The sequence below is a fragment of the Podarcis tiliguerta genome (assembly GCF_965153285.1).
Source record: "Podarcis tiliguerta genome assembly, chromosome: 6".
In the NCBI taxonomy this organism is placed as follows: Eukaryota; Metazoa; Chordata; class Lepidosauria; order Squamata; family Lacertidae; genus Podarcis; species Podarcis tiliguerta.
This window is the reverse complement of record NC_139539.1, coordinates 52,413,139-52,926,054: the sequence shown is the minus strand read 5'-3', so window position 1 is coordinate 52,926,054 and position 512,916 is coordinate 52,413,139. Positions and strand designations below refer to the sequence as shown.

Sequence of the window (512,916 nt, the reverse complement as noted above, 5' to 3'; positions counted from 1 at the left end):
AACGTACGAAATTTCTTATTGGAACTTAGTAAAATGCTGTAATTAACCAAAAAGATCTATCTGAATGAATGAATAATGAAGGAAAATCCTCATATGTTTATGATTAGCTGACACTATCACCTGTGCAAGATAAAGGAAATAAGCATATATGGCACTATGACACAATAATGCCCCTGTCCTGCAACGGTCAACTCTGCTAAAAACCCCACTATTGTCTGTTTCCCACTTTGTACCTGATCTCTGAGGCTGAACAAACATTCATCCCCAAATAAACCCTGTAACCTTCCATTCCATTGTTTTAGATGTTTCTTCATCCTTCAAATTCATCTGATTCTTTTTTAGTTCTATTGTTCTACCTCTCTTCCACTACACTAGAAAAATCAACAAGCTGCCCTTCCCCATCTGATTAGGTGAGATAGTCTCCTTTCCAAAGAGATTTCAGCAATATTCCACAGCTGTGCTTGACATCTACAAAGCCAGGGCTGAAGTATTCTCCATCAAATTCTAACAGGTCTTTTGGCTCAGCCTGTCTTTGTTGAGCCGACTGCACGCACTTGATTGGACTCTGAGGCTTAGCTCATCCGGTTACCTAAACGTATATTTATATGGTGTTCACAAATCTGGTTTTTCTGAGAAGTTCTAGGCTATAATTACACGACACAATCAACCACATTCCTTTGGGATTCATCCCAAGTTTATTTAAGAAAAAGAAAAAGTTATTATCAAAATTACAACCCGCTTTTCTTCTTTCATTTTTTTCCTTAAAAAAAAAGAGAGAGAGGACATTTTTGCATTGGTTCATAAAACCACAAGAATGCATGTCAGTTTAATAGTTTCCTGTCAAGAAACTCCTTTCATGTTCAGCTGTCAGTTAGCAAGACGGGTGTAACAGCTGAGGTTAAAAAGCTATCCAACCGATGACCTTTTGGAGAGAATGAATGGTTGGGTGGTTGTGGGTTGTCTCATTTCCCCCTGACCCAAACTACTTTTGCTTTCCCCCCTTTCCCAACAGATGCAGAGAAGAGTTCACCACGGTCTCTGGTCTTCATCATTGAGAAATGTGTGCGCAGTGAGTGTGCCGAGATGAAAATACCCCTCGGGACTGTTCGTTCTGTCTGAAAACAATGCTGGCAACTTCTTATCTGCAGGTGGATGGACTGACAGCTCAACACCTCAGAATTTCCCCAGCTGCCTTTCATTTACATGTTGGCCTTTGGGTGGGGTTGTGTGGGTGGTGGGTGTACAAGAGAGGAATTGTTATTGCTTTTTGTATGTGGATTACAATCGTTGAGCCTGCGTGAAGTTACTTTATATTTATAGAACAGGCACATGAAATGCACTTCAGAATCAAATCCTTGGATTTTTAAGGCAAACGTTGGTGTGTAACCACACCAATAATTAATTTCTTCATTTAAGACTTTGGATTTCATCACATATAATTAGGATAGCAATTAACACGTAGGTGTCAAGAAGGAGTAGGATATAAGCCCACCACATCACAACAAATAGCGAAGGGTGGCTTCTTTTGATTGGAGCTCCTTAGATGTGCGTTCTCTTGCTGACTCTGTCTGCAACTTAGGGAATATTGCTCAGGCTTTTAATTATACAAGATGGGCTTCTAGCTCTGTGTGGTTTCATTGTAAGCTTAGTTTTTTGCTTTAAAAAGCTTTAAACAATGTCCTTCACCAAAGTTTTCAAAGCTTAGAAGGATGTACCCTTTTATGGATTGGTAAGTGGTTAAAAGACAGGAAGCAGAGGCTCCGAACATTGGAGGGAAACTATTAAAGGAATCCTCCAAGGATTTGCATTTGAACCAGTGCTATTTAGTATATAAATTTGCTGGTGACCCTGATCACCAGGACAGTAAAATGATAACACATACTATGAGTCTGGTGTTATGCGTTTTGTTCCAATGAACATCATAGCTAACACAGAACCCCCGAATCCAGGGAGAAACCCAGCGATCCTTCACACAATTACCTGGGGGGAAATCACATTGATCTCAGTGAAATCTGCTTCTGAACAGAGATGTATGGAGTTGCATGCTAAATGCTCCAGATCGATTCCTAGCTTCAGTGAAGCCACCTTCTTAGTTTATCCCAATCATGGCTGTCACATTGTTCTTCAGGAGGACATCGGCAATTATTTTAATAGAGATATTTCATGCTTGTCACATCTGATTAACACAAATTGCTCCATCGTAAGTGGCTTTTACTTTATAATTCCCCCGGGCTTCACCAATAAGATATTTATCATGATAATATTTCCTCCTAAGACCTCTAAATAAACTGCAAAACCAAAAGATTTATAAAGTCGTTTGAATATGCATTGAATCAATCATACTACATCATACCTTGTAGCACCGGGAGGTAACAAATGGGCTTAAAAACTACACTTTGGAAAAAATGGTGTGGCTGAAAAATGAATACTGAGACAACCTTTCATCCTTTCCCAGACAGCAGTCCCAAGATCCTTTTCCTGCTTTCTTACTTAATATTTCTTCTGCGCAATAAAATAATACGTTAACTTTACTTTTTCATGATAGAAAATGGTTTTTCAACATCACTGTGCATGTTTTTAACTGCTGATGATCACTGTGACTTTATCCTTATGAGAAATAAAACTATACAAAAACTGGATTTTACAGTTTGATTAATTCTCCTCCTAAGTATGTCTAAGTAAAGCAACAGAAGTCTGAAACTTTAATAAGCAGCCTTGCAGGGTTACAGTGATGCATACTTTAAAAACAAAACAAAACAGATTTTAAGCAAGAGTCTTAGGGCTTATCCAATCAGACTGCATTGTGCTTGCAACCATTTGCATTCCCTCTGAATGTATGTAGTCCAGATGACGTAACCCGCAAACACCACCAGTCTCAATGCTTTCCCTCGTAAATTCAAGTTTACCTGATGGGGGGGGGGCGGCGTTAATTGGATACGTAAGAGCAAATTGTGCTCCAAATTGCTCCACTTGGGTTCACAAAACAATTTGTTTGGTATTTTGGGGTGGGAAGCTCAGTAATAACTTTCTGTTATTCCCCTTTCCATGTCCATTACTTCCTGTGCTCCTATTTCTGCTGTACTCCTGAATGGAGAGTGTTTTTTAATCTCTCAGATTTGCACAAAACCAGAAAGCTGCACACATAAATTTACAATTGCTTGTGTGCTTTTGCACACTTCATAGGTTGATGAAGGCTAATCAAGTGATTCTAGTAAACAAGTAATGTGGAAGACGTAGCCCAATGAGGAAACTGCGAAGCCTGGTCATTTGTTGTTTACAGCACCACATGTTGTCGATGACAATAATGAATGTACCACCTCTTCATTTTGATAATTTCTTCAGCATTTCCAGCAATACTTTGAAATGTTCTTGTTATGTACTAAGCTTGGATCCTAGAACAATAGGCAAGTAGGATCCTAAAATGCAACAACTGGTTGGCTTGCAGGAAAAGACCAATCAGGCTCCAGGAAGAAGCTAATCGACCTATTAGGTTGTTAGGATCTTAGAATGCAACTACTGATTGGCCTGCAGGAAAAGACCAATCAGGCTCCAGGAGGGAAGCAGAATCAGCCAATCAGATGGGACTCATTGTGTAAATAATGTATATAAAATCCTGAGGTTTGGGGGGCAATTCAATCACTGTTTTACAAGCTGCAATAAGGAGCATGAAATCACTACAGGACTCTGAGTATATTTCACTTGTTTGTTTGTTTCCATTTCAGTTCTGACTCTTTAAAAAATAGAGAAGGTGTCCCCCTGCTACCAAATTTGACAGAACAACTTTGAGTTTCATCTGACCTTACAGAACATGGATTTGTCAAGTAATTTATATCAGCTCAGATTTTCAAATTTTCACAGCAGAATCACCCTAGTGACACATTTGTACTGCAAAAAGTTGCTTTACAGAAACATCTTCAGCTATAGCATCTGGCTTTGGTGGCTGACACCAACAAATTCCACTGGCTGGCTGCTGTAGCTTCCACCATCTACTGGCCTGCTCAGTCAAAAAGCATCCACTCTGGCAGCAGAGATCTTAGGAGATGAACAGAGCATGCTTTGAATACGGGGTAAATGCATATCCATTCCTCATCAGCAAGGAAATATACACACTTTACAAGAGAAATCACACCTTGGGTATTTTCATTTCCCTTTTCAAATCAATCAGAAGCTTTAAGATAGGTTTTACGGGCATCTATTTTGCATTTTGTTGAAGGGGGAAAATTCAAGATGAATATACAAACTGCTCCATTCAGTGCTTGCATTGGCAAGGCGTCTGGTACTAGAACATAACTGCTTAGCAATAGATGGGAATATACTTAAACCACAAAAATGTGGAACCCTTTCCCAGGTGCCCCTAATGCTTCCTGATTTCACTTGGAGTGGGGATGGGATGGGGCAGGCAGAGGCTGGTTTGACCTCTTGTGCAAGTAAAGAACAGATCTTCTCATTTGCTTTAAGACCATATTTAGTGTCAAGCACATTGGAATTGGGATTTGTGATTTTAGTTACCTGACAGTCAGCGCGCACATAGCACTAATGAATAAGTCCATACCTTTGCCATTCGTTTATCCTTTGAGGCCTGAGAAGCATTGATTAGGGACTCCTCGGGTCTCATAATATCTCCGGGTGTTCTTTGGGTCTTGATTCATTCCCAGGAGCTCTCACACAGCGATAGCAATGTGTATATGCTATCAGAGGGAGGATGTGAAGTGGATAGAACAGACCACAAACATTCACTGAGACTCTCTGAAGAAACCAGAAAGCAAAACAGTAAAGTTTTGCCTCTTACCAAGATTGAGTGGTACTGGCAATGAGACCTGATTCAACAGGAGGTCTAGTGATATGGCTAACCTGACTCAAAAACCACCCTCTCACACACATAAACAAATCTCACTACAGCCAACCAAAGACAACCAACCACACCCTAGACCACCCCAACCTCTCTCACCACCAAGGAAACATAGCAAGCGAATAGAAAAAGAGCCCTCACAAGTGCCAGTGACACAAAACCCCACACATACACTAAGTAGAAAAATAGAAGCATTGCCCATCCTATACACCCTCTCCCTCTTTTCTTCCCATCCTAATACTGCACACAACACTAATGTCTCACAACAAATGTAACTGATCTGTAGAAAACACAACGTGAAAAAAGAGACAATTTTTGTATACTAAGAAATCTTTAATAAAAAATATTTTTTTAAAAAAACAAAACACAACAACAGGAGGTCTAGTGCTGTCTCCAGAGAGATGTCAAGTGAAAGATGAAGAACTGATTCATAAGCAGCTAATAAAACATGTAGACATAGTTTCATTTTGAAGGTTAATTTTATTTTATTTGTCTTATGCAACAGGGTGTAGCAACTGCCCAGCCCTTGTAGCAGAACTCATTTGATCTCGTTTCTGTTCGCTCATGTTCCTCTCTGTTCTATTGGTATGGGATGTTCAATGGAAGGGTTTTAGGACTGTTCAATAATCCCAGCACTATGATCCTATTATATCCACTAATTGCCATTATGGATTGAATGACTTAAATACCCTTTCTTACCCAGTTCCAAAATACAGTCCATTCAGCTCTAGAAGTGCCTCAATGTCATCGATAGGTTGGATGTAGAGGAATGGTGGAAATAACCATGTTGGGAAAACTCCAAGTAAAGAAGGCTCAGAGCCCAGGGACTGCACAGGACCCAAGGCAGCTCACAATATATTTTAAAATTAAATAAGTTTTAAATAAAATTAAATAAGTTACCCTATTAAAGAAACACTTAAAACCATTTAAAAACAGAACGAAAAGAAAAAAAGAAAAGAAAATGTGCAACACACTCAGAAGACCCTGCCATATGTCAGAGAGCCAGTGTGGTGTAGTGGTTAAGCACGGTAGACTCGTAATCTGGGGAACCGGGCTCGCGTCTCCACTCCTCCACATGCAGCTGCTGGGTGACCTTGGGCTAGTCACACTTCTGTGAAGTCTCTCAGCCCCACTCACCTCACAGGGTGTTTGTTGTCGGGGACGAAGGGAAAGGAGAATGTTAGCCTCTTTGAGACTCCTTCAGGTAGTGATAAAGCAGGATATCAAATCCAAACTCTTCTCCTCTTCTTCTTCTTCTTTAGCTGTCATTCTTGCATTGCAGGAGGTCAAGCTAGATGACCCTCAGGGTCACTTCCAACTTCTCAATTCTATGCTTCTTTGAACAGCCTGCTAGTGACCAAAGGCCTGTCAGAGCAAAAGAGTCTTTGCCTGCTGAGGAAAGCAGAGAGAGGACCAACCTAGCCTTCCACAAACTGGGGACAGCCACCTCAAAGGCCCCCTCTCATTACCTTACCAAACATGCCTGTGAGGGTGGGAGGACTGAGAGAAAGGCCTCCCCCAGATTATCTCAAAGCCCAGGCAGGCTCATAGAGCGAGATGTGGTCCTTTCCTGAGCAACCTCCCCAAAATTATCAAAATGGAAGTACTTTTCATTGCTACTTTAATTTTTCACAAAATGTACACCCTATTTAGGTTCAGTCCTGGATGGATTACGTGCTTCAATATGACCAACTAGTGAAAGTTAAATCAAATTTATTTTATCAGGGCTGCTCAGGAAGTCTATTTACCGAAACTTTTATATATATATATATATAAATGTGTGCTATTATTGGCACACTGGCGAAAAATCCCAGTGTGAAGAAATCTTCAACAAAAAGGGAAATAATTGCCAAAATGAAAATATACTCTGTATGCAACATTACTGGAACCAGTTTTTATGGCTCCAATCATGTAAATGTTTTGGGAATCTTGCACTGGTTATATGCCAGGACCTGGAAAAAAATGCTAAGAAGCAAAACTGTCTTACCCTGAGAATAACCCAGGCGTAAACCAAAAGAAAGGATAGTATCACCTTTTGAATCAAAAGCCAGGATAAATATAGGAAAGTCATGGAATGAAGCCTCTATGCTCTACCAGCCCTCAATTTCTGCCTATGCAGTTAAAGAAAGATTCCTTTACCTTCTCTCTTAGAGATTTCCCTCCTCCCTTTTGAAAAGTCATGTCGCTGTAGTCTACCATGAATTCAACAGTAGACAATTAGGAACCAGACTGAGATACGTACTGCAGGTTCACTAACTAGATATAGGATCTGCCCAATTCCCAAAACAAAGAAGAACTCAAGATTTGCATGGACTCTTGAGACATTCTGAAAGGAAGCTAAAATTCTCTCTCTCTCCCTGCTCTCACCTACACATCTTATCTTCTACCTATGTGACTCTTTGGCACCAGAAGTCTAGACTAATGTTTTACCAAAAGAATTTCCTGCATTTCTTCCTGACCATTCTCAATTGATGACAGATATGTTAAGCAGATATATTCAAAAATTATCAAGGGGGAGAGAACATTTTGGTGAAATTCTCATAGGTAGGGTATAAGGTTTTTCTTTCACTTTCAAGGTGGCTGAGAGGTATTTGTGACTGTCCTTCTCTTTCATTCTACAATTCATCTCTCCAGTGGTCTGCATTCCGCATCCCTCCTGGGTACCTTTGCTTCCTGACAACTTCCTGACATCATCTTATTTTTAAAGAAATCAGTGACAATTTATTCGAAAAGGAAAGAACTTCCCTTGAAAGCAAAGCCAGCAACCATATCAATCTGAGAAACTCAATAGCCAACCACCTGGGCTTCCCATACTTCAGAGAAAGCTTAGGGGGGGACATCATGAGGCAACTTCTCCCATGGGGCTTCTTCAGATCAGGATGTCCAGGCAAGCGCTGAGATTGCAGAATTCTGCAGAAATGTTTAATGGAAAGAAAAGCACATCCACCAACTTAGCCATCTTGCAACGATAAGATAAACTCAACCACATGTGCACCAAAATTCTAAAGGAATAAGGCAAAACAATGGAAGCCTCTTCCTCAGAGGAAAACAAAAGCAGTTGAGAAATTATAGGACAGGTTTCAGCACAGCATTAGTCTAGACCACCAGTTGTATTATTTATAGAATCAAGTTCTTCCATAGAAGAAAAGCATTTTCCTGGATATTCAGATTTGTCCCCAAAGATCCCTGAGCAATAATTCAAAAAATTGATTTATTGCCAGTAAATGAACCCAGGTAGAGAACACTGAAGGCTCAGATGGCTGTTGAGGCCTTGACACTTACATTTTTTACAGTAGGCCAGAAGGAAGGTTGATCCAATGAGGCTGGTGCAACCATTCTGTTGCTGGACTCTTTGATTTCATTTCTTCGCATCTGCCTGTCTTTAGGCAGCTGTCTTGCTTTGCTTCTCAGCTATTGTGGATTTAACCGCTGCTTACCAGGGGCCAGCCTTTCTTGTCTTGGCTATTAGCCAACACAACTTTAACTATGGCCTCTACACAATACCAACATACTGGAATTGACCTTTAGCTGCCTCTGCTGCACATCCAACAGTTTCTCCCTTGGCATCCTGGTGTGTCAGCTCACAATGATGTCACTGTTAACTTCTGTGGCCTTGCAGACATTCGTCATAGATGGAGGAATTCCACCAAGGTGATTGGGTAAAAAGCCATCATGTCTACAGGATTTGGAGAACTTTTCGATCTTCGTAAGTGTTCAATTAATTGTCATGGGGCTCTTTTTTACCCCTTTTAAAAACCGCTGTCATTTTCTCTTCTCTGTGGAACACTTAAGCTTGGCTTTTAGAGAAACAGGAGCAAATAGATCATATGTTAAAGCATGGAAAGTTCAGCATTGTTAAAAGCAAATTTTCCTTTTGAACATGAAGGATCTGAACTGTTTTCTGGCATTTTAAATGTTTCCATGTCATCAGGATTGGTGGTGGCAGGAGCTTCAGTCAGCTCTTCTTGTAAGAAACATTCTTCAGTAATAACCTCTTTGGAAAATACTAAACATCCAAACAAGTAAGTTTCTTTCTTTCTTTCTTCCTTTCTTCCTTCCTTCCTTCCTTTCCATTTTCTCTCATTCTGCCCTCCACTTATAGTTCTGTTTTCTCTTTAGCTCTCTGCCCATTTCACATACCTGCAACATTACCAAAGGGACTTCAGTTCTTTTGCAGGTCTGATATCCTTGACTAGCTTCACCTTAGACCTGTTGGATATACCCCTAGAGCTTGCAGGTGTGGATCCCATTCATTGCAGGAATGTAAGATGATCCAGTTTCTGGCACGCATCAAAAGGCTGGAATAAAGAGATACATTCAGGGATATGTTTTCAAGCTCAAGAGATCGACAGGGAAAGAAAAGCATTAGGCAGATATAACTTTTGTGCAAACATCTCTTTGGTAGCCTGCAGACGTTTTCCTGCTATAAATGAAGTCCCCGTTTGAGGGCTCATGTGCCTGTGGAGCAAACCATGCAGTAATGTGTTCAGGATAGCATGTCTCTAAATCAACAGTCAACACTGCAGAACCTCAGTAGGAGGTTAACTCAAGAGAAAGAATCAGTTCCACTGAAAGGAACTGAAGCAGGGGCAGTTGCACCCCCCCCTTTTCACCTAGAAGAAAGCTGAAAACCAAAATCATCCTCTATAATATGAGAAGTCAGTTCATCCAAACTAGGATCCACAGTTTTTAAACTCTGAGTAGGTATACTCAGTATTATGTTATGTGGATGAGTTAACATGAACTATGACCTCAAACATATGAAGATCTGAGCTGAAGTCTGTGTGGTATTTTAAGAATGTATCTCAATAAAAGACCTCTTGACCATGGTCTTTATCACTTCTTGATGCCTTTTAGCACCTTATGGATTTGTTTTCCTTTGGTTACCTTTCTTTAAAGTGTTTGTAGCTGGGACAAGCAAGGTGGAGCTGCTCTGCTAGATCAGATTCGAGTCCTTGGAGTAACCAGTTAATGAGCACAAGCAAGTTACCTCTAAATCAGGCATAGGCAAACTCGGCCCTCCAGATGTTTTTGGACTACAACTCCCATCATCCCTAGCTAACAGGACCAGTGGTCAGGGATGATGGGAGTTGTAGTCCAAAAACATCTGGAGGGCCAAGTTTGCCTATGCTTGCTCTAAATCACACAACAGGCTGGATCCAGGTTAAGTTAGTTGCAATTAGATTTGATTGAACTCAATATGACAAGCTGGTCATGTCTTAAGATAAACCCCATTGATTTCAGTGGGAACAAAGTGCAGCAACTGGATTTCTTTCAGCCAAATGCTTCAACAGAGCTTTTTGAATTGTATTAAATCAATTTGTAGTTGTTCAAACTTCAAAAGTATTAAAGTTTTCAAATCAAGGCTATTTCAAAATCCCAATGGAAAAGCAATTTGGACTTTTTCTCTGATACTTTGCCAGGCTTTGTACAATCATAGCAACAGACAAATTTGTCAGGGTGAGCAACAGTGAATAATATACAACTGATGTTCTGATCTGACCACAGAATGAATCAACTTCGTAAAATATCTGCAAATAACCTATTTACAATCTCTTGTATAACTGGCTGATGGGTAAGAGAGGAGTCAAATTCTGGGAAAAGGGTCGTATAGGGAACAGAAAAGGAACCTCCTTCAGGGACTCCTAACCAGAGAGCTAAATTCCAAGATGCCTCTCTTTGGTTTCTCAAAAGCCTTTGAAATAAGAGCAGGAGGTTAGCAAGTTGTGGAGCGAACTGGGGAATTCCTATGCAAATTACTGAAACCAGGAAACCAGTTACTTCCACTGTGAACTGGTCAGGGAGGACAATGCAGTGTGGAGGTTCTCTTATGTAGACAGCACCTTTCATGCAAACCATTCGTAAAGTTGCAAGGGAACTAATAGCAACAGAAGAGGGCCAATTGCGAACCAAATGAGATGGTGTTTGAAAGGTATGAAAGCAGCAAGGTGCCGAAATTCAACAAAGGCTACTCCAGATGGCAGAACCTGCAGACGAGATTAATCCTTCTTAGATCTCGGCTCAGCACATTAGAAGCCCACATACACATGCAAGTCAAAAAAGATAGCTAAAAATTAGATACTGTGCTATAATATTAGCAAGGTAATTATAAATGGGAAAAAATATCATGGCTACATTTTAGTGTAGAGCAAAGTAGATACCAAATAAATAAAAAGGACACACTTTCCTAGTGCCTTGCTCCAAATGAAAACTGGGTGTGATCCCTGATAGCGTTGCAGTTAATTTTTTTCTAGTTCATTGGTTATAAAGTTTGGTGGCCATCATGTGTTCTACCTTATAGAGAACAGCTCTCTGTTTGAAGTGTTGTCAGATGAAAGGCTGCCTGTTCCAACTCTGGTTTAGAGAAAAAGAACCATAAGAAGGGAGAGCTGAAGGAGATGTAACATTGCTGATTAACAGTTACCATCTGGACATCAGACAGGGCAGGCATGCTGGTCACTTGGCCATAGTCTTAAGAGGGAGAGTTCATGGATGAGAAAATCCATGTGGGTTTACCTGCAAGTAAGCCTGCAACTTCTGTGGGGGTTATGTTCCAGGGATCATGCCTAAAGCCAACATTGTGTATAGACAAAACACATTGGGTTCAATGGCAGGTGGGATTGCCAAAGTCATTTTTACTGAATCCCCTCCCCTTTATTATTAAATCCTGAATCTTTGCGACATGCATAAAGCTGAATGTGTACCAGTTAAATGAACTTCTGTTTTCATGCCACCACTAAAACAACGTATCTTTTTAAAAACAAAAATCAGAGCTCTGACTCCTCCTCCTGAACAAGAGGAAAACCCTTCTCCATCCGAAAGGTCCCTGGAATAAAGGCTTCACTTAATAATGATGATACAGTGGTACCTCGGGTTAAGCACTTAATTCGTTCCAGAGGTCCGTTCTTAACCCGAAACTGTTCTTAACCTGAACCACCACTTTAGCTAATGGGGCCTCCTGCCGCTGCTGCGCCGCTGGAGCATGATTTCTGTTCTCATCCTGAAGCAAAGTTCTTAACCTGAAGCACTATTTCTGGGTTAGCGGAGTCTGTAACCTGAAGCGTATGTAACCTGAAGCATATGTAACCCGAGGTACCACTGTATAGTACTGCCTGATCTGGGATTTCTGATGACTTCCCCCATTAGCAACCTTTCCTGTTGGATTCCCTGGATTCACATGAAGAAAGTGGTGGAGCCTCCAAACTATTTTGGGATTTCCTATATGTGACAATGCACATTGTGATGGAAATAAACAGATTTACGAAAGATGCAGCTGGCATACCTTAGAGGTCCTGTTTGGCAGACTGCTAATGCTTTGGCAGAGAGACTTCAACATGCCCTTGCTACTTCAACTCCATCCTATTGCTATGATTTTATTATGCAACAAATAGTGACTAATGTATAAGGCATGATGATCCCGAGATTTGGCATTCAAAGCAGGAAGGAAACTTTTTTCCTTTGCCCCAGGACAGCTGCACCTTATTGGAGCATCATTTCAGTACAAGTGGAAGCAACTAACTAAAGCTTATTTTTGCAATAACATCCCACCCCGCACCGGAATTCTTCCAACTGAGTGATAAGATTGACTGTTAATGGACATTTATATCATGCTATGTCCACCAAGCACACTCTAATCCTAAACACATGGCATTGGAAAGAGATTGGAGCACAGTACATACCAGAACTGGCCCAAGACATTTTGCTGCCTGATGCAAAGGACAAGATGCTGCCTCCCTTCTATGTTCCAAAGGTGCCTGAACTGAGAGCCAGCTCAAACTTCAATGCTGGCAACAGGGTAACAACAACTCCCAGCACACCTGAGAGTTGTTGGCTAGTTTAGAAGGTGCCAGGCACTCCTGCTTCTGCCCTCCAACACGGAACAGTGCTGCTATTGCCCCTCAGCTTCTGCCACCTGAGGCAGTTGCCTCCTTCTGCCAATGGCTGTGCCGGCCCTGATATATATGGTTCTTCTTATACAGTCTCTGCTCCAGAATCCCAGGCCTGCTTAACTTCAGAGACATAACTCACCTTCAGAATTGCGGCTTAGGTTTAAGTGTATCTTTGGTCACATTTTATGTGCATTTATGTGAGCATGTACTTCAGGTTGGACAGACTGACTCTTGTGACTTAAAGACTTAGAAATAGGAAGGGAACTTTATCTGTTGCATTCAGGTTTTGCTAGCAGGGTTCCCATGGGCATTTGGTGGGCCACTGTGAGAACAGAGACTCAGTGGGCCCTTAGCCTGATCCCAGAAGGGCTCTTATGTTCTTATGATAACAGAATTCCACTGATAAGAGGAAGAATGGATTCTGAAACACAGAGACTACGCTGGATGTAGGATGGTATGGGTGGTTCCTCTACACAGGGTGCTGAGTCGAGGGGACACATAACAATAACAACAACAACAATGCCTTTATTTATATAGGTACCTACAGTGGTACCTCAGGTTACATACGCTTCAGGTTACAGACTCCGCTAACCCAGAAATAGTACCTTGGGTTAAGAACTTTGCTTCAGGATGAGAATAGAAATCATGCTCTGGCAGCGCAGCAGCAGCGGGAGGCCCCATTAGCTAAAGTGGTGCTTCAGGTTAAGAACAGTTTCAGGTTAAGAACGGACCTCCGGAACGAATTAATTATGTAACCAGAGGTACCAGTGTACTAAGAAGATCTATTAAAAACAACTGTTCTAAAAGGAATTATTGTGAAAATAAGAAACATTTAAAGGGGGCATCAAGTTTTGTCCTTGCTTAGGGCACAAAGTCCACCCCGACAGAGATGGGTGAGCCCCACCAAACTTCTTATAACATCAGTGTCCTTCAAAAAACTGCATCTCCCAGAGGCTACGTCAGCCTGGCCTGACATGCTGCTATCCAGCATACCAGCAGTAGCAGTCAGTGGGCTGTTACCGGAAAAATCCGAGGGCTCCCTTGGACAAAAAGTAAAGACACCAACCAGAGTAAATTGGAGGAAATCAGCAGCCTGTAGGCTTGGCCTTTATTGTACTGTTGCAGCAGGGTGTTCCCCTCACTCGCAGGAGAGAGGAAAGACCCAGAACAATGGTGTGCAAGACCTTATAAAAACTTTTGAAATTCCCCTCCTCTAGGTCAAGCCCACCCCCAGAAACATCATGCATACATTACAGAAAGGAGGGGTTGAGGGAGGAGTTGTGGTGGTAACCTGAGTGTCTTGTCACCTGGCTGGTTCCTCCTTTCCCCCTCCCCATGAGTACTTTCCAGGTGACAAAGGGGAGATTGCAGTTTCCTGCCCCCTGAGGGGAAATCCAATCACTGTTCTTTTGTTATAGTCCAGGTTGAATCCACTTGTGTATGCAGGGTTGATGGTTTTCTGTCTGAAACCATCAGGGTTGGCATAGCAACTGGGCAGGGCTCCTGTGAATGTGCTGGAATGTTCAAGGGATTATGGCTGGCCTGTATCAAACCTTCCCCATTTTGTAGTCCTTCCTTCATGGAGTAAAATAAAAGTGGAACAGTGCAAATCTGATGTATGGTTGATTTTCTATGAATTTATAACAGAAGTGTAGCGTATGTAGTGTGTGAGTGTGAGTGTGAGTGAAGTCTGTACAAACTGAATGATGGGGGGGGGGGGGTTTCCTGCTACAGGGCCAATGCTGGTGGGGCACCATTGCTGTCCCAGTTTCCAAGTGGGTTGCAGGCACTTTCCCAAAGATGAGGTGTGAGGTGCAGGGAGTTTGACTCAGTGTGGCACGTGGCGGCAGAGCCAACCTAATGTTTACTCTACTGTTTGCCCTATTTATTACTGAAAGCAAACCTCTTGTCTCTTAGAGCTCTTCTCCCCCCACCAAGCCAGAAATTATTTTCTGAGGCACACTTACACACACAAGTACACCCCCCCTTCAACCTTCCCCTTTGGCAACTTATTTTCCCCTTCCCCGTAATCCTGGAAGTGCTTACAGAAGGGGAAAGCCTTCTCTGTTTTAAAACAGAACACTTCCAGTGATGGGTCAAGTTTGTTTCTTTCCCCTTTCTCCTGTCAACACATTCGCAACCTGCCCTTTCAAGCACATCCAGCATTGTGCTTAGCAGAAAGGGGGACGTTTATGTGATGAGAGAAATTAATTGTGTAGACAAGGAGGGAGGAGGAAGAAAAAGAATAGTAGGAGCAGCATGCAAGGTCAAGTTGTGTGGGCAGAAAGGAAACAAGTGGTATGTTCACAACTGTACAACTGCACAAATACCATTAATAAGATACAGCCCTTTTATTTTATTTTTACCATATTCTATTCTTACTATATCTCTAGTCATATGGTGTGCGTACAATATGAAAGCAAGGAAATTAAGATTGACATTTGATCCACTATGCGTTCAACCTATTGTAATTACCATGGTATTGTATTTTCCAAATATGTAGAAGTATTTGTTAAACCATGGGACGCGGGTGGCGCTGTGGGTTAAAGCCTCAGTGCCTAGGGCTTGCTGATCGAAAGGTCGGCGGTTCGAATCCCCGCGGCGGGGTGCGCTTCCGTTGTTCGGTCCCAGCGCCTGCCAACCTAGCAGTTTGAAAGCACCCCTGGGTGCAAGTAGATAAATAGGGACCGCTTACTAGCGGCAAGGTAAACGGCGTTTCCGTGTGCGGCTCTGGCTCGCCAGAGCAGCAATGTCACGCTGGCCATGTGACCCGGAAGTGTCTTCGGACAGCGCTGGCCCTTGGCCTCCTTGAGTGAGATGGGCGCACAACCCTAGAGTCTGTCAAGACTGGCCCGTACGGGCAGGGGTACCTTTACCTTTTTATTTGTTAAACCACAAATATATTTTGCTCTACTTATGTTCCATGTTTGTGATGCTGCTTAATTGATGCTCTTTTTGTGGTATTCTCTTCTCTTTCTTATTTTCTTTTTGTAAATTTCCTCTTATAATTTTAAACTTCAATAAAAAATATGTGAAATAAAACAATTGTGCGAAGAAGGAGAAGCATGTGTGGATCACATGTTCCTGGTAAATTGACATGATCTTATTTTTGGCTCACGTGCCTTGGGCTTTGACTTGCTCCACATGACTATAGACGAGCTGGAGAGTGCCATTGGATGCTTGTAGCCAGCACTGGCCTTCGTGTTCACTGGATTGTCCACCTACACCTGGCTCTTGGTCATTCACAGAGGAATAGGATTAAGTGGATAATTTGCCATATGAAATCCTCTTAGACGTGACTTTGGGGCTCTTTGACCTGCTGCCTTTGGAACTGCACCACTCCAGCTGATGTTTGTTTTGACAGCTGTTTGGGACAGCAGGACATGTGTCAGCCATGTGAAGCAAGCGACCTGTTAACGGATGAAAGGAATATGTCTAATATTTCTAGCTGTGCGTGTCTCGAATTCCACTTCCACCAATCCGACGGGGTGACAAACGCCAAAGGACTCCCGTCTTGGAAGTGATTTAGACAATCAAATCTGTACTCTTTCACCTTTGGAGGGATGTTGCTTTTTTTAATTAAAAAAAAACGAGACACCAGGTTTTAAAATAATTTATTTTTCTTCCTGACTGCTTCAGTTTCTTCCTCGCCTTCCATCCCCATCTCCACTCTTTCTACTGAATGGAGGAAAACCTCAAGGGTGGAGAAAGAATGTGTTTGGTCTAAAGTCAGCACTGTGGCAATACTGGGATGAATGGGGAGAGGAGCTAAACATTGTAGAAATCGATTAACGATGGCTTTCTTATTGGAGCATTGCTTTTTCCTGCTTGTGGATGGTGAGTCTGCGGAGTGGTCACGAGTGTGCTTTTAAAAATTGCATGTAAGTTTAGTGTGGTTTTGATGCCCTGCAAAACCATGCTAAACTTATGGACTAAAAAGGTAAAGGGACCCCTGACCATTAGGTCCAGTCGTGACTGACTCTGGGGTTGCGGTGGTCATCTCGCTTTATTGGCCGAGGGAGCCGGCATACAACTTCCGGGTCATGTGGCCAGCATGACTAAGCCGCTTCTGGCGAACCAGAGCAGCGCATGGAAATGCCGTTTACCTTCCTGCCGGAGCGGTACCTATTTATCTACTTGCACTTTGACGTGCTTTCGAACTGCTAGGTTGGCAGGAGAAACTTATGGACCAGATTTGCCTTTCCCAAATTATAATTTAGTCACAGGGAGAATGAATATGAATGTTTGGTGAGCAACTTAACTGATTCTATATGATAGCTGTAAGTGTAAGCTAGGGAGCCTTTGCTTTAAGCTGCTTTCATTTCTGCGAAGTAATTAGTAGGCAGTAAGAAGCCACTCACTCTTCAGCCTGTTCTTTCAGCCTGAATCTCTCTTGTAAAATATTCAGGAAAATAATCCTGGCCTACCTTGCAGGACATTTTGTGACTTGCTCAATTGAATTTGAAGTGCTTTATATGCTCAAATGTATGAGAGAGATGGGAATATATATTATCTTCTATAAAAAAAAGAACATACTTGATTTTTGGGTTGAAAAGCTATGGGTGTCTTATACATTTTCATTTCAGCTTACATTTCCTATCAGAACTTTCCCTAGAGATTTCCCCTCCTGGATTATTTGCGGTGAGAGGTCATCTGTATCATACTCCATCTGTCTTTATATTGCTTCACATGCTTCAAAGGAAGGGCGATAGCAGGACTTCAGCTGTTTCACCAGCCTGGTATCATCATGACCTTATGTAATTAGCTTCATCTTCTAAAGTTCCCAAATATGAGTTCAGCTTCTTACTGCTTTGACTTATCTGATATTTCTGCAAGCAAAATGTCTGGAATGTGGCCTGGTGGTCATTCCATATGATTGACTAAGTGTAAGTGCAAGGCAATTGCGCCAGTGGTGCTAGCTGAGAAGTTCCTTGGATGAAAAGGTATACAATGAACTCCCTTGGGAAGTGGTGGACTCATTCCTTGGAGGTTTTTAAGCAAAGGTTGGATGGCCATTTGTCATGAATGCTTTAGTTGAGATTCCTGCATTGCAGGGGGTTGGGCTAGATGACCCTTGGGTTCCCTTTCAACTTTACAATTCTGTAATTCTATGATTCCCTCAGTCTGCATCCTCTGCATTTAGGAAATGTTTACCATTTAAAATATGGTGTTGATTCTAGAGTTGGAAAGAGACCAAGGGCTTTTATATATAACCAAATGCTTGAGTCCTGCTCTGATTCAATGACAAGTCACCGAGCAGAAATTCCAACTTGTAGAATTTAGGTGCCCCTAATTCATCCAAATGGACTTAATCTACGACCCAGGAACCTTGTCATGAAAGTGACACAATAGATGTCAGTTACCTCCACCTCCCTTCTCTTGCCCTGGGAAGACTTGTGGGCCCTAGGGTAGGCAGGAAAAGGGGACAGTAGAGACCGAGGATCAGGATGAAGACCCCAAATTCAGCCCCAGCATCCACAGGTAGTGCTTGGAGAGCTGTGGGCAATCAGTGTTGACTATACTGAGCTAGATGAATCAATGGCCTGATTTAATATAAGGCAACTTCCAATACTCCTGTTCTTCCACCCCATCCCTGGGAGGAGTTCTACAGTGGCATTTGCTTTTGGAGAGTCCCTATTTCTCATGACACCCCCTAACAGAACAGGATTCTCCTAGGAGCTAAGTTATAACAAAAAAGTTTGGGATTCAGGAGGAAAAAACGCATGCAGATTTCCAGTTTACAGTGCAAATCTCATGTTCAAACACAACTACAAAATACAAGACTGCTTTAACTGTACAGTGGTACCTTGGGTTAAGAATTTAATTCATTCTGGAGGTCCATTCTTAACCTGAAGCACCACTTTAGCTAATGGGGCCTCCCACTGCCACTGTGCCGTCGCTGCATGATTTCTGTTCTCATCCTGAAGCAAAGTTCTTAACCCGAGGTACTATTTCTGGGTTAGCAGAGTCTGTAACCTGAAGCGTCTGTAACCTGAAGCGTCTGTAACCCGAGGTACCACTGTAGTAAAAATGGTAATTGATATAGAGACAAAGAGCCTAAGAAAACAGGAAATGAAAGATTTGCCATGAGGCTTCCTGTGGCTTTTAAAATGCATTCAGCTCATGGAGGCCTGATTGGATCAAGACCATGTTGCTTGGGAGGAAGGATAGGATTATACATTGTGACAGCCACTACCAAGCCCACCCTCTCTCTCAACAAGGCTTTCCCTGTCTTTCTGCCAATATAGGATTGGGTCACCCTGGAAGGAAGAGATTCCACCCAGGTCCTCTCTTTCATCTGTGTTGCAACATTGCAATAGGCAGAAGTGGCTACTCCTCTTCTTGTCATCAGGCAATGGCTGGGTTTTCTAGCTAGTACTTGTCCAGGTGGGCGGGTGAAAACAATTCTTGGTGACAAGGAGCAGCAGTTGGTGGTTGTCTATTGGTCCTCTCACTCTTGGTGAGTTCTAGGCAACCATCACTTCTGACAGAAGTTGGACGGATGATGATGGCAAGCAGTGGCAGCACCTGACGCCAATTCCACCTATCTTCTCATTATGATTGTTTGTGAACTGATGATGCACCCCAGAGCACACTCAACACATTGGAGAATAGCTTTTGCCACAGTGGTTCATCCAGAAGGTTTGGACTACAGTCCCCATGCCAGTGGTCAGGGATGATGGGACTTGTAATCCAAAACATCTGCAGAGCAACAAGTTAGGGGGAAGGCTGTTGTAGAAGAAGACCAATGACTTCAGGCAAGTTGTCATTGAGAGACGTTTGTGTGCCATCACTGATCTAACAAGTTTCACTTTGAGACAATCTTGCAGGCATATTCAGGCAAAGCAGTTCCAGGAAGGGAAGAACAAGACACTAAGTTGCTAACTTGATGTTCAAAGCGACTTCATGATAGTTCTGCTGGCCAGCATTTTCCTCTTTCCTTAAATATAACCCAGATGCACTTTTTCATGAGTACACTATCCTGTCTTTTAATCACTTTTTTTTAGTTTGAAGGTACAATATTTTTCCACATTGTGCAAAAAAACAAACCCCAAATAAGCATGAATGAGACTGGGAAACTACGAAACGTCTCCTGTGAGAGCAGCTGGGAAAATCAGGTCCTGCATACCGGTAATTTTGCTCAAAGGATTGCAGAACCACAACAGGGTGTATATTATCCATATTATTGGCCTAATATTTCAAGCTGATTTTCTGCTTACAGTTCATGTCAGCACCTAAACTGTTATAGTCAACCTCTTGAAAATGTCTCCTAGAGATAAAACACTCACACACATGCACATGTGTGTGTGCATATTATAATCCCTCTAAAGTCAACTCTTGTTCTGTAATGTGGTGATATTTACAGGGCACTGATCATTTTCAGCTGTTTTGTTTAATTCAGCTGGGTCGTTAGCAAGGCATTAACACAGAAGATGCACTGGATTCTTCCTAAGAGGAATTTGTATATCTTTGGAGAATTCATTCACCAACTCATCAAGCTATTGGCCATTTAGATCCTTGGAACTGTTTATGTCTGATGTACATTAAGGAGAGGGATGGCGACCCATCTCTGCATCCCTTGGCAATTGTCCAAAGAGAGGCAGATGTTATACTGTCCCAGTGTCTTCCCTAATATCTTTTCTTTATACTTGAAGGGATATATTCTTCCAACAATCTCCAGTCTGCCAATATGTGCAAAACCTATCAAATTTCACCTCTGATATAGATCTCATTTCTCAAGCTCTGAAGAGTATGTAACCTAAGACACATGCTAGACCCATCACATGCATGGTAACTATTGCTATTTTGTTGCATATGGCAGTGTCTGTCCAAGGGCTAGATTTAAACATGAATGGGTTGGATTTAAATCCCCTCTATGCAGTGGAATCAATGAGTTATCCTGGATTATTCAGGCTTTCTCTGGCTCAGTTTACCATTTGTCAAACCACCCCGCAATGGACCCACATGGCTACTGAGCTTTCCTCAGGTATATAAAAAAGTTCCTCACAGACTGGGAAAGTTGGGAGAAAGTCCTGTTTTCCTGCTAAGCATGAATTCCTTGCCAACAAAAAAGCACTACAATGATGTTCGGTCTTTTTAAAGTGTAAAGGTAAAGGGACCCCTGACCATTAAGTCCAGTTGTGAACAACTCTGGGGTTGCGGCACTGATCTCACTTTACTGGCTGAGGGAGCCAGTTTTTGTCCGCAGACAGCTTCCAGATCATGTGGCCAGCATGACTAAGCCGCTTCTGGGGAACCAGAACAGTGCACAGAAATGCCATTTACCTTCCTGCCGGAGCGGTACCTATTTATCTACTTGCACTTTGATGTGCTTTCAAACTGCTAGCTTAGCAGGAGCAGGGACCGAGCAATGGGATCTCACCCCATCGCGGGGATTCGAACCGCCGGCCTTCTGATCGGCAAGCCCTAGGCTCTGTGGTTTAGACCACAAGGCCACCCTCGATTCCAGCACTGTCAAACTGTGTTTTTTTTTTTAAAAAAATTAAAATTATTTTAAACTATTTACATACATCTTCTAATACCAGAGCAGTTCACAAAATGCAGTAAGATAACATGCATATTACAGCGTTAAAACCATTATAAAGCTCCACCAACTGTATCCAGCCAAGATGGGAATTAGTAGCTAGAAAAAATGCCCAGGTCAACAGGTTGGTCTTAAGCAGGTGTCTAAAACTCACCCCAGTTGCCCCTGTCTTATTTCAGAGGGAAGGCACCTTCAAATAAAACCCCCTTCAGGTTCCCACATGCCATGCCTCACCTTATAGTGCCTCTACCAGGGAAGCCTCTTCCAATTATCTTAACATTACTGGGAGTAGCTTTTCCTTCAGATATTCAGGACTTGAGTTGTATCATGATTTATATGTCAGCAAGACCACCTTAAATTGGGCTGGACTGCAAATTGGCAGTGAAGGCAGCTCCATCAAAACTGGCTAAATCTGGCCACAGTCATCTGCCCCACTCAGCAGACTTGCCATTGCATTCTGCACAAGCTGCAGCATCTGCACCAGCTTTAAGAGCAGCCCCACATAGAGTGCATTAGATTGGCAATGCTTCAGCAATGAAGTTAATACAAACATGTTGTTATGTATGTTCTTGGCACAGCAGCTCTAACAGCCAGGAATCCAGTTGGCAATTGATGGATCCAGAGACAACAGTCATGTGTCTTACCATATAATCTCATACACATCTACTTCGAAGCAAGACTCATTGTGTTTAATGGAGCTTTCTCCCAGGGAATAGGATTGCATCGTTAACCTACCCAGGGCAGTTATGAATATATGCTGGAGCAGGGGCAATTAATGGCACCTAGGCCACCTATCAAAAGCAATATACATTTGTTTCAAGTTATTTTGGGGACAACAGAAAGGAAAGAGGAAATGGTTCATTGAAAGGAGAACGCAGGAAATAAATCTCTTAATTGATGTATTTAATCAGCATTGAATCATAGAATCACAGAATCATAGAGTTGGAAGAGACCACAAGGGCCATTGAGTCCAACCCCCTGCCAAGCAGGAAACACCATCAGAGCACTCCTGACATATGGTTGTCAAGCCTCTGCTTAAAGACCTCCAAAGAAGGAGACTCCACCACACTCCTTGGCAGCAAATTCCACTGTTGAACAGCTCTTACTGTCAGGAAGTTCTTCCTAATGTTTAGGTGGAATCATCTTTCTTGTAGTTTGGATCCATTGCTCCGTGTCCGCTTCTCTGGAGCAGCAGAAAACAACCTTTCTCCCTCCTCTATGTGACATCCTTTTATATATTTGAACATGGCTATCATATCACCCCTTAACCTCCTCTTCTCCAGGCTAAACATGCCATAATTTCTCTTGCAGTTCATGCAACTTCAAAATATGTGCTGGTGTTTTTGAGCAGTTTTACATGAATTTCATTGCATAAAGCAATTGAGATCCTGCCAGACCTAAAATTTCCCAGCTCTTTTTCCCTCTGGAGAGAGAACCCATGTCATGATAAGACATTTCATTAACACACAAGAATACATACATGCACAGAAACTCTCTGGACTACATGGTGACGTAAACCCTAGTAAAAGTCATGCATCAATATGCAGAGCATCCTCAGGAGACTTGTGAGAAACTTCCCCATTATTTTTAATCAAAGATTCTATATTGGCAACTTAAGCACACACCAGAAAAAGTCATCAGGGACACTTTCCACACGTTTGTCAGCCAACTGGGTTAAAGGAATCAATATAGCACACTGCAGCTATGAAACACCAACTTGTTGATGTGTCAAAAGTCTTCGCATGGGAAAGGATTAGGGACTTCACAGGAAAAAAATTAGCCGACTGGAGAACTTTAGGATTTCGAGCGATGAGTTATTTATCCTTGTGTTCCTTAATTCCTCTCCAGGGTTGATGACAGAAGGTGTCAGTGACCCACAAATACTTTCTCAAATAAAAAAAGTAACATACCATGGAGAGAATAATGGAAAAGACTTAATGGTTGGAGTTCTACTGTTAAGGGTAAATGAAATCTGACAGCCTAAGAGAACTGACAAAAGTGCCAAGTTGAAAGGTCCATTTACTTTGGAACCTCCTGCTTTCCTTGCTAAGTAGCCTTTCACAGAGGTAGTAATTTTAAAGAGATATTGTCAAAATAATAATTATGGCTTGCATTTTCAAAGGATCCCAAAGTACCTAAGTATCTTGTTCTCGCTGAAAGTCAAAGGAATGCAAAGCCTTTTTGTTTTGTTTTTGGGGTTTTTAAAAAAATGATATTCTTGCCTTTGTCATTATTATGACATTAGCAAGGCTAGAAGAAAGAATGATGGTGCCATTCCATTTCTCAGCAAGGGCGCACTTACTGCTTTAAAGCCTTCTGAATACTTGAGAGGTAAGGAGGTTATTCAATTTCTTTTACCTTGATATTTCTTGCTCTTTTCTCTGGATCCCTATGGAGTTCAAATATGGGGTAGAGGGGAAATGCATTTTTTAAAAAACTGAACTGTACCACTTTAGGATGCAAGGTGGGGATTGTTGGAGTCCTGGAAGCCAAAACCCAAGTTTGGGACAAGTACTTTTCAGTGAGAGAACCTCAACAGAGATTTAATGTGGCAAAACATGTAGCAATGAAAAGTGTGAAAACATAGGCTGCAAAACATTTAAAATGTGTTCTTTCCAATGTATTCTAAAGTATTTCACTTCCCTAGCACAGATATAGGTGACACATTTGGTAAGTCATCAAATTGTTTACTTACAAAACTCTTCAAAGGTCAGAGTCATGGGCTTTTCCATACAGCAGCCACAACAAGATGCACAGGCAGTAGAATATTGCTTGGTTACAAAATGGTAAAAGTTTCCAAAGCTACAAGTATACATAAACACTAGTTTCAGACTCCATTTTTGTCTGAAACAAAAGAAGCTGTTTAAAGCCGTGCAACTGGGGAAGTAACATAAGCTAAGCCTGGCAGAACAGTTTAATCTATGGCATTAACCCCTTTATGCATTCATTAGACTGAAGCATGCTGGCTATATGAGGCTAGTTGCCCTATAAGGGTTATCATAAGGCTGAATGTTTCCCATAGTGTGTATAATGTCAACTGGTTTGCTCAGCTGATCATCACAGCATAGTGTTAATAACATCAAGACCATAGGTTTGAGGCCTATACTGATGATAGCATGTGGGTGGATTCCTGTGGACTCTCGTTTCTAGCAAGTTAAGCATATGAACCTGCAGATTAATGTATCATTAGAACTAGCAAGGTTGGGACGCGGGTGGCGCTGTGGGTTAAAGCCTCAGTGCCTAGGGCTTGCCGATCGAAAGGTTGGCGGTTCGAATCCCCGCGGCGGGGTGCGCTCCCGCTGTTCGGTCCCAGCGCCTGCCAACCTAGCAGTTCGAAAGCACCTCCGGGTGCAAGTAGATAAATAGGGACCGCTTACTAGCGGGAAGGTAAACGGCGTTTCCGTGTGCGGCTCTGGCTCGCCAGAGCAGCGATGTCACGCTGGCCACGTGACCCGGAAGTGTCTTCGGACAGCGCTGGCCCTTGGCCTCTTTGAGTGAGATGGGCGCACAACCCTAGAGTCTGTCAAGACTGGCCCGTACGGGCAGGGGTACCTTTACCTTTACCTTTAGAACTAGCAAACCTGCAATTTAAAGCAATGCTGCCGTTTCCCCATTCTGTAGCATTTGTACATGAGGCAGTGCAACCTCCTATTAGCTTTACTTTTGGGATATTTGAGGCTCTCAGATTAACCACCTGAAGACACTTGGAAACAATTCAAATAGCTTCCACAGCACCCCACTTGCTTTCACTCCCTCTGGGCATTTTCTGTGTGCTCCTTGTCTTTCTTTCTCCTAGGTTAATCATTGCATTAAATAATACAATAATTAACCTCCAAGGTAGAAGAAGAGACAATGAACCTCCTTTGTCGCACTGATAATTTTGCATTAGCTGGGAGGAAGGAAAAAGGAAAAAGAGTTAAATCTTCCCCCTGTTTTGACTTTCTCCTGGCTTTAACAAAATTGCTTCCTTTCCCTCCAATCCCCTTCTTTCTTGTCATTATTTTTTTTTAAATTGTGAGCCCACTGGAATGGGTTTTTTGTGCTTTTTGTTCTGATTTTGTTCTCTCTAGTGCATATTAGGCACTTTTATTAATGATAAATGTTGATAAAGCTCAGGACGTAGAAGACCATTTCTAAGAGTTCTACTGCAAGACTTACAATCAACTCATCAGTCACAAAAGCTGCCTTATACCATGTCAGGGACTATTTGTCCATCTAGCCCAATATTGTCCAGTAACTGGAGATGACATGAACTGGGACACTCTGTATCTGGTCAGGCATCTGGTCAGCCACCCTGAGAACAGAATGCTGGACTAGATGGGTTTATGGCCTCATCCAGCCTCTTTATGTGTTCTGCTTGTGGGAGATTTAGCAGCCAAACCTAGCAATGCATAATCTTGCTAGATAGCATGCAAAGGGGCTAAAACCACAGAGCTGTCTTGTTGATAGGCAGAGACTCAGACCATAGAATTGTAATTGGTAGAGAGGGCTCTGTGTGATGTCATTTCCCTCCTCTCCTGGGAGAGAAGGAGCATACAATAATTTCTTGTTCCTGTCCCTCTTTCTCTTTGACCAGCCACGAGGGCCAACATGTTCGCCATGTTCTTCAGCTCATGTACATGCCTGAGACTGTTTTTACTGTAAAGTATTTTACCTGCATAGGGACGTGGGTGGCGCTGTGGGTAAAAGCCTCAGTGCCTAGGACTTGCTGATCGAAAGGTCGGCGGTTTGAATCCCCGCGGCAGGGTGTGCTCCCGTTGCTCGGTCCCAGCGCCTGCCAACCTAGCAGTTCAAAAGCACCCCCGGGGGCAAGTAGATAAATAGGGACCGCTTACTGGCGGGAAGGTAAACGGCGTTTCCGTGTGCTGCACTAGCTCACCAGATGCAGCTTTGTCACGCTGGTCACGTGACCCGGACGTGTCTGCGGACAGCGCTGGCCCCCGGCCTCTTAAGTGAGATGAGCGCACAACCCTAGAGTCAGACATGACTGGCCCGTACGGGCAGGGGTACCTTTACCTTTACCTTATTTTACCTGCATAGTTTATACTGCTGCTGTAGCTGAGAACCAATACAAGACTATGAGTAAATAAATCATATTTTAAAATTACTTCCCAGTCTTTTGTTTGATTGTTAAGTGGGGTAAAAAAGAGGGGAGCCAGCTTTCTTCACAGCTGCATGTATTTTTTAAAAGGCTTCTCAGCCTATTCCTATGTGCTTCAATTTTGCTGCTAAAAGTGATGCCCAGATGTGGGCACCTGGAGGAATAAATTGCAATTAATATAGCCTCTCCTACCCATTAAAACCCATCCCCCACTGTTGTGCTCTACCACCAACATTCTTCCTTTTGACAGGCACCGAATTAGCATAGCTGTTTTCGTAATCCAGGAAAGGGGAGCCTGTGGCCTACTAGATGCCAGTTCTCATCAGCCCTGACCACTGGCCATGATGACTGGGGCTGATGGAGTCCAACAACATCTGGAGGGCCATAAACTTCCCATCCAGGACTTTGTTTTCCAGCCAGAACACACCTCTTTGGTGCATTTTGGCAGCTCTTTTGGTTGGGCAAAAGCTCCACAACTTTTGCTGCTCCCCCTAAAAAAAGCTCTACAATTCTGGCAGTTTCCCCTTAAAAAAAGCTAAACAACTTTGGCTGCTCAGCAAGTTCCACCGCCTAGTTTTCTAGAAAACAAGCCCTGTTCCCATCTCTAACTTAATCTGTTCAAAATCTGCTTCCACCATTGTCATCTACATCTGTTCCCCAAGATGTCATCACTGTCAAATCCCTGAAGGTCATGTTGTTTAGTTTCCAGAACTATGAAGAAATATAGCCTTAAATGCCTGATAATTAATAAAATTAATCTCTTGGACTGTAGTGAACCAAGAGCTTGTGGGAAAAGTTATAAAAGCCTAACAAAATCAGGGACTTTGATCCATTCAGAGTTTGCTGGCTAGCACACAGGAATTACGTATATCAAAGGATTCTACTGGACCTGAGAAGATGAGTCCACATGTCCTAAAGTGCATTACAGAGGGACATAAAATATTTCTTGCCAAGTTTCCTTTTTGGTCTCTCTCTCTCTTTCCCCCCCTTTTTGGTCTCATTTTGATAACATGTGTCTCTGGAGAGCCTCAGTTGTCAGTGTTAATGGTTTAATCGGCATTGATAGATTCTATTTATGTTGGGAGAGGACTCAGGTGGCTCAGTGTAATGTAAACTTTTCCTGGATAGTAAATAGTCAAAGATGGGTGTTCCCCCCCCCCCTTTAAAAATAATGAGTCTACTGAATTTCAGTCCTGGTTCAAAGATCACCAGATGTTGTAATCCTTTTCATAAGTTAAGATGGCTATCAAATTGCTCTTGTCATCTGTATGAACCATGTATGTACTATGTAGCTCATTTTCTCTCCAGACTGCAGAATATCTTTGAGTATGTTGCATACTATAAAGCCATCTGCCCCAACTGTGGTGCATTCCAAGAAGAACTGAAAAGGGAAAAAATGAGTGAGCTAAATATATAGCTCCTTTGCACTAAAACTCACATAATCCAACAATGCTCGGGTGCCTGAGTGTGACGAATGGATCTTTTTTTAGTCATTCTTCATTTCAAGGAGGTCCAGAGTTGGTACCAGGCAACTGGACCATTTGGGAAGATTTTGAAAACATGCTACTCTGGGTTGCTTTGTTTGTAAAGAAGGGAAACTTTAAAAGCAGAGCACCGATTAGGCTTACTTAAGGAATCCCATATCTACAGACACCAATATGAACTGGCCAGACCTATACCTCCTGAGCTAATGTGCAGATTGGAACGTCATCATCTTCATGCTACCTGAATGTTCTAGTGCAACTCTACAAAGTTTCAAAACCTGTTTTTAACATTGTATTTTGAGAGAAAATGTATCACAACATGAGTATTTAAATATTGTTATGTGCCACCTCAATCTCCAAGTAGAGAAAAGACTCCAGGAGTTAGAATCAGTTACACAGGTTCAGGTTCCTTGGAGTGAAAGTCAGCAGAGACTGTGGTGTCTTTAGGATATATGGTTTTCTTCCCCATTCGGCTTCCAGGAGAGCCCCAAAGTTCAGTACAGACTTGTCACTCTGCAGCTTCTGGCATCTGCCTCCAGCTTCCAGGTCTCTCACACACCTCAGCTTGTTGTTCTCTTAGGTAGCAAGGAGGTGAGGAGGGTGAGGAAAGGCCCACTCATTCACCTGGAGAGCATCATCAATGGTTGTAACCCACCTCATTCTTTAAGATGCTGATGAGGGCATTTAAGTGGCAAGCCATTACCTTGGAACTGGTTTGGCAAGTTCCTCTACTAGATTTGAACCCTAACGGATAGAAGATCACAGGCCTAGAAGGGATTCAAGGATATCATCTGGACTGGCCTCCCCATAAACAGTATGAATTTAATTCCAATTATTGAAATATTGTCTCTGAATGTGGATGCAGGGAACAATGGATTTATCAGTGAATGTATGTGCAAGTGACACAGGCTGGAAATAGACAGATTCACCTATTGTTAGTATGGAAGTCAGTGAAAAGCAATATCTGATGGAAGTGCCTCAAAGCAAAGGGAGCGGCTAAACTGTGGCCATGCCTAGGCAGCCTGTTCTTGCTTAGGAGAGTGCTAAGGGCCTTTCAGCAAAACGTTGAAAGGTTTTCTCTGAACTTTTTCAAAGATTGGAACTGATGGGTGCTGATGCCTCAGTAATGAAACCTGAGCTCAGCTGAGAGATTAGTTGTCAGTTTTGTTTCAAGCTAAATTCTGGGCCAAGTGTGCTTTGTGCATAACTTAGAAGACTATATGTATACATATGGCAAAGTCACTCATTCCTTCTCCAGTAATCCAGTGTATTTATATATTCACATAGTCTCCTTGATGTCAGTGGATTTAAAGGCTTTCTGCATGTCACTGCAAGAGAAACTTCTCAAAGCCTCACAGGAACGTCCTATGAGTAGTGGACCTATGAGGCATTCTGCAGATGTGCAGATTGTGTCAGCCTGGCAGTCATGATTACGGATCAGCACAAGCCCTGTCCAGGTATTATTTTATTTTTGTTCAAAGTATGTGTGATGTGAGTTGTGTGAGCACTTCCCTTATGTCCATTAGCTCTACTTCTGACTGCAAAGATCTGAAAGGAGAGAATCACCGAAGAAGAGGCTGCTGGATCAAGCCAATGGCCCATCTAGTCCAGGCAAGCATCCTGCTCTCAGAGTGGCCAACCAGGTGCCTATGGGAAACCAGCAAGCAGGATTTGAGCACAGGAACACTCACCCCTCCTGCGACTTCCAGCAACTGGTATTCATAAGCACTGACAGCAGAGCAAAGCCATTGTGACTAGGAGCCATTGCTAGCCCTCTCACCCATGACTTTGTCTAATCGTATCTTAAAGCCATTCAGGTTGGGGTTAAGACTCCTTCCAGTGATCAGAAACCCTGGGCAACCAGGATTCCACATTGCAGGAAGGATTCCAACTGGGCTTAGCTAAATGCAGGAATGTATTTATTTTGCTTAATTTTGGGTTTGGGGGCTATTCCCTTTTTAAAAATTGTCAATTGAGCCCTACTATAGGGAGTAGGGGGAATGTTTCATGAGAGTCATAAGGATCAACCAATCAGCACTTTGCACCACTGGATTCCTTCTAGAGTTGATTCATTCTCTCTCTCTCTCTCTCTCTCTCTCTCTCTCTCTCTCTCTTTCTCTCTCTCTCTCTCTCACACACACACACACCTCTGTCTTAAAGTATGAGTCCGTGGATCTACAGCATTTATCCTTCAAGATATTGTCTTCCATCCTGGGCTTTAATTGCTAAGAGGAGATCTGATTGCCTTGCTCTGTTATTTCTGCTTTCTTTCCAGGGTGCAATTTGATTTTCCTGTGGTGGTATCTATTTAACAGACCCAGTGCAGCGTTTAGCTACTATCTCTTCTTTTTTTTAAAAAAATATAAAAATAAATCTTAGTTTGCTGAAGGCGTTTAGACAACTTTATCTGACAAGTGCTGACATATCCCCTATATTTCAGGAGTCCCGTGCTGATATTGTCCCACTACATAAATAGTACATTATTCTTTTGATAGGCCTGCTGAAACTGAAGAGGCTTCTTCCAGGGTGGGGCACTTGCTACTGTTATTGCCTCAAATGGTGATAGGTTACTCACAAAAAATAATCAAGTGCAAGAATGTTGGAGGCTGGCTAGAGTTTTATTTCAGGATATGAATGGCAGAGCTACTTGATTCTTACTTCTCAGAATGTCCAGGGCACTTAACAGATATTTTAAAATGGCCATGGTTTCTTATAGTGCTAACTGGTGTATGTGAACAAGAGGATCAAAGGAATACTAACCATGCAAATAATTCCTCAAATATTGTTAGCCTGTCTGCGCACTTGCAGCTTATGAATTTATAAGGAGAAGGAATTATGGAAAATTCAGTTCAGGAGATTCCAACCAAACATTAGGAAAAACTTTCTGTCAGGAAGAACTGTTTGACAGATGAATGGACTACTAATGGTGGAATCTCCTTCATTGGAGGTTTGTAGATTGTCATATGTCAGGGATTTTTCAGCTGTGATTCCTGCATTGAATCTCTGAATCTCTGAAGTGCCTAGACATTTAAGATGGTATTACAAAAAAGATATAAAAATATACATGTGTTCTGAATTGCATGGCTCAATACTGCCTCAATTAGCATCTTTTTTCTAAGTGGTTTTGGCTAAGACCCTCTTTTCTCTCCCAGGAGCTCTGAGTCTCAAGCCTATGTCTGCTGCTGTAGTTTAACTTATATATTACCCAAAAGTGTTGCAGTAAACCAGTTGGCCCATGCTTCAGAGCAAGGAAGTTGTGCCAGGAGGAATCAACAATCAGCTCCCATTGTCAAGTAATCCTAAGGCTGGACAAATATATTAATTTTAGTTTTTCTCTTTTCACATTTTTCCATGTTCCTGTAACAATTTAACTTTTGTTTTTTAAAATCATTAGGAAAATATATCCACATTTTTTGTGTGTTTACCTGCTTGCCCATCCCAGTTCTATGGACGTGCAGTGCTGAGCAAATCCTTAGGTGGCGGGATGCACTGTGCTTTGTCTCTTACTGAAGCTTGAGTCTATTGAAAAGCAACATCTTTCTTTCTTTGGAACCCGCAGTCCACAGGTCCAAGATGGGAAATGGTTCCCCAATACACACATACTCTTACTTTGAGGCCTTGGTGAGGCCAAAACAAGACCACAAGGTAAGTAATTGGTTGCACCCAGGTGACCACCCTGTATGTTTGCACAGTATTAGTCCAGACAGGGAGGGCAGCAGCTTCTGCTCATGTTTTTTAAATGCCGGTGACCAAAGGATCACTCTTAACCCTTGATTCTCCCATTTATTTATGTAGAAGGAGCCAAACATATGTCAGCAATGTTTACGTTAAATTGGTAAATAAATTAGGCTGCCAGGTGTTTTTTTTAAAAAAAATACTTAATGGTTCAGAAGTAAGCAAATCTTTGAGGTATTGCTCGGAATAAATTTTCAGAGCTAGGGGATACTGGAATTCTGTTCTCTGGAGCAAGGCATTCAACCCAACCCCTTCTTTCAGGCTTCCCTCAGGCATCTGGTTGGCCACTGTGAGAACAGGATGCTGGGCTAGATGGGGTACTGGCCTGATCCAACAGGGCTCTACTTATGTTCTTATGTTAGCACTTGGCATTTTTACAAAGCTCAGCAACCATCTATGCACAAGACCAAGGTGTCAGCAGGCTTGGGAGAACCTCAAGGTTTGCAAAAGTGCTCAAAGACCCAAAGACTGAACTAGATAATCTCCGTTCTGTTATAGGTCCAGCAGTGTTACTGGTCCAGCGCTCCTGTGTTATGCATTTAAGGACGGGAGGCATAGAAAAGTAACAGAAGTTCCTATTCCCCATTGGAAATAAAAGAACATGGAGTTCTGGGGCTTATCACTAAGGTACATGGAGAGAGTTTTGTTGCCTTGGCTACAAAACTGAGCATTTTTATGTCTTAAAAATGTGGAAATAGTTCTTTCCACTGCACTTGGTGTCTTTTTGTTTTGTTTTTTGCAGATTTATTAATAGAGGTATTGTGGTCTAAACCACCGAGCCTCTTGGCATGCTGATTGGAAGGTTGGCGGTTCGAATCCCAGCGACGGGATGAGCTCCCGTTGCTCTGTCCCAGCTCCTGCCAACCTAGCAGTTCAAAAGCGTGCCCGTGCAAGTAGATAAATAGGTACCACTGCAGTGGGAATGTAAACGGCATTTCTGTGCGCTCTGGCACTCATCATGGTCCTCTGTGTGCCAGTAGAGGTTTAGTCATGCTGGCCACATGACCCGGAAAACTGTCTGTGGACAAACGCCGGCTCCCTCAGCCTAAAAGCAGACATGAGTGCCACAATTCCATAGTCGTCTTTGACTGGACTTAACCACCCATGGGTCCTTTACCTTTTTTTTTTTTTTTTACTTTTTTATTGTGTCTATTAAAGGACTCAGAGTTAAGGGGTAGTTTGGGATTTGTAGTTACAGTTGCCATCAGCCTGTCCCAGCCTGGTCCATTACTACTTGTCAGTTTAGGCCTGTTGAGAAGGAGCTATCAACAGTGAAGAGGACCAACAAGCATTTACTGTATTTTGGTTGGGGTCAGTCCTGTTGATCTCAATGGAATTCAAAATGTAGGGGGAACCTAATGCCTCAACAAATGAAATGGATTTGTAAAAATGTTACATGGAAAAACAACAACGAGGCATTACACTTACTTCTGTAAAACAAGAAAACCCTTAATAAATAAATAAATATAAAAAAAAATGTATGGGGAATAGGAGTGAAGTTATTGAAAAATTGACACATGAATATTTCCTGCCTCCCTCAACTCAGAGCAGTAAGCATCCCCAAACATGGTTTTTACTATTATTACAAGTATTGTGGAAGTAAGGGTGTGGTAACAGTGTTGGAGGGTTTGCCCTACCTGGAGTTCCCCAAAGAACACCAAATGGACACAGGCTTAAAGTGAAATAAAATAATAAAAACATACATAGGCATCAGTCTCCTGAAAAATCAGAGGCAGACTAGTACACTCCCAATCAGCGCGTTGGCTGATTTTGTGCCATTTGGAAATCTAAGTACTTTAGCTTTCCAGGCTGAGCACATGTAGGATGTGGTCAGCGAAGCAGCTAACTGGAATATAGGACATGGCTCTGTCCATGTTTATGAAAATATTAGCTTTATCTTTTTTAAAAGGACAAGTATTTAAAGGAAATGGAAATAGTTTCCTTTTATAATAAGCATTTTATAAAACAAAAACCTATAAAAGGCTAGTTTTTCTGTTGCATGTTTCTTGGAGAAAGTGCTATGTCTTCTTTGCTATATTATATGTAGTAAAAGGTAAAGGGACCCCTGACCATTAGGTCTAGTCATGGCCGACTCTGGGGTTGTGATGCTCATCTCGCTTTATTGGCTGAGGGAGCCGGCGTACAGCTTCCAGGTCATGTGGCCAGCATGACTAAGCTGCTTCTTGCGAACCAGAGCAGCGCATGGAAACGCCGTTTACCTTCCCGCCGGAGTGGTACCTATTTATCTACTTGCACTTTGACGTGCTTTCAAACTGCTAGGCTGGCAGGAGCAGGGACCGAGCAACGGGAGCTCACCCCGTTGCGGGGATTTGAACCACCGACCTTCTGATCGGCAAGTCCTAGGCTCTGTGGTTTAACCCACAGTGCCACCCGCGTCCATATTATATGTGGAGTGACCACTAAAAATGAGGTCCATAATTTGCCCTATTGGGCAAGAAGTTGTGACCAGAGGTGAAATCAGTTTGCAAAGGGTATTTAAAATACATCAACTGAAGACCAGAACATGCATTTCAGTTTTATGACAGATGCAAGCAGAAAGAATATCTGAAGAGAAGTCAAAAACACATTATACATCAATGAATCTGGAAGAAGGGGAAAATATACGGAACAGAGTATGCAGGTAAAATAAAGTACAATGACTACATGGAAAAACAAAGCAGAATATGAATATGTAATCTTAAACAAAATGGAATAGCTATTTTATGCCAAGATTACAGCATGTATATTGGGATTAATTAAAGTGTAACTTTTCAACTTAACCGTACTTAGGTAGAAGAAAAATACTGAAGTATCAGATAAAATCACTATTACAAACAATACTTATGGCACGCAAAACAAGCAATAATCTCAGCCATTATTCAACTCTACTTTGATTTACTGCTTAGAAGTCCCACCAGTCCATGTTAGTTAAAGGTTTTGCTATGTTCCAGCCATATAGCGATTTATTCTGAACATTAAGAAAAGAGAGGACATTATAGCTACCTATCTAAGTAGCAGTTCAAAGGAACAGGTTATGTGGGATCAATTAAGAGTTAAGAGATGAATTCAGGATTCAGTGGGTAGGATCCAGAAGAATGCTGGTGGAGGGGAAAGGTTGAAAAATAGAATGATGAACTTCACCAGGGAATAAACAAAAACATAAAATAAGGTGCTTGTACATGTAAAACCTATCAAAACCAAATCTGTTTAAAATTGTTCATAAGCCAAACCTCCAGTCCCAGTGGGCTAGTTTAGAGGGAAACTGAACTGAAGAAGGGTTGGACTCAAAGCAAGAAATCCCCTCTTCTGTAATAGGCAATGTAAAAAGGCAAACTGGGTTCCAAAGGACCAGGAACAATTAAATGTCAGATTTGGAGCTAAGCAATGAAGAAACAAAAATAAGGGAATAAAAAGTGAGTTCTAGCGCTGAGTGTAGCCTCTTTTTAATTCCCTATTGACACTCCATATTAGAGTGGTCCTTTGGTCTTCATCCCACTTTTTCTCACTAAAATCCAGTCTTTCTTTGGTAAACAACAGGCATGGGACAGAAACTAGCAATGGTCCATTGTTTTAGTGGATTGGCATGTTCTTTCTTGTGCCTTTTCAAAGTGCAGGGGGACTTCTGAAAGTCACCCAGTACTGCTACCCACACATAGAACAAATCTTCTATAGTCTTCACACTTAGTTTGACTATGGCCTTGCCAGCATTTATTCCCAGATCCTACCCGGGCAGATACATTTTGGCCCTAATCAAGGCCAACTTGAACCATGACTCAGAATTTCTTGACCAAGGAGTTTTCACTCCAGAGCATATGGACAGCAGACCCAGCAGGCACAGGTTACCTAGTCACACTCTTCCCCACTTTGGTGAGATGCATTGTATTTCTATTCAATATATATATATATATATATATATATATATATATATATATATAGTGTGGGACGCGGGTGGCGCTGTGGGTTAAAGCCTCAGCGCCTAGGGCTTGCCGATCAAGAGGTCGGCGGTTTGAATCCCCGCGGCGGGGTGCGCTCCCGCTGTTCGGTCCCAGCGCCTGCCAACCTAGCAGTTCGAAAGCACTCTTGGGTGCAAGTAGATAAATAGGGACCGCTTACTAGCGGGAAGGTAAACGGCGTTTCCGTGTGCGGCTCTGGCTCGCCAGAGCAGCGATGTCACGCTGGCCACGTGACCCGGAAGTGTCTTCGGACAGCGCTGGCCCTCGGCCTCTTTGAGTGAGATGGGCGCACAACCCTAGAGTCTGTCAAGACTGGCCCGTACGGGCAGGGGTACCTTTACCTTACCTATATATATATAATACAGATTTTATGCAAATCTGTGTACCCTTTCGCCCTCTTTTTTGTTGATACGTTTTCCTTTTTTGGGAAAGTGATAAGTGGGCATTCTAATTATATATGTGATATATAATATAAATTGGTCATATATGCATAACTTGCATATGCCACAATTTCAATAATAATGTTTCTACATTATGTATTTTGCTTTAGTTTCAACAACAGCATACTCCATTATGGCTGCGACTACCATATTCAACAGCACCCCTTTTCAGTAGGAGCTACACCTTTGAACAGAAATGGAGTTTAGCTTGATGGTGGCCCTTTAAATATAAAATGTAAATATTAATACTTATAAACATAGCTGAGTAAATTTACCTCTGATTTGGTCAAAGATCCCATTTGCTAGGGACTGGTGATGGAAAATGTGAGGCATTTATTTACATTATCTTTGATTTATATCAGTCTGAAAAAAATGGCATATTAAAGGAAAACCCATTAAAGGAAGCCAAAAAACCCAGCTCATGTCAGCATCTGATGTTTGTCCGACTGAACATATTTAGCACATCAATGCAGATTGTTGTTTTTATAAAGTTTGAGCTGCAACGGTTTGGAATGGATCAAGCACAAAAAAGCCACAAGGCAGATGCTTTGTTTGTCTGGCACAAACAAAGCTGCTGGATTCAGAAGAGGCTGCCTGGGATGAAACTCGGGTGATGTGGACCCTCCAGAAAGCAAAACCATGTTACCCTGAAAGAATCAGCTTTGGAATGTTTGCAAAACAGCACCAAGCCTCTCAACGAGTTGCTTTAAGAGTGGCTCGCTCACGTTGCAAAGCTTTCCTAACTCTAATTTATATAATTGCTTGGATTGAAAATAGGGTAAATATCCTACTGGGTTGGAGCTGTATCAGAGGAATTCTGCATGTGTAGGGAAATGGTTGCTGGTGATGAGAATATAGCAATACTCCCCACTCCCTGTAAAAAGGGGGAACCCATAGTTCATTGCTATTTCTGATTATTTATAGGCAACAATTCTAATTTCTAAGAAATAAGAAAAGGCTTGCTGGGTCTGATCAAATGGTCACTAGCCTGTCTTCTCATGCACTGTATTATACGAGTTAGAAATTCTATATATGTATGGTGTTCATAAATAGTGTTTCACTATGTATAGTGTTTCTTAACTCTCTCTCTCTCCCCCCTCCCTCACAACTTTTTTGTGAAAGTAATCACTGGTACTAAGAACTGGTGCCTCTTATTCCACTGCCCATGGCAGCCATTTTGTGCTGGTACCCACTTTAATCAACACATGAGCACCAAAACCTCAATTTTTAATCAATATTTGAAGCACATTTTCCCCCTCAGAGAATTCTGGGCACTGTAGCTTGTTAAAGGGTGCTGGGAATTGTAACTGTTTGAGGAGCAAACTACAGTGCCCAGAATTTTTTTGAGGGAGAACAAATTACTTTGAATGTCCTTTAAAGGCATAGCGCATATGCAGTCCTAGCATATGCAGATTATGGGGTGCTCCTGTGCACTGATCACCTTTGTTAATTCCCATTGTTATTCTCCTTTTAGTTTCTCTTTATATATCAAATGATAATCCATCCTTGAGCTCGGTACACTCAGTCATTGTAAGAAAAACACTGAGGTCTAATTTGATTAGGAGAATGTCTGGCATCTGGTGGGCGGAGCTTTTGTGCTGGCTCCGCCCTTAAGTTCATCTAGAGGGTCCAAATGACATTGTTGCCTCATGATGTTCTTTTAGTTTCTCTCAGACAGTATGTTATTGTGTTACAATTTTCTTCATTATTAAAGCTTCGTTAGACATATGCATGAGCTGCTTACTCTGCTGAAAGACAAGAAACTCCCCTGAAGAATGGTGGAATATTCTAAACTGGGTGAGTGAGGAGATATTCCCAGACTGACAGGAGAATTGTGTTTTTTTATCATCCCACCCTCCACAACAGTTAATTCCCATTGTTATTTTCCTTTTGGTCTCTCTTTATATATCAAATGATAATCCATCCTTGAGCTCAGTACACTCAGTCACAACCCTTAGCTATGGATTCCAAAAACTGATGGCATGCTTTGTGAAACTATATTTTCTTTTGTTTATTTGATACCTTTGGTAGTCTATTTTTCACTGGGTGTCCTCTTCTTCTACAAGTATACACAATAATGAACAGAGATTCCATGCTTGCTCACAAACAGATCATTCCCCACCCCCACCCCGCTTCAACTGTCTGGTCAATTTCAGATAAGGTAGAAGGTCTTAAATAAATATATAAATAAAGTACCCCCCCAACATGTGAGATTTGGGAGGAAATATGGGGTGATGTTTGGTAATGGACTTCCAAGGATGTTGGATTATGTCTGCAAACCTATATATACATACTTACCTGGTAATAATCTGCATCAAACACACTGGATCTTACTTCTGAGTAAACGTGCATAGGATTTCACTCCATGTATGCAATCCATGAAAGCTGGGTAAGGCCTCAGTCCAGAAATCTCACATATGCTGTTACTATATGTGAGAGTTTTCAACAAATGAATTCACGGTGACATTTATCATCTATTGAAATAGAGGGAAGTACCTGGAATGATATTCTCTTAAGTGTCTTTCACTGTTGTTTTTTATAAAAAGGCAACCGGTTTCATGAATAAAAAAAGCCACCTGTTCCCACCAAGCAAGGGAAACAACAGTGTAACAAACCAACCATTGTTTAGTGGTGCATTTGGGTTCTGGGTGTCATTGACTGTTCCCCTGCCCATGCATAATGTGTTGACGTTTTGTGTTCATTGAATTAATTCATAAGGAAAACTTATGCTCAAAATCTTGTTTCGCTTCGTGGAGCACCTCTGCAGAATTAGGGCATATGATTTTTATCTCAAACACACCTGGAATTATTTTCTACTGAAATTATGGGGATTTTCTGTAGGACAGCTACCCATCATTTTTTTAGCAGTCAAATCAAAGTAACTGTAGACCAGGTAAATGGAAGAGTCTATAATGAGCTAGTAATATGGCCATAAAATGAGAAGATCTGGACAGTGGTTTCTAACTGGTAAAGTACTAATATATCTATATAAGGGAATCTTCCTTTTAATTGGAAAAAAATTAAAGTAAATTCCAAACCTTATTAATGTTGGAAGGGAAAAAGAGAGGGAGAGAAAACATATATTCAATTCCTTGATTTGTTTTGGCAAAATGCCCTTTTTGCATTCTCAAAGGTTTGTTATTGTTCCCTATGGATTTAATGCTTGATGTAAGTAGGAAAATGTTTTATTTTATTTTTTGTTCCTTTGCTAGATTATGGAAACGTATTTAAAAACCCTTCAAAAGGAGTCTAGGCAGGACAGGAGTTACAATAAAGACAGATGCTCAAGGTAGACTTTTAAGCTCATATCTACTTTATACATAAATGCATGCATACTTTGGTTTATCGAAGCACAATGTTTACACAGTGAGTTAAGAATTAAACACCAACAGATTTCTTCTGTAAAACAGCTTAGGAATTTGGCGGAACAGTTTCTGAAGAGGAAAATAAACTCCAGTTTAATTTTGTTATTTTAATTTCTGGGTACTTGCATAGTGCTTTCTCCTCTGAGGAGCTCGGATTGCTCTTGAGTAGGGTCTGTATCAGGGGTAGCCAATGTGGTGCTCTCTAGATGTTGTGGACTACAACTCCAATAATTCCTAACCCTGCTGGCTGGGACTGAGGGGAATTGGAGTCCAACAATATCTGGAGGGCATCAGGTTGGCTTTCCGTGGTCTATATGCAATAGGCACCATTACAGGTAGTGTAAAACGTGAAGCTGGAAATGGATGTCCAGAGGACTTGATTTCTGCATGGAAGTAGAGAAATCCAGTTCATAGGAACATTTTTTTTTTTTAATGATGTTGTTCTGTTGGATGCTATGCATCCCATTGTTTTTCCTGATTTTAAGATGTTTTTCTGGTAAACTTCTTGGTGAGAGTTTATCTTAAGAAGGCAGGTTAGAAGCAAAATAAAAAAGCCAGGATTCCCACCAGGGAAATTATATTTTCTCCAAAGGCTCCTGTGTTGTGCAATTAGGGTTGCTCAGGGCACCTTCAGGTGTGAGTTCTTAGTGTTTTCAAGGTGTACAATGCTCTGAAAAAAGAGTTTTCATTAGTTTACAAAGCCATGACACAAGCGACGAAATAGGAGCTTCCTCTTGGTGGTGAGATAAGTTTAAGCATGTTTCTAGAAAGGTGTATTTGCATATGTGGTGCCAACTCTTCTCACATGCAAATATATATATATACACACACACACATGCAAATATATATACACACACACATTCATCTTCTGGCAGGGCAAATGCATGTACGAAACTGCCCCAAGTTCTTGGGGGCAGATTATCTGATGCTATTTGCCTGCTAACACAAATCAGGAATTACTTGAGCCTCACCCCTTCTACGCTACAGCATACTACTTGTTTTCACAAGTCTCAATTCTGTGATTATAGAAGATAGATCTGATATTTCCCCTTGAAATTCATTCTTGCCTCCTTCCCCAAAGTTCTCGGTGACTGCTTCTCAGCCACTTTTGTATCTTTGCTCCTGCCTTCTGCAGCCATTGAACCACACCGTGCTTGGCCTCCTTCGTCCCCTCAATATTGTGGGGGCCCAGCTCCCTGCCAGCAAATATTGAGGGGACCAAAGACCGCTCTGCCTCTAGGAGTTGGCACGCCTGCTGCCTTCCAACTCTACAATTCTATGATTCTCTGATTCCAATGGTCAGGGATGATGGGAAGTGTAGTTCAATAACATCTGGAGGGCAACAGGTCTGCCTCTACTGATTTAGAAAGCAAAAAAATATATTAAAAAATGCCAGATCACACTAAAAAAGATTCTCAGATTTTTACTGAGTGAACCACAACAGAAATGATCAGAGCCAATAATGCAACATGTTATCTTTTCACTAGACTTATGGGATCAACAGCTGGAAGATTTCTGATTTCACAGTTGTTTGAGGATGGAATCGTGCTAGAGATGTGGATTAGCTCAACCTAGAAAAGAATTATGGTCCATGCTTCCAAAATGCTGAGGAATCCTGACAGCTGTTGAAAGGGATTTGTTAAAATGTTAGTTCTGATGCTTTCCAATAGTACGTTACGAAATAATGTCAATTAATTGTAGCCTTGCTTCCATCTATGTGGCCGGTTGTGATGATTGCCCACAGTCCTGTGTGCCATCTTTTAGATTTAACTCTGTTCTGGCACCTCTCAGGTGGGCACCATTACCATTATAAGCAAACAAGGGAGGCGCTAATGGTGAGTTTCTGCACCTCTTTTTCTAGAAAAATACACTGGATAGATAGCAGTTTCTTAATTACTAATCCTCCACTTAAGTGTGATAAGTAACTGGTTTCATGGATTACAGGTTTTCTTTAATAGAGGCCGTAAATAACTCTTTGCTAAAACCCTGCGGTAGCAGGTAGACAGTTACACATTTCCGAATACCAGAACAATGTAGTTAAAGTTTTTTGTAAATATTGACATTAGAAGCTGGTTATAACATTACCAAGACTTGCTTGGAACTGCTGTGCAAAGTGCAGTGACATATGGAACTGATCTGCAGGGGGGAGGGCGGGGGAGAGAAAGAATTAAAATTACAGCAGAAGAATTAATTTCCTTGCAGTTGCCGAAGAGATGCCCTTGTAAAAGTCATCCATCTGAGGCTAGGGCTTATGTTCTAGGTGAGATGTCATCAGGGATGGCAAACAAATTGGGATCTCCAATTTCTGTTCTTTGGAATGTACTTGGAAGTTTCCACGAGACCATGGAACCCAACCATTCCATTGTAACAGGAAAGCTAACGTTCTGTCTATTTTTATGCTTGTGCTCTACCAAGAAGAAACAAAATTTGCCTTACTTTCAGGGGCCATAAAATCCTGTGTCATAAGATCATCACCCCCATGGATCATGTTGATATTGATCAAATTCCAATTTGTCATTGGTTATGGTATGGATGAGTTGCTGATATTGCTTTTGCATGCACCCCCCCCTCCTGCAAATAACTTCCTGAAAATTCTGCGATCATTGGGAGAACTACCGTATTTTTCGCTCTATAAGATGCACCAGACCACAAGACGCACCTAGTTTTTGGAGGAGGAAAACAAGAAAAAAAATATTCTGAATCTCAGAAGCCAGAAGAAGCAAGAGGGATCGCTGTGCAGTGAAAGCAGCAATCCCTCTTGTGTTATGGCTTCTGGGATAGCTGTGCAGCCCGCATTTGCTCCATAAAACGCACACACATTTCCCCTTACTTTTTAGGAGGGAAAAAGTGAGTCTTATAGAGCAAAAAATACGGTAAATCCAGAGATGTTAGATGTGGCTAACACTGGATAGGATAGAAGAACATTAATTTCTAACTGGGGAAGGGATCAGCTTTTCTTGTGGGGCTTAGCTCTGGAACTGGCTTTTAATTCCAGAATTCAGCTAGATTTATCTGAAGGACTATGCCATAGGCAGAATAGCTTCTCATCCCCAAATAACAATGATCTTCCCATGCACAAGGGTGAAGCTTCCAGGTAGATCTGAGGCTTCATATTTCTTTTTTAAGGAAATACTAGATTCATGGGGAACAAACAAAACATATCTGGGGCCGTTTCTTGGCAGCTGAAGTCCCTTATAAGAAATGGGCAGTGATCACTTGTGCAGTCCCAGAGAAATGATCCATGCCTCCCACCCCCGTTACCACAAAGGTCCAGCTAGGCAGCAGCTATTTGTTTGGCAAATAGTACAAATATTTTACAGGAGGGGAGAATGCTCTTGTGCTCGAATCCTGCTTGCTGGTTTCCTACAGGCAACTGTTCAGCCACTATGAGAATAGGATGCAGGACTAGACTGGCCACTGGCCTGATCCAGCAGACTCTTATGTACTTCACAACCAGCAGTGACAACCTCCTTTAGTCATTTATTTGCTTGGAGTGCTTGATAACATTGGCAGACTTTGTTATCATCTGAAGGTAGACAAAGCTCTTCTTGACTGCCTGCAAAACCAGGGGCTTGTTGGTACCAGATGCACACTCAGGTTCACAGCAGGCAGCCAAACCAACAGCCCTCAATCAGCACACAGTCTGGTTCAATCAGAGGTGATCCATTTCTCTTGATTGCCTGCAGGCATCCTGGAATAACTGGCAGGCAGGGTGAATTTAGGAAACATTTGGAAGCGATGATCAATATGTTGAGTTATGGCTTTTCATCAAAACTGGTCCCAAGGAAAAAAAATGTGAAGGTGAAGAAGAAGAAGAAGAAGAAAAAGAAGAAGAAGAAGAAGAAGAAGAAGAAGAAGAAGAAGAGGAGGAGGAGGAGGAGGAATCTGGGCTTGTGTGTGTGTGCGCGCTTTGTAGATTGACTGGAAGGCAGCTCTTATTAATATGGACATTGTTGAGGAGATGTGATTTGGATGGCATCTAAAGGAAGCTAGACCCATTTCCTAGATTAATGCCATTTTCCTGAACTTCTCTTTATTATAATTTTTTCCAATTTAGTTAGTCTGTAACATAGTTTATATACTGATTGGTTTATTTGAAATATGTATGCTCAACCTACTAGCAGAAGTAGAACCCTTTACCAAAAATGCATGAAAAATAATAATTGTTTTTCCTTTCAGACATTGAGAAATCCAAAGAGGGTAAAAATTGTTGTGATAACAAAGAATGTTGCTGTCTCACATGGAATATGAGTTTCTTTCTGTTTTGCCTTTTGGATGGGAAAAGATGGGGTTGGTCAATGTACTTAGAGCAACATTAAAGCCAACACCCAACCTCTCATCCTTGGCAGTAGACTATTCCCTTCATTTGATGCTTGGAAGAAACAAAACAACAACTTTTGATAGGGAAAAAATGTGTTTTAAGGAGCTATGGGGAAATGTCTAAGTAACAAGCCAGTTTCCATTGATACAATATGGCCTGCCAACATATCTGCTTGCCATGCTGGTGTAGCATTGGGGTTTCTGAAAGCTTCCAAGTGCAGTGATTGATACACCCCATTCAAAGGTCACATTAGTGCAAACCAAATCTCATGCTTGGCTCAGTAGACTACAAAATGCTTTTCAGACCTTCTCTTACTTATCTGCATTTCAAAGGGTGTGTGTGTGTTGCTGACATTACTGATGCACTCATGTAACCGAGAAGTAGCTATTCATGTACCTTTGTGTTCTAGTTCACAGAGAACTTGAAAAGCCTCTTGCTGACTGTAGCAGCTACCTGTTCTGACATTTGCTATGTTTCATGCATATCTACCCCTCTTCTAGATTTCTGTGCATCACTTTAGGCCCTCTAGTCTGTTTACTCACCTGTTGGCATCCCTACTGTCTCTGTTTCTGGCTTTAGCAGCAGTCAGAACTGACAAGCATCTGGGGGCTTCTGACCATAGGGTGATGCTTTTGAAAACAGCTGTGTGAATCAGGGCTGAGTTTGTATGAATAAAAATTTAGGCTGCATTCTGAATCCAATTTACCTGGGAATAAGCCCCCTATAATTCAATAACCCTTACTTCTGAGTAGACATGGCTAGAATTATAGCTTTAACTCCCACTTTTTAAAGGACTGTATCTACCATTACATGAGCAAAAGGCCAGTGCAAAGACAGGACCATTCCCTTTCCCTACCCCCCCCCCCATTGCTAAAACCTCTCGAGTGGCTCTGTTGAACTTAATGTATATTACGTGCTGTGCAGAGAGAAGAAGCACCATGGGACATTTGCGGTAGCACAACTGAATGCCTTCATCTGCTCCAGCTGCAACAAAACATGTCTCTTCTGCACAGCAGGCACTGCAACCTGCCAACAGTTTGACCTCACCCCCAAAGGCGAACGGATACCAACAACAGCATTTGGGACTACTGTGGGAGGGGGATGTAAGATTCATCTACCCAATTTTGGGTCATTCCCTGCTCTCACACGGTCCATAAGGTTTGGTTGGTTCTCTGATACTCTAGATCCTCTAATCATCAATGTTTTCGGACCCGGGATCCACTATCCAAACCTGCATTTGGGGAGCCTTTTCTTCCTCTCTTTCCCCCCATATATCTGTATGGTGGTAGTATTAGCTGTGGTTGTGAACCATCTTACATTAGGCTACAACCTGATATTGGCCCCGACCCACCAGTTGAAGACCAGTGATCTAGAGAAGGTTTTCAGGGATTTTATGGGGCTGCAGAGGAGGGTAGAAGAGAGCTACACAAAGACCTGTTGTTCTGGCTTCCTTCCACTTGCACACAATATTCGATACAACCCACAATCTTGCAAATTTTACAGTTCTGAAACTTGTTTGAAACAAATGCCACCCGTTTCATTACATAAGAATTCCATGGATGTCAGGATCACAGCTGAGATGCAAATTGAAAACATACTGGAAATGTAGTAACCTACAAATCTATTTAGTAGATATGGTAACAACATCCATAAATATTAGCTAAATTTTGCATTCTGACCACCCTGCTTCTGGTAGTCTATAACGATTATTACCACTACAGAATAATTTCCTGAGGCATCTATTAATCTTTAACACCTTATAACAACACCTATTAGTCATTAACTTTTAAAGAAACAATTTAAATACAGAATGTGCAGCTGAATCTCCTATTCTTTGGCATATTTCCCTTCTATGGGATCTGTTTGATAAGTCAATGGGTTTAATTTTTCTTCACATATTAAAACCTTCAGATATTGCAGATATTGTTTTCATGTCTGGAAGGCAGAAACAGAATCCAAGTAAAACAAACTGGATTTGTTTTTTAACGTCAACCTTCCTTCATTAATTCTCTCTATGTAGTCACAGTTGTTTAGCACTGTAACCACAGTGACCAAATATCTATGATGTAGCTTTTATTATTGAAGCTGGTTTTAGGGAAATCCTGTACACAGTTAAGTCACTGTTCGCTCCATTTATTTTAATGGGTCTACTCAGTCCATAAACAACAGTCCACTACGCCCAGGAAAACCGCACAGCATGGACCCTACTTCAGCCCACACAGAAGATATATTAAGGCTGAATTCCCGTACCAGCCCTTCCTGGGAGAGAGGCCCATTCGAAGTGTGTAGAATTGCACTGTATGCAGATTTATGAAATAACACAGACACCATTTTGCGAACACCAATTGACAAAACAGTGATTGATATCCAATGTTAGACATAGAGTGAACCCACTGAAAGCAATGGACTTAAGTCCATGCTCACTGCTTTGGAATATAAGTAACCGCATTTGCCAACTCACAAGCAGCCCCATTGAGTCTAATACAGATTCCTCCTAAGTGAGTGGGGAGAGGTTGCAGCCTAAATTGCTTATGAGAGCCGATTGCCACCTCTCTCTCAAGCATCTAATACCAGATTGAGGAAAGGCAAGCATCTCTTGAGGAGTTGTACAATTGAGCCAGGCTTCCTCAATCTTGGCCCTCCAGATGTTTTGAGACTGCAGTTCCCATCATCCCTGACCACTGGTCCTGCTAGCTAGGGGTCATGGAAGTTGTAGGCCAAAAACATTGAGGAAGCCTGGATTAAGCAGAACTAGTTGGGCTGGCTATGTAAAGCTGGCTATGTAAAGCAGAACTAGTTGGGCTGGCTATGTAATGTTTCCTTAAATCATGATGGGATAGCATTGGCTCCATGTGTAGCCCCACCCAGATTTTTAATTGATTGTTGCAGATGAACCTATAGGTGCAAATGCACCTACTTTGATGATATAGTCCAATACGTAAGGGCTGCAATCGAAAAGAGATCTCAGGAGGCAAATCCTGCGTAGACACAAGGAGACGTATTTGGGCCCCCTTCCAAATAAACACGCTTGGGCTTGTGCTGTGGATCAAACTCAAGCGTCTGCAACTTAGCCTGGTGGTGTTCCTTCTGCTTCAGTTTCTGTGGCTTCTTGTGTGACAATTTTGTACTTTCTCTCTTTGAGCCCTAGGACAGGAGTGAACAAAGGAGTGCAAGAGTCAAAAGGTTCCTACTCAGAGGCAGGGGGTTCTGCCTTGTCTCCTGTGGTGGTGCCCTGACTCTGGAATGCCTCCCCAAAGAGAGATACCTGGTGACAAAATTTCAATCTTGCACCTCCTGGCTGAAGACCTCCCTATTTGCCTAATGGTTTTAGGTGACCTTTTAGTTGGATTTTGCCCTTCCACCGAACTTTTGCATGTTCAGTTTGCCTCATATGTGTTTGCGGTATAGTCATAGCTAGATTGGTTGGGATTCTTTTTTGCTTTTTGTTTTAAAAACAACATTGTTCCTATAAAACAGTTGAATGGTTTTACTCTCACCTTGTACACTTTGTACACTGCCTCAGAACCCTCTCTATAAAGGAGTGCCTAAGAACAATTTAGTGTGTGCTTCCAGATGGGTGTTCCTTTTGGAACCAGCATCAAAATACCAACCCATATCCCCCTACCCAACACAATCCAGACTTACCCTTCCTCTGGAAAATGAGGTGGCCCTGGTCTCAGCTGACCAGTTTGCAAATTAAGCCCCAGCCTAGAAACATGCTAAAAAAATAGAACAGCTTAATCCTTGATATGCTAGCTATTCAGTTACAGAAAGCTTTTGACTTGATTAGAAGACAGCACTCTGAGGTGCCAGGAGGATCACACTTGCTATCTTAAGATGGTTTCCACTGAAACCATGCTTGGCTCAGAACCAGGCCTGTGCAGGTAGGTGGGGGAAGCTGGGTACAATTGCCCTGGGCTTTGGAGGGCTAAGCTGACCAGGGGAGGGCAGGCCAGGGGCATGCTGGACTTACGCTGCCATGCCAGGCATCAGAGCAGCTCTGCATGGGCCTGCTGAGAACTACAGCAACACTAGACCCAGCAAGCATTCTTGGCTGCAGAATGCCACCTGTGTGTGATGTAGTGGTTAGAGTGTCAGATTAGCACCTGGGAGACCAGGGTTCATAAAGTTCACTGAGCCACCATGGGCCACTCACAGCCTCTCAGTCTAGCCTACCTCATAGGGTTGGGGCAGAAAATGAGGCAGAGAGCCATGTGTGCCACCTTGAGGTCCTTGGAGAAAAAAGATGTAGTGTGTATGTGTGTGTACAGAGACACGGGCCACTTCTCAGCCTCTCTTGGGTCTAGGAATCTAAAATGCCAAGCCTCCAGACACATGAAACAAAAAATAGCTGAGGGAATGTGCAAAGTTTAACACAGCCCCTTTCACGTGCACCCAGCTTTCTGAGTAAGGAGCGTGTCTTCGTCCCTGGCGCACCTCATAGCAGAGCTCTCCTTTGCCCCAGTCTATGTTCCCGTCGGGGAATGCCTCGCCCCGATCTTTCGCATCTTTCCTTTCGGGATCTCTCTCCCCTCCCTCCCGGGAGTCCCGTCTGGCTCTACCTTGAGCTCCGCGGCGCTTTGTTTGTGCACCAGGCGCCCTCTTGCGGCAGGAGCCGCCCTCTCCAGGCTTGGCCGCCGCGAAGTCGCAGGCGGGATGGGAAAGAAAAGTTTGGGAAAGTTTGGAAGTTGCTGCGAAGTTGTTTCTTTTTTCCCTTTTTCTCCCTTCTTTTTGGCCTCCTGGCTTTTCCTCGCCGTGTTTGAAAACTGACATGATGACATCCACGGCAGTGCCCGCCTTCCTGTGCCTGTTCAAATAGCATTCCCTCCGTCTCTCGCCATCTCAAACCCGGGATCGGCACCACCTCCGCCCCCCCCCTCGCAGACAAACCTTGACTCTCCCACCTCCTTCCTTCTGAAGGCGGAGAGGGGGGGCGGGTAGAGACCCAAGCAACTCCTGGGCAGCGCAGAAAGTTTACCGCGCCGGAGAGTCCCATTGCCCCCCAAGCATGACAGAGGCTCAGGATCAACGCCGGGACCCTCAGGATCGCCCTTGTGGGGCCATTTAAGCCCCCATTCTCTTTTTGCAAGCCTTCTTCAGCTGCTCCCTCTTCCCTTCAATATTATTATTATTATTATTTTATTTTTGCACTTGTCAGATGCAGACGGGACCGTGGCCGGGACCGAAGCACCCGAGGCGAGACCGGGCGGAGAGTTCCCTCTGAAGGCAGCCGGCAAGGCGGGTCCCCCGGGAGGAGCAGGATGCAGCCCCACCTGGCGCTGATGTGCTTGGCTGTCGTCGGGGGGGTGCTGCCGGCGTCGGCGCGCCCGGAGCCCAGGAGGCGCCAGCAGATGGACCCAGGGCGCTGCGAGCTGCCCCGATCGGTGAGCTGGAGGGGAAGGGAAGGAGGAGGCCCGGGGGTCGGGGTGGGGGGTCAGTGGCTGCGGGTGCTTAAGGGGGGATCCGGCGCAGAGGCAGCGCCACATGCCACCGTCAACTTTGGGACTCTCCTGCGATGATCCCCAGAGACAACCCATAGTGCCGGTGCCCCTTTCTAAAGTTGCTGAAGATAACCGCCCCTCCGCAACATCCGCACTACACTAGGGCGCGGGCCAATTACGCGGGTCAATTCCTGCCTTTCCTGGCTGCTCCTGGGTGTCCTAGCGAGGAACCCCTCTGCAAGTGGAGAGGGAGCGAGATAGATGGATATGGCTCCTACTAGGGAGCGCCGATCGTCCGCCCCCCAGGGAGGCAGAGGTTGTGCCCCTCGACACCTGAGGAAGTGGGGTGGGATCGAGCGAGCAGGCTTGGGGAAAGGAAGCGATGCCCTTCTTTCCTTCTGCGGGTTGCACAGCCCCTAGCACACTGCTGGCGGGAAACAGGAGTAGTTGGACTACTACCGGTCAGGACACTTTGCCTTCCCGTCCTTGGGTACCACTTGGCAAGAAATCTCTCTCGCCCTTCGGCTCCTCCTCTATGGAGGTGCCCGCAAAACAATCTAGATTTCTCACATAACTTGCAAAATACTTAATGCCAGATAAAGGACTGGAGCCCAGAGTTCAAGAAGCATTGGCAAATTAGTTGAGATTCGCCAGGTAACCCTTTCTCTCCTCCCGTGTGTGGCAGGCTTGTCAACTTCCCCATTGCCACAATTTCATATTTCGACAGTCTCACAGATCCTTTAGATCTCCGGAGGGATATTGATTTCCTGCAAGACCCTGTTAGTTATGTTGAAATCTTCAATTTTCTGCACTGAATAGGCTAGGGCTATGGGTTGTATTCAACTTTCATAGACAATGCAATGCGGTTTTTGTTTTGTGTTTTTTTTTTATTAAAAAAATGCTGTTTGTAAGTTATGGTTCATAGGAACAATTCTAAAGGGCAGTCAATGGGGGATTGTATAGGAGAATTCCCCTGCAGAGTGATCCATATTTGTCTACAAACAAATTTGCTCCAAGCTGAAACTTTACATTGTATAGCACAGTGGGTTTCTGTAAATATCAGATGAAGGAATAAATGACCAGAAGCTCTAACCCTGGGTTGGATTTATGCCTAGATAGTTAAATGTGTAAAGATTCTTTGATCCAGTTTGAGGTATGAGTGTTTATGGGTGTGTATGGATATATATCTTTTCAAAATCTCTCTCTCTCTCTCTCTCTCTCTCTCTCTCTCTCTCTCACACACACACACACACACACACACACACACAACACACGATGTAATGCTTGCATTCATTCTCACATGAATAAGATATTTCTGCGATGTTATACAATAATCCCCACTTCATAAAGTTAAATCATAAGGTTTTTGGGGTTTTTTTTAAAAAAAGATGCTTAGTTTTATTTATATCACTTAATTGAATTTGAATACCACTTAATTGTAAATAAAATACTCCAGTTTTATTGGTATAATGATCTACTCAGTTTTGCCACTCTTTTAATCACAAAGGAACGTTAACTGGTTGATAAGGCATAACTAATCAGACAACTTTGAGCCTTCATCCTATATTTTATCTTTCTTTCCTGAATGCATGGTTTTTCTACTTGTCTGCTCACATGTTTACTGGCAGACTATGTGAGATTATGGATGCAATCCAGGATCCACTTAACCCAGAGAAGGTCATGCTGGGATAGTTTTACTGGTTTCAGTAGAATAACCGCAGCGTAGATGAACTCTGATTTGCAGTCATGCTTGACTTTCCATACACATACCATATCCACAGGCCTACACGTTGCACATTGCTGCTTCAGTCCTACCAGTCTTAAGCTGATTCCAATAGATAACTTGCTTTCATGCCAGCATGGTTAAGGCTAGGATATTGTGTACAATGGCAGCCCTCAAAACATTTTGCAAAGTTATGCCATAGGAAATGATTTCAACCACAACGCTGATGGACAGTTCCTGTTTGCACCCCCCCCCCACCCCTTAACTGGTCCTGAATATACTTTTCTCAGCGCTTTACACCATGGGTAGGCAAACTAAGGCCCGGGGGCTGGATCCGGCCCAATCGCCTTCTCAATCCAGCTTGCGGATGGTCTGGGAATCAGTGTGTTTTTACATGAATAAAATGTGTCCTTTTGTTTAAAATGCATCTCTGGGTTATTTGTGGGGCATAGGAATTCATTCATTCCCCCCTCCAATCAATCAATATATATATATATATATATATAGATATAGATATAGATATAGATATAGATATAGATAGATAGATAGATAGATAGATAGTCTGGCCCCCCACAAGATCTGAGGTATAGTGGACCGGCCCCTTGCTGAAAAGGTTTGCTGACCCCTGCTTTACACCAAGCTGACTCTTGCCTTCTTTTTCATTCTCTTTTCCCTAGCAAAGAGACTTGAACTCTTTCCTCTGGACTATCCGGAGGGACCCTCCAGCCTATCTCTTTGGAACAATCCATGTGCCTTACACACGCGTGTGGGACTTTGTCCCTGAGAACTCCAAGTCTGCTTTCCAAGCCAGTTCCAGTGTGTACTTTGAGCTGGACCTCACTGACCCCTACACCATTTCGGGCCTGGCCAGCTGTCAGCTGCTACCCCACGGGGAGAACTTGCAAGACGTGCTCCCCCGGGATCTTTACCACCGCCTCAAGCGCCACCTTGAGTACGTCAAATTGATGCTCCCTCACTGGATGACGCCAGACCAACGGGGGAAAGGTCTTTATGCAGATTACCTCTTCAATGCTATTGCTGGGAACTGGGAGCGCAAAAGGCCCGTTTGGGTGATGCTGATGGTCAACTCCCTCACGGAGACAGATATCCGTTCCCGGGGAGTGCCCGTATTGGACCTCTACCTGGCTCAGGAGGCAGAGAGGATGAAGAAAAGGACAGGAGCTGTGGAGAGGGTGGAAGAGCAATGCCATCCACTGAATGGGCTGAACTTCTCCCAGGTAAGGAGATACAGGCCACACACACTTTCAAGAAGTCAAGTCTTAAGATAACCTTCTTCCTTAGAAAAATGACCTGTGTTAGGTTGGGCCCGGCAGAATCTTGAGACTGATATGAAAAAGAGACTAGTATGTCTCATATTTAGTTTCTGCTCATTATCTAGATTATTCTATGAGAACATGGGATGTTCATTCTTTCCTACTGGTTGTGTCTTGTTCTCAGCTACACATTGCGTATGAACCTAAGAGTTCGTGGGCAAGGAAATGTGGTGTGTGTGTGTTTTTTCTGATCGAGTGGCAAAATTCGTTTGAAAGCTTAGGGTGCTGTTCTTTCAGGGGGAACATAATATGTGTGCATACGCAGGCCCAGCGGTTGCATATGCTTGAGAAACATAATGCAGAGCAATGGTGGAGGAGACATTGCCAACGCAGTGGTGCCTCAGTTTCTCTCCGTCACACACACATTGAACATGATACCAGGCTTTAAAACATGATCATGTCCTAAAGGCAGAAGATAAGCCATTAGGTATATTCAACACAAGGAAATGTCTGGTGGTGTTAGACATTTAGTAACAAGGATGGTTGTGTCTTGCTTTTATAATTATGTGATACCCATAGAAAAATATACATGAAACCATGTCTCTCTACATGTTGAGTGCATACTGTGGATAATAGACATAGTATGAGAGCACATGATGCTTCCACCTTGTTGACCAGGTTGAGCTCTGGTCAGTATCTGAATGGGAGGCTACCTGAGGTTTGCCTAGGAAGGAGTGCATGTCTGCTGGCTTCAATTCCACATTGAAGGAAGCATTGCGATGATAGATAGATAGATAGATAGATAGATGATAGATAGATGATAGATAGATAGATAGATAGATAGATAGATGATAGATAGATAGATATAGATAAGATGCCTTCTCCAACATGCACACCATTTTGTGTACTCCTTTATATATCCCACCTGACTTACTTAGATGGGAAGTGAATTGCTTCCCAACCTGTCATACATAAAGCATAGCAGTTTGTTGATCCTGCAGCATTTTCTAGGAATCTCGTCACTTCCTGTTTTAAAGAGCTAAGGGAAAGAAAGAAGGAAAGTTCCTGGATGTGTTTACTGTTTTTATAGCTGTTTGTATATAGAGAGTAAAGAAGTGGCTTATGTTGTTATGAGGAGAGTTAACTTTAAATTTGTTGTGAAAGACAATGTGTTTATTTAAAAACTCTCTTCTGAAAAACTTTTGTCTCTCCATTTCTGAGGGTAGATCTTGTCTTTATTGACAGATCTCAATATAAGTCCACACTATATATTATTTAGGTTTAAGGGATTCACCAGCATCTATTCTAAATTTAGCATTTTTTTCTGCAATTGTTTGTGTTAAATCCAAAAGTCTTGGTTACCTGGCTTGTGTCTGTTTTTTTTTTTTAATCACATTTAAAATCAGAGATGTCCTCTATTTACAACAATACCCTCAGCACTGGACACTCTTTGCTTTCATAATCTATGTATCTTTCTTGATAATGGGTTTCAGATGTTTTTCTGAAGAAAAAATTCTCTGCACTATTTTGGACAGAGTGGCTGTTTTCCATTAACAATCTCCAAAATATCACCTGTGAAAATATATAATTAGTTGATAGGTGTGCCAAAAATAGAAGGCTGGGTTGGAATAAAATGGGAAAAACATGCTAGCTGACACATGATTTACTAGTGCAGTGTATCCTGTTGGTGATGTTGGGCTTGTTGGACAAATAACGTCAGTCCTTCTATGACCCCAGCAGAAATGTACACAACTCTGGGGAGAAAAGCATCAGGGACTTTTCTTGGCAATTTTTACAACTGTATGACATTCATTACATAACTCTCCAGAAGTTCCTTTTCAAATGAGATACTTATTTCAAGGCAGAACAAAAAGAGCAGAAGTGCTGTTTCTCCTCCCTTTGGGGAATTTCTCTTATTTCTGTGGCTGTCAACTAATTAAACATTTTAGCCATCCAATCCAATATTTTACTCTGTTGGCAAATATATTCTTAAGACTGGTGTAATAATGAGATTGACTAGATGCATGAACTATTATCTTATTCCAGGGTTGCCAGCACACAAGTTAGTGTGGATGTTTAAAATGAGGTTGCCATTCGATTTAATTTCTTATTTAATATTTTCTAATCATGATACAAGTTATGTTTCAGGGATATTAAGCAGTTGCAAAATACTGTAAAGTTGAGCATCCTTTAACAAGGCATTAGTTTCAATTCAGGTCAAATCTAAACCCACTTTAAAAATAGACAAACCCAATTACTCAGTCACAATGAACAAACTCATCAACATTTTTGATCCTATTTATTTTTAAAGTGAACTGGACGTAAATCTTTTCAATTTTATGCATTTGAAAATTGAACAAGATACTTTTGACCCAGCTTTCTCCAAAGAGCTGTCAAGTTCTCTACATCAAGTACACCCTACTTGAAACCAAGTTCAGAATAATGAACCAGAAACATAAGGTACCTCTGATGACACTGGGGCTCTATTAGGTTAAATAGTACTCTGATAAAAATGGATAGTTGGAAAGTTTTCAAATGTGAATTATATTACACATTTTTGTAGATGGGAGTTATTATTTTCATTAAAAGAAGAACCTCTTGGAGTGGGACCTAGTAATATTGATTTATTTTTTGGTCCCTGATTTTAACTCTACCAGCAATCACTGCTACTGTTTTAGTCATCTTTTTAGCATAATGGAGATGATGATGATGATGATGATGATGATGATGATGGAGGAGGAGGAGAGATAATCATATATTCAAGAAGGGCTTTGGCTTCTGAACAAAACTTGCTTGTTCAGAACATGCTGCTTAGTAAGGAAAGCTGAATAATCTCTGCCATTCAGGAAGAGTTTTAAAATCTCTTTCTCAAATGTGAAGTATTTGCTGCTGAAGTGTTACATTAGACATCACTACGCCCCCAGGGCAGCCAGTGGCCTGTAGAACATGCTTTCATTTTGTTGGTGCAGATCCTTGTGGAATAAGTGGAAGCAGTCAAGAGAGTACTGTGTGACCTCAAATTTGAAAAGTCCCATTTAAAATTCCCCCTGATTGGGAAAGCAACGTATTCCAAAGTAACATGGGAGGAAAGAAAGCACAACTAGGCTTGCTGATCCTTTTTCTGTCCTTTTTGGTGCTGTCTAAGAACTGGCTGCACTTGGCACCTGGCAGATTGCTCAAAGGGAGCAATTTGTAATGTTATCATTCCGTCTAGCAATCCCACTGCGTGGTGTATTATGGCCTTAATTGAAAGGAGTGGATTACGATGAACTAGATTTCCTCTCTTAATTCTAAATCTTGGATCTTCTCCTGAGAAACATATAATTAGTGGTATTAATGATGGAAATTAGAAAATGACCAGAGTTTGTATTCCAGTGGTATGTCTAGGCCGATGTGAACATCTGTGATCGTTTATAGCCCTGAATCTGTTATGGGCATCAGTTGAGTTTGTTTTAACCTGCTTTCAGCATTACTTTAATTGTAATATATAATCTGAAAAATTTGGAAACAGAGTCCTAGAAAGCATGCTGTACTGAAACATCCTTAAGCATTTGTTTTCAATCTATCCAATTTTCAAACACTTACTGAGGGAAAATAAGTGGTTTGCTTCTCCTCCAGCCAGTCCCTCCCCTTCTCGAAGTGGTTAGCTTCTTTCTTTCTTTCTTTTTTACCCTTTTCTCAAGTTTCATGCTACTGGAAATTTAAATAGGATGAATGCATTGTGTCTGCTTAGTTGAAGTTGGCTTCTATTGGTTTCTGAAACAAAGTGAAGATGCTTTAAGGACAGGGAAGAAGATCCTATCTTTGGAGCATCCATCACTACTTAAAATACGATGGAGATTTTAGCGGCATTTGTATCCCTGAAGCAGACTTCTATTGTATCATATTTAATTATGCAAATTTGTGTATCCCAACCCAGTTTCCATGCCTGTGTGCTCTTGCCCAACTCCTGGTTCATTCCAATTTCTATAGTGTCTTAGAATAGTGCTTACTGCGAGAAGTAAGGTTACAGGGAACCAGGCAGAGGGCTTTCTTGGCAGTGGTGCCTGCCCTGTGGAACCCCCTCCCACCAGATGTCAAAGAGAAAAACAACTACCAGACTTTTAGAAGACATCTGAAGGCAGCCCAGTTTAGGGAAGTTTTTAATGTTAGATCTTTTATTGTGTTTTTAATATCCTGTTGGAAGCTGCCCAGAGTGGCTGGGGAGGCCTGCCCAGATGGGTGGGGTATAAGTGATGATGATGATGATGATGATGATAATAATAATAATAATAATAATAATAATAATAATAATAATAGGATGCTGTAGACGGGGGTATTTGCAGTTTGTGACTCATCAAGTCAAAAATCTATTCAACAGTCATGAGCCTGCTGGATGCCTGAAGTGCATTTGTGCAATCCCAAGCATGTGGCAAAAAGAGAATTTGCTGAGCTCGACAGGCTGCCTTACACAGCTGGTGGCCTGCATTTGGCTCACTGGGCCACAAATTGCACATTTAACTGGGGGGGGGGTGTTACAAGATCTGCTTGGGATGTGGTACAAAAAGGTATTAAATCAGTACCTTTTATAACTTACTTCTCAAAGCTATTAAATACACTTCTTCAAACTGAAGATATGTCTTTTCCCAGAACACCACAAGCCCATTGCGGACTGTTTCCTATGCCAACTGCTTATGCCAAAATGAAGTGGTTTGTCTCTAAGGCTGCAATCAAACTCCTGATCTGCCATGTTGGGATGGTTGAATGGGGTGGAGATCTCTTTCTGCTCATCTCAAAACAGCTCCCCTGGCCTCTGTCCACCTGCTGAAAGTGCAGGCAAACAGAATACCACTGGCAGGATTTCTGTCTGGGCATTCCAGGGGCAATGAAAAGGGAGAGGCTGGATCCTGAGCTGGCCCCTCTGCTATGGCTTGATGACATCAGGCTCAATCTGGGCCCAATTCGTTCCACTGCCTGCAGCTTGGTATAGCATGGGACAGGGTTTTGTGTGAGCTCCAGCCTTCTGCCCGTTCCTGGTTACACCAGCCTCTCTTTATTTCAGCAACCCAATTTAGGTGAAAGAAGTCATTTTGATGCTGCTGCTGCTGCAAATCACTCAGAGATCCCAATCTCTTTTCCAGCAAGTAGGTTTTGCTTGGCATCAAGAGTATGAACATACCAGTATCATTATTATTACTCTTTTGAATTATCAGACTCTGAAGATTCATTGAACTCAATGGAATTAAGTTAGTGATAAAGTTACCATCAATCTGATCTAGGCATGATGAAGTTTGGATCCAACCCAATCTATCTTCTTTTTCCTGAAAATGCACTACTAACGTATTCAATTGTATGCTAAATTAGGTGGGATTCAGTGGACCCCCAGAATGTGTTTGAATGCAAAGGCTCACGAGATTGACTTGAATAGTTGATTTGGAGTAGGTGTGCACATCTTCTGTTGGTGTAACCTGCCTTGGGATCTTCGGCAAAACGTGGCTTATGTGTTTCATGAATGAACAAGGATGTTCGTCTCTCTTCTATACATTAAACACAGAGGGCTAAAACAAAACAGATTCCTACATTGCCTATCATGAAGCAGCTCTGGGCGGTTGGAGGAGACTCCATTTTCAAAGATTCAAAGCAGTGGTGACCTGGGAGTGCTGTTTAACCCTTTAGCCTTCCACTGTTTTCCCCAAATCTACCCTGCCTCCCAAAAGTGCAATTAGCCCTGCTAGGGATCTAATAGCAGCTTCTTGGGGAGGAGGGAGCAGGGTCTAAAAAGCAGGACAATATAAAGAACTAAGGATACCTCTCCCCAGCACCAGTGGGGGGATCTGATTATATGTCCCAAATCATATCTGTTCTAGACCAGAAAGAAAACTTTCTGGGGAATGAGCCACCCTTAGGTGCCAACAAAGGACATGTTGATGCTGCTGTCCTGAACAGGACTTTGGTATTATTAGTATTAGTATTGGTATTGGCATTATTTATTAATTACATTTGTATCCCAACTTTCCTCTAAGGAACTCAAGGTGGCTTACATATTTCCCCTTTTCATTTTATCCCCACAGAAATCTTGTGAAGTAGATTAGAGTGTGGGTGTTTAACTGGTCCATGTTCACCACATGAGCTTCATAGCTGATTGGGGATTTGAACTCTGGCCTCCCAGGTCCTAGTCCGATACTCTAACCACCACACCTTGCTGGTTCTCACTGGCCCCACACTTGTGTGAGGTAATAGTGTGCCACTGGTTTTCTCTCTCTTTCTTTAACATTAGGTTGGGCAGGCTTAATCATGGAAAAACATGGCTATCTCCCTTAGCCTCAAAACTTCAGGCCAGTCACCAGCACAGAGAACCCAGAAACTTGGTTTAAGTCTCCATCCTCTCCATCTTCATCCTCATTTCTTTCTTTCTGATTTTTCATGTTGCCTTTCTTTCATCTCCTATCACTGGCCCTTTGTAAGCATCCTTAATCCGCCTGCAGTTGGAAGCTAAGCCTTTTAGCCTCTTGCTACATTTTTTCAAAAAGTTGCCTTGCTGAGGACTTGACATTAGCATCTTGATTTTTAAATCTCTTCATTGAAATCCCTCTCCATAGGGAATTAGGTTCTTTCTCCTTCGATGGGAAATATCTGCCCTGCCAGGTTTTGCCTTCCCTCTTTTATATTTGCTCATGAATTCGGTTATCTAGATTGCATGATGTCAACCCATGGTGGAATAAATGCAAAAAACAAACAAAATATCAAAGTGGAATTGATTAGATCAAGGGCAACCCCAGAAGAAGAAAAAGAAAGTTCCCAAAGCTTGTCACCCCAGACTTCACACTTAGCCACTCCTGCCTTTTTCCTCTCTTCTTTTTGTGGATAGACAAATAAACTTTTTTGCTTGCTTCCCTCGGCATTAAGTGGCAGAAGTGGCTTTGTTAACAATGTCAGTCTTCATTTCCCAGCTCCCGCTGTTCTATCAAATCCTGAGACATGGCAGCTCTGATTACTCTATTGATAGAATTACAGAGGCTACAAGTACTATTTAATGAAAGGCTGATGGGTGGCCCATCATATTTGGTCCCTGACAGATATCTGCACTCTCTAAGCTGGTCTCCGCATAGCAGAGCAGCAGGAAACATTAATATACACACAGGACCATATTTTGATGTGCCCTTTGGCTTCCTTTCCTTTCTTTCCCTTTTCCCTTTCAAAAGAGTTTAACAAGCAGAGAAAAGACAGCCAGATTCTTCGCCAATGAAAGTATCTGTTGAGTGAAGCTAAGCCTGAGAATGCAAAACATTTGGTGCACTAGAATTTGGGTATTATCTGCACTATATGTTCAAAGCTATATCATGCTACTTTAAACAGTTGTAGCTTCCCCCAAAGAGTCCTGGGAACTGTAGTTTGTGAAGGGTCCTGAGTGTTGTTCGGAGTAGTGCTTTTTTTGGGGGTACTCAAGGGTACTGTTATGAGAATTATAAGGTCTAAGATGTAAAATAAATATTCATAAATGTACCAGGCAAACACATACATAAATATATAAACCACATGTCTGAAACAGTACAGGAAAACAGTCCTGAAACCATTTTGACTCTCCCAAATTGACCTCAAATGTTTCTCTGCAAGGAGGAAGGAAATGGGAAAACCTCCCCATTGTCTCTTTGCTCACAAATCTGAATAGTGTGAGCCTGTGACTTGGATTCAGGAACTGAGTATTTACTATCACAAAAGAATGGCCAGGATGCCCAGGTAAAAGCAATCAGTGACCTTTATTGGATATCCTGGCAGACAGGCTTTCTGCTGTAGACCGCCCCTTCAGTGATGTATGTATGATGTATTGAGGGTGGCCTTGAGCTACAGGGTGGCAATTTCAAAAGTCTATATAAGAGCTTTCACCCCAATGCTCTGGGTTCCTCCTCCCTCCTGCATGGGGGGGGTGAGCACTGTGTTGCAACAGTTTAATAAAGATCAGGCTTACTAGCTACTTTACTTCTCCATATTCTCTGGTTGGCCTCTGTTAGTTTCTCCTACTGATAGAGAACCTACATAAGGACTCTATACGGGCTCTTGGGTACCCCATAAGGAAAAAGGAGCGGTTTCTTCTTATAACAGTACTCTATAAGAAAAGCACTGGTTAGGAGACCCCTATTTCCATGACAGACCTATAATTCCCAGAATTCCCCTGAGGAGAGAAATTGACTTGTTAAACCACTCTGAGGGGAATAGGAATCTCCGAACACTCAGCACATTTATCAAACTACAGATCCCAGGATTCTTTGGGGGAAGCCATGACTGTTTAAAGTGGGATCATAGTGCTTTAAATGTGTAGTGCAGACGGGGCTGTCATATGCATGTTACCGAGTAAGCATGGAAACAAGGTCTAATGTGAGACCTGAAACAAAAAGTTGCTGTGTGGAGTGTTTCTGTTCAAGATTCAATCTAGCTATGCCCTCTTGCAGGATACTCCCTTCCCTTACCTCCATAGTCTGGTTCTTTTTTTCTTCTCCAGTGCAGGTTTGGGAAGATAACACAGAGAGCATATTTCACATTGGCAAAACAGAGACTTTGGCAAAAGAGCTCCCGGCCACGTTAGACCTTTTCCTGTGCTTTGCAAAAGTTTCCTAGCAAGTACAGTGGTACCTCAGGTTAAGTACTTAATTCGTTCTGGAGGTCCGCACTTAACCTGAAACTGTTCTTAACCTGAAGCACCACTTTAGCTAATAGGGCCTCCTGCTGCCGCCACACCGCCGGAGCACAATTTCTGTTCTTATCCTGAAGCACTATTTCTGGGTTAGTGGAGGCTGTAACCTGAAGTGTATGTAACCTGAAGCGTATGCAACCTGAGGTACCACTGTACTATAGACATGTCCAGGGAGAATGTTTCCTGTGCCACTTTTACTTCTTATCACATGCATGGATTTATTTGGGTGAAAATCTGGTAGGGGTTAAGTGTTTGGAAAATATTTTCTTGTTCATGGAAAATCAAGACTGCAAACCATGTTTTAGCCAAGGCATCAAAGATACTTCCATATCTAGGTCAAGCATTACATGTCACATACGGTGGATGGACATGTTATGACTCCTATTCATAGATAGGATTCATTCATTGCCTGCCATTTGCTTGCAATCCTGTGCATTAAAGGTAAAGGGACCCCTGACCATTAGGTCTAGTCATGACCAACTCTGGGGTTGCGGCGTTCATCTCGCTTTATTGGCCGAGGGAGCCAGCGTACAGCTTCCGGGTCATGTGGCCAGCATGACTAAGCCACTTCTGGTGAACCAGAGCAGCACACGGAAACACCGTTTATCTTCCCGCTGGAGTGGTACCTATTTATCTACTTGCACTTGACATGCTTTCGAACTGCTAGGTTGGCAGGAGCTGGGACCAAGCAACGGGAGCTCATCCCGTCGCAGGGATTCGAACCGCTGACCTTCTGATCGGCAAGTCCTAGGCTCTGTGGTTTAACCCTCAGGGCCACCTGTGTCCCACCATCCTGTTCATTACTTGCAGGTAAATCCCATTGGGTCCAGTGGGTGTTATTCCCAGCTGAGCATTCATGGGATGGCAGCCCAAGTCCCTTGGTCTCTTGTCTGTAGGATGATGACAGTAAACTACACTTCTTGGCCTCACAAGGAGGTTGTGGCTATAAATGCATTGCAGATTGTGAGGTTCTCAGATAACAAGGTAATAATGGAGTCTCCATAAGCCCCTAAGATAGAAAGGGTTTGATCCTTGGACAGGATGTTAGAACTTTGGCAAAATCCTTCCTTTTAAGGTCAACAAGAAAGGACAACTAGAATAAATGTTACAAACAGAAAAGCTGCTTATCAGGCCTTGTTTACCTCTTTATATCCTTATCCCTATGTGTGGAAATTGCAAATCCCATCCTAGAAACTCTGGCATAAGTTTAGTGTAAAAGAAAGCTTTGCTTGTTCCCTCGACCAAGATATTCCAAAAAGGGGTGGGGGTGGCATTCTTAGACCGTATATAGTTACACATGAGAAGTGATTCATCTGCTAAGAAGATCATACAAGTGATTGGTATCTGTTAGGCTCACTGGAAATGACGACAGATCTAAAGGAATAGCATTGGTGGTATTTTGTGTGCATGTGAACAATAGCAAAGTATGATTTCTGCTTTTTTACACCTGCTTTTGAGTTGGAGGCATTAATGACAAACATTGAATAGTGCTGGTAATGAGAACATTTTCAAAGTAGGATCATAGTGCCTTAAATGTGTAGTGAAGAACAAATGTCTGCTTGCGTATTAGAAAGCTGGCTTCACAACTGTGAACTGGATGCAAAACCTATTCATACGCACATGCCAGTGTACATTGTTTTGCTACCTAAAGATGCTCTCCATCTCAGAAACATGTTTTACAGAAGGCATCATTTCCTAAGACCCTACCTGCTTTACCACTGTCGAACTCAATAAGAAAATTAATATGCTATGCTAAAGTTATCTCCACCTGGGCAGATTTATGACTACATTATATGTACATTCCATGTTCTTGCTGTTCTGGCTTCTGGGATAGCTGCGCAGCCTGCGTTTGCTCCATAAGACGCACACACATTTCCCCTTACTTTTTAGGAGGGAAAAAGTGAGTCTTATAGAGCAAAAAACACGGTAGTTTATGTAACACCAGCAACAGGAAAAGCATCTGTTGTACCATCATCTTTGTTAGGAAGTCTCAGTTCGATACCCATATATCATCAAAATGAAAATAGATGGCGTTATATGCTAAATTTCATGGTGCATCACTGGTAGGGATTCATGGAGCTCTTTTTGCTTCGGAAGGAGAGCATCCTGCGATTTAGGTTTTAGAAGCCATCAAATAAACCAAAATCTTTTTAAAGCCATGAAGTCTAAACATCATTTGGAAAAACGGTTCTTAATTGCTGGGTGACTATTGTGGTACTTGCTGAATGTATGGCTGCCAGAGCTTGCCCCCCCCCCCCATTGTATTTGTCTTCCAGCTTCATAAATGCAGTTTGAACAACTTTCAAACAAAAGGGAATTTTGCTACTTTTGTACGGCATAAAAGTTCTGGATCTCACTCCTGGGTTTAGAATGGGCAGTGCCTATAACTGTGCTAATAACACATCTACAAAGCATGGTATTAGGCAAGCACTGAATATAGACATGAGTTAGGAAGCCAAGATAGAAGAAAAATGGAGGAGGGGAGGGAGAAGAAGCAGAAGGGGGATATTATTCTTGAAGAAACCTAAGTATTATGCATACTGTTGCTTGAGCAACCCCAAAGGACATTGATAGTTCTTGGTTTGTTTTCTGCAACCAAGCACATTTTATTTGCCTTTGATTTTTTTCACAGACATTTGCCTTTATAGGTGGTAACATGAGAATAGCGACGGAATATTTATTTTACATTAGGCGCATATAATGGTCTCACTATGCAGAGGATGCAAAGTCAGCAAAGGGAATGGGGAAAAGCGAGAATGGAGAAAACTGCAAATTTGCTGTTACTGGAAGCCTTTGTAGGCCTATCCTGCATCTAATCTACAATTTTTAAAAAAGATGAAGCAAAACAGTGGGTTTTATTCCACCTAAGTAAGCATCCATCAGACAGATTGGTAACATGGTGAAGCCAAAGGGAATCTGAATTTAATCAATCTACACTAGTTTATAAAAGCTAAAGATTTCATTCCATGAATGTAACTTTTAAAATGTAATTAGGATTTTTTAAAATAATAATAATAAAAAAAAACACAACACAGAATCACAACCTACAAATCATAGAACTGCCTTTAGACCTAAGTGAGGTCACCAGCTTGTTCTTTATCCTGGGAGTTATTTATACTTCAAAGAATAGCTTTGATAAAATATTAAAACTAAATTCTTCAGGGCCTAGACAGTTTCTGCACAGGCTAATTTTGTTACTAGGAAGAAGCCATAGCTCATTGCTTTGCAGGTCCCTGTTTCAATCCCGGGCATTTCCAAGTAAACAGGATGAGTTGAGCAGGTGTTGTGTAAAACCGCTGTCTGAGACCAGGTAGATTGGTGGCTGCCAATCCAAAGAGACCCATTGGGCTAGATGAACAAATAGTCTGACCTAGTATGTGGCACATTTCTCTGCTCCTGGCTCATTAGATCCTTGGAAGCCACAAATATCCATGTGGCTCCTGCCTCCACTTTGACCCCCTACCAAACTGTATGGCAGGTAGAGACAACTGCATGTGCACCTATCAAAATCAGCAAAGATTCAAACCAGGAGATTCCTGGGGAGAGAGGAGAAGGGGAAATATTGTTTATTTCAGCCCTGCCAAGAACCAGGGTCTGAACCTGGTAGCTTCTGCATGTCAAGCAAGTCCTTTGCCACAGTCCTCTTCCTTCCTCGTTCCCCCACTTCCGACATCCCATTCATTCTTACTGGTTTAGTTCTGGTATACATAGTTGTAGGTCATGCTAGGGTGTTTGCCTGGGTCAGGGCCTAGCCAACCACTTTCTCATTTTGCCCTTGCTATTGGTTCCTCCTTGTGTGTTCCAGCCTGTGAACATGTCTGTCTGTCGGTTTGTCTGCTTGCTTGCCTGCCTGACTTCTTGCATTCTCAGTTCAGCCTCCAACCTCCCAATTTTCATTTGAATTGACTTTTTGCTCCCACTGTTACACCTGAACCACCCCAACTTCAACAATATCAGGAGGATGTGAAGTCAGGGTAAGTGGCAGCAATGCCGCTAAAACAGGAGTCCGGCTCTGTGGCCTCATGGTTGGTGATGCTAACACCTTACCTTCCTCGCCTCACCTAAGTGCTAGAACTATAGAGAAAACAGAAAGAAAAAGTAAGAGGACCTTTCATTTAGAGTAGGTGGGAAACCTTCCAGCAATGCATTATGTGTCAGACGTTTTCCAAAACACTGTCTGCTTCATACCACATTATGCATTTGGAGCAGTGACATTCTGCTGACACAGGGAAATGTGAGTTCCCTTGATATTCTTCTTCAGTAGCATCAATTCCTAGGAAGTGAAACCCCTCTTGCATATTTTGATGCAGGTACAAATGTATGGTTTATTTTTAAAAACCCACTTATCTTCTGCTCAACAAGAAGCCATCTGGACTTGTAATGTTTGGCATCTCTGGTGCTAGATACAGGTTGCTTTCTCAGGATAACAATATAGGCTTATCCACACTTCCTCTCATCCTGCAGCTGTGCCCCAGGGTATACTGATCTTTAGAACTCAATTGGAGCAAACAGCAATTTGGGTTTTCTCTGGATTGAGATTTTCTCTGATTTAGCACTAAAGAGTGGGTTTTCCCTGAGGAAAGAGGAGGGCAAGGGGAAAACCACTCGGACCCATGTTTTCTAGGCACAGGACAAGCGGAAGTTTGAACAAGCCCTCTAGAAATCTATACAAGCCCATAAATGATTCTGCTGAAGTCTTTTAAATGTAAAGTGAAATAGAGAAGCCTGCATAGTTCCTTAAGTAGTGGTTGAGGAGAGGGGGTGTATAATTAAGCAGGCTATGGGGATGGGGAGCAACCTCCAGCTACTTCTTGTCTGAGAAAAGGATTGAAGGGTCAAGGGTCCAAGAGAAGGGGGCACACTTGGATTTGTGATGCTGTCTGGGTTTAGCATTTCATTTTTTGCGGTGGTGCTGACTGACCGTGTTGACTTTTCCTTCTTCCCCCCCAGCTAATAGTGCGAGTCCAAAATAAGGTTTTTCTTTATTAAATCAAGTGACTTGGCTGTGAAAGGGGACATATTGCATGGGATATAACTCAAGTCTCACTTTCAAAGGCATTCATTGCGTTCTTAGTGAAGCAGTTTAGCAGGGTGTCCGGAGAGACCAGAGACTAATATATGTGCAGCTGAAACACTGCTTTGAGAAACTTAATAATTTCAACTGCCCTTCCCACCACTTTACATCTTTGTAAGGTTGCAGCACATGCTTCTTTTTTTTCAAATGCTCTATTTACATCATAACATAAAGCCCCTCTGAAAAACAGATGTACTACTTTGTTTGCTTGCTTGTGTACCTTAATTTGATGGGGCGAGGTGGGGTTGAAGGTTCAGGGTCTGGAGAGAGTTATGGCCACTGAATCCTTAAAAAAAAAAAAACAGACTACAGGGAGATGTAAACTGGATATTTTTCAAATCCACCCCCAGGAATTTCATGCTAACTCTTCATCCAGGCATTGCAAATAGTTTGCACCTCCTGCAAATTTTGAAGGGGCAACTTAGGGCAAGCTGGAACTCTGCAGATGTCACCCCTGACCATTGTCCATGCTGGCTGGGGATGATGGGAGCTGTGGTTCAGTATCATCTGCAGGGCTACAGGGTCCACATGCCTGACCTAGACCACCCTAGCAGTCCACATATTTGCTAAGCTTACTGGTTCTGCTCATGCAGTCAAAGTCATTATGCTCAATGTGTGGTGTGGAAAATGTGGGATCACACTCGCAGGACCTGTCCAGGATCTGTGTGGGTTGAATAAAATTGACTGTGTATTTTATATATCCTGCCCAGCCCTAAATCTTTAGCATCTTATGGATTACAGGAAAAAGAGCAAGCTTTTTTCTATGGTGCCTGCCCAGTTCTCTGTAACATGCCCTCATGTAGTTGTAATGTCTGATCAAAATGAATTACTGTAACCCAGCTGATATTGGCTCTAGCTGCAGAATACCCCCAATTTGCATTTTTCACTGCCACATGGGTTTCCCACCCTCCACTTGCTACATGCTGCTGCGGAGCATCTATTTGCAATTGCCGCCTCCCTAATACCTTTGGCTTTGTAAATGTCAAAACAAGTGTGTTAGCTGCCTTTCATTTGTTTATGCTGGAATTGCTTGGCAGAAGCTGAGCATAGCTGTGGCTGTGGATTTCTAAAAGGACTTAATAGGCCACTTTGTAAACAGATTGAAATATTTGTGTTAGTAACATTTATGGCCTAGCATATCCAGCCTTACCATTATTTGTTTCATTTCCTTAGAAATGCTAATGAAGTTTGTGAAGGGACAGGGATTAACCCTTCCTTAAGGGTTATGATGCCCAGAGGATCTAATTGGGCGATAGCATGATAGCACTGTGTTCAAGTTGCCACGGTGACTTCTGGCTCACCTGAGTTTCCATGTAGCTCACTTGTTGGAGCTGTATTCACATGTAGGTTAGTCAGTCAGCACTTGTAACAGAGGTCTAGATTCTGCTTTGATTTATTTAATCTACTGTCCCACACCTTTGGCTCTTGCCTTGTATCCTTTGCATAAGTTCCATTTCTGCAACGTGATTGTGCCACAACAGCTTCCTGGTCTGATTTTTAGCTTAGTAGAGGGAAAAGAGCAGGAAACTGGAGTGGAATTGGCCGTACACTAGATTATCTTATTGACTAGTGCAACATTGCAGTTGCCTGTGCATAGGCATGCCGGGGAAAGGCTATAAATATCCTATTTTGGGTGATAGGTGCTTCATATTATCATGCCTGTGTTAATTCTGGAATGATGCACATTCCAAAGCCATTTTAACACTATAGTAATCATTAATTCATAGAATGTTATGGCAAGTCCTGCTAAGTCTTGGAGACCAGGGCTTTTTTCAGCCGGAACTCTCCGGAACTCAGTTCTGGCACCTCTTGAGTGGGCACCATTGCCATTCTAAGAGAATGAGGGAGGTGAGTTACACGTGAGTTCCAGCACCTCTTTTTCTAGAAAAATAGCACTGGAGAGGACTAAAATGTTTTGTGGCCCAACAAATAAGCATAATACCTGGATTTTATTGTGCTTGATGATTGCAGCCTAAAACTGTTTTTTTTTTTTTTGGGGGGGGGGGTTGGTGGACTAGGTGCTTATAGAATTTACAGGATCAGCAGCCTAAATGGTAAAAAATGATGGGTGACTTTAATTGCAGCCATTGTGGGCGTGGGTACTTTGTATTGGCCAAGAGTGTCTCATCAGTGCTGACTAGGCTTCACAGTTTTTATTTTTTTACTTTTTAAACAAGCTGGGAAGGAAACCATATGGGAAAGGATCTTGCATTAATAAAAGCAGACCACAAAGCCACAGATTTCAGATACACACATTTTCTTTATTAATTAATAACTCACTTCTGGAAGGCTGAGCTGTGCAAAGAGCTCAGCAGCTGACATCTTGTGCTGGACTTCTGTGTAGTGGACTATTTTGTTTCATTTAATACAAATAAAAAGTATTAGATACACAATAAACCAGTGCCAGGTAACTTCAGAAGTACCTTCAAAAACTTCAAAAACACCTGTTTCTTGTGGCCTGCCCATTCCTCCCACTCTTTGGCCAACTGTGAAAGTGAAACCTATCCTGATAACTGATTTCTTAGGGAAATTAGCAAGTGACGCTAAAAGAGTGGCTTTCTGGATCCCAGACTCTTCTACCTACAAATATGTTGAGATCCTGAGAAATAGACTCCCAGTAGTGAACTTATCCATCCTAAGAGTGCTAATGGACTGTTCCCCAAAGATACCAGCTCTCTTTCCGTGGAAGATTGTGCCGTGTCTCCTATGCACCAAATAATGTGAAGATGTCATTAGGCTAACTGTTTGGATGATACAGATCTAAGAGTGAAATGTATGGACGTGCTACTGTGGTTCTGATGTAAATGAACACTTTGCAACATATCTTAAGAAAGGTGTCAACCTAATAAGGTGTTCAGGTTGGAGTAGAGAGGTATACCGCTGTTCATGTCAGGTAGATGAATCTACCAAACCTAACATGCTCATTTGCCTCTTGTTCCCAAAGGTATATAACATACCAATGTTAAGAATTAGTACGGTGGTCCGTAACGCGAACCATGTGCCCTGAAACGGACTTTTGGAAATGTTTATTAGGAAATACATCACTTATGATTGACTGATAATATATCATGTGCTTATGAGCACTTTTGCTTATGAATATAATCATCACTTTATTATCACCTTACTTATCTTCCAGTTTCTGACTAGTATAGGACTCTGTCAGAACGACTGGCTATTACTGGATGCTAAAATAGAAATGTACATGTACTGATAAAAGCACTATCAATTTCTTTTCTCCTTCTTGGATTAACAATTAGTAGATGAATGATTTAAACACTCTGAACAGCCCCATGTTTTTATTACTAACTTTAGGTTTTTGCAGTAACAAAACATAAATAAAATGTATTCATTTAAAAGAAAATGTATTGCATTATATAAACAGATTGACACTAGTGGCAAAACACTGTAAGATAACAAAATGGTAAAAAGAATGATTTTTATTTATTATTTATAACAGGGTAAATCTGAGATTAAATATTAGCTCCAGGCTGAACTCTTTAGATTTATATGCAAAATGTAAATGTTTCTATTAGTTTCTTGGCTTGAAATTTCTACCTGAGAGCAAATTCATAGGTTGCAAATAGTAGCCTTTTAAAAGAGAGAAGGCAATCAAGCAGAAAACAACTTGAAATGGGGGGAAACAAAGAGAGGTATTAACCTTCCCATTTATCTGAAGTGATTCTTTATGGGGAACTTTGGGCCTTTTATGGTGTTTGAAAGAAATGGGAGCCTGTAGGTGTTAGTGGTTTTTTATGGAGATACGGATATCTGTTCGCATAACTACTTTATCTAGTATTGCCTCAAGCATTCCACATTAACATTGATCTGGTGGTCAAAAAGCCTTCTGTTTTAAGATTATTTTCCCTGAAAATATCTGAGATTTTTGTTTTCTAGTTCCAGATGTTACTCATATTGTATTGCCTTTGGCTAACTCTCATATTTTATTCACTCTTGTGTTAGTAGAAACTTGTTCATCTGAAAATTGGGGAGACCCAGTCCTTTCCAAACTATGGGCAAGATTTCAGAGAGAATTTTAAGAAGAATTAGGCAGTGTAATATCAGTAATTGATACTTGTGCTCTGTGATTTATGTACTGGCAGTGAAAATGTAAGAGATGGCCATGTGGATCTAATTCAGGGAGTTAGATGTGCTATTTCTGCATCTCTGATCCCTACAATACAGGTATGAAAAGTAACTTTATCCTACACTAGCTTCTCAAAATATGTATTGGTGGTGGCGGGAGCACTATGGGACAATTTTGAGTAGGGGACTGTATGATACTGTCTGGTGTGTCTTGGTGAAATAGATGTGGCTTCTGATGAACACAGTCTCTTGAATAAGCCCTATAACTGAATAGAACTGAATGAGAAGGCACTTGGTAAGTGGTGAATCACACTCTGCTCTCGTTGCCACTTTCTATAAAGGAGAAACCACAAAGGGTTTTGCCAGCTCAGAACTAACCTAGAATGAACTGTCTAGGCATGCAATTGACCTTTCCAGAAGAAGTAACTATGTGACAATTGCCCAGTCCCCCTCAAGATTATAGAGCGAGGTAGGTTTCTGAAATCTGCACACATCATAATTGGGTATAACTGGATATAGCTGACGGTAGAATAGGCAGGGCTTTGTGTGAATAAGTGTTTAGGGACCTAGTTTCTATCTTCAGCAGAATCCACTGATAATACTTTTCTAGGACTTTGAATGACAGGTGAGGTCATATAAACCTTTTAATTCTGAAGGTACGGTTCATAAGAAACATGACTATGATCTACCCTAGAAACAGCCAGCCAACTAGTATGCAGTAGGTACAACCAGGACCAAACTTTTATGACATTTCTAGACATGTCTATGACAGGCAGTTCCTTGTTGTGTAACAGGCTTGTAGGTCTTTTTTCAGTAGGTTTTCCAACTTCATCAGCGCTGTCTCGAGTGCCCTCCATGTGGTGCTGACATTGGAAAGGGCATGTTATATCCCCAAGGTTCTCTGAGCATTAGAGGTTTCAAAAAAGCCACTGTGTTAATTTCACCGTCCCCATTGGAAAATTGCTTTGACAGCCTGGTGCTTTTCTAGCTGGCTTTGTGAAATCTCAAGCCTGCTGTTGGGCTTGTCGGGATTGTGCTGAAAGAATGAAAGGTCTGTTTTCCTTAAAAATCCATATATTGTGTTGCATAGACTTTTCATGTTTCTATAAACAATAGGGTCCTTTTTTTCAAAGCAGCTTTGCTTTCTGTGATTTCCTTGATGCAGCAAGTTAAGCTTGATCATCTGCAGGTTCGCGGCTAGAGCCATGCTTGCAGACACACACGCTTGGACCATAAATAGGTTGCTGTAAACTAGAGAATGCTATACTGTATTTTGTCAGGCAAGCAATTACTTAGGAGTAATCAGCGCTCAATCTAAAGGCACTGGACTAGCTTTATACTTGTGCGTATATGATGCTAACCTAGGTTATTCTCCATTAACATCCTCTGGGTTGTATCTAATAAAGTTGTTCTATTTGTTCAAGGCCCCTCTGTATCTTCTTGTTGTTGTTCTTTAAAAAAATTAGAAGCAGCATCCTGCCAGCATATTTTTCAAATAATGAAGTGGTATAAGGGTCAGTATCCATTTAGGAATTGAACCATTTCACAGCTGGTTGTGGTGGTTTTTCACCTAGGTCCAAAGGATTCCAGCTAGTGATCATCTATAAAATTCCTTAGAAATTTGGTGCAGCAGGAAACTTTAACATTATTTAGATGTAGATGGACAGAAAATCATGTCAATTACAGATAAAAAGTGCATCTGAAAGGTGGTTACCCAGTGAAGCCAAGTGAAATTAATACTGCGTAACCATGATATGAAACGATATTATAGTTCTTTGTTATTATATTTCTATTACATTATGAGATAATAATTATGACATGGGATAAAATAACACACTAAATGGAAGTAAGCGTGAAATTGCACCCCACGAGACCTGAAACTTAATTCTGTCTTTTTCAATTTGTTTCCCATTTTTAGTTGCAGTGAAATTCAGTATTCCTTTTTAATGTCACAATCATTTTTGTAACAACCTCTTGTGTTTAATATCCTTAATTAGACTTTTTTTGACAAGATGCTTTGGACCTCAGTTGTACAAAAAACAAAAACCCACACACGCAGCTAGTAAACATGTGGCCAGATCCAGTTCATTGTGAATGATCAATCAATTTAATACCCAAGCAGTAAAATCAGAATAATTATACTTAGACAGATGTACTCCACTTGAACTCAATAAAATGTAACAAGATCAGATATTACAGAGCAATCCTAATCCCCAGTTTCACTGAATGGAGTTAGTTAGGATGGGGCAGAGGTGTCTCTCTGCCAGTAGAGAGAGGCATCACATCCTCAAAAAAATACCTCAAAACATAGATTTATGAATGTCAGTATTTTTGCCAGATGTAGCCTGGGGGAAAGTGGAGCAAAGCGGGTCTTGGATCTGCTGGATCCAAAGTTCTAAACCCTCTTTATAATCTATGCCAATTTGAAGCTGATATAGTTAATTCAACCCCTACTGGACAGTTGCCAATCTCCCCTGTTGGAGAAGGTTCTTGAGTGGATGGTCATGGACCAGATCTAGGCACTCTTGGAGGAAGCTGATTTTCTAGATGCACTTCAAGTTCCTTTACATCTGCAGGTGTGGAGCTAGATGAGCTGGAATGTTGTCTTGCTGCAGTAATGCACTAGATGAGAGCCAACAAACTGAAGCTCAATCCAGATAAGGCTGAGGCACTGTTAGTGGGTGGTTCCCTAGACTGGATAGATGGGAGGTTGCCTGCTCTTGATGGGGTTACACTCCCTCTGAATGAGGAGGTGTGTGACTTGGGGTACTTCTGGGTCCTTTGCTGTCACTTGAGGCTCAGGTGGCCTCAATGGTACTGTTTTGGCTAGAAGCCCAGCTGTGCCCCTATCTGAAGAAGGATAGCCTAACTTCTGTCATCTATATTCTTGTAGTCTCTAGACTAGATTACTGCAATGAAGGGCTACCACTGAAGACGATTTGGAAATTACGACTGTTGCAGGATTTGGAGACCAAAGGCAAGATAGTTTGGACATATTGCATTGATTTTGACCTGATGGCACTGGCTGCTGATTAGTTTTGGGGCCCAATTCAAAGTGCTGGTTTTGGGGCCACAATGCCTCAAGGACAGCCTCTCCCCATATGAACCAGCCAAGATCCTGTGATCATCATCCGAGGCCCTTCTTTGTGTGCCCCTTCCATGAGAGGTCCAGAGTATGGCAACACGAGAATGGGCCTTTTTTATGCTCGCTCCGTTTCTGGAATGTTCTCCCCAGAGAGGCTCTTTACATGTCTTTAGGCACCAGGCAAAAACATTCCTTTTCTCACAGCCTTTGGCTAATTAAACAATGTATAGCCTTTTACAGGTAAATGTGTTTTTTTTGGGGGGGGGGGTATTAGTTTGTTTTTGTTTTTATTGCGTATTTTGTGTTCTCATGTTGTATTTTTATGTTGAGACCATCGAATGAAGGGTGGCACGAACATTTAATAAATAGTAATAATAAAAATAAATTTTATGGATTTTATAATATTATAGGAATAAATGATTCAGTCTTTAGATTGAACTCCTGGCTTCTTCTTTGGCAGAGGCAATGATAAGGTTAATGTGGAGTCTTCTGCTAGACCTGGTTAGGAAACATTTCTTGAAATTCTACTCTCCTAATTTGGCAACTGCAATATGTATGGTCACCCATCCATAAAATAATAGTAATTAGGTACCTCCTAAATATTTTTTAAATAACATATCAGCTGAATAATGATAGTTACTTAATCTGCAAGTTACTGCTGTTAAACTGCTTTTCTGCCTCTATAAGTTTGTGGGGAACCTGAGAGGTCTTGGGTTAATGTAATGTAATGGGTCCTAATGGGTAGTGTAATTGTAATTGCCATTCCAGCTGTCCCCAGTGTATTTAACTTATTTAAATGAAAAACACAGCACAGTAATTTGCAGCACAGTCTGGGACTCACCCCCATCTCCCTGTGTAATGCACTTTATTTACAGAAACAAGACACTGCCTGTGCACCAATGACATGGCTATTTAGCCCCTTCATTTGCTCAGGTATCTCCAATCTCTTTACAAGTGTAGGATAACGAAATTTGAATTGTAGATCTGCTTGCAACTTATGGGCCCCTTTATATCAAGGGCAGGACTTTCTATATTCATTGTTCCCCTGCACAGAACAGCCTCTTTTATTTGAGATTATAGGCTGCTACAGCAGACACAATTGGGTCAAAGAAATGGACCAAGGGTGGGAAGGCGTGGAGGATAGGTTAGATAGGTGTTCCCATGAAGATCCACTCATGCTAAAAGCATACCTGAGGGGGACATGCCAGCTTGTGCCACCCATCTGCATCAACCATGTCTGTGACTCCCATGTTTGCTGTTCATGTGACCTATCTCTACATGCACATCACTTTATTGTAGGGAAACCTGGATAAATAAAAAAATCGCATTAATGTGGAGGAACCCTGCCCATGTACAGATGTAGGACTGCTAAACAGAGCATGGAAAATGTGTGACTGGTAGGGTGTATGGCCAGCACATTAATCATGGGGAGTGGGCAGCCAGTGTGATCCCCACCATGAACTTACCTTTTCTGTATCTGAGGGAGGATCATAGTGTGTACCAATCTGAGCCCCAGCCAATCTGAGGACAGCTTTGGACATGAAAAAAACACCCACAGTATATATGAATGCAGATACATTTCATTCACAAGGGGAGCTTTTTGCAACATCTCTCTTTATGAGCAAAAAAGGCTGACTCTTTTTGCCCTATGGAAGAGATGAGAGGCCATTGCACCCGAACCTTCCACTGTCAGAGGGAGATGCCCTGTTCTGGGTGGAGATATAAAAAGCGGACTCACTTGTGCACAAGACTTTTCCTGCTTCCTGTAATGTCTCTCAGATTAGCGGGTAACCTGAGCTCTCAGCATTATCTAATATGAATATGAATACTGCTCTGAAATTGGGCGAGAAATCCTCTGTTTTTAGCACAATATGAGGTCTGCGCCTTGACTGAAATTGCTAGCATTTTAGACGGAAAATCAGCTGACCCTTGGGGTCTAGTACGGCTTGCCAAGAAAGCATTCCTGCCTTTGCTAGCCCTGCTGACTAACCTTGCTTTTATACAGCTGTCTGTCTGTTTCTCAGACCACTCAGCATAGGGATCTATTCATCATGGGCCAAATCTCAGCTCTTACACAAGGCTTCTGTGCTTCACTGTGGGCAAGCAACTTCACACAGAAGTGTGCACAGAAGTGGCTCTTTCCAGCCGGGCTGCAGAGCTGCCGTAATAGACTGTCAACAACTGCACCAGCGCAGCAGGGTGCTTAGTCAATAAATTAAAGAGACTCAGCTACGCCAGTCAGATCCCATTGTTCTTGCAGCATCATATGGTACAGAATAGGACTGCTTCAAGCACACCTGAATTCTGTTTTTCCCATCGTCATTATCGTAATCCAGTTGTATTCAGGAGCTAACAAGTATGTCAGAGTCGGATTTATGTATATGCAGTACTTAGCTAGAACCAGAGACCAGTGGTTTGGGCCCCTCAAAGATATTTCAAAACCAACCCAAGTTTACAACAGGCCTCCTGTACCTTGTAGGACCTACATGATGTAGAACAGCCTCCCCCAAGATGATGCCCTTCAAATGTTATTGGATCCCAACTGCCAGAATAAATAGCTCACTGGTTAGATATGAGGGTATCAAGTGAAGGTTGACACAGAGAAATTAAGATGGTAGTGTCCCATGCCCTGGAAATAATAAAGTGTGGAACTTTCTTAGTTGAAGGGTTGGGCAAGATTCTCACATTCCATCTTCATAGTCCAGACAATAGTGGCAGCTACTGCTGCTTCTCCTCTTCCTCTTCATGGTCATTTGCCCCATGAGGCAGAGGGCAGTCCATTTGTCTGGTCCAAGACTGGTTTAAAGTTGGCAATTTTAGCACCTGGACAGCAGACACAGATGGCCCACAAATCACCCAGACACAGTCTCCTGCACTATTATGTGGTGCATTGCATTTCTATTTAAATGTTAGTCATTACTGTATTTCTAAATTTGCATCTATTCATATAGATGCACATTTTGGGTAAATCTCTGTCTTTTTTCACCCTCCTTTTTGTGACGTATTTCCTCTCTTTTGGCAATGCACATGTGCCTACTCTGCTGGTTACAGTGGGCATACTGAAGAAGATGAGAAGTGTGTGTGTGTTCCCTATCCTCTCACCAGCATCTTCAATCAGCATCCTGGTCTTACAACTATTATTCTCTGTATATTCTCTGTTCTGTTAGCAGCTTCCAAGATCAGGATCCTGGTACCGAAATTAGTAAAATTTCCAACAGGCAAAAATGTCTGGAGGATTTGCTCCTGGAATAACTTTAAATATACATAATACATTTCAGCAACTGGTTCCTACTCTGCTACAATAAAAACAGAGATGATTTAAATAGATTCAACTGGGACCATAAATCAGTTTTGCAAAATATACGCCTTTGGGTGTTCTACATTTGTTTGTTGCCACCTGGTGACTAAAACAGAAACAGTTATTTTGGTATTATTTTTTTTTTACTTAAATCTTCTTTGACATTGGGGGGAGGGATCTGTGCACCTAGGCAGAAATTAGATGTGACCTATGAAAGGGCCATGGTGGCTTCAGCATATTATACTGGTAGATAAAAGCATAAACCCAAGTTTAATGAAGAAGTTATATAGGCTATAGGCAAACTCTGTGAAACATTCACAATCTAAAAGCATTACGTATAAGACTCTATTGGTGTTGGCATCTTTCTGTCTCGAGAGACAATGGAGTGCACCTCCAGGGGTGAAGTCGAATCACTGCGTTAACAGCACTGAAGTGACTTCTTCGGGGTGTAAGGCTGGGCAGTGTTGGAGGTCCTGGGCTGCTCAGATGACAAGACCACCATTTTGGCCTCACTGATGTGGTCCAAAGGAAAGCAGAGCGATAGCTTTTGCACCAGCTTGCTGTAGGAGTTTCCAGAACAAGGTGTACAGGGCACTTAAAGGCTGGATTTAATTAACTGGTTCTGCTGGTGGAAGCCTGTACAAGGACTTCCATTAGTGCTATGGAACTTTGTGCCTCTCTCCTCCTTCCTGCCCCTTCCCAATTGGCTCTGTGGGGTCGGAAGATTCCCCAGAACAGCACACTGGAGGAGGAGAAGGGAGGTTGTTCTGCCGGGCAAGCAGAAATGCTTTCACTGATGGAATGTTATTGCAAAATTGAATAATCCCTATGGGATTATCAACATGCATTATATTTAATCAGGTATTGAATACAGAGGATAACAAGCTCCAGTGTCATCTGCCCTACATAATGATAAAAGTTAACCACGTGCTATGCAATGAGTAGGAGGGCAATCAAAGTTAAACCCATAGATACTTCCATTAGTTCCTTTGGGATGCAAGAGGGTAGGTGGGAATCACAATAGCAGTGACAGACCCCAGACCCCTTGGCCACCTGGTATCTATGTGTCCTTGTACTTATAGACAACACAATAACACAACCTGTACAGAGCAAAAAGCGTGTGTATGGAACACATGGTTGGAGAGTATGACACATGAGTCTCTGCATGTAGGCTGTTTATGTGCACATGCCCTGATCAAAGTGTTGGGTTGATCAAATATTGGGTATGCAGAGTGGGCACAGCTTAAGGGACATCCGCACAGGGCTAGTGAAAGTTTCCATAAACCTTTCCCTCACTGTTCCACCATTATACAGGACCAGGTCCATAAAGGGTTGCAAAGCAATGGTTCCTGTTAGGCTAGCCCAGTTCTCTTTCATATCTAAGTACTATATGCTTAGAAAACAATACTCTGCAATTAAGTGAAATAAAATAAAGAAAATCAACAAATCTAAGTTTATCTGAGCCTTGGGATTCCTTCTTAAATTTGAATGTATAGAAAGAGGAGCTATTTCTCTTCCATTTTGTTTCATTCCTGTTTCAGCTAAGGCCATCAATCTGCCATTTCTGACACTACAAAAACAACTCTGCCAATAAACAAAGATAATGCCAGTGACAACCCAGAAGGCAATCTCATCATGGTTATGAGAAGGGGGGTTGCCGTATTCAAGGGAACAGCCGATGTGTGCTGAACAGATGTCAGAGTGACTGCTTATCAGAAAAGAAACAAGGTAGTTGATAAGACAGCAAGGTCAAGGCCCCTTTAGAAACCAACAGACCTCCATAGAACTGAAAATGTCCAGCTGCATTAATGCAACAAAACTTTGTTCACTTGGCTGGATTCCCTAAATACAAGTTTGTTTGTTGTTAACTGAATTGTTCAGATTCTCTATTATTTTGACCAGAAGAACATCAACATTTTTGGTTTTAAGCAATCCCAGCTTGCAATTAATCCAACTTTAGTGTGACTAAATAACTAATTTTGACGCAGAGCTGCAACTCCCAACTTTTTCAACAAAATGACGATGAAGCCAGTTGGGTATTCAGCTTGTTTTTCCCTGGATGACTCAGCACACACTTTCCCCATAACCTAGTCTGGAAGAATGACAATTCTATGTTGAAATTCCAGCATTTAAGATTATCCTAAATACCGAGGAAATAGTTAGCTGTTACCACAAACAATGTTATAGCCCCTGTGTGAGGCAACAATGGAAAGAGCAACCAGGGCCAGCCTGAAATATTTTGCTATCTGATGCGAAGGACACAATGACACCACCTAGATTCCATATACAGAAGTGAGAGGTGCAATGGAAGATGCTGTCCTAAGGGCTGTGGGCTACTTTATGGGCTGAGGGCAGACTGTGGCACACACAGCTCTGTCCTTCAACAGAGGGCAACAGCTGGGTAGCTCAGAAAGATAAACCAGGATGCCACCACTCAGCATCTGCCACCCGAGGGGGTTGCTTCACTCTGCCTAATGGTAAGGGCAGCCCTGGGAACAATACAGAAAGTTATATGCAGCACAATGTTGAAAGTAGCAAGTGAATTGTAGTGCGTGCTTACTGCACAATGTGATGGAGTGCAAGCTAGTGGCATACAAAGTCTTCTCAGTGCTAGAGGCATTCATATTCATCAGAGACTGGCCTACTTTTTTGAAATGCCATCATTTATCTCAGAGGCAATGACAGCTTTTCCCTCTCAGCATAGGTGTAGGTGGGGAAAATATTTCTGCTGCACAGAGAAAAAGGGTAAGCTCATAATGAATATGGGTGGTGCGTGGTTGTTGTTGTTTCTTAACAAAAGACAGTGGAAGATGAGAGGAAGATGCTAATTCAGGAGTGGCAAACCTGTAATCCTCCTGATGGTAGCAGACTCAAATTCCCATCAGCCCAAGATGGCATTCCCAATAGCCAGGTATGCTTGGAGTTGCAGTCCAACACCTGGAGACCCCACATTGGCTACCTGGTACTAACACACATTGCTTGTATGTAGGGCAAATGCTATGTTCACTGGGGAGTGAGGATGCACTTTTAGCCCAGCCACTGCATTCACTACCTTCTGCAGCCACACATTGCAGACAGTTGTCTGTAAAGAAGCTCCAGTGCATAAGCGCATGTGCAAGAGCTCTGTGGGTACACCGATCCCCCTGTTACACCGATCCCTTACCTGACAGCAGCAGTTTGCACAGTAAATAACTTTTACAGGCAAACATGTGCAACTCATGGTTGTTGAAGGAAGCTGACATGGTGACTAAATGTACATAGCCCACCCCCCAGTATTCATGGAATTGCCTTGCATATGAGTAATGAATGTAAGAACACGCTTTTCTCCTCTACTTCTTCTCATCGTAAGAAGAGGAAGGTTAGATGAAGGGACAGTAACTGGCCCAAGGTCACCCAACCACCTTCATGGCTGAGCAGTGATTTGAATCTAGGTTTCCCAGGTTCTAGTCCAGCACTCTAACCATTACACTACACTGGTTCTCATCAGAAGAGGAACAGAGCAGGACTGCTCTCACTTGCTCTGCCCATACCATCATGCTCCCATCCATCGCTGGCCTCCAAGAGTCATATGTTGGGTGGGTGTGTCTAAAGCAGGGGGACCACATGCACACACAGATTCCTTGTGTGATTTAGAACCCTGACTGATGAGCATGAGTATAAATGTTCAAATAGCGCTATAGGTTTAGTGAATGATCTCACAAAGAAGCAGGAAATTGGAGAAGAGCTAAAATGGCCTAGAGGCTCTGAGAGGAACTTGGGTCATTCTCTGCTTCTATTTGTGGTCTGTATCAAATAGCCCTGATCAGAATGGAAGTCGGAATGTGAAAAATAAAATAAAGTTAATCAGCACACCTCTTTTATGGATTAATTTACTACCAGTGCCCTACCCCCACTTCCTAACTAAAGTTCTTTTGCCACTTGAAAACAATATGGGACAATCTGACAAAACAGCTGTAACTTAAACGTTGTATGGGTCAGACTCCAAAATCCCATATACCTAGTGATATTGACAACTTCACTGTTTAAAATCTCTCTCTAATCTGGAAGATATAGACAGCTACATACTTTGGATTCAGCCATAAATTAGGTTTACTGTCATGCTTTTTTATTATTATTTAATGATCCTTTAATGAAACATATCCCTGGCACACAAAGTGCCAGAACCTTTATGTGTTTATTCTAAGGAATCAGGACATTGATATATGTAAATCCATTCTGCAATGATGATGACTAATGTGCCACATGATATATCAAAGGAAAGGAAGCTCCAGTAATGCTGGTCACTTGAGCTCCTGTATGAGATGAAGTAGCTTGGAGATTCCACCACAGTCTAGCAACTCAGAGTCAAAATAGAGATAACACAGGACTTCCGTGATTGGATCTCTCTCGTACTTCCAAGCAGCCATGGATGTGTGTGGCCTCAGATTTTCATGAGAACAGAGGACAGAGGTGCTGGAGGTGGTGTGTGTATTTGTTGCAGGAATCTCAATTAGATACCATCCAACTTCTGCTTAAAGTCCTCCAAAGAAGGGGAGACCACCACCTCTCATAGGAGTCTGTTCCACTGTGGAACAGCTCTTACTGTCAGAAAGTTCTTCATGATGTTTAGTCAGAATTGCCTTTCTTATAACTTGAATCCACAGGAGAAGTTTATATACCACTTTTTATCATAATGACCTCAATGTGGGATCCATGCAACAAACACCAATAAAAATAAAATCGCAAAGTATTATAAAATACAGTTGAAATCTTTCCACATTCTACAAAGCATTTCAAGGTGAACACCGCTTTTAAAATATTATAATGACAAAACTGAATCTGATGATAAATAGTCTCACATCGCTTTTAAAGCTCGATGAGCCCCTGTGGCTGAATGTTCATTTCAGCCCCACTTCCCTTTTCTTCTCCTTTAGCGTAGATGCTTTGTCAGTGTTTGTGGTGGCTGCCTCCATGTGGGAATGAATTGCTCCCATTGTCTTCCTCCCTGGGCCCCCAAGGGCCTGGATGATATTCTTTGCAGGAGAGGCCATAGCTCAGGGAGTACAGGTTTGATCCCAGGCATCTCCAATCAAAAGACCCATGGTAGTAGATCTGAGCGAGGACTTGGATTGCTGATGCAGTAGAGAGCATTGGGCTAGCTGGACCAAAGGTCTGGCCATACGTCGGCAGCTTCTTAACTTGAAACTACCAAAGTTTTCTTTTCTTTCTCCACCAAAGGTTCAGTGTCACTTTGCATAAGCCAGATATTCACATTACAACAATGTTTCCTCTCGCTGGCCTCGCTGGTATGTTAGGAAATCAACATTACTTTACAGTGTTTTTTTGCTGACGAGAACTGAAGTACTTTTGTACTTATCACTTGGTGGAAATCTGGAATGGATTTGCTGAAGACTCAGGAATCTTGCTTTTTATTTTCATTCAAGGACTGTTTCTGTTAAGAAAATAGCTGACTTAGTTCACATAAGCCTGCTATTTTTGTGCTTGAGCTGAAAGTCATCAAGAATATGAATTTTGTTACACCTGGCCTGTTCTTAATAGGGGTTTCAGAAAGGAGCCATTTTTGGTTATGAAGATATGGCTGGCTGATAGTTTATATCAGCTGATCATAGCTTGCAGCATTTCAAAAAGGTTATTAAAGTCTAGTCACAGTATGTTTCTGACCTGTTCTATTGGTGGCAGCATCTGAAATGGTCTTGGCTGGAACAGAGGTTAATAAATGACCACTATAATGTCATTACTATGGTTTAATAGAAAATTCCATATTGGTCTAATTATGTGGAAAGTTCTAATGTTGTTGTTTTTGTTGTATTATTACAACTGTTTGGAACTTGGGAGAAAAATAAAATTTCTCTGCTGGCTTCAGTTAAATCATATGTATTTTTCCAGAATAAGTCATTAGGGAAAGTTTTATATATGGGAAGGGTATCAAGTTTCAAGGTTTAAAGACTGGATAGTGGAAGGAAAGTGAATTTCAGCTGCAGAAGTGGTAAATAATTGTGCAAAGGAACACCATTACTTTATGAGCCTTTCCTGTGGCCCCTCAATGGCAAATGTTATATGTACTCTGGCCATAGGTGTATTGTGGCAAGAGAGCCAAGGGATTTTTGTGGCAAACCTTACAGATGGAGATTGCTGAGGGAGTGCAGAAAGAACAGTTCTGTTGGGAAAATAGTGATTTGTTGTCTATTTAGCCATAACCTGATGTTTGGGGTTCAAGAAGTGATAAGAGAAAGGGGGGGGGGGTCTGGACAATTGTATATTGCTTTAATAAGCTGAGATATGAACATGGCTTTTGGCAGCACACACCTTCACGTCTTCATTCACAGTACAAATAAACCCATAAATATTTGATGAACACTTGTTTTCCATTTTGTCTGAACCAGGAAGGTAGTTTGAAATTTGTTTTACATTCTGGCTTGTTCTGAAGGTGGTATCTATTGATTCTCATTTTGTATGAAACAGGAAAAGATAGTTAAGTGATGACTTACTGGTTTATTTGTTTCACTTTCAAAGGATGTGGGGGTTTTTGTTTGTGTGTATGTGTGGTTAAATGGCTTATTTGTGTCCTGACTTATTAAGATGCAATACCTGAATGCAGTCATGGTGCCATGACAGAGCCTCGCAACCACATTTGGAAACTGCTGTTCGTGTGCTGTCTACAGCAGCAGTTTGGATTTGGGAAGTAACATCATAAGATGGCAAAATTCTCTCATAGCAAGTAGGCCTAGTCCTCCCTTACAACTTGGTGCTGTGACTCTCTGTTAATTCTATTAAAAAACCCTCCTCTGAACTTATTTTCCAAATGTCTGGGATTCGTTCCTCTAGCATCCTGTTTTTGTTTGTGTTTTTTGGTGAGAGTTTACTATGGGTTTGAAAAATCAAAAGTATGTTTTGTTTTGCAGGAACTCTTCAAGATTAGCTTTCGCTGTCTACAGCACTGCATTGTTACTTTGGGATTAATAACTGCAGATTAATTAATATAGTCATTATAATTTGTGAGACATTTTAATAGGTAGATTCCATCTGGAATTGTATATTTCAGTACAGGAGAACACTAAGTGGTGTTCTTTTATCAGGGGACCAATGTACCCAGAGCTTCTCGTAAAGGTTCTGTAAAACCTACAGAACAGTTGATTCAGACATCCAGTCCTGAGAGCAAACATGCCAGATTGTGTGCGTGTGTGCAACTTTGCTTGAAAGAATTTGCTGCACCTTTTTATCTGCTAGCATAGCCTCTGATGTGTATCTTCTTCCCATTGGGCACAATGTTGATGCGGGGATGCTTCACGCACATGAAATCTGAACAGTTATGAATAACATGCTCCAGTGATAACCAAAGGGAAGTTTCCCTGGTGCTTAAATGCTAAGAGGTTGGCTCCTGATACAGAGCATGAGAATTTATAGGTACAAGGCTGTAAAACACTAACGATCCTGGCCCATCTAAATATCCCTGTCCAACAAAGGGAAATGTTGCTCCTAGCCAGAGAAAGCTAAAGGGCCTTTGGCAGTCCTGCCCCTCCTCCCAGAGTGAGTCTGATGCTCAGGTTAGCCAAAAGCATTGCCAGCCATTCATACAACTTCCTATGGAGTGTTCTGATAAAGTAATTCACTCCAGCTGAGTCTAGACATAGTTTTCCCTCATCAGCAGCTGGACTGCCAGGTAGCATCTGCAGTGAGAGGAGACACCTGTGCTGTACACTGATGAATTCTGGGCCTGCTTGCTGTAAAATCATTTCTTTTCAAATTACTACTTTGCCACCATCACAATCTGTATGGCCCTTACTCTCTCATTACTTTTTGTGCAATCTGTCTGGCTGTTTGTGCTTGTGTTTTTGTTTGGAGAAGTACCTGGCAGAGTGGTGTGTATTGAAAGAGCCATGATTTACAGCAGCAGTCTGTCAGTCTTTGCATTCTAATGAAGGGAATGTCAGATTATTATCTCTAAAGTGTATGTAAAGTTTGCTAGTTCAAATGCCGCTTAGATTAGGAATGACTAAGGTTGTTTTCACACTTGTCAGGACAATGCAGGTCACAGGGACTTGCTTTCCAGCCTGACATCAAAGCACCACTGGAACTGTTTATGTCTTCTAGAAGGGGTGCTTAAGTTCATTTATTTTAATGGATGGAACAGCTCCAGGTCAGGAGAAAGTACAGCATACTTGTGGGATCCATTATGGTTCCAGAAACCTATGAAGGACTCCTCTAATTATGTCATGTTAGATTGCATCATGGAACAGCTTGACCCAAATTATTGTGGGGTGTTTTTAACATCTTAACACCATCGCTGCTTAGCTCATCTGCACAAGCCAAAGACAGAAGTGTAAACGTATCCCATTGAAAGCAGTGAGGCTTCAGCACTTAAATTGATTCCTATGGGGCTTTGATGCTGCTGTTATGGGAGGTGAAACTTATCAGGAGGTAACTCTACAATGCATTCATGACATGACCAGGTGTTTATGAAGCAACCCCCATTATGTTTTCCCACCCCACTGCAAACGAATGGAGCTGCTTCATCCCATTGACTTTCATGGAAGAGAGCTCACAGGGGCGACTTGGGGGTTTCTTTGATCCGATGTGTTCCGATTTTTATGTGTTGCATGTTTTCTTTCACAGATTGTGCATTTCCAATTATTGTAAACCACAATTACAAACATTTTTTTGAATAAAAATGATTTAGAAATATTTTAATAAAGTAACATCAAATTGCCCTCGGTAGTCCTTGATACTCCAGTATATTTCAGAGTGGTTGTCACCATTTCCCTACATATCTGTAATTTGGTTGGTGTAATAGATGTGGCTGCCAAATGCCCACATGCTGGGTAGCTGGGCAACCCCCTTGAAAAGCCTCACTGCAGACTGGGGAGGGGACTCTTCAACATTTTGTCCTATGGGGCTGTGGTGTGGGGGGGGGGGAGAGAATCACCTCAAACTGATAAAAAAATCTTGTGCCAGTAGGACTTTTTGAGAAGTCCTGGAAGTGGGGGAAGGAAGGCAAGTTCCACTGTGTGAGCTGGTCTTCCATTTGTGCAACACTGGGCAGAACCTATTGGCTGTAAGTTGGGTACCAAGCTGAGCTTCTTATATATATATATAAAAGCATGCTCAAATTTGTCTCCTATTCCAAGGAATTTTGCATAGAGCAGTCATCCAGAATAATGGAGTCATGGTGTTTTGTTTTTCTCCTGCTGGAATAAACTGGTGGTGGTTTGTGCTGCTGACATCTGGCACCAAGCAGCTCTGTTTACAGTAAACACGAGTCATAGCCTGCTATGTCCTGTATTGCTTGTGGGTTGATGTTGTTGTTTGTCATATGCTGCAATTATGCACATGACGTAGTGCTTCTATTTTGATAATAAATGCTTCCACCTCTGAGAGCACTGAATAAACCCACCATGTATTCAAATGCTACTGTACTGAGACAAATAGGATAATGACAACCTCAGCTATAAGAAATATTAGGTCAAGAAGGCTTACAGAGTTCCAGAAGTCCTGCTGGTTTTGCTAGTCCAGATGAAAAGGCTGGGTTTAGAGTTTGCTTCATTGGAAAATAAGAACAGAATGCTGGTTTATTTATGGTTCTTAGCCAGCCAGAGCAGAGAAGCACTAGTAATCACTGGCCAAGTCTGGTAAGAGCAGGCAGAATCAGAATCAGAATTGTGTAGGTAGGGACATATATGAAGTTCCCTTTTATTGAGCTGAACCATTAGTCCACCTGTCTCAGTATTATACTAGGGGTGAGAAAAAGGTAGCTCAAGGCCTGCTGGTAGGTCTCTGGGTGATTTGCAGTAAAGGTTTCTGACAAGTTCTAAATTGCTGAAGGCACATTCCTAGGCTCAGAATGTGCTTGGAAGGATCTTGTTCTTTGACTGTATGGTCTTCTGCACCTGGCTGTGGTTTGCAGATCTTGCAGTTCTAATAAAAAAACAGAAGTGGATCCAATAAGCCTGAGGAATGTCCATTCCTGGTCTACACTGACAAGCAGTGGCTTTCCTGGGTTTCAGAGAGGGGGCATTCCCAGTCCTACCAGGAGATACCAGGGAGTGAACCAGAGCCCTTCTACATGCAAATAACAGGTGTTCTCTTATGGACCTGTGGCCCTTCCCTGTAATTAATTTCATAAATAAATTCTAAAAATAATTCAATCACTCTTTCTTTCTTTCTTTACCCCAGATGGGTGGGGGTATAAATAATAAATCATTTTCTTTTAAGCAGCAATCTCTCAAACTGACTGATATCCATTGATATCCACCCAACCTTTGTAAACACATCAGTGACGCTAATTACAATAATGTTGTAAGAATTTTTTTTAAAAAAGTTGACTATGTCTTGGACATGTAAGTACGGTACTTAAATAAGATGATTCTTTTGTAATGGGATGGTTAGAAGGACAAATAGTTGTCAAAGGGGTACCATTCCTGCTTAGTTGAAAGATTTTTGATGTTCTTTTTATATCAACATTGAATTAAAATACTGTTGCAGCAGGCTTTATGGAAATGTTTGTTCTGGAGGCACTCTTATATCATTACGCTGCTGTACATTGATTGTTACTAAGCGCCTTAGCCGGCATCTACTCAGAACCTGGACAAAGGCAGGATTAACTAGATGGACACCATGTATGCCACATGCTGCTTTAAAATCACCAAATACTCTGATTTTTCAATTCACCTATTCCTTCTTCCTATGTCTTTTATGACTTTGTACCTTAACCTTCTTGCATTAAAAAACTCCATCCTCTATTTTATATTAGTTTAGGCTCTATAATAGTCCAATCCTCTGCGATGCAGGAATCACAGCTAAAGAATCTCTGACAGTTGGCTATCCAACCTCTTGTTTAAAAACCTCCAATAAAGGAGAGTCCACCACCAGCACATTCCACTGTCAAAACGCTCTTACTGTCAGAAAGTTCTTCCTGGTGAAGCTGTGTATGCAACAATTTGCAATGTTTGCTTTGATTTCATTCATGTGCATTCTTGCTCATCTTTTTAGAATGCTCAAGAGAAAATAGGTGGATTCTTCATTGCTGAAGGCGAATACTTTTGAATGTTCACTTACAGTAGGAGGGCCCTGGGGTGGGGCTTGTTGAAAGGTTTTATTTTGATAGGCACGAAGAAGGCGTGAAGTCAGCCTGCCTCTTGGCTCAAGTGAACCAGACAAGAAATCATGGCAAGATTAGCTTTTCTCATAGGACTTGGAGCCAGTTTACACAGGTGGTGCAATTCTTCCCCTATTTCCCGTCCCTTATAACAGGGAGGAATGTACTGCATGAACCACTGCAATCACAGAAATGACAATGGGAGTGTACCTGCAGAGCATCACTTCGCTCTGTAGAAGCATTGGGGATGTGCATCTAAAGCAGCCTACCCCAACATGGTGCCCTCTAGATTTTTTTTTGGATTATCGCTCCAATCATCTGTGAACATTAGTCAGACTCAATGGACTTGATGGGTGTTGTAGTTCAGTAACATAAATAGTTGCAAGGAACTCAAGTTTCATGAGCCACAACCTGTTTATGTTACTGTAGGTAATCATCAGTTGCTCTGACACTGGCAATATTGCATACAGTACAAGATCAGGTGTGGTATTTCTCTTATTCCCGAAAGAAGGTAGAAAGGAACATAGACTGACTCTCTCTCTCTCTCTCTCTCTCTCTCTCTCTCCCTCCCTCCCTCTGTCTGTGTGTGTGTGTGGTTGGTGAGTGAGTGAGCAAGCAAGCAAGCAAGCAAGCAAACAAACAACTTTCATTTTTTGTGGAACAGACTGAACTGCTTCATGGTTCACAGAACAAAAAAATACTGATTTAATTCTGGACAGAAAACACCTAACAAAAGAATGGTCACATAAAGAGAAATGTTCAGAGCACACAATATTGTTCTTTAAGATGTCAGATGTAAAGCTTCAATTGGCTGCAACGCAAGCAGTGTCTGTCTAATCCTGAGTGTTTTGGAGACCCACGTTGTAATGTTCTTGGCCCATTTTCCGGAAAAAAACAGATTCTGATACATTTGGCAAAGCATCAGAAACACTGGCTACTCACCACAACCAAGTGTAACCTTCAAACTATTTCAGTTTTGCCCGGCATCTTTTAGAGCGGCATTTGCCAAGCAAAACCAAATGTGAGATGTGTGATAAATTTTAGCAGTAAAGTGGTTGGCTGGATATTCTCCAGACTTCTTCTGATTTAAGACCATTTGAAAATCTTGTGTACAAGCCCATACATATATATATATTCAGACTTTTGGTTCAAATTAGTAAGTCTGCTTGATTGACGGGCTTCTAAAGGATATGAAAACTAGACAGCAAAGTCTTCTGGGTTTCTTTACACATACCTTTCTCTGGGGTGAGAACTCGCACTGTTTATTTAATTTAATTAAAATATGTAGATCCTGTATTCTTCCCTTCCGTTGTACTCTCCACATAGGTCTGTGTCGTAGGTTAGACTGTGTGAAAAGTGATTAGTTCAATGAGCTGAATGGCTGAATGAAAATTTGAACCTGGTTCTAACACTACACTGGTTCATTACCTCTTGTCCCATTTAGGGTTGCCAAATGTCCTCTTTTTTCCAGGACATGTCCTCTTTTTCATGGGTATGTAAAATGAGAGTCGTCATAGTGATCCATAGTTGAAAGTAGAAGTTGGCAAATGTGTCCTCTTTTTTGCTCTTACCCATGGTTTTAAGGAGTTTTTAAGACTGGCGGAACAATCTTGATAGCATTTTATCTCTCTCTCCCTTTTAAATGTGCATATAGTACATGTCTCTAATATTTCCGATTTCATGCTATGTCGGATAGTGTCTCCACTTTTTTATCTATTGTAATAAGTTCTTGTTTTCAATTCTCAGCCACCTGAGATCCCAGGTACCTGATTATTATTTTCAAAAGAATCTTAAAAGGTCTTAGGCCAAGCAACAGCGTGTTGAAGAAATGCAGTGTCCCCACAAGTCATGGCCTAGGAGGTACTATGCAGACTTGATGTAAAATAAGCATACAAAAATATAGTGCACATTTCCAGCTATGAACCAGAGTTTCCTTCATTGTTCATGCTAAGTGGCTCTGGAGATTTCCCAGACAGAGGTTAACAAAAGGGTGAGGCAGACCTTGTGCAATTGCCCTTTTCAGTATTATTCTCCACAAGGTCCCCAAACTCTATTTTTACTCTGCTTTGCACATAAGCATTCATGCATGGATTTCTGTTGTTCTTAGAGCATTTCAAGTATATGGCAAATAGACTTTCAATGATGGGGAACTTAAAACTTCAGGAAACAGTGTTCCTCTCTCTCCCTCTCTCCCTCTTTGCATTTCTCCCCATTCCAGCATTAATATTTTTCATGCCACCTCCCAAAATATTATCTGAATATTAATATCTGAAATATTATCTGAAATTCAAATGGTCATGAGAGAAAAGGAAATCCCAGAAGGCTACAAGCAAACATGAAATGCATCATTCCTGTAGGCAGAGTTATAAAGATAACCTTGCGTCGTTTTCAAGATCTGTTACTCAGAATTTAGTGCAATCTTGTTTCTCTAGCTAACCAGTAAGTTTACATTTTGTGGTACAGAAAGAAATATAAATTACTTTGCAATAAGTCATATTTTTCTTACTAAATAGAAACATCTTACAACTTACACCACTGGGGGGGGGGGGAATCCTCCAAACCTTAAACAAGACCATTTCCCCCACATTCCTCTTGCAGGCTGGATTTTACTTCCCTAGAGCTTTTAAGCTAAGACTGTCTTTTAAATGGGTCATTATACGTAAAATCTTAAGGATGCTGTAGACCAGGTGTGAGGAAGCTTTGGCCTTCCAGGTGTTGTTGAACAACAGCAAGTCACTGGCCATGCATGCTTGGGCTGAACGGAGTTGTATTTCAGCAATATCTGGAGCTATTGGACTGTATAATTGCTGTTGGACTACAGATGAGTGGATGAATACTTCCTCAAATAAAACCAAGCATCTTGTTATTGGTATATTCTTAGTTTATTATGTTTATATCCCTACACTTCCTTCCTCAGAGGGAGTACAAGGCAGTGTGCATGGTTTCCCCTTCCTCCATTGAATTGCCCTGAGATCTACGAATGAAGGGCAGTATACTCATACTCATAATATTTTTAATCAGCCACAACAAACCCATAAGGTGGGTAAGGCTGAGATAGTGCCAGGCCCAAGACTGCCCGGTGAGCTCCACAGCTGAGAGGCATTTGAACCCCAGTCCCAATCCAATACTCGAACCACTTCACTACATAAAAACAACTCATGAAACTTATTAAATGCCCCCCAAAATCAGCAGATGTCTAAATTGGAGGCTTCCTCTGAGTATGAGGCCTCAGGGCAAATCCCGTAGGCACTCTCCACATAGGCCTTGGTTACCAGTCTTGGACCAGCCATGATATTTAAGCATAGTTTGATGCCGCATTAATATACTTTAATTAATAATACTTTATTAATTAATATACTGGCTTGTACCAAAACTGAGGTATTTTTCCAGTTCAGGTAAAAGAGAAACTAATTAGAGGCTTCCTAGTTGAACCTTCATCGGATCAAAAAGGATGAGTGTGGAGGGGAAAGGCTCACTCATAGCTTTCTGAACTGAGATTATTTGAACCAACTTATTATCTCAACAAATGCAAGTTTGGAAGGATGCATTTGCCAAGATTGCATGCCATTCTGCCCTAAATAAATTGTTTTTGCAAACATTTCACAGTATTCAAATAGTTCTTTATCATTTGCCAAAACAGTATCTTGGGGTCATTAGCCAGGACAAGGTCTTTACTTTGTCTTGCTTGTAGACAACACTGACAAGAATTGGTAGTGTAGCTCAGTCATGAAAAACCGTAAAACAGGTACTCAAAAATGTTCCGGAAATGAAGAGCAGGCATAATAAAACTGAAGCAGAAAGAAAGGATCCCTGGGGATGAGACCATAATTAAATAAATAAGAATACATCTACCTTGAATGCCTGCTGAAGTCCAAATAGGAAGCAGATGGGAGACATTTCGAAGAAATCCAGGCCAACCGGACTGTGTTCAGGCAGATAAAAGCCATTGTTGAGAACAGTCTTTTTCACTTAATGCGAAGAGGAAGTCCTACAACTCAAGTGGGCAGAAAGTGATGACACATGGCTCAAGTAATATGGTCCCCTCTGAAGAAAATGGGGCAGGCCCTTGTCACCACCCCAAAGGAGCACACATAAGTATAGCTCTGTTTAGCAAGATGAAAAGCAGAAGCAATTAACATGAGGGCCAATGATTGGATTCCTGACAACAACTGGCAGGCATCTGCACCTGTGCAGATGATAGAAAGCTGAACAAATTTTGGGAATATTTTACCAGAGCTGAAGCCTATTCTAAATTAAAAAGGTCAGGTTCTGTGCTCATGTAAATCAGTGCTGCTTTTTCTAGGAGACTAGTTGTCCCCATCCCCATTCCAGAAACACACACACACATACACACACGTGTCAGTATTGGACCAAGCACCTAATCTAAAACATCACAGTTCCATAGATCATTGTGGATAAACCACATTCTAAATAAGACACAATGGTGTTTGTTGCAGCTGCAATGTTTATTTGTCAGCTCAAAAATATGCATTGAGTGATATTGCTATGGGGAGGGGGTAAAATTACCACACACAATTACTGTGGGTGGTGCATGTAGGTGTGGTGTTGGTAGGGATAGAATCACATGGCAAGTTAGTTCTGGTGGAATGTCAGCTGCAATGATGCATAAGGTAGTCAGCCAATAAATAGAGATCAGTAATTAAAACAATAGAAGTTCAGTTTGCAGACTATTTAGATGAGAAAAAAGATCTGATGTACATTGATTAACCTGTGTGTTTATTCTCCAAAATAACATCTAACTTTTCTTGTGTTTGTGGCCCAGGGATTTGGATCTCTCATATATATATATATATATATATATATATATATATTCTGTCACTTCCATTGAAATACCCTCAACAGATTGTGTATAAATTTATCCAGATTCTCAAGCCTATAATTCAAATCCACCTTTTAAAACTGCCTTTGGTAGTGGAAGTAATTTACGCAGTGTATATCCCAATCTGAATGCAATGGGTTAAGGATAGTAGATGTTGAGTGATGTCTGGTATAAAGGCAATTGAGCAACTGTGGCATTTTGGAATTTGGCCCTGGAGAATTGCAGTCAAATAACTGCAGCCTCACTTAACTCTTGGAGATCAGGAGAATCCACACATCGATTTGACCTTTGCTTTATAAAGGGGCTGCTCTTTCTTGTTTTCCCAGGGGACCTGTCAGAAATGCTAATCTGTCTCTCTTGATTTCTAAATTGGAGTAGTTTTGTTAAAGGCATTATGTTTTCCTGCTGCAAAAAGGCAAACCAACCTGTTAAGTGTTCAAGGTTCTTTCTTTTTCAAGTGTGTGTGTGCAGCTACACATGTGTTTAATTCACATACTTTCTTTCAGAGTGGATGTGAAAGTGTGAGGGTAGAATTTGAAACAGAACAGTTTCCGGTTATAAAAATTTAGCTTGGCTCAGAAAGGCCATGTGTAAGCAAAGGATTAATTGACTTCTGCTGGTCTTGATAGGCCTCTGCCAGTCATTCAAACTGGATCGACAGGCTGTCACATAATCCATTCAGACTGAAGGGGGGCGGAAAGCAGAGAGAGAGAGATTGGAGACAGTCCAATACCTCAAAAAGTCTGGCTGCAATCACTTCAAAGGGCATTATCTATCCACGAGAGAGCCCCCTTTTGTGAGTCCTTGTGGAAAGGACTATTTGACCTGTGCTGCCTTTTGCCACCATCAATTCTGTTCAATTTGCAACCAATGCCTACCAATCTTAGTCAGTGTAGTTTTGCTACATTCATTGCAGCCCCTTTGATTTCTACCCTCCCCAGTGCTGAACTAAAAAGAAAACACCTCCCCACCCTTATTAGAACAGATCACAGGAGGAGGATGAGAAGATGTTTGAGTAGCGCTTTATTTAACATGGACATCTGGGTCTAAAACATTGCCTCCATTTAAAAAATGTCAGAGAAACATCGAATGGCAACCTACAGAAAAATAACGTATTGAAGGATTTTTCATAATAACTTATGGTAGAACAGTGCAAAGCGTTCCCCATTACTTCGATGATTTTTAAAAAAATGTATAACCCCCTCCTTTCATCTTCGATAGGGGGAATTTCAACATACAAAACATACAAACAATTTCAACATACAAAAACACATCAACATAAAACTGATGCATACAACTGAACCACAACAGAAGCTGCTTTATTTTCTAACGGGTCTTATGAGCAATGCTTTCACATGATACCAAAAGCTATATGCGTCAGTGCTAGTCAAACCTCTGAGGGATGAGTGTTCTATCTCTTGGGTGCCATCTTTGAGAAGACTCTTATTATGAGATCTGATAACTTTGTTGTGATAGTATAACCAACAGGTCAACCCAGGCAAATCTCAAGTCAAATGCAGGACAACATAGGAACAGGCATTCATTTAGGAGGCCCTAAGCCTCCAACAAGCCTCCATCAAGACCAACAGCTTCAAATGTTGAATGGGAGGAGGTGTGTGATTCCTCAGCTGGAGTAGACTTAGAACAGGGTCACCTGCCTCCTCAAGCCCAGATGCTGAAATCAGCGTAAAATATATGGAAGGGAAGCAGAGCTGAGGTGCTGTTTCTGCTCAAGTGACCATGTTGATGGGCCTTGTCTTGGATGCTCCTGGGCCTCTATGAGATTATGGTTTGGGGTTGACTCTGGACTGTATCCTGACTGCTGGACTTCAGACTCGGCTACTTGGGATTGAGCCTCCACTGCGTTTCCTGACCTTTGAATTTTGGACTTTGCTTGTGCTGATTGATCCCCTGCCTTTGAAATTTGGACTTGACATACTGACTTACTGCCTGGCAGGCCAGGGGTTCAGGACATTGTGCATCTTTAACTATTCTGCTCAATAGACTGTATAATAAGAATCCATTTAGGGTGTGTGTGTGAGAGAGAGCGAGCGATAGAAATCAGCAATGATTGCATGGGAAATTTTTTTTTGATTGGAGCATTTAAAATATACTTCTCTACAGGTTTATTGACAAGTATGCTGCATTGAGTTCAATTGGACTTTCAGTACAATTCCTAACTCCCAATCCTAATTGCTGAATTAGGTTAGGAACAAGTGGCAGTAGCCCTCTGTCAAGGCGTAGCATAGAGATTTTGGCAGCCATAGGGACTCTGTCAGCATGGAGGTCTTCATTGCACCTGCCCAAAAACCACTGATGGCGATAGGGCCCCAAAATGGGGGCATTATAGGAGCAGAGCAGGACTAGCAATGACTCTGCTGGATTCAAAGTTGGTCCACCGCCCAAAGATCAAGATCTATCAGTTGTATAGGTCTTTAATATGTGTTAATTTTGGTGCCAAAAAGATATATGAAGGGAAGGGGTTGAAGGGAGAATCCAGGGCGTGTCTGCAGAGTGGAAGGAAAGGAGGCCCTTTTTCTACCTCCCCACTTCCAACCACTCTGAAGAATGGAGAAGGGACCCTCTTAAGAATATTAGGTGGGTGGGCAGGGGAAGCATGGCTTTGAATGTTGCAATCTTCAGATGAGGACTACACCATGTGAAAAATGAACATAAGATTTTAGCAGCAGTTCACTCATTCTCAGCTTTGTATTCTCGTTATAAAAAAGTGTGCCTAGACATTCCGTTCTTGCACCCATAACCTAGGTTTAAGGTGCCATTTAGCTCCTAGCTTTCATATCTCAGTTTCTAACACTGGCTGTACCAGCCTATTGCAGTCGACACAAGATTGGCAGAGCTTTGGGTACAATAGATCTTTCCAGTCTAAGTCTGTTTTAAAGGTAAAGAACCATAAGGAGGGACTAAGACTAGAAAGGGAGAGCCTTCAAGTTGCTCATCAACCATTATCACTAGGATGGGTGACTCAGTGGCCACACAAGTGCCCTATTCTTGGACTTCTCCATTATCATTAGCTATGCACTACAACAGTATTTCAATTTCACTTATAACAATTCTTTTTCAAATTTGCATTGATGCATATATATTAGCATATTCATTCATTTAGACAATTTATATACCACTTCATTACAGTAATCTTTAAACAGTGTATAAGAAACTCAATGCAATGAAAATAAAAATAGGCTAAAAGTATAAAATTAAAGTTCAGTTGAAATGCCTGCTGGAATTTTTTTAAAAAAAGTCTTCAGTAGGCGCTGGAAGTTCAACAGGGGGGGAACCTAACTGCCCTCTATTCTGCATCCTCTTTTATTCTCGTTTTTGGTGGTGTGTAAGTGGCAACCCTAGATCCATTTCTATTTTATCCTTGCTTATATATATTTTCTACTGTTGTCTATGCCACACCAACTTCTTTGCCTTAGATCTTCCAGTAGGCTATTTGGAGATTTATGCAATCCTAAAAGGCAGATGCAGGTCATCATGGATGCCGGTAATGAGAAATGCTATTGATACTGCATTTTTTTAAAAAAAGGCATTTTAAAAGGTCAGGAGGGTGCATTTTTTTCCACGAGCCATAAGAATGTGCGCTGATTATTCATAATCCCTACAAATAATGATCATTGTGGGAGATTCCCATAATCCTCTGGAGAAGGAGAATTGTGTAATAAGTATACCATAAATAAGAATTCAAAAGGCGGGATTAAGAAAATTGTAGAGAACTTGCAGGAGGATTGATGTAGATGCTCGTCTTCCTGCTCTAAAACCTCTGAAATTCTCAAGAGGGGAATTAAAAATAAACAGTGGGTGGTAATGTGTAGGGTTACACAATCAGTGTCAGAGTCTTCTGACCTCCCTGCTAATATTTTATGGGCAGCTATGTATTGCAGATTGGTATTTTTATAGCACTTTAAGATACACTAGGTAACAAATAATCAATCCAGTTGTAATACTTTAGTCCTCCTTCACATGGTGAAGGAGATAAGTTATCCCTAGCTTCCTAACTGGGGAGACCTGTAAATGTCTCAAACAATTTATTTTTCCACAGTTACTAAATATCCCTGAATATTTCATTTTGGTACCAATGTCCCATTAATTTTCATTCAGATGTTAGTATTTTGTACCTCTTCAGACATTCTTCAAAATTCCCCTCTTTTTGCTATGAGATAAATAAGGGTATAGGAATGCAAATGAATGAATAACAGAAATGAAGTATTCAGAATAATTGCAGGTGATCTTTCCCTCCTTCAGCGCTTTAAATATGTAATTTCCAGAGTGGTAGTAGTGGTTGGCCTTTGGCAGATAAACAACACGAGTCTAATGGCAACTTAAAGATTATCAAACACTTTTTGTTACATTCAAATAGCTGTTCCAATCCAACAAGGGAAATCTGCACCAAAGGAATGCTTTCATATGAGCAGCCAATATGGATATATCATCTGGATGCACAGTGCTTATGCAGCCCCCGTTGAGCAATCTGGATGATAAGTTTTTAATGTGGATAAGACTATGCATCTTCATTTGAGTCTACTTGTTTGCGATGGGATTGAGGCTGAGGTCTGTTGGTCTGCATTTTTCTTTGATTTTGTAACTTGCCTCCAGTAACGGCCAGCACAGTGGTGTGATGCTGTGCCTACGTTCTCCTAGTAAGAACATCACGACTGCTTATTAGGATGATGCAGGGATGCTGTGCAGATTGGTCCTGCTTTCCCTTGCTTTAATGCATTTGAAAAATGAATGTTGTAGTAGTGGTGGTGGTGGGGAATTACATTGTTCTAGTTTTTTCTCCTTGGAAGTTGGCTTGCGAATGAGATCTGACCCTACTGGAGGGAGTGCTGTTTATCTCTGTTCCTTTCTTCCTCTCTTATACCCCTGGGACATCCTTGGCATGAAACTAGCCACACAGATTGCACAGCCCACCCACACTGATTTCTTTATAGTCCCTGACATCCGGCAGAGATCAACTTCAGCTTCTTAACTTTGGGCCACTGGGACCGGATGATCAGCCTCTTGTATGCTGATAAGTTGTGCAGAAGAGGGAATGTTCATAGATGCCGTTTTTATTTTTCTGCTTGGCAACTCCAACCTGTTCTACAAACTATCAAAGGTAAGGATAGGAACAGAAGATCTTTGTTGGAACAGACCTGAAGGCCCATCTTAGTCCAACACCCTCTTCTCACAGTGGCCAACCAGATGCCTATGGGAAGCTTGCAAGCAAGATTTGAGCACAATAGTAGTCTCCACACTTAGTAACTGGTTCTTAGAGGTATACCTTCTAAACCTTTGAAGGTGGTACACAGCCATCTTAGCTTCATCATTAATGAATTTATCTAAAGCCCCTTTAAAGCCATCCAGGTGACCATCACTACATATTGTAGTGCTTCCTATTCTTCAACCAGTTGGTGATCCATAAGGGGAGCTGTTCTCTTATCCTATGAATTCTAAGTTTACTCAGGTCAGGATGCTTTGGGAGGGAAGCTTTTTGAAAAAAGCTTATTGAAAGCTTTTTGAAAATCTAAGCACACATTGTGTTCTGGATCACCTCCAGCCATATGACTGTTGACACTCACAGAATTCTAAAAAGAGAGACAGGGTTTATCTGTATGGAAGTCATGCTGGTTTGCCTCTGACATCCTGCAGGATGAAATGGTATATCTGATTTCCTAAATTAGTGTGCTCTTGATGTAGTCTTCTTAAGGAGAGATGGCTTTTATTAGAATGTCATGCTGATACTGTTCCTAACATACTACTGTATGAAGCGTGGCATAACAGATTTTTTTTGAAGGCTAGCTATAAAGTCTCCTTGGGGAAGGAGAAAGTAATGTTTAATCAGCAGCATGTGTCATTAGTAAATATTTACAGCGTGGTAGGTTTCCAGCATGATGTGCTGGATGGAGCCTTGTGTGACTCTCATCAGCTTGGAGATGAGGTGTGCTATTAAGGCCCTGCTCATTGCTCTGCAAATGGATCTCTGTGTTTTCAGCTTAGTTCATTATTTAGAGTGCTTTTCCACCTCCATGCACAAAAGCATAATGAAAAACACAGATGATAAGGAACAGCCGTGATGAACATACAGTGAAACTGGCCCTGGGGAAAGAACCCTTGCCTGCAATATGTGTCTTAAACAACCACTTTGAAAGCCTCCCAGTGCAATTTCATTTGACCTTTCCTTAATGGCCATTTCTACTGGGCAATCAATTTACTTGGCCCCCTGAGTGATCAGGAGTTATGCTGTTTCATGAAACAGACCAGGCAACATGAAGTAGTGTTGGATTGCCCTGGAGAACAGAAGTCACGTGGCCCTGATCTGACAAATCAGTGAAAGCTGACACTGCCTCTCTTTAGCAAAGTGGTTTATCTGTTTAAAAATCATACCGAAAATGGTGCTTAAAATACTAAAAAGGTGCATATGAACATATAGTGTCTCTCCCCCCCCCCCAGCCCCTCCAAGCTTCAAAACTCTGCTGTGGACATCAAACATTTTGATAGACACTGAGATGGGGAAAATATGGCCAGTTGTTGTGGCATGCTAAAGCCAGACTTAATTCAAATAAAGCTTAAGATAGCTCTTGAATCCCAAAAGAAAACAATTTCCTGATACCATGCTGAAATGTTCTACAAATATATAGATATTTTTAAAAGATGAGGTAATGCCTGACTAACGGGCAGAATCAGGTACTCACAAGCACTAGTATAGCAAGGCCCTCCCATTATCTCTGACCATTGGCAATGTTGGCTGGGGCTGATGGTTCTTGGAGTCCAACCACTTTAAAATGAGACCACCCTGTTGCGGTGGATTTATCTGCTGCCCTTTAGCCCAAAATGCTACTAAGGCAGAATACATAAATTCAGTTAAAACTGGTAAATCAAAGAAGCTTCGGCAAGTACAAAGAAAATAAAGACAGTGCCAAGCAAGCCGCCCCACTGAAGGGTTGCTGTAATTGTAAAAGCCTGGCATCGTTAATACCCAGGCAGATTTGTACAGGAAGCAGAGATCCTTTAGTCATCTAATCCCAAATTGATGGGTTAAAACTGTGCTTGGAATAAGACTGAGTCACCATACCTGTTTGTTTCATAAGCAGATATACTCTATGTACCCAGTCCCAGATAGCCATTGTATTTTGAAATACTTGCCATTTCCAACGAGTCTTCAAAACATTGCACTGAAAGCCTGATAATCCAGGGGAATAAAATTCTATCCATAGTTAGCTGAACAGCAACTTGCAGATAAGACAAAACCAGGAGTGAAGAACATCAACGTTTTGTCTGAATCGCAAGGAAATTTCCCCTGTATCTTTTCAACTAGTGTAAATTGGTACATCTCATTGCTGTACAAATGCAGCTACATTGGTTTGCACTTTTACAATGGTCACATATTTGGTTCAAAAATCCTTTCTATGCACTCTGAACTGCAGCCAGAACCTTAGCTAAATCGGTGATCTAAATTGTCAGATTAAAAAAAAAGAAATGGTTGTCTTTCACTCACATACTATTAAATGTTTTCTGCTTTTGTATTTCATGCTTCTGCCAAAGTCTGCAAGAAGTGTTGAAATACACAAAGCAGAGCCTTTGTCAATGTATTTCTGGGGTACACACAACCAAGAATTACCTAGGTTCTCATAGGAAAATTTCCTGAGAGACCAATCCAGTTTTGAGAAGAGAGGAGAAAGGTCTTCTAAATGCTTTCTGAAGCCAGAGCTGGAAAGGAGTCACTGTTACTATACCTAGGACTCTTGGAACAGATGCAATGAACATATTTTCTTTCAAATCTATAATAAACCTTCCAGAGCAGAGTATAATTTTAATTCCTATCATCTCATAGTCGTCATGGCCATTGGAATCATAGCAGGGCAAATCTGGGGTGGGGTAGAGAATAGATTAATGAAGGAATCGGCGTCTTAAGAGTGAAACCTTTTAAGTTGTTGACTCAAAGCTTGGGAACCACCAGTCCACAGCACTGGTGTCTTGTCGAGACTGGGCTTCATTTTACTGGCCCCCATCCGGCCCATTACTGCCTCTAGACAGTTGATAGCAGCGGATTGGAATCTGCTCTTCCTGTGACATCTAAGGCTCTGAATGAGAAACAGCCATTATTTGGAAGGAAATGAAGACTGTTGCAGGGCAAAAGTAAACTCTGGGACACACCAGGGGCTGCATCCACACATCCATCATGAGCACCATTCAGATTCCCTTATGGGAAAGGGACTGCTATTATCAGGAACACCTTTGTGAGTACTCTCTTACCCCATCAACTACATATTCCATGGGAATACCACAACTGGAAACTACAGTGGTACCTCAGTTAAGTACTTAATTCATTCCGGAGGTCCGTTCCTAACCTGAAACTGTTCTTAACCTGAAGCACCACTTTAGCTAATAGGGCCTGCTGCTGCTGCCACGCCGCTGGAACACGATTTCTGTTCTTATCCTGAAGCAAAGTTCTTAACCTGAAGCACTATTTCTGGGTTAGTGGAGTCTGTAACCTTACGTGTATGTAACCCGAAGCATATGTAACTTGAGGTACCACTATACCAACATTTAACCAAAAGACACCTTACCCTAAGGTTACCAGATTTTTTTCAATGAATCTGGGGACACTTTTCAACTTCAATGGATTTTGTATGGGGACTGATTTGTAAATCCGGGGACTGTCCCTGGGAAACGGGGATGTCTGGTAAACTTAAAGGTAAAGGTAAAAGTACCCCTGCCCGTACGGGCCAGTCTTGACAGACTCTAGGGTTGTGTGCCCATCTCACTCTATAGGCCGTGGGCCAGCGCTGTCCGAAGACACTTCCGGGTCACGTGGCCAGCATGACATTGCTGCTCTGGCGAGCCAGAGCCACACACAGAACGCCGTTTACCTTCCCGCTAGTAAGCGGTCTCTATTTATCTACTTGCCCCCGGGGGTACTTTCGAACTGCTAGGTTGGCAGGCGCTGGGACCGAGCAACGGGAGCGCACCCCGCCGTGGGGATTCGAACCGCGACCTTTCGATCGGCAAGCCCTAGGCGCTGAGGCTTTTACCCACAGCGCCACCCGCGTCCCATAAACGTCTGGTAAACTTACCTTACCCTAACTTGAGAGACAGACGGACAAGAATTGTTCATAGCAGTAAAGGCATTGAAACAATATTTTTAAAGGACATACCCAATCTTCTGAAATATCACCCATCACTGCATACTTCCTTTTGCTCTAGCTGTCCTACTGTGATCAATATTAATAATAATCCAGTTTTGTGGCTAGACTATGAAACAACTAAAGTGCTGCCCGTTTAATGTGTATTTCAGATGTCCCACTGGGTTTCAGAGGGTTAGCTTTCACCTTGTGAGGTTCCAAAGTGAGCACTCAAAAGCTCAAGCAGAAGAAAATTGGCGGTCATGTCTGCCTTCTTTGGGTAGCTTCTTGCAAAACAGCTTTCTTTCTATTTTTCTCCTTCTTCTTCCAAGAGCCGTTGTGAGAGTGATCTGGAAGGAAGCTTTCAATTTTATTATATCCTGCAATCGTAATTGTTCAGCACGTTTGGTACTCTGCTCCAAGACCACCCTGATGAATGCAGTCCACATTCTCACATTTGCTAGGACACACACACACACACACACTCCTACCCCTTTCAGCAAAAAATTGTAAAACAGTAAAGCATCAAGGCCATTATTCACTGAAATGTATCCAGCATTTTTGTCAAATATTTTAACCAAAGCAGGTAGTAAACTACTTTACTAGTGGAATGGGAAATCATATAAGGCTCTCCTGCCCGAGTCCCCTCTCAAAGACAGCATTCAGATAGCACTTTTTTCCCATTTTCACAAAGTTACCCTGCCTGGTATTTTCAGTGTTTTCTGTGATCTTTCACACAACAGAAAAGCCACTTTTAGAACTCCAGCAGAATCTATTGGAAGGTTTTCATTCGTTTCTGTGTTAATTGCTTCCAGGGGAAAAAATCTGTTTATAACTCCGCTAGCCCCCCCAAAATGGTATAAAATTTGGGGTGGTATGCTAGCATACAGTTCTTTCACACTGTTTTTGTGGATGAATCGTGGGGGACAGAAGCACACAGGCACATAAAAGTGTGAGGGGTGGTGACATGTCTGCTATTGTGTCACCCCATAGCTACCTGTGGGTACAAAATTAAACACAAAACGCAAAAATTAAAAAGCTACAGTTTCATAATGTAAGAGTAAAAAGAACTGGAGCATAACTTGGCTTTCCTCCCTGTGTCTTTTTGCTGTTGTCGTCGTCACTATTAGGGTAGGGTTAATCTTATTTTTGCTCATATTCCTTTATTGATAGATTTTTTAAAATGATGCGTATTTGCCACATTGAACTGTGCACTGAGCATAGAAAGAGGGAACTGATACATAGCAGGTAGTTTTGTAGCTCACACTGTTTATTTATGGAATCAAAAGCAGTCTTCAGTTCCAAAAATGCTGTCTGTGTAAATACCACTTCTTAAAGTAGAAATATTTGACAACTTTTGTCAAGGGTAGCTGTTTGTCAAATGTATTATTTGTATCTTACTGCTGCTACTACTGCTGCTGGTTTTCAGTAACATTTTCATAGCTGGAAACAAAGTTTCTATTCCAATTCTATTATCTATATTACCCCAATCATATATAACATCAAAATGTTTGGCAGCCATGGGGATCCGCCAGTCTATCTTTTAATAACCCAGAAGGGATAGCATCTTCCCCTAGGCCTTTGTAGTTGGCTAAAGATTCTAGTAATTTGCAGTCTCCGGTTCTAAAATGGGCAGGTCCAGACACTCATTAAGATCCTGGTGTGCCAAAAAGAGATATCTAAACTCTCTTCTCACAATTAAGGTACACATACTTCTTTCATATCGGATTGTTCTGTTGGTTTTGTGATATTTCCATCTTCATTCCATATATGTCTCTGAAAGAAATGCTATTTGGTCTCCACAAGCTTTGAAAAATATTTCTTCCTGGATATCGGGTCCTCCCTTAAAGAGGGCACGTGTTGCGGTGGGATCGGGCAACCTAACCCTGTGTTGTGGGTGGTAACCCTGTGTTGTGGGTGGGTACGTTTGGATAGCCACAACACCCAATTGGTAGGTCCCTTGATGCAGGTTTCAATCAGGCCAATGGGACGCAGCCTAACGGATCAAGGGACCTATATATGCCAATGCACATGACCCAGAGCTTCCTCTTTTGGTACGTGCATCGGAACACCTGCCCACCTCTCCCTATATTTAGGGCTGTGCACTTGTCCTTGCTATGCCGTCGTGTGTTGTCTTTCATTGGGACAGGGGTACGGCAGGAATTTCCCCCACTTGGCTGATGCTATTTGGGTTTCGCCTGCCGCGTAGCAAATCGTCACAACTTGTAAGGTTGCGGATAGGCTCTGGTTCAGGGGATAGGGAAGGGAGAACGCTCTCGCCATCCCTATGTGAAGGGTATTCCGTTAAAGGAATCCAGGGACTTGATGGTTTGGTCAACCCTGTGAGGGGGTTGTGCCCTTGCCTGAGTCCAGGGGGGCATTTGGATGGTGGAGATAGCCTGCCCCTGGCTTTGCGCTTATCCAGGCGTTCATCCAGGAGTTCACCCTGGGTCAGTGCTACCTGCAATGGTGCAGGGAGCTGGTCAAACCAGAGCCTATGCAACAAGTTACTTGCTGTAATCAATAAAGTTGTGGCCTAAATTCTGCCAAAAACCAAACCAAAATCTGAGTCTTGTCTGAATTTATTTAAGGGGGAGGTTTAAAGGTATCAACATGCAAATCAAAGTTTCAGCATGTGATCAGAAAGTGTTGCCCGCCTGCAGTTTTTGTTTAGCTGTCAATTCAGCACCATGATACTCTTCCTCAAACCATTTTGCATCATTTTCAGGGGATCTAGAAGTGTTCTAAGAGGTGGCCACCAGCACGGGTTTAACCTGATTAACAATTTGTTGGAATATCTCAGTAAGGTTTACAGGGCCATTTAGGTGTTAAAAAACAAAGCTAGTAGCTGAGTTACTTCTGCTGCCTGAAGTTTGACCTGCACATCCGCAACCAATTTACCATTCCATTCCATCTTTTTCATGCCTATTAATTCTGTTTTATCCTGAAGGAAGGCAGAAAAATCAATCCATTACTATATGCTAAAAACAACTTAATATTTACTGGCATTAAAGGTAAAGGTAAAGGTACCCCTGCCCGTACGGGCCAGTCTTGACAGACTCTAGGGTTGTGCGCCCATCTCACTCAAAGAGGCCAGGGGCCAGCGCTGTCCGAAGACACTTCCGGGTCACGTGGCCAGCGTGACAACGCTGCTCTGGCGAGCCAGAGCAGCACACGGAACGCCGTTTACCTTCCCGCTAGTAAGCGGTCCCTATTTATCTACTTGCACCCAAGAGTGCTTTTAAACTGCTAGGTTGGCAGACGCTGGGACCGAACAACGGGAGCGCACCCCGCCGCGGGGATTCGAACCGCCGACCTTTCAATCGGCAAGCCCTAGGTGCTGAGGCTTTAACCCACAGCACCATCCACGTCCCACATTTACTGGCATTATTGCCTAGCTATTACATAGCTGGGGAAAGTGGTTTCTGTAATTTCCAGGGGGAAAGCTTGCTAAAGTGAGAGGCAAAGGGGAGTGCTTGGTGTGTTTTATTTAGGGGTGGGTTTGTATATTGTTTGCTTTGCATGCCAGTATAGGTCCAAGGTCTCTCCATGTACATGTGAGCAGGTTATTGACTGAGAATGTAAAATTGAATTATGGGACTGGTTGAGTGTGCTACAATAATGGAGTTTGAGTATATTTATTTATAGTGTTTACATGCTTGATTGTTGTTAGTGTATGGATTATGTAAAAGGGTGAGGAACTAGAACTGAGAAACGTATTTTAGTTGTAATTAGATTAAATTCTGTTTATTGTTGAATAGGGGGTTGGGAATTTCATTGGCTTGGCTTGTTTAAGTGTATGATTGATGTATGATTCACTATATGGTGAATAGGAAAGTGAGTTTATTTATCAGTAGCTTAGTTGTCAGTTTACACTATCATGCAATTTAAAATGGTGATTTTTTTTTATTGTGTTTTTGTTGTAGACTTTCATTTGCAGTGTTTTATTCTGATATTTTAGCAGATATTGTGGTGTGGATCTTTTTTCCTTGTATTTTTGTGGATTTGATCTTTGTTTATGAGGTTTTGAGCTGTGTTGTACAGTGCTTGGGTCTTCATAGCAGCCAGAACATTTTATATGCTGCTGGAGATGTATTCGAATTTCATCTTTGCTCACATAAACAATAAAATAGTGCCAATCTGCCACAAAATAATATTTGTTTCTTTCCTTTAGCCTGACATATATTATTTGTTAATTCTTCCACCAAAGAGACTCACCAAATTGTCTTACACCAATTAGCTAATGTGATGCCATTTAGATCCTTCCAGTATTGAGCAACAATTAGCTGGGCAGCTGCAAGAAGCTAAACAATTATCGGTTTGAAATGACAATCCCCATTGTTGTTTCAAAAAATGTTCAAAGGAGAGCCATTATAAAACAATAACTCTGCAGTTCGGATCTGTTGATTGGAAGACAAGTCTTGCCCTCAGTATTCAGTCTCAGATTTGCAAATCTAGCAAATCTGCCAGCTGATCTATTTTTGTCCCATATATTAGCAGCTAGAATAAGCCATGTTTTGTGTACCAGACTAGGCAGATTTTTACCCAGTGTCTGTAATCCATGTTTCCCGAAGGCACATAGTATCCACAGTATTTAATAAGACAACAATCGCCACTTATGATTTCAGAAAACCAGCCAGCGTCATGCCAAGATGGCATTGATAATTTACATCTATCATGGAGTAATTAGAGTTGCTGAGCGTTTGTTGTTGATTTATCAGAATAAAGAACTTTGAGTCATAAAATGTTCTGAGGCTGTTATTTTATGGGTAATTTTATTCTGCCTGTTTATAAACCAAGGAGATGATGATGATGATGATAATAATAATAATAATAATTTATATCCCGCCCATCTGGCTGGGTTTCCCCAGCCACTCTGGGCAGCTTCCAACAGAATATTAAAATACAATAGTAAGTTAAATATTATAAGTTTCCCTAAACAGGGCTGCCTTCAGATGTCTTCTAAAAGTCTGGTAGTTGTTTTTTTCTTTGACATCTGGTGGGAGAGCATTACACAGGGTGGGTGCCACTACTGAGAAGGCCCTCTGCCTGGTTCCCTGTAACTTGGCTTCTCGCAGTGAGGGAACCACCAGAAGGCCCTCGGTGCTGGACCTCAGTGTCTGGGCAGAACAATGTGGGTGGAGACGCTCCTTCAGGTATACTGGGCCAAGGCCATTTAGGGCTTTCAAGGTCAGCACCAACACTTTGAATTGTGCTTGGAAATGTACTGGGAGGCAACGTAGGCCTTTCAGGACTGGTGTTATATGGTCTCAGCGGCCACTCCCAGTCACCGGTCTAGCTGCTGCATTCTGGATTAGTTGTAGTTTCTGGGTCACCTTCAAAGGTAGCCCCACACAGAGTGCATTGCAGTAGTCCAAGCAAGAGATAACTAGAGCATGCACCACTCTGGCAAGACAGTCCGCGGGCAGGTAGGATTGAGCATAGAGGTGTTGGAATCGGATTAGGATTTGACATCTTCAGGCTATTCTTTCTACTCTTTTGATATATCCATCTTTCCCCATTATCATGATCCTTATTTCTAAAACTTGAGAATAAATATAGAGGTCTGCCAGCTTTAAATAAGAAGAGATTTTACTAATAAAATAAAAATCCATTCTGGGTGGAAAAAAATATGTATTTATTTAATTTATATATTGCTTCATATTTCCAAGAAAATTCCAAAGCAGTTCACAAAATCCTAAAGAACATGACAAATGAAGCCCAGTACAAATAATACAGTAAAAAATAAATAAATCCATGTATCAACACATGATAACGAGATAAGATATCCTCCTAAACATCAATGTAAACTGAAACAGATAACATATGGGGGCCACAAGAAACTGCTACCAAATTCAAAACACAGAAACTAGCAAAGGAAAATTGAAAAGTAGGTATTGTTCTTTCCATAAAATCTGTGAGTCGAGTCACTGGAGAAACTCCTCCTAGGAAGCATCTAAAGGCCTTCCTCCAAAGAAAAGCAGGGAAAATAGGATACCGGTAGCAGGCCGGCAGTGAGCAGGGGCTCCCAAACAACAATGACATGAAGATAGACGCAGGGGAGCCAAAGTACAATGAAGTCATCTTGACAGAGCCGGGTGCCCAAGGGCAGCTAATTAGGCTGATGCATCCCTGCGCAGGGAGCAGCAATTAAGACATCATCTGTGCCAGTTGCTGCCACAGACAGGCAAAGACTAGCCAGTAATGATGTAAACCTCCACTATCCTCTTTTTACAGTATTAATGTAGTCTAGGGACCTGAGTGCCTTGCTGGCTACAGCAAAATCAGGACTGTGCCCTCTGAAGCATACAGGTGAGAGCACTCCATAGTAATTCTGTGTTGGGATTGATTAACACCATCCACTTTTCTTTTGTTTATAATATTTAAAACATAATTGAGAATGGGTCCTTTAACTGAAGTTACTGTTCATCTGAAGATAGTCCTTAAATTGTGTAAGGCACAACAGGATAAGATTGAGAGGCACTAGCAGCCTGAACTCAGGAACAACTTGAGACATTTTGCTGCCTGAGGCCCTCCCATGACTAGGTGCATAGTGTTAGCAAATTCACTTAAATAACACAGCCCAAAGAGAGAAAATAAATTCTCATACTGAGGAATCTGCACAAGAACAGTATATAATTTGAGGAGAAAGGAATAGAAAGTTTTGTATTTCTCAGTTCAGGCCTGGTACATAGCTGGGATGCATTCAACGAAACATACAGAGGATAACTCCTGCAGAAGTAAACAGCCAATCAGGGCATGCGCTACCTCAGCAAACATTATGGCAGTTGGCCTGGTTGCCAAGCAACACCTCCACCCATCCCTTAATACCAACATAATTAATCCTTCAGCTGCACACAAAATGATCTGTTCCACTTCCAACACATGGTACCAATGGCTGGCACCTGAGGCAGAAAATTCTACAAAAGTGCTTTTTCCTGCCAATTTAATATGTAGAAACGTGATGATGTTTAATTGCAGTCTTTAAGGAGTACCAAAACTGAGGAGTACTTAATGCCCTATGACACATAGAGTGAAATTCAGTGTCACACTATATGGCGATTGTTTCGTCAGCACAGGCATTACTACCCCTAAACGTTGCTCTGGTGGGCTCTCTCAATTCTCCAAAGCAGTTTTGGGGGAGGCACTGGGGAAAGCCCCATTGCAGTATCACAAGCCCTTGTGCCAACCAGGGGTCAGCAACCTTTTTCAGCCATGGGCCAGTCCACCATGTGGTGAACCAGACTATATTTTTGGGGGGGGGGGATGAACGAATTCCTATGCCCCACAAATAACCCAGAGATGCATTTTAAATAAAAGCACACATTCTACTCATGTAAAAACACAAGGCAGGCCCCACAAATAACCCAGAGATGCATTTTATATAAAAGGACACATTCTACTCATGTAAAAACATGCTGATTCCCGGACCGTCCGTGGGCCGAATTGAGAAGGCGATTGGGCCGCATCCGGCCCACGGGCCTTAGGTTGCCTACCCCTGTGCTAACCTATATTAGCAAACTGGGTTAGTTGAATCCAGCCCATGTTTTGGAATATAGCACTTGTTTTGTTCTTGTGAACTGTTCTTGGGTTGTGTTTTTCATTGATGGTTTAAGGCTACTTACAATAATAAGGGTTTTATTTATTTATATATACACAACAATACTTGTACACCACAATGTCATTAAAAACAACAACAAAGCAGTTTACAACCATTTCATATACACACAATAAAAACCACATAAAGATTTAAAATTACAGACCATCAGCAAACGATTACAGAAAATGTTTTCTTAATTGTCTGCATAAGCCTGGCGGTTTTGTAATGATAACAACAGGCAATTGCACTCCTATTACCTTCTCATTTCATTCAGCCTTTTTAGGACAGAAGGTAAAGAAATAATAATAAAAATCATGAGTAATTAATTAAAGAGGAAATTGCACTCCTACTCTCTTCTCACATTATTCAGTTAAACTAGAACAGTAAGTAAAGAATGCTAGGGAACAGTTCCCATGAATATGACCTTGTTTGATGGAGTTCTTTGGAAAGTAGCAGTCTTTCCTGCTCCCATCCCATGAAAGCAATTTATGTGACCAATAAAGACAAGATAATAGTATATCAACATAATTTCTTACCACCCATGAAGTTTGGTTTTTATACGTAGACTCCTCAAAATGTTCCAGTAGCTGAGACATGAAAATGCCAGCAAGTGAGAGAGGAGGCGAAGTCAGATGAAGCCACTTTGAAACTGACTGCTCCTGGGAAACACACCAAAAAGCATAAAGAGGATCATTTATAGGCATATATCTCTTATAATAATAAAAAAAAATGGAATTTCTAACCCAGAGTCAAATTTATATCATCAGGCTGTAATGTTTCAGTGCCACTGTAGTTACTGTAATCGGAGAAGGTTCCACAGAAAGGGGCTAAAGTTGCAATTCACAGACCAATGACACTGTGAATGCCAGCAAATTGCACCCAATTCCTGCAAAAAATATAACGAAAAAAGTTAATTTCCTTTGTTTTAGAAAATCGAAGTTTATAGGAAAACCCCTAGATGCTTGAAAGATACATAACAACTCTAAAATAGATCGGGCTGCTTCCCAAAGAGACAGGTACAAGTTGAATCTTGTGGCTGGTGCACAACCCTGCGGTTTTATTCTACAGAAATGTTGTGGGTGTACGCGCATGTGATTATTACTCGGCTGCATTTGTTATGTCTCGGTATCCATGAATGGAGAAGGCTAGTGCAAATGTGCAATAGATCAGACCTTGGCCCATGCCAGCCTTCTCAATCTGGTGCCCTCTGGAAGTTTTAAACTAAAACTTCTATCATCCCTGATCATTGGCTATGCTGGTTGAGATTTGATAGTTGTACTCCAAAACATCTAGAGGGCACCCGGGGGCGTCTTTAGCATATGCGCTGCCACGGTGCAAAGATTCGCCCAGCACCCCAAATTTAGTTTAGCCCCCAAAATTAACTTTTATTATGCCTAAGTCAGACACTGTGCTTACGCCTTATCTCTTTTTTATGAAAGAAGGAAGGAAAAAGAAACAAACTTTTTTATTTGCTCATTTATTTACAATACACTTATACTTGTTGAGTCTGACCAGTGCTGCCGCTGGTGCAGCGTGTCTTTGGTAAATGAGCGCACAAAGTCGAAAGTCCTTTAGTGAAACAGTAGGTATACATTTCAGTAATACCTAGGTATATATGTATTTTGTTTTTCTAGCTTGATAAAAATTATTATTTCATAACAGGTAGATAGTTAAGAGCTTAGGCGGCTTCAGCGGTGGGCACCTGGTGCCCCCCAGAATTCGGCACCCCTTGCACCCTCGGGTAAAGACGGCCATTTGCACTAGGGTCAGTTCTGGGTGACCCTGATGATGAGAGTGAAGGCATGGAGCATCCATGGGGATTTTTTGTTTAAAATGGATACAGAGACAGGACCTAAGATTGCCTTAAGAACATAAGGAGAGATCTGCTGGATCAGGCCAATGGCACATCTAGTCCAGCATCCCATTCTCACAGTGGCCACCCAGATGCCTGTGGGAAGCATAAGCAGGACCTGAAAGCCACAGCCTATGACCACAAATGTGCACAAATGAAGTAGGTGAATAGACAAGCAGCTAGAAGTGTATTGATCAATGATCCACCAAATGAAACAATCCTCTCTCCCCACCCCATAGCAAAACAGCAACTCAAAATATACCATTTCGCTTCATGTACACATGACTGCTTCTTAGAAAGAAGAAAAAGCTGCTGCATCTCTTGATCCATGCTGTAGCTAAATGCATAGCATACAAGTTAGCATATTGCACCTTGGGACAGATGGATTATTCAAGGAAGTGGCGACTAGCATGGAAGTTAAGTTTTGTGAAAATATTTGTCTCACATTGTCTCTTTTTCTTTTGGTGCAAACATCCTTGGATGTTACATTCCAATGCAATGTTCTTTGCCACTCTCCCCTTTGGCGCCAATTCCCAAAGAGTGAGATCAAGCAGGATGGACTAACAAGGTGGTTACTTTCCATTCTTTTGTCATTTGATGTATTCTGCGGGGAAATGGTGGTGATCTTGGCACAGGAAGCCAGCATTTCCTTGTGGCTTCATTCTTTTAACTTTACAGGCATGGTAAGCATGCCAAAGCTGGGCCCTTAGCTGATTTCTTTCTCTTACTTTTACACCGCATTGTTGGGAGTATTAATTAGAAATGCCCTGTGTTTGTCACGGGCTAGTTCTATTGGATACACAAAGCTGTGACCAAGATAACGCAGGTGACCTAGATGCATATTATTCCAATGTGTGCTCCACATGCTTTAAAGCGAGTGAGAAACTACAGCATAGTCTTTTTTAAAGTGGTCCCTAGTAATTTTTTTCAGATGCTGTAGCATCTGTCTCGCCATCAAATATATTCTGGGACAGGATCATGACTGAGGAGGATCAATTGAAACCAGAATAGAACAACACAGCAGTCATTTGGCATGGAGTGATGGAAATTCGTGGGTGAGAAGAAGGCCTTGGTTTGTAAAATTGGAGAGGACATTTTCCACTGTTTGGTTATCACTGATGAGGCTTTCACATGTGATGAGGTTCCAATAAAGCATTACATAAATAAAATGGATACATTTTGTCAAATTTTAGCAATAGCCATATGTTGCAATCAGACTTGCATGAATAGAAAAAGAAAAAGAAAGAAAGCCATGAGAATATTGGAGATGACAGCAATGGGGCCTTGGTTTATAGCCCGAAAAGGAGAATTAGAGAAGTATTTATTTGGGGACCACCAATTCATTGCCTCAGATACACTGCATTTAGAAATGATATCTTTAGCCCCCTCCATTTTGTAGCACTGCAGAGTCTCATCAAGAACAGGGATGATATACAGGAAAGTTTTGAACCAGAGATGAACTGTGGCACCTTGTTACTAAGACTGAACATGGTGAGAGCCCAGCTCTGTTATTGAGCCAGTTAAAAAGCAAAAAAATGAGTACAGTTTTGTCACTGGAACACTCTCAGATTGTTATGCCACAGTCAGCGTTCCCAATCCTATTCCTAGCCTAAGTATTTGTCCAGCCCCGATCACTAACTGTGGAAATGTCTGGCGTCATCCGAATCAAAAATTGTTTTAAAAGAGCATCAATATAACAACAGATTCACAAAGCCTAACTTTAGCACATTAAAAACCCTTTGGACATTTCATGTTCACTACTGTAATATTGTGTGTTAAGGATATGTTAAGCTGCCTTACGCTGAAACGGGACAGTGGTGCACTAATTCGGTATTGTCTACACTGCCAGCGATTTTCCAGGGTTTCAGACTGTGGCCTCTACTAGCCCTACCTGGAGATGCTGAAGATTGAACCCGAGACCTTCTGTATGCAAAACAGATGTCCCACCTCTGAGCTATGACTCTTCCTCACACTTTTGCAGTGTGGCCATACACTAGAGAACACAGGTGTCCCCATATAACACTATACTGCTTTATCATATTAAGCAGAGCATGTAAATTAAACAAGGGGAGGAAAGGGAGAAGAGATTTCTGGATACCCTCATATATTTTTTAAAGAGGTTTGAATGTCAGATAGAAACACTTGGGGCCCTAAAATCTTATTTTCAGGGCTCTCTTTCCCTTTGGTTCCTTGTATCAGCCTTTCAGTATTCATGAGCTGTGAAACCAATATGATTACAACTTCCCTATCCCTGAAGTATATTTTATTTCCCCTTGCAGTTGTCATCATGCCCAATCCCAAACTACCTTTTGTCTGCCCCCACCACTCATCATCTTTTCATGTGCAGCCTGTGATGCATTGCAGAATATTCCTTGTAGGCTCTTATATCAAAATCTTCTTAACCTCTTGTGCCTTGGAGCTTATGAAGAAATTGTTGTGCATTAGCAGCTTAAAAGTAACTCCATTCTGGCCCTAAAATCTGCAGCAGTGAGCATGAACGAATTCCGCCAGGAATATTTTTTGGGGTGTGTGGAGTGGATGGTCTTGATTGCTCTTTCAATTTCAGTGGCTTTAGGGTTGGTGTTTCTGCAATATTAGTGCTCCAAAAAAAGAGTGCATTTTGGTGCAGAAAATGTAATTTACAGAGCAATCCTATGCTCTTTCGATGGCACTGTGCCCATGGAATAATATATGTGCTTAGCCTGGGAGAGGAGGATGAATAATTAAAAAAATGAATAAAAGTTAGCAGTGTGCAACCTGTGGTCTCAAAATACTGCTCCCATTCTCCATTCAGGCAAACAAGAAACGCTATCAGGGTTCAAGGACACATTCCAGTCAGGCAGAAACATACAGTAAGGGTGCAAAGCGGGGCAGGTAAGGGATAGAATTGTTGAGTTGGAAGGGACCATGAGGATCATTTAGTCCAATCCCCTGCAATTAAGGAATCTTTTGTCCAATGTAGGCTCACACCCATAGCATGAGTCTCATGTTGTCTGGGGAGAGTCCTAAGGGCAAAATGGAGGAAGCCAGGAGAGCTTCTGGGCCTGTAATTCCCCATTCCTGTTTTAAGAAGACACCTGGTAGATATTTAGTGTGTGAGAGGGTGTGTGTATTGTAGGATGTGAGGCAGGGGAGTCTCGGGAATCATGGTTCAATATAGGAGAATGGAATGGATTTTTCCTTAGATTTATTCGAGCCCTCTCATTCCATGATTTGATTTCTCCCAGGATTTTGGGCCACCCAAAGTCAGTTGTAAAATAAGGGAGACTTGGAACTTAACTATCCTATGCTATCTAGAGTATATTACAAAAAAGAAAAGAAAAAAGAGTTCAGCCCAGCTCAGTTAAATTACAGTTTAGCGAGTTCTGGTTTCCAGTTACCTAACCTGGACCTTTCTGTTTGATCAAAGCTCCCCAGAGAACTGGAAAATATTTTCTAAACTTGACTTATCTCCCTAAGCCACAAGCACTTCCTAAAACAAATGAGGCTCATAGAGGGTTAGAACTCCCTTGCAGATTTCCAGCCTAACCACTTTTTCATCTCACCAATCAAGTTTTATAACATCCTAAAAGTATTTGGCTTTTGCTTAAGAGTTTTTCCACTCAGTAAAACCATTGGTAATACTCTTTGGCTTTCGGTATTTCAGAGCAGTATGCTCATGTGGGGTGGGCAAAACAGCTTTCAGAAAAGGATCCCGCCATCCAGAAAGATTTTGAACCACTCTCAAAAGGCAGTCTGATCCTCTGATGTATGTAAATTTATTGGTTTATATTCCCCGAGTAACACATTTTCATTAGCTACATTTTCATTCAGTTTTTTTTAGTTTTTTAACTAGAATAAGATCAGAGAGCACCTGGTGATTGTGTTCAGGCCCATCCTTGTGGCATGCACCACTGAAATGGGCAGATGTCATAGCATCAGAATAGGATGGACAGAGACTGTTGCTAAACTGTTGCTGCTTTTGCAGCAGGTGTTGGTTATGGCTTCATGGAAATCTAGCTGTACTCTAGCTGCTTGATAGGGTTTGACTACGCATGCCATAGCCCTTTTTTTGGCAGGATGATTTGTGCAGGTTTCTGTTTCCACCCACCCAGCATAATTCTGTTTCTAATTCCAACTCAAACCGCACAACTCTGAATATTTTCTCATCTGTCCTTGGCATTGATATGATCCAAAATGATAATCATAAACCATTTCATAATTACCCTTGCCTGCCAGGATGGTCTCAGACAACAATTGTACAGTGAATTCTCATATACCAGATGGCAGGAGCCACGCCGAACTGGATTGTCTGAAGATGCTCAACACATGCTGCTCCACCCACCCCGTTTTTGACAAGCTGCAAAACTCTTGCCTGCTTTAAGTGTTACGGCATCAGGCTTTGTCTGTCTAGACCACACACTTCAATGTGGACTGCAGTGTAGGATGGCTACCAAAAGGGCAGCTGCCACGGTTATTTGCATAGTGACAATGAATTCCAAATGAAGGGGATGCAGCTCAATCTTCAAGTTTAGAGTCAAACTTTCAGGAAAGGAAGGACTGCTGAAAATGTACCTGTTTTGATGGCCAACATGATGTGAGAATGTAGGAAATAAACCCAAAAGGAATGGAACTTTTTTCTTGTTTGAGAATAATACTGATTTCTTAAAAATCATTTCAGTACTTGAAGCCCACATTTTGTTGCCCATCCAAAGGCATTGTGGTTTGTTTCGTCTCGCTTAGTTTGATTATTTTTCCTGGCAAAATGGTTGCGTGACATTATATTATGGTACCGTATGAAAACAGCAGCCAAGCAGCATCTTTTAGATGGTTTTTCCCATCTTATTTTTTCCATAATTTAGTCCAATCTCATTGTTGTACTCCATTCAAACATTCACTCCATCTGAGATGTAACCCCAAGTTCCTTTTGATATTGCAAGATGCAAAATAATACTGGGAATGTCTCACATATATTTTTATTTCCCTCCCAGCCACTTATTTGGCAAAAAATAAATTTTGTTTGCTTGTCAATGTTGGTTGTGAATTGCATTGAATAGATTGAGTCATTTTTTAAAAAAAGAAAAGAAATAGAAAAAACACATTAAAACAGTTTCGAGTCTATGAACACGTTCATTTTAAGCAGGATTTTGTTGAGATGAGCAGCTTTGAATTGAGGCAATACTTTTTTAATTATTTGCATTTTGCCATAAGGCAGTGTGTTGGACCCTAATAGGATTCCAATTCACATTCATCAGGGTGTTCAGCAACCATGATACAGATAATATTGAAGCCACGTGGACAGAATCATTTCCCCCCAAACAACAAATAATTATGCACTATTTTACATTTATAAAAATATATATAGCAATGCCATAAAAATCAGTGGCATACAAATATACACACACACATATATACACCCACACCATATAAAAACAAGCAGAATCACATATCACCAGCTAACGGTAAATGAGAGGGGGTTTTCTTTAAGAGTTTGCTTAAGCCTGGCAGCATAGAAACATATCTAGCAAATGTCTAAAAGTTAATGCTGAGGGTGCCTCCTGAATCTGTTCTCAGAAGAGAATTCTACAAGGCTGGGCTGATGACACTCAATTTTTGTACGTCTCACCAACTTGGGGGACAACCAAAAGATGATCTCTATGATCAAGTGGGGAGTATAAGGGGTCAGGTGATCCTGCTTCCAAGTTACAGAACATATAGGCTGGAAACTGGAAGAAAATGGATCAGTGAGACTAATATAAATTGATAATAAATAAGTAAAATCAAAGTAAATTCACATTCTGCCTGCTAAAGGCTTTTGCAATTTTCAGCACTCTGTTTTGTAGAAATCAGGCTATAGATTAGATTCATTTTTTAAAAAGAAAACTCTGATAGATCAAAAGCAGATGCTCTCCAAAGACATTTTGGCTGAGACAAGATGTCTGGGGTCATTGTTACAGCAGGAGAAGACAATTTATCATTAAAACATGAAAGGTTCCATTCAATACTAACCAGATGTAAATTTAAAATGAAAAAGAATTAAGAGGGGTGTTGGTTGCTTGATTCGTTTTTCTCCCCTTAAAACCTACTTTAATTCATACTTAGAAGTGATGTGCAGATTTGTTTGATTCCGGGAGGCAATATCGAGAAAGCTGAAGTGTTTCACGTCACAAATCTCTGGCAATTTTTGAAGAAATGTTCATTGTTTTCAAATCCAATGTAAAATCTAAAATATGTAAGAATATTACAGATCACGTGCCTGTGATCTCTAAAGAGTATTGGAAGACCATTTCCCCATCCCATCCCCCAAACAATGTCATGTGCTCCATCCCAAATTATTCAACAGGAGCCCTTACTAGTCAGAAAGGCACTTTGTGGGTCACACAGGTGGCTGCAGGTGGAAGGAGGAGATGGCAAACTTGCCTTCTGCAAAATTCCTTATCTTGGGACACAAACCAATATATAATATTCAGCCTGTGTACGAACCAAACCTACCCCCTCAAGCACATTAAGCAAGTACAGTCGTACCTCCTTTTACGTAACCCTCTGGTTACATAAATTTTGGGATGCGTGCCCGGCAAACCCGGAAATATATCCTCAGGTTGTAGAAACCTTGAGATCTGACTGGACCTCCAGAATGGATCCCGTCTGCAACCGGAGGTACCACTGTACAGTCATACCTCGTGTTGCGTTTGCTTCATGATACATTTTTTCAGGTTACGTCCCGCGGCGACCTGGAAGTACCGAAAAGGGTTACTTCCGGGTTTTGCCGCTCGCGCATGCACAGACACACAAAATGACATCACACACATGTGCAGAAGCAGCAAATCATGACCTGCGCATGCACAGATGCGGGTTGCGTTCTTTTCAGGTTGCGAACGGGCCTCCATAACGGATCCCGTTCACAACCAGAGGTACCACTGTATACTAGTCAGTATACTAGTCCTGGCAGCTGCTTCAGTGGTACATTGTAACCAATTTATTTGTAGCCATCGCTGGAGAAGCTTAGATTACATAGGTTCTGGTTTTCCTGCCTCTTCCCTCTCAGAATAATTTTACCATAATAGATTTAATACAATGACTGGAGATTCTGCTTGGTGAAAGCCACACTCCTTTTTACCCTAATGAACGTGGGTCAGCTATTCCCCTGGTGTTGCTCAGTGGTAATCCAGTGGGTGTTAACCACGAATATTTTTCTCTTATTGTTTCAAACTCTGCATATAAAAACCAGAGTTAGAACTGGTTCCCTCTTTCTGCTGTCACCTCAAAACCTCGAAACCACCACAATAAAGTTGCACCCACTTTGCACATCTAGCCGAATACCAACATGTAAACCAAAGGAATTTCCTGCCCTTCACATCACTTTATTTCTGTGTTCGCACACATAGAAGAAGAAAAACAACAAAACCCAGTTAAAGCTCAAGATCCCACAGGGGAAAGAAAATTAGCAATGTGCTATCTCTATCTAGGGATGCGGGTGGCGCTGTGGGTTAAACCAGAGAGCCTAGGACTTGCTGATCAGAAGGTCGTCAGTTTGAATCCGCACCACGGAGTGAGCTCCCGTTGCATAGTCCTTGCTCCTGCCAACCTAGCAGTTCGAAAGTACATCACAGTGCAAGTAGATAAACAGGTACCGCTCTGGCGGGAAGGTAAACAGCGTTTCTGTGTGCTGCTCTGGTTTGGCTTAGTCATGCTGGCCCCATGACCCGGAAGCTGTACGCCGGCTCCCTCGGCCAATAAAGCGAGATGAGCACCGCAACCCCAGAGTCTGTCACGACTGGATCTAATGGTCAGGGGTCCCTTTACCTTTTATCTCTATCTAGGTACATGCATTTCAGGCGAGGGGGAATTGGCATCAACAGGAGCTTTTCTCCCAATGCAAGTAGCAAACATAGGGTAGCCTGATTCTCTATTGGGAGAAAGGGTTAGTACCCTTCTAGAGATCTGATGTCTGATGTGTCTCTCCCTTGTCCCCTGGTATGCTCTCTCATGTGTTTTTAAACTCTTGTGTATCTGAACTAAAGACATGAATAGATATTGTGTTTGTGTGTTCAATACCAAAGACTGGGATAATGTCAGGCCCGCTTTGTACCTGAAAAAAAAAAGGAATGGACATCAACTAGAAAAGTTACCTAGGTTCAGAAATGATAAATGCTTAGCATTACAGGATCTAACAAAAAAGTCTAATAGCTAATTTTCACTTTGTACACAAAACACAGGCAGTTGATTGTAGATGACCTAGCTAGAGAAGGCTCTGAGATCGTCTTCACCTGCCTTCCTCACTTCTCTTTCTCCATCTCTTTGAATATCCCTCGCAAAGAATCATTAAGGACCCTCTTTTATTTGACATTTTTAAACAGAGCTTTGATGGCCATCTGCCAGAGATTCTTTAGCTGTGATTCTTGCATTGCAGGAGGTTGGACTAGATTCCATTTGAGTCGATTCCAACTCTACACTTCTATGATTCGATGTCTGTATTTCTTTGATGATCACCACTGCCATCCTTCTTGCCATAGTGCCACACCCAAGTAGCAAGGTCAATTATTTAACGAAACTCAAACAGAAATCCCAGATGCATCATCAGTTGCTTGCTACTGCTCCAAATAATTCCTTTCGTGTTCCCAATCCCACCATTCAAACTGCTTTCTGATCCCTTTGATTCCAACAATAACACTCAAGAACTGAATAGGGATGTGCGCCACCACTCCCTTTATTTTCACAAATATTTCTGCCTTCCAAGAACCTCAGACATTCTGGCAGTGTTTGAACCTCTGCACTGAACTGAAACATCCTGTCACATTGAAAATCACATTAAAATCACATTGTGTTTTCTATAAGGCAGAACATATGTAAGTAGCACAAATATGCATGTTATAGCATGAAATTGCCATATAAAGCTTAGTTATTAGCAAATTGTGAAAGACATTCCTAAGGTCCCCCTGTACCTCCTCCAAATCTGCTCTTGAACAATGAATGGAGGTATCTCCATCTGACAAGTTAAATGCTTGCACTGATGGAGCAGTGTGGTGCTGAGCTCCTCCCCATGTTTCTAACTCTGAATCCACTGAGTGACTCTGGGAGGATACAATGGGCAATATTATAAAAAGCCACTGAGAGATCAAAGAGAATCAATAGGGCTGCCCTTCCCCCCTCTTCCTCTCCCAATACAGTTGTACCTTGGTTTTCAAACAGCTTAGTTCCTGAACGTTTTGGATCCCGAACGCCGCAAACCTGGAAGTGACTGTTCTGGTTTGTGAACTATTTTTGGAAGCCAAGTGCCCAACAAGGGCTTCTGCAGCTTCCAATTGACTGCAGGAGCTTCCGTTCGACTTACAAGGTACAACTGTATAGGCCATCGGTCTGAGAAGCCAAGGCCATTTCAGTGTCAAAACCAAACTCAAAGCCAGATTGAAATGGGTCCAGATAATTGGTTTCATCTATGTGCACCTGAAACTGAGCAGTCAACACCATCTCAGCTACCTTGCCCCCAATGTTGGCCGATGGTTGGTAATTATCAAGCCCCTCAGGGTTCAAAGATCCCTCTTGAGAAGAAGATGCATTCCCACTTCTTTCCAGGCAAATGGCAAAACCCGTTCACACAAATAGGCATTTATCGCCCAACTGAGTTTATTTTGTAAATTATTTTGAGGTTGAAAGGCGGGATATAAACATATGAATCAAATTTTATTTCTCATATCTTCTACAGAACCTGGATAACCCGTTTCATAGTGGATGCTTACCTTAGGGAACAACTTGGAGTTAATTCCTTTCTTATGCCACAGTGTTTCTTCATGAACCATAGAAATAGATGTTTAGCATCTTAGCTGTTGGAAAGGGGGATTTCCTCAGAGTCCCTCGTGAACATTTGTTTGATTTTTTTTCAACGTAGTTTACATTTGTTGTCATTTACATATACAAAATAGTCATGCGTGCCATATTTACGCCCTCCCTGCTGAGATCCAACTGAATTGTTGTTGTCGGATGGGCTGGAGACAGCTGTTGCATTTTGCATTGCAAATGAGCATGTTTGCATAGCTTTGTCATCTAGCACATCAGGCAAGAATTTCAATATGCATTTATACTTTTTGACCCTCCACTTGGGCAAGCAGCCTGAGTCAATGTCAGGGTACAATTAAGGAAACAGAGAACAGACCTTTTCCGCAGTTAAGTTTGTTCAGTTATCAAGCTACCAGCGGTGCAGAAGGACTGGAACACGATTGCAACAGAAGTAGAAGCCAACCCTACTGCTACCAAGAGTTGTTACCCTGTATATGTTCTCTGTGTGTTTTTTCTTACATGCTGAGCCTCTTCTCTCCCTCACCCCTCGCCAAATAATTTAACATGATCAGCTGATAGTCCAACTGTCCAGTTCACTGTGCATTAATTAGTAGTCAGCAAGGAAAATTGTTTTTCCTTTGCGAAATAGAGGTTGGATCAGCACAACTGGGAATTCCTATGCTGAAAAAAATCATATAAAGGGATTTCAACTGTAGAGAAGAATTGTGGGATGTTTTGGAGATTACTGGCAGTAAAGGATGTCTTGTGAGGAATCAAGAATTAAACCTGACAGCTTAAGTTTAGCAAAAATCCTCAAATATCCAGCCAGGGATGCAACTTCAAAATGAATATTACTCCCCCCCCCCCCCCAACCCAAATGTGTTTCATGGAACTGGTGTGTTTGGAAAGCTGGATCATATGCTTCAGATTCATTTGCATGGGAAATATGCAGCTAATCCAAATTATGTTTGGATGATGCTGGCCAAGTTCTGCGTTTTAATATATTCTCTTGCAGCTAACAAGGCAGTGTTTTGTTTGGAAGGATCACTCCTTTCAATAGTCATTCAAATTGTGAAGCGGTTCAGACACCTGCTTTTGAAATGTTTGTGTGCTATTACCTGACTCCGCCGCCTGGGCAGATACACACTTTCAGTCCTTGAGGTATGATTACCTGCAAATAAGGCTGCTAATGCAAAGCTCTCTACAGTCATACCTTGGTTTTTGAACAGCTTAGTTCTCGAATGTTTTAGCCACTGCATGCTGCAAACCCAGCAGTGACTGTTCCAGTTTGTGAATTATTTTTGGAAGCTGAAAATCCAATGGGGCTTCTGATTGGCTGCAGGAGCTTCCTACAGCCACTCAGAAACCACACTTTGGTTTCCGAACATTTTGGAAGTCAGATAGACTTCTGGTATGGATTCCGTTCGAGTTCCAAGGTATGATTGTATATGGCACATAAGTTCACTCATAGAGATGCAATTGCATTTGATCCAATGGTTTCATTTGTCCAGTGTCTTCTGGAAATGATGGGAGAGGACATCCCTTCAATGAGCTCTTGTTTTCAGAATGAAGCCATCTTCTCAAGACGCACTTTTCTGGATCAAAATATGCAGTGGATCTAAGCTCTGTGGAGATAGAAAAAAAGAACTACTAGATCTCCTCTGATTTTAGAATAAATGTGTAAACACAGCTTGACAGTTGATGCATTTTCTTCTCTTTTCTGAACCTCTTTTATACTGCTTTCTTTCCATTTTATAAAAAGTGTGAGACCACAGCTTGCAGTTTGCATCAGTACTCCTGAATATTAGCTAAGTAAGGCAGGAAGACTTCCACTTCCACTTCCACTTCCACTTCCTCCCCTTCTCTTCCTATTCCTGCATTGCCCCTTTCTGTTTCTTATTCTAATGCCTGGCATATGGGATTGTGCCCCCTGCTCTGGATAATAACTCTCCCACCACTCCTCTTCTTCTTTTCTTCCTGTTGCACCTACCACTCCCATCCTCTTTGTGTTGTGATTTTATCTGTGCTAATATAAATGGTGCTCATTACAACACTTAATTGAATGTCAAGTTCCCATAGCAAAATGTTATGGAAGCAAAATGTTATCTATGCACAAGAACCATGTACTACTAGCTGGCCATACAGCCAAGGACATGCTAGGCACCATTTAGAAATTTCTGTTGTGAAGCGTTGCCTAATTTATTCATCTTTAGTGTATCAAAGTTACATGTGTTTTTCTTATTCTGCATGGTGCACTGCTGTTCCAACTGAGCCTCTTACAAGCTAGGAGGAACAATCAAGCTGTTTTTAGAATCAGGCATTTTTTCTCTCCTTCCCAAATAGCTAAAAACTCAGTGGACCTCTTTACAACTGGCAGACATAAGATATGGCATGGATAGAAAAAGACTGCAGCTTCTGGAATGTTTGGCTTTCATTCCAGCATGATGGCAGGACATCTTGATATTATGACATTACATTGCCAAAGTACTGTGGGGTGGTAAGGGGGGAAAGGGAAGATATATGGCCATCTTTAAATCTGAAATTCATATTGACTAGGTGATATTAAAGCATGTCGGCACAAAAAAAATATTTAAATATGTATTATGTCTTTCTGATACATCATATAACATTTTATCTCAATGCACACATTTCTAAATATATCTTATTCTGAAACAGGGGTGGGCGACCTCTGTCCTGTGGCCCAGATTAAGTCTCCCAGGCCTCTCCATTTCGGCCCACAAGACCATTGTTGTCAAACTGTGGCTACCCATCATACACTTGACATCATATATGATGCCTGGTGTGAGGCAGGTAAATATATACAGTAGCACTAGTGTTGTCATATTTCAAAAAGTAAAAACCAGGACACCCCAAAAGTAGCTGAGCTTTTACGTAAAAAAAAAAGTGATTTCTCGGTTTACTTGCCGAAGATCCAGGTAATTTCATTCCGGAAATTCCCCCCGGATGTCCCATCTGCCTTTGAAATCCCACTAACACCCAGGAAATTCTGGACTCTCATTGGGTCTTGCGGAGGGCTTCCCAATGGTTGTGTGAATTGCTTTTAAATGTGTTTTGTGGGCTATGCGCTTGTGTACACAGTTTGCTTTCAAACTGTGCAGGCAAAAAGGAGCCACCCGGTGTCATTGTGATGGGTGATAGGTGGCCAACCTTCAGGGCTGGGCTGCAGAGGCCAGATCTAGTCCCTTACCCCATCCTATGCAATGCATTTTAAATCATATTTCGGTACCCTATTTGAGTTTAAACGCGCAAAGAAGTGCAGAACATGAAGGATAATTCACGATCCACATATTAGTCCAGAGGTTTGCCGGTCAAGTGAGATTGCAGTGTAATTCACAGATTTTGAATCTGTCCATTATTCCTTTGGTCAGGAATTGCTAGAATCTGTGCATGGCTGCCCCATGTGGTGAACCATGTGCAGTTGCGGCCTTCTTCCATGGAATCTTGTGGGCAGGAAGGAAGAACATAAAGGGTTTCCGTTCGCTGAGCTCTTGCCTTTTCCTGTATTCTGGCTTGCTCGTCAATCTGTCTTCTTGTTTTATCCTCTGGTTCGGACTCCTTCAGTCCTACCTTGTTCTGGGATTACCTCAGACAGGTGTCCATAGCCCAGCCCAAACAACTACCATGAACTGCCCAACAGTCTCTCTTCCCCCAGCCAACTCTTCTGAACAGCAACAAAAAATGATACTCTGGCCCTATCAGTGACCAGCTAGCCCTGTCTTGCAGCTGCTATACTACAAGGAGGTTTAAAATAATGCAATTGCATATACCACCTCATGTTGCTGCATGGCGTGTGGTGGTGTGGCAGGCAAGTCTCCCTGCACTCTCATTCCACTAGGGGCAAGTGAATCCTATCAACGTCCTTTTATTTGTTTCCGCTTCTATCTTACGTTCAGGTCTCCACATTTCCCAATCAGTTTGCATCTCTTTTTAAAAATAAAGTTCTCATGAAAATTCATCAGCGAATTTATCCCACTAAACACGTATTGTATGCCATTTTGCAAAGCTATTTTCCCTAACTTTTTAAAATGCACACTTTATCTTGGTATATGCATTTTTGTATACATTACACGGCTGGAGAACTGCCTTGCAAATTCGGAGAAGTGTGTAAATTTCAAAAAATAGCTGCATTTTGCTTCATGTAGTGTTTTAGAATGTAAATCAGGTAGATTCACTTTTAAATTTCTCCCCATTCCTACTCTCCACACAGCTACCCCCCTGTATACATAGAAGGCAGGGAATACAGTCTTTAGCCACAGAATGTGGTTGTTTTAAATGCAAAATTCTAAACCCCTTCACTCCTTTGGTTTGGTTTTTTTTTTTTTTTGTGAAGCAAAACATCTGGTTCTTTTGCCTCCATTATTCAATAACCTCAGAGATTACAGGAGAAAAAATAATGTGAAAAGGAGGAAATAGTTGCATTTGAAGAGATGGACAGTGAATAATTCATGAATCCCCATCCAAATTATGCCTTTAAAATAATCCTCTGTTATAGAGAGAACATATGGGCCAGCTGGCTCACAGATGACCAGAGATTTGTGATATGCTACTTGGAAGAGATTTTAATTAAGATTTAATTTTTAAAATGTTCTCCTGGTTTTTAGTATCTAAACCACACATGGCATTGATCTAAATAAAATAAAATAATAATAAATAGCAATCATCGTAGCATATGTATATAGGGCTTGATCAAAAGCCAACTGACATTAGGCAGGGGAAACCTTTGCTTTATTGGTATTAATGAAAATTCCCATAAGTGGAGCAACATTGTCACCCAATGGGCATCTATCTCTTTGAATTGGTAGAGCCTGATATATTTTTTGGCCTGTGTTTTTAGTATAATTTTAGGGAATGGTGTTTAATTTATTGATGTGCATGTATTAGAGAAAGAGATGAGAACATGCATGATGCTTACTATTGCTGAGCTCGTTTTTACACAGAGATGTCCATTTGAGTTGCAGCACAATAATGAAAGCTAGGCTAGTGCCATTAGCCCTTTTGCATACTTTCTGATATCTGTGGCTTGTATGTTTTTACAACAGAAGAAGGGACTTTTTCAGAGATGGCTCCCCATTTGTGGAATTCTCTCCCCAGGGAAACATGCCTGGTGCCACTTTTAGATCAGAGCTTTTGTGCAAACTGAAAGTGTCAGAAGCATTAGTTGGAAAAGTGTGGATTTCTGCAAAGTTTCCAGCATGCCTGTGGTATCCTGTGCCACTTGGACTGACCTTGGTCTGTATCCTGTGCATAGTTAGGTTACATATATCCCATTGAAGATTTAGTGGGATTTCATCCATAGCTTGAATTGCAGATTACCAGGTGTTCAACGTGTTAATGAAGGGGGAGGAGACAATTTTAGTTTGAGGTCAACCCTCCTTTTTCTGTTACTCTTATTATACTTTTATTATGAATAAATAAATGGGCAATTACAATAATGATGCTGACCCCACAAAAATAATATATTGCATGTCTTGAATGCAAAAAAGCTGCTTTGTGATGCGAAATGATTTTCCTGGTCAGTTTTTTTTAGAAACACATAAAAAGGGACACCCTAATGCAATTATATTTTTTTTAGTCTTCTCAATTTCAGAAAAGATTTGTCACCCAGGATAGGGGCTGCAGTTCAAGAAATATATATCCCAAAGTGTCCTTAGGCTTATTGAATTAGTTGCAATGTTACTGGGATCCTGGCCCACATTTGATACAATTCTGTCACATTTTTGTAGCAAATATGCTTGTGGTTTCAGCTCCTCTCCCATGATTATTGGAATTAAAATGGCCCTGCCTATATTTTTTACAGAATATATTCATGATTAAAGAAACTATACCAATAGTCTGTGATGCCAGCCAGCCAGTATCCAAAATGAATTCAGTTCCACAAAGATGGTTTCATTTCTTTTGGTAAAGTGGTTGGTTTGGCCAGAATACTCTTTTCTAAAGGGCAAAGGGGTTTATTACATTCTTTGCAATGTATTTTTGAGCATGGAACAAAGATGTCTAGACATGTGCAGAACTCTTGTGCTAATAGATTCTTCATACCCTCAAAGCAGGGCATCAACTTGAAAAACAAGCATTTTTTCTATTCCTTTCAGTGGGTTTTGGATTATTCTTCAAATCCATTTTCCATTTCTTCCTTGCTCCAACACAGGCTTTCTATTTACTTTACAGGATTTTGTATTATGACAGTTTGGAGAGATTTGTAGGGAAGCAAAGCGTAATGGAAACTAAGTGACTTCCTGTATCTTGCACATAAGGAAAACCAAGCACCCCTCTTTCATGGAAAAATGGGCCTTCTTGTATTGAGAAACAAGTTTAAAATATGTTGCTACTAACACTTCAAGGGTGTTGAGAGTCTTCACATTTTTGACGAGCAAATTCTTAACCAATACAGTAGAGCGGGGCTGAGGAACCTGTGACTGTCACATATTGCTAGTTCCCAACTCCCATCAGCCCCAGTCAGCATGGCAAATGGCTGTAGATGGGAGTTATAGTCCAGCAACAGCAGGAGGGCCAAAGATTTTCTAACCCCAAATTAGATTTATATTATGTATTCTATTTTCTTTTTCATGTGTTTTCCCCCAAGAGCTTTTCTTCTCCCTGCATCACACCTACTGCAATTTAAAAAGGCAGCAACCTATGTATTTGTCTAAACCATTAGAGCTTCCCATTTAATTTATTGGTTTGGCTCAGTTATCACATAACACTAAGCTGAACTGTGGCTTAGTGTGATTGACCAATTTGAGAAAATGGTAGCCTCTTTACTCTTCCACCACTCCTTCAGCTGATGTGCTACCTGGAGCTAAGCCATAATTGGGTGCAGTGTTATATATAAACCCAGGCTCCTGTCTTCCCCAAACTAGCAATGAGCAGTAAGCCAAGAACAGCTCATGGTTTCAATTCATGGTTTGTTTGGAGTGAGACAACTCACAAGCCCAGGTTCCTGTAATATGGCAGGAACAAGTGAGGGGTGAAGTGGCCATCATTTTCTCAGTGTGCCCCAGCATGCTTGCTTATTCTCAACAAATTGAGTTGGTTGTCATGGATGAACCAGTCCCTGAGTGAGTGTTGGTGCTGATGTCTCGTGTCTTTGTTATATATTTTCATCTAATCATTGATAGTTTCAGTTTCTACCTATCTCACAGAGGCATGGAGGTGCAAGGTCCTCTTTAGTCTGGATTCTAATCTAAACCAGAAAAGAATTTTGGGGATGGTAATGCTTGTCTCATACTGAAGCAAGTATTATAGGTCTGCTGAAATTCATGACTAGAATCCAGTGCAGAGCCAGGTAATTGTCCTGTCAGTGCAAGGGTTTCTATGTGCATAGTGGGATTTCATCCCTCTCCTCAATCTATGTACCCTGCAAAACTGTTTTGGGTTTCCCCCAACCTCTGGAGAAAATTCTATGACATCCTTAATCACATGGGTAGGCAAACGAAGGCCCGGAGGTTGGATCTGACCCAATCGCCTTCTAAATCCGACCCACAGACGGACTGGGAATCAGCGTGTTTTTACATGAGTAGAATGTGTCCTTTTATTTAAAATGCATCTCTGGGTTATTTGTGGGGCATAGGAATTTGTTCTTTTTTCTTTTCTTCAAAATATAGTCTGGCCCACCACAAGGTCTGAGGGACAGTGGACCGGCCCCCTGCTGAAAAAGTTTGCTGACCCCCGCTTAATCACAACCCACTAAGGAAGTGTTGTACAATTCCCAAATCAAGTATTATCTGAGACAAAACAATGATATCAGAGAATGCCCATAGATTTATTTTATGTTTACTGTCCTTTACTAAATTGTGTCAGCCGTGTAGCTTCAGGAATTCTTTTTGCAATGACAAAAAGTTATCTGAAGGAGTAACGAAGCCACGGTACTTGCTTCATAGCATAGATAAGATGGAATTACTTAAAGCAATAAGGAAATAATAGAAGATGCTGAGCTTGAAAATGGGAAATGAGACTAAAATCTGCTCCCTTTATCAGCCTTGTGTTGTGCCAGTGGCAATTTGCTCACTAGACCTGAATTATTTATGACTTGTTTTGGGGAGATGGATGGGAGCATTGTTGCTTTTTTAATTTCATGAGCTAGGACATACATTTGGAAACATCATTGCGGCACGAAGATGAGATTTCCAGGAGACATTTCTGAATGAATCTGCAGCTATATGTCTTTATCATTCTCTAGGCTACAAAAATATAGTCTGTATATGTCAGAGAAATCTCAGAAAAAGTCTTCTCAAAGGTCTTCATGTTCTTTTTGTTAGCCTGGTGCTGATTTTAGATGAAAATTTATTGCTATGAAAGTTCTGAATTGATGATCATGGAAGTGGACCTCTTTTGTTTATCACTTGCATTCACATGTTCTGCTGAGAAACAGCAAACCTGCAAAACATAGACCCAGGCACTTGTATAGTGCACTCAGGTCACAACTCACATTTATTTAACTCTTAAAACATGCTAGTCATTACACATTCCAGTTTATTCAAAGATAACTGCTAGGCAGTGAGATTGGAGGTTATTGAAGTATGGATGTGTGACTGAGATTTTAGATGATCAATATGAAAAACTGACTATGGAATCAACAGCACACTAAGACCCACACCAATAAAAGGTCACAATGTTGAAACAAAACTGTGGGGGTTTTTTTAAGTCCAGTATTTTTAAAAATCTACTTTTTGACCTTTTCCCTTATACTCGTTGCTTCCTTTCTTCACAGGGGCATTAGTTTTGTTGTTTAAATTTTGGAATATTAAGGTTGCACAATACAGTTGTCCTATATCCATGTTACAAGAGACTTAGGGGATTCTGGTCAAAAAGTGGGATACAAATATAAAAAAGAATTATAGTGGCCGGGATCCAGAGAGGCATGCATGGTGCAGCGTGCATCAATTTTCTCTTCTAGCAGAAACAGCATGACAGGGCCAGCCCTACCATTAGTCAAAGTGATACAATTACCACAGGTGGAAGATGATGGGTCTCCCAAGCCCTCTGCTGTTCCCCTCAGGAGATCAGAGCTATGCCTTGCATCCCGTAAACTAGCCTGGATGCTATTCCAATGCCACTGTTCAAATAAGATTCAGTTGCCAGTCCAGTCAGTATGATTATCAGCACATTGTATTTGCTGAGGAGCTGAGCACCATCTTGTCCTTTGACTCTGAGAGCAACATAACTCAGGCCACAGAGTAAAGGAGTAAAGAACTCCAACCACAGCACTTTAGGTCACCACCAGTAAATCTAGTCAGTTTATTCAATAAAACTACAGCCCAGCTGTAGAACATCTGCTTTGCATGGAACAGGTTCCAGCATAAATCCCTAGACAGGACTGGGAAAGTGCCAAGCCTGAAACTCTGGAGAATCACTACTAGTCAATGTAGACAAAATTGAGCTAGATCAGGTATAGGCAAACTCAGCCCTCCAGATGTTTTGGGACTACAGTTCCCATCATCCTTGACCACTGGTCCTGTTACAGTTCCCATCATCCCTGACCACATCCCTGACCATGGTCATAGGGATCATGGGAGATATAGTCCCAAAACATCTGGAGGGCTAAGTTTGCCTGTGCCTGAGCTAGATAGATCAATGCTCTGCCTCCATCTAAGATCTATGTTCCAAAGTCCAGTCTATTTTCCACCTTCCACGTTAACCATACTTCAGCAGCCATGGTAGCAGTTTTCCAAGGGGAGAAAAAACTACATACACAAGCCATGCTGCTGATCGCCTGAGATGGCTGCAGAGTCAGTGACACAAAACTGAAGCAAAGGAACCTGCAAAAAGCAAAACAAAACCACTGCTCTGGCAGACATCCACAGAACCTTCCCATAAAAGCCTCTGTAGAAAAATATTCTGCAACCTAACTAGTCAGCTTGTTCCAATTTCCAGCCATTTTGTGGTGTAACAATTTTAAACCATTATTTCTTATTTTCCCTTGGTGGCCCTGATATACATTATTTTCTCCTCTAAGCAGCCTTGAGAGTTCTTGAGAACGGCTATCATGTATTTTCTTTAATCTCCCCTTCCCTCCCTGGATAGTTAAATTATGCCCATATATTTGCAGGGCTTTTTTCTTTAGACTTTTCCTGTAGGGTCCCCCCCCCCCCCCGCTGTCATGTGTAGGCCTCTCTGGTAAGAAGCTGCAAGTGATGTCTTCTCTGGTTTCCTTTATAAGTCAGGAATGTATTATACTCTTCAGTGCCATTTGTGATCTAGACCTGAATATCAGGAGCACGTAGTTCCTTCTCATGGGCTTTCCACAGGCATCTGGTTGCCCCCTGTGAGAACAGGATGCTTGACAATATGGGACACTGGCCTGATCCAACAGGCTCTTCTTATGTTCTAAAGCTTTTGAATTCTGGTGCTGGAGGAGACTCTTGAGAGTCCCATGGACTGCAAGAAGATCAAACCTATCCATTCTGAAGGAAATCAGCCCTGAGTGCTCACTGGAAGGACAGATCCTGAAGCTGAGGCTTCAATACTTTGGCCACCTCATAAGAAGAGAAGACTCCCTGGAAAAGACCCTGATGTTGGGAAAGATGGAGGGCACAAGGAGAAGGGGACGACAGAGGACGAGATGGTTGGACAGTGTTCTCGAAGCTACCAGCATGAGTTTGACCAAACTGCAGGAGGCAGTGGAAGACAGAAGTGCCTGGCGTGCTCTGGTCCGTGGGGTCACGAAGAGTCGGACACGACTAAAGGACTAAGCAACAAATGTTCTAAAGCATTCCTGGTAAAGTCTCCACATAGATCAGTAAGGGGAACTTCTGGTTCAGGGGCCAAATGTGGCCCTCCATGCCCCTCCGTTTGTGCTTTGCAGCCCCTCTGAGTGTTTTTCCCAGGCTGGAATGTGCCCTTGAAATCATTTCACTCTTCTTCCTTGCCTGGATGGAGAATAGAGGGATAAGTGCAAATGTGTGTGGAAGCTAACCTACTGTACAAAGCTAAAATTCACATTTATTGTTCTGCTCAATTTTGCCCCTTGCCCAGCCCATCACTGACATGTGGCCCAGAAAATAATGTGGCCCTCTCTGGCTTAAAATAGGTTCCCCGACCCTAACCCCAATCCTAACTCTTTCCTTCTAGTTTTCACAGAGTTCTAGAGCCCCTTCTGCCATGCTAGAGGTCCTGATTTTCACTACCATTCATTTCTATGGTACATGTATCATTGTTGTTGTTGTTGTTGTTGTTGTTGTTGTTGTTGTTGTTGTTGTTAATGATCAGAGAGAACGGACAGCCATTGCATGAACATGCCTACAATTTTTGTAGCCCATATAGTTATACCAATCACTGCAGGGCTATTTAGGAAAAGATTTGATTGCAGGATTACAGCGGCAGGGATTTAAATTGACAATAATCTCTTTATTTCCTATCTTTAACTGATCTCCACCCAGATTTAGTGGGATAGAGTGGGATATAACCCTAAATAACTAACAAATTTGATAATAAATGGAGTGGCATGCATTCTGGAGCCTTAAACAGTTTTGTTGCTTTTTCCAGTTGTAGCGTTTGTCTGCTGTATCTCCCTTAAGAGTGTAAATATATACTGACTAGCACATTTGTAACCCATTTTTTCCTTATAATGTATTGGTATTGTTCCCATCCCTCTAATTTCCTTATATATTAACATAAACTGCCCCCTCCGGCACCAGACAGATGGGAATGAATGCATGTACATGAAGCAATCTTTCAGGTCATAGTACAGAAGAAGGCAAGTAAATTATTTCTGCAGGATCTAGAAGCCTGTCACTACAATTTGAAAATACTTGCATTTTTATCTTCATAAGATTTAATTGTTCAGTAACATATTGGCGCGCATTCATGCTGATAGCACAGACCATCACCTAGGTTGATATTTGCTCCACCAGAACTCTTCTAAGGAACTGAGAGTTATTTTGCCTTAAAACCAATGAGGAGAAACATCTGTGTAAGAGGCATGCCACAAATGTTGACTTAGCAGAAAATAAGTGCATGAACCATTGGGGACAGAGAATCATAGAAAAACAGATCTCGTGCTGACCACATTATTTGCTCATGATTGAACTTACGTGCCTTAACCACACAGGGCGGCTGAAGATGGACTATGCTTATTGGCATTATTCATGGCAAAACAAATGTGAGGTTTCTCAGGTACTTAGTGAGTAGGAAATGGTCTATTCAGCAAGTCTGTTCCTCACTTCTTCATATTTTATATTTTTTTTGAAATGTTTTAATCTAAAAATTTTGTCTTTCTGTCGTGGCCTAAGCATACATTTACCCAGTCAATGAGAAGGCAGTTGAAGTCACTATTATGAAAATGTCCATTGTGAAAAATGATACTTCACACATTTTAGAGAGCACCCACATCCACACTTATCCTACCGCCTCTCCTCCCCTAGGTATTTCTTTAGAAATTGTGTTGGGAAAAGGAAGGTGGGGTCAAAAGGAAATGGAACTCCTCGGGACCATTTCAAGCATTCCATTTGTATACTGGAAAAGCCTCTCAAGTCCATCCTCACATTTTTAACTATTTAGCTTTTGACGGAAACAGAGATACTGCCTAAATTATATCTCCAGTTTACATGATGGAAGCCTTCTTCCATCACAAGACAAAATGGCATTTAGAGTCCAGTAGTTTCTCTTTTTCTGGTAGTCAGCATGCGGTAGTTAAAGCAACATTTTAAAGAGTATGCAATATATCTTGTCTCATACCAATCTACCAATGCTATCAAAAAGCAAATCACCCTGTCCTCCAATATCATTTGATTAAATTTGATTGTGGTTGTATGTTTTGGAGGTGGTAGAAGGTACAAGACTGCTTACTCCTTGCATAGCATTAAATCCCAGTGAAATCAAGGGGGCTCACTCCTAAGTAAACTCATACAGAATCACATCATTAGTGAATTGATTGCTTGATGAATATGAAAGCTTTGAATACCTGCTATTCAAAGGATTTTATTATGACCTAAATAAATAAAATTTGCCTGTCTCTTAGCTAGGCAGACAAGGAGACAGATATATAATAGATACCTATCCGTCAGTCAGTCAGTCAGTCAGTCAGTCAGTCAGTCAATCAATCAATCAATCAATCAATCACCTGTCATAATATTATAACTTGTGGGTCATCAAGTGATATACTGACACTAACTGGCTGTTAAGAGAAGAAGGACTTCTTTACACAACACAAATGTGTAGAATTAATCACTGTAAGATCTGGTGATGGCCATTGACATAGGCCAATCTTTCATGAATGTATTTGTTAAAACCACCTATCTACAGTTATTAGCTCTTGTAGCTAAATGGAATGTCCCATGCTCAGCAGCAGTGTACCACTGTGGCTGCAGTGCAAACAATGGAGATGACCCTTTGTCTTCATGCCCTGCATACACTACACTTGGCCACTGTTAGATACTGGTGTAGATGGACCTTTGGTCAAATGCTGCCAGGTGCTTATATTTTTGATGGTCCCAGACACCCGGATAAGTCTATTGTGAACTGTGTTGTATTGTGTGATGCCATCAGTTAGTCAATGAGTCAGACTTCTTCCAGTCCTCTTTGAGTCCATTGATTAGTATTGTTAGGAAGGCTCTGCAGACAAACAAATGGTTCAGGCTGTTTTATGGTTAGCATTAGTAATTGGGCAAGAATGTATTGCTGTATCTAACGATTATACTTTAAGGGTTATTGTACAGTATGTGAATAGCAAAATCAATCATTCCACTGGAAAATATTCTCATGCCCCAAAAGATTAAAAATAATAATAATTCCATGTTTGTTTGTAATAACTGCTAAGAATTTTATTTCAGGCAATTCTAGGAAAACTGTCTGTGATATTTACCAGAGGGAAAAATTATTTTAAGAGTCTGAATATATTATAAATTTTCCTTTCTCCGGTTTCAGCTGGATAAATCTGGTTAGCTAACCACATATTAGAATACAGAACTGAGAGAAAGTGTGGGCTTTCTGAAAGTAAATCTGTTGCGCTTGAAAATGGAGGGAAGAAATATAATAAATTTTTGCTGAAAGGTTATGAGCTGGAAAGTTTCAGTAGTAAAACCAGAAGACACTAACTAATCCTATCTGCTCTTGATGATGAAGAAGAAGGAGATTTAGAATAAATATACCAAGGTCTTTAAGAAAGTCATTTTTTATTTTAGCCAGTTTGGCAATGAAACTATTAAAACTGGATTTGACATGTTAAAATAAAAACAAATTAGGCTTATTTACATCCCTCTGGCAAAGTCTGCACAAGGAGTAGAGAAAGAGTAGTGGAAATGACAGATGTGCTAACAGTGTAAATATACTTTGAAACCTCCTAACATCTGCAGGTGAGGACAGGTGAACTGAAGTAGGATATGGATAATCAGTCAATAAAATATAAAATTGGAAGGTGCAATGATCAAACCCACTGCACTGAGGTAAGATTCATTAAACATGAACTACATCTTTGTACAACGATGGAAATCCATTTTGCAGAGCAGGAAAAAAAAATCAAATAGATTTACAAGATTATAACTTCTTCTTGAGTCCAATCCAATCAATGTTAAATTTAAGCCCATAGATAACTACAGACCAATAAGATAACATTGTGGTAGCTAGAAAATTAGGGGTGTGGAGGCTGCAGACAAACCACATACCAGCAATCGCTGTAGCCTTCATGCTCCTTGGCTGCTCCAAGCTTACAGTGTGATTAGGATAGCTTCCATGTTGTCTAAAAGCATTTGTCCAGTTTGTGCAATCTTGTTACCACATCATTTACTTTTATGAGACCTAATGCTGGGGACTGAGTGAATTTAGTATTTTAATAGATGGGGCTATATTTTACATTTCCAGCTATATTATGACCTAACATTATCTGGTGAGGTTGTCATCTGAGAGACAACCTCACCAGATAATGTTGTTGTTGTTGTTGTTGTTGGCCTTTAAAAAGCCACATGTCAGCCTGAGTCACACTCACGGTCAGGAATATATCATTAATGTATATTGACTTTATAAGCGAATCTTTAATTCCTTTTTAGAACTTGAACTTTTTGATAGGCATCCTTACAAATGTTAGTCAATTTTTATGAAAGTCATGTAGTATGGTAAGATGGCTATACTAAAAGACATTCCTTTTGCTATGTAAGCTTTCCAGATCTGATTCTATCAACTCTGGTGTGTTTGCAGAATGTTCTTAATGGATTTAGACTATTTTCTTCCAGCACTTAAGGGTTTTGGAACTAACTATGAACAGTAACATGTTACTGCTGCCTACCCAATTGGCAGTGTTATATTTAACCATCAACTGCCCCTAACTATATAAATGTTTTGTGAAAGGAATCTAGTTACTGGAAAACAGGTACCTCAGCATGGAAATATATGCATATGGAGATTATGACTCTATCATTGCATTGATCACCTCTGAGGAAGATGTGCTCAGGAAACAAAATGAAGGGAATAATGCGCTAATAGCAGCATTAGGGCAAAGTTGACAAAGGAAACTTGAAGACTTCCTCATAAACTAAATATTACTTCAGCTATTCACTTAAGAAGGGAAAGTTAATGCCTCGACATTGTGCCTGACCGTAAGAGATTTATCCGCCTCTCAGACTTGAGCTACTTCATGCCAGAAGTTCTGCATTATTGCATTATGCTTCCCTTTGGGATTATACCACCATCTGGTTCAATCTATTGTTCTAAGTACTTTTAAGTATTAGGCTTACATCCCGTCTGTATACATACACAAACACAATTATATGTAAAAAAATTATTGTAACATATGTATTATTTTCTGACATGAGTGGGTGTTTGTGATAATCTCATTTTTTTTTGTAGGTAGGGAAGAATCACCATTGCAAGATTTCTAGCATAAGAGGAATTGAGGAGAATGTTGTGTTTAAATATTATATAGTGTTTTGTTTAAAAAATACTATTTGCTCTCCAACATAAAGTCCTTGGATGTCATTCTTCACTGAGCCTTTCCTGTTGGCAACTGATCCCCACCCCCACCCCACACGATGACCTTTCTGCAACCATATCTGTGTCACCTTCCTGCGGTACTTTTTCAGTACAGTGGTACCTCGGTTTAAGAACAGCCCTGTTTACGAACTATTTGGTTTACAAACTTCGCAAAACCGGAAGTAGCGTCCTGGTTTGCAAACTTTACCTCAGTCTAAGAACGGAATCTGAATGGTGGAAGGGCACCGGCGGCTGGGGGGCCTCATTAGGGAAAGCGCGCCTCAGTTTAAGAACAGCTTCGGTTTAAGAACTGACTTCCTGAACAGATTAAGTTCGTAAACCAAGGTACCACTGTAGATGCAGCTCCTGTTTTCTCACTCTGAGTACCAGCTGATGATTTGAACCACAGGTTTACATAATAGTAGAATATTCCAGTCTCTTGGCTTTAAAAGAGGATTTGAGAAATCCATGGACAAGGTTATCTACCAGCCACATTGCCCAGATTCTACCTCCATTGCCAGAAGCAGGGAATACCAGTTGCTGGAGAGTTCTAGTGTGCTCCTTTTCAGCTTGCAAGCTTCCCCATGGCATCTGGTCAGTCACAACAAGTAACAGGCTGCTGGACTAGATGGCCCTTTGGTCTGATCCCACAGTTTTTAGTGTACCTGTTTGTCTAACGCAGTTCAAGTCTTTCTTGGTTCACTGCCATGTTCAATAGCTTTGGTAGAATCAGCTGAGTTTTGAAATTATGAAAGCAATAGTGAGTGAGAGATGATGTGTAGGTGACACACACATAGTTTAAAATGTGTGGGGTGGGATCTGGATGATATGGAAATCCACATTTTGAAGTTAAGTTTTCATCATTCCCAGACCCCAACCATAGCTTTCTTTTTGCCTCACTATGATTTTAATGGAAAACAAGGGTACTTATTTTTATCTGACAAATGTTAGTATACATCACTAGTTGAGCTGCATATGTCATGCACAGTGGGCTTTCTGGGACCCTTTTCCCAGTGCTACTTTTCTAGAAAAAGAAGTGCCAGAATTCACACCTCCCTTGTTCTCTTACAACAGCAATGGCACCCAATTCAGAGGTGCTGGGACTGAGTTCCAGTAGTCCTGCCTATGCCACACCAATCGCTTGTGCTACAGGGCAAGCCATCCCTGGAATTCTGAAGAACTTCAAACCTGGCTTCTCTCACAGTGCAAAAGCTGCTGCTTGCAGAGTAGTGGGAGGGCAAAATACTGAGAAAACCTCCTGTGTGGTGTGTGGGGAGACCCTGTGACACCCGAACATGTTCTTTGGATCCTCATCTGCATGTTTTGATTATTGCATATCCTGTTTAAGAGACTTGAATGTGCTTTGCCAAAACTGTGGTTTGTGGTATCTATGCCTCTTGAAAATCCATTGGGATTGTGAATTAGACCAAGGAGTTTTAAGTTCCTGCAGAAGATAATCACTAGTCGTCCTCTGTCGTCTGTAAAGTTTATTGTGTATTTGTGTGGGTGTGTGAATTCATTGACTCCCCAGAGGAAAACAAGCAAACCACTGAAAGGAACCTCTTTGCCCCATAGGATAGTTTTGAAAATGAAGGAGTTGGGGAGGAAGAAACAGCTGTTGACCTGCTGGCCTTCCATTCAGAAGTAACATGTTGGTGGTGTGTGCATGTGCGGATGGATGAACTTGAAAGTTATGGGGTTTATATAATCTCGCTTAGTAAGATTGTCTCTGTAGTTTGCCTTGCTAGTGCTCAAACCCTGATTTCAGCAAATGGTTAACCACATCTATCCCAGGGATTTTTATTTTTTATTTTTTGGAAGAAGAAAAAAACCCACCGCAAGAGCCTCAACATTTTGCCATGCAATAAATCTCTGTCATAGCAAAGGATTGTGAGATACTGAGCAGGGTGGGTGGGAGAATGAAATGGATAAAAGAAAGCAACGCACACAAAAATGCTGGTATATGCTGAGGAATTTTCACCACATTGCTGAACTAGCCGGAGTGTTGTCTTTGTTATAGCCCCAAACTACTTTTGGGTTGAAACAAGGCCATCACTAACAAGATATTTGGCTGGGGGAGGGGAATTTCCCTAATGAGCAAACTGAATGTAGAGCGTTTTTATTTGGCTTCTCATTCTGGAGAATGGCTCCTGTAGCCAGAGAAAGAGAAATACAATTCCCACACCACCACCAACGCACACAACATGCCATGGTACATGTCCAATTGCTGTTTTAACCACATGTCTGATGGATTTGAACAGAAAACATTCTTCTGTGGGCAAGGAAAATGATAAACTGGCAGATAAAGAAACTCAAACTGAATGGCACAAGGTATTTTGCACCATTTATGATTACTCATGTGGCATTTTTATTTGCTGAGAGACGGATTGATTACAAGCTCCCTCATTGGTTGGCATAAAGCTGTGCCAGCTCTTAACTAGCTCAGAATGCTATAAGTAAAATACTATATAATTCTCAGAAGTTACCTTGTGTACATGTGCAGGCTTTGTTCCCTTTTGAGTCGTCTTTTTCCAACACAGAAGGTTTTGACTTCTGTTCTTGTCTGACTTGATTTATTTACCTTATGGTGAAGATCTGCTCTCACAATTTGAGAAATGGGCAAATCCTCTTTGCTCTATGCAATTTTCCAAATCAGTGGATATCTATCAGTTAGTGGACAGGTGACTTTCAGTCAGTTAGGGTGATCAAGCTGAACAAAAAATTGGACTGAGCCGAAAGACCTATTGTTTACAGAGCAATTCATGAATCTCTCCTATGGTCCCTCATGTTCTGTTTTGTTTTTTGAAAGGCACTATTTTCACAAACCAAGTCACACTCCTCTCATGATGTGTGGCATTCTTACATAATGTATTTGCTCTTTTGCAACTTGTGTCGCATGCAGATGGTGTGGTGAGTGTCAGTTTTCCACCTTGAGAATCATGTGGTTGTTTGGTATGATATTTATGTTAATTTCATATGGGAAGTGGTTTGGGAACTAGTTTGTCTACTAGGGGAGTTTGTGCTGTGGTCAGAGTAGCAGATAATGCATCCTCAATCTAGCCATCTTTTTCTCAGTATCTATCAAATTCGAAAGGAAGGAGTAATCTGCCGATCAAGGAAGGAGTGATTTGCTGATCCAAGTGGCTATATTAGTTATGGCAGATGATATGGAAACAGAAAGTTAAACTTATTTATTTTGAGGCCATCATCAGTAAGAATTGACCTAGCGGTTGAAATCTGCTTGTTTGCAATGACCTGAGAAACGAAATCCTGCACTAGAAGAATCATAACAATTGGCTTTCCAGCTTTTACTTAAAGCACCCCAAAGGATGGATAGCTTCACTCATTCTTCTAATTCGCTGGCATGCTCACCTAAACTGCTACTGTATCTCCGACTGCTTCTGTTTGTCTTGAGGTAGGTAGGAAAGGACAGTCATTTTCCATTTTTCCTATAGCTGGATTTTAAGATACGTGAGAAGGTCTTTTACTTTGTTTAAAGAAATACCGTACATACACACATTTGCTGTCATAGCCTATTCTAAACTTGCCATTCTTCCTTCTCTTATTGGTCATTTTTGCTATTCACACTCTGTAATAAACTAGTACACACCTACTTCACATCTCTGCAGTTTTTAAAAAGTGAAATAAACTCATATTCTGGATACCAGTGAAAGATGAATTGCAAGGGCTTAACACGAGAGACTGGATTCTAGGCCCCCCAGGACTGGTATCAAACAATAGAACCAGTTTTGTCTTCAGCAAAGCAGTATTGTTAATTCTGCTGCAACAAAATGCTAACCTCCAGTAGAGGTGGAAAAGTTGAACAACCAGTCTTGCATTTTGTTACAGATGCTTTCTAGACATCATTTTAAACTTGATTTGTTCTGTTGAGCTCACCACTGACTTTTAACCCTTTTCTCCCTCTAAGTTGAGTTATTATGGCAGCATGGCTGCCTCAACAGTTACAACAGGCTGAATAAAACCACTGGGGTTATCAACACTTATGCTCTGGATATAAACTGATATACAGCTGGGTTCAGTAAAACAAAAATGTTCCCTGTGTTATATGGGGATTTTATTTGCTCATTTGAAGCCTCTGGTATTGGCACATTCTGCAGTCATGATAAGATTTATCCACCTGGATATGCTGTATTTCCATACGTTTGGGGCTATTATGGGAAACAGTTTTTCTGTTTTTGCTGACTCATTTATTCTGACATAAAGTGGGCTATTGGCAGCCACATTTTTCATGGATATCTTTTCATTTATTTACTTCAGGTCCAGAATCACTTTCTTGCTTGAGTTTTGTCAGCTAGCTCAGAAATCAGGCCAAACCTGACCTAAGCCATTTTAGTGTCCAGGGTAGACTGTAAAGCAAATGTTACCCCCTCTCTCCCTCTCGTTTGGAACTATGGGTGGTGTTCAACCCATTCACACCATGCATTTAAAGCACTATTTGTTACCACTTCAAATAGTGATGGCTTCCCTCAAAAAATTCTGGAAGCTGTAGTTTCTTAAGGAGGCCAAGAATAGTTAGGAGGACCCTATTCCCCTCACAGAGCTAGTTCTCAGAGTGGTTTAGCAATCAATGCCTCTTCCTAGGGAACTCTGGAAATTGTACCAGAATTCTTTGGGGGAAGCCATGCTTGTTTAAAGAGGTACCATAGTGCTTTAAAGATAAGGTGTGAATGTGGACTACGTAATATTAATTCATTTTAGTTAATCTACTCTGAATAAACTTAATTATTTCTTAGCAACAAAGTGTCAAGGAGCAGTTCGAGGGAAACATTCCCTCAGGCCCAGCCCACTGTTGAGGCAAGATGAAGTACCTGCCTTGAGCAGCAGAAGGCCAAGAGGCAGCACCCACCTTGACTCCGCTGCTCCCCCCACTGCCTCTGTTGCCAGTGGAAACACCAGCGGCACTGGTTTCTGACAAGGCTGATGCCGCTGCTGGTGTTTCCCAGGTGCAGCCACGTTGGGCAGGTAAGAGGCACAGTGCTGTCAGAGGGGCAGCAGTGGCACATTCCTGTTTCACCTCAAGCAGCAAAATGACTGCATTCCCTTGCCTTGTCCAATGACACCCGGTCAGTGTAACTTATATGTGACTCTTTCCGTGTGTGTGTGTGTGTGTGTGTGTGTGTGTGTGTAAAGAAAAAGGCAAAAACTTTTCCATACAATTACTTAAGATTTATGTTGCCTCCCCCCAGATATTGGTGTGAGAAATGATTAAACAGGAAAACATGCAGATCTATCCTCCAGGCTTTCTTTCCCAACTGCATTAGGCACACTTCAGTGCCAGAAGAATTATCTGTGGCTAAAAAGGAAAGTTTTGTACGAGCCCCTTGCTAAAAGTATTGGCAGCTGACTTCATAGTCCTTGCAATGCTGCAGGCAATGTCTACATGGTTCAGGGTGTTGTGCACAATGTGAAAATGAAAAACTAAGTGAAACTTCTGAAATGTATTAAAAATGTGCGTTCACCCCCACACTGTCCCAAAAGCTCAATTTTGGGAGGGGTGTGTGTGTGAAGTAATGTGCAGAAAATGGATAAGGACACTGAACACATTTAATTTCTTCAGTTTGAAATTGAGTTGGGTTCACTGTATAATGAGATCTGTGAAAATGCACTCAACTAAGCTCTTTTCAATTGTTCAGAATGAATACATGTATGTGGAATGTGTTGAAACTGAATTAGTCAATGATAATTTTTTTTCTACACAGGTTGGAATTTTGTCCAAGAAACAGTAGCAGTCCTTCAGTATTTCACTTCTGCATATTAACATTCATAATTTCCCCTTCATATTTTACATGTAGAAGCCTCAGCCAAGTATTGAGTCTTTCTATCCAATTATAGTCACTTTAAAGACCGCCTCTCTGGTGCTTTCATTTGCTATATTATAGTATATAGTGTGGACTTTTGAATGTTCTCTCCGGCACTTTTCATTTTATGCCAAATCATCACTTGACATTGGCCAAAGTAAACTGAGGGGATTAAATGCAGCAATCCCAAATACACTATTTTTGTGATGAGAATGGAGGTTTGTTTCCTTGCACATGAATATACACATAGCACATGTATCCATCTCTATGCACACATGCACTGTGCTTTTGACTCTGGATATTAACACTATTATTATTTTAACGGCCTTACTATTTCCACTTAATCCCATGCTAACCTACTGGGCATTTAAAAGTACTGCCAACAGAGGCAATGAAACATCAAAACTTGAACACTTGATCTTCTATACTACGTGGATCAGAAGGTCATCTGGGTTTTGAAATGTCTGTTTTGTAAGGGATGTTGGACAAGGTTTGCTCTTAAGCCTGAAACATGTGTGGCTTTCATGGCAATTCATTTTAATACAAGCATCTTTGTATATCTGAAAGGTATAAAAATAAAATAAAATAACCCAGCTCCTTCAAAGGCATGAATTCTGCCCTCTGAAGTGTATGTTTGCCAGCACCCTCTGAAGTTAATACTTTATTTCTTAAAAGTTACATCTACTCTGACCAAATATTGGTGTAGCTTGACAGTCGGGATAAATATTCAGCAGCCAGGGAAGTCTTCTCCATTCTGAATTTTGTTGAAAACTGTTAACATTTTGGCTCATGATACAAACGGCATAAAAATGGAAAACATGAACCTGGCAGGTTCTCTGTTGGCTCACATCTCATTCCCAAGAACACTGAACTCATTGGCAGATATTTGCCAGGGCTGAAGGATTGCAAACATGGCACGGCCTTTCTTAACCTGGTGCTCTCCAGATGTTTTGGATTGCATTTCCCATCAGTGCCAGTTGTAGTCCAAGCACCAAGGACACCAAGTTAAGGAAGGCTGCTGTGGTCTGCTGTAATAGTGAGAACCTTCAGACTTGCCTCACCACCATCAATGTCCTGCCCTTGAGAAGAGGAAGTCTCCATTAGCATTTATGGTATAATCCTAAATGCTCAGAAGGAAGCTCTACTGAGTTCAGTATGATTTATTACTAGGCAATTGTGTATAGGATTGCAGTCTTCATATACCAAATTCATGCCCACCAATGTGTAGCCCCCCTGTGTTCCTCTACCTGTGCCAGTCAGAGTCTGATCCCTATGGAAACTATGGTACTTCTCACTGCAGTTAAAAAGCAAAATAAAAGACCCCAAATAACTAAAAGTATTGTTTCCTCACTCATTCCCTGTCCTGGGAGTTTGGGGGACTCTGAAAGGTTGGTAGAAATCAACAGCTTAACACAGCAGACATCCAGTTCTTTTACTGGCATTAGATATAAAGCTATAAAGGTATATTAATTATGTTTCTGGAGAGCATGCCATAAAATAACCACAGGGAGTTTTATAGCCGCAGCATTTCAAGGTATTTTGAGCTGGAGTTTTACCAAAATGAAATGTTCCTTTAGCATTTTCTCACTGAGAACAATAGTTCAATTATTAATGTTAGGGGGGAAAGTGAGCTCACAAAGTCCCCTTCTTTAATGTGGGTGGTCAACTACATAAGACCTCCTGACTTCCGTAGGTTAAAAAAAGATTACGGTAAGTCCTATGTCTGAGGAAGGGACATCTCTATAATTCAAGGCCTTGCCCAGTTAACATGGCTAACCTATGTGTGTCTACCCAGAGGTAAGACTCATTATACTTCAACGAGCCTTTCTGCTATGTAAGTGTGCATAGGATTGCACCTAAGAAAAATATTTGATAATACTGTCAGACATGGTGAAGAAAAGCGAGGCAAACAGGAAGGGCAAATGTGCCATAGCCTCTCTGTGTCCTCCTTCTCTTTTGTATCCCATTTCTACACTCCTCCATGAAGTAAATGTTTTCTTGGCAAGTAGAGTAGGGCAGATGGCCTTCACCCATAAAGACTTAACTGTTATGACAACAACCATTGTTTGCATTGTGGCAACCAATGTAGACACAGGCTAGTTGCCCTTCAAAATACATTGTCAGTATGCTCCTTTGTGCTTGGGGGTGGGGGTGGGCAGAATTGACCATTTCTCAAGAAATATTACGACGACATGTCAATTTACAGCAGCCCTTGCCTGTAGACCGTACGCTGATTCTAGTGATGTGCCTCTTTTCCTTTTGGTAATGCTCATATGGAAGAATCAATTTATCTACATGCCTTCTTTTTAACTCCCCACCCTCTCCAATCCAGTAGCTGCGGTATGAACACTGCTAAACAAACACTGGAATAACTCTGGTGCTAGGTGACTTAGGTTCTGTTTTGACCTGTCAGCATTGAGATCTATTTGGTGAAAGTATGCTGTGTGTTAACAGGTAGCTGTTCAAACACAGATGCTGCCTGTGTCAAGGGGGTCCTTTCTCTCTCTCTGTCTCCCCCCTGCCACTTTTCTGAGAGAGTACAGGCAAATATTGATCCACTATTGAGCTCTAAGAGGAGGGCTTTACTAGCACAATGACTTGAGGTGCAGGCTGAAAAGGGTCCCAGAGCTGAGGAATTTAGGATACTAAAGGCTTCTTATTTGCTGATCAGGCAGTGCTTGAATTGACACTAATCCCTCTGGGTGAGGTGGCCATGGAGCTTTCATTTTAGCCGATTTCTAATTAAAAGTGTTTACAGATAGGGGCTTTTGTTTATCCAATATTAATTATAAAGGGCTTTCCTCTCACGAGGAGCAATACATTTCTTGTCGTTATTTTGCAAGCTTTTGCAATCTCTTCAGTGATCATCTATTATTATATCTGTGACTGACAGATCAAAAGGTCAAAAGTAAGAATCACACAAGTGGAGAGCTGCAGGAATTAATGAATGGATTCCCCTACATACATGCATGAAACAACAACAAATTCTCTCTGCTTATAGAGGTTCAGTCACACTTGCTGGCATATACTTGTTGACCCCCACAAATCTCATGTATGGAGATGCTTGACAACTGGACTGATAAGCAGTCCCAAGCAGCAATCTCAGGCTAATCATGTTGTGCAATTTCACTGCTTCCTTGGCTCAAATGTACATCAGGTTTTATTTCTTCATTTAAGCTATTTGTCCTCTGCCTTTCATCCAAAAGGTCCCAGGGTGGCACACAAGAAACATTAAAGCAGTCATTCACAATGGGTAAAACTAAGACAAAAATAACTCAGCATCATCACATAAAAACAGGACCAAAATGGACTTGTAGAGGCATTTATTTATTTTGGAAAAGTCATAAAATCATAGAGTTGCAGAGTTGGAAGGTACCCTGAGGCTTATCTAGTCCACCCCCCCCCCCCCCGCGCAATGCAGGAATCTCAACAAAGAATGAGAAAACAGAGAGACATGCTTGTAGCTGCTGTGAGCAAAATGAGTCAGGTATAGAAATCTGGAGTCTTTAGGTTTCACAACTTTCAAAAGAAAGTCAAATGAGAGACAGCAAGATGGATGACTTATTATTATTATTATTATTATTATTATTATTATTATTATTATTATTTTGCCTAGCTAACTTCAAGCTAGCTACAGATTTTAGAGCAGTTCCAACTTTAAAAATCAGATTGTGCTTCACATTTGACACTGTCAAGAAGGGCACAGATAACTAACATACAAAGTTATTAAAATGAAGAGTGTGTATCAGTGGTAGAGTGCGCAGAAGGTCTTGGGATCAACCCCTAGCATCTCCAGGTAGGGCTGGGAGAGATTCCTGTCTGAAATCCTGGAGAGCCACTGTCAGTCAGTGTAGACAATACAGAACTAGATGGACCAATGGGCAGCAAAAACCCCAAGCGCCTTTTGGGTCTCCTACATGTCTGGTGGGCTATTTCTGGATTGCAGAGTCCTGAATTGCACAGGCTCAGGCTTGAACTAGGTGCAACTGTGTCAATTAATACACAGAGTTTATGCAAGTCTAGCATGTTGCGCAGATTGATACTGACCTTTAAAAATCCAGCCATAAATATGTTACTCTCTGTCTGTAGATTTTGTAATTACTCTCTGTCTGTAGATTTTGTATATTTGACTCTGTTTAGCACCATTACTAGACTCTGCAATGTTTCAGATGTAGTGGTTTTGTTCAGACATTACCTTTGCTGGGAATTTGCATGGTGTTTTTTTTATTACAGAGTTTTGCAATTCCCCCATGATCCCCAAGTAGTAGCTGTGTTCTAGGCTGGTGCCCCATCTGCAATGAATATGCCTCTGAAAAGCAGTCTCATGCCAAATTATACATAGGGGAAATCTTTTAGGTTTAGTTTTTATATTAAAAATTATTGAATGCAACACAGAAATTGGCCATGCAGTCCTTCTAAAAATACTTACTTCTGTCATGCCTGTAGGAAGCTTCAAATGGTTTATTTCAAGGGACCTGGGAGATTAATTTCCATTAAAGATGTAATTTCCTTTAAAAATAGTACTAATAATTTAAATCTTTCCTTAACTAAAAGATTAGTTTAAAAAAGGAGATTCATGGGCACTAAAGAGCTATGCATTTCTGAGAAATATGCAATATTTTGAAAATAAAATATAAAGGATAAATTGGATGAAAGGATACTCAAACATTTTTGCTTCTAGAATTGTTTTCATGTGGAATGTATCATTTCTGTTGGTATATGACATAAAAGTAGTTGAACACAGAGTTGTTTCTGTAAGTCCTTTTGGCTTGTATGATATGCCAATATAACCTTCAGTTTTGTCAGAATTTCTCCCAGCTATACCTGCTGAACCTTGGACCAGGAACAATTGAGGCAAGTGTGGTTGCAGTGGTTGCAGTGCCAAATTTCCTGCAGTCCCCCTGGCCCGAAAGAAAAAAAAGAATAGATTGTTGGCAGGTTGGTCAACAGCTCACTTATATAGTAACTTGGCTGCTAGTCATTCTCCTGGTGTTGCCATACCATTAATATTTTCATGGACTATTCATGTTGTAGGACCTTTGTCCATTATAAGTAGAAAGGTTATTATGAACAGATGTACGTTTTTGTGCATTACTTCTCAATGTAAAACGTGGTGAGCATCACCTGCAGAATAAAGAGCTCAGTTGGATCAGATAAAAGGCCCATTTACTCCACAATCCCATTTTCACAATGGCCATCCAGATGCCTCCATGAATTTGTCTAAGCCCTCTTCAAAGCTGTCCAAGTTGGTGGCCATCATTATAACCCATGGCAGTGAATTCTACAGTTTAACTCTGTGTTGTGTGAAGAAGTACTTCCGTTTGTCTTTCTTGAACCTTCCAACATCTATAGCAGGGGTAGGCAACCTAAGGCCTGGGGGCTGGATGTGGCCCAATCGTCTTCTCAATCCGGCCCACGGACAGTCCGGAAATCAGCATGTTTTTACATGAGTAGAATGTGTCTTTTTATTTAAAACGAATCCCTGGGTTATTTGTGGGGCCTCCCTGGTGTTTTTATATGACTAGAATGTGTACTTTTATTTAAAATGCATCTCTGGGTTATTTGTGGGGCATAGGAATTCGTTCATTATTTTTTTCAAAATATAGTCCAGCCCACCACATGGTCTGAGGGATGGTGGACCAATCCAAGGCTGAAAAAGGTTGCTGACACCTGCTCTATAGCTTCATTGGATGAACTTGGCCTCTAGCGTTATGACTGATGGTGTCTCTCTCACCACACCATGCATAATTTTATCTATCTCCATCATGTCGCTTCTTTTTTCAAACTAAAAATCTCCGAATGCTGTAGCCTTTTCTCCCAGGGGTGTTGCTCAAGCCCCTGAGTTCTTTTCTGCACCTGTGACACAGTGAAATTGTGTGTCCGAAAAATGATACTTTTGTAATAATCAACAGCATGTAGTAAACCTATGTGCACATTACGGTAGTCATGTCCCACTACAAAATGGGCTGTAGAGGTTGATTTCTTTTTAGTGGCTCCCAAGCTGTGGAGTTCTTTGTTCCATAAGATTTAGGTAACAACTTTAAGGCTGTTAGTAGAAATATAACAAGGTGATGTGCAACCTAAAATCACAATACTACAGTAGTATTCTGATCCCCTTTAACTGTCTGGTCCTGCTCTTCTCATCTGGTGCAACTTTCACCTCCACCTGTTGTAAAGTTCTCTTTATAAACCTACCTCTGAGACATATCTGGTGCCTAAACCACAAGAAGCTGAGAGAGAGAGAAAAAAATCTATCATACAGTACAAGGTAAAAACCAAACAAAGCACCCATGCTTTGTCAATGGAGAAAAGTAAGCAGCACTCTGAAAGCTATCCAAAAAATCTTGTGTGAGCTCTCTTCCAAAATAAACAAAGGTTACTTGGGGGGGGGGGAACTGTTCAGTGTTTACTGGGGCATAAATCCATGTTTGAAAAGAACATCACAAATACGAGGCCTGTAAGTCAGTTGTAAAGTGGTTATGTAAAATTCATGCAACATTTTTTGCTGGAGTGGAGGAAGTTTACATATGTCGCAGTAAAATATTCTGAGATGCAAGCAAAACGCCTGCCATGGGGAATACTTAGTTGGTGACAGTCACAGGCAATGAAATCACAGGGGTAGATCAAATTTATGAAGTATCTCAGTGACATATCTTTGCGGTTAATAAAAGAAAATTATGCTGTATGCGTTAGCATGTATTTCACTTTTGACACAGTGCATTAATGACCCTTCATATAAGGTTTTATATGCACCATTTCCTACATGTTTTGGACAGTGGAACCAATTTATAATGTAATGATTTTTCCATACATAATTTCTTTCTTTCTTTTTTGTATTACAACTTCCATAATGTGGAAGGTGTTTTGAAAGCGGGGTGGGGGTGGAGTATGAGTTGATCACAGCCTCATAAAGAAAAGATGACTGTTTCAAGTGTTTCATAAAAAAAATCCCAGACCCCAGTCCAATAGCTGCTCTTTAAACCCCTTGAAATGCACTCAGTGATGACTGAGGCCTTAAAGTTGAGTAATTTTGTCATAGTTTATGTGACATTTCTTTAATTTGCAGTGTGAAATCTTGGAGTTTGGAGCATAAATTCTACCCAGCACTGTTACTCTAACTCTGTGCGTGCTGCTTGTTATGGCAGATGGCGGAGAAGGGTAAAGAAAGAGGTCAGTGGAATATGGAGGTGTTGGGCTGAATACTTCACCAGTCCCCACCTGCTACCTACCTCCTAAAGGTTTAGCAAAACAGAGGTGGGGCAGATGATGGCACAGTTTCCAGCATTCCACTTCCATCTTTGGCATGGCATGAATGACACTGGGCCCCACTGGAGAACCATGACTAGATCATGGCCTAAAGCAGGAGTTGTCAGATAGCATCTGGCACCAGTGCTACAACAGTCAGAAATATCCTTAAGTGGTTCTTCAAGATGTTGGCCATGGGTGATCCACTTTGGCTGCCTTGGGTGTCCGTTTACCCAATTCCTTCTTGCTGGCTGCATGGGCTAGGGGACACCCATCTTCTTCTACAAGGGATTAAAATATGTCATGGCTTGAATAACCCAGAATCAAATAGTCCTGAATGTTCAGGGCTGCACGTCTAAAGTTTTGTTTTCCCAGAAATGTTCACAGATTCAATGAGTCAGATGAATTACAGTTTAATAGACACAAAGGAAAATAAGAACATATCAATTTCATTTCCTTCTTCATGCTCACAGTGTCTGATGTATGCAGACTTTCCTTCGAGGCACATGATTTATTATCATTTTATGAGATTTTCTAGTTAATTGAGAATGGGAGAAAGCCATACAGAATACCAAACAACACATTATACAATGCACACTCCTATTGTCAACAGATCTATTACAGAATGCAAATAGCAGAAGAACAGCAGGAGTGAGAGTTGGAAATGTAAAAATCAAAAGTTAAAAGGGACTGTGATGATTTTGCCCACAAAAAAAGAAGAAGATAGTTTTAGATATCTCCGTTCCAATAACCCTAGCCTGTTAGGGGGTGGTCAAGCTTTCCTGGATCCTGCACATCGGTAGCCCACTCCAGACATATTGCTCAGAAAGTTGAGGCCCACTAGCTATCCCCACCCTAACATTACACACTGGCTTGCCCTGTCTCCTGATGTCCACACATATGGTTCAAATGTCTACAGCAGGGAAGCCATCCCATGCACAACTGTACCCGTGAAGGCTCCCACAACATTTGGATGATGAATCTAAATGTGAAGGACTCCAGATCATGTGGAGCTTTATACAGCTGTATGTGTGAAGGCTTTTTTGCTCCACATGTTTTCACTGTACAGTGGTACCTTGAGTTACAGATGCTTCAGGTTACAGACGCTTCAGGTTACAGTCTCTGCTAACCAAGAAATAGTACCTCGGGTTAAGAACTTTGCTTCAGGATGAGAACAGAAATCGCACCGCAGCGGCAGCAGGAGGCCCCATTAGCAAAAGTGGTACCTTAGGTTAAGAACAGTTTTAGGTTAAGAACGAATTAAGTTCTTAACCCGAGGTACCACTGTACTTGTTGATGCCCAGAGTGTGGGGCAAACCAGAGTATCAAGGGCAGAGCTACTTGGCAGAGTCCTGCCCTCTGATCCAATGCATGAGTGAAATATCTGAAGGGGGTTATAGGAAGGAACTGTGTTAACTGCCAGATGGTACATGGGAGCTATAAAAACTGTCAATAGAGGTGTCAGCCAGTCTGACAGAGATAAATGCACCTTTAATTAATTACTCCAATGCACTAATTTATTATTTCTAGTCCTGTTGAACATGGGACACAGCCTGGCCTGGAACATGAAGTATATAATTTTGTTCTCTGATACGATCGCTAAGGAAAATAGCACATTGAATTGTGTTATGCCTTTTAAATGTGCCCTGAGGTCACATTGAAATTTGTCTATGGAGTTCTTGATCCTGATGATGTGGCATAGCCCTGTGTAGTAGCCCCCCAAAAGAAATGAGATGGTTTTGAACATAGTGAGATGGTTTCAAAGTGTGAGAGAGAAAAGGAAGTGGGATAGTTAGGCCAGTCTCAGTTATGTCTACATGAAAAGAAGTGATAAGGCAATCTCACCTATCCCACCTGGTTCCAAGTACTGGCCCCTTGGGACCTGAAAATATTTTCTTCTGCTAAATAGCCAGTTTGGTTTAAGAAGTCAATTCCCACCTAATTAAACCTAGTATAACACTTTCCTCACGTCTTCCAGCATTCCCAACTAACATTACCCTTTCTTCAATCCTTCCTTCTTTCTTTTCTCTGTCACTTAATGAATTGACTACCCCATGGTCCTTGTCAGCAGTTCCCTCCTCCTGATACATCCCTGACCATGACCATAAGATCCTCTGGTTCCACCACCGTCAGTCGTCTCAAGGTCTTCTGGCCAACTCTACCCCTTTCCCACTCTTTATGTCTTGAACTACTTCCCAGAATTTCTATGCAGTGCCAATTTCTCCAAATCCCTTCTCAAATTTCCCCAGTAAAAGCATTTGTTGAACATGTGGTTGCACTTTCCTATGGAACATAAGGGATATTTAATTGGGTTATCACAAATTTCCACACTATGTTCTGAGGGGTTGTGTAACTAGCACATTTATTAGGAAGGCAGCAGTGGGCATCCAAGACAAAGGAGCACAGCAGTGCAGTGCAGAGGACAAGCTCCATTGAATCAAGTCAGTCTTACTCTCAGGGAAATGTGCATAGGATTGCAGCCCAAGAGACAGTAGCTGATGGTGGGGAGAGACAGAGTCTTAACAGGACAACATCTGGTTGGAAGGTGACCATAGTTGTTGTTTTTAAGCCTGGGAATGTGCATGAGAACTTTTTTTGCAAAGCTTGCAAAATAAGAAAAAACTGTGTTATCCAGTTACATAAATTTTAAATTGCTTTAAATCAATTTTCACTGGGCTCTTACTAAATATAAATGTAAGCCGGATGGTGGTAGAATAAGTGGAAATATGGCAGGTGGGACAGAAATGAATCCAGAGCATGGAAAACTATATTCTGCTATCCAGAGAAAAAGATTAGAGAGTCCATTTGTCCTTTCTAGCCATGGCCACCTATTGCTGCTATTGTGTTAATGGACATATACTCAATATGAGCATCTTTCCCCTGGCACAGGAATGCAGTTATGGGGAAAGATGTACCTATTAATTTTCATTTTGGCATGCAGCCGATAAAAGCACAAGTCTTTGTGTCAAGGAAGAAGGAGATCAACCCTGAGTGAAAGGTAAGGGAGGAGTGATTTTTCAGAGGTGTGTGACGCTTGCCCAGATTTGCCCCACCCCAGTAGCAATGACCTTGAAGATAGTTTGAAACAGCAATCAATCATTCCCTTGCAATGCTTATTCACCAGTCAACCTTGAATGACTGTGTAATTTGCCTTTAGGAGTTACTAAGTCATCCATGATAATTAGGAATATGTTTCATCTGCCAGCCAGCAGCAGACACTGCGGTAGACTTTACCAACGGGGAAGATTCCTTCTGCAAGTTAGCTTTTGTTTTGTGCTATTTCCTTTCATTGTTAGCTCAGTCAAGAACTGAGCGATATTACCCGGCTGCCAGCAGTAGCTCCATATACCAAGGATGGTTTCCCTCGATGCAAACTTTTAAAAGTTATGCTAGAGGCCATTCATCAGTACATATTGTATGTTTGCTGTCATTCTCCTTTTCCAAAGAGAAGGTATTTTCTGTTTCCAGGATCAACTTTTGCTGTCTGATTGATGACATTTGCTGGGCATTCATCATGTTTGAGAAATATAATGGAATATTATTTAATGAACTTTAGCCCTTTTCAGCCTTTCAGTACCCATGGATACTGAACATGCGGGGAACAGCAAGCTGTGGCCCTGATCTCTGCACATTGGAATGTGTGTAGAATACGATTCCAAATACTGTGTGTCCTTTCCATGCAAAGATGTGCTAGAGCAGCATAGTGAGTCTAAGCTTACAGCTCAGCGCAGCGTAGCACTAAAGCACTGTGGTATAAGCCCTTCCGGTGTGTTTTGTGTACAGAAGGTAGGGTGAAAGGGGCAGTGGGAACATAAGAGGAGCCAGTGACCCATTGCATGTCTAGCTCCCCCAAAGTCACACAATTTGTTCTTCCCACCATTGCCATCACCATGTCGGAAACCCTGCTATGTGCATGCCTTGAAGTTTAGAACTCTTATCATCTCACTATCCTTTTCTAAAGAGGGCTGTAGACATTGCCCTAGTTAGGTCCATCTCTGAGAATAGTCTGTAGGTACCACTAGAACATCCTACTGTCCTCTTTAATGTAGATGGAGGATTATTATGTAGCAACTATAGCACTCACCAGACCTTCATTCATCTCAATTTCCATTGAGAAGATAGTTGGATCATGCCCACTGGCCCTGAAAATGCACGCTCAGGGTAAAGAGCCCACATGAAGACAAAGCTTATGCATGTAGGCTCTGTCCTCACTACTGGAGACCCTTGAACAGAGTCCCAGATTGTGCACACAGACTTTACACATGTAGGCTATTTCAAGCATTACACTGAATGCATGGAGACAGGTGGGACAAGGGAACATCCGTGTGTGTGATCCCATTCCCTTCATTCAGAATAATGTCTGGAAAATACTTATCTTCCACTCAATATTTGTGATCGTTTTTGACATAGTTCATGGAAGAAACTGTATTTTTTTAGCAATGAAATCTAATGAATAGGTGATGCGATATCTCTGTGCATGAGGAACCAAAACTCTTGGTATTCAACTAAGTTCAACCAGAGTAGACCCATCTAAATTGATTAACATGGCTAATGTTCATGAATTTCAGTAGGTCTACTCTGAGAAATACTCAGCTGAATACCACCCAATGGCCCTCCAACTCCCACCAGTCCTAGCCAGCATGGGCAATGGTTGGGAATGATGGGACCTAGAATCCAGCAATATCTGAAGAAACAAATATTCCCTATTCCTGTTATAAACAAAACAGCCCCTGATAACTTGAGAAAAGATTTTAGCAATGGTGTAATTATTCAACAACATTGTATGGAAAGAAATGAAAGCTGTGACTTTGCTTTATCCAGAAATATCATAGTTTTGCTTACTAGGATCCAATCCTTCAGTCAGTTACATGTGCATAAATCTAATTGGTTTTCAGGCATGGGCAAACTTGGCCCTCCAGATGTTTAGGGACTACAATTCCCATCATCCCTGACCACTGGTCCTGTTAGCTAGGAATGATGGGAGTTGTAGTTGCAAAATATCTGGAGGACCAAGCTTGGCCATGCCTGGTTTATGTAGTCTTCTCAGATAAGCATTGCATTGTGTCAGCTCACAGATCTCAGATGTGGCAAGCCACAGTTTCAAAAGTTACAAAAAGCACTTTCTCCCATGCCTCCAGTAATTTCAGCTCCACAAAATGCAGTCTGAATATTCTGCTGTTCCAACCCCTTTCCCTTTATGACATGCCTCCCATGCACTTTTAGCGGTGCACAGTGATTTATGCACAGGAAATGGAGAATATGACATCTTGTTTGTGTGTTTATGTGTATGTAATATCTTTAATATGAAACTAGTTGCCACTTAATTCTAAAGGGCAAAGACCTTCATTCAGTGTGTGTTGTGTACAATTTATGAGTCTCCGTTTTCCCAGACACATATCACAGCCCCAGTGCAACACCCGGGTGACTAGCATTCCTTTTTAATTTAATTTCCTTTCATAAATAGTTTCATTAAAGATCAGTTATTCAGGCTGAGAAAACATTATGTGAGTATGGAACGTCTGAGGGCTCATTCACAGTTTGTGGCTTACCCCTAAATAATGGGGTCTATCACTCACTATTAGCTGAAGTGTGAACACAGCCACTCAGAGGCAACTGATGCTTTAATCCTTAGCGATTTACACCTTAGCAATGTGATATGATGGAGTAAAAATTGCTACCCGCATATTTTTTTTGAGAATGAGATGTGGAAGCCTGTTCTCCTCTTCCATTCCCCAGCATTTTATTTGTCTTGCCATTGTTCATTTGTTTAAGAGTTTAAATATTTTAAAGGCTGTTTTCACCACAGCAGTCCTACCACCACCATGCCACTCCTCCCCTTTGTGATGCTACAGCAACTCAGCTGGATGGTGATCAGGTGAGTGGTGCAGTCTTGCCACACTGTCCACTGCTGCCAGCATTACCTCCCTTATTCAAATAATACAAAAGCTTGTATGGCTTCCTTGTCTCCTCCTCCGCATCTGCAAACATCCTCTGTAAGATTCAGCATTTCTGCAGCTGTCACTTAAATTCTACAGTTGTGTTACTGCTACCTGTATTTGAAGGTTTTTGCACCCATGTTTGTTGACAGCAGAGTTCTAACTGTTTTGTTCTGCGGTATGGCGCTGTGGGTTAAACCACAGAGCCTAGGACTTGCCGATCAGAAGGTCGGCGGTTCGAATCCCTGCGACGGGTGAGCTCCCGTTGCTCGGTCCCTGCTCCTGCCAACCTAGCAATTCGAAAGCATGTCAAAGTGCCAGTAGATAAACAGGTACCGCTCCAGCAGGAAAGTAAACGGAGTTTCCATGTGCTGCTCTGGTTTGCCAGAAGCGGCTTAGTCATGCTGGCCACATGACCCGGAAGCTGTACGCCTGCTCCCTCGGCCAATAAAGCGAGATGAGCGCCGCAACCCCAGAGTCACGACTGGACCTAATGGTCTGGGGTCCCTTTACCTTTTTATGTAGTAGTAGTAGTTGCTGCTGCTGCTGTTAATTATTATTATTATTATTATTATTATTATTATTATTATTATTAATGCCCCATTCATCTGGCTGGGTTTCCCCAGCCACTCTGAGCGGCTCCCAACAGAATGATGATGATGATGATGATGTGATAAAATACCCTGCCTTTCCCCCAGTTTGGGGCTCAAAGAGTATCATATTATCTTTTCCTTTGGGAATAATTAATTGCAGGCCTCTCTCAGTAGTCTTTCTGTTATCTACATACTGAAGAACAAAATCAATATATTTCACTTTAAATCACTTGTGGACATAATACTGATGTCACCTTAAACAGAGTTATTTCTCAAATGCCTTAAAGTTATTCCTTCCTTTGCCAACCTGCTGCCCTCCAGATGTTCTGGACTGCAGCGTTCATCAACCCCAAGCAATACAGCTGTCTGATGCTGGGAGCTGATGGAGGTTGTATTCAGAAACCTCTTGAGAATGCCAGACTGGCCAAGCCTGGCCTAAGGAATCAGAAACACTGACAATGGGAATATGAACATGTGCTGATGGCTTGATGTTTCTAAACTTTCTGTGTGAGCTCATTTCTGCCTATATTGCAGGCACTCAATATTTGAGGATTAGTTCTAAATGCCGATGCTCTGGTTACATTAAGCAGGATAAAATTTATAAGAGATATAAACTTTCATGTACCTCTTGGGCATAAACCAATGACTAAATGTCTGGGGTTAGAAGGAACTTTGCACCCTGGGGCATATTATAGTGTGATTCACTGTTCGGCTTTTACCACTGTGGCAAGAGTTCTGTGCAAAGACTTGCACACTTGGAAACATTTTACAAGCAAGTTTGGTAGGCTACATAATTTTCAGCAATTGTAGGTGTGCGAGAGCTACGAGGAACTCTTCATATGTTACACTGCATGTGTGCAAAGAAGACAGAGGGGAATCATGCTCATTGACCCCACCCAGTACATGTATATGGCGTAATCCAGCCTTCCTCAAGCTGATGCCCACCTTCCTTAAGGCTACAGCTCCCATCAGTCCAGACAGCAGTCCAACCATTGCTGGTCAGGGATGTCCAAAACAACTGGAGGGCACCTGGTATAGAGGCATAACCTATGAAGCAGAACCTTGAACAGGCATGAGCTCTGTTAAGGTTCTAGGGGTTGCTCGTGCGTAAGTTGCCGTTACTCCTGGCTAGGTTGCCTGGTTGAACCCTTTCTGTCTGGACAGCCTTAAGTTCCGTCGCTGCCTCAGTCGCTGGCAGAATCCGTCAGTGGGCGTTTCTTGAACCTCTTCCAGCATAGAAGCTGTTTGACGCCCAGTCTCCTCCTACTTTGCCTGCGCGGAAGTCTTCTGCGTAAAGTGGGTGTGGGCAGCGGAGTACTCGTGCCCTCTCCACTGGTCTCCGGCGAAGAGTCCTGGAGCCACCTCTCCAATTCCCCCATCTGCCCCCCTTCTCCACTGGTGTTACACTGATTTCCTTCCCCAGCAGATGGGCTACCTCTCTCTCTGCTGGGACCCTCTCCGCCACCCCTCTGGAGCCTCCTCTCCGCCTCCAGTTCCGATGGTAGTTCCCTGACAAGCTCTGTTTGAGATCATGCTCATACACTCCCACAGGTAGTGCTGAATGCACATGGGGGCAGGAGCATGGCTGATGGGTAAGAACCCCGCTATCTGTGCTATATGCATTCAAGAAAACATGTGATAACTCCTAGATGAAAACCTCCAGATGAAAATTTCAAAATGAATATGTTTGTTTTCCCAAAACGCTTTAAAGTGTTTTTCAAGCCTCAGCTGGTAAATATTAGTCTCCTGTAACAGCGTTTTTGAGTTTTAAGTCTCAGCATCTTGTGCTGTTTCCAACGGCCTTGCTCCATTGGCACAAGGATTTACCCTTCCACAGTAGAACTTCTTCCCTGTGTCCTTCCCAAGTCTGGTCTGGAAGGTTGGGGTACCCCTAGAACAAATTTAGGGGAAGAAGGGGGAAGTTCTGTTGTGCAGGAATAAATCCTTGTGCTAATGGGATAGGAGACTTGGTGCTGCTTTAGATAGAAGGCCTCATATCTGGTTTTGAAAACAAATTGTTCATTGTGGAAGGTTTCATTTGAGAAATGGAAGAACAGGAGCCAGCTACAGATGTGTAGAGCTGGAAATGGTCAAGTGGGGAGGAAGGCAAATAGAATTCTTTCCTTAAAAGTGCTGGTGCTATTGGATGTATTTATTCATATGACTCAAAGTAAATAGTGCCACAGCTTATTGAAGTAAATGATGAGAAAAAGCAAGGCCTTGTGAAGGGCAACCGAAGAGTAGAACCTGGAATGTCCTGGCTATAGAAATCTCTGGGTTGTGCATGTGTGTGTTTTGGAGTAGGTCAGATTCAAATACTATAGAAGATGAAGTTGCTATTTATTTACCAGGAGGAATGTTTAGCATATCTTGCATCAATATTCAGCTTCAGCTTCCTGTCTTCTCTTGTTTACCCCAGTTTTATGTCCAGGGCAATCATTTATCTGCTAACAAATCTATTTTAGCACTGAGAAGCTCTTGGCAATTTGTCTTCCCCCCTCTTTTTCTCTTATTACACAATCCCTTCTTGTGCATTCAATAATCTTCAAAGCGCAGGGCTATTCTTCCGTCTGGTTTGTGGTTCGGAAGGAAATGAGTGATTGGCAGTGGGCATAAATGCTTATGGTGTTAAGTCTTTAATATGTCACCAGCTTTAATTTGTCCCATTCAGACCGTTGGGGGATATGCCAGACACAGGGACAGAATATTACCCTACTGCGTTCTGTGCTAATCAGAGCTAGTGACACGCTTTCATTATGGCAGTTTGCACAGCCTCAGGGCATGGAACAAAATGAAGGCTATCCTATAAATAAACACAGAAGAATGCAAATTTCTCTGTAGAGCTGTGATCATGCTTCTCTGATGGTCAAGAAGGAGATCTATCTGTCAGATTTTGCAGTGTTAATTACATTACACTCTTTCCCATGCCCTTACAAGTCATTCAAATCCCTCTCCCTCCTCCTCCTCCTCCTCCTCCTCCTCCTCCTCCTCTCTCTCTCTCTCTCTCTCTCTCTCACACACACACACACACACACACACACAGAGAGAGAGAGAGAGAGAGAGAGAGAGATTGCACCATTCAAATCTCCACTCATCCATGTAACTCAGTGTGTGACTGGGGCCAGTTACCATCTTTCATCTTAACGTACTTCACATTACATGTAGTGAGGATAAAATGGAAAGAAGGGGAGCCATGTATGACATCTTGAGCTCCTAGGAGGAAAGATGGGAGATAAACATAAAAATAAGAATAACTGTTCCAAAGTACAACAAAAATGCTACTATTGGCACAAGTCCTCAAGAGTCTTGCAACATCATTTCTCGGTATGATGTCACCACCATGTCATGGTTCTCGTCATGCTGCTGTCACTGACTGAAAGTAAATAGGGCATAGTTTAAAATAAACCCTCAATTTATTCAAGCAAGAGCAAATTGTATCTAAATGATATATATAAGCCAGATACCTTCAGTCCTGTGTGGAATATTATGAAAATTTCATGCAGCTCTTTCTTATGAATGACATTCATTCATTTTTTTCACCATTTCCAATGAAAGAGTCACTTAAAAGTGTGCTAGGAGAGCAGATGATTTATAATGCTCAAGATACTGATCTCTAGGCATCATAATAGCCCCCTTCCCCTTGGTTAGTGGCAAACTCCATCATGTGTCACTTTGTAGCTCTGCCCAGAGTGCTACTGTATAAAGAACCATTACATTGGGAAAGTTGTAACAGAGTTAATACGCTTGAGTGAAAATGCACAGTGTATAGGCTTAGCTTGTTAGGGACATCATAAATAAGTGCAAACTGATGCACACTGCATAAATAAAAAAATCAATATTTACTAAAGGTAAAAGGTACCCCTGCCCGTACGGGCCAGTCTTGACAGACTCTAGGGTTGTGCGCCCATCTCACTCAAGAGGCCGGGGGCCAGCGCTGTCCGGAGACACTTCCGGGTCACGTGGCCAGCGTGACAAGCTGCATCTGGCGAGCCACCGCAGCACACGGAACGCCGTTTACCTTCCCGCTGGTAAGCGGTCCCTATTTATCTACTTGCACCCGGGGGTGCTTTCGAACTGCTAGGTTGGCAGGCGCTGGGACCGAGCAACGGGAACGCACCCCGCCGCGGGGATTCGAACTGCCGACCTTTCGATCGGCAAGCCCTAGGCGCTGAGGCTTTTACCCACAGCGCCACCCGCGTATAGTGGAATCTATATTGCACATGGGGGGGGGGTATGCACACATACATGTAAATGTGTGGAGTCAGTGCCAACCAACCATTTCCAAAAGAATATCTGAACACTCGAGAATATACAGGCAAGGTCTACTAAGACTGATTGGTGGTTAGAATATTTTGTCCACAAAGAGTCTGGAGTTTTGAGATATGGAAGGAAGGAAAAACTAGGAATGCAAGTAACATAATAAAAAACCATGAATCATATGCAGAGACTGAAAAGACAAGCAATTTTCTCCCAAAGCACTGTGGAATTTATCCAGGAGGACTGATAAGGAGATAATTCAAAAGAAACAGAAATAAGTAATTTTCGCTTAACACTAGAGTATTTGCTCATTTCCACAACCATTAGAACCTCTCTCTAAGCCAGCTATCGCCAACCTGGTGCCCTCTAGAAGTTATGGACTACACCTGTGCTGTCTTAGTCCGATGGGGGTTGTAATCTGGATTGGTGGAGGCTACAAGCCCTCCTAACATGACACAAAGAGAAACTTATTTGAAACAAAGCAGTATTTCATCCTGAAACATGGTTGTTACAAAGGTAGAATCTGAGGTGCAACTCCCCCCCCCCATCCACTGGGGAGTATTACTGGACCTATGCCAACTTCAAATCTGGCAGTTCTCTTTGTTTTTCTTCAATAATGTGGTGGGAAAGCAAATTGTCAGCAGTAAACATTGTTTCATTGAAAGCATATTTGCCAAGTACATCGCTTTTTCTGGCCTTTTAAAACAAAGCTATGAGGCCCAAGGAAACAAATCAGGTGTTTTCCACCTTATTAAAAGGTATCAAAATATTTAGAGTTACAGTACAATTCAAGCTTTATTCCTCTGTGAAATCTGGCAACAGAGTTTGCCAATGCTTCTAAGCCTACTTAGGACAATGTCATATTTAGCATGTGAGGAAGTGAAGTCATGGGTGACATTATTTTAACAGGCAGGAAACATCTGAATTCATCTTTTTAACTTCTCATTGCTCCACTGAGGCTAGGTGACAAACAGTGAATTGCAGCTTTGAAATCACAGCAGGATGGGGAAATGGAAGATGTTTTGATTATTAAGTATTAATCCTATTTTTAAATAAATAAATAAATCCCACCTTCAGTTATATCCATTAATTTCCTTATCATTTTTTTTAAAATGTAAATGTAATGGCTCTGCAAAATAATTGTCAAATTCAGCTTAGATCCCAGTCTCCTCAAAGTAACATGTTGTTTTTCATGTCGGCATGTAATGAAAATTGTCGGAAGAGCGTGTGCAGAATTTTAATGAAAACAATTCAATGGAAAAATTCAAAACGTTGCTTTTGTATTTTGTCATTTTATTAGAAACGTTGCAAGGTTTGGTGAAAATGCTCTTCCTTTCTGCTCACTCTTTTCATATCTGTCAAACCATGATTTGGTCCTTCTTTAAAACGTCCTATTCTTTTCCTCCCTCTGCATATGACCCAAAAGGTTTGAAGAAGAATCAGTAGGGAACAGCTAAAACCATCACAGCCTGAAGCAAGGATTTTACTACATATGTTTTAATTGGAAAAATACTATTAAAATTTGCACCCTCATTGAAACTGGAGCTTGGCAAGCAGAAAGAGTATCGGGCTGTATTTGGGAGAAAGGACTTCCCCCCTTCGCTGGCTAGGGCTTGAAAGTTAACATCCCTGCTAAAATTAGTGTAAACTGTTGCAGATTAGAGGGACAACAAATTTACAAAACTCAAAGTGATCGACTAAAATACACAGACTGGTGACATGAAATTCCACTCCCCACCTGCAAAAGAAAAGAAAAAAAGGGGGCGGGAGGTCTTTTCTAGTTCCAGAAGGAAAGCTATGAGTGTTGAACTTGGACCTGGGAGACCAGAGTTCAACATTCCACTTGGCCATGAGACTCATTGGGTGCCCTTGAGCCAGTCACGGCCTCTCAGCCTATCCTGGGTCATTGTGGGGATTAAATAAGGAGGGGGAAAACCAGGTATGAAAACGTGAGCACATCAGTGAGGCTAAGAGGGGGTCTTGTCATCTGGGCAGCCCAGGACCTCCACACACACTGCCCAGGCTTGTGCCCTGGGGAGGTCACTTCAGATGCGCACTCCATCCCCTCTCAAGACAGGTACCAATGAATGCATTATTTATGTTAATAATAACTAAAACCATTTAATGTAGACATGTGCTGTCATTCCATAGAGTTGGGTCACCAATGTAGTGTCCTACAGAGGTTGTTGGACTACAGCTCTCATCAGCCCTAACCATTGGCCATGGTGGCTGGAAGAATTATGGGAGTTGTAGTTCCAATGACATCTAGAGGATCGCCACATTGGTTATCCCTGCCATAGAACTTAATGCAATGGACAATACAGCTCTTCCCCCGCCCCCCACTCCCTATATTCGGAAAATCAACTTGACAAGTCTAATATAATCCTCGTGTGAATTCATTATTTTTGTTTAATTTTTAAGCACCTCCCTGTGACATAAAGAAGACTTGGGCTTTTAAGAATAATACTGGTTTCCTGTATTACAATTTGTACCATCATATCCTAGGCCTTCCTGTTGGCTTTGACACAGGTCTTGCATTAAGGAGCAGAGTTTTTTTGAGTAAAGTGAGCATTTGGAAGGGGAAATGTGTACAAGATGATGCCAGCTGTACGTTGGCTGAAGTTCTAGGGAGTGATATTTCCTGTAAAGTGTTGGCAATGCCAGCTTCTGTGTCACTGAAGCTTGAACTGCGTCAGTATTTCCATTATAAATGTGTTTTTCGGGAGCAAGCAGCTCAGTCATAAAAAGCCACTGTGGAGTGAAGCTTGTTAACAGGGCTGGCTCTGGTTACTGGGCAATCCCAGGCAGCGCCCTGTAGTCCTGGGACATTGGGTGCCCCTGGAGCAGAGATCCAGCTGTTTCTGATGCTGCAAAAAGCACAAACACCAATTTTGTTCCTTGTCTGGTCTGGATGGGGTGGCGGGAGGGGAGGTAGACAGGCAATGGGAATATTGCACAGATGGCTAGAACAGGATAAGGCAGTGAGACAAGACAATAATGCCATGTGTTCAAAAGTACAGTTGGACCTTTGGGGAGGCTGGTGGGAGCCCAGTTTCTGCTACCAAGTTCTCGAAAGCTTCCCTGTTTCCTGTTGCCACATCAGCTCCCCCCTGCTTGCCTGCCTGCCCCTGCAGCAGCAAAGTTTTCAAAGTTTGCATGCAAATGAATAATCGTGCCACAACAATAAACGGCACAACAAGAATTATGCAAGTCTACGCACTGTGTGAACAGAGCAGTAATTAGGGGTGTAAGAAGGCAGTGATTTCTGTTCTGACCTGCGCTCATCATAATTAGATCTGTTTCCATTCCATTGCAGTTCAGTTTCTGCCAAATAATGCATTCTCCATGTTTTACATGTTACATAACTATTTGCGCAACCTATGGAAATTTGCATTTATTTCAGTGAAAAGGAAAACACCCTAACAAGGCCTTTATTGTTTGCAGACTTAACCCCCACTCCTCAGTGTTGTGAATGAATACCGATCATAAACTCTCAACTGATTTTTTGTTCCTGACCACAGACAAAACTTATGAACTGCAGCAGTTTCTCTTTCCTTTTCTGTCTTCATTTGAATTCCTTCTCTGTAATGGCTTAGAACCAGGATATTATGGTCAGGTGGCTCCATAGCTTGCATTTGGAATGGCTGTGTTGAGTTGTGGTTAGGGCATCAGGTTGAGGTTTGGAAGACTAGAGTGTTGATGCCCCCCACACCACCCCTGCTCTTCTATATCATCTTGTGGAGATTCAGTTTTGAAAGATCTACATGAGCAGAAGTTCAGGGAAACTATGCTGTTTCTGCTGCCGCCACTATTACCACTACTACTGCTACAACTACACTGGGTTCAGACCTTAAACTCTAAAGCCCTCAATGGCTCAGGACTAGAGTACTCAAAGAACCCTCTCTTCACATATGAATTGCCCCCAATTTAAAGATCTGTCTCAGAGACCACATTCTGGGTGAGGCTGAGGAAGATGGCAAGCAGGTCCTTTTCAGTGGTGTGTCCTATCTATGGAATGCCTCCTCACCACCACTCAGTAGGCACCGGAGACACCAACACTTCCATCATTCACAAGGCAAATCAAGATCTTTTATGTTCTTCCAGGATTTTAGTAAGTTTTAGTTGCAATTATTATTATTTTTGGAGGAAGCATGTTGGCCAGGGTTTTATTTAATCCTCCTGCTGCTATATTGATTTTTATCCAAGTTTCATTACCCTTTGTTTAAAGATTTTACTTACAGTATGTATTGGGAAGGGCCATAGACTCAGTGGTGGATCTTCTGTTTTCCTTGCATGAAGAAGGTTCAGTCCCCTGCATCTCCCAAGTATGCTGGGATAGACCCCGTCTGAAATGTTGAAGAGCATCTTACAGTCAGTGTAGATGATACCAAGCTAGATGAACCAGCGACCTAGCTCAGTGTAAGTCAGCTGCCTATGACTCTGTTGGCTGGTTTGATACAGCTGCTTCAGGAATGCAGTCTAGAAATACTTCCAGTAAGAGAAGCAAGCAAATAAAAAAGGGAATTGCTATTTGACCTCCACTTGAAATAGCAAAATGGGCTCGCATTGAGATGTGGGACATGCAGATGTCAAGGAGGTAGTGTGGATGCTGTGTTTTCCCTCCTGATGTTTATTAACCCATATATGTTCCTTTTTCTCACATGCTTATCCACTAGTAATAGTCACTGAACTTTTCTGATCTGGCTCCACTTTAATTCCATCCCTCTGCATGTATTCTTTTGCTTGAATGCCAGCTCTCATATTTGATGTCTTTGCCGCTTTTCATTTAAGTCAAGACCTGGCAGCCAAAGTTAAATTCTCACCTGCAGATACACATAGATTTTTCACCATCTGTTTCATCTGTGGTGTTGCTTATGGAGACAATATCGCTAACAAAATCAAAACCTGGCATCGGCAGTCTTTTATATACATGCCTGGAGTCGGTTTATTGATAATTTCATTACCTAATAACTTTCTAGCACAAGCAATATTTTAAGAAGTGCAATGTGCATATGTGGCAGGCAGCTGCTGCGCTGGCTGACTCACCATATTCAGCCATGATCATCTAAAGCTCAAAGCATTACTAATAGGAAATATAGTAATACTCGCCAGCTAGTAAGGCTGTGTGCATGCAATGTCATGGGAGCCCAGGTCAGACCTTCACAACTGTGTAGTTCATGGCTGGAAGCAGGCTCATGCCAGCTGTTGCTGTCGCTGACTTGCTGGAAGGTTTGAACAGAGCCTAATGGGCATAGGTATGCCTGTATGTATGTATATATGTTGGATCTTTCATGTGATCTGGAGCCCTGCAAAAAGCAGGACCCCAAATAGGATGAACTAGAGCTTTGGGAAATAGTCCAATCTGTTTTGGAGCTGCTCTGAAATGCAATTCGCTATTCAGGACCAATGATATCTGTTAAAAATGAAGCTCTATTTCCTTCGCATTCACTAGTAGTGGACAACCTAAAAAATGGCTCTACTTCCCTTGCCCATCGTTTCATAGAATTGGTTACAAGTTGAAGGCACGGTTACCCTTTCTGAAGGTTTCAAGCCTGCCAAATTTCAGAATCATAGCTGTAATGGTTCCCCTACAAAAGCAGATGTTACCATTTGGGAATGGGTACAATAGGAATTCCAAGAGGCAAGGCAGAGAAAAAGAGCATGGATGCCCCCCATCATGGGTTTTTGGGATGCAGCCTCTTCTTTCTAGGCTAGAGATCTCTCAATTTGCTTGCATATACTGAGTGAGACAATTGGTCTCCCCATCTCAAGGGTCAGCTAGTCCAACCGCTTGCCTATGAAGGAAATCTACAGCGTAGGTCTTTCCCAATCCTACCTGGAGATGTTAAGCATTGGTTCTGGGATGTTCTGCATGCAAAGGGTGCACTTTGAAAGCGAGCTACAGTCCTTCTTGAAGCCTGGCTCCAGTGCCTGTTTCAGTGATGGGTGATCTTTAGTTTCACAATTCCTTCCAGCCCTATAGTTTTAACTGTGACAGGTACAAACAGCTCTCTGTGAGTTTCTACTACTCACAATCTGAACTCGTTAGATTATGCACATGCTTTTGCTCCTACTACTTAATTGGATATGGTACATAGACACTGATGCATGTGTTCAGGCGAGGAAATATTCTTAAAACTCTTTTCCAAGAGTGCTCCTGTGGGCAATTTGCCATTCATTCTTCCTAAACCTGCCAGCCTGTTAAAACTGGACCTTGGTGTGCTCAGAGGAACAAGTCCCCATAAGCTGTACTCATTGCTAAACAGACAGTGATTCGCCCCCACTGTGCAGGGAGGCCAGCAGAGGGGTTGTGTGCCACGTAAGTAGAATGTGTGCTGGCACTTCGTGCTCAAAATGAGTTCTACCTGGAGGGACTTGGCATGGAAAATGTTTTGCAACCTCCATGAATATGCCAGACAGCTGTTATTTCTGCAGGTTTTTCATCACTGTTGCTACCTTGCTGTGTGTCTGACCACTCTCCATCCCACCCAATAAATAGAGCATCAGTGTTCTTAGCCCTGTATTGCCTTTCACAATGCTACATTCCAAGTTTCCATCCATTTGGCTCAACCATTGAATCTCCATAGACATTTTTTGCTAGGCTCAGGCTAGACTTTAAAAACCACCTTTTGAACTTCTCTGTGACTTCCTTTTCATGAGACCGGCACTTCAGTGCTTTGCTTTTGAGTTGTTTCTTGGCTGTCCTTGCCTTTCTCTGCATGGGGCTGCTCAATTGCAGGGGACTGTGGAACTCCATACACAAATATGGCACACGCTCGGGTCGTGGGTCTGCAGGGGAATAGCTCCATTTTGGGAACATGATGCGATGAAACAAATACCATATTGTGATTTTATTCTTTACTGCTTCTCTCAGACAGTTTTATAGGATTGGCTTCCTTGTGAGGAAAGGACATGAGAGATTTGTGTTTATACTATATCTGATTATTTAGCCATATACACATGGAGTGGTGGAAATCACGGACACCTAGGCAGACCATGCTGGTCCCCAAAAGCAGCATGTCCCAATGTTGCTTCCTGCCACCTACTTCCAAAAAACCTTCAGCTATTTCTTTTTTTCTGGACAAATTCAAAACTTGACTTTTTTCTGACTCTCCACATCCCATACCCCACTTGAATTAAGTTCAAGCTTGGCTTCTCACTCAGGGAGTTTGGTATGTTATCCCTATATTTGTTGTTGTTTAGTCATTTAGTCGTGTCTGACTCTTTGTGACCCCATGGACCAGAGCATGCCAGGCACTCCTGTCTTCCACTGCCTCCTGCAGTTTGGTCAAATTCACGTTCGTAGCTTTGAGAACACTGTCTAACCATCTCGTCCTCTGTCGTCCCCTTCTCCCTGTGCCCTCAATCTTTCCCAGCATCAGGGTCTTTTCCAGGGAGTCTTCTCTTCTCATGAGGTGGCCAAAGTATTGGAGCCATATCCCTATATAGCCTTACACAAAGAGCAACCCAGTACTCAGGCCAAGCTGAGACATAGGGAAGGATCAACTTTGCCCATCATAGTATTGGATTATTTCTGGGATTGTGGATACTGCCCTTACAGCTCCATCAGCAATTAAAATCATTTTGTTGTTGTTACTGCTGTTAACCTCACAGCTGAGGGGTTAAAAAATCCCAAAAGTGATTTGTAAAAAAATGTATAGGATCATCATGAACTTGTATATATGCATGTTCATTTCTCTACCAAATGATGACATGGGTAAATAGCCATTACAGATTAAGCACTTTGAGTAGATTTTTCCGATGTCCTCACACATCAGACTCTTTCAGTGGGTCAAATATATTATAAAATGTCAATAAAGTATTATCAATGGATGCAGATGCATGTTTGTATCAGTGTTATGCATTTTAAAAACACCCATAGGAGATCCCCCCTCATTTTGTGAAACTTATTTTCCAGTACCACATTGGAGAGTTGTGCATTAATGTAGATAAGCCGTTGAACTTTCGAACCCAAATGTAAACCTATTTATGTTTTACTGCATCATGGTCTATAATAATATTCAGTCATGTTTCAAACCACATGTCTGTGTTTGGGGTGGGGGCGGGGACTGTAGTAATGCTGAAGAAATTAGATTTAGGAGAAATTCCCTTTTGCTGTGTCCCTTGCTTTATTTCCAGCAGATTTTTCTGTTCACAGTTTAAATCATTTCAGTTTCAGACTGCATGTTTTTTATTACTCAAGCTGTAATAATCACATTGTCAACAAAATACCCTAACTGGTTTCTTTTATTTTCCTCTTCCAACATCACCACTACCATACACACACACACCCCACGAAAAAACCTTAGGCTTTTCCAGCAAGTCAGAAGGCATGCACACACAAATGGTTTTATTTGTCTTCCTTAAAATTAATAAATGTGGTTTGTATCCAGCACTGTGTGAGCAGCAGTCCAACATAGTCCACATTGCACCCAAGACTGGGTACAGTTTTCTGATCAAATTATGAGAATCATTTCATCTACTACATTTTGTCTGCTAACAGTTACATCATATGCCCTAGATGGAGTATCAGCCACAACAAGGTCTTTAACAGGCTTGTATTGAAGGTTCAGATCATATATTTGTAACTGAAAGAAAAGCCTCTGGTAGAGTGTCAGATAAATGCTTCTTTGCGATGGAGATCAGACTCTTGTGATCTGTTTCAGTCTCAGTTTGTCTACCATAAATAAAAATATATAACCTCTTGCATCCAGACACCAGGGCTAACACCTCTTTTTCTGGGCATAATTACATTGTGTCTACTTTAAAGTTCGAGATACATAAGCTGCAGGCCTCCAATATTCACTGTTATGTACTGAAGTTCTCACCCTGGGCCAGCAGGGGGATACTGTATATAGTTATGCAAATAAGGGATCGAAAGTGACGTTCACTGATTGGATAGTTTTAGAAAGTTGTTACAGTAACGTTGTACTGGAGCTCTATATAAGCAGGCTGACTGAACCCTTCAGCTCTGTTCTGTTCTGGCCTGTGAATAAACAAGAGCAGTTTGAAGAATCACTGTGTCGTCTGATATGTTCACCCACAACCTACCATTCACTATATTTCTGCAGAAGAACTGCTCCAATGCAGTCTTTTAACACATTTCATTTAACGTGTGCTGACATAATAACTTAGTACTGGAGTCTTATGTATCAACTTTTATAACTGCTCAAACTCTGGTGATAATTCCACCCCACCTTCCAGGCCCATTGTGTGGTTTTCATCACCAGTAACCATAGATAAGTGGTGCATTCAGTTAAGTTAGGTAAAAATCTCCCCATAAAATTTATCACTCTCAGAAACTTTGACTGCCCCACGCCCGCCTTTTCTCTGTGGGTGCTGGCATGTTTGTAGTGGCCTGCAATCTTGAATGATCTACTTGAACTCCTTAGGCTGTTAGCCTTTCTCCTAATTATGTTATGTCTTGCATGTGGAATTTGCATTTCTGCTTGTTTAATTTTAGGCCTGCCGCTCAAGTCCTTTCCAGCACTATTAGCAGCCTCTGATTATGTACTTCTAGCCTCCTACCCCAAATCAGGATATTCTCAATATACACCTTTGTTCCATCTGTGCCCTCAAAAATGTGCTACACTTTCCTACAGAACGCTTTGAAAGATGACTTCAAACCACATGGTAATCTCAAAAAACAGTACCTCCCAACTGGTGTGTTAAAAGTGCATAATTGGGCACTGCTTTTTGTGAGAGGCACCTGCCAAAATCCACATGAGGCATTCAGAGTGGTGAAATATTTTGCCTCTGCCAGCTCACTCAAGTTTCCTTCCCTAGTGGGAACTGGAAAATGCTTTCTTTACATAAGTCTTTAACTACTTGGGGTCTAAGACAGAGATGAAGAGAGCCATCCTATTTTTCTTCTATGACTACTGGATTAACCATTCAATAGGCTCTTCAACCTTCTCTAAAATTCTAAGTCCACCAGTTTATCTACTTAACTTTTAAGGTGCCCCCCTTCACATACAATGCGAGAGGAACATTTATAGGGGTGCATGAATGATTTATCTATGTGGTGTAGTGAATTTGATATTGTACTCTGTATTTAGTTTACTGATCCTTTATGTTGCCACCTGTTGTTTTTTCAAGAGTACATACTTTTGATTCAACCCAGTGCTTCATATTAAGCCCTAATACAAGTGGTTCATCAGCAGATACAATAGCAAAGAAAAGTAACATTGTCTTCCCAGTTTGCGAGTTCCCACAGTTGGTACTACATATGCTCTCAATTTCACTTTCCTACTGTCCCTGGAGCTTGATTTCCTTTGTAACTCAGCTAACACACTTTCAGGAATCACATTTTTAAATGCTCCAGTGTCTAGTTTAAAGTTTAAAATGGACAGAATACTTGAGTAATGGAATTTCCCCCTCCTCTCCTCTGCAGTCCCTCCACACCCCTAAAAATCTGCTCCAGAGGATTGGAGGGACCCCCCAGAGCATATTCTGAAAGCACATGTGGACAGGAGAGTAATTGGAAGTCCCATTGCACAAGGGGAATTCTGTGCAGGCAGCATTGAATAAAACTCCAATTTTCTAAATATTTATATTGTTCTCTGTTACATTCTCAGACAAAAGGTTGAGATCCCAAGATAAGGATAACTAGGTAGGCTGGGTCCATACTTTAAAACAAGTATGCAGGCCAGAGTCCCCCCCAGACTCCCCTTATTTCCACCCCAGCAATAGCTAGAATCTAAAATAATGTTTCTAATGGTAATCAATCAGAGCTTCTGGGCAGCCAATGAAAATAGTAATTTTCGAAGCTTATTTCTTCAAGCAAAGCTTGCACTCCACTTCATAACATTTCATAAAAATTACCTTCAGTTCTACAACAGGAAATTTTATAGTCCATAAGCAAAAAGAAAAGACGGATTTGGTCTTCAGAGTAATGCTGGGTTTGGGTTCCCCCATCCTTATGGCTATGAAACAGAAAGCATGTAAGGCATTATATGGCATTTTCTGAGCATTAATTCAAACCGGCAAACAGTAGGGCCTGGGGCACTCGACGCTGCTGTTTTAATAAAGTTGTTGGAGAGTAGGTTGAAGGTGGGTTTTTGAATTTCATGTGCTTGCTTTTGAATCAATGTTGAATCCATTAAGTACAACCGTTTTGAAACTAGAAGCACAATATGTAGAATCCCAACACTTTCTGGATAAGAAGTGTTCTGCTTTAAGCAACGGGGTGTAATTTTAAGCACATTTTCTAGGCAGCGTGTCTCATTAAATTTTGTATGACTTACTTCTAGGTAAGCAAGATCAGATTGCATGAGCCGCTGTTAGTTTCCAAGTATACAGAATCAATAAGCTTAATAAAAGCGCATTGCAGGTTTTTCTAGAAGTAGCACTAAATTCCAAACTATGCAAATTGTAATAATGGGGTGGCATTGAGACTATGACTAAGTTAGGTCCATTAATTGTGATAGGTCTACTCTGAGTGTATATATATATATATATATATATATATATGTGTGTGTGTGTGTGTGTGTGTAAAGGTAAAGGTACCCCTGCCCATACAGGCCAGTCTTGACAGACTCTAGGGTTGTGCGCTCATCTCACTCTATAGGCCGGGAGCCAGCGCTGTCCGGAGACACTTCCGGGTCACGTGGCCAGCGTGACAAGCTGCATCTGGTGAGCCAGCGCAGCACACGGAACGCCGTTTACCTTCCCGCTAGTAAGCGGTCCCTATTTATCTACTTGCACCTGGGGGTGCTTTCGAACTGCTAGGTTGGCAGATGCTGGGACCGAACGACAGGAGCGCAGCCCACTGCAGGGATTCGAACCGCCGACCATGCGATCGGCAAGTCCTAGGCGCTGAGGTTTTACCCACAGTGCCACCCGCGTCCATATATATATATATATATATATATATATATATATATACTAATCTGTTGCAAAGTAATGAAGTGTTTCCCAACACACTTTTATATAATGTATAAACGTGTGTGTGTTTTTATCTTTCTTGAGCAACCTGGTGATCAAAATTTCTACAAGGCTCTGATTTACACATGGAGAGGTCTTCAGCATGAACATAAACAAAACATCATCTGCTTACGCAGAGCTGTGATAGCCATCCTTGTTATACTGATTGATAAAATCTGGGACAAGTCAAGAATGGTTGCATACCTTTAACAGCAAGGCTGCCAAAATTCCAGATTCTCGCAGCTTGGCACCTCTGCCTGCTACTCTGCACAGAAACCACACGATAAAATGGCAACAAGTTGGTAAACACAGAAAGACTTGTATAAAATACACATGTTTGCAAACTTTCCCTCCTTAATTCTAACATCCAATTCAAAACCTGCGATTTGAGTATGTTGGGATTGGCAAATAAAGCACGAAATGAGCTTCAAATAAGCCTGTGTTGGCCGGGTGTGAAAGTACCTTTTGTTTTTCAGAAGTACCTCATGAAAGGCAGATATGGAAAGCATGCTAACAGACATCACCCTTTAAATCAAAGTCAGTTCTGGTCCAGTTCTGTACATTTTATTATTATTATTATTATTATTATTATTATTATTATTATTGCTACTTAATGTACTGAAACTAGATTTTATTGTCTCCAAATAGAGGTGCTACGATGTCCCATATAGGAAAATCCATTATTTTGGACTGCTCATACAATATTTGAGAGAGAGAGAGAGAGAGAAATGTTAATAACTTTTTGATGTTATTTGGCTGGGTTAAGATAGGAAGAGATTCTCATGTCTAAGAAAACCATACACTTCAAACAATGACTGGGGGAAAGGTTGAAGTAAAAAACAAGTGCCTCCCTTAGGATGGGTTGATCAGCCTATTACCAGCCAGTCTCGAGTTACCCTGTGTTCATTCACGAGTCTGTTCCATTCTGTTTCCACATTACTTTGCATTTTTCTTTTTTTAAATCTGAGTTTGACAATCTGTATTGAAATGCATATTTTATCACAAAATGAATATTTAAATATATATTTTATCATAGTGTACCCATTTCCAAACACATTTCACCCTCAAATCCTACCCTGTCCCCCGAGAAACACATCTTGGCCCTTTTTAAAATTTGAGAACTATGGAGGAAAATTCAGAGATGGGCGAAATCCAAACTATAATGATGATTCAATCCATGTAGTTAAAAATGGGGAACTCAACAAAAAATTCCAACCTTAAAAAGTGGGGGTTGATTGCAGGAAAACAAAACAATGTGAGCCTGGGATCGCTCAGTTGGTAGAGTACAAAACTTTTAATCCCAGGGTTGTGGGCTGGACAATAAATTCCTGCATGGCAGGGGTTGGACTAGATGGCCCTTGTGGTCCCTTCCAACTCTACATTTCCAAGATTATAATTCTTAAGACAAGACAACAGAATAAAAGTAAAGGCACAAAGTACAGAATCCTGCAATGTATTTTATTGGTTCTAATTAATAACCAGATTCTGTGCCTCCAATTTGAAATTAAATGGATTTAGTTTAAGTTTAGTTCCTTACACTGGATGAAATAATAATAATAATAATAATAATAATAATAATAATATATTATTATTTATACCCCACCCATCTGGCTGGGTTTCCCCAGCCACTCTGGGTGGCTTCCAATGAAATATTAAAATACAATACAGTGGTACCTTGGGTTACAGACACTTCAGGTTACAGACGCTTCAGGTTACAGACTCCGCTAACCCAGAAATAGTACCTTGGGTTAAGAACTTTGCATCAGGATGAGAACAGAAATCGTGCTCTGGCAGCACAGCGGCAGCGGGAGGCCCCATTAGCTAAAGTTGTACCTCAGGTTAAGAACAGTTTCAGGTTAAGAACGGACCTCCAGAATGAATTAAGTTCTTAACCCAAGGTACCACTGTAGTCTATTACCCAGTGCTAGTCACACTGGGAGCAAGCTCACGGAAATGGACTTTGATGGGTAAAGAAGCCCTTGCTTCTTTTCATTAGCGCTCTCTACAGTTTATCTGTTTGTTTATTATTGCTTGTATAGCCTATCTTTCTTCCAAGGAGCTCAATGTGGTGTACACACTTCTCCCCCTCTCCCATTTCATCCACACAACAACCCTGTGAGTAGCTTAGTGGCTGGCCCCAGTTCAGCCAATGGGCTCCATGGCTAAGTGGAGATGTGGAGCCTGGTCTTCCAGATCCTAGTCAGACACTTTTAACACTCTACTGCTGTGGCTCATTCAGTTGGTAGAAGAAAGCAATATGATTGGAACATAGCTAACCACCAAACCACAACTGTCATTCATCTGGCACATAATGAAAGAATGAAGTGCTCTTCTTCTTTCTGCACCTTCATCTCTTCCTGCAAAGGAAAGGATGTCAGGCAATGTGCCCCATGGTGTGTGCTGAGAGCTGCTTGGCTTTTATTTACTGTTTATGATGTGACATAATAATAACAGTATAGTATTAGCCACTCAAGTGGGCAGCTCCAGGGCATTGTCAACAATAAAAAAAAACAGGGGAGGGACTGTAGAGGAAACCTGTAAAATAAAGCAAGGTCTTGCAAGTCACCCTTCATAATTCATCTCTGCACCGCCTCCTATTCAGACAATACCCATTCTTTTATTTCACTTTTACAACTGCAGGTTGCTCAAAACAAACCCACCATCCCACTGCTAGGCTCCAATATGCTTATAGTTATCCAAGAACTGAATGAGCGGACTGCAATAAAAAATAAAAGAATCAAGATGAGTATCCGTGGAAGAGAGGAGAAAATTTAAACCCTGGGTTAGTTCAGACAAATTACCATACCATACCACACCACACCATACCATACCACCCAGCAGCGTTCATGTGGCAGTGTAGCATCTGAAACCATCTTTTTTACAGAGACTATTGAAATGACTTACAATCTGCATGGTCATGATGGCCTATCCGGGATCTTGAAGTTGAGGAAAGGAGGGGTGTAACTGCGTCTAATAAATAAATCAACAAGCAATATAGGTTGTGTCCAATGTTGCACAAGAGAAGTTATGTTCACACAAGGGGACTTCCCCTGACTTTCTTTTCCCATGCTCCCCTCTGCATCTGCTCCAGAGGGTGCTCCAACATTTTGGAGCAGATTTAAAAGATGTTCATCAGAGAGGAGGGGAACATCACATTGTGCAAGTCTGTTACATGAGTGGCACAGCAGCATGGGATGCATTGAACCCTTGGTTTCTGTTAGCCCATCAGCCTAAGTCAAGATTACGGGCTCATTGTGGCTTATTGGGAATGGGCAGTGCTGAAAGGAACCTTTCTGTGAAATGCAAGCATTGCCTATGAGTCACATTTCAGCTATGGTGTCTCAACCAGAGAGTCACATATCCTATGAACAGAGGCTAGCACTTGATTTTTGGAGACTTGGATTCCTAATTGTTTGGTTATTATGGCATGCAACTTGGTGGCCATATTAACATTTTGATCCAGTAATTTTATCAAGGCAAAAAGGCATTATTATTATTATTATTATTATTATTATTATTATTATTATCCATTTTCATTTCTCTGCTGCTTTATATTTTTAAGGGGGGGGGGGGAATCTAAAAGCTGTTTACAACGCATTAAGAAACAATCCAAAACATTACTGAAGAAAGTCAAATATAAAGTATACCTTCAAAGCAACATAATTATCAGGAAGCTAAGATCTTATCTTTAAAATGTCAAAATTAAACATTACAAAGGACATCAACTACAGAACGCACATTTAAAAGTTAACAATAAATAATATTATACATTTCAAAAGAAAGCACTATTGAAGGAAGTAAAATATAAAATGCACATTTATAACAGCATAATGAACAAAAGAATAAAATATTATCATTAAACACAGAATATATTTGTGGTTGCTGCTGCCAATTGTGCCATCTTACAATACAACACAATCTTAAATGCTTAAGAGTAAGTATGCTTTGGCATGTACGCGTGCAAATTCTAGTGACATCAGACTTCCAGCCTAGAGAAATATCTAGCAATATTTGCAGTGCAATAAATAAATCTATTTGGGGCTAATAAAATAAACTGTTCCTACTGGCTAACGTGCCACTTTCCTAGCAGTGCCCAAAAGTCATTTACGTTCTGATTCCAGAGCTGGAAAAAATGGGGTGACTTGCCCCCACTGCTGCTTAACTTCAAAGTTGCACTAGCAAAGTGGGGCAATTAGATTTTCAGCGAGCCCCATGGGGTAGCTGGCTGGTTTAGGCTTTGGCCTTTTAAAAACTATTAAAATAAAATAAATACAGTAAAACTCAGGGAAATGATGTCTTTGCAGCTAACGTGATTAATTCCCATGATAGTTATCCAAATTCTTGCTCTTTCTTTCTTTCTTTCCAGTGAGACTGCCATATGCATATAGAATCAAATCAACTTATTGCCTTGATTTATTGGCATGTATGGAAATCCCACCATGAATGCCTCCTTAATGCTTTTACTAATAATATCATATGCTCCATGGAGACATTCTGCTTCAAGTCCTAAAGATACATTGTCAATCTGAATATGGATTATTTTCTCTGTAACACACTTTAAGCACTCTTTGTACATGAAATCCAGCCAGAGTATCAAAAAATAATAAATGAATAATGCACTGGTAGCAGAATTTTGTTTTGCATTTAGGTTTAGGTTTGTGAGTATATGTTAGATTTTCTATCCCTGGCTCTGTTTTCTTCTGAAATTTCTTCTAAATCTTAGAGTGCCCAACACTATCTTTCCTGGCTACTACAATTTAAAGAAGCACTGATCAGTCACCATGGTCTTCCAAGAATATCCATGGAAGGCACACACAGAGAAAGTGAGAGAGAAAGGGAGTCATACAAAATGAATAATTCCTTGCTACTCAGGAAGAAAAGACAATATGAGATGACAGGGCAAAACAACCCTGAGAATTTTACTAAAGATATCCTAATATACAAGCAAATTGCAATGAAATGAAACAGCTTCTGGGCACAATAATAAAATGGAGGTGAATGCAAATTAGCAGCCTGAAGCAGCCAAACAACCTGTTTAGTTGCCAAACTTTAAGAAGAAGCAGTTTCTAACTAGCATAATAATAGATAATAACATTCAATAGCCTGTTGCCAAATAAACAACACTTTTGGTTGCCATAAACAATCTATTACAAATTAGCAATACTTTCAGGTGCCAAACGTGTTCCAGCCATTCGGTGTTCTTTGGTGATACATCTTTCAATGTAAAATAACTGCTCCAGAGTGGCTCCAGAATGCACAGAATGTCAGACTTGTTTATATCAGGGCACATACTCTTTAAAAATTCAGGGGTAGTGTAAATTTATCTTTGCATTTATTAAGGTTGTCCCCCTCCCCTCATGGTTTTTGTGTTCCCCATCACGATGTAGATGGAACTCACCATATAATCAGAGGCAATACATTGCAAGACTTTTCCAATCAGCAGAATGCGTAAGTTGTCAGGTGTAAAAACTGTGATGTCGCAGCAGCAATTATACATTATTTTGTAGATTAAAAGGCTACAGCTACTGGGTTTACTTCCATATAACTTTTATCTTATTTCAGCAAATGCAGCATTCAAACTTACACAACATCCATCTACTTTCAAAGAAAGTGTATCCCATGACTATACCATTTCCCTTCTTAATCCATACTGGAGAAGCTCAAATTTATATAACAACACACACGGTTCATTTGAACTACATTAATTTGAGATTGCTTCGTTGTTACTGGCACAGTTGTTGTGACATTCTGTGGGTTTGAACGGGGCTCTTGGCGGGCTGTGATTAAGATGCATGACCTTGGTGTTACCACTCATCCATCCTAGCTAGACATCCCGGCTAATACTTGGGATTATTTTGTACAAAGTTCCTGTCTTCTGGATAATCCTTATCAGTCTTTAAAAAAATCATTTGTAATTGGTGAAAGGCCAAGTGTGATTAGCTAATGTGATTTGCATTGCTCAGAGGAGGCTCTTCCCACCCCCCTCCTGCTGCCCTTTAGATTGAGTGACAGGGGGTTCTCCTGCTTTACCACCAGCTCCGCACTGAAAACGCCTAATCCTTGCTGGACTGTGAAATCCCAGAAGCTGCTTTTTGTCAATTTGTTGATGTCTTCTTCCTTTGCTCGGCGGCTGCAAAACCTGCTTTTGTTAGTTTTCCTTTCAGGAAAACATGTGCACTTCAGCATGAGGCCTGGCCACCTTTGCCCTTCAGGAATGACTCATTCCCATTTACAAGGCCACTACGAAATCCATCAGATCAAACCCGACAAGCAGCCAGGAAACAGCGGCCTGGAGAGGCCAGCTAGTACTGCTCTTAACTTGTACTGAATGACAGAGAGTTCTCTGTTGGTCGTGATGCATCGCTATGAGCTTGAAGGAAAATGGCACTTGAAATGAAGGAGGGAGGTGGGGGGGGGGATCTCTCCAATGATAACAGATTTAAAATAGCTGCTTCTATGCTTGAAGTAACAGAGTGGCTTAATCAGCAAAGCTAATTGTAAGATGGGGTGGTGGCGGTTGAAAGATACTTTGCTTTTCTACGGACTTATAGTGCAATCCTATACATGTCTACCAAGAAGTAGTGCCTTTAGAACGAATGGGAGTCATGTTGAGGAATTTGTGGATTGAACTAAAGCCTTGCGTTTCTAGGATTTGCGATCAAGTGAACCTTAGACTGTTATTTTATCATTTATTTCATTTAAGGAATTAATGTCTTGCCAGAGTGGTGCATGCTCTAGTTATCTCCTGCTTGGACTATTGCAATGCGCTCTACATGGGGCTACCTTTGAAGGTGACCCGGAAACTACAACTAATCCAGAATGCGGCAGCTAGACTGATGTCTGGGAGCAGCCGCCAAGACCTACATTGGCTCCCAGTACGTTTCTGAGCACAATTCAAAGTGCTGGTGTTGACCTTTAAAGCCCTAGATGGCCTCGGCCCAGTATACCTGAAGGAGTGTCTCCACCCCGTCATTCTGCCCGGACGCTGAGGTCCAGCACTGAGGGCCTTCTGGCAGTTTCCTCACTGCAAGAAGGGAACCAAGCAGAGGGCTTTCTTGGTAGTGGCGCCCGTCCACCCTGTGGAACGCCCTCCCATCAGATGTCAAAGAGATGAACAACTATCTGATGTTTAGAAGACATCTGAAGGCAGCCCTGTTTAGGGAAGTTTTTAATATTTGATGAATTATTGTATTTTAATATTTTGCTGGAAGCCACCCAGAGTGACTGGGGAAACCCAGCCAGATAGGTAGGGTATAAATAACTTCTTCTTCTTCTTCTTCTTCTTCTTCTTCTTCTTCTTCTTCTTCTTCTTCTTCTTCTTCTTCTTCTTCTTCTTCTTCTTGACTGCCCATTACTTGGAAATATCATAGCAGTATGCACAAAAACAAAGTTTAAGAAACAGTTTTAAAATACATTAAATCCATGTGTTAAACCAAAAGGAACTACATCTATCAGTGCTGTTGAGAGACATAGACCTGGCCACCCTCATCTGGGACAAAACTGAGTTCATCTGAAAACTCTGATGGAACTGTTCATATGTTAAATGGTGTGAGCATACACCTGTTAGAACCTTGCGTTTTTAGTTCTGTCTTTTATCAGGGAAAGATCCCCCATCTCAACCCTGGTGTTATTCTTAGCAACAGTTGTTTCCCTTTTGTGGTTATATTTTATGTAGCCACTTAGAAGCAATAAATATCCTGGAACAAAGTTTCTGGAATTAATTTAGAGTTGTGTTCTGGCCCCAGGCATCTGATTGATGGGCTTTGATTTAAATGCCGGTGGTCAAAGTAGTGGTGAATGGCTTCTGCTACTGCATTATTTGGAGCCTTTATACAATCTGCCCATATCAAGTGGAATCTCATGAGGCCACCAAACAGGGAACTTAAGTAGTATCATATATGCAGAGCACTGAGAATGGAATACTGATGAATCTCAGGGGAAAGAGTTGTCACTGAAAGTGTTTTAAAACTAGAGCTATGGTGGATTTGCCACCCTGCATCTATAATGGAGGGCGGGAACGGGACCTAAATGTGGGTGGGTTTTTTAAGGAGGGTATTCATGAGGAGAGCCTGCTGAATTGGCCCACCTAGTCCATCAACATTCTTTTATATCCTAGAATTAATATAAAAACATCATTACATTTTACACAAATTTAGGAGTCATTGGTGGATAGATGGTATTCTGTGTTCTCCATACTTTCCTCAGCAACAGGCTCCAGAGGTTTAAAAGCTTGAATTATATTTCATGAAGAAATTGTTCCAATGAACTTTTCATTTTAAATACAGTGGTACCTCAGGTTACATACACTTCAGGTTTCATACGCTTCAGGTTACAGACTCCGCTAACCCAGAAATAGTGCTTCAGGTTAAGAACTTTGCTTCAGGATAAGAACAGAAATTGTGCTCCGGCGGCCCAGTGGCAGCAGGAGGCCCCATTAGCTAAAGTGGTGCTTCAGGTTAAGAACAGTTTCAGGTTAACAATGGACCTCTGGAATGAATTAAGTACTTAACCCGAGGTACCACTGTATTTTCTACTCTAGAGTTTTAAACTGGTTTAGCAATGAGGTTCTTATTCAGGTCTGGTCAAAATAATATATTATGGATATCCAGAGAATCAGCTAAAATTGTCTCTATATGTTAATTTTGCCCATTAGTGTTGCTGCTAATGAACCTTGCAGGATTTCACAAAGACTTGCTCCTGCAATTGAGATGCAGGTACACACCCAAATTTCTCCCCAGACATTGGAGTGCCAAATAACCTAGTTTTGTTTCCAAAGTGAAGCCCATGCACTCAGAATTCTCATTGCTTTGTTCTTTATCTCCAGATTTTGAAGAGAGTTCCATGGACCGAGTTTGAAATAGCTTTTAGCTCCTTTCCGGTCTTCCCTCCTCCATAACCAATGCGTATTACAATATGCGTTAATAAAATACAGAAAATAAAGCTATATGTAATCATGTGTTTGATTTTGCATCAGTGTTTTTTGGCAATAATTTCTTTTCAAAACTATAGGTCGCTTTTCAAACAAAATGTTTCCCCAGTGGGCTTTACAGAAACATACAGAAACAAAACATGCATGCATCCATGAATTATCATGCAGAAAAATGCAGGCATATGTACAATCATATCTAGGGTGCTTTTTTTGTTCATGTGTACCACGATATTGTTATCACAGTGAGTTGAGGGGATGAGGTGGAAAGCTGCCGCAAACTCTGTATGTTCCAGTTCCAAAATTCTTTTTATAATTTTTCCTGGTTAAACACAATTTAAGGAGTTTCTAGGCAGAGGAACAACTTAATAAAGATTTTGAAGAGGGCAAATTGCCTTTTTCCAACATTTGACTAAATTAATATGTAAATTAATAGTGGATGATAATAAAAATGGGTTTGTTTGTTGTATTGAAAACCATAATCGTTTCTTCTTCTTTCCAGTGAATTTTTTTTATATATAAAAATGTTATTAAGCCCAGGGGTTCAGAAGTTCAGGGCTATAAAGGAATAATTTGTACAAGAAAAAGAAAGGAGTCTATTTCACAGTGGTTTGATGCTCCCTTGGGGAATTTGCAGTAGCTGCTTGTGTATTTTGGGGTCGCATAGACTAATCATACATTTTGCTCCCACTTAGGAAACCCCTAATTTTTAAACTTTTTAACAGCCACAGGCTTCTAATTCTGGCAATAAAATGTGGAGGGTATGTTTGAGGAGTTCCCATTAAAAAAGAAATCACAGCAACTTCAAATGACTATTGGCTCTCTCTTATGTCGCTAAAATGGAGCCCATAAATCTCCACGCTTTCTCCCATTGAATGGCTGCTTGTTCGCCAGGATTTAATTATTTATATAAGTTTTTATACTGACAACTTTTATTTTAAGTGAATGCAATTTTTCAATTAACTCCTTGGATTGACCGACTCCGGTCTCCTTGTTTACTTTCTCTTCACTTCCTGCTGTTCTGTTAAAAAGTGTAACGTGAGAAATCCAGGGCCATTTCACGGCTGTTGTCGCTTTCAAACCTGGAACTGGAAGGGGGGGGGGGAAGCAGCATTACTTCACATCCTCCTTTTTAACATAAAAAATAAAATACTATAGCAGCACCAACAACAGGGGGATCTGCTTACTCTATCTAAAGGCAATCTCTTTGAGAGGAGCGGAGAATTGGCAATCGTGAAGCAGATCTTGAGACAAAATTCAGATTTGCTTGGGAAAACGCTGTTTCTCCATGGTGATCACTTCTGCTAGTGACTTTGTCCCTTTGAAGATCATGTTCTGTGGCCCAATCTAGCAACTATCATGCCTTCCATTTCTGATTTCTTTAAAGCTAGGACTCCATAGATCTGCCAAGATGTAATCTAAAGTAATAATAATAATAATAATAATAATAATAATAATTTATTTATACCCTGCCCATCTGGCTGGGTTTCCCCAGCCACTCTGGGCAGCTTCCAACAAAACACTAAAATACAATAACCTATTAAACATTAAAAGCTTCCCTAAACAGGGCTGCCTTTAGATGTCTTCTAAAAGTTTGGTAGTTATTTTCTATTTTCTATTGAGCATGACGCACAGAAGTAATCTTCAGCAAATACTGTAATTGTTGTGGAAAGGCACAAATGTATAGCACTTACGTGCTCCTGCTTGGCAAAAGGACTGTGCCCTTAACACAACAATTTAGACATGCAACAAGCCTATTGCCCTCATTAAGCAGAGAACACTGTCCCATTGTCAGTGTTGAAGTAAGATTACTTCACAGGAATTCTTCACGTTCCATAGAGACTATAAACCTTTAATACTATTACTAAAGTTAGGTAAACTTGTTGCCACCCTGAGCTCCTTTGGAGGGAAGGGTGGGTTAGGAAAACAAAACATTGTAGAATTGTAGAGTTGGAAGTGACCATGGGGGTCATCTAAGTCCAACCTCCTGCAATGGCTCAAACCCATGACCTCGCAATTAAGAGTCTCCTGCTCTACCGACTGATCTATGCAAAGGTTTGACTGGGTACCAATGAGGATTGTTTAGTGATACAATTCTCAAGCAGAGCACAGGCAAAGCAAAAGACTTGTAGCAGCATATACGTTGTCAAGACATCTACTGAAATCTCAGTAGTCCAACTTGTTGAGGAAGTTCAGAACAATGAAACAATGCTATAAGCCTAAAAACCAATTCCAAAGCCATCTGTTCAACATTTATGTGCTATGCCTAGCACTGATCGAGTCGAGTTGTGTCTGTACCTGGCTACTGGGCAGGGAAATTTGGGAAACCAACCATTAGCATATCCTACGCCTGACTGTGTGTGGTCACCGATATTTCAGTTCTCTGTCTTTTATGCTTCTGTCAATGACCTGTTATTCAGTCATAAGGCCTAATTCTTATGTCAACATCAGCTTATGTTTCATGGAATGCTGAATGAGGAAGGAATGCTCAGGTCTACATTTGTATGTGGAGAGGGGAAAGGGAGGGGCAGAAAGAGAAGTGTTTGTATGTGTAATGCTACACAGACTTCACTAAGCACTCTTCTGTCATCTCTTAGCAGGCAATGAATTAAATCAAGAGCTTGACTGGACCATTATGTACAAAACACACACAGTTTCTTTTTAGTCTGCTATCAGTTGGATGAGTGCAGTTCCTCGCAAATTCCATTGCTTCTGAAAGAATATAGACAATAACAGTTTACACCATGGGCTAAATTTAAATTAATTAATTACATTTTACTTTTAACTTGCCTCTCTTATAGAAGCTTGGCAGTATTTACATATAGGCCTAGCTGCATTAATCCACACGATTAATTAATTCACCACAGTCCGAAATGTAGAAATAGCGCTATCTATTGTAAACTGATGTTCATGTCTGATGACTCTGAGGTAGTCTCTCTAGATACATAACTATTCAACTAATTAACATAGCTACTATTTTTTCACCAGAATAAGTCATTTGTTCCAATTCAGTCAAGAGAAGCTATTCTCATCAATAATTTTAGCTTCAAGCACCACCTGCCATGGTATGTTGTATAAATATGTTAAGCGCCAACATTAAAACCAGCATAAAAAAAAAAGCAAGTCAAAATATTCATTGTGGCAGTAGGGGGATCAGTTGTAAAACATTTTTTTAATGTGAAAAGTTTTGATTTTTAACTACCAAAGATGAAGCCTTAGAATATGTTATATTTAGACTTTGCAGCAAAATATTACTTTCCTTAGCTGTTGCTTTAAAAAAGTATATTTCGATGCCAGCCTTGCATCAAGACTTTTAACATTTTCAGATTGCAGTTATTGCTCATTTTCCACCCTAGCATTCCTTGATGACAGCAGAAATCCTAATAACCTCAGGTTCCATGCATAAGTTTGTTTGGCATTGTGTTAAATTGGGAATCAATTAAAATCCAAGGACAAGATTTGAAGGAAACAACATGACATAATTATAATGTTGATCCATAAACATTGGTCACGGTTAGTTTATGCACCAAACAAACTTTTCCAATGCACACTTTAAAAATTACATTTTAAAAATTTTAAATTTTACATTTTAAAAATTTCTATTTTTAGTTATGTTATCATATGATGAGGGCAGTAATCCACATCTGGTCCACAGCTGGATTTAATCAGACCCACTAATCCCCTCACATCCATTTGCTTTTCAGTGGGGAGCTGCACTTTCCCCTGCTGCTCAGCTGTTATCAGTAGTGGTCAGCAAGGTGGTGCAGTGCTATTCACCTGACCTTAAGGCAGTTGCATTGTTTCTGCTTACCAGGAGGTAGAGGGAAAGGGGCAAGGTCAGCATGCTGCAAATGCCCTAGCAGAAGCAATCTGGCTTTCCTGCCAGGGCATTTGCACTGCCCCAATGACTCTACCATCTCAGTAAGCCACAATGGTGCAACCAACTGGAGGTCAGGCCAGCGTCATTGCCTCACCATGCCGTTTGCTACTGGTTCTTACATGCTGAACAGTTTGGGAACAGTCCAGCTTGGAGGAGAGGGAGGAATAGTTCAGCTGGGGGGGGGGGGAGGGAGTAGGAAGGAGACAGAATAGAGCCTTCTTTGCCAATGCAATGTACAGTGGTACCTCTGGTTACGTACTTAATTCGTTCCGGAGGTCCATTCTTAACCTGAAACTGTTCTTAACCTGAAGCACCACTTTAGCTAATGGGGCCTCCCGCTGCTGCTGCGCCGCTGGAGCACGATTTCTGTTCTCATCCTGAAGCAAAGTTCTTAACCCGAGGTACTATTTCTGGGTTAGTGGAGTCTGTAACCTGAAGCGTATGTAACCTGAAGTGTATGTAACCTGAGGTACCACTGTAGGGAGAAAGCCTACTTTGCAATCTGTTATGGAAGGAGTGAAATTGCAGCTCTTTCCTCCGCAAAGTCTGCCGTAGGGTAAGAAAATCAAGTGTCTAGAGGAATGTCTGGGTTTAGGGAAATCCAGTTGTTTGTAAACACTCACAAATCAGTATCCTAAGTACTCAGAGCAAACTGGTGCAATTATAAGGAAAAAGTTACAGACATAAATTAATTCAGCGAAAGTGAACACGGAGTCAAGAAAGATCACATAAGCAGAATAAAGGAGTCAATGCTTTTACTTACCCCCATCTCTTTAAACTTCCAGCTCCAGTCATTGTTGTAAACAGTCCTAGCGTAAGCAGTTTAAATGATCACCAAAGAATTGAGCAGACAGGTGTGGGGAGAGAAAAGATTATGTATTAAAGAAACTGAATTTAAATTGTTATTTGCATATTTCAGTTTTCCCTGATTAATTATTCAGGATTAAAAATGGCTGCAATCCAGGAATTCTGGGGTTTTCTATCCTATTGAACTCAATGGGCCTTGCTTCTGAGGAGGAATGGGCTGATTGGTCAGAGAACAGGAGATTGACAGTATTGTTTGCAGAGTCTAAAATGTATGGGACGGGGAAGTGTGTGCAGCTTTGAGATTCTGAGAGGGATTTATTTATTTATTTATTTATTTATTTATTTATTTATTTATTTGAAATGTTGGCATTCTTATTGGGAGGGCTGTTCCCCAATAGTGCTAGTGGACCAGCTGCCACCATCTTGACCCATATTGACTAATGAGTCCACTTCATAATCTGCCGTCTGGTGCTGACAGTTGAGTACAATTCTCCTTCTCCTTCTCCTTCTCCTTCTCCTTCTCCTTCTCCTTCTCCTTCTCCTTCTCCTTCTCCTTCTTTCCACAAACCTTGAAGTTTCTACAAGCTTGCTGATAAACTCCTTCTTGCCAGAGCGGTTGGTAGGATGGCACAACAGAGCCAGCTTCCCTATAACAGCTTCGCTGCTACTTAGTAAGGTTGAGGCAGTCAGAGTGGTATGGGCATATTGGAGAAAGTGCTGGATTGGCTCTGCTGGTGAGCCTGTGCCACCCCAACATTACCACCACCCTGTCCCATGGCCCTCCCAGTAAGCAGAAGCAATGGCACTGCCACAAGCTCTGAATCCTGCCTCGGCTCTTGCCTTGTGCATCAGTGGAACCATTTTGGCTACATAAGGACTGACACTTGGAAAATGAGTTTGCATTTAATATGCAGGAGGTATAGTTGTTTGGCTATATAGCATGAGAGGCAGCCGAAAGAACAGGTGAAGCGAGGCAGAATGGCTTTTTGGAAAGCCAGAGATAAACCCCTCTGTCATAAAACTCTCAAAACCATTTTGTTATGAAGGTCCTTCTACATCTTTTCCTCATGCTTTTCCAAATCCAAAGCAGCCTGCAGCTGGAAGGTTTCGCCAGAGTATTTCCTGTACGGCACAGCTGTAGAAGGAGCAGCCTGGCTAAAATTTATGAAGTGTTCCTGAGAATGGCAGTGCGTGCCAATTTGCTGCCACATATGTACATATTTACAGAACATCAATATTTATCAGGCATGGAATCAGAAAGGACAGAGAATAGTCTTTTCAGCAGCAGACACCAACTGAGGATACATTTTACCTCAGAACTGAGGTGGGGGTGGAAGGAAAGAGAGAAAGAAAGAAAGAGAGAAACAGCTGAGAAGCAATAAGAGGAACCTGGTTGCTACTTGAAAGATGATATATCAGCTTGTATCCCCTGGTTATTTTCATACATCTCAGACTAAGTCAAGCACAGAGGTCAAGTTTGTGATGCAAAACAAGCAATAAATGTACAGAAAGTAGGCACTTCACACATGGCAATATTCACATCTGATTCAGTGGTTGGGGCAAGTCTAGAGTTTCTGTGGCTTCAGTTTTCAAGAAGGGCAGAGCACAGGATCAACAGAGTGGAGGAGGAGGAGGAGGTCCAATCTGAAGAACCAAGTGAGGCAACTCTGTAAGGGAGGTGGCAGAATATATGGTCAGGCAATAACCAGGGTCTTTGGGCAAGCCTCCCAAAAGTACAAAAAGATCCAAATTCAAGGTCACAGGTTAAGAGAGGCCCAGAAGCTTGGTGGTCAGAGATAAAAACAACCAAATGTTATTACTGGTAGGGACAGGGATGCAAGGAAGCTGCAGCTTCAGATTTCACACCACCAAGGGCTAGGGTCTAGATATTGCTCCAGCAAGCGCTAGGCTAATAAGAAACGAATTTAACTATACTCAGTTTCCATCCCAGCTCCTGTTTTATGCCAGAGGTAGGATTAATTAGAAATGAACAGGTAATAAGGAAGAGTATTGCGTATATCATGGACTAAACCAAGGATAGGGATTTGAGCGCAAGAACACTCCCTTCTCCTGTGGTTTCTCGCAACTGGTGTTCAGAAGCATTGCTGCCTCCATTGCTAATAGCCATTGATCCCTCTCCCCTCCATGAATCTGTCTAATCCCCTTTTAAAGATTGGTGGCCACCACTGCCTTCTGTAGAAATTAGTTCCATAGTTTTAACTATGTACTGCATATTATTATTTCCTATAGTGGAAAGATGGATTTTCTGTTCAAGGAAAAGGCTGCGTTCTTTAAAAACAGAACACCAAAACAACTTTCCACAATGTAACAAAACCTTTGCACAAAGTTAATCTTTTTAGGATCCACATCCAGGCTATGATGCAGTCAAAAGTAAAGTTCACTATTACAGAAAGAGTTTCTAATGTGAATTCTAGCAGATTGCCTAATACCTCATTTAGGCCACTTCTTCATTTATCAGGGATCATTCTGGTTGCCTGTGTAAATTTAACCAGCTTGATTTCCTCAGACAATGTGCATCTCAGAGCTGTACTCTCCTGTTTGCAAGGTTCTGCTGCTGAGAATGAATGTCATTTCCTAGAGTCAAGGAACTTCAGCTCTATCCTAAACAGATAGTCATCGGCTTTCGGTTATAGGAAGGAGGCTTTTAGGCTTTTCCTTTCTCTTTTTAGAAATATGAGCTCCAAGGGAGAAATGCTTTCATCGCAGCTTTACAGACTTAACAGATGCTCCTCAGTGAAATCCCTAAAGGATTCCATTAGAAAGTGCAATGGTGTAACTATATCTGTTGAGAAGATTAGACATCTCTGAAGAGGGGTGGATGCTTTGCATCTAGATGATTTTTGTTTTATTTATGATTTCTCCCATTAGCTGTCCTAAACTCAGATAATAGAAATCTTGGTGCTGTTACACTTTGAATTTCAGTAGCTGGCTGCTCTTACAGAGGCATGCAATAGCTCTCTCATTAGCTTTTTGACAAGCTGTCTGTCTCTACTCTGACCTGTTGTCCCAAAACATGAAAGCATTATGTGGCATAGTTTAGCCAGGGGTTATCTCTGGAAGCTATTGTCTGTGCTATGCTTAGCCTTGACTTATGCATAACAAAGGAGTTGCTCTTTTGAGCATAAGCAGAATGCATTTCCTTTCCCAGTGTGGGAGCATTTTAGGGAAGGACTTCCGGGGCAGTGGGCATCACTTTCAGACAGGCTTGAGCTTCATTTAGAAATGAATCCCTGGAAATTTTAGACCTTATCCTGCACCACTGCTTTCATCCAGTCTAAAATAGGACCTTTGCATTTGTATAAAAATGGGCTCACATCTGTATTGTCTCTGGGCACTTGAACAACTTCGTACTTTTTGCCAATTTTGATAATATTAGATACCTGGGATTCTGTAGTTTGAAAGAAGAGGCATCCACAAATCCCCATAAAATAAAGCCATCAGTTCTTGCTAGTATGAATCTCTGCTCTGATTTTCTAGATGCAGTTAGTATTTGATCTGGCCTGTAATGCCCCAAACAGGAGCACCAGACTCTGACCTATCTTTTTTTTTAAAAAAAGTAAGTCCCTAGCCCTCCTAGAAAGCAAGCTAGGAAGCATAATGTACAGGCAAGCTTCTAAGCCAGGGTTTGCCAACACAACGCAGGCAGAGGGGCAAGTATAATGCTTGGGGGGGGGGGCTTTGTGGCTCAGAGCACTTGCAGGACTGAGACTCCAGTTGGCTATGGAATTCATCCCCTCCTTTCTGGAGGGAAGAATTTTCTGGGGCAGTTGTGGGACACAGATGGAGAGGACAGGTAAAATAGTTACCATTCTTCTGGATATCTGGAGAATGTTGGGAAGTGCTGAGAACTTTCCGCCTCCTCTGCTTTCGTTGCCAGTGGAATAACATTTTGAAAAGTGGGGAAGCTAAGAAGTGCTCTGCCTGTCTCCCTTCCCTTTGCTGCCCATGGAATGGCTTATGGAAAAGGTGGGGTGAGATAGAAGTTTTCTTGTCCATGGAGGGACTTTTTGAAAAATAAAGCAGGATTGGGTGGGGGAGAGATGTGCCAGGGCCCATTTGCCTCCTCTTTGCCTTGTTGCCCACTCACTTCATGAAGCCAGGAGCTGGGAGCTACTTTGGCCATGATGGAGTTTTTGGAATATGTGTGTGTGGTGTGGTGGAGGAAGAAGTGCAGGATCCACTTGTTTGTGGTTCTATTTGTTTTGTTTTGCTGCCAGCCAACCACATGGAACAGTAGGCAGGCAGCCACTTTTTAAAAATGTGTATGTTGTGATGGTGTGTGTGTGTGGGGGGGACACACTAATTGTATGTTGCTCATTTTGCTCCCTGCTAGCCATGTGGCAGGCAGCTGCTTGAGTGACTTTTTGAAAGTGCAGCAGGGGGTGGGGGTGTGCATTGGGCGAATCATTCCATTGCTGCTGTATTTGTTCTGGTGGCTGCTGACAAATGGAGCAGGCAGCTAGCTGCTTGGTAGAGACCTTCGTTGAAAATGCGGGTGAGGGTAGTATATGAGAACCTTTTCTTGTTTCTGCTGCATGTCATACATCAGAGCTTGTTGCAAAGCTGCAGGGAGGGCAGCCTAGTACAAAGGCCTCATGATCATCTCCTTTTCCCGAATTGTTCTCACATTGTTGGAGAGAAGTGCAGAGGCATTGCCATCACCATCATTGTTACCACCACCAACATCAACATCATTGGCATCACATTTCCCCTGATTGTTCTCAAGTGTGTTTGAGGTGTGGAACATAAGAAGAGCCTACTGGATCAGGTCAATGGCCCATCTAGTCCAAAATCCTAGAATTGTAGAGTTGGAAGGGACCATGGGGATCATCTAGTCTAACCCCCTGCAATGCAGGAATCTTTTGCCCAACGTGGGCTCAAACCCAGAACCTTGAGATTAAGAGTCTCGTGTTCTACCAACTGGCTAACCAGATGACTGCAGGGAACCCGCAAGCAGGACCTGAGTGCAAGAGCAGTATCTCCTCCTGTTGCTTTCAACAACTGGTATTCAGAAGCATTGCCACCTCCAGGTGTGGAGACACAGCATAGCCATCAAAGCTAGTAGTCTTCAATGGTCCTTTCCTCCATCCTCTCTTTTAAAGCCATCTAGGTTGATGGCCACAATGGCCTCCTGTGGGAGTGAGTTCCATAATTTAACTATGTACTGCCCAGTGGTGAGACATCATCTTCCTCCTCCTCCTCCTCCTCCTCCTCCTCCTCCTCCTCCTCCTCCTCCTTATCATCATCATCATCACACACACTCCAATTATTCCCAACTGTTGGTCACTCTACCAGTCCTCATGGGCACCACTGATTGATTGCAATGTATGAACGCCACTGAAGCGATAACATGGGGTGGGGAGAGGGTTTAATTGCAGGAGATCCTGCAGGGCCAAGGAAAGTAGATTACTTTGAAGAAGGGCTTCTTGCACCCCCTGTTGGCTGCTTGAAACACCTAGCAGGATTTATGACAAACACGTGAAAAATCAACCAAGAATTTTACTAATGAAGACAGATAATTCCTCCCCTGCCCCCTCACCGCTCAGTCCCTTTTGTCCTCTTCCTTGCCCCCATGCCGCTCACTTCTCCTTGGCACTAAGCCCTCCTGGATTAACTCTCGCACTTCAAAGTCTCCTATCTTTGTGCTTCCAATGGCATATGAAGAGACATTTACATAGGAAAATAAATCCTATGCAATTTTGCATTTATAGTCTGCCCCTGTTCCAGGAAGAATAACAGCATCCATTGGGTTTCCCTTCTTCCTTTTTCAGTTATTCAGACTTCGTGCTTCCTTCCACAAGGAGATGGATTTCCTTTGTACTTCCCCCATAGGAAGCATCAAGAGAGATTCTAGCCTTGATCACTGCAGGTGTGTAGGAAACCTTTTCTTATCTAACATGAGACCAAGAAAAACATGTGTGCCCTGCAGAATTTACCATGTAGCTTGGATATGCAAAGGATGATAAAAAATTCCTTTTCTTTACCCAGTGGCTTGATCCCTTCAATATGTATTGTAATACAAAAGAGTGTATATTTTCATATCTTAGATAACACAAAGTTATTTATAAAGCTCCAAACCTGCAATTCTCAAAACTCTCAAGTAGTCCAAGAGGAATATCTCCAGGATAATGTGTGAGTGTGTTTTACTCCAGCGCTGTGTTTCATATCATATGTGATTACTTTTCAAAAGAATAATTTCTAGTTATTTTGATATATTGAAGAAACCGCAACAAATGCTCTTAAAACAAATTTTCGTTGTCACCCAGAGTTGCTGCTTCCAGGGTTTTGTATAGTGGCACAGACACCACCTCATCCTTGACCCTGCATTTTTCAGATACTGTGGAAGGTGGGGCACAGGATAATTGGGTCCAAGAAACATATAAGATGCTAGAGAAAGGGCACTGAAGTTGCCCATAAACAGTTAATGCCTGGCAGTGGACAGAGAAGGAACAAAGCTCAGCCGGACACAGTCTTGCCCACTACACTGGAATGTGCTTCTGCTTATATAATCACTTCTAAAATTGCAGTTCCTACTTTAAATGAGCATATGCAAATCTTCTGCAACTCTGCATCATGCTTTCCCCCTCTTTTTAAAAAAGTGATGCATTTCCTATGTTTTGGCAGTGCATGTGGGCCCCCTTCCTAGTGTCTTTTTCTTGACAGAACCCATTTTAATCTGCAATTCGGTTACTACAGGGTTTTAGCTGCTTCTTTTTAAAAAAATTTTTTGCAGAGGATGATATTTCCACATTTCCCCTGTGATTTTAGTGACAATGGCTCTGAACAAAGCCAGGTAGCAAGGTTTGTTGTAAGCTGTGCTCTCCCACAACCAAGGTTTCGGAGTTTGGGGGAGCCATTTACTCAACCCTCTTAGAAAGCATCCTTTTAAATTGTGACACTGTGCACAATGAAGATGAAGGAGGAACCTGATCATTGGCATAGCTCTTCTTGCTCCCAGGCAGGCTGCCAAAGGCGGCTTTTTGGTGACGGATGTTTCAACAACAGGCTTAACTGACTAATTGGTTTGTCTCGTGGGGCTTTCAGATGAAATCTGCGCTGCTTAGATGAGTCAACTGGGTATTGATAAAAGTGGATGATAGATCAAGCACAGTATAAAGTTTAGAGGCAATGAAAGAATACATCAAGAGGAGGAGGGATATGATCAAGCTCCATTATTCCTACTCATTTCAATGCTGGTTTGTATGCAAAATCCTTTTTATCACTTTCTTGTCTCAAAGTGTGTTTTCACAGATTGCAGGTGGTGATATGCGTTGGAATCCCAAGTGTGGTGGTTAGTTTTGAAAAAGAGAGATGCCAAAACTCACAACCCCACAATCTCTGACCTGAAAGGAAGACTTACCCACTCCTCTTAATCCAGCTGTGGGTGGGCTGTGAGTGGTGAGGGAAGTGCAATTCATGCATGTTCAGAGACACTCTTTATTACAGTGGTAAAGGTAAAGGTAAAGGTACCCCTGCCCGTTTGGGCCAGTCTTGCCAGACTCTAGGGTTGTGCGCTCATCTCACTCTATAGGCCAGGAGCCAGCGCTGTCCGCAGACACTTCCGGGCCATGTGGCCAGCGTGACAAGCTGCATCTGGCGAGCCAGCGCAGCACACGGAACGCCGTTTACCTTCCCGCTAGTAAGCGGTCTCTATTTATCTACTTGCACCCGGGGGTGCTTTCGAACTGCTAGGTTGGCAGGCGCTGGGACCAAAGGAAGGGAGCGCACCCCGCTGCGGGGATTCGAACCACCGACCATGTGATCGGCAAGTCCTAGGCGCTGAGGTTTTACCCACAGCGCCACCCGCGTCCCTATTACAGTGGTACCTCAGGTTAAGTACTTAATTCGTTCCGGAGGTCCGTTTTTAACCTGAAACTGTTCTTAACCTGAAGCACCACTATAGCTAATGGGGCCTCTTGCTGCTGCTGCGCCACCAGAGCATGATTTCTGTTCTCATCTTGAAGCAAAGTTCTTAACCCGAGGTACTATTTCTGGGTTAGTGGAGTCTGTAACCTGAAGCGTATGTAACCTGCAGCGTATGTAACCCGAGGTACCACTGTATTTGCTTCATGAATTCTAGGGTGGGCACACTTAAATATTCCCATTGCTTCAATGCCAAATCTTTTTTGAGAAATTTAGAAGTATGTGCAGAGTGCAGAAAACATTGAATTGTATCCTGTGGTTTGGGAAACCTCTATACCTGGCTTCAAGGCAATCCACAGGGTCAGAAATTCACTGGTCCAAATTGCCTTTGTAATCCCAGTGGAGGTCAATGTCAATGTCCTGTTTCTTGCACGGCTCATCTTCTAAAGCTTTGATTCCCATTTAGTTTTGTGAGGGTATGTTAAAATTTGTGTTGTGTAATAATAATGTAGCTTGATCATGTGTATTTGTGCACAGGGTTCATAATGGACTCATCACTGCCTTCAAGACACATGCTACCACACCGTATTTTGATATCTTTAAATAGGTAAATTGCCTTTGAATGGGTCTGGCTAATATCAAATCTGACTTCCCAAACATTGTCAACTAATTAACTTTTAGGAATGCTGCCTTTTCTCCTGCAGATAAACAGAGAAGTGGACACAATGCAGTTTGACTTAATTAAAAGCTGAGCTTGTGGTGTGTGCATTTCTCAAGTAGTTTTTGGATACTTGGTTGCGAAGTCTGGTCACACATAAAAGAAATTTAAATCAGTAGCATAAATAACTCCATGTGGATTTAGTGAATCTGGATTGTTTTAAGCCATTGTGTAAACAGGAGTTTACTGTTGTCTTTGTGAGCCATATTGCAGACCCTCTCTTGTTTGAAATTCCTAGTTATCAATTTCCCCTATAATGCCCCAAGCCAGAGTCTTCTTTATAAATAGCAGTTGTGTTTATCCAAGCATTTGATTATCTAAATGGATGTTTCCACTGAGCCTCCTCCCCCAGGCCATTTTGAAAAATAGCAGGATTATACCAGGGGGTAGACTAAAAAAAATCATTTTACTCTACTCCAGCAAAGAGCTAGAATAATGTATTTTCAAATTAGATGGGGACAGAGGTTTAATAGAGTGATATACCTCTCTAGGCCACTTCACATACTGACGGAATAGGTTGTTGCTTCCAAAAACTTACAACTATTTTTTGTGATGTGAATAAAGAAAATAAGATATACAGTCTAGGTGAAGAAGTTAACTTTTGTTGGATCATGTTATTTTGGTGAAGGAGTAGTGAAGGAGTATTTTTTACTAACAGAGCAGTATAAGGAGGGCACTTTTCTACTTTAAAAATGGTATCCCCCCCCCCCCATTTTCTTGGCATTATCCCCAGGTGGAAACCCTCACTTAAATGAAAGACTCTGTCCACACACACACACACACACACACCATATGACACTTGGAGATCAACGAAAGGTTAGAAATTAGCTGAGAATAAAATCAAGAGAGAGTGAGGTATGCTTATGAAATATTGTGCTCTCCATATCCAGTTTGTTTTGCGGGATACAGTTTATGCACTCGAGAGGTCAAGCTACTTAGAGGGATTGATTAATAGTTTTATTTTTTAATGATACCAGAAAAAGTTGGATGTGATCCACTGAACTCTTCAACTGGATACTTATCGGACTAATAGAGACTGCTCAGCTGTATTTAATTTTCCCCAACATTTCAAGGAGATAATAGAAAAAGTATTGTGACTGTTTCTTTGCCTAACTGAATTGCTTGTTCCACTTCACCTGTATTGTGAGAGTGTTTTTAATCCATCCTTACAAGGTCCATCTTGCCTTTCTGAGGATGTTATAAGGAGAGTGTATGTTGTTTTGCGACATGCTTAGAGCAACTAAGGAAAATATTTATTTATTTGGAATACTTGCAAACTGCTAAACATTACAAAATACCATAGGAGTATACAATGACAATACAAATACAACAGACAAGAAGCGAAAAGAACAGAGAGATAAATCCAGTACTACTCACAAGTCAACTCATTCTTCTGGGAAAGCATATAGAAATAACACCTAATGAAATGTATAAACTGCAAGAGACAGTGTTATCCACAAGGCAGGTGCCACGGCACTGAAGGACTTGGTCTGAGCTGACATGAATTGATCCTCCAGTTCATGTAGTGCCACAGGGAGAGCTCCCACAAGGAAAATCAGTAGCACAGATGTTGTAAAGCTGTGGCGATCTGTTGTAGAACAACCCCATTGAAAACGATAACGGTGTAGTGGTTAAGAGCGGTAGTCTCGTAATCTGGGGAACCGGGTTCGCGTCTCCGCTCCTCCACATACAGCTGCTGGGTGACCTTGGGCCAGTCACACTTCTCTGAAGTCTCTCAGCCCCACTCACCTCACAGAGTGTTTGTTGTGGGGGAGGAAGGGAAAGGAGAATGTTAGCCGCTTTGAGACTCCTGAAGGGGAGTGAAAGGCGGGATATCAAATCCAAACTCTTCTTCTTCTTCTCTTTTTCAGTGGTTACCCAGACCTTGCTGCTGGTTGTGAAGGGGGGCCCCATGACAGCTCAAGCTTCAGGCCCCCAAAATGTAGGTCCGCCACTGGTCGTGAATTAATTTTTGAGAGCCAGACCAGAAACAGGGTTCAAATCCCTTCTTGGCTATGTAGCTCAATAGGTGACCTTGCCTCTCAGCCAAACCTACCTCACAGGGTTGTGGACATTATTTGGGGGGGGGGACCACTATGTAAGCCACCTTGAACACACTGGAGGAAAAAGTGGAACATGAGTGCAATCAATCAATAATACTTTAGTAGGGTTACTTTGCAGTATTTCCAGATAATCATATTTCCAAGGTGACGTATTTCCATGGTTGCTGAATACTGCGTTCCTTGCCATCTTTAGATGGGATGAACATGTTGGAAATTATATCTGAGTAAACATGTGGAGGTTCAGGCTATGGGACATCAGTGTTAGAACACTGAGTCCTGCTCCATAACTCCTACAGTCTCTAATCCATCCCCCCCCCCCCCCCCCATGTTAAGGAACTGGCTGCAGAAGGCACAGAATAAATCAATGAAAAAAATATGTTTGTTATAAAGCTGTTTATGTTGTTTCCTACAAATCAGTAATTGTTTTGTGGTTGGAGAACCTTGTTGTTTAACCTCAAAAATATTTCTTCTAGCTCCTTAGAAATTTCATACCAATTTAACTAATAGAAACAAGAAACGTTGAGCTTGAAGTCTATTAGTAAGGGAGGGTGTTGCAGCCCCTTTTAGGGTTTCTCCACAGACTTTTCCTGTCAGTGCTATGGAATGCACAGAAATGAGGAACGTCTGTGCCCTTTTCCCTATCAGAAGAAAAAAGCGGTTCATTGTTTTATGCAACGGATCTTGCACACAAAACATCAAAAATAAGAGACTTGCCTTTACAAGGCTAAACCCCTTTACACTATCTTTTTGCACTAATTACAGTTGAAAAAACAAGCAAACAGAGACATCACCTTGCCGACAAAGGTCCGTATAATTAAAGCTATGGTTTTTCAAGTAGTGATGTATGGAAGTGAGAGCTGGACCATAAAGAAGGCTGATTGCCGAAGAATTGATGCTTTTGAATTATGGTGCTGGAGGAGACTCTTGAGAGTCCCATGGACTGCAAGAAGATCAAACGCATCCATTCTTAAGGAAATCAGCCCTGAGTGCTCACTGGAAGGACAGATCCTGAAGCTAAGGCTCCAATACTTTGGCCACCTCATGAGAAGAGAAGACTCCCTGGAAAAGACCCTGATGTTGGGAAAGATTGAGGGCACAAGGAGAAGGGGACGACAGAGGACAAGATGGTTGGACAGTGTTCTCGAAGCTACCAAGATGAGTTTGATCAAACTGCAGGAGGCGGTGGAAGACAGGAGTGCCTGGCATGCTGTGGTCCATGGGGTCACGAAGAGTCAGACACAACTAAACGACTACACAACAACAGTTCGAAAGCACGTCAAAGTGCAAGTAGATAAATAGGTACCAGTCTGGCGGGAAGGTAAACAGTGTTTCCATGTGCTGCTCTGGTTTCACCACATGACCCAGAAAAACAGTCTGTGGACAAACGTCGGCTCCCTCAGCCAGTAAAGCGAGATGAGTGCCGCAACCCCAGAGTTGTCTGCAACTGGACATAACTGCCAGGGATCCTTTACCTTTTTACATTTGGCATGCCAAATTCCTTCAGACATTTGCTTGAAAAGGTCACCAATTCCTTTACACCACTGTACAAACTTATTGGTGTTAAGAAATTAACACCATCTAACTTAAATGTGGAAATGCAATTAATAGCTGTGAGGTACGGTACTTGATCATGAGCACAGAGAGGGAGATATAACTCCTTTTCCATGTATCACAGTCCCATCAAAGTTGACTTTCTCAAAGTTGCTATTTTCCCCAGGTGTGATGCTAACCTCAGCCTTTAATATGCACATTAGGGAAGCCATTAAGCATTTTACACATCTAAAGAGTTGGTCAAATACAGGTGTGTTGCCATAGAAACAACTAACTAGTAATTCCTTCAGTAGGCCTTTTCTCCCTTCACCTGGCTGGATGCCGCATCATCCTAGGAGTAGGAAAACAAAAGGCCAGTTTTGTCTAGTCCCACCTAGGGCCATGAAGACACAAAGGCCTTATTTGCTCTCTGGATGGACTCCAAGCCTCTGGCTTTAGGGACCCCCAAAGAGACTTAATTGGGGAGCAAGACCTGTGAGAGTGTTAATGATGTGGCCCCTTCCATCTTATGCTTCCATATGTGAAAATAAAATAGTTTCATGCAAGACTTGACTAATCTAGTCCACACTAGGGCAAATCACTTTCTAGCAGATTGCCTTAAGAGAATGCTCAATATCAGACCCACGGTGCCTCTTCAATGGCAAGGAGGCAAGGGTACTGCAGTCCACCAGGCAAAATAGGTTTGTTTTGTCTTCAAAGCCAAAGCATGGTGCATTTTGCATTGATTTAATTTAAGGTGCAGTGAAAGTCCAGCATGAATGTGCTGAATGTCTCCAAAAGGTGTAGCATTAGTGCAAAACCAGAAAGTAAGGAAGGAAGGAAGTGTATAAAGCAGGTACCGGGGGGGGGGTGCACATCCACAACCTGATTAAAAGGCTGAACTATGGTGATGGCATAGCTCACTCTCATCACACAAATGCCCTTTTCTCTTCATGACATGGCACAGAGAAGGGCTGGAATGAAGTTACTGATGTGTGTATGGATTACTGGGCTCAGATGTGCTGCACATCTGATTCTCACTGCTCCTTTTCGAAACTGCTATGCAAGTATTTCCCAATTAGCAGGAATTCACCTTGTGAGGAGCGAGGTGGGAGTGGGACTAGGCTCTTGTTAAATACCCATTCCTTCATTCCATGCATATGCTGAAGCCATGCTCTTTATAGCAACCCCCTGCAAGCCTCTTGCTGGTATGAATGGGGCTGAGCATGGGATTGTGATTTGTTCCCTCTGTTGCATGAAAACTTCTGCTCATTCAAATGCACTGCTCAACCATTCGGCTAAAATCTCATGGCTACATGTTGCTGGCACAAACATTTAATTCCAAGCTTCATAAGCAATAGCACTGTAGGATGCATTGTGGTTAAAGTGAGGTCTTTGGTCAGATTCAAACCATTTTATTAAACTGGTTAATTAGCAATTTGAAAAGGAAAAAATCAAGGTCTTAAGGTCTCCTCGGGTCAGTGCCAAACCACAGCCTATTAACTACTCCTGCCTTTCAGCAGCAATAATGATGAGGTTTTGAGAACATATGGAATCAACTAGGTGAAAGGCTTTTATGAGGAACTTTAACAGGGGGCATGATTTTGCAAACAGAAATTCTAGCAGACGATTTCATGGATTTGCTTCCTCAACTGTCCCTTTAAAGAAACCAAACTCCTTCCTCATTGAGGGATGTCAGATTCAGACAGGCTTTCTCTCGGACACTGGGGGGAGCCTTTTAAGTGGCTCCCCCTGGACCTGTTTTTCAGAGTTTGTTTCCTTGACACTGACCTCATTGTGGTGACTTTCACAGCTCGTCAACCCCCTGTCATAGCATGGAGCGAGTTAGGGATGGTGAGGAAAAACCAGCCTCCTTCAGGAAGCTAATGGAATTACTGGTTTTACACAAAGACATAATTTCCTTGGTATTTTGTGAGGTTCTGTATTTTGATTGACTCAAGAACAGATTTAGCATAGTCATCCCTCTCCCCATGACTAGAGGGGGCCTTAAATCCCACCTGTTTTATCTTCCCCCAATCCTATATACCTGAAGAACATGTGTCTGCACACACAAACATTTTTTCTCAGTACTCCTTCCTACCAGTGCAGTGGGTACCTCGGGTTACAGACGCTTCATGTTACAGACGCTTCAGGTTACAGACTCTGCTAACCCAGAAATAGGATCTCGGGTTAAGAACTTTGCTTTAGGAGGAGAACAGAAATCGCGTGGCCGTGGCAGCGGTAGTCCCCATTAGCTAAAGTAGTACCTCAGGTTAAGAACAGTTTCAGGTTAAGAACGGACTTCCAGAACAAATTAAGTTCTTAACCTGATGTACCACTGTATTAAATTGGTGGGCAGGATTCTGAAGCTGCTGCCTATGAGACACCTTCTCTTGCCAATTGGTTGGGTTGTATCCACCCATTTTCAGCAGATTTCCATTTCTCCCAAGATATGTCTACAGCACAGTTCTAAATCAGCTTGACTGTCCAGGCCCTCTGTTGCTTTTTATGGGTATGGTGAAGGCTTCACGTGCAGGTGTTGAAACTCAGCTCTGCACCATGTGATGTTGTGAACTAAAATAATGACTTCTGATGGGTAGATAAGGCCAGGCTTACAATCAAATTGCATATTTACTGAGAGCGATTCAAGATCGTGGTGGGCAGGTTAAGGTGCATCTGTGCCAGTCTTTCTCACAAGAAGAAGCAGTCTTTTTTTCTAAGTGGTGTTTCAAATGAATGAATATAAAATAAGTTACTTCCTCATAAGTAACAGAAACACCAGTAATCCTGCCCAAGTGTGTATTTATGAATTGTTAGCATGTGAAACATAAAAGCCTAGAAAGAATTGTGATATTTATGTTTAGAAGCTTTCTCCTATTTGTTATAAGCACCACCTTCAAGCCCTTTGCCATTCTCACTGTCAAAGCAGCTAAAGAAGGATTTTTTCTTTTAATCGTAAAGAGTGATAGTGATCTTGAAAAATCATGAGGTGGGGGGATCTTGGATGGGCAGAGCAGGATGCATCAAGTGAGCACATTTTGCACCACTTTTTATTAAAGGAAGAGGAAAGGGAAAATTATTAGAGGCAAGGACAATTCTTCAAATTCCACTTTTTAAAGTTGAGAAGGGAGACACAGAGGGGGCGGGGAATGCCTTACTTTTTAAATAGTTTATGGTGATTTGTCCTGTTTATCTATAGGAAGCAAATCCAGAACTTTTTGATCTGGAGTTGCAGACTTTGTGGCACAATAAAACAGTGATTTATGGGCAGCTTCATGTGATTCCTTGGAACAGGTGGCATTTTAAGCAGCTGTATATTTCTTTCCTGGAGCTTAGAATGGTCCAAATCCACCAAAGAACGGACTTTTATTGAGAATTCTCAGAACAAAGCCTGTACACATGTGTGCATGGTTTTCTACCTGCCCCTAATTGGAGAAGGTGGTAATTCTGTATAAGATGCTGTGGCCTTTGAATGCATTTCGATCAAATTCAAATCCCAAATCTCATTATTATTTCAAGGCCAAACGAGCAAAGGCTGCAGTTCTCAATCCATTTAACTATGAAGTAGCCCTGTTGGTTTTATTGGGGCTATTCTAAAGTTCAATTGCTTGTGGATTACAGCCAGAAGCACTTGCCGCCTGAGCAGCTGATCTGTTTGAAAAGGGCAGGGCAATTTTCCAAGGTGCCTGAACTATTATTTCATACAGTCTCATTGACATTGCTGACAACTCCTGAAGTCCAAAGTAGACCCAAGCAGTCCAATGCAGTTTGTTGTTGCTGATTAGTAACATTTTGTTTTGCATGTGTTCTTTGAAATTAACATTGTGGTGTAAGTCTTTTTATGGGTATGGTGAAGGCTTCGTGTGCAGCTGTTAAAACCATGTGACATTGTGAAGTAAAATAATGATTTCTGATAGGTAGATAAAGCCAGGCTTGTTTGCCATTTGTATTTGCATTGTATTGGCTGGGCTTTTAGAGGGCAAAATGTCTTGCATCGTGTACATATGTACAAAGCAACTTTTACAGCAGCTCTAGAGTTCCAATAGCTTTTCTAAAACAAGGGATAAATATGTTAAAAATAATGTGGCTTTATAGTAAAGGTGTAATGAACGTTGACCTGTAGTTAAGAAGCAGCAGCTATTGCGCTAACAATCTCCTGGGAATTTTTAAGGGCACATTGTGGAAGTACAGTTTAAATTTGTCATTACTGGAAGCACAAGAAAATGTATGAGGACCAGGAGTCACATACCATTCCATCCTACCCTCTCTGCAAGTTGGCTTGCTCAAAAGTCCAAATCTTTCCCCACATGTTTAAGCCTAGGCTTCAGCATTTTCTATGACCCATAAAATGTGAGATTAGCATCTCCCTAATTTAAACAGGCTGCAAAAAGCATAGGTTTAAAGGATTTCTTACCTTTTGAGGCTTATAGGCTAGGGAGGAAATAGCTCATCCAAGGATTTCCTGTGGATTCAAAACATAGGACTAATAAAAATAAAAGCTAAGAAAAAGATTGATTGGAAGAAGAGAGGTATAAAATGCTTACGTTTCAGAGTTATTTCACTGACAATCTTACCTAAAATATAAGAATTTAACTTGGAGATGTTTTTTCTCTCTTTGGCTAACTTGGAACCTATTCAAATAGCACTGGTTGCATCATGGCTGTGGGACAAATGTGTGAAAACCTCCAACCTGTGAAGAGCTGCATAATAATAATAATAATAATAATAATAATAATTTATTGATTTATTGATTTGATTGGTTTCCCCAGCCACTCTGGGCAGCTCCCAACAGAATATTAAGAACATGATAAAACATCAAACATTTAAAACTTCCCTAAACAGGGCTGCCTTCAGATGTCTTCTAAAAGCGAGATAGCTGTTTATTTCTTTGACATCTGATAGGAGGGCATTCCATAGGGCAGGCACCACTACCTAGAAGGCTCTCTGCCTAATATGCCCAGGATAAGCTTTCAGAACCGCTAAGGTTCAAAAAGCACCACCAAATTTTTATTTTATTTTGTTGGACAGTAAGGTTTTTCTCAAGGGTATGGTTAAATAGTGATTTGACAAGAGTTTACAAACAGACTACAACTTACTGCTTGACTCTCTCTCTCTCTCTCTCTCTCTCTCTCTCTCTCTCTCTTAGACAGCTGTGTTGCTTGTCATAATTCTTTACATTCTAATGTACCTTAAGAAATGTAGCTCAGATGAATATGATCATTAAAATGGCTGATCTGGTTTCTTCTGGATTATCTTTTTGACAAGGACGAGAGATTTCACTGTAGGGGAGAGAGAACATCAGTTGACAGTGCCTCCCCCACCCATGTGACTGAGAAGTATTGTGGACTGCCACCCACGAAGGTTTAAACTGACAGATAGCAGTCAGCTATCATTAAACTGCTGTCATGATCTCAGCAGCCACATCTTCATAAAAAGGCAGTTTGGTTTAGCATAATTGCTCCAACGTTGTGTTCATTCAGCAATGACACACCCACATCCAATATTAATGGGGCTGAATCATGAATTAAATCTAGGGACAAACACATCTTGGAGGTAGGCATGGGATATATACTATGGGAGATAAGCTATTAACTATCCCATTGCATAACTGGTAGTCAGACTTTGTAAGCAACCATGGTTCTGGTCGCTTCTTCTAGAGCTGAATGTCATTCTGATGCTATGCTGCCAGGCTGAGCCATGGATCAGTGATAGGTTAGTTGCTCGCTTTGAGCTCTGTCTGTGGGTAGGGGGTAAAATCTGCTGCTTGAAAACAGGTCAGGATAAAACCTCAGGTCCAGGAGGATGCTGAATTGACTTCAATAAGAGATTGAAAATGTTGTTTTAGATGACCAGGCTTTGAATTGGGAGCTAGAAATTGATTATTTTGAGTGAGAAGAGAGAGAAACTGCACACGAATGAGAACATGAATATATTCACACTCTTCGCTAGCAAAAAGAAATCCCCGGCAAAAGGATGTTTCCCTTGCCTTTTTTTTTCTTTTCCCTGTTGCGGATGTGTTCCAATCTTTTCCATGCCTCTAATGCTTTACTTCTGGCATCACATCTTGTCTCCTAAATAACTCCTATTCATTTTCTGTGTACGTACAGGTGCTGTTTGCCTTGAACCAAACATTGCTACAACATGAGAGTCTTCGAGCTGGCAGCTTGCAGGCCCCTTACACCACGGAAGATCTCATCAAGCACTACAACTGTGGAGATCTCAATGCTGTCATATTTAATCACGATACTTCACAGGTATGTTTCCTTACATAGGAGGAAGGTGTAAATAGGTATAACATTGTTTCAAGGCCTATTTTTCTGTCAAGTTCTTTCTTCTCAGTATTTCAGCCCACAACCCTACAGTAGGTAGGTGGGGAATGGAGAGCTTCTAGCTGATTGAACGTATGATGTGAAATTATGTTTTCCCTGAGAAACCTGTCCAAATGCCCTGCTAGGCCTCCTCTGTCTTTCATCTACCATAAATATTTCACAGACCCGTGTTCAAGGCTCTTGTGTGGATGTACAAAGCCCTGAACAACTTGGGCCGAGGACACCATAAGGACGACCTGAGCCTTTACATCACAGCCCTATCCACTTTCTCCAAGGACCTCAATGAGGTGTACATGGTTCCCCTTTCCTCATTTAATCTCTACAACAACCTGGTAAAGTAGGTGAAGCTGAGAGGTAGTGACTGGCCCAAGGTCACCCAAAGAGCTTTATGGATGAGTGGGAATTTGAACCCTGGTTTCCTAAGTCCTAGTCTGACACTAACCACTTCACCACACTAGCTCATATTATCATGGTTGGAGTTCCTGCTGTTTTGGCCACAGAGGCTTGAGGTTTTGTTGTACAAGACATGCAATCAGTTTCAGCACTAAAAGAGGTAAAAAGGTAGCAGCATATGCACCAGTTGTAACAAGGATCAAGCTGGTTTACGTTGCTTTGCCAATCTTCTCCTGCCTTGCACTCTCAAACCCTTCTTCTCCTTCTCCTCCCCACACCTTGGATACCCCTCTGTTCTTCACATGTCTCTTGTTTCCTTGAGAGACAATGAGATATTACCACTGCTTTCCTAGAGCTGCTTTGTGTGTGTTTTGGCTTGGTGAGTGACTGAGAAGCTTTGAAAGGAATGTGAGCAGAAATGAAAGTTAATTGCAAGTGCTTGGAAGGCCTTTGAACATAATTCCCTCTCATTAGGACAAAAGACTTTGTAATAATTGACTTTGCATTTGAAGAGGAAGTGTGCATTATGTAAATAGGCTACAAGGCCAAATAACTTCCCAAACATGCCATAATCCAATAATAATCCATGTGTCACAAGAGTTTGGGCAGAATCCTTTGTTTTCTCTTAGATCTTCAATATCATAGAGAACTTTTAAGAAGTTCTGAAGTTTTATAAGTTCTTCCCTGCCCACATCTCACACACATGGACAGCTTGTACAAATAGAACTTTTATGGAATATCTGGCAGAACCAAGAGGTAAAATATCATGGAATATGATCCACTGAAGTTAAACACTTAAGTGTAACTGCTTAAGTAGCATACACTTAAACCAATTGTACTTGAAAGTTTTGAACTTTGGCTGGATCATAACTATGATTTCAAGCATTTCTCCTTTGTTCTGCAGCCTATCGTAATCTATGGACTCATGAAAAAGAACAGACTTTAATTCATGTATTTCAGACATTTCTATGCTATGATAAAGAAGGCATAAAGAGAATAAAATTAGGGCACAATCTTAATTCCCACTCCCGACCCTGCCAGTACCCTGGAAATTGGTGGCATGGCTACTGCATCTGCAGGCATGCTGCTCTAAGCTACCATTGTGGAAGGTGGTGATGGGGGGGGCTGCAATCGGTCAATGCCAAAACCAGTGGATCCTGGAGTGATTCAGGTCCCATTCTGAGCTTTCCTCTGGATGCCACTGGCAACTGATGGGCTGCTGGCTGTGCTGAATCCTGGGCAGAGGATCTAATCTATCCCCCTCCCCCAGCACAACATAAGGGAGGGTATGGATTGCTGTGCCTGTCAATAAGTAAAACATTATCAGATAAAAAGAGCAACTAAAGAACAGTGTTAAAACAAGTTCAAACACAAAATTTTAAACATTTAAAAATCCAGGATAATAAAAAGGTGGTTGCTTGGCAGGGAAAAGGTACCAAAGAATGCTTTCTGGTGGGGAGTGGACACCAACATGGAAAAAGCCCAGGGGCAGGCGATTTTTCAGGTAACTTGGTCCTGAGTTGCTCAGGGCTTTATATGCTAACAGCAAGACCTTGTCATATAACTGCTACTTGGGATAAGCCTATAGTGGTACCTCTGGTTACAAACTTAATTCATTCTGGAGGTCCGGTCTTAACCTGAAACTGTTCTTAACCTGAGGTACCACTTTAGCTAATGAGGCCTCCTGCTGCTGCCATGCCGCTGCTGCACGATTTCTGTTCTCATCCTGGGGCAAAGTTCTTAACCCGAGGTACTACTTCCAGGTTAGCGGAGTCTGTAACCCAAAGTGTTTGTAACCTGAGGTACCGCTGTATATGGAGGTGGCTCCCATTCAGTTGGGGCGGGGGGGGGCACACATATGAAAGTGGGCCCAAGTGGCATGTACAGTTGTCTGCTTGGACTCTACCTAGCATGAAAATAAATTAAGAGGGGAGAAATTTTCAATAACTTCCCTTAACTTTTGTATACCTGGGCTTGTGTTCTCCTAATATGAGTCTTTTATAACAGGCATGGAGAACCTGTGATCCTCTAGCTGTTGTTAGACTCCAACATCAGACTGTCTAAGGATGAAAGGAATTGGAGTCTAGCAACATCCGTTGCACCACAGGTTTCCCATCCTGTTATATAACCAACTGAATTGTAGTGGAGAATAAGTTAATAAAAGAAACTGTCCTTTCCTGTCCTGTCCCATAAATAAGAAGCACATTATTAGGAGAAAAAAATAGCTTACTATCATAATAATAGCAATAAACACATAACAAAAACTTACCCTTTATGTCTATGGATAATGGGAATCTCACAAGTAAAAGGGAGAACATATGATTTTACCATAAAAATAATATTGCATCGTATTTTTCCCCGCTGGAAATAAATAGTTTAGGGATGTTGGACCAATAAACAAAGAAACAAAACCTTGCTGTGGTGTGGGTCTGTTGCATTCCTCTTTCGATAATTTGCTCATGTCACTTAAGTCCTTATTTAAACTGGCTAAACCTGAGCAGGGCAAAGTTTATTCCATTGGGCCATGACAGAGAAATACAACAGGAAACAGATCACTTTCTTATGCACACTTCTGCAAATACTTGACTCTCCTATGACTGTTCTAGCTGATAGATTTATGGCAGACTTTCTGGGCAGGCAGTCAAAATGATATGGAACTGAACATTCTTTAAAATAAAGATAGGGAAGGAATGCTTTTCTTCTGTGCTGTCCCCTGGATGGAAAAGTAGCCGCCTTGCTGCCAAGGAAGCTTTCTCTTTTCAGATCAAGTGAATGGTTCATTTTGGGGCGTCAACTCAGTTATGACAAAAGTGACCCTGATGAGAAGTTCTGATTCTAATGGCTCTTTCAGTTCATATCCCATATTAAGTTCAGGCTGCTTCAGTCTATGCCAAACAAATCACATCCATGCACTGCCACAGCAGAGTTATCGCTCACCCCAGACTCCCACCTCTTTACAGGCTGAAGAAACTAGCACCATATCTGTCGTGCTTTTAAGCAGCATCATACCACTTTAAACAGCCATGGCTTCCCACAAAGGATCCTGGGAACTGTAGTTTGTTAATGAATCCCCTGTTCCTCTTGCAGACTTACAGTTTCCAGAGTGGTTTAATAATCAATCTTTTGCCTAGGTAACTCTGGGAATTGTGGTTCCATGCCCATTTGATGTCACTATAGCATGCTTGGATGTTAAATATATTTACTCATTTAGCACACCTTACCATCCCAAACCAGTATTTTCTTTTTCTTTTCTCTCCAGTCCAAAAGAGAAATCAACTACTTCATTTTCTGTTCTTACTACTGGAAGTAGTGAACCTGCCTACATAGGTTTTTGGGCAGGCATAATAAAATTATAATGATTTAAAGTTCCATTACAGAAAGAAAACAGCTCCTGCCTCTTTGCCCTCCATGGAGGAGAGCATTTGTGTGTCATTACGATATGCTCACTGTCAATAAAATTGTGAAGCTGTTGCTGCATAACCATTTAAAATACATTATCAGAACATCCTGCTTTCAGATCTGTCCTTAAAGATTTAAGGCTTTTGATAAGCTTTAATTACACCATTAATTTGTTTCCATTCCAGCATTGGAATATATATATATATATATATATATATATATATATATATGGAAAGCCTCCAAAACTGGGCAATGAAAACTATCTTTGGAATTCTCTAACTACAATAAATATTAAATGTTGAGCCCAAGACCATTAGGTAAAGTGTTGAGTGATAAGCAAGCCCCTCAGTTGTTCCAGGAATGGTGTACTTCTTTATCTTAAAACAAAAAACAAAAAACCTCAACCAGCTCAACCCTGTAAGTATAATCCATAGTGTACTGGGGACATATTACCTTATCACCTTTAAGTTTAGACATAACACAGTGCAGCATTGCTGGCACAGACGTTTTGCCCCGGTAGAGAAATGAAGTCATATTTTCAGAGAATAGTTCATAGTAAAACAGCTGCAGTCAGAGAGAGGCTTGTTGAGCTACTGAAATGACAGGATTGCTGAGCATTCAGTTGGACTGGTTCTGGACTTGTCATGCTTAGCCCACTGACTTGGGAGCCCTTTTCTTTTTTCAATAGAGATCATAAGACCACACCAGATTTATGTTGGTGTTACTTTGGAACATGTAGTGTAGGCAATCCAAGACTCTCTTGTTGATTTAAGAGTTATTGGACCAGTCAGTCAAATTCTATAAAGAATTTATTATACCAAAACAAATTTCCTATAATATCTTAGTCTGAACTCAATAATGTTGTGTGTAGTGCCAAAAGAGCAAATTGATGGAGTATATATAATATTTATATATTTTGACCAAACTGCAGGAGGCAGTGGAAGACAGGAGTGCCTGGCATGCTCTGGTTCGTGGGGTCACAAAGAGTCGGACACAAGAAAATATATAATATAAACGTGAAATATTCAGAAATACTTTCCATTTCCTCACCGGGCTGAGTGTTTACAATGAGTGAGATACAATGCTCTCCAGTATCACACATTGTGCTATTGCAATCATTTTATCAGCTCAAGCATTTCTGCTTGTCAGGCAGAACCATCTCCTCTCTTCTCCCCACAAGCACTGTTCTGGGGGTTCTCTTGACACCCCTCCAAGCTGATTTTGGGGGCATCATGGGAGGAGAGAGGGGAAGGCTCCATTGCATTACTGGGACTCACTGCACTGGCTCACACTAGTGCAACTAGTTAGTTTAAACCAGCCCAATATGTCTTCAACAAATCACATTACCTCACAAATAAACAAAGAATCCACGATTTATTTCTCCAAAGCTTGCTTTGTTTTTCAGTTGCTTTGCCTAGTGGTTCTGTAGCTTGGTGGGAGATGGAATCATCATACAAATCATGGTTATCAAGGCTCTTAGATTTGGATGTAGCACCAAACCATAGTTGACACTCCTGGTTTATAAGCCAACATCAAACAATGGCTTCATGCTTTGGTTTGTTGCAAGAGAAGAAACCATGGGTCCTCTGTTGAGCTAGATCTCGACATTCAAACAAACTACACTTTGGCTGAAGAGTCCATAGCTTAGTGTTAAGTGTGAACTAGGCTTCAGAGTCTTCAAAACAGTTCCAAAGGAATACAAGATGCCAGTCCGTTGCGGTTTTTCCATGCATATTAAGAAATCCATACAACGAACACATTCCTGAAACACCAGTGCAAGCTAGGTGTCTTTCTGGAGGCTATGGAACTGCACTTGTCAGGATGGGGTAAGGTGAGAAAGCAGCAGTGAGGTTGGAACAACTCTGAGGGAAACACTGTTAACCTAGAGCTCCCTGACCTCACCCGTCCCCATCCTGATGCATGCAGCTTCGCCACCAGAAAGATGTCCCCACCTCAGCCTCTGCCTCCCTCCATGAGCCAACACTGGGTTAAACCTTAATCATTCACTGTTAATAATAAAAGAATGGATGGGCAGACTAAAACTGGAATGCAAATTCAAAGTCTCTTCAATGACATCCTGGCCTCTTCCCGAGGAATGTTGGTATATAAAACTAATACATCCATTTTAACTAGAACCATATTCTGATAAACTGGATGACCTTCTGCTTTGTTAATAAAACCTTTTGTGCCTCTTATGAAAGAACTATGCTGTTGAACAAAATGATGAAGCAAAGTATCTACACATTGTAATAATGGTTCTAATGCAGATCCTGACCCAGATAAAATAAGCCTCCCAGGTGGTGGGTTTCCTGGTTTGTGGCTCTTAGGTTGTATATATAGAGCCTGTGTTCAGCAGAGCGATGTTATCATTAGTATAGCCCAATATAAAGTGTTTTAGTGCTAGAATAAATCAAGCCTAAGACCACGCCTGTGCAAAGGAACAGAAAAACACATGTCCACCAGATCATTGGCATAGCTACCTGGTTGAAATTATTCTTCAAATAAAGTAAATAACTAACTAACTTTCCTCTGTTTCTTCCCCAGTTTATTGACTGGGTGTATTGCACACTCCTGGATATTATTATTATTATTAATTTCTTTCTACTTCGTATATGGATTGAGGCCTTTTTTACAAATCCATGTTGAAAAACAGATGCAAGCATCCCTTTCAGCAGCAAATCTGATGTGGTGGGAGGGGACAGAGAACATATAGATTTTCTGGCTAAATCAGACACCCCTCTGAGCAAGGTAGCATCCCTCCTTGACTTACCTCATCTACTGTTCTCCTGTTTTTAATGCGAATGGGGTCCATCGAAAGAAATGTCTTTGGAAATATAATTACATTTTTCCTAGGGTACATAAAAATAGCTTCCTAGCCACAAGTTCATCCCTGTATTGCCACATTCTCTCTTTGATCAGCAGCTTATACTCCAATTTTCTGCCAACTTGAATGGAGCAACTTTTTTTGTGAAAGACAACAAAGGTTTGGGAATAAGAAAAGAATTATTTGAACTTTTCCACATGTTTGAAACTCTTGTCTCATTCAAAAATCACAACTATGAGATTTTAGGAAATATCTTGTTTAAATATTGACTACAACTCTCAAAACTGTATTCTAATCTTTTATTTGCATGTTCTGTACAGCCTGACACACGTTAGTTATGACTAAGGCATTGAAATAAATGGAACTTTTCATTAACTTACTTATGACTATCTTTTTTTCCTTTGGTTTCCTTTGGGTTTTGGTTTGGTGCAACTTTTGTTGGGCTGGCACCATCATATCTCACTTGTTGACTGATGCTATAGATAGAGTGTGTGTGTGTTTGAAGATGGACCATAAGCATTATTTTCCAACTGTGTTTTGTTGAAACTTTAATTTAAACTGAAATGCAGGGAGTTATACAAAATTCAGACAGAGAAGAGGACCACATGATTTCCACTCCTACAAAATGGATGATGTTACTCTCCCCACCACCCTCATTTTTTAAAAAAAAACTGCTCGGAAAGTGGCTTTTTAAGTACTGTAGTGCTGTAGGATAAATACAAAAAATTACACAGAGATTATAATTTCTCAGGGATTTACTGAATATCTCTTTAATAGTGTGTGTGTGAGAGAGGGAGGTGGGGAGGAAGAGGAGAGATTTCCCCTCAAGGTGTTCACAATATGTACATTCAGTTCTTGAAGACTTGAAATGCAATGGCTATGACTCTGAGGATACCAAAAATAAGAAAGGGTTGGGAATCAGAAGTGGAAACCTGCAGCTGGGACTGCTACTGACTTTTCTACATAATCCCAAAAGTTGGTCACAAAACAGCACCAGCTGTTACAATTAAAAATCATATAGCATCTAGCACAGTCTGCTGTTTATGGAGCATTCAGTCTTTGTGTGGAGAAAAAGGCTCACACATTCCCCCATCACTTTCCTTATTGCAAAAAAGGATGGTTTTTTAAAAGTGGCTTTGTCACATAAGTGCTGTAATCCACTTTAATTGTTCAAACCTACATTTGCTGGTATGTGATTGAATCCCTCCTGCAATATAATGACAATGTGGAAGCATCCTTAATATTTTGTTCTTATATTTTTTATCTCCAGGGAGGGGGAAGAGGTGTTTTGAGGGATTTTCTGCCTTGAATGCCCAAACAACTTTGCTGACCTTGAGTACTGTTTACCTTGACTTGGAGATGGGAGTGGCATTTACTGCTCTGCCTCAGGTAGCAAAATGTTTGGGGCAAAGACAAGAGTTCCCTGATGGTAAGCCTCAGGTCAAGGCTTGGCCAAGATTGAACTTGGGTACCAAATGAGGTCTTCTGCTATGTAAATCGGCTACCCCTGCCCAGATAGTTGTCTTGTGGCTGTTTTTCTGTTGGCGTGTGTGGGCTGTGTGCATGTGTGTCTTTGTCTTTCATTGGCCTAGATTGCACAAAAACACACATGGTATATTTACATTCTTCTTTTAAAGTCAAATGGTGTGTACATATATATAGGATATCAATATATAACCAAGGGAGTATTATTATCCTGTTCCTCTGCTGAAATGCAAAGCAAAGTTTTAGGTCCACCACCTTCACAATGTTTAGCTGTGCCAGCAGAAAATCGTGATGGAAAACCCATCGCAGTCATGGAAATGCTGACTCAGTTAAAACCCAAGCTCTCTTTCTTGCACTTCTCCTGTTAGGTTTGGGAGTGGGTGTGTAAACTCCCAAGGAATTGCACTACAAACTGGAGAGATTGGATCATTTTTGTTTTCTTTATTTTGCAGAATGGGGCTGTAGCCTGCACTTCAGGGAGAAACAAAAGATAATGTTGTTAGCTGTATCCTGCATGTGGTATATGTTTTAATAAAATGATTCCCTGCAACTTTTGCAAAGCCAAAATGGCCAGCCCATTTGGAAATCTCTCACAAGTATAACACTATGCAATTTATATAGCTGCAATAGCCATGAATTCTCTTTCTCCTTTTCCCCTGCATTCCATACTGCCAATATTCCTTCCCTTCCTTGTCATCTCTGCTTCTAGAGCTGCACTTTGCATTATAATGGAAACTTTTAAAAATCAGTTTGAAAAGCATTGTCCCCTGCTTCTCATTTTAATTTCCTAAGCACAATTTATTTGCAAACTTTTTAGTTCACAGTGACCCTGAGAGTCAAGTCAGGCCACTATTATTTGTATTTTACAGATGGAGAAGTGATCCTTTCCCAACGCTACCTACAGAGCAACTCCACTGGTCTTGGAACCAAAATGCTCCAAGTCCTGCTATTGTTACCCAGTTTTGTCATGTTAAACATAACATATTAGTCTGTTTTCCACAACTTCCTGGAAAATACACTCCCCTCTCTCACAGATATTTCTGTATAGATAGCTGGGAGGTTGGGGTCAGTCTGGAAACTCTGGGCCATATGCACCATTAATTACCCACTTCTTGTCTTGTTTAATGAGGAGTTGTTCCCTATGTAAGCTCACATCCTGAAGCTGAAACAGTTGAGCCAACAGCAGCAGTTGTCACTTTAATAACCACACAGTCCCACACTTCCCACCTTTATTTTCCTTGTTGCAGCCTGAAATAACCATAAACAGTTCTCCCAGAAGTTTTAAAGGTCTATAAATCACACAAGCAGGTGTCTTCTATGTCATATATTTTACAGCAAATTTATAAAATGCGATATTTTTCTGACCTTTGTTAGCACTAGGTTTCAGCACACATGAGAACGGCAGTGTATTCATTTTTAAAAATGGTGTGATTGGACAGCTTTGTCTTTTAAATGTTTTAGTACTCACTGTATGCTTTCCTTATAGGTCTATATAAAGTGCTCTCAGTAGCTACTTTGTTTTGATTCACTAGAACACTAAGCTTGAGCAGGCGTTGTTACATGAGAGCAGTGCCCAAACATAATTTATTTGAGCCTGGTACAAGCTTGGAGCACAGCCCTTGTCCCATCTCACCAAAGACCTCATTGGTGTCGATTTACTATGTTTACATCCTTTTGTTTCTGCCTGCCTAATTCTACTTACAGTCCAGGGGTCGGCAAGGTTTACCTTGCCTGGGCTGGTTCACTCCAGTGGAGATCCCTCTAGGTGCTGGGTCACACGTGTGTGTGCGATTTCCGGCATCTGCGCATTCACAGACATGATTTCCGGCACTGCTTGGTGAGTCTCCACGCTGTGCTGTGCCGGTTTAGTGCAGTGCGCAGGGACTCACCAAGCGGGCGGCTCGGTTTGGGGGTGGCTTGTGGGCCGCTTAAACAACCCCCGTGGGCTGCTTGTGGCCCATGGGCCTTAGGTTGCCTACCCCTGTTATAGTCCAGTGTTGTCAACTCCTCCTCCTCCTTCTCCTTCTCCAGGCAGGATTTCTTAGGTAAACATCCCTTTAGACACCATTCCTTAATCAGGGTAGCACATACCTTATCAGGCGGGCACTTCAGATACTAAAAAAAGAACCCCACAGCTGTGTTTCAGCCCATTTGATGGCTTACAGATAAAGACTTTCTGGTTTTAACTCTGTCCCCAAAGTCACCTGCAAGAAAAACTTGAATCTATCTTCTGAACATGTGAGGCTAAAGATAGAGAATAATTCTTTAGAGAGTTTGAAAGAGGAATCTTGGCTTGTGGTACGTGTATTCATTGCACTCACCTCTAGGGAACAGGGTCCACATATTTCTATATTGTTTCAAAAACCTGTGAACCAGAGGTCATAAGGGAACAAAAGAAATACATCTGTACATACGGAAGCAATGCTTTTCCCAAATCACTTTCAACTCTTTTTAAAGAACTATGGTAAGAATCCAATTATAGCCAAGTCAGATATTTCTCAATGTACAGAAACAAGTGTTCCTACTAGTCCTAATAGCGGGCTGTTTCCCTTGAATACTAGGTACTATGCTTTGGACTATGAGATGGGAATTGCTTTTATTTTCAATAGATTTTTTTAAAGAGATTTGTATAATAAAGTAAGCCCTTTCCCATTCCAGTGAGTCTATGGTTCTCTATCTGAACACTTGAGGTTCTAGTTTTTTTATATATAACAAAATATTTTATAAAAGAAATACACGTCTATGATTCTATGTCAAAAAAGAATTCACTGCACATGACCCATTATTGAATACTTCTGATTAAGAAAGCAGAATATCACACAAATCAACAAGGAACAGCTACCTTTGAGCCAAGCATTATGTATGTCTAATGATAGAAATGGGGAGAGAGTGGGGGGTATCTTTGATTAATGGACTAACCAACAGCATTCAGAATGTGGAAACAGTGGCCTATTCCCCCCCCCCCCCGTCCCTTCATGTTCCATCACATCCTTCTTTTGATGAGCCAGGTTTATTTTATTTTCCCCCTATCATGACCTCTTCCTGACACTTATTATTCATTTCCATTTCAGCTCCCTAACTTCATCAACACAACCCTTCCTCCACATGAACAGGTTACAGCACAGGAAATTGACAGCTACTTCCGCCAGGAACTCATCTACAAGAGGAATGAGAGAATGGGGAAAAGAGTGATAGCCCTCTTAAGAGACAATACTGACAAGAGCTTCTTCTTTGCCTTTGGAGCAGGTAGGGTCTGGTTTTGTTGATTTCCACATATACTAGTGACACACAGAGAGAAACAACTGTTCTCTCCCTTTTCCCATAGGCTGCATATACATGTTTTCAGCATTTTTCACAAAGAAAAGTGTTACCTGCTGTTTTGCAATGGCATTTGCAGTATAGTCAAAGGTTGCCTGCCTGTCCGCTAATTTGCAGCAGACCTATGGAGCACAATTTCATACGCTTAAAATGGATTCAAACTTAAGTCGAGAAACACGCCTCTTGCTAACTTTGCTGCCGAGGAGGGATTTGGAGTGCCAAACTAGAACAGAATGCAGAATTTCACAGCTGGCAGCTAAGTTTCCATTGAAGTGAAACAAAACAAGCAATCACATGTTTAGGATATTGACATAAAATTGAATCCAAAGGTCTCATTTAAGGAGACCTTAAGATGAACTCAAACCATCATTCATTTTGTGGAGGAAGGGGGAGCAAGCAGGAAAAGTGGGAGGGGGGATATTTTGAAACAACATATGTATTGCATGTGGGAATACACACTAGTCCCCTGTATGTATTCTGGCCTCAGTCCAGTACTGGAGTTTCCAATTTATTATTTGCCTCCCATGGAGTCAGCATGTTTCTACAATAGGTACAAGCCTACTTCATGCATATCCACTTAGAGTGTCAGGTTTCTGCGATCTGCTGTACCCTGGGAGAATGAGATGATCGCAAACACTTAGAGTGATCCTTCCTCCTCCTTCCCAAACTGAAAACAGATGCTGTTTATTGAGCAGCATCATTTCAATAAAAGTGTGGAAAAGAAAGTTGTGCAAAAAGTTTGTTCTCCTTTGGTCACAGCTAATGTAAGCCATGCTGCGAAGAAAACAAATGGTAATTCTATCATCTCTTTATTGCCAGGATATGGCATGAAAGACAAAAGGCACCCAGTGGTATGGAACCATTGATTTATTGAATGACTAGGACCATCTCATTCTCTACATTTGCCGGTATTTCATTCTTCAGCCAATGAGACAGCGGGAATGTCATCATGTTAATCATGGGATTATTAAAATAGTTAATAATTAGCAGCTGTGAATATGGCAGGTCACTGACTGGGACATAAATCTTAAGGTGGTTTTGTAATGATATAAATTGTTAGGTTAGATTTGTTTGTGATCTTCTGGGTTATGGCATCGGAATAAAAGTATCAGTTTAAAGTATGTATGCAGACACTGGAGAGGAATAGAGCTCAATGGAGCTCAATTCTAACAAATGCTTTTTGAGCACAAATTGTGGAAATCCCATTTCACATGAAATTTCTAAGTTATCTTTTGTTTTAATTCTTCTCTTGAAATTCCATCTACACATAAGAGGCCGTATACATTCTTGCTTAGTCTGGAATGGAAGTCGTATAAGAAAGTTTGGATTCATGCATCTTCACAACTCAGCTTCTAAAATATGTTTACACACAGAGAGAAAGTGTATCATGCATATATGTTGTACCTCATTGTAAGAAATTATATTTTTGTTGAGTCATAATTTCCCGTGGAAGGCACGGTGTGTGTCGCTACCCATCTATGAATACAGGTGTGGGGACTCATGCTTTTGCACCTGAAAAATACCATGGTCATAGGCATCAGTGCTGGGATGCTGCAGTGGTATCTGTGAAGGAGTCAGTTTTTACACATTAGGCTCTCCATATCATGGCATCTATCTGTGGTTCTGCTTCTAGTTCCCAGCCAGCATTTCATTCTTTCAGAGGACTTGGTCAAAAATAGAAAAGGGATGAATGGGCCAAGGCTCTAATGCCAAGGCCCTTGCCAGTCTGCTGTTGTTAACATAAATGTCACCCCTTTACAACCTTTTCTTGCCGTGGAGTTAGCAGCAGTGGTGAATGTGTGTGCGCATGGACACCAGACGATACCAGACAGGAGATGGGAGGGTGATAATTTCTACTATTGGTTTAGAACAGGGGTTCCAGCATGAGTGTTGATGTGTTCTGCTGCTTTTAAGAAACTGCTGCTACATATGCCAAAGGACAGTGCTTTGTTTCTTTGCAGCAGAGATAAAAGAATATTCCATTATAATTGGTGTTTGTGAATATGACTGGAAGCCTGTTTGAGCTTCATCAGAGCTATATAAGGAGTTCTTGATAAACAAACATTCTCTTTAATGAATAACCTTGGTCTGGACGGTACACAAATGTATCCCTGAGGGTTGTCAGAAAACATAGAAGAGATTTTGAATGTCTGAACTGCCATGTTAACCCTTCACATCAACACAGACCTTCCAGAGTTGAAAGGAAAAGTCTTCTCCTTTTATTACAACTCAACCTTGTGAGCTTCTGAACGGGCAATTGTAGCTTATGAAATCTGTAAGACTTGTAGCACTGACATCTTTACAACAGCAGTTTTCTACTCAAGCCGTTCTGGCAGGAGAGACCAGAGACGTTGGGCCTTAAATTCATTAGAACAACACATAATGGTGTGTTGTTGTTGCTGTTGTTGTTGTTGTTGTTGTTGTTGTTGTTGTTGTTTTACTAATAAACAGTTTGCATGGCAAGCAGCACAAAATGAAATACACCTCAGAATACATTGTATTGAGATTTAGCTGCTGTGGATCAAGTCACTGCCCCTGTTGCAGCTTCATGGTGGAAATTTATAGGCTCAAGGTGGAATACTTCTTGGTGAAATTTCTAGGCTCAAGGTGGAAATTTTTAGGCTCAAGGTCTAATTTTCAACCACTTCAGTAATTATCATCATTTCCAAGTAGCTACAGCAGTATCCATAGAGCCTCATAATATGTTCTCCACATAATATGTTGGGATGTATCATATGGAGGGATACATTGGCTGCATGAGCTGCCCAGTTTAAAAGCTGCTAAAACACTTTCCCCAAACTACTATCATATTCTTATGAGCATAGGCCCCTTCAGGCATTTCTTTCTCCATGCACTTAATGAATGAACTCACCATCTGCTCTCTCTGTGGAGCTCCAGGAGTTAGAGGATGACTATCTGCAGCGGAGGGTGGAGGGTGAGTTGTGTAGGCATGCCACACTTTGCAGAGCCCTGATTACTCTTCAACTCACGGAGAGCAACAAGGAAAGCAATGGAAGGGGTGGGTTAAGCATACTCATCCCTGGTTCCTCCTCCATGTGACATTTACTGTGTGGATAAAGCAGTAGCTGATGAGGGATTAAATGTATGAGACATGATACAATGTTGTGTGAAACCTCATCCTTGCAGTGCAACATTGCAGAAATGATGCATGGACTATAAGAATCACTTTACACTGTTATCATTGGCCAGACAGTGGCATATACATGTTGGCATGCCCTGACAAGGAGCCATAATATTTAATAGTACTTTGTATGAATCTAGGCAGTTTAAAGTGTTCTTAGCATCTCTCAGGCATTTTCAGTAATCAGTAAAGCCCTGTACAAAATACATTATTGCTTCCATAGTGTAGATGGTGTACTAAGACAGGTAGATATTGGCTTGTGATGAGTTTGTGGCAGTGGTGGGATTTAAAGCTGCAGTTTCAGCCACCATGCCTCAATGACAGATGATCCTATAGTGGCCCCTTCATTTGTTACACTTTGGGGCAATCTCTTAAGTGAAATTACACACACATTTTTCAAATCACCTACAACGCAAGACACTATTGAACTTCCATAGGCCGCTCTGAAATGCCTCTATTCCCCACAGCCACGTACTACATGATTGCAGTGCTAAACCATCATTACAGCTGAGCTCAAATTTCATTTATTGGAAACCCATAGGATTGCTTTCCAAAACCAAACTCAAAGTCTGCCTTGAAATATACCACACTCCCAGGCTCACACAAATTGGAAAGGTTCCAGAAATATCAACAAGAATGAGTCAGAGTCTGGAAATTGTGCAATATGGCAATGGACATGCAATTGGATTCCACAAGGGAGGCTAATCTGGGCTGTATTTCTAGGAATGGGGGCATATGGGAATGCCTCAGATCGCTCAACCCGTTGGATACTGCTTTGTAACTCACTTAAGGGAAAATATTTGGATTTAAGATTATTTAGTCCCATTCAATCCCACCAGACCAGACACGCCATTACTTTATCTAAGAGCTTGCTGAGATATACATTTGATGAAGAAGTGGGAAGTGGTAAAGAATAAATAACCTTTGTCTCTACAACACCCTGCCTACCCCTACATTCTGCATCTACATCTTATCGTCTGAAAAATGATAAGCAGCCATGTGTTTGGGTCATTCCTCCTGCTACTCTTATGAGTAGCACTTGTTCCCCCTCATTTATTCTCTAATACAGTCATATCCAGAGAGCCATGAAATACGAAGAGCTGGAATCTGGGAGTATTTAATGCAGCCTCCCCCTTAAAGTGAATATTTTGGTTAAAATTTTCAAAATCAAGACATTCTAGATGTAGACTGTAGGGGTCTACATACAGTTTGAAGTTCCATTCCACTATCTCCCCCATCCAGTTGTATAGTATATGAGGCAGGCATGGGCAAACTCAGCCCTCCAGATGTTTTGGGACTACAATTCCCATCATCCCTGACCACTGGTCCTGTTAGCTAGGGATGATGGGAGTTGTAGTCCCAAAACATCTGAAGGGCCAAGTTTTCCCATGCCTGATCTGAGGCCTCCAGTGTTGCATGCCCATCAGTCCCACCCCTATTTGCTCCCCTATCAGATGTTATCAGAAATACATGAATATCTAGAGTAGGGCCAGGAGGCATGGTGGGATAGCAGGTGTGCTGCCAATTCCCCATCACTGTTTGCTTTATGTATGGAGGGTGAATTAGTGATTGGGGCTTCACTCCCATATGCACTTTCTACTTTCTAGACCTGTGTAAGTTCAACTGACACTTTCGAAGAATCCCTAACCTTCCCAGGTCATTTACTTCGCGCGCACACACACACTTTTAAAAAAACTTTTGAAAAGTTAGTACATTCCAGAAGTGTTGCATCTATGCACATTTCGTGAGACGTTTAGATTTGCAAATCGGAGCAATAAATATAAACTTGTGCAACTTACATTGCATGGCTGTGTGTTTATAGGAATTAGATTTTATGGTGGCAGAATTTGGGACATTCTAGAGCACGATTCCCGAGCTCTTGGATATAGTGTGTGTTGTCTGTTAAAATACAATTGTTATTCCAGGACATTAGGCTTGATTATAACCCTTTGGGGATTAAATAAATGGGTTAGTTTGACACGCTTTGGAGTAGAGTTGGTCTTTGTTGGAAAGCTTCGCCCTTGTGAACTCAAGTGATTGATAGACAGCACATTGTACCAGGCAAACTTGTAAGTGATGAAGTGAACAGGGAGTTTCCCAACTGCCTTCTCCAGCTGAGAAATAGCCAAGCAGCCAGGATCACATGTGCCATTAAAAAGAGTTAATATTTTGGCAACAAAGAATACACACATAAAATCAATGTTTAAGGGGAGAATGTCTTCTGGCTTATTTCATTTTTATGGGCAAATAATTTGCAAGTAACACATATGATAACAAACAGAATTTATGTATGCTGTTAATTTGGGCTTTATTTTTCTTAAGAAGTCTGACTTACTTATGTTCATTTCTACTTTGCCTTTTATTCTAAAATTATCTTTGCCACTTTTGGACTTGATGGCTGAGTTTATCACCTCCGAAATTAAGACAGGGTTCAAGGACACAATGTTTGCTAACTGTTTGATCATGGGAGGAAATCATGTTTAGCTAAGCAACAGAAGGCTGTGCTCCTAAGGCCAGTTAGGAACTAAACACATGCCACATAAATATGGTTCAGATTTAGGAGGCAGCATGCTGGTTTCAGTGCCACCTACCTCGCAGCCAAAAGATGTAGCATGCGATTTCGTTTCTAGATGTTTCTTCCTTATAATTCATTGGACTGAAGAAAAGAGCCTTCATGTTTTTCAGGCTCCATACACACATTTTACTCTAGAAGCAATGGAAACTGAGTACAGTTGTACCTTGGAAGTCAAACAGGATCCGTTCTGGAAGTCTGTTCAACTTCCAGAACGTTTGGAAACCAAAGCACAGCTTCTGATTGGCTGCAGGAAGCTCCTACAGCCAATCGGAAGCCGTGGAAGCCCTGTCGGACTTTCGGGTTCCAAAGAAAGTTCACAAACCGGAACACTCACTTCCAAGTTTGCGGCATTCGGGAGCCAAAATGTCCGAGTACCAATGCGTTTGGGATCCAAGGTAATGTTCTTTTCTATGCAGTCCACACATAATCTCAATCTATTGCATATTTTTGCCTCTGAAAAGTGCTTCTGAGCAACTGATTTAATTCCAAAAATAAAAGCTTTACAGATTGATTCTGCATTATCTCCCAGTGTATCCATTTGAAAATACAGGGGTACCTTGGGTTACATATGCTCCAGGTTACATACGCTTCAGGTTACAGACACCGCTAACCCAGAAATATTTCCTCGGGTTAAGAACTTTGCTTCAGGATGAGAACAGAAATCGTGCAGCGGTGGCGCAGCAGAAGGCCCCATTAGCTAAAGTGGTGCTTCAGGTTAAGAACAGTTTCAGGTTAAGAACGGACCTCTGGAACAAATTAAGTACTTAACCCAAGGTACCACTGTAGAAGAAAACAGATGATGGTGATCTCACCTGCCCGATGATGTTGTGGGTGGGCTTATATGGAGGGAGTGCAATTACAACTTCCTTCACCTGGGGCATGTGCAGGGAAGAAAAGGAGTGGATAACCTAATCAAGGAGAAAGTTTTTAATTGTGTTTTTCAATTAGCCACGCCCATCCTTGTGGAGGGCAAGAACTAAAGCCAGTCTAGATTGAAAGCTGCATGTTGAGAGTGAGCATGAATTTTTTCTGTGCCACAAATAGGCCAGTGTGTATGCTGCTTCAGTCAGCATTGATTAACACTGATCCACGAAGCAGGAAACGGATGTGAACAGGATAAGCAAGGGACACAATCCATAGTTCTAATCAGTGGATGGTTTCTAGTTATATAGCTCCATTTTTTATAGGAAAAATTCACAGTTGGTAATGGGCATGACTATACAACAACAATCATCACACAATACCATTTTCGTGTGTTATCTGTCATTGAGCTGGATTGATTATGAAGAAAATCTCATAGTAAATCAGTGGAAGATCCCCACTGATTCACCATTTCCCCCTTTCTCTTCTTTTTAAGGGGATTTGAGTCTTACTGTAGATGGATGTAAGGGGAAACATTAGTAGAGGATTTAAGAATTTGTTCAATAGAAAACAAGTGAGTACAATTTCACTTAGTGAATGGCCTGGGAGATATGTAGAGCACTTGAGTCATTGGGTTAATTCAGTTAAACCATGAAGCTGTTTGTATAGGTTTACAGCCACTGCAGTTGAGAAACACACAGCAAATTCAGAATCTGTCTCCTACTAAATTTAGTAGAATCAGATTACACAAAAGATGTTTAAGATAAATAAGATTTAAACAATAGGGGTTCTACTGCAATTGGATTAATGGTAGAATCCCTCTGAGATGTGGTTAGGCTTAAGCTCTCTAAATAGTCTATATTCTTTTGCCTAATTCGTTTAACCATTGTTTTAATAAGTTCCTGAAATATATTAGGTATTTGACAGAAATTTATTGTGAAAAATAGCTTGTGAAAAAAAGGATGAGTAGCAGCTAGATTGAAAACATAATGAAAATTCTGTGTCCCTTTTAGCAAATTGACACTTGGCTACAACATCACTTGATCTTAGCCAAAAGGCCGAGAAGCAATGACACTTGGCTACAACATCTTGGCGTCATCTGTTGACTTGTTTGGCACTTTTCTTAAAGATTTTATCATTCATTGTGATGCTCTGGCGTGACCCACCAGATGAAGGCCAAGGCGAAAAAGTAGAGTCTTTCAGTGTGGCGCTCTGGTGCAACCTAGTTGACTCACGCCAGAGTGTTGGACCCAAAACCAGCACTTTCTGGGATGTAGCCAGAAGCCAGAATTGGCTTCTGCAATTCTGGGGTGTCCTGCTTAAAGTGGGGTGGTTGAATGGTATGGTCTCAGTCTAATGACTTACTTACAGTCATTGGGCACGACACAGACAACCAGTTCAGTGATTCATCTTCACACAGGAGTAAAATGAGAGTAAATAATAAAATAATGCCTGCATATATGTGAGGAATACTTAAATTCAAAGACCCTTCTTCAGAGACAATCTCTCTGTTCTAACTGATTACATAATCACCTTTGGGTATCAGAGGGTGAGCAGAGGCAACCAGGGACAGAATCTGGTAAACTTACAAAAGAAAAGAGTGAACTAATGTTTCACAGTTGCTGGAATTACACCCGTCCATGCATATTTGGGAAAGTTGTGGAATGTATTTCCCAAAAAAGTTTATTTTAAAAAGTGAAAATATGAAGTGCAAATTGACAGACTGAAGGAAATTTGGAAATACAGTGGAACCTCGGTTTTCGAGCATCTCGGAAGCTGAACATTTCAGTTTTCGAACACAGAAAACCCAGAAGTAATTGCTTCTGTTTTCGAATGCACCTCGGAAGTCAAATGGCTTCTGAGGCACATTTCTCCATTTTCTTAATGGAATTTGACCGTCCATTGAGCCTCAGTTGTCGGAAGTTTTGGAAATCGAACGGTCTTTCAGAATGGATTACATTTGACAACCAAAGTTCCACTGTAGCTTCAAGTGAACAGTGAAAATCCACTAATCACAACAAAATTGTGAACGCCACCTCCTGTCCCCACTGAAATTGCATTAATGTTTCCAGTAGTCTGGCAAAACTTTTGTGGTACAATGTTAATGTTAACCACTTTATTTCTAATGCAAAAAAACCATTGGCTATCTCAGAATGACTCACTTATTTCCTGTGTTTTGCCCAGTGATAAGAACAACCAAGTGGGTAGTACTAAGCCCATAGCTGTCAACGTTTCCCTTTTTTAAAGGGAAATTCCCTTATTCTGAATAGGATTCCTCGCAAGAAAAGGGATAAGTTGACAGCTATGACTAAGACAGAAGTTTAATTAAAGTTCTCTGTCATTCATAGTCATCAGGCTATACTGAGATCAGGCAGTGAGAGCACTAGGAATGGTCTAGGGTTTGGACCCATACATTGAAGTTACAATCACCTTACATCATATAATGTCAAGTGTTTGACAGGTGCATGGTTCCAGGAGAGCTTGACATGTCTTGATCCAGCCCACTGACTAGATTCAGTTTTCTGCCCCTGTTTCACACATAGGTTATTTCATATTTTTGACTGGAAAAAGATAAATCACGACTACAGAGGCTGAATGAGTACCAGTATGAAAATGTAATGTTTGCCCATTAGTGTGAATAGTTTCAAAACAGACGGATAGATGCTTGTATGCTAGTAAAGCCTTTCCACCTTTCTTCACCTCTCATCAACTGGGAGCCAGAGCTACCTCTTGTCTTCCTAACAGCTAGTCATTGAGACCTCATCCTTTCGACTGCTGTAAATCAAAATAAGCTCCCTTCACTCTAAAATGTCTTCACCATCCTCATCTGTAAAGAACCTGAGAAGCTCCATACATATCACAGATAGTAAGACATGGCCCAGTTATATATTTAAATTGCACATATAAATGGTGTTTCCAGAAGAAGAATCAGCATGAAACCTGAGAAAGTGTTGTTCTAATTGATGAGTTAACTTTACATTACCAAAGGCATACCTAAAGATGTTGAGATTAAATGAGAGTTGTATGCAGCACTTTTTTCTTATTTTTTTTTTAAAAAGGTTATGAGCACTCTCATTTTCCTACTCATATTGAAATACTGCCCCTCAATGAGGCCAAACATAGATTCACAAAATGCTTAAGGGTATGTGTATCCCTCCCCCCCCCCCGAAAAAAGCACTGGTTGTATGCCATCATATGTGTTCTCTGTGACCTCAGGGTGGGCATCTGCCAAATATGCGGATGCTTGATTTGATGGCTCATTGTTCTGTTCTGATAGCCTATTTCAGTGATGGACATTTTGGCTTCAGTTACCCAAAGCAAAGGATTTTAGGAACTAATTTGTCTCTTTGAAAAAGAAGTTGAAATAGAATCATTATGGACAAATATAAGGAGTAATGTTGCCATCACCAGACTAAAGTGTTTGATTGCATATCTAAGGTTTCAGTCATATACCCACTTACCTGGAAGTAGCCCTGACAAACTCAGCGGGACTTATTTCTGAGCAGGCATATATGTGATTTTTGTAAGTCACTTGGACAATAGATAGCAACTGGATTGTTTGATGAGGTGATCCCAGACTAATCACAATCCTAACCATGTCTATTCAGAACCTAGAGGCAACTCTCGCCTCAGCTTTGCTGCCCACACATTCTGTCATCTCCACCGATAGTGGTACCAGCAGTGACTCCAGTTTCCAGCGAGCTCTTGCCAAAATCTCACAAGATCTCAAGGAACGTGAGAGATCTCGTGAGATCTTGCCAGAAACTGGTGCCACTGCAGGCACTGGCTCACAATGCAGTTTAGAGATGCACAGCACCAGTGGCGGGGATGGAGGCCACATGTTCTGGGATGCACTGTTCTTGAGAACAACAAATATGCAGTTTGTATGGTTGGCTTCTTTCTGTTTGTTCCTTACATTTCTTGTGCTTACTACTGGCCTTGGTTATCTTAGATGGTGTGATTAAAAAAATTACAATTACCCTGTCCATTACAAGTCAGTTGGATCATCTCAGTATGCATACTGAATATGCCGACTGTTTGTGTGAACCACCTTTCAGCGTGTACATTGCAGAGCATCGTTACAAAGCACCTTCTGAAGCTTTTGGCTGGCAGTTTTGAAAAGGCACTCAGTGTGTGCAATGAAAACGTCAGTGTTTTTCTCTCCGGCCTCTTATCCTTACTCTGCCGAGCTGACAACATTGAGAAGGAACCCTTCCTCTGCGTGTTTCTATTTTTCTTCAGACTTGCCAATCATGCCGTTTGCCTTTGCCCAAAGTTTGTTGTCTTTGCAGATGGTCACAGCATGAGCTACCAAAAGCTTCAGTGAGTCTGACAAGAGATTCTGTTAACCTAACTCAAGCGTACAACCTGGCATCCAACCAGAGCACAAAGGGGCTTTTCACGGCCTTGCTGCTGCCTCAAATATTTCATTTCATGGGTTTCAATTAATCTGTATTTATTGCCACTTATCTTAAATGGCTAACAATATCAAGAGTTTAGAGAGTGCTTTTAATGTCAAACTGGGTCAATTAAAAGGCTACTTAAAATATTTGCAAAACTTTTCATCCAAAAGTTGGCCCCTCAGTCTGCCTTTAACTAATACGGTTTAAACAAACACTCTGCTTATGAAGAATGACAACTAGCGCATTTCCCCCTTGATATCTTTAGAGATCCCAGGATCAATTTCCTTTCTTTTTGCCCCTTTACACTTATTGGAGTAAGATGGAGCAGTTAGAATATATGTGTAACAAAATATGCTTTCACGTCCTGAAGAAGCAGGAGGCCAATCATGATTTAGATTGTAGGAAGAAGTGATACAATTCTACACAAGTAATGACTGAGCTTATTCATGAGGAGCCTTGTTATCTTCTGTTCAAATGAAGGCATTGTACCAACATGGCTGCTGTTACCTCCAGGATTTGCTGAGGTGATATTCTATAACATAACAGCATTGGAACCATTGTCAGACTAATCTTAAAGCATTTTACTTCCTTACTAAGTGACTAAAAACTGGTGGTGCACAGAGCATTTTTTTAAACAAGGAAAATGTGTTTACATTAACCAATAATATTTTTATGTTTCCAACACAATGTTTTTTTAAAAAAGCAAAACCTCTATTGCATTGAAAGTTTTGAACGCTTGCCATATTTCCAAAAGAATGTCAATGCTGTAACAGAGTCTGTTGCAAAACATTAAGTCCAGAAGACTGTAACACCATCCACACTACTCATGGGCTAATCTTAGACTGTGTTCACACTTCCATTTAATGTGCATTGCCTACATTTCCAGTACTGGGTTTTTAATCCAGAGGATGGAGATTTAGCTCTGTGAGGGCAGAGGGCTGGGGTGTCAAGGTGTTTGGCCTACAGTTGCAAAATGTCTTAGGCTGGTCTTGCTGTGTGGAAAAATACATCCGTTTATCTGTCCTGTCCTGCATCCTCCAACATTCAGCTGCACTGAGCATTCTGAATCCATTTGCTAATAATGAATATTTATATAATGGTTTGAGAAATGGCTACAGCACAGTGCAATTTTGAGGTATCTCACCATGTGGCCTGTAAATACAATAGCCATATTGAATCCCTGTCAGGGAAAATGGTGGGATATAAATAAATGTAATAACATTAATAAAGAAAATTCTGATCACCTGTTTCTGCACTTCAGAGAACTAGTGCTGAGGGGGACCGTGTGCATCTCTGCCATTGGCTCAGATCGTGTATCATATCCCAGATGAGGGCTGGGAGATCTGTAGATTTATGATTGGTGTGAAACCACAAAAACATGTATAGATCACTCGCTTTCTTTTTCTTTGTGCCCATTGCCTTAAGAAACATCACTACAGAGAGGTATTTGGGTGGACGGCTACAATATCAGAGTAAAGTTACATTAACTAGTGGCAATAAGTCACAATGGAATTCAGATGACATTATGTGGTGGGGATAGTTATGTTATTTAACATTTGTTAGCTGTTTGCTCATTTGTTTCTTTTTTATATTAGAAAAACTATTTTTTGTGATCTAATTATGGTTACTCTGCAGTCCATGCCAAGAAGAAAAAAGAGCAAAGCAGCTAAAATTTATTCCTGCACAAACCCCAGTGGCAAATGGGTGAATGGGGCACTGCCCCACCAACCTCAAGTCTTCTCTCAACCAGCCCCCACCTGCCTGTCTTCTTACTTATAACCTGTCCAGGGGGCGGCACTGCCTCTCAGTTTCCTCCTCTTTGATCTCAGTGTGGCCCTTGTAGGACTCAGCAGGGAGAAGCAGGCTGGAGATGCAACTAGAATGAGTTGGCTCTGCCTGTCATTGACTCTGGCTGTTGGTCTCCCTATAGTCCCCTTATGGGCACAAACTACCAGTGAAAACACTGCAAAACCAGCTCTAAAACTCTTATCAAGCTGGCAGAGGATAGCAGTCCCCATCAAAAGTGGGCAGGACTGATCATCCACCCCTAAATGCTAAACATCACAATCTGGTTTCCTCCAGATGATGCAAATGAACCGAACACTTCTAGATACAATTCCAAAACCTTATTCCCCTTATTCTCACTCCCTGCCAGACATTTACTGATTGCTGGCATTTTTCTCTTTCTCCTAGCCTAAGGCAGTATGATGATATCATCCGTCTTTCATCTCTTACTTGGTCAACCTTCTCCCCCTCAACAAGTGTTTTTGGAACCAGGCCACTGTGGTCACTGCCTGGTTGTTCTCCAGCCTCTACAGTTCTCTTTTATGTACGGTGATCTTCATTTCTTCAACCTGCTTTTTCCACAGGGAAGAAATGGGAAAAGTCAGAGAGCATAGAAGATCCCAGCATTTTCCAGAGAAGCTAGAGTAAAGGTTTGAAATTCTAATGGAAAGGGAAAGGGTTTTGTTTAAAAACAACAACAACACAGGCCACGAATTCTCAGCCATCAGGATTTGGCATTCACCCTAGACAAAGCCTTCACATTGTGGCTTGCCCTGACCTTCAAAGGAGGAGGATTAAGGACTGAGAAGAGAAATTGGCTGCCTACTCATGCCCCCATGCCTTTCAGCATGTGGGGTAATTTTAAATAGGCAACTAGAATAAATATACATTGCAGGCAGCACATGTATTGTGTGGTATCCAGATGAAGGAAGCGTCTTATTTCCACACATCACCAAGTCTCACAAGGGGATGTGTTTGTTTTGTGAGAGGTAGGAGAATCCAAAAACCCAGGAACCTGATTTTTCAAACATATCTTTGCTTTTGTAGATTCTGTGGCATACTTGGGCCACAAAATTTGCTTCTGCATAACACTTTACATAGGTAAGAATAAGCAAGCAAGAGACTGTCAAAAATGGTATACAATTTTAATTAATAAATAATAAATAAGTTGAGCAGCAGGTTGGACAACAAGGGTGTAAAAAATACTAAGCTAGATGGGCCAATGGACTGGCTCAATATAAGGAAGCTTCCTTAAGTTAAATGCTCTTTCTGGAAACATGCTTAGCAGCCAGAGTGATTGGCAGATGCACCAATGGCTTTTTAACAGGGAAAGTGAAATATTTGCAGCCCCCCTCTCCAACCTGAACAGTTGATAGGCTATATTGTTTAGGGAGTCAAAATATCTAATCTTTAATGATGACGGCGACGGCGACGATAAGGTGCTCCAATTAACTGGGCAACAGCTGAAAACAACAATAGAGAATTATTTTTAGTACATATACTTCAGGAATAGTCAGCATGGTGGGACAATGCCACACCATTACCGTCCTGGCAGCAGCATGGCTGCCACTTAATGGAATGGTTTGGGGCTGTTGTGGGGTTGGGGCTACCTAGGTGCACCACCAAAGCCAGGCCACCAGTGTGCTCATGCAGGCCCAATCCTCACCATCACCATCACCCTTGCCCCAACTCCACGCTCTCTTGGCAAATGGCAGCAGTGTCGTCAGGAGGTCAGTGGCCCGGTACCACCCCACTGCACCAGCCGCTCCTGGAAACACCCCTTCTTGTGTCCAGTTCCTCATCTAACTAGGGATATGTATTTGGAAAACATCTTCTAGGAACTCATGCTTCCCAGGTGGATCAGACTGATAAACTTTTTTTTCAAGAAAGCACGATTGGAACTTGAGGTAAGGGGAAACCTCTGGACCTGTGCTACACAGCTTAAACATCTTTCTTTCATTCCTTCATTATAGGGTCATGCCACACTAATCTTAGACCACAAGTGGGATGGAGGACTGAGACAGATGACAAGTTACCTGAAGGTCATGCTACACATGTTTAGTTCTTACTCCCCACCAGCACACTGAACCTGATATTAGTCAAGGATAGGTGGGTGGGTGGGTTCACCTTCCTATATTTTATGCCATCAAGGCAAACTACAGCTTGTGGTGAGATTTTGATCAGGAAAATGGCATGCTGAGAAAGGAACATTTACCTCCTCCAGCACTGCTTAAAGTAAAAATGAAGGGATATCCAATCATGCATCTCCCATGTGACTAGATGTCTGGCCCTAAATCTATCCATTGACTTGATGGTTGCCTAGGGATTTAAACCCACATCTTGCAGGTGTAAACCCAGTCCTCCATCCACTAGATCACATTGCTGTTTCAGTTTGCTCATCTTGAATAGCCACAACTGTGGGAAAATGTGATGAGATGACATGACTGAGCACATCTGCTTTTTCTTTGTTAATTCTCCTATGCTGTACATAAGCAAGCTATGATGGATTGTCCCCCAGTCTTTAAAAGAAATATTCAAAAGACCTGGATTTAATTGTCCTGCATTTATTGCACAAAAGGAGTGAATTATGAGCCACTTTACAGCATCTCCAGTGAAAGTGATTATTAACTTTGCAGAAAACTGTGCTTTGCCAGAGATATAACCCTGTCAAAATGGCCCCCTCCCTCATGCTGGGCTCCATTGGAAAAAGGGGGGGGGGGACTCGTGAATTTGCTACCTCCTGCCAGTTAAAGCTCAGGGTGAAATGCAAAACTGAGAGCTGCCAATAGTTATATATTTGATTCAGATGTGGTGGGAGATGTTTGCTTTTCCTTTTCTGAGTGTGGTTCAGTCAGTAAAAAGGAAAGAATGCAGCAACATGTGTCTCTTTTGCTATTGAAAAATTACAATTTTTGCTATGGCAATTTATGAGGGTGGAGCTGGAGCACTCTAGATGTCTGACCCTTGACAGGTTTTATATATATATATCAAAGAGTTAGCATTCCAATGAGATTGATTTCCCCTGGTACCATTCCTACAATTCAGTCCATGTTATTTTAATTGTCTTGTACCACATATGAGCAAATAACTCATTAACACTTTACTTTCAGAGTAGGAGCATATATATATATATATATATATATATATATATATATATATGGATTAGCAGGTCTGCATTATGTAGCACATACAGTATACAGTATGTGGTGCTCTTTCCCCCTCTTGTGGTCATACAGGCCCAGAAGTAAGAAGGGTGAATGTTTACAAATCGAAGGTGGTTTGTATGTACATTAAGTATTTCCATCTCATATATCCTCCTGGATTCCTTGCCTAGTCCTAGATAGCCATGGGCACAGAAAATAGCAAAGTGGTGTGCTGGGAGAGTGTGAAGTAAACGGCTGCTTAGCATTCATCATATCAGACTATCAGCTTGTCTCTAAAGGTTATATATGGAATAATCTAGGGCAGGGGTCAGCAGACTTTTTCAGCTGGTCCTCAGAGGGGGCTGGTCCTCTGTTCCTCAGACCTCCTGGACTATATTTTGAAAGAAAAAAAGAACGAATTCCTATGCCCCACAAATAATCCAGAGATGCATTTTAAATAAAAGCTCACATCCTACTCATGTAAAAAATGCTGATTCCCGGACTGCCTGCAGGCCAGATTTAGAAGGTGATTGGGCCGGATCCGGCCCCCAAGCCTTAGTTTGCCTACCCATGATCTAAGGTCTAAAATAGCAGAAGAGGCAGACCATGTGGAGACCGAATACAAAGCTTAGGGTAGGAAAATAATCTGGAGGTATATGGAGCCTTCCTCATTGCCTATTAGAGTTGCATCACTTCCTCCAAGAAAGGGACAAGGCAGCCCTGGCATGTGGACATGTGTGCATGCATGTAATTGCACAAAAGGAGGTTTGCATGTTTCTCCAAGCTACTACTTCAGTGGGGAGTGGGCTTCAAAATGTTGGAGGTGCTGTGGTTGCCTTTCCATTGTGGCATGCCTGTCTTTGTGCAACCGCAAGCACACAGGCAGACATTTCTGTCTAGCTCTGTGGAGAGCAGGTTGCTAATACTGTTATTTCAAATAAATGATATTTAGATTTCAAAGGGATTGTGTGTGATGGCATGTGCAACTCCTTTTGGCATGGCTCCATGAACGTGTTCGTTCTTATCTGTGGCAACTGATGCTTATTTGAAAATGTTTGTTTTTTTTTAATAATGAGCAGCAGCTAACCATCAGCATTATGTTGAGTGGCCTTGTGACAAGCAATAGCTAAGAGCCAAGCTATATTCAGAAATGTAACATGGCAGCATCTGAGGCAGGGAAGCCTTGCGCACATGTGCAACAGGGTTCCCCGATATCACGAACCCTGGCTTTGCGGGGTTCCAGGACATAAGGCCATCTATGCATACAGGTGTCCCCCCACTTACATGCAATTGATTCACACGCGCACTGCCGGGAAATAATTCAATAATACAACTCGATGGAAATGGCAGGAGAGAGCTGAAGGGTCCTTGTGGCTCATGAGGAGACCCTCCTCAGAGCCCAAAGAGGATGTCAGTGAGGGCAGAGGAAACCCGAAGAGACTGGAGATAGAACAGGGCTTTGTTTCCGCTGCTCAGCCTCCCCACCTAACAGCTGACGTGCAAGGTGGCGCAGCAGCAGCAGCCACTTTCTTGCATGCCCTCCAGCCTCTTGCCCACCCCAGAGCTTCAATTCTAATTGTGAAGATTTTTTGGATACAGTATTTTTGGTGTGGATTGAAGAGAGAGTGGCAGAGAGGGCATTTAAAGGGTGCTTAGAGGGGGCTCCCCACTTTACATGATTTCACTTATGCCTGTGGAGACCTGGAATGTAACCCCCATGTAAGTGGGGCGTGCCTTTATACAAAATTACATGTGTAGATTTCTGTGCTTCAGATGTGCATGGGTGATGGAGGCAGGATGAGCTGCATGCCACCAGGAGTGACCTTGAAGGCTGCTCCTGTCTGCACACTTTGCCCTTCACTCAAGTAGCATATGAAAGGGATTACTTAGTCAAGTATATCCCAATGCTTTTCTAGAATGTTCTATACAAAAGTTTTGTGATCTTGAAACTGTATCAACTCTATGCTGTTGTTGCACAGTCATATTTTCCCCACCCCCCACCCCCATAAAGTACTGCCTGATAACATGTTGTCTGGTGAGTATACTGTAGACTATTTGATATAGAACAATTAGAGCAGCATGAGAATACAGCTTATTTGGCATGGAAATGTTGTCACAAAAATCCAGGAATTGTGACAGAACACAGCACTCAGTATTATAAGTATTATAAGCATCCAAGTCCAAGATGTAGAAATCACAGATTATTTAAAAATGGGACAGATTTCAGCATGCATAAGCCCTGTTAGTGCTGGAAACACAACAGTGAATGTGAATTTTTAGAAATGGCACGGCATTGCCTTTCAGCTTGCTGTTTCAACCACAGAAGAACTTCAAGAACAGAGGACAGGTGAGACTTGGGACTATCAGTTAATTTGAGCCACAGAACATTGAGACTATTTTCAGTGTCAAGGCCCAGCCCTGAAACATATGGTTTCTTTCAGAGTCTATGTCAAAGCCTTTCGTTCACCAGAATAGTCACAGCCAACCCCCAGAGGTTTGGGATTAGAGGCGAAAGCTTCCCAGCTCAAAGAATATGACTTTCAGGCGGGTCTAGGTTAAGCAAGACCAAATAAGTAAGATCCAATGTTCTGTTCCTTTAGCATTATTGAAGCTCTAAATTTTTGCTACTTTCTATGGATATATTGTTCAGCTGCTACAATTAACAGCGGAAGCTATTTTTAGATGTAAGCAGTCAAAAGGGACTCCCAAGAAGTTACATTTCACTGTGGAGTTATGGTTCATGTAACTGGTGATGCAAAACAGATATCTTCCTCAGTTCAACCCCAATGTGGCTGTGCTTAGATAATGTGAACAATTCAGCTTTCTCCTTACCCCCTCTGCCTTTGCAATGAGTGCTCAACTCTAAATTGCTTAAACAGATTTACTTGAACCTATATTAAGCTCTGGCATCCATTGGGAGGACCAAAATGGAATTACATATTGATTTGACTTTCGCATTCAAGTTGTGGTCTGGTATAGTATAGTGGTGGTGGGTATAGCAACTTCAGATCCCAACTCGGCCATGAAAACACTAGGTAACTTTAGTCAGAAGAAACAACTTGCATTCAACCACATCTCCTGTATGACAATAGCAGCACTTATGCACTGTCAACTGGGATCCTAATCTGGATTTCTAGAATATGGCTCAATAAATAAGCAATGCGCTCAGTGCATGTAAAAGATCAGTAACAAAAAAGGAATATACTTACAAAAGTCCAGTATCAAGACAATTATGTGGCATAGCAGTGTCAGCAGTCCATGGAACATGAAGCCCTCCAGATATTTCTGTAACTTCCATCATACTTGACCACTAACCATGCTGACTGGGGTTGGTGGGATTTGGAGAGCAACAATATATGGAAAGTGATAAATTCCCCACCCCAGTGTTACATGCTACAGGGTATGATGACTGAACATATAATGTTTGTCATGTAACAGCAGGGTGAAGCTTGTTGGCTAACTTTGTCACCTGAGCTATTGCTCCCTTGCTCAGAAGATCTGGATTCTTATTGAGTAACTTGAAGGTGAAATGTTTGGGGGGAAATGGCAAAAAAGAAGAAGGAAAGAAAGAAAGAAAGAAAGAAAGAAAGAAAGAAAGAAAGAAAGAAAGAAAGAAAGAAAAAATATACGAAATATTAGCCTTAAAGTTGTGTCTGAGTATCCTACCCTCCCAAGTAAGTTCTGCAGGCAAACGCCCTGACTATGTCATTTTGACTCTGCATGACTCTGCCTCAGATAAGGAGAAAAGGTGATGGATTCCACATTGCAAGTGCTTCAAGTACTCCCAATTGAAAAAACAAATAATGAGACAATTAAAGTGACCCACATTAAACAAAACAAGATGGAAAATAACCTGTGGCCTTTATGGAGATGTGCCTTTCCATCACAGCAATACAACTAGGGCTGGAGCACTGTAATCATGTTAGATTATTTTTCTGTACACCTGCCTGAACTCTCCTGCGTCTGATTAGCATTTGATTAAGCCACTCCTAAAATGCCATCAGAGATGCTGCATCAGTGGTACTTTGCAAAAGTGTTTTCCTCTCCACATTGATTGCATCTGAATTAATTAAGCTGAGTGCTGAGACAGGAACAATATTGATGTAACAGAAGTTTATGAGGTTGATATGGCTATTCAGACAAGAGGGTTGTAGGGGCATCACACACTCTGGATTTGTCCCCCGAATGATTAGAAAATGTCTCTCACATTAATATTCATTGACCTTATTTTGGTAATTTCTGTCTGCAGGAGAGGCAGTAATGGAAACTAATTAGCTGTGCCTTGTAAAATGATAATCATTTCACAGGCCCACTGAAAATCTAGTTGTTTGGTCCTTAGCTTTCACATTTCTGAATTCTTAAATGATTAATTTAATCTCCCCTTCAAATATCTACCATCTTTCTATCCATCCAGCCGGATCTGTATTAGAGCTGGGCCACCTAGAGGTGGACTGAAGGAAATATGTTTTTGCTCCAGGGAAGGATTAGAGAACTCTCCAGACATTGGACTAAAACTTCAATCATCCCTGATTGGTGGTCAATGGGAGCAGGGGTCCAGCAACATATGGAGGGAACCAGGTTGCCTAGCTTTGCTCTAGTCTCAGGAAACTCTGTCCTTTTGCTTTTGACCAAGTGCGCAGCCTGGGAGTCATTTTGGAGTCACAGCTGTGTATAGAGGCGCTGGTCAATTCTGTGTCCAGGGCAGCTGTTTATCAGCTCCATCTGGTACGCAGGCTGAGACCCTACCTGCCCACAGACTGTCTCGCCAGAGTGGTGCATGCTCTAGTTATCTCTCGCTTGGACTACTGCAATGCGCTCTATGTGGGGCTACCTTTGAAGGTGACCCGGAAACTGCAATTAATCCAGAATGCGGCAGCTAGACTGGCGACTGGAAGCGGCTGCCAACACCACATAACAATGGTCTTGAAAGACCTACACTGGCTCCCAGTATGTTTCCGAGCACAATTCAAAGTGTTGGTGCTGACCTTTAAAGCCCTAAACTGTCTCTGTCCAGTATACCTGAAGGAGCGTCTTCACCCCCATTGATCAGCCTAGACACTGAGGTCCTCCTTCAGGGGTCTTCTGCTGATTCCCTCACTGCTAGAAGCTACAGGGAACCAGGCAGAAGGGCCCTCCTTGTGGAACACCCTCCTTTCAGATATCAGTGAGATAAAGAACTACCGGTACATAACTTTTAAAGCAGCCCTGTATTGGGAAGTTTTTAATGTTTGATATTTTACTATGTATGATGTTTTGCTGTGCTGTAAGCCGCCCAGAGTGGCTGGGGAAACCCAGCCAGATGGGTGGGGTATAAATAATAAAATTATTAATTTTTATTTTTCACCCTGAGATCCTCTTCACCTGAGGGTTGGAGATACAGCAGCTCTGCCTAATTCAGACTAGTAGATCTGGCTGTGAGTGGGCACAACTCCAATTCTCCCCTAAAACATGCATCAGATACAGGCTTGCAAGCACCCCTGCCTCATACTATGAAGAATCTTTGAATTGCACTGTGCTTTCAAGAACCCCGTGCAGGAACAGAAAGAAAGGCGGAAGGAAGGATAAAAGACTCTTCTGGGTTGCACTAGGCTTGCTGCCTTTTGGCAGCTACACACAGTCCGGTCAGGAGTCCAGGCTCTACAAAGCTGCTGAATGGCAACCAGCCCAGAAAAACATGTTAGGTGATAGGTGGCTTCCTATTGGTGCAAGTGCCCCAGTCTTGGGTTGCAAAAGGCAGCCAGTTCCCCACAACTTGTGAGCGTTCCAGAGGGGACTTCATTGTGTTGCACAGGCTTCCTTGGCCGCTTAGTGTGGCCAGAATTGTTTTGAGGCCAGCACTGCAAGCCCTTGAAGCTGCAATCCAGGACTAAGCCTAGCCAGCTTCTCCAGCATCTCTAATTTTAGATCTTTGGATGCAATTGATTGTGGAACAACATAAGTAAAAGGGGTTGGACTGTTGAGAGTTTTTCCAGCTATTAGGGCTTTACTTTGTTTCCATCCTAGGTGACGTGGGAATTAATTGTTTGGATTAAAATGGTTATGCTGCTGTGTATGCTCTTGTGTACTGCCGTCCCCCTAGTTCAGGGATGGGCCACCCACATTCCCTTCTGGGCTAGCATCTGATGGCCACATACCAGAAGGATGGCCAGACTAGTTTCTGTTCTCTCTCTCTCTCTCTCTCTCTCTCTCTCTCTCTCTCACACACACACACACACAGGATACTACTACTACTACTACTACTACTACTACTAATTTTATTATTTGCACCCCACCCTTCTGGCTAGGTGTCCCAGCCACTCTGGGCAGCTCCCAGCAGAATAGTAAAAACATGCAGGAGGCATTATCAGAGTCCATGTTCCATCCAGACAGAAATACTTGGGGCTGTGTAGAAGGGCCATGAGGGGTGTTAGCTGGGGAGAGAAGGGGTGGCCCAGGGAGATTTCTGAGGCCCAGACAGAGAGGCCTAAAGGATGTCAGGAACTGGAGTCAGGGGTAGGGGAGCAATAAAAAACACTGGTGTCAGTGAAATTAACTCTTCATTCAAAAAACCCCAAACAGCTCAGATCTAGTGATCACAGGAACTCTTCAACGTAGGTCTTGTCCCAATGAGACAGTTGTGAGGACAGAATGTCTTTGGCTTCCCAACACTTTCTAAGGTTCCTTCCCCAGCAATCTTCATCTTGACTCTCTTTGCTCCATCCTCTTAATTTCTATGTGTGTTCTGGGAGACCAGGGGAGAGGGGAGCTGGCCACAGCAGAAGGGTGAGATTCCCTGGCTTCTTCAGCAGCCTGCCTCCACTCTGCCTCTTGTCCCCCCCTCTGCTTCTGCCTCTATGTCTGGACTGCTCTCTGCCACAGCCTCTTCCTGCTCACTAAGCCCTCTTAATGATTGATGGAATTTTAAGCCATTGAAAATCCTGCCACAAAATAAGAAGGTTGCATCTCTCACTTCTAAGCAATTAGCAGTAGTAATAATAATGGTGGGGGATGGAGGGTGAATATGGCTGGTTGCTCCACTGTTGCTTCTTTGGCTAGTTTGCTGTTCTGCTTTTTGTGGTGCTTATATTCTCTTTTGTTCCAGATTGTTTAGCCTTGTAGTTGTCATGGTGATTTATTCAGATAAAATGCAGGATATTTTCTCCTTCAAGATAGTTGTGGCTTTTCCTTCCTTCTTACTTGCAGATGTTTTTTGCAAGCACCTGTTGCTCCTTGTTGGGAGTAAGAGTGGACAGAGAACTGTGCATGTTACATTTCATTTCCAGTCAATCTGACAGATTTCTTTAACAATTATGGCCAAATTGATCTGCTCTGGATTGCATTTCTTCACAAATCATTTTGCCACCTCTCCAAACAGGACTTCAACCGTTCCAAATTTCCAAATAGCTGGGCCTTATAAATCTTAAATTGTTGAAAAGGTTTTTCAGAAGGAAAGAATGTTTATCTGGTTTGGGATAAAGTCTTGAAATGATTTTACACATGAAACACTGGCATTTGGTATCCCCAGTAATGCTGGAGTACTTATAAATACAATTTGGACAATCTGTATCTAAGGAACTGGGCTCTAGTCCACGAAAACTTTTACCAGATCTGAGGAACCTGTGGCCCTTCAAATGTTCCTTGGCATGCCACAGGTCCCTCACCCCTGGATTTTGTAAGTCTTTAAGGTGCTGCACGACTTCTTCTTCTGCAATAGACTAGCATAGCTACTTCTTTGGAAATGGTTAACTTGGAGAGTTGTTGTTCACGGACAGTTTTATGAGTACATTTTCAGAATCTCTGAACTGTATTGCCAAGGAAGACTGAATTAACGTTCAGGCTCCTTTCCTTATCTCCCCCTATTTCGTCCTCTTTGGGGCTTCTGTTTGTTGCTGTGCTTTACATGTTGGTTTTGAATCATAGAATCATAGATTTGCAGAGTTGGAAGGGACCCCAAGGATCATTTAGTCCAATTCCATGCAGTGCAGAAATATTTGCCCAACGTGGGGTTTGAACCCACTGCCCTGAGATTAAGAGTCCCATGCTCTAGCAACTGAGCTATCCATCAAGGCTATCCTTTGGCTTTAACTTCTTTTGTAGTAGTTAGTAAGCCAAGCTTTGACTTGATGGGACCATGTGAATGTGCTGCCCTCTGGCAAGGAACTCACACTTGCTTTGCTCTTCCCTGGTCTTTGGAAGATGTGGTAACTAAACTAAAGTTCACGTTAAACTATCATCCAAACTCAGGATCTTGGTTAAGTTCTCTCCTCTTTTACCATGAGCTGTAATCAAGAACAAACCATGGTTAAGGAGGAGCGTGATTAAGCAAAAGCTCATGTTCAGAAAACACACTACAGTGGAACCTCATGTTATGGACGGGATCCGTTCTGGAGGCCTGTCCGTAACATGGAACTGATGCAAGCCGAAGCGCCGCATCTGCGTGCATGCATGTGCAGTGCAATTTAGCACTTTTGTGCATGTACGAGCGGCGAAACCCAGAAGTAACCCATTCTGGTACTTCCAGGTTGCCACAGGAGACCACACAAAAACACATAACCTGAAGCAGATGCAACATGAGGTATGACTGTATGTTAAACCTTGGTTTAGCTGCCATACCATACTAAGTTAAAAGGACTGCCATGCTGAGATACAAGATCTGAGAACCAGCAAAGAGAGGAGCCCACATGTTCATAAGCCATGGTTTGGCTTAGCTTTATGTGTGAATTCTCAAATATCCTAAAATGGGATATCTTAACAGAGAGAGTGTACTCTCAGCCCGACAACAACTGGTGCTTAAGCTATCTCCGCAGTAAACCCCTAATTGCTCTTTTGCTTTGCAGGTGTGAGATATGGTAGAGCTCTGAAAGAACTTAGCAATAAGTAATGCCTTTGACTTTGTGGCCCAGTAAGTATTCCCCACCAGCCCTGAAATTTAAACACTCTGCCAGAGGTTCATTAGAGCAGACCAGAACTACTTTGTTGCTTCTAAACTCTTACATTTTCACCCTTTACAATATTCCCTTGGCTCTGAATGTCAGGCTAATATTTAATAGGGGATTAAGGTTCAGCTCCGCATTCTTCATCAGTCATCATCAATTACCTAGTTCATTAATATAATTGTACTCTCTCAACTCTGGTTGTGGCTGAGACTCAAATGTACCCACAACCATCAGGAACTGAGGAAGGGAATTTATAGCAACAGGACCTTCCTTTCCCCTATCTGATGGCATGCAAGCTTTGACCTCAAGCGTAATTTTCTGCAACATTTAAGTCAGATAAAGTATCTTTAGCAGCCATTGGAAAGCTCCAAGGTACCATTATCTAACTAGGAAAGAGATGGAGGATTTAACATTCTTGTTAGCTCCACTCTTTGGAATGTAGCCAGAATGTATTAATGGGTATTTAAGCAGTCATCTATAACAGTGCCAGAGGCAGGTGAAATAAATATATGATGTAGGAAACAGCTTGTGATACAGACAAGTGAAAGCAAGGATGTGGAGCCACCAATATTCAGGTGGCGGGGGGGAGGTTTTGGAAGACAAAAGTAGCAGACAGTTGTCAAACATAGGACAACTGAGATCCTGATACTCAAAGACATGAGTGGGCAAAATCCTGCTGGCAATGCTTGGAATGATGCCCTCAAAGTTTCCTTTGGAAGGGATATGGAGGAGACACTGGACAATTTGCTGGTTCCATGAGCAACTATCCCAACCATGAATCAAGGAGAGTTCAGCACTTCATTTAAGAGCACTTCACCTTCTCCTAAGCCAATAGATTTTATCAGAGACCCCATTTAATTTTCTTGGATTATCTAAGGGCTGCAAGAAGATGTCATGAGACACTTTGTGCATTGGGTTCTACAACTTCACATAAAGGCCACCGAGTTTGGTCTCCATTTTTGGACTCCTGAGCTGTTGAAGAGAAAAAACAAGTTCCTTCAGTTTCCACAGCTCTGAGATCTGAGTGGGAGAATGGGGATGTGTGATTTTACAGAGTGCAAGATTTCTGTGAAAACGTGCCAGAGTTTCCATATCTTCTCAATCTCCCAACTGTGTTGGGCTTTGTCACAAAGCTGTTTTAGAGAGGACTCAAGATGTCTTGCCAAGTTCCATGGTAAAGATATCACACCTCTCCCGCTTGTATATTTCATAAGCTATTTGCCCAAGGCAGGTTCAGACACAGGGCACTGGAACTGAGCAGACATCTCCAGGGATTCACATATGGCATGCTATTGAAGTTTGTGCTTCCAAGGTATCAAACTACTTCACGAATCTTAGCACAGTGTGATTCTTGGGGATGCTGAGACCTCAACTTACTATATCAGCTGCTCTTCCCTAAATACCCAGATTAAAATCTTGCCACGAAAGAAGAAAGAATGGCAGTGCAAACCTGTGCATGATTGATCAGGTCCCCTACTCCTAATTAAGTGTGCAGAGGATTTTAGTGTTAAGCCATAATTTAGATGAATGGAAATGGTCAGGGTGGAGGAAAAGGATTTTTTCACTAGCAGAAACTTTCCTGTTCAGTTGAGCATGTAACATCCTATATGAGCTACCCACTTGCACAAGAGAAATCTGCCTGCGCAACAGGACATCCAGTTTTTCTTTCCCACTTCTGTGTTGTGGCGCAGGTTTGGGTGTGTATATGGGAAAAAGCAGGAAGTAGAAGCCTCATTGCATGAGTAAACAACCACTAGGGCTATTTTACATCTTACTCAGTACCTAAAAATTCCTTAAGTATGCGCACCCCAGCTCTGGATGATGGCAAGGCTAGAATTCTCTCCTATCGCCACTTCCTAATTCTCTAACCAAGCTTGTGATCTAAACACATTTACAATATTATTTTCTGTAAACATGAAAAGGATTGCACTGCTTGTGGCCCAATTTCTATATTTGTTAATCAATTTAGTAAGATCATAGGTTCATAGAATTGTGGAGTGGGGAGGGACCACGAGGGTCATCTAGTCCAACCCCCTGCAATGCAAGAATCTTTTTCCCAACATGGGGCTCAGACCCATGACCCTGAGATTAAGAGTCTCATGTTCTACTGACTGATGTGCAAACTTTGCAGAAATTATATTTGGTTCCCCCCTCCCCAACACACATGCTTTGAACATCTGGGCTAAATATGGACTTTAATCTGATGGGACTGTGAATGTGGAGAATCAACTGGGGAGGAATATGGGATGGTTCTTCCTTAGTAAACTTCCTGCTGGTACGGATAGGGATATATGGCTCAGAAGAATTCTCCTCCCCTTTTTCTCCTTTTATTTCTTAATTTACCTTTTGGTCACTATTAGTAGTTTCCATTTGTGTGGGTGTAAACAACTAATAACTAATATAAAAGCAAAATGCCTGCAAATGACAAATAGTATAACATGTCATTAGAGCACCTTTTCTGTGCGAAAACTATGTCTGCACTAGTCTCTAACTTACTTTGTAGTTCCCTCTTTGTTCAGAAGCCTTCATCTCTTCTGATTATTATTATTTCATACTGCTTGAGATAAATGGTCCTAAAGTGTTTTGGTCAGACAGATTTTCACAGTCACCAGTTTCCATAAGAAAGGGGGGGGGTTGGATTTATTGCAGGAGGGATTAAAAAAACAGCAAGCATATTTTTACTCCTTTATATAGAAGATATTTGGGTTGGAATCCTATCAAGCCAATATGTCACATCCTTCAGAAACAGGTGTTATGAAAGATATCTGAGCTCTGTAAGAAGCAAAAGGTGGGAGGGAAAGAATCAGCAGCTGTGCTCCTTGATAGTAACTAGAAGCAGATCCTGGAATTTTGGAGGTGCAAGCTGAGTAACTATGGATCAGCCCCATTTACAGACACTTAATCTATTGTTCCCCAGTTCAGGAAGGAGAATTTTTTTGATGCTGTTGGCCAGGCCTGTCTCATCTAACCTGGTCTCCTGTGGGGCAGACATCAGTCATAAACACTTTGGAAAATTTAGACATTGGGGGCGGGGGGAGGAGGAGAAATTTCTTTAAGTGCACGGCTGCTTTGAAAGATATATGGTTTGGGTGATGGCCCAGACTCCTTGGCTTCCCATTTTCTTTGCTCATCTTGTAATGCAGTGATGATGATTATACATCCATGTACAGTGGAACCTTGTGTTACGGACGGGATCTGTTCCGGAGGTCCATCTGTAACAAAGAACTGACACAAGCCGAAGCGCCGCATCTGCGCACGCACACGGCACAATTTAGCACCTCTGTGCATGCGCAAAGTGTGATTTAGTGCTTCTGCGCATGCGCAAGCGGCAAAACCCAGAAGTAACCCATTCTGGTACTTCCGGGTTGCCGTGGAACCCAACACGAAAACACGTAACCTGAAGCAGACGCAACATGAGGGATGACTGTATATATTTTGCAAAGGCTGATAAGTTCTTTAAAGCTAGTGAATGGATGCTAGAAGGTGGCAAAGTATGAGACTCACTATCAAATTATCGTCAGGTAAAGTTGCGGACCATATTGATACCCATAAGGTCCATCCCTTGAATTACCCACCCCCCTGGATGTTTAGCAAAAATATGTCCCCATAGCTTTCAAAAAGGTTAAAAGGGGCAAGCTCTCTCCAACCGCTCTGTGATTTGAGGAGTGCTGTTGCATGTGGTTCACTATGCACATGGAGGCTGATTGCACATTATGTGGAATAAGAATGCAAAAGAATACTCTGTGTGCTTCTCATGCAAACAGTCTCTTGACACGTATTTAGATGGGGATAGGACTGATTGACTGTAAGGGATAGAAAGAAATTAATAATCCGTATCCTTACATCCTTGGGTAATTTCCTCCCTCCTCCCTTCTGTTTAAGCCATAGAATCAACTTCGTCTTGGATAAATAATTTTCACTGAGAAAGTGTGAAAGTCTTTAGTTCTTGAACATTCTGTTCTCCTTTTATCAATAGCCCAACAGCTTCTATGAAATTTATTATTATTGCGCTTTGTTTTCTTTTACAAACTGGCCCCAGTGTAAAGTGCTTTCCTTCTTTGCTGGGGGGGGGGGAGGTGGAGTAGGGACTTGGCTAGCGGAAAGAAGTGTGGAGGTTGGACAGAATGGACCAAGGAGATGCCAAAGAATTTGTATAATGAAACAGGAAGGTATGGCCAGCCAAGCCGTAGCAAATGGCTGTCATGCAAAGAGCTGAAAAACTAAACCCTCTTTATAAAATTGCCAAAAAAAAATCCATCAGGCAGGTGGCGAATATTTTCCCCCATCAGATGATCTGAATCACATCCAAAGAAAGCAGCCAGATATTTTAGAAGACTCAAGGAAAATACTTTCCCCCCCCACAGTGCAGAAGGGAAACAAATATGTCTCCCTTTATTATAGCATCTTTGGTTTATTGTGATGTCATCTGGAGAATCTTTGTGGCTAAGGGCATGAATGCACTACAACCATTTCACGTTATCTGCTCTTCTCGATAGCTTGATGCAGTGCAGGTGCTCATACTGCGTGTTATTGCAAGTTCCTGTTCTGTCCTCCAAGGTTTCCTCACAATATGTTGTTCCTGGTTGAATCAGGAACCACAGCATTTCATGCAATCCCTTCTGGCGTGTTCTTAAAGGTAAAGGTAAAGGTACCCCTGCCCGTACGGGCCAGTCTTGACAGGCTCTAGGGTTGTGCGCCCATCTCACTGAAAGAGGCCGGGGGCCAGCGCTGTCCGAAGACACTTCCGGGTCACGTGGCCAGCGTGACATCGCTGCTCTGGCGAGCCAGAGCCGCACACGGAAACGCTGTTTACCTTCCCGCTAGTAAGCGGTCCCTATTTATCTACTTGCACCCGAGAGTGCTTTCGAACTGCTAGGTTGGCAGGCGCTGGGACCGAACAACGGGAGCGCACCCCGCCGCGGGGATTCGAACCGCCGACCTTTCGATCGGCAAGCCCTAGGCGCTGAGGCTTTAACCCACAGCGCCACCCGAGTCCCTTCTGGCGTGTTCTTAATGCTGTGCAAAATTACAATGAAGTGGTCAGGCATCTCTAACTTTTGTTTTTCCTCTACTCTCCCCATTCTCCTGATTCTTTTTTTTCTTTCATCCATCTGCTTCTGTTTTCTGCAGCTGATGTTTATGGACCTGCCTTGCTTTCCACCCCATCTGTTTTGGGCTCTCTCCTCAGCTTCTTATATCTGCAAATGTGGCAGTGCAACTCTGTTATGATTCCTCTTGCCATGTGAAAATTTCACATCCATCCCTAATAGAGGAGGAAGAGTTCCCAGAAATCGTTGTTGATTAGACAGAGCTATTCACTTGGATAACTGTTCCAAGCAATAGTTCCAACCAAGCAAAACAATCACAAGTCAGTGAAAGAACAAAGTGAAAGAACTTAGCCTGAACTATTTATGATTTTTTAAAAATTGCCATTAGGAAGCCATGGAAAATGTCCACCATTTTTTGAGCAAATAAATCAAAAGCATTCCTTTGAACATTCACCTAGCCAGATGCATTTCTGCAAATGTATATTTGTGGAAATAGTGCAAGTCCTCAAAAAAGTGGGAGGGGGAGAGGATGGGTGCTAATATTTCTCCCTATGTGTAATGCAAAACCTTAGGTTATAGGACGGTATAACAATATTTGGAAACAGGATCAGCAATATTTTATTTATTATAATTCACATTTTTAAAAAAACAACCAATTTCAAGACAGTATGCAACAGACGAGAATAAAATCACCCATAAACACATTATTAAAAACATCAATAAATACTGATTGGTTAAAAATTGGATTTCAAAGCCCTGTCTAAATGGTATAGTTTCAAAAAACATCTGAAAGAAGGGAGGGATGAATCCTGCCCAGACTCTGCTGTTAGAGGGCCCTAGTAAAGGCCAACCAAACTTCTGGGGTGGGGTGGGGGCCACCAGAAGTTCCCCATCAGAGAGTATCCATTATTGAGATAGAGCATAAGGATTTGCGTAGTACTTAAACATATTTGCCCAGCCAGCTTCTGTGTCAGATGATGAATACTATGCTGTGCCTATTCATTCCTGGACATTTGGGTTCTAGATAGTATGGACAAATCAGATGAAGAAGAAGAGGGAATGCAAAAGACTGAAAATATTACTGCAATTATTACTTAGTCTTTTATTTAGTCATTAAATGACTCTGCTGAAGTGAAATCTCAAGCTGCATATTTTTGGTTGAATTGCCACAAAAATTATGAATACCAACTCTAGATTTTTACAGTGATTTGATGTGCTGCAGATTTTCAGCTCAGTCAAAAATAATTATTAGCATGTTTGGAAGTCTGTGATTTGTCCAAACATAACTCTTAAATTTTGCAGAATTACTTTTTATTATAACCAAAATTAAAGGGGTTTTAATCTGCCTTCCCCACCCTTTTTTGTAAGACCTAATTTTATTATATCAATCAATCAATCAATAAAATAAAAATTATAGAACACATTTCAGGCAATAGCATCAGATATTTATTAACGTTTATATATTTACTCTTCCTTCAAGCTTATGGGATCAAAAATGGACAAAAGTTCTTCTTGCAATAATGGTGAACTAGAGGGACAAAATATATCTCTATACAATCCAGCAGAGAGAGACATCGGTCTTATACTACTTATAAAAGAAATATTGCTCTGCCCACATCACTGAGAGAATACAAATGAAAACAAGGGAACAGCCTGTCCCTTTAATGGTAGGAATTTCCTTGTACAGCAACAAAATTGTTTTCTTTAGTGCTGAGTTCATTTTATTTATCAAGAAAGCATTAATTTTCTCTAAGTGATTTTTCAACATCCACCTGATCCCAGTCCTTACAATTCATGAGCCAGTTCTGTAAGAGGCCACAGCTGCATTCCAAGTAAATAAATGATATTGGCCTTTCCTTAACTTTAGTAATTGAATGTAGCTATTCTCTAATTCAATCATAGTCTTCTATTCTCCTTCTTCTGTACTTCTTGAGACTTCATAGTGTTCTCAGGAGGTTTAAGGAACTGATGACCACATCACACAGAAGGGGTTGTGCATGGAGAACACACAATACATTCACGCACGATGCTGGGCACAGTGACCTGTGTAGTTCACAAAGCAGCAAGTGCTTCGTGAAGCTTGGAGGAATATGTAGTTTAAAATAGGAGAGTAGCATGGATCCTATTTCATTAAAATTAATGGGACTTTGCTTAGGCATGAGTTGAAAACCACCTGCTTATAACCATGATAAACAACTGCCAGTAGCCGAGATTGGAAATAATTCAGCAAAGTGGGTTAAGACCTGGAGTTAAAACTGGCAGTGAGTTAGAAACAAAGGCAATGTATTCACATGTATTCAGTCATATTATGATTGTACAGAAATAATAATAAATAATATTAATTGAATTTATATACTGCCCTATACCCGGAGGTCTCAGGGCAGTTCACAGAATAAAAGCAAGATATAAAACTACAAAATACATAATAAAAATAAAAACAACAACCCAATAGCCCCCCCCCAAACCCCCACATTTTAAAAGGGCATAGGATGAAATGACTGGCAAGGCAAGAAAGAAGGCAGTTCGGATACAGGAGCAACCCATTCTTTGCTCTGAAATAGTTCCAAGAGACCACTGCCAGTGTTCCAATCAAACACTGCAGAGTTATGAGAATAACTCAGCACAGTATCCTGCAATAATCACCAACATCACTTTCAGTTCCAGGCTAGTTGAGAAGAATGTGGAACATACGACTAATGATGAAACTAATGTATGTCCTTGAAGAAAACAAATAGTTCAGTTTATTGAAAAATACACACCTTTTATTACCTTCAGAAAGGATACCTTTTTAATCTTTTATCTTTTTTTTTTGTATTTGATAAGAAAGAACATTTAAAAAGGGAGAGATGATTTGCTAGCATAATCTTGATGCTGTCACCCAGGCTGAGAGAAGTACTTTGGGTGTGTCCATTTGAGCCACATGTGTGAACAGGTTTGTCCCTAGTAGCCTTCCCCAACTTGGTGCACTTCTGATGTATTGGACCAGAGCATTGGGGCTGCTCTAGAGATAGGCCAACAAGGTCTCTTTACTGCTTAACTGTACCTTAAATTAGGGACACAGGTGGCGCTGTGGGTTAAACCACAGAGCCTAGGACTTGCCAATGAGAAGGTCGGCAGTTCGAATCCCCGTGATAGGGTGAGCGCCCGTTTCTCAGTCCCTGCTCCTGCCAACCTAGCAGTTCGAAAGCACGTCAAAGTGCAAGTAGATAAATAGGTACTGCTCTGGTGGGAAGGTAAATGGCGTTTCCGTGCGCTGCTCTGGTTCGCCAGAAGTGGCTTAGTCATGCTGGGCACATGACCTGGAAACTGTATGCCGGCTCCCTCGGCCAATAAAGCGAGATGAGTGCCACAACCCCAGAGTCGGTCACGACTGGACCTAATGGTCAGGGGTCCCTTTACCTTTACCTTACCTTAAATTAGAATGCACACATACAGAGCTAAGTAGACTTAATTCAAAGTCAGCTAAACAGAAAGTTTGTGGGTATCAATTTAAATGCTACTTTTCAGAGCTTGAGACCACACAGCCACAAGATTTTTGGAAAGGGGTTGTGTTTGTCTTGAGGTTTCCAGCCTCCCACAATAACTTGTCTTGACCACTAAACTGTTAAAAGCGACCAAGTGTAGCTGAAGATGCACACTTGTGTCAAAATCTACAAGTTTGCTACAGGGCCCTCCTTTCTGTGACCAGCAATGATTGAAGTGCCACATTTGTGCCTGCTTGTGAAAATCTGAATAGTTTTGAGCAGAGTGAACGAGACGATGAAGCAACTAGCAAAATGCCAGTTGCCAGACTTTTGATATTGTTCTTGCATCTTCCTGAGAACTCTGCATTGAAACATGAGTCGCAGGAAGTGTGCTAGTTAGTGGTTTTTTGTTTTCTGAAATCACAGCTGAAAGAAATTGGCAGAGAACTGAGACCCCTAAAAGAGCTTAGGAAGTGAGAGTAATTTTAAAAAAACCTTGAAGATACCGGTACTTCCGTGGGGGAGGGGATGATTTAGCACCATCCAATCACCATCCAACTGCTTTAAGTGGGAAGTGAAACAGCAACTGCAAAACTAAAAGAAATGTGTAGAAATGCAACCCGATTTGGAAAGGTGTGACCTTTGAGAAAGGGTATATTAACATGAATTATGTTCTTCTCAGCTGAACTAGCTGCTTTATTTAGAGAGTGTAGTGGTATGAATGTATGAAGCTGCATTATACTTGAGTCACACCATCAGTCAGTCTCACACAGTACAATCTATGCCTGTTAGGGCCGGCCCCATCATTAGGCAGAGTGAGATAACCAACACAGGCAACTGACTTTGGGTGTCAATTATTGAATTTTTCATCCCATGAAAAGGTGTGGGATTTTCTGCATCAGGTGCCAAAATAACTAGATGCGCCTTGACCCAGGAGGAGAGTGGGTGCCGTTTGTTATTCCACCTAAATCAGAAAAAAATCTTGGACTGGCCATGACACACTGCTTTCAAGCACTGATCCTTCCCAAGCACCGGCTCCTGGGGCCTGAGCCCTTTTGCTCCCACCCTATATTTTGGGGGTAGGGGCCAGACCAGGAAGTGCCAGGGCAAAAAGAAAGGTGTCCCATTGTTGATGCTTGTCTGATCTTCATAGGGAGCTTATTCTCCAAAATAGATGCCACTATAGAAAAGGACCATTGTGCTGAATGGGTAATGCTGAATGATTAGTATCTGAGTGAGGTCGGTGGGCACTTGAAGGTAAGTTGAGCAATTGACATTAGAAAGGGGACCTTCTGATTTCAAATTTAGGATTAGTATTCACTAATTTAATTATTATTGTTGTTGGTAAACTCCTAATCTTATATGGAACCAACCTATGCTATTACAGTGGTACCTTGGTTCTCGAACGACTTAATTGTTGAACAAATCGACTCCCAAATGCTGCAAACCCAGAAGTCAGTGTTCCGCTTTGCGAAAGTTTTTTGGAAGCTGAACATCTGACGCGGCTTCCGCTTGAGTGCAGGAAGCTCCTATAGCCAATTGGAAGCTGTGCCTTGGTTTTCAAATGGTTTCAGGAGAAGGAACGGACTCCAGGAACAGATTAAGTTTGAGAACCAAGGCACCGCTGTACAAGGTGAGACATAATGCTTAGGCATTTGTTAAATAATTAAATCTGCAACTTGCAGTCCTCTATGTGTTGTTGGGATGATGAGATACAACAACCATCATCCCAGACCATTGACCATGTTGGCTGGTGCTGATGGACTATGTAGTCCAAAAGGTGTCAGGCCACAGAAGATTTCATTATATATTCAGATTTTACATTGAACTTTTTGCTGATAGGTTGCTTTCTTTAGCCCTCTGCTATCATTGCTATTTGCTTTAGTAACCCGTTCAAATTGTTTAGGTTATCTGCTTCGGTGGAAATTAAGGCAGAGCTGCAAGATTTGGAAACCATTCTCCCTTTTTCTTGGCTTTGGCAAGTATAGACTTTTGCCCTATCCAAAATAGCTTTGGAGTTCTTGGGGGATTTACAATGGGATATGAAACACTTCATTTCAAGGTTACCTGCCTTAATCCAGCTGAGGGGACAAGATGGTGATATATATGGAAAATGTGGTGACAGGTTTTCTCCCATATCACATGTTTCTATACAGCTTGCTCTAATTGTGTCCCTTGGGATGGTTCTGATTTTGTGCATCACAAAACTCATTTTGCACTCATGGTTACAATGTGCTATCAGGCAATGATAATCTTTACCATAAAGGATAGCAGAGTAATAAATTCAACTATATATCTCAGAAGCCAAAGATGGGACTTCAGTTCTCTGTGCAGTTGAATGGTTTCTTATTTACAAGAGTCTATAAACTGTTTAATTTAGGTACAGTGGTACCTCTGGCTGCAGGCGGGATCCGTTCCAGAGCTCCGGTCAGATCCCAAGGTTTTTGCAACCAGAGATGCCTGTTCTGCGCATGCGGTGACGCGGTAGAGCACTTCTGTGCATGCTCCCATGGTGAAACCCAGAAAAATACTTCCGGGTTTGCTGCATGCATATCCCAAAGGATACGTAACCAGAGGTACTCGTAAGTAGAGGTACCACTGTACAGTGGTACCTCAGGTTACATACGCTTCAGGTTACATATGCTTCAGGTTACAGACTCCACTAACCCAGAAATAGTGCTTCAGGTTAAGAAATTTGCTTCAGGATGAGAACAGAAATCATGCTCTGGTGGCGCGGCGGCAGCAGGAGGCCCCATTAGCTAAAGTGGTACTTCAGGTTAAGAACAGTTTCAGGTTAAGTATGGACGTCCAGAACGAATTAAGTACTTAGCCTGAGGTACCACTGTATTGCTAAATATTTGATAAACTTCCAATAGCAACCTCCTGCAGGTTTTATGAGTAATAGTCTCAATTCATAGAATTACTCTTTCAAATACTGACAACTACAACTAAACAAGAAAACAGGATGCCATCCAAATCCTGTTGAAATAAATGGTTGGATGGTTCAGGACTCAGCCCAAATGACTTTCAAGGATCCTAAACAAAGATCAGTTCTTCCATCCTTGGTTTTGTTCAAAAGCATCACATCTTTATATATGTACAAATTACTGCATCTTCCCTACTTTTCCTATGTTTGCCTGTTCTGTGGAGTTAGGCTATGTCACCATCACAATGAAATGAAACAGCTCTGAAGTTCATCCAACAAATTAAAAGAGGATAATGTTTGACTCATTTCCGGGATTCTTTATCACATTTATTTCTGACTCATGTAGTCCAAGAGGGTCGCTGCACTTTGGTATCTGCCTACTTTGAAAACAGCATAGGTGGGGTAGGCAGAGGAAGAGGCATGGGCACTTTAAATGTTTGCTTCATTGATAGCCCCCTCCCCAATTGCTTGGTTGGCAGGAGGCACTCATTAGCCAGCTCCACCTCAGTGCTTCATGCTCCATCTTGGCCAACGGGTGAAGGTAAATCCCTCTTCCACACTGCAGGCAGCAAGCTGAAGCAGCAGTGGTCTAGGTGAAGCAAGGAGAGCCGATTGGGAAGACTCAGTGCAAATATGTAGGTCAAAAGGTGGTGCTGAGTAGGTTTTCTGTACTTCATAAGACAGCAAGAAATAATGTGCTGGAACAGTTCCCTGAATGTCTGTCCAGATTTCAGGGCTTTCTCCAGTGAGAGCAGAATTACACTGCAGCTTGTAATGAGTCAATGGGGACCATAGATTGTTCCTAGAAATGCCAGCCTTGATCTTAAGAAACTTTCATTGACATTTTTGGCCCACAGTTTCTCTCCACCCATCTGTAGTACGCCTCTAGTCTAGAATGTATTTTGTAAGCATCAAACAATTGCAAGGGGGGGGGGAGGCAATCAAATCTAGAGAAAGAACAGAGAATTAGTCTGCAGGGACTTCAAGTTCAAAATCCTGCAATTTAGTCTTGGCCTTTTCTGTGCTTTGCAACTTTCCTTCCAATGACTTTGTCTGAAAGCAGCTATGAGTCAGTCAGAGCCTCAGTGTACTGTGGGGAATAAGATCAAACAGGACAAGAAAATGACTTCTCCATCTGTATGGCCAGGGTAGCAACATTTAGTTACTTACAGAAAAGTCTGGTTTGCAAACATGCTGGAGGTTCTTTTCACTGAAATATGTTGAGCTGCCTGATGCTACGGTTCTCCTAAGATGAATGCCACTTGTATCAGAGCCATCTAGCCTGCATCCTATGCTCAGAACAACTTGCTCATATGAAAACAAGAAACACTCAGAACAGGAACTACAACACCACCCATATGCCAGAGCAACTGTTCAGATCCTTCACTAATCAGAGCAATTCTGCCAGACAGTTTTCTCAGACACTGCATAGGAAAGTACTAATTAGGATGCCATACCACATGCATGGCTGCGACATTGTGTCTATGCTCACACATGCCAGAGATGCTGTCTGCAGATGCTTTTTTGTCAGCCTACTCTATAAAATGTATGGAAGATGTGAAGTTACATAATCCATGGCTACCGGTCATCCCCAACAGAAGTGCTCCAAATATGTAGCCACTTAGCCTACTCACATTAGCATCATGGCATACAATCAAGACTTCATAGGAAGAGGAATACAAGGAGAGCCCTGACCCCAGATAATTCACCTTCTTGCCCTGTAGCCCTGCTATTGACCCAACACCCCACAATCTTCACTATTCTCTGCGTAGGCCAGAATGGTTGCAATAACCCTACACACTGTTAATACATCCTGGACAGGAGAAGTCAGAACATTCAGTCCACTTGAATGTGGGCATGTGTGGACTTAATCGGTCTGTCCTACATGATGGCGCTCCTCTCCAAATGGAGATGTCACCATGCAAATATGACCCATTTGTTTATTGATTGAAATATTTATATGCTACTCTCTCATATTTCAGAGGGTGTAGAGCAATATGAAAGCATTGTTAAAAACATTAAAATGACTGCAGATGCCATTGTTGTCCACATGCCATTCTGAGGCTCCACACAGGTCTAATGTAGACAAAGGGAACAGACACAAAATCACATGCAGGGCAGTGGTGTGGATGCGTCTCCCTTTCTATTCCACATAATGTTGCATATGCAGGAATAAATACATTGGTGGTCCAGTATGTATCCTGCTGGACTAACTATCTGCATTGCAAAGAAAACTAGAATGTATAGCCAACACATCTTTTAAAGCAGATATAAAAGATTATTCACCTTAAAATATTTCACAAGGCTATTCGTGGCACACTTTTCTACAGAGGCATCTCTCGATCGTGTCCCGTGATTTGCTGGTTGCTATCCAATGATGTGAGCTTAATTGCAGGAAAAGTCTTAAGTTCTTAACTCTATCATTACGCATTACTACACGAAGCAATGCGTAATGATAGTTATTGTTTGGTCATTCAAGGTCCCAACCCTATTCAGCACACAGTTCACTGTACCACCCCATCACATATTTTTTTTTTAAAAAAACACCACCACCATCTGGCAGCAAGATCAAATACCATATCTGTGAAAGGAGATCCCGAAGCAACGTGTGAAAATTGCATTGGGCTTGGGCCATTCCATTTCCTTGATGAAAGTTAATATAGAATAAAAGGACTTAACAATGAGGTTAGAAAAATATACAGCAATACCGTGGCGCCTCCTGGTCATGTGGATGCCTCAACTGCTGCCAATGTTACAGTTGACCTGTCTCAAAAATATACAGTTTAAAGAAGGGAGCAAAGTAACCAGTAAATATTTTCTACAGTAGTGAATACACAGAACTTGCTTTTTTGTCTTTTATCCAATTGCTTAAGCTGGGCTGCAATAAACACTCCGGTTGTGCCAAATATGCCGGAGCTGGTGACGGAGGAAAATAGGGACAGAGACTGCCGGCTCTTCAAACCAAAGAGGCTAAAAGGCTGCAAATGTCTGATTTGCTTTGCAGGGAATGTAAAGAATCAGAGAACTCCTGACCCTGTTTACGTTGGCCATTTCAATGACTAATTGTGGAGAAAATAGCTCTGTTTGGAGTGTGCATGGAAATAGTTTGGGTCTCTGCAGTGTGTCAGCTAATGGCCTAGTAAGGGCGAGAGCCCCCCACCCTTTATACAACATCAAAGGGACCGTTGATGGAGGCCTTTGTGAAGGAATTAATCCATTTCTCTTTTGTATCATTTTACCCCTCTAATTCCCCATTACTGTGAATGCTGTGTAGCAAGCAGGCTAAGAAACGTGGAGAGCATCTCCAGAGCTGGATAATAGCACAAAACATTTCTTTAAAACCATCTTCTTGCCCCTGTCACACAAACAAGATAATATTTGTGTGATCCCATGTGAATAGAGAAGACCTAATCTATTGAATCCAATTGTTAACCATTTTGTATCGTTAGCCACAAAAGCTGAGCCCTTTCAGACTGTGAAATTGGAGCAAAGTTAACCTTTCATGAGGAGGTTCAATGAGATTGAATGTGCCAGGTTTCGACAAACTTTGTAGCACTAGAGGACCGAACGGCTGAGAAAACCTTCAGGTGTTGGATGCACACAGCATTGCCATTAGAGCAGGACTTTGGGGCACATGTCCAGAGCCCATTTGACAGGAAAAAAAGCAGCAGGAGGAACCTCAAAAGTAGCAGACTGGCTTACAATTTTTTGAAATGAAATATTACACACCACCACCAGCCACCCATAAGATCCAGATAAAATTACCTCAGTACACAACCAGGTTCACAAACCATGTCCAAACAGGTATATAGACTTGTTTTGGTGTATCAGCATTCTCATTATCTTGTTCTCTACTACTGGATATCTGTTGCTATTCTGCCATTTGTGCTCTTTGAAGAATACTTTTGAGACACACCAACGAGAGCTTTTTGCCATTTAAGACAGATGAGAATCTCTTCAAGTTACTAGCCCCAGACCACCTCTGGCAATCATGTTAACCTGCTTTTGATTCTTTTCATTCCAGAGTATCACATTTTCCAGCTTATATCCAACACAGCCATTATGTTATATTTTGTTTATGTATTTGATTAAATAGATAAATTACTTAATTGTAAAAAAAAAAAAAAATGTTATTCTTTTTTCTTTTTGGTCATGGTTATAAAATAAAGGTGCAAACATAAGATGAGCCTGCTGGATTGGACCAAAGCCCCATCTAGCCCAGCATCCTGTCCTCAAAGTGGCTGACCCAGATGCTTATGATAAACCAGCAAACAGGGCCTGACACGAGAGCACTCTCCCCCCCCCTTGGGTTTCCAGCAACTGGTATTCAGAAGCATCATTGTTTTAGCCTCCATGAATCTGTCCAAAACAAACATAAACAAGATACAGTTCAGAACAGATTGTACATAAACACCAAAAATAATTAGCAATCTCAGCTTATTATGCTTTGTGGAAAGTGATGTTTTTAAGCCAGGAGTAATTTTTAAAATCCAGGCAGTGGTCTTCAACTGGGGCTTGCAATGCAGTACAGAATCATATGTTGTGCCGATAAAAATTCAGAGTTGCAGGGTGTATTATGCAGTGCTTTTTTCCCTTTAAAAAATGTTTAGGGGTACTCTCATTTTCCTGCTCATATTGAAATACTGCCCCTCAATGAGGCCAAACTTAGATTCACAAAATGTTTAGGGGTTTGCGTACCCCTGACCTCCCCCCCCCCAAAAAAAGCAGTGGGTGAGGTAGTAAACAATAAAATAAATAATTGCATAGATCTCAGCCTTTTTCACTATTAAGGTTTTTATTTTCATTTTCAATATTTCTTTTTCTTTTAATGCCGGAAGATAAGAGCTCAGCTTTGATCCTGCATTTTCCTGTGAGGCTTGTGCAATGGCATGCAAATGAGAAACAGACATGACATACTAATTGCCATTGTCAGAGCTGGTAGCTGGCTGTCAGGAGGCAATGACCCAGCAGTTCAATAGCCAGGCCACAGGGCTCAACAGACCTTCAGGCAAGGCAGGGTTCCTGAAAACTAGGAAAGTCCTCAGACCGGGGAGGCAAACCCATGCCAGGAGTTATATCAAGCCAGAAGGGCCCCTGTCTCCCCAGACAGACTGATCCATTATGAAGTAGTCAAAGATCAAACCAGAAGTTTCAACCTCACCTGAACTTCCTTAGTGGCAGCAGAGAGTAAGGTACTTGGACCTGCTTCCAGATTTTCCAATCCAAGCCCACTGTCACTGTCACAGTGTCATCTTTCTAAAATGCTAAGGGCCACCTTTTCCTCTTGTCTTCTGCCAACTGCTAGCAAATTGTATGTGTACTCTCTACATCAAACTGGAACTGATCAAAACAGCTTATGTATTTTTAAACACAATGAGAATTCCAAGAAAATATTGGTTGGGATTGAGGTGTAAATGACAATAATTTTGCTGAAAATCAATGTTGAAATCTATAGTAACTCTACCACACGCAGCTCTACCTCCTTTTAAAAATCTGAATTGTCTTTTAAAGTTTGGCAATATTAATAATTTTAAAAAATGAGGTCAGGGTATGTTTCAAGCTAACCATAAGTTTTGGAAACTCTTTCCCCAGGCTCTGCTGACACTAAGTGCCACATTAAAAAGCTAAGCTTGTAAAAATCTGACTGAGCATTATCCTCACCCAAGCGCGCCAGTTCTATAGGGCCGAGGTGTCTTTGGCCCCCTCAATATCTGTTGGCAAAGGGCCAGACTCCCTCAATGTTGAGGGGGTGGAGGATGCTGAGCACAGAGCTGAGCGCAATGAGGGCTCCGCCTGAGCATGAGAGAGAAGCTGTGAGCCATTAAAGCTGTGCCACACTGGGCTCCATGCTTGGTCTCCTGACAATGCGACATCACACGTGCAGTGCATGTTGAATGCATGTGCATGCATGTGCATGCAGTCACACACATGCACTGTGCACTGGGTGCAAGACAATGCCCATGTCTTCCTCTAAAGCTTCCTCTAACCAGCCACGTTACTTATGGCTTGATACAACAAATTCTGAGCCTTTCTTGTGAATGACAAAACTTTATTTCATTGAGCTGAAAAATATCTTATTTCCTGCAGTTTCTATACACAGTGTTATATTTGACCCCTTTTGTTTCATCAACAGCACTGGAACCATTTGAACTTGATAGTATTCATTACATGCCTATGGAGAGAATTAAATACAATCCCGTATGAGGCTCCCCCCCCCCCTTCCCTGCTGCATGTGTGCTAGGTATTCCCCAATCAAATAGATATCCTGCCCTCATCTGACCCAGCTTTCACCAGCTGTCACAATAAATTAGAATAATGCTGTAAGGATTTTGTCCAGGACAAATGTAGCAAATCAACACAGAATCGAGACCAGCAACAAATGTCTACCTCTGTAGAAATATTTCAAGAATAAAACTTAAAACTTTCATTTTTGGGAGGAGAAATTGACATTTTTATTAAATGAGTTATCTGGCAAAAGCAATCACCCTTTTTTAAAACAAACAAACAAAATTACATGTGTAGCTGGGAAAATCTAACCATTGTTTGTTGATGATCAAACAATTGGGTAGACAATTGTCACCCATTTAGGAACATGGTAAGTTGCCTTACACTGAGCCAGACCATTTATTAATCTAGTTCATTATTGCCTACAGTAGAGCCAGGGCTGGCCCACCCATGAGGCAGGATGGAGTACTCTGGTACTCCATCTGGTGACTCCATCTGGTGACGGAAGCCCAAGAAGCAATGTCCCTGTAGTCACCTTGTCCACCCAACAACCAGCAGAGAAGCAGTGCCAGCAGCAGCAAGATCTCACCAAAATCTCACTAGAGCTCACCAAAACTCATGAGATCTTGCTGGAACCCGCTCACAGTGCCTCTGCTTTGTGGGCACTGCCACATAACCCACATAAGGGAGGTTGGTGGCATAGCAGCACATTCTCAGTTCATTTCAGGTGGTGAAACAGGATGTGCCACTTCTGACTAGACTCAACATGGTGTTGCTAAACAAATTCCCAGTATGGCCAGTGATCAGAGATGATGGTAATTGTAGTCCAGCAACATTTGGAGGGTAGCCCTGATCAACTCTGGCTAGCAGTGGCTCTCCAGGGCTACCTGGAGATGCCAGGGTTTGAACCATTTTTTTATGGTGGCTTTGAATGCAGGGAATGTTTACTGACACTTGAACATACCTGTAAAATGGTGAACTGCATCTCAGGTGGAAATTCCCTACTAGAGATAAGAGATAAGGGATATCTGAGACCTAGTTCTCACTGGTGGAAAGGTCTGTGTCTGGGTCATATGGCTTACTGTTGCCAGTGTGAGGTCCATGTAGTGGAATATCTTCCAGACAAAATCATCTCTGCACACAGAAAACTATAACTGTTAAGGACTCTAGCCCAACCTCCTCCCTGGTGTGCTAGTTTTATATTTACAGGCCATATATTATATAAGAAAACCCTTCACATGAGTTTCTTCCTGCAGCCTCATGTAGTACAGCCTGGATACAGATTCATTATCTCCAGGGGTGGAGGAAGGGGGGCATAGCTGTCAAGTGTCCCTTATTTGAAGGGACAGTCCCTTATTCCAGTGCCATGTCCCGCTGCTGTCCCTTATTGATGGATGTCCCTTAAATGATGTCCCTTAAATTTCAAAGGAAGCAGCTCCTCTCCCACCCTCCCTGCCGGCCAGGGAGGAGGGAGGCTTCAACTGTGTTGCTTGGCTGTGTTGCTCACCCAATAAGAAGTCTAAGAACGACTGGGGGGGGTGGAGCTTGCATGCCTTGTGCGTGGCTAGTTAATGCAAGCTGGGGGGGGGGTTGAATGCTGGACGCCATTTTTGTTGCACGTGCTGCTGCAAACTTTGCAGTGCAAAGCCAGGCCGGGGAGCCATCTTAAGTTGAGGCTACATAGGCCTTGTGGTGCATGTGATTCAGATTCTATTGAGTTGAACCTCTGGTTACAAAGTTGGTTGGACAGTGTTCTCGAAGCTACCCAGCATGAGTTTGACCAGACTGCAGGAGGACAGGAAGACTGAAGTGCCTGAAACAGGTGAGGCTGCAGGTCCCTTATTTTGGCTGCTGGTCCCTTATTTTCAAATCTGTAAGTTGACAGCTATGAAGGGGGGTGCGGTGGGTGCAGGTCACCCCGGGTGCCACCACTAAGGGGGGTGACAAAATGCCAGATGGCACTCACCGTGGGGCCTGCAGCATGCCTGAGCCATGCATCTCTCCTGGGAGAAAGCGGTGTCTTGGGCGCGCAAAAGGCTCTGCGCTGCCCAAATGGTCTGCCTGCAGCCTCCCCACGTTCAGCTGTAGGGCAGCTGAGTGGCAGGAGGCAGGCATACTCCAGAGGCCCCTATGGGCAGCTGCCCCCCCCCCCCCCCGGGCATGCCACCCCAGGTGCCCGAGTGGCTTCTTCCACTGCTGGTTATCTCCAGGCAGAGAAAGAGGCCATTAGCACTTCAGAGTTGGGTAAGAAAGCCCTTGCCCTTTTTTTAGATTTGTCAAGCTGCAACCCAGAGATCCCAACTTTTATCTTTATGTTGCTGTGGACTCAGAAGAAAAGGCACCCATAGCTTTCCCCTCCTGAATCTGTCTCTCTCTCACACACATAACACACACACACACCTGCAATCTATGGCACACCTTGAGTCCAGCTTGTTACAGCAGGTAAGGAATGGAGCAGATTACAGGACCAGATGGGAAAACCAGGAATAGCTGCAACTACTTCATCTCCTAATTCAGCAGAATATTTAAACTTGGGGGGGTGGGAGGAGAGAGAGAGAGAGAACCTCTGGATTTCAGCCTGGCCTACTTAGCACTTATCATGGTTTCCAAAGTGGAAGAAAGGGACAAATATTTTATAATATCTATAAAGCTGTGCTGGCTCTGTTTATAGCAAAGAGGGTGCTGTCTGCCATACTGAAACCAGGAGAGCCTGGACCATAAACAAAGGAATGCTGATTAGCAAACTGAAAGTCTGTGGGAAGACCAAAAGGTTGCTGCATTGTAAGTTTATCTATGCAGTGTCTGTTTCAGTCTTTTACTAACAGCAGATGGAACAGAACTACCTATGTGATGTCCAAATTGAGATCCGTAGAGCCAAAAACCTCTTAAATTCGCTTAGCATTGGACCGTGAGAGAGATGGGAGAGAGCCCATACTCTTCAGACCACTGAGGTAAACCATATTGAAGCTGGTGTGGTGATTGTATGCTAAATGTTTTCAAGATAGCTGCTCGCAATGTGATTTTCCTCGCAAGGATTTGTGTCAATTTTGGATATCTGTTGCTTCAATAATCTGTATATGCAAGCAGTACTGGCAGCGTTGCCTTGGAGCTGACCACAATCTGGGCTAGTATTTTTGGAAAGTCTCTGTAATTGTGAAGTTGCAGGACTCAAGCCCATTGTTTCTTCATGCTTTGCATTTTAACCACAGTTCTTGGATGCTTACAATAGAGCCGACTTAATGACTCACAAGGGTCCTAGCATTCAGATCTCTGAGGTCATGTAACACATTTTCGGGACCCTGGTCTTTGCTTTAGTTATAAGCCAGTTAGTAAACCAGAATCAAACAATTCTCTAAAGGAGTGGGTGGAATGCTGGATCCAGTTGGAACCTGCAAATGCAATTTTAATTGGGGTTTATTGTCTGTTTTTGTTTTGAGATTCATTTCATATGGTATTTTTTAAGTCTTCTAAAAAGTGTGTTTTGGCTAGAAAGTACCGCTTTATGGCTCTTGCAAACAGTACTAAAATTTCTACATGCATATCACCCTTACAACTGATACTGATTATCATGCTTTCTCTGAATTATAAACAGGAATAAACAGGGGAGGAATCATTGAAGAGCTTGGCATCCAAATTACCATTGAATATTGAGTAATTTCCAGGCTCATCCTGAGCCAGCAAAGAAGAGCCACATGCAAACGCAGGCGGTGGCACGCAAATGCCTTTGCTGCACTGCAGAGATGGGGAACCTCAGACCTGCTGGCCTAATCCAGCCAGCTAGGCCTCTGGACCATCATCTCCCCACTTCTTTCCCACCGCGGAGCTCTAAACTCCAATCAGAAGAGCTTTAAGCCTCATTCCTTCCCCATGCTCTCATTACTCCTACCCCAGCGCATGTTACTCTACTGATAGAGAATACATTTCCTCACTGCTTAATGTGTTGAGATCCCCAAGTGAAATAGCTTGCTGCTTGCGTTGTTCTCCAAGCTGAATGCCTGCATCCTAATATCAGGGCTACATGTGCCATTCCCAGGAGTCTGTCTGTGAGCCCTGGTGCCCAGCCACCTTCCCAAGCCATGCTCAGGTGTGCACTGCATCACAATTCGCATCTGGGCACTTTCCCCACTTGTGAAAGGGGATGCATTTTTGTATCCATCATTCTGGTCTGCTAAGGAAGCTACATATACAGAGCTTTCAAAAAGGAGTGATGCTAGTAAGATACAAATATAACATAATGTCACATATTTGTTTTTTGCTTTTTCAATATTGCACTCCCCATTATAAACAAGCCTGAGATATTATGTACTCGATCCACTTTGAAGCTGTTAACTTATTTTTCAGTATGTGCCACTGAAGACAACCTGTGCATTGAAATACATTTGGCAACTTAAAGTGTTTAATTGTAGCAGGCCATTTGGACACTTTTTATTCTGTCTTCCAGTGCACATTGTATTTTGTTGCTGAGTTTTGAACCCATTTTATCTCACTGTTGGGCAACTGCAAGTGTTGTATATCTTCATTAAGCTGTTAAGCCACATTGACTTTTGCTTTTTTAATTTAACTGTGTAAAATTACGGTTTGGTGGGCATCACTTTTTACCCTGTGTCTTGGTATTGAGTAATCAGGAATTGCTCTTCTCTCTTTGATTCTGTGTATGCACAACATCCTGATCACCAGGCTGGTAATTTTTGCTGCTAATTACTGAAACTAAATCCAGCTCTCATAAAAATGAACAAACAGAACAAAGACAAGTGTTGCACACTAGAGAATTCCTGTGGCTCACTGAGGAGCCTGGGCTTCTCAGAGGAATGAATTAATCTGGATCTTCACAGGGTTTGTTCTTTTCCAGGAAAAGTGTTGGACTGTGATGTCAAATTTGGGTGAGATGACCTTAGCTTACTTCTCCCATCTACAGTTTCAATTCCAAAATCAATCCAGGCAGATAAGCCAATGCAGACAGAAAAGCATGATGGACATGATGGTTGATTTGTCAACAAATAATAGAGAAATTGTTGCCAGTATAGATTACTAGGACAGAGGAAAGTATCTGCCTGTGTCTGTATGATAACCTAGGTGGGTGTATATGATTGTAGTGTCTCCTGAAATAGAAGAAAACTAGCATTTTCCTTACTTGCCTTCACCTACACTGCAATTATAATTGCAGGTTTGATCTTAGTTTGTATGTTTCATAATGTTCCCACATGAAATTGGCCTGGAACTTATCCTTTGCCATTGCTGAGGGATAGAAACTGTAAGCAGAGCTTCTAAAGGATTGAGTGTCATGAGTGAGCAGTCTAGTTTATCCTTTACTTCCGTCACTATAGCTGCAACAGTAGGAATGCTCTGCATTCAGGGACTTGAATTGTTCTTTAGCTAATCTGTTGACTTTGTTATCTACCCTGAACCTCTTGAATATATTGTGATACAGGTCCAGCGATAAATAAAAAGTTTTTCATCAGGTTTCTGAATGACTTTTCTATTTGTCCACTTTTAGGTCACTTCTTGGGCAACAACACTGTTATCGATGTGCTGAAGCAAGCTGGGTTTGAAGTAAAGCATATTCCTGCAGGACAACCAATAGAAAAGTAAGCTTCATTTGTCTTTATTTCCCCCCTTTTCCTGTGAATAAGCAAATCTATTACATTTTCAATAGTGCATTGTTCGCAAAAACATAGGACATTACATAAACACTAGATTGTAGAATAGTGATAAGAAGTTGTTTTTCAGAATGGCACAGGGTCAAAAAAGTAAAGTTTCCTTCTATCTTTCAACGGTCATTTTCTCTCAGTTTCTCATTTTGCCAATCTTAAGTTAAGACCATTTCCACATCAGTCTCTGAATTTTTTTCATTAGCCTGCATGAAAATTCATACCCATTTTCATATACAACACACACACTTTTTCAATATGCACACCACTTTGCAGTTTTGCAAACAATTCAGTTTTACATGTTCTTTCACTAATGCATGCATTTTTGTTTGTACTTTCCCCAGTGTACGTACTTTGTACTTGTTTTCTGGATGGAAAACTGTATCACAAAATTCAGAGACATGTAAATTTCAAATGATAACTGTGGTTCAGTTTCTGTATTGTTTCTGGAAGTATGAATTAGACAGGTTCACATTTAAATGCAAACCATCCCTATCCATGTGTTATATAATTCTACCAATTTTAATGTCTGGAAGCAAGTCTAATTGACTTATTCTGAATTCACAATCACACAGTCACAACTTTGATCCGGCGGTGAGGTGAGGGAATTGCTGTTATCTAACTGTATATAAATGCTCTATAAAAAGGGAGGCTCTTGAAGACAATTGACTTGAGGACTATCACTAGCAAAACAGAAGCTTAATTTTGTCACAGTGCCTTGAACCAATGTTAAGTATGACAGTCACCAGTTCTGTTTTGTCTTATATCCATATTTATTTAGATGCCAATTCTGGCTTGAGCTTGATTTTTTTGGGGGGGGGAACAATGCCCCCCAATAGTTTTTGCTGATGGTTTTATAGATTCCAAGATCACAAGTAAGGATATTGCCTCAATAATTCAGTTCATGGAGTAAACATTAATTGTGGAATTCAAGGGAGAAGAAATGCAACATTGTCAGCATTTCAAGCTACGTTGGGCACACAATACTGATACGCTTCTGAAGAGCAGAGTAGATTCTGAGAATTCAGCAACAATAGAAAGTCATCACTGGTCACAGGTGCATAGTGAATTGCTCTTTTCGATAGGTTCTTTCAGATTAAATGGGTAGCAGCTGCTACATTGGATTTGCTCACTGGAATTTGTATAGAGTGGAACTTCTTTACTTTGCTCCTCTTCCCCCCTGCAAAAGAGGAGAAAAGTGATAAAAAATGTTTGTGGTTGCCTTGAATCAAAGCACTCGAGGAATTATATAACATTTGAAGGACTCATTCAAAATGAGAATCCATGGTCACAGGCTTCTATGCTCTCTCTCCAGCTTTCCTCTTCTTTTTTAATTGCAAGGAGATTGAAAGCTTCAACTTTTAATTTGTAAACTAACCGCTGTCCCCCCTCATTATATGAATTTTAGGAATTGTGATTTGTTTAAACCAAGGTCCCATCTGTCCTATATATTTAAAACAGTATCATGTAATTTTTAAAAAGTCATGGCTTCCCCCAGAGAATCTTGGGAACTGTAGTTTGCTAAGTGTGCTGAAAGTTGTTAGGACACACATACACACACACACACATCCTGTTCTCAGGGTTCCTTGGGAACAGGGGTTGAGAACTGTAGCTCAGTGTGAGGGATAGAGGTTTCCTAATAATTCTCAGGACTCTTCACAAACTGCAGTCCCCAGGATTATCTGATGGAAGCCATGGCTGTTGAAAATCACATGATAATGCTTTAAATGTATAGTGCAGTTGGAGCCTGTGTTTAGTGAGAACGAGCCAAGACGAAACCATGATTTCATATTCTGGCTTGTTTTCATAGCATGGTTTAAACCACTGTTCCCTGAGATTGTATGTCAAGAAGAGGAACTCAGGGTTGTGAAAACCTTTGGGCATGAAAGAGAAAAGGGGACAGAGCAAGGGAGCCCAAGGCTCACTGTGACATTGTGCATCAGTTGTTCCTAAAGCTAACTTGGTTTTTTGAAAGCCAAATAAGGCTTCCTTAACCTGCCAAGAATACGTATTTTGTTTACTTTGAATAACTTGGCCTGTGAGATCCTCTATTGGGGCTTGTGAAACCAAAGCCCATAGCCAAATGTTAAGCCTCCATGGCCTTGATGTTATGATTTGTTGTGGGCATGGAGTCTTTTATTCTACCATTCCATCCTTCCACCTGTTTTTATATGACAACAGGTTTTTCAATAGCCTCTAACTAGGATGGGTGGGGGATTAAATCAAAACATTTCAACTTGAGTGTGCACAAATTAATTTAAACCAAATCTGTGGGATTAGAAGGAATGAATGCTTTACAAATTGGTCACTGGAAATATGCACACCAGATTTCCAAGGAATTTCCATCTGCTCATAAAATTGTTTCCTTTGTGATTTTATTGCATTTATATATCCAATTAACTTTCAAGGAACGTAGTTGTTCTGGGTAAATTTTAGATAAAAGAATTAGCAACATACTTTAAAATAAGATTTTTAAAACAATTTAGTCCTGTTGCTCTGAGAAATGTCCTGTTGATTTGACTGATAGAAGAACTAGATTTTCTTTACATATCATTCATATCCAGCAAGATATTTCCAGAGCATGTAGTGACATCTATTTACTTGTTCCTAAGAAAACCTGCTAATTTGGTAGTAATATCTTGGTGCTTTAACCAACAAGTTTTTATATCTCCAAAAGAAACCCCTGTTGATATTATGCATTGCAGTCTGAGTGGTTAAGGGATAATGAGAAAGATGCAGCAAATCTTTTGCTCCCAGTTCTCCATAATTTATTCCCTGATCTTTCATCGGCACAATAAAAAAATGCACATGCATATGCTACTAGTACTCATTTGCAAAAGGGTAGAGAGTAAAATTGTCCATTCATGCCAAGTGCCTTTGTAAAGCTGGGTAGAGAAGCTGAAAATATTTGCTGTATGAGTACAGGTCTTATTGAAATCTCACTGATGGGTTTGGACCAGATTTGTTTTGTTTCTCTTTTTTTGGAATATTTTCTTAAGACACAGAGCCTAGGGTTGAATCCCTGCTATGGGGTGTGCTCCCATTCCTTGGTCCCTGCTCCTGCCAACCTAGCAGTTCGAAAGAATGTCAAGTGCAAGTAGCTTCCTCTGACGGGAAGCTAAACAGCGTTTCCATGCACTGCTCTGGTTCGCCAGAAGCGGCTTAGTCATGCTGGCCACATGACCCGGAAGCTGTCTGCGGACAAACACCGGCTCCCTCGGCCAGTAAAGCGAGATGAGTGCCGCAACCCCAGAGTCATCCGTGACTGGACCTAATGGTCAGGGGTCCCTTTACCTTTACCTGTGAAAAAATAGACTACAGTATCTGTTCCTTCCTTCCTTTATAGGCCACCCTATAACAAAACATTCTCTGGGCAAGTTACTATATAGATTTTTTTAAAAAAAAAACGGTCAGAGCAAAACAACAAACAGCAGAAAACTTGAAAAGCAGAAAAAGAAGCGTAAACTAAAGAAATTTTGAGACTATAGCAAATTTTGAAGGAATGGGGGGGAAGAAAAGACTCGGTACTGAAATGATGACAAATTAGCAATCAGATGAGCCTCTATGGGGAGAACATTTCACATCCAGGGTGCCACCACTTAAAAGGCCCTTTTCCAAACAGCCACCCACCTCACCTTGTAGGGACACTCAAAGAAGGGCCTCAGAAGAAGATCTCGCAATCTGAGTCACTAAACTTGGTAAAATGCAATCCTTCAGGTACCTTGGTCCCAAACTGTGAAGGACCTTAAAGGTTCAAAATCAGCTATGAATTAATTGAAGCATTAAAGGACCATTTTCAAATGCAGCCCTGTGTTGCAGTAATCCACTTTAAATAACTGGAGTGGTTCTAACACGAATCATACCTCTTTACCACTCCAAATTACATAGTGAGGGAAAAGCAATCTCTCCAAGTGATTGCAGCATGCAGGGTGAAAGGAGCTTATCCTGCTTTCTTTCATTCGGCACTTGTGTCTTGTGGATGAAACTTTTCAGCCTCCAGTAATATTCCTCTGGAACAAAGTGCTGCTACACTTTGTACCATCCCAAGTGGCTACAAAAGTATTGAGTGGCATCATGTGCCTACAGAGATTGCTGGTTTTATCTGTTGACGTCTGCGGTCTGTTTGCAGTCACTCAGGACTGTCCGGCACTTACTTCTCCCACCTATACTATCATGCCTTCAAGCTAAGAAGCCTCTCACACATTTGTCTGAACAGCTTCCAAAGTTAATCTCTTTAAACTGAGCAACAATGGTTCAGCATGTGTTGAAATCATTACAACTACTCACAAGGGCTACTACTGCAACCCACTACCCACTTTCTCCAGTATTTCTGACTTTAATGGGACTGTTTCAAAGTCAATGCAGAACTCTATAATTGTAGGCCACAATTCACAGAACTTCTTTCTAATGCAGGGCAGCTGTTTACCCAAGATCCTGACATAAGGAAAATCAAACTGCAACCCAATAATCTGTTCCATGTATGGAAGCTTGGTTCATATAGCTAGCTGTACACATGGCTCATGCAAGTGCACTGTGTGGATAGTGTTATTATACAGTTTAGTCCCTGGGTGGCACTGGGAGTACTTGAATCTGGGTGGAGTCCGAGGCTTTCTTCTCTTGTTATGTTCTTTTTCAAGAGAGAACATAAAGTTCTTGTCCATCTCCCTGGTTGTTATGTCTTCTACACTTCTATGTCAAGCACAAAATAGCAGCTTTTTCTGCTCACAGCTGTCAGGATTGTAATCCCAGTTTGTAGCTAACTGACCATTTAGCCACAATGCTATAAAGGGACTTGAGGGAGAATCAAAAGCAATTTATAATGGGACTGTTTTTAAGTAAGTGGGTTGTGGATTGAAATCTTAGTTTGTTATATATTTATTCCTCTTTAGAAACCTTTCTCTGGGCGTCACCATCAAATGACTACAGGTGAGATGGCCTTTTATTAATGGTGGTGTCCAGAGAAGTTATATGAAGTGTTGCATGCTAATATTAGAAGTAGCTGTTTGACTGGAAATGCAAGTTTAATTCAACACCAACAAGACTTCTGGTCGAGCCACTAAATAAAAACATTAGTGGACCATACACAAGCTAGCAAAGGCAGGAAAGCAAGCGGCTGGAGGATATTGCCAAAATATGAAGCAATGCATAGAAAAATACTAGCAACAGGTTTGCTAGAATCTAGGCCAAATGCCACCCATAGTTTCAGCTATAATCTGCAGCAGTTGCCAAACCTATTGGAATGAGGGTGTCATTCAGCCATTGGGAAGTATGTGGATGAATGGCGAAGATACCATCTCAGGCAGCTGGCATGGTGATAAAGCACTTCCAATCAAACAAGTAAACTTTCAATGAAAAAATCATACACGCCAAGGAGGATGTTTCCTGAGTGACCTAATATGCTCTGGGGAAGGACACCGCAAGTGGTTTTCATTTTCTCAGAGTTTCATTTATTGCATAATGGGGTTTTCTTGACGGTAAGAGAAATGAAATGGCTTTATTTCAGGGGCAAAGATTATGAATTATGGTTCCTGAGAAACAATGGAAGCTATTTCCCCTTTCCTGTTGTTGTTGTTATTCTACTTGTTGTTGTTCTTGTTGTTTTAAGTATTCGCAATAAATATAACTTCCTTCCAAAATGAGTATAGTCCTCAAATAGCACAAATTTTGAAGAGGAGGCATAGATGACTGTGGGACGGTAGCTGCACACTACAGTCAATGGACTGTAGCCAGTTCTATGGCATGTGCGAACCAGCTAAGAAGAACCCACTGCTACCCACTGCTACATGTTTCAAGCATAAGCTTAACCCATATGAGTGAAGTGCCAATGACTGCAACAAATATCTCCACTTCCTCTCTTCCTTTTACTGAGACATTTGAGTCCTAAGATAAAATGAAGAAGATTAAACATCTCACAGTTTATGTGGTTCTCCGCAGTAGGGTGACAGATCAGAGACATATTGCCATTGAATATATTAAGGTATTCTTACTACTACTACTACTACTACTGCTACTACTACTACTGCATCATCACATATGTTAGTGTCTCCTAAATGCAAGCCACAAGACCCTATGTATATTATATATGCCTTCCTTTCTACACTGCTGGAGTGTGGCAGTTTCAGGCGATGAGATGTACAAGCATTTGTCACCAAAACCTTAACAATTGCAGCCAAATACTTGGGAGGGGGATATAAAATGGCAAATAATTATGTATGTTGCAAGCTTTTCCATACTTACATGATTTGCATACAACAAGACAGATGCCTTTGTGGTCTGAGGGCAGAGGATGAAAGTTATATGTAAAGAAGTGTAGAATTCTTGAACTGACAAATATTCCCATTGTGGAATTTATGGGAATCTATAAAGCGATATTAGCTCATGTTTGGCATTGCTTCTGATGCAGTAGCAAAATGATGGCACAAGGCCCAAAGCTGCCACATTATATGTTTTGTACTATTATCAAAAATGTAATGAAACTAAAACGAAACTCTACTTCTTCAAAGATAAGACCATCATAGACTTGGAAGGAACAATATGGTTATGTGAATCTAACCTCTTTCTCCCAAACAGAAACCGGAAGCATCCTTACTGAGTGCCTGTGCAAAGTTAGTGTGAGATGCAACATTGTACCAGGAGAATCCTGCTGGGAAAGTTCAGTCGGTAGAGCATGAGGCTCTTAATCTCAGGGTCTCAGGGTTCAAGCCCCACGTTGGGCAAAAGATTCCTGCATTGCAGGGGATTGGACTTGATGACCTTTGTGGCCCCTGCCAAATCTACAATCATATGATTCTAAGAACAAGGAGATCCTACTTGTTCTTCTCCACTCTGTAGCTCCTTCATCCCTCTCTGTGCTCTGGAAGATTCCTCCTACCCTCTAGAACAGTTTTTGTAGGCACACAGAGGGCTGCAGTGGGGAGGTAAGGAGCGATAAGATTGTGAGTGAAAGTCCATTGCTCAAACTAGTTGGTTTCCCAAAAATTCCAAAGAAAAAGATTTCACTGTAGCAGTTTATTCATTCTTCAGCTTCAGGCTCTCATTCACTTCCCCAGATCAGGATTGTTTGCCCAGGACAGGTTTGCTGATGTCTGACTTGTGTGCTCAGAATAAAATAAGGAGGCAGATCCACAACCTTTGTGGCTCTTGATTTTCCTTCCCATGGAAGGCACAACATAAGACTTCAGCCACCTTTGCACTGCTAATATTTGCACCACCAATATTGCATACAGTGGTACCTCGGGATGCGAACGGGATCCGTTCCAGAGCCCTGTTCGCATCCTGAATAGAACACAAGATGTGGCTGCATGTCTGCGGGTCACGTTTTGCCACTTCCGCACATGCGCATTATGTCATTTTGACCGTCTGCGCGAGCGGCAAAACCCGGAAGTAACACACTCCATTACTTCCAGGTTGCCATGGAGCGCAACCCCAAAATACTTATCCTGAAGCGTATTTGTCCCAAAGTATGACTGTATTGTGTACTATCTGTTGTGCCTAATAGTGGCATTGTGTGAATTAAGTTCAACCCAGTTGTTTCAGATCTTGATTTTTCTAGCACAGCCACAAATCACTTCTTGATAAGCTTGTTTTGCATCCCCAGAGCAAACATCGACGCACCCTCTAGAGGCTCCTCTGCAACAGCCACACCTGCTATCCATTTTTTTGACCCTGTGCCACCACCATCATCTTCAGTGCCTCCTCAGTCCAGTGAAGAAGACAGTCTTCCTCCACATCTTCTACTGCCAGACAGCATCAGTCAGCTGGAAGAGTTTGGGCGGCAGAAGAAGTGGCACAAGAAGCAGTATAAAAACCATCGCCAAAGACAATTCAATGACCTCTGGGTTCGGATAGAAGATGGGTGAGTCTACAAAGGCTTGCTCAGTGATTTCCAACATCTGAAGCACTTTTCTGACAGCATTTCCAGATGGTGCTTTTTCCAGATGGTGCAAAAGTAGGGATTAAAGTTGATCAGACCTTTTAAGTGATTATGAGTGAAATCAGGGTACAGAGAAAACAAGCAATCAGGGGAAAGAGAAGGAGAAAGATAAGATTATGGGCTTTCAACTAAGAACAAATAGCATTATCTGCAGAGATAACTGGTTTTGTGGACAAGCCCTATGTTATGAAAGATAAACTTTGACCTCTCTTCCCAATTTCTGTTGACTGAGTTTTGCCGTCATGTTTCATCAGTTTAAGAGAGAACATTTTCCTTGGCATCCTTTCCTCCCCCACAGTGTGTGTGCTTTCTATATATGTGGAAGGCAAAGCAAGTTGTACTTGAATGGAAAATAATAGTACCAAGAATGGCATTTATGTGGCATGCTGACAATGAATGCTCAGTCCCGAAAGACAACAAAACACAAGCAACTATCAGCTTCTTTTAGATATGACAGCTCTTTCAGCCTCAATGTTAACAGTGTAAGAAAGAGAGAAAGCAAGGAGGAGAAACACTCCACCCCAATGGTGAAGGCAGTCAAGTGCAATAAAATGCACTAATTATAGCCATTGCTAGCAATCCTTATCAATTGTGCTGGAATTTCAGGCACTTGCCCTTTCCTTGTAGGCAATGTAGTGATGCAAAACAGAATGCTGTCAGTCACAATGATGTTTAATTTCATTTAACTGCCCCTGAAATGAATAAATGCCCATTGTTTCCATTGCATTTCAACACAGAAATGCAGAAGAGGCAGAGGTGCTTTTGTTAATGTATACAGATTTAAATGTTGCTTAATATAATAAAACTCTCTTAAGTAGTATACATGAGAACAGTAGAAATAAAGAATAAGAATCAGATTTATTATTATTTTTGGCCATCTAACCTTCCCCCACAGTGGTTTGAGACACCTACAAGCTCCTTGTTTGCTATACTAATATCTTATTTAAAAGGTTGGAAATGGCACAAAGGTATAAAAGAAGGGGGCCAGTTATGCAAAAATGGAAGATATTGTGTGAGTGGCATTGGAGCTGAGACATGCCAGTTTTATGTCAGGCAGCCAATCAGAGGCAAGGTGGTGGTGGTCAGGGGAGCCATTCAGCTCGGTATTTTGCAGACCAAAACGTATCTCAGCTACATAAGTGTTCATTAAATAAAAGATGTATTCAAATTATGCCTCACTTTATTTTGGATACCTTATTTTGCTTTTGGGTGCCGTCATTTTAATTTTTTCTCATGACCAGTGGCCTCAAATGCTGGAAGTGGGCCAGGCTTCTCTGCACCCCTGGGAGAGTCTGATTATGCCATCTGAATGGTATCTGCCTTTGGAAGCCACCCTGAAACTTTGTCAACCTTGAGAATGCTCAGCCACAGTTCATAGGCTAACACTGACTTCAAAGGCTTTAGAAACTGTGTCCTTCTTCTGACAAGTTGATTGATATAATATAGTCTTTCCCAACCTGGTGCCCTCCTGCTGCTTTGTACTGTTTTGGGCATGGCTGTCCCATTTTCCTGATAATCTGACCAGGTGCCTCTTCAGTTCAAAGCAGGTTGCTACGTGTCTTGTATTTTCAAGCTTTTATAGGTCTTTTCCACCTATAGAAATCTGAAAGAATACCATATAAATTATCCTTCCCTAGAAGTAGCAGGAGAATGCTGTCCATGCTCAGAGCATTATCTGATACTGAGTTAATGTGAAAGAGACTGGGTTTTGTGACAGGATTTAGATGGGCATCCCCAAGCATCAGCAACCATCCTTTGCTGTTGAATATGATAGGCTATCAGGTTGCAATTTATCTCACGGCATGTATAAAAATAGCCGTCTCTGTTGTTTAAGAGTGTTGTGCTTAAAGAATTTATAACAGTCTTCGCTTTGTTTGAATGACTGAATGAAGCCTCAGTTTTGGGTGACCATTGGTTTTACTACAAATTAATATATCTGGAATAAACATCACACCTGGGTTTCGTTCTCACAATCATGAAGATGCCATTTGAAAAAGGGAGGAAGCCTAATACTTTTATCGCTCTTCAAGCAACCCAGTTGTGCGAAGGAAAGGGGCGTCGCCAAGTGCTCAAGGTAGCCAAGCTGCATTATGTAATCTTGTGAGGAGTCTCTAAATTACGTTCACATGTATTTCTTCTTCCGCATCTGGCAAGAAGCTCCAGGCATAAATCAGCTAATAGAGGAGGCTCACATCCACCTTTCCGCTGTATCGGCAGAGCCTTGCCCAAGCCCGCGAGTCCGCACCTGTGCAACTGGTCCAACATCTGCTCTTGACATCCCCAGCTTCCTGATAAATATGATAAATGCAGGCAAGACGTGCAAGTAAAATAACGGCACGGCATAACTCAACAGTGTCTGTGAGGAAAAAGGAAATCTCCCCACTCATTGTTTCTGCCAGCATCCCCTGCTTCCCTTGATGGCTTTAGTAGAGCTTTTTGGATTAGTTGTCTGGTCAGAGTGTGCAGGATATATTAATTGAACCCTCTGAACATATGTTCTTTATGCATTTTCATATGATCAGCCAGCTAGGAGAGGAAGCCATTTTTTATTTTATTTTAATCTCACAGGGGTTCAAGTCCTGCTACTTAGGCTTTGCATTATTAAAGTAGAGGCAAGGAATTTAGTGCTCACGCCCATAGCAAGACGTTATATTCAGCCTGCATAGCAAATTTTCATGCTCCGTTAGTATTTCTCATTTTACCGTTGTTAAGCCTATTTGACATTACACAGGAAAACGTAGAATAAGTAGAATTGCTTTTTTCCATCTGAGTTTACAACAGAACATGAAAATAAGGTACCTGTAGGCAAGTTGTGGCTCGGGGCCCAGAGGCTTTCACTGAGGATCACATGGGCGCCAAAAGATGCCAACCACCACCAATTTTTGCTGCCTCACTGCTAATCTTGCATTCCTCCAAGACCACATGCCATCCTTGCCATGTCAACTGCACTCCTCATACTCCACCGCAGTCCACTTGGCAAGCTGTGGACAGTGTGATTGCAATGAGGACGGTGTGCAGGGAGGAGTCTTCCCCAGGCTGCTCTCCAGGGGCTTCTCTATAATGGTCCCCTCTTTAAGGAGCTAATTGCCCGGGCCGACTCATTTGTGAGTTTATGGAAGATGGTTATAATCTTTATATTGGTGTAGGTTAATTTATGCTTGATCAAATTCATTTATAGACCTCTACAGGATCTTTTTAAAAAATGTGTTTGAATGCGTATTCTATATGGGGTTTTTTAATTGCATGGATGGGGAACACCTGGTCCTACCCCCCCCCCCCAGCCCCAGGCAGCATTCCTGCTATAGACAGGCAAGAAGGAATCTGTAGTCTGGCAACATCTGGAGGGCCACAGGTTTTATAATAAAACCCCTGTTTTATTATATAGACTTCCATTTTAATTGACTGTAAGTCACTATATGAACCCTGTGGGCTGGGAATACAGAGTATAATTCTTAGAAATAAAAGCCATTGAATCTGTTGTCAAACCCACAGAGACTCCTCCACAGAAGAGGTGTTTGGCTCTGATCGTTGGGGTTGACAGACAGAAAGTAAGAGCTCCCATGAGTCCTTTCCATTGAACTTCTGTGTCAGGGCACAGTGCACTCAGGAAACCTTTTTCAAGTTCTGAAGTCTGGTTGAGTTCGTCTCTCATAAGCTCTCAGTTTCTGGGCTCCAAGTGCCAGGTTCAGCAGCCTTTTAAAGAGAGCCATTCCCTGCCAGGCTAAAGAGTGCTACCATGTTCCTGAGGGTGCTTTGCCTACTGAACAGCTATAGCATGCAAGAAGCTACGTTGTTACATGGCTTCTTCAGCTTCTAGAAGGGTTTGTGATCACATCATAGACAAATACCATTTATTTATCTCTTTTTAAAGTTTTAATTCTATCCTTCCTCTGGAGTTGATGCACAATATCCTTCCCCACCTTTTATCCTCAATACAACCTGAGGAGGCTTTTGAGTGGCTGATTTGCCCAAGGTCACTCAGTAAGCTTCTTGTGATGATTTGGAGCTCAGCTTCTATAACTTGATGCCAACTATTATACACCATGGTGAGCCACGAGGAAGATATGTGTGGCATTTCCACACTTCCTCTGCAGGTGACCTTTATATCTAGGGAGAGTTCTCTGTCTTACTTGAGATGCTGGAGTTTCTTGAGAAGAAACTTCTGCAGGCAAAACAGATACTCTACCACTGAGCTACGGCCTTTCCATGTGTTTGGTAACAATTCTCTTCTCTATGTGTCCAATTTACAAGGTCACTATCTTTTTTAAACATTTAGTGTAGATTAAACAGACCAGGCAAACAATGACTACACAACAACCATCTCCTGTACTGCTAATTTTGTGGGCCTGCAAAAGCACGAACTTTGCAAGCACTTGTAGTTTGCTGCCTGAGAAGAGCATGTTTACACTATGCTTGACCACATGTTCATTGAGCACCTCAAAGGAAGGGTAGCCTCTGCATATGATCCATGCACATGTTTATCAGTGGTGATGAAAAACTGTGGGTGGCAGATGAGCTCCAGGAGACCACATGTTAGCAGATGTTCTGGTGGATCTTTTAATTTATAAATAGGAGCCACTCCATTTACATATTCCATATCCATAGCTTTCACTTGCCAGATGTTCCTTAAAACTAGTTCTGAAAAGTCTTAATATAGTTTAGCATCTAGTTTGTATGTGTAGAAGGCTAACGACTTGCTACCCTGCTCCACTATAAAACACAAGAGAAAAATATCCACTTCAAGAAAGGTCAACGGGGATTAAACACAGGGGTAGGAATCCTAATTTAAGAGAAAGTTTTATAATAATTTAAAATTATCTAGGCTCGTTCTTGTTATCTATAATGTATATGCAGTACGTTTTGTCCTGTCACTGAATACCCTGCTTCTTTATCAAACCCTTGAAAGTTTGTAGTACATGTAGATGAGTTTCCCCGCCCCCCCCAAAGTATTAATTCAGGCCTCAAGGTAGATTGTGACAAAAAAAAAAAAAAGAGTTACAGTATTTAAGTAGCATAGACCCAAAAGGTTGTTAGGTTTCACCCTGCTAATGGACACTGCATGTTAGAGGGTATGTACTGCTGCTCCAAAGCATTTCTAATTAATGGATGAGAGCAGAGGCAAATTTAGGGCAGTGGAACCAGCAAAGGGGCACCACAGGGAAGACAGGGAATTGAGCAGAACAGAGGGTGAGTGGTAGGGGTGCAAATTTTGGCACCACTGAAATTTGAAAAACCAAAGTCCACCCCTAATCAGAGGGGAAAGTGTCAGTGTATGCTGTATCCTGGCTGTCAAATTGGACTTTAGCTGTGGCTAAAGAAGAAACCACAGATGTATAAAAAAATCCTCTTGCCCACTATTAATAGAAAAATTGTAGGAAAGGGATTGTACTCAGAACACTAAAGGTTGCAAGAGAACCTAGATGGCTAGCACTAATCAGTCAGAGCTCGTTTCCTTTTCAAGTTGGAGTTGGAGTAATCTATTGGGTATTTTAACCTTTATGTTGTTTGGCTAGTATTAAGGGCTTATCCACACTAGTCTTTTGCCACACCCTTTCCAGGTGATAGTCTCTGCTTGGATGCTCAGTGTCCAAGCATTTGGGGATTTTTTTTGCCCTGCAAAACCCCCACTCTTTGAAGCTGCATCAGAGCAAACATCAATTAGCATTTTCTGTGGCTTGATGTTTGTTCCAACTGAGCTCTAAAAGAGTGGGCTTTTGTGAGAAAGCTCCAGAGCAACAACAAAAAAAGGTGCTCAGACATGGAGCTTTAAATCATGGACCATGCCTGGAAAGAGCGGAGGAAAGTTAGGCATGGATAAGCCCTAAGACCATGGTGTCATATTGTTAGAAGGCAGCTTTTCATGTCTGAAAGATCAAGAAATGTCACCGCTTGTGTAAGCCCAGAAACAGCAAGCAGGCCTTTTTATGAGGCAGTGTTACCATCCATGCTTTGCGTCTATTATTGAATTCATTCTTCCTCGGTTGTCTGTGAAGGGCTGGCAAAATAAACGACACACACAGAAAGGCTTGTCTCAGCCCAGGGACTTGGATGAAAAATGGGGTGGGTTCTTCAAGGGAGGCTGTGTCGACTGTGGTGGTAAGTCATGGTATGGAATTATGAAGGGATGTTCCCAAAATATTACAAAAGCATCAAAGCATTTCTGAGGTAGTGGGGAGGAGGGCAAAAGGAAGAGTTAATGTTGTCATCTCCTGCCCGAGGACCACACAGACACTTTGTGAGAATCTGTGCCATTTTCCAGCTACATAACCTTGAACAGTTATAGCAATTCTAAAGTTAGGGTGGTGGGTGTTTTTTTCCTTCTCAGAGAATGATATATCGTTTCCTGACAGACTGGTTTTAATAAGGATGAAATTCTTGTTGTTGCCAAATCAGAAAGGACTCTCACATCTTTAAATCATTAGGTTGAGGATGGAGTAATCACTCCAAGGGCGTGCTTCAAAGGTTATTGGATTTTACAAGGCATTCTCCCCTCTGCAGTTGTCTAAGAATTAACCTAAGCACCACCTCTGATTATTCTCGGTGGACACCATCTTTCAAACACACAGTATTTCCCTGAGATGAACAACTAGGGGCAGCTGGAAATCTGCAGAACCAAAACATAGCTTTGGGGTGGGGGTGGGGAGATGCTGGGGAGCTCTGTGTTGGTGGTGGTTACAGCATCCCACAGGTGACAGCATCCCACACACCTGGAGAGCCACCACCAAGATGGAGCTCCCTCAGCCTCCCACACCATTCCCATGCAGTAAACACAACACAGCCCATATTTCCAGGGTAGGTACTGTGGATACTGCTGCAAGGGGTATCACCAACAGCTCGCCACCACCCAGGCAACAAATCAACCTATTTGCCTGCCTTCACAATTAAGAATACATGTTATTCCCTAAGTACCAATTGTGTTCAATAGTTTGTGTTGCTAGGCTATGTGCAATTTCAAAATATTGTGAGAATTCCATTGAAGTCTGGCACATTGAAGATTTTGATGACTTTCATGTGATACAATACCGTTAATGAAATTCATGGTTATCTGTTAATATTACAGTGACCTCCTCCAAAGGAGAAACACGAATTAGTTGTTCTCCAGCCTTAAACAACAAGAACTACTACAAAAACAACATGGAGAATATTCTGATAGAATTGGCTCCACATCTGTTCAGGTCTTTTAAAAAAAAACCACACACAACACGATGACTTTTGTTTTGGAAATAAATAGGAAGCACATGCAGAAAATTGTATGAACAAAACCCCAAATTCAAATCAGGTTCATTATATGGCATATTTACACAGAACCATGAATCACCATTACAATTTATCAGTCCCTTTTCCTTTCAATTACAAATTTATCCCTCAAGGAAAACTTGCTGCATGCTGACAAGTAATCCCCATGGTAAGCACACGTCCATCAGTTACCTGAAATAAAGCCACGGTTTCAATGTTCATCCAAGTGTATTTAGGTTTATTTATGCTCATTTCAATATATATGCCCAAACACCAGGTTTGGCAACAGGATTTTCTGAGTATAGTCTATTGTTTATGGATTAGGTCCTCTGCCCCACTATTTGCATAGCAACTGAATATGCGTTTTGTCATATGGAAAATTGTACCTTTTCAGGACAATAGAGGGAGGGGAGATTTGGGCCTTTGGCACTGAATATCACCAGCAACATTTTAAAAGCCCAATGGCAAGTATGCATGGAATCCAATGTAACCTTGTAACCTTGCTCTTCTGTGTTTTCTTCTAGGACAACCACCGTGCCTTCTCACATCAGGATAACCAACAGCTACATCTCAGTCAACCCTTCTGTTTGGTTTTCAAAGCCTCTGGACCAGCAGCCCCAGCCAGACCTTGCATTCCGTCGTCATCTCAAAAGCTCAGCTATAAGCGGCAACATGGCATCACTCTTAACTCTTTCTGTCTGTGTAGCAACGACATCTCTGCTGTTGAATCTGCTCAATCCTTCCTGACAAAACAAGGATTTGTAAGTGCAATATCCAGAAAAGAGGAGAAGGATTGTGTATGTTCTCAATGAACTATTTCACCTGGGCCTCCGGAGCAAATGAATGGAAGAAGCACCTCTAGCTGGTATACGTCTCTCTTGCCCAGATATGATTTTGAAACTCTAAAGCTTTATTTTGTACACTGACTTAACATCTTCTTTTTGTAGAAGGATCTTTATTTCCCATGCTGCTATGGGGTTTTGTAAAATATATGTGTTCATATATATAAAAGAAGAAGAAAAATAGTGTATTTATTCAATTGGTAAATTTATTTTTTGTTGCTGCAAAAATGTTAACAAACTTGTTAACCCCAAAGTGAAAAAATATATAAATTAAAAATTTCTATATTCCTTTTCAATCAGCAATAATAATAGTTGAATTCATATTCTGGTAAGATAGCACAATATTGCGAACTTTCCAATACAAATTCTTCTCCTGAATCACTTTTTCTGGGGCTTGTTAAATGAGCTTTCCATTCACATTCCTAGTAACAATGGTGGTGGTGGTTGTGGGACCCAGCATTAATTTCCCATGTGTCTACAGCAAGAATAGGAACCATGGTCACAATGAGGGCTATTTAAGAAAAATCCCTGGAGCCAAAGATTAAGTACAGTGGTGCCTCGCAAGACGAAAAGAATCCGTTCCGCGAGTCTTTTCGTCTTGCGGGTTTTTCGTCTTGCGAAGCAAGCCCATTAGCGGATTAGCGCTATTAGTGCTATTGGCAGTTTAAGGGCTAATAACGGCTTTTTAAGGCTTAAGGGATTAGCAGTTTAGCTGCTAAAAGGCTCTTAGCAGCTTAGCGCTTCAGAAAAAGGGGTTGGGGAGCGGGGAAAAAACTCAAAAATTTTCGTCATTTTTCATCTTGCGAAGCAAGCCCATAGGGAAATTCGTCCTGCGAAGCGCCTCTGAAAACGGAAAACCCTTTCGTCTTGCGGGTTTTCCGTCTTGCGAGGCATTCGTCTTGCGGGGCACCACTGTACTCGAGTATAAGCCGACCCAAATATAAGCCAAGGAATCTAATTTTAACACAAAAAAACTGGGAAAATTTATTGACTCGAGTATAAGCTGGTTCACCACACCACAAACCTGGTGGTGGTGGTGGCAGCGGCGGAGGAAGAACAAGCAGCCTGGTGGTGCTGACAGCGGCAAAGGCAGAGGAGGAGGAGGGAGCTGCCCAAAGGGGCTCCTTTCGGGCAGCTCGTCCCTCCACCACCACCACCCGCCTCACTCGAGTATAAGCCGAGGGGGGCTTTTTCAGCATAAAAAGTGTGTGAAAAAGTCGGCTTATACTTGAGTATATATGGTAGCTAATTTGCCATCATGTGGGGAGTCCAAGCTAGCCCTGACGGATGTGCTGGCCTTCATCTACTGTATATGTCTGAAATGATCCCCAAATGTGACACCTAACATCTGCCCTGAAATGGGCTTGGAAATAATTCAATGAAAATCCCCATTTATTTGTCCTTCTGCCCCTTATTTCTGAGGTTCCTACTGTATCAGTAAGGTGAATGTTTCACTAAGGTGAATGTCTCCTTGCACAATCGAATGTTCTCCCCATCTCCTCCCCCCATGAGTCCCCAACCCTCCACAGCAGATTTGGGGGTGGTGCAGGGCATGTGGGAAGGGAGGAAATTTCATTGCATTAGTTCTAATCCTTGTGCTTGCACAATTACTTGGTTGAATGCCACTGCTAGACTTCAAAGCTTCAAACTTTCCTTTGCAACCCTAAGAGTAAGAAAATCATGCAATTTACCACTAAAATAAAAGCTGGGATTAATGAAGGGAGCCTTGGGTTGCCGGCGGCAGCCACAAATGTGCATACATCTGCCCCCGCCACTAACCTGATGCCCCCTCACCACCATCTTGCCTTACCGTGTGCTGGCAAGAAGTGGTGTCAATACACCTGGAAGAGCAGAAGCATCCCATTTCACTGCAACTGCCTGATGGCCACATCCATGCCCGAATCTCACGTTAATGCACATTAGTGGACTGGTTCACACAGTCACATCTGCTGCTGCTGAACGAGCACATACTGGACTTGCCCATCAACACATGAAGAAGGTACCTTATAAACTGGCAGGGCACAGGCAGACTTTCGCAGCAATTATTATAATCACAGTGGTCCTTTGGGGTGGTGTAGAAAGGGTTGCAATAGTTTTCTGCACATTTTCCAATTCACAAAGTACTTTCTCCATGCTGTCCTTTTACCTGGGTGTACTTCACATGGAGGTGACATGCGGGTGGCGCCGTGGGTTAAACCACTGTGCCACTTGGGCTTGCCGATCGAAAGGTTGGCGGTTCGAATCCCTGCGACGGGGTGAGCTCCCATTGCTCTGTCCCAGCTCCTGCCAACCTAGCAGTTTGAAAGCACGCAGTGCAAGTAGATAAGTAGGTACCGCTCCAGCAGGAAGGTAAATGGCATTTCTGTGCACTGCTCTGGTTTTGCCAGTAGCAGCTTAGTCATGCTAGCCACATGACCTGGAAAAACTGTCTGTGGACAAATGCCGGTTCCCTCGGCCTTTAAAGCGAGATGAGTACTGCAACCCCAGAGTCGTTCGTGACTGGACTTAATTGTCAGGGGTCCCTTTACCTTTACTTCACATGGAAAAAATGCGACCCAAAATGACCATGTGAACGCAATTGTAAATGTGCTGCTGTCCCTCGATACATCCGTTTGCACCAACACTTATGAGAAAAGGGCTGCAAGGACTGCTAAATCAAGAGTTTTAGCTCTACATTTCCATCCACAAATTAGTTTACACTACATGACTTAATGTTAATTCAATTCCAGTTAAGAGCATGTTTACATGAGTTCTGCTCAACTGAAGGCAAACTAAAATCCAGGACAAAGAGCTAACATGGGCAGGATGTAAAACAATGTACATTCCTTTGTGGTGCTGCAATAAAACCTTGGATTGCCAGATATTGATTATTTAAAGGAATGTCCTTATCTTAAAGGAATGCCCTTCTTTGCAGAACATTGCAGCTCCATGGAGCATGTGTCTTTATTCAGTTCTGCCCCAACCTATTCTTTACATACATAACAAACCATATAACTGTACTGTTTACTGTTTGCCTCCTTCCCTGCGTTATGAAGATGTACAATCCAGAAGGACAGTGCAACATGAGTCTTCTGAATGTGTAGATAGGCCTTTAATCTCCTTTCCCAGTCTTGTCCAAGAAATTAGACAATTGGTTTAGCAATCAGCTGTCCCTTTTACACATCGACTTTCCCTGCTTACTGAATAAACAGAAGCACAATCCATTTATTGTGGACATTCAGCCTTTACTCAAATGAACAAATGTAAAAAGCTGCTCCCCCCCCCCACACACACATACCAGAGCTATTACAACAACAAAATACAGCAACATAGATCTGTACCCCAGAGAAAATCTCAAGCACAGGTTGATGCACAGAGGCGCCAACTTGTGCTGAAGATTGGGGGGGGGGGGGTCACTGTCACAATGTCGGGAGGAGCCAAGGACAAAGCCGAATGTGGCATAGGCACAATTTCAATGGCTGGCAGTTCCTCTGTCTTGAACTCGGCCTGCTGCTGCTGCCATCCCTCCCACCAAAAAATAATATTCCAAGGGGGGTAAGTGAGCTTGGCCCCTCGGAAATAGTGCCCCTATTGATGCATATTTCTACATTGCTTGCTGGAAGATCGGAGATGTTTGTGTTAGCAAGGAGTCACTCATCTTACATAATGTTTGCTGTTTGAGCCACGTACTGAAACATGCATTGCAAACCCTCATTCTTGGACCTGGGCGCTTACATTCATAGAGTGTCTTTAAAATATAACAGCAAAGAATGCCCAACCAATGAAATCCAATCAATATATATATATAGGATTGCAGTGCAATCCTGAAGTCATTCACACTGAGTCCAGTTACTCTCAGGTAAGTGTGCTTAGGATAGCACCTTAAATGGGATAGTAACACTGTTCCATATGATGACCCATACAAAGTTGGTGGACAACTTTCAGCTCCTTAGGACAGGAGTGGGAAGGCCTCTGGATTGTGTGATCTACCTTCCTCCACACTCTTTACTTGAAACTTGAGGTCCACCAACCAGGTTTGAAGGAGGAAGGGTGCAGATCCAGATGCAAAATTGTGTCTCAGAGTATTGAGACAATTACAGTACCTGCTGCACCCCATAAGTTACAAACCCTGTGTTTAACTACATGGATTTAACATTCCAGATGTTGCATTATTAGGCATGATCCTTATGACTTTTTGTGTTCATTTTAAAATAGCAATTGAGAGAGATCATGACTGGAATTATAGTGCAGGGAATACACGATGCGCCATTGTCACTGCAGCATTTCTCTAACAGGTATCCTCCTGAAACCTGCCACTCGCCCCCAAAGGTTCCATTTGCTTTCCAGTGTGGAGAAAGCAATTCCAACACCCAAATCCCACTCTGTTTCGGCCTCCCACCTGGTGTCATTTAAGAAGAAGAAAAGCACATGTAAAGATTGGGAATAAATTCCATTTTGTTGCATTTTAATGAGAAAATATCAACTTCACACTTTTTGAATCAACATATGAACCAAAACACAAAATATTTATATTTGAAGTGCAATTTAAGTATCCTGATCACTGGGAAGAAGGGAAGGTGGGGAAAGGTGTAGTCTGATTCAATGGGCACTCTTCCAAAGGCCCATCTAATCCAGCATCTCCATTTCAGAGTGGCCAAGCAGATACCTCGTGAGAAGCCAGTCAGCAGAACCTGAGCACAAGGCTCCTTCACTTGTGCTCCCCAGAAACTGGCATTCACAGGCATGTTGCCTGTGATCCTGGAGGTAATATAAAGTCATCATGACTAGGAGCCATTGATAAGATTATAAGAACAGAAGAAGACCCTGTTGGCTCAGGCCAATGGCCCATCTAGTCCAGCATCCTGTTCTCACAGTGGCCAAGCAGTTGCCTGTGATGCCTCAATGAATTTGCCTAATACCTTCTAAAGGCCATTTAAATTGATGGCTGTCATTCCATCTAGTCGATTCCATAACTTAACTATGTGCTGTAAATGCACACAATTTCTCGTGATCAGTGTGGTTAGGAGAACTTGCTTATTTGAGGTCTGCGCCCAAGATGGGATCAACTGTCCTTGTCTAACAGCCTTGCTTAAATAACTGACCTTCTCTTGCATCATCAGTACTTCATCTCTGAGCTCCCTCAAATAGTTTATGCAAGCTGGGGACCAATGGTAGACCGGAGAATCTAATGCAGCATGCAGACTTGTTTTCAACTAAACCTATGACTAAACCCAATTTAACCCATTCCACGTTTCAGGGGGAGCAATAAATTGAATGTGAAACTACAACAAATATATGCTAACTGTTGCACTGTTGTCATTCAGAAATGAATCCAAAGTGCCATTAAAAAAAGAATCTGTCTACTTCCTTGTGCTCCTCTTGTCAATATTTACCAAGATACATTAACCTCAGGTGCATTGATTGCTGAAGAACCGCTTCAGCATGAGAAAGGTAAGTCAAGATTTGCAAATGACACATTTTCAGAGTGGGTCACCCAGGTCTTTTTTAAAAAAACGTTCCCTGCAAGAACTCACAATAACTGTGTTTAATATTGTTGTTTCCACACTCCCTCTTTGTTGACTTGGCATCTCAGGTGTAAGGCACTCTTTGAATACAATTATATATCCTTCATTTAAAGCAGTGCCTAGGCAACAAGGTGAAGTATCACAAACTATCCTTAATAGAGAGAGCCATCTGTGAGTATAATAAAGTAATTCTCAGCCGGGAAACAGTTATTTTCACTATTTCTATCATAAAATACTTAAAGAAGATCAGCTTTGTATATTTTTAAAAACATTATCGGCAGCCATTCTGTTGATAAGTGTTCATTTCCTAACTTGCCTTGTGATCTGAGAAATATTGAACGAAATCAGTTTGAGATGCATTTCAAGTATTGTCCATATACAATACTTTGACTTCTGTTTTCAGTTTTATCAGGTCTGACATCACATTAAGATTGCAGAAGTCTTACTTCATATGATTTCCCTTACATTCTTTCTTCCCACCACTCTTGTAAGTTCACGTCTAATTTCATAAATATGTAACAAGAAAAAGAAAAAAACATTATAACATGAGATTGCTACATGTTCTCAGGTGCCTTTATTATGCCGTTAAAAATCCATTAGTGCATATTTATCAGTTTCTCAACTAGTCTATTTGCTTTTTTTTTTTTAAATGGATTTCCCTTTTTGTTTTCCAAGGATGTTTTATCAACCCCAATATGGGATTAATGAAAGGAAAATGTCTTGGCTCTCTCTGCATCCTTGACCATCTATGTGCACTACGACTGTCTGATTTTGGGCTGGGGGAACATGCATAGCTGAGTGCATTGAACAAAAATGTTCCCCAGAATATGGCTGCACTGTGTGAAATCCATTCTATCGCAAGAACAGATCAAATAGCAGTACATGCTGTAATATTTTTCAAAATCTTGTAGATTTATAAAGTAGCATAAGCATGTGAGAAAAATGCAAGAATGCCCTGTATTTAATAGTACAAATAAACACAGAGATATGACTGAAGACTTGAATCCAATCCAAGAAGAAAAGATAGCTACAGCCTTCGCTTAACTAATTCAAGATTGAAACATTCCACATCTCCTGTAGGTGCAAAAAAAAGCTATGAGAAGAAAGTCCTGGTGGGAAGTCGGCCTTGTAATTTGTTTCAGATGTCCCTGATCCATGGGAAAAAACTAATTTCTCACTGAAACTGAAAACAACATGAAGGTGATAAGACACATCCTAATTTACCACTTAGAACAAAAATAAAAATAACTAAGTGTATGGTGGCACTTTAAGAACCAACAAAAGTATTATGGCATAAGTGTCCATGGACCACAGTCCTCTTCATGAAGTATTATCCAGGTTAAAATTAAAAAGATGACACTGCTGTTCAGAATTTCAGTGGTGTTTTAAAACAGTGCATGCCTTTTCAGATATCTGTACTATATCATAAAAGGAGGGTTTTAAAAGTTTCAAACAACATGACTTACACAATAGGATAAGAAGGCACGGTAATCCACCCATTTATTCAGGTCTCTGCACTAGATAAAATTAAATATTTACAAACACTCCAACAATGTGCAATCCTATGTGTACACACTAGAAAGCCCCAGTGAGTTTAATGAGATTTACTGCAAAGTAATCACTATCAATAAAATTTAAGAGTACTAAGATCTTCAAGGGTAGTGAATTGATACCTTGTTATGTATCTCCTCAAATCGGTGTGTGAAAAGGTAAGGTAAAAAAACTTTGCAGCCATGCTATGTGACAAAGATATGTTTGCACTTCCAGGTGGCTGCTATTTTCAGATGGGATTCCATCATATACAGGGAAATTCAAGCTGTGTGATTAATGTGGTTTTGATGCACCCCCCAAACTTGGTTCTAGAACTTAATCCATTCCAGAAGTCTGTTTGACTTCTGAAATGTTCAAAAGCCAAGGCACAGCTTCTGATTGGTGCAGGGACCCCAGAAACAATAGTCAACAGCCGCATCGGACGTTTGGATTCCGAAAAACCTTTGGAAACTGGAGCACTTACTTCCAGGTTTTTGGTGTTTGGGAACCAAGGCATTTGAGAACCAAGGTACCACTGTAATGGAAAAATGTGGGTGAACACATGCTTTGTTGCTATAATTTTAAATAAGTGAAAATGCACTAGTGGCTTGGTCTATGTCTTGAGCTAGCACACCTCCCATGTTTGAATCTTGTTATCTTGTTTAGAGATAGAGCACCAGGTGCACTGAGTCGCCTAGCAAGAGTACAAGGCTGAAAGTCCTGACTCAGCCACTCTCACTTTACCTCAGGAATGTGTGTACGCGCAGAGACTGGTATAAAAGTCAAGACTGCATTGCAGTCTGTGGTGGTTGTGGCGGTGCTGTCTGTGGGTTTTACAAATCAGTGTGAGCTGGCATGGTAAAGTGCTAGTGGATCTCTTTGTATACTTGTTTCTTTAGTTCTAAGATCAGAAGAACTGTATTATAGTAGTTGGTGTGTTTAGATTTGTCTTATGTCTTGCTACAATAAGCACTTTAAACTTTAATCTCAACTGAACGGGGAAGGAGTTTTCTTAACTTTTTGACAAGTTATGGGCCAACTGATTCTACAAGTCATAACATGTATGCCTAAACTTACATAATCTCAATCGGAACAAAAGCTTAATATATTGCCAACAATGTCTTACCACAAACTTTGCAAAGAAAGCAGGATGAACGCTCAACAAACATGGATGCGGCCTAAGTTTCTCATTCCCCAAAGCCATACATTTTTTCACATTTAACCAAAAAGCCTTCCCAATGCTTTTGTGGGGTGGGGTGAGCTGATGTTTTTAGCTAATTCTACCCCCTCTTCTGTACTGAAGCATTCCTGCTAATGCTTTATATTTGCTGTGGTTTTTAGATATTGCATTATATATTTTTATGTCCTTAACCCAGGGACCTTTGGGTTAAGGACAGGCCATAAATTCAATAAATAAATAAATATTATTGGGTCACGGTGGAGCTGCCTTGTAAGCCACCTACAACCCAGGATCTTAGCTTTCCGAACATTTAGCAAGGTGGTGGTGGGGAATAACCTGTGCTTAAAGAGATTTACACATTTGAACAAAACTTTGCATGAACTTTAAACTTCCTGCAGCCAGCTGTGAGTTGTGTGTGAAACGAAAGCTCCTTTCGCAGCATGCAGTTGAGAGGTATAATAAAACTCCACACATTTTCTGGGGTGCTTGTAAATGGGCTGTTTTATGCTTGCACTATACTCCCTTTCTCCCTAATCACAGAAATAAGTTATAAAATAACGGGGGCAAGGGAGAGAAAGTGGAGAGGGGAAAGTAACATACTAAATTCCTTTTTTAAACAACTCAGTCACACGGCCCTTCAACTCTCTTTCTTGATCTGTGACAGTCCAGCCACACTGAACAAGAAAATGGAACCATGGATCAGTTTAACATCAAACTGTATACATCATATATAGGACTTAGTTGGGCAAGGGGCATCTATATGTTTCCCAGACTACTCAAATCTTTTATAGAACATGGAACATGTCCTGTGGTTTCATCAGATTGTCTGATTTCTCCAGTGGCGTAGCGTGGGGGGTGCAGGGGGTGCCGGCCGCACCGGGCGCAACATCTGGGGGGGGGGGCGCGCTCGCTCTCGCAGCTCTCTGCCCCTACCTGGCTCCACGGGTTAGGGGGCGCAAATTGCTTGCCTTGCCCCGGGTGCTGACAACCCACGCTACGCCACTGGATTTCTCCATCCTCGAGAGCTGCATATATTCCAGTTCCAATGGTCCTGCAAATGAATGGACAAGTTAAAATCTGTTCATGCATTCTACCCTCTCAAATGTGCTATAAACAGAGGTGTAGTGGTCTGGTTTGGGGGGTGGGTCTGGGAGGTCAAATACCTGTTACTATTTCTTCAGCAGGGTCTCTATCTCCATCATCTTAGAGCTGACTAATCAGCATTAAGGGGGAGGTTTTAGCCACAGAGAAATCTTCTCACCCTTTGTGCTCTCTGGAGCTAAATGTCACTCTGGAAAAAGTGTGCAGGAAGAACATCAAGTAAATGCTCCAAAGCTAAGCATTTAGGAACACTAAAAACACAAGGTGCTTCAGTTTCAAGAGAACAAAACAGTATGCAAGTTCTGTTACAATGGATTGGCTGGGGCTGTCCCCAAACACAGATGATGTGGCGGGTCATGATGTAGGGGGGAGGTGGCCTACTTCCACCCCTAAGCTGGAAAACTATTGAGGCCTGGCTGCCTGGCCGCAATGCCGTCCACCAGGTAAAGGGTGAGTGGACTTAACAGAACCGCTGGCTCCATTGGGTTGTCCCCCTTCCCCTATGGATAGCAATCCATAAGGTCTACTTTTCTGGTAGACTCACGTGCCATTATATCTGTCCTCAGAGCTGTTTCCTTGAAGATTATACCTACACAGTAGCAAAGCTCTGGGCTCAACATTCCTGGGCATCCTTGTTGTTTGAGTCTATATTTCCTTTTTTCACTATTTGTTTGAGTGAACTTTACTAGATTCGGTTTGAGTCTCTTGTTTGTAAAATATATGGGTTGCTTGCTTTTAATTACACTGTTTTTTTAATGGATAGAGATTGTTGAGATGACAAATTACTTTAAAAATGTTTTTGCCACATTTCCTGTAGCAATTCACTCTCATTAAAAGCCAATTCAATTAAGAAGGCAGCATAACTATGTTAAGAGAAGAGGGGAGGGAAGAGAAGGGAAGGGAAGGGAAGGAAAAAGAAAGGAAACTTTCTTTCTTTCTTTCTTTCTTTCTTTCTTTCCCTCCCTCCCTCCCTCCCTCCCTCCCTCCCTCCTTCTCTCTCTCTCTCTCTCTCTCTCTCTCTCTCTCTCTCTCGATATACTGGGGCATGCATTTCTATTTGGCCAAAAATGGATGCTGGTACCAAAGTTAAATGTTAGTAGCAACACCTCAAACTTGGCCCACTAGCAGACTGGCAGGCAGTGGAAATCCTGCAGGCAGGCATTATATGCTGGCAGAAGTTTGTCCCCACAAGCAACCTACGCATCACTTTCTGCACCTGGCGCAGCCTCTGTAACAACACCAAGGGCCACCCATAGAGCACATTGCAGTAATCCAACAATAAGGTTACCAGTGAATGAACAATCACGGACAAGCTATCATAATACAATAATTTATGTAGATGTCTTACCAACCAAAGTTGGCAAAAGGCACTCCTATTATGATCCCCTAGGAACTATGCAGGCTTTATGTTGCATCTAGGATAGGGTTGTTGTGTTTTTTTTTTGGGGGGGGGGGGGATCGATTCAGTTTGCTTTTAAAGGTGAAGCTACCTAATCTGCACTTTGTGAAACAGGATGAGAAACAAAACACAGCCATTCTATGAAATTAGTACTTCTCTGAATTTTGCAATGCAGTTGTCCTGCCAAGTAATGCATGCAAAAATGGATAAACTGGGATAAAGCATCCATAAAACTGGTGAAACTAACACAGAGAAATGTATTCTATTAGGGGAAACATAGGGGAAATATGTTTTGAAGAAAATGTGTGTATTAGGAAAAATTCACACTGAAACCTCTGATTAATTTTCACAGGCACTTTAAAAAACAATTTGTGGAAATTTAGAAAACTAAACACAAGACTGGAAAAATGAGAGAAACTGAAAGAAACTAACATTGACAGATTTGCAGTCCCTAATAGGACCACCATCTTGGATGGAATTCCACTAGAAATTCTTCTGAAATATCTGTCCATGAAACTGGATACTGTACACTTGGTTTTTCCTTTTGAATTCTATGCATATACGGCAAGTGAGCTTTTGTCTTTACCAAAATGTTTGCTTGAATCCAAAACTCCTACAAAACATCATCTTCATTTATGTGTCACTAGGGTTGCCATATTTTAAAATTCCTGACACCCACAAAGTTGTTGAGCTTTTTTTTTGGGAAACCTCCCCTAAAATAGTAACTTAAATCTTTTGGAGCTGTTTCCACTGCTTTTTCCATCGCGTTGCCACACATTTGGGTTTCCCCTGACATTTTGGAGATTTGGCAAAATTCCCCCCTGATGCCATTTTTACACTCGAAAACCAGAACATGTCAGGAATTTTCCTGACGTATGGCAAGCCTATGTGTCACAAGATATATCCTATATGCAGAATAGAATGAGCCTTGTTTGGAAACTGATTCCATATGATTTAAATAGCAGAAGAAATTGAATGATGATGGTAGATTGGAAAAGAAGATTAAAAGAGCCGAGCGCTCAGCTTCTGACTCACAGCAAATAAGAGTGTTCCAGAATGCCAAAACCACAAGGATGTGGTGATGGCTTCAAAATTAAGTGTGATGGTTGCATAAGTGTTTTCAAGAAAGGAACACACACACACAACACTCCAGCAGCAGCACTGTTTCATTAGGAAAAGACAGGAAAAGCAATAAACAAACAGCAAGCAGTTTATGTGATGGAGAGGAGACTATGTACAGTCAGAGGCAGTGATGCTTCTGAATACCAGCTGCAGGAAGTCACAGTCAGCCTGGCCAATAGTAGAGGATGATAAGGGTTTTAGCTTAGAAACATGTGAAGGCTCAGAGGCTAGTCACCTCTGATGCAGAGGTTCTAGTCCAAGACCTAAACTGTCCAATGTGGGTCCTCTCTGAAGCTGCATTCTTGATCCAAGTGGTTGCTTGGATAATGCTATGGGTATATGGATAATTTCCCCCTCTTGTTGTTGTTGTTTAGTCGTTTAGTCATGTCTGACTCTTTGTGACCCCATGGACCAGAGCACGCCAGGCACTCCTGTCTTCCACTGCCTCCCGCAGTTTGGTCAAACTCATGTTGGTAGCTTCGAGAACACTGTCCAACCATCTTGTCCTCTGTCGTCCCCTTCTCCTTGTGCCCTCAATCTTTCCCAGCATCAGGGTCTTTTCCAGGGAGTCTTCTCTTCTCATGAGGTGGCCAAAGTATTGGAGCCTCAGCTTCACGATCTGTCCTTCCAGTGAGCACTCAGGGCTGATTTCCTTCAGAATGGATAGGTTTGATCTTCTTGCAGTCCATGGGACTCTCAAGAGTCTCCTCCAGCACCATAATTCAAAAGCATCAATTCTTCAGCGATCAGCCTACTTTATGGTCCAGCTCTCACTTAAAACCATAGCTTGAACTATACGGACCTGCACACACAATTCAGGGAAAGCTGAGCGTGGCTTCTCCCTGCTCCACCCAGACTCCCTGAAGCTTCAGGATCTGTCCTTCCAGATCTGTCCTTTCCCCATCTATACAGAAGTAATAAAGTGTCACATGCAACGAAACAAAAGGCATGGCATTTGGGAGCTCAATTCAAAACCTTGATTCATATTTTTCTATTAATTTCTGCTGACATTGGATTAGATGCTTTGTTAGCATTATCCTTAATTCTAAGAGGCAACATTCTGCTATGGAGAAGTCTGCACTGCTGTTGTAAAGGCCTTTGTGTCGTTACTGAAAAGAAGTGGAGGATTCAAAGCTAAAGCCTGTCATTTTGTATAAAACAAAGACATGATCCATCTGAGCATATCACAGGGAACACATTAAGGAGCTAAAGCTTACTGTATCACTGAATAATTGTGGAACTTCTAAAAGATGTTGACACTTAAGGGATACTTGTTAATCTTCTACGTATGCATAACTCTGAAATTCATTACTCTATTCAAACATGAGCCTATGAGGATAATAAAAAGGCTAACTACACTTGGCATGAAAATAGACAGAAGACACACTTAGTCGAGGCACTGATCTCTCAGCTTTTTCCTATCTGCACTATGGGAATAACAGTCGTACCTTCCTGGGTTGTTGTAAGGATTAAAGGGGTGAAGGAAAAGGATCCCTGGATGGTTAAGTCCAGTCAAAGGCCACTATGGGGTTGCGGCGCTCATCTCACTTTCAGGCCAAGGGAGCCAGCGTTTGTCTACAGACAGCTTTCCAAGTCATGTGGCCAGCATGACTAAACCGCTTCTGGTGCAATGGAACACCATGACAAAAACCAGAGTGCATGGAAAAGCCATTTACCTTCCCGCCACAATGGTACCTATTTATCTACTTGCACTGTCATGCTTTCGAACTACTAGGTTGGCAGAAGCTGAGACAGAGCAACGGGAACTCCCCATCGCAGGGATTCAAACTGCCAACCTTCCAATCGGCAAGCCCAAGAGGCTCAGTGGTTTAGACCACATCGCCACCCGCATCCCTTTTGTTGTAAGGATTACTGAAATACTGTATGTTTGATGTGCTCTGAGCACTCTAAAATGCTCTGCAAATGCTAGCCATTATTGAATCATCATGCTTTACTTTCCCAGTGAAATCAGATAGAATGTTCAACTTTGACTAGTTCATGACTATTGTGATCTTTATGCTAAAGGGATTGTAGTGAGCTTGTGGAGATACACTGCAGGTCTCCACTAAGGGCATCATCACTTGGGCCAACAGTCCAATTCTAAAGTCTAGCACTATGCTACCAGAGTCCATAGGATTGTGCTGAAGGGTGCTGAGTTTAAGACAAAAGTACAACTAGCCTCCATGCACCAAAATTAAGATGTTGTTAGCTGCCTTGATATCTTTTGACTAAATGCAGGATATAAATAGGTTAAATAAGATAAAATAGTAATCAAACCAGAACCTTTCCCCTGTCCCAGTGTCAGCACAATGTCGTTCTAGCACTTGCCTCTGGTTTCTGGGGGGCCATTCAAGCCTCTCACTTTGTGTGCCATTTAAGAGGTGGCTAGTATTTGTGGGCCAGCAATGAGGTGATTTGATAAATTGGTTTGGACCAACTACTGAACACTGGCAGTGACCCCTTTCCTAGGGAAGGTAATGGAGAGGGTCGTGGCATTTCAGCTGTTGTCCTAAACACAAAACGTCTGGACAGTTTCATTCTTGCACACCAAACTGCCATTTAAAAGCTGAATTCAGAGTGTCATGGGGGAAGTGGAACCTCAAATCCTCTCCATGTCAGCCTATACAAAACACTGGGGTTCAACAGTTAACCTAGAGAGGCCCCTGCTGGTATCGTAAGGGATGGCCACTTGTCCAAAGGGGAAGGAAGAATCTTGAGGGACAGGTGGTGATTTTCTGGGCCCTTTCTCTCCTTCTCAATGGCCAAGGAAATGATGGCAAGCTGTGCCCAAAGGTGCTCTTGGCTACTAGAATCTTTGGGAGGGTTGACATTTCCTCTCTCTCATTGCTCTTTTAGTAACTGGCAATTCCACCCAAGGACACAATGGCACCAAGTTAGGGCTCATTACCACCATTTGAGAGGATAGTGATCACTTTCTGCACACCTGCATACCCTCTTTCCAGGGCTACTGCTCTAGGATTCTGCCCTAACCCCTTCTGCTCAGATGCCCCTTGGTTCTCCTTTGTTTCTTCTCCAGGCTGTCTTCTCCTACAGGTAGTCACTCCACTTGACTACATCTGCCCTACATGTCTTTCCCTACCTTAATCCACCTGCTCTGATGTGCGTATGTGTGTCTCTACCCAGCTACCTAAGAACAGAATCAGCTGAAACTGCTTGGCATCAATAATTTCAATATATATATTTTTCTTCTGAAAGTTTCAAAAAAATCCAATTTTGTCCTCAAGATTCAGATTCTGAACAATCTTAAGGTAGAATGCTATCTTTTTTATGTTTCAGCTCAGATTACATTGATAAATATCCACAGTGCCTAGTTAGCTTGCAGGAAGAAGCAGGAATTTACCAAGAAATCTCGGTTAGGTAGACTGATATGGCTTCACAGATCACAGGCCATACAAATCCGCAAAACTCAAACCCACAGGGTATATTTTATTTTATTTTCATCCTGTCTACAGCATCAGTTTTGCACAGAGTGCCTCCCATTCTCTTTCCATGGGCCCTTTTCTGCTTGGCTGCACAACTTCCTGAAGACTATAGATAATGGCTAAATGGATTTCTTAGTGCAAAGTGTAATTTTCTACTTTCCTTTCAATCATCACTTAATGGAAATGCTTCCTAATTTCTTGATCTCCATAGCATTCTCCTTTGCTTTAAGTAGCGGCTTTTATCAATGGAGGTGAAGAGCAAATTGTCTTATAAAGCTACAGTTATCCAATAATAATATAAAAAGCATTTCTTTGATAGTCTGATACTTAGTGTCATTCAATTCTCACAGCATGTTATTAACTTCAAAAGGGCCTGGTGCAAGACTCTGTTCATGGGCACCCAGCACTGGATGAAATGATACCACTTTGTTTTGTCCACTCCAACCTCCTCCCCCATATAAGATTTTCATTGTGGCACTTTCTTAAACTGTGCTTTTCAGTTGTGCTGACTGAAAAGCCTTTAGAAAAGCTATTTACTGTTCTTCACTAAAAGCTGTTCCAAAGACTAAGGCACCTGAAAATACAAAGACAATAATGAACTAACAACGTTTCCATTTGGAAAGAATTGTGTATATATGCGTGGTTAAGGGATGTGGTGCCGTGACAGAATCAGAAAAGACCACAATCACTTGCCAAACATACCATTTTAAAAGTGTTAAACAGCCCTAATAACACCTGCTACTTTACAACAGGTAAATCCTTGCTGTGCCGCTCTGAATCCACTACCCCCTTGCTGAAATTCTCTAGAAATAAAATGTGAGCTGTAAAAAGTTCAACAGCATTTCAAAGAGCTGGACCCATTTGCTTTAAACATGATGTCTGTATAATTTGTGCGGAGTCTTTGTGGTGTAGGGTGAGAGACACACACAGATGGGATCTCCATGGTGAACAAATTGCTTTCGGATTCCCATAGATGAAACTGGAAGGAAGAGTGTCCATATTATGTATCTCAGTAATCCAGAAACAAACTAATAGGAGGAGTGCTGTGGTCGTCAGCAAAATATATCCCTGCCCTGAGTCAAGTCTTAACATTCATACCCAAGTCAATGTGAAGGTCTGATTTTATTTATAATTGAAGAATTTTTTTCCTGCTTAAGGCACAACCATACCTAATTTAAAATCTGATCTAATTTTCAAGTAGACAAATCAGAGCATAGCTGCCCTGAGGCTTCTGAAGCAGGATATAAACTGAACAAAATAAAGAAGCGCATTGCCTATTTACCGCATGCCAGTTTTTACATGTTTCTGTCATACAATAATAATCATAAAAATTAGTGATTCATCCCATTAGTCCATATACAACCACATTGTGTGGATTGAATAAAGAAATGTGTACACACACACGTTCAATTTCCTCACCAAAGCATTTTGATAACTAAAACTGTCATATAAGAGCATGTGCATTTAAGACCTTGGGGTCTCAAAAATGTTAGCGGGGCCCTGTGTGATGCCAAAATTCGATGCCCCCCTGAATCTTGCACTCTGTTCTAAATAATAATTGTTGTGCCCCCAAGGCTCTGTGCCGAGTGCAACTGAACTGGTCGTGCTCCCCTAAATCCACCTCTGACCTGTCTCACTATTTTGTTAGGCTAACATATCTGGGTTTATCTAATCTGGCTCAACGAGACTATAATCAGCTAAACTTGAATATGAAAGACTACTTAGGTTGTAAATTGAGCCGTTAATAAAGACAATGGTCTATCCTGCTGGGCAAGATGAACATATCCCATAGGGTTTATAATGAGATGCTCTGGAAATTTATAATTTCAGAAACTTCAGGTGGTTCAAAAAGCGGAGCCAGATTATGGACTGGGACTGGCTGCTCAGAATACATCTCACCCATGTTAAAACGGGTGTTATGCTGGCTAGAGCAAGCATATGGGAGTTGAAATCAAACAGCATGTGGAGGGCCACAGGTTCCCCACACAAAACTCCTCCTGTCCAAGCACCAGGAATGGCATTTCTTCAGGTGAGGTTCTCAGTTCTGTGCTTACATCCTTATTACTACCTTTTCGCCAAGGAAATCAGAGAACTAGACATGATTCTCTCTCATTTTCTTAAATCCTCACAACAGCCCTGTGAGGTTGTTCAGGCTGAGGGCCAGTCATTAAGTGGGTTTCATAGCCAAGTGTGGCTTTGACTCCTGCATACACCTCATACATTCAAAGTACAGTACATTTTAAAGCACATAAGAGCCAGCAGCCCTAACAAATGACAGCTCCCAGAATTCCTTAGGAGGGAACTGTGTGCTTTAAATGATTAATAATAATAATAATAATAATAATAATAATAATAATAATAATAATATTTATATGCCACCCATCTGACTGTAGAGTGTACACAGCAAGCCATCATACTATACTGGGTGCCTGATATAGGTCCACCCATGACAAAATAACCCTTAACTGCATTACAACAGACATCCAAATTGAAACTTGGAATGCAATACAATAATAGGGACAACTGAAAATTCTTTTAAACTAGTAAAATATTAGTAGCATGTTAAGTGCAGAAAATGAAGTCTTTACTTCTTTTGAATAATCCATGTGTTACTTTAAGGTAATGTCTGCCTAACAATATCACACTAGATTGGTGAGGAAATAAGCCTGTCAGTGTATTTGTTACTGTTATACTGCCATCCAGAGGCACCTAAGGAAATTACACAAGCACCAAAATATTAAGGGATGCTGCATTTGTTTTTTGTGACAATGCTCTCATAAGGATTTAGGAATTGTTTTGCACAGGCCAATACAACTAACTTTACTTTGGTCTCTTACACACAGAAGGTTCGAAGGAGCACAACATGTCCCCCACCAAAGCTACTACCCCTCCCCTAAGACGCCATACAATATTGAGCTAGATACTGAGCTAGATGGACCAATGGTTTTACTTGGTCAAAGGCATCTTCTCATGTTCCTCCATGTCTGTTCTTCTGTGATGGGAACTGAGATCTCATTAAAAATAAAACAAGCTGAGGAACTCTAGAAATTAGAGCTGTATAAAGGGAATAAGGGCCTCCTAACAGATCTCAGCACTGTTAACAAATGAAAGCTCCCAGAATTCTTTGGAGGAAGCCATGATTATTTAAGGGGGTACCATGACACATTAAATATATGGTGTGAATGCATACCTTCCAACTTTTTCTTACCAAAATCCAGGAATGCCCTCCCCAATGCTACACCATGCTGCCACTGGCTGCCCTCCTGCCTTGCCATCACCAGCTCTCCTTCCTCCTCCTTTGCCACTACTGCTGAAATGAGACCTCTGCCAAGGCCTCCTCCACAACCGTCATGGCAGGGACGAGGTGGTGGAACCAGGACGTCCAAGATTTTAAACAGAAGCCAAGGCGGCTTCTCTAAATCTGGGCTGTCCCAGCTGGCAGGTATGTGTATGTGGCCAGTGTTTTAGCAGCAGCAGAGGACAGGTCTACCCATAATCTGCCTCACTGGGAAGCAGACCGTTACAGTTTGCTATGGAATCCAGGTGGGGGTTTACTTAATTTCAACAAAGCAAACTATCAGTCAACATGATCTCCATTGTGCCAGTGCATATTAGATCTGTCCAGCAGCCTTAAAGAACTTTGGCCTTCCTCAATGGCATAATTACTAAATCCCAGGGTTTAGAGGCCTCCAAACCAGCTGTAGCATGGAATGAGCTTGGCCCTCTCAGCATCCTTGATGACTTCACAAGTGATCTGCAAAGAACCATGCATGCCGTGAAGATCACGAGAGATTTGCAGGCTGCTAGGTGCTTGCAGATGGCAGTTACAAGGTTCAGTGCCTATCTGGACTGAGAACAGGGGTAGCCAATGTAGTGCTCTCCAGATGTTTTTGGTCCATGCATCCCATCATCCCTGACTATGCTGGCTGGGGTTGATGGGAGCGGTAATCCAGCAACAACATCTAGAGGGCACCATCAATTGGGAAGGATTCCAGACAGGTGTAATGCAGACCCATCCAAGTAGGGCTGCTATGAATGTTCTCCAAAGGCCATGGTGGACTTCATGAAGCCACACTCCCAATTTCACTTGCTAAACTGGGAATTTTCCAAAAATTTATCTCAACTATAGTTAGCTGTAAAGGCATTGTCAAAGACCTTTAAAAGACACTTCTGAAGCCGCAGGGCTCCTTGTCTAACTAAACTAACAAGGATCCTTTTTCTTACTTACCTTCTGTGTCCAAACACAAAGAAAATGGAATGATGCTGCTCCCAGGAATGGTTCTACTTATAGCTGTGCTCTCCAAGCAAGGAAACCATAAGAGATTAGTTGACAGCAGGTGGGCTGTCAGCTGCTTCTCGATTACAATTATTCCGTGTGCTCACTTAAGGCAACGTTATAACAAGATTTTTCTTTTTCTCGCTTGCCTTTCATGGGTTTGTGGATTGTCAACAAAATACTTCAACCAGCAGATCAAACAAACAATTTGCTTCTTTCCCCCCAGACATTATTCTCTTGCTGTTTGGAACAGCTTGTCAGGACAATGTCTTGAGAATCTTCCTACCATCAGCCCTCAGTCCTGCAATATTATAAAAGATCTTTTCATGTCATGTAATACAACAGTGTTCAACATACCTCCTGTGCTGTTAGGGCTTCCAGAAACACATACAGAACTGATGAGGACGCTGAGGATTATTTTACCAGTTCGCTCGCCATATATGCATGAAGGCCCCTAAGGATAGTTTATAGGTGCATTTGCACAAATAACTCTCAAACATCAACAGCCTACTGTTGTAGTGTACTTCAGTAATGAAGTACAGGAAGCCCACAATTCACACAGGGATTATGTTCTGGGAATTGCATCTAAAGCCAAAATTTCATATACAGTAGTCAAAATACAGTGGGTACAATAGCGGGTAGGATTGCCAGAGCCCCTTTTTTCCTGGATGTCTGCCCCCTTTCTATTTCTTCTTCTTCTTCTAAGTTTGTCAAGCTCATAAAACTGAATGGGAAGATGTTAGATGTGTGTTAGTTGCAGTCTTACTGTACTTCACTTCTGTACCATCTCCCCTTGGCCAATAATTCACTTTAGCCCTATTCTGGAGTTGGGCGTGGGTGGAGCGGAACAGAATCATGATGGCAAGCTCTGCCCTAACCTACATGCTTACAATATAGCAAGTTTTTTGAGTTTACTCATGTATTTATTTATTTTTCTAGGCAGTTTATTCATTTAATTTTTTTAATAATCAAATTTGTATACCGGCCTTCATTCATAGATCCCAGGGTGGTTCACAACATAAATTACATTTTGTAATTTAAGCTGCTGGGTTGTTTTTTCGTTGCTCTGTTTGTTTGATGGTATATTTTAGTATGTGCTGTGGTTTTATGATCTTATTGGTACATATTTATATTCCCCCCCCTCCGTATCTATCTAGAGATACATGCATACACTCCACAGTCATACATATAGAATACCATTTTTGATGCCCCTAATTTATTCCCATCAATCTATGTCAGAAAACTGCTAACAAACGTAAGAGGTACGTAAAGTGGCAAGGTAGCAAGATCTTGCTCTTCCAGTATACAAAACTGCTCGCCTCACACAAAACAAACCAGATTTAGTTCCCCCTGCCATTAAGAAATCACCTCAGAAGGTCTGCTGGGTAGATTTTGTTGGGCTCTGACCATACATCCTTTACCAGCAGCTTCTTTAACCAACAATTAAAGTTGTGGTGTCGGGTTCAACTTACCATTTAATCCTCGATTAATGCCAGAGGTGATTTTGATAGCAGGATTCATTGTCAAACTGGCTTATAAAGTCAATCCATAAAACTGTGTAAATCTCGTGTTGATCTTAGTTTTTACAAGGAGACTTAGGACTGTATATTCCAGGTTCATTTACAAGGCCATTGCAGGTGTGGGAGCGGCTTTAGCAAAACAGCTACTACTTAAAGGGCACATTTTATGAGCCTGGAGAAACATCCGTTTGGGTTGTAAAATGGGGCTTGCAGCTTGTGTGTTTCTTCATTCGCAGAATATGCCATTCTCTTTTACATATGAGCACCCATTGATATGCAGCCAAGGTAAATAGCGGCCAAATTCTCTTAACAATAATACGCAGCATTTTTCCACTGCAGTGAACTTTGGCTTTAGCAGGAGGTATATTCCATAAACAAGTGATGAATATGGTCAAGTGGGAGCCCTAAAGCAGTTAAAAAGCAACTTACAAATGCATGTGCACATTAAGGGTCCCAAGCAGTCATCCTTGGGGAAGTGCATGGCACTTGTTCAATCATTCAGAATTACTTACCTGTACAGTTTAAAAAAGGCAGAGCAAAGAAAGGTTCATTGGGACCCACAATGCGAATTTACGTAATGATCTTTAACAGGCTTCTGTCCCACAAAGTAGAAATGAAGTATATGTAAGTTGGGCAGTGGTGATTTTCTCTGAAACTTTGCATCCTCCATTGATTATAGCACTATGCAAAACAAACAAACCATTCTACAATGGTTTTAGGTGGGTTTTGTTTTGTTTTTTAGTAATATGTGTCTTGATTGGAACATTTATCTTTCCAGCCAAAAATATATTTAAAAATATCCAACAGAATTAATAAAAAAGATCACAGCACATTGGATAAAACCAAGATTATTTGACTGGACAAGGGGTTTGCCCCTGTGTCGTTCTTATCTAGAGTTCCAGTTCTGCAGTTATAGCTCTTGTTTTGTTTTACATAAAGAGTCCAATGATTCTAAATTCTATATAGAGTGGACATAAAGAGTCTGATGATTCTAGCAATGCTAAATAATAAGAGGGCAAAATGTGTTGTTGGTTATGCCTCACTAGTGTTGCTAAGTTCAGGTGCCAGGAATAGCACCAAGTAGTTCTTTCAGAAATAGCTCGATGGAACCAGATTCCCCCCTCCCAGACCAGTGTCTGTTAGGGCAAATGGGAACTGCCCCACCAATCTCAGTATGCCTTCGGTCAGCCCCCACCTGCCTCCATACTTACAACCTCCATGCTTACAGTGTAAGAGGTAAAATTGCCTGTCAGCTTCCTACCCTTAGTCTCAGTGTTGTAGAATTTAGGAGGGAGGAACATGGGACTAAACTTGAATCTGTCTACTCTGCCTGTAGTTTTCTCTGGCGCCACCTACTGTTGGTCTTCCTGCCTTTCATTGGACCAGTCCCAATGGGCACCAGACTCTTGGGATGATGGAGAATTCTGATAAAAACAAAGAAGGGAAGTGGAAATTGCTGCAGTTTGTGTATTCTTCTGTGGTCAGGAACAGAAATCAGTCAAGCAAATATGATTGGTATTCATTCACATTGGAAGCCTGCACATATTATATAATCAACGGCGTTTCTAAATTGTTTTCCTTTACGTTGAAATGAATATGTTGCATAAACAGACAGCAAGGCAAATAGCATAGTATTTGGTGGAAACGGAACTGCAGCAAAATGGAAATTGCACTAGCTGGAATGGAAATTATAGCCTTCTTCCACCCTTCCCAGCTGCCACTGTTCCAGACTCCACTGAGCTCCCAGAAGGTGAACTGGGATGTGTCTTATATTCTGGCCACTTAGGATACAATCCTCTACACACTTATCTGGGAGTAAGTCCCATTGACATGCATAGGGTGACACTGTTAAATTACAATCCCCAGTGGGTTCATAGGCCACTGGAGAATTAATCAAAATTATAGGTCACATATAACCTCTTTCATTGAGGTGATTGTTGTTACTCTGGCACAGGCAGAAGGCCTATGTATCCCTGCTACTTTGCCAGGGAAACCTCCATGCTTGTGACAGAACTTCCTAGTTTACAGTCTAATCCTAAATTATTTAAAATCCTAAATTTATTTTAAAAAGGGCCCACGGCATTCAATGGGTCTTACTAAGTATGTAGCAACAGTTTTCTGAAATACAGCATAGCCCATCATTCTGTTGTTTCTTTTGGAAACACAGCAGAACAAAATCACCCCTTTTTAAAAAATAAAAAGGGGGAATTGGAGGGGAAGGCGAACGCCTGGTAAAAGTGTCTATAATTACAACATTGACCACTAGATGGCAAAATCCAATTACCTTCCAGCCTAAAATAGCACTGGTCATTGGAAGAACTCCTTGAAGAAAATACATTTGTCCTCAGTTAAAAGAAATATTTACCAGTGGAAGGAACAAAATATGTTTTGCTTTATAAGGAAAAGACTGAGAGGGGAACTAATGAGGTGGTTTGGAGACCAATTATTCCATGACTGCAAAATAGCAAAAGAATCCAGAAAGTGTCGATTTTGCTGCAGAATTATAGTAGTCATAGTGAAGAATAGTTTTCTAGAGGGCTTCAAAATTCTGTGGTGTGATTAATTAAATCTCGTGTATCTACAGTGATTGTGGAATCAGCACTAACTTGTCATTATGGAAGACCTGACACTTCCCCTAAGAAATAGTAAGGTGCATACAGTCTCCTGTGCCCATTTTAAGGCAGATCAGTACCGTTCATAAACTTGGAATGGAGGTGGATAATACAGTTCACAAACACTGCATGTAAAATACATGACCTATTATTCTTTAACTAGGCACTTAAAATATCCCATTTAATAGGTCCCACTGCAAAGGATAGTGGCTGGTCTGCTTGAAGTGCCTGAGCAGGTGGGCTTGGCTAAGGGAGCAGTGAGCCGCCTTCTTCCCTCTTCTCTCTTAATTGCAGAATGTGGCAGCAGCTTTGCTCACCAGATAGCAAAAGCCAAGAAACAACCTGCCCTCTGCACAGGTACAGCTACAACACAGGACATACAAAGGGTGTGACTCAATATCATCAGTGCTATTTTCCTAGAAAATGAGATGCCGGAACTCACCACAAACACATCCCTTTCTCTTAGAATGGATATGGTACCCACCTGAGAGGTGCCGTAACTGAGTTCCAAGTGGAAAAAAGCTCTGAATCTCATTCTGTATTCATGAATGGTTTTAGGTTGTTCACCAGTCAGCAGCTATCTGTAGCAAACACATCCATGGAAGTGTGTGGGCTGGAGATTCAGAAAAACATTATACTTTATACGGTGCTTTTTTCTTAAAAAAATATTTAGGGTTACTCTCGTTTTGACTCAAGAAAATCACCATTTTATAGTTCAAATCAGGAAAAATAAATACAGTAAATGGGCAAAAGTACAAAGATTCACAAAATATTTAGGGGTATGCATACCCCTGTGTCCCCCCCAGAAAAAAGATCTGACTTTATACCAGAAATTGGGAGCCTCTGGGCCTCCAGGTGTTGTTGGAGTTGGAGTCTGGAAGACAACAGGGTCGCCATCCCTGCTACATACAAGAGGAGAACAAAAGTAATACTAGCATTTATAGACGTGTGCATTTTGATTCGCCTACATTTTTCTCCATTAACCTTACAGCATCTCCGCAAAGAGTTACACCAGCGTTATTCTTTTTTTATGGCATGTGGCAGAGGAGCTGAAACAGAGTGAATAGCACTTTGCCTATGACCATCTAGTGAATTCAAGGTTAAAGTGACATTTGAACCAGGAACCCAGAGCTCACAGCACGATCCAGGGTCTAATAAAACCCGCAGGCATCTTTCTGTTTGCTAAGTTCAGATTGATTGTGATCACAGCTGCATTTGGACAGCACTTTATTCCATCCTCCCAATATTTCCTTACCTGTTAACTTATGCATTTTACATGACCTTTCATATGATGTAAAAACCACTTCTGGAAATCTAGTGGGATCTATTGGAACTGGAGTGCTCATTTCCATGTTGACTTTTTCCAGAAAAAAAAATCTTTTTGCAACCCTGGTAACTTTGGGAAATCACGGAAGTTTTGTATTGTAATTTTCCAGCAGTTTTGGGGTGCTATTCTTTCTCACAGTTCTTTCCCACTGTTTAAAATTTTGTGTGACATGATAGTATGCCCATCAAATGCAAGTGCTGCAGCGTAAAGGGAATGTTAGAAATTGGGACTGAAGTGCTAGCATCGTAGCTAGCTGCTGCAATAGACCACTGCTGCAATAGACCGCCCATCTGAATGCAGCTTGCACACAGCAAAAGTGAGTGCAAGAGCATTGCTACAATTCTTTGTGCACTACTACTTTTTAAGGAACAGGAGAGAGGAACCTTCTCAAGGCACCACTGGAGGGCAACCTGTAGCTTGCAACAGTTCAGTGTGTTTTCAGTCTTCCCTCAGCCACCAGGAAAAAGATTTCTTTATAAGACTCCTGGAGTCTTCTGCCTTCATGGGCCAATCATAGTTTATTTACACAGTTCCTACCTGCCCTGTGCCCTGCCACTCATGATCTATCTATCACTGTGACACCAATCAAGAGTCAAACTCAACATAATGGTGGCAGCAATGTCTTCCTTCAAGGATGGGTTGTTCACATCTAAAATATGAATTAGGGTCTAATTATCTAATTATCCTTATCCTCCAGTTTGTCATCTTAGTAGTAGTAGTCATCCTTTTTCTTAAACCAAAATGCCCTATACAGCCTTTCCTTGTATGAAGAGTGCTCCCGTAACTGAAAACCTATTTCATAAAAATAGCCTTTTTGAGATCCAACAGCCAGTACAGTATTCTCTATACGAAGTGGGCTCCACCTTATATTTATATAAGGTACTGTATTGCTGATAGTTCCCCTGCCACCACCAGACTTTTCCAAATACTACAAATGGAGTTGGCATTTCCTACTGTCACACCAAGATTTACTTCCTGGTTAGGTCTCCTAATGTTCCACTGAACCTGATTTGCCCTTTTGTTGCCCATTCGCTACATTTAGAGATGTATTTCAGAGCCCTTTGCTGCTCACTTGGGTTTTCATCATCCACTGTTGTAAACCTGCAAATTTCATTGTTCACGCTCTCCTGGGTCGGCCAGCACAGAACTTTTGATATGATTCTCTGCATGAGTTTGTGATGATCATTATAAGTGTTACTATTCTTGTTGTTTCTGTTACTGTACTATCAGTAGTAGCAGTGCTTTTCTTCTAGAAAATAGGTGCCAGCAGTCACCATGAAGTTGTTGCAGTAAGTGCCACACTTTTTAATAAGAAAAAAGAGGTGCCAGTACTGTGTATCCTTGAGTACCCCCTTTTTTAAAAAAAAAGCACTAAGTTGTGGTAATTGAGAATAGATGGAGTATAGTTGTTTTGTTCCTTTTTTGTAAGTATTGTTATATAATGCCCTTCATCCAAAAAATAACAGGGCAGTCTACAACATAAAAACTCAAAATAAAAACCCAAAATACACAACACTATAACAAAACAAAACCAATTACCTCCTGAGTACATTTAAAAGTACATTTAAAAGGCCATAGATTGTGTAATCAGCCAAATACCTGGTTGAAGAAGAACATTTTTGCTAATATCCAACTAGTTTACTCCCATTGCCAGGTATGGCTTTTCCCATCAATGAGACAGAACAACATTGTCCTTGGCAGAATGTTGTCTTCTGTTGTATTATCAGCAGAAGCTCTTGCAGTATCTTGATGTGGCAAGCAGAAATCCTATCTTCCGTTATACATATTAATGGGACTGCAGTGCAGTCAACTAATAACAGACACGCATCCCTGATGAGCAGCCTTGATGTGTAGCATGTAGCAATAAATCGCAGGGAAGCCACATCAAATGTCACACTCCATATTCTTCATTGTGTGAGGCTTCCATGGACGTACAACTTAAGCATTCTTCTCTTTCATGACATTAAAGCCCATGGAATGGTGTGCAACAGCATAACTGGTTACCATTAGTAACCATTTTACATTTTAGCAAGTTCTTGCAGGGTTGATTTAGCCTCTTTGCATAAAAAACCTTGGCCTTGGCAATTTTGCTATCTCTACAGCACATTTCAAAAATGCCTGCAAACATTTTCTTTTTCTTGGAGATCTTTCCTGTGTAACTGCAGCTGAGCTCAGTTGCTGCGAGAGTCCTTAGTAACAGGAAACAGTTGTCCAGTTGAAAGAACAAGCTCTAAAATAAACAGCTTTCCCTCCCCCGTTCAAACCCCCTCAGGACAATATTTGCTTTTCTAAAATATCATTTTGCCATGGCTTTGGGACCTCGCTTGACAAACTTGGGGGTCTCTGAGCAGTTCAAAGTAGGCTTGACCTATGGCAGCGCAGAGAAAAGGGGAGCTGCATATAAATGGCAAAATTACAAAAGGATCAATTCTCAGTCAACTCATTAGCAATGCGTAAGTGATAACTCCTCTTTCGAAGTCTCTTTCATAATTACTCACACAAGCCGTATTTGGTTCACAAGTTTCATAAATGAAGGTTAAGTTGACTTAACCGCCCAGGATTTACCAGCCATGTTAAGGCATAAAATGTGTATGCTTTTGAGTGCCTCTCCAGATACAGCTGTTGACTTAAAGACTCCAAGGTTAAATGGTGCCGGCTCTAGAGTCCAAGTTAGTTTCCTTATTGGTCAAGCACTGAAGCAGCAACGCAACATGACAGCGCTGTTCAGGAAAGACATCGAGTTGACACATCAAGTGTGCAGTTATGACAGCAGTGGTGGCTGATGCCAAGGTGCCAATCTAGGATTCTGCAGTGTCTTATTCTTATACACAATGTTTGTTTTTGAGCGATTACAGCAGGGATAGGGACCCTTCCTCAGCCTGAGGGCTGCATTCTGGGCAAACTTCCAGAGTCCACATGCCAGTAGGAGGTGGGAGTGGAACAACTTGGGTCCAGGATACCTTATAGACCAACAAAGGAATGCTGATCATTGTCCCCCATGTTTCAGAAACCCACCTGGTCTCAGGTATTGGGTGTCACTGGACCCATGCTATGAAACACACTTGCAGCAGAGATTCTGCAAGCATCCTGGGCTACTAACCTGCAGGCATCTCTTGGAGACTTTTTTATGTCAGGAGACCCATTTAGTTGTTTAAACATTTGAAAAAAGCCAGGTGTTTTTATTATTTTCTTCTGTATTGTTTTTATGGGGTTGATGCTTTTTGTAAATTTTGTTGTACACTGTCCTGGTGTTTCATATGTGGGGCAATCCACAATTTTTTTTAATAAATAATAATAATAAATTATTTGGAGGCATACGGGGATGGTTGACACTTTGTGGTATTTCTTTGACAGTGTCTACCATTAATAGTGTTTTGTTCCAGGACGGGTGTCAAAGGTTGGCATGGTGTGGCATGTGCTGAGGCCCCATACCCCAGCAGGGAGACTCCTGGACCTGCCTGCTGCTTCAAGCAAGTAGACCGTCTGTAGGTAGGAGGGAGGACCCACAGAGGAGTTCTTATCCAAGACCCCTCAAAAACATTGACCTGGTGCTGTTTTGCATGATCAGAATTTTAAGGTAAGTGTGCTCACCAGATTTTTCTGGTTAGAAATTCCCCCTTTTCCCTGATATTTTAGATTTCATTATCTCCTTATTTTCTTTTAGTTCGAAAGGAAAAGATGTCCCAGCCATTTTTTTAAACAGGGAGACCCAGGTTCAAGTGACATGGATAAAAGCATTGACCATGTCATTATCTCACAGCCTCAATTTCCCAATAAGAATATAGTGTTCTACTCTGTGCATCCAAACAAGATAATTTGTCTTATTTAGATACACATTCCCCTTTGGGTGCTAGCATTGGCACCTAGATCTAAAACAGATCTAAGACAGATATTTATTTCTGTTTGTCCAGTCCTATGATTAGCGTGAGGTGAATCAGAGTGAGCTTTAGCAGCCAGGGAAGGCAGATGATAGCGTCGAGATTAACACCAGCCTGTAAATTACACAAGGTAACTATTATGCTTTGAAAAATAGGTCAACCTTTGATCTGACTTTTTATCGAGATGGCTGGAATCTGACATATCCAGCCTCTAAATTAGACTCCTAAAATCTTATCAAAAGGAAATGGGGCTTTTGAAATCATTAGCATCTCTAGAATAGGTTGATCACATTTCCCCTAGTGCAGGCTTGAGTCTGTGCTGCTCTTTAACCTGCCATTTCAAATATAATTTTCCTCTGAACAACAGCAACAAAATAGAAAGAGCAATCACCAGCTCACCATCAAGAGAAAGTGAAATCTGAAACTTCATTCCTCCTCGGTATGGTTATCCATACATCAATGGGAGACTGGAACTGTATGTTTATTTATTTGGCTAGGGCATATCTCTGAACCTCAGGGATTATAGAATTTCCCTGAAATGCCAGCGTTTTCCTTTCATATTCCTTTTATCTCTGTGTTATGTTTGTGCACTCTCTAATTCACAAACATGCCCAGCACAGTGGCACTATTCACCACAGAAACATAGGTGGGGAGGAGAGAGAGAGAGAGAGAGAGAGAGAGAGAGAGAGAGAGAGAATAAATCAATGAACAGTCATTTGGACTCTGGTGAAAGTTGGAGGGGGATAATGTCTGGAGGAAGCTTCCCGTGATCTGTCTGGACTCTACATTGGACAACTCAGAGCAGGAGGAGGAAGGGAAAGGAGAACGTTAGCCACTTTGAGACTCCCTAGGGTAGTGATAAAGCGGGATATCGAATCCAAACTCTTCTTCTTCAGAGAACACATGGGAAAGGCAGGTGCCTTGATCTGTGGCACAGGGCCTGGTTCAATTTGAGAAGCAAGTGGCACAAATGACACAACCTGGGCTTGTCCAGTCTCAGTCTTTGGTCTTACAGCAGTAGATAGCAGTAAACCTCTGCCATGACTACAATGTTTGAGACACCTCACACAACATTTCCTCCTCAATGACAAAACACACGCACACACAGAACCTCTTCATACTCAACACTAAGACCAAAACATTTAGACTTGACCCAAGTAGCTAATGTTCTAGATCAGCGCTGCTCTGGAAGCTACCTCAGTGCTGCGGTGTCTCTGGATCCAAATGGTAACACTGGATGACCTCTTGGCCATTGGCCTATGGGGTGCCACACTGCCACAGGGTTCCATTTTTTTTATTAAAAAATCATTTTTATTTGATTGTACAAATATAAATTTATAGCATTCCAAATGCACAGCCATATCCATTACTCTGAATCTCAAGACTTCCCCTCCATCCCCTACATGAGTCCTATTATCAACATTTACAACTGCATATTATTCCATATTCTATATTTTATATCAATCCATATTGTCCATAGCATTTGTTACATTACAAGTGGGTTTCAAATCCTGCTGATGTTTCCATCTGCTTGCAGTGGTCTCCTAGATAAGTTATAATTTTTTCCCATTCCCTTTTTAAAGTTTTGGTTCCTGAGTTTTCCAGTTAGCACCACAGGGTTCCATTTTATTCCTCATGCTGTTCAACAAGCTACATGAAAATGCTGGGAGAAATTACCTGGAGGTTTAGGCTGAAGTGTCACCAGTATGTGAATGACATTCAGTAAAATCTAATAGGTTGGTGGGGACAAGAAACAGGGCTTTCTCCTTGGTGGGCCTCTACCTGGTGTTGTTCTGTTCTGGGGACCCACTCTAATCTTTAAAGAAGCTTTGAAGATTAGAATGGACTTTAGAGCCTAAATTGATACGTTGGATAATGGGGACTATTGACTAGGACTGGTTTTATAATTCAGATGTAAAAATTTGTTTACCCTCCCCCCTTTTACTGTTGTATTAATTGTTCTGTTAAGTTTTATGCTTCGTACACGGGTTAATGAGATGATTGTCTGAAATCTGGTACAGAAGTCATTACCTAAATAAATAAAATAAGCCGATGACCACCCATGGAACAGGACTTTCTTGGGACATTTCATTTACATGGGTGCCTCTACCTCATTTTTGACAACTCTCCTCTTGCACTATGCCTCATCTCTTGTCCTTTGGATATCCCCCCCCCCCCAAGAGCTGCAGTAAGTGTGGGTGTGTGATAGGACTGAAAAAAGTCTTGTGTTTTGATTTTCTTTGGCATATCAGAGCAAACTGTTCTGCATTGCTTGCTTCTTGATGTAGAGCAAGATATGTTTCACTTTTAAATCAGCACAGGGAACGTATGGGTTTAAGCTTTGATTTCAAATAGCTAGGCCTGTTCAGGAGCAGGAGAACTGGAGGAAAGCATATGCTAGAAGACTTCTTGGAGCACTGTTCTGCCTCCCTGCAACAAGCTTTCATTACCTTTGAATGCAGCTGATTCCCATGCTCTTTAATGTCTGTTGCTTTGCGTGCATGTGTTTTTCTAAACGTACGCTTTCCTTAAGCAGGGCTGCTCATTTTCAGTGTGTCCAATGTTTGGATTGTTTGGTTTTTGAAAATCCACTCTCCCCACCCAAAGGCATCCCCTGGTACCAAGCTCATTAACAGAACTCGGCGGCCTGCTTGTCTTCTCCTGCGCTTGCACCACAGACCGGGGCATTCCTCAGCCCCCCATGTCATCCATTTAGCATTGTTATTCCTGAACTTGTATAGAAGTCAATCAAAATTAAAAACCCAAGCAATGCATCTGAGCTTTTCATGTTATGTTTTCACAGCCCGTTTTCTTCTTCGAGGAGACGTCCTGAACTTTTTCTACTAAAGTGCCTTTGACAGCAGAGCTTGGGCTGAAAAACAGTTGGGCAGCTGGGTGGAGTATTACGGGGGGCGAGAGAGAGAGATGGAAGACTATTATGGAAAGCAGTTTAGCAGATAGGATAGCTTTCAGCTTAATCATACTTGATTGCCACAGCATATTGCTTATATGTCATTGTTTGCAGTTACCTCCACAATCCAGTTAAGGCAACAATTTTGGGACTGAAACCTGGTCCCTTTTCTCTGCCATGGTTTGTGCAATCAGTGATCCATGAAGTTATAATAACCCTGCAAGGCATTAAGCAGAGATCCCTCAACTCATTCTGCGCTCCCGTCGACATGGGAGTTTATAATGGCTTTTTTTCCTGCTTCTTGTTTCTCCAAACTTTTCTGCCAACTGGAAATCCATTATTCATGGCTGGATCTTAATCTGAACATCCAGCAAGTCTAAATAGTTAGAGTAGAATCCCCTTAAAGTGTTTTTTCATCTCTCAGAGTTACCCCTCAAGACAGCTTTAGTGACACTGGAGTCGTGGATTAATTGACTTGTTTGCTCAGCTAATTAACTGCAGATTAAATATGGATATTTTAGGGTTGCTTTGTGTAGAGAGCACAGTTGTAGAATGCATTGTTCTGCTCAGGCAAACCATTTATAATTATTCCCCAAAGATTATATTGTGTTTTTGTCCTCTTCTCAGTGTAGAAATAATTTCTGTTGCCCTTGCATTGTACTTCCATCACCAGTAACCTATTTTTCCCCAGGGCTGGAGTAGCACCTCTGGATAAATCTAATCCGAATGCTTGCCCTAGGATGTCCAAGTCGTGCCTAGTCATAGAGATGTGCACAGCTTGTGGGACTCTTGCTGGCCTCAATATTTTGTAACATAAGGAATTGGAATGGCCATTGTTTCTCAGTACTGCCTACACTGATTAGCAGCCTTCCTTCAGTGTTTCAGACAGGAGCATTCCCAAATGCTATATGGAGATGCTAGAGATTGAACTTGCACCTCTTCTATGTGCAAAGCTATGACCTTTCCTCATGATCCCCTCTCTGTACTTTAAAAATATGTATTTACATAAAAGGGAAACACTTGCACACTTTACAACATGGTTAGCAGGGGAATACTGCAGATGTAACTTGCTTTCCCCCCTAAAACCATGCTCTGTATTTCAAGAAAGTTTTTTTAACAATCCCGTCTTCTTTGAAATATGTTACTCATGGGAAAATATATCAACATTTAAGCAACTGTGCTATTCTTTTTAAAGACTGTTCCCCACAATAATATCTTATTCATGTATGCCATTAATTGTCACCTGCCTCCTACTGGCCAAACTGGAATATTATATGCCAATGAATACAGTGGTACCTCGGGTTACAAACACCTCAGGTTACAAACACTTTGGATTACAGACTCTGCTAACCCAGTAGTAGTACCACAAGTTAAGAACTTTACCTCAGGATGAGAACAGAAAGAACGGTTTTAGATTAAGAACGGACCTCCAGAACAAATTAAGTTCGTAACCAGAGGTGCCACTGTAATGGGGAAAGTACAGAGGGGAGGCAAAATGGTTGGTTCCACTGTTTTATCTCTGAGTCGAGCTATAACACAATGTAAAGGTAACAGGGAATGCAATAAAAACGTAAGAGGGTATGAGTGCTTGCCTGCTCCCAGCATGAGAGTCCATGTCTCTTACACATCTCTTTAACCTTGCAGCCCCTCCCTCATTCACTCACACATATTGAAAGGCTATGTTCACACTCCCGTTCACTCTGCATTCACTGCATCCCCAATGCTGGTTTGGAAAGGACTGTTGCGAACATAACGCAATACATATCTATCTTGTCATTTCTTATGCAAAATACTGAATTTTGATTCCCTTTCCCTCCTAAGCCAGTTTTGATCCGATTTGAGAAAAAGAACAACCTGGCTGTGTTTTAAGTTGGTCATGTGGTACGGGCTCCTGAAATACCATCCTTTACACTGAATTGTCCTGTTGCAGCATAGGGTCTCAGCAGCAGATCACTAATGGGCGAGCATGATCCTGCTGCTCATAATGAACAGCCTTATATAAAACTCTCAACAGAAAGCTCCCCACTCACATTTTCAATCCTACATTTGATATTTGAAAAAGGCACACCTGGGCATCTAGGAGAGTGGGGAAAATGGGGTTGCAGAAAAAAGAGTCTTCCGACCAAAGCAAAGAAACAAACAAACCAAGATAAGAGAATGTTTAACGTCAGCTTCAAATTCTTGTTTTCAGTACTGTTTATACTCTTTAGCTGGAGAAACCTTTGCATCCAGTCAATTTATTCCTGGCAAAGTAAATTGAAATTTGTGGATGGCCATAAGCACAGAGTTCTCTGTTATCCTATTCCCCGTGGTTTAGAATAACAAGCGACACCCAGATCAGAGACCTTGGGGAGAGAAAAACACAGTTCTGACAGACGTAGAAACACTTTTGCGCCTTCTACTCCCCCTTCTCCCGTGAAGGTTTTACTGCTGTGGAGGCTGTTGTCTGTTGGGTCAGAGAGCGCAGATGACTTCAGCTAGTCAGTTTCAGTTTATTGCCTGGTTCAGGTGTATCTAATAAGTAACTTCAAGGTCATCCCCCGTCATTAAAAACGCCACAGTCAAGGAAATGATAGTGGGATCGTAAACTCATATTGACATAAGTAATTATGCCATTGGTTCCTGCCATAGGAAGCTTGTATGTTTGCAAACAACTCTCCCCTCTTAAAAATAATCCCCAGGTTTTGTCAGATCCTGCTTGACCTTAGCTGCTTCCCCAAGTAGCCCAGATAATGAAGAAGACTGGAGAGCAGGGGAGGGCTGGCAATGACTTCACCTAGCTTTTTCTTCTTTCCAGAGAGTTTGGAAAGAGAGGGGGAGAAAGAGAACAGAAGAAGAGCCAATGGTCCATCGACTGCAGCATCCCCTTCTCACAGTGTCCAAGCACAATCTTGTAGCCGAGTAAGATTGTCTTCCATAAACATGGTTTTAATAATGAATTCATGAGTGACTGTGGAGGCCAATTCTGGACCCACACGTCCTTCCACAGTGGGGACATTGGTTTCCGGGGAGGAGTCGATCACAGTGTGGATTTGCCAGGCAAGCCTTCCTCCTAGCACGTTTCTCCCTTGCGTCCTGAGTTCGAGTGTCTTCAGAGCCCATGACACCTTTGGTTAAGGCTGTTCTCCAACTGGAGCGCTCGCAGGCCAGTGTTTCCCATAGCACTCTCCCCTCCTGTGGTTTCCAGCAATGGGTTCAAAAGCATTACTAGCTCCAACCATGAAAGCAGAACAGAAAGCAGTGAGTATGTGGGTGCAAATTTTGGTTTTTGCTTGCCTGATCCAACTGGCTGCTCTAGTGAAATGTGTGTGGGGGTAGAAACACTGGTTTTTTTGCATTGCTGGAATGTAGCCTACTGTACAGAGGCAAGAGTCTGCATACTTTTGCCTTTGGTCCACCCACCACTGGCATGTTCAGCACTTAGAATATGGCCCAGAAAGGAACAGAAGCCTCAGCCTGAATCCCCCCCCCCCATCCCTACATTTGTAGATGGCTGAAAAAAGGCCAAATTCCTCTCCCAAAGCAATTTCCAGGTTGCCATGGAAAATGCCCACAAAGAATGAAAATTGTCCAGTCATGTTGAGCTGCTGGCGAAATGTTAAATGTGCTGTACTAGCTGTCAGGTGGAGCAATACTGCTGAAATTCAGTTTGAAATTTTTTTTTACAGTCAGTGTGGGGTTCTGTGATGACATCTACTAGAATCCTTGGGCATTCCAGATTTCCTTGCTCTCTGCTAGGCCTTGCAGTGCATACATGATACATCCTTTCCCTCTTGAAATACACATTTGGGGAGCCCTTGGCAGTTTCTCAGCTGTAATATCTTCCCATGTCAAATAATAGTAAGAATAAGAATAATGAGAATTTTAACTATCAGGTGTCACTGGTCTTACCCCAGTGATGACAGAAAACAGGACCAGACTACTTCCAGCAATGCATTTCATGATTTTAATCCACCACCTATATATTAGGGTATAGAGTTCCCTCTGTACAACATTTTGGGGGGTATTAAGTAAAGCATTATTATTATTTCTTTAAATCCAGCCTGCTTAAGAAAACAGCATTATTGTTCGTCGTTCCTATAATAAAAACATTTCTAAGTATATGGCAGGATGTGTGGGTGGGTGTATGGACAGAACAATTTTTTTTGCCGTTTTGCGTGTTCTTAAGGAATAGAGACCCTTTTCTTTTCCTACGCCTAGGGGGCGCAGCAGGATTATTGCAACGGTCGGAAGCGGCGAGCTTTGCCTTTTTGCAAATATTTTAAGGAAACAGTGGAAAGTTCAAAGTAGATGGCTTTTTATTAATTTTTTTAAGAAGATCTGGAGAGGTCAAACGATTGGTGTTTTTTGCGGATCGAGATTTCCTGGTACTACCCTCGTTTGGAAAAGGTAAAACGTGCTGTCTCTTTCCCCAACCCTTCCCGTCCGTCTTTTTCTTTCCTTTCTTGCAGAGCCCAGGTTGCCCTCCGTCGCAGGAGAACAGTCACCATTCATGTGCTCTGCTGAGCGCAATTCCCAGAAAAAGAAATGAATGTGATGCATTTTGCTTCGGGTTTTTCCCCCCGTTTGCGATCTGATCTGATCTCATTTCATCAAAATATTGTAGTGGAGAAAGAAAGTTGTGCTGTGGATGTGAGCAATAGCATGAGAAAGAGTAAGACCAATATCCCTGCAAGCCAATTTCAGACTCACCCACGTGCGTAAAAGAAAAAAGTTTTGCCGGCGTGTCAAACACTGCCTTGCTCAAAAATGCTATTTAGAAAGCTAGTACAGCACACATAGCTGCGATCTAATAATGTTTAAATTGGATTGTGGATAGTAGTGTAAATTGCACACATACATTTAGCTAAATTCATTTACATAGCCTAATTCAGAATGCAACTCTGTGCATATTTAGTCAGAAGTTAGCCCCACTGGGTTCCATGAGGTTTACTGTCTAATCAGTGTGTTGCAGATTGCTGCTAAAACTGCTAGCTAGTTAGGAGATGCAATAAGTTGCCCATGCCCCTTCCATATGATATTTCTTAAAATACTATTGCTTTAAATTAAGTTTTTCAATGCATTACATAATTTTGTTTAATTAACTTTGTTTAATTAATTATGGAGCATGCCCCTTGAAACACAGTGGAACTTGACTCCAGTCAAAAAATACATAGAATTGCATTTTTAGCTTTTTAACAAGCGAAAAACAAATATATTACATCAGATTAGGATCAGATTATTTTAATTAAACTGTAGATGTTCTATTTTAAATAATATCAATTTATTCACTTTTGGGAAAATCATATTAAATTCATTAGCCACAAAATAGACTCTTCCAGCACTGCCATTCCCCCCCCCCCCGAAAAAAAAATCAGTTTGCAGAGAACAGAGGTGATTAAAATTGGATCAAATGCCTACATTGTAAAATTACGATCAGTGAAAAAGTTAATCAATTCCAGGGCTTTAATGACTTCTTCACCCATGAGGTGTTTTGCTCCCTAACTCTTCAGGCTACCTTTGAGGTGATGAAAAGTAGTAAGGGGAAAAAATGGCCCTGATGGTTGCTTCATGCAATGCAAGTTATCACTTGAAGTGATACCTGGTTTGAAAGTACTGTACACAAACAGCTCATGGGCCTGTGGCCACCAGTTCATGTAATATTCCCTTGATGTACACTGAAATTTTTGCAGGCATACATTTAAGTTTCATTATTTCAATCCCAATTCAGTTGACAACTTTTAAATTACTAAATCAGTCATTCAGTTTCTAAACTGTTTTCTCCCTTAGTGTCTCAGAGCACATCACGATGTGTCTACATGTACAGGAATATGTAGAATACTTGCTAGACTTTACAGTGCAGTCCTGTATTTGTCTAATCAGAATTAAGGACCATTGAGTTCAATGGGGCTTAATCCCAGGTAAATGTCAGGATTGCTGCCTTTTATCTTATTTTTTTCTTCGTGAATGCTTAATTTGCAATACTGCTTTGTTAATGGCTTTTATGCAGTTAAACATATAGGCTTTCATGCAATTAATAATGATTAATTAATCAATACTTTCAGCCTATCATGTTTGACCCTGCTGAGCATTTACGGCACATGTAGGATACAGGCCTTAGTCTGTAAACCAATTGAGTAAGTAACCTCAATGAAGTGCAAACACCAGCGGGGCATTTTAATAGTAAATGTGTTATGGATTACAGACATACTGTTTTACACATTATTTCTGCCATATTCTGAACTTGCAAGTTAGAAAGAACAACTTTTCACACACACACACACACACACACACAGAGAGAGAGAGAGAGAGAGAGAGAGAGTCATTAAAATCAGATTAAAACCTAGAAAATAAAATACATCATATGTGTGCAAGCTGTATCACACTTAAAATGAATTATAAAAGGTTGAATCTCATATAAAATTAATATACATGTACAAAGAGCACAACCCATCTATTATTGTTTTTCCTGTAAAGCTTTCCTTTCTTTTTTTTCCTTTTAAAAAAGTATGATTGTCATTCAGGAACTTTTGATTCATGCCCACCCACCTACTGCTTAAAGTCTTTTTGAAAAATCGGCTGAGTTTATTTTAAGCCAATAACCTTACTCAGGCCAATGAAATGACAGGATGAAAAGGACAGATTTATTGTCCCTAATCAACAGATCGTTTAGGTCATTACAGTCTCATTACAGAGAGGCAGGCTGGGCAGCTAAAAACCTTCACTCCAGTTTATCATACAAAGCAATGAGTTGTGAAGACAGCAGCATACAAGGTTTCCTGGAGTTGTGCCATAGCTGAGCTTGCTCTGTTCATTTTCTGATCAGAGTTATCTTATTGGCAAGTCTGTCCATTGCTTTTCCCAATTTTAATTGATTCCTTCCATTAAAAGGCGTTCCTTTCTCTCTCGTTTTAATGGATTGGTTTTAAAGACGCTGTGAGTGAGGGATAGCAATGAGAGAGAATACCAGCAGCTTTAAAAAAAAGTGTCCATTTAAAAGTTCCCAGTTCACTATTAAAGAAAAAAAAATAGATGGAGGCTGTAATAAAGTATGAAACCTCAGATAGGGAGTTTTTAACATGGTAAAAGTGATCACAACTTTTCTGCCAACAGTGGACCATTAAAAAAAAAGAAGAAGCAACCAGCAGCCTTATGTTTGCTGTGTATGTCTTTCTATTGATTGTGTTTCAAATCAAAATTGTGAACAGCTCTTCCTTCCTCTCCACTAGCCATTTGGATCCTCCCCCCCCCCATCCCCTTCCACAGGGTCCGAAGAATAGAACTGAGCCTGCTTTGAAAATAAGCCTCCTTTTATGAACGTTTGCTATTGTGAAACTTTTGGCTAGATTCTAGCCAAAGAGGGAAGGAGAGGGAGAGTGTAAAATGGCACACATACAAATGAAGATGTGTGGTGTGTGTGGGTTTTTTGGGTTTGTTTTAAAAATATTTTATCTATCAAATTTTGGCTGATGGACTCCCAAATCCTATAAAATCAAGTGTTCGTTTGCTCTCGGGTCACCCCCATTCAGCCGAAGGTGGTGATTCACCACCTCCATTGAAGTCAGCACCGAGGGCTTCAGTTGAGATCTTGGTTGTCTTAATGAGGTTCCTCCTCCTTTAATGTGTGTGATTCCCCCAAACATGGAGTTAATGAGAGCGGATGCCCACCCCATCAGCCCCCAGACAGCCTGCCACATGCATGGAGCTAACCCCAAGGTGGTGGTGAAGTACCCTCCACTCTTCCCACTCCCTTACCCTTTACCCTGGTAATTATTCAACCTCTTGTGACCCTCCTTTCCATCCCTTTTATCCCGGCCTCTGTGCCTATTCTCCTTGGCAGACACAGCTGAGCTGACGGAGAGTGCAGAGGGGTCCCTCCATCTGCCACTTTCTATGTGTCCCCCCACTCTAAATAAAATAAGGGTCACTTTTCTGGATCACACACCAGGGCCCATGACAAATGAGTCCCAAAGGCTTTGATGCCTGTGTTTGGACACAAGCAATTATCTCTAATTATTGTTTTTCTTTTCAGTTTGCCCAACATTAAAGAGCCCTGCAAAGCAGCTTTAAAGAGGGGGCTCGGGAGAATGAATAAGGCACTTCTCCGGGCGATCCCCCTCTCTCCCCTCCTCCCTTCGCTAACGTCTCTCTCACTCGATCTTTCCGTATTGAGGGAGACAAAAATCTTCACAAATGTTCTAAGGCACAATATGAAGCAGGCTGGTGTGTGGGTATTTGTGTGTGTGAAGATGATTTCTAAGGACACGGGAACATTTGTACAAATAAGGTGCAGATGGACGAGAACATGGGAGGGGAAATGGTTTTCAGCTGGGAAGAAAGCGGAGAAGGAGTTTTTTGTTGTTTTTTTGAAAAAAGAAAACTTTACAATTTCCCACCACTCATAAATAAAACATCAAAATTGTCTTAATGCTTGCTGCCAGCCCAGAAAATAGTAGGCAAAGTATCCAAAATTGGCTCTAACAGGCTATAGTAGGTGATAGGTTCCAGCCAGCAGTTAATAATAATAATAATAATAATAATAATAATAATAATAATTTATTATTTATACACTGCCCACCTGGCTGAGTTTCCCCAGCCACTCTGGGCAGCTCCCAATCGAATGTTAAAAACAATACAGTGTTAAATATTAAAAACTTCCCTAAATAGGGCTGCCTTCTGATGTCTATCAGTTTATATTTTGGGTGTTGCCTTGTTTCCCAAGTTGTTCAATAACTACATTAACATGTGTTCATTAATACACAATAATGTTTATGTACATACACATGCACTCAAATGCACATTAAGTACAGTGATACAAAACTTGGATAAGCCAAAGTCCTTGGATTTAAATTGATGTTCATCCCATTGACTTTAATAAGATTAAAGCGTTAGTCCTATACACACTTACATGGGAGTAAGTCCCATTGAACTCTTTGAGATTTGCATCCAAATAAATATCAGGCTGAAAGGCAAGTAATTATCGGCGTGTTAGACAGCTGACACAGAAATATACACATAAACACATACATCTTTCATTGGTTGTCCTCACTTGCAAGTACATCTCACCCTGGCATCTAGCTTATAATCTTCTCATCTGCGCATGCAGGCATATGAATCAGGCACGTGTCAAGAGAGACAACTGATTTTTGCCAATATGTAAAAATTTGCCCACCCACACCCTCCATGCCAGCCTCTCACAGTTTTTGCTTAACTTCAGTTTCCTTGGGGGAAAGATGCAACAAGTTGTGGGTTGGTTGAGAACCCCATCTTGATTTTGGCTACACATGCAAGTTGACAGGAGCTCTGTGTCCTCATGTGAGAAAGGATGCTGATTTAGGGCTATTACTTTCAGGGAGGGGTAAGATGAGATGGGACTGACTTGATTTGGTTAGTGTATTGATTGCTGGGAGAAATCAACCTGCCCTTGATATAAAAACAGATAAGATAAATAAAGGCGTGTAAATAAAAAGACAAACAATATGGTTATTCAAAGTCTTATGCACTGCTCTTCATCACTATTTTGCAGGCATAGGCAACCTAAGGCCCATGGGCCGGAAGTGGTCCATGGGGGTCATTTAACCGCTTCCTGCTCGATCGGCTCCTATGTGCTGTGCTAAACGGTACACAGCAGAACGGGGACCGCCTTCCACGACGCTGTACAGCTTCCCATTGGCTGCAGGAAGCTCCTTCAGCCAATGGGAAGCTGCGCACACCTCCTCCATGCCGGAAGGAGCACTGGAAATGGCGTTTGTGCATGCATGCACACACACACACACACACACACACACACACTGGCCCACTGTGGTATCTGCAGTATTGCAAACCAGCCCATGCCCCAAAAACGTTGCCAACCCTTGCTATATTGTATTGCTATGGCTATGTGATACATTCTCACCAGTGTTGCTTCTAACTGGCCTACAGTGGATCAGATACAGAATGTCATGCTAGGAGCGTCTCCGGCCCTCAGAATGCAGATACATTTGTGCCACACTTTTATACAAGGCCAGGCTGTGATAGCGCAGTATTCTCCATCAGTGCTTCTGGGCCAACTTCCTTCCTGTAGCCTCAAGTCTTAGCCTGTCAGCCCAGGCACTGCAGCTTCTAGCACTGAGTAGGACAGATTTCAGAGACTTCAAACAAGACCTGACATTGCTTTACTGTCCAGCTGAGCCAAAATTTATCAGTAGGCGAAGGGTCATAGCCTAGTGGTAGATCATCTGCTTTGCATGTGGAAGGTCCCAGGTTCCATCTCCTCAGGATCTCCAGATGAGGCTTTGAGACACCGCTGCCTGAAACCCTGGTGAGCCATTTCCAGTTAGTGTAGGGAATACTAAGGTAGCTGGTCAGACTTGGCATGCCATTTCTTGAAGAAATTTCTATGATTTTTTTAATTATTTCACCTCCCCCAAAAAGAAGGCCACTCTACAGATTCCATCTTTTTTGTGGTGGCCACCATCAGCACCTTGGAGGTACCTCCATACCTCTGAGGTACTGTGGAGGATACAAAATGGTGGCCAAGCTGCCAACATAGTAGCTTTCTCTTCATATAAAGAAACTGTGATGGTGTGCCCCACCCTGTATAAACTTGTGAATTTCTTCTCCCCATAATAAATTCAGTGATATTGCACCTCCCTGTCCACAAATAGGTTGGGGGGGGGCATTGAGAGGCCATTTGCTCACACCCCAACTTTTATATTTAGGCAAAAGACTTTGGAATAAACTTTGATAGATTTACAAACAATCAGATGCAAAGTGCCTTTCCATACTATTTAGGGGGCAGGGGGCGTTTTTAGTTTTGGCATGCTGTCACACAACAGCATCATTATTTGGCTAGTATTCTGAAATAATGTACTCAAAAAAATCTGCCTTTTCTTCTACCACAAAAAGCCAACTTCTGTGAAAAATCTGAATTGGATCCTCAATATTTTCATTAGTGTGGCATGTGTGTGCAAGGATTGTCCCAGTTTCTGTGTGGAAGGATTGAGATTCAATAGTTCGGGAAACATCTGCTTCATGCAACTTCCCTGTCAGTTTGCAAGCTCACTTCAGAGGAGAAATAGGTATGGTACTGAGACAAAGTACTGCCCATGACAACAATCATTAGCTGCAGACAAAATTCCATCATAGTATCAAAATTTGTCATAGTTCAGGCAGACATGTCGTTCCCCTTCTAATCTCATATACTTCCACAATATTAGAATTCTGGTATACCAGGCATTATTGTTATTCTTTTTTACAAAGCTGTGAAGTGGTTATCCTTTTGCATGTGCTCATAACACTGTATTTCAAGGGTATTTTGATGCTGGTGTCTCACTGCAATTGGGAATAAACTAACAGAGGCTACTAGGCTTTGTTTGTTAAAATGCAAAATCCTATACTTCTGAGTATAAAAGATGTTTCCGCTGATATGTTGACAGTATGCAGATTTATTTAAATGTAATTGATTAAAAATTCATTACTCAAATCAGTTCAAAGGCAGATAATTAATCAAGTAAAAATGTATAGTTGGTTGAGAGTTCTATTAAAAATGGGCTAATGAGAAACAGTTCTGCTCAAAACGGAGCTACAATTGATTTTTGTAAGCCATTGTGGGGTGCTTTTTGGCTAAACAGCAGGATATAAATTCTTTAAACAAACAAATAAACCAGAAGTAGAGAACTAATGATTAAAAGCAAAGCAAAACAGGGAGGAAGAACCTTTTCCACAGATGGTGGAGTGGTCACTACATTCCATTCGCTTTGTAGGACATGTTCAAAATAGATCCAGGCACTTTCTTTTATTTTACAGATATGCTGATTGTTAACCTTTTTGTGTGGACTTAATTTTGCAAATTACTGAATAAGGCCATGCTAATTGTATTGTTGTGAGCAGACTTTCATACAATTCTTCGCAATACACAAACAGAGAGATGTAGTTACTTATTTTAGTGCTTCCATTTCATTTCCTTCCCCAAATAAGCACCAGTCTTTCCATCTCCTGTATAGTTCATATTGCAGCGATGCATCTGGGTGATGGTGGTGGCATAGTTGGGCAAGCGATATGAATCCAGAGCTGAATCCAGGCAATGCTTTACCTCTCCATATGTGAAAGCCTGCCAATTTGAGCAAGGGCTCGTGGCTGTTCAGGGGTCAGGGCTGGCTCATTTCATACTAGTAAACAAAAAAGCACAAGTGGAAGAAGTTCCCCAAATACAAATTCCCCATTTGGGGAGATAAATGGTTGCCATTTTTCAATTAAAGATTTTCTGACAGTTTCCAAAGCAATAAATATGAGGCCTTTTTGATACAATGGGCTCCTGGCTAGGCAGCTGCTCCATGGGAGGTTTGGGATATTTGTCCTTTCGCCGTCTGCCTTTGTGAAGTGACATGACAGGAGAAGATTTTGTCACGGTCTATTTGGATTAGGATGCAGACCTCACCTTCTCTTTGCAGCGATGCTTTTCTGCGGCACAGGAAACGCAAGTCAGGGGAACTCAGCCCACAATTAAGAAATGAAACTGGGAAATGCGGCGAATTAAAAAAAGTCGCAGCTTAAAGGCAATCCATATGTTAGCAAATGCTTTCCAAATGATCCAGCTTTGACCCCCTGAGTTGTACAAGCGAGGGGGATTGAATAGGGCTACAGATTGCATCTCTGATCTGTGGATTTTCCTGAGCTCCAGCGCTGTCTGCGGTGTGGCATGACCCTTGTGCCAGGGGTCGGCGCACTCACCCTGGGGGAGTGAGGAGGGAAGAATGGCAGCTCCCCCTCTCTCCCCCCAGGCCCCGTGTGTGGGGTCTCCGCTCTGAACTGCTAATTGAACTCGTTTGCAGCTCCAACATTGCAGCCCCCACAGCCAAAGAACAGCCAGCTATCGCTCTGGCACCCCTCGAGACCACACGTAAGCAGGCAGCATCCCACTTTTATGCGTGTGCAAGCCAAAAAGGGGGTGCCGTATAAGAGGAAATGTGCAGCAAGCACCTTAAGGAGCAAGCAAAGGCCAGGATGGAGACAAAAGGGAGAATTATGGGTTAAGCGTCTCGATCCAGGAAGGCTCATACAACCCACTGTCAAAATGACCAATACTAAACACAAGGTTTCCGGCCCAGCGTCCTCTCAGACCAGTTAGTTACGTACAGGGCCGTATTTAAGTTTGATGAGGCCATAAGCTACTGAAGGTAATGGGGCCCTTTATATGTCCAGCTGTCCTTTGTCAACAAGAAATGGTTGCTGTTTTTGTGTTGGATATACAGTCACACCTGAAGTAGCTTCAAGTTAAGTATTTTCCGGTTGCACTCTGCGGCGACCCGGAAGCAACGGAGCACGTTACTTCTGGGTTTCGCCGCTCGTGCGTGCGCAGATGCTCAAAATGACATCACACGCATGCGTGGGAGCGGCAAAACACGGCACGCGCAGACGTGCAGTTGTGTCTTAAGTTTACTTCAGGATGCGAACTGGGCTCCAGAACGGATCCCAATCGTATCCAGAGGTACCACTGTATGCTATATGGTATTTCTGAACCTAATAGATATTTAAAGCCAATTGCACATGTTGCCATGCAACCAGTCCATGTAGAATTTAGGCACCCTATATATAGAAATGAGCAGGCTAGCAGGTGGGGCCCATTACTTACATCATAGGAGCCTATACAACACAAGACACTGTTGCTGTATGTAGGCTTTATTTTATTTGTTTTTTATCTTCTATTTTGGATATGTACATCCAGGTTTTTTCCCTTTAAATTTTTTGGGGGCCTCAAGAGAGTGGGGCCCTAAGCTATAGCTTGTTTAGCTTATATGTAAATCCGGCACTGGTTACATATGAGAACCAGTGGCTCTGAAGTACAACCACATGGAAAGATGCATGCAGTCGGTTCAGTGTGATCCAATAAGCCTCCCGAGGCTGATGTGGAATTGAATTTTCTAGCCAAGAGAGCAAGTCCGGGGCTGACTCCCATTCACCTTTGAAGCCGCAACAGGGCAACAACTGTACCTCAAGTTAAAATCAGATAAATAAGTGCTTAAGGAGTTAAAGCTGAGTTATCAAGAGAACATGAGCCAAACCTCCCTGTCAGTTGGTGCGAAATGTGGAGTCGTCCATCAACAGAATCATGTGATACCAGCATCTGCAATGGCTTTCTATGACCTTCCAGGAACAATGTAATTTGTCTTTGCATACATCCCATCATCACCACCATGTCTTGTATCAGCAAAGAGTGTCTTTTTGGTAATGCCATCAGTGCTACCAAAAGAGTCACAGAGGGTGGTATTCATCTACGTTATACTCAGAGTAGCCCCATTGAAACTGATGATTGAGTGATTATATTTCTATGCCACTTTTCATTCAGATGAAATGCAAAGCAGATTATAAAGAACAAGAACGTGACATGACTAAGTTAAGTCCATTAATTTCAGTGGGTCTACCCTGAGTAACAATTAGTTTCTCTGAATCTGAGCCTAAATAAGATTCTTGCATTGCAAGGGGTTGGACTAGATGTTCCTTGTGGTTCTGCTTACAAAAGAAGACTCTAAGTGGATTTCAAGAAAAATCACAATAATAAAACCATAGTGAAAATCTGAGAATTCATAGGATCAAAACACACTAAAATACTAAATCACAGCATTGAGCATTTAGTGGCATTACAATATATGGTGATGACAAATCTTTCAACAATTAGGAAAGCCTGAAAAAACAAATAGATTAACAAAAAAAGACTTTTGAAACATACCATATGTTTAAGTTGGGGAAGGGGTGGACTCTGTATATTTCGCTGTAACTGTTTGTGCGCAGTTTCCAGTCTACTACAAGTCCAGTGCTTGCATGCAAAGGATCCTCATTCTCTCAAGAGAGAGACAAGTTTCCCCTCTTCTCCTCATCAACAGGCAGCCCAAAGAGCCATTAGAGTGAATATAAAAAACTATGTGTACCTCCTGTCCCCATCCCTTACGCCCTCTCACCGCAATACAAGTAATGCACCTTTTTCAGAGCATAACTAACTTGCTCTGCGCAGGACTGAATGAGGATATGGGACATAGATTTCACCTTCACTCTAATGCTTATACTCTTGTGCCCACCTAATCCACTGAACCCGCAGAATGGAGAATATCATATGTTATTAAAATTGGGTTGTTACTGGTTTTAATCATCTTTAAGTGTTCCCACATTTAACTTTTTTTAATAAAAAAATCAAATATGTAATTTCAAGTTCTGAAAGATCTATCAAGGTGCAACCAATAGGTGAAATGAGGTGGGTTTTTTTTTTCTTAGTTCAAGATGTTAAAATTCTGTAATTGGAAATACCTGCACACACAAGAGTATTTAATAAACTCTAACCAAAGCATGAAAATTAAGTCTTCCAAGCACATTGGATATTTATTGTTCTTAAAATCTAAATTTTCTTCCCCACCCAAATTTTATTCTATTCTATTTTTTTATTTTTTGGTGCTTTGATACAACTTTTTGATGCAAGCACCTTTAAAAAAGTGCATAAATATTTTTTTTCTGCCTCCCAGGAGACTTGCTAATGAAATTTAGACGTGGTTCAGGACCAGTTGGTTCCCATCTCTGACCTGGAAGTGAAATAACTTTAGCTCATCTTATTGCATTTTCTCTAAGACTTAATGCACTAGGCTCCTGTGATATACTGCTCAGTCTTAACATGCCTTTAGAATGATATGCTTTAGTAAGTAGTCTATGCATGACGGTAATTGGATTTGAGGCAATGTCAGTATAAAATTCAACTTGAAGTGCTTCTACAGTCTTGGATTCCTTTACCTAGATTCACATACGCCAAGTCCCACCTCTTACCGCATCCTTTTAATTCTGACAATTTGTCCACAAGGAAAAGCACACGATTTACAATGGAAGACTCTCATAGAGACTGCCTCTGTCTCTGTCAAAATTAGAAATATAAAAAGGAAAATGATGAAAAATAAACACATTTTAAGCATAATCATATTTCATACAGTAATGGCCATTCTGTGAGCTAAGAACCTATTGTAACAAGTGTGGGAATGTTCAGGATGGCTAGCAAGTTCCTTAACTTAGCAGAGTTTATATTCCCCTTCTCACACATAGCAGATAGCTGGTTGCAGGCTCGTGTGAGCCTCTCACTATTATACAATTCAGTCTGTCTCAGATTGAACTGTACATTCCTGGTAAATTCTCTTTAATCCCTCTTAAAATAATAAAGACACGACAATCTTATTCATAGCCAATAAAACAGGTTTACTCACATCAGTTCACAGTTGGATTCCTGAAGGCAGACTTAGCTACAAATATGTACATGTGGATCTACCCCATATGGGGGAATAATCCCATTGCTTCTGCTAGCTAAGAAGCTAGCAGAGCATTCCTAGCTAAAAAGCTGGTCAAACGAAGAAGGAAGTCAAAAAGAGAGTGCTGCGTGACTTGTCCTTTTGTTACCTGGACAGGTAAGGTCACACCCACCTCTAGTCACATGCAAAGGAAAGGATGCTCCAGCCCAGGAGGAACAGGAAGTTTCGACTGGCTGGACCAAACATCCGCTTGCATGTCCACTCTAGGAAAACAAGGAATGTTGTATCTGACTGCCTCTCATGGATCACATCCCACAACCAGACCATTAGATATGTTCCAATTCTGTGGAACTCCCTCCTGGCTGAGATCAGACAGGTCCACTTCTTGTTGGACTTTGGGGGCTTAGGGAAGACTTAATAAATAAATAAATCATCAAGCATTTTAAGATAGCATTTTTAATTATTACGGCTAATCTTAAAAAGTTTTTATCTTCTGTTTTTCTTTTGTAACCTCATTGTATAGTGCTTAGCAACTATCGCAATAAGTGGTATGTAACTTGTTGAAATAAACAATAAGGCAAGTACCTGAAAGTGTCGGTGTCACAGATCTTAGGATCTAAATATAAATTGGATAAATGAATCAATTCAGTTGTGATAAGAAGCTGATCCAATTGGTAGATTTTACTTCTGATTGCATGGCTTGGAGGCAGAGGACATGTAACCTGATGTGTCTGCGGATGGACTTCCAAACTGCAGACAAAAGATTGAACATTGTTTTTATTTCTTTGTTTGTTACATTTGTTTCCCCAAATGGTTCTCAGGGCAACCAATAGTAGTAAAATGCAATGTAAGATACAGAATAGCAATCCAAAGTGAGGCAGATAATACATGTTGATTAAATGCAAGAGACAGTGGAACAAATTGAAACTGAAACATATTTACACTGACCGAAACAAGTCAGCTTAGCTTGTCAAACGCCTGTCTGAACAAAAACATACTTACCTGCCAGCAGAAAGTCATCAGAAAAAGGGCTAAGCGGGTCTCCCTTAGCAAGGAGTTCCAGAGCCTGGGAGCAGCCATTAAGGAGGGTCTTTACTGACTTCCTAGCAAACAAATATTGATGGGATAAAAAGAAGGCCCTCTCCAAAAGAACTTAATATATGGACAGGCTCATAAGGGGGACTGCAATATTTCCAATACTATGGTTCCAAATTATAGAATTGTAGAATTGGAAGGGACCACAGGTGTCATCTAGTCCAACCCCTTTCAATGCAGGAATCTTTTGCCCAACACAGGACATGAATCCACAGCCCTGGGATTAAGAGTCTCATGTTCTTCCAACTGAACCTGACAGACTTTGTTGGTCATAACCTGTTCCCAGAAATGAGCCAGTAGCTAGTGAAGGTGTTGTAATATGTGAATTGAATGATTCATATAGCCTGCTCAGAGCTATAATCTTGCTGCAGTACATACGCTCCACCAAAAGATAGGTCTAGGTCCTGTAGCAACCCTAATGCCAATCTGAGCTTGTTTTTGCAGGTTATTCCACTTTACAGCACATAGGCTGCTTTATGTTATCAGTTCTGCTCCCAACATAATATTTTCAGCTGGCAATGGTTGGTGGATCTCAGGGAACTAGCTGTTCTCCTCAACTGTATGCATAGCCAAAGGAAGCTCACCTGTAAAGTTACACAGGTACTTCCTCTGATTCAGGAAAGTGGGGAGTGCAAAGCATTCCAATCCACCATCATGAAGGTGGGCAACCAATTAGGACACAAAGGTGATTCCCTCCTTCCCATTTACTTACTTGTAAAACTACCCCTTCTATCTTGGATTATGAAATGCAAATCATGAAGGTGAAAAAAAAAACACCCAAAGTAGAAAGAAGCAATTATGGATAGGCACTTAAGATATCTGATGAAAATACATTGCAAAAGTTATAAATTTGGATCAATCTGCATAGCACTGCATACCCAGTGGCAGGAGGTATGCAGCCCAGCCAGGCCGGAGAAGAGGCAAAATAAGACACAATACATCAGTATTTGAGTTGAAATAGGCCACAATTTTTATTGATTAGATTACAGGTCTAAGTAGGGGTCCCTTCCAACTCTATGATTTTATGATTCTGTGATGTTGGTATTGGGTATGAATCTGGCATTAGCCTGCCAGCCTGCTGGCTGATTGGGGGGTTGAGTTGACCCTGGATTGAGGGTTGTTCTATGATACGGGTCAAATCAGGGCAACCCTACCGGTTTGGAAGGGTCCAATCACCATTTGGAAGGTTGCTATGGCTCATTGACCCTCGTTAGATCTGAAGGCTGATCCCGTGCCTTTGCAGAGGGGAAATGGTGCTGAAAGCCTAACTCTCAAGAGGAAGTGATCTGACCATGACAAGGGACTGATGTCTTCCTGCCCAATTGAGAAAATAAGGTCCAGAGAGTGGCCTGCCACATGTGTTGGTCTGGTGACATATTGGGAGAGCCACATGGTTGTCATGGCAGCCATGAAGTCCTGAGCCACCTGAGTGCCAGTCAGCTTGGCATGGATGTTCCCCAGAACCTGCAGTCTGGGAGTCCTCAACATGTCCTCTGAGACCAGCTGTGTCAGTTCAGGCAGGGAGACGGCTGGGCATCAAGATGGGTGGTAAAGCAGCAAAGCTGTCTTGATTGCCCAATGCCAGGAACACATAGTCTAGATCCACCTCCCAACTGGACACAGAGCCTGGAGAAAGAGATGGAATCTCTATAGACTACCGCAACTCCCACTACCCAAACCTCAAGACTGCCCTGTTGCCAGGTAGACATAGCTGGGTGAGACCAACTCCACCCTTCTCCCCCACCTAGATCTCAATGATACAGACTAGATCAGCCTCCTCATCCACAATCAATTAATGGATGAGGAAGGTCTTACTCTGAGATGACCAGACATTCAGCAACAGCAGCCGCAGACCCAAGGGCTGCCTGATAGGACAACCACAATTCCCCACTGCAAGGCCACTGATGCATGCTAGCCTTTCTTTCCGTAGTTAATGTTTGCTTAGGATGCTTCTGAGAAAAACCAGGTTTGACCAGCCTTCACAATTCAAATCTTCCCTCATAGTAAGGGATGAACTAAACTGCATCATAAAAATATCTTTTCTGTATAATCTGTTGTTATGACAGAAGAAACTGATGGTAATCAACCATTATTATAAAGAAAGCAGTCTGTTTGTCCATCTAGCCAAGTATTGTCGACTCAAGAGGCCAGTGGCTCTCTAGAAGAGCTCTCCAAAGTCTCTTTCCCATCACCTGCTACTTGATAGAAATCCCAGGGATTGAACCCATAAACCTCTACTACATACCACTAAGCTGTGTCCTTCTAGTGTTTGCCATCACTATTAAAAAAAAACTCCAGAAAAGTATCAAATGATTCTCGGATCACTCTCACCCTTGCTGTGTACTTATGAAAACAGCTCCAAAATGAAGCGTTTCTAACCCAATCACTTTGGGCAGGGGAAGACTATTAAATACATCAATAAGATATCTCTGTAGAAACTGTTCCACTTTTGTCCGTAATGTGTTTTTCCTAGGATAATTAATGGCTCTGAAGAGTGATATTGAGGCCAGCTGTTCCTTGCCTGTTTCAGTTCTTTAGACAGCAACCTCATGTGATTAACAGTGGTAAACTATCAAAATGCCTGGACAGAGACTTTCTATTGCAGGTGCCCCTGAGGAGACCATGTGTTATGAGGGGTGCAATGATACATGGGAAGTTCTGTATGTGCCTGCCTTCCACAGCCTCCCCTCATCTCTTGACAGCTCAATAATGACACTTGGGAGGTCTTTAAAAGTAGACTCTGATGCAACACAAGATGCTACCATTGGGGGAAAGTCCCAGTGCACACAGATAAGGAACTCTTTGGATATGGGTCTAAGTTTTTTTCAGAAATTTATATCCTGCTCTCCAAGATGCTCCAGGTGGCAAATATAGTTCCTCCTATTTTATCCTCACAATGACCCTGTGAGGTAGATTAGACTGAGGGAAAGAGACTAGCTCAAGGTTACCCAGTGAATGTTATGGCTGAGTGGAGATTTGAACTTGGGTCTCCCATACCCTAGCCCAGCCTTATAGTCAGAATACTACAATAGCTCTTTCGACTGAAATTGACATTCCAAATAAAGAAGAAAAAGTCATTATAATGGTACATTACTAAAAGAAGTAACAACACTAGCTTTTCCATTGTTTTAATTATGTTTTAGTTTTAGGTAATGAATATGTCAAAAATTCTAATTTGTGTCAAATATATATACATATAATATAATTGTCAAAATAAACTTCCATGGGTGAGGCTGATTGTTTGGGCAAAAGTTAGTGACAACAAATATAAAAGACGGGGGGGGGGGGATAAATATTTGGGCTCCTGCTTTCAAATGGACAAATATAAAATTGCTCCATAATGCAGTTCCTGCTAAATATTTGGAAAAGTTAGGTACATCTTTTCTAAACATCAGGTTTTGATTTTAAGAAAGTTAAAACAGGAAAAACTTTTCAGTGGGTTAATATGAAGAGAAATGGCATTACATCATGTGCTATCTCTCTGCAAAAGAAAGGTTAGCTTTCAATGCAAAGTGCACTCTTAACTTTCACATCCTCATGGAATTCGCTGCATAAATAGTGATACCACATCTCCTAATTAAATCCAATGCCACATTTATTTTTTGCCAACAAGATACTTAAGTGTTAGAAATGGACCTCAGGTTTCCATGAAACTTTAACAGCCTGTGAAATCCTGAATTTCTTTTTTAGTGCTGCTGCCACTCAGTAAATAATGATGAAAGTTGTGGGATATTTTTGGCCTAGGTCAAGTGCTCTTCAAGAGAAAAACATGCTAAGAGGAGGAAATATAAGTACACTGTCAAATGTCAATGACTGCAAAATAGCTGCCGAATATATATTTACCGAGGCTCTGCTGGGAGGGTTTGACGTAATGACATGCTCTTAACAAAAATCTCACATGATTGGTTTACTAGTAGCAATTTCCAAGCAAAGTGTGCCTAAAAAAAGTATGTTGGGGATAAAAGCTCTGTGAATACATTCAACATTATCTTAAAAGCATTTGCAAATATGCATGCAAATTTTTCAAATGCTCAGGGCTTTAATTATGTGATTATATGGATTTTTAATGGCAGAGAATTCAGTGAGGCTCTAAAGTCTCAAGAGTTGATTGTAGTAGATTCCTGGAACTAGATTTTGCCAGTTTGATGCAGTTAGTGCTTGTGTGCACATTCTGACACTACAGAAGCCACTTGACGTGCAAGAGAATAGAGGCAGGTAATTGTGGTTAATGGCTCCCCAAGTACGTTTGGTAATATACATCACCAATCCAACAAACACTAATTGAGAGGCCAGCCGGGACTCAGTTGGGGTTCATGCCTGGTTACAGAACTGAATAAGCCTTGGTCACCCTGATGGATGAATTTTATCAAATGGATGACAAGGGGAGTGTAACTCTGTTTTTCTTACTTAGCTTCTGATACCATTGGCCATAGAGGGTGAGCTGTCATCAGTACACTACTGATACCCTCTGTAACATCTGAATTGGAAGAAGCTGTACAAGCCCTGGACTGATGTCTGAAGTTGGTAGTGGGCTGGATGAGGGCCAGTAACCTGACTGAATTGTGACAAGCCAGAGGTACTGTGATCGGATCATTGAGTCCCTATAATCAATCATTTGCCTGCTTTGGATGAGGTTATACTCCCCCAAAGTGCACATTCATAGTCTGGGAATACTCCTGGGCCCATCTCTGTCACCAGAGGCCCAGATAATCTTAGTGGCTAGTAGTGCCTTTTACCAGCAACAATCATTTCTGGATCAATATAGCCTAACCACTGTTGTCTATGTGTTAGTCACCAGGGAAAGGCTGCTGTAGACATCTGAATGGCACATACATGTTTATTACCGTATTTCTATAGTTTTTTACAACATATGATCAAAACTGGATTACTGGAAGAATATGGGTGGCAAGACAAATAAAATGTTACAGTATTATCAAGGCTGTTTGAGATTCAGCCTTCTAATTCTGAATTGTTTTAGAGTCCAGAATGATGCATTGTGCATTAGCATTTTGTACCTCCATCTTGGGATCCAACTGATGGATGATGAGAGGTGAGATTCACATTGATCCTCTATCACTTCATCATAAATCAGGGGATTTATTCAGGGAGGGAGGGAGGATCCATGTTTCAGTGTAGGACATTTCTGCCTGCCTCCATAAATTTTCAACCAGTTTTAATCACTCTGAGACTGATAACCATCAAACACTGTTAATTTCCAACAAATTATCTAATCCAGATGGTTGAACAATCTGGATAAACACTGGACCCAATAGGATCATAAAATAAATAAGCATGAAACGGTTTAAGGTTTCAACTCTCAGCTCACCTAACCTAGGACCTCAGCAAGCTTCCCATCTTTCCAAACAGGAAAATGTAAATATGGTAATATGTAGCACGTGTTTGCAACAGGATTGACTTTCTGCTAGTTTGCATGGTGAAAGCCCACACACATAACTGCCTCAAGGGAGATAAACTTCATTTAGACTAATATGTTAATCATGAACCAGGCCTAGGCTCTTTTACCAACTCTATTACAGCTACTCCAAAAGTATGAACAGAGCAATAAGGTATATGATTGTGATTCAGTCAATTTTGGTAAATTATTGATACATTTCAGGAAAGATGCAAGATAGTTTTGGAGTGTGGAAAACAATAAAGCAAAATGAGTAAATGTTTGTAGCTCAGAAAGTCAAAATTGAGTCCTGGATTGAGGTTACATTTAAAAGTTGTGCAAGATTCCATTCCACCTCTTTTATTTGGATTTATTTGGATTATATCACTGGATTTCTGCTCCTAAATGCAATGGGTGAGCACAGTAATAGAATGATCAAATCATTGGGAATTAGAATACCAATGCTCGTCATTATTCCTGAGCAAGTTGAAGTGGAAGAATCAAGTCTATTTACATAAAACAATTTTCTGTTGCTTTCAGTGCACCAGAGTAAGGTTGCAATCCTGTTCACATGTTGGACTGCCCTGTCAAACCAAATTTTGAATTTATTGCAGTTTGTGAACATCTGTCAAGTCCTTTGTGCCCTGATTGTTGTCCTTGGAGGAATCTGGTGTCCTTTTATCTTATGAGATCACATGGCAGTTATTTTGAACAGCTAATGGCTTTCAGATGGTCAAACAGCATCTTAAAAATGCAATTTTCTGCATTGCCATGTTAATAAAAATGTCGTATTTGCCAGACCCCTCCCCCCCCCAAAATGGTGGGGTACTTGGGGTAGGAACAGTCAGATTAATGTCTTCAAGTTCTTAGAAACTGTGGTGTTGACTTTTAAATAGCTTCTGTTGACTTGGAAACAAAGTTAATTGGTAAGAGTGGCAGCCAAGCCGGGGAGAGGGTCAAGCGATGCATGTTGATGATTTTTTTAAAAATCATAAAGCAGTCAAACAAAATTATGATGAGCAATTTCTTCCTTCATCTGAAGAAACTGGTGCAAAGGTGCGTTTCCCACTGAATATAAACAGCAGTCATGGGGGTGAGATTGACATGGGTACAGGGTTAAAGTCATCCTCCCTCCAACATCACAGGCACAATCTAGAGTTCCCATGGCTGTTGTTTATCTGTTTAGTAATTGTTAAGTGCATGAATAAAGGCATCTCTTTTTTGGCCCTAATTTATGTGTGTGTTTTAAAAAGTGCATTTAAACGGACCACTTTTATTTTGAATAAAAAATTGCTGTGGAGCCCCAACCCAGACTGTGCTCTGGATCCTCACTGGGGGCCCATGCAGTTTCCTCGCCCAAATCTTTTCTCCTCAAGGGCTGCCCACAATTGATGATTTCCAGCAGGAAACTGACAAAGGGCCCTAATCCTGTCACAAAGACTCTTCACAAGCTCCCCGCCACCCCAATTTTTAAAGGCTACATTTTCCTTCAAAACAAAAGTGATTATTTCTATGTGTAAATGGAACTTAATAGAAAAGAAGTGGTTACTGTATCATCTCTGACTGTTTACAAAACTGCAAGTTGTAGCCCAAGTTGTAGCTTTGCCTTTAAACAGGCTCATTTTTCTAGGCTCTGATATGCCTAGAAATATGTTTATGCAGCATGCACACAAAATATTGTTATAGGTGTGATTGTCATGCATATGTAGAATTTTCATTCAACAATGCTCAGCTGAAAGTGTGCATAGCAATGTTCCAAAGCTCCTTGCTTACGGAAATGATAAAATAAGAACAACATCGTTTTATCAAAATGCTATTTTTTCCTCTTCAGAAATGGCATGATGGCAGAAATGGAAGGTGTAGGAAACATAGTCGGCTTGAACTGAAATGCTGAATTCCATCCATTCTTTCAAACAGGGTAAATGGAAATAGCTGAGACATAAGTTTGAGTGTTGGCTAAAACTGAGCATCATTCATTTATTTATTAAACCATTTATTTGTTTATTTCTGCTGCTGTTGTTAAAAAAAAGTTTAGGAAAGTTATTTACACAATTAAAGTAAGAAACAAAGGCAACCAGAACTGACTGATAAAAGGCAACAGTCACACAAAATCTACCCAGTCCAAAAATATTAAAATCCAATACCTATATACAGCTAAAAGCCACCAGCCTCCCAATAAAGTAACAGTTCCAACTGAAGCTAAGTAAAATAAATGTCTCTTTAGGCGCTGTGGGTTAAACCACAGAGCCTAGGACTTGTCGATCAGAAGGTTGGCAGTTTGAGTCCCCGTGATGGGGTGAGCTCCCGTTGCTCAGTCCCTGCTCCTGCCAACCTAGCAGTTTGAAAGCACGTCAAAGTGCAAGTGCAAGTAGATAAATAGGTACCGCTCCGGCGGGAAGGTAAATGGCATTACGCTACTCTGGTTCGCCAGAAGCGGCTTAGTCCTGCTGGCCACATGACCTGGAAGCTGTACGCCAGCTCCCTCGGCCAATAAAGCGAGATGAGCGCCACAACCCCAGAGTCGGCCACTACTGGACCTAATGGTCAGGGGTCCCTTTACCTTTTAAAGGCCTATAGGGATGACCCCCAGATAACAGTATGTTTCAGAGGCGTGGAGCCGTTGTAGAAAATGCCCTCTCCCGAGTGTCTGCCAATCTAACTGTTTGAGATGGGCTGTTGAGTAGTATCTCTCTTGCTGACCTTAAAGTGTGGTCAGGCTGATATGGGTAAAGGTAGTCTTCAAGCAGCTTGAGTGCAAACTGTTTAAGGTTTTGAAGATTAAACCCAGCATTTTACATTGAGTTTTGAAATGCAGTAGCCTCCAGTGCTGCTGACCATTTATTCAGTATTCAACTGTGGCTGTATTCAACAGCAGCAGGAATTTCCCAATCATCTTTAAGGGTAGCCCCACATAGAGAGCAGTGCAGTAGTCTAGCCTGAATGTTCCAGGTACGTAGTAATGAAAGCAAGAGCAGAATCCTCCAGTTACTGGCTGCGGCTACCACTTCCACTTCCACCTGCGTATTCCCAGTTAGTGGCAGCTCCAGAAAGATTCCTACTCAGTCCACATGGACCTTTGGGGGTGTGCAACCCATCTGACACCTGTTTTAAACCTCTACCCACAGTGTTTGATTTCCTTACCTCACAATTCCCCTGTCAAGATGTAGACTCGGGGTTTTTGTTCCTTCACCCACCCCAAATTTCTTTCCAGGTATTGGTTCAAGAGTTCTCCAGTTTCCTTGAGACTAGTAGGTGGAAATGAAAGGTATTGCTGAGTATTATTCCTATAATGGTGAAAGTTCAATCCAAACCTCCAGATGGCTTCCTCCAACAGATAGATGTAGATGTTAAAAAGCTCGAGAGACATTTTGGAACTTTGTGGCAATTGTCATGGGTGGGAATAAAAGACCCTCAGCACCATCTGCCAGGACAGGACAGCTCCTTCAGAAAGAATCAGAACCACTGTAACACCACAAGATAAATGATATGGTCCATTTAACTTTAGCTGAAAGCTTCTGAGAGCCCCAGGAGAAACAACAGGATTGAACTCCCATAGGAGCCAAGTCCTAGGGGCTGGGGTCCCTTCTCCACCCCCTAAAATATTTGAGGGGACCAGGACCCCCCAAAGTTGATGGACATTTCCATCAACATGTATGTGCCACAACATGTGATCGATTAAGCGTGATGGTGCTTACCTGAGCCCCCACCCCCAATATTTCATTGAAGTTAGGCTCCCCTGCACTCTCTTCATCTATTCCCCAGCATAAATTATCCATCCCCAAACTAAGCCTGTAATGAAATTTGTATACATCTAAATAATTAGCATCAGTGCCTAGCGTCAAGGAACAGCCACATACTCAGACACCCTCCTCAATAATTGTAAATTTGAGCCAGGCTATAACTATCAGAAACCAATGGATCTGAATTAGGCTTCAAAACAGTGAAGGCTGCCCCATTGCTCAAGGAGGCCTTGACCACCTTCAAAGGTCCAAACACCTATCCCTGGTGGATTTCACAAGTCAGGATGGACAAAAGTCCTGAAAACAGATGGCAGGTCTCAATCCTTGAGGTAGTTTGTCTATGTCCTCAGGCGACACAAGTGGAAAGGTATCCCGAGTACCATGAACAGAAATTGCAACAGTCCCATCCATCTCAGACTCTGTCAAAACAATGGTATCCAGCTCATGTCCCACATTCCGTAAAACTGCCCTAGGAAAACGTAACATTTTTATTTGGAAAAAGAAAAGAAAAAAATGGGCCCCATGTATGTCCTCAGGCAAAGACTGAAGAAGAGGAAGCAACAGTCTCTTAACAATGCATATTGTCCATTTCCTTTTAGACAGGTCAGTAACACAAATGTTTTCCTTGTCCATAAACAGCCTGAATCCCTCTTTCAGCAATTCCTGGTGGTCTCAAACCATCAACAAGCATAAAAACATTTTCCCCAAATATTTGCCTTAACCAGTTTCTTTGCAGTGTGAAGAAATAAACCAGCTCCCCCTTCCATGGCCTGATTCCTTAGAAGAGGTTTCTCCCCCCCCCCACCCCCATCCCTTACTGCCCCACAGCCCGCCCCCTTACACACATACACTTGCAATTAGAGCTATTCTCATGTAACTTTCTTCCTCCTCTCTCCCCCTTGTATAATCTCCATTTCCCTTCGACGTGCGTTATTTGGTTTGGGAATTATGTCTATTTACTCTGAGTGGAAGTTGTACAAAGGTTGTGTTTATGGGAGAAAATTATATCACTGACAAACGCTGATTGGCATGTGGACCTTGCGAGGGAAAACTGCAGAGGGTGTTTTCATCAACTTGGAATAACACAATGATTGTGTTTTCAGCAGAACTAAGTGTTCACATACTCCAGTGCTTTCTGATGGTTGTTTATGCAAGGCACAGCTTCCCAGATCTGGGAGAGGGAGAGAGAGCAAACTTAACTGAGACAGGAAGCAAATAGAACATTAACCATAATGCAGAAGCAGGAATTCCCTTTTGGTAGAAAATCTGCTCTCTAATTTCTATAGAAACTGGTGGGATGGTGGAAAATAGCCTCACAAGTTCGGTTTGCACAATCCTGTAGACCCATTTCTACTGCCAAACATGAGTCAGCGGATTTTATAATCTTGTAGACCCGTTTCTACTGCCAAAGAAGAGTCAGCAGATTTTATTATAAGTAAGAATTAGGGCCTCATCTTTAATGTAGCCAAACAAAATATTTAAAAAATATATATCAAAGGGAGAAACCTAAGTCTGTTGCTGTTTAAGGAACCTTTTGGGAGCGGACAGTCTGTAATAATTGTCATCTTCAGTCAATTCACAGGATTGTTGACTTAAGTAAAACCGATGGCCATACACAGTAATGTTTTATCCTGGTGCAAAAGAGTATTAAGTGCAATCCTCAATCCATTTATTCTTGCTATTGCTTTATTCTGGGAAAGTGAATTGAAACACAGCGATCTTTTCAAAAAACAAAACAGAAAGCAGGTGCTTGGATTTAAGTGATTTAGCAGTAGTTGACTTCAATACAGCCAATATCCTTTAAACCTTAGTAGTGAATATATACAGATTTAGGAGAGGTAGGTTGCTTTAGTACAATAGATAAAGGATCTGGGAGTAACCTTCCTAGTTTCAGATACTGAGGGAAATTCATAATAATCTCTAGGAATAATAGCAGTTTGGTGTGTTACTGACTGTGAAGGGAATAGGAAGTACAAGCGATTTGCACTTTCTGCTGTCTATTCTTCTTTGTTATGTATGAGAAAGAAATCACACTCCCACCCCCCACCCCATGGTAAGATGTGCACACTGTTTCCATGTTCAAAACTTGTGCACCCCTCCAAAGTGGGTTCTTTCTTCCCTGTCATCCAGTAATACCACTTTAAAGTTTGCCTGTGCAGCATCTCTCTATATGCAATACAGAAAAATGTTATTAGCAAACACTGATTTAAACAATGCAACAAATTAGATTTCAGGCCACTAATTTATTCTTCCTTTTCCATCCCTTCTCTTTCCCAGCCTTTTAGAAAACCCAGCAACAACATGACATGAAAAGAAGGGGTCCTGTTTGCTGTTTGTTGTATATAATAGGTTCCTGAGCTGGAAAAGGAGTTGCTTTTAAAAATCAGCAGCTCACACTTAAGTTACTAAGTCAACTTTTTTTGTATTGTTTCAGATTTTTTCATGCAATAGACTCCATCTGTGGTATAGATGTACTTTATGCAGGTTATATTAAATTATATTTTAATAACTCTCCATATTTCCCCCCCCCTTTATCCACTTCAGTTTTTAAAATCTCAGCCCCTTTAACAGAGAAGGAAGGGAGGGCATTTATTAATGCAGCACTTTCTGAATTGTTTTATAATTGGAAACATTTTTGCCAAGCAAAGTCCATGAATAAAACTCACTTCCAAATCAAACTCCTTGTTCCCTGTTATTTTTAACTCTCCAGTCAAATGCTTTTATTAGATTGAAAACTTTCACTGTTCTTTTTTTTTTAAAAAAAATTGAGCAGTGTAATGTTCTACAATTATAAAACCGTCCCAGTGATTCTGAAGTCTGGCAAAATAATATACTCCCCCCCCCCTTTTTTTTTCTTGCATGGGGGAGGTGCGTGTAGATGTCTGTGTATGTTGCCAATTAGTTTTGCTGTAAATACAGACCTCCATCCATCATCGGTCTCTGGGTGGCTATAAGAGATCTAATTTGTTTCAGATGCCCTGTGCTTTCTGAGCTGTTCACCAACTCTGGTGACCTGCTGAGAAGACCAAAAGCTCTAGAGGGATGACTGACAAGGGAAACACAGAGAGAGAGAGAGGTGGGGGGGGGGGGCAGAAACTCTCTCTGCCTAACGCACAGACATGCCGCCCCAAGTAAGAAACAGAAGTTTGCTCTCCACCCCTCTCCTTTTCAGAAGCTGGCTGCTTTAAGAAAGGACTTGAAAGGTGTAAAACTCCCATAAGGGAGGCTCTGACATGGTCATGGAAAACTCCTCTCCCGACCTGTTCTCCCACCTCCCTTTCCCCAGGCTTTTTACAAGCCTTGCTTAAAACCTCCAGTTCCCTAGGAATTTTATGAATGCCTAGGAGCAGCCAAAATAAACTCGTAAAGGGGGGGGGGAGAGAGAACGTTTTGAAAAAAAAGGTCACAGACCTGTACAGCAAGTGCTAATCGAGAACTGTTTGAACACAGAGGAAAGTTCAGGGCCGCAATGCAAGCTGGTGTCACACGTATTGGTTGTGCAGCTAAAAATTCATAGATTTTCATTTACAAAAGAGATTCACCTCCTGCCAGGAAGACCTAAATCTATGCATCCCAGCTGGCCTTGCAACACTGGTCCTGAAGCTTCGCCACTGACTTGAACCAAAGCCATGTTTGTTTTTCAGCTTCTCCAGAGCAAGAAGTAGGCCAAAGATTACAGACCCAGAAGCTAAACTCACAGGAAGCTCAGACTCTGGCATGGCCCATAGAAAACCATTCAGGAGAACAATATATCTTTGGATTTCCCAGTAACTAGTAACCATACAAGGATAACTCAGCTGCCTTCAAATCTGGTAATTACTTATGTTATGAAATGACAGTGGTTTTTTATTCTTTAATTCAGAGAAGACACAAAGAAAACCTGCCGCACAATTCAATCCATGTTTATTCAGAGGTAATCCCTGTTGAATTCAATGGGGTTTACTACCCAGCAAGGGAGCGATTGCTTACCCTCCAACATTTCTCTGATAAAAACAGGAACGTCCCATTCCATAACAATAATTTTACTATTTATACCCCACCCATCTGACTGGGCTGCCCCAGCCACTCTGGGCAGCTTCCAGCAAATATGAAAACATAATTAAGCATTTAAAAACTTCCCTATACGGGGCTGCCTTCAGATGGCTCAGGGGTCAGATAACTCCATACCCTCAACATTTCTCCAATGAAATAGGGCTGTCCTAAGGAAAAGCAGGACATTCTGGAATCAAATTAGAAACCGGGATGGCTTCTCTAAATCAGGGACTGCCCCTGGAAAATAGGGACACTTGGTGGGTCCGCAATTGAATCATAGGAGCCAACATCTAGGGGCTGAGCTCCCTTTGCCCCCCATACAATTTTTGAGGGTCTGGGGCCCCCAAAGTTGATGGGCATTGGCATTCAGATGATGTGTGCGTGCCACATTTTGTGATTGATTATGCGGGGCAGGGCTTACCTGCCCCCCCCCCCAATTTTTATTCAAGTTGGCACTCCTGGAAAGTGCCTTCTAATCTCCCCATCAGCTGAGGGGAGGATGGGAACACACCTTTAAATGCCCACTCCTCGGCACTTCTCCTTCAAACCTCTGCAGTTGCAGGCATGATCTGAAATTGGGCGTCTGCCTTCCAACATTCTAACCATCTCGCAGTGGTTTGAAGAAGAAATGCTGCGTAGGGTGTTGGCAGGCTCCCACCCACCCATCAGTGGGTGGGAACTCACCTTTCTGGATCCAAGAAAGCTCCTGATTGTTCCTTTGAAGTCCCACCCTTACCCATGCTGCCCCTAGAAACATTTCATAGAATCATAGAGTTGGAAGAGACCACAAGGGCCATCGAGTCCAACCCCCTGCCAAGCAGGAAACACCATCAGAGCACTCCTGACATATGGTTGTCAAGCCTCTGCTTAAAGACCTCCAAAGAAGGAGACTCCACCACACTCCTTGGCAGCAAATTCCACTGTCGAACAGCTCTTACTGTCAGGAAGTTCTTCCTAATGTTTAGGTGGAATCTTCTTTCTTGTAGTTTGGATCCATTGCTCCTGATGTGGGGTGGGGTGTCGGGCAAATGGGCATCGTTTCCTGATAAAGGCCTAGTGGGCCACATTTGCTGTGCGGCCCAGAAGCTCCCCGCCCCGGCCTAAAGTATATGATTAGATCAAGGTGAATCTCTGAATGTTTTGCATCTGGCACTGTCTGCCACTGGCATGTGCTCCTCAGGATAGGGGAAAAAAACATTTCCCAATCTGGTCCAGAAGTTAATCACCCAACACACATTTATTTATCACAGGAGGAAAAGGAACTAAATTCACAGTTACAGTACTGACTTTGCTGGGGAGTGTTGGCTCTTTTTCAAGACACTTCAGGCTTCAATTTACCTCTGAATACATCAGAGTTTCTCTTTAAACTAATCAGAGGCTGAAGTGAATCTGGGGGTTGTCCTTGCAGAATAAATGATTGCATAAACAGGCCCACTTAAACACATGCCAGAGAGCATTTTTAGAGATGTTAATTTGCTTCCCAAACGAAGAGGACCACCACCGCTGCATCAACTTGTGTGTCTGCTGCTGAATTGTAAGTGCTGGGAAGCAGGAGATTTTCACAGCATTGACAGCAGGGCTGCATTTATATTTGCATCTCAAATATTTATATCCAGCCTTATATATAATTTCAAAGCAGCTCATGATTTTAGCAGTAAAACACTGCAATTATTAAAAAAACAGTAAAATGCACAGTGTTTAAAATATTCCAGCACCTGGTTGACAGAGCTAGGCTTAAGATGTGCATTGGAGGAAAGATGCAGAACGAAGTAGATTCCACACCAAACAGATCTCCCTTTGCCTAGGATATCAGCAATTGCTTAAAGATACACACACATCCCCCTTTGCTTTGACATGGCAAGGGGAAGGTCTATTTTTCAGGATGAAGCAGGGAGATGGACAACACAATCCATCTTTAATCCATATCAAATCAACACTCTGAAGGGCTTCACAAGTATGGATGGGTAGAAATCTGATTCAGCTCACATTTAAAGGCAAGTCTTGTCAAATTCTTTCTGGAAACAATACGCAAGCCAAAACACAGCTGTTCAAATTTCACACTTATCTGAATTTTGCAGTGCACATCTCGGGCCAATCATGTTTACATTAATGCACATATTAGGTGAAAATGCATGAAAACGAGTATATTAGTGAAAATAATATCTGGGGAAAATTACTGTCCAAAATGTGTACATTTGTCCAAACTGAAGGTAAAGGTAAAGGTAAAGGGACCCCTAACCATTAGGTCCAGTTGTGGCCGACTCTGGGGTTGCGGTGCTCATCTCGCTTTATTGGCCGAGGGAGCTGGCGTACAGCTTCCGGGTCATGTGGCCAGCATGACTAAGCCGCTTCTGGCAAACCAGAGCAGCACACGGAAACGCCGTTTACCAGAGCGGTACCTATTTATCTACTTGCACTTTGAGGTGCTTTCGAACTGCTAGATTGGCAGGAGCTGATACAGAGCAACGGGAGCTCACCCCGTCACGGGGATTCAAACCGCCGACTTTCTGATCGGCAAGTCCTAGGCTCTGTGTTTTAACCCACAGCATCATCCCTGTCTCTCAAACTGAATGTAAAAATGTGTTTATTGGCAGAAATTTGCAGTACAATACCTATGACCTTTTTTTTAATGCAAATTGCTGGAGAAATGTGGAGCTGAAGTTAAGATTGGGAAAATGAGAGAACCAAAATGGAAGATCCATTCATCCCTATGCAAGGGGGGGGGGAGGTAAAGGACCCCTGGACGGTAAAGTCCAGTCAAAGGTGACTGGGGTTGCGGCGCTCATCTCGCTTTCAGGCCAAGGGAGCTGGCGTTTGTTCACAGACAGCTTTCCGGGTCCACGGGTCCTCTTAGCACACAGAGGACTGTGACGAGTGCCAAAGCGCACAGAAATGCTGTTTACCTTCCTGCTAGAGTGGTACCTATTTATCTACTTGCACTGGCATGCTTTCGAACTGCTAGGTTGGCAGGAGCTGGGACAGAGCAACGGGATGCTTACTACACCCTGTTAAGCGCCTTTCCTTTGCTCACACCCAGCACATGCACTGAGTCAGAACTGTGTCAGAAGTTAGTAACCTCAGACACCCACACAGCCCATACCCCTCCAGAGTGCCCCACTGCCAAGGCCTGGATCCTCTCAGCATTGCTCCTCCTTGCTGTCACAGCTTCCTCAACTGCCTCCCCCAGCATGTAAGCGATATCAAGAGTGACAAGAGGGAACAGTTTTCCCCCACTTGCTCTGCCCTCTAGCTGGGCCCAGAGGGAAAGGACTAGTGAATGAGCAGCAGTGAGATTGGTGGTGAGGAAGAGGTGGACCACCTCCATTATAGGCTAGCTACATTGCCCCAAGAGAAGATTTGTGTCAGTCCCACTCTCTAATAACTGGCTCAGATTCAGATTGCACACTTTCTATAGGGTAGGGTGTGCTTTCTCCAGTACACTGCCCATGTATACAGCATACGTGACATTGTGAACCCGTCTTTAAATGCTTCTTGGAAATGATTCCCACATGGTGCTTCCTAATCTCTTGGGTAATGTCTGAAGCACTAATGCTTTCCTACTGGAAAGCATTGCATCGGACGCCGCCCTCCTCTTCAGTTCCAAGCTACCTCTAGCAGATTAGCATTCATCGTGGGAGGAAAGGTAAAAAAAATACGATCCTCTACCACAATACTGCATGCCTAGTTTTCATCATGTTTGGGAGGGAAGGGCATTCTCTCCAGGCCATATGGGGAGCTTATGACAAATGAGCATCCTGTAGTGTGGGGCATTTCGCAAGGGGGAGCAGAGGCCAAGCGATTTATAGCAGTCACATAAGTAGCCCCTTCTCTTCCACACATTATTCTGTCAACATTATATTTTTGTTGGAAAAACATCTACGGTAGTTATAATCTCTTTACTGAAAAGAAATCTACTGCAGGTGCTTCAGAGTTCATCCGCGGGATATGAGAAGTTTGAACGTCCCCAAGAAAGGGAAATTTATGTCAGTAATGACTAATTGATGTGCTTGGCTGCAAATCCCCAAATGTAGGGTTGCTGGGTGTGTTTTCCACTTCTTCTCGCTACTCCTGGTCCTAATAATATATTAATATAATAATATAATATAATAATATAATATAATATAATATAATATAATATAATAATATACAGATGTAATAAAAGAATCAACATCAAATGTTTATGTTCTTTGTGGGTTTCTGTTGGAGATTCTTACTTTTCATTGCAACATATTTATTTTTTCACAGACTTTCTTTTGCCTTCCTTTTAATCTATGTAAGCAGTCAGTGAGCTGAATGGACTGGGACAAAAGGTAGTTTGAAAATAAAGCCTGAAATTAATTGAACAACCTGAAACTACTTCTTTCTGATTGCAAGTGACAGCCATGCTTTCTCCATTCATGTGGAACTGAATGTAACAGGTACGTCAGAGTCCTAAGTATATAATAAATGCTGTCAGAAGTAATCAAATGACATCTAGTGTCTCATTCCTTTATGACCACTTTCAACACATTTATAAGGGCTGTACTACACCCTACGTTAAATGTGTGATAGGATTAATGTGTTTCGTGTGTGTGTGTGTGTGTGTGTGTGTGCACTTAAATTGTCATCTGTCACTTGGCAAAAAGCAACTTTCAGGAGAGGGTGATTTTTGTCCAGACCTGAGCATGGTGGGGAAAATATTACACATCCCCACTATGATTCCAGGCCCGGATCCTAATTCCTCCCACTTGCTTCTTTTTTAAAGATTTTTTTTTGGGGGGAGATGTTAAAGGCGATGGTGCATGCTTCATTACAGTGGTCCACAGGTTGCAGATACAGCAATGACAATAAATTCAACAGACTTTGATTTGAATCTGAGCTTGGTAAATGATTAATTCATCAGTCCCATCCTCCACTTTTTCTTTTGCATAACAGGAATACTTCCGTTACTGTGGCTATTAACTACAAATTCAATCCCTGCATTGGCTAGACTGATCCATTAAGATTGCAACCCTATACGGGAATAGGATACCTGGAAGTAATTCTTATTGAACACAGTGAGACTTACTTCTGAATAGACACACATAGGTTGCGCTGTTAAAAGACATTTATAGCGCAATTCTGTACATGCCTAAGACAGAAGTCCCATTGACTCAAATGCAGCAAACTCCTGAGCAAATGATTTGGGGGTTGTATTTTGGAGAACATCTCGTGAAAAAAAATTAAGAACCTTGCATTGGAAAAGCAGCGAGTACTAGGGGGTGTGAGCACAGCTTATGTGAAGCTGTAGGCAAGAGCTTCCAAACTCCTTGTGGCCATGTTGGAGTCCAGAGTGAGGCTAGGTTCTTTTCTCTCCATAGTTTTGCATGATACAGTGGTACCTCGGGTTAAGTACTTAATTCGTTCTGGAGGTCCATTCTTAACCTGAAACTGTTCTTAACCTGAGGCACCACTTTAGCTAATGGGGCCTCCTGCTGCTGCCGTGCCGCCGGAGCCCGATTTCTATTCTCATCCTGAAGCAAAGTTCTTAACCTGAATCACTATTTCTGGGTTAGTGGAGTCTGTAATCTGAAGCGTCTGTAACCTGAAGCATATGTAACTCGAGGTACCACTGTATATGAATGCAGCCGATTTGGGGGGTTCCCCTCACTCCACCTTCAGGTTGTGATAGAGATGATCTGCAGGGGGGGGGGGGTGGAGGCACCCTCCCCTGGCATGGGGCAAATGCATTTGCGACTGGAAGTGTTAAGCTCTTTACAATAACCTCACTTCACTCTTTCAAATGAATGTGGCCCTCCTTACCAAATGGCTTCCAATAAGCTTATATCCAGGTTTCATAACAAATAAATCAAGAGAATACTCCCCCTGGTAATTTAATGGCCAGACAAGACAGCAACAAGGGAATCACTGTAAATTACAAGGGGGAGGGGGGGAAGAGTGATTCGGAACACAAGGTCTCCATATGTCTCCATACACGTCTACACGGACTCCTGCGTGTAATTTATAGATACCCCAGTGGAACAAGGGACCTGTCTCTGAAGATGAACACATGCTGCAAAGGTTACGGAATGGGTGGCTCCCTGTTTCCTCATGTAGTCCTTTTCTCACGGTCTTCTGGGAAATGACTTGTTTCCAGAAAAGAATCAATTATCATTTACAAGGCCTACTGCTACTGAACCTTGCAATATTAATCCTCATTCGCCATCTACAAAGTGATTTTGTTCCAGCCTTGGGAGCTTTGAGGGGGCTACAGTTTTAGACACTGCAGCGTGCAGTTCTGGAAGCTATTTTCTCAAGAGGTTGCAGCTTCAGCCAGACTGGGACTGAGAATGATGGCAGCGGCATCTAGTGACTACTGATACTCAGATGCAATACCCCCCCTCTTCCAAAATATTGTTTAATTGGGGGGAAAGTTATGTTCATGTTCCAGTTTTACATTTTCTTGCAAAGTCTTAGTATTTTCCTATCAGTAAAAAACAAAGACAAAAACAGAACTTCATTTGACTCACCAGCTTTTAAAGAGTTAACCCAATGTCCAAGCACAGCATTTGCCAACCAGGTGCCCTCCATATGTTTTGGACTACAATTCCCATCAGCTCTAGGTTGGCCAAAGCTGTCATAACATGCTATTTTGTGTTGCTTTCATACACATTTACCACCCTGTCAATATCCAGTCAGAGTGTCCGGATTTAAGCTGTTGGCCAGATCTATCTCAACTGTGGGTGAAGAGCAGAGGATCTTCCATCTCAATATGTTTGTATTTTATTGACTGTGTTCCATATTTTATATTTTATTTTTGCAAATTGCTTTGGCACACCTCTGGATTATTGAAGAATGCATAGATATAATTAATTGACATCCAAAGCCCTGGTAGTCAGAGGGGAAGGTGGGAGGAGGGCGGCTGCTGTTATTGTTTCCTCTTCCAGCTCCAGGCTGGCTCAGGAGAGGGGCACAGATCTGGCCCTTCCCAGAGGGAAGGAGCATCTTTAGATCCAGGGCTGGCTTGCCCATTTAAAGCCATGTTTATATGTCCTTTGCCTGCTACCACCATACGAAGCATTCCTAGTGATGATTTCTCCATTATTTCCTCCTTCAGTGAGGTACAGCTCAAAAGTGTCGAAAATAAGGATTGCCACTGTCTATTTACCATGACTATAAACACATATTTATAATTGCTTGGTTTAATTTACCTTTCTTGCATTTAGGCCATTTCTGGCACTCTGGTACCTGTTCAGTTCTTATCTTGCATTTGCATTTAGATTTGCATATCAGTCACAAACAATATGTTACAGTTATTCAGAACTGTTTAATTGCTTTATAGCAGGTAACTAATTAGGAGGGTTTGTAATTAGCATAAAGCTTACTCTTTGTTAAAGTTCTACTAAATTATCACTCTGAAAGCTTGATTAGTATTTGATAGTATCTGTTTGGTATGTTGTTTAAGTCTTTTTAACTCATCAAACACCCACCCTAGATATTTGATCGACAGCCATCTGGAAGCACATTCCCTGTCCGATTGGGTACTGGTCGTTTGTTACTTACACTGTTCTAGGCTGTGTTCAGCATCATGGATCTACTTGACTGGAAATGTGTGATGGTGAGCCACCACTCATCCAACCTCAAGTGGGTTGCATCACTGCCTCTTACCAGGAGAGGGAGGCAGTGGAGAGGTCATTGCAAAGCACATGTACCAGTAGAGCCAATCTAGTGCTCCTTCCAGTGTGTTTGCACCATTCCAGCCTTATCACTTTCTCTTCCCTCCTCCTTTACCTCCTAGTAAGCTTCTTCTTCTTCTTCTTCTTCTTCTTCTTCTTCTTCTTCTTCGGCGATCACTCGTAGCCGAGTAAGATTCTTTTGGCTTGACAACCATATGTCAGGAGTGCTCTGATGGTGTTTCCTGCTTGGCAGGGGGTTGGACTCGATGGCCCTTGTGGTCTCTTCCAACTCTATGATTCTATGATTCTAAGATTGTCTTCCATAAACACGGTTTTTATTGTCTTCCATAAACACGGTGAGTCTGTAAGTGACCAATTCTGGTCTGGAGGCCAATTCTGGATCCATACGTTCTTCCACAGTGGGGACATAGGTTTCTGGGCAGGAATTGATTGTGGTGAGGGTTTGCCAAGTGTGCCTTCCTCTTAGTGTGCTTCTCCCTTTCGTCCTGAGTTTGAGCATCTTCAAAATCCATGACACCTTTGGTAAAGGCTGTTCACCAATTGGAGTGCTCTCAGGCCAGTGTTTCCCAGTTGTCAGTGTTTATACTACATTTCTTTAGATTTGCCTTGAGAGAGTCTTTGAACTTCTTTTGCTGACCACCAGCATTACACTTTCCATTTTTAAGTTCCTAGTAAGCAACAGCAACATGATTAACCAAAAGTCAGGTAGCTCACCACCACACTATCTGCAGCTCTGTCCTCCATTAAGATAGTCATAGAAGCATAGAACTGTAGGAAGGGACCATGAGGGTCATTGAGTCTAGCTCCCTGCAAAGGAGGAATCTTTTGGCTTGAACCCACCACCCTGAAATTAAGAGTCTCATGCTTTACTAGATGAACAATTATATTGTCCAGCACTCGGGATAAAAGGGACTAATTCCCATTTCACTTCCCTCAAATAGATAAATTAGCTTGGTATTTCATGAGTGGTGGCTCAGGGTCAAATTATAGGAAGCTTCATATAATTTGATGAGGGAAGAGCCTAAGCCCAAATAGGTCTGTGGGTCCATACAGTCCAATATCCCCCCTGGTTTCCAGGGAAGGGGTAACACCAGGCAAAAATTCAATAAGTCTTCTGGAGAGCTTGATGCACCTTGCTGGGATACAGTGATATGATATGGAATCTAGAGAAGGATGAAGGTGGAAGTAGGACAGCAAGAAGTTGGCTGCCACTGCTTGCCTCCTCCAGGAGGAACTATCTGCCTATTCTCAAGTCTTACATAAGAACTAGACTTTTGACTCTCCTTTTGCCTGAACAGCTTGCCATATCTGCTTTTTGAGTCAGCCATCTTGGTTGCTGGAAAGGTCATCTGGCCTTTTACAAAGGTGCCTGAACCAAGGCTTTAAAACCAGATTTGAAAGCCTGCTCTTATTTTAAAAGGTCCAGCAGTACTGAGAACAAGACTTATGGAACTATGGAATGGAATATCTATTTGGTCCAGGCACTACAAAACAGTTGCAGAGATGATAAGGAATGCAATCAGGAGTTTGGACAGGCATGGTAGAAGCACAGTTAGAGGATATCAAAATGAACAAGTAGTGGGTGTCCCCACCACCACAAAAAAAAAAAAAGACCACTGGGGTATGGAAAGTATGAATGAGGAGGAGGACTCCATGTTTGGGATGAATTGAGAAGGCACCACAAAAGACAAATTCATTTTCATTTTTAATATACTGCTTTGCCAACTTCTCAGATCATCAAGTCACCAATAACATGTGGACTTTGCAATGAGGATCCTGAGGAAATTACAGTGCTGATCAATTCTACCTTGATGATACCCCAGTAAAACCTTAGGAAAATATTCTTTTCTGCCAAGATGTATAAAAATAATCTACATTCTAAATCTGAGAGGAATGTCTAATTACTAAGTGTACCAACATGCCTTACCCTCTAGATGAAATACTATATCAAATCCCAGACCCTTAAATGAAAATATCTCATCAGATAGCATCAGATTTTTTATTACTGCAGATGATACAATTTTGTAGAGAATTTTGCTTTCACATTGTTACCATCCTTGCTATTTACCCAATATAGCAAAAGAAATGAAGCAGGAAAATGTAGTGCCTGTCTTTTTTTCAAAGAATAGGTATAGGAAGACATATCTTGAATATTTTGCCCGAGACTTACATAGTAATAGGGTTACATTTCCATATTGCAGTATGTATACCTAACTAATGCAGTGCAGAGCAAACTACAATTTTGAAGATGTGTGTTTCAAAGATGTCCACTAGAAAGAGTTAGTTATTAGGGCTTCCAAATGCAAATCATCTCATGGTCCACACATCCCAAATGTGCTAAGGGAAGCATGGCCTAATCATTACTCCCCTGCCAACCCCTCTGACACTATCAGCTTTGGATAAGTAAGCTCTATAAAGTTCAGTGGAGACTGATCTATTAGGGTATTTGTTGATCTGTTGCCCTTTTGGTCAAGCAGTCTCAGTGGGCTACCAATGGTGAAGTTCAAGGAGGTTCTAGTTCCTATTCTGCACAAGCACTGCTAGTCCAACTACTTTGTGGGTCCAGCATCTAATGGTTTCTCCTCCATTCATGATGCATAATCATGAGTAAGGGCATCACAGGCATTCTTTAAAGCCTGAAATGAGCTTCCTTGAGATGTGTAAAGGTAAAGGGATCCCTGACCATTAGGTCCAGTCGTGGACAACTCTGGGGTTGCGGCGAGATGTGTAGACCTTTGGGATACTGCTCTGGAAACCCCAATGCACTGCAGGTTAATGGAAAAGGAGGGAGAAGGAGAGAGAGAAAATTTATTCCACGTTTCTCATCAGCCAGCACACCATCCAGACTTACGTCAAAGGGAGTGGTTGGCTCTACTCATTCACCAAGCCTCCCAAGGAATGAATGGACTTCTGTCCATTTTTTTCCAGCTCAATTGCACGTGATTTGGGGAGGGGGCACAGGAAGACTGGGTGATAATGCCCATCCTAACCATTAATGCCAGATTGAGCTCTCATCAAATGCAAGACAGAAATGCACATAACAGTGCAAAACACGTCAGTGGAGGACAGTTCCTTTTAGGTCAAGTGGCCCTGAGAGGCTGATACAGGGAAGACACGCTCACCCCCATCACTTCTGAAATGATGCTTCAAGGTGTTCATCAACATGCCTTGCATCAACACTGCAGATTTTATCTGGATTTTGTTCATTTTTTCACATCAGCTTATTTTTAAAAATCTGTTGATTTTATTGCTATTTTCTTAGGACTATCTTATTATATGGCATGAAAACTGTTCAGAGGTGTGTTTTTTTAAATATAAAAAGTGGTATATAAATCTTGTAATATAAATAAATAAACAAATATCATTTGCCTTAATGCAAATGTGGCATATCTAATCGTTAATGTAGGACCAAAGTCAAACTGTCAGCCAAGGGACAGTGGGTAACTGCAGTGAACAGTGAGGTTTTTTTAAAAAAATGAAGAAGAAATTCAACACCCACATCCCCACAGCCAGTGCTTGTTTGGGTCAAAAGGCTATAGTAAGGAATCCAACTTCATCCCATATAGGAAACCTACTAATCCCACCCTGCAAGGGATTGGGAAGATTCATTGGTACTCATTTAACTGAATTGGCAATGGAATATGGAACATCCAAACCCAGCGTCCAAGGCCAATTATACTGGCAATCCAACTTCCTGCTTCTTATCTCTTCTCACCGCAGGTAAGCTCACCTCCATCCACAAACAAAGTAGAAGGGAGAGGAAGGGTGGAGGGTTACATAGTTGCGTCATTCAAATTTTTGCAGTAAAAGGCATGCATATGCATTTAGAGCAGATGAAGACAAAGGTCTGAGCCATTCAAAGAGAGAGAATTCATTGCACAATTTGTTCTTTATGTTTAAGCACTTACTCATTCTTCTCTGAGGACAGAGTGGGCTATGTGTCCACGCGTATGCCTTAGGTATGAAGCCAGCTGCAACTGGAGATACATTACAGAAACCACAACAGGAAATGTTCATTTTCTCAACCCTTATAAACCTTTCAGTACCAATTACCTTTGACTTGAAAGAAAAGTGCATTAATCTCCAATTAATTTTCACAGAGAGATATTACATATCAGACCCGGTCACACTGCCAGTACTCCCCCCCCCCCCCGCAAATATTCCTTCACCTTGAAGAGCTTTCACATTTTCATGACTCTTTGTTGTGTAAAGATGATCCTTTGCTCTTTTGTATTTCTCTTGCATCAGGAAATGGCCGTCTCTGGAAGAGTGCAGGATGAATTTCATCACAGGAGAGCTTTCCCCTGATAAGCCACTAAAGCAAAGTTGAGTTGAAGACTAACATAAACCACAGATTAAACTTCTGATCTGAGCCATGAATAGCAATTAAGATTTTTCTATCCCTTAACATATCCCAGTGATCACTATTAGTAGACAAGCTTCCCTATACAGATTGCCCGCCCACCCGTATCTGTTTCTCCTGCAATCTGAAGATGAAGGGGAACAGTGTATGCATTCTACATCAAATTCCCTTCTCACATATGTTGCGCTGTGCACCAGAATCCTTGGCAGAGCACGCAGATGGGAACAATTCATAAATATATCAGCAAACAAGTCAATGTTTCCTGTAGATATAAAATTTGATAAACACAACTGTGATGATCAGTAGTGGATAGTGTGCTTGGATGGCTCCCCTCACCTGCCAGTCATATTGCTGTTGCTTACTGGGAGGTAGATGGGAGGGGTGAGGTTGGTAAGGTATAAATGCACCAATGGGGCTGATCTTGCTGCTGCCTCCCCACTTTTACCTCCTGGTAAGAAGCAGCAATGCAACCAATCAGAAGTCAAGTCAGGGCCACCATCCCACCATGCCATCTGCAAATTGTGACAAGTGTGCTGATGAAACGGTGCTATGATGGGGCCATAAGAATATCCAACACCCAATATTTGTTAAAATTTCACACACTTGCAGGACAAGTGTTGATTTATGCCATTTCCCCCCGCTTCACTGAACTTTATGAGCCACTACATCATATTGTATATTTAGGAATCCACATAAAACCAATACAGATTCAGACATTACATTATATTATTTACATGTCTACAGTTTACAGTTTAAGAAAAGCGATGTTTGCCTGTCAAAGGTAGAGGCAGTTTTATAACAAAATAGCCAGCAATCCTTCATATTGGGGTTCTTTCCACAAGAGTTTTCTTTCTTTTTTGAGCTCTTTAAACAACTTAGAGTTCAACTCATATATTTAACATTCAGATCAATGGAGCGGGGGGAAATACTGGTTACTATACTGGCCCCAGTTCAAGGTGTTAACAGCCCAAATAGCCAAAATATTGCCTCCTCTGCAGAACCTCTCAAGTGTTAAAATTGGTAGGCAGAGGCCTCTTGGTAGTTCCAGCACCCTCAGAAATTCAGAGGGGCTGGTGGCCCAGTACAGTCATTCTTTGTGGCAGCCCCCATTTTGTGGGATTCCCTCCCCACTGGCAATTTCACGCTACAGTTTTAGGCAAGATAAACCTCTTTATCTTGGCCTTTGACATATTGTGTCTCTGTGTGTGTTAGGGCCCACCCTATTCCTTTGACTGTGATTTGTTTCAACAGTTTTTAGTCTGAATTTTAAATTGTAACTTGCCTTGCCCCACGTCCTGCTGCTGAAGGTTGAGGAAAGGGGAGGAATTTTGAACTGTATGTGGAGCAGGGAAACCCACAGATTCAAATTTCTTTTAGAACTAGTGAACACCCTACTATAAGAACATTAGTAGTACAGAGGTTTTAGCTTTTTGCCCCTGCCTGGTCTTCCCTGCTCCTGGGCCTCTGTGTTTGTCCAAGGGCTAAGGAAAGAGGAACATAACCTTCTGTCCATTGCTTGGTCTCAGAACTCAAAGCCAAGAAGATGTTTTAGGTTACAGTTTATGGATATACCTAATTAAATGCCATGTATGTTGCCTAGATTATCAAAACACAAAGGCAAATTCATAATATTTGACAGAACTGCCATTTGGTTTGCATTAGAAGTGAACTGACTAAGGATTTTTGAGTCCACAATTATGTCTATTTTAAATAATAATAATAACAATAACAGATAAGTATTATTATTATTTAAACACATCAAATATTAAAAGCATAACATTCTATCCACATATTTTAAAAATAGATGTTAATACCAGCTCTCTGTGTGTGTGTGTGTGTGTTTGTGTGTAGTTGTAGTAAATAAAGAGCAACATATATATATATTTGAAATATTTGATTTCAGAACTTTGGTTTTTGGGTTTTTAAAAAATAAATATTAGCTTTCTTGACAGCATTCTTTGCTTTGCCTCAGGGGACCAGCTTTGCTTTCTGAAACATGACAACATGTCTCATGACCTCAAAACTGGATTAATTATTAGTCTAAGTAGGTTGTAGGTACATTGTGGACTTGCTGTGGTAAGATTTTCCTGTCGTGCAATTTTCAGGGAGTGTGCCTTCTTCCCAGAAGACTGTACCTAGTGCCAGCTCCAACTTCTGGGGTGCGTTGAGGCAAAATGTTTTTAATGGAACCCACTTTCTGAATGTATCCATTTCCTCCTCCAAGATGGGCAGTTTGCTGCTCCCTTTGCTCCAAGGAGAAGGCACAGTAGGGTCAGGACTGTTCCAGCAATTGGCAGTGGGGCAAATGACAGATGCCCAGTGACATCAACTCCTGATGCTGGCACTGAGCACACCTATGCTGCTTCCAGTGCTGCTAAAACTTCCTCTGTTTAAGTCTAACAATAGACACAGTTGCCTCTCACAATGACGACAGGCATTGCCTATGAGTAGTGTTTGCAGGACAAGTAAAGGTGCCCCCTTCCTGGGGTCTTTTCCCATGTGGCATATAGGTCAGAGTAGTGCCCCAGAGTATGATTCAATATAAGCATTGAATGAAACTTCCCCAGAGGGTCATAATTCCTTGCTGCATGACCTGAGAATGTGATGATCTCGAGAGAATTGTTTCATTGATTAGCCCGGTTCATTCCATTGCTTTAGTAATTTTATTGATCAAATTTGTTTTACATAAACCTGCCTATATTTTGAATGTAGGGTAAACTCTAGTCGAGTCACAATATCCCAGCCTCATCTATTCTTCAGGATTGCTGTGAGGATGAAAGCAAAAGAAAGAGATGGGGATCCGTGACTACAACCTGGAGTACTAGAAAGTGAGGGCAGCCCCTCCAAATGTCCCTATTTTTCAGGGACGTCACCAATTTTAGAGACGCCGTCCTGGTTTCTGATTTGATCCCAGAATGTCCCACTTTCCCTTAGGACGTCCCTATTTTCATTGGAGAAATGCTGGAGGGTATGGAGTTATCCAACCTCCAAGCTGTCTGAAGGCAATCCTGTATAGGTTTTTAATGTTGAATGTTTTATTATGTTTTTATATGTGTTGGAAGCTGCTCAGAGTGGCTGGGGCAACCCAGTTAAATGTGTGGGGTATAAATAGTGAAATTATCATTATGGAATGGGACGTCCCTATTTTCAGCAGAGAAATGTTGGAGGGTATGTGAGGGTAGTAGAAGTGACAACCAAATAATCAGGTAAAGCTTTATACTCATATTCAGGGCATCAATATGAGATGTGCGGCTCAGTTTTGGATTGTTTATCAGAACCATCCAAACTTCAGCAGAAGGACTCAATAGCAGAGCCGAGGTCTTTGAACCAGGAAGGCCAATCCCTGAGAAGCACTAGTCCTTCAGTGCATATATTTTTGGCCCCTGTGGAAAGCATGCCACTCCTGCCCACCCACAGACGTACCCCCTACAACATGTGTTCTCTTAAATTTTTACTGCAAAGTCTTAAATATCTTTAAAATAACTCAGTAAAAAGAAACCTCTTTTTAAATGTATAACAGATGCACAGACTGACTGCGGGCAGCAAACTGTCATCACGCCTCTGTAGCTGCATTTTCACCTGCTCATGTGGTGTACACCTGTAACATGTTAGCTGGCAGGCCATCGGCTTGCTGGGTCTCCTCAATTCAAGGGTGGGCTCACATCAGTGATTCCTCATTGGTGACTTTGAAAGGAAACGACCCTTCTTTCTTATAAATCAGATGAACAAGTCGCAGCGCAAGCAGGTTTTCTTAAGTGTAGTTAACTGAGCCACCACGCTTTCTGCTGAAAGAGGGAGCTCTGTGCTTAAAGTCCTGGCTTTTTATATAGCTAGGAACTAGGCCTCATTACTGAGTCGTGGCAGAATCACATACAGTGGTACCTTGGTTTTCGAACGTAATCCGTTCCAGAAGACCATTCAACTTCCAAAATGTTCAAAAACTGAGGTGCAAAGGGCGATCTGCAATTTCAGTGGGGAAAATAAAAAAAAACTCAGCAGAAGCCATTTGACTTCCGAAAAGCTCTCAAAAACAGAAGCAATTACTTTTGGGTTTTTGGCATTCGAAAACCGAAACGTTCAGCTTCCGAGACGCTCAAAAACTGAGGTACCACTGTATATTGTATCAGTCAGTCACAGGACAGGATATGTCTGTTCAAGTAAATGATGTATAGCAAGTTTTGGGGCATATTGTACAACTGCCAACTTGCTGTTCACACAGTCTGTAATAACTGATATTTATTTAATAGGAAATATTTTGAAATATCACTTCCTAGCTTGGACAGCTTTCGAAAATGAAGGCAGATGTGGTCGTTCCCTCCTGATAATTCGATCTTCTTATGAAAATACTGGCCTGGTTTACACATAATGCTAAGCCATGTTTTGGGTTTTTTAAAGCTATTGTTTGTTTAAGTTGACCACTAGTTGCTCTACAGACCTTGTTTGCATGTAATACTAAGCCAAGCTATGGCTTAGTGTGTGCTCCTGGAAGGAAGACTGTAGCCGCTGTGCTCCTGCTTGGTCCTCCTTCTTCTTGGCTTAGCATGTTGTCCAACTCCAGGCTCATGATTCGTCTCACTCCAAATGAACCATGAGTTTAACCAAGGTCTGTAGCATGACTTACCCCTTGTGGTTTGTCTGGAGGAGGCAAACAATAAGCCTGGGTTCAGATGATTTGCTAAGCCAAATAATAGTTTTGCTCACAGCAGCACAAACAGCCAGAGGACCAGGGAAGAAACTCAGTAGCCACAATCTCCTTTCTGGGTGTACTTCCGTGTACATGATAATGCTTACTCTCTTGTCACTGAGTTATTTTCTCTTTTAACAGATTATATGTCTATAATTTAAAATCAGATTATTTGGCTATAACCTGTATTATTTAAAGCCTGTTTAATGTTATAGTTTCCTCCCAACAAATATTGGTGATTATAGTTTTCATGATAATAATAATAATAATAATAATAATAATAATAATAATAATAATAATAATAATTTATTATTTGTACCCCACCCATCTGGCTGGGTTTCCCCAGCCACTCTGGGCAGCTTCCATAGAAACCAAAAAACACTAAAATATCACACATTAAATACTTCCCTGAACAGGGCTGCCTTAAGATGTCTTCTGAATGTCAGGTAGTTCTTTATCACTTTGACATCTGATGGGAGGGCGTTCCACTTAGAGCGTATTGCAGTAGTCCAAGCAGGAGATAACTAGAGCATGCACTACTCTGGCGAGACAGTCCGCGGGCAGGTAGGGTCTCAGCCTGCGTACCAGGTGGAGTTGGTAGACAGCTGCCCTGGATACAGAATTGACCTGCGCCTCCATGGACAGCTGTGAGTCCAAAATGATTCCCAGGCTGCGCACCTGGTCCTTCAGGGGCACAGTTACCCCATTCAGAACCAGGGAGTCCTCCACACCAGCCTGTCCCCCCAAAACAGTACTTCTGTCTTGTCAGGATTCAACTTCAATCCATTAGCCGCCATCCATCCTCCAACCGCCTCCAGGCACTCACACAGGACCTTCACCGCCTTCACTGGTTCTGATTTGAAAGAGAGGTAGAACTGGGTATCATCTGCATATTGATGGACACCCAGTGCAAACCCCCTGATGATCTCTCCCAGCGGCTTCATATAGATGTTAAAAAGCATGGGGGAGAGGACGGAACACTGAGGCACCCCACAAGTGAGGGCCCAGGCGTCTGAACACTCATCCCCCACCACCACTTTCTGGACACGGCCCAGGAGGAAGTCTTCTTCACCGTCGCTATCGCCACTTGGTAGGCTCGACGTTGAGCTCTAACCTGTGTCTGGTCAGATTCAGAGTGAGTTCTGTGCCACCGACGCTCTAGCCGTCTCAGCGATTGTTTCATCGCCCTCAGCTCCGAAGAAAACCACGGGGCTGTCCAGGCTCCATGCAATCGGAGAGGGCGCTTCGGAGCCAGACAGTCGATAGCCCTGGTTAACTCCGCATTCCAGCGGGTCACCAGGGAATCAGCTAAAAGGCCATCAACATGGGATAAAGCATCCCCTACCACTCTCTGGAAACCATTTGGATCCATTAAGTGGTGGGGGCAGACCATCCAAATTGGTCCCACCTCCCTGCAGAGGGGAAGGGTTGCTGAGAAGTCCAGTTGCACCAGGAAGTGATGGCACTTCTTTTGTTTAACTTTTACTTAGTGTCAGATCACCCACGTCACTAGAGGTGAATACCAGGTCTAAGGCATGTCCATGACTATGAGTTGGGCCCAACTTATTCAGGGACAACCCCATGGAGGCCATGCTTTCCACGAAGTCCCGAGCGGCCCCTTGTAAGGTTGTGTCGGCATGGATGTTAAAATCCCCTAGGACAACCAAACTAGGTGTCTCCAGGAGAACATCCGCCACGACCTGAAGCAGCTCGGACAGGGAATCCTTGGTGTAGCAGGGAGGTCAGTACACCAAAAGGAATCCTGTACCGCCCCTATTGCCCAACTTCCAGAACATGCACTCAGAAAACTGGGTCTTCCCAATAGGACGCCTGATGCAAGCTAATGACTTCCTAAAAATCACTGCAACCCCCCCTCCCCGTCCACATGACCTGGGTTGCTGTGTGTAAGAGAAACCTGGTGGGCAAGCAGCAGCAAGGGCAGGCCCATCTGCTTCCTCCAACCAGGTCTCTGTCACACATGCCAGGTCAAATCCTCCATCCACAATCAGGTCGTGGATGGCAGTGGTTTTATTCATAATTGACCTGGCATTACACAGCAACACCTTCAGGTCATGTGGGTTTCCCCTGTTGATTCCAGTACCCATCCGGTCAAGGCCAGACCCGGAGGCAGGGATAGTCTTCAAACAACGACTAAACCTGCCTCCTCGGTAATGACATGGTCTGGTCTTAGCGTAACTCCGCCTCCTGCCCATGATCACTGAAATCAGATGTCCCAGTGCTTCCTCCCCTGTGGAACTTGTCCCAGCCATCGTATTGGCTGGGGCCCCACTCCCAGGCAGCCCTGATCCCGCCCCTTAAAAACAAAACACAAACTATACAGAACCAATAAAACAACAAAAAACAAAAACAGAACAATTATACTAAAATTAATCCCCAACCAAATATGCATCCCACCCACCCACCCCCAACAAAGGAAAAAAGGGGGGAAAAGAAATAAAAATTTAAATTGCCACCGACTGCTTGAGGACATTTTAAAACACATTAACCACTTGGAACAGGGAAGCAATGGCAGAACACTTCCCACACTTCCTCAAAAGTTTGTTCCAAATAAGGGCCTGGGCCACGCCCCCTGGGCCAGTTGGAAAAGGCCCTGGAATGGAGCGGCCCTGCAGTCCTCCCCATAGTGGATGGTCCGAGGCCTCACCACAGCAGGAGTCCCTTTATAGCTGGGAGAGAGGGCCTTGGCCACGCCTCCTGGGCCAGTTGGGAAAGGCCCTGGAAGGGAGCAGGCCCTGCAGTCCTCACCCAGCCGATGGTGCTTTGAGAACTTTAGGGTACTCATTTGACCTACCTTACAGTGGGCATTCCTCGTTTGGAAGGACTATTATAAGGCAGTCCTCTCTTTGTAGGACTGTCTGGTCCAAGTCCACTTTGAAGATAAAGGACCATAAGAATGGAGAACAGGCACCTCAACGTTGCCTGCCAATAGTCAGCCCATGGACAGCGGAATTAGGTGATCAGGCCACAGTCTTCCCCACTAAGCTAAGATGCATTGTATTTCTATTTAAATAAAGTCAATTCTATTATATTCCTAAATCTGCATCGAAGCATATACATTATAAAATGAAAAAATTTGCAAATCTCAGCCCATTTTCTTCCTCATTTTTAGTGGTGCATGAACTCTTTTCTGGTGCTACAGACCTCTGACCACCCTATCCCAGTCCTCTCAGAGACTCACCATTCCCTAGGATGCTGGCTGTGGGATGGAGTGTTGGGGAGAGGCTATAACCTTAAAGCCAATTTAATAACAGTTTACATTTGTAGTGCAGATGTAGCCTTTGAGGGAACCCAGAGATCTCTTAACCACAGCTTGTATGAGCCAATGCGTAAATAATGTTCTTGACCTAGGCCCTGAATGCAAATCCAGAGATAGATCAAAATGTTGTCATTTATACACCCTGCTGTAAAATTCAATTTTAAAAAGCCCCCCTCGTATAACCTCATAACCACAGAGCAGTGCTGGAAATCTGTATGTAGATTTCATGGCATCCGGCCACTGTAAGTCTTTTGTCTCCTTGTCAGTTCTGCTTAGCATAAGATAAAAGGGGACAAAACGTTTCTACACAAGTTTGTTGGTAGGGGTGAAGCCTGACAATTGCCAAGGATTGTTTTTGGAAACAGCGCAAGCCCTATACGAAATCCTTGTCGGCATGCACGACAGCTTTTGCTTTTTACTGCTAGGCCCAAAACTAACATTTTCATAATAATTTCCAAGTATCAAAGTGATAGGTGTTGGGTTTTATTTTTTACCCAAGACAGCTGAATGCTGCAGAACTGTATAACAATCAGCTTGTGCCAAACATATGCTATGTATATATTTTAACACCTTTGATAATAATAAAAAGTGCATGTTCCTGGCCACTTTCGTTCAATAACAACATCCTTATGTTGATGTGTTTTGTTTTCCTTTCATATTATTACGAACCTGTGTTTAATTCTCAGTGCCAGCTTGGCTTTTTAACCTCTCTTTCTACATTCCACTAGTAATGTCTGATTAAGAAATTTAGCCTTTCAAGTGCTATTTAAAAAATCCAAGAAATACAGTAACACAATACCATGGAAAACTGATATAATCTTTTCAAAACTATAAAAATTGGTCACCCAAAGGAACATCTGCATGGTAAAAATTTTAAACAAACTGCAGGGGAATCAGATAGCCTATAAAGAACCAAGCGGCTAGGAAGCCTATTGGCCAGCCCACATTTTTTGCTGTCATCCTGATTCAGAAAGGACTATCTTTCTAAAGCCTATTGCTTCAGTGTTAGTTACCAGCATCTGGAACGAATTCCAGGATGGAACTCTGACGTTTTTAAAAGGAAATTCAACCTTACAATAACCATTCCTTAAATCATTAATATGGCAAAAGAGCCAGATGTAAAAGCATGAAAATAAAATAAAAACAAATAAAACAAAACACACTTCCAGATATCAGTCAAATCCCTAATGGGCATCTGTCTGTTCTCAGATCATTGGCATGGGTTGTTGCAGTCTCAGATAGTTTCCTTTCAATGTAAAACTTCCAACTGACTCGTTAAGCCTGGGGTTATTAGATTCATTATTCCCCCTCTCAAAATAAGTCTGGCTCGACAGGCTTCGTGAGTTTCCCATCTACTGCAAAACAGGCATCTCTTTAGCAGAAGATGACAGAACATTTGTCGTTTAGTCCTATTCAATAAGAACTCTACCACTGATCAAATTATTCAGAGAGTCTGCATTTGTCCCTGCCAAAACAGAGGCACTGGGGAAACTCCGACTCTGTGCCAAAAGATCAGTTAATTGACAGTGCAATCCTATATGGGGCTACTCAAAAGTAAGTCCCACTGGGTCTAGTGTGCCTTGCTCCCCAATAATTAGGTGTAGGACTGCAACCTTAACTAGTTACCATTTTTTGACATTCTGTATTTGTATTCAGGTAGGTTGATAGGGAAGGAGGTGGATCAGCACCATGTATAAAATAGCTGTTGTTTTTTTTGTTTTATGAGAGAAGGAAAAGGATGCATCTAAGTTGAATGCAAGCTAGTTGTATATGCATATCCCATAGTTATTTGTATGTTTACAAGCATAATGTAAATTATCTGGGGAGGGAGCTCAGCGCTTCCACATCTGTTGAAAGACATGCAGTCAAGTCCTGTTGAAATGAAAGTGAAAAGTTAGCCAAGAGAGCAAAGTGCAATGAATGAATGTGGGCTTCATGCATTAACGGAGGCCCTTTCTCAAAGTAAGACTGGGCATGGGTGAGGGAGCTAGTCACTGCTGCTGCAACCACAGCTACAACTGCTGCAGCAAGGGACAGGGTTTGGTGTGGTGGTGATGGCAGCAACAGCAGTGGGAGAGGTGAAGGAGAAAGGTGGGGAGAGAAAGAAGGGGCAAGAGTGGTGGTAATCACAGTGGAAGCCACTTCTTCCATGGATGCATCCCATCCACCAAGGACATTATTTTTCAATACTACCAGACAGCTTTGATCAATAAAGTTTCAAAGAAATTCAGTGGCTCCTCCTTTGTTTCCCAGTGCTGAAATTACCCCCACATTGCAGACCTCCCAAAGTTCAGGCTTGTACAGAAGCTCAGAAACTTGTTTGAGGATCAATGTTATGTTTGCAAAGGGTGGAGACATTTCTAGGGTGCTTTCATTTGAGGAAACGATGTTTTGTGTGGTTAACTTTTCATTTCAATTTGCTTCGCTTGTATTCACCCAAACCCACTTCCTGGACCCTTCATGACGTGAGGAGCTTAGGGCATTGCCCTTAGTTTTCTGTATGAAAAATAAACCAATCTTAACTGGAATGGGGAGGTTCTAGGGTGAACTTCCTGTGACTAGTAACTGCATGTGCCCCCTCCCCCATTTGTATTAATGAGTCCAGGCTGTTCTCCGATCATTCTCTCAGCTTCTGTAACAGGGTAGAGAAAAATGTTGCTTAGTTTGCAAAGAGAGGCCTGCAGAGATACAAATGTGGTGGAAATAACATAGTGCAGCTCTGAAGTGGCAGAACAGACTGGGGGCAGGGCGGTGTTCACACTTTCTATCCTTTAACTAGCTTGCAGAATTTCCAACTGCCAGGTTGCAGAACCCAAAACCTCCCTGGTGAAGGTATATAAACCTTTTGTGCATATGTGACAATCGACGGGGAAGCGGGATCCTTAAGTGAAACTTCATTTCATTGTGAATCTCTTTTACAGCGCAATTATGCTGAAGGCTCCAAACCAGGTTTATTTATTTATTTATTTTTAAAAAAGCAAAGAGATGAATAAGTGGGGCTTGTACACTCACACCGTGATTCATGTATGAAGGAATGGAAGCAGAGAAAGTATTTGATAGCTTGCCAAGTACCGTAATTCAAAGGAGCCTCAAGTGGGGCTTCCAAAAGTGCTTATGCACAAATGTGAGAGGTATGAGAAACAGACGAGGTTAGCAATATATATGCATAAATGTGGGATGCCGGCAGCCTGGGATGGCCTTCATATAATTGTAAAACAGTGGCGGAAGGACAAAAGAATGCAAGCAGGATGCAGAGGGAAAATGCTTTTGAGATTCTATAAAAGGGGAAAAAATAAAGGATCGCAGCACTTTATGTAACCTTAGATTCATGTGTGCTAGAATTCAGGTAAAACTGTTAGGTGATGAGCCCTCATGTGCTCCTCTTCTGCCACTAAAATATTGTCATCATTCCACACCAGCAGTTTAGTCTGGAATTGTCCTCCTTTATTCACTCACATTTTACAGAGAATTTGATGGTTTCCTTCCCAGCCTCTTGCATTCCATTGTTTTCTGTCCCTGTATTTTCCATTTGAGTGAGGAAGCACTAACGCAGGTTTAGCCAGTGTGGTGACCTCCACACGTTGCTGGACTCCAACTCCCTTCAGCCCCAAACATCATGAACAGTGGGCTGATGAAAGATGAGTCCAGCAATGTAGTGCTACCTTGAATACAACCTCATGCCGTTAACATAGAATGTGGTTAGGCTTTCAGTTGTGCAAAATAACAACTATTGGCTGCACAATAAAAGAAGGATAATAGGTGAATAATCACTCTGTGCCCAATTCACAGTTAGCGTGGTGTGGTTTTTTTGATTTGGCTTGCCATGACTTTCTATATTTACGTTATTTTCTTTTCACTCCTTTTCATACAGAAAAATCAGTTTCAGATGTAAGATTAACATTTCACATGCTATACGTAATGAAAAGAACAAGCGGCTGAAGTAGGGTTGCCATATTTCAAAAAGTAAATATCAAGAAAACCCCGAAATTTGTTGAGCTTTGGCTTAAGTCTGAAGTGGACAAAATGCATTCCTCTGTGTTTAAATGAACCAGAGAGGCTTTCACCTTATTCACCAGCTAGATAATAATGTGCTGGCTGAAAGTGTCAAACTTTAGATTTAAAGAAAACATAAGACTGCAAGACTGAAGGAAGAGACATTATACAGAAATTAATTATGGCCCATACTTCCCTGAAGTTTGGGGGAATTTAACAAACTGATGGTTCTTTCCCTTCATAATTCAGTGACTTGAAATGATTAATTCAGCACAATTAATTTAAACAACTCATGAGTGGTGGATGCCATGAACTAAACATGAACTAATAATCTATTCACACATAGGTCAAGCTATGTCTAAGTTTGTCCTAAGAGGGTAAAGTTATAACCAAGCCATTGAAACAGAGAGATTTATTAGAAATTAAATATTTAGAATTTGAATGATAGAAGATAAACCACTCTCTGTGTAGGAGTTGAGGGCATGGAGTTTTGTTAGGAAAGCAATTTTCATTATGAGCCTCCATAGCCAAAGCTCTTTGGTCATTTATTAATGGCCGCCCATCAAAGATTGGCAAAACTCTGGAACAACTTAAAGGGAACAATGTTAGAGTAATGGTAACACAAACCATGGTATTTGGCATTCATTGAGAAGTTAACGCAAATATATATATATCAAGATTACTAAATGGCATATCAAAACCAAGCAATTTTGTTAAAATGTGATATGATCGTAATTATTTTTGTAAACAAAAAAGAGCAAAACTAAAACTCTCCATCCCATTATGCATGAATCTGGAATGCACAATAATAGTTGGATACTATGTATTTCTCTTTCTTATAAAGGTAAAGGTACCCCTGCACATACGAGCCAGTCTTGCCAGACTCTAGGGTTGTGCGCTCATCTCACTCTATAGGCCAGGAGCCAGCGTTGTCCGCAGACACTTCCGGGTCACGTGGCCAGCGTGACAAGCTGCATCTGGCGAGCCAGTGCAGCACATGGAACCCCATTTACCTTCAGGCTGGGAAGCGGTCCCTATTTATCTACTTGCACCCGGAGGTGCTTTCGAACTGCTAGGCTGGCAGGCGCTGGGACCGAACGACGGGAGCGCACCCCGCTGCGGGGATTTGAACCGCCGACCTGACGATCGGCAAGTCCTAGGCGCTGAGGTTTTACCCACAGCGCCACCCGCATCCCACTCTTTCTTATACAGTGGCTATTACTTTCCCTGCGGTATCTTTTGGTTTTATGTTTAGCTACCCCTATTTTCGGCATAAATTAATTGGATTGCAGGTATTAGATTCTGAAGTTCTGTATTTAGGCGTCTTTTTCATTGTTTGACATTCTTCCTGGTTGTTTTGGTGACAATGTGAGGCAGCCCACATGCTCCCCATGCTATAAAGGGATGAAGCAAGAGCAGATGGAAAACAAACAAACCTTTGAAGCAATAAACCATGGTTTGTTTATATATGGGACAACACAGAATTAACTCATGGTTTGTTTTTAAAGGCTTAAATAAACCATGGCCTAGTGCTATGTATGAACAAGGCTAAAGTGTTGAGTCAAGTGTGGTTTTCTGAACTGTGGCCTATGCCTGCAATGTTGTCCATATTTACAGGTATGAAATATACACAAATAATGTAGTATAGTGTGCATATAACTCTTAGCAGAACTGCAGCTTAGTTATTATATAGTAGTCACTTGAATTTAAAGAAGAAACATGAGAAAATTCCTAAGTAGTCCAACTTCCTGTCACAACCATAATCCTAATGAACGTTTCCTTTTCCTGCTCTTTAAGAGTCTCCTTGATGGCATGGTAATGTGCATAAGAGGGGGGAACTCTCACACAAAGAAATCTTCCCTTTTTCATTTTAATTGAACTTTAATATGGGAAGGCCACCAAGGAAGCATTCATTTTGAGTTTAGAATATGTGACCGCAGAGCAAATTCAAATATAAAGCTAAGCCTTGCAAACTAATGTCTCATACAGCTTTCCTCTGGTTTCTAGTCTGTTCTGTGCATGTTATTAATCACTAGCTTACACATTAAGTGCAGGGAGTTTTAACAGTTAAGCAAAATATTCCATCCTAGCAATTTATATTAATATTTGTTTGAATAATCTATTTAAGATGATGTCTGGCCAGCAGTGTGGTCTCCCTGGCAGTACTTCTCACTCACAGCTTGGTTTGTCATCCTCTGCTACTTCCACACTGTGTTCCAAATCTTCTTGTTCAGACTGGTCCATTTGTCTATAGAAACAGATCTTAAATGTTCAGGTTTATCTCTGTAATTTCCATTCATTGCGACCAGGATTATATATTATGCATTCATCTTAATGTGCCATTATCCATGCATTTACAATTTTGCGTTTACCACACCAATATGGGCTCGCATACCTTTATTATGTGATGCAAAATATTCATTCCATGCAAATGCTCATGCATTTTCCCTGTCTGTCTTCTTTGTTGTTATTAAAATATCCTACACAGCTTTAATATCTATCTACTAGTCTTCTATAGATCAGCCAACAGAAGACCACATGTTTCCATAAGCAGTAAGAAGGTGTGCCGCAAAAGGTGTCCTGCAGTGGCAGAATATTCCAGGGGTGGGTAACCTTTGGTCCTTTGCCCTTTCTTTATACAGCCCTTGGTCTGATTTCAAATCCCTTCTGCAAGCAATCTGTCTATCCCCTGGTTGCCTGCTAGTTTGGGAGGAAAAGCAAGAGAGAAACAGAGCTTGAGAAAGGGGCGTCACGGACGGAAGGAAGGAAGGAAGGAAGGAAGAAGTTGCTCCATAACTGGAACTGAAATTTATCGCCTCAGAGCTGAGAAACAATCTTCAGCTCCTTAATTATAATTGCTGCTGCTGCTACTGTTACTGATATTAAAATAAATACAATTAAAATGTACAGGCCCCCTATCAATAAAATGGTCTAGAGGCTTGCATGATTTTCCTTGGGATTTATAAGAATAGGTAGGGCAACCAACGTACACATCGTTCCTGCAACAAATTGTCGGAGTACCAAAGTACACCTGATGAAATATGCCTAAATTAACTGTTAACCAAGACCCTGCTCAGTCAACACTTTTGAATTTAATAGGAGTGAACATGGACTGAAGTTGTGCTCAGCAGCAGACAGAACAACTATTATGAAGCAAAGGTTCTAGTCAGGAAGTCCTCCTTTGGCTCTTAAACTTTGGGTGTTCCCACAACAAAATCTATTGAGAATGCACTGTGCTTTGTACATTCAATTCCTTTTCGCTGGCTTATAACACAGCTGCTATATATTATCTTATACATCGGGCCACAAAGGTGCATTCTATAGGCATGATTGATCCATTACGAGCATCCTTTCCCCCGTCATTCACTGCTTTTCAGCCCAATGTTTGGGGACCCTGTTCTCAGCCACTTGTACATTTCAGCACTTGAAACATACCAAGAGGGACAATCAGCTAACTAATATCTATACCCCCTTCTCTGTGTTTCTCTAGCTTTCTCCTGAATCCATTGTGCTGCCCAATTGTGCTGTCATAAAGACGAGAGTTTGGGGCCTGTTTTGTGATGGAGAAGGACTGTGCAATCACAAGCTTTATTGCATACCATCCCATCTAGTGACCCCCCCTTCCCCCCTCCCTGTTCTTATCATGAGAGCCCATTCAAAGGAAAATTACACCAGACTTCAATGGGAAGGGCGGGGGGAGAGAGAAGTGTCCCTCTGTTTCTGAAGCTATTCAGTGCCACAACCACAAAAGGTGAGAACTACAGGACAAACCTCTTCGGCTTTAATTGTGAAATGTTTCGAGCAAGGAGCAAAAAACCCTATTGAGATCGGGTGGTCCCATTTCCCAGAGACAAGCAAGTTCAATAATATACTGGTCAACAGAGTTACCCTATCCTGAACAAGCTTTTGTTTTTTTTAGAAAGGACTAAAATAACCACTTGGAGATGTTAAACTAAGGCATGGCATTTTAATACGAAAATGGAAGTCTAGTATATTTTGGTTCTCCATCACAATGACGTCCCTCAATTAGATCGCTTAGGCTTGGCAAATTGGTTTCTGCAGAGGCACCTAATCATAAAAAATAATCCGTCCATATTTATGGCAGCCTGCTTTTCCAGAGCTGTTTTTCCTTTCTTCCTCATTCCCATAGTAACAACGAGTGCCTGTTTTGGCCCTGTGCCACAATATAATATTCAAGAATGTTCTTTTCATCCGATTTTGAAAGAGAGGCAGGTATGAATATTTATATTACACTTTACATTTTGATAAGTTGAAGTATTTGCTGGCAACCTCTCTATTTTCTCTTGATTGAAAATGTGAATTTTTATTACACCAAGGACATCCAACATAGCACTTTTTAGTGCTGTTTATAATGATGTCTCATTTTGAGATAATTTTTAATGGCCCAGGTCTCTCGGGGGGATTTATTGACAGGTTCAACCAAGCAACGTTCTGGTTTCAGATATGGAAATGGAGTGTCCCTATTAAAACTGTGGAGTGGATGGGGTCTTACACTGGCCAATGCCTGGTTGTGAATCATAAAATACCTTTAAAAGGAAATGTGAGACGGTTCCGGCCCCCCTCTCCCAATGTTGTTAAATGAGCTAAACCCCTGAATGTATCTCTGATTCACAGAAAGATGCTGCCCCATACACACATATCCCACTAAAATCAGTGGGGCTAAGCCCTGAGTAGACATGTATCCAATTGCACTTTCAATGGCTGGAAGGGACCATCTAGGCAAACTGAATGCGAAGTATTGAGATGTGATCCTTATACCCAACATCCCTACTGGATTAGCTTTGCAGAATAATTGACTTTAAGAAGTGTGTGAAAACAGGAGATGGTGTTCGCTTAACATATTGAAAGTGAGTAGCTTTTCCAAGCCCTGGGACAAGCAAAGCCAAATATACAAACTAGATTGCAGAAGGACGGGAAAGGCAGGGGGCAACAGGTTTCATGGAACAGACTGAAGTGGCTTGGGTCCACTTCTGCAGTAGTTATGTATGTTTTCCAGTTCTACAAACTTCAAAAGGAATAGGAGGCACCGTGGTTTAATGATACATGACTAAACTATCTCTTTATTTCTTTTTTTAAATGCAAAACTCATTTTCCATTTTAAAATGTAGATTGGATGTTTTTCAGAAGGATATACTCCAGACCATGCTATGAATTTAATGGCATGATGAAGGGATTACTTTTCATCAGCCTGGGCTCCATGGGAAGAGAGAGCAGAGTATAAGAGGCAGAGAAAAGCCATTTAGTGAGCTGGTCTACTAGTTTATTAACCCCCTTTGGCTTTGCTTGCTAAATTCAATTCATCTCCTAGCCAGGCCTTTCTGTTCGGCAAGACCAATCATAAGCCTGGACTGAGTCTGAAATAGACCATCTAGAAACCAATCTTCATTGGTTGGCAAATTGATTCTACAGTCAATACAAAATACACTGGCAGAGAGAATGGAACAGACCATCCTTCTGAATGCAGGGCATAAGGAACACAACTGTGAATTTGATTCTGGCTCTGTTTTGATACCACTAAGTTGCCTGGCTGAAGGAGCAATGTGTGTAGAGATTATTCCTGCTTTTTTCAGCATTGTGAGGACTTCAACCCATACTTCAGTCGGAACCTCTTCATCAAATACATACGAAGTCTATTCTCAAAGTATACTAAGGAAATAATCCTAAACCTCCTGCAAGTTGGGAGGCAGGATAGGATAAAATGTAGGCCCCTCTTCACTATGGTTGGGGGAATACTTAATTTTCATTTTCTGTGGGTTTCTCATTTTCTCAGTTTTATGTTTACAATCTTAAATTCAGTTGCCGCTGTGAGAATAATGTGCTGGTCCTTGGGCCTCATCCAACAGGATTCTTCTTACCTCCTTATGTTGTCACTGCCTCTATCTCAATAGCCAATAAAAAATTCTGAACATGGGAGGTGGAGGCACTCAAAACGTTGCATATAGAATTAAAGTTTTCAAAAGATGTAAATATATGCAAAAATTAGTCTGATGTGTGTGCAGTATTTTACTTGTAGAAAATGAAGTGAAGGTTGTTTCAGGTTTTAAAAGCAAAATTGTACCTTTCTACTAATTTGGAATTCTAACTGTATGGCACGGAAGGCTATAATATGAGGTCTCCCACTGAGCAAGAGGCGCTTGCCAGCACCAATGTTCTTGCTGAGCAAAGTCTTTTCCCCTCAAATATTTGCCATTAATTCACAGGAGTAAAAAAGAGAGGCTGAATGACTTAATAATGGGTTTACCATGTCAAGATTTCCCACCACCTCTAGTTTTTCCCAATTCCCTGAGAATAAAGGCAAGGGGGAGAATATGGTTTATAGGTGTGCAACTAGGTTCATGGAAAAGGGGGGGGGGTCGTCAAATAGCCATAGCCAATGCAAAACAGATTAAAACATTGGATTTTGCTTTTTCCCTGTGGGTGGGTCAATTCGTGAGCAACTTGACCACCAAACTGAATCCAGTAGAATTTCTCCTGCACACAGGGGTTTCCTCCTACAGGAAACTGAGCCTGGTCAATGTCCTGAGGAGGTACTTCACTAATTCCGAGGAGACACAGCACCAATAAGCTGTAATGCAGGACGGACCTTATATCCCATGCCTTTCCATCTGCCACACCAGATGCTACTGAAACTCAATGACTTATTTACCTTCAGACCACAAACCACCAAAGCAAAACAGTACGTTACTGATATGGAACCAGTTTTGTTTTGGCATAGGTTCATTTGCTTAACATAGAATCATAGAACAGTAGAGTTGGAAGGGACCCAAACATTCATCTAGTCCAACCCCTTGAAATACAGGAATCACAGCTAACATGTGGCCCATATTAGTGGGTGGGATACAGTTGCAATCCTATGCACAATTATTTAGGAGATACCTTTGGTTGTATTGCTCTATATCAGGCACCCCCAAACTCAGCCCTCCAGATGTTTTGGGACTACAACTTCCATCATCCCTAGGTAACAGGACCAGTGGTCAGGGATGATGGGAATTGTAGTCCCAAAACATCTGGAGGGCTGAGTTTGGGGATGCCTGCTCTATATCATGGTTGTATACCATGGGTCAATAAAAGAGATTTAAAGACTGTCTCAAGGCAAATCTAAAAAAAAGTAATATAAACACTGACAACTGGGAAACACTGGCCTGCAAGCGCTCCAGTTGGAGAACAGCCTTTTCCAAAGTGTCATGGGCTTTGAAGACACTCGAACTCAGGACGCAAGGGAGAAATGTGCTAAGAGGAAGGCATGCTTGGCAAATCCACACCATGATCAACTCCTGCCCAGAAACCAATATCCCCACTGAGGAAGGACATGTGGATCCAGAATTGGCCTCCACAGTAACTTACGGACTCATTGTTAAAACCGTGTTTATGGAAGACATCTTACTCGGCTACAAGTGATCGCCAAAGAAGAGAGGAAGAGGAAGAGGGGTCGACTTCCGAGTTGAGCGCCAGCGATCATGGCGGCCCCCTGCTGAGCACCGGAGGGGGAGCTCCGAAAAAAACAGGGTTCTACCGCTACGGCGACGTGGTGAACCCCTGAAAACGTAGGCGGAGGAAGCCTACGTCCGTGGGACTCGGCGGGCACCAACAGCGATCCCCTAAAACGTTTCTGGGGCTCAGGAAGAGCTCCGGAGTGTGGAGGGGGTAACGCTGTGCTGAGAGTCAATCGCTTCTTTTTCGGAGAGACGTCGCACAGCCGTGATCGGAGGAGCGCTCAACTTCTTCTTGGGACAAATTGGATTATAAAAGAACTTTCCGTGAGTAGGAGAATTACAAATTTTAAAAGGGAAAGAAACAAATTAAGGAACTTTTGGATTTGGCAAGTTAAAAAAGCAAGCTAAATTAGAACCGAAGCGGTAAGGTTTAACCAGGAAGTCAGCCTTCCGCTCTGTATATAGCTGGAAACAAAGACTTTTGCGTGCCAAACCTTTAAAAGTGCTTTTGAAGAAATGGAATCTGGCGTTTTGATAAGGATCTTTTCCCCCCCTAAGTGGCAGGGAAAAGGGGGGGAAGGACTGGAAACTGTATTGCCTGCGTAAGAAAGAGCTGACTGTGGGGGAACCACCGCCCGGCGCGCCCGGCGCGCCCAGAACCACCGCCCAGCGCGCCCGGCTCTGATCTGTCAATCTGAAAACACAGGGTAAAGGAGGGACTGCGGAGAGAGACTCTGAGATTTTAAGCTCTGCAAACTGGATTATACTGTTAAAAGCTGAGACTGTTTAAGTCTTGTTACTGGGAGGAATTAGCTGCAAAGTTGCTGGGAAGGAGAAGGAGAAGACGGGAGCCATTGTTCCCAGGGGCTATTGTATCCCCCTGGTGGACATAAGGATTGTTACAAAGACTGATACAAAGAAACAGAAAGCAACTGGGAATTTTCCACTGTTTGGTTTTAAAATCTGACAGCTTGCTGCAGCTGGGAAAGTGACTGGGGACTTTCCACTGTTTTGACTACAAGTCTGACAGCTAGCCTCAGCTGAGAGTGACCTTGAAATAAGTTGCTGTGGTATGGCAAGTGACAAGGGAAAAGTAGACCAGCTGCAGGAGAAGACTACAAGATCTGGGAAAACTTTTTACTCAGGAAGAAGAGCCTCTATACCTGACCCAATTGGAGGTGCATCTGTACAACCTAAACCAAAAGCTATGTCTTCAACTGAGGACCTTTTCAATACAGGATTTGCAAAAATTCAAGAATCATTAAATAAATTGACAGAGGAGGTTGTAGAAACAAACAAAAAGGTGTCAGAGACATCTTCTAAAATAGATCAAAATACAGCTTGTATTAAACAAAATACGAATTTAATTCAGCAATTATTGCAGGAATCATCAAAAACAAGGAAAATTGCAGAAGAAGCTAAAGCAGCTGCAGAGGCCACAGAAGAAAAAATACCACCGATTAACAGGCAACTTGAGGACTATAGAACAAGATTTTCCATGCTTGAATTAAAAGATAAACAAATGAATCTCAGGATCAGATCCTTGCCAGAAATTGAAAAAGAAGGTCTTAAGGAATTTCTTGCACAGGAATTTGCAGATTTCTGGAAACTGGATCTGGATAAAGAAGAAATCAAAATAGTAAGTGCTTTCCGACTGGGTAAAACAAGCAGGAGAATCAAGACAAGAGACTGTTTGGTCACCTTTGGATCTAAAGAGGAGAGAGATAAAATTTTGGGACTACATTTCCAAAGGCCTTTGAAAGTTGGTGAATCAAGAGTGGAATTGTTCAGGGACATCCCCAAACATCTCTTAGACCTCAGATCTAGCTACAGAGACTTGGTCACACAGCTGAGAAAGAACAACATCATCTTTAGGTGGGAGTTCCCTGAAGGGCTTTCGTTTAGTATAAAAGGAAGGAAAATAAAAATAAAATCAGTGGAAGATAAAGACAGATTTTTAAAGGACTACGAGGAGGACTTACAGAAGGAATTCTTTAAAGACCAAGACCCGTCCGATACACAAGAGAGAAAAAGGAGAGATATAGCTAAAGCAATCTTGGATTTGGACAAGACGACACCACCGGGACCAGAAGAGAAAGAAGACACATTGGGAGCTTCTGGAGGAATATAGCAGACCAATTTCAAGATGTCTCTGCAACTATTAAGCTGGAACTGCAACGGTCTAAACGTGGTTTCTAAGAGAAAATCAATTTTTCACATTTTAAAAAAAGAACAATTGGACTTGATTTGTTTACAGGAAACACATGTAACTAGGCTCCATAGAAAAATTCTAATTAATAAAAGACTAGGTCAAGAGTTTATTTCATCGGACAAAGTTAAAAAAAGAGGAGTGGTGGTATATGCAAAAGAGAGCCTAGCACCAAAATTAATTTTTAAAGATGAACAAGGAAGATATTTGGCAATTGAAATTCAACACCATGGACAGAAATATCTGATTGTTGGCGTATACGCACCGAACGAAGGAAAATCGGAATTTTTCAAAAAGTTACATGAGACATTGATGGACTATCTGGAGTACAATGTGATCTTGATGGGAGATATGAATGGAGTTGTTTCTACAAATATGGACAAGGCACAACGGCAGGTAGTCACCAAAGATGGGAGACTACCGAAAACCTTTTTTGAACTGACTGATAACCTGGACTTGGTGGATATCTGGAGAACCAAAAATCCTTTAGAAAGAGAAGGAACCTTCTTTTCTGAAGCCAAAAAGACATGGACAAGAATTGACCAAATCTGGATCACAAGAGGACTGGCACCAAAGACAAAAAAAGTAGAAATCTGCCCAAAGACTTACTCCGACCACAATGCTGTAAAGATGGTAATGAACTTACAACCAACTGGTTCTTTCAGATGGAGGATGAATGACTCTCTGTTTAGAGATGAGGAAATAACCAAGAAGGCCCAGAAAACTCTGAAAGACTATTTTGAGATAAATTTAAACACTACGGTGGAAAAAAGAACTGTATGGGACGCAAGTAAAGCTGTTATGAGAGGATTTTTGATACAACAGAACGCACTCAAGAAGAGATTACAACAGGAAAAAAGAGAAAAGATATTGGAAAAGATTAAGGAAGGTGAAAAAAGACTGAGATCAAATCCAAAATCACAACAAATCTTGAGAGAGATAAAGTTATATCAAGTACAATACATGCAAATGATAAATCAAGAGATTGAATGGAAGGTCAGACAAATGAGACAAAGAACTTTCGAATCAGCAAACAAATGTGGAAAGTTATTGGCATGGCAAATAAAGAAGAGACAGAAAATGAATACAATAACAAATTTAGAAGAGGAAGGAAGAATTATTCAGAACCCAGTGGAAATTAGGAGTGCCTTTCAAAGATACTTTAAACAGCTTTATTCACAACAACCACAGAAGGAAGCAGATATGGAGGAATTCTTGAAAGAAAATGGGCTACCGGAAATATCTCAAGAAAGTAAATTTAAATTGAGCTGCAGGATAACAGAACAAGAGGTAGAGAGCGCCATCCAAAATATGAAACTTGGCAAGTCCCCAGGACCTGATGGGTTGACGGCAAGATATTATAAATCAATGAAAGACTGGCTAATTCAACCCTTGAAGGATATATGTAATGACATATTACAGGGGAAAAGGACACCAGAAACGTGGAAAGAAGCTTTTGTGACTCTCATACCAAAGACAGAATCGGAAAAACACCAACTTAAGAACTATCGGCCTATATCATTACTTAATGTGGATTATAAAATTTTTGCTGACATTTTGGCTAGAAGATTAAAGAGGGTTTTAGCGGAGGAGATTCACAAGGACCAAGCAGGCTTTCTCCCAGGAAGGCACCTATCTGATAATGTAAGGAATATAATTGACATTTTGGAACTTTTACAGGAAAGAATAAACACAAAAGCAGCTTTAGTATTTGTGGACGCGGAGAAAGCCTTTGATAACATTTCTTGGGGTTTTATGAAAAAGAATCTCCATAGTATGGGGGTAGGCCAAGAGTTCGAAAATGGTATAGGTGTAATCTATTCTGAACAAAAAGCAAAATTAATTGTTAACAATGTTTTGACTGAAGAGTTCAGAATAGAAAAAGGAACACGACAAGGTTGTCCTATTTCCCCTCTGCTTTTTATATCGGTCCTGGAGGTGTTGCTGAATATGATTAGAAAGGACCAGATGGTAAGAGGGATACAGGTCGGAGTTAAACAATTTAAATTAAGAGCATTTGCAGATGACTTGGTTTTGACATTGCAGGAGCCAGAGTCCAGTGTGAAGAGGGTTTTAGAACTGATTCAAGAGTTTGGTCGATTAGCAGGTTTTAAACTCAACAAAACAAAAACTAAGGTTTTGACAAAGAATCTAACAGAAAAAGAGAAAGAAAGGTTTCAGAATGAGACAGGTTTGACAGTGGTGAAAAAAGTGAAATATCTGGGAATTATTATGACCTCAAAAAATGGGAACTTATATAAGGATAACTACGAAAAATGTTGGATGGAGATAAAAAAAGATCTAGATATATGGTCTAATCTAAAACTCTCACTGTTAGGTCGTATTGCTGTGATAAAGATGAATGTATTGCCAAAAATGTTATTTTTGTTCCAGACATTGCAGATTATTGATAAAATGGACTGTTTCAAGAAGTGGCAGAAAGATATATCCAGATTTGTCTGGCAGGGCAAAAAGCCAAGAATAAAATTTAAAATATTAACAGATGCAAAGGAAAGAGGAGGCTTTGCCCTGCCAGACTTGAAACTTTACCATGAAGCAGCAGCTTTTTGCTGGCTGAAAGAATGGCTACTTCTTGAAAATACAGATATACTGGACTTAGAAGGATTCAATAATGCGTTTGGGTGGCATGCTTACTTATGGTATGACAAGGTTAAAGTTCACAGAATGTTTAAGATTCACATTGTCAGGAAAGCATTGTTTAATGTATGGATTAGATATAAGGATTTCTTTGAAAACAAGACTCCAAGGTGGTTATCTCCGATGGAAGCAAAAGCAGTCAAAAAACTCAATATGGAGGCCAATTGGCCAAAATATTGGGAGATACTAGAACAAGATGGAGATAAATTGAAACTGCAGAGTTTTGACAAACTAAAAAGTAAAGTCCGTGATTGGCTCCACTATCATCAGATAATGGAGGCATATAAATTGGATAGAAAAATTGGCTTCCAGGTGGAAAAATCAAAATTGGAAACAGAATTGCTAGAACCCAAAACTAAGGTATTGTCAAGAATGTATAATCTGCTGCTGAAATGGAATACACAGGATGAGGAAGTGAAATCAGTAATGATTAAATGGGCACAAGATGTGGGTCACAACATAATGCTAGCCGACTGGGAACGGTTATGGACCACTGGGCTAAAGTTTACGGCATGTAATGCCCTAAGAGAAAATATTATGAAAATGATATACAGATGGTACATAACACCAGTCAAACTAGCAAAAATTTATCATATGCCCGATAACAAATGTTGGAAATGTAAAGAAACTGAAGGTACCTTTTTTCATCTCTGGTGGACATGCCCAAGGATTAAGACCTTTTGGGAGATGATCTATAATGAACTGAAGAAAGTATTTAAATACACATTCCCAAAGAAACCGGAGGCCTTTCTCCTGGGCATGGTCAACCAAGAGGTACGTATGAAAGACAGGATATTTTTTATGTACGCCACAACAGCAGCAAGAATACTTATTGCAAAGTATTGGAAGACACAAGAATTACCCACGCTGGAGGAATGGCAGATGAAAGTCATGGACTATATGGAATCCGCAGAAATGACTGGCAGAATCAGAGACCAGGGTGAAGAGACGGTGGAGGAAGATTGGAAGAAATTTAAAGACTATTTACAGAAACACTACAAGATTAATGAATGTTAAAATAACATCAGATTGAATGTAGAAGGTTATTGGAGTAAAATTTTAAGGATCAGAAGACCCAACATTCTAAGTTCTAAGCATTGAATAAGCTATATTAAGACATTCAAATCAGAAAAGAGGTTAATTATGACAGAGGGAAGGGATTTGTTGTTTAATTGTATGAATTGGAATACAGGGAAGGGAGACTCGGGGAAGTCAGAGAAACAAGTTAATGCAAGATTAATATGAAGATAAGATTGTTTTTATTTCTGTTTTTTGTAGTATGTTATGTTTGTGTAATTCTGTATGTTTTTGGTGTATTGTTTGTTGCTTTGTTTTGCTTTGTTGTCTTTTATGCAAAAACGAATAAAATATTTATTAAAAAAAAAAAAGAGAGGAAGAGGAAGAGGAAGAGGAAGAGGAAGAAGAAGAAGAAGAAGAAGAAGAAGAAGAAGAAGAAGAAGAGAGGTAGGCAAACTAAGGCCCAGGGGCTGGATCCGGCCCAATCGCCTTCTAAATCCAGCCCGCAGATGGTCCGGGAATCAGTGTGTTTTTACATGAGTAGAATGTGTCCTTTTATTTAAAATGCATCTCTGGGTTATTTGTGGGGCATAGGAATTCATTCATATATTTTTTTCAAAATATAGTCCAGCTCTCGACAAGGTCTGAGAGACAGTGGACTGGCCCCCTGCTGAAAAAGTTTGCTGACCCCTGTTGTATACTATATTACTCTATTATCATTGTTATATAAAATAAAATATGAAAGAGTATTTGAAAAGTTTGCATTTGAAAAGAATCTGCTGGAGCTAGTAGCTGTGCTGTATTTGGAGCAGGGAGGTGTTGTTAAGGACCTATGTGATGTCCTTGCTATAGCAAGATGTTGACAGTTGATAACTTATCTGCTATAAGGGGGAATTTGCACAGGTTCTCTTCCCAGTAGCTAATTCTTCTGGTTCTCTTACCCCCTTTGATGGGCATAGGGAGTCAATCAGTAACCTTTGTGTGACCGGCTGTGAAAGTCCTCTCCTAAAGCTTGCAAGCTTGCCTGCCTAGATAGCGGCATGTTTTAGTAAGTTTAGTGTTTATTTGCTTTTATTCCTTTCCTAATACCTAGTACCCCTGAACCACAATAAAGCCACCCATATGTAAACTTTTGATAAAAACTCTCTTCAGATACATTATGCAGGGTTAAATAGGAGCACAACGACAGGTCCTGCCCCAATGGACATTTGTTCAGTGCTTTTTTCTGGTGGGACGCAGGGGTACGCATACCCCTAAACATTTTGTAAATCTTTGTACTTTTGTCCATTTACTGTATTTATTTTTCCCAATTTGAACTATAAAATGGTGATTTTCTTCAGTCAAAATGAAGGGAACCCCTAAACATTATTATTTTTTTAGAAAAAAAGCACTGCATATGTTTTTCAGACTTTGAGTACGGGCATCATGTATGAACAAACTTTAAGTACAGCTTAGAACCCTGAACACATATTGTATGTTTATATGAACAGGGATTGCAAACCTAGCCTGGTGAATGCAGTTGTGTTAGAGCAGGGTCTGCCATTATGCTTTCACTCACCCCACATTTGTTTATCACAAGCAATTTAGCCAATAGCTCTTTTTGCCCCAAGAGCATTATATTCCTCTATTATTATTATTATTATTATTATTATTATTATTATTATTATTATTATTGTTGTTGTTGTTGTTGTTGTTGTTGTTATTATTATTACCCTGCCCATCTGGCTGGGTTTCCCCAGCCACTCTGGGTGGTTCCCAATCGAATATTAAAAACACAATACAGCATCTAGGGGTTACTATCCTTTTTGAAGCTCTGAGGAATAAAATATTAAATTCTCAGAGGAAAGGCATAGCAACTTCTTGAAAAAGCAGTCAGTGCAAATAACTTCTTCTGAAATGAAGGCTCACTCCTGTAGACTTGGACTAATCAGAATCTGCCTCCACTGTACAGAGGCACTCTCATGCTGAATCTTCAGAAAACAAAATTCCATCTTACATTTGCTCACAGATTAGGTTATATTATATTATCCCTACCGGTTGTTGTTGTTTTGCTGCTTTATATAGCTACCATGTACAAACAGAACCCAGATGCTCTTAACAATCTCAACACTACATTTACTGTTAGGATCACAACTGATTGCGCCATCTATGAACTTTATGAATGGAATCAATTAGCATTAGTTTAATCTTTATCTGCTTGGCTTTAATAAAGGCTATTCAAGAAAGAGATAGCTTTGGTTCTGGGATTTGTCAAAGACCAAGATATTATACCAATTTGATAGTGATACAGCCAGTTTATAGTCAGATTAACAGGTAATTTAATGCCATGTGCATTGTAATTCCTTATCATTATCCAGCAGTTTACATTTCCTTAGAATAATCTTCCACAATCTGACACCCTCCAAATGTATTGTACTACAAATCCCATAATCCTGACCATTGGTCCTGCCCTTTGAAAAGTTACAGGATTTCAGTAGGAAGTTAGCAGGTATGTAGTGACTGGAACTGATGCAGTATGTCCATCCAAAAACTTTTGCAAGTATATCAGTGTTGATAGAGAACTTGTGTATGGCTGACCTGATCCAACTGTGCACACAAGTTATTATGGATGCACTGACAAGGATGTCTGGAGGGACCCTATAGTGTTTGAGACTTACGAAAGCTTAACTGTTGCCAGGAGTGAGCCAGCAATAAATCACACTGAGTAAGTGAAGTTAACTCTTCATTAGAAGAAACGTAATCTGCTTGGGAGTGCCAGGCCTAACGAGCACAGCAACTCTTCTTCAATAGGTCTTGCCCCTATGAGGCAAGTTGTGGAGACTGAAGGTCCCCACCTTCCCACAGCTGCCTAAGTCTGCTCCTCTTCCGGGGACTTTCCCAAGCAAACTGAGACTAACTAGCATGCCTGCCTTTGCTCCTCCTGCTTCATACCTCTCCTGGAAGGGGAGACACCCTTGCTTCTTCACCAGCCTGATCATCTCTGTCTCTTGGCCTTCCTCTCTTGCTTCTGCTTCTGTTTCTGCTTCTGGACTTCTCTCTGCCACAGACTCTCCTGGCTCACTAAACCCTGCTACCTCTTCAGCTTCCAACACCTCCTCCTCCCAATCTTCTCCCTCTGACCACTCATCTTCATCCCACCATCAATCCCTGGGCTCGGACCTTTCTTCCATTGGGGGTTTTCTTTGGGGTTCCCCAGTTGGTACCTCCCGCCATTCCTCTGTGCCCAGCCAGTCCATTACAACTGTTTTGTATATTTGGTTCTCTGAAACACTTTAGGCTTAGGCTTTTAATGCTACTTTAAGTACTTCCCAATTATAATGAAAACTGTCTATATTTATTAAAAGGAATAATAAGCACAGCTAAATCAGCAGACCTGATGATGCCATTGGTTTCAACAGTGCTGCCATCTTCACAGTCTTGTTCAAATGGGTTGTGAGATCAATGAAAGGAAATCAAATCACTCAGAAGGCTACTCAGTGCATTCTGTTTCTCATGCGGCCCAAATCGTGATGTTGGGATTTCCATGTGCAAATAATGAGTGAAGTAGATACATATTCACCCCTGTCTGGTGGCTTTAATGTGCAAGCTTTTGATTTATATCCAGAGCTTCCAGGCTGTGTCCTAAGGATTTATTTCATTTCAGAATGTTGAAGATCTGCACAGCATCTGCGAAGGAAGTAAGCTTGTCGGGAAACAGCAGTGGCTCAGTTGCAGAGCATCTGCTTTGCATACAGAAGGTCCCAGGTTCAATCCCCACCATCTCCAGATACAACTGGGAGGGACTTCTGCCTGGAACCCTGGAAATGAGAGCAGACAGTATTACGCTAGATGGACCACTGGTCTGATTTGCCAAAAGCAGTCCTGTGTTCCTGTGTAAATGGGGGGTGGGTGTGTGATCAGAAGAGAACTAGGGAAACCAAAAATTATACAAGTTAAAATAGTGGACCCAACAATGTCCTTTGTACAATGTTCACCACACATCACAAGACTCTATTTAATATACGTACCTTGGTTCAATCGTGAATGTGAAATGGTAAGCCCTGCCTTTTCCGTCACCATGCTCATGTCAGCATCTGTCATGCTAAAAAATACTGACAATGATAGATTAGGTCAGTGCTTTTTTCTGGGAGGACGCAGGGGTACGCATAAGCCTAAACATTTTGTGAATCTAAGTTTGGCCTCATTGAGGGGCAGTATTTCAATATCAGTAGGAAAATGAGAGTACCCCTAAACATTGTTTTAAGAAAAACGCCCTAGATTAGGTGAAGAGACCTGAAGCAATAAGGAGCAGTTGCCACCCTTCATAATCTTCAACAAGGAAAGCATTGCATTGTCATGGTATCCTGAAGACAGACATGCACAACTGGAAACATATAGTTATATTTTAGCCTAGTGTTAATGGTTCTAGCATATGCCTCATGTGATTTAGCCAAATTCTCAATTCCTTCTTGCTTAAATGACTTGGGTTTCATTTTCTTTGGGAGGAATAATCTTTTCCCTGCTTTTTTTATTGCTCTTTTACAAACTTTCCATCCCAAACTACTAATGAAATGAAGTGATATGAAAAGTGTCAAATAAATTCTGTGGCCAGTGAGGAGGCCGGGAAAGTCTGGGGTCAGTTACAGTAAATAAAGCCAAGCAGTAGCTGCAGAAAGTGTCAAGATATTGAAGCAAGACTGTGGGGGTTCCTTAGGGAACCCTTTCTGCAGGAGCAATGATAGATAGATGCTGAGTTGTTATAAATAATGATTTTTATCCTGGGGAAAGATCTATTTGGGTTTTTTTATAAAAAAAAATATTCCCATGCTAGGTTAAGGCTTGCTTACTTGCCTACTCATTTTATAGAGCTTAAATTTGCATTTATTTACAAAAAAGCAAAAAGCTGCAAGATTGCACCCAAGCAGGTGATTATGTGAGCAGAACCTCTTCTGCTCACACAATGGAGCTTCCCCTCCTTCTTCTCTCCTATGCACCCCCATAAATCTGCTCTGTGAATTTCCCTAATGCTCCAGAGCAGATTTGGGAGTGGTGGTATGAGGGTAAATTGGACAGGGGTCATGAAGAGAGGGAAAGTTCCACTGTGTGAATGGAAGCTATTCCACTCACACAATGACTTCACTGGATTGTTTGTTTTGTTTGTTTGCTTGTTTGTTTGTTGTGAGGTGGTTTTGTTTTCTATATTTCATTATTGTTACACACTGCCGTGGAATCTGTTTGGATGAAGGGCAGCTTAGTAATTTTTTTTAAAGGAATTTGTTTTTTGTCCTCCGTCAGGATAAAAATATTCAACTTTTTTTGGGGGGGGGAGGGGAATCCAAAAGTAAAAATGAAATAAAAACTAATGAAATAAAGTTTTTTGTATCTGTGGTACCACCATCCATTTTTTTCCAACCAAAGTCAGGGAAGAGGGACCATGCCAGGGGGTTGGACCAAGGCAGGAGAATATGGGGTGACTCTAAAAGAACTGTGGGTGAATTTGGCTCATGGGCTAACAATTCCTTATCCCCGAAATAACCCAAGGTTCAAGAAAACATTCAGGAAGTTTCAGGGAGAAACTGTCAGAACAGGGAGAAGGGTAACATTCTCTTCTAGTGATTTGGACCAATAAGTGACAAACAAAATCTCATATAAACCAGGGCTAGGAAAGGCATGGACGATATTATGTAGCTGAGTGAAGAATGTTGACCAAGCTAAACACAAGGTTGTTAACTGTGCATGAATGAGATATGATAGTGTTCTTTGTTCCTAATGAATGGAATGTTTTCTTTGTAAGCCCAGTTTTGGGTGGTTATGTTGCTCACTCCTGATTTATTAGCACATCACAGCTGAAACATGAACACAATAGCTCAGAGGTAATTGGTCCTTAATCTCTTGCTGTTTACAGCCCACTTCAATGAATTGCTAAGAGATGCACCCTACTTAGGCTGCTCCTGAACAATAGACATGTAAAGGGTGCTTTCCAATGTGGAGGTTGCTGCTAGTAACTGAAAGGGGGAGGAGCAAGGCAGTGGGGAGGTTGGTGTGGTGCAGGTACAGTGGCAGGAGCATCAAATTGGCTTCGCCTCTGCAACCACACCATGCTGACTTCCCATCTCCTGCAATCCCATCCCCTCTCAGTTACTGGCAGTAATGGCTGCGCTGGGAAGCCTGGGAAGCAACCTTGCCCCGCCCCACCTCACCCCCCGTTCTGCCAACCATTACTGCTGGTGGATGATTCCAAGTGTGGAAACCTGGTTCTGCAAGTACTGTATATGGCCTGTTGCTGGATTGGGGCCAGCCAATTCCATTCCCAAATGAAGGAGAAATAAAACATCCCAAATGGATGTATTGGACCAGCTTACTTTCCTAACATTTCAGATGGGTAAACTTCTAACTGAAGGGAGAAATTTATTTGGATCGAGGCTGAAAATAAGATTCTCTGAAAGAGCTGCAGAATGCTAGACTGCTGCAGTTAGCAAACGGAAAAAAATGTTGACTTGAGCTAGTGTCTACAGAAGTTAGGTGCACTAATGGAAAAGTTAAGATCATGTGAAACAACCTAACAGCGTCAATAACTCTCCAAATGCTGCAAATCCCATTTGTCTTTTCAACTAACATCCCCATTGATATTTGGGGGTGGAAGGTTGAGGACTTGCTGTGCGAACTAAAGGTGGCTTCAAGATATCAGAGAGAATTGCCTTAGTTGCCTGTTGCCATGGCAACGGTTAATTTTCCAGGCAAAGGTGTCTGAGGCACTTTTATTTTAAAGCTGGGGCAAATTGGCAAAGTTCAATTGAGAAAAAGGGAGCTGTGCCAAGGGTGTTTATCCATCAGTAGCTCTGTTCCTCAAACAGCTCTTGAAAGCTACTGTGCACACAACAAAGCGCAACCCAGGTGGCTACATTGCACTTCTTCATTGTGCAGCTATTGAGCAATGGGTCATCCATGACACATGGAGGTGGGCGGAAGGTTTGGAAATAGAAAACATCCTGACTGTATTACCTCCCTTGTTTTCTGCAGGAGTTCTGCTTTTTGTGATAGTGTAACCAACTTCAGAGCCCCTACCCCCTCCCTAGACTTTTCCATTCAAGATCCTGCACAAATGCTCCAGCCAATGCTTGGATGCCTATATAATTCAAACATCACCACCTCAGTTCGTTTCTTATCCAAATGTCCAAATTGCATGTGCATTGGTTCCCCATGAAATAGATGGCTTCATAAGGGGGCAGAGGTGCTGTTACATTCAGGGTGGAGGCCTGATTTGTGTCAGCTGAGGCACAAGATAAGATAACACGTCTTCCTCCCCGTCCCTGTGCCCCTCCAGCCAGAGGGAAGAATCAAGCAAGGTGTGAGTGGGAAAACAATAGTAGCATTTAGGGAGACAGCCTACAGTTTTGGAGAAAGAAATACACAGAGATGCCGGGTAAGATCAAAATCCAGAAAGTGCCATTTTTAGGGGGTTGTGCCTTCTGGGATTATTACGTGGGAGAGTGGATTCTGGCTGGCTGTTGGAATGGTAGGAATGCCCTCACCAATGCTCAACCTGTACATTTGCATATAAGCTAAAATACAACAAAACCAGTGGGTGTGGTAAAAATTGAACTGCAGCAGCTCATCTTGAAAGCTTCCATAGGCATGCCTCATCCAGGTCCAAGGAATGAAGTATCTGTCTCTGATTAATCTTCTCATTCTCTGGCATACTCTCTGCTAATGAGTCTCAGACAATCTTGAATACCTCATTACCACCTCAATAACTTTCCAGAAGAAAGGTCCATCCATTACCTTGCCAGTCTGGCTGATGACATCATCATTGCTGCTCTGGGAAAGGTCCTAGAGCTTATGGCTCCCTGCACTTCTCCTCTACTACACCACTGTACAAAATGCCAGGAAGCCTCCAGTGACCTCCTTTCAAGAGAAACCAAACCTGGATAAGCTCTGTACCCCTAAAACATGTCGCCATTAAAAAAGTGGGGCAAATGTAATAATATGTACATACACAGAAACATGTGGGACGCGGGTGGCGCTGTGGGTAAAAGCCTCAGCACCTAGGGCTTGCCGATCGAAAGGTCGGCGGTTCGAATCCCCGCGGCGGGGTGCGCTCCCGTTGCTCGGTCCCAGCGCCTGCCAACCTAGCAGTTCGAAAGCACCCCCGGGTGCAAGTAGATAAATAGGGACCACTTACTAGTGGGAAGGTAAACGGCGTTCCGTGTGCGGCTCTGGCTCGCCAGAGCAGCGATGTCACGCTGGCCACGTGACCCGGAAGTGTCTTCGGACAGCGCTGGCCCCCGGCCTCTTGAGTGAGATGGGCGCACAACCCTAGAGTCTGTCAAGACTGGCCCATACGGGCAGGGGTACCTTTACCTTTACCTTACACAGAAACATAAAATTAGTTTCTAAATGAAGCCCAGTAGATGGCTGAGTGAATTTTTATATAAATAAATGAAATAAATAAAAACTTCTTGTTTAAGATACAGGATACCAGAATGTGGAATGGGAAGGTATCTATTCTCTTACCACAAGATATGAATAACTGCCTCTTAATTTCAGCAAGAGTTACTCACATCCTGTGGGAAAGGAAGAGAGAGCCCTAACTTTAAAGAGAAGTTGCATCTGCCACCTCTGTGGTAGGTCCTTGAGGGTTGAGTGCTATTTGGGGACAAATTCAAAACATATTTTGTTGCAATCTACACTACAAGATGAAACAGTATTTTAGCAGCATGTTGTAATAAGTTGTAAAACAAGGGGAGTTTTCTCCCAAGTAGAGGGATCCACTTTGCAAAATTCTTTAGCCCGTACATAAGAACACAGAAGAGGTGTGCTAGATCAGGCCAGTGGGCCACCTAGTCCAGCATTTTGTTTTCGCAATGACCAACCAGATGCCTGTGGGAGCACTCAAAGCAGGACCTGAGTGTAACAGCACTTCCCCCTCCTATTGCCTCAGACAGTACCACTTCATCATACATCATTGTGGTGGTGGTGGGGTGTTTCGTTGCTTTTTACTGGCCTGTAAGAAGGAGAAGAAAAGTTGAGATCCCCAGTATACATTATTTGAAGGGAGACCATAACAGACTAGAATAACCTGTCCATTGAGGCTGTTATTGCATTGGACCTGACATTTTATTTTGGACATGAATAAAAGTTGTGGGGAGGGGAATCAGTGCCAGATTTCAGTGGCAACCTGAAAAATTGGCACACCCCACCTCTCACTTTCCTATCTGCATCATAGTTGCAGCGGTCCCTGTGGCGCCCCTGCGGCACTGCGCCAAGTGCAACCAAACTGGTTGTGCTCGCCTAAATCTGCCTCTTGGGCAATCTCTGCTTCTTGTTAATGTATACTGCTTACAGAACAGGTGAATGGAGGTAGCTACATTTTGTAAAACCTCCTAAGTGCATATCTGGAAACCTTCCTTGCCATGTAAAGGGGAAAAACCAGCCTTCAGCTGGGATTTGCATTGAGGCTCAAATCCTGAATTCTCTCCACTGTACCAAAGAGTAGTATGGAGGAAAAGTGGACTGGAGAGACAGATGGATAGAAACTTGGCTTGCATAACTGGCTCTTACATCTTAATGCTCTCCAGAAGCCAAGGAGTACCTGTTCTCTCCACATCTCAAATACATGCCGCACCCACTCTTTCCTTCTCCCTCCTCCTCGTCTTCTCTCCTTTTCTTTTACACAATTACACATGTGTACACATAAGATGCATTTAAGATAGAGGAACAACAAGTCAGAAAGGGAAAACATGCATGGAGGTTTAAGTCTTTAAAATAAATATTTCCACCATGAAGTATTTTCCTTAGAGGAACAGGACATTTTTACAGAAGGCATAATTTCTATTTATTTTCTCTGAAAATAAGAAAATGGCACACACAAAAAAGAAAAAAGAAAAAAGAAGAAGAAGTTCTGCTATTTGGAATGTCTTAATTTGCCATTATATTTTCCAGCTAGTCATCTTTTTCTAGAAGTGCCTGTCAACCCAGGGAGAGGAGGGGTTACATTTTGCATATTTACTTCATCCTGTTTAATATCCTAATCAATTTGACCACACCCATATCACAGAGAAAATCAAGCTGGCTCAGTTTTGCCATTCAAAGCTAGAGATGTAATCCGTTATATCAACAAGAATGCTGAAAAATTAACAAAATTACAAACAGTGTTAGAAAATATCAATGTCTTCTAAGCCCAACACTGTTAGGATGATCATGTTATCAAGAGATGTAGAAAGAGAATATAAATTAAAGCATTTATTTACCCCTCTAACTTTAAACACTTGTCTTATAAGAATCACACACACTTAACTGTTTGATTTATAGCTTTCTAACTTTGAGGCCCAGTTTAATATACTTTTTTTGTATAACTGCTATGATTTCATTCATGTTTTTAACTAACTGATTTTAGCATGTTTTTATTTTTGAACTGCGGATCTTGTTTGCTGCCCTGAGCTCCTTTGGGATGAAGGGTGAAATATAAATTTTAACAACAACAACAACTGCACCACCATCAAATATCAAATAAGCAAAGCAACTTATTTTTAAAAAGGCATATTTTAACCACCCTTAGCATACTGTTTTTGCAAGAATCTATATGTAAGCAAACTCCAGCTTGGAATCTTCCCCTGTCATTTAGCCCAAGTCACAATCCAGTTAAGTTTATGTGCTTACTGATTTCCTTTCCGCCTGACTGTTAATGAAGACTGACAAAGCGTGTTCTCCAATAAATGAGAGCACGTGTTGCGGTGTGGGCCACCGGGCCAGGCCTCTTGTTGCCAGGCTGGTTAATAGTTATTGCCTGGCATCTGTGATTGGATAACCGGGTTGCTGGGGCAAATTGTATGTTGCAAATTGAGTGGGTGGGACCATAGTCTTTAAATATTGGTGCACTCTGGTTTCTCTTTCTCTTTGCAGAGTGCATCGGATCAGGAGCAATCTTCTCATTGTCTGGTTACATTTCTTTATTTCCCCCCTTCTTTTTAATCCTCTCTAGTCCCTTAATTAATTTAATTCCCCTCTCTAGTCCCTTAATTAATTTAATTCCCCTTTTTTTCCTGTTTGATTTCCCACCCCACCCCTTTCCCTGCCCTGTGGGAAGATTCTCCCTGTACCTGTGAGCGCTGCCTGTGCATAATCCTCCTGGGCTTGCCTTTCCCAATAGGGAGAGAGCCCCCATTAGGGGTTTTCTTTTGCAAAAAGGTTTCCCCCATTTTTGCCTGTTTAATTGTGGGGCTAGTCAGGGCTGTTCTCAGCCTAGCTAGAATCACTTTGTTTATAGTATCCCCAAAGGTTGGCTTTATTTTGGTTGCATGCAGTGCTGTTGGCCGAGTTTTAATTTAGCCTTGGGCAGGAGCACTATATTGAGTTCCTTTAATATTGCAATGAGACAAAAAAGGCAGAGAGCAGAAGCATGGAGGCCTTCACGGCCTTCTCGGCCTGCACATATCATTCAAGTCTAAGCCTGCTACAGTTAGCAGTACAGTAAATTCCCAGCTTACCTGGAATCACTTTCGTTTATAGTATCCTCATAGGTTGGCTTTATTTTGGGTGATTGCAGTGCTGTTGGCCGAGTTTTAATTTAGCCTTGGGCAGGAGCACTATATTGAGTTCCTTTAATATTGCAATGAGACAAAAAAGGCAGAGAGCAGAAGCAGGGAGGCTTTCACGGCCTTCTCGGCCTGCACATATCATTCAAGCCTAAGCCTGCTACAGTTAGCAGTACAGCAATTGTTAGTCTCTGTGGTATGTGACTCACTTTCTCTATAAGAATTTATCTGTTTGCAGGCTCACTTGTGGCTAATGTATATCGTAGGCAGACAGAGTGGAGCCAGAGGCTCTCCATGCCTCCAGTGAGCACTCTGTGTATGCTCTTTAACTATGCTGTTTCTGAACAAGTTTATTTTCTTCAAGTTTGTTTGCCCTGATAGTGGCAACTGCCATTTTAGTGACGAGCCATTGTGGCTTAGTGGCTAGAGTGCAGGACTAGGACCTGGGAGACAGGGTTCATATCCCCCACTTAGCCATTCTTATCACATAACAAAACAAGCTGCTCCTTTTGGACTATTCTGTTGCATGGTAGTTCGGCCCACTTGTGATATTGCTCCCAAAAAGAAGTTCGGGTTTCTTGAGGGCATGCTTCCCTCTAAAGGGCAAACAGGGGCACCTGGACAGGCGGTGGGCTGCCTCGAGTTTGTTAACTCATTGGAAACATTTATGTCTGGCCTAGCAGGTGATCTTAGGGCTTGGCCCGCTTGGCCCTAGAATTTGATGGCCTCTGGCAGCGTTTCCGGCCTGAATAGCTTCCCCATGTGGTGCACAAAGCATTGGTTTCACCAGTTCCTCACATTTAGTTTTTTGCAGACTATGACAGAGCCTTTGCAGATGCCTCCAGAGATTGCTTCTCCTGCAGAGGTTGACTTGCTGATGCCCTAGGTGCCTTCTTCCAGAAGGAAGCGTCTTCAGAGGTGGCGATCCAGGAGCAGGGAAAAGGGGAGCAGGGATGATGCTTACACCTCCTTGCAGGTATGTCAAACCTGGGTCTCTAGGGACCATCCTGGATAGCTCAGCTGGTCAGCGTATGGTGCCGGTAATCCATCAGATGTCTACTACCAGACTTTTAGAAGACATCTAAGGCAGCCCTGTTTAGGGAAACCTTTAATGTTTGCTGCATTACTGTATTTTAATCTTTTGTTGGAAGCTGCCCAGAGTGGCATCATCACCATTATTATTATTATTATTATTATTATTATTATTATTATTATTATTTTGTGGGAGAGTGGACTAGATCATCGTCAGGGTCCCTTCCACCCCACTATTCTTTAAGTTGCAATTCACTATGGGAACGTTAGATGCAGGGCTGCCATTATCCCCTCAGCTTGCTAGGATCGCAGGGACGGGGACATGTGGACCACTTGCGCAGCTCCACATTTCAAATGGAAATTCCCTGAGCAATAGAACCTTAAGCTGTATGCAGGAAGCTGGCCCGGCAGCAGCTTTGTTGGGACTTTTTAGGGTTTCTGGCCGGCGTTGGCCCTGTAAATCTACACGTCATGGTGGCAACTCAAGGCAGGGCATTCTGCCCAAGTGGGGGCTGGCGACTAGCAAGCAATAACTCGATACCTCTCACCCATATTTCCATAAAAATATCTTCCTTGAAAGCCTGGCTAAAAGGTTATCTAGATGGGTCGGTGGTTTTGTGCTTGTGGGAAGGGTTTTCCCAAGGTTTGGGATTCCTCTGGCTTTTCAGCCAGTGGCTCAGAACACAGCAACTCTAAGCCAGTCAGAGAGCTACCTGTGGTAGCAAGTAAGAAGGTTAGGAAGCAGCTTTCATTGGGACGCATGGAGGTATCCCCTTGATTCTCCTGCTATTCCTATTTTCATTTATCCCCTTTAGGGATTGTCCCTAAGAAAGCCCCATATAATCCCCCTTATAATTTATCGCATCCCATAGGCACCTCAGTGAATGACTCTCTGGAATTGTTCCGTGAAATATGCATCTTTGGATCAGGCAGTTGAGCTTAACAACAAATTGGATGAGGGCCTGGTTGACATTATGCGATATTGAATTGGCTGTTAGGCTGCTGCCAGTTCACCCTCTAGATTATAAGTAGTTGGGCTTTAATTGGATGGTCCTTACATTTATAAGGCGATGCCAATATAAGGCGATGCCAATGGGTTGTGCTATAGGCTGTGCAGCACTCAAGTCCTTTCTGGTTTGAACATTGCGAGTCAAGACTCGTTTAACTGGGGGTACCATTATTTGGATTATCTTACTGGCTGGTTCATGTGACATCAGCCTCTGCTAAGGCTTACTGTACGCCCCTTTTATTCCCTGAGGAGCTGGGTGTTCCCAGTGGATAGGTCAGTGGCTCCACTGCCCCTTTAACGTATTTGGGGGCTAGCTGGATACCGTTGCTCATACCTCTGCTTGCCTGTGGAAAAGCTGTTTGCCGTGAAGGACGTTATTCTTGTAATACTTCCTCTGATAGCAAATGTTGCTTTGTCAGATTCTATCATTGCTAGGTCAGTTTAAAAAATAAATAAATAAATAAAATAAAATTGGCATGCAGGGTGGTTGTTCCAGGCTGCCCCTTCCATTCCTGCTTGGCCAGGTGGTCTCTTCATCATTTTCTTGAGTTTTCCCCATTGTAGTGTCAGCGCACATCTGGACTGAGGAGTACAGGGACCGTCGGGTCTGTCTTGGTCTGATAACCAGGCAGTGTGAAGGTCCTGGCAAAATGGTCCTCATGCTTCGGCAGTCTCCGCCCCCCTTTTATGTGCTTTCCAGCTGCACTGCTTAAGGTTTAATATTGAGTTTCTGCTCGTTTTATTACGGGATCATCTATTGTTTTCACTGTCACTATATCCCGTTTTCAGTTGGAGAGCTTCAGATCCTGGGCTCTGGACGCCCAGCTATAGCCGGATTTTCTGGAGCTCCTGTGGCGCTTTGGCAACAATTGATAATTTAGAGGAGGAGTAGCTTACATTTCCCCTTCTGCTTTCAGGTCTTATGAGGAGGCCTGAACTGATTTCTTAGCGTTTAGCTGGCAGTCCTCGGCCATTCAGAGGAACTTGCCTCCATTCTCTGAGCAGGACCTGCAGTAATTCGCCCACCTGCTGCAGATCGGATGCACTGTTAAAACTATCAGAATTCAGTCCGCTGCAATGTCTGCTGGAGTAAAGCTTTAATTTTTCAGAGACTCTCCTAAAAGTGTGTCGTGCGCAGGGTCTCGGAAGGTTGGTAAAGGCTCCAGCCTTCACAGGACTGCAGGCAGGAAGCCGGTCAATCTTGACCTATGCAGTATCCGCAACAAGTTAATATTTGTCTCCTGGTTCTAGTTCCAGACGAGACTTCTTTCAGTATTCCATTGTAATTTTGGTGTACTGAGGGTTGGGGAAATTGGAGCCAGCACGGGGCTGAGAGTTTGGAGGCTTATTGCCTCTGGATTTTTCCTTATCTGCTTTGGAGCTTGTCATAAGTGTCTGGAGCTCTAAGTCAGACCTAGTGGGCAGGGTTGCCATCATCGGGCTTCCAGTCACAGATAAGGTGGGCCCTTGCCCTGTTATTGTATACTGAAATATTTGGCTTTTCGTTCCCCTGGGGGCTGGCTCGATTCTAGAAGTTGCTGGTTCTCGTGGGTTGCTCCTTCGGGATATATGTGTTTCCCTTTTGGAGTTGAGACTTGTAGTGCGCAACTCCACAAACTGACCAGCTGGGTCGGGGGGAGGTTGTCCGCCTCACAGTGACTGGGGAGGTGGGCCCGTTCCCGGTCAAGGATGCAAGGATGCAAAGAAGTACTTGGCCTTGAGACCTCCTGAGGACAGCCCCCTACTCATGCAATAAAATGGTCACCCTTTGGCGCGACACCAGTTCACATAAGTCATACGTAAGGCCATCTCTGCTTGTGGGATCTCGGCCTCTGGTTTCGCTCCTCATTCCTTTCGCATGGACTATGCAGAGACTATGGCAGCCCATTGGGGCTTCTCAGCCACCAGGATCAAGGATTTGGGGAGATGGAAATCGTATGCTTTCAAGGGTTATGTGCGAAACAAAATGCTGAGTTTGGTACTAATGCTTGTTGTTTCAACCCTTGTAGATCCCACGCTGGTCCACGTCTGGATAGTGGGACACAGCATCGTTCATTGGGCTGGCAGCAGAGCGAGGCAGTCTGCAAGGGGAGCGTGTCTCGGCCTCCCACAGCACATGCAAGTGTCATGGTTTTCCAGACGCGGAATGTCATGGGGAGAGTTTATGCCGCTGATTGGTCACCGGCTGCCCTCAGACCCCCCACCCTATGGCCATAGTGGTGCAGCTGGGAAAAAATGATGTGGCAACTATTGATTGCCTTGCTTTGCGCACCTCAATCCAAAAGGGATTTGGAGGCATTGGCAGCCTTATTACCTTCAGTGAGAATAATTTGGTCTCACTGGTTGCAGAGGCAAACCTGGCGCGGTGTTCCCGCCCGGAGGCCGCTGAAAGGGCCAGGAAGCGCATTAACTCTGCTGTTTGCGTGAAGGTATTGGAGCTGGGTGGTTTGGAGATTTCGCACCCAGACATTAATTTTAAGGCTGAGGCCCTTTACCGGGCAGATATAGTGCACCTCTCCGATTTGGGGAATGATGTTTGGCTGGATGTGGTGGCTACTAAATTGGGTTCCTGGTTGGGTTTGTGAGTGGTTGGCGGCGAGCGTTAGAGCTCTTGTGGCGGTTAGGCATTGGTTATAATATGCTGGTGTTGGAGGGGGCTGAACAGGCGGTGCCTGCCCCTCCTATTGCGATGAAGGGAATTCTGTTAAAGGAATCCTGGGGCTTGCCATGATTTCGTCCAATCCCTGTTATGGGACCAGGGCCGCCCAATCCCTGTTATGGGAATCCCTGTTATGGGACCAGGGCCGCCCAATCCCTGTTATGGGAATCCCTGTTATGGGACCAGGGCCGCTCAATCCCTGTTATGGGAATCCTTGTTATAGGACCGGGCAGGCAAGCTTTCGGGGAGCTGCTGGGGAGAGCGGCGTGGGTCCGACGCTTAGCTCAGGTGACCCCCCAGTTTGACTTTCTCTTCTACTGGCTACCGATCGGACCTCGGGATGCCAGTTCTGTCCCAGGCGGGGGGACAGATAGTCATAACCAATGTCTAAACAACCACTCACTGATTTTGTATTTTAATAAAGTTGTGGCCAAAATAGTGCCCAAAAACCAAAACTAAATTAAGTGTTATGTGTGAAGTTATTTGAGGGGTGGCCTGGGGACCTACACGCGCAAACTTTCAACATGTGATGTATTGAGAGGAATCCTGCATGAGCTAGAGATAGCCACATGGAGACAAAGTGGTCATTTGATAACTCCATTATGTTCAGTGCATGGTGAAGTACGTTGTTTTGTCCCCTCTCCCCTCCCCTCATTGCCCACTGAACAGCAATTGGGCAAAGTGGCATTGCAATCCGATTACTGCTCTGTTGCGTAGCTAGTTGCAATGCCCATTGGATTAAGAATATAAATGGTAAACCATAGTAGAAAGAGGCAATATCACTTATGTGTTCAGCACCTTGTGTACAGGGCAGTGGTGACGTTAACTGATCCTAATTGGCAGTTTGCCAAATTATGAAACCAAATCAAAAGTTTGGTTATGATTGATTTTAAATTATTTTTCCATAGTATTTTTCAGTAGTTGGAAAAATTCAATTCTGTTTGCACTTAAAGTGAATCTACAGAACTCACTCTTTCTGAAGCAATGTGCAGACTGAAGTGCTCCCATCCTTCAAAAGTCTGAATTTTGCAATGCAGTTCTGCATCCAAATAATAGGTACAAAAATGCATGTACTAGTGTAAAGTGTAGCTAGAAATACATGTACAAAATGTAATGTGCAAATATGCATTCTATGAGGGTAAATTGCTTTGCAAATATGTGTCTATTAAGCAGAATTTTATAAAAAATGTGTATTTGGATAAATTCACATTAAGTGCTGATTAATTTTCATGAGGGCTTCTTATTTAAAAAAATCACAAGCTGACCTGGAAATGTGAAGAATTGAACATGGGGTTGGAAAAATTGGGAACTAGTTTTGAGTTTGAGATGCATCCCTATTGCCAAATAGATGCAAAGGAGAAGTACAAAAATGAGTTTACTGAATACTGCAGGTCGGATATGGATGCAGGGATTAGCTCTTTGAATTAATTCTCATCACACCATTGCTATGACAATATAATGGACTGAACAACATGCCCTTGCATTAACCCATTGCTGCTGTGTGTTCTTTATATTTACAAGAAAGATCAACTGTTACGTAGTCTTTGGCATCTGTCCCGTCTTTATTGTAGAGCAAACTTGTGCTGAAAACTAAGTCCTTCATGTTCACTAACTGCAGGTTTATTGATAAAGAGCTGGACTCTCATTATCTTAGCAAATCTAGAAAAAGAAGCATTAAAATCTGCCCTAGATACACATCAACGCAAAACTTTCCTGGTGTCTCATTCCTTGTTCCAATGACAAAAGATGACATCTCGTTGATAATAGGGGGGAGCAAGGGGAAAGTGTTGTGATATATATTATAACAGTATAACAGTACTAGGGCAAATACCTAAGCTTTTCTTCAGTAGATGCCAATAAGAATTGCTCTCCTGTAACTTTTAAAAGCCTTTGACAACCCTTAATTCAAAACACTGAGCGGTACTGTTGGATCACATGGTGTAAAGATCAGACACGCTGAAGGTGAGATAATTTAAAGACACACAAATGATCCCTCTTTCATACACAGAGGAGTTCTCAGAGGCCCGCTTGCTGTGTCTAGAAGACTAATCAACAAGCAAGACCCACTGTGCAATAAAGCTTCCTATCAGGATTCCACATCTGGCTTGCACATCTTAATTTAATGACGATATGGCAACACAGCCTTTCCATTGCACAGCACAAATTAACACATTGACTTCTAAGGGCATAAATCTAACGGGTAGCATGTTTTCCCTACAGAGTTGTACTAAGAAAGTTTTCTGGCCAGGAGGAAGAAACATGAAGCAAGAAGAACATAAGGAACTTATTGAGACTAAGCCTTAGAGAAACCACTGCAGTCTGTTCTCAATTCCCCGTTTCACATTCCTGATATGACCCATGGACTATAGGTACTTTATTGTATACACACTGGACTAGAATTGTGAATACTGCAAACCAACTTAGCTTCTTTTAAATTGACGAGAGCCACACTGCTCTTACACCTGCTGAGAACCAGTGCAAGAATTTATACACCCATCAGCATGATAGTTTTGATCCAGACTCTTTGAATATAATCATACAACATTGTCAACTAGCCCACAAACAGCCAGATTAAACATCATGATAAATATAGGGAGCAGCAACTAGGCTGCAATGCCCGCTATGGGTGTATGGCTGTGTTTCCATCTCCATAAAGTTTCACTTTGCTGTTCAGCTCTTTTAAAAAATACAGAACTTTGTGACTGTGACCGTTCATACTCATCTTAAGCCACCAATGCCCCTCGCCCCAAGCTATTAAGTGAAATTGTGCATTATAGATGGCTCTGTATCAAAATTGTGCATGTCGGAGTTATGACAGTCACATAAAATGCTGTGCAAAGTGGCGTAGCATGGGTTGTCAGCACCCGGGGCAAGGCAAGTAATTTGCGCCCCCCCCCCCCGCTGCACTGTCCCTCCCCCAGATAGTCCCTCGCTCTCTCTCCGCACCGCACTGCACTCCTGGCACCCTCCCCTCCACAGTGAGCGGCTCGGATCGGATTCGCACAGCCAGCACTGCAGTGAGAGAGAGTGAGTGAACCAGGTAGGGGCAGAGAGCTGCGAGTGCGAGCGCCCCCCCCCCAGATGTTGCGCCCAGCCGGGCCCCCCTGCACCCCCCACGCTATGCCACTGACTGTGCAATTACAAAAGTCACCACAACCAACCAAGCAAAAATTTTAAGAGGGAGGATATAGTGGCACAAAAACAATGGGCATTATGACAAACAGGATGGAAAGATGAAGCTGTAGTGGGGAGCAGCATGGATGGCAAGTAGAGGAATAGAAGTAATTACTTCACTCTCAAGAGCACTACAATTGAAATTTTAATGAGATTTGCACCATAGTGAGCCTGTTTAAAGAGTAACTATGGTTTGCAAATGAAGACGAAGAAGAAGGGGGGAGTTGGGCAAGTATTATCATTATCATTATTCTTATTACTAAATTTAATTCTTTTATTAATCAATTCCTATGAAGCATATACAAAAATGCATAAATAATCACTGTTAAAAATATTATTATGTACATCTATTATGTACAGCTAGGTATACAAAAAATAATTGCATATCTAAAATAATTTCAATCAGTTCAAATACTGAATGGGATCAAAATCTCCACTTAGAAGGCTTGTTGAAGGAGGAAAGCCTTCAACAGACACCAAAAAGGCAATAAAGATGAAGCTCGTCTGGTAAGAAAGTGTGAACAACACTTGATAATGCCAATAGTAAGAGCAGTAGCTCACATTACAAGGTATTGGTGTTAATACTTCATGGCTGCCCTGAAATTTCAAGTGTACGCTACTAAGGAATCAACATCAGTAGAGAATCAACATCAGCAGATTGGATCATTGCTCTTTTATAAGCTCAGTGCTCTTGGAAAGCAGTAACATTGGTAACTATACATGTGTTGCATTTGTGAGTAGAGCAGTGCTGGATTTATGTATATGCTAAGTCATAGCTGTCAATTTACAGATTTGAAAATAAGGGGCCAGCAGCCAAAATAAGGGACCTGCAGCCAAAATAAGGGACCTGCAGCCTCACCTGTTCCAGGCACTCCAGTCTTCCTGTCCTCCTGCAGTCTGGTCAAACTCATGCTGGCAGCTTTGAGAACACTGTCCAACCAACTTTGTAACCAGAGGCTCAACTGAATAGAATCTGAATCACATGCACCACAAGGCCTATGCAGCCTCAACTTAAGATGGCTCCCCGGCCTGGCTTTGCACTGCAAAGTTTGCAGCAGCACGTGCAACAAAATGGCATCCAGCATTCAAAAACCCCCTCAGCTTGCATTAACTAGCCACACACAAGGCACGCAAGCTCCACCCCCCAGTCATTCTTAGACTTCTTATTGGGTGAGCAACACAGCCAAGCAACACAGTTGGAGCCTCCCTCCTCCCTTTCCGGCAGGGAGGGAGGGAGAGGAGCTGCTTCCTTTGAAATTTAAGGGATAGCATTTAAGGGACATTTAAGGGACATCCATCAATAAGGGACAGCAGCGGGACATGGCGCTGGAATAAGGGACTGTCCCTTCAAATAAGGGACACTTGACAGCTATGTGCTAAGTAAGCTGAAGCCTAGGGCCTCTAAATCTAGGGGGGCTAAGCAGCCCGCCCGCTCCCCAGCAGGCAGTCTCCCCTCTCCCAAAATTTCAAACCCAAAGACTTCATGAGACGACAGGGCAACTCAGTCCCAGCAACTATGAGACTCAAAGCTAGCCAGTGGGGCCCAATTTGAAGCAGTGGGGCACAGCCTATTTTTTTTTTTTTTTTGTAGGGCCCCAGTTTACCGCCAAAGTCTTAGAGATATAAATAAAATCCATCTAGATTGCCCTGGTGTGGGGCCCCCCTTAGGAGCAGCACACAGGGCCAAATTGCTCCAGTTGCCTTAAGGTCAGCCCTGATGAGACTGTGCAGGGGTTGGACTGACAAGCCCTGCACCTTCTAGGTCCCTGGTGTCACCATTCAGAGTACAGACTCAAGAACTTGTTATGGAAATAAAGGGGGGGCACTTATTGGAAATCAGTTTTGTCACATCTCTCTCCCCACAAACCCTGAGACAATGAGCCCAGCCACCTTTTATTCACAGTCACATAAGCACTACACTACAGCATGGCCATAAACCTGCACGATCAACCGCTGAAATATACACCCATGCGGCGTAAAATATCCCAACATGAAGTCATTTCTTCATTTATTGCATTTGTATGCCACTCTGGAACATAAACCTCTTGGGGCATCTTACGATAAGTAGATGACAATTTAAATACAAAATAAGACATAAAACAAAAAAAAATCAATATCTACCCTAACCCAACCCAGCCTTGACCCAACCCAAATGGCACAGTGGGAAAAGGGAGCATCCATTCTTTCTTTCTCACTTGGCAATTTTGAACCACATACTTTGTCTGAGACAAGAGAAAATATATTAGGCATCCAAGGTGGATTGGGACCAATTATGGAAGCAATCCAGATCAGATGCCTAATATATTTTCTCTTGTCTCAGTTATGCCATCTTGATTTGACGCTCAAGATAAATTCACAGGAAAACCATCTGTCTGGCTACATCAGTTAAGTCAATAAAGGGAAACATTTTTTAACGCAAGAACATGGCCAGTTATGTCCACAACCACCACAACCCCCTCCCTCCCCCCCCATCCTCTTTGAAATGTTATGATGGGATAGAGCGGTAAGGATCTGTCAGCATTTCTGTTATAAACCTCAGCCTTCAGAGGTTTCTAAACCCCAGTCATGTATATAATAACACTGCATGAAAAAGTAGGTATGTGAATTGTCAGCAAAGGGTGACTGTGTTTGCTTTAAAACAGTTTAAAAGAAGTTTAAGTAGATTATTAGGGTTAGTGAGGTTGGGAATTACTCGGGGTGGTTTTTGTATACAGTTTCAGCTGCTTCCAGATAGAAAGGGGCTCCATATCCGAACCTCTCCAAACATAAAGAATAAAACGGATGGACACTTCTCATCACTTGAGTCTTGTCCCATGATGCTGATAGTTGTGTTTTGCTGCTGTTTTTTATATTATTATTTTGAGTTTGGATTTAATATTTTTTTAAAGAAACTGATTCAAAACTGGCCTGAGTTATGCAGGTACCTTATTGCCTAATACCTATTGTGTCTAAGGCAAAAATTACAGATACTAGTATAATTATCTGTGAAGGAAAGTATATTTTTATGGGGTGTGCATGGGCCCAAAGATTCATTTTGTATCTGCAACTGTATGTTTTCCTAAAATACCTATCTGTTTCTGTGTCATATTGTGCTCTCTCCAGATTGATTGGGTTCTTTGTATAGTGAAGTATTGTGTTACTCATTTGCTATAACAGGGAAGCTAAAAACAGTTATAATTGTTCCACTTTTGGCCAAAGTGGATAAAATGTGCAGTCACAGGAGCACCCCCCTCCCTGGGGTGGATTAAGCCTGACAAACTGCAGTCAAGTAGGTCCAAGGACTTTTTTGTAGGCAGGGAGGCTGCAGATTATATATATATATATATAATATATATATATGGTGGGGGTGGGGGAAGATAATGAGAAACAGGCCTATTATTAATTGGAGAATATTTTTCCAGTTCACACATTAAACAGGCTATGGAGCCGTGCACATTAAGCTTTTTAAATACTGCTGAAGTCATTGAGATTTAAGGACTGTGTGCAGGATCACAACCTTAATATTCTAGTCAGTGCTGCCACAAGACAAGCCTGATCTTTCAACTTCTGTGCTGATGCAACCCTCTTGCAAGTCTAACTGATTCAAAAAATATGTAAATTGCAAGCATGATATTTGTTACCATCTAATTGCAGTTGAAAACTGAAGAGCAATTATGTTTATGATCTCCATTCTCCGAGCTGAAACAGCATCTCCACTCTGCAGCATCACTTGCCCTAGGTAAATAGGCTGCTTGACAGCTTCTCATTATTACTGCATGTCACCTCTTGATCTCTTTTTGTGACCATTGCCACAGAGTATTTCCCAAAATAGATGACGGCAGAAGTAGATACTTCCTCTTCATTATCTGGAGAGCTTGAGCTTCTCACTAGGCACCTTTCACAAGCAGGAGATAAAAACTTCCATGCAGCCTTCAGTTTTGAAAAATGTTCCATTAAGGCCCAATCACAAAACACAATAAAGTTAGTTCATTACCCAGCTTAATGCAGCATTAAAATTGCATGGTTCTTGTGTGATTGCTAGATAAAAAGCACATCATCAAAAGGTAAACCGATCCTTGAGTTTATAGCGTTGGTTTGCTTTAATAATAATAAAAAGGAGCAAGGAATGATATACTAGTAAAGTAAAGCATCACATCTTTAACGAGAATATTAATTTGCTTTTGCCCTGGATGCAAATATTTGAACTTGCTTTTAATCCATTTGAGATTATTTGTAGCCTACCTGTAGACAACTGTCTAGCTATTTTTTTCAAAATCCATTAAAATTCTATTAGATTTCAATTAAGTAAAAACAGATAATATAATATTACTATTATGGAATTCACTCCCACAAGCAGTAAATGTTTGACACCAACTTTGCTTTAAAAGTATTAGGTAAATTATTGGAGAACAAGGATATTGGTGGCTACTAGACACAATCACTCTGTTCTGCCTACACTGCTGGTAGCAGTATGTCTCTGTATGCTAGTTGTTAGGGAATCACAAGTGGGGAGAGTGCTGTTGCACCCAGGTCCCACTTTGGGGCTTTCCATAGGCACTTGGTTGGCCACTGTGAGAACAGGATGCTGGGCTAGATGAGTCATTGGCCTGATCCAGCGGGGTTCTGCTTATGATAATAATAATCATCATTGCTAAGAACCTGAAGGTCCTGCAGTGGTCCATCAAAGCCAGTCTCTCACGTCACTTTCCAAGACTGGACCAAATTAGACTACGACTTCTTCAAAATAAATGGTTGGTCCTCCATTGATGGAAGGTGTCTGTCAATGAAATGGGGAAGGTGGACATTTTTTGGGCATTCCTCCTGGTCCCTGCATCCCTTTATAATCTGGGGGGGGGGGTCTGGACCAGATTTTAGGGAGCAGGGGGTTGCACAGGAGAGTTCTCAAAACCTTTCCCCTTCCCTGGTCTGCTGATGGATGACTTCAGTGGAAGGGAGGTGCTGAATCCCACCTAGTGTTTCCAATAACTTCCTAATGTATAACCCAATTTTCATTCTATAGTGAACCCCCAGACCCACCACTGTTGACTTTAACTCTTCAGAATTAAACCTGTGCAGTGCACTGCAATCTCGTGTATGTTTACTTAGAATTAGGTCCTACTCTGTTCAGTGGGGTTTAATTCCAGGAAAGTTCAAACCATATGAAAAATTGCCTCCCTCCTCCTCACTTTGTATTTTTCATGATATGTACTGATGACTGCAAATGCAAGTAACCTTTAGTAACCTCTCTAATGCAATATGGGTTTATAAGTCCCAATTCTCACACACCTCAATGGGCACCAGTGCTATGCTGAAAATATGTGATAATGGATTTACTGACCTTTAGCCTAAGAAACTGCTTTTTTTAGGATTAGCACCTAGCTGGCAATTGACCAGCCTGTCATTTTTCAGGTCCAGGAAAAGTATTTATTTTGAATGGCTTGCTCCTTGTGACAAGTATTTTTAAAAAACAAAATGTGGTAACTCTAGCTTTCTCTGGTGCATAACTGAAGGCCTCAGTTTCACAAGCATAGCTGTGGTATTTTATTTTATTTTTTATGTAGGTTACCACAGCAGAAGAAATACATTTACGGCTGTGTTCCACAAACATGACGTCATTGGCTGAACAGGCTTTTGACTCCCACATGATCCATACCGCAGAGTTACCACTGGAGACCTCCTAGGTAGCAATCTTGACAAATTATTAAACAAAATCAACATCTTCGGCATGATGTGAGTTTCATCTGACTCTTTGACATAGACATCCTCTTATGTCAATGAGCCATATGAAAATATTTTTGCTCATTCTAAAAATAGCCTTCAAAAAGGAACACTTTTGTAATAAGAATGCAAGAACTCTTAAAACATAGAAAGTAGAATCCTATGGTGTTATGGTCTGGCTTGGATGTTTTTAATTACTTTCACATCCTCACGCCAATTACTGCGGAGCAGTTCCACTGCAGTTAATGGAACCACTCCAACATAGGTGAATTGAGGACAGCTGCCCAATCTACCTCTGTGGTAGACATCTATTGGGAAAGACTAAGACTGCCTATGCACCATACCAGCACATCTTCCCCAAAAAAGAATTTTGGGAATTATAGTTTTCCCCACAGAGCTACAATTCATAGTACCCTTAACAAATTACATCTCCAATTATTCTTTGGAGGTGTGCATGCTTTGAATGTGCTTTAAAAGTATGGTGTGCACACAGCCTCAGTTTCCTGCTAGCGCAATCTCATTAGATCAGTGCAGCTAATCCAGCCCAATGTATGTTCCATAGAATTTGGCTGTCTGGTAGAGTATGTTGGCTGAATCTTTGGCAGACAAGAGCTACGTGCCTCCATCACTGTCCTTGGAATGAAGAGCAAAAGTTCTGACCTGGTAGTTCAATGAAAAATTATCCATGGCACTCAATTAAGAGGCAGGGCAGTAAAAATCAGAATTCAGTATGTACAGGCTAAAGTTCCTCTGTTGCCTAGCAAAAGGTCAATCTCACACCTTGATAGTATTGATATATACTATTGTTGTACTGGGTATTTGGGGGTCTATGGACCATAATAAAGTGCTCTCTGTGTGTGTGTGTGTGTGTGTTAGTGGATTTTATATTAATCCTTGTTTATAAAATTTGACGGGATGCGGGTGGCGCTGTGGGTTAAACCACAGAGCCTAGGAGTTGCCAATCAGAAGGTTGGCAGTTCGAAGCCCCGCGACAGGGTGAGCTCCCGTTGCTCGGTTCCTGCTCCTGCCAACCTAGCAGTTAGAAAGCACGTCAAAGTGCAAGTAGATAAATAGGTACCACTCTGGCAGGAAGGTAAACGGTGTCTCCATGCGCTGCTCTGGTGGTTTAATCATGCTGGCCACATGACCCGGAAGCTGTATGCCGGCTCCCTCGGCCAATAAAGCGAGATGAGCGCCGCAACCCCAGAGTCGGCCACGACTGGACCTAATGGTCAGGGGTCCCTTTACCTTTATAGAATTTGACAGGCTTCAGCTTCATCATTAAGAACACAAGAAAACATAAAAGCTTGCTGGATCAGCATCCTGTTTTGACAGTGGCCAACCAGACACCGGTTGGCAAACCCGCTAACAGACACAAGAAATAGAGTGCTCTTCCCTCCTATGTTTTCTAGCAACTGGTGTTCAGAAACATACTGCCTCCAGCCGTAGAGGCAGAGCTTTATGGCTAGTAGTCATGGATAGCCTTAATCTCTATGAATTGGTCCAATCCTCTTTTAAAGCCATCCAGGTTGTTGGCCATCACAGCTCCATGTTTCAACTATGGGTAAGTATCTTCTTTTGTCTGTCGTCAATCTTCCAACATCCAGCGTCACTGGAAGTCCATGAGTTCTAGTGTTACAAAAGAGGGAGAGAACTTGTCAAATTTCCATGCCAGTTTACTGTATGTTCTTAACTGAACATTGGTCTCATTTTGCAGCTCCTTCTAAAATAAACTTCAACTCCATCCAAAGTACAAATGTTATTTTGTGCCTCAATTCAGCAGCTGGCCCTATTACTAAATTTTCAAGAAGAGGAGCCAAAGCACTGAATAATTCTTCAAGCCAATGTGAAATGAAGGTGTTCTCATGCAAATGAATGTGCTGGTTACGATGGCTCAGTGTATCCTTTCCTTCACAGGGGGATTGATTCAGGGTTAGGTCCATGCTTTGTTATTGTTTTGGATTAATAGCAAACATCCCTTCACCCAATCATTGTCTCATGTCCTCATCCCAGTGAAGGAGAGTCCAATGAAAACCATTCCGAACGAATTAAAGCTTCTGGAGGCCACCTAAGATTTGATCTGTGAATGTTATGGAGTCTGTTCATTTCAATACCTGTGAGATATTTATGAAACACTGGCCCTGACATAGACCCAAGAACACAGCACTGCTTTCCAGGGAACAAAAGATCTTTAGCTGCTATAAACTGTGCTACCTCCTTGGAAGTCAACACCAGTTTGATCATGAATGATGAGGCACAATAGGTTAATGGATGGAAGATCTACAAGAGGATGGAAGCGGAACAAGCCTGTAAAGTAAGGAGTTAGAAATAACTGAAGGCTACATAACAAATACATATTTAATAGAACCTGATATTTCCCTTGAACAGAAAATTATCTACTACAGCAGTTTTCACCGCTTCAGGAAAAGGCATCACGGGGGGCGAGGGGTGGGGAGTTGAGGAGGAGATTTCTTCTCTGAATTACACACCACTTTCATAATTCTCCCTGAAGTGCCACACAGGGGCTGTGTTGAAGGGAGGAAAATGAAAACAGCTGTGGAGGTTTAGAGTTACATTCAGTTCAGCTCAGCCTTTGGCCCTTGCTCACCACTGAAGCTTGTTCTTAATCCTGATCATGAAGGTCCATATTTGTTACCTCTTTCCAAGACAAGGCTTCTGTCTTTGAGGAAATGATAATAATTTTATTCAGAATTATTATGTTATTTTAAGGACTCTGTATCCAACTAAGTTATACTCAGAGCAGACCCACTGAAAATAATAGATCTCAGTTAGTCACATCTATTAATTTCAGTGAGTAGAACTAGCATTTGATACAACCCTGTATTTTAAGAAGCCTTCAACCAAAACCGGCGGCCCTCCTTATTGTGTTGGACTCCAGCTCCCATCAGCCCCAGCCAGCATGGCCAATGGTCAAGGATGATGGGAACTGCAGGACACCAACATCTAGAGAGCCACTGGTTAGCCATCTCTGCTTTTGAGAAGAGATCATCTGGTCAGTGGCTCCCATATAACTGTACTGGCAGTCAAATCTGCTACCCACCACAGGACTGGTCTTCTGATATTAAATTTTTAAAAATTCAATCTCTCTCTCTTCCCTTCCCTTCCCTTCCCTTCTCTTCTCTTCTCTTCTCTTCCAATTTCTGAACCATTTGTCATCTTGATTTTATAATTACTCCCACTCTTCCAGTGCTGGAGTACATATATCAACTCAAGAGGGCAAACAGTGATAAAGCTATGCCCCTCTCCCAACAGGAAGGTTACCTCCTTCCTTTCAGATGCCTTCCCTTGTAAATATATATCTTCCCCACACAATAACACCAAGTGGACAGTTGAAATAATACATTTTAATATAAAATCAGAAGGAGCCAGGGAATGAGAACAGACAACCCATTTTTGAAATGGTAGTTTAACAGAATTGGTATAAAACTAAGTGATGAGCAAAAAAAGGAGTCTTCTAGAAGAGGCCAAACTCCATGGATATGCTTAATCTGGCAGATAGCCTTTTGTCAGAAGAATAAAGGTAAAGGTAAAGGTACCCCTGCCCGTACGGGCCAGTCTTGACAGACTCTAGGGTTGTGCGCCCATCTCACTCAAAGAGGCCAAGGGCCAGCGCTGTCCGGAGACACTTCCGGGTCACGTGGCCAGCATGACAAAGCTGCTCTGGCAAGCCAGAGCCGCACACGGAAACGCCGTTTACCTTCCCGCTAGTAAGCGGTCCCTATTTATCTACTTGTACCCGGGAGTGCTTTCGAACTGCTAGGTTGGCAGGCGCTGGGACCGAACAGCAGGAGCGCACCCCGCCGCGGGGATTCGAACCGCCGACCTTTCGATCGGCAAGCCCTAGGCACTGAGGCTTTAACCCACAGCGCCACCCGCGTCCCCTAAAGAATAGTTCTTTGCATAACTGAAGGGTTGGCCAAGTACAAGTGATTAGTTGTCGCAAAGGCTGGAAAGAGAGAGTCCTGACTTGATACCTGCACAGACTCAAAGGCTATGGCTCTGGTTGTCTGGCTAGAAACCTACTGGGAAGCAGGGTCTTCCATCTTATGCTCATCCTGTATATATGTGTGAATAAACCTTATATCACAGAAAATGCCACCAGTTTCCTGTGACCTTCATTCCCGGGAAACGAAACCCATGGTATTTGCTGTGGTTCTTGAAACATGTTCAGTTCCTGAAAGTACAAGACTCTCTGGGATTCGGTGTTGGAGAGTTTAGGCAGATTGTGAAGGATACCAAGCTTCAGGGTTGTGACTGAAATGTGATTGCACTATTGCCAGTAGGTGGTAGTAACAGGGCCTATCCTTGGCTTTGCTGTCCTGTTAATGCCTGAGATGGTGGTGGAGGAGGAGAAAAAGAAAACAGATATTTGAATGTGCCTAACACTATATTGGTAGTTCCAGGAGCTGGAAACAGGGAGGAAAGCAGCATACAGGGCTTAACACAGCTGGAATAGAAGGAAGGCTGGAGTGCAAAATCCCCAAGCATACTCACAAGACCAGATAGACTGTTACCCAGACAGATGGCTGGGCTTGGCCTGGAATATTTGCTCCCCAGCAAGGCTGCTTGTAAACAATGAAAGGCTTTATAGGATGGACTAAGTAGCCTGCTGAGAGGAAATAGTTGAGAGGGAGAGCAAACCATGTTCTGGTGACTCAATAAACACAATCAATTGTGGTAAGTGATAGTTTGAGATTCATGCCCTAGCGGTTATGGGACGAGTCTGAAAATATTCCCATTCGGCCCTCCCTGTATAGCATCTACACTATTTTGTTCTGTCTCATCCTTGAGATTATTTTTCCATGCACTCCAGATAGTATGCTCCAAGTTCTTCAGAAGAAGGCATTTCTGTAGATCTCATTTTCCCGAGGCCATCCTTACAATGCAGCAAAGCATGCTGGGAAGGCACATTTACCTTTTTGGACGACTGCATCCCTTCCTGAACGTTAAACTGCAGTGAACGTGCCAGGCAGTCCCCATCAGAATATCATATCTGTTTTTCATTTGAGTAGTTAAAAACTGCAGACGGTGGAATCTAAAAACGCATCCTTCGCTCTGTCTTTGTGGAAAAGGCACAGTGGCTTATTTATTATGTGTTCATTGGTATCTGTGCTCTACTACATCCTCGAAGGGTTGATAAAGGCTGACTTTTTTATTGCTAAGGAAAAATATGGGTTTATTGTTCCATATCAAGTATACTTAATAATGATGGTTTAAAAATAATCCCTTTGAAATGCAAGGGAACTTCCCCAGTGAATATGTTCTTGCCAATATAAAACTTATGGGTTTTGTCAAAAGAAGGAAGGATTTCTTTTTTCCCCCCAGATTCATGTATAGGACTGGAATAAATTCCCACAATTTTTGAGATTTCACCTAAATAGCTTCACCCCTTCAAGAGCCTTTCAACATGGTACCTCTCTAGGGCTTGGGGCACAGCTCTAGGGCATGGATAGGCAAACTAAGACCCGGGGGCTGGATCCAGCCGAATCGCCTTCTAAATCTGGCCCATGGATGGTCTGAGAATCAGCGTGTTTTTACATGAGTAGAATGTGTGCTTTTATTTAAAATGCATCTCTGGGTTATTTGTGGGGCATAGGAATTCTTTCATATGTTTTTTTCAAAATATAGTCTGGCCCCCTCAAGGTCTGAAGGACAGTGGACCGGCCCCCTACTGAAAAAGTTTGCTGACCCCTGGATAAGGGTATCAAGACAAGATGGAGACATTCGGTAGTAGGGTAGAAAGTCCAAGGCCTATGAGCCCTGTCTCCCATGAAGGAACAGACCAAGGAGAGGGTAATTTCTTTTTGAACCTTTCAAACTCTGAGGAGTTCTGCCTTCTCAGGACCGCACTCAGCTCCTAACACAGAATGTAGCCCCTTCAAGACAGACTAAGGATAGTTCTGTTTTACAAAGGTCAGTTAATAGCAGTGAGCCCCGGAGGGAAAACTCCAGGAACTCCCAAAGTAAAGTTGACAACATGTTAAGTTCTTTGGGTTACCTTCTACACCCTCCCAGCACTGAAGGCAGAGCTTCTGGAGGGGTCCCAATCATGCCTGACAAGAAGTTGCTCTGTGGAAATGAGCAGGCCAACTGCTCTCTGACCTACTGCTCCTCTGCACATGAATAGCAGCCTCAAAGCTGTTTTATCTAGGTTTGGGTGTTTTTATTATGAATTGATTTTTGTATATGGCTAATGAAGACCACCCAAAGAGCTTGTTTTGAGGGTCATTAAACTAATGTTAATAGTAACTGTAATTACAATAATGGTATTGTTGATGCTGCTTCATCGATCGCCTAGTGCTGTGAAAGAAAGACACCTTTAACTTGGAAGCTACCCCTCTTCCACCATAACTCCCTGCCTGGGTTCGGTACATGGAGTTGGGAAAGCTTTGTTATTCGTATCAGATAGCCATATATATTAGGCTGGTCCTTCTTGGTGGCTATAGAAGTCCTGAGACTGGATCTGATTCTTACAATGAGACTAGGAATAATGACGGCAACAGGAGTCTTGCAGTCCCCTCAGAGCCTGGTGAGTTTCTCTGTTGGAACTGGGGCTGAGCACAGTGGCAGGCCACAGCTCGAAATGACGTTCACTTCCCCAAATTCTTTCTAAAAGTCCCATTATGCTCACAGGGGTTCTTGCACTGCCTTCTGCTAGTGGAATGAGTTAGCTGAATCAGGCCCTAAATAAATAAATAAATAATACTGGCTAGGGTTCATGGGAGTTGGAGACCAATACCATTTGGAAGGTTCTGCATCCTAGATGTGCACAGTCTCATTTGAGAATTGTTAAAGCAAGGGTGCTGCCCCTCTTCCAGGTCCTTCACCCACTGTTGATGACTGAAGTATCTACTCCCCTGAGACTTGGACACCTAGGTAACTAGTATCTCCTTGCTATAGCAACATGGCCCACCACACCACTTGAACAGGTTAGTCTTGCAGATTCAACTATGGTCACACTTTATATCAAGAAGGAATTTACCCTTTTGCTTATAAAGGGATCACCCCCCTGTTTATATTAACTGGATATAGGGGTGAAGAAAGGTTGCTTTCTGACACACCGCACAGGAGAACATAGTCTTGGTTTTTTTTCCCCTTTCTGCCAACAGAGCTCAACAAGATGAATGATCCCAGATTGCATTCCTCTATGTGAACTAAGCTGTTTGTGTATGGAGAATCATACTAGATTTTGAGCTGGTCTTTGACCGTAACAAATTATGATGATGATACTAGATTGAGGACTAGATGAATTTCATATTGTCCTTTCCTTACAATTATTTGATTCTATAATCTCCACCCAAAAAGCTGATGTCAGCTCAACTGAGGAAAGGTGGGGTAAAAATGCTTTAATTTTTTTTTAAGATGCATTTTTTGCCACTCCTCTGCACCACACTTGGCTAGAAAATTTGGACCAGTATAAAGAGTCTTGTCTATCCAATACTCCAGTAGGTGGCGGCAGAACTACTGATTTATAGTGCATTTTAGGGTACATTTAGTTCCAGTGATAAAGCTAGAGTACCCCCCCCACACACACACACACCATTTAAATAGGTTTAAGGAGTTTCCTCTTTGTCCATTCCTATTTGAACTAACATGGTCCACACCTCACAAGCCATATGGATCAGAACCTAGCTATCCACGAAATTTCACATTTCTCCAAACATCATGACATAGTTCTTACATAATAAAGAGGTAGGGTTTCTGAATATTTTTGAGAGAAAATACACTTTTAAGCATATATTAAATATACATTTTTATAAGATTCTTTTTTAAAAAAAGAAGCAGATTAACAGAGAAACAGAATTGTGGATAGAAAAAGGTTAAAGTAAAATGGAATAAAAATGGGCAGCTTCTCCCATCCCAACCCCTGTCTAATATGCATTATATGCAGATATGATCCAGTAACTGCTAGGGGAAGGAGAGGATAAAAAGTCTTCAAAGGAGCCTGTGTTGTCACAGTACCTCAATTCCCAGAGTAAAAGACTCTTAAACTACTTTAAGCGCTATACTACAGACTTCAAGCTGATGTTTCCTGGGCCCAGCATTCCCAACTTCAAGCTAGTTTAAAAACCTGCTGCTCATGCAAAACTCTTCCTTGCTCTCTTCAGGCTTTTTTTCCAGTCCATCGGCCCTTTTCTCCTTGAAACATGGAACTTCATGCTGGATCCAATTTTAATTGCTTGTTTATTTAGTGTGAATATTTGGCAATTTTTCTTGCTAGTTCTATTTTGTATGAAAGATGTTCCTTGCTTTAAAAAACACACAAACCCACCCCTTTTTAAAAGAGTAGTATCCTTTGTACAGTACACTTACACAAGTGAAGGACCCAGAAGAAGCATTTTGCAAACAACTACAGCCAGCCCCTGGGGCAACTCTAGTTTGAACTCACTATTTATTCAGGCTTTTATGTGATTATTTACTACAGAAATCAGTGTAAAAACAGTACTTACCCCTAAGCCACATAGTGCCTATACTTCACCCCTGGGACGCAGGGCAGCTGTATTCAAAGAATCAGCTACACTGAATGTGTGCTTTTACAATGTTTTCGAAAACGTTTTACAACATGTAGAAACTCTTCTATAAAAGCAGTCTTATGATTTCCAGCGTTAAAAGTTTTCTGCACAAATATTTTTGAGAGAAAGGGCACATTTAAATATGTATTTTTCGGAGAAAAGGCACTTTCTATGATTTAAACAAGTATTAAAATATGTGTTTGTTTATATATTTTAGAAGATTTTTTTTTAAATGCAGATTAATGTGGAAACAGGACTGAATTGTGATTCGATGTGTTAAAGTGACATGGAGAAATAACATGACAGGACATCTTTATATTGATGACAATGCATCACAAATCTCTGCCTGATGATGATGATTTCTCCCTGGGGTTCCATGTAGATGTTAAGTGATTACGGGGTGGGGGGACAAGATTGATCCTTGTGAATTCCCATAAGCCAATGTCCAAGGTTCTGAGTAGGATTCCATGAGCATCACCTTCTGGAATTAATCCTCCCAGAAGGACTATGGTAAATGGTATCCAATGCTGTTGAGAGGTCTAGCAAAACCAGAAGGGATGTACTATAACTTAATCAGGCCCAGCAGCCACACAATTAAGGCAGAGTTCAGCTGGCAATTACTGATATTTCTTTCTACTGACATCTGATCTATCTTTGGAAATTACTACATTCTGTGCCACAGCTTTTTTTCTTGTGGCAAAGAGTTCCACAGCACAGCTTTCCTCAGGCCAGCTATGGACATTTGCTCGGGAGGTTTTGTGGCTCAGCTTCCCCATTTTAGGCAGAATCTGCTGATCTAGAAGCTCTAAGTGGAGAATGTTTTATATTTAATATTTCCCGCTTCCCACCCACCCCATGCCTCTCCACTTCCTGCCCCCCTTCTCCCTTCATGCTCAACAGTCAATCATTAACCCGCTAAACACCCAATGAGCTTTAGTATACCTCAATTGATTTTTCCAGTGTTAAACCCTTCAGCAATGTACATACATGCATTCTCCATTTCAGTGTGCAATTAAACAATGATATTTAACACTTCCTTCCCTCTTCCCACTCCAAACTTCTGTCTCCCGGCCATCTTTCCTCAGCATGCATGGAGTTGCTGTTGGTCTAGCCAAAGGGCTATGACACGACAAGCAGGTGTGGCAGCCAAGTGAAGAGGCACTGGGCAGGCTGTGGCACTTAGGTCCATCTAACAAGTGGCCCAAGGTGCTCTAGAAGATCCTGTCTCACTGTTCTGGAAACACTGGTCTAGACAATCCATTTTACCCAAGAATCCTTGGGCCTCAGATGCCACTACATGGTGCAGCTCCTGGGTGTTTAGAGGTACTGTGGAAATGAAAACCATAGCTGGTTTACCATGTGTGTGACAACCAGAATGGCAAGCTATTCTTTCCTTTGCCTCATAAGAAGCAAACCAACATGGTACTCATGTTACTACTTCTTTAACCATTGCTTGGTTTTAATATCTTAATGTTTTGATAGTAGATTTTACTAAAATAGATTGCTCTGTGACATTACAGTCCCCTTTCTCCCCAAAACCTATCTTCAGTGTTTGGTTTTCTAGGTAAGACTGGATATCTCAATCATAGGCATGCTGTTTATTCTTTCCTTCACCCCTGCCCCATGTTTTACTTCGTGGGGCATTTGCCAGACCAAGACCAACTCCAACTGTTATTCTTCCAGTGGAAATATTAGTCTTTCTTGGCAGAATTGGCAGACATTTCAGTTTTAGCTTTAGGAATTTCTTTTGTGTCTTTCATGAGGTTAGGGGCAAGCCATCTTGTACACCTTGATGCCCAATCTTTGACCTCTTTCTAATTCAAAGGAATGTGTGAAATTTTATTTTGGCTTGCAATAAGATCCAGCTCATGTCTGCAAAAGACAAATGCCCTGATATTGGGCCACTCTTGCTTTGGCAAAAATTGCAGCTTTTTCTCTCTTGCAAGACACATAAGTGGAAAGCAGTCTCTTGGGTTGCTGAAATGTCTCTGAAAGACATTTGATGATGGGAAATCACATATTATCTTATTAAATGTTTGCAAGTATGCTTACACATAGTGAAAACTGGTCACAGATAAGTCCAGAATAAGTTTGCTGTATAACAGTCTAATATTTTGTAGACGTTCACTGACATCTGACAATGGACAAGACCATGTTAATTGCATATGCCAAAAAATGCAATTCTGGAGATATAGCCACCTCTGAGTTATTTAGATAACTTTAGATCAATTTGCTTTGCACAGCAATGCCAGTAAAGCTGGCCAGGAGCTCAGGGTGGTTTACAGGGTCTCCCCATTGTATCCTCACAACAACCCTGTGAGGTAGGTTAGGCTGAGAGTGAGTGACCAGCCCAAATTCACAGAATGACCTACATGGTTGAGTGGGGATTAAAACCCTGGTCTCCACAGTCCTAGTCCAACACCCTAACCACAACACCACTCAGGCTCTGTTGACAGAAGTTTTACCATCAGCCAAATAACCACGCTGGATAAAGATATAGTGGATTCTGTTAGTTGTGAACTGTCCTCTGAACCACAGACACCTTTATCAGAACCTGTTAGTCAAGCTGTGAAGAAGAACCATCAGTTTTGGTGAACAATCTTTTGAACTATGGCATGTCAAATGATTATCAATAATGGAAAATCCCAAATACTACTGAAAGAGGAAGAATAGAATAAGAAAGACTTGGCAAACTTAGATAATGGTTAAATTAACACACTTCAGTAGACTATATAAAACAGACATTCCACATTTTTGGAACAATGGAAACCATGCCTTGGAACAGAGTTAAAACTTATGAAAGCAGTCAATGAAGTACAGACATGGTGTAAGACAATGCTGAGTATGAAATTTTTGTAGGGGTTCCTCTTGGTTATATTTGTGTGTATATTAATTTTCTTATTTTCTCTCTTTTTAGATCTTTTATTATCATCTAATAATGATGATAATGAAATCTGTGGTTCTAAATTATACTGCAGGGCAGCAAGTAGAGTTGAACAAGGGCCTGGAAGACCACAGCTGAACTCTCCACTCAGTCATGAAGCTCACTGGATGACCTAGGGCCAGTCACTAACTCTCAGCTAATCTTCCTCACAGAGTTGTCAAGATGGCGGGAGAACCAGTTATGCCTCCTTGAGCTCCACAGAGGAAAGGCAGGATGTAAGTAAGTAAGTAAGTAAGTAAGTAAGTAAGTAAGTAAATACTACATCCAGCTATTTAAGATTAACCAAACCGTAGACTAGGCTACATTTTTTTCAAAGCAAGATGGTACAAAAGAGTTCTTATAACTTCGGGTACAAGTTATTTCAGTCAGGTCTTGAGAGCAAAAAGAATAGTGTTTTGGTGTCATCATCTTCCTTCCTTATGGACCAGGGCAAGCAACATATTGGCATCATGGCAGGCTCCCCACTTATCTTACATAATTTCACTTTGCTACGAAAGAGCCAAAAATGGCACTTAAATATGAAGAGCAAGCAAATATTATTGGTAATGTGACAGAAAGGAAGTTGCCATCATGATTTTTTACTCTGGGATAAGGCCAGCTGCCTTTTGGTCAAAATACAGAGAGGACTTTATGTTCTAAGATCCAGAGGAAAAACTCTTTTCCATCTCAAATACATTCCTTCAGCTTGCACAGAAACTGATTTGGAGTTTGCTGCTTTAACATGAACATAATCCCCGCACCCCCCCAAATGCCCCCTGCAACTTAACATGTTGCTTTAGGACGGCTCCACTAGGCAGTAGGATTCCATATGTGCCGTAATGTTTGTGTTTCTAAGCAATGCCTTGGTGACCACATTAGGGGTGCCGAAACAGAAAAAGAAAAAGAAAAGGGCTGTTTTTTAATTTTCTGTTTCTGGCTATCTCCATTGGAAAATGGAAAGGGGGGGGTGGGAGGTGGTCTGTACTGGCACAGCATGTGCTGAAAGGAATGTTCCTCATAGGCCAAATTGTATACAGATCCCACCAATAAAACTTTGCGGCATGCATGCCTATTTTTAAAAATGAATGGATTTCATTGGGATTAATTCAGGAGAAGGGAAAATATTAATTCTCAGACACAGGAGATCTGGAACAAAATTTCTTGTCATTATGAAATCAGCAGGTGTTGGACAGGGATGTTTTTTGAGTCTGCCAAAGTATCTCCAGCAGCTTAGTCTTTGGGGACATTTTTGTTTAACTTTCGAGCAAGTCGCTTCACAAACGTTACTAAACCAAAGACATTCATGAACAAGCAAACAGATTACTCAGGCATGCTGACCAAAAAAATTCTTTACATGTTAAAACCTCCTTGAGGCTTATGGAATGGTTCCTTTTTTATCGAGTGGGCTTTGGATCAAGCACTGAGACCACATAGCAAACAAAGAGAAAGACTTTTTCACACAATGCACAATTAAGCTATGTAATTCATGGCACTGCAGTGTTGCATAAGTTTCTTCCACGAGGGGAGAATTTTAGGAAGACCAGCCCATCAATAGCTGATATTTTTGTAGAGACACTTTATGTATCACTTAATCTCTGACTGGTGGAAACTTGCTGTGAATGGCAGAAAAATCTACATCGGCTTTTCTCAGACAACCGACCCAATTCCACAGTCCCAAACTTACTCCCGGTTCAAAATGCAACTCCAACTACACCCTTCTTGAGATTTTGTAGTTTTGGTGCACAGAAAGTGTATGCATGCAAAAATAAGTATTTTGTGGTAAAAATATGTATCTTACAGAGAAAGATTATCACAAAAAGGTGTGTGTGATCATGTGTATAAGTTATAGGCAGAATTGTTGCATTCTTTTTCTTTTTTTAATCTGCCCAAAATGAAACAAAACAGGCCCATGATTGAATGCTAGGGTTTAGGGGAGTGTGACTGGCTCAGTCATACTGGGTGCAGAGCCTTGGGGGCATTGCAGGGGATGAACAACTATGATTTAGAATGAAGCGGGGGGGGAGGGTGCAGGATTTTTGTCATCACAAAGGGCGCTGCTGAAATATGAGATCTGAAGGTCCACCAATGAACTGAAGGAGGATGGATTTGGGTTTATTTGTTCATCCATAAATGTATCACTTTAATTGCACTGTAATTGCTAATGCATTCACGTGGGATGATGGCTATTGAAGTTTTAATCTAGCAAGTAAACATGAGTTTAAAGCAAAAGCTATTAAGCAAAACACAGAGCTGAATTACACCTTACATTTTCAGATAGCATCCTTACGACCAGTGTGGGTTTTTTTCGCGTAGAAGAAAGGGGGCTGGAACTCACTGCAAATGGACCTTTGTACTAGTAGTACAGGTGACATTTATGCGGGGGTTCCATTCTGAGCCCCTGCACAAATATGCAAAATGACGCATAATGGGGAGCACCCTGGAGAGTCCTAGTGGCTCATGAGGAGACGCACCCCAGTGAACATCTGAATGCCAACCCCTCACACATCCTCAAGGTCAGTTCTTTTCCTTAGGGAACAGGGAGCTAGCAAGGAAGGTGAAAGGGTGGTTACACCTGAGGTTTCCAGTGCTCTAACTGAACATTTTCAAAATTCCAGTTTATTCAGGGGCAAGCTTTAGAGGGATCAGCCATCTGTGTGGTTGTACTATAACTGGGCATAAAGGTAAAGGGACCCCTGACCATTAGGTCCTGTCGTGACCGACTCTGGGGTTGTGGCACTCATCTTGTTTTATTGGCCGGCGGAGCCGGCGTACAGCTTCTGGGTCATGTGGCCAGCATGACTAAGCCGCTTCTGGAGAACCAGAGCAGCACACGGAAACACCGTTTACATGTGCACAGTCACACATTCTTTGAACACCCACAAAATGGGAGTTGCCTGTACACACGTGTTGTGAACTGCCCTGAGATCTACAGGTGAAGGGAGGTATATAGAAGATTTTATAAATAATAATAATAATCATACATACATACATTTTTGCCAAACAAAATCAATGTTTAATTTCATATCCAATGTCAAATTTTGAAAGCGGATGTTTCATCAAAGTCTGAAAAAAAACCCTGTTAAGCTTTACTCTGAATTATTGATTCCTTTACATGGTTCACAGCAAATGAGTGCTGTATCCCCCCCCCCACACACACACACGGCAGCATAGTTTGGCTTTTAGTGTGTGGCGAAGCAATATAGCAGAGCAAGGGGGTGTAATTACAGCTTGCACAAACATGGCCCGAAAACTCTTTTAATGTAAAATGCATGACTAACGTCATAATTCTAGCCATTAGCTAAGTTACATAATCCTGCGTAAACATATATATGTCTATATAAAGCCATCAGCTTCAGCATCCGCAGATTTTATTTTTTTTAGGGGGCTTTAGGAGTGATTAATTTTCTGCCCTTATTAACTGCAACATGTGTTAATATTTGATCAATTGCACTAGCTAATATTATAAGAACAAAATGAAATAGTTTCATCTGTTTTTACAAAAAGACAGAGAGCATCATGGGAGCAGGCACGGTGGTCATGAATAAAAGAGAAACATTCATTTATGATAATTGGTTGCAGCTCACCATTTGGCTGGTTCTTGTGACCTAAATGTATCCAGTTGTTTCCTTTCTTTCCCTTTGGTTTTTGGGTCACTCCTAATGGTTTAATTCAACAAAAAATGCCTACCATTTCCTGTAACCTCTGTCTTTTTTCATTCCACCTTCCAAACTAAGAGGGTTTCTTTTCTTTTTTTACACATTGAGAGAAATCCCCCCCTTCTTTTCTCTTCCTTCCAAGTGAACAAAGTCAATATTGTTGACAGAGACAAGGTCTGCCCCCCCCCGCTCCCCCCCCAATGTAATAGCTATTTATTTGTTTCTCTTTTAAGTTCACAAGGCTTTTTTTTGTTTGTTTGTTTGATCCTGGCAGTCAAAACTTTGACACGGAACATGCCCCCTCTGACCAAGAGCAATTTATAGGGGAGGAAAGGAGACAAACATCTTCCTTCATGTTTAAGAAAGCAAAGGAAATGGCTGTAGATTAATATTTGTGCATTTGTAGCAAAATTTCGGATAGGTCTGTAACGCATTCAACCACCCTGGTTGGGAAGCACAAGGTGCAAGACTACCATGGGGAGCTGAGCTCTGTTACTCTTGGACACCTTTCAAAACATCAGCACGCCTCCAGCTTTCCTTATCCCGGCTGTTTTCCAGCACAAAGCAAAAGGCCGTGTGTTGTTTTCAGGAATGAGGCACAGCCTGCCAACCGGATCCTTCAAATGCAAAGGCTGAGGTTCTTCATTTTATGCAAATGTTCCACTCTTAAGCAAACATCCCCAAATTGGTTTTTAAATGCCTCTCATCTTACAAGTGCCCCGCTTAGGCAGGGCAAATCTGGAGCTTGATGCACAGTGGCTGAGGGAGCTATTGAACAGGAGATGCTCTGGGTGGAGCTGCACCCGAATAGCAAGATGGTGGTGTATTGATTTCTCATGCAAGCACAATTAAAGTACACACACACATATAGACTAAATTATGCAACCTGTGACCACTGTCATGATCAGGGGCAGATATATTCTGAAAGTAATGAAGTTGAAGCTTCAGTGCCAGAGGGACCCCAGAAGCGACTTTAGTTGACGTTGCTTTTCAAAAATGGGTCTAGCAGACACAATTTGAGTCACATGACTGAAATTAATTGTTTTTTCATTGTATGTATTTCAACAAACCCCAGGTTTGAGAGTCGGTAGCACAGACATTGTAAAGGTTGTTGCAAACAACCTCGCTGAAGATAACCGTGATTACCAGACCTCATTGCTGGTTGCAAATCCCCACCCCCACCCCCCGCATAACAGTTCAAGCTTCAGGGCTCTAAAACTGTACGTCCGCAACTGTTCATGGTTTACCTTTAAAACAAGACCAAAGACCTTATACTGTGCAAAATTATTTGAAAGATGTCCCTGGTTACTTTAAATCTGAGCATCTGAGTCACGCTGTGGTGCAACTGCAAGAGTTCCTGGATGACAGCGATTATCTGGATCCACTACAATCTGGCTTTAGGCCTGGTTTCAGGGTTTTTATGTCAATAGGCCTATTCAGTTGTTTCAAATTTTCTTGAGCAGCCAGGCATTCCAGTGATTGTTTCGTGTGTTTTTCATGTTGCACTGATATTTCGACTGTTTCTTTTCTCATGACTACATGCATGAAAACAGAAGTGCAATATTAATAAGGATTGTTTTGAAATGGTTCCTGATGAGTTCTAAGGGTAGGAGAGAAATTTGATTCTGTTTGCATTGGAAGGTGAACCTTCCTAATTCACACTTTCTGAAATAATGCACAAACTGAAACATAGGTGTCCTTCAAAATTTGCCCTTCTCTGAATTTTGCAGTACGGTTCTCCAGCCATGTAATGTGCACAAAAATGAGGATACTGGGGTTAAGTGTGCATTATACACCTTTAAGCGCCAGGCAAAACGTTTCCTTTTAAATCATGCCTTTGGTTGACCTGATCAACATCCCATACCCTTTAAAAATGTGCCTCTTTGGTGGGGGGGGAGTATTATTGGTTTATATGTGTACCGCCTTGAGACCTCCGGGTATAGGCCGGTATACAAATTCAATTAATAATAATAATAATAATAATAATAATAATAATAATAATAATAATGCATATTGGTGAAAATAGCATGCAAAAATGTGTCATTTTAAGGGACTATGCTTTGCAAAAACATACAAACATGTATATATTAGGAAAACTTCACATTAAAGTGAGGGGAATTTTCACGAGGGCTGTTAAGGAGGAAACATCATGAACTGGTGAGGAAATATGGAAAACTGAACTCAAGTTTGGAATAATGAGAAATGGAGAGAAACCCAAACTGAAAATTCTCCCATCTCTACTGATGACACATGGCAAAGCTCGAGGAACTGTAATTGTTTTCATTTTCCTAAAAAGGGGCTCAACTTTCAGAAGTTTAGGAAGAGCTGAATTAACAGATTAGTCACACAACTTCTTTTAAGATTTCTCCCTCTAGTTGAATCGCAGTTGGTGAATTAGTCGAGCTATGCTGCCTCTTTTTTTTTAATCCTACAGATCCACTTTAATTGCAATCGCTGTCATGTTTTAAGAAGAAACACAGTCCCTGTGAGTCATGTTTTGATATGGGAATAATGCAAATAAACACAAAGCAGGTGACTCAGACAGTCAATAGTTTACAAAAAATACTGCAACCTCTAGAAATGATAGCAGCCCACACTTTATGTGATAAGTCTCTCCCATGTTTACTGAATGTATGAGGGAGAGCAGAATTATACCCACTGGACAGCTCCCCAACATATATGCAGTGCATTCAGCAAAAATATAAAGAGACCCTACTCAGCCCCACTTGGGCAAGTATAGGCCTCTTGCATGAATGAGAATCCTTAGTGCACTGTGGGGTATGGCTAGCAGGTGCTGAGAGGGCACAACCTGAGGTGTGATTGTAGTTCTTCCTCATGCATTCAGTACATGTGAGAGGGGACATTAAATCCTTTCCCAATTAGAATTTAATATGTGGACTGAGTTCAAACTGCTGACCGTGGTGGAGACGGGGTGTGTGTGTGCTTTAGCATCCAAATCTCCTTCATATTATGATCCCTTATCAGCTATAATAATCCATGTCACTAACCAATGTTGGTGTGGGAAGTAGCAGGCCACATCTTCACTATACATTTAAAACAATATCATACCACTCGAAACAGGCATGGCTTCCCCCAAAGAATCTTGGGAACAATGCAATTCATTCAGTGTGCTGAGAGTTGTTAGGAGACCCCTATTCTCCTCACAGAGCTGCAATTCCCAAATCCAATCCATCTCTCTTCCCAGGGAACTCTCAGAATTGATGCTATGTTAGGGGAATAGGGATCACCTAACAAAATACATTTCCCAGGATTCTCTGGGAGTAAGCCCTGATTATTTACAGTGGTATCATAGTGCTTTACATGTATACCATAGGTGGGGCCACAACAGCATTGAACAAGAACCAAAAAGCTGAGTATTTAAAACCATCTAGATATTTTTCTGGAGAAGTTTCGAAGTCACTAAGGAGAATATTTGGTGCAACCCTAGTTAATAAAATATGCAATATAATGCTTCAGATTATGTATTTTAAACTACTGTAATTAAAAATATGGTTAGTAACAACTGTAATACCAATACTACTGCAGCTGGTAGCACTTAATAACACTGGTAGCATATCAGAAGAAATGTAAAGAAATAGCTGTGTACCAGAGACTTTAGAATGAAGGCAAGTCTTGTCAAGCCCCTCAGAAATTTGAATCTGCAAAATGTCAATGTAACTTTCTGTAAACAGAGCAGCTATACATCCAAACTCCTGATTACTTATTGTTTTGGGTGTCCCTGGGCCATGCAGATAAATGAGCTTTTACGGCCAACCTCAGATCTGATGAATTCACAGATTAGCATTAAAGGATTCTGAACATTAGCTTAAAAAGCTGAACATCTAACAAATGGTGTTAATTTCCTGAGTGAAAATAAATACACATTGTACTAATCAGGAATAAGGAGTCCCTTTCAGGGATGCAGGTTTAGATCACATAATTTTTCAAACTCTATTTTTTTCATTCTTTCCTTCTTGTGAGGATGCAATTCATTGCATGCTAGCATAGCACATATTATAGACTAAAATGATGCATACACGGCATGTTAGGGTTTAGGCATATTGAAGCAGAGACTCTTGCCTGCAAGTTTTGTGACTGATACGCTTCTAATTATTGCATTAGTAGGGTGTGTGGGTGATCCAGCTCAGATAACACTATGAGTTGCATAAGATGCCCTCCCAACAAGCTTGGGCAGGTGAGGTTCACTTTAGCATTTACAGAATGTTTTGCAGTCCAAACAGATGTGTCTGGCATCTACTGGGAGGTACTGAAGCCCCTGACAGTAGTAGCAGTCATACAGGGAGGCAGTTAAAACAGGACCTGCCAGGTCAGAGTGACAGCATTAATAAAGCATTTGGCAGAAGAGTAAATAACTGTCAGCCTCAATGAGTTCAGCAAGTATAATAAAGCTGCTGTAGCCTAGCCCAATAAGGACCTCTTCTCTTTCTTTTCTTACTGGATGGCATCTCCCTGCTTTCCATTTTATCTTCACAATAACCCAGTGCTACAGCAGGTTAGATGAGATGGTGAATGTCCCAAGGTCACACAATGAACTTCATGCATGGGGCTCCGTGTATCTGCAGTCCTCATCCATTTTTCTAAGCCAGTCATCACCATCACCATCATGAGTGACCTGCAGATGTTTTGGATTACAACTCCCATCAGCCCTAGTCAGCACAGCAGTGAAGTGAGTTGTAGTCCAAAACACTTGGAGGACATCATATTGGAGAAGGCTTCTCTAAGCATTACCTTCATAAAGATAAGAAGAGACCTGTTGGATTCTGCCAAAGATCCATCTAGTCTAACATCATATTCTCATAGGGCCAACTGAGAATAGCTCAGCAGCACCTGTGATCAGGGCCATCTTAAGCATATACAGCACTGGGGTGCAAAGATCCGCCCGGTGCCCCCCCAGGTTGCCGAGAGTTATCAACCTTTTTTAGGGGGGGGCAGCAAGGCGCACACAGCAGAGCTGACCTGGCCGGCCGCCTCAACAGCAACAGAGGAGCCTGAGGAGGAGGAGGCAGCAGCAAAGCAAGGCCGGGGTCAGGCACCTGACGGAGTGGGCAAGCAGAGCCCAGCACAATAACAGTCGAGCCCGAGGCGACTGAGCAAAGCTGAGCACCTCGTGTGAGCAGCATGCGCTGAGTGGGCCTCTGCCCAGGCGCGCAGGAGGGCAGAGCCAGCCGGCTGCCTCAGCACCTCACACGCCCGCAGAAGAGCTGCGGCGCTCTGGCGGGCTCTGCTCCGCTCAGTGTACACAAGCCCTCTCCATTGGGTACAGACACTCTCTTCATGACAGAATCTGTTATAAGATTTGATATGGCTTAAAGATAGTGCATGTCTTCTGCACACAGAAATCCACAGGGTCCAATCGAGGGCATCTCTGCTCTGGGATGCCAGAAGTAGGAAAGCCCTCTTCTTCAAACTCTAGAGAGCTACAGTACGGAGACCAAAAGACTTGATACAAAGCAGAAAATGTTCAAGGAGCAAGGGGAGGGGTCCTTTAAGGCAGGTGTTGGCAAACTAAGTTCCACGGTCCGGATCAGGCCCAATTGTGTTGGGATCCTGTTCGTTCGGGCTGCGCCATTTTCCCCCCTGCACCAATCTGTCCCCCCCCTCCCTCACACACACTGTGGTGGTGCCTCCTCCCTCCCTCCTCCCTGCTTCTCCCTGCCCTGCCTAGAGGAAGAAGGGGGCTGGGCTGAGCTGGCTGAGCGCCATTTTAAGCAGCCCCTCTCCGAAGCCAGCTCTTTCACACCGCTCATCTTCCCTCCACTGCCACCGCCACCCTGGTGCACCTGTTGGCCAGAGAGCGGAGTGGACGAGCTTGCTCTGCATACCCACAAGAAGAAGCAGCGGCGTTGGTGGCAGCAGCCCCCGGCAAGCTAAGTGCAGCGGCTGGGGGTGGGGGTGGGGAGGAGGACTACTTGCCCCCCTTGCCTCTTCTTCAAGTTACTCCCTGGTGCTGCTTCTGCAGCCCACCACAAGTTCTGAGGGACAGTGGACCAGCCTGCGGCTAATTATTTTTGCCGACCCCTACTTTAAGGCTTCTCTGAAGTACTCCTATTGAAGTCAACAGGACTACCTCTGAGTAAGTGGAGGATTGCAATGACAAGATTTATTTTATTTTAAAAATCTTGCTGGCATGCCTTGCTCAGTAAAAATGCTAACATTAAACGAACACATGGAACATAAAGAGAAGTTTAATTACTTTATAGCTTGACTTTGGTCTTTTGCCTCAGGTATTCTGCTAAATGATGTGGAAACTCACCCTCCCTCTCCCTCCCAGTGCAAGTAGTGTCATTAATTTCTTGGCTAGGGGGAGGCAGCTTTCCTGCTGCTGAGCACTAATGCATTTTGCATGAACGGCACACACACACACACACACACCCCAACTCCCAACGCCCCACTCAAAAGGCTGGCACAGGTGAAAAGATGAATGAGCACCAAACTCAAAAGACAATACAACATGAACGGGGTACGTATTCCCTCCTTTCACCCTTCAAAGCCAAGTATTACAGTATCAAGTCCTTAAAAAATAGAAGAAGCTGATAATTAAACCCCCGTTTTGGCATCTGGCTCATGCGAGACACAATATTGGCAAGAGGAACAACGTGGGGCAAAGCTCTGTCATAAAGATCTCTTCCTCTCTTAATCCGCCCCATCCACTTTTACTGGAACGAGCTAAAACTGGCTTTCAAATGATACTCCATTATTTTTTAAAAAAACATATCCATTCTAAAAGCACAGCAGACCAACCCTGAGGGTTCCAGTGGAAAGCTTCATACAGGCTTCAGTGGGGTCTGGACTAGTCTCACAGACCACCCTCTCTAGGAACAGAATGCATTGGAATTCCTGGTGGACCAACTAAGCAGCAGCATTAAAAATGGGAACTCAACACTGAGAGATTAACAGCCCTTCCCTTGGACTTACCTTCCCTCTTGAGGCCTAGCCAGGCTTTCCATTGCTGTTGAAATGCTCAACTTTTATGTTCCAGCAAGGAAATAAACCAAAGACACTCTCTCATTCTTTTCCTGGAGTGTGCAAAGACAGCCCAGCCTGAAAAGACTGTTTAACGCATTGTTACAAACTCTCACAGCCTCCTTCAGGCAATCCCCTTTGAGATCTCGCTGTGGAAGCAGATTGCTAGCTGTCTGCCCTTTGCTTTCTGCCGCAAGGTTTGAGAATAATGAAAATGCACATATGCACACACAAATGAAAATCAACAGCCACCACCAAGAAAGTGAAAAGAAAAGACAAGACTGTGGTGTTTTACATTCAGAAAGAAAACAGCCGCTTGTACCTGAAATGTCTGTAGGCAAACTACAGACAGAAATGTCTGTAGGCATCCTATTCATGCATGCCAACTTTTGGATACAAAATTCTGCGAATGGACAGCACCAAACTACTCGTGCACATCAGAGCGCAAGAAGACATGACAATGGAAAGTCCCCTATTGTTTTTGGTGGTCTAAGTCCCATAGTTCAGTGCCATCAAAAGAATTAAAAATAGTAAATAACAGAACTAGCCAGTTATTCCTTAGCAGCTCTGGCTGATGTTGAGACTGGGATGACAGTCCTGACAGCAAAGTAAAGAGGTAATACCTTTTTTTTTGCTGATGCATGGAGATATATATGACCCTAACTATTACATATATGAGAACATCTTCTACTGTGTCAAAACTATTGGTTCCTCTGACCATATACTCTCTCTTGTGACTGACCAGAGATAAGAGTCGTAACTCATCTTCTGTGCAGGTACAAGGTCCCAGATTCAGTCGCTGGTATAGCAAGGTAGGGAGAGACCCATATCTGAAACCTGCTGCCAGTTAGACAGTACTGAGTCAGATAGATAGACCATTAGTCTGACTTGATATAAGGCAGCTCCCTATGTCCTATAGCCAGATGCTGTCCAATGGTCCCTAATACATGCATTATTTCTTTTGCCTAATTATGTTAGAACATAAGAATCAGGCCCATGGCGCATTTAGTCCTACATCCTGTTCTTACAGTGGCCAGCTTGTGAGTGTCTGCAAACAGGACACGGGTGCTAAAGAACTCTGCCCACCTGCACTTCCCAGTAGCTGGAATTCAATGGCATAAATGTTGCCTTCCTGCTAGGAAGTACTGATGATATTAAGATAGGGGCCCACCTGCATCAGTCTTTGAATATTTATAGGGCGGTTTTTAATGTCCTGCCCTGTTTTAGGATTGTTTGCCAATCAGGTTCTTTGGTAGAAGGCATGGAGTTCTCTAAACTGCCTGGGAGCATCTAAGAGACATCAGGGTTTAAACAGAAGATGGAATAAACATAAATAAAAGATTAGATAAATGGGTGGGGTGGGGAGGCGGTGTGTTTTTGTTCTTGTTTTTATCAAGTATTTAGTGTTTTTTATCTTGCATTTTTATGTTATGAACAACCCTGAGATCTACGAATGGAGGGCAATGTACAGCTCAGTTTAGCTCAGCTCAACTACATACATACATACATACATACATACATATTTTGTTCATATGTTCCATAATTCATATGTTCCATAATTTATAAAACTGCCTACATTAAAAAGATACCACAGTGGTGTACAGAATTAAAATATAAAACAATACAAGCAACACAACAATATTAAAAGCAAATCACCAACAATTATTTTGAGATAGTTTTTGCAACCTCCCAAATAGTCTTTCCCAAAGTATAAGGAACAATATGCACCATTACATTTGCATGAGCAAGAACATTTTATTCAGACATGTTGAAAGAGGATAATTTAGATTCCTTAAACTACAGGTTTAATGTGATATGTCTCAGTTTTTAAAAACCTGCTTGAAATGAAAATCTTATGGGTGTCAATGGAGTTCTTCTCTGCAATCTAATCCCTTTTAACAAATTGTAATACAAATCCCCTTTCTAAATTCCACAATGTGTGTTTGGAAAACTTGCCTGATGCAATTAGCACCCGAAATCATCTTTACTCCCACTTTCAGATCATTCTCTATTTACTAATCCAGACACATAAAGCCAGTTTTCAGGATAGGAAAATAAAGGTATCTGCAAGGTGAAGGACCTATTTGATAGGGGAAAGCCACTCACAGAAGACAAACTGCAATAAATTGTAGGAAACAATTGTTCCAATTCATCATGGAGACTTCAAGTAAAGGCACTTGCTAACAAAATGTATAGCAAGCAAGGTTGGTTAAGAGTGCCAACTACATTTGAGAATCTTTGTAAACAGCAGTTCAGTTGAAAACAATCATTTCAACTATTTATAATTTACCGATAACAAAAGCATATAACCAGAAATGGTTCAAAAGAGACATGGGAATGTGATATTGAGGTTGTTGTTTGTTTGTTTATTTGTTTATTTATACATACATACATACATACATACATACATACTTACATACATACATACCCCGCCCATCTGGCTGGGTTTCCCCAGCCACTCTGGGCAGCTTCCAGAAAAATATTAAAATACAATAATTAATCAAATATTAAAAGCTTCCCTAAACAGGGCTGCTTTCAGATGTCTTCTAAAAGTCAGATAGTTGTTTATTTCTTTGACATCTGATGGGGCGGGCGCCACTACGGAGAAGGCCCTCTGCCTGGTTCCCTGTAACTTCTATTCTTGCAGTGAGGGAACCACCAGAAGGCCCTCAGTGTCAGGGCAGCAGAACAATGGGGGTGGAGACGCTCCTTCAGGTATACTGGGCCAGGGCTATTTAGGGCTTTCAAGGTCAGTACCAACACTTTGAATTGTGCTCGGAAACATACTGGGGGCCAATGTAGGTCTTTCAGGACTGGTGTTATGTGGTCTTGGCAGCCACTCCCTGTCACCAGTCTAGCTGCCTCATCCTAGATTAGTTGTAGTTTCCGGGTCACCTTCAAAGGTAGCCCCACGTAGAACGCATTGTAGTAGTCTAAGCGGGAGATAACTAGAGCATGCACCACTCTGGCGAGACAGTCCACGGGCAAGTAGGTCTCAGCCTGCATACCAGATGGAGCTGGTAAACAGCTGCCCTGGACACAGAATTGACCTATGCCTCCATGGACAGCTGTAAGTCCAAAATGACTCCCAGGCTGCGCACCTGGTCCTTCCGAGGCACAGTTACCCCATTCAGGACCATCTCACATGAAACTCTGTGTGGGCTAAAGCTATGTTCAGATCTATCTAAGCAACATAGTATCTTCTTTTAAAGACTCCTGTCTCAGCGATGTCTATGCTTGCTTCGTCATGTCCACAGAATGGAAGATGGCAGGATCCTAAAGTTAGTGCTCTATGGGGAGCTGGCTTCAGGTACCAAGCCCGTTGGCAGACCAACTCTGTGTTACAAAGATGTCTGCTACATTAACCCCGCCATGTGGGAATCCCTTGCAGACAACCACAGTGCCTGGAGACAGACAGGCTGTATAAATAGCAGTGGCCAGAGGAGCAATGACCACTGGAAGGAGAACAGAGAAGAAATAGCATGGTGCACCTGCAGCAGCACAACCGGACACCTTTGTCTGCCCCAGATGCAACAAAACATCTCTCTCCCATATCAGTCTCTGCAGCCACAGAAGGCACTGTAACTCTCTAGCAGTTTGACCTCACTCCCGATGGTACACTCTTCCATTGTCTCTTGAGACAGATGGATGCCAACCAACAACCAACTAGCCTTGTGTTGAAGAGACTGCAACACAAGGACACCTTATTCCACTTGTGGTAGAAACGTCCATTAGTGAAAGCCTCTTGGTATTGGGAGTTTGGTCAAATAGCAGACATAAATAAATAAATAATAAATAAATATTTAAATAATATTTAAATATTTAAATAACAAACAAACAAACAATAATTTCTGGGTAGTCAGCATCCAACTTTGCATATAGAAAAAATCATATCCGTGCTTACAGTAGCAAGGATGGAGAATAAATGGAAGTCACCCATCTGGCTACATGGGATCAACAGAGTGAGACAGATTTCTAGCTGAAAAAATAAAATCATATGGTCATGTGATCAGAGGATTAAGTACGAAAGACAATTTCTTGGTTATGTGTTTCCCATTCATCACATACACGACTGACAGATCAACCAGACTTCAGCCCCTGACTTTACAAACTTCCTTTGAGGCTGAAAAACCCACCTAAACAGAGTAGAAACAAAAACAGGTACACCAATTTACATAAGAAACAAGTTTGACTGCTGTGACACTTCTTTTTTAATTCATGTATTTTCACATATACAAAACTTAATAAAAAGATATGAGGGGGGAAATGAAGAGCTAGCAGAGGCATGTTTTTAAAAGTAACAAAACTTTATTTGAAGAAACATCTCAGAACAGTTGAATCAAAGCTGGTCTGGTGGAGATAATTAAAGGCAGAGTAAAAACCTTGGGGTCTCTGTGTGCCCTGGTTACAAACATAGCTCAAGGAGGTGTTTGGAATGAAGGAAATGGTGATGCTTCTTCAATTTCCCATGAATATCATATGCACAGCCACATGTTGTGTTGAATTGCCACATTCTTCAGCGGTGGGCACAGATGTGGGCTTGATGTGACAGAACAGGGTCTTGGGGTCAACCAGGAGTAAATTGGGGGCAGATGATTTCAAAGATCCAGCTTGTTTTCAGAAACAGAAAAAGATGCTAAGAAGCATTTCTATAATGTGTCTAAGGAAGGAAAAGAAAACACAGAGAGATTTAAATTTCCTCAGGATGACCGACAGCTTCTTCTTCAAGACAAGGATGGGATGTTGTTGCCTTTTCTTTTTTTTAAAAAAAGACTTTGTTGAAACAGGATTGTGGCTCACATTCTGGATCACAGATGTTTTCGGTGAGAGAGAGTATTTTCTAAAATGATCTGATTCACTTATATAATGCTTTATTTTGAAGTGCTATGTGCCATTGACCTCAGACACATCTCTGGATTTCTTATTCCTAAATAAACTTTCTCTATGATACTTCAGCTGTAAACAACAAGGCGCGGAGTTACATCAGGCAACATATTTTTGGTGCTAAATGAAGGTGCATCTACATTACTGCCCTGATACAGCTAGAAGCCACCCATATATCACATGAGCTACCAGGTACTGTGTTTCATTCCCAGGCTTTCCTTATCACCTATATCATTCCACCTTCCTCAGCATTATGGCATAAATCTGAGAAACATTCCCTCCCTTCTCCCCCCAATTAAAATGTAATTCTCAGTGGTGCATGACTGAACAGCATATCAACACATACCGTGTTCAGCATATGACTGAACACGGTCAAGTTCAAAGTCTAAGTAATCTGTATTCCGTGGGGGGAAGCAGGTGACTATTTGCTTTTGAGCTTTTGATGACAACTCCAGTGAACATTTGCCTTCCTTTGATCAAGAGGGTCCTTGACTAATCAGCTCTTACATGATATTCCTTAGTTTGTCTGGTGTCTGCCTACAGGCCTGGCATGCCACACTCTAACATAGTGTTGGAGGAACTGGACATGGAGGAAGGGGTTAATTTCTTTCATGGGCACAAATCACCCCATGTATGAGGTAAGTCAACACATGCAAGATTAGCCAAACTAGTTGCTATGGCAATAGCTCAGTGCCATCTATAGAAGTGATTAGACATGTTAGTTCATTAGTCAATCAGTGAGTCTGCCCATGAGTCAGTGTCAGGGTGCTGTCAGTGGCTCCCAGCTGGTTGCTGAGGGAAGTATAAAGACAAGGAAAAGGTTTCTCACAGTCCTTTTTTATTTCAAACTTTACAGAGAGAGGCTATAGAACCAGCCTCTTTAATAATGGCATCGTCCCGAGTGAATCTCCACCCCCCTTCTCTCCCACTTCCTCATTTGTCATCATCATCTCCTCTACAAGTGCTGCTAAGTGCCCTCTGTCTTTGAGCTCTTTGCTCTCCTACTTTTAAGGCTCGCCAGGTTCTGGGAGATGGTGGGTCTGGAATGATAGCTGCTGTTAGCAGTTAGCCAGCTGCTGCTCCAGCTTTCCCTGCTCCTCCTCTCCCATTATTTCCCAACTTTTCCCCTCATCTGCCTCTGAGCTGTGACCTCCTGCAAACCACTGTTGCAAATCTATACTGTCTTCCTCTTCCTCCTCCGTGGCCAGCCCCTGACAGTCAGAGACTTTGTTACATCTTGAAGCAGGAGCAACAGAGATACTTTGTGCTTGTACATATCTGTATCTGTAGTTGCAAAGCTTACAAGCTGAATGTACATGTCAGTGTCCGGAACTGTATTACTGAAGCCTAATCTTCTACAGCAGTAAACTATTTTGGACCTTAAGCTGCCTCTGTGTGGTGACTGGAAGTGGGGCAACTTCCTCTACATGGATATCTCACCTCAAGTTCCCAACACATAGAACGCATGGAAGAGCTGTTCTTTTCTCCACGCTGGAAGTGACCTTCCAATTCAATGATTCTGGTGCTAAGCTTGTATGCTTCTGAAACTTTCTAGCTTTCCTCCCTTGCCAAAATGATAGGTGGCAGGCATTAAACTGCTTAAGAATCCACATGCCTCACAGCATGTTGGAAGCAAAAACCAGGCTGTTCCAGATTAGCAAATGTTAATGCAAAACACCAAGCGGCATAGGAAGGAGAAGAGGGAGTGAATTTTCCCTCGTTGGGAAGCTATACCGTTACATAACAGATTGTTTTATAGAGGAGGCAGGAAGGGAATTTCCTTGGCTTTCTAGTACCTCCAACACCACCCACTCGCAAATAAATCACCGGATCTCTTGAAGAAATAGCGGGAATAACAACCTGAAGCTTCAGTTTAACATCTTACAGATGGGGGGAGAAAAGACTGCAGCAGAGATTCTGACAGCTCTAGAGAGGCTGAATTTCCTCACTTGTGGTGAAAGTGGTTTTCAGCAAATGAGCACTTATCACAATATTGACCCACTTGCAATAAGCAGGGATATTTTACTGCTCCTCAAGTGTAATATTGTGGTGTGTGGCTATCAACACAATGAGCTAAAGACTTCCTTTCAAAACACTAGGCCACTCTGGTTCAGGGCTATGCTTAGCTCTATTTCAGAAGCAGATGAGAAAAGTTCTTTCCCACCCATGACCTTGCTGGGCATATTGGCGGCCTATCTCCATTTGATGTGACATGACATTTCATAATGGTGGGGTGGTAAGCATAAATGCACTCCTCTGCACCCTAATCTCCTGACCTTGGACTTAGGCTGCATACACACCGCACATCTAAAGTGCATGATTTTCCCCCAGAGAATCCTGGGGACTGTAATTTGCACCACACCAAGCTACAATTCCCAGCACCCTTAACCAACTACAATTCTCATGGCTATTTGGGGGGAAGTCAGTGTGTATGTATATAGCTTGTGATTCAGAAAGTGAGTGAAAACTTTCTCTTCCCACTCATCCTCATATATAGGGTTGTGAAGGCCAGAGTAGCACCTAGAGACCATATTTCAGGGGTCACTAACATGGCACCTACAGGTAGCACATGTGCCCACAAAGTCCTTCACTGGCACTTTCATGGCCTTGCCCCCTTCCACCACTTCTGTTGCTGAAATTAATCATGGTATTGTACTCAATAGAATAGGGTGAGGTGGGTGCTTAATTGTGGTGTGTGTGTGTGTGTGTGTGTGTGTGTGAGAGAGAGAGAGAGAGAGAGAGAGAGAGAGAGAGAGAGAGAGACTGTGTGTAGAGCCTTGACAGTTTCTTCTCTGGTTTGCAAGTGTGCCCACAAGAAGTTTGGTGCTCATTGTCATATGTGATAAGAGATGAGCAGATAAAGGAAACTCAGATACACACATTTGTATAGACAAGAAGTGTGCTTCCCCTGGAGAGAGAGAGAGAAATAACAATCAGCTTGCTGCAGAACAAGCTCCCTATCCCCCAAAGAACAGAAAATAAAGTATAAAGAAAAGATTTAAGGAGGAAGATGCATAGGACAAAGCTCATGTGAACTCTGAGCAGGCAATGGGAAAAATTCCAGAGCCACTCCTATAGGGAATGTGCCAAAATACAGACCATGCAGGACATTTGGTCAGGAGTTCATGATTTTAGCAGGATGAATACATCTGCATGACTTTTACAATTACGAACACACAATTTCCATTGGCTGGTTTTTGTTTCAAGGTGTAAACTACCCCTGTGGTCCACAGACAAGAATGTGAGCACCAGAATAGCATAGTAATTAGTGTTGGCTGACACTGGGAGATCTCAGTTCAAATTCACACTCAGTCAAGTGGCTCACTGTGTGATCTTGACAAAGTAATCATTTTTCAGCCTAAACTATCTCACATCATTGTTGTGATGATAAAAGGAAGGGGGAGTGGGCGTGTGTCACCCTAAGCTCCTTGAAGAAAGAGCAGTGTATAAATGTGGTATTATGAGGAACGGTTGAGGGAGTTGGGTATGTTCAGCATGGGAAAGAGGAAACTGAGAGGAGTTATGATTGTTGTTGTTGTTTAGTCATTTAGTCATGTCTGACTCTTCGTGACCCCATGGACCAGAGCACGCCAGGCACTCCTGTCTTCCAGTGCCTCCCGCAGTTTGGTCAGACTCATGTTCGTAGCTTCGAGAACACTGTCCAACCATCTCGTCCTCTGTCGTCCCCTTCTCCTTGTGCCCTCCATCTTTCCCAACATCAGGGTCTTTTCCAGGGAGTCTTCTCTTCTCATGAGGTGGCCAAAGTATTGGAGCCTCAGCTTCACGATCTGTCCAGTGAGCACTCAGGGCTGATTTCCTTAAGAATGGATAGGTTTGATCTTCTTGCAGTCCATGGGACTCTCAAGAGTCTCCTCCAGCACCATAATTCAAAAGCATCAATTCTTCGGCAATCAGCCTTCTTTATGGTCCAGCTCTCACTTCCATACATCACTACTGGGAAAACCATAGCTTTTACTATACGGACCTTTGTTGGCAAGGTGATGTCTCTGCTTTTTAAGCTGCTGTCTAGGTTTGTCATCGCTTTTCTCCCAAGCAGCAGGCGTCTTTTAATTTCGTGACTGCTGTCACCATCTGCAGTGATCATGGAACCCAAGAAAGTAAAATCTCTCACTGCCTCCATTTCTTCCCGTTCTTTTTGCCAGGAGGTGATGGGCCCAGTGGCCATGATCTTCGTTTTTTCGATGTTGAGCTTCAGACCATATTTTGTGCTCTCCTCTTTCGCCCTCATTAAGAGGTTCTTTAATTCCTCCTCACTTTCTGCCATCAAAGTTGTGTCATCTGCATATCTGAGATTGTTGATATTTCTTCTGGCAATCTTAATTCTGACTTGGGATTCATTCAGTCCAGCCTTTCACAGGAGATATTATAGCCATCTTCAAATATCTTAAGGGCTGCCACATGGAGGATGGAGCAAGCTTGTTTTCTCCTGCTCTGGAGGTTGAAGCCTGAACCAATGGCTTAGGGTTACAAGAAAGGAGATTCCAACTAAACACCAGAATAACTTTCTGGCAGTAAGAGCTGATCGACAGTGGAACAGACTCCCATGAGAGGTGGTGCACTCTCCTTCCTTGGAGGTTTTAATGCAGAGGATGGATGGTCATCTGTCATGGATGCTTTATTGAGATTTCTGCATGACAGGCGGTTAGAGTAGATGACCCTTGGGTCTCTTACAATTCTACATTTCTATCAGTTTCAGAACTTTCCGTTTCTTGTTTCTCCAATCTTAATTCGGTTTTCCACATTTTTCAGCAACTTGGTTTCTGAAAATTCACCAGCGTTTTAGTGTAAATTTTATATGCACTTTTGACTAATGTACACATAAAAGCATTTTCCCCAAATGTGATGCATTTTTGTAAGTTGTTCTCACTAGTATCTTCATTTTTACGAACACTTGCTCCTCAATGGAAACATTGCTTGTTTGGATAACCGCATCACAAAATTCAGGGAAGTGCGAATTTTGAAGGATAACTGTGTTCTGGTTTGCATGTTGTTTTGGAAAGTGCAGATTTGACATATTGAATCAAATTTATCCTCTATCCCTAGATGTGAGGGGCACAAGTCACTTCTGGATGACCTGCTTATCCAGCATTAACCCTGACGTATTTGCACAAGGTTTGCTGGGAGGCTACATGATGCCAGCTATTTCTTGAGCATTCATTCTGGTTTGTTTGCAGGGAGATTATACAATGCCATGTCAAGACAACACATCTTCCTGCCACTTTCCTTTGTGCCGAATCTTATAGGGATTGACATATGCGGAATATTTTTCCATAGAAATACATTCCTTTTCATTGTAAAAAATAATAATGCTTTGCTGGTTCCAAAACATGCAAAACAGCATTGTGTTAAATACACATTTGAAACTTGGCTAGAAAAGCATCTCAGAAGGAGCACCACTTTTGTGAATTATTGGCCAGCTTCCTCACTTTGTGTTCAATATGAATGCTAACTGGTTATTTATGACACCAAGAAGTGCAGCCCTTTCACTTATTGTAATGAGGAGTGAGGTCATAGACCACAGAGCAAAGCTATTCAGACATCTCCCAAAGTCTCCAAAGGATTATCATGGTGCATTGAGAGACTGGATTCATTCTTGACGAGTTTGCCAGCACTTCCCCATTGAAGTAATGTGTGTGTGTGTACTTAGCACCTGACTGCCACAGATGTTCATAGGAAGTCAAAAAGGTGTTACGGCACTGTAGAGACTGAAGATTATGTACACATTCAGAAATATGCATATCCTGAATGTGGAATAAAACTGCAAAATCATGCCCCATCTTCCTCAATGTAGCATATAGCAACTAAATGGGTCGTGTGTATGCGTGCATCTAGCAATATCCAATGCTTATAACTCAAAAGCAGGACTATCAGTTGTAGGCACATAGCGGTGTGTATATTAGTGTCCCATTAAGCCAGAGGTCAGCAAGGTTTACCTCGCCTGGACCAGTTCACTCCAGCGGAGATCCCTCCGTTGGCTGGATCGCATGTGTGCGTGATTTCCAGTGTCTGCATCTGCACAGACACGATTTCTGGCACCGCAGAAATGAGCCCCTGTGCTGCGCTGTGCTGGTTTAGTGCAGCATGCGGGGACTCGCTAAGCAGGCGGCTTGGTTCGGGGGCAGTTTCAGAGCCAGTTAAATGACCCCCGTGGGCCGCTTGTGGCCCATGGGCCTTAGGTTGCTGACCCCTGCATTAAGCCATCATATGGAATACATGGAGGAGGAGAGTGGGCACTTAGGTGTACAGGTACACACATGTAGCAGATTTCTTATATACACCCTTTGTCATGCACACACATTGGCTTTGGGTCTCAGCCATGCTGTTGATTAGCAACATATGTAACCGGTTGCAAATATAGCAAATTTGGATGAAGAAGAGTGATATCGCTAAATAATGGGCATATGCTGCCAAGGAATGTATATTTGCATTTAGTATCAGCAAACCATTCCATCTGCACCTAATAATGGAAGTAATGCTCATCCTGTGATAATTAGATGCAGCGAGCAATGAAGCTTTTGCTTTGTGCTTGCGCAAATGTGCTGTCAAGCTTTTTTAAACCAGAGGACTGTCTTTACTTATTAATAAAAAGGGTGTGTGCATGTGTGTTTTGAAAGGCATATCTAATGGTCTTGTAGGTTAACTAGAATGTTTATCATTTCAGCAATTGAAAGGAGGAGATGGTGGAGTTGGCTTACTTGCATACTGAATTATCCCATAGGACTATAAATGCAACCTCACTTTGCCCCCCCCCCGCCCATTTTTAAGATATCCCATCAGTTTTACATCCAAAAGCAGGATCCCTTTGGGTGCTTCACTGCATATGTGACATTAACGACAATAGTTCCCAGATGGGGAGAAAATGAGTAGATGTGGAATGCCTGTGTAAAACAACTTCAACTACAGCTCTGTGGAACAGGATCATATCAATGTTGTTTAACACAATGAAAAGTGTAATTGGTTACAGATGACAAACAGGGATTCTATTTGACAGCACGTTGGACACCCGGTCAATGGTTTACATCAACCTGTCAATCTCAATATGGGACTTCCCTTTAAAAAAGCCCCATTTTGGCCCTTATTCCCCCTGTACACCCTCAGGAAACACAGTGAATTATGGCAACATGTTTATAGTCCTCAAATGCCACACAAGGAACCGATCCATATCTTTTATGGAGGGGTATTTGGAAGGGTGTTTTACAATGTCCATACAGATTTTCTGAGTATATACTTGGATATATAATTGCTGAGCCTTATTAAGACTACATAGTTGCTTTTGCATTGCTAAAACTCACTATCAGATCAACTCACAGGCCACATTAAACCCCAGACCATAAAAATAAAAAAAAAAACTGGCACCGTTTGACTTAGTCGCTTATTTGGGTATGAGAACAGGCAGGAAGAAATCCTTGGAATATCACTGGTCCATGCAACGATCACTGAAAACTTGAAGAGCACATTACTTGTCCCAGGAATCAGTGCTGATACCTATGACATCAGAGCAGGAATGCGTGTGTGTATCATCTCCCATTTGCCTAAGACTGTAATCACGCTAGCGCTCTTGTGTGCATGTACAGCCAACTATGACTGACAGCTTGTCCTCCCTATCAGGGCAGGATTTAAATGAAGAGAGGCCCTAGGCGACTCCACTTGTGAGGCGCCGCCCCATCTCCCACCCTCACAACTAGAAAAAAATGGAAGAGTGTTATCAACAAAATGGAGTAATATTTAAGGGATATTTAAGTGTTATAAACAAAATTGAGGGATATTTTAGGGTATTTAAAATTCTGCAATTCACAATTTTCTCCTCTAAAGGACATAAGATATTATTGTTAAATACTGTGGTGATTTTTAAAAATGCATAAAATTAACACTGAAAAACATTTGCAATAACTGAACTTTATAAACCTGCATGTCCTGCCCTCGCATGAAGTCTTGGGTTTGCAATTTTGCGAGGGGAGACTGTGGCACTGGGGAGAGGGCAGGCTGGTGAGGCCCCCTAGATTTAGAGGCCTGAATTGCCCTGCCCTCACGTGAAGTCTTGGGTTTGCAATTTTGGAAGAGGGGAGACTGCTCACTAGGGAGCAGGCTGGCTGGTGAGGCCCCCTAGATTTAGAGGCCCTAGGCTTCAGCCTACTTAGCCTATACATAAATCGGGCACTGTGCTGAGTCCCCTGTACTGAGTGTGTAGATACCATACCCGTACCAGCATGCATTGCACAGTGGCATTGAAGGCTGGGAAAAGTCAGTACCATGGAGATTAGAGGCCGTGAACTGTGGGCCAGGAGGACAAATTTAGCCCTCTCTATCCAGTCCTCAGATTTCTTTCCAAGCCCCCCCCACCTCTCCAACTGCATGCACTCCTTGGGTGTTTTTGCCCAGGTGGAACATGTCCTTGAGATGATGCTTTTCATTTGCTTGCTTGCCTGATGCAGAGATGTGGGTATGTATAGAAACCTCAGGCTTTTATGTGACTGAAAGGCAGCCTATTTGTACAAAGGCAAAAGCCACATCATCCGTTGCTCTGCCCACTTTTCCCGCTGGCCTTGTCCACCACTAGCAAGTGGTGTCCATAAGGATGCCCATGAAGGAATGCAGCTCTTGCGCTGGGAGAGATTCTTCACTCTGATGCAGACAGCAAGACCCTGATTGGTCAGCCATGCCCCACATGGGGTGATGATGCACCAGTCCATCTGGGGGACTCCTGGCCATTCAGCATCCAGCAACAGGTTTGTGTGGTGCTGCCCTAGCTAATCTTTCCCCCAAATGCTGTTGCACAATTCCCATCAGTAAGAATGTGGGTCTGCCCCCTGGCTTTGTTTACCACCCAGCCTCTTCACCTCACACATTACTGAGGAATTGCTTGGTCAGGATAGAATCATAGAATCATAGAGTTGGAAGAGACCACAAGGGCCATTGAGTCCAACCCCCTGCCAAGCAGGAACACCATCAGAGCACTCCTGACATATGGTTGTCAAGCCTCTGCTTAAAGACCTCCAAAGAAGGAGACTCCACCACACTCCTTGGCAGCAAATTTCACTGTCAAACAGCTCTTACTGTCAGGAAGTTCTTCCTAATGTTTAGGTGGAATCTTCTTTCTTGTAGTTTGGATCCATTGCTCCGTGTCCGCTTCTCTGGAGCAGCAGAAAACAACCTTTCTCCCTCCTCTATGTGACATCCTTTTATATATTTGAACATGGCTATCATATCACCCCTTAACCTCCTCTTCTCCAGGATAATAGAGCATCATTTATGAAATATCAATTCTTCATAGTCAAAGGCAGAGTTCTTTTAAAATACTACCTACAGAAACTACCTAGCGGACTTGGAAATAATGTGATCACACAGCTTTCTCTCCTAAATTCTCTCCTACTTCAAACATGAAAATAGTGGGGGTCAAAAATCCCTGTAAAATTTCCCTTCCTTTTTACACAAAAAGTTCCAGAAAGTCAGAACCAATGGGCTCAATTAAAAAATGTGTATAACTTCTGTGGGCACTGGTTACTGGCAATAATTGTATGTATCTTTATATAGGATATAAACATACTACACACACACACACACACACACACATATATATATATATATATATGCTTTCGTAGATTTTCACGGGTACAGGAATGCAGGTTTTGGTGTCCTCGGGTGTCTTCCCGTGTAAAAGTTGGGGTGTCTAGGCGACGTTTCGACGAGGTCTCACTCGTCATCTTCAGGCTGGTGCTTTCGGCTTCTTGTTACTGGAACAGAGCAGGATCTCAGTGTTTGAGTTCCTATAAATACTGTTGAGGAGGTGTGGTGTATAGCCTCCAATGTTCTGGGCAGAGAGGAGGTTCCCAGGCTAGTGTGCCTTTTCTTCTTTTGTTCCTTAATTACTTGAGGGATATCTTGGGTGATTTCTTGAGTGATTTCCTGAATCCCACTTAGGTGGGTCATTAGGTGTGGATTAGTTGCTAAAGCCTTCGTGTCTTGAACTCTTGAACTTTGTGAAGAGTTTTTCTGAGAAGATGGCTGTACTGCACTTGGTTGTGCTCTGGCTTGGCTTCGTGTATAGGGGCGAGCTGTGGTTTTGTGGCCTGTGCCAGCCAGATCTGTGTAGGGATTGCAGGGGGGTGCAGCATCCGGAGGTGCCACCCTGGTTTGGCTACTGGATGGTGTCTGTAATTTATCTGTGGAGAGGGTCTGGGTTTGGGTCTGGTGTGGTTGATTGGTGATGGCGTTCTGTGTGCCTCTGGATCTGGTGTCAGATTTTGTGGGGAGGGCTAATTTCCAGATGTCTGGCAAGCGGGATGTGTCGTCACGCTTGTTCATGTTGTGAGGGTGTTTCTCTATCTCGATGGCTTCCATGATTATTCTCTTGTGGTGATGTTCCATGTTAAAGAGCAATTTGGAATCTGCAAAATTAATTTCGTGTCCTGTTTCTTTCATGTGTTGGAAAAGAGAGGAAGTTTTTTCTTCTTTTTTGACGGCATTCTTGTGTTCTGCGATCCGTGCATTTATTCGTCTGTTTGTTTGTCCAATGTACGTGGCTGGGCAGACTTTGCAGGGTATTTCATAGACCCCTTGGTTTTCCAACTGAATTTTATCCTTGGGGTTTCTGAGGATATTGGCTATTTTTTGGTTGGTGCAAAAGGCTGTTTTGATATTGTGTTTATGGAGGATTTTGCTAATTTTATCTGTAGTGCCCTTGATATAAGGAAGGAGGGCTATGCCATTGTTTTCTTCTGTGTCTTGGTTTTTGGGGGGTGTTTCTTTTTGGATTAGCTTCGTAACCCTGTTTTGCTGGTATCCATTGGCAATTAACACATTTGAGAGATTCTGTAACTCAGTTGTCAAGTGGTCTTCGTCAGCCAGGCGTTTGGTTCTGGAGATGAGAGTCTTGGCTACGGAGTTTATTTGTGCAGGGTGGTGGTGTGATTGTGCATGTAAGTAGCGGTTGGTGTGTGTTTTTTTCCGGTAGATAGTGTGTCCTAGGGAGCCATCAGGTTTTTTGTAGATTAGGACGTCAAGGAAGGGAAGTTGGTTGTTGGCTTCTATTTCCATAGTGAATTGTATTTTGGGGTGTAGGCTGTTGAGATGTGTGAGGAAGCTATCCAGTTTTTCCTTCCCGTGTGGCCAAATTACAAAGGTGTCGTCAACATATCTGAGCCAAAGTTTGGGTTTGTGTTCTGACTTGTCTAAAGCATTGGTTTCAAAGTGTTCCATGTACAGGTTAGCGATGACCGGTGAGAGGGGTGATCCCATAGGTGCTCCTTCTATCTGTTTGTATCTTTGTCCATTGTGGATGAAGTACGTGTTGGTTAGGCAGTGGTTGGTCAGGTCCAAGATGTATTCGGGGGGATTGTATTTGTTTTGAATGGCTGTCAAGGCTTCATTAATGGGCACTTGTGTGAAGAGAGATACAACATCGAAGCTCACAAGTAGGTCATTGGGTTGTAGGTTTTGCTTCTTTATTGTTTCTATGAACTGGAAGGAGTTTGGAACGTGTGAAGAGATGGATTCTGCATAGGGCTGAAGTTGCTTGGCGAGAAATTTAGCGAGATTTTGTAGAGGTGAGCCTATGGAGCTGACTATTGGTCTGAGTGGTGTTCCTTCTTTGTGTATCTTGGGGAGGCCGTAGAGTTTGGGGCATCTGGATGATTTTTCTCTGGGGATGATTCTTAGCTGGATTTCTTCACTGATAGGAGAGGCTTTTATTTTGGATTTGGTGGTTTTTTCCAGATAGGTGGTGGGATCTGTTTTTATAGCCATCTTCTCAGAAAAACTCTTCACAAAGTTCAAGAGTTCAAGACACGAAGGCTTTAGCAACTAATCCACACCTAATGACCCACCTAAGTGGGATTCAGGAAATCACTCAAGAAATCACCCAAGATATCCCTCAAGTAATTAAGGAACAAAAGAAGAAAAGGCACACTAGCCTGGGAACCTCCTCTCTGCCCAGAACATTGGAGGCTATACACCACACCTCCTCAACAGTATTTATAGGAACTCAAACACTGAGATCCTGCTCTGTTCCAGTAACAAGAAGCCGAAAGCACCAGCCTGAAGATGACGAGTGAGACCTCGTCGAAACGTCGCCTAGACACCCCAACTTTTACACGGGAAGACACCCGAGGACACCAAAAAAAAATATATATATATATATATATATATATATATATATATATATATCAGTGTTGACAACTTATATATATACAGTTGCAGCCCATGGGTGAAATCCTGCCTTTTGATTGCCAATGTATGTTTTGCTGTTTAAGTCCAGCCTTTAACCCACAGTTCATGTTACCGAGATGACTGTGGGTGTGCTAAAAATCTTTTCTTTACTTTTCCTCCATGAAGGTTTGATCAATGCTCGGCCACAGGGGGAAAAAATCTTGCTTTAATTTAGGTTTTATATTTACTGCTAAACTTGTAAAAAAAATAAAATTAAACATTTCACAGCAGAAGCTCAAGATGTTTACATTGCCAGGCAAGCCAAATCTGGCACTTTTCCCTTAAGTCAGTTTGTTTTTCTAATATAAAACTAATATGACATAATGTATAATCTAATTTGGAAATTACAATTTACTTGGAAGGATTATGCTGCCAGCCAGTACCAACAAAGAAAGAAATTATTTGAGAATGTTTCTTTTCCTTCGTAACATGGTTGATAATTTATTTTTCCTTCAGAAGATTACTTTTCTCTTTACGACATTTCCTGTCGGTGTGATTTGCATTAGGATTAAATAATATGTTCCATGCTTACCTTCTGCACGGAGGAAAGTAAAGTTTTCCTTGAATGAAATGAAAGGTGTAAAAAAGAGAGGCCATCCTATTATGGGATGCTGTTTACCTTTATCACTGTGAAGTATGTTGATAATTATCAATTCATCAAGGCTTCTGAAAATGTTGACGCTTGCACCAAAAGCAATTACACAAAGAGGCAATTTGTGAAGCAGAGGGTTGGCATATCAAGCTCCCCAGTAGCTTAGCAAAGGAGGAACTAAAAAAAGTGAGTGATGTTATTTGTTTGTTTTCATAATTCAGCCATGGTGATTTTTACCAGCACCATATTACCTTTTTAACTAGCTTATACATGTTAGGCATGACTGAGATAGGACAGGAACATTAAAAGCAAAGGTAGCTGTGTTGATCCATAAGAGAGAAAAACACACATCCCAAGATCCCAAGATTGGGAAATACCTTCATTCAAGCCAACCAAAACATTGCAAAACTGTTGCAAGTTTTTTTGTTCTGATGAGTTGGCATGGCTGTTTTGTTGAACTCTTCATTGTGTAACACTAAGTGTAAAAGTACAGTTAAGCTAAATGTTGGAACCATGAGGTCTCTTCTTAGATGGAAGTGAATGCCGAATCTAGTTGTGCAGGCAGAATCTACAACCACAGGAAGATAATTTCCCATCACCTAAAGATGAACATTGCATTTTGAGGGTTATATAGCCACTAGGTAATTTGACTTCAGTTGACCTTTTTTATCTAGTACATCACCCCCAAATTAATCCCCAGCTTTGCTCAATTAAAGGTTGTCATGCTTCTCTTTACTTCTTTTCTCTGCCTACTCAGAAGCCTGTTTGCTTAAGTCATGGGACAGACACAATTTTGTTCCAGAAACAGAGAATACCATGGATTCTTCATGCTGCAATCCTAGTTGTTTAAAGCTGTTATCTGTGGTGACCAGGAGGGACTTTTTCATTCTGTAATCTCCATCAATGAATTGAGTCTACCTCAAGGCTACAATATCCAGTCTAATTTTTGTACCTTTTGGTTCGTTTGTTTAAATTTGGGCAACATTTTGCCTGATAAAGAGTTCTGGAGACTAGCTGTAGTCTTACAGCATTTTGGTCAGAAAGTGTGAGGAGGCCAAATTAAGCCTGACTTGGTTCCCCTCCCCCCATCCCATAATGTCATGTATGGTATAGGTAAAGCTGCAACTGAAGAGGAACCAACAATCATTTGGTTGGTAAGATCTGTTTGACTGTTGTCATACAAGATGCTAAAATATACCTTTTGGACCTTTCTTTCTGTTTGCGTCATCTGTGAATGTTATTAATATGAGAGGACATGGAAGTGAAATCATATTCTTGCCTGTGTAAAGTTTACGTATGTATTGCAGAGTGATTTAAGAAAAAGCCAATTTAAGCCATGTGTGTGAAAATGCCCCTAGTGAGGCTTAAGGTTCCTGGCTTGGGGCCAAGAGTTGCACTAGAATGCTTTCAGGTTCATTTCAGAACCTGTGTGAATGTGTGTATCTATAGCTCTATATCTGAGAGAGAAACACACACCCTATTTGGCACACACAAACACCTCATTTCCTCACCCCCAATTTTGTATCTTTGGTATATCCTACTTTCTCTTTTTTCTCTCCTTCTGATACATCTTAATTTCCCACACACCCTTATTATGAATCCTCTCTTGTTCTGGTCTAGCCTGGTACACTCTACTCACTCCCCTCAAGGAACCCACTTTTGGTACACCCCCTCAACTTACAGTGGTGCCTCGCAAGACGAAAAGAATCCGTTCCGCGAGTCTCTTCGTCTTGCGGTTTTTTTCGTCTTGCGAAGCAAGCCCATTAGCGGATTAGCGCTATTAGCGCTATTATCGGTTTAGTGGCTATTAGCGGCTATTAAGGGATTAGCGGCTATTAAGGGATTAGCGGATTAGCTGCTAAAAGGCTATTAGCGGCTTAGTGGATCAGCTGATAAGCGGCTTAGATCAGCTGTCAAGCGGCTTAGCATCAGCTGTTAAGCGGCTTAGAGAACAGCTGTTAAGCGGTTTAGGGGCTGGGGAAAAAGGGGGGGAGGGGAAAACCCCCGCAGAACTCGCAAGACATTTTTGTCTTGCGAAGCAAGCCCATAGCAAATTCGTTTTGCGAAGCACCTCCAAAACGGAAAACCCTTTCGTCTAGCGGGTTTTCCGTCTTGCGAGACATTCGTCTTGCAGGGCACCACTGTACCAGTAATTTTCTATCGCTTTTTCATAAATACACACACAGGGAAAGAACACACATTCCTCCCAGACACACAGGTATACATACGGCCTCTGTCCCTCCCTCTTTCAAAAACACACACAGAACCTTGATCCAACCCCCCCACAGACATGCCAGTATGCACCCCTTTCTCTTTCTCTCCTTTTCACACACGCCTGCAGAACAAACATCCCTTCCTCCCAGACACTCTGCTTTCTCTCTCTCTGTCTTTCACAATGACACATGGAATATGCAGCCATTTCTTTAACACCCATCTGCATATCCCAAATATGAAGAGAACACATATCCACCCATCCCACGTACATATGCATAGAAACACCTCCTTTTTTGCTGTCTCAGAGGTCCACATATGCAGACAACTTAATACCCACCTTTCCCCTGCCCTCTCTTGAAGACAAACCATCTACAACCCACTGCTGAACACACCCTGAGGTGATATTTATAATGGAAGAGAAAGGGGATGTGACACTGGGGGTGCGGAACAGGGGAAGCTTGGCTCACATAAGGCAGCCTGAGCTCTCCCCTCCCCTCACAGGCCATGTGGCATGCAGGGAGAAAGAATGATAGGGGGCAGTGCCGGATTTATGTATAGGCTAAGTAGGCGGAAGCCTAGGGACTCTAAATCTAGGGATCCTAGCCAGCCAGCCAGCCTGCTCCCCAGCAGGCAGTCTCCCTTCTCCCAAAATTGCAAACCCAAGACTTCATGCAAGGCCCAGCAACTATGAGACTCAGGGCTGGCCAGTGGGGCCCAATTTGAATTAGTGGGGCGCAACTTGAATTTTATTTTTTTTGTAGGGCCCCAGTTCACAGCTAAAGTCTGCAAAATCTTATAGATATAAATAAAATCCATCTAGATTTCCCTGGTGTGGGGACCCCCTTAGGAGCAGCATGCAGGGCTCAAGTGTGTTGCAGGTAGAAATACTGTTTGTAATGAAGTGAGAGCAGTAGTTTACTTGATCAAATTAACAAATAAGAAAGTTTTGAGAATTTAAATTCTAGATTAAAATTGATTACTTGAGAAGGGGATTGTAACATAAATACTGGGGCCTAATTTGAATAGTAGAGTGCCTGGTATCTGGTGGGCAATCTTGTCCTATATTTCCACACTTTAGCTGCAGACCAAATCACCTGTCAGGAGAGCTATGAAATTCAGGTGAGGGTCAGATGCCTTGTCAATCCCAGCAGGTATATAAGAGTGCCCAATACCCACACTTCTTTACAAGGAAACATCTCACCACCCCAGGTTTACCTCAGCATGTGGGGGCTGACTGAGCGGGCGGCAGGGTCCACGGGCCAGATTTAGGGGTCTAGTGTGCCAGATCTGGCCCTCAGACCATAGTTTGAAGACCCCTGCTTTGAATTGTGCTTGGAAACTTACTGGCTTGTCCCATCTCCTGCAGCAGATTTCTCCTCCTCTCGTTTCCCCAGTTTGAGATCCTGGGAAGCCTCAAACTAGGGGAAAGAGCAGAGGAGAAATCTGCTCCAGGAGAAGAGACAAGCCTCCATGGATTCTTCCTGGAGCAATTAAAATGCTTCAGGATGTCCAGGCTTTTATTGAAGTGATTTTTAATCTCTCCGGGAGCTTGGATGACTTGTGTTTTCTGTCGAAAAGATTAGGCTTCAAGAATCATAAGGGCAGCCAGAACTAGCGGGTTTTTTAGTTTCTCCCCCCCCCCTTTAAGATTGTTGTTGCCAACAATGAATAATGCTATTTTAAGGATCTCTCCATCTGCATACAGAAACCTCATAAAAATGATTTGTAGTGCTGACAACCAGATTCATAGAGAAAAATTTATCACTCATCGGGAACGTAGGTCTATGCTACATACATCTGCTTATGAACTAAACTTAAATTAGATTATCTGGGTGGCAGCTTGGAAGCCATTTTCTGGTTACGGTGTCTTGCAGCCTCCTGGCTTTACCAAACCAAGTGAGACTTCTACCTAAGGCTAAGTTAGCAGTGACTTTTATTAAATATTTGAGGGCCTGTGCACACTTTGCAGTATTGCTATCAGAATTTACCATCTCAATAATGAGACTAAGCTTTTATAAGGAAGGGGCAGATGGACCACTGAACTGAATTAGAATTGAATCTCACTAACATAGTCATCACTTATTGACTATACATCAAGATGCAACTTGCATGGACCATCTCTGGTTAACCAGGACCTGTGTAAAACATCTTACCTCCACTGTTGGAGGAAGTATACATCTGCATGCCAGTTGCTTAGCGTCAAAAGTGAGGATTGTGCTACTGCACTCGAGCCCTGCCTAAGGGCTAATGGCATCTGGTTGGCCTCTGTGAGAACAGGGTGCTGGACTAGATGAGCCAATGGATTGATCCAGCAATGCTCTTCTTATAAGGAGAGGCCAAAGGCCTGACAATTTTGCACCAGCCGAGCAGAAAATAGGAGTTCACCTTTTACTGCCTGCCCCCCTTTCCTTGCTATGCAATATTTGTTTGACTATCCCATTAGTGCTACTGGAGACTCCTTTCTGCCCTGTTCACCGCTACTTCAGGGATGCTTCTGGGATAGACTTCTATTCTTGCTTGTGGAGAAGAATCTCCTGTATATCCTACATTTCTTGAGACACCAGCCAAGCTTGCACTCCTACTTACTTACTTAAATACTGTAAAGAGTCATGCCTATCACCCTCCCAGTGCTTGTCCTGTGAAAAACACTTAGCTCTAGTTTCCAAGAGAGGAAGGAACCATTATGAAAGCTTCCACAACTTTCTGAGCCACAAAGACATCAAGAGAGCTGGAGCCTCACAGACACAATCTCACAGTGGCTGTTTTGAGAACAATGTATTCATTCAATTGCAGGTTCTGCTTCCTTATCCCAGCAGATCTTTTTAAACATAATAATTACATTGAATTTTGTCAAGGCTTTACTTTTATTGCGTATATATTGGTCTTGGAAATAAGCAGCTTGGATTTATAGTCACCATGTGTTTGTTTTTCATCAGCATTTTATATGTCAGACAGCATTTCTCCCACAGTCTATCATGCCATTCTGTTATGTATTGTTCTTCATGTAGTTGAAGTCCCGCTTTGCATCACAATAAGGAGTTACTTGTGGACTGAATTGGTACAGTGCAGTTTTATCACACAACATGCGTTAATTGGCTTACCAAGTCCGTATTATCAACACTACTAGTGTGTGTATGTGAATAGTTATGGCTAAAAATGGAATTGCCACCATCTGTACTTTCTGCGTTTTCATTACTTATCTTTGAAGCACATTTTTAGCCCACCCTTCATCGACAAACAATTCCAAGATGGGGCACAGAATAAATTAAAAGCATCAAACAATTCCATCAAAATATAACAAAACAATGGCAGATTTTTTAAAAAGGCAACCAGTGCAATAATAAGGAAGGCTGAAGACCACCCAACACTTATATAGCAAATGGCTGCTAATAGTTGGGTTTTCAGCTGGTGATGAAAACTCATAAGAAATAGAGCCAGTTGTAGGTCAGAGAGGAGAAAATTCCATAATCAGGGCATCACTACAATGGAGGCCGTTTTCTAGACTATCATGTGGCAGATTTCAGCTGGCTGTGGTACAGCGAAAAGAGCCTCTCCTGTTTATCTTAGCTCACAAAAAGGTCACAATGGATGGGAGGAACTGAACCTTGCACATGCACTTTGAGTTTGACCAAAGAGCACTTTGATAACCAGCGCAGCTCTTTCAGAACAGTGTTACATGGTCCCAATAAGCTAATCCATTTGACAGCTGAGTTGCATTGTGTACAAACGGTCAGTTTGCAGACTGTCTTCAAAGGCAGCACCACAGAGAGCACATTGTGGGGAGATTGCTAGCACATGGGCCACTGTGGCATGATTATCCCTGTGCAGGAACTGGTAAACCAGTTAAAGCGAGTTCAGCATTCCTTACCACTGAAGTTACTGGAGCTGTCAGTGACTGTGGTGCCTCTAGGAACACCCCCAGATTGTGCACTGACTCTTTCAACTGGAGTGTGAGCCCATCTAGAACAAGAATTCCTCAGCATGGAAATGACTCACCCAAAAGATCTCCATGTTGTCGGGATTCAGTCTTTAATTTATTGGTCCTCATCAAGCCCACCACTGTGCCCAAGCACTGGACCAGGCTCTGTAGAAGCTCACCTGACTCCTATGACGAAGAGAAATAGAGATAGGTGTCATCAGCGTATTGGTGACACCCCTCTCCAAAACTCTGATAACATCACCCAGCAGCTTCATATAGATGTAAAACAGCATGGGGTACCCCATAACACCAGTGCCATGGGGCTGAGCACCAGTCTTCCAGGGCTGTTGTCTGAAACCAGCCCTGCAATTAGGAGCAGAACCACCATATTGCCATGCTTCCAACACCTAACCCACTGAGCTAGCCCAACAGGACACCTTGACTGATTATATGGTACTGATGAGTGATCAAAAGCAAGAGGGACACATTTTCTCTTTCCTAATAGGCAGCGCCAGTCTGAAATCCAGGCCTGAATGCAGATAGAAATGGGTCTAGATAATCTTCTAGATTCATCTTCAATTGAATGGTAACCACCATCTTGAACCATCTCTCCTAAGAAGGGGATATTTGTAGTTATTATAAACATCAGGGTCCAGGGAGGGCTTTACAGGAGTAGGTGGACTATCCCTTCTATAAAAGCCACAAGGACCACCCTTTCATGAAAATATGCATTCATCATCTTCTGGAACCCCTCTAGCTAGGTCATATCAGCAAATAACGGCAAGCATTGTGAGGACAGATGGGCAACCATACTTCTTCAAGTGTTTTGTCCATTTCCTCATCTACAGGAGCTGAAATTGGAATTAAGAACAAAACTGGCATTAAGAAGCATTGGCACCAGAGTGGATGAATGACAGACAGGACAAGCTAAACCTTGGTGCATGAAATAGGGACCTTCTGAGCTCACTGTTTATAATTGCTGGCATCTCTCCACTTATGCAGCGCTTACCTTCCCAGGTACCACGCATATACGTGAAATCGCATATTGTGGAGAACACCATCTGAAAAGCCTGTAAACATCCTCTAAACCTCTGAGAAACCCTTTAAAAAACCTTTTTAAAAAAACCAGCAGCACTTACAAGACGACCAAACCCCACCATAATTGCTCCCTCCAAACCTCTTTTCTAAAACTCCAACTCTCCACAGGCCTCAAAGGTTGGTGCAAAATCTCCTTGGATTACAGTTGCAAAAGCTCCTACGATTACTAACCATTTTCCCATGGTTTTGCACTATTTTTGCAGTTTTCCTGCTCTTTTGGGGCCGTTTTTGCCCTTTTCACACCTTTTTGCCATGCCAATTGGTTTATTTAATTATTTCCCAGTGCCGCACATATATGTCGTTGCATGTGAGTTGAACATGTGTACGTGGAGATATGCCTGTACTCCCAAAACTCTCCACCCCTCTCTCTGTGTATCTGTGTGACACACACAAACACGGGGGGGGGGGCGACTCCGGAAAACACTTCATGTATCTAATGAAGTGGACTGCAATTTACAAAGCTATTGGCATGGTACATTTGTTAGTTATTAAAGTGCCACAAAACTCATCTGTTTTTGCTACAAGAAATAAACACAGGTACCCCTCTGGAAAATGATTAGATTGGGGGGGCGGGTTTAAAAACCTGCTTGTTTTTAAAAATAATACATTGCATAAGCTTTCTTATCTTGGATTCCTAATGAGGGTTCTTTTTTTTTTTTCTTACCCAAGATGAGCTGTGTTAACACTTCAGAGCCATTTTAATTAAAACCTTAAATCCCAATGCAACGTAAATTTATTCCATTTCCTTTGTTCCTCAGAAGAAGCCTAAAGGAGGGAATCCAAAAATACAGATTAGGTCATCCAAACATCTATCAAGGGACAAATCAAAACTTTGGACTTCCATTCACAGGCCATAGTGGGAAGGCAGCACACAAAGAGGTATTGTAAAGATATCGCTCCCAGCAAAGTTTGTCAAAGAACATCAGGTCAAATCCTTTCCAGCCAAAGGCTGCACAGCTGAGTGGAGGTGGAGGTGAAACAGTGTAAGATCAATGCAACCCAGGCTTCCTCTTTCATGGGATCTCAACTGTTCAAACAGTGATGTACTTGTTCAGGGCATGTACAACGGCAAAGCTACACAGAGGGTGGGAAGTGAGTTACTTCATATTAACATGGAGTTAAGATATTCTGCAATTATTCTTACAAGAGCACCTTGTCTTGCAGTACACTCAGAAGTCTTTCCCCTCAATACTTCCAGCAGCCACTTCTCCAGGGGGATGAAAGTAGATTTCAGGTGTTTCCAAAATGTTCACACCACTGTTATGGAACTGTTATTAAGGCATACAAAGAAGCAACAGCTAAGCAGGTCCAGGATTTGTCAATACCTAGACAGCTGACTGCCTTTGGATCCGACATCTGCTGCCTTGAGTTCCATGGAAGAAAGACAGGCATGAAGTATCTAGAAGAGCAATCCAAACCTCTGTTCTATCATGCTGGAGGGGGTTTGGATGGAGTAGAGATGTGACTTCACCTGTCGGCAGGAGAGCTCCGCCAGCAAGGAGCATCTGAATGCACCTGCCCAAATGGCAAGCAGAAGCTACCATGAGCAGCATCCCTGACAGGTAGCCTGCAGAACCGCTTCCCACAAAATGGTGTGTTGGTGTGAACTGGGGTAGCACAGGATCTGCTGGATCCCATGTGGACTCTGTTGTCATCACATGACGGCAATGAGCCCAATCCAAGACTCTTTGCTGCAGCAACCTGGGAGCAATTTTTTCTGCCCTCACCTTTTGCCTTGGCTGTCACAAGTGACAGGACTATGGATATAGTCCACTCCATCAAGCCCCACCACTCCAAGCCATGGTTAGGATTGTGGATTAGCTAACTTGGTAGCTAACTCTAAGCTCAGTAATAGATGTGGATGAAAAGTTTTTCCAGTGCTCTACATTGTCCAGTTTCACCACAGTTTCTTCCTGCTGTATTTACAGACATCGACACTAATTATATGGTTGTGTGGATAACTGATGCAGATGTTCTGACTTCTTATAATGCAGGCACCCCATCTGTTCCCACAGTCTCTCCAGTGTGGTAGTCCTACCAAGGAGAAGGACATACTGAACCCAAAAAACCCAAGCATGACCATGAAACACAAATGCAAATAGCCACAGCAAATTATTTTATTGTTATTTTATCAACATATCATTGTTGCTTTCTGTGATTGTATGCCTTTGTGTGTTTTCTAAGTTTAAACTACTAAACCTGACAGCTCCCAGTATCCAACAGTGCTTTGTCAACAACCTCAGTGTCTCCTAAAGATCGGATTAAACGATTCATTTGGAAAATTTAGCTTGAGAAATACTTGCCTTCTGTTAATGCCTTGGAAATTTTTAGCCTGACGCTATCATTAACAGCTGAGTGGAAGGAAGTGTTGCTCAAAGTATCCTTAAAATAACAGTTACATGTGCATGCACACATGCACACACACACACACACACACAAATCAACTTGGCAAAATTACCATGCACATGAAGAAAAGATCCTATCAAATGTTCCTAGACAGGTAACATTGCCTCATGTTGATTATGATAACAAAGCATTTGAAAACAAGATTTATTGTCCAAAAAGAGCATGCTAGACCCTGAAAATAGCTTAGGAAGGATATGCTGTCATACCTAACACTACATTAAATGCAAACTGAGAACTTGATATATTTTAGGAAAATTCAGCACTTTCTAGACTAATAAACATTTTACAATATTATTGCACATGTTCATTTCACTTTGTACAAATAATCATTCCCTTCACATCTAATAAGTCTGCCTGACACATTTGTAGCCTTATAAAGGTAGCTTCAAGGGGCCTATTTTGGGGCACACTGATCATTTATTTATACAAACCCCAATGGCAAGTTATTTCAAAGACATGGTATTCTTTGTGATGCATTTTGTCATTACAAAACTGAGAAATTATTTAACTGGGGTATTTTAATGACATTCTTTATTCATCTGAACTGTACTAAGGAGACTCTGAAACTGGTCAGAAGAGGGAGACAAATGCAATTTGTGGAGGAACCTTAAGAATCCCCAGACTAGAGTGGAACAGCAAAGTTTCTTGGGATACGGTAGCCATATTCCTTCCCCACTCTTCCCAGGACATTCCCTTAACTTTGCCTATATCTCTCCTTGAGAAACTCAGGCTTGACTCATCAAGTGACTGGCTCCTCACTACTTTGGAATTGCTATTGGGTGATAAAGTATATGCATTGCATTGTTCATTTGGATCAGTTCATATGAAATGGTATATGTGCAGAAGAACACCATGTAGATAGAGAACCAGGCATTTAAGTAGCTTTAGCTTTAAGTAGCACTGGGATCTAAAGCCCTATCACATCAAAAACATGCATCTTGATCCAGCTGTTTCCTTCATGCACAGAGGCTTCACAGCAACCTCACCCACAAAGATTTCCCTGTTTGCTTTACTAGAGGAAACAACTCCACATGCCTCAAACAGCTGTGTAGAACTTCTTCCTCCATTGAAGTGAATGGGCGAATGCTGTCAGGTTGGAGGAAGAACCCTGAAGGCAGGAGTGGCCAGCTTGTTGAGTAGTGCCATGAAGCCATCCTTCAAGGGTGAAGCCATTGCTGCCACATACCTGAATGGTGTGGAGATAGGGCAAGTGGCAACAAGGTTGGGGCTATGCTCTCACCCATTCTGTACAGTTCTCTCAATTTCAGAACTGATATTGTAGAGCTGGAAAGGGTAATCAGAACAATCTAAATACATGAGGACTTTCCCTATAAGGAAGGGTTAACATGCTCAGTCCTTTTAAGTTTAGAGAAATGGTGGCTAAAGGGAGGCATGGTGGAGCTTTGTAGAATAGGGTGAACAGGGTGGATAGAGATTAGTTGGTTTTCATTGTAGGCAAAAGAAGGCATTTCTTCACGAAACCCATAACTCGCTTATGGAATTGGCTGCTACAATATATTTAGACTTAGAAGGCTTTAAAAGAGAATTAGACAAAATAATAGAGGATGGGTTCTGCCTCCGTAGGTCAAGCTCCCTTTCTGTAGGGAGGAATCCCAGTCAGTTTTCTCTAATGGTCCTGGCTTCTTCTTGGCTTCTATTCAGGTCTGTTCCTAAGTTTCTTGTGGCTCCAGATCAAACTCAGCCAGATCTTCCTTGGAGCATGACACCTTGTCAGAGCAATTTGGTTGCTAGGAGCTCTCCGTGGTGCTGCAACAACCAACGTACCTTGCAACTCCTCTGCAGGGCCCCAACAAGACAGAGGCTCAGGTGAGAAGGGTCAAGGTTGTGTGGAAATCTCTACTTATACAATGTACTCAGCAGACACAATATCAGGAACAGAGCTACTCAGTGTTCCCCTCTTGTGTTCCTCTGCATAGAAGCTATAATGCCTGAGCAAGACTTCTATCTCTAGCAAAAGCAGGCATTGCAGAGTGCAGTGTAATTTGGGAAATATAGCAGGTTCTCTCAGCTCTAGTGCAATTGTAACTTCAACCAGGAGTTGCTTTGCTGTGTGTTCTCCTTGCTTGCAGTTCCAGCAACTATAGCAATAGTAACACAATCTAGAACAGGAAGTTTCCTTGCCTCTCATTTTGTCTACGTTGGAGTCTTCATCCATCCTCCTACATAGTTGTGAGGAGGAGGAGGAGGAGGAGGAGGAGGAGGAGGAGGAGGAGGAGGAAAATAGTGGTTCAAGTATTTCAAAGGGATGTTTTGGCAACACTGGAACTGGGCCGAAGAAGTAGTAGTTGAATCTCCTAGAGCTGGGGTGAGGAACCTCTGCCCCTCCACTTGCTGTTAGCCTCCAACTCCCATCAGCCCCCACCAGCATCAGGGATGTTGGGAAGTGCAGCCCCAGCAACATCTAGGAGGCCACAGTTTCCTCACCCTTATCCTTAATAGATTGACTTTAACCTTGTAAAACTATGAAACACTGGTCGGTTTCTTCAAGAACATATACCTGTTGGCCAGAATAAATGAAAAGAGCACTACTGGCTGTATGACATCTGGGACAGTTTTCACCAGTTTAGTATATGGCCTAGATTTGGGGAACTGCAAGTATTTAGAACAAAAAGATTTCATGGTCCAATATCAGCTCTCGTTTGCTCCAAACACCAAAGCGTTCAGAGATCAATTTTGTATTGAGTGAATTCACATGACAGCTGAGTGTCAAAATGAGAATCAGCTGGGAGACAATTGTGAGTTAACATCATTTAGAATTAAGAACATCCACCCAACCTATGTACATATCACACAATCAGTCCTCAAGTGGTCCCATGTGTCCAAACTGCCTTTGAGTTTTAGAGCAGGAAACCTGCCTAACTAGGCACAGAATGTTTATACCTGGCACTGACTGTTCTGATGAATGCTCTGACAAAACATTTCTCTGCTGATTGAAAGAAATGGCTGGTTTGTAAGGCATTCCCCTTGTAGGTTGTTTTAGCAAGCCACTAAAATCACAACATTTTCATTAAATGTATGTTGGTTGATCCATGAGCAGGAGTTAACCAAAAACAGAACTTTCATTCCACTTATGACCTCAGATCCTTATAAGCTTAAATGAAGTGCCAGGGAAATATGATATAAATAGGAAAATTATAATCACTTACGTAACAATGCAAGCATTTTGAAGCTTGGTTTACCATAAAAATGGATATAACACCACCATATTTTACTGAGTCCAGATTACTTTCAAAGCAAACTGAACAAGATTAGCAGCTTTATGGAAACACATGTTAACTAGTTGTACAGGATTTCATTTTCACCAAAAGCTATGTCTCCATCACTGTGGCTATTAATGTCATACAATACCTTATAGGACAGTGGGTAAAATAAATTCCGGAAAATAGCCTTTAAAAGGGCCATAAATCTTTGGAGACTCATTGAAACTTGAGGCTTCTTAATGTCCAATTACTTGCTCATTTTGCTGTAACTTCAATTTCTATCCCCATCTACTTTGTCGCAATGTGAGCTTTGCTTCAAACCCAGACCCATCAGCAATGTCAGATGAAATTAAGTCCAGGTTTACGTGGTGTAAAATAGAGTTCAGACAAATTGGAGATACTTTTTTCAAACAAATTATCCTGACTCAATTCAGTTTTTTTCCTTGATACAAATGTTTGTGATGAAATCTAATGAGTGAAAGCTAACAGATTTCGGGGGGGGGGGTATTTTTAGGTTGTGAACCACCCTGTGATCTTCAGATGAAGGGTGGTATACAAAATGGTGCTGATGAAGAAGAAGACAATGGAGGGTGAGCTGTCAGTTACAGCTGATTGTGCAGGCTCACAAGAGCACAAGTGTCGTGACAGTCTTGGACAAATATTGAAAAGGATAAGATATAGTAATAAAAAAAGAAAATAGAAGGGGGAGATGTCACAGATAGTTTTTATATCCAGGTAAGAAGAAATAAAAAAAGAGTAACCATACCAGTCCCTCCCTGCCACATCTCGGGGAATTTATACTAAGCAGATAGTATAAGGAGGGCTTGTTCCAAGACTACTTTCCCCAAAATGCAAAAGAATGCTTCTAGGTGTTGCCAGCTTTATAGTCCTGTTCCAGAGACATATCGCTGTTCTTAGAAGACCTGCTAAGCCAATTTTAAAAGGTTAACTAAACATTAATTGCAACTATTAAAATTATATATTTAATAAAAGAACATTACTTTATGCCCACAGCTGGTTTCTCCTTCCCCCTTTGTCTTCTTTCCAGCCACCACCTCTTTGCCTCAAATTCTTGGACTAGATATTTCTGATTTCTTCCTTTCTATCCTGTAACCCAGGGGTCACCAACATAGTTTCTGTGGGCGCAATGGCACCCTGAAGGTATTTCCTGGTGCTCACGAATCCTCTGAAACTCACCCAGCCTTTCACTGCCACCTTAGTGGCGAGAGTATTTGCTATTTATCTCTAAAACAGGACATAGAGCTGAAGGAGGAAAATAGAAGAGTGGCGCTCTTTTCCACTTCCTCTTTCCACTCTATATGTTTTTCAAGGATCAAATTAATTCTGGATCCAACTTTAATCTGGATCCCTTAGAAAAGGAAACTGTGTGTGCACACTTTCTCTTTTTCAGCCTCCTTTTCTCTGTGTTTTGGGGGGATCTGACAAAAGGGAAGGGGGGGGAGAGGTAACCAAAGTGAGGGGAGGCACTCACGACACTGTTCAAAAGTTCAAATGTCTGGGATGACCAACCTCACATAATCAACATGTTTAAGTCTAATTAATGCATGAAGGGGTCAACACCATAGAGTAAGATGCCCCAATAGGTTTAGCTATGTCACTTCCCTTACCTTGGGAGGAAACAGGCAAGCCTGTTGTCATTGGCCTTCCATTAAGTTGGGAGCAAGGCAGGGCAAATGCAGCTGTAGTGATGTAAAAGATTGTGTACTCTGCAAGATTAGAGCCTGCTTAGATTTTTAAGGAAAACTGACCGGGGAACCTTATGAAGTCAAGGAAGTGCAGTCTGAACCATCCTAGCCTATTAGTGCAAAGAGATGCAGCCATCACCCTGTCACCCACTGCTTTGGTCATAGCTGTGTGGTGGTCCGTAGGCTGAATTCCTGCCTCCCATATTGACAGTGGTAGCTCTCTCATTGTAGGCTTGCAGGCAGAGGAGCCAACGAAAAGGCCAAGCTTCTTCCAAGGCTCCAAATCCCAGACCCACCCACCCACCCACACACACACACACACACAAATTTTCTAATATATCCAAAAGCAGAACTCCAGCTCAGTTAAAAGTGGGTCAGCTGACTGAAACAGAGAACCCGTCCATTTTAAAACATATCCCCAAATCATAGGCTCACACTCCACACATTTGGGGAGATTTATGAGCACCTTAGAGAAATGACGGTGGCTCTGCAGCTCCTTAAGAGCTGCACTCGGTGTGTTTATTCAGCTCTACATTTTGTGCTCTGGCCCACTTTCATTTCTATTGGAAACCTACCAGGAAATGTACCAAAACCCTTTAAATCAGATCAAGCCACATTAAACTGGAGATTAATTTCATCTTTAAAGGTTACCTCCATTTTCGTTCCACTATTTCTGCCTGCAATTTGTCTTCCTAACAGGCACTAATTAATATGCCTGCACAGCCTTGGAAAAGTGCCTTTAATCTTTGAAAAGTGTAAATACTCAAGGTCGCTAATGTAAAAATCTCACTCCACAATTCATCATCAGATTAGAAGACATCATTTTCTCTTACCACAGTTTACCCGCCAGAAGGACTAAGAGCACAGGTGAAGCTGAAAGAAATAGGGCTTCTGATGTTGGAAGTGCTATGTTTTGTTTTTCTGTGCATGGTGCCAATGAGCTAGCAATTTCACGTGCCATTGTGGCATTTTTAAGAGTTTGGGGGCTCAATTCTCCTCTGATGTGCAGGGGTGTAAACCAGAAAAGGAAAAACAACAGCCAATAATTGGTCTCCAAACAGCTACCTTAAAGTGGAGGTGAAAGTGGAGGGAATAGCTCTGCAGATTACATTTGTAATGACTGCTTCCTTTTACAATGATGCAAGATTATTTATTAACTGTGAGAGGCTATTCATGTGCCATGACTTAAGATGCATTTTCATCAAACATTTATTTTTCATGTCTAGAGCTAATTTGTATTTGATTAAAGGATTTCCAAGCACTTCCAGGAAAAGACTATTCACATTGAATTGGTTTGCAGAAATTAAAAAAAAATGGAGAACCTTGCCAAAGAAGTGGTTTTAAATACATATACTTCTGCTTTGTGCACTGCAATGAGGACATTTCACTTCCTGAAATTTTAATCTATACCATGCGACTAATTAAATGAATTCATATTACAGCAGCAAAGAGTAGATGTTCAGAATTCTTCAGGACTGCCCCAGAGACTGCTCACTGGGCTACAGGGATACAGCTCAAGAAGTAATAGTCTATGAGCCCTAAATACTTTAAATATTGTAATTACCAAGATGCCATCTTGGCCTTTGAAATCATCGTAAGGTTCTAGTCCTCACTGTTGTGAAGAGACAACACAAGCAGCGTTGGTGAATAATACTACTAATTCAAGGTGTTAGTACTGTCATATGAAGCCTTAAACACCTTGGGACTCAAGTAAGTAAAAGAGTGCCTCACCATCAACTATCAACTGTTTCAGGCCATACAATCATCAGGGGAGACACTATTGGTGCTGCCCAGTTGGCATTGAGCCAAGACAGGGTCTTCTTGGTGGCAGTTCCCCATTTGTGCAATGCCCTGCCTGGTGAGGATCATCTGCCTCCTTAAGAATGTAAGAAGAGCCTGCTGAATCATGCCAATGGCCCATCTAGTAAGTATAGTATCCTGTTCTCACATTAGCCAGCCAGATGCCTGTGAGAAACCCACAAACAGAGAACATGAGCAAAGAGCACTCTCTCTTCTTTTCGCCCAGGCACTTGAGAGCTAAAAAGAGACTATTTCTGGCAATCTTGAAATTATGAGCTGAAGGGACAGCACATATCTTGCTTTTAAATTTGTGTTTACATCCCATTGTTGATAAATTACTATGTTGTGTATTTTTGTGTTTTTATATTGTAAATTGTCTTGCGATCCTCAGATGAAGGGTGATATGGAAATAAGAAGAAGAAAAAGAAGAAGAAGAAGAAGAAGAAGTTTTAAATATATTATTCTTCTATTTTGTTTTGCTGCTTGGTTGGGCTCCTTGGAAAAGAAAGGCAGAATAGAAACTTAATAAATAACCATTCCTAACATCCTGCTTGTGCTATGACAACAACAAAAACCATGATAACAGTGTTTGTATATTAAAGCCTGTTTTTAAGTTCCATGCCTCTATCACGCTGTATGATGACCAAGAAACAGAAGGTGGGATTTTTACAGATGAAGGGCCAGGGCTTTGCCAATAAGACCAGACTCCGTTCACGCAGTGCCACTCCATTCCATTCAGTTTTGTTAAACAAATTGTGCCAGCTGCAATCTGGCACACTCTTGAGGGGTGCCCTCTTCTCCAGATACTGAGGTCACCAGGGAATGGTGCAGGAATGATACCTTTATTTTATTTTTCCCCAAGTGAATGACATACAGCTGTTTTAAGAACATCAGAATGTAAGAAAAGCCCGCTGGATCAGGCCAATGGAACATCTAGTCCGGCATCCTGTTCTCACAGTGGCCAACCAAGTACCTAGGTGAAATCCACAAGCTGGATTTGAGGACGACAGCACCCCTCCCCTCCCACAGTTTCCAGCAACTGGTATTTAGAGGTTTACTCCTACGTAGAAAAGAGGATACTATTGCAATAGTGCCAACTAGGCACCCAGTGTGACCCAAATCAGGCATGCTCCCCTAAATCCACCACTGAGAGGAGTACCGTTTTCCCAAACTAAACTCCCTTTCAGACACATACCCATGCCCCAGCACCACGGTCCTGTTCCACCCACAGAGAAAGGCTATCATTTGCCAAAACAGAAAGAGACAGGCTATCTGAACGCAGATCTTAGTAGTCTCATCTAGCTCAGCACGAGGGTAACTTAAGGGATCACGGGCCCTTTTGTCTCCTTGTTTCTTAAAATAACTTTTCCCAGCCTTTCCTTTCATTGTTGTTCTGGTTCTCTGAAGGCAGAAGAAGAAACCACAAAGTGACCAAAACACAGGAAGAAATTTCCCCAGCAGACAAAAAAGCATACCACCCCCCCCCCTCCACACACCCCATTGTAGTTATTAGGCCACTCAGATATTCAGTATAAATAAATTTTATTCCTAAGAGCACTTAGGACAAACTCTAAGGTTAACAAACACTTCACCATGCAACTACCCAGCTGTGACAAATATTTAAGAAATCCGATACTGCTTGCCTAAAAATTATTCATTTGCAGGCCTCGTTGCCTTTGAGGATCAACTGTTTTATTTGTAATTTTTGACATTTCCCTTCTTTTCCTGTTTGGCCTGTGAATTTGAAGGGGTTGTAAACACGTATTCCAGCTCACCGCCTTAAGGCACCACGTTGTTTGTCAAGATGCCAAAAAAGAAGGGGGGGTGGGGGACCTGAAAGGTCCTTTGGAGCATTCCGGTCTGAAGGGCTTGTAAAGATAGTATTTGTTTGTTTTCTTGAGCTGACTTTGAATCTGGCTCTAGCACTTGCCCTTCAGGGAAAAGCAACTTTTAAATAAATGCTTCAAGATTGTGCAAACATTTCAGTAGTCTCAGAGTCCTGGAGTTCTGGGTCATGGGAGGAAGAAAATACATGTCACTCAACAAAGAGATGGAAACGATAAAAGATGGATAAGGCTGTAGTAATAATTTTTCATGGACCAAGTGATGGGAGCTCTACATCCTTGCAGGACTCACATGCAACTGAATCATTTTATGAAATGCACCAATCTACAGTCTTGCCTTTACAGATTAATGAGATTATCACCAGCTCTGTTTTAATGAGGTCTGTCAACTGAAGAAATCTTTTTGACATTCTCAATACCAAATGTTTGCACTATTACATCTGCTAGCAGTGCTTCCTTGAAGTCCCTATCTGGAATCCTAAACATTTGCACTGTTACATATCTGACCGCAATGAGAGCCTAAGAATTGGTTTGCAATACTCTGGCTAAGATGTCAGTATGCACCCTTAATATTTATATGATGGCATAGGAAGAATCCCATCCGATTCATAATGACACTGTTGAAATGGAAATGTCAGAACAATTTTCTAATGTTAAAGTAGTCTTCTGAAAGCATCCCTCCCCAAAAGATGACATAATTGCTCGTGTAGCATGATACTAATAGAAACTATTGCTGTCTGGCCAAAAAGAGAGAGGAAAGGCTGCTCTTGCACAACCACTTCACTAATTAAAAAACAATCAAGTGGAGAGAGGATAAAATAGTCATCCAATGGCTTTTTCACTTCAAAGGTTTTTGTGGAAATTGTACCATATTCACACAAGTGAAGTCTGGGGGAAGGGAATGTGCATTAGTATTTAAACAGAGGGAGGAGTTTTCTTTAAAAATAAAAAGTAAAAATCACTCCACAAGCCATATCTAACAATGTTCTTATTGCTGCTCATTACATTTTTGCTTTATACTCTTCACTTCAAGACTTTTCTGTAGTAAGTGAGTAACAACAACAACACCCGGTTTGTGTACAGAGACTGGCCTAAACTAGCTTTTTGAGCTTTGCTTTGGTGATACTATTTCATCTGCAACAGAGAACATAAATACTGAGATCCAAACTTTTTTTCATTTCAATTGGTCTCCCGAAAGACAGCTGAGAGTCACCTGTGCCAGGTGTGCAGGGCAGAATCTACAAGACACACAGAAAAATATTCTGCATTCAGGGTGAGTAAAATACCAAATTTATGCAGAGATAGAAAACCCTTTGCTAGAAGATACTCTGTCCACAAGGATATATTGGTAATACAGGGGAAAGAGACATCAGTGGTTGGCTTGGATCTTTTGTCCAGAATGGATGACCAAAGTTGCTCCACACATCTCAAAACCTAATCCATGACCTGAAGAAGAATAAAAACTTTGTAACTCAAGGTAATGAGGTCCCCTGTAATTAACATCGTAATGAGCAAGTTTGAGTAGGGAGAGGGAGTGCAAATGCATTATCTTTCATTTTGTCTTTGCTCATTTTGTCTTTATTCTAAAAAAAAAACCAAAAAACACTTATCTTTCTGGCTTTTGATGTAAATCATGTACTCCATTAAAATGTTTACTTAAAAAAAAATTCTGAACCAGTATGTCCCTTGGTCCACATTAACTGGACTACATCTGGTGACACTATAATTACCAGAAAGAAGCAGAAAGAAAACCCTTTCTTGGTGTTCCTTTGAGTTGTGTTAAGGCCAGTTGGACCCCAGGAATGTTATCTCTTCCCTAGGTATACTGAGGGGGAAAACCCAGAAGGCATCTGTAGCACCTTTGAGATAGTCTAGGAAAGGGTATGATTAAGAAACTAGAAAGAAACCAAAATTTCACAATATATGGTGCAATACTATACAGTGGTACCTTGGGTTACAAACACCTCGGGTTACAAACACTTCAGGTTACAAACTCCGCTAACCTGGAAGTAGTACCTCGGGTTACAAACTTTACCCCAATTGCACGATGGCGGCACAACGGCAGCGGGAGGCCCCATTAGTGAAAGTGTGCCTCAGGTTAAGAACGGTTTCGGGTTAAGAACGGACCTCTGGAACGAATAAAGTTTGTAACCCAAGGTACTACTGTATATGTCTACTCAGAAGGAAGTCCCAGTGAAATCATTAGGGTTTACTCCTAAGCAAATGGGTATAGGATTACAGCCTTAGTAGTGACAACAGGGATTGCAAGAAACTTGAGCTAATTTTTTAATGTGAAGAAACAGGAAGGAGAAAATAGGGAGATTCTCTTTGTTGAAATACAGTAACTTGGTGTTCAAGCATGTCTAAAATTTCCTTCCCCATGTAGAACTGGGTGTGCACAACCCATTTTGCAGAATATTCCGGAAGTCTTATTTTACCCATTCTCTTCACTAGGGATACCCATATTATTTGACGGTCCAAATAAGGATGAGAGTTGCTTAATGCCATTAGATGAATCCCTGAATGAGTGATGTACAAAATCAAGACTTCCCTACTGAAGAGTATAAATCACCACAGGGATCTTATTAGCTTCAGTGGTGGGTTTTTGTTTTGTTTTTTAAGTAACAGAACAGTTAATATTCTTGCATTGGCATCTCCTCTTGATGAAATAAGGCACAACTAAATGAACCAATTCAACCTGACCTAGTCTGGTGTAATTTTCACCTTGAAGAAACATACCAACAAGGATGGTTCTATCCTGTTTTAGAGACAGGGGACAGCTACTTCTTTGACCATGTGAGGCACCCTCCTCCAGCGAAGTTAATAAAGAAACCATCTCATGCCAGAGATCTCATGGTGTGTGCATCATCGCACAGTGAGGGACACTGGATTAAGTTATGCAACTCATTGTATGAACTTGCCCTTAGAGAACTGAGGAAGAATGTTTAGTTTAGTGGTTTCCCTAAAGCCACATAAAGAATTGACACTGAACTTAGTTTAGGATTTAGGATATGCCAGATTTCAGGTCTGTGGTCAGACCATATATTAGAGCTGTCTTTTTAACAGATGAGAAAGAGGAATGCTATTTCAGGGGAAGCTATCTTGTTTCTCTGGCCTGTTCTCTCCCCCAGCTTCCCCGCCTGTTCAGCCCAGAGACAAATGTTTAGTCTATTCATTTCAAAAACAACCATAATTTTCATCACATTATTGATTGCAAATGGTGGGGTAGTTCACAAGAGGTTTGTGGATGATTTATTAAACTACCAGCCACAAGTGTTGGGTTAGAGAACAGCAGTGTCAGGTAGATATTGAATAAATGTTACAACTTTTTAAAGAGTTTTTAAAAGACATCCAGCTGATTTTGAAAATGAGAGTTTGAGTTTAGACTTTCGTTTGAACCCACCACGCCTTAAACCAGTCCCTGCGCCTTCATTTTTATCAAGAATCTTTAATATGTGCCCTATTCCTCATCAGGAAAAGGGCTCAAGTATTACTCAAAAGTATACCAGACAACGTTAGGTGGTGTCACAGACTTAGTTTTTTTGAATTTCAAATAATCTTCTCTTCCTCTTTTGGTTGAAATGGAGGCCTTGTTTTCAAATCAGATTGCATACTGAAACTGAAATCCAATGACCACTCTTGAAAATCCATACATAGTTTGAACTTGTGTATCCAAAAACTGAAGATGCTGAAGGGGGACTTCTGAAGTGCCCCATATAGACTGCATTCCTGAAAGCTGCCTTAACCTATTTTCTACCTACCTCCTCAAAAATTCCAGGCTGAGCTACAGTCCTCATGGGCAGCATATGTGGCATCAGGAGTCCAGGGTCACATAGCTCTTCCTTTTCCCCAAGGCTACTGTCTTGAATTTGAGAATGACTTCTAAAACATAAAATGGAAGCACAGAGACACTCCAACACAAAAGCAACTGACTGCACAGAGCTATGAGGTCATATTCAACTAAGTTTTAAACAGAGTAGTCCCACTGAAATTAATTAACACATCTAAGTAATTTCCATTAATTTTGATGGGTCTACTCAGCAAAACCTTGTTGAGCACAGCACAACCCAAACCTGTTGATTCCAAAATAGGTTAAGGGAGCTCACTCCAAGGTACATGCATAGAGGAGTGCAGTCTAAGCATGTAACAGATTCAGTTAAAATGTTGTAATGGGCTGATTTGGTTTCTATTGTGCTAATATAGCGATCATAAACTGAATAATAATAATGAAACAATATGGTTATAAAAGGAGAATTCCACCACTACATTAAGTTTCACATCTAAAGCATTCTTTAAACAATCCTAATACAACAACAAGAGAATTGTGGAGGTTGGTGGCCAGTTGGGAGGATAATGAGTCACTGTGTCATCATTCAGAGGGCATAGCATTCTATCCACAGCACTCCCAGTTGCCCATGGCACGCAAAGGGAGCATCTGAGTTTGCAGACCACCTAGCCGGTCGAACGCATTCAGCTTTCCACTGTAATTTTCCTAGCCATAAAAGTCTGGGCCCATGTTTTTTGGATGCCCCATTGAATTTATGCTGTTCCCTCTTCAGAGCAATTAACAACTTGTGGTGACCGTCTTGAGAAGATGCTGTTTCCACCTTATAAGTAAAGGGCAGGTTCCTGGTTGTCAGCTGCAAACTAGGCAGTGTAAAGAAGTACTCATTGAAATCTGCCCTCCAAAAGAGACTCCTTCCTTTGGTTGCATGTGAACATTTTGTGGGTTCTATTTAGGTGGCCAGGATTTGGGAATTTGTCTAGAAATAGAAAACAGATTAGCAGGAATAAGATAAAGGATTAAATGCAACCAGCAGGCAGCCACATTTCTAAAAAGACACAGATGAACACGATTAAGCTTGCAGCATGCGGTGGAGGCTGGATATTAAAAGTCGGAAACAGGACCTGAAATCCCAGAGGGCTTTTATGAGCACACTGCTGAGCAATGGGTGGGATGTTAATTGCTCCTCTGTGTGGCAATGTCACCTAAAATGTCCTCTCTGGGACACTTTTCCCCCCCATACCCTTATGGTTCTCTTTATTCTTCAAGCCAGAAGCTGTGCTTTCCTATTCTTTTATTTTAGCAGTGAACTGTTGCCTCTTGGGGTAAATCCAGATGGGTGTGATGGAAGGGAGTCAACACATCCCATTTCCCAAAGGGCTTACTTCCTTTTGTCAGTCCTTCAAACAGCTTCTCAATGGCAAATCTCAGTTTCCTTGCCTTGACATTGGATTAAAATTTATTGGTTATCAAGAAAAGATGACAAAACTCAGGTGAACAAGTACCTGCTTTATATGCACATGAATACTGTGGTTAGGATTCGCACCACCAGCAAAAAAAATATGGCTTATTCTTGTAGATAAGAAAGAAAGTATTAAGAATCCTCCTGCCCTGACATATACCCTTTGCTGGTTATGAACTTAAATAGCATTCTAACTCAAGGAAACTGTGCTCTAATTGACTACAGCACATAGCTTCTGCCTGCTCCACAACTTGGAAGTTGGCATCTTGCAAATGTGGGGACAGATGGGGTACAATGTCACAGAGAATGTGATTCTAACATCCATTACCAAGATGAAGGTCTACCAGGCATGCTGCTTTATGGAAGTGAGCTGTGGGCAACTTACAACAGCCAGGAGTGTTGTCTCAGTGCCTTCCACATGTGCTGCATCCAGAAGCTTTTGAGCATCACAGAGTCTCAAACAAAGATGTGCTCTTCCAAGCCCACATTCCCAGCATGTTCACACTCATGTCCTAGCAACATCTACACTGGCTTGGTCATGTCCACAGAATGGAAGATGGTAGGATCCCCAAGGATGTGCTCTATGGGAGCTGGTTTCAGGCACCAGGCAGACCAATTCTGTGTTACAAAGATGTCTGCAAACAAGACTTGAAGGCTGACAACATCAACCCCACTATGTGAGAATCCCTTGCAGATGACCACAGTGCCTTGAGACAGTCATGTCATGCATCTGTAGCAGTGACCAGAGAAGGAATATCCACTGGGAAGAATGCAGAGAGAAGAAATGCCATAATTTATCTACAGCAGCACAACCAGGTGCCTTCATCTACCCCAGCTGCAGCAAAGCATCGGTCTCTACAGCCACAGCAGGCGCTGTACCTCTCCAATAATTAGACTTCAACCCCAAAACCTCCATTGTCTCCCAAGATGGATGTCAACAACAGGTTATTATTAGATACTTTGGGCAGAAAAATAGGGTACAGACATTGAATGAAATGAGTTGCTGCATACTGCTACTGGCAGAATAAGAATCACAGCATTTTAGAATTGGAAGTGACCCTTCTAACAAACCAATGTCCATCTAGCCCAGCAGCCAATGCATCCCATGATTACAGCTGGACACTTAAAGGTAATTTATTTTATAGTTATATTCATGCCTCAGACAATAGCTCACAAAAAGTCATACAAAACATTTATTATGTTGTCACACTGCTCCATTTAAGGAGTTGTGATTTTGCAAAAAACAAAACAAAAAAAACACTTTGGCACATCGGCTCTTGCAAATTTCAATCAGATTTGCTTATTTAAATCAAATGATGAAAAGATGATTTCTTGGAACGAGCTCTTAGACTCGCCAAAAACTTGGCTCCTTACTATATCTCACAGAAAAATATGAAGACGCTTCATATTGTTACGCTGTTACGACATTTTAAGGTTTTGAATTTCAATCTTCATTAACTTGTGATTCATAACTTTCAAGAGAGCTAAGATCTTTCATGGATATTGCCTTCGTCTAGTGGTAACTCTTGCAAAGATTGCTACAGTTCAATTAACTGACAGAAACATGAGTCCTTGAAAAGAATTGTCATTTTTTTTTTTAAAAAAAAAAACATCCTCAGCTCTTCAGGTTTCCTTGGCTTATGAGACTTTGCAAAGGAGAAGAGTGCTTGACTGCAATTCTGGTTTGACTCAGCTCTTTTTAGCACAAGCTCACTAACCAGAACTGTCAAAAACAGTAGGGGGGGGGCAGATAAGGTATATTATTAGCATTTTATAGGCCTATGAGTTAGAGTTTGTCAGGCCCTGAATTGGGTCCCTATGAATCTCTTAAGATCTCCTGTCAAAGAAAAATTGTCATTTTAGAATAAATGCATTGGCTGACTAATCTACTTCTGTAAGTACTAACCACCCTGGAAACCCATTTACTCACATTTTAAAGGGCCTTTCTGGAACATTTGCTGGGCTTAATTGAATTCCTTGCAATACTTTTCATAAAGACAGCCTTACAATCCTTTTAATATAGAGTCAATATTCTGTTACAGGTAAGTTAATGAATAAATGGGCTAATTCAAGCTAACCTAATTTGGAGGACGAGATGCAGTAGCCATTAAATGGAAAGCAAATCCAAATTCTGCAGTGAGTCTGCACTTTTCGTTCCATACGGCGAGGAGAAATATTATTTCTTCTTCTTAATATACTCAATGGTAAAACCACCAATAATATGAAAATAAACTACACCTGGGGCAACCCAATATTGTACTAACAGTCTGTCTCTGATTAACCCCCTTTATCATTGCATGCATCGTATTAGTTCATTTCAAAGAATTCACAGAGAAATTCATACTTCAACCTTAAAACAGAAAGTAAAAACACAGCTGATTCGAATTACTCGCTGACCACATGCACTGGGTTAGGTAATAAAATATGGAAGCAGTAAGATATGTAATGCTTTATTAAGCTATCTTAGATACAACAGCATGCATACCAATTACGCCTGCAGGCTACTGAAAGCCTAAGCGAGAGCTATCCTGGACCACCCAGAGAGACAGCTAAACAGAACCTGCTCTTCACTCCACAAAATAGACATCTATAAATAAAAAAGGCTATATGCTACAGAAGTGGCTGCTTAGTCCAATGCGCCTGTAAATCCACATGTTTATCAGACGTACATCGTCTCAACATGGGCCTATTCTTCTCAGCATTGTTTGAGACATGGTTTTTTCTAATGTGTTCCCGATGTGGTTTTAAGCCTGGCTTAGGGCTCAAAGTTTATGAATGTTCAAATAAAACAGCTGAAAATTAAATAAAGACCAGAGAGATGGCTGGTTATGGGTTGGGGGGGGGAGGGAAGGAAGGGGCTGAACTGCTTTTTCTTCATATCAAAGTTTTGTGTGTGTGTGTGTGTGTGTGTGTGAGAGAGAGAGAGAGAGAGAGAGAGAGAATATAACTCGCACAGAAAAAGACATGAAAAACCATTTGCCAGTTTGCTGCACAAATAAACATCATGTTTCTGCTCTAGGACTCTTGCGCATACACAAATGAATCTGGTGAGGGTGGTAGGATCAAAGGGCAGGCCTGATCATAATACTGAAATTAACAATTTACAGGGCTCTTGTCATAAATGAGAGCTGCAAATGTGGGTTTAACCAGATCAGTATGCTCAGGCAGTAATTTCTGAATTACTTTAAACCAACATGAGCCCATTTTATATGGTCCCTTCAACCTTATGTTGCCCTTAACATGTAAACTTACACTAGTAAAACAGAGCGCTATGGAGTGTGTAATGAAGAGAGATGGTGATAAACAATGTTGTGTTGTCCCCCCACTCCACACACACACACCCACACACACACCACAACAGTCCATTGTCAGTGCATTTTACAACTATTTATAGAGCACCTTGGTTTATAAAGAGACTCAGGTTGTAGGCATAAATTTCCCTAAGCTTAGAAAGAGAGGTGGAGCCGGAAGAGAAAGTCTGGTTTTTTTATAGAAATTTAAGAAATACTATGGCCTTTTAAACTGGAGGAGCAGTTATTATTTTTGTTTGTTGTTATGTTATATATTTTTGTGCTTTTATATTGAAAACTACTCTGTGATCCTTGGATGAAGGGTGGTATAGAAACTTAATAAATAAATATAAATAAATAACTTTTCCTTAGGAAACACTGAAAGTGAAGAATGGCTACTTCAAAAGTCCGTTGGAAGCTCACTATCATCTGAAGTCGTCCAATGTGCAAGAGATTCCAGACAAGCTCTATTCTTACATCTTGTGCAAATTATTCATATTAATTTACACCTTAAATGGGACCGCAATACCTCAAGGACTGCCTCTCCTCGTATGAACCTACCTGGACACTGAGATCATCCTTTGAGGCCTTTCTTTATGTGCATCCTCCATGTGCATACATTCCTATGATTCCAATGCATTTAAATACAGCAATTAGTTAATATATCAAATATGGGAAGGGTAGTCAATGTGTTGCCCTCCAGATGTTGTAGGACTCCAACTCCCATCATCCTTTCAGTCATGCTGGCTGGAGTTGATGAGTGTTGGAGCCCAGCCACATGTTGGCTACTCCAGAAATACAACATTCCAATAAAAGTTATCATTCAAGCACATCTAATCAAAGTTACCTGCTTCTCCAGACCTTGTTTCGAATTGTTTATGGTTTAACAAAGCATGTTAGAAATATCCATCCTAATTCTCCTAGCTAGCACAGATTTGCCCCGCCAGGAGGTGGAATAGTTACACCCTCTGACCTTTTTCTCTACAAGCTACTTGCACAAGGGACAAAGGAACTCAGAAATATCCTGTTGCTGCAGAAGTGCCAGCTGCTGGAAGAGGCGGAATCCTTCCTATTGCAAAGAACCGGATATAAGCCAAGCACTAAAGATAAGCCATTTAGACTGACCAACCTAAACCTTCAGCCTGAAAATGTTTAATGGACATCTCCTTTCCTTAACATTGTTTTCTGTGTCTTTCTTCCACCTGTTAGGTTTCTGCCTTGAACAATTAGCCCCAGACTTCAGGGCCAAGTGCAGCAGACTCCATCACGATGGAAACATGACATTGTTCCATATTGCTACCAAGGCCTTCTTCTGCAGGCATCACAAGGCCACCTTGCCTAACTTAACCCCCTAGGTCAGAATCACTACATCTAAACACCAACACTGTTCCCCTTCCTGAGTTGTTTTGGTGGCACTCCTGCCAGCTTTGTTTGGCAACTACCAGATAAATACTCAAGTCCTGCAGCCTGCCTACAACTGCAAAGGCCAGAGAACCTTAAGTCACTCAGCACACCCCAAAGCACAATTGTGAAGGCTGCATTTGGCTTGGTGTGTCCTAAGTAACACAGGCCTGCCCTCAACAATCTGTTGGCTGTGGAGTTCCAACCCCACAGTTCTGTGCTTCAAGTGGATATCATTTACAGAACTTTTGCTATAGGGTGCACCCTTCCTCCTGTGCCTATGTTCTGTAGGGCACACCCTGCCCTGCCTATATTTCCCTGAGCTGGTGTTGCTCCCTCTTGCCCAGCAAACAGCCATGGAACAGTTAAGTGCCTTTTCCAAGGCCACACAGGGAGTAGCTAGCGCAGCCAGAGTTAGAAGAATTCAGGAGTTTTGGCTCTCAGCCCTATCCGCTAAACAGAACTCCCTCATCACTCTGCAGATTTGAGGGGTGGGGTAGGGTACATATGGTTTCCGACAACTGTCCCAGAGGATCACACTGGGTGGGTTTTCCAAATAAAGAGCAGCAGCCTGCTTTCGGAGGAGAACAGGAATTCCCACTGACAGACAACCGCCAGGCTTACAATAGGGAGAGCAGCAAAGCGTTGCTCTTTTGCAATCTATTTATAAACAGTTGTTTGTTTTATCGTCTTTATTTGAAACAGATTAGGCAGAAGAAGAACTTCTGGAAAGAGGTTTTTAATCAAGATGCCTGGAATATGATTAGCAATGCCCTGCGATCAGCAACAGTGTCGTGCTGTGGATGAAGATATATATTTACACTAGGCACGCTTTTAGTCATTCAAAAAGTATGTGGGTTTATGGCTGCAATCCCAAACATAAATGACTAGGGAGTAAAACCCCATAGGATACAACGAGGCTTACTTCTGAGTAAACATGCATAGGACTGCACTGCACGAACATATATCAGTCTTATGTTTTAAATAAAACTCCAGGTTTCAATTATTAGTATCAGACTGGAATTGCTGTAGAGCAAAATGTTTCCACACAACTGGTTCATGGATCAGGATGAGAGCCTACAGCACTGAGGATTCCACATTTCTTCACAAGAAATGTCACAACATATAAAGTATGAATAAAATATGGGGAGGCAGGTAAGTCCCACCCTGCATAATTAATCACATGACACGGCAAACACACACCACTTGAATGGCAGTGCTCATCAACTTGATGGAGAGCTGGGCCCCTCAAATAATGTATTGCTGGGGCCAAAGGGACCTCAGCCCCTAGGAGTCGGCTCCTGTGATAAGAAGATTGGGATCATGTGGCCTGTGCTCCATTTGCTGCTTTCACAGGGCAACAGTTAAATTTTAGACCAAAGAGCTTCTAAGAACTCCACAAATAAAAATGATTACGATCATATTTACCTTTCAAAACTTCTGTTTTTACATTTAAAAGTATAGGTCCACCATCCAGCATAGCCAGGTGTGTTTGGTTTGAATCAGCTGAAACCAGGGTTTTCCCCAGGAATGGAAATTTTGAGTGCCTGCTGAATTTTGGGCAGATGGGGGACATGAGGATCAAGGACTTGGATCCTTCAGTTAAGTTTGTGTTTAAAGACAAACCTACCTAAGTCACACTTTCTGAAACAATACAAGTAGCAAAGTACAACGCTTTTGTTCTACAGTGTTTTACAGTCATTACCATTTCAGGAGACTTAACTGGAGTTTTTATTTGCAGCTTGCTACAATTACAGCCTTTTTGTTTTCTTGGTACAATTTTGCATTAATCAAATGCAATGTATTATTTTTTTGGTGCTTCTTGTGCATCTGATGGTTTCGCTGTCCTGATATACATGTTGATTCATTCACATGATGGAGCCGAAGGCAATTTCACTCTGAACAGGCAGTACATGGAATTATATTCAAGGTATTTGGGAGTATCCAGACGGGAATTTCTACTTCAGTCATTCCTAGAAACATAGCACCAAGACTGGATGAAAATAAATTATTTTACTATTTTATTTAAATCATTTATACTGGAAAACGAGAGCATTGCATCTGACAAGTTGATCGAGGGGCGGGCTGGTAGAGAATTCAGGTGGGTGTAGGGAATTCTGTGGGTTGAGCATATGTAGCTTTGTGCTGGATTGTGGCTGTTGACTGCAGCCATGCCCCTAGCTATTCATGCATAAAACACACAGAAACTCATAACTCCTATCCTTGCATAACCTTTGATCATTGATAATTGCATCAATAGCGTTTGAACATAAGAAGAGCCATGAAAGATAAAACCAACACTCGCCCTAAACAAGTAACCTGCTTCCAATGTTCACCAGCCAAACCCTAGTTAAATATCCTGCAAACCCACAAATTCCCCGAGCATGACCCCCCCCCCAAATACTCTGTTTCTCCTCCCCAAGCTTTTCACGGGTGTTTTCAAGAAGCCTTTGTTCGATGTGAGGGCTGCTTGATGGCAGTCCTCCCTCTCTGCCCATGTTTTTAGTAATATGTTCCTCAGATTCTTATTATTGCCTTATTATCAGTTTGCATATGTTTCATTAGAAATTCTGCTTTTACTGTTTTGCTTGTTGCTTTCTTCTTTCTTCTTGTTCTCTCATTGGGTAAATATTTTTAGAGCAGCGATGGGGAATATTTTCCCATCCAGTGGCGTAGCGTGGGTTGTCAGCACCCGGGGCAAGGCAAGTAATTTGCGCCCCCTAACCCGTGGATTTGCGCCCCCTAACCCTAACCCCGAGATGTTGCGCCCGGTGCGGCCGGCCCCCCCTGCACCCCCCACGCTACGCCACTGTTCCCATCATCCCTAACCAGTGGCCATGCTGACTGGAGCTGAAGGGAGTCCAACAACAGCTAGAGGGCCGCAGGTTCCCCTTTCCTGTTTTGGAAGATGTCTTCTTGCATCTTACCATTTCCATACTCATTAACCATGCTGGCATTCTCTTGGATTTGCTTGTACCTTTCATATCTCTCAGAGTCTCTTTTAATGTGGTCTTTGGTAATCTCCAAGCGTTCTGAAGATATTTTATCCTCTCACTTATCCTTTTCTTTCTAGAGGTTCCCTCTTTTAAAATAAAATGTGACTGTGTTGTACTTCCTCAGTATGCTGCATGTCAAATTTAATAGCACTGTGATCACTATTCTTGATCAGTTTGGCAACAATTAACATCTCTACCAATCCAAGGTCACTTCCTTCTGGTTAATAGCATGATTAGCAGTACAGAGAGTCTGAAATAATATAAATAGCATTGTATAACATTTCAAACACAAACAGAATACAGTCCAAAGCTTTACAGTTTTGTAAGCCATCTGCAAATGGATGAGTTTCTAACCATGTCCCAGTAACAGTTTATGTCCTGTTTTATGACAAAGCTTCCAAAAAAGTCAAGCTGTCTAATAAATCATTTAATTTTTATGCAAATGTGTGTATAATTAAATTGTTGGCTGAACACTCATGGAGGAAAAAGAATGAGCTTTGTTATGATGGAATAATTGTTTTTGTTCAGCAGCAGATACTTAAATATAGAATCCACATAGTCTTGTGGTTCATAGTGGAGGCAGGCTAAAATGATAGTGAATACCTTTCATATTAACTTTCATGATTTCCATTCCTGACCTCGTACAAACGTGTGAACTGTGGCAATTTCTGCTGCCATTTTCATTTCTGAGGAAATTCTCCAACTTTCCTCCTCTTAAGATTAAATGCCTATCAGCATCTGAAAACAGAAGGGAATAATGCACACAAGTAGAACCCTCATCAGTAATGTATAGAAACAAAAAAAGGAGATATTTGGCAAACATAATGAAATTAGATGAAAATAATAACACAAATTTGTTAGGGTGTGAAACCTAAGACGCTGGCAAATTAGCAATGTCATGTGACTTTAAGAAGTCAAGCTCGTTAAGTTGTTAAGTTGCTCAGTATATAAAGAGTGTTTGTTTTCTCTGCCTGTTTGGGGAGTGCTGGACGTGAAGCAAAATGTGTGAAAGCTCCGGAGGTGTTTCTGTTATCTTTCTGCAATAAACCTGTCTTTGGAAAGACAGGCTTCCCTGTGTCGTTTTTTTTGCTGCTGAGACTTTGGAGCTTGTACTGCAACAAGAATCTCTGCACTGGACTTAATTAATACTCTGCAAAGAAAGCTGTTGCTGGTGGCGCAGCGGAAGCGCTTACTGGACCAGTACACAGACTCTCTTAGGTTATGGGTCCTTCTACATTTCTACAGCTGTATTGTGTGCAGAGAAAGTGAAAGCAGCTTTCGGATGAGAGAAGACCGGCTTGGTCGTAAATCCAGCTCTTAAAGGAACTGAGAGGCTGGAGGCGTCTGAAAAGTGAGTAAAACAAATCCCAAGGGGAAAGAGAAGCAAGGGCACACAGAGGGAGTAGCAGCAGACCCCAAGAATGGCAATGGAAAATTTCCAGGTTCCCTTTACAAAGTTGAACTCTGCTAATTACGTGCAGTGGTCTAAGAGGGCTCAAGTCTGGTTGGAAGCCAAAGAAGTGTGGGCTGACTATGTCCAGAGGCGAAAGCCATTTGTGGCTGTTGCAGCAGATGCCACAGCAGAGCAACAGGCTGCTGCACATGCTCAGAACAGGGAACATGATAAAATGGACACTAAAGCTAGATGCATGTTGATGGTATCGATAGACGATTCCCAATTACCTCATGTGGAAAATTTAAGGTCTGCATTTGAAATTTGGGAAGCTCTTAGGCGAATTCACCATAGAGCCACGCCCGGAGAGAAGGTGAACATTATACGTGCTTTGTATGAGTTGAAACTGAAGCCAGGGGATAGTGTGGTTGAGCACACGTCACAGATGACTGAGTATTTCAACCGACTGTCATCTCTAGGTGTGAATTTTCCTGAAAATATTAAAGTTTATACTCTGCTTAGCAGCCTGCATGCAGGGTTTGAAAACTTAGTACTAACTTTACAAGTTTTGCCAGAGGACCAGCTGAATATGAATTATGTGACTGGTAGATTGTGTGAGCAAGAATATCAACATCATCGAAAACGTATTGATAATTCAAATACCCCAAGGGTTGGATGTTCAGATAATTCCCAGCGTGAGGGAACTAGCAGGCAGAGCTGTAAGGAAGCCTCACAAGTGTCTGCTATGGCCAGCAAGTCATGTTTTCGATGTGGCAGCAGGTTTCATTTGATAGCAAAGTGTCCAGAAAAGCAACAGGAATTTCAACAGTCCAAGGCCAGTTTCCGGAGCTACAGGGGAAGACGACGTGAGAACTACAAGAATCAACGATCCAGAGGGGGAGCAGGTGCTGATAAGGGACTATCTGCAATGGCAGCACAACAGAGTCCTAAAAGGAGCCAACAAACCTTGAAGTGGATAATTGACAGTGGAGCAAGTCACAGTTTAGTTCCAGCGACATCTAGTGGCAGCTTGATGAACTGCAAGACATTGCCAGTTGCAAAAACCGTAACTATAGCAGACAATAGTAAACGAGAGATGAACCTTAAAGGCACAATTTATGTTAACTGTTTGCAAACTAACCTTCCTGTTTTCGTTCTTCCAGGAATGAAGAATGGACTTTTGAGTGTGTCATGCCTGGTAAAAAGTGGTTTTAAGGTTGAGTTTGAAAATGATGTGTGCACCATTTCGAAACAGGGGAAGGAGCTAGTTAAAATTCCCTGTGAGGATGGGCTTTTTGTTTTGGATGAAGAGCAGTTAGCAGCAGGTAGATGTTCAACAGGTGAAGCGCAAGCTAAGTGTGTAAATAAGGCTCCTCATACAGGTTGTGTACATCTACTACACAGAAGGTTAGCTCATATATGCTTTAAGTATGTAAGCAAGATGCCAGATTTAGCTGAGGAGTGTAACATTAAACCCTGTCCAAATTTTCTGGATTGTTGTGCTTGTAAACATGCTAAGGTTAAGACATGTAACTATCCTAGATCTGATAGAGTAAGCAAGAAACCCTTTGAACTTGTGCACACAGATGTGTGTGGCCCTATGCCAGTCAAATCGCTTGGAGGTGCGAGATTTATGCAAATTTTGGTGGATGATTTTTCAAGAGCTAGTTGGGTTTTCTTTCTGAAAGAAAAATCACAAGCAGCTTCCATCCTGATGGATTGGATTGAAGAAGTCGAATGTAAATTTGACACCAGGGTACGTAAAATACAATCAGATCGTGGTGGGGAATATGTGAACCACACGCTGGAGACGTGGTTAAAAAGGAAAGGTATAGTTCATAGACTTACCAATCCCTATTCACCACAGGAGAATGCAGTTGCCGAAAGAAAATTTCGAACATTACAGGAAGCCATTGCTGCTTTGCTGTTTGATTCTGGACTTCCACAGCGTTTTTGGGCTGAGGCTGCACTGTATGCGAATTATACTTTTAACAGAGTGTACAATAGCACAGTAGGCAACACTCCTTACTTCATGCTGTTTGGAAAAAAACCAAAAATTGATCATCTAAGAGTTTTTGGATGTCGTGCTTATGTGCTGGTGCCTAGGGCACAACGTAGGAAAGGCGATCCTAGGTCTAAAGAAATGGTTTTCTGTGGTTATCAAGCAAACACAAAAGGTTGGAGATTTGTGAATGTAGAAGGTAATCAAACGAAAATCACAATTAGCAGAAGTGCGGAATTTTGTGAGCAGGATGGTTGGAATAAAATTCATGGAAATCCTGACATACTATTTGATGTGGTGGACAGTAACAATGAAACTCAGGCCCCAGAGCAGGTATTAGTTCCAGAACAGGCTGAGGAATTTAAGTCTGAGGACGAGGGTGAGAAATCGCCTAGTTCACCCAAGTCTGTAAAGTCAGAATCTTCTAGCTCTAAAAGTTCACCTGTACAGCAAGAGAGACGTGTAAAGTCAGAATCAGAAAGTTCTTCAACTACTAGTGACAAACAGGTGACTACTAGTGACAAACAGGTGACGACTAGTGATTCTGAGTCAGAGGGGGAAACTGAAGGAACATCGCAGGAACTGCCAAGGCGTTCCAAGCGTACCAACAAAGGTAAACCTCCTGAAAGGTACCAAGCTATCAGTGTTTGGGCTGGTTTGGCAAATTGCGAACCTGAAAGTTTTGAGGAGGTTGAGCAATTACCCCAGGAGGAGGCCAGTAGGTGGCGTGAGGCCATGCAAAAGGAGTTGAATTCTATGAAAGAACTGGGTGTGTTTTCCGTCACCAAACTGCCGGAAGGTACCAAGGCAGTAAGTTGTAGGTGGGTGTACAGGATAAAGACAACAGCGATGGGGAAACCAGAGTACAAAGCAAGACTTGTAGCTCGTGGTTTTACGCAAAGAAAGGGGTTACATTATTCCGAAGTCTATGCACCCACTTCAAGGAGTGAAACCCTACGGGCACTATTGGCAGTTGCTGCTCAGAAAGGGTTTAAAGTGAATCAATTTGATGTCTCTACAGCTTATCTTCATTCAGACTTGGCTGAAGAGCTCTATATGGAGCTACCGCCAGGATTGAAAGTTGGTAAATCAAATCAGGTATGGAAACTACATAAATCTATTTATGGACTCAAGCAATCTGCTCATAATTGGAATGAGTGTTTGAATGACGTTTTGGTAGGCATTGGTTTTAGCAGAAGCAAGGCTGACAATTGCCTATATTTCAGAGGTTCAGGAGATGCTCAAGAATCTTTGCTTGTTTATGTAGATGACCTGATTTATACTTCAAAGACACAAGAACAAGTAAAAAAACTAGCCAAAGAGTTAAATAAACACTTCAAAGTTAAGAATCTTGGTGATGTGAAGGTCTATCTTGGTGTTCAGATAGATAGGACCAAAAATGGCAGTTTTCTACTGAATCAAAAAGGCAAGATATTGCAAATGTTGAAAAAGTTTGGCATGACGGAGTGTGCAGGTGTTAGAACACCAATGGAAATGGGTTTTGTAAAAGACAATGAGTTCAAGGATAGTGCTGAATTCAAGCATGCTGAAATCTTTCTGTCAGCACTGGGAAGCTTACTTCATCTTTCGCAATGGAGTAGACCAGATATTGCTTACGCTGTTAACTTACTCAGCAGAGAAGCTTCAAAACCTAGTGTAAATGAATGGAAAGGAATTCAAAGAGTGTTAAGATATTTACAATACACCAAAGATTTTTGCCTTGAATTATCTTCGGAAGGACAAGCACAGATTACTTGTTGGGCAGATAGTGATTGGGCAAATTTAAAGGATAGAAAATCAGTGTCTGGCTGTGTAATAAAATTTGGTAACTCTCTGATTGGGTGGAGATCCAAGAAACAGAACCTGATTGCTTTGTCGTCAACAGAAGCTGAGTTCTGTGCCTTATCTGAGTTATGTAGAGATCTAGAATTTTACAAATGCTTGGCACAAGAGATGTATGAAAAGGCCATCACTCCAATTACTGTATGGGGTGATAATCAACCGTGTCTTAAGTTAGCACAAAATGGGCAGTTTAAAGGTCGTACAAAACATTTGGATATCCGCTTTCAAAATGTTTGTCAAACGGTAAAAGCAGGAATTGTTAAATTAAATTACTGTCCCAGTCATGAAAATCAAGCTGATGGTTTTACAAAACCGCTTGGGTTTCAGCGGCATGAAAACTTTTGTGAAGAAATGGGTCTGAAGTAATTTTTTGTTTTTGTATTGCCAGCGAGAGGGGGTGTTAGGGTGTGAAACCTAAGACGCTGGCAAATTAGCAATGTCATGTGACTTTAAGAAGTCAAGCTCGTTAAGTTGTTAAGTTGCTCAGTATATAAAGAGTGTTTGTTTTCTCTGCCTGTTTGGGGAGTGCTGGACGTGAAGCAAAATGTGTGAAAGCTCCGGAGGTGTTTCTGTTATCTTTCTGCAATAAACCTGTCTTTGGAAAGACAGGCTTCCCTGTGTCGTTTTTTTTGCTGCTGAGACTTTGGAGCTTGTACTGCAACAAGAATCTCTGCACTGGACTTAATTAATACTCTGCAAAGAAAGCTGTTGCTGGTGGCGCAGCGGAAGCGCTTACTGGACCAGTACACAGACTCTCTTAAAATTGAATGAAATAAATGGGAAAGAGGAAAAAAATTCTCCATATCAGATACAGAAGGTACCTAGTGTATGAATTTTCTAGGCACAATTCATGATTGGAGGGAAAGTTTCCATTGCCTACTGGTGGTGTTTTTATTGACTAACAAGGATACTAAGAAAAGCAGCTATAGGAAGGTGGAATTTGGAGAGGAAAGAAGGAGTAGCAACCCTTTCTTGCCTGCAGCTTCTTCCCCACTGCAAATCCCACTCTTCCCAAAATGTTTTTCCCTCCTGCAGGCTTCAAAACATGTTTGCTCTCACATGCTTACTATCCAAAATCCTATCTAGCACAGTGGGATTTAAGCAACCTAATGTTTGTGCAGGATTGTAATCAAAGCCTGCCTTTATTTATTTATTTATTTGTTTGTTTATTTATTTGTTTATTTATTTATTTATTTATTTGAAAAACTTGTGGAATTGTAAGTATATCCCTGTACTTGCTTATTCTTTCTGCAACACTATCCAATTAGCTCCCAATCACATGAGATTCATAATCCAGGAGACTGCAGCGTTCTCAAAAGGTTACTCAACAATTATGCTAATATGACACCTTTATCCTGAGACGTCATGCCTTCTCCTCGTAGTACTTTAAATCGCACTCCAAGCATTGATAAAACACACAGTTTTCCTTACTGCAGGACCTCTTGCTGTTTAAGTGGGAGGTACCTTTAGGGCTGATTCAAGCACAGCAAATGTGGCCATCGAGTAATGTCAAATGTCAAGTGATGACAAAAGGAAGAAGTAATTACAATCTGCGAAGCAATTGTAGGCTCTATGGTTGTTTGGATTAATCCTTATGTCTTCTAGAGAGCCGTGTGCCCAGTAGTTGGGTAGCAGCAAAGAGTGATTCAGAACCCATTAAATGACTTCCTTCTGCAACCTGGAGATTAGGGGCCAAACATGTGTGACATTTATGCAATTGCATAAATGCTCTTTGGAAAATAAATCACAGAGATGTTTAGCCCACCTTCCAAACTGAATTAGGGCCCCAGTGGGAGGGGTGGCAGACCCAACCACAATTCTAGTTTGGAATAGCTAGTCCAACTGCTGTTTTCTTTCTTTTTAAAAAAGAAATGCACACAGTTGCTACCCGGTGAGAGAAGGGGAATAGGTCTTGAGCATAATTTTTAGCATCGGGAAACATGAGCATCATAAAGAAGCAACTTGTGGAGAGTCTTGATATTACAATCTGGTCTGGCGATAACTCCAGTTTAACACCACATGTATATACTGTATTTCATGTTTTCTAGCTTTACTACCCCACTCTATTTTTTTGAGCAGTACTTTGCTGAAATAAAAGCATCAATGGTTCACTCACGATCCATTGCTTTGGTGGGAGAAATAAGGGAAAGGGGGAGAATGAGATGAAAACAGTTGTGCTTGACCCACTTAGGGCTTGTCCAAACTTCCTCTTGTGCCATGCCTAGAAAGTACAGTTTTCCACTTGACCCATGCTTTCTAAGCATGGGTCTGAGCAGTTCCCCCCAACCCTGCTCCTTTCCCAGGGAAAACTTGCTCTTTGGCTCTAAATCAGAGCAAATGTCAATCTGGGCAAAACCCAAATTGCCATTTGCTCTGATTGAGCACTAAAGAATGGAACAAGAGGAGGTGTGGATAAGCCCTTAGTGTGATGAGCACTTTTCTGAGTTTGGTTTCATTTTGACATTGGAAACTTGCAGCATTTTTTAGTTTATTTACAAATGTGCTTGGTTGGCAACACAGGTTAAACACTCTTGACAGTCTAGATTGATTGGGGGGAGAGTTTGGGAGGGTTTTTGTTTTTTGTGTGTTTTGTTTTTTTGAGTAACATTCCCATAAGTCTTCTGTTCCTCAATTTTTAATGTCTGTGTGCAACCCTGAACCACTATTTTGTACCACATCCCTGTTGGTGAACTTCAGAGTTCTTGTAAAAACAAAGTAGAATTTACATGTCTGAAGTCCGTCAATTCTATGATTCTATGACTCTACCCCTGCCTTTGGGGGTAATCCACTGAGACAGACATATTCACAGCAATCTGATCAGAATTGTAGCAAAATACCGATATCTGATTTCATATCTCACATAAAGGAAGCTACCCAAACTATTTCTGCTGCCCAGATTACAAGGGGGTGGGGGACAGGAATACCAAGTGGCAGATTAAATCAGCATAAATCATTTGTATTGTATGGAATCTGGACAGTTCTTCAGCTGGCCATCACCGATGCTAAAAGCAATGGTGCAAGACTTATCGTGTCATTTGCTTTGCAGCTGCTACACACAGATTCCTTTCGACAGAAGCAGTACAGAATCGGAAAATGTGAACGTTAACGGGCCTAAACACAGCCACTGGCATTTTCTAAAAAAGAAAATCACAACAACAGCACTTATTCCTGCTTCGGCTGAAACAGAAATTGGTGAGTTTGTATCTATGTTTCCTCACAGTAAGTGCATGGCTGAGGAGGTGCTGTGGCAGTTTGTGAATAAGGGAAACTGACGGTGTGATCTGATCCTGAGAGACAGCATAAGCAAGGCAGATTTCATGAGGCTTTTCGCTGAGCCATCTGTCTTCTTTAAAATCAGCTTGGTTTTTTCCTCGGCTTATGAGCAAATGTTATATGCACATCAATGTGCTTATGATTTTGAGCAGTACTTTCGGGGAGAAGGAAATCAGTGGCTTTTAATCCTGATTGCTATATTCCAGGGATGTCCAACCAGTAGATCAAAAAAAAGCTCAACAACTCTGGGCAATCCACCCACTCCACGCACACTCCTCCTCCCTCCAATGACAATGGGTGGATCACTGCCAGTTTTTTTATACTGGGAGTAGATCACAGTCTCTTGGGAGTTGGACATGCCTGCTATATTTTAACTGCTGTAGGCAAGATACTCCTGAATTTCAGTTGCAGCCTCAGGAGGGGAGAGGGCTCTTGCGCTCATGTCCTTCTTGTGGTCTTCTGACAGGCATCTGGTTGGCCACTGTGAGAACAGGAGGCTGGACTAGATGGGCCACAGGCCTGATCCAGAAGGCTCTTCTTACGTTCAGTGACATTATCTATACAAATAAGCAAAGATAAGGGTTTTTTTCCACTCCAGGAAGTGGGGTGGGGTTGAGTCTGTGGAGCTCTCTAGAATTTGCTCTTATTGGACATATAAAATTTGGCACCTATTTGGTTTAAAAGACAGGTGGATGGGGTATAAATATTATTATTATTATTATTATTATTATTATTATTATTAATTATTATTCATCCCAGCCACTGGCAAATCAGGTCTAGGAAGGTGCCAGTGGAGAAGCGGAAGGCAGAAGGAGAGTTCCTTAAGAATCCTCACCCACTGCTTTAACCCTGCAGCTCCCCACCTCCACATGAGCTGCTTTCCCATTAGACCAAATTTCATGTCTGATTTTGAAAACATGGGCCTAGAACTCGTGCTTGGGGAACAAATAGTGAGGAGACAGGGCTGGCCCACACATGAGGTGAGGTGAAGCAGCTGCCTCAGGTGGCAGAAGTCCCCAAGGTGGCGTTTCCATGGGTATTCCCCCCCCCTTCCCCACCACCTCCACAGCCAGCATTGGCAGCATCCATTTCTAGTGAGATCTCTCCAAGGTCTCATAGAATCATAGAGTTGGAAGAGACCACAAGGGTCATCGAGTCCAACCCCCTGCCAAGCAGGAAACACCATCAGAGCACTCCTGACATATGGTTGTCAAGCCTCTGCTTAAAGACCTCCAAAGAAGGAGACTCCACCACACTCCTTGGCAGCAAATTCCACTGTCGAACAGCTCTTACTGTCAGGAAGTTCTTCCTAATGTTTAGGTGGAATCTTCTTTCTTGGAGTTTGGATCCATTGCTCCGTGTCCGCTTCTCTGGAGCAGCAGAAAACAACCTTTCTCCCTCCTCTATGTGACATCCTTTTATATATTTGAACATGGCTATCATATCACCCCTTAACCTCCTCTTCTCCAGGCTAAACATGCCCAGCTCCCTTAGCCGATCCTCATAAGGCATTGTTTCCAGGCCTTTGACCATTTTGGTTGCCCTCCTCTGTACACGTTCTAGTTTGTCAGTGTCCTTCTTGAACTGTGGTGCCCAGAACTGGACACAGTACTCCAGGTGAGGTCTGACCAGAGCAGAATACAGTGGCACTATAACTTCCCTTGATCTAGATGCTATACTCCTATTGATGCAGCCCAGAATTGCATTGGCTTTTTTAGCTGCCGCGTCACACTGTTGGCTCATGTTAAGTTTGTGGTCAACCAAGACTCCTAGATCCTTTTCACATGTACTGCTCTCAAGCCAGGTGTCACCCATCTTGTATTTGTGCCTCTCATTTTTTTTGCCCAAGTGCAATACTTTACATTTCTCCCTGTTAAAATTCATCTTGTTTGTTTTGGCCCAGTTCTCTAATCTGTCAAGGTCGTTTTGAAGTGTGATCCTGTCTTCTGGGGTGTTAGCCACCCCTCCCAGTTTGGTGTCATCTGCAAATTTGATCAGGATGCCCTTGAGTCCATCATCCAAGTCGTTGATAAAGATGTTGAATAAGACCGGGCCCAAGACAGAACCCTGTGGCACCCCACTAGTCACTCTTCTCCAGGATGAAGAGGAACCATTGATGAGCACCCTTTGGGTCCGGTCAGTCAGCCAGTTACAAATCCACTGAGTGGTAGCATAGTCAAGACCGCATTTTACCAGCTTCTTTACAAGAATATCATGGGGCACCTTGTCAAATGCCTTGCTGAAATCAAGGTAGACTACATCCACTGCGTTCCCTTCATCTACCAAGATCTCTCAGAGCAAGGTCTCGCAAGATCTCTCAGAGCAATGGAAATGGGATGCACACACACTGGTGGGAGAGGTGCGATGGAGTGGGAAAATGGATGACAATGAAAGCATTCCAGCCAGCTAGCTATGCCTTTTCAGAATATTCAATTCCCCAATTTCTTCCTGAAAAACACTTAGCATTCTGTGCCCACTAAGCATGGTCAGTAACAGCTTTTCATCTGTCCCAAACAAATCATGGGCCCTGAACCAAATTAGGCTGATCCAGGTAGATCCAAGATTTATCCAAAGTGGGTTGAGACTGCCCCAGATTGCCCCAAGCCGGGTTCAGTCCACCAGAAGGAATCCAGGGTTGTCAAATGGAGGGGACAGACCAGTTTGCGATTAGCCTTATAATAATTTTAAGTCCTGCAATGACACCTATGATGACCAACATCTGGAACAATGGGCTGAAAAACACAGCAGACTTTTCCTGGGGCAATTCCTGCTTCTGTCTAGGCTGAATTAACTGCAGATATGTTTTTGTGCTGTTGTTTTTTGCTGTACTCTGCTGATTCTTTTTTGGGGAGCCAAATGGATAGAGAAAAATAAAAATAAAATAGGGTAGGAGGGAATGAGATAGGGAAACTGCCTAGTTTGAGAGGATTTTCAGCATCTTCGTTGTTTTTTAAATAACTACACCATATATAGGAATCTCATGTTTCCCATAACTTGCTTTTTTTTAACCATATTGTGCCAGTGTTAATGTCACCAATGGTGATTCAGCCATTTTTCCATAAAAGACAGATGTTTTATTTCTAGAAAAAGAGGTTAATGGTATGTCAGTATACAGCATGGCCATACAAGTATTTTAATTAACATTTCAATGTTTTTAAGACTAAACGTTCAGCCTGCTTTAATATATATATTTATTTCACACAACTATAGACAACATTTTGACCTCAATGGAGTTGCCCAGGGTGACTTACAACTGAAATCTCAGTACTACACCATTAAAACCTGAAAGCATGAATATAAGCTGAGCTGAAGCAAATAAATCAAATCCTCAAGAAGTAGGATTAATTTGTAGTAAAAAACTTGGTGGAAAGCATGTATTCATTGCCCACCTAAAAGACAGCAGAGAAGGTCCAAATCTAAAGTAATTAAAATTTATCATTGCACATGTCAAGTAAATTCTGGACACAATATTCAGCATCAAATTATAGACCAATTTGTCACATTGTAAAGCCATGAAAAAGAAACTCCTGTATTACTCTACTGGTAAATAAAAATGTTAGTACCATCGCTACTTTATGTAGATAACAATAGATTAGGACCTCTAATTGCTTAGGGCCAGCTTTAACAAAAATCATTAGGAGGTATTCAGCTACATTTTACTCAGGGTACACCCAATGAAATTAATGAACATTAACTTCAATAAATCTACTTTTAGTAAAACTTAGCTGAATACTATTCATAACTCTTAACTAAATAGCTGCCGAACAGGAATTTAAGTTATCCCATGAGAAGTGAAAGAGAAAAGATTATTTTAGCATAGTGCTAAAAGTGTATTTCCTGAGTATATTATTTTGGAGTCTCTTCTCTGCATTTCTTCCACTGCCTGTATTATCCTACTCTCCCATTAATTGTGCATTGGAGAATGGTTTGAGAAGTATTTTGATTTTCTTTTAGTTTTCATCCATGTTCATAGATAGGTAATCCAGTGAAATTAACAGGTACAAACTCAGACTAATGCAATGAAAGTATGTGTTCAAGCTGTTCATACTAACCTATATTAATGCTGCAGTGGCCGCTCATCTTCTAAGTATTCAATACCTTGATCTGTGATACCTACAAGCAGCATCTCCATACTCAGAACCAGGCAGATCTTTGGAATGAGCAGCAGAGGCTGGCTGAGGACTATATGGCATTAATTAATTGCACAAATGTGATTTTAATTGGTGTGCACATTTATTCTGCGTAAATTGTAGCAACAGAAAGGGAAGCCTGTGTAAACTCAGGACATTGAAGGGTTAGGAGGAAGAATTTAACTCCTGCCATAGTTCCCCCCCCCCCCATTGCCCCTCTGAAGCTACACAAAACTTTGAGATAGGATAGGCTGAGAGACTGTGATCCAAGGTGAGCTTCATGGCTGAGTTGGAATTTGAACCCTGGTTTCCAAGGTTCTAGCCCAACACACTAAAATCATTATCATCCACTGCTACTAATGTCCATTTGGTTTCAGTTAAGCTACTCTGACTTGTCTTAGTTAGATACAACCCACAATTTGGAATTTGCTGTCTCAACATGATATGAAGCTGGGGGAGGGGGAGAGAGGGGAATATCTGGAATATTTCCACCATTGACAATTACTAGTCCTCCCTGAACTGTCAAATACTCCCAGAACCTTTATAGGAAATGAGGCAATTCTAAAGTTGTGAGACTTCCTGGCATGCAGTAGGAGCCCTAGAGCAACATGACAATATTAAAAGAATAAGCACTTGATCAAATATACATTTAACTCTTAAATCATTAAAGAGCAACATAAACAATTCCACAGCAATGTCAAATGTTTACAAGGTCATACTTCCCCCAAAATTCTTAATTTAAGATCAGATTTACTATACTTACTCAAATAGGACATTTTTGTCAATTTGAATAGTAGTGCGCCTGGTATCTGGTGGGCAATCTCATCCTATATTTCCAGACTTTGGCTGCAGACCAAATCACCTGTCAGGAGAGCTATGAGATTCAGGTGAGGGTCAGATGCCTTGTCAATCCCAGCAGGTATATAAGAGGACGACCCGGCCTGCAGCCTGCCCAGGCCTCTGCCCATTATTGCAAAAGTTTCAGTATTGATTTTATGCATTTTTTAAAATCACCATGGTATTTAACAAGAATATCTTATGTCCTTTAGAGGAGAAATTGTCAATTGCAGAATTTTAAATACCCGTCCTTATCCTTGGCTTCACTCAGTTTTGTTTATAATAGCCTAGGGCCTCTCTTCATCTAAATCTGGCCCTGCCTAATGTGTAACAATGTAGGTCCATTACATTGTGTTGACCTGCAACCAGTCAGATATCACTGCATGTTCTATGTGTTTTCCAAAAGAGGAACCAAATGGAGAAAGTAAGTACTAGGAAGGTTTTTCAGGCGGGAGGAGGGAAGTCAATAAGGAGGAATTTGGATGTAAAAAAGATGTTTTGGATGTATAATTTGTTAAGGAAAAAGAAATATATATATATTAAAAAACAAAAAAACAAAAGAGGAACCAAATGTTATCAACATTGCCCTAGATACTTTATGCCATAAAGTCTGTGGCAGCAGTGGAGAACTTGTGGCCCTTGGTATGCTTCTGGACTGAATTTCCCATCACTCCTGGTTATTGGTCATAGTGGCTGGGTCAGATGAGAGTTGGAGCCCAACAACATTTGGAGGGCCACAGATTCACCACTCATGATCTGCAGTATACACACCTATGCCAAAAAAGTGTGCACAGAATATATTTAGAGCATGTTATACTATAAGGCATCCCTGCATTGAGAACACGCTTTGAAAAGCCCTATGCTATTCATTAAGCAAAGCAGATTTAAGTTTGCCAAAGCCAGGACAGAGGAACAGATGTCTAATTGGGTTGTTGGCATCTAGACTGCGAAGGGATGATATTTTATGGGGGTAATTGTATATGAAAATCATAAAAGTAACAGTTTGGCTGCACATTCTTCTATGTGTTTTGGTGTTGATTTGTTCAGAGGTCACGGAAGTGAGGCTGCCAGACTACTGTTGCACAGATGAGCCTTTCTGGCTGTATTTTGCAAATGTGTTGCTAAGTGCACTGGGTTTTCTCCTGTTTTCCTTTACTGCCTGGGAATCTGCCCAGTTCTATATCACACATGCCATAACACCTTGGCAACAGCTACAGATATGGGGCTGCTTGTGCCTCTGTACATATACCGTGTAGGGAACCTTAAATGATGTATCTGAACTTTACTTCTGTTTTCCAATGTGCTTTTGATATATGTGTAAATATATATATATATTCTGTGGTATACTGTAGAACGCTATCAAATAAGCCATGTGCTTCATCCTGACTCTAGCTCAGTTGGTAGAGCATAAGCATCTTAAGCATCTTAATCTCAGGGTTGTTGGTACGAGCCCCATGTTGGGTAAAAAGATTCTTGCATTGCAGGGAGTTAGACTGTGGTCCATTCCAACTCTTCAACTCCATGATTCTATGCCTCTGCCTTGCCCTAGCCTAGGCTTCCTCAACCTCGGCCCTCCAGATGTTTTGAGACTACAATTTGAGACTACAATTCCCATCATCCCTGACCACTGGTCCTGCCAGTTTGAGGCCAAAAACATCTGGAGGGCTGAGGTTGAGGAAGTCTGCCCTAGCCTATCCCTTCAAAATACTCAAGTTTTCTAGACATCCATCATGTCCAAATGGAGATGTCACAGCGCTACTGCTGAGCTTCCCAAAAGATGTTAACAGCACCTTCCAGACTGCCCATAGACTCTCTGATTGGCTACTTGGAGCCACCAGTCAACCAGAGCCCTTACAAAATGGAATGGGGGGTTCATTACTGTGCTATTACAAACATTCTGTCTGCACAAGTATATCAGCTTTGCTAGATAGAGCAATCGCCCCTCCTCTCCCCCTGCATGCTTCTTCTGGGGGATCTCCCAGCTCACTCAGTACCAGTTTGGGGGGGGCATGGTGGGAAGAGAAAGGAGAAGCCCCATTGTGCATGCAGAAGCCCATTGCACAAGCTTCCATTGTTGGGGTTAATTAGGTGAATCCCACCCATGGTTGATTTCAATAAGTGAAGAATGTAGCACAACTGCAGCATCACTCAGTAAGTAATTCAAGTACAAGCCAAATTTCTTCCCTTTATTTTCTGCTTCCTGTGTTGTTAGACTGCATCACCCAGCAAACATACATTATGCTATATGTGTGGGAGAAGGAAGTGGTGCACCACCATGCAAAGGGAATTGTCATTGTATGAAGCAGACTTGGGAGTCTTTGCCTACCATCAAAGTCTCTGTGCCCAACACTGAAGTCTTAAATCCAAGGCAGTGCATCACGGGAAAATGTAAACTGTAACCAACCTTTTAGCTTTAGTTGAAATTCGGGGGGGGGGGGAGTTTTCCTGCTTCAGCTTGTTATCTTGCCTGCCATTTGAAATGGCTCCATTTACAACAGTGGATAAGGTAAAAGTGCCAAGTTAAAGTAGGCTTTGTGATCCATTTTGTTTGACAGGACAGTCAAATGAGTAGAAGGCTAAAAATTAAAGATTAACCGGTGTCCTTAGATTACATATTTTACTACCTTGAACCAAGGCTATAAATTCCTTTACTTCATATTGAGCCACATTGAAGCTGAATAATTTCCTGTCTATAAAAATCATTGCTTTGTATGGTTTATTAGAAAGAAGAACAAACATTTTCACCATTTCTGTTTAGGTTGGAAATAAACCATTAGTGTCTTTAAAAGATCCAGGGCCAATTTTTCAATTTCCACTGACATGACAGGAGGACACTGAGTGCAGGAGTTTGAAATCCTACATTTACTTATCTGGGCATAAGTTCCACTGAACACAATAGCCTTTATTTCTGTGGAGACATGTATAAGAATATATTTTATCTATAAGGAAAGCTGAGTTGCCTCATAAACTGTGCTCATCATGATATGTCGTGTGATGCAAAATTACATGCATCCCTGTTGAATTCCATCCTTTCTTTGATTTGCTGCAGGAGCCCTTGGAGACTTAGAAAACAACAAACATTTCTGTTTATAACACTATGCAGTTTGTATACATCACAGAAGTAGGTGCAGAAGCTTTGACCTCTGAAGAATCACAACCAGCCAACCCCAACAGCCATACCTTCTACATGGTGTCCCCACACTCTTACAAAACCCACACCACAAAGTGTTATCCCAGAGTCCTTCGTGCAACTCACAACAGAGCCCACCCTCTTGCCTTCTCCATAGTCCCCAAATAACCCTCCAGGGTGGGCTTTTAGTTTTCATTTCTCAACTTCTGCAGCCTGGACTAAGCATTCTGGGAGGCACAAGGCCCACTGATACTTTCAGCAACAGTTTGGGATATGGCAGAGCGGCCAGTTATTTAAGAATAAAACAGAAACACCCAACGCTCACAACCCTTGCATGGGCACTAAAAAAATTTTGGATGCTAACAAAGTTGCAGAATGAATGCTATAGGTCAGGGATGGAAAACCTTTGACCTTCCAGATGCTTTTAGGCTCCAACTCCCATCATCCCTGGTCATTGGCCATGCAGGCTGGGGCTGACAGGAGCTGGAATCAAACAATATCTGGAGGACCAGTTTTCTCATTCCTGCTCTAGTTCAATGTGAAGGATTCTGCAGAGTAAATAAAGCAAAATCAATCTTTCTTTCTTTCTTTCCTGAGCCAATGTGGTACACTGTTGGAGACACAAATTCAAATCCTCACTCAGCCACGAAGCTCACAGGGTTACCTTAGGCCAATCACTTTCATATTGCCTAAGCTCCTACACAGGGTTGTTGTGAGGACATGAATGAGGGGAAGAAGAACCCTAGGTTTATTGGAAAGGGCAGGATAGAAATGCCACAAATAATAAGAATTTCTCTATTTCTTAAGGCCAGTGAGGACACAGTAAAAGAGTCACATCTGGACCATCCAAAGCATCGTCTTCTGCTTCTGTTGACTTAACCCTCTTCAGTACAAACAGGCACTGCTGGAAAATAAAGTTCCTCAAATATCCTTTCATTTATCACAGTTTTGGTCTCTTTCACAGATCATTACACAGATCAACTGGGACCATTACTTTCAATCAGCCTCCATAAAAGGGGCTGTTGTGTGTCCAATTATGTTGTTTAAATATGCACGGACCATGATACCGGATGGGGGAAAGTGCTCACGTCATGTCATGCCATCCAGTGGGGGATGCCAGAAAAATTGTTTCTTCTGCTGTCTTTAATGTGGAGGGAAACATGACGGAATCAGATTGCAAACACTGAGCATTTTTGACATTTCAATATTTTCATAACAGGAACACATGACAGCTCTTCAAACAAGCCTGTTTTCTTATTTTCACAAGGCCCTCCATTAACTCGTGTTGTTTAGATTGGTAATGCTCGCAGTGGATAAACGTCCTCAGCACATGGCATGTGAAAACAAATAACGTTCCACGTGAGATGTGCATTTCCTCCATCAGCTCTGGAAACTCATAGGCATTTTAGAAGGAGACGCTATAGGCAAGGCACTAATACAAAGGCCGGGGGATTTGGTGGCGGCCAAATGTTCAGCTACCTGATTGCCACATAGGGACCGGAAACTCAGAAATGCTTTGGACATAGGGTGGCCGCTTATGCATCACCCCAAAAGAGGACAAAGAACATGCCTATCTACATAATATTTGCCTATGCTGATCCATATGGAGAGAGGCACATGGAGAAATAATTCCTGTAAAAGAAATAGAAATGCATCACACCAGTGAGGAACACAATAATCAGGTGAGTTGGATGCCTGCTCTGTCCAGGTGCTGATGGACAGTTCTTTATTTTTAAACTGGACTTGGACCAGGCAGCCCTACAAAGACAACAGAAGTGGGAATAATTTGCAGCCCAAGGACCTGCCTTTGGGGTGGGCAAGGTGACAGACAAAAAAGGGAGTGGGGCTGAATGTAATAGTGGGCAGAGCAATAGTGGTGGTTTTTGCCTCTGTATAGCAGGCCACAGTCCAGCCACTCAAAAGTATGAGGTTTCTGCATTCCCTACAGAGAGAGAGAGAGAGAGAGAGCCCTCTGTCCTCTATCATCACTCGAGAAGGGTGCAGAGCAGGCGAAAGGCATGGTCCTGCTGTGGGGCGCTGGCATGTTATAAGACAATCCCATGGGTCTGATAAAGGAGGGTGGAGGGCCACACATGGTCCTGAAGTTTCCCACCCCTGAAATAGAGGATCTCCTCAAACAGAGGATTGCCCTCTGACAGTCCTTCAAGTGGAGGATTGTTCTCTGTAAAATAGGACACCAAGCTACCCTATTTACATAGCTGTTCTGCTCCAATCCTCACAGTAGCTGGCTGAACTACTCTGACCCTAGATAGGGGCAGAGGAAGCAGAAGATCCTAGGATATGATGAGTGGGAGAGGAAGAAGCAGCCCAGGGCATTGCTTGTCCCACTGCATCCTATCTTCAATTGTTCGATTGGAAGCAATTGCTTTGTCAGCTGCTGGGTGCTGCTTCTGGTGCTACATTTAATACATTTGGCAGTTTAATTTAATTTATTATTTATTAATATAATATAATATATAACATAACATAACATAACATAACATAATTTATTGTTTATTTATAATTTATAATTTATTTATTTAATCTTTGGCAGTTTGACCTCAGTTGCAACCTTCCTCAGATTTAAGACTTTGAAACCTAAAGGAAGCTTTAAAGTTGGAAGGTGATGAGAAATGCTACCATAGATTTCTATAGATGGATGGAAAATTGTAATGAGGGGACAGTCTTGGAATTGCCAAATGACATGGAGAGAAATGGCTGGCATGCTCATGTCCCTTTATCAATAGTCTAATCTGCAGGCATTAGCAGATTAGGCTTTTTATATGATGGACTAGATAGAACCTTCTCACCTCCTAATGGTTGCAGACCAAATGGCTGGTCAAGGAAGCACCTAGAGCATCTGAGTTAAAAGTTGGCAGCCCTAAAAAGAGTTGGTACATAATAATACTAAACAACCCACAGCCAAAGCTATGGACTTTTGCTATTGTCTGTTGTTGTTTTTAACACTGTCTGTTTTAAATAAAGATCTATTTTTATATGAAATGGTAACAAACATAACAATGTGCTTCCTCACAACTTTCTTCTAAGAATGCAGACACATAATCACATACGTATACACAGAGTAGTTATGTATTTTTTCATGCTCAGAAGAAAAACAAACAGTTGAGTACTGTTACCTACAACATGATACTCTCCTCTTAAGAATCCGGCCAAGAAAAATATTATCCCAACTAGTTTGTTATGAAAATGTTTGAATAAAAGAAGCGGCTACAATAAATTATGGAGGAAAAAACCCTCAAATCTTTAATCAGCCAAGCCTTAATAGGTTTGGAGATAACAACATGAGCATTTTGCCAAGAGCATAAAATAATCATAAAATACTATAATTGATGGTCTATTCTACTTTATTGCACCATACACATGTGATTGATGAATATGTGAAAAAGAAAAATGTTGGCTTCCATGTCAACGCAGATACAATATCTAGATTTTGAGAATTTCGTGCTCTCTTTTATCCACTGAAAAGGTGAAAATGTCAGGTCACAGAATCAGTATGTGTAAATTTTTGTAAACTAAATTTATGCCATCCAAGACCCTGGTGCAGTATTTTCTAGGGAAATGAGCCTGGCAGTGAATCCAACAAAAGCACCTACAAAATATATCACAGTTGAAATCTCATATAACGGTCAACAGCGATTCAACTTAGCTTCCAATTGGCTGCAAATAATTGCTAATAAAAGAGTTTGAGAGGCACTAAATCTTTATTTAGTGTCAGCTGAGGCGGGATTTTCTTGTTGCTTTGACAGTTTAATGACATGACAACAGTATTTGCTTAAAGTCCTTGGCTCCATTAATTTTGTCTCCTGCTGCAGAAATTGCTAAAGCTGATGACATATTCTAGTTAGCATGGATTGTCCAACTGCCCATGCCACTATTTTGCCCCATGACATTTGGAATAGCATCCCCTCAAGAGGGCAAGAGCACACCACTGCCTCCAAGCAGGCTTAAAGGGCTAAATATGTGGCTTAAAATGACTGATGTACATAGCTGGGGGCTGTGGCAACACAAGTGAAGACTCAGGCATGTCCCTGCACTTTAATTGCTCTCCTTGTTTGCTCACAGTTGCTTCTCATATGGACTGATCTCCATAGGAAAACACAAAATTAGCACCTGTTAGGACAACTTAACCTTCAAAGAAGAAAACAAACATTCTTGAGGATTCTCTCTCTTTAGCCAAGGTCCCATTTTATGGTACAACACAGTACACAATCATTGTGATTGTGGAAAGTGTGTTACTAAAAGATGTTAAGACTATCCAGCTGGAAGGTATATGAGGTCCGAAACTTCAGCTAGATGGAATGACCCACCACAGGTAAGCTTAGATGCTAACTCTCTCCTTCCAGGAATGGAACAGGGTTCACATTCAGGGAACAGAGCTTTGTTACATCTGAAGTCCCTTGCACACACACCCAAACCGTTGCTGAAGCTTGGGGGACCTTTGATGTGAGATACAGAGCGGGAGGGAGATGCTAGAATTGTCCCTTCTTTGCATGAAAGCAATGAGTGACTTGGGATACAAGGCATAAACTCAGTGCTTTGTTCTGGGGGGGGGGGGCAGAGGTATGCATACCCCTAAACATTTTGTGAACCTGTGTACTTTTGTCCATTTACTGTATTTATTTTTCCCGATTTGAACTATAAAATGGTGATTATCTTGAGTCAAAATGAGAGTACCCCTAAACTTTTTTATAAAAATAGCGCACTGCATAAACTCATTTTTATAACTCACACTATCCCCAATCAAATCAAACCTCATTGTCCCCCAGACTGAAGCAAGAGCAAGGAAGACTGAAGCACATAAGTGGTGACAGAGAGGAGCAGTAGAGCTGCAATTAAGAGCCACCATTTTGGTTTTGTCCCACATTGCCCCAGAGTAACACTAGAACCCTAGCAGTTGCCCAAGTATGCCATGCTCTGCCACCAGGCCTGAGCATGTTGCACATTGCTTTTCAGTACAGCAATTATTTACCCATGGCTAGAATCCAGAATTGAAAGCATTTTCTGACTTAATATTCTGCTGCTCAGTGTTCCTGTTTCCTTGTGTGGATTTTGGTGTAGGAAGCTATCCCATGTGGAGAAACCTTGAGTCATCATAAAGGCTTCAGTGAAACTTCTCACAGGAATGCGTCTTTGCAACATGTGGGTGTATCATTTCAACCAAGATTTCCCCATAATTGCTCTGGTTATGGTTCCTTTTTGTAAGTTTTCCGCCCTCACTTCTCAAAGTGGAACCTGCTTCAGTTTTTCCTTCATCTAATTGCTGCTTCTTTTATAACCACTTACAGCTAATGTGCTCTTTGAATCTCATAGATGGGGAAATGACATGACTAGTATACACAGAAGTAAAAGGGATAATCTGATCAAATTAGGTCATCATACCACCTGTGGTGTTTCAGTACTAGTGAAAAGGGTTTTATTGTAAAGAAAATCATCATTATTATCATCATCATCTAGGGTTACCATACGTCTGGAATTTCCCGGACATAGCCAGAATACTGCTGTTGGTAGCAGTGTCTGGGTGGCAATCACAAAACAAAATGACCTTGAAAATCCGGATGTATGGCAACCTGTGTTGGCAGTGTTGGTTTTGGTGATTTTCCTTTTGTGTCTGGATTTTCACTTTTTGAAATATGGCAACCCTATCATCATCTAAATATTAATGAACTTTGCAGTCTGGTTCTTTTATGTTCTAAACCTGCCCCGGACATTTTCCTTGCTATTGTTCCAATCTACTTGTAAATGCTGAGTTATGTGAATTCACACGTCAATATTTTTATTTGCCAACCCCTATGCCCAATCTCACCTCTCTAGATTTTGCTCTTCAGACCAGAAGCTCCATTCCCAAACCTTGGCAAAAATAAAACCAAGATAAATGGGAGCAAAATCCAAGTCTAGCCCAGCCCCCAATCACTGAATGAACTTCTTGTTCTATAAATCCTACAGACTTCAGTAGGGCTTATGATGCTAACACCTTGTGCAGGAGCTCACCAATTATTTATTGCAGGTTATATCCAATCAGGACCCTCTCCTGATAGAAGGCTCTTTGATCCTGAAGAACTGTAGTTGAGGTAGGGGTGTTTCCCTACCATTAAGCAAAGTGAGGAAGCTGCCTCAGGCAACAGATGATGGGGAGCAGAGGGAGCAGCTCCCCAAATGCTTCTCCTTCTCATCTGCTGGAGTACAAACTGGGTATGTATTCCACTGCTGAAATGAGTCTACTGCCCTCAGGTATGGTGAAGGACTGTCCTCTTAAAGATTCAGTTGACTGTCCTGTTGAAGGAAGCATGAATTGTCTTACAGAGGTGGAATGGGTTCAGGGTATCTTGTCCTATGCCTCAAATGTCTTGGGGTAGCCCTGCCTAGACCTTTTTTCAAAGGTATCCCAGAACACAAACCCACCTTGGGTTTTGTTTTTGCTCAGTGGCTTTGCCTGGCTCCCTTCAGCAGACCAGTAGGGGGTGTAGTGTGAAGCCTTTTAATCTGCAGCTAATATGAAAGTCAAGTATATAGACACCAATGACAGAAATCTAGCAAGGTAGGCTGTAGATTGAAACTCCAATACATTATGGTGAAATTGATACCAGGAGCTCTACTTTTGATATAACTAATGGTTCTTTGGTTTGAAGCAAAGAAACTAAATCCATGGTTTGAAGTGTATCTGCTAGTTTCTCTCCCCAGAATTTTCCATGTAAGAGAAAGGACTGTAGCTCAGGGGCAAAGCATCTGCTTTGCATGCAAATGGTCCCAGGTACAACCCCCATCATCTTCAGGTAGGTCTGGACATGTCCCCCTGCCTGAAACCCTGGAGAACTGCTATCAATAAAAGCGTAGACAGTACTGAGCTCAATGGACTAATCATCTGACTCAATGAAAAGCAGCTTCCTGTGTTCCTAATATCCGTCTTGCATGAAGATTAGAAGTTTCTCTATAAACTGCTCTCTGCTTCTTGCAGACCCACTTCCGGGAATGGCAAGAAAAGTTTCAAGAGGGAAGGGGATAACAAGGGCAGGAAGAGCTATAGAGTTAAGGAAAGTATTTGTTCAGTCTCCCACATCCATTGAGAAGCGCCAAGATGAGCTTTTCACTAAATGAAAATTGCTGGTGAGTAAAACAAACACCTTTGGGGCTAATTAGAGAAGGGAGTAAAAGCAGGAATAGGAATCTTATGAAGAAGACAAATATCGGGCTCCCATCTCAGTAAAAAAATAAGGTGCTCAAAGTTCACCTGCAGGTAAATTCTTAAATATGTGGTGGAGGGCAGGGAAGGTACTCTGTACATGCTCAGAGGTGTTCCACATATTCTAGGGCTTAGGCTACACTCTTATAACTCTTTTTTGGGAGTAAGTCTCATTGACGTTGTGGGATTGCTGCCGAGTAACTGTATAGGATTGTGCCGTTAACCCTAGCACTGAAAACAGACTCCTTAGCTGAATCTTATGCAACTCTTGATGATGTTAAGCTGTGGAGAGGAGACAATGGAGACCTTGCATGTCCACAACAAAAGTGAGGCAGGGGGCAGTTGTAAAAAAATGTGATAAAAAATACAACACCAGCAGCAAAGTAGAATCTTTTTAATGAAGATTTGCTGAAGGAAGGAAAAATAAAGAAGGACAATTGTGCTGAGAGGCGCAGAATGTATATGTGGCTTGTGTGGAGGTTGTGATTGCTTAGCAGTGAGAGAAAAGTGCTCTGCATATACTCAGAGACACTTTTAAATGAACTGTTACTTTTGTCTAAGAACGCTGCACCATCTTGGGTGAGCTTCCCATTGCTGTGCCTTGGTGTGCTACAAAATCATTAGCCTCTAAATCAGGGATGGGGAATCTCAGGCCCCAAAACCAAATGTGGCCCTCAAAGCCTCTCTAGAGACTCCCCTTGGGACTCTCCTCAGCCACACTGGTCTAAGGCCACACACTTCGCCACAAGCTTCACACACCCTTTCGCCTAGTTGGAATAAGTCCTTGAACTTCTTGTTTGACTTGATGAAGGATAGTGGAAAAGGTTTGAGTGTATGTAGAAATGTGCTTACAGTATGAAGCTAAAATCCACATTCATTTCTCTCTGCATTTTTGCCTCTGGCCCTACCCGCCACTGACATGTGGCCCCTAGGAGGTTGTTTAGAAGGTAGCGTGGTCCTCAGGCTGATAAAGATTCCCTGCCCCAGCTCTAAATGCAGTGGAAGCTGGTCCATTTGGGTTAGTGGGATGCTGAGCCACCAACCTCAGCCTGCCTTCAGCCAGCACCTGCCTGCCCTCTTACTTACAACCAGTTCATTGGGTGACAGCTCCATCTTCCCTGGTCTCAGTCTTGCTCTTGTAGAAATCAACAAAACTAGAATTAGAAAGCTTTGCCTGTCATTAGCTCTGGTTCCACCCTACCAGTCTCGATGGGCACCAGGTACCACTGCCTAAACAGTGTAAATGCATCAGAACATAAGAAAAGCCTGCTGGATCAGGCCCATCTAGTCAAGCATCCTGTTCTCACAATGGCCTGTAGGAAACCAGTGAACACAATTGAACTCTGCCCTCCTGTGGTTCCCAGCAACTGGTAGTTGGAAGCATTCTTGTGTCCAACAGCAGAGGCAGAGCATAGACACCATGGCCAGTAGCCATTGAAAGCTTTGTCCTCCATGAATTTGTCTAATGCTCTTTTAAATCCATCACTGTATCCTTGGGGAGCGAGTTCATGAATGTGAAGCATGGCCATCATCACCGTGTACACTATGAGGGGGGAGTTAAAGTAGTTCTTTGGCAAGAAAGGAGCATCCTGCTTGTGCTCAGAAGCATGTTGGACTCTCTTTGTGGACGTGGCTACAGATTTGGTGATGTTGCAGTGAACAGTCTTGTGGCAGGCAGCGACTCTTCAGGCTGCCATAATGAGCTCCAGCACTTCAACGGTGCAGTGTGAGAAGCAGTTCTTGGTCCAGTCCCACTGCTACATATATAAAGCAGACAAGCTAGTCTAGAGCATGTTCTTCAGGTTCTTCTGCAGTCAGGTAACAAGAATAGTTCCTATGCTGACAGTTTACTCCATAGCATCCAACCTATCCCTGTTTAAGCGGTTGCAGGACAAATTTTTTGAGAGTTACAGCCACAGATTAAAAGGGGACAATCTGCAGCACCATTATAAAAAGGTTTTATGGGCTCTTTCCTTTCCTTTGAATAATCAGTATCTGAAAGGTCAATGTCACCAAACAAGAAGCCTGTGTGTGAAGCAGTGATCCTTGACTAGCATGTAGCATACTTAACAGCTGAAAGGCAATTGTAAAACCTGAGAGGATTGCGCTTAGCAATCTGAGTTTATTGTCGTTTGTGCAATGAAGATTTGACACTTTCCATATATTTTACCTTGGGGGGAAAATAGTGGATATTTAATAAAGGAATTAGGCCTTCAGGGTTCATGGGCATGTTTACTGTATCAGAGTGTACATATTTTGAGCAAACTACAAGCTGGGTCTCTGAAAAGAAAGGAAAAAAGAAAACACATTATTCAGAAATAAACATATCCCAAGGTCATGAGATATAATATTGAAGTTTGAGCAGTGGCTTAGTGCATTAATGGCCTAAGAAAGCAGGCTACTGAGGGAGCACCATACATTGAATGCCTCAGTGATCCACAATAGAAGCACCTTCTTAGAGCTTTCCCTTAAGCTCTGATCTCATGAGGTAAAGCAACCATCTTCCTGCCTTTTCTGAAAGGGAGGCGATGGTCTGATGAGCAATAATAGGGCTTCAACACATTTCATATAAACAGTTGCAGATAAACAGTCTTTTCTATGACATACAGCCAAGAAATTTCAGATAAATACATACATGTATACATACATACATACATACATACATACATGAATCTCCTGCTTGCACTGCAATGCGCTCTATGTGAAACTACCTTTGAAGGTAACTCAGAAACTACAACTAATCCAGAATGCGGCAGCTAGACTAGTAACTGGCAGTGGCTGCTGGGACCATATGACACCAGTCCTAAAAGATCTACATTGGTTCCCAGTATGTTTCCAAGCACAATTCAAAGTGTTGGTGCTGACCTTGAAAGTCCTAAACGGCTTTGGCCCTTGTACCTGAAGGCCAGATTATACCCATGATTCAGCTCGGACACTGAGGTCCAATGCTGAGGGCCTTCTGGCAGTTCCCTCACTGAGAGAAGTGAAGTTATAGAGAATCAGGCAGAGGGCCTCCTCAGTAGTGTTACCCACCCTTTGGAACACCAACCCATCAGATGTCAAGGAGAACTACAAAACTTTTGGAAGACATCTGAAGGCAGTTCTGTATTGGGAAGTTTTTAATGTTTGCTGTTTTATTATGTTTTTATATGTGCTGGAACCCACCTAGAGTGGCTGGGGCAACCCAGCCAGATGGACAGGGTGTAAACAATAACATTATTAAATTATTATTACCTTTAAAAAAGGCTATCATTGCACAGACCTGCTTGGAGGATTTGTAGTGCCTCGTCACAATCCTGGATTCCACAAAGTCAGGATTTCATAAAGTCAGGAGCAAAAGAGAAGGCAGTTGTCCAACACCAGTGGCTATGGCATGGGAGTGAGAAAGAAGATACACTGATAGGAAAAGTGGTGGTTTCAAACAACAGCAAAAGCTTGAATGAAGCAACAATGGAAGCAACTGAGAGGAAAATCTTGGTTTTAAGCAACAGCTCAGGTCTGAGTAAAGTGCTATGGCATATTTGAGGGCTCTACATCCTTTATCTCTCTTACATGAGGCAGCTGAGAAATGGAAGAGGGAGAAGTTTGAGCACAGTGAGAAACAAGCAACATGAAAAAGGAAAAAGTGACAGTTTAAAACAATGGCAGAAGTTTGAGTAAAACGGTGATGGAGGGACACAGAGAGAGGTGATGACTTTAAACAACAGTAGAGGCTTGAATAAAGCAGGGATGGAGAGATACAGAGGAAATGGTGGTTTTAAATAACAGAAGAGGCTTTTGTAAAACAGGGATTGAGAGAGACAGGCAGAAAGAGACAATTTTAAACACTGGCTGAGGTTTAATTCGAGTGAGCAGGGGGTAACACTGTGATTCTGTAAAATCATCAAAGCAGTTTACAGTATAATAAAAACAACATATAAAAAGTGTGACAATTTATTTGGCTTTCTTTCTTTTTTTTAACCAAAGGGGCACAAAATGACCTGCTACTTATTTTCTACCCTTGCACACAGTGTGCAATTGCGCTTACTCTCTTTAACTAAGCCTCTGTAACCTCAGCAAGTGCCGAAACATTCCACACAACTAAGCCTATCAAGTTCGGAAACAAGATAAAGACGATGCCAGATTTTGTAAGCTTATTTCCTGCATTTATTTTGTAATGTTGCAGAATCTTAAAAAGCCCCGCTTTGCCACCACACGCACAATCAGCCTGCTGCCAAATGTATATGTATAATTTATTTGAAACGACATTGTGTATGGCTGGGAGCAGAAAGCCCCTCCTTTAATCAGAAAATGGGGAAAGCTGGTCTGCACTTGAAGTGTGATTTCAAGAAAAGTGAGGCATGAATGGTCTGCTTTGTATCCCTAGCTTTGATAGATCAGTTCCTTCAGTGATAGACTTGTTAATCTTTCCAGTGTTGCTTTTTTTCAAAAAAGAAAAAAAAAGACAAACAGAGTGGATAAATGCAGAAGGCCAGCCACATCCCCTCCCATAGGAAGTCTCGCCACATGGGCAATTCTTCCCGTTAAAGAAAACAGCAAACTTTATTTACAGGGTAAATCATTTTGACTTATCTTGCAAGGGTTGCTCATAGCAGAGTGACAGTTTCCCCCTGTTGCACAGTAAATGGCTGACTGGGAAAATGTTTTCTTTCCCACCGTGCAGAAACAACCAACCAAAAGGGGACAAAAGAGGAGGGGAGAGAGGTAGACAACGTTTCTGTAATACACTGTTAATATTCTCCAAACTGACAATCATAAAGACTGGTGGTGTCGGCCACTCCAGGCAGCCAACTGTTTCAAGAAATCTGAATCTCTGCAGGGATTTCTAGCTAAGTACATTGACTAGACTTTCGATCTTTCCATTTTAAAGAGTACAAAATTCCTTTAAGCCTGTTGTCCATTAAATTGTGTTTTTCTGTGAAAGGCATGCTATACCTGGGATTTCTTTCCATACCCATATCCAGTGAAGACAATTTTTATTCTAAAGAATTAAAAGTTAAAGAAAATGAGAGATTGTGAAATATCCCAATATGCCAAACCGGGGGGGGGGGGGGGGCATTTTCAAATATATGTAATGGTTGCTTAATCAATTTATTTTCTAAAGAGAGTAAGAGAGAGAAGTCAGACAAATAGATAAATCTCAGCCCTGCCTCAGCAGGGATTTGGGCTTGTTGCTTTGAAGTGTGTTTTAATGCTAGGAATTAATCCAGCAGCATATAAAGCAAGCACTCTGTTGATGCGGAAAGCCATTTTCTTCATTTTTGCTTTTAGGCATTTGCCTTAATTAGCAGCCCCCTTTCAAAACTGAAAAAAAAATATCTGAATGCACTGTGAATTTGCGGGGGAAGTTGCAAAGTAGCACTTGTTCTTTTCTGCAGAAATGGGTGACTTGGTTTTGTGAAGTGAAAGTCCCATGAAGTACTGATACGGGTTTTGCTTCTGCAACTCAGCGCCTGCAATGCTGAGCCAATATAAGAACCCGTGACCTCGTTCACTTTCCGCTGAATGTCGTAGCCCCCATCTTTCTAGTAGGATGCACAGCATGAGATTTGATTTGATATTCATGTCCTGCTTTTCCACCAACAATGTTGCATTCAAAGCTCACAAGAATAGCAATCCAAACGAGCAAACATTTGGATCAATATAATCTTATCAAAAACATGGCAGCGCGTAAAGGTGGCAAAACCAATTTTTGCGGTAAACTGCTTTGAAATTTTTTTTCAAAATAGCAGTCTGTAAATATTTTTATAAACAAATAAATGGGGAGAAAAAGAAGATCTCTTACTGCAATGGCTCATGGGCCTAGTAAACATGGGGAGGGGGATACATTTGCCTGCTCAGCCCATACCTGTCAGGTTACTCAGGTTACTTTATAATAAGCTCTTTACTGATACCATACATCAGGAAACAATAACTCCTGAGAAGCTGTATGACAGAGAGATGGTTCACAGCTTTGGCCCCAAGGCCTGCACTGTTTTTCTCTCCAGGGAATGGACTTGAGTGGAGTCCTCAATGGACCCAGTCAGGCCCACCCCTTGGAGTGAACCCAATCAAGCCTGCCTGCCTGCCATTCGCTCAATCAGGCAGGTGGACTCAATCCAACTATCCAACCAGAAGGAGAGACCTGGCTGAAAACTGAAAAGACTGTCAAGAGGAGAGTTTGTTGAGGTTATGTGCCCCCTAGCTTGAAAAGTTTGTATATCTCTGCTTTTATTTCCACCATATTTTGTGAAAGTATTCTCTTCTGCAGCTTATCTCAGATTCTGCGGTGCATTCCAGTTATAAATATGTGACGTATAAATATGTGAAATGAATATATCTAACAAAGTTCCCATCCATCAAAGTTTGCTAATACTAATGCTCCAATCCACAGGTAAATGTTCATTTATTACAAGCTGTATTAATTTCTCAGAAGCATAGTAAACGGCTGAGTGACCAAACCACCATGAGAAAGTTAAGGGACGTAGCTACGTAGATATCAGTTTCTGTATTGTTATTGAAATAACATGTTGACAGGCCACCTTCCGCTTTGCACACAGATCTCCAAATGGAAAAGATATACCAGTCCACCAGGCTGGATAAAGTGAAAGGAGCCATGCTAAACTCAGTTGACAAAGTTATTGGTTGCAGAGTCTATAATAAATGTGGGTATGAATTTGCTTTCTCACTCAGGAAATGTTTTCAGAAGGAGTTTTAAAATCTGATTTATAAACTGCAAGTCAAACATGCAGGTATCAGTTTTTGGGGAGAGGCTGCTATGATTTTACCTCCAATATGTGTATGGAGGTACCCTGCCTAATGGAGTTCCCATAATCTCATAGTAACAAAATAATGGGATGGAATTAGAAACACATATCCTCCCTACAGGATTCGCCGACAGGCAAGAAAGTAAGCTGAAGTCCTTTTGGGTTTGCTTGTGTGTGTTCTTTAAAGCAATGATTATTCTCTGAATTATAATGATGTAACTTACACAAATAGTCAATGATTTAAAGACCTTACCCAGTGAAGTTGTTAGAAGTTGCAAGGTTTTGCTGTCACATTTAGTTGGGCTATGAAGAGTTGCAGATGCATGCCTTGTTTCTGAAATCTGTCCAAGGATAACTACATTTTAAAGTACATTTCCTCATCTATATTGCTTGTTTGCAATATCCAAAGACCTATCTGGACAGGTAGATTTACAGATATTGGCCATGATCCACAGAAAAGTTATGTATGCATCCCGTTGGAGCTTTGATGGCTGCTTTTGGTGCAGCAGTTCCCACTGCCAAAGAGCAAAGCTACTGTGCACAGTCTAAAGGAGGCTTGTTTCTTTGGCAGATAAACTGTTGCCACAGAAACAGTGATTCAGATTCCCCTGCAGGTATGGTTCTCCTGTGAGTTCATCTGGCTTTCCTATTATTTGGATTGCAATCATGAGTACATGTTTTCTGGAAAAGGTGTTATTCAGACAAGCCTTACCTTAACACAAATTTATTTTCCTCCACCAGTATTTATTAATAATAATAATTTATTTATACCCCGCCCATCTGGCTGGGTTTCCCCAACCACTCTGGGCAGCTGCCAACAAAATATTAAAATACAATAGTCTGTCAAACATTAAAAGCTTCCCTAAACAGGGCTGCCTTCAGATGTCTTCTAAAAGTTTTGTAATTCTTCATCTCCTTGACATCTGAAGGGAGGGCATTCCACAGGGTGGGTGCCACTACCGAGAAGGCCCCCTGCCTGGTTCCCAGCAACTTGGCTTCTCGCAGCGAGGGAACTGCCAGAAGGCCCTCGGCACTGGACCTTTCTGTTTTTATTGAATTTTTGGTAATACTGTAATTTTGTGTTATATCCTTGCTGTATTTTTATGAAATATTTTTATACTTTTTAAATTATAAAATATACATGTGATGGAGAACAGCAGAATACTTTATCATAAGGATGTCTGTATGTGCACCTGTTGGTTTGATGTGATCACTTCTGGGGGAATAGGAAGTGAGAGCTTGATTTCTTTACCTCCTATCCAATCCTCTTGGTTGGCACTGTCAAAACTAACTGTACCAAATTTCTTAGTAGATGTGTTCAAGGACTTGCTCCAGGCCAGAGGCCTAGGCAGGCCAGGTCATCCTCATATACCTGCTGGGATTGACAAGGCATCTGATCCTCACCTGAATCTCATAGCTCTCCTGATAGGTGATTTAGTCTGCAGCCAAAGTGTGGAAATATAGGATGAGATTGCCCACCAGATACCAGGCACTCTACTATTCAAATTAGGCCCCAGTGTTTTTGTTACAATCCCCTTCTCGATTAAGTAATCAATTTTAATCTAGAATTTAAATTCTCAAAACTTTCTTATTTGTTAATTCGAGCAAGTACTGCTCTCACTTCATTACAAACAGAGCAGGGCCTTTTCACTGGTGGTGTCCATTGTATGCCTCTCTCTTCCCAGACCTGCTCTCTTTTGGCCTGTATTTTGAAGCTTTATAATTTAGGAAGACTTTGGAAGAACTGGTTGGCAAGTCTTATCACTCACTGACGTATGAGCGGATTTTATTTGCTGCTATTCTGGGCTTCTGGTGCACCAGGGTTTATACCAGAAACCCTGGTTGGCCAGGGTTGAACAGGATGCCAGAAGGGATACAATTTACGAGCTTTCTCCATTATCTGCACAGCAGGGGCTGTTAAGTCAACAGTGCAAAGGCTGGGTGAAGCATTCCCCTCAAATAGTGTGTAAATTATAAACTGTAACATAAAAAGTTTACATACCCAATCTTTTTTTGAATTGATATAATATACATGAGAATGAAAAATATACATGAGAATGAAAAATACTCTGGAACAGCGCTCATACGATAATGTAGTCTGTTACTAACAACATTTTTGAAAAATATATATAGCCAGCCCCAGGTGATACTGATAGCAAGGAGATAGAGCATATAGCCACGGTACAAAGTAACACCAAGGATACAGATAATCAAATAAAACTATTGAGGTCTAATTCAAAGTTAAGTCCCCCTGGACGAATGGATTTAAACATAAAAATAAAACGGGTTTCTTGGTGCCATAACTGACGTTCATAATCTTTTCTGATACCCTTAGTCCTCTGATTCACCCATAAAACTGTAAATAATAAATCCATATCTGCATGATTGTGAGAAACAAAATGTTCTTCCAGAGGTGCCTCCATATTGGTGTTGCATATGCTGTATGTGTAGTGCTTATGCGACTGTGAATAAAAGGTGGCTGGGCTCATTGTCTCGGGATATGGGGGGGGGGGGAGAGGTGACAAAACTGATTTCCAATAAGTGCCACCCCTTTATTTCCATAACAAGCCCTTGAGTCTGTACTCTGAATAGTGACACCAGAGACCTAGAAGGTGCAGGGCTTGTCGTCCAACCCCTGCACAGTCTCATCAGGGCTGACCTTAGGGCAATTGGAACAATTTGGCCAAATTGGGCCCTGCATGCCACTCCTAAGGGGCCCCCTGCACCAGGGCAATCTAGATGGATTTTATTTATATCTATAAGATTTTGCAGACTTTAGCTGTGAACTGGTGCCCTACAAAAAAAAACAACAAATCAAGTTGCGCCCCACTGCTTCAAATTGGCCCCACTGGCTAGCCCTGAGTCTCATAGTTTCTGGGCCTGAGTTGCCCTGCCCTTGCATGAAGTCTTGGGTTTGAATTTTTGGGAGAGGGGAGACTGCAGCACTGGGGAGCAAGCAGGCTGTTGAGCCCCCCAAAATTTAGAGGCCCAAGTTGCCCTGCCCTCACATGAAGTCTTGGGTTTGCAATTTTGAGAGAGGGGAGACTGCGGCACTGGGGAGATGGCAGGCTGGCGAGGCCCCCTAGATTTAGAGGCCCTAGGCCTCAGCCTACTTAGCCTATACATAAATCCGGCACTGCCGTCACAGGAAAATGATGAAGAATATTTAGAGAAAATTATTGAAATGACCTTTTTAAGGCGTAGTTTGGTGGACAAAAGAAGAATCTCATAAGTTTCTCAGCTCTAAAAGAAGCAAGGCTCTAGCCTGAACTGCTCTTTCAATTGCTGTCGGGAGCACACGTACTCACTAGAGCAAAACTTGTCATGCGGGCTGCATCAGAGTGGCTGGTGGAGAGTCTATACGGAAACCGCTCAGCCTTAGCAAAGACAAATATACACTATGGCCGGCTGTGTTCTGGCTACCCTGGGTAAACTGTGTGGAAAAACAGTCCTTGTGCAATATTAATTCCCTTGCTAACCTCTTCCCTTTGTTGAAATATTAAACAGAAATAGCTTCTCTTTATGTTTGAGCCAGTGGGGGTGGATTCATTGCAGATGAAATTCTGCAGACGTGACTCAGATGGTAGAAATATCAACTTAGCCTAAAGCTGCATTGACATCAGTACAACTCCATTACAAGTTTTCATGTTTCTTAAAGTTGGTGCTTAGTTTAAAACATGCAACAGCGCGCGCACGCTCTCTCACTATCTCCCTCATTTAATAGATGCCCTATAGCTACTGCTTTCTGGGTGATAAAAAGAGAGAAAATAATAGTTTTCCCCAGCACTACATTTCTCTCACTGGATTCTATAGTTGTTCCCCATGCCATTTTGCATTTACCTGAAACTACAGTCATACCTCGGGTTACAGATGCTTCAGGTTGTGCATTTTTGGGTTATGGACACGCCGAAACCCAGAAGTACCGGAATGGGTTACTTCCGGGTTTTGGTGGTTGCACATGCACAGAAGCGCTAAATCATGCTTTGTGCATGCGCAGAAGCACCAAATCGCAACCTGTGTGTGCACAGATGCGGCGCTGTGGGTTGAGGGCACTGCGGGTTGCAACTGTGCCTCCCGCACAGATCACGTTCGCAACCCAAGCATCCACTGTACTAAGTTAAGTCACTTGGAGTGTCGTCAATATGTGGCTGACACCCAACTCTATTTTTGCTTCTCAGCAAATTCATGTGATATGGTAGAAGTACTAGATCAGTGTCTGGTCACCATAATGAACTGGGTGAGAATCAATAAACCAAAGCTCAGTTCAGACAGGGTGGAAATGTTGTGGGTGGGTTGTTCATTTGACCGAATAAGCAATATTCAGCCCATCTTAGATGGGGTTGAGCTTCCTCTGAAGGAACAGCTTTGCAGCTCAAGTGTGCCCCTTGTTGAGATCTCCTGGTCATGGGTTTCAGCCTCATATTGAGCAAACGATCCCTGCATTGCAGGGAATTGGACTAGATAACTCTCAAGTTCCCTTCCAACTCTACAGTTCTATGATTCATTTTCTTGGTAGGGCCACAAGTTGCTTCTGTCGTACAGATAGCCTTTTACCAGATTTAGGCTGATTTGCCATATGCAAACTGTCCTCTCTGGACAGTTGTTCCTGCTCTGGCAGCTATAAGGTTAGACCACTGTAATGTGCTGCACTGGAGGATGCTCCTGAAGACTGCTCAGAAACTGGATGTTATGCTCATATTACACCAAGCTATGCCAAGTACATGTGCTCCCGGTCATTTCCTTTCAAAGGGCTGTTTTCACATTTAGAGTCCTTCGTGGCTTAGGACCTTGATACTTAAAGGACTTCCTAGCTCCAAATGTACCTATTCACACATTAAGATCTTCAATCATGAGCTTCATCATTTGAGGAGAGGCAGGAGGCTACAACTAAAATGTTGATAGCAGCTGAACGGTACACTTGTATTATCCCAACTGAAGAGAAGTATGGTGTTTTACCACTACGTCAAAATTTAGGGATACAAAGACAAGCATTTGAGAGACTTTGGCCCCCTTTTATTAATTACATGCAAATAGTACATAAACTACAACTGTAGAAGTTATCACATTCACACACACACAAAGAAAGGGAGATCAAAGCCAATATTATTTAGATTATGAATGCGTGACAGAGATATGTTATAAATTTAACACGTATTATCAAATAATTTGTAAATCAGGGTTGAATTCAGTGATAGTTCTTACTAAGAGTAGACCCATTGATTGAAATGAACATGATTAATGCACGTACTGAGTAGTACTTTTAACCTTTTTTTAAAAAATAGATTCTATATCCTGATTTCCTCCTATAAGAGTCTAGGGTGGCTAAAAACAAAAATAAAAAATAGTAGGATAAAAAAATGATTAAAACAGTATCAGCAATAAAATACAATGTAGCAGATAGTAATCAGTTCTATGTATTTCTACACTACAGTGGTATCTCGGGTTACAGACGCTTTAGGTTACAGACTCCGCTAACCCAGAAATAGTACCTCGGGTTAAGAACTTTGCTTCAGGATGAGAACAGAAATCGTGCGGTGGCGGCACAGCAGCAGCGGGAGGCCCCATTACCTAAAGTGGTACCTTAGGGTAAGAACAGTTTCAGATTAAGAACAGTTTCAGGTTAAGATGAATTAAGTTCTTAACCAGAGGTACCACTGTATTTGGTAAAGACAAAGCTACACAGGTTGGAAGACTCTAAAGACTACATTTGCTTTTCAATGCCCCATTTGCTATTTAAATGCTTCTTGGCTTAAAATGGAGCTTTGAAGCATGATTCTCTGTGCAACAACTTAGGCTGTCCTAGAGACTGCTTGGCTCAGTGGGCTGTATTTGGAACATATGGTCCTGGAGGGAGACAAAATTCAGAGAATTCTGAAAGAAGGGAACACCGACGGCATCGAATGTGAACTTCCCATAATCAAGTATGGAAGCTACTGAACCCTGTGAGTTTCACGGAAGATGCATTTTATGTGTCATATTAGACTGCATGCCAATCAATTACAGTACGGCCTATATAAACACATCATGTGAATTCTGACAAGGAGCTGGGGTGAAGCAGGGTGTCAGGGTAAAACAGAGGATAATAAAACCGCTTTAGATTTATTTCTCTAAATTGGAAACTTCATGCTTACACCTGACTAAATCATCAGCCTGAAACTTTAGCTTGACTCCCACAGAAAAAGCCTGAAACCTTATCCCATCTTTGTTTAACAGAGGCCAATCAAGGCTGCCTAATGAATTCCACAGATGGCAACCCCAGGCCTCGTTTGGCTGCTTAAATTCTATTGGGCTTTATCAGGCTCTCTTCGAACCTACCCATCTCATATCTTTAAGTCCTCTTTAAGGAACTTAAAGATTTGCCTCACAGAGCTATATTTTTCCTCTCCCTCTCTTGTCAGCTTGGCAGCAGGCATGTAACGGCAGCGCCTTCCTTGTCGAACCCTCATGCGGAACTGCGGACACGGTGTTTGTTATTCTACATTAGCCGCGGCCTTCATAAATTCTGGAAAATATTAAACAAACGTGGCAGGTGGTCAACAAATGGTCCAAGTGGACAGCAGAGAGCTTTTTGGGGGGAGCTGCAGCACAAGCCCTTGCAACTCCCTCATGGACGCTGGTCTTATTTTTGTCGAGATAATCCCAATTGTCATTTTACTGATAGTCAGCAATTTTCCTCGTGAAGTGCTTCTTGTCTTCTTACTCTCTTTCTCCACACACACACACACACACACACACACCAATCTCCTTAAA

The 512,916-nt window shown here is 41.8% G+C and overlaps 1 protein-coding gene and 2 long non-coding RNA genes across 3 annotated transcripts; 2 read left to right on the top strand and 1 right to left on the bottom strand.

Moving 5' to 3' along the window:
- Nucleotides 1-40,769: 40,769 nt before the first annotated feature.
- LOC310679448 lies at nucleotides 40,770-41,661 on the bottom strand. Its single transcript, XR_014512271.1, has 2 exons — nucleotides 41,539-41,661; nucleotides 40,770-40,983 (listed from the first exon to the last, which is right to left on the bottom strand). It is a non-coding gene; the product is annotated as an uncharacterized lncRNA (long non-coding RNA).
- A 6,666-nt stretch (nucleotides 41,662-48,327) lies between these two features.
- Nucleotides 48,328-280,177, top strand: TRABD2B (TraB domain containing 2B). The gene is made up of 7 exons (XM_083447870.1): nucleotides 48,328-49,066; nucleotides 51,524-52,084; nucleotides 204,199-204,345; nucleotides 215,593-215,767; nucleotides 263,821-263,911; nucleotides 271,572-271,829; nucleotides 279,668-280,177. The coding sequence occupies exons 1-7, from the start codon at nucleotides 48,944-48,946 to the stop codon at nucleotides 279,888-279,890; spliced, it is 1,578 nt and encodes a 525-aa protein (XP_083303996.1). The 5' UTR covers nucleotides 48,328-48,943; the 3' UTR covers nucleotides 279,891-280,177.
- Nucleotides 280,178-336,338: 56,161 nt separating this feature from the next.
- On the top strand, nucleotides 336,339-340,822 carry LOC310679470. Its single transcript, XR_014512284.1, has 3 exons — nucleotides 336,339-336,428; nucleotides 337,722-337,775; nucleotides 340,528-340,822. It is a non-coding gene; the product is annotated as an uncharacterized lncRNA (long non-coding RNA).
- Nucleotides 340,823-512,916: the final 172,094 nt, after the last annotated feature.

Coding starts and splice junctions, on each gene's coding strand:
- TRABD2B (XM_083447870.1), top strand. CDS start 48,944: ATGCAGCCCCACCTGGCGCTGATGTGCTTGGCTGTCGTCGGGGGGGTG. Junction 204,346..215,592: donor TTAATCACGATACTTCACAG/GTATGTTTCCTT, acceptor TTTCCATTTCAG/CTCCCTAACTTCATCAACAC. Junction 215,768..263,820: donor CTTCTTTGCCTTTGGAGCAG/GTAGGGTCTGGT, acceptor GTCCACTTTTAG/GTCACTTCTTGGGCAACAAC.